Source organism: Periplaneta americana, chromosome 8 (genome assembly GCF_040183065.1).
Source record: "Periplaneta americana isolate PAMFEO1 chromosome 8, P.americana_PAMFEO1_priV1, whole genome shotgun sequence".
Lineage (NCBI taxonomy): Eukaryota > Metazoa > Arthropoda > Insecta > Blattodea > Blattidae > Periplaneta > Periplaneta americana.
This window is the reverse complement of record NC_091124.1, coordinates 154,114,235-154,618,654: the sequence shown is the minus strand read 5'-3', so window position 1 is coordinate 154,618,654 and position 504,420 is coordinate 154,114,235. Positions and strand designations below refer to the sequence as shown.

Sequence of the window (504,420 nt, the reverse complement as noted above, 5' to 3'; positions counted from 1 at the left end):
ATGTTTCCGTAGGCCTACTGTCATTAGACGGAAAAAAGTAGACATAATGTCATTAGACATATTTCCTGTAGACCAGCGGTCGTCAGCAGAGTGCACGCTCGGGCTAGCGTCTCTTACCTGCTAGCCCTATAGTGCATTTATGGGAGCGGACGGGTAAGCAATATTTCAGTGGGGGCTTTTCGTTCAGTGGAATTCAATAGTACTAATAGTGTAATGAAGCACCCAATGTTCACATATGTATTTAAGTAAGTATATTTTACATAGTTAATAAATACTCAGGATTTCCGTTTTTAATGCCAAATAACTTAAAAAGTCACCTCTGAAATTGTGGAGTCCAGTCAAAGAAGGAGACAAGCCACAAATCCTGATATTTCACTGGAATGTGAGGAAATAATTTATCCGAACTAAATTCTATGACAACATATTATTCTAATGATAGATTATATTTAAAATCTGAAAATTTGGAATTTATTAGCACAGACGGCAGAATACTTAAATTTATGTAAATATTTTAATTGGGGTTTTTCTCTTATCTGACTGGTCCCCTCAATTTTGTTAATTCCTTATGCAAAACAATAAATTAGACCAAGCCAGTTGGCTGAGTCATTAACGTTTGAGACTCGCATCAGGCAGGTCCGGGTTCATACCCCGTAACCGGCCAATTTGACTGGGGTTTTTCATGGTTTCCCTCACAAACGCCAATGCCGGATTGAAAATTGAATACCATGATTTATCATTGTCTCAATCACAAATATCATAAACATTACTCAAAATCTGAATTCAGTCACATGAACAGTAGTTATCTACAGTATTAACACACGACAATAGAAACAGAAACTCAACAACAGTAAAAACGACCAAATGATTACCCAAAGATCCTACATACGCGATGTGACCACAGATATTAAAGCGTGTGTAAATAAACTTAACAAAATATTGTAATAAATTAATAAAGAAACACAATCACCATGAAATAAAACTACAATTATTGTAAATGTAGGCCTATTCAAAATTGACACAAATATGGATATTGTGGAAATAATCTGTAGCCTACTTATGATTGTCTATACTTATAATATTAGCTTCTTCTTGAAGTTTTCTTTCTCTTTTAACCAATTTTTGTATATTTGACACTAATGTTTGAGCACAGCTGAGCCTAAGTGATGCTTTTAGGTTCTCATCCGCGAGTCAGTTGTCATAGTGACGCTGCAGGTTATATTTTCTTATCACATTGAGTAGCCTGTCTTACTGCAAATTAAACATCTTACTACATTTTCAAACTTTGTAAAAAAAATGCCTCCTCCCCTGAAGGGTTAATCAACGTACGGGTGGGAGACCTACGTAAATCACTATTTGAACTTTCTGCCATCGTGTACGTACACAAACCACTCACAAGTATCTAGCACTTACTACTCTAGTCTCCACTGATCGTCCGCATCAACTAAGGTCAGATTTCTCCCTCTCCCTCCCACGAAGGATGCACGGAGGTGCAGGCTTCCCTGCTCTCTTTACCCTATACCCATTTCAGAGGGTGCCGACGACCACTGCTGTAGACCTTCTGTCCGTGCATCATATTAACCTTTAAAATGAATAAAGAATGGTTACTCTAGAGTAAATCTTTACCCTTAAATTAATTTTTGAATTTAAAAATATTTTTTTTTTATAAATTCACTACATGTCTGTGATTAGGTATACTCTATTCATTTATCACATCACACATTGAATTGAAATTTTGGCCACCTACTGCTAATAGATACTAAAATATACCATATACCACATCTGTGGAGTAACGGTCAGCGCGTCTGGCCGCGAAACCAGGTGGCCCGGGTTCGAATCCCGGTCGGGACAAGTTACCTGGTTGAGGTTTTTCCGCGGTTTTCCCTCAACCCAATACGAGCAAATGCTGGGTAACTTTCGGTGCTGGACCCCGGACTCATTTCACCGGCATTATCACCTTCATTTCATTCAGACGCTAAATAACCTAGATGTTGATACAGCGTCGTAAAATAACCCAATAAAAAATATATGTGTGTGTGTGTAATATTATGGGATAGGGCTTATATCAATCTTCATCGTCAAATTTCTGTTTTAATTTATTGCCCATAATATTACAGATATATTAATAATTTTGGTAGGGTGTGTTACAGTATCCATTAGCACTAAGTGGCTAAAATTGCAATTCAATGTGTGTTATAATACCCAGTGAATAGAGTCTATTTGATCTCAGGCATGTAGGCCCAGTAAATTTATAAGGAAAATTATGTTTAAATTCAAAAGTTATTTTAAGGATAAAGATTTACTCTAAAGTAACCATTATTTTTTATTTAAAGCTTAATATGTATACATATCACTAAAAAATGAAAGAGCTGTGTTAAATAGTAGGCCTATTATATTTATGACTGCTTTAAGATAAGCTATTTTTACCACTACTTTGCAGGCGATAACTACATACTCCCCTTAATTGTTGCGAAAGGAGTAAACCGCGTATTGATGAGGAACAGTGTCTGTGATCTTCATGATTCTCATTATTTATTATTACCAGCAATGGGTTTGTCCTTCCCTTCTCTTCCTTACTTTCAGAAGTCTTTGGTGGCTGAATAATACGTGTGACGTAAAATGAAGTATCCTAGCATCTTTTTGTGATGTACTTATTTCTGTCGTTGCGTGCAACATCTTCAGGGGCCGAAATTAACATATCCACTACGTGGGAGACAAGCTGTGAACAGTGTCATACATTCACAATGGACAGTCGTACCGTTCGTTGACATCGAGGACACAGCAGTCATAAAACAGACAAATGGATGGCGTATTTCATCCAATTAAGAGCACTTGAACTGTGCGTTTCTTTCTACAAATCTACTACTGTTATGTTCCTACATCCTGTATGTTGAAAGAGGAGTCGAAGGAATTTGAATTCCTCTGTTTCGAAACACTTTTTCTATTTTACCTTATTTTATCTTACAACTCTTAACTCATAAATCTTTGATACATGATCGAACACCTACTTAGCAATAAATTAGACATTTCTTATGTGTTATAATAGGCATTTACGTTTTTCTTCCTTTTTGTTACAAAAAAATTGGCTGTCCACCGCTATGGAGTAATGGTAGCACGTCTGACCGCGAAACAAGCGGGCTCGGGTTCAAATCCTGATTAGAAAAAGTTACTTGGTTGAGGCTATTTCCTAGGTTTGCCTCAACCAATTCAAGCAGGATTTCTGGATAACTTTCGGCGTTGGACCTCGGACTCAATTTGCCATCATAATTAGGCTTCTTCTCTTTCATCATCATCACGTCCATTTCTTTGCATATTTCGTGCTTGCTCCAATGTTGAGTCGGCTACTGACCGCCACCGAACTTGAATCCTGTGATATGTGGTCTTGCTTGTGGTAGTGCTATGTACCGTGATCTCTTTACTGGAGCTGATGGTAACTTGTGGAACCGCGGTTGAAGGACCTCAGTGATGTCTACACGAAAAAGTAAGGGATTTTGTAGGCTGTAGAGGAGTTCGGAGACGACCCGCAGGAAAATCTGTAGCGTTAGGGTCCTTATGGCTTGCACACAATTCCATTCCGGGTAGTGCAATGGGCCCACCCAAGCGGTCTACGTGCGATGACAGTCCCAGCCAAAGACGTTATATAGTATACTGGACTCACACGGAGCGCTGATGTCCTGTACAAAATTGAAACCAGTCTGCGCATGTTTACACCTCCATGATACTGGTAGAAACAGCGGTAAACACGGTAGTGGCCTGCTTGTGCTGTGTCCTGTTTTGAGTGTTTTTTGTGAACACTGTGAAAGTGATGTAAATTGTTATGATAACAGTATGAAATTTTATGTCTTGTAAATATTATTACCTATAGTTGATATGAAGTGATGTGCTTAGTAAATAGTGTAAAATGGTAGTTTCCTGTGCGGCGTACAACTGCATAACACGTGGCTTACAGGGTCAGGAATTTCTTTTCACAAGTAAGTACACAAGCTTTAAAATAATAAAATTGAATTCTGGAGGCTATATTGGAACTGAAACATATGTATATCTTAGATACCGTAGTTGAAAAAGTTTATAATTAGACAACAATCTATCTTTACAGGTTTCCTTTGACGAAGCCCGAGCTACTTGCTATGTGGCTTGTTGCTATTAAAAGAGATAAATTTGTGCCTTCACCCTACGTAAAATTGTGTTCGGCTCATTTTAAAGATACAGATTTTTGGAAAAGTAATGGCAATAGAATTTTGAAAGATGATGCTGTACCATCCCTGTTTAATTTTCCAAGCCATTTGCAAAAGGTACGATATAATATTATCTCTGTTGTTACACTATCAATATCATTAAAAATCAATGAGTAGTTTACGACAATAAAGAATACTTAATTGTTAGTACAGGTATATCAGACTGTAGAGAAATCCCACTGAGTGAATTATTTAGACTTACACATCAGATATTAAACACAATTAGTGGAAAGATAAATTTTTGTTTTTATTATGTAAATTAATTTATCTGCAAAATAATAAACATCGATTCTAAATCTATATGTGGATAAATAAGTGAGTAAATAAATAAATAAATAAATAAATAAATAAATAAATAAATAAATAAATAAATGGCTATAATAGATAAGCCTACTTTGCGAACTTATGATTCAGGGTTCATGATCAATATGTATAGGCCTAATTAGACTAATAAATTAGCCAGTCGTGGGTTTGATCTTGTTGGAGAACATGCTATGTTTCAGATGTAAGGAAATGAATACATAAAACTTAACAACAGGTCTATAGTGATTATCACATATTTATTTCACTCAAGAATTTGATTATAATAAGAATTTGTGTAATCAAGATGCATATATTTATATCCTGTGATCTAAGAGTAATATAGGGGAGGCCCGGGCAAAACGAATAACCCGGGCAAAGAGAATAATGCATATTTCTTAGAAACGCCAACAGGTAGCGCTTTCTGCTATGTTGGGGAAGAATCCCAACCAGATTTTGCTGCTGGAATTGACTTGTCGTCATTTTATCTAGTGAGAGAAGAAGTCAGCGTGTGTTTGAAGAAAATTGACTGTTTTCTTAAAATATTTCAAGGTAAGAGAAACAAATGTACAACACACAATACTGCAGAAACTTTTTGTTATGTGATAGTAATATATAGGCGATACGATTACTTCTAAAGTGCCGTACTTACGAAGAAGATTATTGACGTTTATGTTTGTATAACCTTAAATGAAAAGCGAAATGGCGTCTGCGGGCAAAGTGAATAGGGTAAAGTGGATAACTTATCCGCATTGCCCTGCCACCTTTATTTGACTATATAAGTGTTAGCTGTATTTTTGTATGTATTTGTCTATTGTAATAAAGCGTGTTACATCATTTTACATAGTGGAGGCATTAAGTCACACTAATTAAATTATAAATCAGTAACACTGATCTTAATTTTTACTTAAAAAGGTCGTAATGTGTTTTCAGATGGTTTAATTTTTCAAGAGGAAGACGGAACAATCCAAATGGTCTGAAGAAGTCATGAAGAAAGTACTTGAAGAAATAAAATCTTCCAATCAGTGGTTCTGCTATCTGGCCATACAACCATAACGTGTTTGTTGATGAAGATTTTGCTCCAGATCAACTTACAGATCGCCCACTTGAGATAGAAATCAGCGAAATGACAGCTGGCTCAGATTTAATAAATTCTGCGGTGCCAGCTTCTTCAGGGGCTGAAGAAACAGTTAATGCTCACTCAGAATCAACCACCTCTGTGATGTCGTTATCTTGAGAGATTGAAGGAATATTCAATACATCAATTACACTCAGATTTTCAGTTCCGGTTATACCAAAACCCTCAACATCGTCAGCTAGAGAATCCAAGTCAGTTCTTTTGATTTAGACTAGTGCCAGAAGTGGATGCTCGAAAGATACGAGTTCAACGAAGAAAATGTCAGCGCTCTGAAGTTCTTACATCTATAACGATTAATGAGAAGTAACTTATGGGCAGGAGCAAAAGCAGAAGAAATCCAAGTCTTCAGTGCTAGTGAACATATTGTCGGCATCTGCTAACCTCAATGCGATATTTATTACATGAAATAGTTAAGTATTATGTAAACGAGGAAATGAAATTTAAATATAAATATGACTGTTGTAAAAGATAATTAGATGATTATAGCAGCAGGGACGATTTATATACACTTGTTTATTTTACAGTACAGTTAAAAAAAAAGAGAATTTCAAACTTAGCAAGTAAACAAGTTTGAATGTTTAAAATAAATGCGATAGGGTCAAAACTTGCACTAAAACAGAAGTAAGTGTAAGTTAAACCAACATAAGTTGAATAGTTATATGATAGAAAATTTGTTATTAAATTGTGTAAATATTGTGTATAATCACTATTTGTGCATGTATCAGTTTTAAGAATAAGTTTATGTACTTTTTAACTATTAATAAATAATACTATTAATCAGTGCTAGTGAAACGTTGACTTGTTCAAATTTGTATTTTGTACTAATCTAACGTGCTATAATGGGCTGTAAATAACATATCCAATCGTCTAATAGGATAACTTACTAACATCGTGTTTATGTTTTGATTTAATTTTATTATCAGTGAATAAAAATTAAATATAAATGTGAAAATGTTATAGGGATATTCACTTTGCCCGGGTTAATTATTCGCTTTGGCCGTGTACCCGGGCAAAGCGAATAATTAACAATATTTCCTTTCTGAAAACATATCACTGTCCGTAGGTACGAGAAACGAATTGCTGTTTTTTATATATGTGGACAACATGTGTCACAACCAATGTCATGAAGATTTTATTTCGGAGTACCAAAATATAGCCTGTGGCATTGCTTGTTCTTAGCTTATCCGCTGTGCTCGGGCTTCCCCTATGTTAATATAATTTTAGATTCTCTGAAACCTAACAATATGCTGATTAACGTAAAATTATACATGCTATAATGTGTATTGTGTAGGCCTATTTATGGATGTATGAGCATGTTTTCTATCAATTGCTACGTACGTATTTTCTTTCCTTTAATGCTCTGACGCATATCAATGAAACTTTGAATATATTTATTTCGTCCTAATTTTACGTTAAACGTCGAAAATGACCATAATCTGTCAATTTTAGATCATCACAGCGTTAAATTGTGTGGTTTACGTACTGCTATTATGCGTCTGCTCTCCATCATCATGGCGGCAAGAGCAACGTTCAATTTGCCCCGGTTTCCTCGTTCCGCGCAGCCGTGACTGTAGGGGCTTGGTCTCAGCCCGTGCCCCTCATCTCAAGGGGGACTAATAGAGGCCGAGGATTCGCCATAGATTTCCTGATATTCGCCTTACGGTTAGGGAAAATCTAGGAAAACCCGGATCAGAAGGCAAACGCCTCTGCCTACTGAGCTACGCCTGTGGCCTCTCTGCTTCGTTGTTTAATGCTTGGGAATATAATTATTGTTTCTTCCATATGTGTTCTATAGGTAACTTCCTTTCTTCGTCTATTTCCATTAAATATATCTGAGCATCATTAGAGTATCTTATCCCGAAATGAGACAATTGGCCACCAGAGTTCATGGAGCTCGCGTGGTTAATAATTCGGTTCCCATATTTCCTATCAAAGTGTGCGAACACTTTTACCTATTTCTTATTTTCTCTACCGGAATTTGTACTACTGAGTTCTAAGAGCGTTGTTGTTGTTGTTGTTGTTGATGATGATTATGATGATGATGAGATGATGATGATGATGATGATGATGATATGATGATGATGATGATGATGATGATGATGATGAAGAGGCGGTGAACGAGGAGGATTCGAGAGAGGAAAAAACAGTCAAAAGGTACGCGATAAGAAGTCCTTACACAAGAGGATTTTATATTGCAGGGAAGAAATTATGTGAGCTCCAAGCCGCTAGGCCACTGAAGGAACCTAGAAAAATTTTCAAGGGCGAAGCCGAAAGATGGATATACTGTAGCTTATAACCACAGTAGCAACTTCGGTTCAAAGCTTTATAACACCATAACAGCTAAATTTCCAAACATTCAATTCGTTAATGCTCCTTATTTTACAAAATCAAATAAAAATTATTGTTTAGGGAGAAAATATAAAAGTTTAAATTATTATAATATCTGTTGTTTTTCCTTTTCTCTTACTACTTTTTATTTTGCTGATTAATAAAATACTTATAAAAACCATTACAATTTTGTGAAATGCTCCCTGAGCATGAGTAGCCTATGTACCCTTTCTGGTAGTGCTAGAGATATTTTTATATAAAACAATATGTAGCTTTGTTTTAGCAATAAACCTTTATTATTATTATTATTGTTATTATTATTATTATTATTATTATTATTATTATTATTATTATTATTACTTACAGCAATGGTTCCCAAACTTTTTTGATCGCGGATCTCTTTCGACTCGAAAAAAGATTCACGGATTCTCAAATTAAATTACATTAAATTAAATTAAATAATCGCTAGATTATATAGATATACTGTAAATTTAATATGCCTCCATATTTATATTCTATACGTATTTAACGTCGACAATATGTCTACAACTACACTTTATTACCATGCATAGCCATGAGTTCATGAACATGCAGTAGTATTATAAACTACGTGTATTTTTGTTAGTAATTACATACATAATTATAAAGAAATTGCCTTCAATTTGCTAATGTGAAGAATGATGTTCTCTCGTCTCACAAATTTCTTTCAAGTTGGAGGAGATGGATGAAAGTTAAATTTTCATATCTGATGTGGCATCCAGGCGATGACGGAATTTATGATTTTGTTGCTGCATATCGTGAAAATTCCACTTCGCACAGATATGTTGTTGGGAATGGGAGGAGTTTCGCCACTGCACATTTAGAAATTCCGATTATTCCTGAAGTAGACTATACTACAATTCTGTGACAGAAAGTTTGCTAAATCTCTGTTTTAAAGTAATGTCCGTAGCTATTTTATGGTAATTGAAAATCACAGGAACTCCACTCCCTACCTTTTTGAAAATCACTCAAAATAAGCTATAAAATTAAAGTATTGATTAGTAGAAATTGATGTGATCACTGAGGGAGCTGTACTCCCAACCCGCCCTAAATATATATCTTACTTATATACAAAAATCGTCGTGCGTGAATGAAGATTCCGTTAATGTAACAGTGGGTTTCAGTGTCACCAACATAGTAATAATACTACACACCTAATCAATCCTAACCTCTCACATAAGTTTAATAAGAGGCAATAGAATAGGAATGAACCGAACAGGTCAGAATGAGTTAGAATATAATAGAGTAGAATAGTTTAATATAACTGTATTATAATAAAGGATATTAGATAGAATAGCCTATATTACAATAAAATATCTTAGAATAAAATGGAATAGAATGTATTTGAAGGAAATAAGATGAAATATAGTAGATGATTAGAAAAATGGAGTAGAATATAAGCGAACAGATTAGAATAATATAGAATGAAATGAGTTAGAATAGAAGAGAATAGGAGAGAATGGAACAGAATAAAATGGAATAGATCAGAATATATTAGTATGGAGTAGATAATTGAGAAAATCTTAAAATAAGAGAGAAATGAAACAAAAGATTTTAACAGAATAGGGTAGAATAGGAGTAGAATAGAGTAATATATAATAGAATAGAATTGAATAAAATAGAATAAAATAAATTGCAGAAAATGATAAAGTTATTGAAATAGAATAGAATGGATTAGATTAGAGGAGATTAGGTGAGATTGTATAGAACAGATATAAACTGCTATCGATCATATGTATGAAATAGAATAGATAGAATTGAATTTGATAAAATGGAACGGATGAAATATAATAGACAGAACAGATAGAATAGAATAGATAAAATTCAATAGATGATAATAGATTTTATAGACTAGAATAATATACATATAACATAATATGGAATAGAATAGAGTGGATAGAATAAATTGAGTTAAATTGAACAAAATCATATATAATATAATATATTATAATATAATATAATATAATATAATATAATATAATATAATATAATATAATATAATACAATATAATATAATATAATATATAATGTAATACAATACAATATAATATAATATAATATAATATAATATAATATAATATAATATAATATAATATAATATAATATAATATAATATAATACAATGTAATATAATATAATACAATACAATATAATATAATATAATATAATATAATATAATATAATATAATATAATATAATATAATATAATATAATACAATATAATATAATATAACATAATATAATATAATATAATATAATATAATATAATATAATACAATATAATATAATATAATATAATGTAATACAATATAATACAATATAATATAATATAATATAATATAATATAATATAATACAATATAATATAATATAATATAATGTAATACAATATAATATAATATAATATAATATAATATAATATAATATAATATAATATAATATAATATAATATAATGTAATACAATATAATATAATATAATATAATGTAATATAATATAATATAATATAATATAATATAATGTAATATAATACAATATAATATAATATAATAATATAATATAATACAATATAATATAATATAATATAATATAATATAATATAATATAATATAATATAATATAATACAATATAATATAATATAATATAATATAATGCAATATAATATAATATAATATAATATAATATAATATAATATAATATAATGTAATACAGTAGGCCTATAATGTAATATGAATTGTGTTATTAGCTACATCACAGGCTATAGTTAATTTTCTTAAATTATACTAGTGAATGCACAACAATGTCTAAATTTGTATTTTCTAGAAGTATTGTGTTATATGCTATGTTGTGAGAATATCTCTTACAATAAATTAGACAATAGAACACTTAATGCAGTTATGTCACAAGGTAGAGGAAATAGCGCTCCGAAGTTGTGTTTGAGATTAGTATCGCAAAAAAAAAAAAAACAAACAAACAAACAATTGCATGAAACAGGTTCTTCTGAGAAATACTGCTAATATAATTAAAAAAAATCGTATTTAGTTTATTTTGTAGTAACAATAAAAAATAATGTAATTTGGACTTGGACTATGATGATAATGGTGATATTTAAGAATGTTTGAAAGTGTTATAATCAGATATGTAAGGTAAGCTTTAGAATTGAATCTAACACACTAACAAGATATTTTGTAACATCATAGCATTTTTTAACAAAGGATTTTAACACAATGGTACTGAATTTTTGGCTTTCGTGTTACTGCCATCTAGCGTCAAAAGTTTCCTTTAATACGAAAAACTAACACCATTACCACCTGGCGAGTGAAATTCTAACTACTTACTAAAGTGGAAGCTTTCGATTAGACGCAAGTTAGAATGCACTCACACCAACGCCATCTGTTGGGAGGACGTATATTATGTCACTGTAGTTGACTCAAATCTCCGTAGATGTCGCCGTCATACGATAATGACATTTTTAAGTTATTGCATTACGGATATTGCTATGAATTCAGAGAAAATAAGAATATCTTACAAAGACAGGGTGTTACTTGTGAAGGTATTAAAAAATCTGTTTACATACACTGTGATCCAATAGTCATGGTGGGGATTCAGAGGATTATAATTTTTGAATGATGAGATATATATTTTAGTAGGTTATTTTACAAATACTGTATCAACCATCTCAAGTTATTTAGCGTCTGGTTGAGATGAAGGTGATATTGCTGGTGCAATGAGTCCGGGGCCCAACACCGATAGTACTCAGCATTTGCTTATATTGGGTTGAGAGAAAACCCCGGAAAAAAACCTCAACCAAATAACTTGCCCCGACAGGGATTCTAACCCGGGTCATCTGGTTTCGCGGCCAGACGCGCTAATCGTTACTCCACAGGTGTGGATGGTACAAATTAATATTGGTGCCGGATGAAAATAAAACTCTCAGAGTATTTCGTCTGAAAATTTGAGGCACTGGAGGAAAACAAAAGACGATAACAACCGACGAAATGCAACAATTTTTATTGTTAGAATTCATTATACAAGATGGATGTCCAAAGAAAAGTGCAATGTGTTTTGTGGCTGGCAAAATTTGAATCTGTGACTCGCGTAACCATCAATCCATCCGTCCATCCTGTCTGTCTGTCTGCCTGCCTATCTACCTATATATATATATATATATATATATATATATATATATATATATATATATATATACATACATACATATGCGAGGAACCCCCCTCTCTGTCTATACACACACACGCACGCTCGCACCTATATATAACCTACGTGGTGAAAGGAGATCGATGCAACAAAATTTAAGAGGTGTTTCTACATGTTAAATGTCACAAAACTTTTATTACACATTTCCTTTGATGAAGCACCGTTAAGCAGGAAAAGAAAAAAATACTTTGGTCGGCGGGAAAAGGCACATAGGTAAGTCAAAAAAATGAATTTTTCAGGAGAGGCTATTTTTTAATTTACTCTTAACTGAATATAAGTATAATAATGAAATTCATGTATGTTGGTTAAAGTAAGACCCTTTTCAATTTAAAATACAAGAAATTTTATTATTTCGAAAATTTGAAAAAAATATTTGACTTATGTGATTATGTACAACAGAAAAATAGACTTTTTTTGACTTATGTGCCTTTCCGCGCCAACCAAAGAATACTCTTTGCCCAATGTTAGCAGCGCTTTTTTGCGGTAACGGCCCGAGAGAAATGGCTGATTGCTATACAAGTAGATAGATAAAATAATCTGAAAAGTTAATGTTTTGAATCGTGTTTTGCATATCAAATCGTTGAGCCATGAATTTAAATTAAATAAGTGCGAAAATCTTTGAAATAAATCTTGCAATGCAGCGCGCTGTCGCGCGTCACCGACTGAGTACAGCAGAGTGGAAGGGGAAGGTAAGGAGTGCAGGCCGCCCTTGGTAGAGTTGTTGCAGTAGCCATGACGTTGCCAAATGCTTCCTCTAAAATGATTAATGTTAAAAAAAAAACTTATTTAGATTTTTCAAATCTCTCTTCATGATCTATTACCAGTTTCATTTTAGTGCAGAGTACCATTCAGTCTGCATATATCTCTCTCCCTCTCCCTCCCCTACCTCCCTTCCTCTTCCTCTCTCTCTGTCTGTCTGTGATCTGATGACTAAAATTACCTTTAGATTTTGTTCCGGATCACTATCATCAACTACAAAGGCGATTGGACACCCTAATAAAGGAATTTATATATTCAGTTCATGAATGTTTAACTACGAGATTTATGTGGTTTCATATTTTTTCATTGTATTACTTCTGTAATGTACGTCCGTAAATTTCGTCACTATGCCTGCTGGAAAACAGAACCTCGTTTGGGTTCTTTTTATTAAGATATCCTTGGTAGACAAACTCAGATTTTTCTGCAACTTAGGAGCGCCCTACTTCTTTATTTTAATTCTTAAAAATAATAATAAAATTGTCTTACTTACGTCTTACTGAACTCTGTATTTTACAAGTATGAATCAGTAGTGTGTATAATAGAAGCTGCACTACTACTACTACTACTGCTACTGCTGCTGCTACTACTACTACTACTGCTACTATTACTACTACTACTACTACTACTAATAATAATAATAATAATAATAATAATAATAATAATAATTCATTTCCCTGAGCACTTAAGCCGACATAGTCACAATACCCAGTCCTTTTTCTACATTCTATTTCTCAAACAGCTTTCCCTAATCGACGATAATTCTGGACTTTTTGCTGATCAGTTTGTTTGCTTTCGTGTATTGAACCGCGACTGGCGAAAATAGTAGGAAAAAGAAAGTTAGCCCACCATTTAAGGAACCCTGGATCCGCCACTGGCTAATAACTTAAGTGAAGTAGCAATAAAGTATAATTTATAAATTTTACCCACACGAACAGAGAAATATAGAATAGTCTCTTCCTGTTAAAGAGAAACACAAAGAGCAAAAATAAATCTAAAAATTAGATAGTAGAGTAAAATAATTCTAACATTTTAATTACCTAGAAATTATTTTTGATTGAGAACCATGCACATTTATAACTATATTCAGGATTAAGCGCGATGGACCTTAATTGTTGTATAAGTGAATGCCATATATGTCTATCCTACGCATGCTATAAGCCAAGAATCCATCTTAAGAGTGGCACCATACTTAAATCATCTTAAGATCAAACACATTACTCTCGGCGACATTATTCTTATTTCAACTATTAGCAATCAGAATTTCTTCCTAATACTCTCCATTTCATCCTAATCTTTCTTTCATTTCATATCATGTCGTGTCATAAAATAGGGTTTCAAGATAAGGTGTACAAGTTTCGGTGATGCCGACGATTAGCCTATTACTACTCCTTTGTGCAACCTGCAAGAATTTGCCCCTTGCCGGACTATGACCCTCAAAAGGGGTACCTGCTGGAACTCTGGGTAGTATACCTGGTGCTCAAAGAGGGAGCTGTCTGAATGGCGTCCAACATATTGACCGAGGAACAATCTGTCACTTGTGACAGGGATTTTATTACGTCATTTCTGGTGTAGCGTCACTCACTAATCTCAGCCCTTCTTTTGGAAGCTGTACTTCTTAGTCTACCCTACGAAACATAAAGAAGAATATTATGAAGGTAGATAAATCGAAGTGTATTGAATTCTTTCCAATACACTACGTAACTAAAGCACTTATCTATCAATGGAATAGTTTCGAATTTTCCTAGAGATAAAAGTATTCGTACATAAGAAGGGGGTTTTGAACGAACACAGATTCACGTAATGTGGTTTAATTAGCTATTCAGTTACTAGAGTCGTAACTTAGTAACTATGAAGTCGAAACAGGCAATAAGTCTACTCCGTGAAGAGGATGATGATGAAGAAGAAGAAGAAGAAGAAGAAGAAGAAGGAGAAGGAGAAGGAGAAGGAGAAGGAGAAGGAGAAAATGAATAACTTACTGAGTAAAATATTTATTTAGAAAACTTACCTTGTAAATAACAAAATTACTTACAGCTTGAGCCAGTGACTGATTTTGGTAACACGATATACTTTATTAGTGTTGTAGTGACATGTATTAAGAAGGAGACAATGACATAATGACTGTTGGTAACGTCAGTGGTGGTGAGAGATACCGGTAATTATAGCTGTAGTTGTATTATGGTCCGTCCCAGGATTTTGTAGAGTGACTTGGCGCATATAATAATAATAATGATTTATTTAACCTGGCAGAGTTAAGGTCATACGGCCTTCTCTAACACTCAACCAGAGTCTATCTGTGCCGGAGTGTATTGAGGGCAGCATCAGCCCGAGGCCGCTAAGGGGTAAGATGCTCGTGGTAGAGAGTTTAGATAGAAATAATCCCCTTCCTGCAAGCGAATGGTAGCTTCGTTCAGCCAATGTCTGCTCCCAGAGCGCTTATTAGCCCTAGCCCTCCACATATCACTTGCGCAGAGGTCTTGTTTTGTCTTTCTACTCTATAGACTCCTAGGACGGACCATAGAAGCACTAATAGTAATAGTACTAAGAGTATTATCAATAACAGTAATAGTAGTTTTAGTAGGAAAAGTAATATCAACAATGATATCAGTAAAGTCGGGTTCAGATTAAATTTAACAGGCTTGAGTCTCTTGAATTCAAGCTTTGGAAAGTAAGAGGAATTATTCAAGTTATCTTCAAATCAACAAGACAGACGTTTTCAAGTTTCAAGTTAAGTTGAAATAATTTGTACTTTTACTTGCCACAATTCTTGAAACGTCTTGAGCAGTGTGAAATGCACTTCAAATCAAGCTCAAAAAGTGTGAATTCGCAAACTAGTTGTTTTCAAGCGGAAAAATATTAACAATCGTGCCATCAAGTGATAAATCAGGATTTTTAAGTACTACTCCAGAAGTAATTCTCAATTGCAGGTCTGGCGGGGTCGAGGCCGGGCGGTGCCAGGGCACTTTTATGATTTTCATATTTTCGTCAAATTTTCCATTTATAAAAAGTCATATTTATTCATATTTAAACAATTTCATAGTGAGGTATATTCCTCAGACCTAACAATCTCTATATCTAGATTCGAACCCGTATAGTTTCGTCTGACATTCCATAAGTATTCCTGTGGAAACGGTTATGATGATGATGATGGTGATTATTATTATTATTATTATTATTATTATTATTATTATTATAAAGAAGACGACGGTGGCGACGACGAAGGCAACTATTACCGGTATATACTACCGAAATCCCAGAGTCAGGGTACTTTTTTGTTTATAAATACAAAATGAAATTATAAATACACTACTTAAAATGAGTAACAAGTGCAATGATGAAGCAATATCAATGTTTCTGCACATATAGTTGGTTATGACGTTCTGTGGAATATAAAATGTGGTTTATTTCGAGATATAAATGCTCCAGATATGGCAAAGACAAAACTATTTATCTTTTTTCTTCAACATTTTCTTTGGACACGGGCAATGATGATTGCTGCAACTGAAATTCTGGCATATATAATCTTTATAGACGCCATTTGTCTTTTACTAACTTGAAACAAGTATGACTTGACAATTTATGAACAACTTAAACTTAATTTACTCGAATCCAAGTTACCTGATTCAAGTTATTTGATAAATGTGAAGTAGGCTCGGCATTAAAACTGGTATTATCATTAATAGGAGTAACAGTAGTAGTATTAGCTGTAATAATGTAAGGAATACAACAGAAGTAGTAACAGTAGCAACAACATTAGTAAAAGCACTAGCACTTGCAGCAAGGAAGGTGATAATACGGTATTCATTTCGGGTCGAGGATAGGACAATCCCACACACTGAGGCAACTGACGTGGATCTATTGTGCTATATTCAAACTTCTACGTGGACGACAAATGACCCACAAACTTTGACTGGAGTTCTCTATCAAGGAAAAAAAAAAATTGTATGCCGAAAATCCACGACACGAGATCCCAGCTTTACACCTTCTGGAAAAAGCTACATCTTCATCAAATCCATCGCTCACTGTCAGCTTTGAATATTCCAACCACAGACACAATAGCAAGTATGATAACCCCTAGGCACCGACAACCACCCAGTAGTTGTAGTATTAGAAATAGTTGTTGTAGTAGTGATAATTTCAGTCATGATTTTGATAATGATGATGTGTTGGAATGGTTCAGGAAAGTGACACACATAGGATTTGTTTAGGTACAACAGACTACTCAACATTACGAAAAAGTGGTGATTTATTTACTTCACTGGTATGATATACAAATGATTGAAAAGCTTCATATGATGATGCATCACACAGTTTCATGTTAAAAATGTCTTTTGTCTTATGATCTGCTTCACCAAGACCGATAAGTCACTTACAGCAATGTCAGATAATTTCGACGTCAGTGAAACTTACCACAAGGGATTTTTAATAACCATCCCCGCTAAACCCACAACATTTCTTGTGAGTCCACCCTGTCCCTCACCTGCATAAATATAAATAAATAAAAAATTATGAGAGCAAGATGCAGGTCAGGTGAGGGAGGGAGACACGTCCGACGAACAAACGATATCTCCTGTGTTGGCACTGTGAACGCCTTTACAAACTTGAGTCTCCAAAATTGCCGGGTATTCGAATGATTGAGGAGCTTTATGTAAAAATTGCACTCGAATGTTCCCCGCCTTTGTGACCTGTTTACTTGAATTGGTTACATTAAACTATGGATTCTCGCATAATTAAATTTTCTTATTGAAGAATAATGAATTGTTTAACACTTTTCACCAGACATTCTCATAAAATACAAATTTCTATGCATTTGATCATTGCTTCGTCTACTATTAATTATTACATGCTGCCAAAATGATAACGAATTTTGTCATATATTCATCACTAGTCCTAATTCCTCTCCAAACTCATCTATCATACAGCTGCAGAGTTCAAGTTGCCTTTCACTACGTCAAAAATCTCTGTGTACAGAATATTACTATATCTGTTGCCTTTTTGTGATAGACCTATTGCTAAACTACATTTCTCAGCAAAATCATTTAGAGCAGATTGTGCATCAGAAATAAACGAGATAAATTTCAGAGTTTCATACCAATATTTCTTGTCAAAGTTCTTTTATAGACTTTAATTTTGATCTGTAGAATTTCTGACTTTGTAACCAAATTCTGTACGCATGGGTAGTGAACTGAAAGGGACTTTTTTTATGAAAAGAGAACTAAGGTGCACAAGTTGAAGAAAAACACAGAACAATAATTCAGTACAATTTTTAGAGAAACTCAGGTGATAATAATAATTTCTATCTTATTACCTTTTCCATGCTTTCCCTACTGAGCTCTATTAGATCCCTCAACACAGCATTTTAAATTTATTAAATTAATTCATCAGGTGTACTATCACAGTGTTTGAAAATGTGGCATAAATCCTTTGAGAGATGAGTATCGGCCTGTACGACTACGTAAAACCATGCTGAGTTTATCTTCGTTGTTAGAATATTGCCCTACTGTATCTTAAAGAGTTTTTCTTTCTGCCTGTACTCTCAACGACCGATATTGACTAAAATGGTTGTACTTTCATTACAAAGTGACACTGTAACGTGGATATGGAATTGGAATAGTGTATTGAATATATTCACTTTCTTATAATATTTGTTTTAATTAAATTTCAGTCCCTTTTCTCAGTATTTCAAATTCCTTTTTTTTTCTTCAGTGAAATGTCTGTTAGAATCCAATAATTTCATGCAGCATTCTTTCTTCAAAAATAGATTTTAAAATATGTGACGAAAAATGTCGATATTTTGTGATAAAGTATTCTTTATCTAACAATACTCTGATTAATACAGAGTCCATCGTAAGTAAGTCCATGTAAGTTTCATGTACTAAAATCGAATTACAAATAAAATTATGTATTCTGGGAACATCCAGTGCAATAATTCAAGCCCCCATTCCTTGTTTGGCTTTCAGATTATTTATATGGCATAAGAAAATCACGTGTAGTTGTCTACTTGCGCGAAATACATATTTACACGACGACTAAAAACGTTTATCCTTTCTAAACGTATGAGAGACATAGCCTCAGACCCAAAGTTTACGGATGTCGGTCTTTGGAATAATAAAGAAATGACATTAAGACCTGAACCTCCCAAAACTTGTACATTTATCAGCAACTGTTGCCGATGAAGCGCAGTACACACACGTGAAGTTCGTATTCCATGTATGGGGTTCAGTTGAACTCCAAAACCCACATTATTTGTAAACGCTCCTCTTACAAGCAATTTACGTATTCTTAGACAGGTGCAAGCCAGAAAGTACTTTTGTCTATTCAACACAACACGAGGAAGCGTAATTTTCTGTACCTTACACGTTTGCACTCCGGTTCACGGAAGCTTCTCCAAGTTCGCCTGGCGTCAGTGAAGAATGCGCGGGTTGAAGCGGCCCATGTGAAGGATGAGGCCCGTCGGGTTGTGGCGCAAGAAGTAGAGGAACGGACGATCGAATTTGAGGCGAAGCGCGTTTGGAAGTCGAGCCTGTCGTGGCCTGAGAGCCAGAGGCAGAGAGGAGAGACCCAGATCGTCGAGGTCGTCGAATGCGGTGGGACCCTTCTCGTCGAGCTCGTCGCGTCCGGAGCGCTGGGGCGACGTGGGGTACACCTCGACGTGGTGGCGCGAGTCCTCCGCGCACGTGCTGAAGGTGTTGACCTGCACGATGTCCGCCAGGTGGAGGTCGCTGGCCAGGCCGTTGATGCCGCGCAAGTCGGCGTGCTCAGCGCTGAACAGGTCGCGCAGCCCCATGCGCTGCAGCGGCGCAGTCACGTTCAGCAGCGAGCGGTGCGAGAAGCGCGGCAGCTGCAGCTCCAGGCCGGGGCGATGCACCAGCGAGCGCAGCAGGCGGGACCACGCGCCTCGGCGGTACGAGGAGTCGATGAGCCGCGTCTCCAGGCGCTGCAGGCCGTCGCCCGGCGCCGTCTGGCCCTGCTGTCCCGGCAGCACCAGTATCAAACTCACCAACGAATCCTGTGTGCCCACGGAGGCTGCCGTGGCGTCCAAGATCGGGTCGTAGCCTGCCAGGAAGCCGCTGAACCATACCACGGCCGGCACGGGTACCAGCCGTCGCTGGCGCATCGCTGGTGTTACCGTAAAGTACATCTCACCGTCTCGTCCGTGAGTCGACGCCTGGCTGCAGTCCGTCTAAAATGAAAAATACACAACAATGACTCACAGCTCCGGTTAATACTTAGCTGATAACTCTTACATAAAAAAATATTGTCTTCGGCAACCATTCTTTTATCTTCTGATTGAGATTCTGGCTGATACATCTATTATCAGCCAGTAGGGTGAAGTTGCCTAATCCCCTGATACTTTTTTTAAAACTGAATGTCAGTCAAAGCTTTGCTGTTCCATCATAGCGCCAGACATCTTTCTCGAAAGAGTGCATCTTTCAGCTACTTTTGAGACATCGGCGAACTTCATAGCAAGATACCCAATCCTGTGATAGTGAAAAAAAAAAAACGTCTCACGGAATTACGGATATCACGGCATTAGGCAACTTTACCCTCTATCTCATTGACTATATGAATCAGAGGAAGAACAATTATTGTTGCATGTACATCTCAAGTGTGATTAGTGTAATCTTTACTAGTCAGCGTTGTAGACAATGGAGTTTGAAAGGCACTGGCCACCCTACCCCATTATCACCTGGCTTAGTTGTCTATGAGTGGTGCCTTATTTGTGCCGCTGCTCTGGTTCCAACCAGTTTTCGAACTGCTGACTAAATATTATGCAACCATTCTTTGCGCTAACACTTCAGTCTAAAATGATCTGCAACTTCCATATCAAACAACCACAACACACACAAGAAAATTTTCATCTATGGTACAGTAGATTATAATGCTAGTGAAGTTTATTTTTGTTTACTTTCTCTTCCATCGCGTCGGAAGTAAGAATAGATGTTTATTGACTGTAATCTCTTGTTCACAATTAATTATTATTAACGATACCCATAACATTGACTTTAGTAACAAAACTGTCATTTTAGAAAGAAACGTTAGGCTTGTAATAAAATAACTGTTCGTACAAAACAATCGAAGACAATTTCTGAATAAGAAATATATTACTGTTTAAATCGGTAACTGTATGCTCTACTCTTCCATTGATTTGATATCTAACTTATAAGCTTGCATTATACTGCTTAAGGCCAAGATCGTCGTCTTTTTACGCCTGTCGTAGGTTACACAGAAGTGTGATCTAGAATTTATCAATGCAGATGCTACCTACATAACCTTCGGTGGAAAATACTTTGCTGTATGTATGATGTATGGAGTTTTGAGAAAATCGACCAAGAACGACTCTATTGATTTGGTATATGAAGTGTTGTACGTAGCATATATTAATATTCCTAACATGTAAATAAAAACTTAACCGGTTATAATTTTACATACAGTGATATAACATAATTTTTATATCTTGTCTTAACTCCTTAATCATGGACATTTCGATATATATATATATATATACATATATATTGAGTAATTAAATCTATGTATGTATAAGCCTGAGACTACGGCCTTCAAGTCCTAAACCTTAATCCTGGAACATTGCGAGTATTTGTGACGAACGAAAATGGAAAGAATAACGGGAATATTTTTCCATACCTGCTTTTTTACCATGAGGATTATCGGAAGTCCGATTCCTATATTTAATTCATTACAAATTAACTGACTAAATTGTATCACAGGTAATACCAATGCCGTGAGTGATGTTCATTTGGTGATAAATTTACAAGCAGCGCAGCGCAGCTGCGAGTAAATTTATCCAAAGTGAATAGGAGAAATAACATTTGTTTGTGTTATGTCAGGAGTATAATAACATGTAACAGCATTAATAAGCTATGCAGATAAATACGAAATATCGTGTAAAAGAATAACTTAAACAGGCCTACAATAACAAACCTACAATATTTCTTTACATCCATTTTAATAATGATGTATCGGTAGGTATCATATTTTTAATTCGCCTCTGTCACATCATACTAATTATGTGGAGAGAAGTTATCGCAGTATAAACACTGCCTAACTGAACATCGTAAGAGGTTCACCTATCAATCCCTGATTAAATGTATTGTTTTTTATTGCAGCAAGTGCAACCATGAAGGAAGTTAAAATAATATCTACAAAGTAAGATCATATACATTTTCTATGTGTGGTTAACTGTATAAATTCATTGTAAATATGTGTATTAAAATTCTGTAACACACTGAGTTGTGTATATTGTAAATAAACGTGGTGACGTATGCGAAATGTAAGGTGGTTTAATACTTTAAAAGTGCATTCACGGAACACTAGAAACATGTAGTTCCACGACTGTACCGATAAGTTTAGTTGTGGTTCTGCCTGTATGAGGAACACTACCTTACGTGCTGCTTATGGTCATACCTATAGTCGATGTTGCAGTTAACCTTGCGGTTTGAAAAACCCCAAACGCTCTGTCTAGTCATTACACACATTTTTGTTAGTTGATTATAAAATGAATATATTTCTGAATTAATAATTTAACCACGTACTGAACTGTTAATCTAATAATTAGAGCCTTTTTAAATCTGAGCGTATGTTGAAAGACCTATTAGAGATAAACACGTTTCCACACATTTGGGAACGATAGGCCCAATTTTTATTTTGCCTTTTTTGCCTATTTTAGCTCCCGTTGCCTATTATAAGGTTAAATGCCTTTTTATAGCCTTTTTTACGTCGTTATTATAAATTTTCTATACTTCTAATTCATTTAAAAGAAACCGTACATAAATTGTATCAAAAAACATAAAAGAACGGTTGTACAAAATAAAAATATATATTCACCTCACACAGATATTTGCTGAGAATCTTATTCTCCAGCAATACATATGTTTCCAGGAAGTCGTAAATTTTTCTCCCCTACCGATTCCGTCTTTTATATCGCTTAACAAAGATGTTTGAACATTATAACAGGTCACTTCGGAGTTTACCAGCGAAAGAAAGGGGATGAGGGAAGTATTAAAAGTAGGTCCCGTTACTGTTGTCGCTTGCACGCACAAGTCACGCGTTCTTTGAAGTCTCTAATCCCTTCTCACACCCCTCTTTTTGAGACAATACACAGTCGGTTTTTCCCGATCTGTGAAAGAAAGTACAGACAGTACTTCTGTAATAAGTTGTTTTAAGTTTGCTCCAATCACTTCAGTAGAAGTAGATCTTTTTCCACCATGAAAAATGTTCTCTCTGACAGGAGGCTCACTATGACAGTTGATAACTTAAAAAAGCATCTTGTTGTGACATGTAACTAAGGAAAGTGAGTACCGTATCGGATAGTTTATTACGTTTTTGTCTATTTTTTTATTCTGGTGTAGTTAAGGCCATCAGGCGTGGTTTCCATGAATAATAAATGCCTATCTCACTGCCTATTTTTACTATTTTAGTTTCTATATGCCTGCCTATTTTAACCAAAATAAATACCTAAACATCCGGGCTCTACTAATAATATATACAGATTGAATATGAATTATATACCAATAGCACATAATATTGTAATCAGTCCTTTAAGTCCCAACATTAGCCATCATTATATGTTTTTAATAATAACGTGACCATTGCTCCAAGGATGTTTCCCATTAAAATAAACATTTTCACTTTGTTGGGATGCAGACGGTTTCGCATTTAACTGATTAAGTTTTCAGTTTTGGATAACAGTCTTTCCGAGGGAACTGAAAATCCCAGTGAATACATATGCTTCCTGACCAAATAATAATAATAATAATAATAATAATAATAATAATAATAATAATAATAATAATAATAATTTATTTTAGCTGGCAGAGTTAAGGCCGTAAGGCCTTCTCTTCCACACAACCAGCAAAAAGTGTATATACATATGCATGAACTTACAAAGAATTCAACAATTTGATATAGATGAGAGTTACATGTATACAAGAGTTATTTACGAATTAAACAACAAAATACTATGAACTATTAATTAAATACTGAAATAAACTGTGTAGCAGAATTAAACTAAAATACATAGAATGTTAATATATTTCAAATTATATTAGATAATAGAAAGAGATTATTATGAGACAATTTTGAAAATGCAGCACAATCAGGATGATGTCTAAAGAAAAAAAGCAACAGTGTAGTCTGTAATATTTTAAATCAATATGATTGGAGTGAAATGCTAATAAGGTTATCTTTTAAGCTGTTCTTAAAGGTGTTTGTTGTCTTGCAGCCCCTCATACTTTGTGACAAGGAATTCCATTGACGCGAGGTGGATATTGTAAAAGATGAGGAATAACAAGATGTTCTATGAAGAGGTATATTTAGCGTGCCACAGATAAGTGATCTGGTATTTACGTCGTGGTTAGAGTATAGATAAGAGAAACGAGACGAAAGGTAATTTGGTGTTGAGGTGTGCAGAATTCGAAAGAGTAAAGACAAAGAGTGTAAAGTTCTGTGTTCTTTAAGTCGGAGCCACGAGAGACTTGCGAAGGACGGTGATATGTGATCATATCGTCGGATGTTGCACACGTATCTGATGCACATATTCTGAGCTCGCTGTAACTTGACTGACAGTTCAGAACTTAGGTCACTTAACAAAAGTCACAATAATCGAAGTGCGGCATTACTAGGGTTTGTACTAGGGTAAGTTTTAGTTGCTGGGGCAAGAAGTTTCTCAAGCGACACAAAGAGTGAAAGGAGGAACAGATTTTTTTTATCGTTTCTTTAACTTGAAAATTCCAACTTAGATTATTATCAAAAAAGAAGCCAAGATTTTTTACGACAGATGAATAAGGGATTAGCGTGTTGTTAAGGGTAACAACTGAAAGATTACTGTTATTAAGGGAGTTAACTAAACGCTTATGTCCAATAATTATGGCTTGAGTCTTACTTGGATTAAGTGCGAGTCCGAAATTGGCCGCCCAAGTGGAGACAGTGGCTAGGTCACAATTTAACTTAGTTATGGGTGAATAAACTATGATGAAAGGAACGGATGAGTGTAAACAAAATATTGGGTTTGTTTAGTTGTGCATGAAAAATAATGAATACGTGTCTGAAATTTGGGTAGTAGTTACAAACGATTCGTAATGTCTGAGTGAATCGTTGGAATCGACTCCTGAAAAAGAATCGTGCTGCACAGCACCAGTTTCAAACCCTAATACTATTATGAATTACTTCCTCTTTTTCGATACTATCAATAATTGCCTGAACTATCGATAGCGATTGTTTCGATAGTTGATGTCATAACTGTCGATAGTACTATCGACTACCATTCATCACTAGGATGAAATCACTTCATTTTGGGTTCTTGTAGTCTATTAGTAGCACGGCGTAACACAATGACCATGATGTTTAGTCGGTTCAAAGGACTGAACTGTGCTATATATAGGATCACGACTTTAACTTAACATTGATAATATGAATAAAAAGTTTGAGTTTTAAGCTAACCTTTTCATGTTGTCAGTGTAGACAAAGGCTGCAATATTTGCCCTTTAGAAGAGACGTCTATCGCAAATCCAGCAACTGCCGGATGATGATGAACCTAGAGGCAATTCTTACAAAGGAAGCCTATTTTTATCCACGAAAACCTTGTTACTTCCGGCCTTGTACAATGACACAGTCTACGGACACGACGAACGCTGTCCTATGTCAGTGAGATACTTTGAGATTCTGGCCGACGTACGGCACCTACTTCCTCCTCTGAAGCACGAGACAAGTGGAATGACCGCACATCTATTCGTGATACAATTTTCTCTATTTTGTTAGTTGGTTATTTAACGACTCTGTATCACCTACGATGTTATTTAGCGTCGATGGGATTGGTGATAGCGAAATGGTATTTGGGAAGATGAGGCCTAGAATTCGCCATAAATTACCTGACATTTGCCTTACAGTTGGAAAAACTTCGGGGAAAAAACCCAACCAGGTAATCAGTCCAAGCGGGAATCGAACCCGCACCCGAGCGCAACTTCGGATTGGAAGGCAAGCGCCTCAGCTGACTGAGCTATACCGATGGATAATTTTCTTTATTCGACACGTCAAAATTCAGAGCTTAACTTACATGCAAACACCGCCTGAATATCTCAAGCCTTAAAATATATGAATAAAATAGTGCAATGAGGGTAACACGTACTTTCCTCATTGTATATCTTGAGCGTTCCACGAGTATTCAGTTCCTTTACAACGCAGCAAATAACAGCACTCCCTATTTTCATTTTTAAATAAATGTTAAAGAAATATACAAAGAGAAACTTATCTATTAGGCATCCAAACAAGATGATGAATGTTCGTTTACTGGATTACACACTACATACGATCATTGTAATTCCCAAAAGTAAGATATTTTAATTCGTTTAGAAACTGTATGGCTAAATAGATTCAATTAATATTAGAGGAAAAAAATTCCCTCTGGCACCGAGATTGAACTTCGGCGTAGCTCAGTGGTTGGAGCATTTGGTATGTAGAACCAAGGACCCAGGTTCGATCCCCGGCGCCGGAGGGAATTTTTCTCCTCTAATATTTTATTGTTACCATAACAGACGTATTCTGTAGGACGAAAAAATTAATCTTTACGTAGATTATTCGAGCAACAGTGCATATTACTGTAGAATCCCGGCCACCAAGCCACTCAACTGAGTGCGCTCCTTGTATAATGACAGTTGACTTCATATAAAAATGTCAACCTACATGTCGAACTTGAGTCAGGACATAAAGGAAATAACACTGGAGGAGAGAGATTCGATCCGGTGCTGTGGACTAAACTTTGGCGTAGCTCAATGGTTAGACTGCTAGGTACGTAAAACCAAGGATCCGGGTTCGATACTCGACGCCGGAGCGAATTTTTGTGCTCTAATATTAATTGTTACCATAACAGACGTATTCTGTAGGATAAAAAAAAATTAATCTTTACGTACATAAATAGATTCATGTTAATTAATTTTGCACATAATCTATACTAATAATAAATCTGTAGCCGAAATTTTTCTGGTAATTTTCGATTTTCCAAAAATAATTGGTCCTAACATATATAATTAACTGCACTGAAACCGAAAATCGCATTTTTGAAATTTTTGTTTGTATGTCTGTTTGTATGTTTGTTACCTTTTCACGTGATAATGGCTGAACCGAATTATATGAAAATTGGAATTCAAAATACTTTATTTAAAAGGGGGGTTATAAGGGGACCTGAATTAAATAAATCGAAATATCTCGCTTATTATTTATTTTCATGAAAAATGTTACATAACAAACGTTTCTTTAAACATGATTTCCGATAAGTTTTATTCTTTACAAAATTTTGATAGGACTGACATTTAATGAGATAAATGAGTTTTAAAATTAAAATAACGCCATCTAAGACGGTGCAATGAATTAAGAACAAATGACTTCGTCTATAAGGAGCCTTGGACAACAACAATCGAAACAGGGGTCTTGGACATCAACAATCGAAAGCTATTAAACATAGCCTACAGAGAATATTTCTGTGTTTGTATGAAGTAATATCAGAAGCTAAATTAACCGATTTGTATAATTAATTACTATTTCACCATTGGAAAGTGTAGTTTCTCTAGATGGACATAATGCTATAATGTTATTACAGTAACGTCTGTGTAAATCGAGGACAGGTGAGATTAAAATAGCTTCTTATGCACAGAAAATTTGATAGGCTATTTTGTACATTCGTTTTCTGTAGTTCTTAAAATAATATTTATGTACACTCATTTTAATCTCAGAGAATTTACGAACAACGAGAGTGTATTGATTTAGTATGCAGTAATAGTACGTTAGCTTAGCAATCCATTATTTTATAATTCAAATTTTAACTATGCTCAATTGAATCGTGTTAAAATGCATAAAATATATATGCAATAAATGCAATGCAAAAAAAAAATGGGTAATGAGCGAAGCAGATTATCTTGCGCTGTTGTAAAAGTTGTTCCCTGGATCAAACGTCCTATTTTAATTATGTAATTACTTCATATTTATTTCTAGCAGGTGCAGCGGAGCGCACGGGTACGGCAGTTAACTTATATAGAATAGTTTTAGGCCTACGTACATTCACTTCTAATACTATTTATTTTTATTAAATAAGTTAAAATATATTAGAGCTTGCTTCAGTGACTTACGCATGACAAATGAGTTCATAATGAGTGTCCGGTAATCTTTTAGGGTGCTATTCATAGACATTTCTCTAGCCCGCGCTATGAGCGTGCTAAACTAGCCCCGACTATCGACTGTTTACTTGTATAGGATTCATATCATATCATATCGCTAACACTGGTTTATGCATACGAAAAGCGTTAGTTCGCTGATCATCCACCGGAAGCCCGCGCTAAGAATGTCTATGAATACGGCTCGTAGAAGTTACACGCTCTTTAGTAATCTAGGTCTACCTATTTCTGGCGCAGTGGGGAGATAACATTCATTTAAAATTAATCTAAGTATAAATATTTATGCATATAATAATTTCTCATAGAGAAACATAACTCCATTGATACTAACTTCATTGTTTTATTTGTCGCTTTATTCCACGTAACAACAAAAAATCGCTCTGATGAATTTTCAAGTAGATCGAAATGGAGTGCTTTGACATCAATTTACTGAAATCATCTTTCATGTGCACAGTTTCAGAATAAATTGATTAGTAGATAGGCCTACTTATTGTGGAAGAAATCCGTCGGGTAGTTCAGAAGAAATCGTTGTATACAGAGAGACAAACAGAGAGCAGAGACGCCATCATAAAAAACACTTTTTTATAGCAGAGATACTGAGCAAGCCATTTCGCGAAGATATCTAAATCCTCCTTTTGTACTATTCAAAACGTTATCATCATATTATGTAAATATAACGGGAAAGTAATGTGTAGGCTATGTAACTGTATACTAATTTAGGTATGTTATGATTTGTTGTAATGAAATTGTATGAAGAACGCTTCAAGTTATTATTATTATTATTATTATTATTATTATTATTATTATTATTATTATTATTACTTATTTATGGTTTTTAACAAACTCGGAGGTTCATTACCGCCCTCACATAAGCCCGCCATCTGTCCCTATCCTGTGCAAGCTTAATCCAGTTTCTACAATCATATCCCACCTACCTCAAATCCATTTTATATTACCATCCCATCTACGTCTTGGCCTCACCAAAGATCGTTTTCCTTCCGGCCTCCCACCTAACACTCTATAAGCATTTCTGGATTCGTCCATACGTGCTACATGCCCTGCCCATCTCAAACGTCTGGATTTAAGGTTCCTAATTATGTAAGGGGAAGAATATAATGCTGCAGTTCTGCGTTGTGTAACTTTCTCCATTCTCCTGTAACTTCATCACTCTTAGCCCCAAATATTTTCCTAAGCACCTTATTCTCAAACACCCTTAACCTCTGTTCCTCTCAAAGTGAGAATCCAAGTTTCACAACCGTACAGAACCGGTAACTTTTTATAAATTCTAACTTTCAGGTTTTTGACAGCAGACTGGATGACAAAAGCTTCTCAACCGAATAATAACAGACGTTTCTCATATTTATTCTGCGTTTAATTTCCTCCAAAGTGTCATTTATATTTGTTACTGTTGCTCGAAGACATTTTAATTTTTCCACCTCTTCAATGGATAAATTTCCAATTTTTATATTTCCATTTCGTACAATATTCTAGTCACGAGATATAATCATATACTTTGTCTTTTTGGGATTTACTTCGAAACCTATTTCTTTACTTGATTCAAGCAAAATTTCCGTGTTTCCCTTATTATTATTATTATTATTATTATTATTATTATCATCATCATCATCATCGTCGTCATTATTAATATTTATTTCATTACTCTTAAAAAGAAATATGTACCTATGTTGCCAAGTCACGTTACGCCACTAAATATGCCAATCGACACCCTCAACCCATAAACGTATAATATTATTACGGAGGCAATCAATTCCGCTCTCTAGGTGCCCCATCATAGAAATGAAATTATCGACGGAGTCCAGGAATAGCTTAGTTTAAACGAAATTCTAGCCTTAATCAAGGCTTGCTCCATATAGGTAGCTTTCAGGTGATAGATCAACCCTGTGGCGATGTACATTTGGGAAGGACCTAGTTCTCCGAATTTCAGCGATTTTGGTAACAATTTCCTCAAACACAGTGAAGCCATTGTCTGAGTTATTATTACCCCGAAGGGTAAGAGCGACATACAGCTGCGTTCATTTCAGTGAACTATTCTATTACTTTGTCTCCCAGCTAGACTCATCCTCACCCGTACTAGACAAATCTCCTAAGATTCACTGTGTATGTAGGTACAGCACATGTTCCTTTCTTCTCATTTCAACTGTTTACAGATATGCTACGAATATAATAATGGAATGTAGAGAGCCTGTAACGATATTGATGCCTATCACGGGAAATTGGCAAAATCCCGAGGTAAACTCCAATTGTAAACCCATCAGCCATATGTATTAAACATAGTTTCTTCCACTATGTGTTAAAATAATCATGAAACAGTAATGTTATTTTCATCCATGTTCGAAAAGGAAGGAAAATTTTGACAATAATTGTTATCAGCGTTATTAATGCAAATCTATCTTTCAGGTATAGCTCCCTGTGAAGCTGATTTGAATAATTTCAAGAGAAAAATTGTTCCGGGGCCGGGTATGGAACCCGGGACCTTTGGCTAAACGCACCAAAGCTCTTACGACGTGTATTATGCAAATCTAGCTTTCAGATGTTCCCAAGCTGAAATTGATAGCCTAGACGCATCCTATCAGTGTCTCGTTTTTGCTTTTTAAGGCAATAAGTTTCTTTATCAATAAGAAGAAACGTTATCCGAAGCGCGCTGTAACAGAGAATACACTTTAAAATATGCGTGGTGAGTTTGGAGTTGAGAAATAATACAATAATCGTAAAATTAATGACAGTAATGTAAGAATGTTACTTAGAGTCACACGTAATGACTTTAAATATTACCCTGGACCAATGAGAAACGTCTATTTCTGCAGACTGAGAAAAACAGTTCGTTACGTTTGTAGCTGAAGTAGGCACGATGCGTAATTTATTTCATTTAATTCGTAACACCACTTTTTTTCTTTCTTTTCGGGTACGTATTAAGAAGATCACAATTTCTAAAGATTTTCGATCCGAGATACCATTTCACATCTATTTTCTTCACAAACATTTCCATAGTATCTACCTGAAATTGAATGATCTTAAAACATGCATTATCATCATTTTGTCGTTGCATTAGGTAGGTTCTGATACGCACTATCGGAAAATTCATGCATTAAACAGGTTTTACAGCAGAGCCTTATTTTATACGCCTCTTTATATGAGAATATGTCAAAATTTTATACCCATAGTTACTAAATTTAATAGAGTATGTCCCAGAGTAGCTGGTTTGGTGTATAACTCAATTTCATAAAAAAACTACATTAAGCAGATTTTGAACCGGACCCCTTCATTTGTCCACAATATCTGGACTGCGCGTGCGCGTGAACATCGTGTGTGTGTGTGTGTGTGTGTTGGTGAATCAGCTGGCCTCAATGGGCCTCGGATAATTGCTTCTTCCTGCCAATCTCACACGAGTAAAAACTTGTGTCTTATTTTTAAAGCTGTAAAGAGGAACCCTATTAAACTAGTTTCTGTAGACGACATTCCTAAGAAGTTGATCGACCAGTTACCCGCCATCATGATGCTTCCGGCCAGAACCTGACTCCACATATAAGGAACCTATTGGTTTACACCGGCTGTGCAAGTCTTCGTACCTTTTTTCGTTATGGTTCATGAATGAGTTTGATATCAAAAGAAATCATATTTGTCACAAAATTAGTCCTTAAGACTTTATAGGGCGATATCACTACTTATCGTTCCACTTCCTTACTGCACCAAGTACAGATACATTATTTGAGATTTTCAAGAAAATATAGGCTACTTTACAGCATTTCTGATACCGAAATGTAGTTTTGATAAGTCGTTTACTGACCATATTTTATTCATATTTAATATCCATAAATCAATTTATCATACAGCTGTTTACATAAAATTGAAAATAATATCGGTACTAATAAATGTACATTTCTGACACTGACACTGAAATATGGTTTTGACACACCCTTTAATGAGCAGATTTTATTCGTGTTCAATATTTACAAATCAATTCATCATGAAAATGTGTAGATGCATGAAATGTATAATTACTTTTTCATATTTCTTGCACTAAAATGTTGTTTGGAAAACTCTCTATTGAGAACATTTTTCTTTGTGTTTATTTAATACAGAGAGAGGCAGCGAAAAGTTACCGCAGGGGACGTCGGGGAACAGATTGTCCGGAATCCATTGTTCGACTCACCAGTAAGCTGTAGCAGCGCGGGCGGGCAGGAGTTCAGTTTCATTACCGTAGGCCAGCCGTGGCGAGAACGTGACTCGCGAGACATTGTGGCTCGCAGTGACATAATAGCTGTGCATTTCACTTGCTTCTAACCTCCGCCAATCCCCACCCTCTCACTCACTGGAGTCAAACTCCGTTCCATTTGTATTTGTCTCTGACCTGCGAGTGGCATATGTTTCTCTCGAAACCATGTACGAAAGTTCCAAGTAGGATGGGAGGACGCATTTTTTTGCTGTCAATATGATGAGAATATTAAATGTATGATTTGTTCACAAGTATTACGAGGAAAACAGTTGTATAACATAAAAAGGCATTGTACTACATGTTACTGATGAAACATTAAAAGGTTAAATGTTATTGTTGTTGTTATCATCATCATCATCATCATCATCATCATCATCATCATAATCATCTCTGTACGTCGACCCTTTTTCAGCAGATGTACGAATAATGCGGTTAGCTCTTCAATTTGATCTCACTGATTTACTATGTGATGACAAATGAAAGCTAGATGTAAGGACTTGACAAATGTTGAACTTTCAAATCTTTGCCAAAAAAATAAATATCCGAAGCTTCGTTCTTTCGCTTGCTCTGTTGAAGCCATGTTCGCTACAACTTACGTTTGTGAAAAATTATATTCAACAATTAAAATAGTAAAAACCAAATTTAGATAACGACTGACAGACAAATACCTTCGTGATCAACTACTACTGGCAGTAAGTGACATAATTCCTGATTTTGAAACTTTGTCGCAGAGACATTCTGTAGACAGTTAATTTTTAGGTTGTGATATTGTTCATTTGTTGTTCATTTCTTTCTTCGTTACACGTACTAAACATTAGTTTGTAGCCCTGTACTGTATAAAATTATATTTAAGTGCTTGACGTAAGGAAAATGAAAATCCGTTAATAAGTCAGACAGTTGCTTCACTTCCCCTTCGGGTGTCTGCCTCCCTCCATAGCACCTATGCACGTTGCAGGTTACACGTGGCTCGGCGCACGATTACATTTTCGCCACCGCTGCCCTATGTGAACGGAACGGACTCTAAGGGTTCAATTGTTAATGATCATCATCAAACATGTTTTTGGCAAGTCCTTTACTGAGTAGATTTGGTTCATATTTAACATCTACAAGTCAATTCATCCCGAAGGCGTGTACATGAAACATGTAAAATAAATATTATCTTCATCCTTCACGATTCTAAACGAAGTGGTTCGTTTCGGTACATGAAACGAAATCGTCGGTTATACATTTCAACGGTCTTCCTATTTTTCTTTATTCTTCGGATAGATAATTCAAAATCTTAACATGTATGTGATCTTAACATATGTTGTAAGCCTATCCAGTTTTGCCTGTAATTTCTGATTTTTTAAAACAGATGCAATTTATCGTCACCATCTTTCCATAAATTGGGGCTAGTAGCATGTTACGGTCTTTTCCCAGCGTTTTAACAGTATGCCCAATGATCTCTTGCCCACAGGACGATTGCTCAAAATTGTAACGTCCCATGCTTTTTAAGGGAATCAGTTGGGAAAGATGTAATTTATAATTCTCATAAATTTCTTCATTTTGTAAAATACTGTAAATATTTGGATAAACACTGCTTAAAAATTTGCTGAAAACGATGCTGCAATAATTTCCTTCTTACATTTTTTCATTTAGGAGTTAATTCAAAATTAATGAAAATCATAGATTTCAAACGTGGTACTGTAGTTTTTTAGGTAATGGTTATAGCCTACGTACCTACCTACCAACCTACCAATGTCAATAATGCGTTTAAAGCAGTCATAGACCCTTTAAATGGCTTTTAAGTTAAAATTTTTTGGTTTCAAGTTATTGGTATTTTCAGATTAAGGAAGAGAAGAAACAGAAGTTTTTATATTTTCTCCGTTATTGATTTTCTTTTTCGCATTTTTCACTTTAAGAAATAATAGTAACCAATAAACAATAACTTATATAACTGTGTAACATATCAAATTGGAGTTAATGAAATTATTTACGTTCTGAAGCCAAAAAACATTGGAAAATTGCCCAACCAGGCATTCTGTGCAAGAAATACAAAAAAATGTTCATTAAAGTTTCAGTTTCCACAAGAGAAAATAATATTATCTTCAAAATTAATATATATGTTACAGAAATTTTGAGGTGCCACACATCCACCATAAACACAGGAATGTTTTGAAGTAAATAAAACCAATTTAAAACAATCTAGATAAAAGTTGTATTTTTTTAAAGACTGTGAATTTTTTATTAAATATTTTTATCCTGCCCCTTCCAAATTTAAAAGAACAATTTCCCCACAGAACACTTAGCTTTGGTCCACTAAAGATTCAGCAAAAGTTTGAAAAAGATTGTCCAATAATTAAAGACTTTGAAGCCAAAAGGCTATGAAGGCCTTAAGATTAAGAGGCAAGAGATGAGCCTCAGTAAGCGAGAATACAAAGCGCTTACCTGGAAAATGTTGGCACTGAAGACAGCGAGCGGTGGGCGCAGTAGGATGCTGTTACCGCGCAGGTATTCCGGCACCTTCCCGCGGGTCTGGCGCTTGATGAGCAGGTTGGTGCGCCTACGCACTAGGTCGCCGATGTTGCTGAAGTTGGCTTCCTCGACGTGGCCGTCGTAGAACTGCTCTGCGCGCTGCTTGTAGAAGTCCAGTAGGCGACCTCTTGACTGCGAAACGCATTACATTTACATAATTATTTATTATGTTAGTTTTGTCCAGCCTTCTCAATTGATGCCCATAGGCGCAAGCGTGCGCTTTAGAGCTCAGTGTGCCTGTAACTCTCGTCGACAGGTTAGAGAACATACCAAACGAATGGGCTAGTCTACTAATAGAGGTTAGTGGCAGCCGTAGACCAGGGGTGTGCAACGCGCACATGTTATATGCAAGAGAACATACAGTAAATTTAACCCAGAATGGAGATATTTTTGAGTAAAAAAAAAAGTAATGGGGACGCACAGTGCATAATATGAAAAACATCACGAATTAAATTTTAAAAACATTGAATGTGACCACAAATTAGAACTGAACATAGAATTGACTTCTGAAGTACAGCAGTATATGAAATTAATTACGAATTGTATTAATTTTCATTTCTAATTTTTAAATATCAATCATCACATAACAGTTTATCATGTACTTTCCTATTTTGCACACTGCATTATCTGATAAAAAGTGTATGGCATTATCAGTTAGCTATGATGTGTCTCTCGACATTGCAAAGACGTGTCATCCTTTCTCTGATGGACTTTTAATTAAGAATTATATTCTAGACGCTGTAGCCAAGATACATCCCAATGATATAAGAAAGTACGAATATATATATATACAGGGTGTTTAAAAAATACGGGGCATAATTTCAGGTATGTATTTCCCACATGTAGACAATCAAAATAGTTCATTACAACATGTGTCTGGAAATGCTTCATTTCCGAGTTATGGCCTTCACAACATTGAAATTCACCGGAACGTTTTTCTTTCCGCAGGTCGTTGTCATTACAGAAGATGTTCAAAATGTCCACCTCCTGCTTGAATACAGACCTCACATCGATGTCTCATTGACCTGCGAACACGATCCCAAACTCCAGGAGTATTGCGTATGTCCTCAGAACATGCTACAATTCGATTCCGAAGGGATTCCAAATCAGGCACCGGAGACGAATAAACCAATGATTTTAAATGGCCCCACAAGTAGAAATCGAGAGGGTTCAGATCAGGTGAGCGTGGAGGCCAAGCAATTGAGCCACCTCTACCTATCCATCGATCAGGAAACCTTCGATCCAAGTACCTACACAACACTGAATGTAACCTTCGTCTCGGAATGAACTGCCAGAGTGCCCTCTTAATGTCTCCTTTGACGGCAACGGCCTGCGGAAAGAAAAACGTTCCGGTGAATTTCAATGTTTTGAAGGCCATAACTCGGAAATAAAGCATTTCCGGACACATGTTGTAATGAACTATTTTGATTGTCTACATGTAGGAAGTACATACCTGAAATTGTGCCCCGTATTTTTGAAACACCCTGTATATATATATATATATATATATATAAAATATTTATCCAAAAACGCTGTAGCTAAGAGGATACGAGAATTAACAGTGGATACTGAACGAAAAAAAAAAAAAAAACTTATAATATGTAAAGAATCAATTTGTTTCTCATTATTTCTTGGTTAAAGCGCAAACATGTTTGACACATCGTAGCTTGTATGTTTTGTTCGTGGTATAAATTAAAATCTCATAATTATAGAATAATAATACCTATATATCGAAATCGGTGGAAAAATATGATTTAGATTTTAGGTAGTACAAATACTATATATATATATATATATATATATATATATATATATATATATATATATATATATCTGGATGTTGAACACTTTAAAGTGCTTGTTATGTTATAATGTGACATTATACTTTTTGAGAGAATTTTGTTTATTTACGTTACTAATTTCAATCGTGTCATGTAACTTATATTTTTACAAAAGCAATTTAGAAAATAACCATGTATATCTACGTATTTAAAATGCTGTTGTTCATATCACATTTCGCCTACACGCATGACGCCCGCTTTCTATTTGTACCACTGATTTTCTATCCCTCTGTAATCAGCAGGACCCTACATGATTCACCTTGTCAATCTCCTAGCGTTGGGTGCCCGCGAATGATTTCAAGGTCATAAAATGCGCTTGCTTTTAAATCTCTGGTTATGTTCTAATGAAATGTCTATACACGAGAAAAATCAAGACATATTTGAAAAGGAATTTATATACTGCAGAAAAATTATGTAAATATACTTATCTATATAATAATAAGAAAGCAAGTATTTTAAAAAGTAATATTAGCCATAATAAAGGCAACTACAATTAATAATCATTTTCTCAATAGGTATGTTTGCAGTCACTATTAGATTCTTGTTCTCAGGCGAAAAGCAACTACTTCTTTCCATTTCATTAGGGTTGTATTGCATTTATTTTACATTCCATTGTATTCGTATATCGCTTCACAGCTAGAATATGGAACATGTCAAAAAATCTTAAGATTAGCCTAGTACAAAGTCTTAATTATAGTCACAGTCTAGTTGAAATATATACAGAAGAGTTTTATAATATAACTAGTAAACACAAGGGGTTAGTATCGATACTTAATACAAGACAGAAATATTCATGTAGTGTTGTTGAATGTCACGAATTCACCTACAGATAAAAAGGCATGAGAAATTAGATACCGGTACTTCTTTAATTTGGCCCTAAATAATCTTATGTTTCGAGCTTGTTTTTTATATTCATAGGCAGACTACTAAAAATTTTACTGCCATATAACGCACTCCTTTTTGACGGCACGATAGACTTGCCTATGGAGTAAGAAAGTCATTTTTGATGAGTATTTATGCTATGAACTGTTGCATTAGGCCTAGTTACAAAGTTTCACGATTACATACGAGGAAATTTGTTAATGAAAAAATATACTGACAAGCCATGGGCGTTACTTGTAGCTTATTTAAAAATAGTCCAACACGAGTCCCTAGATTTGGCACTTACTATTATTCTAATTATTATTTTTCTCAATATCTGTTACTGTTTTGTAACTATCTGTAGAATTTCCCCAGAGTATTATTTCAAAATTCATTATCGGGTGGAAGTATACAAAGTATATATTTTTTAAGGTATTGATATTTACTATCTCTTGCATAGATATACTCGTAATAGCGAAGGAGGCTGAATTTAGTTTGAGGGTAATATATTTGATACGATTTTTCCAATTTAACACATTATTTTAAGCCAAGAAATTTGGTTAGTTGCCGAGAGATGAATGAAAAGTAACAGAGACATATTCTGTAACGTATGCACTTTACTTTTACACTCCTTGCAAGGAAACACTGATTTTCTAAACGCGTTTATATATACAATTTAGTAAATTCTAGGTACCTACTATAGTGACCATGACGTATTTCACACTTAATTCTTCTCACAGCAGATTCAGTTTGACAGTTTGCTCATGATTTTATGCTTTACTTTTCCGATTTATTCTGCTGCCGTTGAACAATTTCTCTAAAGTTATTGCCTCATTATAAGTTTTCTTTCCACCAATAAGTACAAGAAATATGCACATGAAAGGTTTATAGTAGGATTTAAGTGAGATTCATAACTTTTAATTTATTTAAATATTAAATTGTTACGATAAAAGGTAGTTTCGGCATTGTAGGATTTATAATAATTCTAACTGAATCTCCGATTTTGCTCTGCAGAAAATAACAGTTATGATAACTTTTGTTAATTGTTTACATTAAAGCTAATTTCGTTACTTATAAAATAATTTGTGATTGAATCTCAATGTCAATCTGCAAGAAGTTAGTAATAGTAAGCAATAATAATAGGGGAGAGCCGGGTAGTATCGGACATCGGGTAATATCGGACAGTGAGTTTCTTTCATCTACCACATGATGATAATACCTGAATGACATGGTTACGTTTCTGTGATGTCGCATAGAGAAACGTAACCATGTCATTCAGGTACTACCATATGGTGGTAGATGAAAGAAACGCACTGTCCGATATTACCCGATGTCCGATGCTACCCGACTCTCCCCTAATAATTATAATAATAATAATAATAATAATAATAATAATAATAATAATAATAATAATAATAATAATAATAATAATAATGATGATGATGATGATAATAGCAATTATAATATGAATAAAGTAAAATGATACAAGCAAATTTTGTTATCTGTATTCATAACAGTATATAAATTATTAAAACTCAGAATAGTTATACAATTATGATTACAGAATTAACAGTAATCAAGTAATGTAACATCTCACCCTGTCACTGTAGAGCTCTCGAACGAAGGCTGCGGTAGCTATTCCCTGATTCTTGGTAAGAGCTACGGACTCGGTGACGTTCTTGAAGACCTGATGTGGGTTAAAGGTAACCATATCATCCAGACGTAGAATGTCGTTCATTTGACCCGACGTGGGACCACGGGCTCCAAGGAACACCATGGCGAGCAGCGAGGTCACGGCGAAGGGCGACATGATCAGACTACGAGATGTGGTCATGCCCTTGGCGGTAACGGCGGCCCAAAGACGGAAAGCCAACTCATTGCACAGTTCAGCGAAACTCCGCACATCCTCGTCGAGACCAACCGTCGAGGCCTCCAGACCCAGATTCTCCTTTGGCGCCGGTTCGAGATCGATCGTAGAGAAGTCCTGTGGCTCCTGTGGTCGACCCTTAACTCTGTTGTCCTTCACCGAGTCCTCGTTGAGGCCGCTAACCTTCAGAATTTCTGCAGTAGGAGTAGTGGCCTCTGTCGTCGTCACCCTGACTATAGGTCTGCGTGTGCTTCCAGCTGCAACTCTATCGTCAGGTCGCGAGGAAGAGACCTTCGTCCAAGCGATAATACCAGGCGTCGAAGAAGAGCTTGCGGGGACTCGTACGGTAGTACTGCTCAGTTGATCGTCTCTTTGGCTTAAGATCTCTACTTCTATCTCTTCCTTCTTCTGCACAACGTTCGTGGCATTGCTTTCAGTGATGGTATCCACTTTGGTTCCACTCCCAATAAAAGTAGGTCTTCCTGCAATTCTTTCCGAACTTCCATCTTCTGTAGTAGAAACTAAAGTTGCACCTATCTTTTCTTCATCGCGAACATTTTCCTTCACTTCAGTTTCTGCAGGAAATCTTTCCGTCATAATTTCCGCTTTATATTCAGTAGTGACTTCTGTTGTGATTTCCGTAGTTGTTTCATCCGGCTTCTCTGTGCTAATTTTATTGCCCACGACTGTCTTCAAACCAAAATCATCTTCAAAGTTGTCTGCAGGAGTTAGATCCATTCCTGCCACACTTATTTTGATCTTAGTTTCATTGTCCTGTGAGCTTTCAACTTGTTTATCTGCTAGGATGGTTTCATTCTTTGTGCTCTGCAAGATTTCTGTGCTTGCAGAATGAGTTGTTGGTTCTTCCTTCTGGGTTGTTGTGTCTATTTTCGAAACTTGAGTTGTTTCAATATCAGATACAGTAGTTGTTTCTTGGATGACTGTAGTAGTAGTAGTTCTTCCAGAATCTTCATTTTCTGCAACATAAGAATTTTCTGTACCAATTTTGTTCGTTGTCACTTCAGATGGTTTCAAGGTAGTATTACTCTGCACTGATTCTTCAACTATGTCATTATCTTCTTTCTTATATTTGGTCAACATAATCGTAGAAGATTCTGGACTTTCTTTTGTAGTTTGTGTTGAAAACTCAGTTGTGTCCATGGCCACAAAGCTTGTTATTTCAGTAGCTGACGTCTCCACTTCACTTGCTTTGGTCGTTATGGACGTTTCTTCTATGTTGCTTGCGCTTGCCTCGGTGACGGTCTTGACATCGAATCTCTCTTCTTCTACAGTTGTCTCTGTAGTGCTAGTTATCTCTATTTCCGTTACACTGGTCTCGCTACTTACAGGTGTAGTGGTTGTGACTACATGTTCTGTTGTAGTTACGCTTTTCTCCAATAAATCAGACGTTGTGGATGTTTCCCTCTCTGGTTTCTTCTCAAAAGCTTGAGCATTGGTCTTCAAGAGTTCCTGATTGGTGCTGGCACCAGCGAGTAGTTCAGTGTTGATATTTTGTACGATCTTTTCTTTAATTATCTCGTCAGTTACTTTATTTTGTCCTAACTTGTTTACTTTTTCCATTTCTATATTAACTTTCTTGATGTCTTCCTCCTCATTTGTTTTACTGCCAGAATTATTGTTCTCAACTTTATCTCCAAGTTTGACTTCGTCAGTTTGTACAGTAGTTGCTACTGTACTTGTAAACGTATCTGTTGTGCTTTGTTCTTGTGTAGTGCTAACATGGACTGTCGATGGTTGTCCTGAGCTTTCCTTTTCTATTAAACTAGTCGATGGGCGAGATGTCGTTTCCGTCACGAACTCTGTGGTAATTGTGTTCTGCTGGTTCGCTTCAGCGCTAATGCTTGTAGAGTCGGTTGCTACAGGCTCTTGAGTAGTGACTTTAATTGGTAGTTTCTTTGTTATTTCTGTTGTCAGCATGTTGTTAGCAAGTGTTGTAATCTTGTTTCGATCTGTGCTGATTTCGTAAGTAGCATCAGTTATACTAGTTTTAACGCTAGAGTCATCAACGCTCTTTTGTGTGGTGGTGGTGGTTGTTGTTGTGGTGGTGGTAGTGGAGGAAGTTGCGTTCTTGGTAAAAAATAAATCTCCATCTCCATAGTCGATAGTGGTAGCTGCTCCTTCTACATCTGCAACCTGAGACAAAACTCCCAACACCGATTCAGCGAGTTCAAAGGGCATATCAAGATTTTCTGTTGGTAATGTCTCAACACCAACTGGAGACTCTATTTTCGTTGGAATAAATCCTGAAGCCTCGTTGATAAGTAAGTTTTCAATTTCGTTGTTCTTAGTGGTGGACAACGGTGGCATTTGAGTAGTTGTTTGTTTTATCTTTACTCCAGTAGTTTTTAACAGTTCGATGGTTGACATGGAAGGATTTTCTTCGTTGATAATTGGAGAAGAGCTGGGCTTAGAGCTAGTGGTTTGTGGTCTAGTTGTTACTGTGAATGTGCTAATGCGAGGTGGTTGTGTTGTTTTCGTAGGACTTGGTGTGGTCCGCAGAGGTTTAGTAGGTTTTCTAGTCTGAGTTGCACTAGAATCCGTAGTAGTCACTGGTTTTCTGTAAGGTTTCTGAGGTCTGGTTGTAATATTTTCTTTCTGGGTTGTTGGAACTGGAGTAGTCGTAGTGGATGTCGTTCTGCGTTGTTCCGTGGTTTTGACTGGTGTAGACTTAGTCACCGTGCTGGCAATTTCAACTCTCTCCGTAGACGGAGGATTCTTTGCCGCGCTGAAAGTTGACGTATTTGCGTCTATCTTATTAATCGGAGTGAATAATTGTACGAATGCTTGTGCGGCAGCATAATCTTCTTCTGACTGCGACTGAGTGCTGCTCGATTCTACTGTGGAGGCTGTAGACGCTGTAATATTTGTAGTAAACTTAGTTGTCGAAGTCCTGGGTGGCATTGTTGTAGAAATACCAATAACTTTCTGAGTAACTGGAACCACACTGCTGGCCTCAGGCTTTCGAGTTATGGCAGATGTAGACTCGACGTTGGCAGTAGTAGAACTAGACAGTGGTATCTTAAATGTTGTGTAAATTGGTTTGTGTGTCGTAGAAGCTGTGGGATTACTTTCAATTCCTTGAACACTTCCAGTTAAAATTGAAACATTTTCGATTGTAAGAGATGGTTTGGTCGGCTTTGCTGCAATGTTCACAGTAAAATTATTGGCTGGTTTAGGCTTTGTTGTTGTAGTAGATGGAGTTGTGGAAGTCTTATATGTAATCGTTGTAGGCAGAGAAGTTGTTGATGACGGACGTGGTGATGGCTCTTCTGAAGACGCTGATATCAGCGATACTTGTGATTGTAAGCCTGTTAATGTGGATATTTTCAATGGTGCTTGTGATGCCATAAACGTTGACTGCAAGGTTGACGAAGGTACTAACGATGCAGTTGACGATGGCGATTGAGACGATGTGGCCAATGGAGGGGAACTTGCTGAGGTTGGCGATTTAGTAGTCAATACAGTCGTGGTCGTCTTCACTGTAGTTGAAGGACTTACTGAAGTTGATACTACGCTTGATGTTGAACTTGGAGATTGCGTCGGTGTTGATAAAGTAGGAGAATGTGACAACTTATTGATATCCACCGAACTCGCCGCTTCTTCTACGTTATATAAGTCAGAAGCAACAGCAGGCCTGGCTGTCTCAGTGGTCGTCACTGTGGTTGTAGGTCTTCGAGTAGTAGTCAGAATAACTCGTTGCGTGGTAGTTGTGGTCCTCTCAGTTGGTACAGAAGAACTGATACTCAACTTCTCTGTCGTGGTCTGAGAAGGTCTGGTGGTCTGAGTATTGCTGCTCGAACTGCTCATCATTCCTGGCAGAATCTTGTCCCATGCTGAAGACGAGCTTAACGGTCCAACTGTAGACGGAGAGGGTGGCAATGATGTTGGCTTTGGTAAATGTGTTTTATTCTTGGAAGCTTCTAGTTCACTCTTCAAGACATTCTGCACGCTGGCCACTACGTCGTGAACACCAGGAACTGGCGGGGATAGCTCTCCCATGTCCGTAGCTTCAGCCGTCTCCTCTGCCACCTTGTCCGTCACTGTGGACGAAGCGGCAGCAGAAGGCTCCCCTGGGAGATTCTGGTGGTAGTAGTTAGGGCGTCCTGGTTCGCCGATGTCGCTTTCACCGTTGGCGATGATACTCTGGATTTCTTCCAACGTCATCAGCCGCTTCACGAGGTCTCCTGCCTCGTCAAAAGTGTAAAATTCATACCGGTCTGGATTCAGAAGTCCCGCGGGACTCCCCACCATGGCAGCGGCAGTGGGTTTCGGCACAGGTCGTCCCGCAGCGTCTGCGAAGTATTTCTTAGTGCCATTGCCCAGATCCATTATTACGGATACAGATGTAACCACGCTGAAACCAATCACATGTCTAGTTACGTAACTACATTAATACTACACTAAATTACATTTCATGGTCTTAGTAATAGAGTCATTCCTAACAGGTTTGGAGAAACTTCTTACTACTTATATTTACGAGAGTATCAAGAACTAATAAATGTAAAATAAATGTAAAAGTTTAAAAATAGAGGATGTAGGCAGACTTTAACAATGATCAATGACTCAGACTATGAGTTGAAAAAACAACTAACTAGTAGATGTCTACAATTTTCATTTTCAGATCTGATCGCAAGAAATTTCATCCGCACAACTAATGTATGACTTATCAATAATTAATTTGATAGACATAACACACTGACTTTCAAAACAAAACGCAATTTATCTTCGTATATTGTAAGAATATATATCTTTCAACCTTAATGTACATTGGAAAATCTTCTATTCCGCTATGCACAACACATGGGAGAAAACAACGCAATTAAACCATTGAACATAACCTCAAATTGTAGCACACGACTTTAAAGACACGGCGTAATCACTGCGATAGCTATAAACCCACTAAATACCTTCGTTTCTTAATTATGCGAAAGATAATATTTTATCTGATATTTTCACACGAAATTATCACGTAGTCCAGTGGTACCACCATTATGTTACACTACGCGAGAAAGCACAAATAGATTTACACTGAAACGAAGAAAGGAGTTTCTTCGTTTCAGAGTTAATCTATTTATGTGCCTATCCACCCTAAAAGCGTACATGCAAGGTATAACATCAAAATGGGAATCCCGAACACAAGCTGATTTTCGAGAAATAAAATATCAATGCCTACCTCTATTCCGCCAAAATTTTCACCGAAATAACTCCGCCATATGTGTAGTGAGAATAAATCTGATAAATACGGCGAATAGAGCTCCTAGAACTCTGTAGTGCAAAGGACAACTCTCTGTCCCCAGGCATATGGACGGTAGATGCCGGCAAATTTTCAAAAAATGGTAATTTTGACTTTCCAAAGCAGACTTTACTCTACACAAGGAGAACGAAGCGTCTCAGAGACCCGCCCTTTTCACTGTAGGAACCCCGCATGTTAACTATTAATCACCAATGAAATCGAGCAAATCCGTTGCACTTTTTTCTGAACTTGTTTCAGACTACCTAAAAGGTTTCAGTTTCTAATCTCGGAAACAATGGCGAAATAGAGGAACGGGATGCGGTGTTGTATTCTCCCTCGACATACTTCGGACACGATACCATCAAAGTAGGAATCCCGAACACAAGCTGACTTTCGAGAGAAAAAAAAATATTCCGCCAACATTCTCGCCCCCATAACTCCGCCGTATGTGTAGTGAGAACAAATCTGATAAGAGCGGCGAATAGATCTCCTCGAACTCTCTCTGTAGTGCAAAGGACAACCCTTTGCCTCCAGGCATATGGACGGTAGAGGCCGGAAAATTTTGAAAACATGATTTTAACTTTCCAAAACAGACTATTTACTACACGAGGAGAACGAAGCGTCTCAGAGACATGCCCTTTTCACTGTAGCAACTCTGCATGTTTACTAGTAATGACCAAAAAAAGAAAAAATCGAGCAAACCCGTTGCATTTTTTCTAAACTCGTTTCTGACTACCTAAAAGGTTTCAGTCTCTAATCTCCGTAAATAATGGCGAAATCGAGGAACAACATGCGGTATTGTATTTCCCCTCGACATAATTTACAGTTTAAATTACACTTGTGGGTTCAAAGAGTTATATCATTTGAAAATTCATATCAATAATTACTATTGCTAATCACAGTGCTATTATATTTTTATTTGCTGCCATCTTGAAAACTATGGAACTTTTACACTTAAGTTCAAGAGTATTCTGAGCATACTGTTGATTTTAAATTCCAGAATGATCGCCATACTTCGTTCCATAATGTCTGAAAGGAGAAGTAAACATTACCGGTAGAGGAAGAGAGAAGTTATAATTAATTGCTATTCAACCAATGGCAGAGATCTCCTTCCACTCTTGTCTTGAAGTTGGTCGGCATGAAGCGTTCTACCACACACCCAACTTCAAAACAAGCGTGGAATGAGATATCTGCCATTGGTTTAATAGAAATTATTAATATATTTCTCTCCTCCTGTGTCGGCAATGTTTACTTCTCCTGTCAGACATTATGAATTGAGATTATAATAGTTATTACAAGTTTAAACACAATGTTCCGATCTTCTTGGAAAGTCTATTTTACTAAAACTAAATTTAAATTATAGCCTACTTACTGTTGAAATGACATTATGCAATTCAGTACATAATTTATGTTTCATAGCATTGCATAGAGACGAATTGCGTTTAATCGCACAAATGTTAATGTCGTTTGACATACCTACTTCTAAGTGTAGACTTCCTGGATATAGGCCTATATCAGTAATTTTTGTCAAGTGTTCCTTCTGTAGTGTATTCCTTTGTTTGAACAATGACGGAAATTGTTACAAAAAATTTATTCTTGAGACTATAGTATAGGTGCAGTCCCATAGTAGTAGCCTTTTGTTAGTAGGTTGTTTTACGACGCTTTATCAACATCTTAGGTTATTTAGCGTCTGAATGAGATGAAGATGATAATGCTGATGAAATGAGTCCGTGGTCCAGTACCGAAAGTTATCCAGCATTTTCTCGTATTGGGTTGAGGGAAAACCCCGGAAAAACCTCAACCAGGTAACTTTCCCCGACCGGGAATCTAACCCGGGCCACCTGATTTCGCAGCCAGGCGCACTAACCGTTACTCCACAGGTGTGAACGTCCCATAGTATCATATATGATACGTGTTAGGCCCTTTTTACATGTGATGTGTTATTTTTACATTTTTTGTGCGTAACAATAATATCAAGGAATAATAAATGAATTTCATAAATTAAACTTGCATGTCATTTTATCTTGGATCTGACAACCATGTCTTCACGTGCCTTGTGGCACCAGAAATGAAAGTGACGAATTCAGTCCTATTAGGTGGTCCTTCAGGTTAGCGGTTAAAACGGAGTTCAGAAACAGACGTCACGGAGCTGTCAGAGGTCGCTTGTTTGGGTGTAAGTGTAAGGTTCCTGAGACAAATAACACCATGTATATCTTTAACGTCACCATATTAATTCTTGTTAACGACACTTGATTTCGGTAGTGCACTACTGTAGCCTGCATTCGCTTGCCATGTAGTGATGAAATGAATTACTAGCTGTCCGCTGACATTTACGAGTGACCATTTTGCTGTTGTGTGTTGATAGTGAAAGGCTGTTTTTATATCAAGGTAAGAGGCAATATTTTATTTTGTGTGCTGATCAAATAATAACTATATTAAACTACGGTATATATTTTTGTGATCCTTAAACATTCTTCTATGCAGAGAAAGTATTTGCTATCTATAAAATTTGAAAATGTTAGAGAAACAGGCGGGTAATGTAATCAAGTATTCAGTAGCGCTTTGACGCCACGTGGCGTTAAAGGTCTACAGTTAAAATTTTAAGTTATGTTAGTACGGTATTCATTTGTTTAACGATAGTCCTCAGGTTTTAATAGTATTTTCATTGCTTTTATATTCATATTGTATGACGTATTTACACGGTAAGTGTGGAAACATAAGGAAGAACACTAACCTTTCAACTTACAAATGTTCAGAATGTACACAGTGATGATATTGCTTAACAGACTCTAATTTTTTTTTTTTTTTTTGTTTTACTTGTGGAAAACATCCATATTTAACTAAGGTTAATGCTTTTGTGTTTATAACTTTGTACTGTGTCTCGTTGTCTCTGTTGTTGAAAGTAGGAGTTACCGGAAAACATATTTTCCTAATCCATCTGGTGTTTCAGCTTCAGATTAAGAATGTTTCATTAGTGATTCTGTATCTTTTACTAATAGAAACTCAAATGTAGTTCCTTAGTTCAATTTGTGTTCCTTAGGAAAAATAATTCATTAATAACTCTAAGTGTATAAGTTAATAGAAAACAGGTGGCGTTAATTGGACAAGCTGTTCCTAATAACGCCAGTATACAAAGTTTTCCTATTTGAGTTGTAATTCTTCTCCAGTACACACTATCACCACTTTCATTGTGTATTTTCTAACGATAAGATTGAAGGTTCCCTGTCATAATTTCTGTGTTTGTACATAACTTATATCCAAAGCAAGAGTGGCTGAAGTGTTAAGGTGGCGTTATTTGGTACGTGTATTTTTTTTACTAGGTTATTTTACGACGCTTTATCAACAGCTTAGGTTATTTAGCGTCTGAATGAGATTAAGGTGATAATGCCGGTGAAATGAGTCCGGGGTCCAGCACCGAAAGTTACCCAGCATTTGCTCATATTGGGCTGAGGGAAAACCCCGGAAAAAACCTCAACCAGGTAACTTGTCCCGACCGGGAATCGAACCCGGGCCACCTGGTTTTGCGGCCAGACGTGCTACCCGTTACTCCACAGGTGTGGACGTGGTACGTGTACCTTACTCATTATAACTCATTTCATTGCTCTGATGAATAATGAAACAACTAGTGTTAGTCGTGAAGGGCCTTCAAATGAGACTTCACAAAGTGAATTTGACACAGTCGGAGTCTGTATTACCTGGACCCAAGGACACGTCTCGATTCATCTGATTCAACCTCCTCTGCGTTCGGGAAAGGTAGGGCGAGTGCCACGGTGCAGCATAGCAGCAGGGGCAGCCAGCGCCTCGGCATGGCTGCAGCAATCTTGCGTTGTCACTCAAAGCAGACTCGTATCTGAAACAAGCGTTGAAGAGTCAAATAAATCAACAGAACAAAAAGAAATATCATTAAGTCAGCAGATGGTCAGGAAAACACTGTCCACACATAGCCTCTCAGGTCCATCATGTCTGCAAGTTTTATGGAAAATTCATCTTCAAATATTGCCGTAAGAAATATGATTTTTCTATATAATTTTTATGGATTAGCAAAATATTTGCTTCAAGGTTGGTTCTCGCCACTTTTTTTTTGTTGCAAAGAGTTGCAGAAGACTTGTCTGTTGTCTAACGAAAACCAACAACAGTTTACCCGAAAATTCCATAAAATATCATGCTACGTAATCTGAAAAAATTATTTTAAAAGTTTCCGGAAGCAGTTCTATTGAACAGTTTTAATTAAGGAATACAACTACTACCACTCCCGCTGCTACTACTACTATTACTACTACTCCCGCTGCTACTACTACTACTTCCGCTGCTACTTCTACTACTACTCCCGCTATTTCTACTACTACTTCCGCTGCTACTTCTACTACTACTTCCGCTGCTACTTCTACTACTACTCCCGCTGCTACTACTACTACTACTCACGCTACTTCTACTACTACTTCCGCTGCTACTTCTACTACTACTCCCGCTACTTCTACTACTACTTCCGCTGCTACTTCTACTACTACTCCCGCTACTTCTACTACTACTTCCGCTGCTACTTCTACTACTATTCCCGCTACTTCTACTACTACTTCCGCTGCTACTTCTACTACTACTCCCGCTACTTCTACTACTACTTCCGCTGCTACTTCTACTACTACTCCCGCTACTTCTACTACTACTTCCGCTGCTACTTCTACTACTACTCCCGCTACTTCTACTACTACTTCCGCTGCTACTTCTACTACTACTCCCGCTACTTCTACTACTACTTCCGCTGCTACTTCTACTACTACTCCCGCTACTTCTACTACTACTCCCGCTACTTCTACTACTACTTCCGCTGCTACTTCTACTACTACTCCCGCTGCTACTACTACTACTGCCTCCGCTGCTACTACTACTACTGCTACTACTACTACTGCTGCTACTACTACTACTACTGCTACTGCTCCTACTACTACTGCTACTACTGCTACTGCTCCTACTACTACTGCTACTACTGCTCCTACTACTACTGCTACTACTACTACTACTACTACTACTACTACCTCCGCTGCTACTACTACTACTGCCCTCTGCTCCTACTACTGCTGCTGCTACTACTACTACTACTACTTCCGCTGCTACTTCTACTACTGCTACTACTCCAGCTGGTACTACTACTACTCCTTCTACTACTACTACTACTGCTGCTGCTACTACTACTGCTGCTGCTACTATTACTACTACTCCCGCTGCTACTACTACTACTATTACTACTACTACCTCCGCTGCTACTACTACTACTTCCGCTGCTACTTCTACTACTGCTGCTGCTACTATTACTACTACTCCCGCTGCTACTACTACTACTATTACTACTACTACCTCCGCTGCTACTACTACTACTGCTACTACTACTACTTCCGCTGCTACTTCTACTACTGCTACTACTCCAGCTGGTACTACTACTACTCCTTCTACTACTGCAGCTGCTACTGATACTCCCGCTGCTACTACTACTGCTACTACTACTTCCGCTGCTACGTCTATGTACTACTGCTGCTGCTACTATTACTACTACTCCCGCTGCTACTACTACTGCTGCTACCGTTACTACTACTACTACTGCTGCTACCGCTACCGCTACTACTACTACTACCATACTATCGCTACTACTACCACCGCTACCACTACCACTACTACTACTACTACTACCACTATTAATAATAATAATAATAATAATAATAATAATAATAATAATAATAATAATAATAATGGTACTAACAGAATGGAATGGAATAAACTAGAACTGGGGATGGAGCGAGTAGAACTGTTGAGTAACTCGGTTCTAGCGGTTAATGTGCTTCCAGCAGAGCACAAAAACTACTCGGTTAACCGTAGCCGTTACCGGTCAGTTCAAACAGAGTTCACGTGTTTCAGGCAACGACTTAGGTACTATTGTATTTAAATGTTTTCTGCTGCAGGACAAATTATTTCCGACAGGAGATCATCCTGATCCCCAAGGCGGGCTGAAACTCTACTTTTTTTTTTAAAGAAATTCAGCCTACATACCACGTGTCAAGTGGGCCTAATGAACACTGGCAGACTGTACATATTATTATTATTATTATTATTATTATTATTATTATTATTATTATTATTATATTAGAGTGTTTGATTAATATTTAAATATATTTAAAAAAGGGAAGTGCATTATATTTTTCTATTTGTTTTTATTGGATTTATATTACCTCATCAGTCATCATTTTATTTGTATTTATTTCTACGATTTACGTTACTTAATTACTTTGATTTATCAATAAGTAATATTACTTTTCACCAAAGTGAAAATGGTTATAATTATAAAAGGCTAGCATTATGTTTATCTGTTCAAGGTTCCGCGTTTTATTGATTATTTTATCCACTTTCCGCAATAGTAAATAATTTTTTAAGTGCTTTAGGCAGCGCTTCATGGAGCCGTTTCTTTCTATCTTCCTTTTTACTTAGCTGCAGCGTTTAACGTTTACCTCACATGTTAATTCGTAGTTGCATTAGATTATTTATTAGCCGTTAATATTATACATTACTTTATCAATTTTATTTCGTCTGTCATTTATAACAACAATGAAGGTTCATATAAAATAACTCTGAAAATAGCTGTAATCGCGCAAATGAAATCTGCAACCGCCATTTTGCAATGAAGCGAAGCCTTTTTTTCTGGTCAATTGGCAAAGCCAAACCTTTACTACAACGCTTTTAAAACACGTTTGGTGTCACTTTCAAAGTACGTACTCAATCTATCCAAATATTAAATCTGCCGCCAAAAATTTGTACTCGGTACTGTACTCGGATCAACCGAGTAATGACGTCACAGTACCCGCTCCGAACCGAACCGCTCCGTCCCCAACTCTAGAATAAACTGACAGGATTCCTAAAGAAAATTGGCGTGGATTGGAAAGAGAGGAGACTGTTCAGTAAGTTTTAGGGTCTATATGAAACGAATCAAAGTCAGGATAGGAGAAGAAATGTCAGGAGGAAGTGAAATAAGGAGAGGAGTACGACAAGGATGCTCTTTATCACCTACCCTGTTCAACATCTACTTGGAGGATTTAGTGAAGGACTGTTTTCAGAACATGGGAGGAGTGATAGCAGGAGGAAAAAGAATAAAGTGTATAAGATTTGCTGATGATATGGCGTTGTTAGCAGGAGAGGAGATGATACTAAGGGATATGCTACTGGAGCTAAATGAGAGCTGTGAGCAGTGTGGAATGAAGATAAATGCCAACAAGACAAAGACCATGGTCATAGGGAAAAAAGTAAAGAAGGTAAACTTGCGTATTATATGAGGCAGTAGAGCAAGTGAACAGCTTCATATACTTGGGGTGTACTATAAGCAGTAACATGAGCTGTTGTCAAGAAGTGAAAAGGAGAATAAGAATGGCAAAGGAAGCTTTTAATAAAAAAGGAGCATCTTCTGCGGACTTCTGGGGAAAGAAGTAAGGAAGAGACTAGTGAAGTGCTTTTTTTGGAGTGTGTGAGTGTGTAGGGGACAGAAAAGTGGACATTACGACGAAATGAAGAGAAACGACTAGAAGAATTTGGAGTGTGGATATGGAAGAGGATGCAGCGTGTGAAGTGGACAGACAGAATAAGAAACGAAGCTGTGTTGAAAAGAGTGGATGAAGAAAGAAAGGAAAAGGAATTGGCGGGTCACTGGTTGAGAAGAAACTGCCTGCTGAAGGATGCTCTTGAAGGTATGGTAAACGGGAGAAGAGTTCGGGGCAGAAGAAGATATCAGATGATAGACGACATGTGGATCATATGAGGAGACAAAGAGGAAGGCAGAAAATAGGAAAGACTGGAAAATGCTGCGTTTACAGTGAAAGACTTGCCCTTGGACAGAACACTATGAATGAATGAATATTAACAAATTATCTTATAACTATCTTATGACATTTCGAACTTAGTGTCACCTTCAAAGGCATAATTTCTTCAGTAAGCGTAATTATTATATATACCGTACTTCGCTGGATCCAAGAATTTTTGTCCATTCAATATTGTTTGATCCTTGATTCCAAGGCGCATTTATTTGGTTCGAAAAAGTCACGACTTTCAGTCATTTATACGGATAAACTATCAAAAAATATTTTTTGTATAAAGAAAGTAAAATAGATTTATGCAGTTTAGTAACTGATTCAACTAATTTAATAATGTATTATTGCTAATACACTATCTAATTATAATATAGTAGAGGAGTATCTGTCTGACATCAGAGAACTTACAACCTCCTTGAAGCAAGAACTACCGGTAATATGTTTTTGGAACCTTCGCGGTTCTTTCATTATGCTTCAAACTTTGCCCGTATTTTCGAAAGAAGGAGCTCTTAAATTTAGTAAAGGAATGGCTATTCTCTTCAGCCTGCTATTAAAGCAAAATATTAAACATAACAGGCCTATAACTGATTTGAAACTTTTACAATTAGCTTACATTTTATTTCTACTTACCCCTGACTATTCAAATCTATTATTGTTATTGAAGTCTGATATAATCAAAAGTGATCTGATTATATTTTATAATTTTTATACAGATACTATGTCCCTCTAAGTTTAAACTTTTTGTCTAGGACTCTGTCGTTTATTTCTTCTATCTCTATTTTTTTTTGTAAATCTAAAGAAAGATCTAGCATCTTTTGCCAAGCGTAGTTTTTACAGAAGAATACAGAACAAACAATTCCACATTTCCCTGACACTGTGTGTACAACAATGAGAATAATCCTTACGACTTACACCCCATATCTGTTGAAGAACAAAACTCATGTCACAATTAACCGCACAATGCCTCACGTCATCCTCGCTGCCTACAGAGTTACAGACCCTGCCGCTAGACAGCTCTGGTGAGTCATTCGTCACTTTACCGTGAACTTCTAGTATTATTATTAGAGAGCATTTGTTAAAAGTAACGGAAAATCGAGTTTAACCCAGATAAGACTGACGTCCTACATATAGGACACAGGACGTTTCACACAAATATGATAATAACATTGACTATGACAGACTAAATATAAGAAAAAAAATTGGAGGCAATTTATAACACATAAGGATTATGGTATCATGATTGCCGACTATGAAAATCTTACACAGCAATGTTAAAAAAAAATAAAACGTCCGGGTCCTATATATAGGACGTCAGTCTTATCTGGGTTAAGGTCTTAAGTACATTTTCTTAGTTCTTCCGAAGGTATTAAAAAATTCATTTTTAACATATTTTGGCCTATAATTCTATTTTAATCACATCCATTTGTAAATTGGCAGAAAATACAGTGCATCATTAACATCAAATCCAAACCGTAAAAAAGAGAAATCTCCAAAACTTTCATTTTTAACTTCGTACTGTACTTTAAGAATGGATATCTAAACAGAAATGATGACAGTGAAAGATATTTTGTCACTATTGATCTTTAACAGACCACAATTTCAGATTTATCGCCCACTGGTGGAGAGATTGATAGCCTACTCAGAATGATGGTTCTTATAATTTATTGCCCATTGGCAATTCTCTTAAAATATGTCCTATTTATTCTGTGTGGAACATATAACCTTAAATGCAATATGGAGAGAAAGAGAGGATTTTTACCTTCTGGCAGAAATATTTCAGTTCTGACGCGTCATAAATTCACTTTTCATCTCCTTCGCCCGTTATACTCGAGTAAGAGTACATTACCCAGACATTACAAGGCAATATGTCTTATATGATGCGAGAGAAAACTACTAAAAGCAGAAGCAATTTTTATTTGTTGGACAAATTTCATAATCACCACGAGTCTAAGTGAAAATTGTGATATTACAGGCGACCTATTACCGAAGAATATTTTCCGAGGTATTATCGTTTGCCCTATCACCATTCCATTACGCCTCCATAATTTACAATAATTACGTATTATCACCGGTACAAGAAGCAGTGTCATCCTCCTCAGGGGATAACTGAATAGGATTTATAAGCTAATGTTTCAGGGAGAAAGTAACCACGAAATTCTTAGTTGTTGTAGTCGCACAAGTGTTATAATGTGGCATAAAGATGATTCATTCGATATTGCTACAACCACTATTTTAATCATCATCATCATCCAGAATTAGATATTTTGTACGGCATCCGATCCGACTGCTGTCCAAATCTTATGGCAGTTCTCTCTCTGTTCCATTAAACTTGATTTTTTATATAACATTTGAATGGGCATTTGTTAAAAAGGCAGATTTCAGATTTTTTGTGTTTTTTACTTCTAATTATCTGCAGACACCTTGTCAGATACAACTTTTTTTTGTCTCAGGGAAAGAGTGACACAGGTAAACATTTTATTTCAGAGTAATGCTACATCGTCTCCGTAGGCCTATTTGGAATAACATTATGGTTCGATCGTGATAACTTTTTAAGAACTGTAATAGTGGTTTTCCTCGTTATAATGAGAAAATATGGAAAAATGGAAAAAAAAAAAATAGATTTTTTGTTGTTGTATGCGTTTCTAATATCCAATGAAGTCTGTTCGTTTTTTGTTGCATTACTTACAAAATTATGTGCCTCTTCATATTGAAAAAGCTCTGTTGTACAGCGACAACTGTGCTGTAAACAATAAAAACCACCCTCTTTCCAGGCTGCCCCCAGCATTAACTGACATAAAAAGATACAGCACTTCTTTCCCATTAGGGGGCATAGTTTTCTCCCTTGCGATCGCGATTTCAACATAGTGAAGAGGAGGGTAAGAAAGATAGATCGAATTTATACTGCACACCAGTTAACTGAATTAATAATAGAAAGTAGCACCACACAAAAATTCACTGTGAATGAACTAGATAAATCCACTGAAATTTTAAACTTTAAAGACTAGTGGACCAAGTACTTTAAGAGAACAGCTTTCTCTCTCGAAAGTTCATCGAAACTGAGGGCCCATTTTGGCATAACGTCACTGCATCACTTCCAATATGATACTCCTGCCTGTATTATGGCATTTGCGTTCATCAGCGGTCTAGTCAAACATACCTTCAATGTCGTCCTACAATAAGCTGATCCAACTAAAAATGTACGCTATCCTACAGGTAAAATGCTCTTAAAAAAGAAAAAATAGAAGACCTACAAAAAATTATTCACCATAGATATGGAAGATATTTACTGGGAATTTTATATAGACATTCTGCAGAGTCCTATTATAAGTGAGGAAACAAGCTGCTGGAAATCTTCCTAAAGATTATGGACATTGAGGAAATATGTGTAATCTTTAATCATTAATAGGGAGATATTGTTGTAAAAGCTTCGGAAAACAAATAAGTTGAAGTTATTGTTGCAAAAACTTTAGGAAACAAATAAATAAGTCTTTGAAATTTATGTCCGTTGTAATTTTTTCAACATTTGTTAAAAGGGCAAAAGTCCGGGGGTTTAAAAGTGTAATTGAAATGGCAATTTGTTGAATTTAAGAGATTTAAAGTTCATGGTCATTAACAAGAAGGTAAATACTATATTCTGAGATGTACAATAACTAAGACACTTGAAAATATGGATAGAAATCAGTTTTTTGTTAATATTGAAAAATTTAGTCTGATGGACATCTGCCCTTTTAACAAATGCTTATTCTATTATATTGTGATTCATTCATTCATCCATCCATCCATCCATCCATCCATCCATCCATCATCATCATCATCATCATCATCGTCATCGTCATCATCAAGCTGTCAAAGTTCTGAACTAGTGACCTGTCCCGGTTTCATTGTCCATTCAATATTCTTCTACTAGGACGACCTTAGCGCCGTTTCCCTGTTGGATGGCATTTCAAAATTAAGTTGATTAATCTATTTAGACATTCTTCCGATATGTAGTTTCCATTTATTCTTATAATGGTCGATTTTTACCAAGAACTGGCTCAAACTTAAATTCCAATAACATTTCTGTACTTGTTTTGTGATCCCAACATTCCTTGTGTGAGTAAATTTAATTTTCCTCCGCATTCTTTCGATTTCCAAATGCAAATGATTATTCTTGTATTTCTTCCTTCTTTTACCACCGATTGATTTATACTCTACTACGACAGTTACAAATCTCTTTTTGAAGCCTGATTCTAAATTTCTCTTCTTACGTTAATGTTCAAAGACTCGAGTCATAAAACAAAGTAGTTACAGCAAACACTGTAACATTTTAATAGAGTTTGGATCTTACTTAAATTTGTAGTTTTACTTTATTATGTCATAAAGATATTAGAATGTAATTAATTTTATGTCTAATGTTCGATTTTTCATTCCACCTGTTTTAAATCACTACTTCAAATCATTCATTTGCTTCATTGCAATATTTGTTACATTCATTTTAACCGAATGGAACAAAACGACGAAGCGATGAATCATTCTACCAAAACGAAATCTTTAAGATCGGTAAAAGGAATAGATGCATAAGGTCATGTCAGAAATTAGTATATCAGAATGGAATGCATTTCCAACCAAGCGAACCGTGGTTCGATTCCCTGCGTGAACGAAGATTTATCTGCCCCTTGTCTTGTATTTCTCCTTTGACAGCCTCCTCGGTGATCCCACATTGTGATGACCGACCACAACGTCAGGGAGAGCCGCAATGAGAATTTTTAGTGTTGATACAAAAATATACCCAACACCGTGTTGAAATGTAAGTTGGTATAAAAAAGGAGAATGTTGTTAAACACGAGAAAAAAAAAAAGAAATAAAAAGACAATGGCATTAGAGGAAGAATCAAACTTCCAAAAAAATATAAATTTAATTGAAATATTGACAGGCGATATCTAACGTTTATAAGAAAATAAAAACCGAAGGCATCGGGAGAGATCTGGAAATAGGTACACTGTTGAATCGAAAAAAGGTAGACTCCGAAGTTCATGATGATGTTGATGATGATGATGATGATGATGATGATGATGACGACGTTTATAATTTTAACATTTCAGTAACCCTGAATTATTTCGGTCAACAGACGGACAGACACGAAAAACAGCGACCTCGTCCCCACTGCGAAGTGGATCAGCAGTACGATCCACAGGAGAATACAAATTTCGTTATATGTTACACAACTGCAGTTGACCGGAAGTAGGTGTGATTCTGTTTCCCTCTCCAATAATTACCATATAACGGAGAGCCACGCGCTTCGTGCGAACGAACACGTGTAACGGATCTCGTGCAGCTAATGAATGAACTGGCGGGCATGCGCAGTAGGAGTTCGCTGAGCGAATCGCGTACGGTAACTAGCGGAGAGCGTACGGAAAAGTGATTTTAGGATTTCTAAATTTGCAGTGAGCGTAGAGATTATCGATATTTTCCCGATATGTATCGATATATCGTTCTTCAACTATTGCTGGTAATCTATAGAAACAACATGAACTCAGCCCATAAGCTGAGGTTGGTGTGTACTATACCAAACAGATCGCAAAATCCATTAAATTGTCGATAAACACAGCATTTCTGTTCAGGAAACAATCACCCTCAGGTATTTTCGGAGCCTTGTCTGCCTGTGTACTATTAGCGTCATGAGCTCAATCCTGAAGCTGCGCACACACGGTCATTCCCGGCATTATTCCGGACTTGTCAGTCAGATTATTCATGGAGGCATTCGATCCAGGAATGACAGATCAGACCTTTTTTGATATTTTCCATAATTGAATCGTGAATTACAGAAATCCCACACGTCCATTTCAGTTAATATTTCAAGAGGCACAAAAAACTGATCATCTCTAAAAGCGTTTAGTATTTTAAAGTGACTGTTTTTTTTTATTAAAACATAATAATAAGTTCTAGTGTTTAACATACATGAACTTTAATTTTTTTCTATAGTATTTTCTGCCGGATGACGTGAATACGTTAGGAGAAAATACACAAACGATTAGGGAAAACACGGAAATTTTACTTGAAGCAAGTAGAGCGATCGGTTTGGAAGTAAATCCCGAAAAGACAAAGTATATGATTATGTCTCGTGACCAGAATATTGTACGAAATGGAAATATAAAAATTGGAGATTTATCCTTCGAAGAGGTGGAAAAATTCAAATATCTTGGAGCAACAGTAACAAATATAAATGACACTCGGGAGGAAATTAAACGCAGAATAAATATGGGAAATGCGTGTTATTATTCGGTTGAGAAGCTCTTATCATCCAGTCTGCTGTCCAAAAATCTGAAAGTTAGAATTTATAAAACAGTTATATAACCGGTTCTTCTGTATGGTTGTGAAACTTGGACTCTCACTCTGAGAGAGGAACATAGGTTCAGGGTGTTTGAGAATAAGGTGCTTAGGAAAATATTTGGGGCTAAGCGGGATGAAGTTACAGGAGAATGGAGAAAATTACACAACACAGAACTGCACGCATTGTATTCTTCACCTGACATAATTAGGAACATTAAATCCAGACGTTTGAGATGGGCAGGGCATGTAGCACGTATGGGCGAATCCAGAAATGCATATAGAGTGTTAGTTGGGAGACCGGAGGGAAAAAGACCTTTAGGGAGGCCGAGACGTAGATGGGAGGATAATATTAAAATGGATTTGAGGGAGGTGGGGTATGATGATAGAGACTGGATTAATCTTGCACAGGATAGGGACCGCTGGCGGGCTTATGTGAGGGCGGCAATGAACCTTCGGGTTCCTTAAAAGCCATTTGTAAGTTGTAAGTAAGTAAGTAAGTATATTCTGCAAAAAAAAATCTGAATTGTTTGGACATACGTGATCTCTGCAATTCACGACTAGTAACAATAATTTTATTTCTTTAAAACAATTTTTAGATGAAGAAGAAGGTAAAGGACATTTTTAATCTTATAAAGAACTTTAAAATGTTGGTCTATATTTAAGCCAAGAAAGTGAAAGAAGTATACAAACGTAAGTTACAAAACTGCAAAATTATGGCAATAGCATATTTTATTCTTCAAACTTCCTTCAATCCTATAAAAAAAAGTAATAAAAGAAAACTGATTTGTTTAGAGTCTAAAAAATTCCACATGTCCTGGATTTGAGGTGTTCCTGCAATTTCCTGCATTTACTATTTCACTGTAACTTATTGTCGCTGTGAAATGTACACTGAGCACTGGACATGTGGCATTTCTGCACCACTTGGAAGGTCTATGTCTTAACATTACAACCATATGAAGAACTCAATTTAAGCAAAATGTGACTCGTGGGGTTTCTACAATTCACGATTCAATTCCTGGCACGATGAGTAGCCAAAAATGACAGTGTGTGAACAGATTCATTTCCGGAATGACTGTTCATACCCAATAAGCCTGCTGAGACCATGTATTTAGCAGTCAATTCATTGTTGTTTTGTGTGGCCATATCTTTCAATGCGAAATTCTGTTGAATCCATTACATACTAACCAATTTGTACAATCATTACCGGTTTTCCGAAAGAAAAAAAGTAAAGAATACAATAAATTTAGGTCCGAAACGTTGGATGTGTCTGCATCTAGGACACAACGCAAATGCCCAAAATCCTTGCACCACGCTGGAAAAAGGTCTCAAATCATGCTTCGTTGCCTAATAATTAAACAAAATATAAAACAAACAAAAACAGTAACTTTTGTAATCGATTATTAGCAGAGAAGTTATTTGGCGTCAGTGAAATTGGTGACAATGAAATGAGACTAAGAATTCGCCATTCATCACATTCTTCTTCCATTTGCGGAAAACATTGGTTAAACTCAATCAGGCAATCAGCCTAAGTGGGATTCGAACCAACGTCCGAGTGCAGTCTTCAATCACGAGTCCAATTCGTCAATCCATAAACTACGACCGTGACGACAATCAGTAACAAAATAGAAGAAAAGAAATATACAACAGTAGGCCTATCGTTCCCATAGGCACAGAATTTTGGGGACAAGGCACTTTCTGGCCCCTGAACTTATAAAGCCAGGGTTACGGTTGGGCAAGCCATGTTGAAGGTAAGTAGTCTCGGTAATAACTGAAGTTGGGACATCTAGGATGTTTGTCGTTAAGTTACGTGCACTCAAACTATAGCATAGCAAGTAGAGAGAGCGGGGGAGGTCAGTGTACAGACTCTGTACGCTGTCCTACAGAGTAAACAACAGAGAATAAGGTGTATACTCATACGACAAATAAACTGGAGCTCAGGTCATGTCGTCATTACTGAATTGTAGAGTCTGTTGCAGTAAATACTACCTACGTTTTGATTACGTCTTCAACCCTTTTATACTGGTAGCAAAATAGACTGCAGCATCCAGCCATGTCCAATATCTCGTTAAACGATTTGCGGCGGTAGAGGGGCTCCAGGAGCCATTTCACTGAATTTAGTAACCCGACCTGGTGCCTTAAAAATATTTCTTTCACATTCGATATGAAACTGTTCACATCAGTATAGCAGGAGCGAACTTCTTTTGCTATTTGATCTAGCCCATGGGCTAGGATAACTTTGGCTAAAGTAACTGAAGTTTTTTATCTGCTTTTAACATGTAGCATTCGTGATGAAAATAACTATATTATCATTTTTCATTTCGTCTGACCATAAGAGGGTCATAGGCGTTTGAAAAGCTTTGATTATATTTAAATGATGCACTTTCTCAAGAATTTCAGAGATTAATAAAACAGTTTTATTGGGGTAACGACGTTTGTAACAAATCTTCCAGCGGCGTCTGTGCTTTCATCGATGCAAATACATATTTTACTATCTCCTATACTTAGTCGTATGCGAGATATAACATCATAATAGCATTTCGGTATATAGTATTTCCGTGAAGTTAATTGACTAGGGAGTTCCTTTTTCATGTACAGGGTGCGGCATTTAACGTTTCCTATATTTAAACCCCCATAACTTATTTAGTTTACAAGTAAATTACAAGAAATTAATCAGTTTACAACTATTATAATCTTGGAATTACAGTATATCTTAAGTTTTGAAAATAATGTCTTTAAGATGTCCTCCATTGGCGTCAATGCATTGTTGCAATCTTCCCTGTATACTGGCCATTACTCGCCGCAATGTTTCAGGTGTAACATCAGCAATTTCTTCACGAATCGCCGTTTTAAGGTCCTCGATGTCATGAAGGATAAGACCGTAGACCTTACTCTTAAGATAACTTACCCCCACAAAAAGAAGTCTGGTTCAGTGAGATCAGGGGAAACAGAGGGCCACTGAATGTCACCTAATCTGGAGATAAGTCGGCCAGAGAAAGCAGCATGAAGTGTGTTCATTGAAACACGTGCTGTATGGGATGTGGCTCCATCCTGTTGAAACCATAGGCGCTGAATGTTCCAGTTACGCCGCACGGAACGATACGGACTTCTCTGCAGAGCCGTTCTCACACGTTCGACATTATCAGGAGTCCGCGCCGTTTTCTGACGAACTCGAGCTTTGTTTTGAACCGATCCCGTTTCACGCCACTGACGCACCCACACACTGATTATTTTTCGTGATGGTGCAACTCCACGTTGATTATCACCAAAAATCCGCCTAAATTCGCGCTGGACAGCAACAATTGACTTGGTTGAAACAAACTGTTCAACACAGAAAATGCGCTGTTGCACCGGCCAACGTTCCATGGTTAACTAAAGGCTTTGCTACACCGAATCCCTATGTTGGGATGTGGCTAACTAAATCCAAGGCTTTGCTATACCGAATCCCTGTGTTTGCAAACATGTTTTACCAACAATGTGAACAGAATCGCCAACTTAAAATGGGAAACGTTAAATGCCGCACCCTGTATTTCCGCATAAAGTTTTTAAAGTGTGTATTTACAATATTATTTATTGGTATAGTGAGTAGTGACACATACCATCATTTTATATAAATCGTGAAAAAAAATCTTTTTGCGTGGTACACATTGGATTTTAATTTACATGCGATTCTTGTCCTTCCTCAGTTGAAACTGTCATCCGTGCTTTATGTTTTTCGTATTACAATGTTGTGTTACGAATTTACGTTTCGTACCTTTAATTTCTGTGCTACATGAATTTCATAGGATATTTACCCCACTTACTGCGAAATGTTGTGTGCCTAATTCCTCCATCAACCTGTTTACTATTCATATATTTGATGATTCTGCCATTATAAATATTATACGTTACGTAAGATAGATAATACAACCCTGCAAGTCTGTTCACTACACAACGTAAATGTGTTCTGTTGCCTTAGTCGCATGCCTATATGCAACCACTCCTCCACCCTTTCATACTATTTACCTTCGATAAACATCGAATACAATAAACTTGATATCGTCCTGCAGTCCTACATGTCTCAGCTTTAGTAATAACCCAACACTCCATGCAATTCTGGGCCTGCACTGACGAAGAGTTTTGCTTAATTTCTGTGATGTAGTTTATGCTGTGGGCAATTTTATGGTTTATGGTGGCTGTACTGTTTACTTTATTTTTCCTGAACGTACCCTGATCTTCTCCTCCGCTGATTGGAGGAACGACACGTATCGCCGGCCTCGGCTTGAAGACCGAGCGAATGTTCAGTTGGTGAGAGAATTCGACGCAGTTACGACTTCAAGAGAGAAACGGGCAGTCTCCCGTCTCTGCTGAGATAGTCAACTCATCGTATTACGTGGTTCCGGTGGTCAAGGTGACCCCGCTGATTTGAATAGCTGCGACTATCGTCTGTGTGGTATAATTCATCGGTGGAACATCGTTTGGATATCATCGCTTTACAGACTAATGGATGGTCTGTTTCATTCTCAGCATTCCTGATTTTTATATTCTATACTACGAGGGATCATCGACGTCCATAAGCCTACAGGGAAGTTCTCTGGGGCCGTTACGCCATTAACGTATATAACGGCTTACTTGGTTACCGTGTGCTTTCCATGGATTTGAACTTTGATTCAGCTAAAGGTTGGAGACTACAACTTTATATGTCTTATTTGAGCCGAGTCTATTCAGACTGTATTTTCAATGAGTGTTCAGTTTACTCTGTTATACATCGCCTTTCTTACATTCATTTTGATGGCAGACATTAATTTTCTCTCTTTCATTATCTCACTATTTTATATTGTTATTAGATCTATAATTCTTTGTTTTTGTATTTTTACTTTAATTTATCTCTCTCAGTTTGTTAATATTAAATTGTTATAATTATTATGGTACTTATATTATTTGTGAAAGACAACCAAAATACCTAAAGTTACGATCCTTTCCCCTTTCCTGGGTTTTACTCAGGCACGCTGATACAACATTTCAAAGACCACTTCCCTCTATGAAATTTCTAAAACTTACTGTTAACCCATAAGCACACGCGCTGGGGTAAAAAATACCCAGGCGTTATTTTATTTGTTGGCAACACTGTCCACCAATTTTAAATTCATCCCGCGTTTTCAGTATCTTTCTTTCAGATCTTTGTGCATTGTTGTACGTATGATTGAGTTAGTTTTCTTGTGACTGCACAAGTTTACACATGTTTATATAAAGAGCGGGTAAGAAATACCCCGCGCGTGTGCTTAAGAAGCAGTGGTAGCGAATAATTTTGATAGTGTTCCATTTGTATTTTACATTTCAAAATGGACTTAGAGTCTAGACAAAGTCGTCAAATAGTAGGCTGGCTGGATGAAGAAGACGAACAAGAAATTATTCAAGGTGAATCGGAAGATGAAGATGATCATATTTCGGAAAGTGACCATAATACCGATACAGAACAGGAACAGGAAGCAGAGAGTAGTGATGATGACTGTGACAACACTCCACTATCTCAGTTTACTATTTACAAAGGTAAAGACGGGACTTCTTGGAGGAAGAGTGTACCACCTCGAAATGTCAAGACCAGAGCGTGCAATATAGTTACTCACCTTCCGGGCTGTAAGGGACAAGCTCGCCAAGCAAAGTTACCACTAGAAACCTGGTCGTGTCTAATAGATGATAACATCATAGATGATATTGTCAAGTACACAAATATTTACATCAGATCTATCCAGAACAATTTCGTTCGCGAACGTGATGCTTCGATAATTGATCAGACTGAGATAAAAGCACTTTTTGGTCTGTTATATTTTGCTGGTGCACTGAGGTCAGCTAAACTCAACGCTAAAGATTTGTGGACAACTGATGGAACAGGAATTCCTTTGTTTCCAGCAACAATGGGAATAAACAGATTCTTCTTTCTTTTGCGGTGCCTTCGTTTCGACGACATTATTACAAGAGAAATTAGAAAAGCGACTGATAGACTTGCTCCAATTAGAAGTGTTTTTGACTCTATCATAAAGAACTTCCAGAAAAGTTATACAGTTGCTGAATATTGCACTATCGATGAAAAATTGGAGCCCTTCCGAGGACACTGCTTATTCAGACAGTATATCAAAAGCAAACCAGCCAAATATGGCATAAAAATATTTGGACTAGCTGATTCCCGCACTTTCTATGTGTTGAACTTGGAAATATACTGTGGTATGCAACCAGAAGGCCAATACCGTCAATCAAATTCTCCATCTGATGTGGTCAAACGGCTGATTACTCCTATTAGTGGAACTGGAAGAAATGTTACGTTTGATAACTGGTTTATGAGTGTGCCACTTGCCAAAGAACTTCTCAGTGATCACAACTTAACATGTGTTGGAACTGTAAGACTAAATAAACGTGAAATTCCTCCTGAATTTGTGCAGAAAAGGCGTGAACAATTTTCCAGTATTTTTGGATTCCAGGATAGACTGACTCTCACGTCCTATGTTCCAAAACCAGGAAAAGTTGTTCTAGTAGCTTCCACTATGCATTATGATGATGCACTTGATCCAGACACCAGAGAGGAAAAGAAACCGGAAATAATAACGTTTTACAATGCTACTAAAGGAGGCATTGATGTATTGGATGAACTATGCGGTACATACAGCGTGTCCAGGAAATCCCGACGTTGGCCACTTACCGTGTTTTTTGGTCTTCTCAACATCACAGCAATTAATTCTCTAGTTATTTATAAAACTAACAATGCTACTTCACAAGGACCAATCATCCGCCGATCATTTCTGAAGGAACTGGCTCTTGGATTAGTGAAAAATGATTTGGCTCATCGGTTGACATTGAAGAATTTGCCTTTGGGAATCAGATCCACTATTCGAAGAATGAATGGTGTGGAGGAACTAACCCAACCAACACAGAAACGAATTAAGATGTCTTCATGTCGATGTGAGGTATGACCTAGGAAGAAGGATCGTAAAACTACTACTTCATGCCATAGGTGCAACAAGATGATTTGTAAAGAACATTCGGTGCCTTTTTGTGAGGAGTGTGCTGATACCGGAAGTGGTGATAGTGTGTGAGTGGACGAGTAACGCCCATAAATACTTTTCCTTTCATTTTTACATTTGTGTATGCATTGAGATAAAAAATATAATATTGTGGTGTTTTTCTGTCGAAGACATTCACTCAAAATTAGTATTCATATGATTATGTTAAATTAAAAAAAAAGTGTTCAAATTACTTTAAAATATTCCTAACAATTATAAAATTATAGTATTTCATTATTGATTATATTTTGTTATTAGTAACACTTTATTTATTTTGGGGTAAAAAATACCCAACGCGTGTGCTACCGCTATAAAATATTGTGCGTGTGCTGGCGGGTTAAGACATCCTTATTAGGCTACAAGAAGTTAGGTAATACATTTTTTTTTGCACGATCGTGTTTTTTGCTGTATTTACAGCTATTGTTGTTAGGCGTTGAAAATTAGAATTCCCACACAGAAACTTGTTGCTAGGGAAACTATTCTTTATAACATAAAACTATCCTGAAATAGACCCATTACAGTGCAATTTATCCTCTGATTGAGGTTCTGACTGATATGTAAATCTACTGTATCATCAGGCAGTACAACTCACTTGACGATATGTGGCAGAGGAAGAACAATTTTATTGTTTGTATGTATCTGAAGTCTGACTAGTGTAATATGTAGCAGGTCAGTGAGACCTGTCTTCGGACAGTTGACTAAACAATAACAACAACAACGACGACAACAAGAACAGTGCAATTATTGTTACTTACAGTAGTTACCATTACAGTGCAACTTTGCGAAGGCTTTGAAATAATATTCCTCTAAATTTTCAATGCAAAATATATTTTATTTGTAATTTTAAAATTATAATCATGCAAAAATGTTGTACAATACTTGTTTGTGAAGTACATGACAAAATCTTGAAAATTGAAAAACACGCTCTATTCGTTTTTCAAACTTTTCCTCGATTTTGTAAAAAGCACTTCTCAACTTTGCATCACAATATACTATTCCAACATCTAGTTCTCTTTTGTTGCACTAATATTAAGTGAACAGACATTTTTAACTTTTTGTTATAATATAAAAAACATATTAAACGGATGCATGTTGATCCAGATTTGAGATCAAAAAGTAGGAAACATTGATAAAAGGAAATAAACGAGCATCACATTCAAATTAAGGAACTACCCTACTCGATATTCTATGTTTCGCTCACGTATAACAGAAGTTAGTCAAATTCAATTTATCCTTATTGTCTTATAAGTTGTTTACATAACTATTTCATGATCAATTTTTTTTTACTAACTAATGCCTACCTCGCATTTCTCCAACTAAAATGCAAATCTAGAGTAGGGGTCCATAACTTAGTTATTTTAAAAACGTGGGGTTCGTACTGCTCTGCTAACTGGAAACCACCGCTCTAAAGAGTCGACAGAGAGTGTCCAATACTTTCTTTAAAAGCTACCATTATGCTAGCTTGTACGAGTTAACTAAAGTATTATTTTGAATAAGAACACTACTTTCCTCTATCAACCAACCTGTGACACTCAGGTGTAATACATTGTTAGGATGAGTGCGTGGAATCCAGTTGAGGAGAAGCATCTATACACAGATGTCGTGATACAAACTATATTATTTTCGTAAGCGTCTTTTTTTTTTTTTTTTTTTTTTTTTTTTTTTTTTTTTTTTTTTTTTTTTTAGCTGAATGGATAATAATAGAAGTTCGAGATTAGAGCCTCAGCTCTCTTGACGTACAATTATTAGTCCCATATTATATCAAAATCTTTCTTCGCCCCTCGTTTCTACTGCTACATACATGATACAAGACTGACAAAAGCTTTATGTCGGAGGGAGACGTCTTGACAAATGCCAACCACCCGAGTTTCCGGCTTGTGTGACCCCGTTATCAGATCACAACTGTACAGGAGCTCCAAATTACCTGCCAGTTTACCCATACATGGAAACTATCAATTACAGGACAAAAAGAGCCAGAGAACTCCCCCGTTACAACCAAACGGCTTCACGGTCTCTGGCTGCAAGGACGTGAGAAATGCGTGCAACTGTATCTCCACTCTAAATACTCAGGCCCTGCAGTTCCCATCTACTGACAACAAATTGGGTTGTTCATTGGGAGAGTGAACTATTCCATATCTCAAATGAATAAACATACATTTTAATTAACCTCTCATAAGTAGGACTCATTACAGTTTCCATCTCGTAAAACACATTGTCAGCAGTTAAGTGAGACAGTTAACTATCCCATATTTTATCAACATCATTTTTCCTCGAATGTTGCATCAAGTAGTTCGGTTCGGGGGAAAAAAAAATGTTGTCTGCCAAACGGTCCTCTTTTCTTTTTCGGTATAACTAAAAAATGGATAGAAGTGACTTATATTAATTCATGTAACATATTGCTCCGAATAACACTTCCATTTTCTAAATTAACTGAAAATATATATATAATTTCTAATTTCTTTCCGTGTAATGTTATGTGAAAACTATTTCTTCTATCATCTCAATAATCAAGCTCCGGAATTCCTACCTTTTAGTCTACATTATGTAATGCATAATTAACATTACGGAATGCTATTCTCCATTATTATGTTTGGCAATAGTAATTGTTATATTTTTATTATATTCGCAATACTGACCTTTTCACCTTCTTTTCTTATCTTTTAAATTAGTTTTAAGATAAAAACCATGTAACTTGCTTGCAACCGTAATCAGTTTCACTTCTACGCTTCTCTCTCTTTATTTGTTTTACTGACAATTGACAATTTGACTTATTGGAAGCAAAAAAATGGCATACATTAATAAAAGCTTTTACAATACTATTGTAATATTCATATTTGAATATTCTTCACAATTCAAAATTGATTACCAATCTCATATTCAAATATATATTACAAATTGTTGTATAAAATTGTAACTGGGCCACACCCGAAAAATCAAGATGCTATAGGTCGGGTGTGACCTATAATGAAAACTGGGTAAAATAATAATAATAATAATAATAATAATAATAATAATAATATTATAATTATTATTATTAACTGTGATTAAACTGTAATTAGACATAAAATTTAAAAAGAATAAGAAACAAAAAAGCAAACAAACAGTCAAACTGTACACAGCCTATAAATAAACATACTAAATTAAGAATACGACATTATTAAAGCGACAAAAAAATAAAGGATAAGAATTTACATGATTATAATTTTAAAAACAGTTCAATCACTTGTTTTTTTAAATAATGTATTGTTTAATAATTTTAGTTTAGGATTCCTGTTTATAAAATCTATATACAATCTTGGACCGTAATTAGAACTGCCTTACATTTTGGTTCAATGAGGGGGGGGGGGCGAAATATTGTATCTTCTTGCGTTGTGGCCATGATCGGATGAGCGAGGACCGATTGGTTTTGATCTAATAAAAGCACCCATCCCGTCTCCCCTTTTAGTCACTGTCATGCACCCATATTTATTTTTATTTATTTTTTGTTTTATTTTATATAACAATTTTAAGACAGTTTCTTTTCCATATATCGTAGGTAGGCATTAATTCGCAGTGTATTTTTTTTTTAAATCGTGTAATTTACTATTAACTTCGTTGGTAAAATATTATGACAAACTATTTCCTTCGTAAAAAATAATATAATTATTTAGAAATTTTTTAGATCCAAGATAAGCTTTCTTATTAAATCCAAGAGCTTTGGGTTTATTCGCAAATAGTTTTTTTTATCGCTTCTTGTGTAAATTTGAGATAGTTGTTCTCAATTTACTTAGGCCGTTCGTCTGCGTATTTTAGGCGTGCCTTCGTGGGGATAAAAAATCTAATATATTTTGTTATTCGTGTAAGGTTGTATTAAACTTTTTGAATAGCCAAATAAAATCGTTAAAATCCTGTTGTTACAAGCCATGGCCATAATCCAATGCAGTACTACCAGCTTCACTGCGTTTCTAGTTTCAGAAGAGTACACTCACATATATTCTGACGATGTCACGGTCAGCAAGTTTTCATAGAATGCGCTTTACGGTATTGTGTGGGAAAAATGCATCTTGAGTCGATAACCACGTCTCGCCAGCTACTTTACATTTTGCGGCGGTGGTGTGGCACATAGTTTCGTATTCAGCGCTTCAAATTGCGTCGTTAGGCGCACTGCCAGGGACAACACAAGATTTTACAACGCGATTCTTATCTCAAGAGTCACACCTTCTCTCCTGTTTAAGCAAATACTTGGCACTGGAACTTATTTTAGCGATTCAGGAAATTCCAAGTCTCGTAGAACTCTTGAGGTTCATGGCATGCCTATCCTTGAACCCTGTGATTCGAATTCATCCCACATGTTTCCAGTTCGTGTGGTCATGCGTCTCACTTTATCCGTATAAAATATATTTAATTTCATAATTCTGTAATCATGTTCATAAGGGACTAATTGATAATTCTTCATTTATATGCTCCACTTGCAGGAAGGCTAGTTTGCATGTTAGAGAATCGATTCAAATTCCGGCAAGTCCGAGGGAAATTTATGGTGGAAAATTCACTGTTGGAGTAATTTTCTCGAGGTAATTCATAATTGCACTATTTCTTCATAATTGACGTCATTATCATCATGAATAAACTATGCATTAGTTCTCAAGACTTTTACTTCAAAACTCAAAGAGTTGGTCTCCTCGCCATTTCTCCTGTGCTTTGTATTTTGAAATGTTGTTATCAGACATTTCTTTAGTGATCCAATCTTTAACCTTAAGAGTGATTTTACATATCTCATCTGTGCTTCTTGCAGAAATTAAGAATGCAGCAGTCACTCTTCTAGGTGTGGGTACTGGTGTTGAATAGTACTAGTAAGTGTAGTATACCTTATTTATTTATTTACGGTCTTACTAATAAAAACTCTATATACAGACGTTTAACTGTCTTATACTTATACAATGAGTAGCTCGTTTATAAGTCGTGTGTAAATTCCTTACTAATAATCAGTACATACGTCGTGTATAACAGTATAACTGTTACACAGATACGTCATAGTTTCGTCATTACTTCGTTACGAAAGGTAATAGAATATCTGAGGTTCTCTATTGCATCCGGTAGAGCGCTGTAGTGTGGCGTTTTAAATATCGATAGTACAACTGGCTCTAATCGATTACCACACTACATTTTGGTCAAAGAGTACAAGCTACAGCAATATTATTCTAATAATTCTATGATCTTTGGTTTGTTCTTCTGTGGTTACAAGGTAACCATCATCATAAAATGACAGTCGATACGATCAGCTGTTAGAGGGGCGGCCATTTTTTCGCTATATACAACGCTTAAACAAGGGGTTTCGTGTATATAACTACTGCAAAGCAATTCCCATTGCATAGTTACAGCCTGTTTATACGTCCATAGCTTATTCACGGTTTATTAGTAACGTTTTCTGTCTCAACTCTGGATAAGTCTGGTATAAAAACTATACACGGTTTATTAGTAAGACTGTAATTATTTATTTATTTATTTGCTTGTTTGTCCATAAAAGAGTTAAAAATCATAGGTCTTGTCAAAGAAAGAAAGGAAAAACAATTAAAACACGAGTAGATAAAATTAAAATAAGTTAGCACCAATGTAAACCCACTCGTATTTCATCTAAATAAATTGTAGGGACTAATAATAGGAGTATAATAGTAGTATTAGTAGGAGTAGTAGCCTATAGTACTAGTATTCAAAATACATCTTCCAACGTGTTGTGTACAAGCAATTCCATCGCGGTGTCTGTCCTTTAGTGGATGAATAAAAAATTATATTACGCAGTTATTGAAGAGGATCCTACATTTCCGTATGGAAGAACTATGCTTTATAACCTCCTCACAGTGTCTGTGGATTTCCTTCCAGTAAATATTTTAGGGAGTGGTAATATGAAATATTCTGAGTAAAAATGTTCATGTAAACATGTGTCTAATTTTCATTGGATGTGCATATTCAGCTAATTTGAATGTTACGCATAACAAGCCTTACAAGTGCAAGAAGACATATTTTAGGCTTATGTTTTCCATTAATATTATGTTTAATGTTGTTATAAGGTAATTGTGTTTACATGAATACCTAATACATATTAAATAAATGTTCGTGATTCTTGTTATTAAGTTCATCGAGCAAACAAAATCAAATGCATTTTATATCCAGCAGTGGGCCTAAAGTACACCATGTTCCGCTTATAAGTATAATAAAAGAAATAGTTATAATTTCATAACAATGCATGCAAATGGGTTAAGATTGGTACCATTGTAAAGAGGAAATTGGGAAGTTTTAATCCATTGTTGTTACTTATTTTTAGAAGACTCACGCATGCGCAGATCATTAAATAAGAGAATTCGTATCGTATCTTTAGTCAGTCAGCATGTGGACGCCACAGCAGAAAGCCTTTTGTGTGCTGTCATTAGCAGAACATAGATCCATAATTCGTGTACAGCGCTTGTTTCGCCGTCAGTACAATCTTAGACCGAGGGAAGCTGTACCGACGTACGTCTCAATAATGAAATGGGATAGGCAGCTCAGAGAAACAGGAAGTTTGTTGTCTAATGCAGGTAAACATTCCAAGCGTAAAGTGTCTGACGAAAATGTCGAACGCATTCGCGAGGCATTTCAGAGAAGCCCGCGGAAATCCATTCGACAGGCTAGTGTGCAGTTGAACATCCCACCAACAACAGTGCATACAGTGCTCCATAAAAGATTGCGTTTGCGAGCGTACAAGCTGCAACTTCATCAGATGATTACGCCGAATGATAAACTGGAACGAAAACGCTTTGCAGAAACAATGTTGGATAAAGTGGACGATGACGACACATTTCTAACTCGAGTCTGTTTCTCAGATGAGGCAACCTTCCACGTCAGTGGAAAAGTAAACCGACACAATTGTCGCATCTGGGGGTCGGAAAATCCAAGTGTCGTAATTGAACACCAACGGGATTCCCCTAAATGGAATGTTTGGTGTGGGATCATGCGTGACAGAATCATTGGTCCTTATTTCTTTGCTGAAAAGACAGTCACTGCAAACACGTACCTGGATATGTTGCAACTGTATGCTGTGCCACAACTCCCAGATGGAGCAATTTTCCAGCAAGATGGGGCTCCACCACACTTTGCCAACATGGTTCGCACATTCTTAGACGAACAATTCCCTGCAAGATGGATCGGAAGAGGATCACCGTATATCACATGGCCTGCCAGATCACCAGATCTAACACCACCTGATTTTTTCCTGTGGGGGTTTGTTAAGGACCAGGTCTACAGGACGCCAGTACGTGATTTGGCAGACTTACAAGAAAGAATTTATGCTGCTGTCAACAATGTTACACCACAGATGCTTCATAACACTTGGGTCGAGGTTGAATACCGGTTGGATATTTCCCGTGCCACCAATGGAAGCCATGTTGAGGTTTATGGAACATAAGGTAACAAAAATTCCCAGTTTTCATTCTTTGTAGCAGTTGGTTTCAACTATATACTTGTATTAATTCAGAAGTTATAGCTATTTCTTTTGTTATACTTATAAGCGGAACACTCTGTATATTATGTAGGCTACTTCATTTATATTGGGTATTAAATTATAAGAAAGAAAGTTCCAGTATGTAACAATTTTTCCCGTGTCTGATGAAAAAAAAAAAAACAATGAATAATAGCCTACAAGTTTAAAGGCTTGGACAAACTTTACACTGAACAGTAGCTGGAATTGGAACGGAGGTTGGGGGTTTGTCCTGCTTGAGTGGAGGTACTGCTGTTCAAGTCTGCGCGAGGTGCATTGGCACTTACCATAGCGAATGAATTAGTCGTTCCTTATACCACGGTTGGCTGGTTTTGTTAAAAATTGCAATGTAGGCCTATATAATTAAAAAAAAACTTCATGCAGTAGCAAATGAGAACTACTGCAGTTTACTACTTCCGCGTGTGAATAATTTCATAAGATTACTATAAAGAACATTTAATGTAAGAAGGAACCTCACGAATAAAAGCAAATGGCGTCGACACCTGAGTATTCCATTATAGCTCCATACAAGATAACATTTCTTAATTTTATTTATTTATTTATTTATTTATTTCAAATATACAGAATAAAGAAATATAATTACAAAAGAAACAAAGAGAAATACAAATAAAATAATACAAGCAATATAAAAAGAAGATACAGTAGTATTAACAAAGTTTTAACCGAATGAGCAGCGCTCGTGCTCGGTCGCAGTTCAGATATAATATTAAAATAAAAATAATAATATAAATAAATAAGTAAAATAAAATAGGAACTAAAATATAATTACAGCGGCAATGGAATTATATAATATAATATTAACACTATAGAAGAATAATATCGCACGTGAAAAGTAGGACTAATATATATTTCAAAATTATAGAATACAAATATAATATAGGTTGATTAATTCATACACATAGGCTATAAATTTATTTAATCAAATTGAAGATATTAACACGTTTCTAATTTTCTTGTTATATGTTAGTGGGTTACATGTTAGAAGTTCTGGGTGTAATTTAGTTAAAGTATTGTACAACCGAGGGCCAAAATTTATGCTATGCTTTAGACCAGCAGATGTGAGACATTTAGGTTCTACTAATGTTGAATTAATATTTCGTCTTGTGTCATAATTATGTGTCTGTAATACAAACTTATTACGATTTTTATGATAAAATTTTAGCAGCGTATACTTATAAATTTGTTCAATATTAAATACATTAAATTCAGAATAAATTAATTTAGTTGGATAATCGAAACGTTTCTTCAAACAAATTTTAATTATTCGCTTTGTAGTAAATTTAACGGACTAAGATTAATTTTTGTACTTCCACCCCAAACAATTATGCCATATTGAATGATAGACTGAATAATGGCCAAATAACATTTCGTAGAACTCTAATAGGTAAGTAGCATCGAAGATTAACGAATTTATAAATTGTTTTACGAAGCCTCTTACAAAGATAAGTAATGTGATGAGGCCATTTTAAATTCTGATCAATAATGATACCCAGATATTTGACATACGTGGCTTTTTTCAAAGGTGGACATTTACAACTTTTGGGATCTAAACAATTTTCACTGTGTATTATTAGTCTATATTTATCGCTAAATTTTAAATTTTGAACACTGGCAGCTGTTAACGAAAAAGGAACTAAAAATTCCTTTTTAGTTATAAAGATTATTCAGAGATGATCGGAGATGATACGGTGATAACGAGATAGTGGAGACGCGACATTGACAAAGAAAATCTAAAATACTCCTACGAAAACTTGAACTGAATCCTGCTCTCTTTTGTGAGCAATTGTCAGTAGACTGAGCAGCAATTAGGCACATTTATTTGAGAATATTCTGGAAATATTAGTCTCTTCTCAGTGAGATCAATTTTCTAGTGTTATTAATACTTCCTATGCGATTTATATTCAAAACACTATTTTATCGGCTTCCAGTATGCAGGAATTGAGAACTAAGTTACTGACTCTTTTCATTTGATACCCAGTTTCAATTCATATGCCTAATCCTATTAGGCTATATTAAATATAACCCGTTTTCTCGGCTTGCCAAATATAGGCTATAATAATAATGAAATTTTTAACACATGTGCCTTATTAACTATTCTCAATTTTAACATTTTTCTCTAATATCAAATATTTGAAGGAAAAAAATATATATGCCGTCATTAATTTCAAGGGCTTATTTTGAGACATTTCAAACAAAAATGTTTAATGGAATTTTGGTCGTTTTTGCTTCCTTTTCGAAATAAAAATTGTTTTTATAGAGTGTTTTGAGAAAGCCATTGATTGAATTCAAAATATGCTCCGTCCATTTAAGAAAGCATTCTATTATGATAATACATGATTCAAAGAATTTTATAATAATAATAATAATAATAATAATAATAATAATAATAATAATAATAATGGTTTATTTTAACTGGCAGAGTTAAGGCCATTCGGCCTTCTCTTCCACTCAACCAGTGCGATACAAAAATACAAAATTACTATATTGCTAAGAAGCAAAACATAATTAATACAATGCAATACAATACAATACATAACAATTCTTTTACCTTCCCAACACTCCAATGAAATAATTATGTACTAATAATAGCATTAATAATAATAATAATCATGCCTAAATATAATTAAATCATTAAACTCGATTATGATTATAATTACGACAGATAATGGAGAAAAAATGGGAGTATAAGGATACAGTACATCAGTTATTCATAGATTTCAAAAAGGCTTATGACTCGGTTAAGAGGGAAGTATTATATGATATTCTTATTGAATTTGGTATTCCCAAGAAACTAGTTCGATTAATTAAAATGTGTCTCAGTGAAACATACAGCAGAGTCCGTATAGGTCAGTTTCTATCTGATGCTTTTCCAATTCACTGCGGGCTAAAGCAGGGAGATGCACTATCACCTTTACTTTTTAACTTCGCTCTAGAATATGCCATTAGGAAAGTTCAGGATAACAGGTAGGGTTTGGAATTGAACGGGTTACATCAGCTTCTTGTCTATGCGGATGACGTGAATATGTTAGGAGAAAATCCACAAACGATTAGGGAAAACACGGAAATTTTACTTGAAGCAAGTAGAGCGATCGGTTTGGAAGTAAATCCCGAAAAGACAAAGTATATGATTATGTCTCGTGACCAGAATATTGTACGAAATGGAAATATAAAAATTGGAGATTTATCCTTCGAAGAGGTGGAAAAATTCAAATATCTTGGAGCAACAGTAACAAATATAAATGACACTCGGGAGGAAATTAAACGCAGAATAAATATGGGAAATGCGTGTTATTATTCGGTTGAGAAGCTCTTATCATCCAGTCTGCTGTCTAAAAATCTGAAAGTTAGAATTTATAAAACAGTTATATTACCGGTTCTTCTGTATGGTTGTGAAACTTGGACTCTCACTCTGAGAGAGGAACATAGGTTCAGGGTGTTTGAGAATAAGGTGCTTAGGAAAATATTTGGGGCTAAGCGGGATGAAGTTACAGGAGAATGGAGAAAATTACACAACACAGAACTGCACGCATTGTATTCTTCACCTGACATAATTAGGAACATTAAATCCAGACGTTTGAGATGGGCAGGGCATGTAGCACGTATGGGCGAATCCAGAAATGCATATAGAGTGTTAGTTGGGAGACCGGAGGGAAAAAGACCTTTAGGAAGGCCGACACGTAGATGGGAGGATAATATTAAAATGGATTTGAGGGAGGTGGGGTATGATGATAGAGACTGGATTAATCTTGCACAGGATAGGAACCGCTGGCGGGCTTATGTGAGGGCGGCAATGAACCTTCGGGTTCCTTAAAAGCCATTTGTAAGTAAGTATGATTATAATTACAACTTCAATTTGTCTGCGTCAGTAAGAAATTGTTCAGCTTTGTCTTGAAAGTAGTTATTGTCTGGCAGCCCCTAATTTTAGTTTTGTCCTCAGAAATTTGATCGGAACACATGTAACATTTTAAAATTAATTTTCAGAACGAAAAGTTATATTTGTTGAGACCAAATTTCTGCACATTTGAAGGGCAAAACTAAAATTCTCTGAATAATTAATTATAATAATACAGTCTCTCTTAAACTGACTTAACATATTGGGAATTAAATAAATCGCTTTCCCAAAGCACGCCATGAAAATTTCATATAAAACAACTTTTATCTCGGAAAGGAAGCAAAAATGAATAAAACCGTATTAAACTTTTTTGTTTGAAATATCCCAAAGAATAATCCCTTCAAATAATGACATAAGCTACTTATGGTTCACCTTTATATAAACTGGATAATTATCTTCTCAATCTAAAATATTTAATTTAAATATTACATCTTTCATAGGCCTAATATAAATACAATTGCAAACTTTCATATTAGAATTTAGAAAATACTATTAGAATATCCGATAAAAATTTCAGATTCCTTCATATAACAGGTGCTAACAAAATGGACAATAGTACGACCGGAAGGATTGGATCAATAGAGAATATCCATGATCCTATCGGGAAACGAACCCGCAACCTTCCGACTATGCAGCGTTACGCCTTAACCACAACGCTACCGCGTGCCTTGACTTTATCTACACTTAGCACAAAATCTTCAACATATTACCATCCTTACCGATAAGTAAGATTCAGTGCAAGATTAAACCGAAAGCTCTGCATAAGCACTCATATAGTTCAGTGGTCGTTAGCACTCGCTGAAATGAGTTACGGCCTAGATCATATATGTAACAGATTGCTCATTCCTATGTTAAAATCGGCAGCACTTTGAAGAGAACTGCCAGAATCGCCACCCGTCCGCCGTAAACGAACACAAGATGGCAGTACAGTCGCTAATGCAATTCAAATGAGAGTTATGACGTAACTCCTTATGTAACAACTAGATGGCAGAATAGTAAACCTGACTAAAGTTGTTACCGTAAAAGCCTATAAAGCCGAGCAATCATATGGTCTATGGTTACGGGTAAGCAGTGCATGGCGACGTGCACTCTCGTGCAGGAGGAAGCATACCCGCTAGCAGCCACGAATGCACGCTGGTGCTGTAAGAGACCTCCGGGTAAGAGACGCTATCCCGAGAGTGTAGTGTTCTGATGTCCGCTGATATAGTCCATCTATGAAAATAGTTCAATTGGTTAGAGTCAGGGGAGTAACTAACGGGCCCGCGATGCGGGGGGGGCCCCATGGGCTCAGGGATCCCAGAAAACCGTTCTGTATTATACTTGAAGACATTATTTCGATTTTGAATAACATTCATATTCCATTCATGTATTCCAAAGGTATACTATTTATAGCAGTGGCGTACCCAGAATTTTGTCATTAAATGATTTAAGCACAGTCTCAGTTTTCACAGCATCCCATGAAGCTTTCACCCATTCATAAACTCAGTATTGTTGTATGAGACGCACCTTGTATTATACGCCAGAATATATGGTATTTATTATTTATTAACTTATTATTTATTTATTTAGTAGAACTTTCATTATACAACTGTGGATACACTGCAGAATATTGTTCTATTGTATCCTTCTTTGTATTACCACAGTCTAGTACATACAGCCATGAAGCTTGAGTTATGAGGGTATCTTTTTTTATTATTTTTTTTAATACTTTACTGGATACACAACAAAGCCTTGTCCGGGCTGAATCAACCCAGCACCTATGCTATCGATTGACGTGACAGCTATCACAAAACCATATTTTCCTGTACAAGTTCTTCAACTTCAGTGCAGAGCTTCTGTTTTACTGTCTCCAACAACTGAGAGCCAAAATAACGGGGATGGAAAAGAATCTCGTGTTCCAACGAAATATTGTAAAACATTTTAAGACTTGGATATTTATCTTACAAAATATTAATACATCATGCATTGTGGGTCTCTATCACCACAGAATGGCGCGTCCTCTGGTTGCGGATCGAGGAGACGGCCTCTAGATATGGAGGGTAGCTGTGAATATATTGAATAAGCAGTCGCGGACGGCCGATGAGGGGTGGTCCTCCAGCTTGGGGGTTGGGCGAAGGGCTAACAACCCATCACCGTAAAAAACAGCTTGTTACGAATCCTTCAAATAAGCCTCGGAATGGGACTGATTCTCTGGCACGACCAGGACCAATGGCGGCCTTATGTGAGGGCGGCAATGAACCTCCGGGTTCCTTAAAAGCCAGTAAGTAAGTAAGTAAGTAAGTAAGTAAGTAAGTAAGTAATTAAGTCATCTTACTTAACATACGTAAAAATTCTAGCCGTAATTTTTATTTCGTAGGGGAGAGGATAGTAATTTTTAAAACTTTTTTCTTATTTGGTGTAAAATATTAATTTTTTGTATGTACAGAGCTCATGGCTATAGCAACTCAACAAAATATAAATATTTTGAATAAATTATTTGGGAGGCAGATTTGAAAAAAAAAATGTACCCAATGCAGGATTTTACTAAACTCGATATATCTAAGCCATTTTTAAAGATAAATTCAAACACTATGTTACAATTTATTTGTAAAAGCACGCTTTACAAACTGTCTGTAACAGAAATTTGATATTAGTTCCTACATTTGTAAAATAAACAATTAAAATTTAATAACATTTTTTTTTATTTTCTTTCTTGCAAACAGAGAGACTTATTTTTAAAATGAAATCAATTAGGGAAATTCCGTTACAGAGAAAAGTTTCCTAGTAGTCTAGAGAATGTGTATTCTAAATTTCATTTATATATCTTTAATAGTTCAAAAATTATATCGATTTTTGTCTGGCTATGTAGCGAAAAAAGAAAAGTTCCAGAAACAGCAATCAAAGGGGGTGTGATTTAATAATCCAGAGCGCAGGAACTTGAAAAATGGCGTCTCAACATCCAATAAGGGCACAGATACCCACACAATGTTATACAATGTATTCCACACACATCACAGAGTATTTTAAAAAAAAAATTTGGTTTTGAAAAAGAAATGAAGTTCCGGAAACAACAAACAAAAGGGCGGTGTGATTTAAAAATCCAGAGCGCAGGAAGTTCAAAAATGGCGTCTCAACAACTGATAAGGGCACAAATACCCACAAAATATTATACAATGTATTCTACACATATCACAGAGTATTTTAAGGAAAAAAATTGTTTTTTGAAAATTTACTCATTTTTCACCAAAAAATACCATCCTCTTCCCTTAACCGTAGGCCCTATACTTCCTTTTATAAGTGCACACAGCTTTCCTCATTACTTCACTTCACTGTTATGTATTTATGCACACTCCATACGGAATTTATCCGGATATTGAGGGTACTAGGAACAAAAGACTGTGCCGGTACTGTTTCACTTTGTATGTGATGAGGCGATAGCAGCGATCCTAGTGTTAGCAGCCTTCTATGGATGTATATCCCCTACGTGCTGAGCTTCGTGGCTGTATATACTAGACTGTGGTATTACCTTTTCTATTTTATGCTTCGTCGTTCTCAACTCTGCATGTTCTCAAGACACGTGGTCCTGCAGAAACGCCTGCAGCCCCGTCAAGTTGGTTCACAGAAACATTTTTCCGCAAAAAAAAATGTTAGGGGTAAGAAACGTCTCGCCGTTAGAATTTTCTTGGACAGTACACCTGTTCTTTTGTATAGACTAATTGCACACCACGAGATTCACACGGCTTTAATGTTCTAAAAAGTCGTATTAAAGATTTTATCACTCCTTAACATTTCATTGCTCTCGGCTGTTTTTTAAATCATGAACTTCTGTTCCAATGATAAATGCGGAGCACTTCTCTTCTGAAAACAGTCATGATAATAATGTTTTCGTCCTTAGCCCATATATCCAAGATCAATTACTCTCGATCGAATTTAAGGGGGTATATACACCTTCGGAAGTCGAAAAAAAAGTGTTTTATTTCTTTTCGTTCAATGAACTTTCCTCAATAGTCTATTGAAGGGAATGTAAATGCCACTAATACTTTTCGAGTTATAAACTTAAAACGTGAAGACACGGCATTTAAGTATGGACAGAATTTCTTATCTTCGGTAAATTTGCCGCTTATTTCCCGTAACTTAAATTTTCCAAACTCGTTCCCCCTCATAATTCCCCATAGTTTTAGATAAATTTATGAAATTTTGCATGCAAGCATATTTAATAATGGAAAACAAAACCTACATTTAGCACTGTTTTATAATTTCAAGTTCCTCTTTCAATAATAATTCTTTATGTAAAAATAAATTTTACAATTTATGGAAAACAATTGTTATTTAGCTATATATTCAATTGATAAGATCAGGATTTATTAACACACGCAATATGAATAAAACAGAGAATAAAACATTTAAAAAATATGCAAAATTGTACAAGACATCAGCGAAATAATTTTCCTTGCACAAATTGCAAACTCCTCCATTCTCGGTGGTTGAGTGGTTATCATGCCTGCACTTAGGTCCATGGTTCGTGAGTTTAAGGGTGCATGCACACTTTTTGCTAATATAAATTTAGTAAAATTCAAAATTCTATTTCTACATATCATAAATTAATTTTATGCTGAAATTTAGAATAGGCCTAATGATAACGCAATACTTATAGATTAATGAACAATTTTTAGAATAAAAAAAATTACTGTAAGGGTAATTACACACACAGTATATATAGTCCACCACTGTGGAGTAATGGTTAGCTTGCTTGGCCGTGAAACGAGCGGGCCCGGGTTCATATATATATATATATATATATATATATATATATATATATATATATATATATATATATATCTGTGTGTGTTTGTAATTACCCTTAATAAGTTTTTTTGGTTTCTAAAAATTGTTCATTAATCTAGAAGTATTGTATAATAACAATAACCAAAGCTCGGAACTTGGGGACTTGTGTCTTTGCACGTGGCTAAGCGACCGGACTTCAATGTCAACAAACTCCCGCTTCCAGTACAGAGGTACTGTAAGGTCTGCTATAAAAGTGGTTCCTGGCCGGAACAACATAATGATAATATTATGGTAGGTTGAAACACGTAATTTTATAGCATATATATAAATAAACATGCAAAATATATCAAATTTACAGTTCTGCTCTGTACATTTTATTACAGTGTACGACTACATACATTCGAATATTTTTCGAACCCATACCTTCTTCGTCTGTTAGTTAAACATGATCTGAAACGAAAGAAACTTATTTCCACGTCACATGAAGTGACGGGAGCAAAATTAATTTTTTTTATTTTATTTATTTTAACTAGCTACGTAGTGAATACAAATTACATTTATAAAATAAAAATGTTTCTAGCCACTACCGTAAGAGCCAGGCTCGTGTACGGTGTGGTCTTAGTCAATAATATAACATAAAATTTACAAGGACAGTTTACTAAATACAGTAATTAACTTAATTCAAACCAATAAATACAACACAAGAGCAAGAATAGAGAAGAAAGAGAAAAAGAGAGAAAAATACACATTTAATATAAATTGACAATTCGACAGAAGCCAGTGATATTCAATAAAAACAAGAATATAGTAGACAGAAATAAAAGGTAAAAAATACATTTGTTAATATTATATTATATCGTGGATAATTTTACAAATTTATTTTTTAAAAGCTTCAATTTTAAAAAATTTTAAATTTGGAAAATGGTTTGTAATTGTATTATAAAGTCTTAGGCCGAAATAAAGTATCGAATGTTTCCACTGTCACTGTTTCCTGTTCGATTTTCAGTAGTTGCTAGCTGATCTCGTATCTGAGAAAGATAAGTATCCTAAATTTGTCTCGAAAATAGTTTTCAATTTCTATGTCACTACTAGGGAAGGTTCCACTATGACTTGATCCATGGCTATGGACAAATTTTCCACCTATTTAAGGGACTACGATGTATTTCAATGAATGCCCGTTTCCAATCTCTAGTTTGTGTTTGACACAAGTTACAAAATATAAAATATGGAAGAAAATAATGTATCTCCTCAGAATTCCTCCACGAAATTCTGTACCTAAATTTTAAGAAATATATTTTCAAACGTATACAATACCCATTCGAATAATACGTATTTTCTTATTTTTAAACAGACCGTTTACCTCTAATTAATTATCTGAATGTCATTGGTTTCGACACGATACAGTTTCCTCGTCCGTCTTCCTGTCATTCGATGTGACCACTTTCTTAGTACACACGACTGTCCCTGAGTACTTGCAGGGTGAGCTTTGCGTACGCTTTACCTGTAACCTTACTCATGCACACGACACACAAGTCCCCAAGTTCCGAGCTTTGGTAATAACTATGCTAAATTTCACCACAAAATTAATTCATCATATGTAGAAATAAAATTTTGGATTTAGCTAAATTTGTATTAGCGAAAGGTGTACATGCCCCTTAAACCCGTGAACCACGAACCTAAGCGCAGCCATGGTAATCACTCAGCCCTGAGAGTGACTACAACACAATTTTGTGAACCTGACTCCATGGGAGAAGTAAACATACTCTGTGGGATATTTTGAAGGAAGCCCGAGGTAAATTTCACCTTCAGCGGTGGACAAGCCAACAAACGGAACGGCCTGAGCACATATTTACTTTCCTCTTATTTAAGAAATCCACGAGCAAAAACTTGACTCTTGGAGTGGCTTTAAGAAGAGTCAATGACCCCCGATAAGACTATTCTCGATTATTGTGTTTCCTGGTGATGGTACAGTTAAGATCTGCTTGCCAAATACGGGAGTGGCCGGCACTAGGTCACTGGGACCGCAATCCGCTCGCTTCACAAGAATCATCACATGTCACATTAGCGAGAGTCTTGCAGCTAGTTCTGTTGGCAACACTGCAGTGGAACCACTGTGGCGTCGTTCGCACAAAGGCAACGAGTTTTTCTACGATTTCTTCAAATTAGATGCTCTGAAACTGAATATCATCATCATCATCATCATCATCATCATCATCATCATCATCATCACTTTCTATCATATGACCTCTGATTCTGTCCTCACTGAGATGTAAATAAACAATAAACGAACAATAGCAAATAACTGGTGTCATTGATTATGTCGTTAGCATGGCACAGAATCATAATTTAAGGGGAGAAAATAATTAAATGTGGTGAAAAAACAGTATGTATGTATGTATGTATGTATTTATTCACACTGCAATGGGTATATACCCGGTGGCAGTGGTAACTAATTACACTCAATAATGATAATAATAAACTTATTAATTAAAAATACAATTAATGATAATACTAATAATTAATACTAATAATAATAATAATAATAATAATAACAACAACAACAACAGGGAATATACTAAATTAAATGAAACGATCACTTGAAATAACATTTGAAATATTCTAATTTGTATCTTAAAACTAAGATCGAACTAAAACCCACGAGTATATGTTCATATCTGCACAAGTACCTTTCAACATTACACTCATTTCGCTGTCAACTCACTCACTGCACTGGAACTACGACGCATTTCACTGATTCTATCCTGATTTCACTAACACTTCAAAAACATTTCACTGTTCAAATACTTTGCACTGCCACTATAACCTATACAGCTTCACTGACAGGAACACGTTTCACTTACACAGCACACTTTACTGACACGACATACTTCTTCATTGATACAACACACTTCAATGACACAACATAATTCTTCACTGATACAACACTTCAATAACAACATATCATTTACACCCTTTAAGTACTGTGTATAATTACCGTCTATTAGTAAGGTCCTTAAGCCTATTTTTAAATACATTTTTGGTTGTTGGTAAAGCCTTTAGTAAGTCTGCAGGTAAAGCATTCCAGTCCCTGATAGTACGATTGAGAAAAGAAAACTTTCCATTGTCCGTCCTCTGCCTTCTTTCCCTCAATTTATATGAGTGGTCGTTCCTTGAAGAGTAATTTGGCGGCTGCAACCTATTTTTTATTTCTTTCCAGGCAGGCTCACCTCTGTATGTTTTGAACAGTGCGCATAATCGAATTCGTATGTTAAAAATATCCTTTGAAATAATCCCTGATATGTGAAAATACATTACATAAAATTTAATTCGCATTTATTACCTTCTCAGCCACTCTGACGTCACTTTTAAGGCTCTGGTGCACACAAGTAAACTGTTATTGCTATTTCCCTTAACTTATTTACTTTTTCAATTTTTATCCTTTAAATCCCTCTTTAATTGTGAAAAATAATTACATAAAACTTAAAACGCATTTATGGCCTTGTCACATCCTGTGACGCCATTTTTAAAGCTCTGCGGCAAAGGGTTTTAAAAGACGCTAAACTGTGATTGCAAGTTTCTATAATATTAATTTTTTGCTTTATTCCATATATCTTTGGAACTACAGTACTAATGCTACGACGTGCACGATATTAGCGTATTGGTACCTATATTTTTTAGGCTATTACGAAAGTTTTCTCTGGAATGGAAATTATTAAATCTGTTATTTTGATGCATTTGAAAAATAAGACTTCATATTTTCAAAAAAGTACCTCTCACATTCACTCTTAAAATGTAATTATGTATCTTAAAATTTTAAAAGGCAATTTCAAAATTATGTTCCAGACAATTCAATGAACGTGATTTCAGGAGTAAAATTACGTAGAAATATTAAATTTATCTACAGAATCTCGCTAGAGATTTCGATTTATCTAGAGAAAATCAAAATTCGAGTGGGATTTAATTGATTATTACACGATTAGAAGAAAAATATTAAGATTAGAAGAAATAAAGTGCTCTAATACAATAAAATATTAATTCACTTGGTAAAATACTATACTGTCTTGAAAATGTATTATTGTACCATCTCATCATTACAAATAAATCGTTTGGTAGCAGCAGTGTGTTATGATATGATCAGCTGTTCTCATGTTACCAGTTGCGCTAACTATACAATCTTCAATGAACTCTATGGACGATTACTAGTAAAGAAGGTTTTGTTGATTCATTTTCATTTTTATTAAAACAGTTGCATTCCACTTCAATTATCAATATATATTATACAATGTCTAATACGTGACTATCCATAATCTCATACAGCAGAAGCTATAGATCAGCTGTTCTCATGTTACCAGTTGCGCTAACTATACAATCTTCAATGAACTCTATGGACGATTACTAGCAAAGAAAGTTTTGTTAATTCATTTTCATTTTTATTAAAACAGTTGCATTCCACTTCAATTATCAATGTATATTAAACAATGTCTAATACGTGACTATCCATAATCTCATACAGCAGAAGCTATAACATAATCTAAATAATATAAACAAGATAAAAATTTTAATTAGGGACGATGAAATAAACATGAATCATTTTAAAAGGTACAATTATTATTGAAAGTACAATGTTGACAAACAAAGAAACAAAAGCTAGAGAGGTAATAAAAACAAACAAATACTAGAGAGGTGATAAAAACAAATGCTAGAGAGATGATAAAAATTGTATGATAAGGAGCCATGATTGGTTGAAAGACGTCATTCTGTACTGTTTTATTGGTGAAAAGTAATATGACATAGTTGAAGTGTAATAATCTTTGAAAATAGCTGAGATATATCCATTTTGGTGAATTATTATATCCTGCTGTTTTTTTTTTCAAAATTTTGGCTCCACCTTCTTCTTTTTTAAACTAATCACCTATGATTAAATATTTCCGCTTATTATGATTCTTTCTGTTTGTTTATTGACTTTGGCAAGTTCTTTGGAGGTTGTAAGTAAGAAAGCGAATTAATCCTAAAAAATTGATTAGATGAAAAAAATACAGAGGGTAATTTGTTTTCATATCATAAAGGCATGTATAAGATCCATATTAATTTTTCTTTGGAATTCAGGAAGGCACAATAAAAACACAACATATTCTCCCAGCATCTAAGATACAAATTAAAAAAAAAAAAAACAAATAACGATATAAAAAGGAACAATATATAAAATACTGCGAAATAAGTAAAAGTGGGAAGACGTGAATGAGAATCCCGTACAAAAATAGAAATTTGAGAAAAAACTGTTTGAAAATTGGGAGGACAGATAGCCTACATTGGGGGAAATGTCGAACTTTATCATCTTTGTCTCCAACGATCTAAACCAGGCCTGAACAAGGTTTGCGCTCTCCTAGCCGGCTCACAGCTCATGAGCGGAATGCAGATATTAGCTGCGCTCTGTATAAGGGTGGACTGGAAGAAGGGGTGATCTCGTACAAAATATACACAGAAGGAAGTACTATTACGAGTGCTTATGAAATGAATTCCCGTTCAGTGTTTACAAAACTACCTTGGACTATTATAAATTAATAAAGAAATATTTATTTTACAGAAGTAATAGAAATTCTATAGCTACTTAAATGTACAATATAATTTTGTTATATTTTTATTTATCAGTACATTAAAACGAGGTTTTATGCTTTTGGCAGCTGAAAGGAACAATAGCCTACTGATCGTAATGAAACATCAGTTACAGATGTTCGATGCCTGCCTTTATTAAAGTTGATTATAGAAAACAGTTGCTCACAAATATAAATGTTGAGCCAAACATAGCAATCATTTTCACAGCCAGCCTGTGTAGTCGTGGATATTATTGCTAATGTTTAGTCTTGTAAAACTCAACCAGGCTAGTAGCATTAATCAAACGATCTTTAGCTCTTAGGTCACATTGAAGATCAATAAATTAGAGCTGTAAATCGTTAAATGTTAAATTTTATGTTCCGTCTTTTAGATTCTTCCATACTGTACTGTAGCAGTAGGTAAGCAACATGAAACAGTTACTGAGAATAGGCCTACACACTGCACTCCACTAGATAACTGAGTGCCACTCAGTGAGTGGTCGTTTCCCTCTCCTCTACCTATAGCAAGTCTGTCATTCTGACGTATCTTCCTCTCCGTTTCGGCGAGCGGTAAACACCGCTCTCCCGCTCCGAAGGAGCACGCGTGCTCGTTGAGCGCTGTTTGTGCAGGCCTGATCTAAACTGAAATCCTAGACCACAATACTGTTTAATTCTTGCACACTTCCTTTTATCTAAAGTGTAATTACAAGAGTTTAACAACAGGAATGAAAAGAAAAATATAAATAAAAGCAGATTACATTAGCCCTGATCACTTCGACCCCATAGTCTATGACTTTAACACAAACGTGGATTTAATTATAATAATTAACTAAACATCACTAATGGTTAGTAAGTTCATTATAGTCATTGGCATAATCATAATTACTGTAATCGTCATAAATTAAGTTCCTGTTCCGACTTATTCATCTCACAGTTGGACGTCCAAAGCTGGTAACTCAAACCTACTTTCAGAAACTTTGCATTTGCCATTCTATGTATATGCAATTATGCATTATATAATTAATTTATATTTTCGTTATCGAATACATCATATTTAATTCATTTAAAATAATTTCTTTCTTTATATGCTCTGAAATGTTGATTCCAGCATCTTGAATTTTAAGGTTTACCTCTGCTATAAATACTAATGCTACTAATCCACGTCAAATCACAAGCAGTGCTGAAATCTTTCAAAATGTAAGTAGTATCTTTCTTCGTTTTCCTCTTCGCAACGGTCTTGATATTATACTATAACTTGATGGAAAGTTATAGGTGTGCCACAATACACTCAAATGTGTTTTAATAACTGTAGCTTTGTAGTAACATAATTAACTTCGAATTCGTCTCAGAAGATGTGTCGAAATATACTTAAAATGTGTCTTATTACCTACAAGTATGTAGCAACATAGTTAAGGGGTTAGGTACAGCTTACAGCAGTAACATTTTGGAAATATTCAACATTTTTTTCCTCTATTACTGTATCTTGTACAATAATGAAAATTAGTATGTGTAAAACACTGTCCTGCTATATGATTTTTTTTTTTTTACGATTTAAAAAATTATTTACTTTTTTTTTTTTTTTTCAAAATTCAATTCACTGTGCAGTGATGATGCGTTTTCCACATAATTAAAAAACTATCCAACATTCTGTGATGAAATGTTTGTGTGTATTTATGCATGTCATATCTATAATATGATGCAAGATCACTCCCCTACCTTTGATAGATTGTCTCATAAAAAATAAATTCATTCTAAAAATGATCAAATATCAATATTTTCTATTACACAAAATAAAAAAGAATATTGTTTATTAAGGAAAGTAGTTGAAAGAGCATGATATTATAAACATGAGTTTCAGCTATAAAATAAAATAGAGAGAACATGAGAAAGTTAACAAGTTTTTTAGTTATGAGGAAAACGCTTTATCACTGCACAGTGAACTGCCAACATTTTGAATTTTGAAAAAAAAAAAAATAAATATTAAAAAATATGTATATTTTTCATATAGCAGGACAGTGTTTTACACATACCAATTTTCTTTATTGTACAAGATACAGTAATGGAGGAAAAAAATGTTGAATAGTTCCAAAAATTTCACTGCTGTAAGCTGTACCCAATCCCTTACTTCGTATTTGTTCCAGAAAATATGTCAAATATGCTGCAGGTGTGGAGCACCAAATTTAATTTCGTATTGTTTCCAGCGTATGTGTCATATAGGCCTACTCGTAGTTAAATGTTCCGCAGATGTGTGGCAACATAACTGACTTCACATAAAACCAAGTGTGCCGCAATATGACGTTTTACCTGCAGACGTGAAGCAACAATATTTCGGATTGGTTCTAGGATATGAAGAACATCATAACTTCGCATTGATTCCAGAAGATGTGTCACAATATAGATAAAATGGAACATAATACCTGGAGATGTGCAGCAACATTATTAACTTCGCATTAGAACCAGATATGCCGCAATGCAGTTAGGTGCGGCTTAGAACCTGCAGTTGTGCAGCAACTTCACATTGATTCCAGAAGATGTGTCACAATATAGATAAAATGGAACATAATACCTGGAGATGTGCAGCAACATTATTAACTTCGCATTAGAATCAGATATGCCGCAATGCAGTTAGGTGCGGCTTAGAACCTGCAGTTGTGCAGCAACTTCACATTGATTCCAGAAGATGTGTCACAGTATAGATAAAATGGAACATAATACCTGGAGATGTGCAGCAACATTATTAACTTCGCATTAGAACCAGATATGCCGCAATACAGTTAGGTGCGTCTTAGTACCTGCAGTTGTGCAGCAACTTCACATTGATTCCAGAAGATGTGTCACAATATAGATAAAATGGAACATAATGCCTGGAGATGTGCAGCAACATTATTAACTTCGCATTAGAACCAGATATGCCGCAATGCAGTTAGGTGCGTCTTAGAACCTGCAGTTGTGCAGCAACTTCACATTGATTCCAGAAGATGTGTCGCGATGTTCTTCCAAGAACATACAGATATAGGCTACACATTGAAAGACTATAAGTCGGCGGTAAGTGCACTCCATTGCGAAACATGATGCCCATCACTATGCAAAACTTATACATTCGTAATTTATTAAAAAGAATTTCAAATTGACTCGTGCTGACAAAGAATTGAGGGCTGTTACTTGTAGAGTTATGAAATCGGGCAACGACCCCTGAACCCTGTGTACCATTTATTGAAATGTCGAGATCGCAAACTGTGTGAAGCGTCACACTGTGGTTTGGCAATAAAGAGCGATGTACGCGTTATACTCCGGCTGTAGATGCCAAAGGTGCAGTATAAAGTCAGCAACGATATTCTACTAGAAAGTCTTCCTGCTTTGTCCTTAAATTGACAACCTTCAGTAATATATTTTCTGTGATTTCTGTACTTATGAAATATTATTATAAATTTACTTTTATGTAAGAAAAATACCTAACTTTCAGCAAGTCTTGAAGAAATCGAAAATTTGTCATGTTTGTCCTTTTCTTATTCAACAGTTAAGCCAAAGGCAGTGTTATTCCGGAGCTGTCTCGAGTATGAGTTCGAATTCCGTCTAGGCTGATTACAATGTGGAACTCTTTTGACGTAGGACGAAATTTTTCTCCTCACTACATATGGAAGAGATAACTTTGGAATTGGCAGTCACATACAAATGCAACTGTACTCCATATATTTCCCTCGTTCTCCTTGTATTCGCCTTCTTCTTGTAATCCCATTATTCTCCTTGAAGTCCCCTTATTCTAGTTGTGTTTCCCTTTATCTCCTTTTATTGCTCTTCTTCTCCTTGTATTGTATTCCTTTTGTTATCTTTCTATTACTCTTGTTCTCCTTGTATTGTTTTTCTTCCATTCTCCTTTTGTTCGAATTCCCCTTCTTCTCCCTACAATCCCCTTGTGTTTTTGTATTCCTTTATTCTCGTCTTCCACTCGTTCTCCTACCATTGTCGTTTTTTCTTATATTCCCCTTGTTCATTTTGTACTCACCTTGTTCTATTTGTATTCTCCTTGCATTGTCATTGTACTCTTAAATTCCCTTATTCTCCTTGTAACCCCCTTATTTTTTTTGCATTCATTTATTCCCCTCGTTCTTATCTCCTTTATTTTCCTCCTCTTTCCCTTTTTCTCCTTGTCTTCCCCTTGTTCTCCTTGTATTTTCCTTCCTTTTCTTGTAATCCCCTTGTTCTTCTTGTATTCTTTTTGTTATCCTTGTATGCTTCTTGTAATTCTCTTTGTACTCCTTGAATTTCCCTTGTTCTCCCTGCATTTCGCCCTTGTTTCGCGCGATGTTCGTCAACCATTGCACGTTAAAATACGCAGCATAGTTAAGCTATACACTTGTCGACAGATGATTGCACCAACACGTAGTTCTACCATAACAGACGCAGCATAGTAAAACTATGTAACTTACGTGTTGACAGGTGATCGTCCCCACATTTAGTTCTATCCTAGATCATATATGTAACAGATATGTCGGGGTTATAGGCTTTGAGGTTAACAACTTTTGTCGGGTTTACTAAGCTCCCATCTAGTTGTTACATAAGGTGTCACGTCATAATACCCATTTGAATTGCATTAGCGACTGTGCTGCCATCTCGTGTTCGTTTACGGCGGACGGGTGGCGATCCTAGCGGTTGTTCTCTTCAAAGTGCTGTCGATTTTAACGTAGCGAAGAGTTATCTGTTACATATATGATCTAGGGTTGTATGTAAAGATATGCAGCAAAGTAAAGCTATGGACCTACCATGTCTTAAATCACATTTATTTATTTATTTATTTTTCGATATTTACCTTAACCGTAAGATCAAGTAATTCCATTACGTAACACAATACAAATCAGCGATCATTAATTCTACCAATGGCAGATAACTATACAGATATTGCAGAGTTATTAAATAGCAATGGAAAACAGTCCGTTTTTATCTAGCTCCCTTATTTTAAAAAACGTCGTAATTAAAGTTTTGCCTACTTAGTGTTCAGAGTAGAGTTGTGCACAACTAGTTACGAAAAATAAAAAGAGTAATTAGTAGGTGCCAAATCTAGGGAATCGTGTAGGACTATTTTCAAAAAACTACAAATAATCCCCGTGGTTTGTCAATATATTTTTCACTAATAATCTTCCTCGTATGTAATCGTGAAAACTTTGTAACTAATTCAACAGTTCATAGCATAAATACAAGTAAAAAAAATAGCTTTCATACTTCATCGGCAAATCTAGCGTGCTATCAAAAAAATAAGTGGGTAAATGTCAGTAAAAATTTTAATAGCCTCCCTTCGATGTAAAAATGAAACTCAAAACATAAGATTATTTAGGGCCAAATTAAAGAAGTACCTAATTTCTCACGCCTTCTATTCTGTAGGTGAATTCATGACATTCAACAACGCTTCATGAAATTGATACTAAAACTTTGTATTGTACTAGTAAACTACATTGTAAACCTCTTCTCTATATATTTCTACTACACTGTGACTATAAGTTAAGACTTTGTAGTAGTATTAAGTTTTCTTACTTTTTCCACATTCTAGCTGTGAAGCAATGTACGAATATCATTAAATGTTAATAAATACATTACAATAGAAATGATAGATGGCTACAGAACGCCTGGCGCTATAGACAGTACGCAAAGCTTTTCGTCTCGCGGAGTGATCCAGTGTTCGGTTTAACGAATTTCCGAGTCTTTCTCGGGTGGACGGCTGTGGGTCATGAAAGGCAGACGACATTGAGCCATCCAGGAGTTTCAGGAATCGTTGTAAGGACGCGATTATTATCATGTACCTTTCAATTGATATTCCCTTCTCTCTTCGCATTCATTCATTCATTCATTCATTCATTCATTCATTAATTCATTCATTCATTCAGCAATCCAGGTATTGCAGTTAGGTATCGTCAGAAGCAACAGCATGCATCATGAAGCTACAATCATTATAGCTTGAGTGTATTTTTATTTTAGATAACAACTTTTTATCTCCTTAAAATGATTCATTAATGAAATAATAATACATCTACTTAGAACTATTAAAAGGCATAGACTATATTAACAACTACTCTTTTAGAGGTAACCTATGCATTTTGAGTTTAAAGTATGAACGTTACAATAGTGTGAAGTGCGCCTGGTGTTCTGTCTACTCTGTAAAACATTACCGGTCGAATATAAACCGGTTCTAAAGCGCTGTTCTGCAGCTGTCTAGTTCAGAGTAGCCATTCTCAGCCCATCCTCATATCAACATAGTGTCACTATCGCGTTAACATAGCAATGTAAACAATCCCGTAGCAATAGGCAAAACCCTTCCGTTACATAATTTCGTTTCACAGCGTTCGAACATACCCTGCCTAAAGAAGTTTCATTTAAAGAAAGAAGGAACTAAACATTAATATGTAAACAATATTTGTGATTTCCTCTGTTGGTTTTGTCGTAAAACTTTATCGTGACACTTTTATATGTAGACTAGAGTTTCTTTATTAAATTTACAAAATCCATGGTTCTGAATGTAATTCCTTTGTTCCTCTCATTTCCTGTTTCTTGCTTTGTGTGAGACCGAATTTGATAAAGTAAATACGCTCGGATTTTGAAAGTATTGTGCAGTACATACTACTGCCCTCAAACTTTTCTCTGCCGCAGAAATCCATAGGTTTGTCACTTTTAAAAGCAAATTCTTCTATCTTCATCCTCATTGATGTTCTAAACAAATTTAGATTGACGCAGAACTTTGAATGAATCTTTTTCCTTGGGATCGAATACTGTTATAAGGTGTCCAGAAAAAAAGAAACAATTTTTATTGAGAACTCAGGAATCCTACATGGATAAAAAAAATAAATGCCAGTCAATTTTTAAAACTTATGGGCTACAAACTTGAACGTGCTAGAATTTCACATAATGAAATTTTAAGTGAGCTTAATTTCCTTTTCACCGCTAACTCCCTCCCCCCCATTTATGTTCTATTTCTTGTCATATTTTCAAAGTGTGCGATTTGTTATCCTCGAATCTCAGTTATAGGTCTAAAGAGTAAGTAGCCAGAACGGGTCTGGTCGACATAACCAAAATAATGTTTAAGATTAAAATGCATAAGAAGAAAAGGGTGGTGGTGGTGGTGGTGGTGACTGCGTTATAAAATCTGAAATGCTGTAAGTAATTACGGCTTTCCTTTTCCGAGGTGTAAAATGCTACTATCGCATGATGTATCATTACCACAGCTTGTAAATCACACGAGCAACTACCCTGAACAATGCGCGTCATGTTGCGTAACAGAACTTCCTGCGAGAGCACTGGTGCGACAAACGATAACCTAACCGAAGATCGCGGAGATATTTTTAAATTACGTTCTTGCACCATGGAAACTGCCGGGTACTTGGAAATATTGACTCATTGCCTGAACCAATTCGTGTGTTCGAGGAACTACTGTCTGGCCAGCGCATTCCTCACTGGGCTCGTGGTTGCCATGCCAATGCTTGGTCTTTCTCTTCCTCTTACGCATACTGTAGGTATATAGCACCAGCCAAGAAATGCAATTCCAGTCTGGCAAACGATTCAAATGTCGCCAACACACAACTTAAATTATTATTATTATCTTCTTCAGCCAGTCCAGTATTAGTCCTCGTTAATGGTTTGTCACGGTCTTAATCAATTTTAATTAAACCAATGTATTATTTGAACATCTTATTCGGTGTTCTCCTGTTATTCATTCGGAGAGCATGTTCTTTCTAGGTTTATCTACATATAATGAAGTACTACGTAATCTATTACATATTCTACTTGGAGTTCATTTAAGATGTCTTCGCAGTTTTTCTTGTCCAGGAGAGTGTGTGTGTGTGACCAGCTGTTTCGCGGATAAAACAAATTTCTACAGTTGGTAGTTTCCGTTCATCTGCTCTACGGATCATATTATTATTATTATTATTATTATTATTATTATTATTATTATTATTATTATTATTGCTTAAATGCGACAGGCTCATGTCAGAAGATTCATGTAAAAAAACTCCTGCGGGACAAAATTCCGGCACACCGGGGACACTGATATAACCTCGGCAGTTGCGAGCGTCGTTAAATAAACATAACATTTTACATTTATTATTATCATCATTATCATTAATATGATTATATTATTATTATCATCATAATTATTATTATTATTATTATTATTATTATTATTATTATTATTAGTATTGTTTAGTCAATTATGAGAAGACAGGTCTGGACCTCACAAGTGATACTATAGGTCTCGCAATCACGGATTACCGACGGAAAGAATGCGAACCAAACACTGCGATAAGGCAGAGCGGGCGAGAGGAAAGGTCACGAGATAACTTGAATGATATTCAAGAGTACAGTCGGAAGAGAAATGACATCGATAGAATCAGTCTTGCGTTGTGATAGTTACATTACGACTTTAGTTCGTTCCATTGCATGTGAATGCATGTCTTGTATCGCACGGTATTATTATTTTATTCGTAAACATATGTTGCGCGTTTAATTAGCTTCGAATTTTTCTCTCGCTACGTTCCTTATTTCCAAAGTGATGTCTTTATTTATTCATCTTCTTGGAAGAGACAGTACTTCCATCGGCTCGCACCTCTCCCCCCCTCGGCGTGCCTACATACACACGTCAAAACAGACAGCAACGCCACCATTGGTTTTCGGTAATCGTTTCTTGCGCGAGCTATAACATGGCAGGCCAGATATTATTATTATTATTATTATTATTATTATTATTAGGGGTTATGATTATAATTATTAATCATTATTATCTCTCATCCATGGGGCGAGTGGAAGCGATTTAGTTAGAAATGAAGCTAAAATCAAGTTTTAACGACTGTAAATGATACATAATATGAGATCAGATCACAAATGTTACAGTTAATCTGTCTAGAGCTTTCTGTTAACGAAAAGCAAAAGAGAGAAGAAAAAGACCACCGAAAAAGACATGAAGTCTTTGGAAGCTCAGGTGGACAGACAAAATGGAGTTGAGTCACTTGAAGAGGATGACAGTTATTATGAAACCAAATTTAGAGTTAGATAAAACTGAAAGATAGAATAAGGCGAAAAGAAGTTGCTCTCAGAATGTACGAGAATAGACTGATGAACGTATATTAAATGAAACACTTCCGGAAAAAATCACCTTCCCTCTTCTTCTTCTTCTTCTTCTTCTTCTTCTTCTTCTTCTTCTTCTTCTTCTTCTTCTCCAAGGTACCCAAATTTCTCTTTTTCACAGGCTATATTTACAGGTTAGAAACTTTCGGAAACCTGTCGTCAGAAAGTTTAGTAGCGATCGGCGCTCTTTACTGTGTGAGTTAAGGCGTAATCTCGGAGTGAAATAGGCACCGAAAGGAACTGAGTCAGTTTGGATTAAAAGTCTGTTAATGGGTTCACGTGTTAAAATTGTTATCATTGTGCGTAAGTTATATTATTTATAGTTGTGTCACAACATAAGTATAGTCTAGAACTCTAGAACAACAAATTTTATGTACAATAAGTATGTAAAAACGAACTAATGGAGAAAAGTAGTTAGGCAATTCGCAACAAACATCCTAGCAATCCTGGTCCAGGTAGATAAACTGTCGTCAACTTGTTAAAACGTTGCGATAAACAGGATGTATTCACGACAAAATCCCTGTTACTAGAGTTCTTACAGAAGAAAAATCTCTCCATCCATTTGTTCAGAAACAAGCATTTAAAAACCGTCAGTAAGAATTGCCACTACATTGTTTAAATTTAAACTATTTAATCTACAGGTTTTCACGAATTGCTACTGCGCGATAATACGAGTACAGCACCATTTTATAACTGTATGCTAGAATGTGTTGCTAATAGGAGAGACAAAGTTTATAAGAATATTTCTCACACAATAAAGTAACTAAAAGAAAATATCAGTCGAGAAATTGCTTTAATCACACATGAGAAAACTACGTTACGCGTGTTAACGAGAATTTTCTGAACAGTTGCTGAGAATTTGTCGCTGCTGGATATCATTTTCTACAATTGTTGGAACACAAGTTAGTGCTCACTATTATCAATTTAAATGTCAATTCATGTTTTCAGTAACAAAAGGGTTACACTGCAGCACGTTGCTTTTTTTTTTTCCCCCGGTTGCAACGTCAGGTACAACGCAGGCACGGGACGGAGTCTGACGGCCCCGAACGCTATTAACCGCTCTGTTTATACAAGTCAATCATATCTGTCTTTTAATCTAGTGTATTCTAAATTGTACACGCATATGTAGGCCTATATTCTCTCATCCAATGAATATCGTGTTTTTCATTCTGAATTGGTGCCGTTTCGTTGACCCTTCTCTGAATCAAAGCCACAGACTTTGTAAACAACCACTTTTGTTTAGTTACTATACGAGTTATGAAGTTTTATCTTCCTGGTTTTATGGCGGTAGACCTGAGGTCCAGCACCGCAGCCATAAAATCCCTCCTGTGACTATCGTTTCATAATCTCGTACGGTTAAATGTGGGAACGTCAAGCAGGAGTGATTTCCCAGCTGCTGAGTGCTTCTTTCCGCTTCGGTTGCTTTCGTGAGCAAGCGTCGCCACAGCTGGTTTCATTTGGGCTGCACCTTAACCTTCTGTTGTATGGCAACGCAACATCTTCGAAGAGCAATGATCCGAGATTGTTTACTCTGTCATGTTCACCAAGAAGAATGCATTAAGTTATAAAGTTAGAGTACGATTCGTTCTTTGATTGTTGTTGCTTAGTCAACTGTCCGAAGAAAAGTTGGAACCTCTTAAGTGATACCAGTAAGGCATCACTTATGAGGCATTGATTATCCGTACCTAAAGGACCCCATCTAAATTCACAGGCAAATCCCCTCTTGTGTGAGCGAAAAGTATCAAGACTTTCGACCTAAAGACAAGTCTTCAAAGTGCACCGGCTGCTTGAATTTTTCCGACTACAGCTCTGTCCAAATTAAGCGAGAGAAAAAAAGTAAAAATAGAAACAAACTATACCGCAAGCACGTGGTCGAGATTTTGTCACTGTTTCGTTTTAAGCAGTTATCTGTAGCGAAGTGTCGGCATGCTACGAAAATACAGATTTGAGAAACTATTTTCATGCATTTCTATTTTATATATATATATATATATATATATATATATATATATATATATATATCCCGGTCGGGACAAGTTATCTGGTTGAGGTTTTTTCCGGGGTTTTCCCTCAACCCACCATGAGCAAACTATCTGTGCTGGACCCCGGACTCATTTCACCGGCATTATCATCTTCATCTCAACCTCAGACATTGATAAAACGTCGTAAAGTAATCTACTATAGGCTATGCATGTCATTACATTACCATGCTCAATTATCGTACGATTTCTTGTTGAAGTATAAGTTTGGGTGTGTACGGACAGCATCCAATTCAGACATATCTCCCGGAGATACAGTAAGTCTATACAGATATCTTTGCGTCTATGAAGTTCTTTAGTGATTATGACGATAACGATTGGGATGAACGGATGATACTGATATGTAAACGATAATAATAATAATAATAATAATAATAATAATAATAATAATAATAATAATAATGGGAATGACAACAATGATAGCTGCGATACAATAATGAAAAAAATGAGGGTGGTGGTAGTGGTGGTGGTGGTGGTGGTGGTGGTGGTGGTGGTGATGGTGATGACGATGACGTAATAAAATGGTGATGAAGATAATGATGATGATGATGATGATGGTGATTATGTGTTCATTATTCCAAAGTAATTTTAAACTACGAAGGACGTTCAATATCTATGTTATACTTTGATGAGGTGACGATAAAATTAAATAACTTCTAGGGGAATTTTAGTATTCTTAGAAAATATGCTATGTAATAGTTTCATCACAGACAATTGTTTTCAAATTATGAATTTAAAAATCTTAGAATATAACGTATAACACATGTATTTACAAGTAATAAAATTGTAAATCCCTGAAAAATGAACATACTCGTACTATCCCCTGCTCTCCGCTATACCTACTCTAATAAGCTGCATAAGTTGTATTTGGGATTTGAAAATTACTGTTGTGTGTATTTATTCCAAATAAATATCTATTATTAGATCTATTTACCGTAATACGCAGTTAAATGCAACCTAAATTTCAAGTGTATGTAATTGAGAATTTTTTATTAAAAATTAATTGTTTTCCACATATAACATTTCTAGATAAATTTAGTTGTACATACTAGATATATATTGAAACAAATCGGACAATAGTTTAGCAGAAATCACTGTACAAATACGGACTGACGGACAAACAAGTACACATACCGAAAACCACTTCGGTTACAATATAGGTTACAAACATGAAAATATTTTGTGGGGATATGCGAAAATTATTTACACATTATATCCATACAAATCTTAGGGTTTATAAACGAAGGCAAATGTGGGATTACAGGAAATGCCTTTTTGTGTTTAATTCAGAAAGCGAATGAAATGATGTAATTTACTACAGGTATGCCTCTCATATAATAGGTAACAGAAAGTAGATCATGAACGGTAATCATTCTCAACATGACATAGAAACTGAATTGTTGCCAACGAATAACAAAGTCTGTGCTTATATTTTCAAAAGTAGGCTAAGTCATTTTGACTTTATTTATAAATAGTAGGTACGCAACAGACGTGCATTAAAATTCACCATAATGAAAAGAGAAATGAATTTAATGCAATTTGACCTAATTTGGTGGCCACAAGACATAATATATTGTAATAATATGTTATAATACAGGAAGCGCAAAGAATATTACAGGAAAATATACTAGATAATTTAGATGGACAATTTTTATTCTACTCATAATTGCAACAAGTAGGTCATTGTCGAGAGCTGCAAATAATTTTCAACTGGCTTGAAGATACAGGGTCCGACAGAGGAACGGGCGATTTAAAAAGAGCATATATCTCTCACAACTCAGTTGAGGGTTGATAAACTGCGCGCACATTCTGTTGCCATTATAATACCATTTAGCCATCATGGAAAAGTGGAGCGGTGCACAACGTGCATTTTCAATTTAAAATATTTACAAGAACAACCACAGTTTTGAGACCACTAGACTTGAATTTCGTCACTTTGATTTATGGCGTCATGATCCCGTCTCATCTGCTGATGCGACTTACATTTTTCATCCCTACAAAATTTAGGTGGTACATCTATTAAAACGTCGCGATATTCTAAATCCGAAGGGCGTTTTGTGAGGAGATTTTAAGTCGTATGAATGAAGATGAAAACTATACTGACACTTTGTGAATACCTGACGAAGAACTTTTCCGTCTCAATGGTAGTCACTTAGAGAATATCTCTTTCAAGAAACAAATTGCAGATTATGTACTTTATGGACTTATGTATGTCACGAATAATTTCAAGGGAAAAATTTATTCGGGGCCGGGTATCGATCTCGGGATCCTTCGCTTAGCGCACGAATGCTCTACCAACCTAGCTACCCAGGAACTACAGCCGACATCGTCCCAATTTTTCCCTTTATATCCTCACAACTCAAGTGGGCTGACAAGGCGCCAGAAACCCAACTTTGAGTGCATACAAACTCTCAGTCGGATCGATAACCGGCCCTGGGATAATTTTTCCCTTGAAATCATTCAAGTCTGCTTCACAGGGAGCTTTACCTGAAACCCAGATTTGCATTATGTATGTCATTTTGAAAAAAAAAAAAAACTTCTTTGGTCAATAACTGATTATTATAATCGCCCTTTCCTATGAGAGGCCAGGTATTTATCTTAACCTTCTGTGTCCTCAAATATTAATTTGTTGTGTAGTTTTTGAAGTTCAATATAATTCTACATTTAAAAAAAAAGCACTGACATGAGGAAAATGTTGAAAAAATTCTGCAGGTTACATTAGGACACAAATGCTGGTATATTATACTATACTTCGGGTTTCTGCGCTTATATCTTATATCATAATCATGTATGAAGTATGTACAATATTATACTATACTCTCAGGACTCAGGAGGTTAATTATTTTTATGTGACAACTTCTTCGGAAATGGTTTATTTACAGTTTACTTTTACTTTCGGATTACTTTTTAGTGGAATATTACAGTCATTTTCTTTGTGAAGTATTATTTACAGCCATGACCGAACCACGAGTTAGCCCTGCGACAACAACAAGATGTCACTCAAGCAATGAACCAGAGAGGAGCGCACTGTAGCAATAAATAAATTTAAAATGTGAGTGATAAATAAGTAAAAATGTGAGTAACTTAAAAAAAATTGGTTTCAATGTGTAAATAAAGACGTTACGTGACCGTGGCACATGAAAAGGAGTATATTTATTTTCATGCCAATCGTTCTGTTATTATTATTATTATTATTATTATTATTATTATTATTATTATTATTATTATTACTTATCTTTTCCTTGCATTTCCTGTACCTTGAACATTTGTGCAAGCTTCAGATTAATTCTATGGCAACATGATGTTAAATTGTATGTATCCAATTTCGTATCATTTTCTCATAATATTTATTTTTATGTTTCCTAACATAGTACAATTCATTATATTTCGTTGGCTGCTCTGTTATTATTGAGGAACTTCATAGAGATTTCGAGACATATAAGATTTACAGTGCGCCTCTAGCGACAAATAGACTACGAGTAAAAGAAACACACGAAACAAAACAAAATACTAATGTATATTCAAAGATTACCTAAAGAAGAAATGTCTTATATACTATTTATTTACCGTTCTAATAAGTTTACGGCCCAATTGTATAAAACTCCCTGACTAAAGATCAACTTTGATCGAAGATCGAAAAGTGAACCGAGTTCAGACACTTCTTCTATTGTATAAAACTTTTCTGCGATCTAATTACCTTGGTTCAAATGCAATCTAAGTTCACGTGAAAAGGATTTGGCAACATCGCATAAACAGGTGAAATACGTGATGCGCGGACCATGTTATACAGGTTTATTCAGTGTTGCCAATCTAGCGACTTTAACTCTTTTTCAACAACAATTTCTTTTAACTTTTATATTGCTTAAATAGGGATTTAGTGACCTTTTTAGCACCCCATAGTGACAAAATTTAATCTTTCTTTGTTGATAATGAGAAATCTAGCGAGTTTACAACTACTTTTTGGCGACTTTCCGTATTACATTCTGTTGGAGACACTGGTTTTTTTTTGTGCAGTGTAAATAATGGCGGACAATAAGAAGAAGGTTGACTGTTCTCCAAGTTGTTATCATGTTATTGTGTTTGATACTGCTAAACATAATAAAGCTTTATAAAACGACAATTTTCGTTTAGTAATACAGTTAATTGAACATTTATATCCATTAATAATTAATGGTTGTTATAAACATAATATAATTATAGGTTATGTTATTTGATACTGCTGAACACGATAGAGCCTTATAAAATATAAGAATGTTTGTGTATTAAGGCAAGAAATTGAAAGAAATATATATATATATATATATATATATATATATATATATATATATATATATAAATGTACCTAACATATCTATTAATATTAATAATAATGGATATTTTATTTGCACAATCTGTCACTCGTAGGGGAGAGTCGGGTAGTATCGGACATCGGGTAATATCAGACAGTGAGTTTCTTTCATCTACCACACGATGATAGTACCTGATTGACATGGTTACGTTTCTGTGATGTCGCATAGAGAAACGTAACCATGTCATTCAGGTACTACCATATGGTGGTAGATGAAAGAAACGCACTGTCCGATACTACCCGATGTCCGATACTACCCGACTCTCCCCTATATTTCAAACAGAAAAGAAATAACTGAACTTGGATCATCTAACTTACTCGGAGGAATTTCTTCAGTCAAAGTTGACTTTAGTTTGAGACAAATTAATCTCAGATTAAACTTTATACAACACAAAATTCCAAGTTCAGCTGAAACAAGGATCAATTTAACCTCTGATCTAAGATTAAATGGTTTATACAATCGGGCCTACCAGTATTAACACTTATTAAACTGGAGTCGGAAATTTTGTGTACCGGCCTGGCAGCCCTGTTGCAAGTGCTCGTTTTTTCCGAAGCGCTGTTATATGAATAGAAACTGTTCTAACCTTGTAACAAAGCAGTTTCTTGCATTTAAGATTTTTACTATGAGTGTACTCCAAATGTATCTTATTTTAGGACAATGACAAGACTTAAACTGTGTCATAAAAGGACAGTCACCTTTCATTCTGCACTTTACATAATAGATTATAGCCTGAATATTTGAAGACGATAATAACATTTGTTCAACTGATTTACAATATACACTACGTAAAAGAATTTTATTAACTTAATCAGTCTTTCCGAATAACGATTGAAGAATAACAATTCCAAGAAAGATCGGTTAGGTCTTTCTCGTACGATTCCCCACTGTTACCGCTGTTTTCAACCACCTGCAGTTTACGACCAGCAGTGGGCAATATAATTGCCGCCTCATATATTCCGATTCTCAGTGAACTGGAAAGTAGACGAGGTGGTAACTGTATGAGTTCTACAAAAAACGACAATTTCCTGCATTTAGTTGCAATGTGAGCACCTTTTTCTGTTGTTTGCACCTTGTCCTAGTTAAGTCTTAAGCTTGTAATATGTCAGTTCATTGCTGGCAGACAAAACGTGAGTGCGTTACTCGCTGATGTAGCTACTCTCATTCTCATGAGTTATACTGCAATGTTCAATTTAGACAACGAATGCAAACTAACATTACACATACACATGTTCATTATTATCATTATTAGTATTAATATTATTACATTTATTTATAATTCACTCTCCGCTATTGTTCATGCGGTAGAGTTTCTATTCTTGAGGACAAACCTTACAGACGTGGTCAAATTATTAGACTAAAAAGTTTTCTTGGAAACGTAATATAATTCGTCATATCAACTATCAGTATAATTCACACAGTCTCTATTGTTGTAAATATGATTATTTACATCTTCTGGTATATTTTTAAAGTGGTTAAGTATATTTTTTCTGGCTATGTTGGTACTACTGGTGTTTTAATTATATACTGCAGAAGATATTCTCCCATGGCCTGCAAGAAGAACGGACATGAACGAAATTGAAAATCTGTGGTCTATATTGAAGAAGAAAATGAACAAAATGAGGCTTACAACAAAACATGGACTCATTTAAACACTGTCTGATATCTGGCTAAATGATGTTGATATTCAAAAAAAGTGTCAAACTTTGGTTTCCAGCATCCCTGACGAAATCAACGTGTTAATAAAGAATAAGGGAATGTTTACAAAATATTAGTAACCTCCAGACTCAATTTTCTGTTCATTATTTCTGTGCAAAATACATTTTTGTGAATTATTTCTACCGATAAATACCGCTTCGTTGCACATATCATTAATTTAGTCTAATAATTTGTCCACGTCTGTAATGTCCTCGCCCCATCTCCCTGCCTGAAAGCAACTTTAACACGTGCTAAACGTCAGATTTTATAGCATTGCCACGTCTTTTCCTAAATGCAATATATTATGAACGACTGCCTGGGTACGCAGCGAGCCTTAGTGTAGTCAGCCGGTGTGAGTTGGAATTGCGCCTAGCTTGAGGGTCAACGCAATAAATCTAACAAGATCTCAGTAATTATTCATAGTGCCTCCGCCCTTGAACTCCAGTTCAATTCAAGATTGGTGCAATATTCTAACTTCACTGATCTGACAACCTGGCTGCGCGTTAGTCATTCCATTCTCTACTGATCGCACATCTACACTGTGTTTACTGAATACTTTTTAGTAGTTTATTTAAGGACGCTGTGTCATTTATTGGGTTATTTAGAGTCGATTGAATTGATGCCAGCGAGATGGTATTTGGCGAGATGAGGCCGAAAATTCGCTATGTGATTACCTGTTGCCTTACAGTTGGGGAAAATTTCGGAGAATATCTAACCAGATAATAAGCCCAAGCGGGAATCGAACCCACGCCCGAGCGCAGCTCCTGATCAGAAGAAAAGCGCCTCCGCCGACTAATATACCGGTGGTTCTACGGAATGTTGACTTGTGCCATTTTCTCTCAAAGTTAACTCTTGTGGACCCACTTTTTATACTCTTTTCACTTTTATTTTCCTCAATTTTCTACAGTAATCTTTACTATTTTCATTTTCGCGCGGCACACCGGGGATTATTCGTGACACACTAGTATGCTGCGGTACACCGGTTGAAAAAGGTTGCTATGGAAAGTAATTTCTCCCCTTGTAAAGGTGCGTAAACACATAGCGAACGAACAACTAACGAAGGATGAAGCAAAACTTCGTTGTTCGTTCGCTGTTCGGAGCAACATACAAATCATCAGCAAATGGCCAGAGAACATTCGCGTTCGCTGATTATCCGCAGTAATAGCAGATGAAGATATAATTATAGCAAGTGTAGCCATTGTTATTATAGGCAGTTTAACAAAAAGAATGTTAAAAAACAAAACGCGATGGTGGCAGACGCCACTCTACGAAAGTCGCAATCGATATAGAGGCAATGACATGCTTAATGATTTACATCGAATTGAATCGCGACAGTTTTACAACTTCTGTCGCATTTCAGAACAGACTTCGAAATATTACTTTCAAAATATGACCATAAAATTTTCTGCTTCCCATATACATCAATAAGTTTGATGACAGCTTCTTCAGTCCACTTGAGTTTCGACATCCTGTTGGTGAAATTAAACTAACCGCTACGTTCTGCTACGAACTGCAAACAAGTGGCAAATCCCGTCCACAACGAATACCAACTTCCTTTGATGTACCGACAAGCGACGGATCACTACCGAAGGCAAATCAAACGATCGGTTTGTCTTTGTTGCGTAATCCACAAGTTCCGATTTCAATCAGCGAATGCATTCGTTTGTCGTTCGTTCGTTGTTCGTTCGCTACGTGTGTACGCTCCTTAAATATAAGCTAAGAGAGAATAGAAAAAACTTTACTTGGAAACACGGCTGATCGTTAACAACAACGAAGTTAAATGGTAAGTTACCTTAGTTAATCATGACTAATTTCGGATTGATGTCGGCCATCTTCAGAGTTCTAGTGAGGTCCTTGATTGTTTCCGGTTTCTTCTCTTTATGCCTTGATTGTAAGTGCGGTTATGATTGGTGGAATTGTGGCAAATAGGGTGTGCGTTTTGTAATTGAATTAATATCCTCAATACACAATTAAATTTCAGCGCACACCCTATATGACACAACACTATAGATCATAAACCAAGTCACCAAAAGAAGAAGCCGGAAAGAAGCAAGGACCTCAGTAGAAATCTGAAGATGGCAACATCAAAACGAAACTAGTCATTAACTAAAATAAATTAACACAGGAAAGTTGTTTATACTGTATAACAAATTTACCAAAATTTTAGTGCTAAAAGTGTGTATTCAAGATGTACAGTATACTGTATAGATGAAATGTATTTTTTTAACAAGGAATTGTAAAATATTTATAGAAACATAAAAATTCTATTCGTAAATTATTACATCCCTCTATTGGAGGACAGAATAGTGACGAGGATGGAATTAGCGAGGAAGAAGAGTGCTAAAAAGTGAGTACAAGAAAGTTAGGGTGGCAAATGTCATAGAATAGGAATAGAGAAGAAAGTGTTAAGTGTAAGAAGATAGTGTAAAAGTGTAGTAAGATATACATACAAGCAATGAATAAAATAAAGTTAAAGTGAAAAAATATCTGAACAAATGCGAAGTGGAAGAGAGAGAAATTTTAAGTGTAATTAAGTGAATTAAAAATTTCATGCTTTCAATGTTGTGGGTTGGGAGTAGTATCAGGGGTACTATAACTGTAGGCGTATTATAGATATAAATATATGGAAAGAGATAATAAAATAAAAAATTTAGGAGTGAAGCGAAGAGATAGAGATAAATACGTAAGTAAACAGTAAAAAAGAGAGAATAGTACAAAAAAGTGATGTAAATGTTGTAAAATAGAGATAAGGGAAATTTAAACAATTAATTTAGGAGGAAATAGCTGGAAAAGAATGATTAAAAGTAGGTAGATTTGAGAGTAGAGAAGAAAATGAATAAATAATGTGAATTATTAAGGAAAGGAATATGCAATGTTTAATACGAAAGCGAGAAATGGGAGGGAGACAGTCTAGGTATGAGGAAGAATAGAAGAAGATAAGTAGGGAAGGATATATAGCAATTCAGTTAAAACAGAAGAATAGGAAGTAATCGAGAAATAATTGGCAAATGAATATAGCCTAGTAATAGAAAAGAATGGTATGTATTAAACAGATGGTGGATCGAAAAGCAGAAATGTGGTGGTCCATAATAATTGAATTGTAAAGTTGGCCGACAAATAAATATCGTATCGTATCGTATCATATCGTGCGTGCGTTTTCAGTTATAACTTAAGAGGATTTGGTTTCGATTTTTACAGACAACTAGAAACTTAGGCCTATCTTCTATGCATACTGAATATGATCTTGGTTTATGTCTCTATTCCACTTTCCTGCCGGTATCGAATCAGGTTCAGCTATATGCATTAAATGTTATTTACAGATTAACAATGAGAAATTACTTGGTGTGCATTTAGACATGTGTTGCTGATTAAAGATTTCTAACACATTCTAGTGTGCGAAGTGAATCTTCGATGTTTTCCATACCGTAGCGCACGTACCTTCCGTGTCTGGTGAACATTTTGAAGGGATAGTGAACTACTGATTCGACATACATTTCATCGGACGTAACGAAATAGTTTTACGATTTCGTATAAATTTAATCACTACATGAATCATAACACTTGTCAAACTCTCCAGAACTAATTAATGAATTTCGTCAACTCTCTATGAAGTTGTCGCTCACACTTCTCGAATAGTGAGGTATATCAATAAAGGCGTTCAAGTTAGATTCTTGCTCAACTACAAAAAATTGTTTGTGTGTAAAGCGACTATATGACAATATTTTCTGCGGTTACTTTGGCATTATATTATCACTGGCCAACAAAAAAAAAAAAAAATCGAATGTTTCCTGCACTTCATGAGTCAATTCTTGCTAATTTTGGGTTGAGAAAAACGAATATGACAATGAAAAGTTTTTCTTAGCTCTAGTTTCTGTGATACACAATAGGTGGAAGTATTTCAGTTTAACGGATTAAGAGAAAACGATACCTTTTAATTACATATGCCAACAACATTGAAAGTGCATTTAATTTTTTTTTTTTAATTGCAGTTACATTCTAAGAGTTCTAAATTTATGGACAGATTGTTGGGTCTGAAGAGAATCATGTGTGGCTCATGAGATCGTCATCTTTTAGCTTGCCTCTTGTGAGTTCCGGAGTACCCCTACGCAAAGATCAGCAGAAATCCGCAAGCATTGTTTCATTCCAGCGGCCCTGATATCTTTGTTCCATAACAGAAATATCCTGATGGAATCCTTCTCCGTGTTCATCACTGAAAGCTCCACAATTAGGAGGGAAAAAGTCTAGGTGGGAGTGGACAAAATGGATTTTAAGGGACATGTTGCATCCGAGTTTATGGTATTTTTGCAGGAGCACTGTCACCAACTGATTGTAGTTATCACCTCTTTTGTTGCCTAAAAATCCATGAATTACTCCCTTGAAAGCTTCCCAAGCTTCCTTTTCTTTCCCCGCCAAAACTTGGTCAAATGCAGGATCCTTTACAAGTTCTCGAATTTGTGGCCCGACAAAAATACCTTCCTTGACTTTGGCATCACTTAATTTAGGAAATTTCTCTCTTACGTACTTAAAGGCCTGTCCTTCTTGGTTCATACCTGTGGCAAAATTTTTTATCAAACCCAGCTTAATATGCAGAGGTGGAAGAAGAATATCTTTTGGGTCCACGAGAGGCTCGGCAACGACATTTTTCTCGCTAGGGTTAAGATTTTTTGCAGGCCAGTCTGCTTGAATATAATGTGATTTCCTATCCCTGCTGTCCCACATACATAAAAAGCAGCAATATTTTGTGTACCCCAGTTGCATTCCTAAGAGTACAGCAATGACTTTTAGATCACCACAGATTTTCCACTAGTGTTCATGATATTTGATTGAGTCGAAGAGGGCTGTCATATTTGCATAAGTCTCCTTCATGTGAACTCCATGACCAACAGGAATAGAAGGAAGACGGTTGCCATTGTGAAGTAATACAGCTTTCAAACTAAGCTTGGAGGAGTCTATGAATAGCCTCCATTCAGTTGGATCATGGTTCAAATTCAAACATTTTATCAAGCCATTAATGTCGCAGGAAACAAGATTGTTTTTCTTTTCAAAAACGGGAAGCAGATCCCTGTGACGTTTTCTGTACTGTGAGACCCTGACATCATATTCGAGAAAATTCCATTGCTGTAGTCTAGACCCTAGAATTTCTGCCTTCTCCTTTGACAGGTCAAGGTCTCTAATGAGATCACTCAATTCCGCTTGACTCAGTCTGTGCGGTTTAACAACTTTTTCCTCAAAATCAGGGTCATGGGATGTGGAAAGCTTGTTGGGTTCTTCTTCTTGTTCCACACTGTCATCATTTTCTACTTCAAACACACCATTTTCGTGGCATTTTTACAAATTTTACGCTTTAAAAACGCTTCCAAACCAGAAATTCTGCATTAATTACAGCAGAAACAATATGAAATTCACAGTCACAGCAACAATATCTATGTTTGTAACTTACAAACAGCTGAAGATTATTTGTGTTTTGTTATTTGACAGGTATACCAACTCCCAAAACAAATTTTCCCCCAAATTTCCCCCAAACTGAAAATGTTGTCTCTAAAAAATGAAATGTCACTTTTATCTCCAAAGCAAGAGCTAATGTCATTTTTATGGTGATTTTTGAATTCAGCGGGTGGAAATACATAAGAATTAGCTATTTTTGAGCCTGAAACATTTTCACTGTTGGGGAGTGTTATCGGCGTTTATTTTCATTTTGAACGAAGATAGCCATATCATCACTACAGTTTGAATTGTATTATCACAATGTGGACTATTTAAATTACGGTGGTGCCTTTACCGTATTTATTTTTAAACACAGATCTCTAACATAATATTTAAAATAGTGCTTGAAGAAGCATTGAATAAAACTAAAATTAAATGATAATTTTACATATAACGTTTATATTTGACCAATGCCTATGTTAATTGAAAAAACTAAGAGGATTTGGTGGAACATAAATTAAAGTGACGCCATTTGACTTTGGTCGCCTTGGAAATGCTTACGTCATATGCGATAAACTCAACAATGTGAACGAGTCCATTCTTAAACACAAGAGAAGTCAGCATATACTATACATAACCAGCTTGGGAGAGTTCATTATAATTCGTACGGCAGTGGAGTACGTATATTTTTAAACCATCGTTTTCCCTGACGGAGGTTTCAGTACCAACCAGAATTTAGTTACACTTACTGTATTTGCCGACAGGGGCAGAGGGACAAGTGATAAGTCTTAAACGTCGCCTACAGTAGTATGCAAATTAGAAATGAACATAACTAACTGCCGCTCTCGCTGGCTGTGTTCGTTGCATTTGTCTTTCGAGTCTCGTTTCGTCATTCTCGTGCGTTTCGAGTCTCGTTCATCATTCTCGAAATAGCATTTGGTCGGAGTGGAAAGATTTCATAACTTTGGATAACGTATATCATTGAAATAAATAACATTATAAAAGTTTAAATGAGACAAAAAGACAAAACAGAACAGTATCTTGGTTATCAAAATGTTCTGGTTCCATTATATGATATTACCTATGGTTATATAAATAGAAGAAAAAAATAATTCTGAAACAAATTTACATTTCTAAGAAACATAAAACATAACGTTAATATCTTTTTACTTGAGACTGCACAACACTTCATCTCAAACATATGAAAAGAAAATTTCTAGCCTTGTAATAAGAGCCTAGTAATTAAATAAAGATTGGGGAACGGATTATTATACATTGAAAGGTAGGTATAATGTTTCAAATAGGCTACTTGATTGTTTATATATATATATATATATATATATAAACAATCAAGTAGCCTATTTGAAACATTATACCTACCTTTCAATGTATAATAATCCGTTCCCCAATCTTTATTTAATTACTAGGCTCTTATTACAAGGCTAGAAATTTTCTATATATATATATATATATATATATAACAGTTGCCAAAGTAGATAAAAGTTCAGTCAGGCATAAACAACTGCTTGACGTTCGGGACTTCGGGAGTGATCAATCTCGGCGTCTCGAAAGACTCACAAGCAGTCTTTACGTCAACGACACGACGTATAGAACATTGTCGTGCGGGTTTTCGGCTTTGCGGGCGCTATTAGTTTTGCTTTCTGGATCGTTATTAATCTCTAATGCAAATACACGTAGGTATTGCTATAAAATGTATACCACGCAAGAGAGGAGAACTTTGATCCATGGTGGGAGAGGTTGAAATATATTTTTAAAATAGACCTGATGTTATTCCGTTGTGCTTTGACATGAATCCGAAACAGATGCATGCACAATACACGCGTAACTATAGAAAGTCAATAGTAAGTTCGCACTATTTACATACAGATAAACAAATAACAATAACAACATTTATGGGATATTTTCATGTACTAATATAATACAGTATACCAGTAAATTGTTAATTTTTTGCGGGTCGATACAGTTCTTTGCTTGTACTCTTAACAGTACATTCTGTTTTAATGCTATATTATTATTATTATTATTATTATTATTATTATTATTATTATTATTATTATTATTATTAATAATATTATTATTAGCCTATTTATTATTATTATTATTACTATTATTACTGGGGAATGTCTGTTATTGATAGCTTATTCCATTCCGTCCATTAGATACACTTAAATCTAACATAACATTTTAGCCTATTCATATATCCTAATTCCACAATCCTCTCTCATGTATAGACTTTGCATACAATCTTAGGTATTCCTCGAATTCCCTGTAATTTTTTTGTATTAGTAGGACATATTGCCTTCGAATTTGTAACATCATAAGACTAACTCACACTGCTGCATTAGGCAACCGTGCAGTTGATTCCGGTCGCCATAATCGAATTAAAAATTATAAGGGATAATAGAGGAAATATATTATGCGAAAAAAGAATGTAAACCTCTCACTGAATAAATATGAATCTTCGATTGTCTAATGCTAGGCCTATATTTATATTTATTTATCCTAAAATGATTAACATTTTAGTCAACTCTGTACTTTTATCTCTATTCCTTGCAGTTCAAGTGACTGTATAGGCATGTGTGAAAGGTATGATGCACAGACAATAATTAACTCTTCATTATAGGGTGTTACACTTATACCGAGAGACGTTTTATAGAATGGTAAATAAGAGCAACGGCAGGGTACTCTTCCAATATGTCTTTTACAGAGGCCTATTTATTATTTATTTACTTACGGTACCTACTATTTTACTTATTTATTTATGTATGTGTGTAGTTATTTATTATTTGTTCATTTATTTAATTATCTATTTATTTGTTTGTCTTTCTGTCTGTCTATGTATCTACTTATCTATTTATCAATATATTTATTTAATTATTCATTTAATTATTTGTTCATTTATTTCTTTACCTACTTATTTGTCCGTCTGTCTGCCTATGTATCTACGTATCTATTTATCGCTTTATTTATTATTTATTTATTAACTCAATTATTTGTTTATTTGTTTCTTTATCTGTCTGTATATTTATCCACTTATATATATATATATATATATATATATATATATATATATATATATATATATATATATATATACAGTATATATTTATTTATTTGATTTATTTATTTATTCATTCATTCAATTATTCATTAATTCACTTTTTAATTATTTGTTCATTTATTTGTTTAACTATTTGTTTGTCTTTCTATGTATCTACTTATCTATATATTTATCGATTTATTTATTTATTTATTTATTTACTATACATGATGGATACTTTCGACTATTTCCAATTCAACACTGGACTAACAAATGGGACTCCCTTAAGGGGAGAGGATGGTTTTAATATGGCGGTTGAGATTTTCTCCGGCGTTTTCCCTCTACCCCTTACGAGCAAATGCTGGGTAACTATCGGTGCTAGACCCCGGACTCATTTCTCCGGCATTATCATCTTCATCTCTTTCAGATGCTAAATAACCTAAGATATTGATAAAGCGTCGTAAAATAACCTACTAAAATAAAAATGTGTTGACTGTTAAATTCCTACAGATCACTCTTTCTTTAGAGTAGTGGTTACCCAACGTTTTCACTGTCACCGACCCCTTGAAGCTCATAGCCTATTTTATTTTGGCGGACCTCCAAAATATTCTGTATAGGGTGCTAAAAATGTTCTACTGACTATTACACTTTTACTACGTCATACTACTTTTGACCAATAAAACGGTACGAAAGGACGTCTTTTAACCAATTATAGCATTTGTTTATTTTTATCACTACCCTAGCATTTGTTTGCCAACATTTCAATCTGCACTGGTCTGGAAGTCCAAAAAAAAAATACAAACTACTCCAGTCGATGCACACAAGTTTCAAATATGACTCGCCTTGGCATTCAAAAACAAGAATTAATAAAGATCATTGGTCATAGCAATGCATCTTCCCTGACACCCTGTTTATAAATAAATGAAGAGCACCATTCGGAAATCCTGAATAAGTTGAGGAATACACCATGTACATCGAGTTCCACTTCTTTTATGCACACGTCCAATATAACATCAACTGAACCATCAACCATTAAAACATTCAAATTTAAAAATTGTATACTTTCAATAATTGTTCTTTTCAAAATTATTCGTGTTTATTTTTTATTTCATCATCCTTAATTAAAACTTTTCTGGTTTATTTCATCATCCCTAATTAAAACTTTTTTTAACACTTGTTTATATTATTTAGGTTATGTTACAGCTTCTGCTGTATGATATTATGGATAGTCACGTATCAGAGATTATTTAATACTAAGATTTATTGAAAATCATTTGTCAAGTGAGGTTTATTACTGGGATCCGAATAATTGAAGTGGAATGAAACTGTTTTAATAAAATTGAAACTGAATCAACAAGGCCTTCTTGACTAGTAACCGTACACAGAGTTCAATGAAGATTCTATAGTTGGCACAACTGATAACAAGGAAACAGCTAATCATAATACACTACTGCCATCCAGCGGAATGTTTGTAATGTTGAGATGGTACATACAATAATACATTTGAAGACAGTTCAGTATTTCCGTAAGTCAATTAATATTTTATTGTATTAGAGTACTTCGTTACTTCTAATCTTTATATACTTTCTTCTAATCGTGTAATAGTCAATTAAATTCCACTCGAAATTTGATTTTCTCTAGATAAATAAAATCTTCTAGTTAGATTACTGTTGATAAAACATTTGCACGACACAGTGAATTAAATATCCTTAATAAATTTAGAGCGATATTAAATTTCAGTTTTAGCTTTTCAGTAGGTCTATAATCTAAAAATACATATCTAAATAGAAAGTTAGGAGAAACGAGCGTTGAGTGACTTCCGCCGATTTTGGAATAGACATCGACGCACTTGAACTGCCAACAGACAAAACAAAAAATCACTACTAGTACTTTGCGTTGTTTAAGCGTCTGTAGTGAGCGGGAGCAGGGCGAGGCGCGTGTGAAATCTATACTCGTCGCTGTACTTAACTGAAATCTACTGTTTTGTTACGAACTTATTACCTATGGTCATGACTGCATTTTGTGAGCTTCTGTTAAGTAAAGATTACTAAGTATTTCCAGCCTGTTCTAGTTTTGTGCTTGTCATAAACTAAGAAAGCCATATATTGTCCACAAACGTGAAGGGTGAGTAATGATTCTGTATATTTAATTTTATTATAATATAAATATTATTTTAGTTTATGAGTAAAAAAAAAATATGTTTGGCACATTATACAAATAATGGAAATAAAAAAGCATAATAATAATAATAATAATTTGCACATGAAAGTGTATTTAATAACAACCATTTTTCAATGTTTCTCTTGTTTCGATGTCTTAGAACCAATGTTTAATTTTGTCTATTGTAGGCTTATTTAAAATAAAATAATAATTAACTGTGTTTATTTTATAATTATATCATATTAATTATGTGTTATTTTAGAAAATCTTACTTGTCTTTCTTTGTAAAGTATAATATATAGATAAGCTTAAGATTTTGAGAGAAATAAAAATAGGTGTGTGATTTTGCCCAGACTGTTAGCCCAAAATGACAACTGACACTATTCTCAATATTATATTATATTTAATTAATGGTCTGATTCTGAATGTTTTGGACCATGCATGGGTTGTAGATTATATGAGAAATAAACTCCTGAAGAAGTGTGAGTTAATTATATTTCAAAATAAGCTAAATATCACTGCTTAAAGTTACAGAGGTGTGAAAATTATTAGAATAATCTTAATTTTAAAGGTTTTTTAATAGTTCCTTCACAAATATTCATTGAATTGATGAATATTGGTATATAATATTACTATACTGATGTAGGATATATTTACTACTAACAATGCCGGAAAGTACTGTTGTACATTGGTATTTTTCTTATTTTACAATGTTATGGGAATTCAGAAATTATTATATATATTATGTTGGCGGAATTGGAAACATAAAAAATTAATTAAGAAATGCTTTAAACAAATTTTTCTTTGCGTTTACATTGTTGTGAAGGTTCAAATGAACGTATACATCTGTTTTGTGCATATAATTTTTTATGTTTCCAATTCCGCCAACATAATACAATAATTTCTGAATTCCCATAACAATTGTAAAATAAGAAAAATACCAATGTACAACAACGCTTTCCGGCATTGTTAGTAGTAAATATATCCTACATCAGTATAGTAATATATACCAATATTCATCAATTCAATTAATATATGTGAAGGAACTATTAAAAAACCTTTAAAATTAAAATTATTCTAATAATTTTCACACCTCTGTAGGTTATATCATTTTGAGCCCCTCTCCTATTCGACCTTCACTGGGCTCCAACTCACACAGCATTCTAACTTCGTCTTAACCGTCGTGTGCACCATGGCCGGCCAAAACCAAATTTACTCTACATTAATTCGGTATTCCAATAATTAATCGTGGGTAGAGTCCGCGACCTCCAAGCTCTGTTCTTTTACAGCGGTCTAGGAAAGCTACACGTCACAAGCACTTGAACCTATGGTACAGTATGTATGAAGAGTGTTGACTTGCCCACAGGACGGTCTCCGCGCGGCTGCTGGACCTGCTACACGGCGCTGCGTCTTGACCGCTGCCGTGGTGGACCGACACTGCGTCGCCGGCCTTGACCGCCAGGAGCTGCTGCTGCTGCTGCACAGTGCACAGCAGGTAGCGGACCGTTACCCTGCCCCGACCACCGGCCGGCAGCAACCGTGTCATTGTTACAATCCACCTGCCCGAATTCGGCGCAGTCGGACGAGCAGGTGGAAGGGGAGGGGTAGCTTGTTGCCAATGCCGCCCTCTCAAGATAAAATCTTAGCTAAATACAGAGTTTAGAGCCGCCGTGCCGTCCTTCTTACTTTCGTTAGTAGTGGAAGGTGCGTGTTGCCTTGTGTTTGTTCTGTATTGTGGTGACTAAAGTCCGGATTTTTATGTCATTACCAGAGACCGGAAGTTTAGGCATTATGAATCATTAAAATAGGCAGGCAAAAAGGCATCATAAAATAGCTAAAACAGGCAGGCAAAAAGGCATTATAAATAGCTAAAATACTCAATAAAAGGCAATTACAAAAACCTTGCACTAGACCCACAACCTTGTACTTTCCACAAAGGGATTTCGGCAACAAGAAAAGCTTTACATAAGTCGAATGCAAATTGAGATTTTCGACTCCACGTTGCAATTACTGTTGGGAGCAAAGAAATAATCTTCTTCCCAGTAGCTTTGAAAAGTGCATTTTTGTATTTAGTTGTACTGATATGTTGCGATGTGAAATATTTAGCTAGCTACAACAACGTCGCACTGAAAACTGAAAGAAAAATAACCGCTAAAAATAACGTTAGACCCGCACTCATTGTTGCCTTGTCAAATAAACACAAGCGATAATTAAAACGCTTGCTATTATAAGTAATAAAGTAATGTCAGTGCCAAAACTAATGTATGGGAGCGAAACTTGGATCATGACAGAGAAAAATAAAAGCAAACTTGAAGCAAATGAAATTATATTTCTAAGAGCAGTAGCTGGCTATAAGAAAATAGACCATAAAAGAAGTGAAGATATAAGAAAGGAATTAGATATATATAATCTGAACGATAAAACCAAAGAGTATAAAACCAAGTGGATATACCATGTACAAAGAATGAACGTAGACAGACTACCATTTCATTTTAAGAAGTATAAACCAATAGGGAAAAGAAATATAGGAAGACCCAAAAAACGGTGGCATGAACAAGATATGTAGATTGCTGCAGACAATAATGTCTAACGCGTGAAGGAAGAAGAAGAAGAAGAAGAAGAAGAAGAAGAAGACTATTATACATTTTTGCACGGCAGCACTCATTCTTGCAAAGAGAATATGAACTGACTGAAAGACAATAATATACATTCGGTGAAGTCACTTTCATTGTAGCGGTTATAGAAATAAATTAAAATATACCTATAGGCAATTTTTAAAAATAAATCAATAAATAATGGATAAATAATCAAATAAAGGCAAAAAACGCATTTATTTTCTAAATTAAGCATTTATATTTAAAAAGTCAGAAAAAGGCAACATAAAATTGTGACGTTTTAATCACAAATGTATAATTCGTACAGATTTACTTCCAAAATGAAGATAGATTTAACACATTTAAAAGAGCATTCTGCAAAAGTTCCGGTCTCTGGTAATTACATATTTTTCCTTAGTACGTATCTGTTTGAAAACTAAAAATGTTGGCGAATTAGGCTGCTAAGATCATTATATTTAACTTTAATAATACATGTTTTTACATATTTCGGCCAATACTACATATTTTTAAGATAATTACATATTTTACATAAAATTATAATCCATGTCAAATGTCGTTTAATTAAATACCTTGCAAAGAAAATTAATTAATATTTTAGCATAAACTAAAACGAAATTATAGAAATATTTACACAATTTTAAACTCAGCGATGTCACTATATACTCTCGGCTCCACAAGTAAAGAACCCTGGCCTCACACCACTTCTGCACAGATGACAGTGATTGACAGGCCAGTTAGGGGAAGCTGTTGCCACGTTTGCTCTTGGCTGGACTCTCTAAATGTATTTTCTTTTGCAACTGGTTGGATTCTTTCAAAAATGGAAAATTCACAACACAGCATTCTCGGTGGTCTCCTGGCGGTATCTTTGTCCACAGTTTCACTAATTGTGGGAGCGTGTCAGTCAGATTTATGGCTTCCTGAACCCAACCCTGCAACGAAGGTTCTTTACTTGTGAAACCAAGAGTACAGCAGGACACCGATTATCCGTTACCCATTAACTGATGGGCGGGTTATCAGACTATCTTTCTCTCGCTCTTTTCCTTATTTCTTTCTTTATTTGTTATGGAAAAAATGTAGTACTATACCTTATATTACTACTTATTTTTTTCTAGAGTGTGTTATTACAAGTCTTTACCCTTACAATGTACTACTGCCGGCAACCACAACAGTTAGTTGAAGGTGTTTTTCCCAAATTGTAAAATAGTTACTACCTGCTTTCAAAGAAATGGTCCCAAGAACTTCCGCATAATTTATAGCAAACCCGTGCAGCATTCAGACCTTATCCTGCTGTTCGAATGCCCGTACTTTATATTTTCAATGTTAAATATCTTCCACGGCTGGGAAAAGTGTTTTACTAAGTATCGAAATAAAAATGAAAATAATTGAGAGCATTGGGAAAAGAGAAACCTTGGCTCATTTCGCATCAGATTACGAGATTGACGTCAAAACTGCGCGCGATTTAATGAAAAACCAAGGATAAAGTGTATTAAGTATGTAAATCTACAACAGGAGACCTCTACTATTCATATTTATCCGCGAACAAACATCACAAGGAATTTCCTTGGTCTTTATAAATCCATCATTGGCAACCAGACTTAAATTAGTGAACTTCTGGTTCAAAATCTAGCATGGTAAACACAACTTTACGCAGGAAATTAAAAAAAATATAATATGCATTTAATTTATGAAAATATTTTGTGGTATGGATTATCCGATTTTTTCGATTAACTGTCCAGTCCACTCCCTTCATTACCACGCATAATAGAGGTTCTACATATTTCAGCATTCAGGACATGAGAACCACATAGGTAATCTTGAAAAAATTCGAAGCAGTCCTTAAAAGAAATCAGGGTTACACCAGTTTATTTACTGTTATCCAGATCATCATCAGAAGACACTGCTTCTAGCCACATTCACTTGTTTAAATATACATCAGTAGCCTCATGCGATGTCGAGAGATCATTTTCGGTTCATAAGAACATAGGTTATACTATCCAATCACCGACGGAACTTCATCTCCTGAAAATACGGAGGAATATCTTGTGGCACAATGTGCTTCATGTCTTGATTAACTTTAAAATCACATCAAAAACTGTATCGTAACATATAAATGTGCAAGTTGTATGAAATTAATCTTATTTAGTTAAAATGAAACTATTTTTTAAATAAATAACAACGATTTGTTTTTAACTATCTGTGCAATTTTGATATTAAATATTTAGTACATATTTTGAGGTTTTTAGTTGCTTATTTATATATCATATTTTTAGGGTAAATATTACATAAAAATCCAGACTGCAGTGGTGACCATTCTTCATGTTGACCAAATGACCAGAGAATATCACAGCTTCTGAATGTCTATTGTCGATCAAAATCCCAAAGAAAATCTGATTTCATAATAATAATAATAATAATAATAATAATAATAATAATAATAATAATAACAATAATAATTTATTTATTCTGTCAGAGTTAAGGCCATAGGGCCTTCTCGAACACTCTACCAGGTCACAAAGTATACAAGCAGTGAAAATTTAACAAAAAGTTAAAGAACAGAATACTAACATATTATAAAAAAATAATAATAGCATAATAAAATCGACACTAAACAACATGAAAATAATACCATAATAGAAAAAAGAAAGTGAAATACATTGAAATACATTTAGTACAAATAATTAGTAATATGGAAAACGTAAAGTAGAGTATAACAAAATGAAATGTAATAAAATAATAATAAAAAAGAAAAGAAATACGAAAATTAAATAAAATTCACTGTGTACTGTACAGGAGAAAATAATGTAAACTAATACGTAATTAATGTTTGTAGGACTTGTGTAAGATACGTATATAGGTCTATAGTGATTATTTTATGTTAGTGTGTGGTGGTATGGGTCCCACCTGCCTCGTATGATGGTGCGCTTCAAGGTTCTACTTTAGTGCGCCTAAAAGTTCCGTTTTAATCGAAAGCGCGCTTCGCGTATTTTTCGGAGGATTCACCTTACGGTTGGGGAACATCTTGCAAAAAGACTAAGCGGGAATCGAAACCACACCCGAACATAACTCCGGATCAGCGGGCAAACGTACTGCCAGCTACGCCAGTAGCTGTCTCAGACCTTAAAAGGTGATGAATCCGATTATTAATTCATTACTGATGATGGTTATGTATTGCCTGTTCCTACGATGGTTGCGTCAGATCTGGGATTATTCATTGAACAATCCATAGTGACCCTTTTGGCGGACAAGGTCGCAATTTGAGCAAATACTATCGGCTGATATAATGTTTGATCACTGCTATTTTTCTGTATAAAAATGTCAAAACATGTATAATTATTATTTCCATTTTAAATAGAGTAGAATACCTTTCTCAATACTGAGAAAAATTATTACCATAATAACATTAATTAATCAATAATTAAAATTGTGGAAATTTTCAGTAACAAACATATAACACAAAACTAAAATTACGTACCCCAGTAGTTTTTACAAGATAGATGTCTCACAGTTCAAATTATTCACAAACTATTCTTGAAGAGGTTACAAACAGAAATACATTGTCAGAAAAATGAGAGTGAAGAACACGCGCGATACACGCAGAACGGACAGTTTTTTACAATTTCAAATAGAGAAAGTGTTAATAAAAATGTTATGTTTTATTTAACGACGCTCGCAACTGCCGAGTTATATCAGCGTCGCCGGTGTGCTGGAATTTTGTCCCGCAGTTCTTTTACATGCCAAGTAAATCTACTGAAATGAGCCTGTCGCATTTAAGCACACTTAAATACCACCGACCTGGCCCGGGATCAAACCCGAAACCTCGGGCATAGAAGGCCAGTGCTGTACCAACTGCACCAACCAAGCCGACTGTTAATAAATTCTTAGGCCTATTTCAAAGACACGGTGAAAGTGTGGTAAGATAAAATGTATGCGCTGTATAAGTAATACTGCGAGTGAAATACGTAACAAGAGCTTTTCAGATCTGCATTAAGATTTTAGCTAGCCATTATAGTTTAAGAGTTTTGATACAATTTATTAATAAAGCGTTGCTATATTTCAGAAAACTGTTACGTAGTCCGCTGTGACGTCATCTACAGATAAGACTTCAAATCGGCAAGCAGTAAGCATATGCAAATAGAGTAAAGATTGGTAATATTGTGATAGTTATCTTTTAGAATTTATTACAATTTTACTGATCGAGAGGAAGATCGGTTTTTTGCCCCAAAGTATTAAGGGAATGTTTGTGGACAAGTTGCTGCACAAAATCGGTCCTTCTCTCGCTCAGTAAAATTATAATAAATTCTATAAAAGAACTATCACAATATTACTCTATCACAGTATTACCAAACTTTTACACTACATAACTTAACGTAATTCAACTGTAACTTGGAAACAGAAGTTCCTCCGTTTCTTTCTTTTTTATGATGAATAACATAGCTATTTCATTGGAGAAATATGTATAAAAATAAAGGGGAAAATGTATCATAAAACATTGGCATGATAGGAGGACATTATATTTCATTCATGTCTTCACAGTTACATTGAAAATGGCAAGCACAAGTTTCGGTTATTTATTCCCTCTCACTATTGTAAATAATGATCAAGTCATTTCAAATAACGAATTGATTTTCAAAGAGAACATAAATTAAAGAAAATAACTTCATGTTAGACATGGAATTAACTGCGAATCACGCACAGACAGTTAATGTGTCACAAAAGGTCACAAGAACTGTAGACTTGCAGGAAGTGTTTCCTACTGTGAACTCCCTTTGAAATCAAAGTAGGCTCTGCCACATTTCTTTGCAAAAAAGTATTCTTATCTACTTGTCAATGTTTCATATGATAGGCTATTGCACTGAATATCAGAGAAAGCCGTATGATCTCTAACTCTGCCAGGTTAAATGAAACATTGTCATTATTATTATTATTATTATTATTATTATTATTATTACTAGTACATTAAAATCCGGCCTCTAGTGATGGAGTAGTATAGATCGCATCAATTCAGATCGTCGGATGCCTGAGGTTTCAAGGCAGAATCTTGTTGCGTAGGAGTTCGATCCATTTACATATTTATTTGTTGCACTACTCTCATTTCCAGAGAAAAGAGACCTACAAATATCTTCGAAAGTTGTTTAAAAATCTCTCTTTTTATGTATACTGCACTTTGCATTGCCGTTCTTAGAAGATCAATCCACTCTCACTTTGCCGATTGCAGTTGCCGGTTCCGACGTTACCTTGTGTACAACTTGTGCAAAGTTGTCACAAAGTGTGGTCTGTGATTCTTTCCGAACTCTCGGAAGTTATTCATAGACAAAATAAATGACTAGCGGATGAGATTTCCACACCAACAGAAGCAGCTCCAGGGTCGCTTGGAACCAGAAAAGTATAGATTTATTTCCGCACCTCAGTGGCCCTTGCTTAAGGGGTTTGAATTGCACGTTTCCCATGGCTGTTTGCATAAAGAATGTAAGAAGTTTCAAAGTTTGCATCCATATTATCATTACATGAAGAGGGATCACCACAACCACCACCACCACCACCACTACTACTACTACTACTACAACTGTTTTAATACAGCCGACAAGAAGGTTTAATGAACTATAACATTGAAGCTAGAGAAACATTAAAGTTGAAATGGAAGAAACTCCTATTCATTAAAGTAACGATTTATTTTTTGGAAATTATTATTAGGGTTAGGATTTACCTTTAACAAAAATATATAAATATGTATGTTACATGTATTTAATTTTGTTTTCAAAATATGGAGTAAAATATGGGTTAACATTTTATAAAAAATGGTGCAAAATAATGTAAACAATATATTCTGTATTGTATTAGATTTTTATAATTATAAAAGACCTTTCACACTTACATAAGTTTGTGATTTTGCAGATGACGTGCGTTCTGGAAATATTTTAAATGTTTAACACTTCGAATGAAGGAATATATAAACCACACTGAAGACGCACTCAGAGATAATACACGACTGTTGATGACACGTGAACTACGGGCAGAACATGTTACAGCTAAACTCTTAATCCTGAACACCCCTCTAGCAATGCTAAATGAAGTTGAACAGACGACAATCGTAGATTGATTGTTACAGCCAGACTCTTAAATCTAAATACCCCTGGACTTGACCAGGCGACAATCATAGATTGATTGTTGCCAATTTGTAACTGTCACATTATTCGCAACGTGTAGGGAATACGCTTGACTAATCTAGTTATACACAGTAAGAATTTCACATTCAGTAAATATGAATTTCTCTTTAGTAAGAATTTCACATTCAGTAAATATGAATTTCTCTTTAAATAATTGCATATTATTTTCAGGAGCCCAGCTCTCGTTCAGAGGGTAGCAACTGCAAACCCCCAGAATACCACAATCCAGCTTTGAAATACTGATACTTGTAAAACAAAAATTGAAATGATTTTCTGACAAGAATAATTTTGAAACTACAAAATATCGAACGTATTTAAAAAATAAAATGTTATATTGTGTCTGTATTAAAGTGCCGAGCTCTCGTTGAGAGGGTCGCAACTTCAAACTCCCAGAATACCAGAATCCAGCTTTGAAATATATATATATATATATATATATATATATATATATATATATATATATATATATATATATATTATTGAGCTTCCTCAAATTAGAGGCTGCCATTAGACAAAGCATACAAAACAATACAAGAACAAATAGATGAAAGATAACAGAGTAAGAAAAAAAGTAAACAAGTACACACACAAACAAACAAATAATGGCAGTTTACAGAATAAAAAAAGTTACAAGTAAAGAAGCAATGAAAGATAATCTATACTAATAATAAATCTGTAGCCGAAATTTTTCTGGTAATTTTCGATTTTCCAAAAATAATTGGTCCTAACATATATAATTAACCGCCCTGAAACCGAAAATCGCTTTTTGAAATTTTTGTTTGTATGTCTGCCTGTCTGTCTGTCTGTCTGTATGTTACCTTTTCACGCGATAACGGCTGTACGGATTTCGATGAAAATTGGAATATAAATTAAGTTCGTTGTAACTTAGATTTTAGGCTATATGGCACTCAAAATACATTATTTAAAAGGTGGGTTATAAGGGGCCCTGAATTAAATAAATCGAAATATCTCGCTTATTATTGAGTTTTGTGAAAAATGTTACATAACAAACGTTTCTTTAAAAATCATTTGCGATAAGTTTTATTCTTTGAAAAATTTTGATAGGACTCATATTTAATGAGATAAATGAGTTTTAAAATTAAAATAACTGCCATCTAAGGCCGTGTAACGGAATAAAAAACAAATGACTTGGTCTATAAGGGGCCTTGGACATCAGCAATCGAAAGCTATGAAAGATAGCCTACAGAGAATGTTTCTGTGTTTGTATGAAGTAATATCGGAAGCTAAATTAACCGATTTGTATAATTAATTATTATTTCACCATTGGAAAGTGTAGTTTCTCTAGATGGACATAATGCTATAATGTTATTACAGTAACTTCTGAGTGAATCGAGGACAGGTAAGATTAAAATAGCTTCTTATGCACAGAAAACTTGATAGGCGTTCGTTTCCTGTATTTCTTAAAATAATTTTTATGGCCAAATGAGTGGTCTCTGGATCAAAATGATCGCATTTTAATTTTTTTAATGCAATTTAAATTAAACAACATATTAAACGATTTAGCCTTCTATCAAACACGAATGTTCCCTGGATCAAATGTCCTATTTTAATTATGTAATTACTATATATTTATTTCTAACTGGTGCAGCGGAGCGCACGGGTACGGCTAGTAAGAGAAATAAAAATGATAATGGTGTGTCAGTTTTTTCAGTACACTGAATTAGAGTCCATATAAGTGGTTCCGTAGAAGTTTGACTGACTCTCTAATTATGAGGAGGGCCAGTTCATTCAGAAAAGATTTGTGCAGTCCTTGGGTCTTACAGAATTGAGAAGAGAAGTTAGGTATCGTTCCTCTTGCTCCAAACATCAATCCCGTAACACTGATATCGTGAAATGACTTTCTGACAAGAATAACTTTTAGACCATAAAATATGGAACATATTTAAAATAACATGTTATATTATGTAAAGACACGTTTGTTTTCCTCAAGTATATAACAATATATTCTATACCCGGGAATATGGCAAATAAAATGGATTAAATCATTCCAAATAACTACATTATTCATAAACATATGATGGAATTTTAACTGTAGATAATAGAAAAAAAGCATTTACATAGAAATCCTAGCCTTGATTATTATTATTATTATTATTATTATTATTATTATTATTATTATTATTATTATTATTGCTACAATATAATATTAACAGTACTAAATTGACTTTGGTAATACGCGAAATGAATCTGAAATCAAGGATGCAAACGAAAACAATAATTGAATCGACGGGTTACATACAACTCTATTATTCGCGTGGTAGTAATTAATTACAGCTAGAAGAGTTGAACGACTGGCTTCCGGTAAATCACCTCTCGCGTTCCATAGCAGCGCTTGCCTCCTGTCAGAGACAAATTCAAGAGAAATCTGTCAAGATTTCAATGCTGTGAACCCTAATCATTAGGAACATTTGCGCCTGTTACTCGGCAGGTGGCAAATCTCTCCCAGTAGATAAAACATTAAGCCCATTAAACATACCGTGCTGTTGTCTCTTCAGTGTGTGAAATCGGTAACCGTGAAGGCCGAATCAGATGTCTGATTTCACTCCACACTCATCCGTCTATCGCCAGATGCAAGATCTGTATACTAATTATACATCAGGGACATGTTAAGGAAAGCAAAACACTCTGTGTGACAACCTGGCACGCGTATCTCGTATCAACAGTTATATGATTCTAATTATATTAGCCTAATTATACAAATCTCCGCTTAAGATGTCCCGTAAGTATGATAGTGTTTGTAGCTGCAATTCCAACAGATCTGGATTTCATTTCCGATAGAGAAGTAAAGATTTTATCGCCCAACATAGAAGTACCGGTATTGTGTATACAGAGTGTCAGAAAAGTTAGTTTACAGTACAATGTTTCAGGGATGATAGAGGAAGTAAAAAAAAAATTATGTGACAAAAATTTGGCACATGCACCATTTTACCAGTAGGTGTCCTGATAGGGTAGGTGCTTGGCTTCCGTCAGACCACTTATCAGTTAATTCGGTTTTGACTGTTTTGTCTGCAACACGTTGCAAGGCGAATCGCGTTACAAACGCAGTGAGTGGATTGCTAAGAAAAGTAAGTTATGCTAGCAGTATCACGGTCATCTAGATCTCCCGATCTAAACACTATGAATATCTTTGTGTGGGGGACATGAAATATCTGCTTTACGACACGCCGATAAATACGGCACAAGAGCTGGTTGCTCGCATTGTTGAAGCTGCAGCGATTATTCGACATACTCCTAACATTTTTAAGCGTAGCCTATAAGAAAGTCCGCATTACGTAGAAATCAATTATGCATTCGGTTAAACGGAAGGGAGTTTGAACCACATCTCTGAACAACATTTTTTCACATCACTGCATTCGGGTAAGAGAGTCTGAGCACAATCTCTTCACACCACTTATGAACTCGTAGCGATGAAATGAGAAGTCTGAGAGGTTTTTTTTTTTTTTGACATAAAACGATGTTCGTTTTCTCCTCCTCAATAATCCATGAAACGTTGTAAACGAACTTTTTGACACTCTGTAGATTGCATTACCTTATAAATAACCATCACTTAGTATTTATTGGCACTAAAATTGCTTTCCCGTAAATTCAGACCTATTTCGTCACTTATTTTGTCCCAAAAATTAATATAACAATATTCCATAATTATTGTTTGAGTTTCTGTGGCTCTGTAGATAATTTGATATGATAGGCTACTTATGACCTCAGACACTCAACTTATGTTATGGATAAAAGGTAACTTTTACTACTCCATTATTATCAGGATCAGTTTTTAGTGAAAAGTTTCAACATTTTTAGTGAAAAATGCATAAAATATAGTACTTGCAATTAACAATGTGATAGTAATTTCGTGACAATTTCATCATTATTTTTTCACCATGTAATCAATAATAATAATAATAATAATAATAATAATAATAATAATGAGTAGATGTTGCAACGCTGCTTCCTTGGTCGCGTGTCGAGTAACAACAACCACTGCTTCGGTAGCTTACTTATTGCACCTCTTTTCATGGTTTCTCTCTGAGCGAACGTACAATATAAGTAATTTCAATGAAAATCTATAACGTAATGTTACAATGTATGCTTTAAATAAATATTAAATACAATTTTATCGAGATTTATGAGTCTTCAATTTGTGATATTATGAAGAGTTATAATTTAGACCTCCATACATACAAGCTGTTCACTGTCACCACTGAAACAAACCCATAATTTGCCAAGACGAGGCCAGCCATGTCTACGCATTTGATGCGAAATAACAGTAATTATTTTGTGATTACTACTCGTACAAGGCTCTGAACTGGGTTTGTGTACCTTGGCGCCAGAAGCTTTGGAATAAATTAGTAACTAAATCCTACCTCATTGAGGACTGATGGACAAGTAAAAGGAAAGTGGGGTTCAGGTGTAGAGTTCGGACATTCGTGCTAGATTCCTACTTTCTACAGGAGCAACCCACGCAATATATCACATAATAGTTCGGGAAATAGTACAGTGAAATAATTGGCGAAGATCTCAAACAAGTTCCAAAAATGTGTATTATATTCTTTAAGCATGTATGTGTAACAGAGTAATGGAACGATGAAATAGTGAAGTGGGTGAGTGAATGGTTGAGACACTCGGTCAGTCAGTGAACGAATGTCTAAATGAGTAACAATGAAAATCAATTACAGAGAATATAAGCTACTAAACAAAGAGGGCTTGTGAGTGAGTACCTGAGTATGCGAGTGGTTAATTGGGAGAGTGTAAGTTAGTAAAGAAACTGAATGAATAGACACAAACTGAGTGACGTATAGTGACTCAGATTCAGGGATTGACTGACTGGGTAAGAATGAGTGAGTAAGTGATGGAGTTTAAGTCAGTGGTTAGTGAATGAGTGAGATTCAGGAAATGACTGACTGACTGGATGGATGAGAGTTAGCCAGGTAAGTGATAGAGGTTGAGTCAGTGGACAAAAACAGAATGACGTATGGTAGTGAGTGAGATTCAAGGAATGATTTAAGGACTGAGTGACTGACTAGATGAGGATGAGTCAGTAACAGACAGAGTTTGAGTCAGTGGACACAATGAATAATGACGTATAATGAATGAGTGAGTTTCAGTGACTGAATGATGATTAATTAAGAGAGTGAGATTCAGTAAATGACAGTAATCGACTCAGTGGACACAAGTTGAATGTCTTATAATGCATGAGTATTATGCGGAGAATGACTTAGTGAGTTACTGACTAGGTGAGTCTGAGTCAGTATGAGAGGTTGAGTCAGTGGACACAAAATGAGTAACACAGTGAATGAGTTTCAGGGATTGACTGATTAAGTAAGAGAGTGTGAGTCAGTAAGTGGCAAAGATTGAGCCAATGGACACAAACTGAATGACGTCTAGTAAATGAGTGAGATTCAGGGAATAACTGAATTAGTGACTGAGAGTGAATCAGTAAATGACAAAGGTTGAGTCTGTGGACAGAATATGAGTATTGCAAAGTCAATGAGTTTCAGTGGTTGACTAATTAACAGTGTGAATTAGTAAGTGACAGAGATTGATGCAATGGACAGAAAATGAGTTACTTATAGTGAGTCAGATTCAGAGAATGACTGCGTGAGTGACTAAGTAAGAGTGAGTCAGTAAGTGACAAGTTGAATCTGTAACAATTTGAGTAACGCACAATGAAGGATAAGTTTCGACTGACTGATTAATTTAGACAGTGTGAATCATAAGTAACAGAGATTGAGTAAATGCACATAAACTGAATGACATACAGTGAATGAGTGTGATTCAGGGAATGACTACGTGAGTGACTGACTGTGAGAGTGAGTCAGTAAGAAACTAAGTGAGCGAAAGTCAATAAATGACTGAGTAACGGTGGGTCAGAATGAGAGTCGGAGATGTACGTAACTGACTGACTGAGAGTGAATGGGCGAGTTGCATAGTGAATGACTAGTATTGTGAAAGATACAATGATTGATTGTGTGAGTGATTCAGTAAGTGACCGCTCGCGAATGATTCAGTAAGTGACTAAGCCTGAAATTGTGAATGACTAAAATGGCGTCAGCGAGAGACTGAGAATAATTTCAGTAAGCGAATGAATAAGGGGGATTCACTAATAAGTTAGTGAATGTGAGGCAGTGACTATGTAAGAGAGTTAGCGAATGAGTAATTAAGTAGGCCTAAGAGTAAGAATGTCTCAATGCGAGAGATTCAGTGAGAGTGAATCAGCTTGCGACTAAATACGTAAATTAACGAGTTGGTGAGCATTTAGTGGTTATTTAGGAATTATTTAACGTAAGAAACAATTATAAATATATGTATTATTATATGAGGACTGCCTATTTGCTTATCTAAGTGCAATATAGTACATTTATTAAAAAATGACTAACGTTTTCGGCATTATGATGCCATCTTCAGATCCGTAGTTACACACAAAATTTATCATCACAAATACAAGGTTCTTTCCAAAATCATTATCTGAAACCCGCATTATAATGCTACCAATCACGTCTTTTGTAATTTTAACATTGGCAATTTACATTAAATTTATTACATATTGTAAATTTTGCATTACTCATTGATTTTGGAAATAACCTTGTATTTGTGATGATCAACTTTGTGTGCAACTACGGATCTGAAGATGGCATCATAATGCCGAAAACGTTAATCATCTTTTAATAAATGTACTATAGTACTTAACACTATATTGTACTTAGATAAGCAAATAGTCGGTCCTCATATAATAATACATATATTTGTAATTCATTTCTGCTTATTGATCAACCAACAGTATCGTTATGAAAAGTAAGAAACAATGCTAAAAATAATATTGAAACCCTGCTCTATGGACGCGCTGGCCGTAGAACTATCACATAATTTGCCTAATACTGAACTCCGATGTTATTTTTATATATAGTCGTCAGACATATGACTAATCTACATTTGGTAGGGCAACTAAAACAACTTTATTATTATTATTATTATTATTATTATTATTATTATTATTATTATTATTATTATTATTATTATTATTATTATTATTATTATAAGTTTTGAAGGCGTTCGATACTTTGAAGGGACAATTTTCAGAGCAGACGTTAGACGAATACACGCCTGAATTCTCATGATATAGAATCAGAGCAATACCGTATTTCAACTTAATATAGACATCATGTAACTATGTAACATCAATACTGTATCCTAGTCGTTTCATATACTATGGTCGTTTATTAAAAAAAAGTTATTTAAGTAATGTATGTTATTAAATTATACTGAAGACAGCGTGTACTATTATTATCTAATACCCCAACATATAGGAAGTTGCTGAAGCAAGCCTGGGGCGGTCTTGCGCGAATTGATACGCAAGTAACTCGAGAGCTTTTCCCAAGTACATAATGGACGCTGAAGTGGAGGATAGGTCATCGTCAAGTGTGAAAACACTTGTCTGTAACGGATTCACGCGAGAGTCGTTCGTAAAAGCGCACTGATTGATTGATCGAACTGGCCCACAGAGAAGCTGGTTTCTGAGACGTCTTGCTGCAGAAACGCCCACCTGTGAAAGTGTCGTGTTAAAAAATAGGGCAGACGCTTGCAATTCACGAACTAGATTCTAGAGAGATCAATACTTACGTCATTATCATAACATGCTTCTCTGATATCGACACACAACCTTGCATGCACCTGTTGTATGCAGCCTTTCTACTAAACCAAAGAATGGATTCAATGAAATATGTATTTGTAGCTTTGTCTATATAACTTGAAGCACAGTTATCCGAACACCTAGAGTGCCTCTTACGTAGAAAATCCTGGTTATTAAAATCATGGGAAGTCGAAATGGGATTTGTGGTAGATAAGTACAGTTTTGTGGTATGCTTTCCTGTCCTCCAGCCGAAATTCTACCATTTCTTCATTAATCACCAGCAATTTGATGTAAACAAATAAAAACAGATAATATTCAGTCATATGACTTATTTTAATGTAAAATACTATGGTAATTACATTATATTATTAAGATTGTGAACGTTTTCGCCAAATCTTGGCATCTTCAGACATAAATAGTCGATATCTTATGAAAGCATTGGAATACATATTAAAATGTATTAAATAATGCAAGAAATGTTGCAGTTAAAAATTTAAAAGCGTGAAATAGATAAAAAGATAAAAACAATGATACATATGACGTCACTACATATTTTATATATTATGCAAATTTAACTAAAACCAGTGCAAATATTTGGCGATCTGTGTGCATAATTGCTGTAACTCGAGAAATTGTATTTCAGAGCAATATAGCAAAATAATTTTGTAGATGTAAGAAGTTGTTATAAGGAATTATCTTGTTAAATATGCATATTTTACAGATGTAATTGGCTAAAATTATATAATAAAAAGATTAAAAAAAACTTTGATATGATGTGTTGAAATAGCGCTGTAACGAAAGAATGGGGCAATTGAAATATATTAGGCCTATATTTTAGCAAATTGATAAAAAACATAAATAATGCAATATGATAAAATTAACCAAATAGGCCTAATACCTAAAGGGAAAATTGGCTCTGAGGATGGTGTGATGAAGCACCGAAACAGCTGTAAGCCGCACAGACTTACATAATTAACACAAGTAAGTCCGCTAGTTAATCAATTACTTATATTCAAGTGTTAAAAGTAGTGTACCCAAGATTCAAAATGGAAAAATTGAAGTTGATTTTCATATATTATCTTATGACTGGTATACAAAATATAAAAAGAAAAGAACAAACAGGAAGCTTCAAATAGATATCAAATAATAATGAAATGACCTGTTATTATGCACGATAAATCATTGTACAAGTTAGTGCAAACCAATGTAGAATATTGATTGAATTCAATATACTGTACTGTACAATGTACGTAAGTACTTTAAAATTATTATTGCAATGTATAAATGAAGAAAAGAAACTATAGAAAACATTGCAGCTGACCACACGAAAGTTGATTACTTAAATGTAAATATGATCACTGACTCTTTTTTTTATCTATTTCATGTTTTAACTTCTTTTTATCTATTTCATGTTTTAACTTCTTTTTATCTATTTTATGTTTTAACTTCTTTTTATCTATTTCATGTTTTAACTTCTTTTTATCTATTTCATGTTTCAACTTCTTTTTATCTCTTTCATGTTTTAACTTCTTTTTATCTATTTCATGTTTTAACGTCTTTTAATCTATTTCATGTTTTTAACTTCTATTAATCTATTTCATGTTTTTAACTTCTTTTTATCTATTTCATGTTTTTAACTTTTTAACTACAACATTCCTTGCATTATTTAACACATTTTAATATGCATTCCAATGTTTTCGTAAGATATCGACTATTTATGTCTGAAGATGCCAAGATTTGGCGAAAACGTTCACAATGTTAATAATATAATGTAAAGTAATTACCATAGTATTTTACATTAAAATAAATAATATGACTAAATATTATCTGTTTTTATTTGTTGATATTTGACTTATTGGAACTTACAGAATATGAATTCTAAAATCTGATGTAAAGTTGATTCACCATAGTCCATGGAAAACATATATGATCACAAAATAACACATAGTTTCGACACATTACACCTAGATGAACAATCAAAGTGTCTGCTATTAGGGAGAAGTCGAAGAGCTTTCGTTTCTTTTCTGAGAAGCTTAGGGATTTACTGAGTAGAATGCATAATGAGAGAATAACCACCATTACCCCACATCACCGTCGCTCTGCGAGGTCGCGAGCCAGGCCTCCACAATAAATAAGAAATGGCTAATAAGTTGTACATATTTGTTTTTATTAAAGACTACTGTATTGAGAGACTGAGAAACACCTTCGTCTAAATTCATATGAGAATTTTTACCAGAACTGATTACTCTTCTATTACGAAAATATTACATTGGGTTTCCTCCGATTTAGAGATAGCATGACGCCTAGCCTTCACCAAAGACATCATAATAACAAATGAAATGCAACAGTACGTTTGGTGGCATATAAATACCGTATATCTTTTCTGTTACGTACACCTCGGCCGGCCTATTTCATGCTATGCAGATAAAATGTTTAAAACTTAATCGAATATTGTAGGAGTTGAAGCTTTCTCGGCGTTGAATATGGAATAATTCTTCTTCAGGCTAAGAAGCAGAAAAGAATTATTTCATAATCTAATATTATAGATAATTGTATCCGCTGTGGATCAAGTGATAGTTCTCTCGGTTATAAATCCAACAGAATCATATTAGAATCCGAACAAAAAATTGAGATTTATTATTATTATTATTATTATTATTATTATTATTATTATTATTATTGTTTTTGTTGTTGTTGAATCTCCAGATATATAGAAACCATACTTCAACTTTGTTAGAGTTATAGTTTCGTACATACGTAAAAGAAAAGGCTATGTATACAATACCTAGCTTAATTAGTACCTACATTATGAAAAAAAAAATAATGTATACAGTATTAATTATAGAAGCATTTATTGTTCAAAAACTCAAAGACTGACCAATATAAAAACAAATATTTACAATCTTACAAAAATTAATAGTAAAATATTAACGTAGTCTGCGTAACAGCCAGAATGAAAGGAAACTAGCTACCCTACCCATTACCTGCTGGCTTAGTTGCCTCATGAATGCTGTCTTATTGGTGTCTACGTACTGTTGACTAAACATACATTGTAGCAACATGGTTTGCAAAATAATTGACACAGAGCACAGTCATAAACAATATTACATTCTGAGGGGTGTGATATCAATGCAAATCTTCTGCGTTCGAACACTTCACTGTCAAACAAAACGTGTTCAAGAGTTTTTAACGTTTCTTCGGATAGGCTACACACTTGTATCTTTCCTCTATTATAATTTGAAATCTCTGAAAATAGCTTCCGAACTTTCCATGCCCCGATAAAAATTGTTTTATTACGAAGTTCAATGATAATTTTATTCTTGTCGAGTCGATCAAACACAAACTTGGGAAATACAGTTTCTTGGTTAAGTATCCATTTTTGATACTGACTAATATTTAATTCTAACGTTATTTTATGTCACTTGTTTTGCCCCTTTCTAATATGCGCAGCGAGACGAGGCATTCTATGTAAGCTTACTCTGTATCTTCCTCCTAAAATGATCTATAATGAGTATTTTGTCTACAAATTTTCTGATTTAGTATTTAGAATCAAGTGACTGAAAGCTAGTAATCAATTTATCTCTTAATCAATTTATCGGTTACCAACTATTTCTGATGTGTATGTTTGCTCTGTGTTGTTTCAAGTCGTAGTGATGACAACACTAAAACAAGGAGTCCCGTTACTCATCAATGTCCACTTGTCCAGTGTTGGTATTAGATTCTCACGAAAGAGAAAGCATAACGAATAAGTAGAGTCTAATCCTCAAATGTAGATGATGAGGGGTAATATTTATGAGACAATTAAAATTAATATAATATTTCAGATATTGTTCAGGAACTATGAAAATATTTCGTAGTTCGAAGTGACCTATAGAAATGTAAGTGAATTAAAATCTTTCAGACGATTCGAGCCTACAAGAACCAAAATATTCACAAATATTATAATGATAAGACAAGTTAACAGATCTCATCTCACAATAGTAGTAACAACGGAGTTCAAGAGTTAAACAAATTTAATATATCGATGGCTGAGATCCAGACTGTTCTAAGTCAAACTTTTTATACGAAAGAAATTGTGTTTCATTGTATTCCAGTTCTTGTCTGCATATATGAATCGAACAAAATGTTTAATATTCCTCTCCATAAGGTTGCTATGAAGCTATTTCAAATTGTTTCAAGAAGTTTTGAATGTCAGGAGCTTAAAATAGCACTCCTGAAAAAAAAAAAAAGTAAGATGGACTTGGAACAGTATGGTTCTGGGCCATCGATATGTAAGAAATACACGCACACTGAAAAGAGAAAGAGAAAAAAATACTTCTCTATAGATTATAAAACCGGTTTTCAACAAAAAATAATGTAACGGAAGTAAGGCAGTTGAAATGAGATTTTACAAAAAGGTTGTCGAAGCATACTAGAAAATGCATTCCATCAGAAACAGTAAACTGATATCGAATACACTGGTTGAAATATCTTCACACAATAGACAAATAATGTATCATATTAAAATATCAAAATAAATTAAATGAGAACAGAAAAACGTTCGAAGAATGACTGGAGTAACCACTTTTAAAAATCGTGCATGCATACTCTCGGAAAATAGCTAAATTTGCAGAAGAAATATAACAATAAGATATTGTATTACGACTATAATCTACGAAATAGCTACCATAAAATTAATAGAGAGTTAAAATTTTCCTTTAATTTGATGAAGGATGAGTACAATAGAATTAACTAAATATTAATTACAGCAATTGCATGGCGCACCACTAAATCTCAATGGATTTGATTAGCGAAAAGTCATCAGTTAGATACTAAAAGACACGTCTTTCACATTAAAATATATATTGAAATAATACAAGCAGTTTAATTTTTGTTACACTGTTACTTATTTCTCGATCTTGAACCTACTACAATGTTCATGCAAAAGCTATAGATTTTACTGCTAGGTTAATTAACATCAGGAATGTATTTACCTTCAGAAATTAAAGCGAGTGATTCACTGGACACTTGCACCGTTTACTTTGTCATCGGCTGGATCGAAATTGTTTAACGTTATTAATGTATTATACGGAGCAGACGCCGTACACACGTGGTTTACTGTAAGCGCAACGTAGGACTCGGTTGACTGCGGAGGCACCGGACTCACCTGCGAACGCAAGCACTGATCAATTGGTTGTGCGAGCGGGTCTGGGCTCTAACCTATGCGCGTACAGTTTCTCAGAGTTTCGTAAAATCAGGTTTGCACAACAGCGCGTCACCATTGTGAGATCCATTCCAGAGAGAGGGAGCCTTTCTCCGCTCTTCTTGCCTTTCACTGCTAAACGATGACAACGCAGAGCGTCGCGGCGCATTCCTTGATGTGTCGGTCGGATATATTCATCATCACTCTGATGAGATCATGCCCTGTTTGATAAGCTTGGCTAAACCAATTTATGATTTATCTACACAAATAGCAAGAGGTGAAATTCTCTTCAATAGACTTACCGGAAGATTTCTTAACAGGTGGGAAGAGAGTTAAATTCAGTTGCATTTCAATTACATCTTCAAAAAGACCGAGAATTCCTTTTTCCCACATTCTGAAAGATATGTGGTAGACAAAGTGTTGGAGATAGATTTATCGGAATGTAGGCTATAAGTTTTTTTACCAATCCTATTGAAATGGTGCGTGTAAATGAAAATATATTCAAAATAAAGAATTAACTAGCTCAAGATTAGACATTGATTAGAATGAATAATTTGATTTGGATTAAAGTGAAAGAAGAGTAGAAAGAAGACAGATGGATATGGCGAAGGGCGGAAGAAAATGGAAAATGAGAAAATAATAAGAAAATATAAAGAAATACAAGAAGAATAAATAGCGGCAGAAGAATTGAAGTTTAAACTCAGGTCCTAGTCGTGAAAAACTGCTGGTATACATAACATCCATCTTAAAAATTAGATCAAAATCAACATAAAACATACCCCATTTTTTAAAAAAACTATTACGTATAGTTGTATAAAATTTTTACCACAAAATTCAGAGAGTACTGTGATGCTGTGGATGTACAGTTCCAGAAGAAAAAATAATTGGGCCGCCTAATTTTACAAAGTTCCAGATACAGGCATTGCGCATGTGCAGTAAAGAAGAGCGTCTGTATGTAGGGTGGAAGTGAAATAACCATGGAAATTGAAAGGAACGATAGGGTACACTTAAAGGAATAGAAAACCTATATTATTACGTTTCGTGATCAAATGCACGGTTAATTAGAAAATTAAGTTAGAAGATTCAGCAGTCTGACAACATCGCCGCTAACATAGTCGTCTTTCTGCTCGTAATAAAGATGTAGGCCTAAGAGGTCAACGAATTCACGTCTGTCTCTGTACGCGAGCATCCCTCTCTCGTTACGACATTGCAATCTGCTCGCATCATTCAGTGGCTTAAAATTAGTGGTTTTTAAATTACATTTACACGAAAACCGTCCACGCTATGGAAATACGCCAGAGGGATAAAAGATTCTTTCTTAGATTTTCTATCGATGTGAATAAAAATCACGGTCCTGCTCGCAATAGTTACCGATTAAGAGAGTGTTAAACATTTGTGGGGGTGGGGAGACATTTCTTTCTGAGAAAACTATTAACTTTCCACCAATATGGTCTTAAACTTTTTTGTTACATACAACATGAGCTATTTGCTCTGAAAATCTGCTTCACTTCCACTCTGTAGGCCTATGCTACTTGTGGACAGTTTTGCGAAACTTGTTGCCTACATACAATTGGGCTGCCACTCATTAACTTTAACTGGTACTTTACGTCAGTTAAATTTTTTGAAAATATATTTAATCTTTAAACAAATAACACTTCTGAAAATGTCTTTTAAAAAATAAAAGGTCAATTTAAAAACCATATATATTTTTCTAATCAATATTTAAAAATTGAGTGATTATCGATGTATACAAGAGAAATGAACAAACATCGTGTAAAAATCACATTTTTAAACCCAATAATTTCTGAGATAATGGGGCATTTACTGTCTATAGTTGTTTTAACATTGATAAGATAGGGCATTAAAACTCTCTTTAAGTAAGGCAAAATAATAAAAACAAATTATTCATTTCTGTTATAATTAGGAATATGTAATATAAAGACGCAATAATTGGATACTTAACAGTAGAAAGGTGCAAAGTGCCAAATTTATGAATAATATTTTATTAACAAATAACTTTCACTATTGAGCAATTTTAAAAATATATTTTTTATAATTGAATTCATAGTAATTACGACAACTGTTCACCAAACTTTATCAATAGTTTGATGATATGAATACTACTAAAATTAACACATTAAGAAACAAACAAACTACACATTTCATGAAAGATGTTAAGTTTCATAAACATATCATAGGTAGGCTACTATGACCCATTTATTATCCACAGATCTGTTAATTTATGCAAATACTTCCATTAAAGTGGTTTTGCAGACTGAAAGCAAATCACCTTCACCACTCTGAACTGAATATCGACGACTTTCATAATGATTTTCACAAGTTCTATGTTGACGTCGTTGTACTGGTATGATAGTAAAGAGAACCAACAGAAACGTTAATAGTGTTGAATAGTCTTGGTCATATAACTTAGAAAATAAAGCTATTTTCCCCATTTTCTGGACTAACACTAGTAAATGAAAAGTGTAAAACAAACCAGCTGTGTCATATAGAGATAATACATTATGTTTCTATATGATTCATAGCCCTACATTACCTACGTATTGTATTGTATATAAGATTTTCTTACGCTGATCTTCCTGTTTATAGAAAACACCACGGTGAATAGTCATTAATCAATAATGTCTTTTGTCATAACTTCACTATTAACACGACAAATAAACAACTGAGGGAAATCAAAACGAATGGCATATTGCGCCTCTTTTATGAGAAAGCCCTGATAACTATGCACCACTGTCATCTTTTTTAGTGGTCTTAATAGCACTCTAGAATCATCTATGGGCCTAGCCCTGTTGATATGTTGGCAAATTTCCACATTCTACAACAATATCACTTTTTTTTTTTTTAAATTTTGGTACTTAGCACCTTTCTACTCTTAAGTATCCAATTTTCCAATAAATAAGTTCTAGCTGCCCCATTCCTAGTCAATTATTGTCATTTAGCGCTATCCAGAAAGAATGTGGATGAAAGTTTCCTGACGTTAAAAATTTACTCCCAATTTACAATACTGGTTACACGAAGAAAACTACGAAAATTAGAAGCATAAGCAATGTTCAGATTAAAAAGAGAACACAGCGGTCTGGTCATCCATTTCTACACGTTAAAACTCACATTTCGAACGAATGGTCAATCAACGATGAGTACCGACAACCATCTATCTTCAGGAAATTTAACAGCTAAAGACAACAGGCACCAGGTCTCTTAATATTTTACAAAGATGCAACACTTCAAATGCATTACAATAATATTCTACTTCAAAGACGGCTACTAGAAGAAGAAATTGAAGAAAAACAGAATTTAATAGTGTGTGTATAATTTGTAGTTTCGAGTCTAATTAATAGACATGGAATTCAATGTCTAAAATTAGAAATAGTATGAATAAAATAATTGAAGGGTTCAAAGCCATAGTGGTCCAAGTGCCATTTATTAAAAACGGAGAAAGCAAGAGTTAAAATTAAGCGAATACCATAGTTTAATGAAGATTGACATATCATTTAGTTTTAATGCGTATACTTTATATTACTTGCTATATTTTTCCATTGAATTATGGTAATAACTTAATTTTAACCCTTGTTTTCTACGGTTTTAGTAAATGGCGCTTGGCCCATTATGGTTGTGAACCCTTCAATTGAGATCGAAAAGTTTTACGGATATTTATATATTTATTTATTTTACTTACGTAGACCTACTAATTTATTAATTTATTTGTTTACTTGTGTGTTTATTTGTTTATTCATTTATTCACTCATTTATTTATATATTTAATTATTTACTTATTTATTTATTTATTTATTTATTTAATTGCTTATTGACACAGTAAAAAAGATACCGAAAAGAATTTACGGAGTTTCTCTCTGTTGAATATTAGGTTAACAGTTTTAGAAACAACTGCAAATACATAAGTTACAATAACTGCATAATTTATTTCATCGTGGTACTTGGAGAACATGAGAGAAAATGTTTCCATTAATCTCTAAAATTATAAGTAAAACTTACCGTTTCTTTTATAGAAATGGGGTATTATGCTGCTATTTTAGATGTCGATTGCCGATAAATGCTTACTTCGGCATCCTACATAGGAACCACTAATTTGTTTTTAAGATAGGAGAGTAGAATGTATCAGTACTGAGACATTATTTCAATGAAACATTTATCAAAGACGTCGTCTTTAAAAACTTCTCAATATAAACCTTAGAATGAATATCGCTTCATTCATTACTATCTATATAATCCAATGAAGAAATGTTATGTTCGAGTAATAGAATGGCAGCGTATCTTCTAATATAAAAATAACTTGGACCTACAAATGGACCGTTCAATTGTTTCTTTTATATATATAACGTGTCTAAAATAGACACTAAGTTGCTCCATATCGGGGCTGCATTTTTTCGGGACTTAAATTTTCTTATATTCTTTGTTATATATTTAATGCTCTAAAAATTAATTATGAGTAGAAAAGTAAAAATAAAAAGGCAAGATAGACGATAGATATATAGAATTCATTGCATAAGGTCTACTTTACTTCTTTTCCATCGTGTACATAATATATTTTCGAATTCCAACGCATTTAATCACGTAAAGTTGACATCTTCCTAACTATTCGTTGTCTGAAAGCTATAATAATTATAAATTATTCTCGTAGATTTCTTTAGCACGTAGTTCACTAAGTTCCGGAATTTTGTTCCTATCCGCATTCTGTCTTGTAGTTCCCACGATTCCCTACGTCAGTGGTCCCATTCACTTGCCTGATGACCGGACAGCGGTTCTCACATCCCTTGTCAGCCGGATATTATTGTCTGCACACGACCTTCCGAACGTGACACACTTCACACACTTCCGTTATCATGCGGAAGAAACGACTGATCGTCATTTGTTTAGGGAAGAAGGCATGTCTGTAAAAATCAGTTGTTTTATTACAATTTCCTAGATGCTGATAGTGAGAATTCAAGCATTGTCAGTAAATAGTAACAAGAATTTCTTAGAGACTCATAGTGAGATTTCAAGCACTGTCAGTGATTAGTATCAAGAATTTAATAGAGACTGACAGTGAGATTTCAAGCACTGTCAGTGATTAGTAACAAGTATTTTCTAGAGACTAATAGTAAGATTTCAAACACTATCACTGATTTGTAACAAGAATTTAATAGAGACTGACAGTGAGATTTCAAGCACTGTCAGTGATTAGTAACAAGTATTTTCTAGAGACTAATAGTAAGATTTCAAACACTATCACTGATTTGTAACAAGAATTTAATAGAGACTGACAGTGAGATTTCAAGCACTGTCAGTGATTAGTAACAAGTATTTTCTAGAGACTAATAGTAATATTTCAAACACTGTCACTGATTTGTAACAAGAATTTCCTAGAGACTGATCGTGACATTTGAAGCACTGTCAGTGATTAGTAACAAGAAATTCCCTAGAGACTAAGAGTGAGATTTCAAGCACTGTCAGTGATTAATAACAAGAATTTTGAAAGAATATTGTTATATCCTCACTATAGAGAGGAAGAACACTCGACAATAACTTACTAATATTTTGTAATCAAAATGACAAAACACCATTGCTTAAAAGAACATAGTAGAAACGCAAGGCAAGGCCCACTCACACATACAGTCCCTAAAGCTGTTTATTCGCGATCAAATTTTCGTCAGATTCAACGGTTCACAAGTTTTGTCAAATCACTTGCAATAGATATTTTAAAAGTCTTTGGCTGTCTTGGTAGTAAATAAGAAAAAGTTCTAACTGATCACAAAATCGACAATAAATTCTTTGAAGGAATTGACCAACTGAATTAAAAAATTATTAGGGCGCCAAGAGCGACAAAAACATGGCATCCTGGCCGAGAAAAGATGTTTGAAAGATAATTCAATTATATGAATTAACACTAGGAAGACCGGACTTTGCGAACACCCTAATACGACCTCCGGGACAAAAATGTCCTGTCCGTAATCAGATGTGTCTTGGGCCGGAAACTGGTACTTTTCATGTACGAAATGGGTATTCTGCATGGAAGAGACTCTATGATCATCAAATAACATTTCAAATAACATTTTTAGAATTTTAAACATCAAGTACAATCATCTCAGAAAGTTGCTGTTGCGACATATTTTCATGTAAAATTAAATAAAATGAAACTTTTCACTTAAAATTCGTACATAATATCTTATGTAGGTAATAGGAGTATATTTTGGTATACGTTTTGGAGAAATATGGCTTCTGATTACTTCAATCAAGTACAGTCAAGTCAAAGATTTACATAACATGTTGAAACTTACTACAGATAAGTAAACATATACTGAAAAGTATGATACAAATGACACATGTTAGCCTAAATTATACTATTTTTACACATGTATATTGTGAGTATAGTCCTTGCAGGTACCTATATATCTTCTTTCGACCATTCCGAGCAAGCTGACCTCAAATCAAATCTAAAAAACCTCATGATTTCTTTGAACCGATTTCAGGCTGGGATACCCCATTTTTCTGACCAGAGAAGATTCACTTCTATTTCTTTGGATTCAGTGGCACTGCTTACATACAGCATATCCAGAAATGCGTGGAGGTTTTCTAAGCACTTGAGACAAGTACAGTGATAACACGTCTTTTTGCTTATGAAGAAGGACCAGTATTGTCTCGAAAAACATTCTACTGTATGAATCTTCAAGTTGTTACAGCATTAGTAGGGACTACTTCCCAGTTTTTTCCTTCAGGAGCCTGAACCTCTGTGCCGACAGTGAATTTGCTTCTTTGTTATAAGGCCGAGAAGTCTTCTGCTGAAGCTCATTGTAAATGCTTGGTTTTTACTCTAAACCAATGGTTACAAGACACCCGCCAAAACGACCCATAAACCCCTCCCCCACTGTCTCTCAACACAGCTCCACGACACGACACGCTTTGCTATGCTACGGTCATATTCTTTACATACGATTCACCAATAATGTTCTTATTATAAGTAATCGACAAAACTGATGACCGCTACTTAATGTATAACGACCAATAGCGCTTAATTTCTATGTGGAACAAAAATGTCCCGTCGGTCGTTATAGGTATTTCTAACATTTTTTCAGAAACTATGCGTTCGAGAGGGACAACTTTTTTTCAATATTAAGTCAGAAACCCCTAAATTCCCTCGAAAATAATTAGACGAAGGAGACTTGTTTAAATTTTGGAATGGGACAAAAATGTCCAGTCGGTCGTTCTAGTTTTAAACCCATGCTTGTACATCGTGGGTTCTGTGGAATACCACAATAAAATAAAGAAAAATATAGACAACATAATAAATAAGACTAAACACAAACAAAGAAACGCAACACACACACCAGAACACAATAAATACATCACACTAACATAGAAAATAAAAACACATACCAGAATGTATCATACATTTCATACAGAACACACCACAAAAACATCTCAACACACAGACAAGACATATAAACAAATACAACCTAACAGGTGTATACAAAGCATCAAGCAATAGTTGCAATGACTTCTACATTGGACAGAATGGAAGATCTTTCAAGCAAGTTTAAGAAATATATCACAGTCATAACCAAACCACGCAACAATTCAACCTACGCTGAACACATCATAAACTCCAACCATAACTATAGCAAAATAGATACTGACATGAAAATACTACACATTCAACCAAAAAACCAGAAACTCGATACTCTAAAACAATATGAAATTTATAGACAAAAAAAAAAAAAAATACAACACATCCTCGACACTCAATTGAATTTCAGAACGCACAACATTTTCGATACAATCATGAAGACATCTCACCATAACAGAAAACCAGAAGATAGCACTGGCAGTTACTTTAATTCAGAAGATGATGGAAATAACATCGAAACTAGCCAATCGGATAACAAAACAACACAACTTAAAATGTGAACACAGTGGAGTCGTTATTTATTTAATTTAAGTTTATAGTAGGCCTATAAGCATAACGATTCTATTCGTTCCGGTATAAGTATGATTAAATTTCAAGGCAAATAACTCTAGTTAAGAACCAATACATATACTTTTTAATTAAGAATATTTTAACATTTTAACTTGGTCGAATACAAACTGTAAATGTTTTATTTCAAACAATATAGCAATATTTTTCGGTTTAGGATATCGTACAGTTAAGTAATATAAATATTGTTTTGCGTAGCCTAGTTATTCTGCAAAGATTTTATATTATTTTATAATGTTTGGTAGGTAGGTAAGTACTGTAAGTTCAATGAACTTGAGGCACATGTTTTAAAATCTTGTCAAATCTTTGGGGCATATAAAACAGTCTTTGACAAATCTTTTTAATATTGAGCAATATTTGGCAAGTTTGCTTCTATTGTGAACAGATTGTAGACAGAGAGTGGACTGAGAGGACAGAGAGCCGACTGAGAGGACTGAGTTGGAAGAAAAATTTGATCGCATACAAGCAACTTCAGGAAAAAAAGATGAATTTTTTCTTCTTGGAAAGAAATCTAAATATCAGTTCAATGTTTTGTGGCTATCGTTTCAGTTATGATAGACGGCGGAAACTCCTATTTTATTCGTAATTACTTCACGTTCCTGAAAAATTAAATACGATAACAATTCAGAGACTTTCGGAATTGAGTACACAGATACATCTTTCAGGAAGATTCTTACAAAAGCAGTCTATCATTACTAAATTGATGCCGTCTGTGCTACGATTTGCACGTAATAAATTATGAATATTAAATCATCATGGTTAATAACGAATTAGATCTTTGTAGACCTGTTTCTCAGTCTTGTAAGTCGGAAATAATATAACATATTATAAACATTTAATAAGAGTTCTCGTAGACAATGGAGATGTGAAAAGCAGTAAACAAAGAAATATAGGCCTACTTCGGCGGTATGTGTATGATTGACATTTTCTCACGAAGAACAACATACGGAAGGGAACTCAAATGGCTTTTGTTTCACTTAGAGACTTCAGACGCCATCGCCTGCAGCTACAAGATGTTTAAAAATGTATAAAGAACTAATCTGTAAATCTTAATATACTTGCTTGTATCAAAGTAGATGTATTTTTATCAAAATCAAAACTTTTTTTTTAAGCTAATTGATATCCATTCTTGGTTCAATAAGCACAGTTATTTCGTAATATTTAAGATACGCTATCAAGTGTATATCAATCTAAGTGAAAGTTTAAAAACTTATAACAGAAATAGGCCTATATATAGGACATAGAAATCTCAAATACCTGAATTGGAAGTTTATTTCTCACAAAACTCCAACAGAATGACTTTCTTTATTCTTGATATCTGAAACAATAGAAATAAATATAAAATAAGTTTCAATTTATTATAATAAATTAATATCATAACATTTCCAAAATTATTGAAAAACACACACACAGTACAATATGTTTACGTGTCTGGCCATACCTAGAAAAAATCATTTGATACTGTTAAAAGATCTAAATTATGAACAATTTTAAAGAAATATGGCATCCCACAACATTTAGTAGAGTATATTTACAGCACGTATAACAACACTGCGATTAAATTTAATATTGGTCATGGAATAAGTAAATGGAATTAAATAAATAGTTAATGTATTTGCCGTCTTAGATAGCTTACCAAGATGCTAAGTGATTCACATAATTAGCATAACATGTAGAACAATATAAGTTGATAATCGTTTCGGCAATAATTTGCCATCTTCAGACCGTTAAGAAGTGATGTTAACAAAGTATGAACACTTTACAAAGTTGATATACACATAGTTTTGTGGTTAAAACAACTGTCACATAGATAATTAAATTTATAAATAATAGTTCTAATTATAAATGTAATTATCTATGTGACAATTGTTTTTAGGCTATCTAAGACGGCAAATTAATTCATAAATTTAGCTTATCGGAAACCATACAAAATGCCTATAAAAACAAGTAAACTGGTCAAAGAAATTATTCGTGGGTTACTGGAAGGGCTTGACAAGGATATCCTATGCCACCTAACTGTATTAATTTATATTTTGACGCGAATGTAAGAGAATACTGAAGAAAGCCCAGCTTAAAACACATTTTATAGGAAGAATACCTCTGAATACAATATGATCAAGTTATAGGCCTATGCAGACTATTAGCTAATTCAGAAGAAAATCTACGAGCAATTTTTACTATTAATAATATACTTAATAAATATAACATGAAAAAATCGACTATCAAAACAAAATAAAATAATGGAGTTAGACTTATCCGAGCTAATAGGCCGTGGTCTACTGGCGAAGTTACGACCAGACGTTTCGTCTGCAACTGGAGTAGACATCATCAGTGGCGTGCATGCTGAAGAGGTCACTACGCGCCCGAGTACCTCGCCACTGATGATGTCTGCTGTAGTTGTAGATGAAACGTTTGGTCGTAACTTCGCTAGTAGACCACGGCCTATTAGCTCGAATAACTCTCTTTTGACGCCGGCCTTGAAAGCCTACATTCGAAAAGAAAATAAGTTTGAAGGTACACAATCTTTTAGAGAAAAACTTGAAATAAATATGTTACAATTAGTTTTTTTAATTAGTTAGGATCTGTCATCTCATATGACGGATTGAGGCATCAAGAGCTGAAAATAATCAATATTGTACAGTGGGCATGTACAATAAACCCAACATTAGCCTAATGGAAAAAAGTAAGAAAAGACACGATTATTAGATTTAATAAAATAATTGCCATAGCTATGGTGCGAAAAATTGAACATTAACTACGAACCATAGTGAAAGTATTGAGGCTGCTGAAATACATTTGCTGTGAACATTTGGCGGGGATAAACATTAAGAGATTTAAAATAAATAGAATTAGGTTATAATTGAAAATACCGGAGATTTTAAAACATATTTTCAAAAACTGTTAAGCACAACTTTTAAGAATAAAAGAGATCAAGATTCCCTTAAAAATATACCAGGAATCAGACGTAACGTTGGACGTCAAAGTACTCGTAAAAGGTGAAATGAGCAGCTGTAGAACTTTTGGAGAGTTAACAGGCCTAATGATCTAATCCCAGAAGTTAATTATGATGAATACTTCGCTTCTATGACGTCATTCCATTTTAGACCAATGAAGTGTAATGAAATTTTGAATTCCAACCACAGTCATACATCACGATAATGTTTGGAACTCGATTTATCACAATCAATTTATCTCACGGCCGTTCTTTTGTTTAGTCAGTGTCGCCAACTGTTTCCCCGTAAATCGATGAGCATGAACCCATTAATATAACGATGATGTAACAACTGACAGATTAACCAAAAGCATTATATTGAAATACTAATAAAGAACGAAATCCTATTTCCACATCTACATCTTCATCTAAAAATTCCATTTTTATTGTATCTAAAGAAAATGATAATCCTTCATTCAGATTTGATAACTGAGTTTCCAATAACTGTTCATTTAATTATTGTATTAATGTATTCATTAAGTTATTTGTAATAAGGAAATATTCGTAAATATACAATTATTAACATTTTGTGAGCGAATTTTAGGGACATATTATTTAAATTTTTATTTTATTCACGAAAATAGTCTTAATAAATGTCACTCGAATTCTGAGCTTTACCAGATAAATCTCAGATCTCTTGTGACATTACTATGGATAAGTTAATATTAATTACATACCAATGCATTTCTTATTTAATGACGATCTAATTTTTATTTCTGTTAAGGAATAGTATATTACGATACAAGGTTGCGAAATACTTTTTACAAAATCGTGGAAAAGTTTGAAAAACAAGAAAAGCGAGTTTTTTAATTTCCGAGATTTTGTAATGCACTTCACAAACGTGTATTGTACAACATTTTTGCATGACCACATTTTAAAAATTTCAAATACAATATATTTACTGTACATTGAAAATTTAGAGAAATATTATTCCAAAATCTTCGCAAAACTTCACTGTAAGGTAACTAAGTAACAATAAGTGCACTGTAATGGGCCTATTTCAGTATAGTTTTATGTTATGAAGAATTGTTTCCCTAGCAACAAGTTTCTGTGTGGGAATTATAATTTTCAAGGCGTAACAACAATAGCTGTAAATACAGCAAAAAAACACGATCGTGCAAAAAACAAGTTTAGAGGCACTTTTTACCAGGACTATCTCCCAATTGAATAAAATTAGCTACGCAGTAATATTAAAGGATTAAATGTTCTTACTTTAAATGTCACTAACCACCAGTTCAGAAAATGTAGGGATATACAATTACCTCATGCTAATTACACAGATAGAAATATGTAATCACATAAAAGATTTTTATGTGAAGCATTGAGAAGATGGAAGGTTATAAAAGTTTACAACATGCTATAATGGTTCTACTCTATGTTTTTACCTGGCATATTAAAAAGATCCTCTTCGCCATTAATTAGTAACACAGAAATTACAGGTTATATAAAGATTATATTGCTCTAGTGAAGCAGTAGGCCTACTCCTGTCACATGACAAACGAGACTCTCGTGGTGTTTCACATTTCTCACAGGTTTGTAATTATTATTAATAATGTGAAGTGAAACTTGTTCTCTTCATGTTACTGGCTTTGCCTTCAAATTTAAAGGTGAGTACGACGTATATCTATACACACTAATACAGAACCGAGAATTGTAAGAGTTTTAGTCGCTGTGAAAGCCTCAGTTGCCTGTAGCAATTGGTTTCCGGTAAAGATGATGAATATTATGGTGGTAGATCTTTGGATTTTTTCACCATGGCCCAGATGAAAAAATAATAAATATTTCGGAGATTCATACCGGCTCCAACATCAGGGAAGCAAAGGACTGGGTAAGGTATCTGTCAGATCCGTCAGCAAGAACTGTTCTCCAAGATTGATAATGATACATTGATATCTGTGAAAGTTTCAAACCATATTCAAAAATATTTTCTATATGGGTGTATTTCATGGTAGTTCATAAACATTTTCATTAATCTTTCTTCCAATCAATATATTTGTACTAATAATCGTCTTCGATTGTCGAGTAGTGGTTACGATGATTACGTTTGTAAAAATGCTGATATTTATTTTGTTACACTTGTTAATAAAATTATTGCATTTAATAATAATTTTCTTTTGCAATATCAACTGCATTGCAATTATGTAAGAATTAACAAAAGACTCTGATTGATGCTGTACTAAATACATTATTATTATTATTTATTATTATTATTATTATTATTGTACAGTAGTTATTGATGCAATAATAATAGTAATGATTTACGTAAAATATTATGCAAGCAAGGAAAAACAAGAGTCAATATTGCAAAAGAAACTATAATATAATGCATCAATTATTAACAAGTATAATAAAATAAATGTGTCAGCATTTTTACATACGTAAGCAGTGGGATGCGTACCGCTGGGGATACACGTACCATAGATTGACTACCACTGGTCACCAAAAGATTATGCTTGTGAGCTCTCCAATAGCAGGGGACTTGCTCCGCGTGTTGTATCTAATAGATGAACATTGACCGTCTATTAAATCGACGGAGCAGTGTACTATCATTCAAGCACAAAATGATTTTCATCCAAATGACCTGAAACCAGAGCTCAGCAATGAATGTAATATTGTAGATAAGCTTTAAATATTTCATGCATTGAGAATTGACATAGGCTATGTACAGTATTTTCAGATCAACGACATAAAAGTATAACTACATCCTACATATACTATTATTATTATTATTATTATTATTATTATTAATTATTGCTAGTATTAATTATTAGTATTATTATTAATTGTATTTTTTTATTAATTGTGTTTATTATTGTCTTTATTCAGTGTAATTAGTTACCACTGCCACCAGGTATATACCCATTGCAGTGTGAATAAATACATACATACATGTATACATACATACATACATACATACATACATACATACATACATACATACATACTCAAGAGGAAGGTGAAGAAGAAGAAGAAGAAGAAGAAGAAGAAGAAGATGGTGACAATATTTTCTCGTGGAAAACAAGCCTGCTGCGCGATACAGGTACTGCAGAGGAACTGAAGCAATGGGCCTATGTCTTTGAGGACGATGTTCTCATTATGGACGTGTTGGCGTAGGTTGGGGCCAGGTGCCACCGGACGCTCTTGTTAGACACAGAAAAGACAGTAACAGTAATTAAAAGCATGTCGCAGGAAACGACGAAGCAGCAATATAACGCTTATCGGTAATGAAACTATTCGCAGCGTCCGCCCATCCGCAACGCGGCCACGCACCGTGCGGCCGCCCGCCCACATTGCAGTCACAGTTACGCGCCTGTCATGTACATTAAAATAACACTCACATGCGTCTGTTATTTCACGGTAACGGAATTCATTTTGCTATACACCAGTGGTTCCCAACATAAGGTCCGCAAGTGATTCGAAAGGAGTCCGCAAGACCAAGTTGTGTTTTCAACGGGAATTTAATTAAGCTTAACCTCAGCATGTTCTCTGATTCTTCTTAGCTTGTTGGAGTATTTTTTTGTTTATTTCAGATTTGAAACACAGAGTTCAACAGAAATAGAATTCTCTTAGCATGCATTTCTCGCCTGCTTAGCTGATTTTTTTACTTTTTAAATTTCTATAAACATGTTATTCATATGTTTCCTCACGAGTTATGACGTATTGGTATTAAGAACAGTCCTGCGTTTGGTTACCTAGATTTGCCAAGCAACGCTTTTGCATATAGGGTATGGGTCAGTGGCATTGATCCTAGACAAACAGTTTAGGGCTGCTGTTCAGTGAGTAAGGCAGTCAACATGCCGAAACAAAACAAGAAGTAATCAGTGCAAATAATTTCCCCCCCCCCCGTAATTTATTATATTATTGTAATTTCCACACTATTAATTCATAATGTAGTAGGCTATGTATTAATTTTTACTTGTTTATGAATTTATTTTTTTACTTATTTATTCATTAATTAATTAATTCATTCATTTATACCATTCAGAAGGCCTTAATAAGGATATGCTAATTTTAAATAAAACCTTTTATAAGTATAATTTTAAAGTCATCTTCTAAGATTTTATTTTATAATTGATGATCAATGGTGCTTAATTATTACATTTTATTTTTATAACAACATTTATATTTAATTAATTATATTTATTTGCTACTAATTTCCGGATCCTCGTGGCCATCCTTAATTAAGGCCGGACGATTTATTTCTCTCTCTTTACTTACTCAGTTTTCTTATTTATTTGTTTATTTCTTTAGTTATTTGTTTACTTGTTTATTTGTTCGTTCATTCATTCATTTATTCGTTTATTTATTTGCACATAGCTAAGTTGTGCCCAGTTAAAACGTTCACATGTACGCGTAAAGTAAGTACCTATTCACAATTAATTTCTGCAATCTGGCATTATATGTGGTAATACACGGAGATATAACAACCTATAAACCTTTCCAATAGGATGAAAGCTAAAATATCAAAACCGAAATATATTTTATATATTTTAATATTAACTTATTTTCAGTTGTAAATATTGAAATTTCAATCCTTTCAATAATTTGTCATATTATTTACTTCTAAACTCATTTTCGCTTTGAAGAAATATATCTATTTCTTTTAAAAATGCAATTTAGTATTCAAAACACTGTAAATACGAGAAAAATAATGAGCATTTTTTTACACTTCGAATGAAAAATATATTATGGAACAGAAAGTTTCTAGACTCTAGATGCGTTTTACTTACTGTGAGAATAATCTTCTTTCGCCCATAAGTTGGCTTTAAATAAATATTTAGTTCGTTTTTAAATCCACATGACAATAGGCTATACTCTAGAGTGTGTGTGCATTTTCTGAAGACCTCTAGAAAAAGAACTAAGGAAGAGACTAGTGAACTGCATTGTGTGAAGTGTAGCATTGTTGGGGCAGATACATGGATATTATGACGAAGTGAAGAGAAAAGATTAGAATCATTTAAAATATAGATATGGAGAAGAATGGAGCGAGTGAAATGGATAGAAATAATAAGAAATGAAGCTGTTTTGGAAATAGTGGATACTGATAATGGTGTTGAAACTGTTCAGGAAGAGGAAAATGAATTGGCTGGGTCACTGGCTGAGAAGAAACTACGTACTGAAGGATGCACTGGAAGGAAATGAAGGAATGGTGAAAGGGAGAAAAGTTCGGGACAGAAGAAGATATCAAATGATAAGAAACATTAAAATATATGGATTGTATGTAGAGTCTAAGAGGAAGGTAGAAAATAGGGAATATTGATGAATGATGGGTTTACAGTGAAAGATCTTCCCTTAGGCAGAAAACTATGAAGGAATAAAAAACATGTTGAGTAGGGTTTCTCAGAACATAGGGGAGAGTCGGGTAGTATCGGACATCGGGTAATATCGGACAGTGAGTTTCTTTCATCTACCACACGACGATAGTACCTGATTGACATGGTTACGTTTCTGTGATGTCGCATAGAGAAACGTAACCATGTCATTCAGGTACTGCCATATGGTGGTAGATGAAAGAAACGCATTGTCCGATACTACACGATGTCCGATACTACCCGACTCTCCCCTACCGTTTTTCTGCTATTACGTTACAAATTGAATTGTCATTAGATCAGAATTTCATGGATTCAAAAAGCGAAAATAATCCTTAATATGGCCTTCGTCGGAAGAAAAATCAAGCTGGAAAATCATGCCACAGTTTTGCGTCACCTATAAAAATCCTGTCCCTGAATGACAGTTCATCCTACTTAATTAAAGAAATCACTAATGACGTGGAATGAATCACAGCTGAAAACGTATTCAAAGGAGTAAGAAGGTGAAAATCACTCGGTGCAAGATTCGGATGACGATGAGGTCAATCTGTCAGGGTCAAGAAGGCGTAAGAATTAAGTAGGAACACGTGGAGGAATACTTTGATAAGACTGATATAAAAACGTGCCTCCCGGTACGACATATTACTCAATGTAAGAGACATGAGTGAGAGAAATTACTTAAAAATGAGTGAAATCCAGTAATAAATCATATTTAGAATAATGTCATTTCATTCGTTGCTAACTTACTTCCTGGACGAAACTCATATATGAAGAATGCCTAGTAGTGAATGCAGAGTTCACATTATTTAGCAATTAGTTCATATCTTGGCTACTCATAGTAATGTCCAATGCGGAAGAATCAGTACATTACATGACTTGGTTCATGGTTAGAAGGGACTCCGGCAAGAAAATTTGTTAGTTTAAACTGAACAGCATGCAGCATGGTGTCTCGTCCGTCCATCTTGAATGATTAAGTCTGTACTGTTGAAGTGTCCTTCAAATTCTTCTAGCATCACGAACTTTTTCTGTCATTGGCTACTTCACGGATTTACCGTTTCAAAGATAATACGCTGAAATGTTCTAACTCATGATGACATATGATTTTGTTGAAGAATCCTCATGAAATCTGCTTAGGAAGTGCAATCATTTTAAATAACTACATCTTTATTCCACTTAAAGTTTCAACGCCCAGGAACCCATTCCACAAAGGTATGGTGTTGTACATTACAAATTACTAATGAAAGATGTTGTAAAGTATGCAGTTGTATCATTCTGTTCCATGAAAGAATTAAAATGTGTTGTACATTACCAATGAATCGCTACTTGTGACATCATATCAATAAACATACTACGTCATAACATGAAGCAGCTGGTTATCTTCGTATTTCATTAATCGAATTAGGTTATGTTTGTTTCTTTAATCATAATGTATTTTACGGTAGGTTATACAGCAAAGATTCGTAGATTCTATGAATTTCGTAACCCTGCAATGTTATTTATTTTAGTTTACTTCTTTAATAACGATCAATTTACTTTCTTATTGTTATTATTATCATCATGTTCTTCCGCGATCCCCGTATAATGCTCCTTGATAATTTTCCATATTAGCCAACAGATGCCACTAATAACGATCTTCACCACAGAACAACAAAATAATAGAAGTGCACGGCACATGTTACGACAGGGTAGCAGAGAACAAATGGTACGCTCTTGGTGGTCTGGCTGTGAAGCTTAACATTTGAAAATTTGAGCGCGATATTGGTGGTTTGTTGACCAAATTATGAAGATTGTTAAATATAAATGTCATTATTTTTGTGTGTTTATGTTATTTAATAAAGATAAGTAATAATTTCAACAGAAAAAATATAAATAAAAGATTAATTGTTCTGATGAACTTTTCACTTATTTTCTTAATTAAATAACATAAACGTACAAACGACTCATAAAATAGACATTAGGATCTCGTCTCAAAAGAAATATGGCGGCTATTTTGTTGTTCTGTGTGGGTTTCTGTTGCCTACAACGGTGTTTCCCACTAGCATGCAATCAGAAAATTCCATTGAAATGTTTAGCGCTTCTGGTGATCGGGCAATAAAACAACGGCCTGCAGTCTTGCTACCGGAAACTCCTTTCTCAGTTTCACCCCCTGATCTTCACCCTCAAATTTAATTGTTACGAAATTACAAACACTGCAAAATTATTGAAATGGTGCCAAAGGACATGAATTATTTCTTTTGAAGGAAATAGAAGCAGGAACAGATATTCTATAGCACATATTTATCAAAATATATCTTATTATGAAATAAATATACTTAAATCGCATTAGTACAGTATGTATTAGTCTCCTTTCATTGGTAGAGAATTCATTAGTAAGTTACAAATACTGTACTTTTGTGGAACACAATCATGTAGACAATCAAAATAGTTCATTACAACATGTGTCCGGAAATGCTTCATTTCCGAGTTATGGCCTTCACAACATTGAAATTCACCGGAACGTTTTTCTTTCCGCAGGTCGTTGTCATTACAGAAGATGTTCAAAATGTCCACCTCCTGCTTGAATACAGACCTCACATCGATATCTCACTGACCTGCGAACACGATCCCAAACTCCAGGAGTATTGCGTATGTCCTCAGAACATGCCACAATTCGATTCCGAAGGGATTCCAAATCAGGAACCGGAGACGAATAAACCAATGATTTTAAATGGCCCCACAAGTAGAAATCGAGAGGGTTCAGATCAGGTGAGCGTGGAGGCAGGCCAAGCAATTGGGCCACCTCTACCTATCCATCGATCAGGAAACCTTCGATCCAAGTACCGGCGAGCCGTACGACTGAAGTGTGCAGGAGCGCCATCATGCAAGAAGTGAATGTGTTGACGATTGATCAGTGGAGTGGAGTGTCTTCTAAAACATGAGGTATGGTGTTTTCCAGGAAGTTTGTGTACGCCTGCCCCGTAAGTCTGTTTACAAGTACATGGGGTTCAACTAATCGATCACCAATGATACCGGCCCACATGTTGAGGGAGAACCGCACCTGGTGATGGATGAGATGGAACAGTTGCACGTGGGTTTTCATACGCCCATACATGCTGATTGTGGAAATTTGTTATGCCATCTCGTGTGAACTGTGCTTCATCTGTAAATAATACTAAGGCAGAAAAGTTCGGATTTACACCACACTGCTGCAAGAACCAATGACAGAACCTAACTCGTGCAGGGTAATCTGTTGGTGACAGGGCCTGTACACATTGCAAATGATACTCTTTCAACGGTCTCCAGACAGTCGTGTGAGGAACATTGACTTGCAACGCTACCCTTCGTGTGCTGATAGAAGGAGTCATGTTCACAGCCTCCAGAATCTTCTCCTATACTTCTGGAGTTGTAGATCTTGGTCGTCCCCTTCCCAAACCAGGAGAGTTAAATTTTCCATACTCGCACAGACGGTAATGGAGACGTACAAATGTCTTCCGATCTGGACATTGTCGCTGTGGGTACCTCTCCTGGTACAAACGACGAGCCAGCGCAGCATTGCCGTCCGCCTTACCGTACATGAAGTGTATCTCTGCCAGCTCTTGATTTGAATACATGTCGCACAGTCTAACGCCTACACAACACTGAATGTAACTTTCGCCTCGGAATGAACTGTCAGAGTGCCCTCTTAATGTCTCCTTTGACGGCAACGACCTGCGGAAAGAAAAACGTTCCGGTGAATTTCAATGTTGTGAAGGCCATAACTCGGAAATAAAGCATTTCCGGACACATGTTGTAATGAACTATTTTGATTGCCTACATGTGGGAAATACATACCTCAAATTATGCCCCGTATTTTTGAAACACCCTGTATATTTGTGGAATAGGCCCGAGAAGTCTCTCACGAATGGAGGTTCAATTTTCATCACATCGTTTCAGATGTTCGTCTAATCAAAAATCGGCGGTATAGATAGTTTTCGAGTTCAATATCCTGGAATATCGAGAATTTTAACAATCTGTTCTATTCACTATTGTCTGCGTTAATCTGTTTTCAGCTAAAAAGGCGGATGAGAAATGAAGTACTACTTTAAGCCGAAGAATGTGTTATATAGATCTATTTGTCAAGTACGGTTATATAAAGATTATGTAGCCACAGCGAAAAATTACTCCATTGGCGTGATAAACGCTGACATTCGTAACGTTTCAGTTTCTCCACAGTTTCGTAATTCCTAATCATGTGAAGAAAGTCTTTTATGCAACGTCATTCTCTATATTACTGACTATGCGTTAAAACGTCTATTTTTCTGTAAGAAAAATGTTTCCGTTTCATAGTATGTTCTTATTAAAACATGATCTTTCGATTACAACAAGCATTAAGGAATAACTAAAGAAGTGAATTTGTTTATAGAATTGATCGTGTAATGGTAGAGAAAACTGGCCCCAATATCGCTGCCCTTCAGCTGATTTCAAAGTCCGAAGGTTTAATTTCACCGATTTTATGTTTGTTTTCTGTTTGTTCACATCGTTATAATAGACGTAGGGTGTCGTTATAGATATAGAAGAAAAATAGTACAGTCAATCCATGCGTTACCCTCTTTCTTATCAAAGCTTCTACAACGATTATTTTGGTGAAATCTATTACCAACAGTTGAAACCAAAGTAATGGCAGGCGTGTGTCATAGGCTTTATTAATACCCGTTCTTGAAAAATTGTCTTATATTTTATCCCACAAAAGCCATGCTTAAGAGTATACTGAAGTAAAATAATATTTTTCAAAGAAAAAGGTATATTATATATTTATATAAATTAATATATATTGTTTTTACTCTTAGAAATATCTTGATGTTTATAGATGTTACTCGTAAAATTTTAGAGACTTGCGTCCCTTGTAACACGTGTTTTGGCAGTTACTTTAAAGGTTACACTTTACACTTTAAATCTCCTGCAGTCTCTACTATTTAATTGCATTTACTTCTGTATTTAGTTCATGCATTTTTTTTTCCCATGTCCTTCCACAAATTTTGAACTAGCTACATGAAATTTTTTCCACATCTCCCTCATCTTTACTGAATGAAAGCTCGCATGGATATCTCATCAGTTTTTCAAAAAATTAAAACAGATTTTTACAGACCCAGAAACAAAATTTGGGTTATTGAGCATGCAAAGTATGTTATAACTGGAACTTGGAAAATTCAGGTGGTTCAAATTTTGTTTCTGGGTCTGTACAGTCGTGGAAATTATTTTATTTTTTTTTTTTTGCCATTTCAGCTACAGTAATGTAATTTTTCTTAGAAAAAAACTAATGAGCATGTTTAAAATTCCCTTGCCAATTTTTGTCAACGACATTATGCCGATCAGTAAAATTTCAGTTTAAAAATAATTTTTATATGATGAGATGAGAAAAAATGGAATTCATTTTTTATGAAATACGTTAACAATGCACAAAATATTTACCAATTAAGCTGAAAATTTGTGTGTAGGCTATACATTTATTTTCCAAATAATGTGTGTGGGAAAAAATTAAAACTGTAGGTCCAATATTTCAAAATTTTCAAATTTTACTTCGGTGTACCCTGAATTTATTTTTCTGCTATGATCTCCATAAACCACAATCGGGATTAAAGCCGTGTATCTTGAGTCAATGGGTAATCAAAACAACTAAAGAGTGTAGAACGTCTAAGTAATATTATTTTAAGTAGGCTGTTTCCTTCACGAATCTTAAAGTTACTGAGTCGTTCTTTTAATAATTATTCAACCTGATATTAGCCAGACACAACATTTGACCTCCAACTCCAGAAACCCAGACATTGAAATGTATTTGCCATCCTAACTCTCATTAGGAATTCAAATTCTGAGATTCACTTAATTCCGCAGAAAATGAAAATTTCACCATGGTGATACACTTCCCAACATCTGGGCTGTTGATGCGGTGGAGGTGGTAGTTATCGGTATGTCTTATTATTTCGGACTAATTAAAGCTCTTAATAGACTTAGAAATTCTCTTTCTTCAATTCTAAAGTATTCTATAGTTATGTTAAATCTTAGATTCTTGACATAGAACTTCGTTTTTCTTCTCACTAAGTACTGGCGGTAACTTGGCTATTGACCGTTTCATAAAAAAAACAAACCCCTCGTCTTGTTCTCCTTGTCTTCCCCTTGCTCTTCTTGCATTCCCCTCGTTTTATTCATTTTCCCCTTGTTATCTTTGTCGTCGCTTTTTCCCCCTTGTTTCCCCAGGTTCTTCTTATATTCTACTTGTTCTCCTTGTATTCCCCTTGTTCATCTTGAATTCCGCGTGTTCTCTTTTAATTCTTCTTCTTCTTCTTATCTTCTCATTGTTCTCCTTGCATTCCTCTTGTTCTCCTTGTCTGTTTCTTTTTCTCCTTGTATCTCCCTTGTTCTCCTTGTATTCCCTTTGCTATTCTAGCGTTTCCCCTTTTCTTCCTAGTATTCCCTTGTGTGATAGCACGCACAAATAAAGATATACAGTATAATAAAACTGTATATTTTTTCCCTGCTTCTGTTTTCTCTTACTGGGATGGTATAAACGGAGTTAGGTAGTATTTAGACTAAGAGCTCACATAAAATATTAAGATAAGCTTTAAGAAGCCTTGCAAGGCCGCGAACTGTTTTTCTTCCGTTCTCCCTTAATTGATCCATTGTTAGACAACATGTTGGAGTCCATAAATATGTATCTTATGCGAAACTACATTAACATTATGTATCAAATGCTGTATACATCATCGCTGAATGTCACTACTCATGTCGCTTTTGAATTCTCAGCCTTGCAGTTGTTGAGTCGGAGTTCAATACCCTTTCGGTACACTACGTTCTCAGAAGCACTTGAGGGTTCCGCCATTCATTCTGCGGCTGCGAGAATATAGAAGGGTGTGGAATCTAAGATTCTCCGCATTCCAGAATCCCTAACTGTGGGGCGCGTGCCGAGGAAAAAGTAACAATTCATTATATGTAAAAATTCTTAAGGAGTGCTTTTTCACAAATTTGTTTCAGATCAGTTATATTTATAATAAAACTAGTCGCTTGTGCAACAAATGCTGCAAACTAAGTTCATTAGACGTTCAAATAAACATTTTTCAGATTTATTTTCAATGAAGAATACCAGACATTTTGAAAGTTATTTGCTTCCATAATAATGAAAGATACTCTCTCTCGAGCCAATACTGAAGAGAACCACGCATAAAATATCTACACCACACTGCCATTAAATATATGAAAAAGACCGAACCCCACTTGATTAATAACTATAAAAATATTTGATTTTTAATAATATTATTATCTTACGTAAGTTTTATAGCTTTCAGTAACATATAATATATATAATATATAGCCGCCACTCAGTAAAATATAGAAATCAAAATCTAATTTAAGTTATTCTCTACATCTACTTAAATAACCCCAAAACGTTTCACTTTCATATCATCAATATAGCATTAATATGTATAATTAATGAAAAATAGTCACATCATGGCATTAACTACAATAATATTTCATTTCTAATGGTAATAATGTCATCAAACCACCTCAAGTTTTGTAGTTTTTAATATCCAATACACAGCTGTACCCAGAAAATGACACACCACAGAATCGAACTTGTAAATTATTTTTTGTAAGTTCAGTTTTTAATAACCAATTTAATTTGAGCTCTAAATATGTCAGCATTCTTGCAGATCATGGCCTTCGTGTAATATTGTTTACTGTCGTGTGTGTTTTGTTTTATTCTGAAATGCAATTAGCTAGTTCTCAAAACTGACGACAGATGGATTTTGGAAAATAAGATAATTATGTTGAAAAATTGACATTTCACTGAAAACTACTATTTTTCTGAAAAACTTTGAGTTCCAAGCTTCAAAATGAGGGGTCTTATTAAAATCCGTCCAGCCGTTTTCCCGTAATTTCCATTACCAGTTCAAATTATATATATATATATATATATATATATATATATATATATATATATATATATATATATAGAAGATGATTAAGGTCAGGCAATTAATATATGAAATTTAATATGTAGCCTATATTGACAAAATGATCGTAGACATACAAGAATAACATGTTATAAAGTTTTGGGTTCACTGGTGCTGAACTACGATTCAAAATTTGGATTCTCACTAAGAAGTATTGACACAAAAGTACAGAATGATGTTCTGTAGATGCGCACATACGACATGGCTTCGACCATTGGCTGGTCGTACTATATAGTTATCATTAGATTTATCTTTGCATTAATTTTACACTTATTTACTCTACATTTATTGAATATCATTTATTGTTATATTTCTAAACTAGCCGTACCCTGCGCTCCGCTGCACCCGTTAGAAATAAATATGAAGTAATTACATAATTAAAATAGGACGTTTGATCCAGGGAACATTCGTGTTTGATAGAAGGATAAATCGTTTAATATGTTACTTAATTTAAATTCCATCCAAATAATTAAAATGCGATCATTTTGGTCCAGAGACACTCATTTGGTGCGATGACAATTCCTTTAACATGTTTCTTAATTTTTATTACATGCAAGCATAGCTTAATGAAGATTGACATCATTTAGATTTAATGTGTATATTTTATTTTACTTGTTATAGATTTCCACTGAATTATGGTAATAAATTAATTTTAACCCTTGTTTTCTACGTATTCAGTAAATGGTACTTGGCCCACTGTGGTTCTGAACCCTTCAAATAACTTAAATTATATTATATAATATTACATATTATATTATATTATATATTATATTATATTACATTATATTATATTATATTATATCATATTATATTATATTATATCAGAAGTTACTGTAATAACATTGTAGCATTATGTCCATCTAGAGAAACTACACTTTCCAATGGTGAAATAATAATTATACAAATCGGTTAATTTAGCTTCCGATATTACTTCATACAAACACAGAAACATTCTCTGTATGCTATCTTTCATAGCTTTCGATTGTTGCTGTCCAAGGCCCCTTATAGACGAAGTAATTTGTTTTTTAATTCATTACACGGCCATAGATGGCAGTTATTTTAATTTTAAAACTCATTTATCTCATTAAATAACAGTCCTATCAAAATTTTTCAAGGAACAAAACTTATCGGAAATTATTTTTAAAGAAACGTTTGTTATGTAACATTTTTCACAAAAATCAATAATAAGCGAGATATTTCGATTTATTTAATTCAGGCCCCCTTATAACCCCCATTTTAAATAATGTATTTTGAATGCCATATAGCCTAAAATCTAAGTTACAACGAACTTAATTTATATTCCAATTTTCATCGAAATCCGTTCAGCCATTATCGCGTGAAAAGGCAACAAACGTACAGACAGACAGACAGACAGACATACATACATACAAACAAAAATTTCAAAAAAGCGATTTTCGGTTTCAGGGTGGTTAATTATATATATTAGGATCAATTATTTTTGGAAAATCGAAAATTACCAGAAAATTTTCGGCTACAGATTTATTATTAGTATAGATTTATAATAACTTATAAATAATTAGTATATGTGTTGTTTTTATTAAGTAATATTGCTGTATAGACCTACGTCAATATTGTAATTAAGCTTACCCTGTGTATGATCTTGTCTTGAAATGAATGAATGAATGAATGAATGAATGAATGAATGAATGAATGAATGAATGAATGAATGAATGAATGAATGAATGAATGAATGAATGAAAATGTAATGCACAATGAGTCAACATTAGGCATAAGATATCAACATTTTCATCATATTATAATAAGGAATTAAGTCTGATTGCATAATGGTTAAAATATTGTATTTTTTGACCAGTGTTTTCTTGGGCGTCCTATGTTTCTCCTTTTACCTGGTTTTTAATTAAGCAGTTTATATGGCATCCTATATAGTTTAATTCGTGTCTTTCCACTTATTCTTTTACTCTCCTCTGAAATTAATTGTAGTCCATCCCGTATATCATAGTTATTTATACTGTATTCGTCCCTCCTCTGGCAAACTAGCGAAAGTGACAAATTAGCGACCCTGCACATAAGGTCTACATTATACTATTAAATAGTACAATATAGACCTTAAGTGCAGGGTCGCTTACTTGTCACTTTCGCTAGTTTGCCAGAGGAGGGATGATCACTTATATTATATCCCGCTATTAATCTAAATAGCTCATTTTTTGATGCTTCAATTTTTGTTTTCCTGTAGTTGTTAGACCCCATGTCCCAGAACCATGAATCAATGTCAGTAATGCTATTTTCTTATAGAATTTTGATATTGCATCTTTTTTTACTTTTCCACTTAAAGTTATTTTTATTGTCATAGTTTTTAATTGTTTATTTTACGACGCTTTACCAAATGATGCGATTATCTAGCGTCTGAATGAGATGGTGATAAAGCCAGCGAAATGAGTCCAGGGTCCAGCGTCGAAATTTACCAACATTTGCTCTTAATGGGTTTAAGGAAATCTACGGATAAAACTCAACTGGTAACTTGTCCCAACCAAAATTTGAACGCGGGCCTGCAGCAGTGGACTATTGCCCTATTTATTTTTTTAAATGTGGTCAGTTTATTGCCTACACGGCTGGATCTATAATAGGCCTATTATATTTAACAATGTATATAGGCGTATTTGTGCGAAGATATTCTTGACCTTAGTAAATCGTTATTGTTCCCTTATTGAGACGGTTAAACTATACTGTATTTTTGTGAGATTAGTCTAAAATATATAGAAAACTTAAAATATTATGTATACAAAATTTACACTTTCTCCGCTCATATTACTCCAAAAGCGGATAATTAAAATTTGCTTAAAGAAGCCAATTTATTATACAACAAATTTTATTTGTTCCGATTGTAATGTTTTACAAATTGAAGAAATATATAAGTATACATGAATCGGTATTTTGTTAAAACAACGTCAGTCACAGTTTTTGTGATGTTCAAGTTTATCGTTATTTCGCAATATTTATAGTTCAACATATCGCTTGGTATTAAAATTTCGTGATTTACGTGGTCATGATGAATCTACTGAGAATTAAAATACTTCAATTTTGTTTAAACAATAGTTTTTTTGTTTCCTACAAGTCTGAATTTCATGACTAACGTTGTTTTAATAAATACCGATTCACATTATTAAAATATTATCATAAAAATCGTCTGAAATATAAAGAAGAACAAGATGTTTATCCTACCAGAAGAAATATGACATGTCCTTCAGCTGAACCTGAATGTTACGCAACCACTGGAATAAATCATAGTTAGAGTTACTGGTCAAAGTTATACATCTCTATTTTGACAATAAATCTTGGCCTAGGTTATTTTGAGTTTAATAAATTTAAGAAAAATAGGTCTAAAACAAATTATTTAGTATTACTCGACCGAGGCGAGTGGAGCCGCGGGCGTAATGTGAACTATTGCGATGTGGTATTATACGAACGCAGGAGCAGTAGCGCCACGGCTCCGGGCTGCAGGACTCCACTGCCTCGGTCGAGTAATATTTATGTCCCTTTTTTCCTGTTTTTTTTCTTCAATTTATATATAATAATATTTCTTCATTTCAACTTATATACTGTTCTTGACTGCATTCTCTACTTTTATCTTTGTAAGTATCTCTGTTTTGTAATATTTGAATTAGTATTTATAGAAACCAGTGGCGGTTCCTCGGGGGAGGGAAGGGAGGAACGTCCTCCTCACATTTTTCTTCTTTTGAAAGTAAATACCAAATAAAATATGTGCCTTGAAATTCAAGGAATATTCGATAATTTTTAAGTTCACAGCTATAAGAAAACCTCGGTTGATCGAGTTTTAAACGACGCGCGCTCATGTGCTGTAGAAAACTGTGAGAAAGATGCGAGATTGTTTATGTGGAGGAAAGTCCAATCCATTCCTCCTTTACTGCAGTTAACACACATAGACAACAGCGCACTAGCGGCCAGGGAAAGAAGCAGAGTTTTTAAGGGAGTAAATGAACGGAGAGGGAGGAGATCCTCCTCTGTATCAGCGCATGGGCGGGAAATAGAAACCGACTGCACGTGCAGCAAGCTCGCTACCGTTGCCATCTAACGATGCTGTATTCAACCTGACTATAACACATCTAGGAGGAGGCACAATAAAAACAGTTTTAACGCAACGCTATGAAAGACACCATATAAATTTTTTTTTTAAATTAAAAATCAAAAATATTATTCATTGCACTTTATATAGGCTACTATTCATGGTTTGAAACTTTCAAGGATATTTGAAAGTTAAAATCGTGTTTATATCGTAGATCTTTTTGGCCCCTGAAATTCACTTCCATTCGTTATGTACTAGACAGGGCAACAGCCAAGTTGTCAGTTTTGTACAAATATATTTGAAATTGAAAGTAGGTACTCCAAACTACATTATTTGTAACATAAAAAATTGGCCACAGGCAACTTTGAACAATAATGGTAGTATGACTTTACAAGAACTGATATTCTTCAAAAGCATGTGATACTGAACTTGTAAAATGTACATGTGGCAACACAGACCACGTGGGTGGGTGCAGTGTTCTCGCTTTCCTCAGATTATTTCCCATTCCCATTTCAGCGGTTCCGATTACGTGTTAGTAGCTATAGACTCTTCCAACACGTGTGATGCTGTAGTGTGCTCGAAAAATGCTGCTAGGTGAATTTCCTTGTAATTGTTAATTTGTGCAACTATTCAACAATGAATGGAAGTGAAAACATTATATATTATGGAAAATTTAGGAAACTCAGTTTACAAGAACAGATTATTGATACACAGAAGGGAAGGCCAACCCCAACACTACCTGTTCTTACATGTGTGCTTGTTGGCTAATTTGTAGCATGTTTCATTCAAGAAGGTGCCATTTCGTCCTGTTACCTTCTTTTCTCCTCTTAAGAAATACGCAGGAGCCGCCACTGATAGAAACCCCCCCCCTCGAACATGAGCTTGCTCAAACGGGTGTGCGCTACGTCCATAATATGTATTCTGTTTGTATTGTATGTAGCAATAAATACTAAATATAATTACAAAATTCAGATTGAAATATCATGAGCTTTTACTAAGGAAATAGGACCTTATATATATATATATATATATATATATATATATATATATATATAATTGACGGTACGCAACTATTATTGAACAGTAACCAATTTCATTTTAGATGTATAGTTAAAAAAAGTCGAGACGAAAATGAAATGTTAGAAAATTAGTTTTAAAAAATACGTATGTTTGCAAAGGTGAAAACACCAGTGAACGTCATTCAGCAAGTCATATATACCTCGTCACCTTCATCTCGTAGCACTGAAGCTTATACGTCATCATGCATAACTTTTTAATTAAATTAAATTACATCAAATGACGGGAAATATAAGGTGAAATAGTTTTGGTAGAGTGAAATTCGCAAATTTTAGGGAGGGGAATGGAAGAACTCTGGAATAAGATTCATCGCTGATTATCCCCATATCGGAAATCGTAGTCGAATCCATGAATGATGAAGGCTTTCTGTAGTATTGATTACAGGAACGGCGTAACGTAGTATGTGTAAAATAATTGATTAACGGCAGATAATGAATGACAGAAAGAACCAAAAAGAACCTTACTTACAGCCATTTAATTCACGGTTGGATCTCCTCTGCATAAAATTCTATCTTCAACGTTAAGGAATCCTCACTTACTTTTTCCAGCTACGGCTGGATTAAGGGGTTAGATACAGCTTACAGCAGTAAAATGTTTGAAAATATTCAACATTTTTTTCCTCCATTACTGTATCTTGTACAATAATGAAAATTGGTATGTGTAAAACTCTGTCCTTGTGCTATATGAGAAAAATATTTTTACGATTAAAAAAAATTATTTACATTTTTTCTTTTCAAAATTCAAAACGGTGGCAGTTAAGTGTGCAGTGATGAAGCGTTTCCCTCATAACTTATAAACTTGTTAACTTTTTCATGTTCTCTCTCTTTTATTTTATTGCTAAAACTCATGTTTACAATATCATGCTCTTTCAATTACATTCCTTAATGAATAATACTTTTTTTATTTTGTGTTAGAAGAAAATACTGATATTTGACCATTTTTAAATGAATTTATTTTTATCAGACAATCTATCAAAGGTAGATAAGTGATTTTGCATCATATTGTAGATATGACATACATAAATACGTGTAAAAAATTTCATCAGAGAATGTTGGGCAGTTTTTGAGTTATGAGGGAAACGCTTCATCACTGCACAGTGAACTGTCACCATTTTGAATACTGAAAAAAAAATATATAAATAATTTTTTTAAATCGTAAAAATATAGCAGACGGACAGTGTTTTACCCATACTAATTTTCATTATTGTACAAGATACAGTAATGGAGGAAAAACATGTTGAATATTTCCAAACTTTCACTGCTGTAAGCTGTACTTAATTCCTTAAGTTGAAAATAATTTTGATACACATATTACCTATTACAGTACATGCTTAACAAAATATATTTCTTGGAGATTCTTTATTTCATTGTTGCATATTGTTGAATACTAATTGAATATGGAATTTTACAAATATTCAGCTTAATATTATTTGATATTTCTTTTCCGAGATAGGGGGCGTTCTGAAAGACGACAAAACCATTCCGGCAACCTCTTTTACTGTCTGATGTTGATAATAGCTATATAAGACATTATGTTGAGGGCTCAATTATTTGTATTTTGTAATGCAGCTTCCAAGAAGATAGTCATTATCGCGTCTTGTGGCATCACTTCCTGTTGTCACATTGTAGTCCACAGACACTAGCGCTACCGACCGAGTTACATTTAATATCAACCGTTAGCAGCCTATCCTCCCGGAGATCGAGTTCAGATCCTTGCAAGCTTAATATAAAATCTGAGTCGGGTTGAAGGAGTGTCGAAGGCGGGACACTTCCGCTTCCTCGACACTCATTGTTCACAATTATCGGTGTCATCTACCAATAAACTTAATGCAAAGAACTGCAATGAATATATTCTCACGATTTCAAGTAGTTACTAACCAATAACATAATACATAAAATTGAATTTAGACAAAGCAATGGAGAAAGAAGAAGACGGTGGTGTTGAAATAAAATTAAAATTGTGTTGAGTTAGAAACGGTATTGAAAGAAGTAAAAACAGAGGGTGTAGGGCCTAAACGTAGTAGTAGAGATCGCAGGAGAAACAGAATAATATAATGTTTGAAAGAATAATCATGAGATGACGAAGTATAAGGAACAGTAAAGCAGAATAAGCAATAGAAAGAAAAGAAGATGAAATTGATTAAGTTATAAAATAAACACTAGGTGATGAGGATGGTGAAGATAGAAGATGACAAATTAGAATAAGCAGTAGAAGAATGTAATGAAGTAGAACAATCAGCAGAGATGAAAGTGAAATAGGATAATCAGTAGAGATGAAGATGAAGCAGAAGAAGGACTAGAAGATGACGAGTGTGAAGAGAGTAAGCAATAGAAGATGAAGATAATAAATTAGAATAAGCAATAGGAGAATATGACGTAGAATAATCAGTACAAGATGAAGATGATGAAGTAGAATAAACAGTAGAAGATGAAAATGAAGTAGAGTAAGCAAAAGAAGATGAAGATGATAAAATAGAACAAGCATTTGAAGATGAAGATGATAAAGTAGAATAAGCAGTAAAATATGAAGACGGTGAAGTAGAATAAATAGTAGAAGATGAAACTGATGATGCAGAGTAAGCAATTGAAGATGATGAATGGAATAAGCAGTAGAAAATGAAGTTGACGAAGTAAAATAAACATTAGTTGATGATGATGATGATGATGATGATGAAGTGGAATAAGTAGTGAAAGGTGAATATGGTGAACTAGAAAGAGGAGTGGAATATGAAAATGAAGTAGAATAAGCAGTGAAAGATGAAGATTATGAAGTAGAATAAGCAGTATATGATGAAGATTAGAAAACAGACTAAGCAGTGAAATGTAAAGATGGTGTGGTAGAATAAGCAGTAGATGATTGAGATGATGAAGTAGAATAAGCAGTGAAAGATGAAGATAATTAAGTAGAGTAAGCAGTATATGATGAAGATTATAAAGTAGAATAAGCAAGGAAATGTAAAGATGATAGAATTGAATAAGCAGTAGAAGATGGAGATGATGAAGTAGAATAAGCAGTGAAAGATGAAGATGATGGAGAGTAAATAGTATGGTATATGATGAAGATTAGGAAGTAGAATAAGCAGTGAAAGATGAAGAAGGTGAAATTGAAAAAGCAGTAGAATATGAAGATGAAGTAGAATAAGCAGAGAAAGATGAAGATAATTAAGTAGAGTAAGCAGTATATGATGAAGATTATAAAGTAGAATAAGCAAGGAAATGTAAAGATGATAGAATTGAATAAGCAGTAGAAGATGGAGATGATGAAGTAGAATAAGCAGTGAAAGATGAAGATGATGGAGAGTAAATAGTATGGTATATGATGAAGATTAGGAAGTAAAATAAGCAGTGAAAGATGAAGAAGGTGAAATAGAAAAAGCAGTAGAATATGAAGATGAAGTAGAATAAGCAGTGAAAGATTAATATGGTGAAATGGAGTAAGCAGTAGATGATGAAGATTAGAAAGTAGAATAAGCAATGAAATGTAAAGATAGTTGAGTAGAATAAGCAGAAGATGAAGTAGAATCAGTGGTAGAAGAATTTTATGAAGTAGAATATCCAATAGAAGCATAAAAATGAAAATTAAGAATAAGTAGCAGAAGAATATGATGACTCAGAGTAACCAACAGAAGAAGTTGACGGAGATAGTTAAGTAGAATAATTAGCAAACATGATGAAAAATTAAGCAGTATAAGATGAAGATGAAATAAATTAAGCAGTAGAAAATTAAGTACTAGAATAAGAAGAATAATTAACAGACGAAGATGATAATTATGGTTATGATGTAATAGGAGTAGAGGAAAAGTTGATGATGGTACTGGATAATAAGAAATGGAAGTACAGTAAATAGAGAAATGGTATAGAACGCAAAGACAATGAAATAAAAGACGGAAAAGAATAAGTTGATACAGGAAAAAACCATTAGAACAAAGTAATGAAATATACGTGAAACAAGAAAAAGAAGATGACAGTCACCATCCTTCATATATTAACCACATCTTTATATACCAATATTCAACTGCGCAATACCTATATCATTTGCATATGGTAGTTTTTAAATATTTGAGGCAGTCCTAATGTGTCTATACACTGTACATAAATTAACCGACTATTTCTGTATGCTACTGCTTTATTGACTACCTCAAACACGAGTACAATAAATTTGTTTCTAATAACTAAATATTTGTTGCTATCCACTTACATTTCTGTTTAACTTCTATTATCTATCCCAGTCTACCTACCATGCATAGGCCTAATAGGGTATATCCGAGAAACTTAAGTAAATGTACTTCATTATTGTCTTCTTCTATTACATTATTTTAGCTGTAATGTTACCATATTTCGAAAATACCATCAGTACTTGCAGAATATTCTAACTGGAGATCACAACCTAAAGATAACCATGGTGGTAAAGCGATATAAGGAGAAATTGAATATTATTATGGTACTAAAGTAGAAGAAGCAATATAAGAAGACTTCGATGATGTCGAACAAAAAATAAAAAAGCTGATGGAGAAGAATAATTAATAGAAGATAATAATAATTGTAATAACAACAATACTGATATACCTAATTATAGGAAAGTAACAGAAGAACAAAATGATGGTGATGATGATGATGATAATGATGATGATGATGATGATGAAGTAAAAGCAGCATACAAGAAGACGCTGGTGAAGTAGAGTAAACAATAGAAGCGGAAAATGATTATTTTTGAAGCAAACGAGTTAAACATTTCCCAGTATAGATTTCTTCTCTATAGTTCGATAAGTCTAATGATGGAACTGTCATCTCAATGTTATTGAATATGAGCTCCATATGTATTAATCTCAAATGGAGGATTGCCTCTTCAAACAGATGCACCATTCTGAAGTATCCTTCTCCTCCAGAGCTGCAGCTGAGATCTTCACTGTACCTCCGGCAAGGAACCCTTAGAAAGAACTACAGGGACATCATTTTATTTTTACTAATATTTCTAATATTAACCTGGCTATTATACCTTTGGATTAACGAATGAGAACAGGAAATGTCATTTGCTAACCACTTTCCACGACTGGAGTTCGATGATACTGGAGTAAAATACAAATAAATCACTTTACTAGGTTTAGGAGGGAAGAAAAGTAGTTCATCCATTTACGTAAAGTAAGAAATATCGCGATTTTGAGTTTGATAATTTTCATTGAGTTTTTCTTTAATCAAGATACAATACTGTATTAACAATAAGTGTGTTTACTTACGAACTGAGCTATCCATTCAGACGTATTCATTATGCAGTGTATATTATACTGTCTACAGCACATTAGCATACAATATAGAGAATGAAGTTAAACTGAAAAATAATCATAATATGGATATTTAAACACAATTTTGAAAATGGTGGCCGTTCATTTCGATATAGGCTTCAGTTCTTTTTGCATAATATCGCACTATAGACTATTGTACCAAATTCCAATTACCAGTTTTGTCCTGCGTACTAGTAACTCATGTTGAAATAATTCTATACCTGCTCTATAAAAAATTACCTTACGTAGGCTACTTAAATTCAGTCTTCAGTTCTGCCCGATCCGAAAAGATAAAATTACTCAGACATGCTATCTACTGTCCGTCCAAAGTGGTTTTGTCGCAGGGTAGTAGAAAGGGGGAAAATCACGTGACAGTTAATTAACGGGCCCTTTCATTTAAGTTATTTTAAATAGTTGTATAATATTACATAGACGTCCAATTCCTAACAGAAATTAATGTTTTCAGAAAAGAGCTACGACAGCCCAGCCACTAGCCTTTACAGAGGGGAAGCAGAAGTGGGTGGGGGGAACCGGGATGCGACGTAGGCAAACGGACGATAGTACCTGTGCGAGAATATGTTTCAATATTGAAAGCCCTTTCGACAAGGAAAACGCGAACATATTTCTGGAACGTACTATATTCACTATTTCAGTACTGTTTGTGTTTACTATGACCATAAGGAGACTTTGACTGTATACGCTTGATTCTGCGTGGAGAACGGTTGGAAGTTTACTAGTAGTGGGAGTGAATTACATTCAAAAACTCAGGTACAATAAAATTGAAGTAAAAATAAAATGATGTCCCTGTATAAGCAGACAAGGAGCCCCTAAAAGGAACTATCAGCAGAAATCAGCTGAACCAAAGTTTTTTAAAGACAGATTTTACCTCTCTATCCCTCACTATTTTCCAACCTGGCTTCACGAAAGGAAGCAGCCGGTCCAAGAAGAGATGGAAGGACCAGTTTATAAAGGAACTACAACAGTTTGAAAAGATGTTATAGAGTAAGAAAATGAAGATGACGCTTATGAAGTGGAAGAAGTAATAGAAGATGATGACGGCGTAGAATAAACAAAATAATAAGCCGAAATACAAGAAATAATAGAAGATGTCGATAATGAATCTGAAGAAGCGATATTAAGATGAACTAGAAGTGAAAGAAGAAGAAGAAGAAGAAGAAGAAGAAGTAGGAGGAGGAGGAGGAGGAGGAGGAGGAGGAGGAGGAAATCCTACTTCATAAATATCATTATCGTGATCATTTACGAACCAAGGAACTTCATGGAGGAGCACTCGCTCAACAAACAATGGCGTTGCTGACCTTGACGGGATTGCGGTGAGAGACTCCCGTAGTCTGCTCACAAGCTGGCATGGGAATCGCGGGCATGGATTGAGAGTGTTTGCTCACAACTGTCAGTCGACATGTGAGAACTCTGAGAGGCGGAAGAAATTCCCTGGTTTGCCCTTGGAGGATCCCGCTACTTGCGCAGACCCGTGTAGAGCCATGACGACGCGACGGTGCAGTTACAATGCGGCCGACTACAGGCGTTCTTTACCGTCCTCCCTGGTCTACTCTAAGGTTGTATTGTACAATGATGAAACGAAAGACTACAAAAATTTTAAATCTCACATATATGTTTTTTTTTATTTTTGCGAACTCCATGAATTTTTTAACATGAATTAAACATAAACGTAAATTAAGTTAGCAAAGAACTGATATTTTTCTACCCCTAGCTGTCAATACATTTGAAAAATTACGTCAGATCAGGGAAAATATTAAATATGAAAAGCAAATAGCCGGAGGTAGTCGTGTCGAGTAATAGAAATCTAATAAAGAAGCGAAAGATGAAGTTGTGAGAAAAGTAAACGTATGCAAATCTCGTTGGGACGTAATCTACAAATTATTAGAACCTAATATTGATTTATGAAATTGAAAGGAAAGCAACAAAACAGAAATTGCGATCAACAAAATGAATATACAAAAAAAAAAAAAAAAAAAAAAATTGTGCTCATTCATTCATGCACAGTTTTCTGCCCAAGGGCAGGTCTTTCACTGCAAACCCAGCATTCTCCAATATTTTCTATTTTATGCTTTCTTCTTAGTCTCTGTATACGATCCATACATCTTTTTTTTACTGGGTTATTTAACGACGCTGTATCAACTACGAGGCTATTCAGCGTCGATGAGATTGGTGATAGCGAGATGGTATTTGGCGAGATGAGGCTGAGGATTCGCCATAGATTAGCTGGCATTTACCTTACGGTTGGGGAAAACCTCGGAAAAAACTCAACCAGGTAATCAGCCCAAGCGGGGTCTATACATCTTAATGTCGTCTGTAATCTGATATCTTCTTCTGTCTCGAACTTTTCTCTCGTTCACCATTCCTTTCATTGCATCCTTTTGTAGACAGTTTCTTCTCAGCAAGTGACCCAACCAATTCCTTTCTCTTCCTGATCAGTTTCAGCATTAAAAATAATATAGAACAAAAATTCAGCAAAGTTTGTTTAAGAAAAGAAAAAGATAATGGGCTTTTGCAGCGATTTTGTTGTGAAGAAGAAATTTGGTTCTCTAACGTGTGTTGAAACTTTATATCTCCGACATTATGGAACTACTTATTTTTTGGGGAATTCTTTATGAGTTCCTGGTCTAAACAATTGAACCAAATGTTTTCGAGTTGCTTGAACTAGCCTGAAATAACCGATCCAAGTGAGTAGGTGATCCTTCAATTTTTGATCCAGTCGCTTGCTCTAATCAGAAATAAACTTAATAGAGTAAGCGACCCTTCGCTTGTTGGTGCAATTTCTTGGGCTAGACAAAAATAAGAAATTCAACATCTGAAAGCGCCGTTCACTACTAGTAGGCCTACATTTACTACTAACTAATAACTAATTATAGGTACAGTATATTCTTAATTTAAAACAATTTCTTCAAAAATGAAGATTAAAAATCGTTACAAGTAAATGTCATTACTTCAAGTTCGCAGATAATAAGAGATAATCAATCTCCCAAATTGGGGAATTCCTTTCCGAGCCACTCCTTTGAATGCATCACTGAATTCACCTTACAATGTTCATTGAAATCTCCACCCACCAGAGACGAAAGTAATTTTACAGGGAGCTGTGCAGTTCTCCGAAACATAAAACGTAAAGTCTTATATATAGCACCAAGTAAAAACTATTTGCTGGAAAAGTCAATGACTCTTGAACCGAGAAATGTTCGGTTTTGTTTGAGCTTTTTTTTTTGCCCCTCTTCCTCTCTCTTTAGCTTTTCTTTACTGCATGTTTTTCAAGTTGTAGTTCTTTTTTTTCAACCAAATCCCTCTGTTGCTTGCTTCTGAATTCCTATTTGTAATTACTTTCAATTTCCGAGAAACAAATACTGGAACTACTCCGCAGTGCTATCTCTTATTTGGTTTGAGTCGAGGTTTAACAAAGCAAATAGCCGCGTTTACTCGTTGCTCAGAGGAACGTCTTCCATCATGTCCAAACAGAGCAGCGTCGCGTCTGATTGCTGAACCTTCCTCTGTTCCACGGAAAAATAAAGATAATTCCTATCTTCCTCCATCTTCCAAACTGTCTCCACCTCTCTATTTCTGTCTCTTTTTATTCTGTAAATGCTTTAAGCTCGAAATCTACAGCGCAAGAATATTAACTTATTATTAAAAGAATAATAAAAATAAGTATACGACTATATCTGTTTCCAAAACAAAAATAAAAAAATAGTAGAATCTAAAGAAACATTTCATTACTCATGCTTCTGAAGCCAAAATTAGAAATATCTGAGGAATAATGCAAACATCAAACACCTCGTATGCTTATAAAACAAACAAATATGTATGTATGTATGTATGTATGTATGTATGTATGTATGTATGTATGTATGTATGTATGTATGTATGTATGTATGTATGTATGTATGTATGTCTGTATGTATGCATGTATGTATGCATGTATGTATGTAAATGCATGTATGTATGTATGTATGTATGTATGTATGTATGTATGTATGTATGTATACGACTATATCTGTTTCCAAAACAAAAATAAAAAAATAGTAGAATCTAAAGAAACATTTCATTACTCTTGCTTCTGAAGCCAAAATGAGAAATATCTGAGGAATAATGCAAATACCAAACACCTCGTATGCTTACAAAACAAACAAATATGTATGTATGTATTTTTTTTTTATTATACTGTATGCTCCGTTACATAGTAACACTACATACAATTCTTTAACTACTTTAAACTCTTTGAATTACAATTTGGATTAGGATTTCGTATTAACTATTTGGATTACAATTATCATTACAATTCCTCTAGTTATAATAAGAACCAATATTGTCATTTTGCCTTAAAGTTTGTCAAAGTCGATTCTGGTAACAAATGTTATAAATTCTTTCAAGTAGACCTTGACGAGGTCACAGTTACTTACCGGCCACTGACCTCCACGTATGTATGTATGTATGTATGTATGTATGTATGTATGTATGTATGTATGTATGTATGTATGTATGTATATATGTATGTATGTCTTAAAGACCTCCTGCACGTCAGCCTAAAGGCTTATTGTGTATCCCCATTATGTATGTATGTATGTCATATTGTGTCGAGGTTCTACTATTAGCCTATATTTTCGTCTTCTTGTATAATAGATGGACAATTTCCGGGACTCTCGTGAAGTGAGGTCAGCACTATTGAGGCACTTTCATAAAACCGATTTTTTAGTTAATTGACCAGTTTTAATGGATTCGATCATCATCCTACATGTTTTTTTACTTTGTTATTTAACAACGCTGTATCAAATGCTAGGTTATTTAGCGTCGATGGGATTGGTGAGATGAGGTCGACGATTCGCCAAAGATTACCTGACATTTGCCTTACAGTTGGTTAAAACCTCGGGAAAATCCAACCAGGTAATCAGCCCAAGCAGGAATCGAATACACTCTCGAGCGCAACTATGGATCAGCCGACTGATCTATACCGGTGGCTTCTTTTGTTGTTAAGCTGTAGATACTATATAATTATATCGCCAAGTAACAAGTTACATACTCGTATTTCATGTATAAATTTGAATTACACAACACGAGTAGGATGTAACATAGCGTGCATTTGAAAGCTGTAACGTGATGTCGTTTTGCATTACTCATTTACCTTAAATTAACTTCAGGTTCTGTTCTTCAGTATCGTACACGGCATTTATATTACATTTAATTTACGTCATAGTGTATTTGCTATTATTTGTTATTGATTTCATTTTCTATTTATTTTTATGCAGAGTGAAAGTGGAAATGAGCTATTGAAGTTTCACTTTTATGGCACTATTGTTATTTTTTTTTTTTTCAGTATCGGGTAGGCCTACTTCAATTGTTCGTCCTTGACCTCAAGCATCCTCTTCTAGGATGAACGCCCAGAAACTGTAAATCACTTCTCCGTTTTCGTCAGTGTCTGTGGTGCCCTTTGGGAGCTGGCTCTACGTTTCACTAGCATAATCATTATTAATGCATAACTTTGGAATGCTGGCAGGAAAAACGGAAGCATTACGCAAAAACATGTTCTAAAGTTTACGTTTCTGTTCACCGAAATCTCACTTGAATTCATCGGAAATTACAGCCGAACCTCCGGCGTACAATATACACAATTTGCTAAGAGTAAGTTACGTCGTTGTTTACTATGCATGCTTATTCCCGAAAGTCTGTGCCTATGCCTAACGTAAGTCATCACATCTAATATCGACAATATACAAAGTACAATAATAATAAAATTGTCAGCTATACAATTGAGTGAGCACAAATAATAATAGGACTAATTCATTATTTAGAAATTCAAATTTCTTCATCGTTAGACGAGATTACTCATTATCACCTTTATTATTAGATGTTCACCTTCATAAACTATTCTTAGGATAGAATGTAATGCAGGCTGAAGGAAATTGAATAATTCATTCTAATACAGGGTTTAATACAGTACATTATTATAATAGGAATATCCTGAACTAGCATCAACAGGTAGAACGCGTGTACTTTGAGAGTTGCGCTTTGCGTGTGCATTTGTTTTCCAGTATTGAGGACTTACATAATGTATTAGGCTAGTATATTAAGTCCCGCGCCGTGGCGTCGTGGTCTAAGACATCCTGCCTAGGACTCGCGTTACGGAATGCGCGCTGATTCGAGTCCTCATGGGAGAAGAAATTTTCTCATGAAATTTCGGCCAGTGTATGGGGTCAGTGCCCACCCAGCATCGTGATGCACTTGGGGAGCTACGGTAGGTAGCGAAATCCGGTTGCGAAAGCCAGCTATAACTGCGGGGGTGGGGGACCATCGTGCTAACCACACGATACCTCCATTCTGGTTGGATGATCGTCCACCTCTGCTTCGGAATGTGGGCGTGTGAGACCTGCAGCCGGCTGGTCAGTCTGGTCCCTTTATGGGCTGCAGCGCCACGGATTATTATTATTATTATTATTATTATTATTATTATTATTATTATATTAAATACTCTTAAAAACAACTATAAATGAACGATTGTTATTGTATTCCTGTGTAAACGCCAGGAAAAGCTTTTTGCCTTCAATCAGGTCCCAAAAGATTCTGAATATATGCTTTCAACCTTTAAAAATGTAACTAATTAAATCGCGCCTCAATATTAAACGAAAGAAGTACTTCAAGTAATGAATTGCTGGCCACAGTTTAATTTTGGAAGAAGGCAAAGAAAAATTGTAATAAAAATATATGCAACCTCGACAGCAAGCTATGTTAGCTTAGATTATATTCAGTACTTGTAAAAGTTTCCGAAGTTTACACCTGCATTTTACAATGGGACGATACTAGGCCTACAGTATACTCTCGAATAACTGGGATGATTATTATCCAGGACGATCCGTAGTGAAAAAAATATATAGTCCTATACCTAGTCTATGTATAAAATAAGAAAGTAAGGGAAATCCATTTCGTGAATAATGCCTTTAATGTAGACTAACTATTAAAAATCACGTTTTAATTTAAAATTTTCAAAATTATCCTACATATTCAAAACTGTATGTCCTTAACCTACAAAACCCACGAATAATCGTGATACTACTTCGATCATATTTTATCATCCTATTAAAAATTGCATTTGATCTCTCTGCAACTAGAGAAAAAAAAAAAAGAGGAATTCAAGCCCGATACTCCCTTCCATATATATATATATATATATATATATATATATATATATAAACAAACACATTGGCTCATATGCTATTTTTAGCATACGGTACTTACAATACTAATGATTTAAAAGGCAATATTCACCTTCGACAAAGTCCTTGTTTTATTCGTGCACCTAGTTCTCAAAGTTCTCGTTTAGGTTCATAAACATTCAATTTACTCGTATCTACAGTATATTCTGCACACTGCAGATTTCCCCATCCATCGCTCAGTATTAAACAAATTTACGCTATTATTTATTGTAAATTAAATTAAATTATGAGGTAAGAAAATACTGAATGAAATTAAATTATAGGCTACTAGATTATACAAAATAATATAAATATAAATTACCCTAATATATTTAAACAATGTGAGTGTTTTATATACTGTATTTTAACACTAATTGAAAGCCAAAGATAGAGCTTTTCAGGAGGAATTGCTTGAATTGTTTATTTTTTTTGTTAGCATATTACTATATCTATTTTTTAAGTTAATTGAAAACAATGTTTCTATTGTACCAGTTTGTGCGTTTTCTACTCACTTTGCATATTACATGGAATGTAGAATTTATTTAGACGCGTCATTTAAGGTAATCAGGAAGTGTAAATCTAAGAATTGAGGACCTAACATCCTAAATGTGCTAAGTGCCAAGAACAACTTCCTGGGACATTGAAAAACACACTGCGAAATGCATGTTGACATACCTACCTACAACACCGACTTTTGGCGCATGAATGAGTCACTTGCAGTTGAGCTACGACAAAGACAATTTAGTATGATATTCTCATAAGGATTTTCATCCTTCAGGTATTTTGAAAAACTGGCACTTAGCACTATTATAATGTAACGTCTTCAATTTTTCTCTATACCTCATCAACTTTTAAAGCTTTTAAGAAAGATTAAGGAAACAATGATGAATATAACCTGCAGATTTTAATATTTTAGCGAACAAATAAAAATTTTAATGAAATATTTCTGAAAAAGTCTCGTGTAAAAAGTGGAAACTGAGACCTAAGTGTCAATTTTTCTCATAGACTAGTGGAAGGATTAGAACGAATTTTTTTACAGAGTCTACAGACAACACTTAATTTTAGTAATTAGTATTTTTTTATGTTATTCCGAGAATAAGATTTTTTAAATTTTTTATATTTTTTTTCTTAGAATTTTGAAAAATTACATTAATTACATTAATTCTTTAAATAAAAAAATCATATCTTATTCTCAGACTAAACTAGGAAAATGATTCTAGTATCAAAATTAAATGATGTCTGTAGGCTTTGTAAAAAAATCATTCAAATCCTTTCACTAGTTTATGCTAAAAATTAGCACTTAGCGCATATCTCAATATTTTAAACTATTTTTTTTACAATATAACAACAACATTTTACTAAAATTTTATATGTTCATTAGATTAAAATTTACAGGGGATATTCATTAGAGTTCTCCTCGTCTATCTTAAAAATTGTACCTGGATAGCTTTAAAAGTTGATGAGCTACAAGGCAAAATGTGGGCTGGTGTATCTTATAGTAGATTTACATTTCCTGGCTTTCTTAAGAACAAAGATTTATGGAAAATTATCAAATAATACAAATATGTTAAGGGGATTTAAGATCTATCTATACCCGATAATAGTAAAGTTAGTCTATTTCAAGCATTACATTTCAATGTGTTCAGGCCACTAGTCTATGAACAAAATATTTGTCTAATAGTTGCCTATATTTTGAAACTTCGTAAGAATGACACTAAAGGTACGTAAAAATATTAAAATGATGGAGTCCCACGAAATAATCAAGATTGAGTCCAAGAATGCGAATTTAAAGATAAGGAAATCAGAAAAAAAAAGATTGAAACAGAGAAAACAAAAATCAAGGAAAAAGATAAGCAAAGTTCGAGCGGGAACAACAAAGAGTGTAAGTGATAAGATAAAAAGAGCGAGAACATGAAAGAAAGAGAACGAAAATTAAAATGAAGAAACAAAGAAATTGACAATGAAGAAAGCAAAGAGGAACAATAAAAGAAAAAGAAAGAAAGAAAAACAAATAATCAAAGAAAAAATAGAGTAAGAAGGAAAGAAGCTGGGATGACAAACACTACAGCAGCGACCGGCTTCTCGTCAGGTGCAGCGAGCACGTCGGTCGCCCGTGAAGCGCGTTCACTTTCTGTCCTTGCTCCTCCTGTCACGTCGTGTCTAAGGGCCGCTCGTTAGCTTTACTGTTCTGTAATCGGGAAGAAGTGTTAAGCTGTATTTGATTGGTTAATGAGTTGCCCATTAGCAGACCCATCAAGCAGAATGCTAACCTGTCATCGCCCGCACAAGATTTTCTGTAATACAAAATCTTCAATTCATGTACACAACCATCACAATGCCCATAATAGAATGAAATTCATTATATCGACATCGTGACGACCTCAGGTCAGGAACCTTCAATGTGGCAGACAGGTAGGCAGGCAGATATATAAATTAATAAATGGGTGGATGGATGCAGACGGACAGATGGATGTACAGACACACTAACAGACAGACATGCAGGCAGACAAATCGATAATTTAACAATAGCTACTACTACGTGTCGGATGTTGGTGAAATGTCATTATTTTTCTTTTAACTTTAAAACGATGACTTTTAATACAGTGATTCATTTTATAATAGAACAAAATATACAATTCTTGTTGCATTTTTTTGCATTTGTCCCATTTTTGTCCGACAGGTAATTGTTTTCATTTTTGGAGCCATTAAATACCATTTTCTCTAATTCTGATTGTTTTCATAGCATTTTTTAAAATTCCCTTTTATTTTCCAGCAATTTTCCTTACAAATCTCATCATCATCATCATCCTTCACGAATTAGGCCTCTGTAGACCTGTTTCGGCCCCATCTAGCAGTCTTCTTAAAGGTCTTCCTGGTCGACGATGTCCTCTAGGTTTATACTGCATCATAATTTTTGGGATTCTTGAATTTTCCATTCTTCTTACATGATCTAGCCAATTGAATTTGTATCTGCTGATTTTTTCTTCTACTGACTCTACTTCTAATTGTTCTAAAATTTCTTCATTCCTTTTTCGGTCTAAAAGAGTATATCCTGCTGTCCTCCTCAAAAATTTCATTTCCGTTGCTTTGATTCTGTTCACGTCTTTTTTCTTTAATGACCAAATCTCGCTTCCGTATAAAAGGGTGGGTAATGCTAGTGTATTATATATTTTTATTCTTGTAGATTTTTGTACTAATTTAGCTTTTAATGCATTGTTTATTATTCCTAGAATTTGTGTAAATTTGGTAATTTTCTTGTTCACATCTTTTTCATTTTGATAAGATATTTCACAACCCAGATAATTGAAATTTTGCACTTGTTCGAGGCATTGGTTATTGTGTATTATCTTACTTCTGACTGGGTCTTGTCCTAAAATGCCATTACTTTTGATTTTTGTGCTGAAATTTCCATCCCAAAATCTTTTAATATTTATTTAATGTATACAATCCTCTTTGTAAATTATCCTTACAAATCTCAGTTGCTGATTTTCTACTATAAAATCTTATTTCTTTTTTAAGGAAATTGACCTTCAATTGGTGGTCATAGTGACCCAATAAGATCATGAAGAATGTGGTGAGGGTAGATTGTATCTGAAAATACAGAGTTTACTGCATCCTACTACTATTGGGCAGCTCTAGGTCCGCAGGCGCGTAAAAATACAGTCGTGAAAGTTATTTAAAATTTTCTTTTATGTCGAGGATGAGGAATAGGATGGAGGGGAAGAGGATAGTAGTGGCAAAAGAATAGGGTTTAAAAATTTTTACTTCTGATCGGCACAGATATGCAAAGAAAAAAGAAGTCCTGCTTTAGAACGATCTTAAACTGCAGAGTGTCATTGCTTGCACTGAGATAAAATATAGCTACGTTCTTTAGAAGTTTCAATAATTGAATTATTTCATTTTTAAATATAAACTGTATTGCATGTAACGTATTACTCCCACACACATTATGTAATACATTAATGTTTCCATTACTCACATTTTTATGATGAACCATTTTTTTTATTGATGAGCTAAATTAACAATTTATTTAAATTATTCATCCTTATTTTGTTTATGAATTTATATTAATTGAGAATTAATTTTTAATACAAGAAAATCAGAAGTAAGAGAGTAATTTTGAACTCCTTTAAAAACTCTGCGCCCTTTTTATTTATTATCTGTCTATATTATATAATAGGCTATCTTTAATTTATTAACTTTTAAGGTATTTTTTAACTTTACGGGCATTTTTATTTAATTTTATTCATCACTTATTAGTTTGTTTAGATCATTAACATCCGCTATCTATTTATTACTATATTCTTAAGAAAGGAATCTGGAACGAGGATTGTTTTATAAAAATATAGTACTACCAAAATGTTTTATAGTACCTCATGTGACAAAAATCCACAACTTTTACGTTTCCTTGAAACTTATTTTTATATTTGAAATAATCTATGATAGGTTCATAAATTCGTCTTTTATCCTCATTCACTTCCTCAGATTGTTCAGATCCAGTTTCACTATAAAGAAGAACCTACTTTTATTGTATACCTTAAAGAGTAAGTGTTAAGTATATATTCGTTTTATTGTGGATTAAAGACAATACTGGAATTTAAATTTTCAATGTGATGTGATATAACTGATCCATGTTGTTGGGATAAGCTGGGACATGCATCCATGAAAGATATCTTGATCCTACTGTAACTTAAGTGCGTTAGATTGCGATGTTTTGCTCGGAAGACCGTCCAACTGTTAATCGTGCAACTGGAGGTTGCTATTCAGCACCGAGACTTCTTCCCCGGTTGGGAAGTGGATATTACGTCACGAGGATACTGTATAAAAACCATAAACTACAGCTGCTTTGTTCTTCATACTCTATACTTTACAAGGCGTTTCAGAATTAAATCATGGTCTCTTTGATGACAGAAAAATGACCTACTGTATAGTTTGTTCGAATTCCACATTAACGTCTAAAATCAAAGGCAAGACCGCCTTGAAACCGAATGTTAATTACAGGCGGTAAGATGGAAAAGACAGCTCCTATTGCATTAAATCCAACAATGGGTGCGCGTAATGCTTTAGCTGTTCTAACAGAACACGTGGACTAGACGTTGCCAGAATTAATTTCAATAGTTCATCAATCAATCAATCAATCAATCAATCAATCAATCGATCGATCGATCAATCAATCGTTTATTAATGTCATGAGCAACAGGTTGTTGCAATAGACATAAAATAAACTAAGAAATTACAAGAGATATAAAATAATATTTGACATCAAGTATAAAAATAGATGAATACAAGAATACAAATGGAACAATACAACAATACTGGTATTAAGTAATAATAACAATAACCAATACTAATAATAATCGTAATATACAGAGCAATGCAGCATATAAATTTAGAATACATTAATTAATACAGTGGAGTCAAGAAATTAATTAATACTCTAGAATAGATGGTTGATTAACCAGTTATACAAAACAGATTTAAATTGTATATAACTTGCATCATGTGCCTTTTGTGGTAACTTATTAAACAATGTAATAGCAATACAATTGAACCATTTTTTTTGGAACTTACTTAATCTAAATCTAGGTTCTGAAAGACAATAATTGTACCTTGTATTATAATGATGAACTTCTGTTTTAGGGTGATAAGCATTAAGGTTTTTCTTAATTTTCATTAGACACTGGAATATAAATTTATGACAGTTAAAATTTTTTCTTGAATAAATAGTGGTCTACAGTGAGCGTCATATGCAGACCCTGTTAAAATGGGTATAGTTATTTCCCCCACCCCCAGATATGCTACTGCTATTTTCGCAAATATAAATACCATCATATGATAATGTACTATTGAAAAAGGCGTATTAAGAATTTATGAGGTAGAATTTTGGTATTAAAGCTTCTAAATATCTCAATAAGTAAATTACACTTGATAGCCTAATACTTAACAAATTAATATGTTCATCCCATGCTAGTTTAGAATCCAATACAAGTCCTAACAATTTTACCAGTGACTGAGCTCCGGCGTTCGATGTATTTTTCAATGAAAATATATTTTGAGTTTAAAAACTACAACCATTGGAATCTGTTCACATCACGTATGGAGCTGAGTCAACACTCTTCCTGGATAGTGCTTTTGTAATAATTACAACCTCTGTTTACTTTACTTTTCTTTTTATAGTTTATAACATGTATCTTATGTTACCAAGTCGGATCACATCAGTTTTGGTTTTCCAGGACCTCTCGCTTCTGTGAGGATATCATAAGTTACAGATATGGTAGTTTTGTGTTTAATGCAATGTATGATATGTGATCGCTTAAAAATTTTTTTCGTTGTACTTAAACATAATGGTCTTGTGTCTTACTTTCTATATTTCTCATATAATTTCTGAGTGGATAATATTTGATTTTTCCTCACTAGTAATACATTTGTGTTACAGATTTCAATAAAATTTCCATATGTTTTTGTTTGTTAAGAGAGGAAACAGGTGAAAATTTTATCATTTCTGACAAATATCGCATTCACGTTTTTTTGTGAAAAATGAATCAGCAATATCTTATTTATATATTGAGCAAATGTAAGAGCTCTGCAGGGCTTGGGAGCATACAAATTATATCATATTTAAATTGCTGCACCTTTGAATTTGAATGTCATACGAATTTTACAAATTGTTTTCTTAAACATTCTTTTTCAGCACATTTCGTCATGTTCAAAGACTCTTATAGATTTGATGCTAGAAATATGTTCTATATACTGTAGTTAACTAAACACATCATTTTCAATAAACTATATATTTCTGAAATTTTCAGTTGGAACAAAAAATTTAAATTTTGATATTGCATTTTGAATTTTCTCTCCATATAATATATATATATATATATATATATATATATATATATATATATTCATTATCATCATCGTCGTCATCATCATTTAGTGTTCTGTCCAAGGGCACGTCTTTCACTGCTAACTCAGCTTTCACAAATCTTCCCTATTTTCTGCCTTCCTCTTTATCTCCTCATATGACCCATATACTCGTACCTTGATGTCGCCTATCATCTGATATCTTCTTCTGCCCCGAACTCTTCTCCGTTCACCATTCCTTTCAGTGCATCCTTCAGTAGGCAGTTTATTCTCAGTCTGTGACACTGCCAATTCCTTTTCCTCTTCCTGATCAGTTTTAGCATCATTATTTCTTCACCCACTCTTTCTAGCACAGCTTCATTTCTTATTCTGTTTGACCACTTCACAAGTTCCATTCTTCTCCGAATCCACATTTCAAATGCTTCTATTCGCTTCTCTTCACTTCGTCGGAATGTCCACGTTACTGCCACATACAATGCCACAAGCCATACAAAGCACTTCACTAGTCTCTTCCTCAGTTACTTTTCTAGAGGTCCGCAGAAGATGCTCCTTTTTCTATTAAAAGCTTCCTTGGCCATTGCTATCCTCCTTTTGACTTTATGGCAACAGCTCAAGTTATTGCTTATAGTCAGCCCAAGTACCGTATTTGAAGCTGTTCACTTGCTCTACTGCCTCATTTAGAATTCGCAAGTTCACCTTCTTTATTTTTCTCCCTACGACCATGGTCTTCGTCTTATTTGCATATTTATCTTCACAGCTGTCATTGAGCTCTAGTAGCATATCCCTTAGTATCATCTCCTTTTCTGCTAACGAAGCCATATCATCAGCAAATCTTATACACTTTATTCTTCTTTCTCCTACTATCATCCTCCCATGTTCTGAAAACAGTTCATCATTAAATTCTCCAAGTAGATGTTGAGCATGGTAGATGATAAAGGGCATCCTTAACGTACTCCTCTCCCAATTTCAATTTCTTCTGACATTTCTTCTCCTATCCTGACTTATATATATATATATATATATATATATATATATATATATATATAATTGTGGATACTTAGTTCTTTTGTAACCATTATGAGATGTGAAAAATATGCAAATTCATCTTCTTTAAATTAAATAAAAAAAATTCATCGTTTCATAATGAAACTTATATGCAAGAATAATTGTAAAAAGGTAATTAGGTGTACAAAATATGAACTCTCTACCTTAAAACTTGTTGAAAATAGAAATTTCACCCATCGCCATCCTTAAGTGAAGAGAAGTCTTAAAATGGATTTGTATGTTCTACGTTTCGAATACATTCTTGCTTCTTACATCTCCGGCTCGCAGCGAGGGCTTGGTTTTGGCGGTGCTTCTTTCCTCCTCGGCTGGACGACTGGACGGAGTTGTGGGATGCGGCCGTAGTCGCTGTCTGTACTGTTGCGAGTGACTGTATGCGGCCACCTCAATTGCCCAGTCGTTTGACGATCTTGATAGTTCACAGTTTTCCTCGGTTTTTCTCCCTTCCAAATTTACTTGACACTCTTTAGTTGGAAGGTGTGAACAAAATGAGACAAGTGGCCTTTACCTAATAGCTCACATAAATGTTAAGATGATCCTAAGAGCCCTTGCAAGGACGCGCACTCGTGTACCTTCCCCCTTTCTCCCTCACTGATTGACTGATACGAAATGTAACAGAAGAGGAACAATATTGTTTGAATAAATGTGAAGATGTCAGATTAATGTAATACGCGTTGTATGCAATAGAGGAGAAATGAACTGGCCACCGTACCTCATTATCTTCTGGCTCAGTTGAATCATAAGTGATGCCTTATTGTGTTACTTATGAGGTTCAGACCTGTCTTCGGACAGTTAACTAAACAACATTATTGTCATTAAAAGTCAGATATTCTTCTCGCTATTTCATTATTCTAATGACTCAATCTAGTTTGTAATAATTTACAACTTTATATTCTCAATCATTTTAAAATTATGATCTGTTCTTTAATTTTGCTTCAAGTTGGTATTGTACATAGTAGAGACTTATTGTTTATTTATATAAACTTTCATACCATATTTGTAAAGAAAGTGTAACAGCCAATTTGTGATTATTTACAACTAACAGAACCGAAAATATGATGACAATGACAAATAAAGTGTCAAATACGATTAGAGAATTGTTATAAAGTAAATTCAGAAAATAATAGTAGATAAATTAATCAAATTCGTTACTCATACGTATATTCTAATCAGAAATTACCAACAAAAAAAAATGGAGAGAAAATGTTGAATGTATCATCAAGAGATTAGCTATAAAGTGAGGAATCAGGAATAGAATAAAGATAAAAGACACTGATTAGATTAGAAATTTGGATTGAAAATGGACTAAATACACTATGGGACTCCATCAGAAACAAAGTACCAGACAAATTGCGGGATGCGAGGAAGAAAATGGGAAGACATTAATTTGAAGGGCTGACGAAATGAAGAGACGGACTTTGGTAGCCAACGATCGAGAAAAACAAATATTTTTATACAAGAGAAAGATTACAAAGGAAAGGTGTCAAATATTCCCTGAGTAAGTATTAGAAAATGTACAAATATGTCCTTTCTCTAAGTGGGCTTTTAGTGTCTAGTAATAAAAAATATTGCTAATATATATCCTGGCTGATCCCTTCGTAATCTCTAGAATATGAAAACATGCCTCGACACCCCATTTTTGTCAGCAATGACAACGGCTCTGGATAGTTTGTGCAGAGCGTTGAACCCGACGGATCGCTTTAACAGCGCTTGGGCAGTGATCCTGAGTAACTGCACAGGCCACTCCAACGAGCAGTGAACCGGGGTCCATCGCCTGGGATGTGAGTACCGAGGTATATCCTCTCTTACCAAGGAGAGTAATTATATTTGTTATTCTCTACTTAACGTCCCTTTCAACATCATAGACTATTTAGATGATTAAATGGCGTTAATGGAACATTACATCGGCTTAGAGTGGAAACCTGCTAAGTACCAAAAACTAAATTTTATAATGGAACCAAAAAACTGAGTTTAAATTAACTTTTGAAACTTTAGGACCAAATCCAAAGTATAGGTATAAACACCATCTGCATTTTGAATTTAGTTCTAAAGTTTCAGAGTTAATTTAAAGTCAGTTTTCTGCTTCCCTTGTAAAATTTCCTTTTTGGTAGTTAGCAGGTTTACACTCTAAGCCGACGATTAGTGAAGTGGCAATGACAAGGAAACCGAAGTACTTTGAAGAAAGCTGAAGAACAACACTTGTCCACCACAAATCTCAAAAAACAATTCCGGGATCGACGCTATGACTTCCTTGGTTGAGGAACATTTAGCTCGGCTACTGGTGATTCGCCATGAAAGTTTTCTTAAGCGTGATTCTAATGGGACTAATGGGATTTAGGAAATGTGCATTTAAGTACCGAGTTTATTTCTGTACAGCTGTTAAAATTCTCTGTGCCTCGGATAGAACTTTTGCCAGTTTTCAGATGAAAAATTCTCTTCCCCTGTTTCCGATAGTGCTTAACCAACTGTATTTACTCCTTGATGATGATACTGGGGGTTAATCTAAGACTTTGGACTTTCAGGAGAAAAACGTCTTAAATAATCTTCTATCTGATGAAGGAGTAAAGCCAGTAATAGATGTAGTGCATATGAAGGATTGTTTTGTTCATGAATAGGGATGAACAGAGACAGAAGTTCACCTCCAAATACCTCAATGCCTTATCTTCGACTATTAGTAACTTTTTTTTTACTTGGTTATTTAACGACGCTGTATCAACTACGAGGTTATTTAGCGTCGATGGGATTGGTGATCGCAAGATGGTATTTGGCGAGATGAGGCCGAGGATTCGCCATAGATTACCTGACATTTGCCTTACGGTTGGGGAAAACCACGGAAAAAACCCAACCAGGTAATCAGCCCAAGCGGGAATCGAACCCGTGCCCGAACGCTACTCCGGATCGGTAGGCAAGCGCCTTAGCCGACAGAGCTACGCCGGTAACTATTGGTAACAGATATCACCCCAAAGTGAAGTGAAAATATGTAGATTAAGAATATCACTCGTATGTACCGGTTTATGTGCATGTATAAGGTGGAAAAAATTAGATAATAGTCTCAAGTAAGCGAATTCAGTCGAGAATGTCCAACGATTGCGATATCAAATACTCACATTGGAAACTAAGCAGTCAAGTGATGGTCGTGGGTTTCGATCCTTTTACGACATAGACATTTGCTAGCTTAAATGGAGGTCGGACGTTCTATCGGCTCCACGACAAGAGCGTCCTCATTCTAGAAAAAATTGAAACATGTAATTTGCCCAGTCCAAGCTACAGAACAGAGAAAGATTAAATAAGTTTTTCAATTCCCTAAATATTGAAGATAATAAAAATAATAATCATTACTATTATTATTATTATTATTATTATTAATATAGGAAGTGTATCAAATATGGAATACCATTAGCTACTTTGTTTTTTCGTTTTGGAACCTACATGTTTTGAATCTAAAAGTGAAGTATCGTCCTGCTGAATGTCCCTTAGAATGGTACACCGGACTTAGAAGTTCGTTAGATGTTATAAAATACTTGGGAAAAAATAATTTCTTCAAAATATAACACATTTTCTTCATAAACTGGAGGTACAAATATGGAATACTATTAACAAGTTACAAGATGAACACAATTGCAAAGTCAAAATGGCCTCTACTACGAAAAGCACAAAACAAGCATCCAGCATCTTCTTCAGAAGATGTTTTCCCAACCGTAATACTGAATCCAGATGAATCGTTTCACACGTCTTTTCTCGAACTTGTTTTATAGCTCCTTGCATTGCCTTTTCATTTCACTGTTTTCTAAGTTTGTTAGAAGTTGAGGTTTACCCTCCTCGTACAGGTGCACACATTAGTAATGAAACAGAAAACCAGAATAGAAAGATGGAATACTAATAATACTAGTATTTCATATTTGTGACACTGATTGTAAGTCATAACCTCAAAACATAACATAATTTAAAAACGAAATCAATTAAACATACATTGCTATAAACGTAGATTATTTCTCTTTAAGAAGAGACCTATATACGATGCGCGTCCATAAAGTAACTTTCCCACTCGTCCCACAGCTAGCAAACTATATGTTGCGTGAAGCGACTGCGTGTACGTGATAGAGTAATGTCCTGGCATGGCGCATGCGCTAGCGGAACTTCCCGAGTGCTCTCAGTAGCTTCGTTGCATTGATTGAAGATGGACGCTCCTATTGCAGCTCCCGCCGCGTGTGAGGTGCGATCAGTGATAAAGTTTTTGAATGGACAGGCCATAGCGTCGATTGAAATTTATCGTCAGCTGTGCAAGGTTTATGGACAAGCAGATGCTGCTGTAGACAATATTCACAGAACGTCAAAATGTGCATGACGAGGAGCGCAGTAGGAGACCAACCATCATCACAGACGACCTTGTGGGGAAACGCACCATCTGCTTGCTCATGACGTTAGGCCCATAGACCTGGCACAGCTGACAATAAATTTCAATCGGTGCTATGCCCTGTGCATTCAAAAACTTTATCACTGATCGCACTTCATACGCGGCGGGAGCTGGAATAGGTGCGTCTATCTTCAACCAATGCAACGAAGCTACTGAGAGCACTCGGGAAGTTCCGCTAGCGCATGCGCCATGCCAAGGAACATTACTCTATCACGTACACTCAGTCGCTTCGCGCAACATATGGTTTGCTAGCTGTGGGACGAGTGGGAAAGTTACTTTATGGACGCGCCTCGTATCATTAATATTTCTAACATTGACGAATAACAATGGATATTGAAGAAAAGAGCTTACCGCCAAAATTTCCACTTTCCTCGAAAAGGCAATAATAATAAACGTTTCAACAGTTCAGCTTCTAACTGCAAACTAACACATTCCCGCAAAAAAGAGTGTGATTGCGTAGTAATTTGGAAGGCTTTCGCTAGAATACAACACTCTCAGGTCGTAAATCACACTTTTTTCAGATTTGTACCCCTATTTTATACACTTCCTCTATTATTATTATTATTATTATTATTATTATTATTATTATTATTATTATTAGTATTATTATTATTATTATTATTATTATTATTATTATTATTATTATTATTATTACTCTACTATCATCTTGATTGTTACTCGTAGAGGCAATCCACTATCCAACTTCTGATATATCATAGTATACTGTTCTCGCACTCACAATTTCTATTTTGTTTTCTACAGTGTTAGCCGAAACGTTCGCCTACATGAGACAGTTGTCCACAATGCAAGGCATGTGATGAGAGAAAACATTGGGCAGTAATTTTGGTTGTGATTATCCAATTGACGAAGAGAGTGCTTTGGTGTACCGCAAATATATGACATATTACTTCTTGTTTCAATTTCTTTATGAGGGGGTCATGATAGGAATTTTAACGCTTCTTAAAAGTCTCTCCTCTTTGGCCAGTGCAAGGGCTCGGAATCCTTCTCTTGCGAGGACTGCGGCAGCCCAACTCGATGTGCAAGCTTTTAACATCTTTCGTCGTTCCTGCCCTGTTGCTGTTCTATCATGTAGCTATTAGGTTACGTCCATTTTCGACTTCCTTCTTCAAAATTCTCTGAAGTCCCTTCAGTGTAACGGCAAAACTCGGAGCGAGACAAGTGATTAACAAGCTTGGAGCTCACATATTCAGTTTTTCTGTCCCAATCCGTAAACTTTATTTTCATGACAAATGTTTTAATCACTAAATAATCAACAACAATAAGATACCAACATAGTCTTTTTTTGTAATGCGCGAAACACTGGAAAGTAAGAAAAACAAGAGTCTAGAACTTCTTACGGCTCTTGATGAGATTTTGAATATTAACATTATAACGTCTGGAAAATACTGTAGTTCGAGTCTTCGTATCGACTGATAAACTCGAGAGTCTTCTCGGAAGTGACTGTTGAGAGAAAAGTTCCTTTCTCTTCACTAGGATCGAAACGATGGCATTTAAAGTCTGCAGTAAATTACATTTTATGTGTGCTTTAGTTGAGTGGAGTTGCGACGAGGTGAAGTCTGGGTCACTATGTCCTTACACGTTCACGAAAATTGCCGATTCTGATTATAGCTAAGTTATCATGCCTGTCTGTATCATATCATATTTTCACTGCTCGTCAGTCTTTCCCTCTTCTCTTCTTCTTGCTTCCTTGCTTACATTGAAACAAGTAGTTGAGAATGGGACACATAAAAACTTCTGCGTCGGATTTCAATGTCATGATGTACTACATTCAAATGCAACTAATTAACTTTAAACGTGGTTTTAAAGGAATAATGATGAATACTGGTTTTCAGGTGAAATTCACTTAAAGAAGTACACGAATTGTTCAGAGTCGACTATTCAACACAATTTCTTTTCTTCTCACCGCTGCTGATAGTCGATATTATTTTGGTTGAGTTTCTATTGCGCCAGAATCCCAAACTCTCGCGTTTCGTTAGTTATTGTATTGCAAAGGAAATCAGGCAGACAGCAGCTTTCTGTGTTCGTTATATAAAACTGTTACTAAATTAATGACAGCTCTGTGAGTGAGTGTGAGATTTGTTCACGGTTCCCAGTCACAACGACAGACCGGTCGACGCGCCGTTGTAAACCAGATCGGTCTGAAATTCAAGCACGAGGAAAATTTAAATATGTCGACAATACAAAGTAAATAACAGCAATAAAAATATTACGTGATATAATCGAACACACAAGTATAGCCGGAAAAGTAAATGACATTAGTCGAATTAAACTTCAGCTTGCGAATCAAGAACAAAACATTCAAGAATGAACAATGAAAAAATTATCATGCATAGTAAGGAAACAAGAAAGGACATAAAGATAGTATTTAGGAAATCGCAACAGGCATAAACTCTTAAGAAACTTCGTGAATAATAAGAAAAGAATACGTCACAAAGAAAATAACCAAACCTTACTTAAACATACATAATAGGGGTAGGCTATGTAGCATATGAATGATTAATTACAAATTGGGATGCGCGGTAGTTCAATAGCTCCTATGCTGCGTGGTATAATTTTAACACAAATATAAAAACATTGGGCTATTAATCTATACTCAGTTTGTCTGTGGCTCTGTGTGTGTGAGTGTGTGTAATGATAATAATGAGGATCCGAGGGAGGAAAAATCACTTTAACAGTATACGAACGCGCGTCTTTGTAAGATAATTTGTTGTGGATAAGAAACTACGTGAGTTCCTAGCAAGTAGGCCACTTGTCTCGCCCCTTATGAAGTCTTTCCACTACATGAACGTACGAAACTTCTGAAGAAAAACCAAAAATATAGATGTAATTTATTAGACACTTCTTTGAGGGGAGTGGGTATTCATTCATTCATTCATTCATTCATTCATTCATTCATTCATTTATTTTATTCCATAGATCTTACATGAGCAATGAAGCTTTAAGATGTGGAACATGTCAACATTTTACAATATTACAATTACAATTTTTACAAATTTTTATAGTTTTACAATTTTGTAATTTTCTACAATTTTTACCATTTTTTTTTTTTTTTGGCGAGATGTAGTGAGATGAGATGAGGTCCGAGGATTCGCCAAAATATTACTTTTCGGTGGGGGAAACCTCGGAAAAACCCAACCAGGTAATCAAATCAAGGGGGGTAATCAAATCAAAGGGGTTGATGCCAAGGACTCGCCATAGACCATCCGGCTTCAGTCCCACGGCTGGGGAAAACCTCCGAAGAAACCAAAGTCCAAAGGGGGATCCAACCCAACAAAAGGGGGATCGCATAGCACCGTCAAAAGCAGACGATCAGGTCAGCCTAAAGCTGCGATGGAGAGAAAGGCGACCATAGCAATCCTCACCATCAAGGAAGCGAGCAATTTTACTGGGTGAATGAAGATTAAAATTACTGCTCCCAAAGTCCCAAACGCACTAAAAACCAAGGCACTAATGTCTGAGTGAAAATATTAAAAAAATATCAAAATAATTAAAATAGGCTATGGCTTAATAAACCAATTGATTACTCATCCGAGCTTTTGTTCACGGATTTTAATGTTCTGAAAATTAAACAAATTTATTATATTGTCTTATTAAACTTCAGACATAAAAATCGAAATAAATTCAAATTGTATCATAAATATGGAACTAAAAGATCCGATTTTATACTACTAGAGGAACTAAAGTGTTTCACAAGCACAGCTCTTAGCCATGGTACCTACTTTGGTCCAAGGTTATATAATAAAATAATTGAAAAATACCCAAATTTGGAAAATTTTAGTATCAAAAGTTTAAAAAATAGCGTTAGGAATTTAATTTTTAAAGAATATATATTGGCTTAATATGTATACGTACATGTATGTGTTAAATTGTTAAAATTGAAATTGTATTTTTTAATTTAATTTATTCTTATAATTTTTTTTTTCCTTGACGCACTTTGTGTCAAATAATTATCTTTATTTGTGTTAAGTATGTGTTTAGATAACTACCTGAGCACGAGTTTTTATTCCTTCAGGGGAGAATTAAGACTGAATTTTTGTACATGTTATTTTACTAACAATAAACATTATGAAGGGCGTATGTATGTACTTGTAGGCCTATGTATGTATTTCTTAAACTTTCTTTTCAAGCATGTTCCATTACAAAAGTGTAGTGTAATGTGATAGATTTCACATTACATATAAAAGATTGCTCAGCCTTATAGGCTTTCACGGTAACAACTTTTGTCAGGTTTACTGTGCTGCCATCTAGTTGTTACATAAGGAGTCACGTCATAACTCCCATTTGAATTGCATTAGCAAGTGTACTGCCATCTCGTGTTCGTTTACTGCGGACGAGTGGCGATCCTGGCGGTTGTTCTCTTCAAAGTGCTATCGATTTTAACATAAGGATGATCAATCTGTTAAATATGTGATCAGGGATACGGTATACCCATAGACATATTTGACAGGCTATTCTATTTTGCTACTTACAAAGTGTCAAAATTCATAGCTTTTCTGAATTTTTTGAATGGTTTTGTGTATTTATTTACTACATTGTTAATCGACCAATAATCGCCGACATTAATTAGACAATTTCTAAAATTAGTCTACTTTTACTTATTTCACATTCCCAGTTTAGTTTGTGGACTTAATTTACAAGGAGATATTATATCGTCTATGATCTTAAATGTATAAAAGTATGATCTTAGTTTTCTATTACCTGTTGTGACAGTAGCTAAGTTTGTACAGATTTGTAGTTTTCAATATAATGTCATTTCCTTCACATCTAGGGAAGAAAGATCGTGTTAGTTTATCTTTCATTGAGGCATATGTATAGAATGTGTGTAGACATACAGTATATGTGTCTGTTGAATGATAGCGAAATATTCAAGAAAACTGTATTCTGTAATTACTTCTATGTTGACCACAAGTCGTACAGCTTCCGCTCTGATTTTCAGACCCAGTACTTCCATTGAGTCGCACGTTTTAACCAAATATAAGTTGAGAGAAGTGCAGTAAAACGGATGCAAAATTGAACTGTGACACAGGATCAATGCTCCAGGAAACCATTATACCTAACGACTGTTGCAATCAATTTCACTGGGCCAAGCGGAAAAGCGGTCGAATTTAAATATCTGGAAGGATTCCGGGAAATGCAGCCAACATCAGCGCTTTCTAATTGCCGTAGAGTCTGTTTCAGCAGAGGCTGGCGCCAAGTTGAGATGCAAATCACGGAGGAGAAGGTATATATCGAGGAAGACAGGATAAATTCTGGCCTTCATTACACTTGGAATTTAGAATAAACCAGCTGTCCTTACTATGTTAAGCGAAATATTACATTTGAAAGCGATGTCGAAACATGTAGCAATATAATTTTTGTGGGAATAAGTGAAATTTTCTGTTATTTTTTACTGACTGAAACATTATTGTCCAAAATAGTGAACGCAAGACAAATAAGCTTTCATTATTCAACTTTAAATTTCTGCACTTCATTTATTACCGAAAACGAAGTTCACGCCAACTGTTCGTAAGTAGCATTTATTCTATATTTTGCTGTATTTGTGGCTTTTATAAAGGCGACCCCTACGCTTATTTTTATCATTACAATCACTTAAAAGATAATTTAATTTTTCTTTAAAATGTACGCATCAAAGCTTTCAATATAATTAAAAGAAATATGCTGTCATTGTTGCCAACCTGTTTAGACTAAAAATTCCTAAAATGCCTCCTATTACTTCCTTAGATTCCGATAAAAATTTATAATTTCAAAATACAATTCAGCTTAAGATTGAATAGTAATCATTATTAACATAACTTATAATAAATATAACACAATCAAACGGCCAATGTAAGAATTTAACGGAATATTGTTGCACTCATTAGCCCTCGTAAGGTACTATCAACCAAGGGGAAATTGCGACATTTTATTTTATGAGTATCCAAAATCTCTCTACCCCCACTATAATTTTATGGAATGATTAAACATTAATATTTTCTTATACGAACAAACTTTTCATATGAAGATTTGTTTCGTTTAGTTTTAAAGGAAAGATTAATTTAATTGTCAGCAGATTCACAGTAGATCTACTCATTTACACAAATATATCTCTTTCTTATTCAGTCTTAAATATATTATTTGCTTAAGTCACAAACTATAAAATCACTTGACCGTAATCCTAGTCCGCTTACCCTGAATGTCTAAATAGTAATAAACTCAACCACTACAGTTTCTTCATAAGAAAGTTCAGTAGAGAATAGGGGAAGTCCCCACTTAACAAAATAAGACACTCATACAACTGCCTTATACAGTCACCAATCACTTTTCTACAAGAAAGAGCTGCGAGTAAAGAAACTGTGGATGGGCAGTCATATAATCTCTGGTGACACTTTTTCTTCTCTTACAGTAATGAGGAATGTAATGAAAATGGAAAGCCAAATTTTCTATTATTGTTAAGAAATATAATACCAAGAAAATATTTAACTCATTTTAATAACATAAACATTAAAATAGAAGATTAAATGAAAGAAAAAATTTAGTTTTAAAGAAAAAAAAATAGTAAATATCTCAACAAACAACGAATTTAGGATAAATTATCCCTATATCTCCAGATGGCACTCAAATTTCCTAGAATTAGAGGTAAATCCCTAAGGTTGCTTACACTGCTTTCAATATAGTTGAAAGGAACATGTTATGGAGAACTATTTTTGAAGTGTCTGGCCCAACATCTGATAGAAGGTATTAAGAGATTAATACTATTGATAAAAATATTTTCATTGGTAATACTGTCAAGTGTTAAGTCCTTGCGGGTAATTAATTTCAATTAATATCAAACGGCATGGTATGAACAGGTTGAAGAGATAAGAGACACCAGTATTCCGGTAAGATTCTATAACTACATTCACATTTAACCTATTATTTAATGACAGCAGTTTGTCATGGTAGGAATATGGTGAAGAGATGGGAGACACCAGTATTCCGGTACGATACTGTAACTACATTCACATTTAACCTACTATTTGGTGACAACAGGTTGCCATAGTAGGAATATGTTGAAGCGATGGGAGACCCCAGTATTCCGGTAAGATACTATAACTACATTCACATTTAACCTACTATTTGGTGACAACAGGTTGTCATAGTAGGAATATGTTGAAGAGATGGGAGGCACCAATATTCCGGTCAGATACTGTAACTACATTCACATTTAACCTACTATTTGGTGACAATAGGTTGCCATAGTAGGAATATGCTGAAGAGATGGGAGACACCAATATTCCGGTAAGATACTGTAACTACATTCACATTTAACCTACTATTTGGTGACAACAGGTTGCCATATTAGGAATATGTTGAAGAGATGGGAGGCACCAATATTCCGGTAAGATACTGTAACTACATTCACATTTAACCTACTATTTGGTGACAACAGGTTGCCATAGTAGGACTATGTTGAAGAGATGGGAGGCACCAATATTCCGGTAAGATACTGTAACTACATTCACATTTAACCTACTATTTGGTGACAATAGGTTGCCATAGTAGGAATATGCTGAAGAGATGGGAGGCACCAATATTCCGGTAAGATACTGCAACTACATTCACATTTAACCTACTATTTGATGACAACAGGTTGCCATAGTAGGAATATGTTGAAGAGATGGGAGGCACCAATATTCCGGTAAGATACTGTAACTACATTCATATTTAACCTACTATTTGGTGACAACAGGTTGCCATAGTAGGAATATGTTGAAGAGATGGGAGGCACCAATATTCCGGTAAGATACTGTAACTACATTCACATTTAACCTACTATTTGGTGGCAACAGGTTGCCATAGTAGGAATATGCTGAAGAGATGGGAGGCACCAATATTCCGGTAAGATACAGTAACTACATTCACATTTAACCTACTATTTGGTGGCAACAGGTTGCCATAGTAGGAATATGCTGAAGAGATGGGAGGCAGCAATATTCCGGTTGTCATAGTAGGAATATGTTGAAGAGATGGGAGGCACCAATATTCCGGTAAGATACTGTGACTACATTCACATTTAACCTACTATTTGGTGACAATAGGTTGCCATAGTAGGAATATGCTGAAGAGATGGGAGGCAGCAATATTCCGGTTGTCATAGTAGGAATATGTTGAAGAGATGGGAGGCACCAGTATTCTGGTAAGATACTGTACATAACTACATTCACATTTAACCTACTATTTGATGACAACAGTTTGTTAGGAATATGTTGAAGAGATGGGAGACACCAGTATTCCGGTAAGATACTGTAACTACATTCACATTTAACCTACAGTTTATCATAGTAGGAATACAGTATGTTGAAGAGATGGGAGGCACCAATATTCCGGTAAGATACTGTAACTACATTCACATTTTACCTACTATGTGGTGACAACAATTTGTCATGCTTTAACTACTAGGGCATTGGTTAAGTAATGGTAACAATGCTGTAAATCAGTGCTCCTAGCGGTGACCATTGAAATCTTGTACTACGTAATAGAGTAGTAATTGTTTAATAAATCTGCAATATTAAAGTTTCGAAGTAGCCGTATTTTGTAAATACAGTGGCTGTTTCTGATTTGTAAGATACATGATGCAAATATGGCCAATGCAGATAATATGGCCAAATTAATGTTTTATAACTAATTAATATGATAACCAAAATTAGTGTCAGTATGTCGAACCACATGTTAGGAAGTGTACATAATCAGCGACATTAGTGGATAATACGAGTAGCTTCTACAGGTCTTCTTTATTGGATTTGTGGCACCGGATTAAGACGGTGTTATAATATTGCTGTTGGTAAGTTTGTCTTGTATTCCCTTTCAAGCAATCGGTAATTATAGTTTCCATATAACATTTTATAACTTCGTCAATGCAAGGCCTATTCAGAATGCATTCATATTGAACTGAAAAATAGCTGATTTTTTCGAGAGGTGCTGCATGCAGGTAATATGGCTACATGGATATGCTATCGTGTGCAGTTTTTTTCATTTTGTGTTCGTTAACTTTGTCTTTTTTTTTTTTTTTTTCAAATTGCAGTCTTTTATAGACCTAGTCACAAATTATATGTGGGAATATTTTTTGAAGCAGAGAATCAATATTTTCAATCCAAACTTCATTAATCACCAATAAATGTTTTTTTTTCTTTCCAAAATAATTAATTTGCTTTCTTCTGGCCATATTACCATCATATGGGCATATTACCTGCACAATGTAAGGTTTCCAAATTGTAAAACACAAAGCCTCTGGTTTAAAGAAAAGACTTGAATTACTTTTCTATGTATGCAGAAAGAATTAAAGTTCATGCAAACACATGAACTATTTATTTAGGGAATAACACAGCCATGAAAAAATTATTTCAAATTGAGGTGGCCATATTACCTTCAGGTACCTTAGTAAACAATACAGTCCTAAAGGTACGAACAAAGATGCTTCATAAAAATCCAAGTTGTAAGAGAAAAACTTGCAACTCAGTGCTTTAGGGCATTACAAGAGCCTGTGGGGGAGAAGTTCTACCATACCGAACTTTTGCAAGTTGTGTGGAAGCGAGGCATTCGCTTTCAGTCAAGAGTTGAGATCCAAAGAGCTTTAGATTGATCAGTGAGAGAGATATCCTGAAATGTTGCTACAGATGGAGTCCGCCGTCTTCCAAGAATTTGGCAACCTATTGTTGATATGGCAGGAGACTATATTTTAAGTGTGTAACGTAAAATAAATTTAGTGTGAAATAGTAACTTTAGGGGCTTAAACCCTAATAAATAAAATTATCACAAGTTCCTGTTGATACAAAGAGATGCACTGGTGATGTGGTACTTGATGTAATTGATAGTTAATGATTATGAACAAATGATGCAATATGGCCGTTGTAGCACATGATAGCAAAAATTGTTTAACAAAATGGCCTTGCGCCCACTGAAACAATACATGTGGAGACATCTGTACTATAACATTGAAAACACAAAACAAAACAGTGGAAATATGTAATGCGTAAACAGTAACTATGTTGCCTTTACTTTTTTATTACCCTAGTACATTCACATTGTACCATTTGATTAATCAAATACAATTTGTTTTCAGTCTGAACTTATCTATTTGCTGAACTTAGTAACTACTACTCGCCCAAGTTAAATCTGCGTCCGGAAAGAATGTAAATCATTATTCCCTCTCCCTCTGTCCTTTCTGACCCAGGAATAAATACTGGGCTGATAAAGAGATGTTTACTATTCGTACCAGCGAGTTGTATGAGATAGTGGTGAATACACGTGTATAGAAGATGCTGAAAGTGTTGCACCCGTATAAATACTGTGAAAATTTTAATATTATGCACCGTATTTCTTACATAAATTATACGAGGGAGAGTCACAAAGTAACCTTAATAAATGTTTTATTAATTGAATATGTACAATAAGACTACAAACACTTCATCACTTTTGAACATACAGTAGTCCTCAGTACGTTCAATGCAAGTATTCCTATTATACTATGTTGAAAAGTGATTAAGTATTTGTAGTCTTATTGTACATATTCAATTAATAAAATAATTATTAAGGTTACTTTTTGACTCTCCCTCGTATATATTACCTCGCTCATTGCATTATCTCTTATAACATGACCTCTCTTACAGACAAAACAGTAGGTTGCACACTAACAACGAGCTACTAGCGCTCGTCTCTTGCGTTCACTGGACGCAAATTTAACTTGGTAGCGTAGTACATCAATAAAATGGAAACATTTATTGCTATAAGTGTTTATCAATTAAGGCGAAAATGTTAATTAATAAACACTTATAGCAATAAATGTTTGCATTTTATTTATGTACAGTAGTTCAACAAATAGATAAGTTTCAGACTGAAAACAAATTGTATATGCTTAATCAATATAACTTATCGGAACATTAAACATGAATGTAAGATTACTATTTGATAGGGTTACCATCCGTCCGGCAAAAGGAGGACATGTCCTCTTTTTTAATCATTTTATCCTGTCCGGCAGGCATTTAAAAAAAATTCAATGTCCGGCATTTCGCATTTCAACTAGAATTAATATGAATATTGAATAATGTGCGATGTTATGCATAGAATATCTAAACAAATGGTGAAAACCTATAAAAGAATTTAACTGCTTTCAATGGTTGAAGCTGGAGTACATAAAAACATAAAATGTGATGACCTATTGACATGCATTGAATTCTTACACTCTAAAAACGTCACTATTCATGATTCTAAGCTATTTTATCTTAGTTTATTCTGCAAGTTAATTTGGACAAAGTTAAACAATGGTGCAAATTGTTCAATTCCAATAGTTCTGAGAGCACTGAAACTTTCTCAGAACTTTTAAAATATGTCAATTCTATTTATTTATCCCAAGTCACAAAGGAAATGCTGAGAGAGTATTTTCCCTAATATCTGCTCAATGGACAAAAGAACGAAATCGCATGCTAACGGAGACAGTCAGAGGTATCATTATAGTGAAATATAATTTCAAGGACATATCCTGTGAATAGTTCCATAGTTATTTGTTACAAGATAGAAGTTTGTCTGTTCAGACTCTTGTGCACAAAGTGGCTTCCACCGATAAGTAGGGTACAAATGTAATATTGATCCAGCAACTAGTGAGAAAACTAATTAAGGTTAGTCATTGTTTTTATCTTTACTTAATTTTGTTCATACCAATTTTTAAAAAGTCCTCCTTTTTTCAGCACTGTCCTCTTATTTTAGATTCCATGTCCTCCTATAGAATTTCTTCTCATGGTAACCCTACTATTTGATGGCAACAGTTTGTTTTAGACATAATTCTAATGTCTTGCGACGAGAAAAGTGATGGTCATGCTCATGGTTACTGTGATAATAATTAATAACAATCATTACTTATTTTAAGGACTGGATTCTTTGTCCCAATCTGTCGTCACTCTTTTCTTAAAAATTTGTTATATAATGACGCTGTATCAACTGTGAGAATATCTAGCGTGGGTGAGATTCGTGACAGTGGAGGATTCGTCATGGAATTGCTTGATATTATCTTAGGCGCTGCGAAAATGCCGGAAAAAGACAAATCAGGTATTCAACTCAAGCAAACTTTGAACACATGATCGAGGGCAGCCTCGAAGTACGAATTCAGCTCATTAATCTCTGAGCTACGACGATGGTCTCTCACTCTTGTGACATTACCATGTATTCACATGTAGCGAGACTTCCTGACTGCGATCAAAATTGAGAGACCACCCGTTAAAATTAAGTACGGCTTCAGAATTTGACAGTCTTGAATGTCTTTTTTGACATTTTCTTCCGGTTCAAAAATTTCGCATCATTTTTTAAAACATCATAAGACAAGAAACATGTACTCAGGCTTTATAAAAGAGACATACATATAGAATAATAAAAAAAAAAACATCACCCACTTGTGCTGCCTCAACTTTGCCACAACCACTATCATCATATTTAGCAGCAACATGCTCGTAGCCACATACGTTCTAATGCACTTCATACGTAAGCTTATAGTATGGAAGCAATTATTATTTAAAATACTACTCTGGACATCAGTTATATCTGAAACGAGTTTGCCTTGAATCTCGCTTGCAGCTTTTTCGCCCCAGAGCGGTCGACTGTTACATTTGATGAAGATCTACACAGCGGGAGCTTTCAGACAATGCCTGCGATTGCGCACGTGATGGACACTACAGGTGTTTACTAGCCTTCTCTTCCTTGCAAGTGAACGTTGAGACTTCCTGGTCGAGCGCAGCAGTCTGGCCACAATCACCATCACTTAACTATCCAACACGAAGCTCTGGTGGCAATCACGGAGAGACCATAAATATGTCACAGTACGGATACAAATTTATTACAAAATGCTCTGCACAGACTTGAATGGACAAAGTTTCAATTACTTTTAGGAAAGTGAAATTTATGCCTAGTATTTTATGAACCACCAAATGTTTCAAAGCAAGTAATGGTCCTTTAAATGGACTTAGAGGATCTGTAACTTCTGATCAGAAGTGTTAGATAAATAATAGTATTATCTCTTCAAGATTAGTTGTACGATATATTTTAAATATTATGATTTATATATAGATTGAATAGGCACATATGAAGCCGAGATTGTAACAAATGTTACTTAGGCGAGAGGGGCTATTTGATTCTTGACCAGAACTTATTGAAGAATGGATATTTGTACTAGGTCGTCTCAAAAGTAACGTAAAATTACTTATTCATCTTCCTCTGAATTGCTGGGCAACGGACGATTTGCTTATACAGGGTGAGTCAGGAAGGTCACAGGTTGTGAGGAATGATAATATTGGTGATTCTGAACAAAAAAGTTTATATGAACATATGCTCTGTTCTTAACAGTATCTGACATACAACTGTTTGAAAATCACGGGCGTCAATCTCATGTCCTTCATAAGCATTCACACCCGGACGCAAGCAAAACGACATTAGGTTGCAGTAAGATCAATGAAACATATCCTGAACGTTGTTCGGTCGCAGTGAAGTTTTTTCTTGGCCACCGAGGTCACCCGACCTTACTCTATTGGATTACTGTAAGTGGGGATGCCTTAAGAGCGAAGTCTACAAGCGAAGAGTGGAAACAAGGGAGAAACTTCTCGCTCGCATTTCACATGCTTGTGCTCAAGTAAAGGAATGTCGGAATCAGCTAAGATCAGCAACACAGCAACTGTCTACAAAAGCTGCAAAGTGCATTGAAGTTGACGGCGGATTTTTTGAGCATGTTTTGCAAAGAAAAGTACAGAATTAAACAGGACATAAGAAACAATGTTTTAATTTAATATCACCTGCACTTTTCCCGTTCCTCATTGTTTCAATTAATTTTCTCCGAAACCGTTAAGAACAGGACATATGTTCATATAAACTTTTTGTTCAGAATCACCAATATTATCAATCCTCAAACCATGTTCCTTCCCTCCTGACTCACTCTGTATCTTTTGTTGGCATCGTTTCGAAACACATTTCAAAAAGCATTCAAATGCATACGTATCTATTTGCAGGCTTTCAATAGCTGATTAAAGAAAGACAATAGTTCTTAGAAGATAAAGTAATATGTAAATATGAAATAACATTAACTCCGAAACATTGAATAATTAAATTTAATAAAGTATTAAATACAATTTTCAAAAAGAGTTCTTTAATAAAGCACGTTAACAGGTAAGAAACATGTAGGCCAAAGTAGCCTACCTATTTACTGTCGGTGACTCAGGAGAAGACGAGAGCGGACTGAGGAGGAAGGGATGTGAACAGATAACGTACGACAACACGTGCAATATTTGTACTGCAGTAAGCGGAAGCATTAGGTCTCCTTCTGTTCAACTTAGCTTTAATTTCCATATGCATTGTTACTCATGTTTCCTGCACGAGTAATAACCTGGCTACTGGGATGCTTATCTGAGCGATATTTATAATAATCAGCAGCGATAGTCAAGAAGGTCACATTCTTTCCGCTCATCTTCTCCTGAGTAACGGACTGTAGAGGTATAGACATGAAAGTGCAGCGGAAGAATTCGAGGATGTCAAATTTGGACATCATCCGAAATAAGAGCATCATAAAATTAAGGGATACACTGACTCTCCAAAAAGAGATCTTGATGCGTCATGGGCATATCGAGAGAGCGTTTGGTGAAACATGACCAAGAAGAGTTATGTATTGGTCAATTTTAGAGCACGAATGATTATGCGGGAAGAAGTGATGAAATCAATACAGGACCGTGACATGGAGGTTGGACAAAGACCAAAAAGTAATAGTAGTAGTAGTAGTAATAGCAGTAGTAGTAGTACTAGTAGGGCTGAATAAATTATTGGTTATAGGGTACGCTGCATCGTACGTAAAGCTGTTTACAAAATGCTTCTGTGCACGCGCGACTAATTACGGTATTGGCTGCTTGTACAGTCCGCTTCGTATGAATGAACTCATAATAGAATTTACATCTACAGGATTACTTGATTACTTAATTAATTAACTCCGAACAAATATTAAATTTACAAAACGTATAATTATCAATTAAGTCAAACACAATTTCCCCATGTTGTGAATTCAGTCCTCTTATTATCTGTACTTTGTTGGATTTTTGTTTCGGCATTCTGATATAACTTCACGTCACTTAACCAGGTCTACTACTGAGGAGAGTCGGATGTTCACTCTCTCTTCTCCTTACAGACAGTAGAGACACCCGGCAACGCGAAGCATTTTGTAAACAATTTTTATAGAAATTATTCACTACGCTGATATCAACACTTTTCTTCAGCCCCTAAGTAGTAGTAGCTGGCTACGGACTGTAAGGTCCGGGGTTCGATCCCAGGTGGTGACAGGACTTTTTTCTCGTTGCCAAACTTTCAGAGGTACACTCAGCCTCCTATAAAATTGAGTACCGGGTCTTTCCCGGGGGTAAAGGCGGTCAGAGCGTGGTGCCGACCACACCACCTCATTCTAGTGCCGAGGTCATGGAAAGCATGGGGCTCTACCTCCATGCCCCCCAAGCGCCTTCATGGCAAGTTACGGGGATACCTTTACCTTTTTACTTTACCTAAGTAGTAGTAGTAGTAGTAGTAGTGGTAGTAATAGTAGTGGTAGTAATAGTAGTAGTAGTAGTAGTAGTATACGGGACTCACCTCACCTGACCTGTGAAGAATTCAAAAGGAATGCATTAACTGTTACCCACTCCAAAGCTACTTGAAACCACGCCTCTATTCGCCAGTTTCCGAACTAATGTCTACAGTATAAGCTCCATAAAAACATTCACAAATGACTATAGCTCAGAGGCGTATACTGGTTAAAGGGTTTGGGCTACCGCTGACCCTATTATTACACAAAATATATCTAACAATTACTTTAATTTTAATTACTATGGTAAAACTAATAATACAAAATTATTACATTATGTTATGTTATAAACTTTTTCTTTTGTAATTTCCTTGGGCTACCGCCGGTAGCCCGCAAAATACGCCACTGCTATAGCTATACGTGTATTAACCCCTGCGGTAACTGAATGATCAGACCTTTAACCTGTCACCGCCTCTTATCAGTTCCACTACATCCCCACTCCCAGCTTCTCCTGTGTTCTTCCTCTGTGGCCAGGGCCGGTGAGGTGAGTCTCATACTGTAATAGTAGTAGCATTTTATTTAACGTTGCTTCCATTATAGAGGATATTTTACGTCGAAAATAAACGTGAACTACAATTTGCTGACGAACCACCATGGTGGCTCAGTGACAGCGAGCAATTGGAACGAATTTAAATCCCTTTTCAGCCTGAATTTAGACTTCTGTTGGGGAATCACATGGTCCAGGCAACACAGGGATTTTCTTTGGGTACTCCGATTCCCTTGTGATATCCCAACAATTGTACATCATCATGGAGAGATAAAGAGAAAGGTGGAAAAGAGGGAAGATTGGAGAATGCTGGGTTTGCAGTGACGACCTACCCTTGGGCAGAAAACTATGAATTAATGAATAATAATTCATTACGACCCACCGCTTGCATTTTGGATAGTCTCTGACGAACCAAGTGGTCTACGATTCTAGACACTAGTGACATCTATGAGCCCGTTCGTAGAGTCGGGACGAATAAAGACAAGTTAAGGACTCTGCCATTGGGGGAAAAAATAAAAATAAAAGAATTGTCTGACGAATGTTGCGTGGAATCTGTCAGAGACATTGGTCTTTTGCGTGTCCTAATATACGGAGTGATTCACGAGGATTTACCGTCACTTACGGAGCTTATTTCTGAAGACATTCTGAGCAGAAAATGTCATATAAACATGTGTTCTAATCTTATTCAGAGTTACACTAATTTGAAGTTGTTAGTAAAATACCTTCTTTCTTTAGTTTTAAGGATAAAAGAATATTGCAAATAGAGAATGAACTATTCAGAAATATCCTTTCTTTAATTGGCTAGTGTTCTGAAGCTAAAATTGTGTTGTTAATTGCTTTGTACAGATTTTGTTTTTCAATTTTCAACTAAAATTACATCATTATTGCTCACTTATAATAATTGTTACAAATCATACGACTGAAGGAACTTTATTCTTTACAGTTTAATAATTATGCAGTCTTTAAGAATTTACAAGAGTGGCGTGATTTGTAACAATATTGTTGTGATAAATGCGTAAGAAAAATCCATTTTTGTAGTTAAAAATTGAAAAAAAAAATCTGTAAGAAGCGACTATGAAATTCATAACACATTTTTAGCTTCGGAATACTAGCTAATTCAATAAATTATATTCCTGAATAGTTAATTCTTTATCCGTAATAATCTTTCATCCTTAAAACTAAAGAATAATGGTATTTTACAAAGAACTTAAAATTAGTGTAACTCTGAAAATATTGAGATTCGGACACATGTTTATGACGTTTTTGCTCAGAATGTCTTCGGAAATAAGCTCCGTAAGTGGTGATAAATCCTCGTGAACCATCCTGTATATGACACGTGCCTACCAACTTCACTTCCTTTTTGGAGAAAGGCATGCTTAGATTTTATCGTCCTTGACCGGGTTTGAACCGACGAACCTCGGACCAGCGGCAAACATACCAAATTGATAGAAATCAGAACAGAAGGGTCACTGGCTGGCTTTACGAGGACTGGACCGGTTTGGCCCTTTGTACATCCTATATGCGACGATTATCCAAGTCCGACAGGTGACCTGGGTGGCATTTGTGAATCTGACGCTGACAGATGGACCATCCTGCATCATCCCCTGATAGAGTCTGGTCCCGTTTCGCGGACAAGTAGCCTGACAAGCCATAGAGTCACAAACCCTTCCTGATCAGCTGCCATTGACAGAGCCATGTCCCGTCCGCGTACGAGTAGCCAGAAGGGTCACATACTCTGTTGCCCTCGTTAAGTCTGACTGAGGTCAGCTCTTTGAAGTAGCGAGATTTAACAGAGTAGGCGACCCTATTTGCCTTCATGATGGAACTTTTATGCAGTTCCTAAATGTCGGTAATGTTAAGTTCCAGGATATGGTTGAATATCAAAAAGTCTATTTGAGATTAATATATTTGTTGACTATTTTATTGAGTGATTCATGTATCTATTGAATGATTGGTTGACTGAATGACTTAATGGACAATGACGCATCGAATAAAAGGATATAACGACAGAAGTAGAGGTTCCATTTAGTTAGCTGTGTCGGAAGACTTTTCGTTATTGAATACGTATGTTGCACTCTACCAACAAGGGATACGACACAATCCATACTTTTCCATAGCTTTCAGCCTCGATGACATCATGATAAAGAATTTTCGAGAAATTATAAAATAAACAGGAAAACAAGCGAAGTTATTTCAATCACAGTCCATGGAGACCCACAAGGTAATAGGAAGTTGAGGCTCACATCTTTACAGGAAATTGATATTAATTGCAATAGAGATGTCAGTCCTACGTGCTTGGATCTTTTACTCTCAAGAAAAACAGGGAATTTAACAGAAATACACTTCCTCAAGGCTAACATTTTGAGCACAAACATTTCTTCTTGTTGTAGTCTAGTCAATTGTCCGAAGACAGGTCTGGACCTCACAAGTGACACCAACAAGGCATCACTCATGAGGCAACTAGACCAGAAGATAATGGGGTAAGGTGACAAGTTTCTTTACCCCTCCATTATACACATCGCTGACTAGTTACATATTACACTAATCAGACTTCAGATGCATACACCTACAAACAATATTGTTCTTCCTCTGTCAGATAATATCGCCAAGTGAGATGTACTGCCTCATAATATGTAGGCCTACATATCAGGCAAAACCTCAATCAGAGATAAAACATTTCTTATTGCGAAGAATTCGAAGACAAGTTTCTGTCATTTTTGTTTTTCTATATACCAAGTAAATATAATTTTATTTTTTTAACTCTGTTATTTAACGACGCTATATCAACTTCGAAACTTTTCTAGTTTACATGGAATGAGTGATAGCTAGTGGAATGTAAAAGGATGATGACCGTGAATTCGCCATGGGAGTAGACCTGACATTCCCTTTACAGCTGGGGAAATCGTGGAGAAATCCCAACTAGGTAATTAGTCCTACCAGAATTCGAACTCACGTCCAAGCGCAGCCTTGAAGGTGTCTGGGTGGTGTTAAATATATGATTATTATTTATTCACGCTAAATCGGCTTAAACTCTTTGTAAACATGAAAACATAACCTTTTAATAATTTGTAATGCATAAATTAATGTTAAACATAATCTATTATTTAGTTTTCAATAAAGTTAATTACACACATACACTACAGTACCTATTAAATGTTTTTATTACACAAATAGTTAGAATTACGTACAGATGCACTAACAGGTCAAAGACATAAGAATTTGAAGCGTAAATGTTACTTTTAGAGAAATATATTTATAGCCTAATTGGCTCGGTGGTATTTTCAAGACATTCTTTTATAATAACACACATTTAGCATGGAAACGATGTGTACAAAATTGATTTCATCACGCCATTTTTCAATTAAAATTGTAAACATTGGACGTTACATATGCGTGAAAAATAAAGTTTAACCATAATGTATAATTTTCCTGCTATGCTTAGTCAGAATATTACGACAATAACCTTTATAACAGGTCACGAACAATCTCAGACATGCCCTTTTCTTCAGAATTCTGAAAAATGTTGCTAAAATATACTATTTTAATTATTTGTACGTCACTACTACGTGAATGAGGCCATAACAAGATAACTGGTACATTTTAAACAATGACTAAGTGATATTTGTATATACACAGAAGACTACTTGCAAAACACCATGTATAAATGGATATATAACTTAAGAACAGAGTAGGTCTAATAGATGTAGATGTAGTAGGATAGTAGTAGTAGAATATTTTATTTGACGGTGCTTTCAAATGCACAGGTTATTAAGATTCGAAATTCGCCGTGAGCGAGAAATATACGATACGAAACTCATAGCTACACTCCCCTCCCAAGGGAAACCATGCTGAGGATTTTATCGTCCTTTAAAATGCATAACCTCCGTCCCATCTTGTACTACAAGTATATTCCTTTCATGATTACTTACTTACTTATAAATTACTTTTAAAGAACCCGAAGATTCATTGCCGCCTTCACATAAGCCCGCCATCGGTCCCTATCCTGTCCCTACAATCATATCCCACCTCCTTCAAATACATTTTAATATTATCCTTCCATCTACGTCTCGGTATCCCCAAAGATCTTTCTCCCTCAGGTTGCCAAGTAACACTCTATATACATTTCTGGATTCACTCATACGTGCTACATGCCCTGCTCTACTCAAAAGTCTGGATTTAATGTTCCTAATTACGTTATGTGAAGAATGCAATGCTCTCAGTTCTGCGTTGTGTAACTTTCTCCATTCTCCTGTAACGTCATCCATCTTAGTACCAAATATTTTCCTAAGCACCTAATTCTCGAACACCCTTAACCTCTTTTACTCTCTCAAAGTGAGAGTCCAAGTTTCACAACCGTACAGAACTGGTAATATAAGTATTTTGTAAATTTGAAACTTCCAGTTTTTTTTTTAAGTAGACTTGATGGCAAAAGCTTCTCAACCGAAAAATAGCAGGCATTTTTCACATTTATTCTGCGTTTAATTTCCTCTCGTGTAGCATTAATATCTGTTACTTTTGTTCCGAGGTATTTGAATTTTTGCACCTTTTCAAATGACAAATTTCAAATTTTTATATTTCCATTTCTTACTATGTTCTAGTCACGAGACATAATCATGTACTTCGTTTTTTCAGGATTTTCTTCCAAACCTATCTCATTATTTGTCTGAAGTAAAATTCCAGTGTTTTCCTTAATAGTATGTGGATTTTCGTCCAACATATTCACACATGGGAATTAAGGTGGGTGCTCCTGTTATGGCCATGTTCCTGATATGGCCACCCCGCTATTGTGAGTTAGTTAACAAAAAAATCCGTTAAATTGCAGCAGAATCCAGTGAAAGAGCTTCCTGGTATGTCACTTGATCGTTTTCCATCCAGTCAGGTCGAGCAATATGGCGTCAGTTGCCTGTTTTGCGGTTTTCATGTGACCTCTTCCTATTTTTCTCTGGTAAGTCTCCTTTGTTTTATAGATGTTTTTCAAAGACTTGTTCGTGAAACCATAGTACTCCATTCAGTTTTTAATGTTCTGTTGATTGGTGTTGTCGTTGATGGTGTATCTTTTACGAGTTGTTCATAATCAAACGATTTTCGTGAAAGCTTACCTGTTCCTAATATGGCCATATTAAATGCACCATGGCCATATCAAGTTCATTTCACTTTTATTTTGTCACCTGACAGATTTACATGCCTTATAGCTGGGATTACGCAATAAATTTGTATTTTAAGAAAAACAACTTAATTTTTTATGGAAAAACCTGTTTTGACTACACTTTTGAATTATAAAAATTATTATTAGCCTAAGTGTCATGTTTATTCATTTTACACCAAAATTATTTAATTTTAGCACAATTGCGCTATCAAACTGGAAACAATCACGATGTGTAGAACATGAAACAAGGGTGGCCATATCATGTGCACGTGTTCCTGATATGGCCACTAGGTAGACATTTAGAAATTGGGACTTTTTGGACAATTAAAGCTATTTTTATGGGGAAACGAAATTGTTTTAAGAATGTCCATTAGACTGAGAACGAGTAAGAGAAAAGTGGTTTACATTTTTTTCAAAATGGCGGCTAGAAAAATTCTCAAACCTTAGCATGGCCATATCAGGGACACCTACCTTACAAAAATTAATAGCTTATAGGCTACGTACTCTTATAGTACTTCAAGATATACAGCAAGAACGGAAAGAAGTTAGCGAGGTATAACGCAACCATTTAATAACATGTTAAAAGAGAAGATGTCACTATAGTACCAGTAGAACCTCACTAATTCGGACTAAATGGGGGAAAATCCAGTGTGAATTAGTGAAAGTTCGCATTATGGGGAAATTACTGGAACAGAAATTCTTTGACAATTGAACAAAAATGATATCGTACAGTTATTTAATTACTAACTTAGTGTTTAATAATTTTATTTTACAAACATATGGAACACAAAACATTAATAAATAAAAGAACGAGATTGAAGTTCTTTAGTCCAAGTCAATTACTACGCAGTAAGTGCATAATGTAACTAGCTTTAACAAACATATGGAACATAAAACATTATTAAAAAAAAGGAATGAGTTTGAAGTTTATTAGTCCAAGTCAATTACTGCACAGGAAGTGCGTACTGTAACTGGCTTTAATATATGTATGGAAAATAAAAGATTAAGCTAAAGTTCACAAAATGAGACGTTTCACAGATATTTTAAATTATGTATTTATTTAATTTATTTTTTCTGTAGCTTACATTATTTTTAATGTATAGATCAGTATTACATAACTGGACACGATTGTTTAAAAGAGAATTTTATTTTATTCTACAATTTATATAATAATGTCCACAAAAATGTCAGTTCTGGAACATTTAAGAACTAACAGAAACCAATTTTCAATTTGTTATTATTTAAATCTCATGTTAATTATTGCGTTTAAGATTATGTTGAATATGCACACCCTCATATCTAACTGTTAACATAAATTTACATGGCACATTTTATATATTTTACAGAATTTAACTATCTCAGAACTGACTGCTAATAAAGGTACTCACCGGAAAACAGTTACATAATATCGTGGGGTTTCTGCGAAAACACTGTAACTTCAATTTTGCTGAAAATGAAGTTATTGTTATCTGAATATTTAAAATGTTATGTTCTATCGTCTGGGAAAACCCACGTACTCCTGTGAGATATAGTTTTGAAGTTGTAGTCTAGGTCAGTTTTCAGTAAGTCCTAAAATTATATTTTATTTCCAGAGAAAAGCCTTTAAAATCACTTAGTGGATTTTCACAGAACTTTTATGAACTTTTACATAGTTACCTAAAGCCTCTTATACAGGGAGAATCCTGCAAGTCCATCAACACTACTGATAATTAACATTGTTAAGTTTTGTTTTTTAACAGAAATTGGAACGTGCCTTATGCATTTCTTGACTAATATTACTCCAGATAAAGTCACACAGGTTTCCATGGTCTGGGATAATTGTGGAGGACAAAACCGAATTCAGCATATTGTAGCATTTTTAATGTCCAGTCTTAGAAAATAGTTTTGTTGCACAGATACTTCGTAAGTCTCAGAAAGAAGGCAGTGCGCATGATCAGAAGACGAGCGACCTGGTTCACAAGAGAAGGACTAGTTGAGGTAATAAAATTAGTTTTGTTTCATTGTATATCTGATCATGTGCACTGCCTCCTTTCTAAGACTACACCTAGTTCAAGCTACCCACTTAGAAGTGAAAGAACAGAAGATTTTGGAAAGTGGACATAATTTCATGGAGGTTGACCCCATGCATAGTTCAATTGAAACAGCTAAGAAACCCATTTCAGTTTATACAGTACGATGCAGGACTGACTAAACATTTTTCGAGTTGCTAGAGCAATTTCACAGAAAGAACATAAAAAATCTCCCTATGTTGTAAAAGAATTAAAATTTCAAGATTTTGTTGACCTGAAAGAACTAAGTAAACAAGCACTGAAAAACAAAATAGTCGACACTGTAGGGAATGAAGTGAGTTCGCTGAGGGTCAAATGTTTCATGTAGGCCTACTGTAAAGCACACCCTGACACTTTGTTCTACAGTATGTCCATTCAAGTGCTTATCAATCTATTAATACAAGTGGAAGAGGTCATCAGAAGAGATTGAATGAAAGGATTGAGTTGAAAAATACATTTGCCAATATGTTCAGACAAAAAAAATAAAATGAGATTTGCTGAAACTTTGCAGAAATGGAGCTATACCAGAAGAAATTCACAGCTGGTATGAACAACTACACACTTCAGCATCAATTAAGGACCTGGTATCTGAACCTGGAGCTCAAAACAGTGGTAGTGGTGATTCAGACTAGGAGTATTAAGTGTTTTTTTCTCCGTAAGAACTCCTACAACTATTTGTTCGGGAAAATCCACTAAGTCCATATTGTTTACATATTCTTCTCATTAATTGCTAATTAACGTATTCGAGTGTTCAGAAATGTTATATGAATGCCATATTTCAATTAGACAATGTTGTTAGAAACATTTGTTTCAACTAAATAATTGCCATTTACATATTTCTATTTTTTTACGTTGCTAAAGTTCAACATGGAGTTATAGGGTTTTCGCAGAAACCCCACGATATGTTTATTTTTCTCTAATAGAAGCATTACAAATCACCCTTTCACCGTATATTCCTACACTATGATTCATACCAAACAACTGAAGAGCTGTTCTGGACTCTTGCTGTCATCCAGTGGATACTTATATCGCTTGTAGTATAATTAGGCTATGTCACAGAACTAACATTAACTATTAGGGACTGATTTAAATAATATTTAGAGCATTAAAGAAAGAATTCGATGGCTATCTCTTGTAATGAACTAATAAATGACAGCTGTATGCTAACATTTAATCCTGTAACATGTTGTGTTTCACTCTTTTAATTGCTAAATGACAATAAAAATCCTTTTGAAGTTGTAGTCAGGGACACGTCACAGAATTGACATTTTCACACTCAGAGTTGCTGTTCATGTACAATGCGGTTTAATTACAATTCACCAAATAATACTGTAATTAAATTACAACATGATGGTTGTCATTGTTTTCGTATAATAATTTCTAGTCAGTTGCACAATAAATTTCAAGGACATGTTTTGGCCAATTTTATGATTTCTAGCCATTATTAAAGAAAAGGCTGAGTTTGAAGTTCTTTAGTCCCAGTGAATTACTGCGCAGGAAGTAGATAATGTAACTAGCTTTAACAAACATTTGGAACATAAAACATAAAAAAAGAATGAGTTTGAAGTTCTTTAGTCCAAGTCATTTACTGCATAGGAAGTAAGCCTACTAGATTTGGAATTTTTAGTCTGTCATTTAAAGAAAGATACAAATGTCTACGACAGTTTATCTGTACTGCTGTTCTTCATTGAGCCGGCGAAAATATTTCGATATCTGTAGCGCTTTTCACAAGAAGCTGCTGTTTTAATTTCCCCTCAACATAGATATGTACTGTAATATTTAAACAGAAGAACGAAGACAATATCTCGTCACAGTATGAAGCAAAGCTTTTGGCTCGGAGCATGCGCAGTGTGGCATTATTTTCCTTAGAAAATACTCGAGTCTCTCAACTATTATGTCCCACGTTGCACATCATGACGCATTTCTTTTAAAACAAGATATAATTTCTGGTTTTTCGGATTACAGTCCACAAATTCAATTAATACACCAAAGATAATCTTATGTTGAATAATTTGAATTTATCACCACATTTTATCTTCGATGTGTGAAATAAGGCTGATTAATCTCCGACTGTCTTGTGAAAAAGAAAACTAGCTGCCGAATTATCAGGATTTCTTCCTGAATTAGTGAAGTCCGAATTAGTGGGGTTTCACTGTATTTCGAAATGCAGAAGAATTAGATACTGCACTGTCAACGGAATGGCTGGAGATTCGACTTTACAGGTCGGAGTTCTTAGTTCATGTCCTAGATATGTGGAATTTGTGTTGGAAAATGTTGTTATGTCAGGTTTTCTAGAGGTACCATCGTTTTGTCTGGCACTATTACATGATTTGTCCATAACCATCCTTCTGACGAATCCAGTAGTAACGGAACTCTTACTGCACCGTAACACGTCCAAGTAACCTACACGGCAAGGTTATACATGCAAATAACCACTGCAACCCCTTAGAATTGACGCCAAGCTGAGCGGTCTGATTTGATAGATTACAAGTATCCAGCAAAAATTACACACAAGCATTTACCTTGTAAGTTAAATCATTGTTTCAATAAACCACTCAGTTGTACGTACAAATTTATAATGAAACGATTTAATAAAATAAACTTTCATCAACACTCTTTTGGCAGTACAACACATCACGTCTTTTGTGGCATATAGAGAAACGGAGGTAGAAATTTATGTTTTCACAACTTTCAGACATTACTTTTCCTTATGCAAATCTAGTCTTTCAGGTAAAGCTCCCTGTGAAGCAGATTTGAATACATATTTTTCCCTTGAAATTATTCATTACTTTTCCTTGTTAAATTTGGCACCAGGATGGGTTTACTAAGGAAAAGCAGAACGAAACAGAAACGAAGGTTGCCAGATCATGACCTGAGCATATGTCACAACTACGTGCTTGATAAGCGGCAGAAATCAACTTTATCTGGCCCCAGTTTAGTTACATACCATTCTACTCTTTATCCTGAATTATTACCTAACGTTCGGTAGATACCAGAACTCTTCAAACACTATCTCACGCAAATATGAATACATTATAAGAGTAGACATAATGGCAAAGTGGTTTTTAAGACACAAGCAGAAACTCTTATACATACATAAACCAGCATCTGAATCTTTCAATGAGGTCTTCTAGCATGGACTCCGAGAGGACGTTAAAGAAAAGCGCCTCATGCATACTTTTTCTTTAATTTGTGAAATAGCCTCTTCCAGGAAAAGCCTACGGAAATCTAAGAATTAATTCTTATCAGGGCCAGAATCAGTGAGTCAGTGAGTGTATCCACTGTCAGCTGTTAGAAAGCTCAAGCCCACATCCGTGTTTCCTCACATGTGTCGGTTCGAATCTTGGCCACGGTTCTGTTTATTCTAAATTTCTTCATCTCCATCAGCTGGGACGCCTGACGCTATTCCTTGCAATTGTTTATCCCTACAATCTAAAATTCTCAGAAGAAAAAATAAATTGGTCAGTTTTCCACCCCTTTTCATAGATAAACCATTACATTTTGAAATCCTTTTCTTTATTACCATATACAACATGAATTTTGTCAAGTCATATTTCTTATAACTATTGGGTTGGCAGCAAATATCTGTAAGTCACTTCCACATTAGACGTATTTCTCTTCAGAATTCCATGGATTTGTTTAATAATAGTATGGCATAAGGTCGTACACAAGGGTCCCCATCCGGTAACGCTTGAGTATGTGCACAGTATGTAGGCCTATGTGTGTGCATTATTTAATGTCCTAAATTACCTCGTGCTGACCACATAGCCAGAGTGTCTGGCTCTGTAGTATGTGTGTCCAATGTAGAGATTAATAATTGAAATGAATTTGAAAATGATAAGTTTTTCAATTACTCATCAATATTAATTTGTTTTGTCGTTCATTCTATTTAATCATTCATATATTCAATAATAATTAATTAAATATTTTATTCATGCACACATTCATTTATCCATTAATTTATAGATATAGATCGAAATTAGCGGACAGAATAGGAAATGAAGCTGTGATAGACGGAGTAGCTGAAGAAATAATAATGCTGAAACTGATCAAGAAGAGAAAAAAACTGCCTACCAGAATGCACTGGAAGGAATTATGGACGGGAGGAAAGTTCGGGGCAGAAGAAGATATCAGATAAAAGACAACATTAAGATACAATATGTATCGTATGCGGAGACTAAGAGGGAGGCAGAAAATAGGAAAAATTGGAGAATGTTGGTTTTGCAGTGAAAGACCTGACCTTGTACAGAACACTTTGAATGGTTGAATGAATAATACAGATCGAACATTGAGATATCGACTCACAACAGCGTTGAAGCATGTATGGAAATAAATGGAATAAGCTTAACATCTAATGCTCTATCTGGATATTCCGGCAACCGTCGTAAGCAAAGAGTAAGAATCTGGTTTCCTGATCCCAGGCTGTGCTCGAGTACGACTATTAGGCTGACTACCTAGTTGGGATCTTTTCCATATATTTCCCAACTATAGAGATAGTGATAGATGTGCTTATCGGGCGGGACGTGAAGCATTCCTAAATAATTCAGCCCAAGTAGGCTTTTTGTGCACTCGTGATGAAATGAGTTGCGTGTCGATTGTGTTACCAGACTAAGCCGGCTCCGTCATCCATCACTAACCATCAAATCCATATACCATACATACGTGGTGGTCGCTATAACATCGACATGTCCCCGTTAAGGATGAGATGTAGGGAGCTCCAGTGCCTTATACGCAGATCTGAATCTTCTAGAATTCATGACGATCACGCGTATCCAATGCTGAATAGGTTTTAAAGACTTGGATTTTCGGACCTTTGAGGCTTATCAGATACCGGAGATGGGACCTAGCTCTGTCAGGGATGCGGCAGATGGCCCGCATGTCAGCATCGGATTCACAAATGCCACCCCAGGGCACCTGTCGGGCTTGGAAAATCATCGCATACGAGTATATAAGACGCACAATGGTTTAATGTGTGCCTAGGTGCATGGTTCCGTTTCTGGTCCGAACCTCGAAAGGCAAGCCCATGGTAATCCAGTAGTAGGTAGGTTATTTTACGACGCTTTATCAACATCTTAGGTTATTTAACGTCTGAATGAGATGGTGATAATGCCGGTGAAATGAGTCCGGGGTCCAGCACCGAAACTTACCCAGCATTTGCTCATATTGGGTTGAGGGAAAACCCCGGAAAAAATCTCAACCAGGTAACTTGCTGCGACCGGAATAATCCAGTATGATAAAGAAAGTCCAAGACAGATTGTTTATATTACTGGTTTACAAGTCAAGCTGTTGAGAATGCAAGACCACGAATGGTCGTATTAAACACTATGTTACAACAACATGACAAAAAAGAAGCTGGTGAAATGCAGATGTTGCGACATAATTGAAATCTGTGTTCGTGCTTTCAGGTTCGTATTCGCAGCTAAAATTGTGGATTCAACATTCCTTTATAGCAATTATTCGTATGGTTAAGGCATTACGCTGCAAGCGAAAAGGTAGAGGGTCTTATTCCCGATGGAGTCATAAATTTTCTCTATTTATCTAATTCTTCAAGTCTCACTATGTCCTTGGTGTTCACTCAGTTTGTAGTAAAAATAAGTATAAAGGATATATTCTATATATTCTTGAGGTTAAAGGCGGTAAGACTGTCTGCAGAAGCGGGAGCCTTAACTTATTTGGGTCTTTATCGCCTGTAATAGAAATAACGTAATTTTCCTTTACCTATCCGTACGCTACTTTTCAATGAAGATTTGGATTAAAATCGACGGCAGCTGCGAAGGCGGTCGTCTGCTATATTCGCCATAGCTTTTCTGGCATGTGACGCCACAAACTTGTATTGTAGAACCAATCGGAATCAATCAGTAACAAGTGCTTCCCGAGTTCCTTTGTTCACGTGTAAGTGTTTCAATACAGTGAATAAGTAAAACTAAGATTTACTGTGTGTGAGATAAACAAATGTAAGGAGAAACTAAAAAGACAAGTACTGCACAGGCAGGGGCGGGTGTTTAAGATGTAGGTATAATTATTTTACAAACGTTGACGAGCAGAACGCTGCCGGCCATCATGGTGCTGACTACAACGTTGCCAACGCGCAAGAAACGACTGCAGAAGCTTGTGGTGTGAGTTTGCGAACCGTGCAAAGAATTATTAGCGAAGGAAACAGGGTTTGTCTGATGTCATGTTTACAGTAATCAACGGCTAAGATCATCATTGTCTTTTCAGAATTTAAATTCTCTCCTGCGCTATATCTACAGTACGCTAGAGTGAAGTACGATGTGGCAATATTGTACGCTGCCTCGCTTTCTCTATCTGTCTCTCTCGGCGCAAACGCTAGCAGACGACCACCATCCCATCTGCCGTCGACTCTAGTTATCTTGGAATGTTCCTTTGTTATGATGCTGAATACTAACAGAAAATAACAATATAACAAGATTTCACAAATGTGACTTATAAGAACTGTCATAAGGTGTAAGGAACTGACAGAAAATAAAAATAATTAAAAGAGAAAGTGCAAATAACATCTGTATTAACAAAAGTAATTATATTCCAAAAGTACGAAGAAGTAGAAAGAAGCTTTCCACGGGTCAGGGGTGGTTGGATAAGGTGCCGAAACATATCTAAGCCTAATCAGTGAAGTTGATGATGATGATGATGATGACGACAATAAATTGACGGTGAACTAACACCTACTTTAACTAAAGCCGCATTTATTGATTATAGTTAGATGTACTCGTCAACAAACGCAATTCATCCACTTCTCAGTCTGGTGCATCACTCTTCTGATCGGTGGTCCACTGTCTTCTCAAAGATACTCTAATTGAACAGCTTTAATTCTAGTTCTGTATAAACTATACGAACTGAGCTACGCGGGCTCTGTGAAGCATGGAAACGCTGCCTTCACGCCTGAACTCTCTCGCTCCACAAGTGACAGTTCTATGCATGCTTGTACTTTCATGCGACAGCCGTGAACTTTTGCGAGCAGATGAAAGTGCTGTTTACAGCTTTCAATTTTTCTCGTGTCTAAGGACAAGAGCAACTCGACAGTTAATGAGAGGGCTCTAAACAAACGCACTTTCAGCTGGGGGCAAGATTTCAACACAGTTTCCATATAGTAGATATTGGATGATGAAAGATATACATTATGTGCAACAATAACGCTACTAGAAGATCAAGACTTGATCAGGAACAATAGACCTACAAGATAATAGTGTATGATCAGAGGATAAGGAAGAAGAGGCAGAATAGACTGAGACATCGCTGATCACACTTCTTGAAGAAGTCGGTGGAAAGTTAGCATCCACGAATAGGAAAATATAAAATATGAAATAAATTGGAGAAATAGCTATTCTACCAAATTATGCTGGTATCGTAATATGATTTCAACAAAACGTTTGTTCTGTAATTTATGTAATAACTTCCACATTACAGTTCGTGCAATCAAATCCATGTCAAATCTTTATGGTACTTGCACACTGTCAAATGCGGTCAGGTAGTCCCCTCCCACTTGAATTGTCTCACCTAGTGAACCATTCCTTCAGAACCATTAACAGGTCCTTGTCTTTTATGAGTTTTCAATAAAAATGTCGATAAAGTCTCCCTCGAGCCATTATGCAAGACTCATTTTCCCCCCTCTGGACAGCAATTTCAAGCCAGGGATTTCGTAATTAATCTGCCGGCATGAAATGTCATCCTCGAGTAACCGGGACAAATGTGGATATACGAATGACCTTTACAGATTCATTTTTTTCTGTTACACTGCGGAAACGTTACAAAACCGTTGAGTGTCCTGCTTCTACAAACAGGAATTTCTAATCCTCTTCAAATTAGATAATTGCACTTAATTTGTGAAGGAGAAGAAACTCTTGTTCTCAACTGTTCTTCTTCCTATGTAACAATGCTGCTAATGTAACGGAATCCAGAAGTCCTGGGTTCTGACAAGAGATTATTAGTTCTGTGTTCTGGAGGCCAAAAAGTTCACACCATTCTTCTTTAAAATTACATTTCCACTGAATGTTAAGGAAATTGGCCAGCTAACAGTTTCAGTTCAATCTTCGGTTAGTTTCGTTGGAATTTATTTATCATTCGTTTTTTTTTCATTACTCCTTTATGGTACATCTTCAATACATCATTGAGTATATACTTGGGTTCAAATAAAATATATTTCAGATTAATTAGTGCAGGAGTTTCCACAGGAAATTAATTTTATTCCTGACTGAATTCTATTTTAAATTCCGAGTGTGATGCGCATTCGTCTTACAATTTATTTCCTCTCTTCATTCTCACCTCCTTTTCTCCATTGTCCTTTTTATCTTCTTCTTCTTGTCTCTATTCAATCTTCAAAAGTTTTCCTTCTTTCATCATAATATTTTCCCTTTTACTCTTTCGTCTTCTTTTCTAGTCTTCTCTATTGTCCTTTTTCTTCATCCTCCTCTTCTTCTGTCTTTTCTGTCCTCCTTTACTTTCTTCCGAATTTTCTTACTTCTTCTTGCTCGTCTTTGTCTTCTTTCCACCTTTCTTTTCTCCCCTTTCATTTCTTCTTTCTTGTTCTATTATTTCGTTTTATGTTCTTTTCCCTCTACTTCTTTCTTAATATTGTTATTTCCTCTTTTTCCAATATTTATATTATTCTCTTTTCTTTTAAATTTTCTCTTCACCTTTTTATTCTTGTTTCAATTTTCTTTGTTTCAGTTTCGTCTCTTTTTTGTTCATATATCTTTTTCTCTCGTTTCACCTTCCATTATTTATTACTTACATTCTCTCTCCTCTTTTCTCCTTCTTTCTTCATTCTTCTTTCATATTTTATTCTCTTCACTGCTTCTTTTCCCTCTAATCTCTGCTCTTCGGTTCGTTATTTCCTTGCTCTCTTTTTCGTTTTCCCCTTCTTCTCCTTTTCTTTCTTTCCTTTCTATGTTTCGTCAACCTTTCTTTGGATCTCGTTCTTTTCATCGTCTTTATTTTTATCGTCTGTTCTTTCCTTATATCTTTTCTGTCTTCTAGGTTTTCTTTTTCTGCCTCTATCTCTTCTTTTCTCTCTTCATTCTTTTTCTCTTCTATCATCTTCTATTCTATCCTGCCCTTCTTATTCATTCTTTTCTCAATCTATTTTATTTCCCCTTCTCCTACTCTCTTCTATTTTATTTTCCATTAAATCCTTTTCTTTTCCGTTTTTTACTTCCTTTTTATAATTCACATTTTCCCGTCCTGTCTTTCTTTTCTACTTATGTTCGTTAACTTCTGCCTTCTGTTGCCATTAAGTTACTTCTATTTATTCTTCCTTTTTAAACTGTCCCAGGAAAGTGCTCCCAATCCGCCGTTCTCACTGGACAGTAATCACTTCTGTCTCGAGCGCCGCACTGGCACACTTGTTTACTTATTTCCTTGTGCACTTAAAAGTGAACGTGATTTATATGGCGTGATGCAACTACAACGGGTATAATTTGCTCAATTATAGTGCGGAATATTGCTTTACAGAAATTATTATGGCGTTCAAGTAGTAGAACTAATCAATGTAAACGATAAATTAGACAAAAATGTCATATATAAACAACACGGAGCCGTGGATAACGCGCTAAGCTGACGGGCTTAAGTAGAACATGTGCGTATAAAAATAACATAGTTGATTAGTCGGTTTGTAAATGGGTGATAAATGAATAAAAGAATACCTTTAGCATTAGGTAAATTTGAATATATATATATATATATATATATGCGAATAAATAAATAAACTGTGACAAATAAGTAGATGAATAATCATCCTGATACTATGTAGTTTTTTTTTTTGTTAAATGAAACAGACGCATATTTAACATGATTTCAATTAAATAAATACATATAAAATTAGGCAAATAATATACAACTTTCGAATTATTCACTACCATTTTAGTATCGGCATTGTAACAAACGAGACAGAAAACATGCAATATTAATTATAACAAATTTTACAGTCACTTTGCAAGGTATGATTAGTGATTCAACAAACGCATGCAAAGATGAATAGATTACAAGGTTATGAGAAAAATAGTAGACAGATAGACATGGACTGATAAAAGGATGGATGAACAGGTAGTGATCAGATGGATAGCTGGAAAGATGGTTAGGTGGATGAAATAATGGCTCGAAGGGTACAAAGGTGGGTGGATGAATGGCTGAAAAGATGGTTACATGGATGAAAGAATGAAATAGGTAAGTAGGTAGGCGAAATAGCTGGAAAAATGGTTAGATGAATGAAATAATGGGTCGTTGGGTAGTACACTTGGATTAAAACAACTTTATGATCGCCAGCTAATGTATTCTGAGAGCAATGTTGCCGTACATTTCACTCTTCCAGTACTTGGTGCGTGCGCGCGGTCTGTCGGTGTCTTTAGAAACTAAAAAGAAAAACGTAATGCAGCGAGAATAAAATTATAATATAAACAAAATAGTAAAACAATAACAACAACAAAACAAATACATTTAACAATGAATTAAACTACAACAGCACGGACAATAACTTATTATGAAACAGAACAAACTTGTTCACGTTATCTGAGAACTACAGTATGCAAAAGCCACTCAGCAGAAGAAATACTAATAGAACAAGCGTGGCTTTATTCATAAAATGAAAAACGGCAATAGTTCTACTAAATCACAACTCAGAATGGACGTGATTTGTTGTTGCCATACCAACCGTGATAACTTTCTATGAACACATATCCGGTCCAATCATAAAGTAATTTTAATAAAAGTGTAGGCAAGGTGGTGAATGACTAAAAAAGATAGTTAAATGGATGAGTGGATAGATGAATTGACGAATGGTTAGATGGATGGAAAAGTGGAAGATGAGACGATGAGTACATGAACGAGTAGATGGAAAGGTGAATTGAATGAATGAATTAATTAACTAACGATTAGTTGGATGAGTGGACAGATGAATGAACTTTTAGATGGGACGATAGATGGTCAGATGAACGTATGAATCAATCATAGGTCTGTCTCCTTGAAGTGCAGGCGTATTCATTATCATCTCTTATCATCCTTTAATCATTTGTTTTTTTTTTTTAATAGTTAGTCAACTGTGGCTGCGGTACTTCTGTACTCCTTATTCAGTTATTTCACAGAATATAGTTTTATATTAGAGAAGTTAGCTGGCTACATGGGATCAGTAAATTGAACCCGAGGCCAAGGAATAGAACGAAGAAGAAAAAGAAGAAGAAGAACGTATGAATGATTAGAGATATAGATGGATGGAAGAGTGACTGGAGAGAAAAATATACTTATATAAAAGAACTGATGTATGGATCGACAGATAGACGGATATAAAAATGAACGAATAAAAATAAATCGAAAGGATGGACTAGATGATTAAGAGAGTGGAAGGATAACCAAATAAGATGGTAGATGGATGAACGAATAAGTGCGTTCTGGTGTGAGCTATTGGTCGGAAGATGTAATGAATCCATAATGGGTTAATGGATGAGTGGACTAAATGGGTGAATGGAAATATAGAAGGATAGATGCGTCAAAAGACGAATGCATAAACGGATAAATCAATTTATAGCTTAATACTTACGACTGGCTTTTAAGGAACCCGGAGGTTCATTGCCGCCGTCACATAAGCTCACCATCGGCCTCTATCCTGAGCAAGATTAATCCAGTCTCTACCATCATACTCTATCTCCCTCAGATTCATTTTAATATTATTCTTCCTTCTAAGTCTCAGCCCCTCTAAAAATCTTTTTCCCTCAGGTCTACCAACTGACACTCTACTAGCATTTCTGGATTCACTCATACGTGCTACGTGCCCTGCCTATCTCAAACGTCTGAATTTAATGTTCCTAATTGCGTTAGGTGAACAATAGAATGTGTGCAGTTCTTACAAATAAATTAATTAGTTACTTATTAAATGAATGGTTTGGTATGGATGGAAGAAATTATGGATATTGGAAAAGTATATGAGTGGCTGGACAGATACTGTATGTGCATTCTTCTGTTGATTACAGTCCCAGAGAACTGATGGGCGTATACAGCAGGTGGCTGAATAGATGTACGAATACACGATGTGTGTGAATGGTGGAGTGAGTGAAGAAATGAATTGGCTATCGAAGATTGAGAGGTGTGTTGCATAAGAAGGCGTCCAGGCGGGGACGAAGCGCGCCGGTTGCTGAGGAGGACGCACACCACATGCGAACTCCGCGGTGTGAAAGCAATGCTGCTTAGAGTTGTGAGGCTGCAACTGCTAATTTAATTGCAGTTCTCCGCTATGCAGCGCTTCGCGTGACGCTGGGAACCTCATCAGCGCGTATGTCTCTCAAAGCAAACTGCTACAACTTTGGCCTATAGGCTATTTTGTTTACCTCGCCATTACCATTTACTTTCCAGTTGTTACATTTATAATCTTCGCCGATCAAAATGGAACATATGTATGAATTTTAAAGTGATCTAATGTACAATTTCATTACTTTTAAAATCTACAGGACGCTTATAGTATTTGTACAGATGGTTTAAAAACTTGTAACTGTTTCTTTTATGGAAATGTTGTGGGTAACACTTTCGTAAATAAAATAACGGTAATAAATGAAACAAGGCATATAAATATGAAGTGTAGGCCCACATAACATTTCACAAGTAATAAGAACTGGATAACCATAAATAAATAAATAAACATTAAGTTAAACAACTTATAGATATCTTACGAACCAATTACCTCTGGTTGAAGTTCTGGTTGATATGTAGCCTACATATATTATCAGGTAGTAAGCCTATGACTCTCTTTAATTGTTTGCGTACATCTTAAGTCTGATTAGTGAAATAATTATGTTATATCTAGTAGTCAACGATGTATGTAAAGGACGGGGAAAGGAACTGACCATCCTAACGCATTATCTCCTGGCTTAGTTGTCTCATGAGTGGTCTTATTGGTGTCACCCTAGATCATATATACCCAGATTGCTCGTCCTTATAGGCTTTGACGGTAACAACTCTTGTCAGGTCTACTATGCTGCCATCTAGTTGTTAGTTGTTACATAAGGAGTCACGTCATAACTTCCATTTGAATTGCATTAGCGACTGTACTGCCATCTCGTGTTCGTTTACGGCGGACGGGTGACGATCATATATATATATATATATATATATATATATATATATATATATATATATATGATCTGGGGTGTCACTTATGAGATTCAAACCTGTCTTTGGACATGAATAATTTCAAGGAAAAAATTGTTCCAAGGCGGGTATCGAACAATTTTTCCCGTTAGCTCAAGTAGGCTTACAAGGAGCCTGAAAAAAGCCAGATTTGTGTCTGTCTTTGGACAGTTCACTACAATGAATCCAAAAAGAGATAAGTGTAAAAGACATGATGAATTTTTTTCTTATTCTAATATGTTGAAGTTCGGCACTGTATGGGGTTGAAACATGGACATTACGACGAAGTGAAGAGAAACGACTAGAAGCATTTGAAATGTGGATATGGAGAAAAATGGAATGTGTGAAATGGACAGACAGAATAAGAAATGAAGCTGTGTTGGAAAGAGTGGGTGAAAAAGGAATGATGCTGAAATTGACAAGGAAGAGAAATAAATTTGCTGGGCCAGTGGCTGAGAAGAAACTGTCTACTGAAGATGCACTAGGAGGAATGGTGAACGGAAGAAAAGTTCGGGGCAGAAGAAGATATCAGATGATAGACAACATTCAAATTTGTGGATCATACTCAGAGACTAAGAGGAAGGTGGAAAATAGGAAAGATTTGAGAAAGCTGAAAGACCTGCACATCCATTAAAAGCATTATTCTTGGCTGCCATCGCTTAAATTTCGCTTTCTTAACTAAAATTTTAATCTGCTTTAATTTATGTTATATAATAAAGTTATATAAACGCGTGTATTACTCCCCAACAAAATGATGTACGTATTCATTGCCTCATATAGGCCTACTTACGTGATGTTCTGCAAATAGGAAACCTTTTTATGAAAAAAAATAGGTTTTTAAAACTAATTTCAGATTCATGTTAAGAGACCGACGTTGCACTTTGAAGTGGAAGGGATAAGTGTAATGTGGCTGTCACTTCTCTGCTTACAAGGGCGGAGAAGTGCAGACTCATCATCAGAGGCAGGGGGCCGTGACAGAGCGCTTCGGCACGTTCGGCATTCCAAGTCACTGCCCGGGTTCCCACACAACTGCTAATGAACGCACCTGAATTGTCACGTCAGAATTTCCCATCTTGCTTGTCACGGCTACTTCCTTACATCATTTTTGTACTTGTACATAAACGGCGGTCTAGAGAGATAAACCTGGAGCTGAATCGGATTTGAGAGGTTCAATAACCGATTGTGACCATACTATAGTTACTTCCTTCATCCCTTCAGCAAAATCGTGTGATTGCACCTTGAAACAAGTGGCGTTCATTGTTTAGAAGCCTTAACTATTGATGAACGGAAATGTTTCCAACGTTTTGGAAATCCTCTATTTTCAGAGACACACGACATTAATACTGTAATAATAGGCCTACAGCCTAGCAATCGTCACTATTTTGTGAAAATAGTTTTTTCACTCCTCTCGCTATGCCAAAATATACGTTCTACAGGATTCCTATGGAGAACCATCTCATATGATACAAAATCAAATGAAATCCATGCAGTTGGTGGCAACAAAATAAATATGTATATATTTCATCTTTTGTCAATATTACGAAAAATAAGTTACTACACGCAAAACTAAATGAGGCAATACGCTCCTATATTCGTAAAATTTACTAATGTAAGTATTAAAGGAAATAAACACTATAATCTTAAGTCATAACAATATTTCGCGAGTGGAATAATAAATAATATAAAAACAATAAACATACTATTTACTTACAACATATTATTTTATTTTACTTGAGTTCGTAAAGAAAGAAGGAAAATATTCATTTAAATCACTGCCTGCTGGATCATATCCTATAGCTTCGTAAACTGTCTGCTCAATCAAAGTTATTTTGCCGCTAGGTGGCAGGCAGTGCCCACAGCTATTAACATTTATTTTTATTTATTTATTTCGTGGTGTCAATAAAGATACATGTCATTACAAGTTCCAGGTCACGTGGACCTTTGCCTTAACAAGAATATTGCTTATATAACATGAATACGTAAATGAAGTGTGACCATCTTCTCCATCAGAAACGGAGAGTGATAAGCTGGTATTAATATTATGAGTATATGCAAAGTCACTACCTGCCACATAGCGGTTTCTCGCGCATAAGCGTTGATTGGGCAGGCAGTGTAAGCAACCATAGAATGTGATCCAGCAGGCAGAGATTTAAATATAAAATAATTAGAGCCATCTAGTGTTTACCTATGAATGACAGAAACAACGAAACAATGGAAATATTAATTTTTATTATAAAAAGGTGGAAATTAAATTTAATGTGCAATAATTATTTAGGAAAGCGACTTTCTATAACAGTAAATTTATTGCATATACTTGATGCTGAAAAAATTGATGTAAATTTCCTAGTTACGGATTTATTTATACTTAGATTACTGTTTTCTTCATTTATCTGTGGAAATAACTGCGAATCGTCAGCGACATGACAACTGTGACAAAACGAAATCGAAAACTTTGCAATAAATGATGGTTTCTGAATTGTGCAAATGCAACGGATCCTTTTACCCTATTGATGGGTTGATACATGAACGTAATAGTCATTATAATATTAAAATTTCTTATACATATAAGTGACTAAATATGTGAAGCATTTTCCCTTATTTCATGCAAATTTAAAATAAATTGGATTAAGAAAATATTGGTGCCCATGCAAAAAATAGTTTAGGCTATTATCAATACGATAAGTTTAGAATGCCTGGCGAGGCTGCAACCGGCACATTACATATACATAAGTGGAATATATTGCCGCCTTAAGAATGACTATTGCTTCTTCTTTTTTTTTTTCTAAACATTAGGAATAATTACGCAATATACCACTTCCATCGCCACATCTTTTGTGCGCGTGTCCGACAATTTTATAATTTGAAATTACCAATAAATAAAGCAAAGATGATGGTACATTATGGAAAACTAGTCCTTCACTGAAAAAAAAAAAAAAAAAAAAAAATATCATTTCCATCTTCACATCTTTTGCGCGCGATCCGACAAACCATGATAACACGTCTCACATTTCAACTACTGCACGTACAATTTTTCTCTCAGATAGAGATATACAAAAAATTAATAAACGTAAACAAACATGGCGGTATGTTGAATATATCGAGCCTGAAAAAACAAGACAAGTAAATATACAAAAATTAGGTTTTGCATGATGATGGTTCCGTGCTCATTTAGTAAGAGGATCTTGGATAACCAGAGAGAGAGAGAGAGAGAGAGAGAGAGAGAGAGAGAGAGATAAACGTTATACAAATTTTGCTGCAGAAATGAAGTTTCTGACAAGAGTTATAAAAAACATAAAAAGACGCCATATTAAAAATAAATAGCGCATAAGGCAAAAAATACTGTATTTTTTATACAAGCATAGCGTTCTTCGAAGAGAAAATCAGCGAAACGAATTTATCAGTGAAATGGCTGTCGCAGTAAGACGTAATGTAGTTTGAAAACTTAATTTTTGATCTTCCCTCGGAGTGAGATAGCTATATAGAAATATAAAAATTGAAAATTTATTCTTTGAAAAGGTAAAAAAAAACTCAAATAAATTGGAGCAACATTAACAAATATAGGCCTAAATGACACTCGGGAGGAAATTAAACGCAGAATAAATATGGGAAATGCCTGTTATTAATTTGAGAAGCTTTTGTCGTCCAGTCTGCTCTCAAAAAAGCTGAAAGTTACAATTTATAAAACAGTTATATGACCGGTTGTTTTGTATAATTGTGAAACTTGGACTCTCACTTTGAGAGAGGAGTAGAAGCTAAAGGTGCTTGAGAATAAGGTGCTTAGGAAAGTATTTGGGACTAAGAGGGATGAAGTTGCAGGAGAATGAAGAAAGTTACACAATGCGGAACTGATCGCATTCTATTCTTCAGCTGGCATAATTAAGAACATTAAATCCAGATGTTTGACATGGGCAGGGCATGTAGCATGTATGGACGAATCCAGAAATGCATATAGAAGGTTAGTTGGGAGGCCGGAGGGAATAAGATCTTTGGGGAGGCCGGCACATAGATGGAAGGATAATATTAAAATGGATTTGAGGGAGGTGGTTTATGACTGTCGAGACTGGATTAATCTTGCTCAGGATAGAGACCGATGGTAGGCTTATGTGAGGGTGGCAATGAACATGCGGGTTCCTTAAAAGCCGTAAGTAAGTATATAAGTAAGTAAGTAAGTGGGATATATATCTTTTACATAGATAATTTTAAAATTTATGGTACCTCTAAAAGTTTACAATAACTTTCCCATAATTGAAAACTTATCATGATACAAATTCAGGACCTAGTGATCCCATAAACCCCTTTTTTAATGAAGATGGAAAGTAAGCCAGTACAAATATTACGCCAATTCGAAAACCTGATCTTGGTTTGAGCGTAGGTTGTTGTGTAGTTCCTGCTTCTGGCTCGTATTGTGTGTGCGTTCCTGCTGACCTTGCAAGCCTCGTTTCTTATAGTCTGTCTTCCCTCTGCCAAGGAATGAGGTGTACACTTTGACCCACAACTTGGTAAGGCTATAACCATAGGCTAGTGACAGTCATAATCTGTACTTCCTGTATTGATGCCATTAACCTACTTCCCTCATAAACAAGGAAAGTGATACTCATCGACGAGAGCTATTCTAGTTGTCTACGTTAATCAGACATACGTTACAACGATTTTTGGCATGACATTGACAGTGAAAACTGAACACATTTCAAAGTGCTGGTCTTCAGGAAGAGCTCACTGATGTCTAAAGTGATAAAGTTTGCCTCAAATTGAATAACTTTGTTCATCTTGAATAAAACTGGAGAAATAAAATTCTATTTTAATATAAGTAGTTTTCGACTAGCTACCTATGTCAAGCTGATTTTTGCACTTTCTGTTACGAAAAAAAAAAAGATTAGAAACCTAGGGTGTGACGAAGTGTAAGTACTAGTGCAAGTCCGAGGATCGACTGAACTAATGTGAATAATTACACTGTACAATATGAAATTTTTTTCTTTTTATAAAAATATGTATATTCGATGTATTTTGTGGTCGCAAAAACGAATTAGGTTTTGTACAGCACGTCTCCAAAATAAAAAGATAGGCCTATTTAAAGTTAGTGAAATGTTGCACTACTTTCATCTTATGGGATACAACATGTCACTGAAAGTACACTTTCTTGACAGCCACCTGGACTTCTTTCCAAAAAACTTGGTGCTGTAAGCGATGAACACAGGGAGAGGTTTCAGCAAGAAATATCTACCTTCGAAAAGCGCTTTAGTGGAAGGTGGAATGCAAGTATGCTGGCTGAATATTGCTGGTCACTCATCAGAGAGATTGCAGAAGCTGTCTACAAACGTAAAAGCTAAAAAAAAAGATATTTTAATTTGTGAATTTTTGGCGAAACAAAGGTTGTTTTATGTGCTAGTATAACAAATTTATGTAAATAAGTGAAGTGCGTGTACCATAAAAATGGTAATATGTTAGAAAATTTTGGTTTTCAGAAATAAACTCAGTACCTCTCATTTAGTTAAAATTACATAATTTCATCTAAAGGACAGAAACAAAGTTTAAATTTGTTGTCCAGTGTTAGTTTTGACAGTTCGTTTTACAAAATGTTTGAATTTTCATTTGTTATTATATTATTAATTGTCCCACAATATGTTATTAACAATGCCTTTCCGCTATTGGGATTATACATAATAAACATTTTACGACTATAATGACTAAATTAGAACTCTGTATAATAATAATTATTTTCTACATTTATTTATATGGTATTACATTAGCACTATTTAACTTCAAAACAAATCCAGGGATCCTATAAAATGATCGCCTAGTCGAATTTGGGACTTGCCAAAAAAGTTTATTTATGGATTATGGATTTATAGACTTCTTCCAAATCTTGCAATAATCCACCGATGAACTTTTGACACTTACATTACTTCTAAATGTCAATTTTCTTCAATACAAAAAAAATATTCGAAATGATTGCAATGTATACATGGCTAGGTACTTTATGTAAATTCGTATGAAGTTGCTCTGGAATAAAATAAAACGAAAAAGAGCGCCTTCATTCTCTTATTCTCCGCTTGAAGTATCAATTAACTCGTTTCTACTTTCGCTTACATTTTAACAAAACTGGGCACGGTATAAAATTGAAAACATTTTTCCTTAATAACAGAATCTATACTTTGATAGTCGACTTTGTAGACACATACACACACAAACATACACATATGTGGGACAATAGTGAGAATATTGAACAGAAAATTTGTAACTTTTTGTAACATACTTTTTTTCTTTCATTTGCTGTTTTACATCTCCTGTTATACCGCCTTATAAGGCACTGCTGCTTTGAAGAGGACATTTCATTTTATAAACTTAGATACTTCAGTTCAGAAGCTCGGAGAGTGCAGTCGGGTTTTTTGTATGCTCCGTGGTGCGAGTTACTACAGTCTTAACAATGGGTAGAAACAAGGGTGCAAACTGTGAAGGAGGGAGTGGGAAGGATCAGGACAGTCAGATTATTTCCACACTCAAACTTATGTTTGAGGATCTTAAATCTTCAGTGCAGATGGAGGTGAATGAACTAAGAAAATCAGTTGAATTCATGTCTTCCAAGTTTGATAGTCTTAGAGAGGAATTGGCGCACACAAGACATGAACTCAACTCCACGCAGGAGGAGATGAAGAGGCTAGTGAAAGAAAATGACCATCTTAAGCAGGAAGTGAGTGATCTGCAGCAGTACACACGCAGAGACAATATAATGTTATTTGGAGTTCCGGAGGTCGATGAACAATCAACTTATGAAGTCATTGACCAAATATCGGAAGTCATAGGCGGTAGTGAATTGGTGCAACATGATGTAAGCATAGCACATCGTATACCATCCAGGCCAGGAAAGACGCGTCCTATTGTCATCCGCTTCACAAAGAGGAGAAGTCGTGATGAATGGCTCCAGCTGTTCAGGAACGAGGCCAAGAAAGACGACAGCGGCCCTGGGATTGCGACAAAGAAAGTCAACAGGGAACTTCCGGAAGGAAGAATCACAGCAGGTGACCAACTGACAGCAGTGACCAGAGACCTTTTGAACAAGACAAGGGATGCAGCACGACTGAAGAATTATAAATTTGTATGGACAAGAGACGGTAAGATATTTGCAAGAAAAGATGAAGCCAGTCCCGTGAGTAAAATCACTAATGTTGACGATGTAAATAATTTGTAAATACTATTGTGTCGGTAACCACGTTTAATTATACAATATAATTGACTTAAAAATGGCTAGTAATACTATATTAAATGAAATCCATCAGTGCAAATTTAATAACAATAATAACACAATGGTTTTTAACGATTTACTTCACTGCAATGAGTATATTACCAATATTCTATCAGATCTTAAAATATTTCACTTAAACATTCGTAGCATCAACAAAAATTTTTCCGAACTCTGTGTTTTACTTAATAATTTTTCCTTTTACTTTGATATTATAGTTCTAACTGAAACCTGGCTTGATCATGACTCTGGCTATGATATTAATGGTTATAAAAAATTTGTTAAAAGTAATAAGTATAATAAATGTGATGGTATAGTTGTATATTTCAAGGAAAACATCGTAGTGTCTTTAAGTGATATTGACATTTCCCATTGCAACGCTATACATTTTCAATTAACACTTATTAATGATACTCTTGTTAACCTAACTGCAATTTACAGATCTCCAAAACTATGCAAAAATGAATTTCTGAAAAATTTTGAAAGCTTCTTGTCAATATACAAAGATTTAATCAACCATGTTATTCTTGGTGACATAAACATTCAAATTTTAGAAAATAGATTAGATAATTTTGGCAACACGTATTTAAATATCATGCATGAATATGGATACGTGAAATACTTAAATTCCATTACTCGTCCATCATCCAATTCATGTCTTGACCATATTTTCCTAAAAACGGGAAATAACTTAAATTTTATACCTGGAGTATATGCAAGCGCAATAACAGATCATTATATGACTTTTGCATTGTTGTCAATCAGTAATAAAAGTATTAGCAGAGAAGCCACTGAACCTTCGGACAATTATAAGCTAATTATAAACCATAAAAGCCTATTATCAAATATTAATAATATTAATTGGGAATCTATATTCTACAATGAAGACGCAGATACATGTTTCGATAATTTTTATAAAATACTCTGTAACCTAATTTGTAAATATTCTAATCATGTCCCTCTCAAATTCTCAAGTAAGTACAAAAAAATTAAACCTTGGATTACCACAGGTATTGTTAAATCAATACGATCTAGGGATAAGTTAGCTAAGCAAGTTAAACGAGACCAACAAAACAATGTTTTATTAAATTACTACAGAAAATATAGAAATATTCTCACTAATGTAATAAGAAATCAGAGAATCAAATATTATTCTGAAAAATTTAACAAAAATAAGAATAATCCAAAGCAATTTTGGAAGACCATAAACGAAGCTACTGACACCCAATGTAATAAAAATAGTATATTAAAGACAATTATAAGTCGAAATGGAATAACAATTGAAAATAAGGAAACTATCGCAAATGAATTTAACAATCATTTTACTAATGTAAGTCATGACATCGTATCTAATATAAAAAAGAAAGTATTTGGTACTCATCACTATAAGCTTTATAATAAAAGTATATCATCTATGTTTATGTTTCCTGTAAACGAATGTGAAATCATTAATATTGTAAACAGTTTAAAAAATAATGTGGCTCCTGGTATTGATGGTATTACAACAAATACCCTGAAACTTATTATCGAAGCTATTTCTAAACCACTTGCCTTTATATTTAATTTGTGCATATCTCAAGGTGTATTTCCCTCAGCCCTAAAACATGCTGTGGTGATACCAATTCACAAGTCTGGTGACAAAAGTAATCTTAATAATTACAGACCCATTTCACTATTACCCAGTCTCTCTAAGGTATTTGAAAAATGTATAAAAACACGGTTAATAACATTTTTAGAAAAAAATAAACTACTAAATGATAATCAATTTGGTTTCAGAAAAAATTTGTGCACTGATGATGCTATTATGGCAGTTACCTCAAAAATAATTCAAGAATTAGATGTAGGAAATAAATGTCTAGGAATTTTTCTAGACTTACAAAAAGCTTTCGATACGGTCAATCACAGTATACTTTTGAATAAAATGGATAGATTAGGAATTAATGGAATTGCTTTAAAATTATTTAAATCTTACTTAAGTAACAGAACTCAAGCAACTAAAATAAATGATCACCTTAGTAAATCACGCAACATTGATATAGGTGTACCTCAGGGGACGATTTTAGGTCCTGTTTTGTTTTTAATATATATCAACGATTTACTTAAAATTGACATTGAGAAATATTCTGGTACTCTGTATTCTTATGCTGATGATACTGTGGTTATATTTAGCGGTTCGAGTTGGAATGAAACTTATCAAAATTCTAACAGTGGTATTAATATTATTAAAGAATGGCTGGATGCTCACTTACTTTCTTTGAACGTTTCTAAAACAAAATTAATACCATTTTCATTAACATCACATGGCCTTGAGCAACTAGAAATAAATAATAATATAAGTATAACTATACATGATTGTAACCTACCTACTTGCTCATGTAACGCTTTGAGTATATCCTCACAAGTTAAATATTTAGGCATTATTATTGACCAACATTTAAAATGGGACAAGCATATCTCCTTTCTGTGTAACAGATTGCGTAAAACAATCCACAAATTTTCCATTCTACGCTCTTATTTACCTGTTTATGTTCTGCGTACTGTGTACTTAGCTCTGTTTCAATCAATAATTCAGTATGGTATTTTAGGTTGGGGAGGAATGGCAAAATCGACTCTCCGTCCTTTAAATCTGCTCCAAAAAAGAATTATCAAAATTTGTCTATATAAACCTTTTGATTACCCAACAAAATTAATTTTTCAGGAATTTGGCGTATCAAATCTAGAACAAATTTATAAACAAAAATTGCTGATTTACTTCCATAAAAACCACAATAAATTTAAATATGATCCTCATGAATACCAGACGAGACAAAACTACAGTTTCTTTCTAAATACTCCCAAATGCCACACAACTGCTGGATTAAAACACAGCAGAAATTTTGGACCCAAAATATATAATACATTAATTAGAGCTTACCCTGAGCTAAGTACACTTAACACACATAGATTTAAGAAACAAATCAGATTAATTATTTAATTGTTTAAGCTAATTGAGTTAAAATTGTTACTCTAATATTCATGTACTTCTGTATTTTCTATTTGTATATAGACACTGTTATTACATGCTGTATGTATTTTACCATTTATTAATGTGATTGTGCTCAATGAACTCTCTTAATTTTGTGATATATTTTGTATAACTGATCTGAACTGCGCCCGAGCACGAGCTTCTGCTCTTTCGGGCTGCAATGCCTAATGTAGCTCAAGTGTATAGTATTAATAAATATTATTATTATTATTATTATTATTAAATATAGTCACATAGAGAGCCTTCTTGACAGTGGGATCGTTATGACGCAGAATCGACGCGAAGACATCAGAGGACAAGCACCCACTTCTCCACCAACGCCGAAAATCTAACCACGGACCGCTGGATTGTGAAGCGTGTATGCTATTCACAGGGCAATAATGGGAGAATATAACATTTTATAATATACAGTATATCCAAATTTTGTTCATATAATAGCAATCAAATGATTTAACACGTTGTGAAAAACATATTATTTAATTACAACAAACGTTTTCGCCTCTTTCCGGCTTTATCAGATAATAATTAAATTTATTATTATTATTATTATTATTATTATTATTATTATTATTATTATTAAGTCTTATAAGCTATGAAAACTCTTGGCTGCTGAACTTACAATGTAATACCACTGCACCCTGCCCTGACAAACAATTTTCCAGTTATCATGAATTTCTAAAGTTTCAGCCTTCTTTCACATTGTCCAAATATCTAAGTCTAGGTCTTCCCAGTGGTCTTTTCCTTAAAGAAATTTTAGCGAGCACCATTTTTGCTCTTCTTTCTTCTGGAGCTCTTACCAATATCCAATCAATCGTAGTCTTCTTGCTTTAATTTTGGCCACAATATCAGGTTCATTGTAAAAATTATAAATTTCTTTTTCGTGTAGTTTCCTTCATTCCAAAGTATCTGCATTTGGAACTAGTCCAAATATTTTTACTCAAAAATGTTCATTCAGCATTTTTCAATTTATTCTCATTTGTCTTTGTGAGAGTCCATGTCTCACAAGCATAGGTTATAAAGAATTAATATTCGTCAATAGTTAAACTCGTTTACTTTTCCAAATGTGGCTTTATTAATTGTGATGTTATTTGCATTGAAATTACGAGTAAACAGAAAATATTTTATTTTCTTAATAAGACCTCTAAGATCTGTTCCTTGTAAAGTTTTTAATAACAGAGTGGGCATTTTAATTTCACACTCACACACTTAGAGACACACATAGGCTATATCAGATAAATGTTTTTATAATTTAAAAACTTCAAAATATTTATCTGAATAACCATTCAAAGTGAATTTTAAAATAACATTTTATGAGGTGACTGATTCAAGCGAGATTTATATCTTAGTTCAAACAGATTAAAACTTATCGAGTCATTAGTGATAAAGAGCTTTACGTTCGTTGATGGGATACATATGTCACTTTTGGATAAAATGGGTTAAATTTTATACGGGAACTTTATATTCAAGACTATAACACACACACTGACATATCTTTAGGGCATATAGTCATAAACATGCAGTGAAATGATGCGGAATCTACAACGAACATTATCACTCTAACTACCATAATATTGAAGACAGAATTTTACAAATTTTACTGTGTGAAGTCAAAATCTACTGATTCAAATTAAACGCACTTCATTAGATTTATATTTATAGTTTGGTGTGAGATATATTTTTTAAATCGAGTAATTATCCAAGGACTTGCTGAAATATGTCATTACATAGTACACACTACTGTAAAACTACTGGTACCGGTGCTTCCAACTTTTTACCACTCAAGTTCAGATCTATATAAAACTTTAGAATTATTTTTTGGTGAATATTTAGTAATTTAATAATTGTTTAAATTCTTATTACTAAAAAATTAATATTAACCCAACATAAAATGTTGATAAACTAACACAATTTTGAAGCTACATTAAAAATGCTAGAGTTTCAGCATCACAGTATAGAGTGTGCGAAAGTTTCAGATCTCTAGGTTTAATAGTTCACATGCCATGTATGCCTAAAGATGAAAAAAATGGTTTGCGGAAAACTGCAGCAAAGTCGTTAGAACGGTGGTGTGGCAAATACGAGGCTTCATATATTTTAAAATTTTTTAGTGAATTCGCATATACTTATAGGCCTATATATAAATTATACATATTCTTATTCGGGAAGGCACTCTTTTCAAAAATGAGAGAGATAAGAAACTAAAATTTTTATCCTTTTCACGACCATATGCTCTTAAAGAATGCTAACAGAGAGATTCTTCAAAGTAGTACTAAATTATAAACTCAAAGAATACCCCCCGAGATGTCTGGACGCCATCTAATTAGATTGGAAGACGCATTTTGAACGCAGCATGAACGATATTTTTTTGTTATTTATATATGAAGTATATACACGTCTGTAATAAAATTGTTAAAGGTCTGTGGGAGTAACAATTAACGTTAATTCACCTATTCGCATATCAAATGATTAATCCAGTATACTTTAACCCATGAAGTAGACGATGATTATGACAACGACGAGGACGATGTTTTAATAGTCCCTTAAATATATCAAATAGTCTTCTTCCTTATCGAAGCTTGGAAGTAGGAAGGAGCTATCAGTTGTTAAGACAATGCGATCAGAGTTTCACCATTATTCTGAGCTGGCATTATGATTCACAAGTTCTTTAATTTCCTGTCTCAAACGTCTTCAAACACAAAGAGAAATCGATCCAATAAAATTAATTCTGTAATACTTGTCTTCTTACAAATTATGGCGGGTGGATCCGAGATTCGATTCGAGATATCGATACCAAACGATCTGAAGTATACGGAAGTGAGGTCATGATAGATAATGAAGTCGTATAACAGGCGATTTCTTTTTGTTATATAATGACTGAAGGAAGCGAACCTTTAACCCTTTATGGTTTGGAGTTATGGTAATTTTGAATTTTCCTTTGACATGTTTATCTTCCAGCTCAAAGATTAACTAATTGGGTTCATGAAATGCAATTACGTCTGTGCAGGAAAAGTTAGCCAGCTGAGTAAGGGCAAACGTTAAGTAGTTGAGGTACAAATCTTCACATATATCATTAAGCACACGAATTGAATATGTATTTTCTTCAGAATTCTTAGTGAGAAACTAGGTTTGCTTCTGCAGCAGTTTCAAACGTTTCCAGCCATCATGAGCATGCGCAAATCGACTTTACTTGTTCGTGCAGCAATAACTTCTAACTCTGACTACTTGCTGATTAAAGTCAGGCGTTCTTGCAGGAAATCAAACCGTCCCCAAACCACTTCCTGACGGCCAGAAAAATTTGCGGATCAAGTGCAAACCAATCTCAAATCACATTGACGCATGCATATTAAGATAGTTGTCCTCTACTTTTATCCACTGTATTGACACAGACGTAGGCTATTTTTTGCATTAATATTTTATGTTTCCATGCTTATCTATATTTGGTTATTAAAATATAACGTGAAATTTAATTAGATCTTCAATATGCGAGATTAGTAAATTATCTTACAGTACATGAGCGTTTGTGGAGAGATGGCTTGAAATTAATTTTAAACCGATTATCGCTGATCATGCGCAATAGTTGAGTTTGGAACAGATTTTAAACAGTTTTCAAACCATCTCAAACTAGCTGCAGAAACAAACCTAATAGCATAATGCATAAACATATGACTTGCGCACATACACTGATGTCCCAACTGACAGGACGTTGTGTTCATTAAGAAGCTAGCGTCAATACTGGGCACGACTGTATCCATAGTTCTCATTTTTGCCTTTCATTTTCCTAAGCTAGGTCATCAACTAAAGGACTAATAAAAGGACACCTTAATTAAAGTGTTGCAATTACGTATTAGGGCAATGACTTGTTCCCTCTGTCTTATTTAGTAAGGTGTAGTGGTCAAGGTTGAACTTTCCAGCGATTATTGAGGCAAACTTTAGCTCTTTCTTCGATTTCTTTTTAGGTTGTTTATACAGACGGCTGTTGTACATAGTTGCGTCAGTCATTTATTCAAGCGATTATTTTGTTAATAATATTTTCTACGTCCAGTTTCTGTCGAATGTCCTTCAGTCTTTTCTGTGGTCCAATAATTTATATATTGATAAAGGTAGGCCTATAGTATGGTGTGATTTATTGTCTTAATAAAAATGTTAGTCCACCGCTGTGGAGTAACGGTCAGCCAGTCTGACCGTGAACGAGAGGGCCCAGGTTAAAATCCTGGTTGGGATAAGTTACCTGATTGAGAAAATGCTGGGTAACATTCGTCGCTGGACCCTGGACTCATTTCAACGGCATTATAACTTTAATTTCATTCAGACGCTAAATAACCTAAGATGTTAATACAGCGTCGTAAAATAACTCACTAAAATATAAAAAAAGTTTAGAGGCGAATAAAGATATGGTTATTCTGAAAAGGTTTTATGTGTAGAGTTATTCAAAAGTCACGAAAGATTTAAAAGTCCTCTAACTTTGCTAAGAAGTAAGTTTATGGAAAAATAATAACGCAATAGAATGAAAACAACTAGCAGTTTCATTTCCAACAAAATCTTTCCCGAACTGAACCCCTAATCTCGACGATGACGATGAGTACGACGACGACGATGATTATGATTATAAAGACAATGTCAGCAGGGTGATGGAGGTGGTGGTGATGGTAGTAGTGTTATAATTCGTGTTGTCATGAACGTGATAGGATATTTGGTGTTATGTCCTAGGTGTTATAACAAGTTGCTTTTCCCAAGGAATTCACCATAACGCTCACGCGCAGTCACGCATCATTTCGAGATACCAATTTTAATACCAGACACAGAAATATGACACAACATTTACGTGAGAAAACTGTACAGAAATGTCGCGTTTTAATACAATTCCGTATACTGATTATGTAACCAAAGCTTTCTTTACAGGATAATGTTGCTGTTTATATCGTAATATTTAACGAATTCAAACAAGATAACATAGTATATAGTCTATTACGTTGATAATATTTCAGAATTTAGACGTGTTTCAGAGTAAACTTACGTCATGCAGAGAACAGTTGTGTAGCCGGGGGGCGGGGAAATTTTGGAAACATCACTTGGCAAATTTCCCTATTATTAATTTTTATATGCAACTTAGTTAAAATGTAATACCAATTACTGTTCAATACAATACAATTTAAAATCAATTCAAATTCCTCAAAAGTTGTTGTAAAGCAAAATCCATTCTCCATCATTGCAAGTGAATGAACAGACACCGACCCTAAATAAACCTAATTATTGTGTTGAGAACAGTAGCTTCATAATTTCTTCGAAAATTTTCGGTAAATTTAAAACAACTTCTCAGCAGAAACATAAAATATTTGTTATTCTAAACATTGGTCATTGCCGGTAAAACAGTCAAACAATATACTTTTTTTCAGTGTCGCACTCGCAACGTCAATGTTGGATAGTTTTTTTTTTTCCTTGGTTTAAATCTAATTAACTTTAAAATATTTATTGAAATGTGGGAGAGGGCTTCAGCCCGGCGCCACTGGCAAAGACGCGTAGCAGGATGTGTTAGATAAAAAAATTTTGCAACAAATTAATAGGTCTATACATTATATTAAATTATTAAGAAAAATGAAAATAGCAAGAACACAAATTTACTTACACGGCCGCTAGCGTGTTGGACATAGTGAAACGACGCACACTCCAGTAGCTTTCAAACTGACCGTTTTAAGCCGTTAGTAGATATGAATCTTTTCGTAAACATATCGAGAAATGTCAACAATGGAATAGAATTGGCGCGTTATTCAAGAGATTGCCTATGAGAGGATTTATAATCAGAGACAAAAATGCGAGTGACGAAAGGTTAAGAACTGTACTAAGTTGTTACAATTTCCTCTCTAAACGACATTTCATACAAGTTGAGAGGAAGCGAAGGCATTTCTTTCCCCTTCTACTTGCCCAGAGTCCGTCAGTAACAGAACGGTAGCTGTCACCTCTTATACCTGCACCCCCCAAGTTCTACACACAGGAAAATAAAATATTAAATAGCCTAAAGTACATAAGTGGATATAAAATACAGTGACACAAATGTTTAACAATTATATGTTTGAGTATATTATAATGCCGTTCTTACAACATTTTCAGCTAATAATTAAATTAAGGAATGTTAGTTTGTATTATGAAGTCAGGGAGGAGTGACAGTGTAGACTGTCCCATTGTGTAAGCTATAGAGTACAACTAGCGGTGGAAAAAACATTTATCTTATGCTCTCAGTAGCTTTTTAATGTGCCAGTTGATATAAACAACAATAAAATGCAATATAAACGCTTAGTATAGACTCTCGAAATATAGATTACCGGTAAACGTTTTCAATAGAAAGAATTTTCACTATGTTCAAAGTCAATTAGTCGAACGTTAGTGAGATGGACAATAGCATCTTCCCCTTCACGGATGGTAAGAGTGTGAGTAGAGGGGAAGGCCTATCAACCAAACTGAAATGGGGATTAGTACATGTAAAACTAATTTTCTCTGCAATGTTTATTATCAGACTTTTGCGTTTAATTTTTTATTACAATTTATTTGAGATATTACTAAAATTAGAGATTTAGAGACTGTATTGCGTAAGAGTGGACAGGACGCTAAGAGAAACAGGTAAAATTAGTCACCAAAAAGATGCAGTAAATATGGAAAGGACAAAAGTAATTGGGATGACAGTAATGGAGAAACCATGTGCTCTAGAAACATCTAGAAAATAGACACATTCAAAATAGGGGGAAGATAAGTAATGTGATGAAGAGATAATAAGCGGAGAAAAGTAGCGTGAGATCAGAAAGAATAAAGAAGACAGGAGTAGCAGTAAAAGGAGAAAGACAATGAGTAAGTAGTGATAGGAGAAATAGAGGAATGAAGGCAAGGAGAAAAAGAAGGGAATAAAAAGAATAAGAGAGAGATAAGTAAATCAGAAAAAAAATTTACGACAAAAAGAACAAAAGAGAACTAAATTTTACAATAAGTAAGAAAAAAGGAAATATAAGAAAAAAAGATTAAACATAAGTACGATAATAAATATAAAGAAAAGAAGGAACAGGTGGAAAGGAAGGAATGTAAAGGTAAAGAAAAGAAAATAGTTCAAGTAATGAGTATAAGAAATGAAGTATGAAATGGAAGTGGAAATGAGAAAGAAAATAAACTTTTATAACATAAAATGGAAATTGAAAAGCTCAAGGAAGAAGAAGAAATATAGGAATGGAAAAGAGGGGAGAGGGGAAGAATTGAGAGGTGAACATCACGAGTTAGAAGTGTAGCAAATAATGGTTTAAATAAGAGGACGTTCAGGAATGGGAAAAGAAAAGGGAAGAAAAGATAGTCGTGGAGCAGGGGGAAGAAAAAGTAGAAGAATAAGAGCAATTAAACAACAAAGTCAAAGAAAAAATGAAAATTAAGAGGACGTAAAATGTAATAGGAGGGAGAAAAAAAAAGGAACGATAAGGGCGAAAAGGAGGCCCTTTTATTCTGTTACGGAAGAGGGACCAGAAGGCTAGCACTACAGCCTCAAGTAAGTGACAAGACTTACAGCTAGTATTGTAGGAATTATGTTGGTCCGAACTATCACATTCTTGTAAATATCGTGTCTCAACTGTGTGGTGCCATCTATCGATATAGCTTCCACGTCTTAAGGTTTTGATGGAGTCCCACTACAATGCCCTCCAGCCCCAGGTACTTCAACCTCAGACTAATGCCATCTTTACGCCGCGCCGGTCCAATACTACATCATGCAGTCACCGCTTTGGACAATGCTATTTAATGGTGATAATCATGAATATTGAAATGGAAAGTGACGGTGAAATTTTATGGAGAGAAACGGAAGGACCAAGGAAAATCCTCCTGAACTTTGGCTAAATAAGACTTTATCATCGCCGGAATTGGAAGCAGGATATTCAGTCATTGTGAGGCAGTGCTATGCCCAATGAGCTACTAAGGCGGAAAAAAAAGACCTAATGATCTCTGACAATGCGAACAAGCTACAGCCCAACTCAGAGTCTCTTAATAAACAGGTGAAATATTCTAAGAAATCACATATATAATATTATGTTCCTGAGGGAGGTCTTTCGTCTGCAAGATTCTTGGACCGATAGATGCACTAACAACTTGGACCACTGCAATAGGAAGACACGCTGAGCCCTCAATAATTATCTCTTTCAGCTCACAGAATGCCTGAAAAGGGATAGTAATTCCACAGTTACAAATTATAATGCGAAGCGAATTAATTAATTAAAAAGTTAATTTGTAAATCACGCGATGTCCATAGCAAGCAGTCGGAACTCTTCGTGGGAGTTCGGCGTCACGAAACAATCGAGAGTTACGTCACCAAGGCGACAGACACTTCGTGATTCATAATTCAGTACAAGGAAGAAAAGAGCTGAGTTGATCTGGGTGTCTCCACAGCTCTTTCGCTCCTCCGTCCCATTTTGATTAGATGGATAAGGGCACAAAGATGAGGGGGCGCATTACATCAGTATTAAGGAGTGTCTGGGCGAAGTGCATACTCCTGCTTGGTGCCCATTAACATGCAAGTCACTAGGCATTGTCGTTGCACTATGGGTTTACATAATGACTTGAGTGTCTTAAGTGAGTTTAGAGAGTTATTGTATTCTTTAACTTGGTCAGCATTGTACGACTGCGAAATTCGCGGGTCTAGGATCAAATCCTTGTTGGGAAAAGTCACCTGGTTGAGATTTTTTTATGTGAAAACATATTATGTGACAATCATAGAGTAAATCTTTAAGATACTTACTTACTTACTTACAAATGGCTTTTAAGAAACCCGAAGGTTCATTGCCGCCCTCACATAAGCCCGCCAGCGGTCCCTATCCTATGCAAGATTAATCCAGTCTCTATCATCATACCCCACCTCCCTCAAATCCATTTTAATATTATCCTCCCATCTACGTCTCGGCCTCCCTAAAGGTCTTTTTCCCTCCGGTCTCCCAACTAACACTCTATATAAATCTTTAAGATATGCAACTAAAAATGCAACGGAAATTTGTTGCGGAAGACAGGCGTTGCGGATGGCGCAGTCAGCATCCATTTTGGAAACCAAAAATGCGAGTTCAACAACTACAATTTGGAAGTTGTGAATATATTTACAAATTAGTTGAAGGGAAAGAAAACGTTACGGAAGTTTAAGCTGTAAAATAGCCACTTTTAAAATATTGTTTGCAATCATTATAACTAATTGAAATGGAATAATAAAAAAGAACTAGTTTGCAAATTCAGAACGAAGGAAACAGAATACAGTATATCCATACATAAATGAATATGGAGATTATGTAAGTTCCGTATGTTAACTAATTTATAAAATTAATATGCTAGTTATCACATAATTTTGAATTACGACAATATAAATAAGCCTGATGGAACAGTGCACGTAACGAATGGAAGTACCGCCATCGAAGCTGTCTTTCAAAAACGACTAGATACGTTAGAATCACAATTATATAATGTATCGTACTTTATCATAAGCCTATTGTGTCTGGTTTACCAAAACTGAAAAGTTTATGGAAACTTAATGCAATACTTTTTTAACATTTTAATATTCCATCTTACCCGACAATCCGATTCTCGCGACGTTATTTTCGACAAGGCATTTATGTCTTGAAATGTATCTACTCAAGCAGTCGTAGGACTTGTGTTTGCTCCTGTTCACTATATATACATATATGATTGTCCATTTCCATGTTATGAAATGGCAACATATAAAATAGAACAACCACTAGGATCTCCACTGTCGAAATTGAATTTTTTGGTAGCGACCGCTAGATGGAAGTACTGCTGCAAGCTGTTACTCCATGAAATTCCATCAGGGTTATAACGTGACTTCTTGTGCAGTCACTAGATGGCAGCATAGTGCAAAAATTGTCGTCTTGAAAGTCCTTTATGCTGATCAATCTCTTATATGTGATAAGGATGTTTACGTAAGTATCAGCAACGTTCATTAGAGGCTACAGAACCACTGAAACATTGTATTAAAGTAAGTGACGAGAAACGGATTCTGTTCTCGATAACAAGAAACGTTGTCCGAATTGTAAACACAACTCGTACGACAACGAGAAAAATGCATGGTACTGTGTGTCTAAATATGGTTGAAAATACGTTTTTCTCAATATATTTCAGACAACTCAGTAACGTATGTAATGCATCAGCAGAATTAATTCTATCGCTGTTCTCCGGTTCAGTGCAAACAATTAACAAGGAAAATTCACGCATTGTGTCCTACGTCGGGCTTAGGTGAAACAACTAACCGGGAAAACCCCCAACGTACTGCCCGTCAAAAAGCAGCCTCGTGGCTCGGTAATTGCCGGTAACTTAGCTTTGACTCACTCTGTACGAGTACATTCTTGTTTTTTATCCTTGGATACGCGTGGGTCTATCGGAATTCATAGAATCTAGGTATTAAATATTTTTCTCATTAGATTTTGGCCAGGATATGGGAACAGTGGCCACCCAGCAGTAATGAATTTGAGGAGCTACAGTGAATAGCGAAAATCGGTTTCGTAAGCCAGCTACACTGGCTGATGGGATCATCGTGCTGATTACACGTTACCCCTATTAGTTGGGTGATCGTTCACCTCTGCAATTGATGGGGCGACCTTGGTTCCTCCACGAGTTATCAAGCCACGGTTTATTTATTGTTATTATTATAAATAATCTAATTTAATATAAGTACTCTAATCTAACCTAATCTAACTCATTCTGTGCATGACTAATATTTATGAGTGGTTCTATACGAGAAAGATGAAGCAACGTAAAGGGAAAAAAAAGTCTATACTTCATCAACGAATTTCATAGTTGAATAATTGTGAGAAAACAATATTTAGGAACAAAACAAGCGTTACTAATAGCCACAAGCAACTCCTTTTCTTTATCACTGCTTTTCTAATGAGTTTTAAGTCTGTAGGAATCTGTGAGACATTTAGTTTTCGAGAATCTCTTCTTCATAATCCTAAGTTCGATGCCATACAAAAGTTTTATTTTGTAAGTTATTTGGAGTAATATTATCTTGCTTTAATTAATTACCATGACTATTTCAAAAGAAGTCGTACTGATTCCCTTAGCTTTAATTGATGACTCGTACGAGTAGAGAAAGTTATAATGCGCCTGTGCAAGATATTGTAATACAGTGTTGATTGCGGAATGATAGTCTCTCAACATAAGACCATTTTGTAACGCGGCTCTAGTTTGAATCCCTGCAATAAAGCGAGAGGTTGCGTATCATCAGAGCAGAACTTGATCACATGGCGATAAAACTTAATGGCGCGCACCATATGGCCACGCCCCAAGATTCGTGGCTTGCAAAACGCTCAATCTACATTGCGAGGGCGATCTTCGGCAATCATAAGAGATCGATGCAATTAATAATAACTTGCGGAGACCTCCGTTACAACACCAACACCTGCGAGATATGTACACAGCGCTTCGAAATCGGTTTTGCTTTGCAGTCATCCTGAAGCCAAGTTACCAGAACCTCAATGATATCGTTACTCAAGATCCTTGAGCTAGGAAAGTAGTGCATCTGTATCAACAGACTCTACACGGTTCTCACAGACTGATATTATAGTGTCGTGTGTAATATTAAATTCATAGTTATTACAGTATTGATGATTGTGATGATGATAACAATAGTAATAGTAATTCAGACAGTCAACAACCGTCAAAATTTAGATACATGCTCTTTGCTGATGGCAAAATTTTTATTAAAAATTAAGATGAACTGTAGAGTGCTAGCTACAACTGTCAAGATTGTGAACAAAACCGGTCATTTCCACAAAAACAAAAAATGAGTTTGTTTTGCGATTTTGTTATGTTTAGAGAGGAATCTTTCTGAATATGTTACTGTTTTATTCATTTCCATGAGAAACAATATGGTAAAATCAGTATTTTCAATCAAACCGGATAATTCCATATATCATACTAATGCCAAAATTTTCATTATCTTTTTTGTATCAAAAACGGACATTTCCAACACACTGTATGTGTTGCAATTACCAATCCATTCAAAGTCGGTCATTTCCACTTCTATATGCAGGAGTGATAATATCTTATTGCTAATTGAAATTATTGTAAAAATATTAGAATATATTTATTTTTCCAGAATGAAAGTGAAGGTTATCTAGGGAGATAACCTATTTTATTCATATTTGTATTTTCATGCAATGTGCATTCACATAGTTGATCTAAATGTATTTTTTAAAATTCTTGCAAAAATGTTATGGTACGGTTGATCATATAGTAAGCAACGGTCAGGCCGTCATCTTCCCACAATAGAGGTGCTGGGCACATATTTTCCTATTAGAGTGTAAAGGGACTCAGAATAGGCTAGACATAAGAACATTTTCAATAGATACATCTTGATTACACAACTTTTAACACTATATAATTTCAGAAAACGATACGAAATATACGGACACACAAAATCACATCCAAATGAAATTCTCAACACACAACTCAATTTCAGAACACACACACACTCTTTGACTCCACATTACACTACACAAACACATCCCCACAGGAAACAAAACAAAAGTCGCCAAGACCAGCAACAACCAGTTCTGAAGATGGCCAATAGCAGGCTGAAACATATTAACAAGGTAATATAAAATTTAACACAAGAAAGACAAATAATACGTTTTTCGAAACATTTTCAACGTTTAATTAATATTTATGTATATATTTGGTAATGTCAGCCTATGTGCTCTGGATCCCTATTGCTGGAAGATTACCTGGCCGATTCTTACTACATAATTACAATGTAATGTTATATTCGTCACTCCATGATACAGTTGATGTAAGTGCCGTGTATGTTTTAGTGTTATAAATGTTAAATAGCCTTTTTTTCGAATAAAAGTGAACATTTCCTTCACATTTTCAAACAGATCCGGACATTTCTAAAAGATTTTTGTCTATAAAATATAGCCTACAGAAAATACCTAAAATTATGGTCATTGACATCATTACGACAACGGACGTAACATGCACGACACACAAAATTATCGTTCACTTTGGGGTAAACTGAAGGCTTTATACAGTTTTCTATAGGCTACTTCCTGAAAAAAAAAAATACTGTTTTAGAAACGACCGGTTTTGTTCCACAACTTTGAACAAGTAAAAATGTCGTTTGATCTCGATACCTCTATAAGTAAAACTAAAGTTTCGACTTCGTTTACAAAACACCATGTCAGAAAACAGACTTGTGTAAATAATTCAGTTTTTGGTGACACGTCGTATACCGTTTCTCTATGAAAATAGACAACCTTATAGAAATGACGGGAATCATCAGATCAATTTTTTAACTTTTCAAGTACACAAGCATATTCAGCTCAAAGCTCATGAAACTTTAGCAACACCATTACTAGTTCATGGTAATGATGCTTGGACTATGAAGAAATCGTAACAGATGCTCACAACAGCAGCAATGCAATAATATATAAGAAAACAAACTTGGTAGGCCTATCCATTTTCATCATCATCATATTCCAGGCACGAAATTAGGCCATTGTTGGTCTCTTTCGGTTCCAGGTGTACAGGATCCAATAGACGTTTCTGTGGACGTCCAGGTCGTCGTCGTCGTCCTTGAGGGTGGTATTTTAGTATTTCTTGGGGTGTCTGGTATTCATTTTTAATTTATAAAATACACTTGGGCATCTTAGAAGAATTGCATATGCAGTCCATTTTTTTAGTTATTCAGACTGCAGACTGAACTGGAAATAGCACGAAGAGAATAAGGAAATTGGCAGATAACTTCTACACTGCCAATATAAAAGAAAGAGTAGTTGGGACGACTGAATGACTGACTGAGATCATAACATACCACGAAGTCTAAAATGAGAAAGAATAATGATGAAATAATCCCCATAAAAATAGTATGGAATCGATAATCAACAATAAAACATTCATATTGGCTCTTGTAAACGATGCGAAAGTAATTCGTAGAAGAATTCAGCTCACTACAGCAAGATGCAAAATGGTGATTAATACCACCAGACATAATAACATTTTCAAGAATAACTAAAATGCTCAGCGCTCTATCGTAACTACACTGATTTAAAAACAATACTTAGCAACTATGTGGATTGAGACGATACATGTGGTACTGACATAACAGATATAATAAATTATTTATACAAAACAAATAAGGAGACTAAGTACACAAACGTAATTTATATATCCTTACCGGACATTCATAACCTGCAGGAACAGACTCAGAAAAGGTATAATCATGAACGATCATATGGTTTAAATAAAATAAATGTAGCCTACGAGAAAAGTTCACCATTTTGCCCACAGGCATATCTACAATATTGGACTAACTACTGAAGCTTTCCTGGCGACGTGATAACTCAAAATTGTCTCGGGCTTCCAGCCAGGTCATAAGTTGGTGATCCACCGACGTTTCGAGGATGTTCATCTTCCTCATCTTCAGGGTTAAATGATAACTAAGGGTACCCAGCTCCTTAAGGAGAAGATGAGGAAGATGAACATCCTCGAAACGTCGGTGGACCACCAACTTACGACCTGGCTGGAAGCCCGAGAAAATTTTGAGTTAATATAGGACTGTAAACATTTATTTATATGTTAATGAAATATAGTGGATTATTTAGTAATATTTTAATAAGAAAGGAGTAAAATGAAAATGTGTACTTCCGGGCAAGCTACTCGATCATGACGCACCTAATGCAAGAATTCGGTTCTATAGTCTAGCGAAGATAGCGACGCCACTCGCTTTATTCAGGTTTTAAATATTTTATGCTATCCTACTCTGCTGCTGTTCAGAGTGAGACAGTGGCCAACAGGCTTTGAGCTCACACAGATTCTTTCTTACAGTTCCAGCTTAAATAAATAAAATAAATAATTACCTTACAAGAACACGCGAGGCCACCGACATAGCTCAGTCGGCAGAGGCGCTTGCCTAATGATCCGCATCTGCACTCAGACATGGGTGCGATTACCTGGTTGGTTTCCCCCCCCCCCGAGGTTTTCTCCAACCGTAAGGCGAATGTCAGGTAATCTATGACGAATCCTCGACCTCAACTCGCCAAATACCATCTCGTCATCACAAATTCCATCGATGCTAAATAAACTAGTAGTTGATACAGTGTCGTTAAATAACCACTTAAAAAGGATATGTGATCGTGTACCTCTTAATTGTTTCTTCTCCCATTTACCCTTTCTATCATCATTATTATGAGAAAATATTGATATTTTTCTAGGAGTAGCGGGAGTCTCGCGAGAAAAACAGCTCCAATACCATTTTATCATGAATTCTAGGTGTATTTTGAGGGCTAGTAGTATGACAAATATATGCTCAGCTAATTAGATAACAAATTCACATCAATTTTCTGAAGTTGAAGTGGATAACGCTAGCAATTTCATCTTTTGGTAGGCTATTTTACGACGCTTTATCAACATCTTAGGTTATTTAGCGTCTGAATGATATGAAGGTGATAATGCCGGTGAAATGAGTCCGGGGCCCAGCACCGAAAGTTACCCAGCATTTGCTCATATTGGGTTGACAGAAAACCCCGGAAAAAAACCTCAACTAGGTAACTTGCCCCGACCGGAAATCGAACTCAGGCCATCTGGTTTCGGGGCCAAACGCGCTAACCGTTACTCCACAATTTCATTTTTATTTAATACTCCATGTATTATTTACAATACTGTTATCCATTACAAATTAATTACAAAGTCTTAGGATAGACGTGAAATATCCAAAAACAAGAAAGAAAAAGAAAAGTAGTGTTGTATCCTATTATTTAAGACTTAAGAAAGGCATCAGAAACAAATTTCTGTTTGATTGGTACGAAAAATGAATTTTATTTTTCTCTTAAAATAATTAATATTAGCATTACCAAGGTAAAGAAACTTTTGTATGACTTTATTGTTAATATACAGACGTGGACAAATTATTAACAAAATTGACGATTTTTAAGATAATTATGTTTACAAAATTTGATTTTTCAATTTAGATTACAGTTGACAATTTTGCATATTTCTGTCATTACAATAGACAGAAATATGCAAAAATGTCAATTGTAGTTTAAATTGGAGAGTTAAATTTTGTAAAAATAGGCTATATAATAAAAATCTTCAATTTTCTTAATAAATTGTAAACTAGCAAAAATATCAACTGCAGTCTAAATTGAAGAGTCAAATTCTGTAAAACTATAAAATAAAAATCTTTAGTTTTGCTAATAATTTGGAAATATCCAAAATGTCAACTGTATTCCAAATTGAAGAATCGAATTTTGTAAAAATATATAATAATAACCTTCAGTTTTGCTAATAATTTGTAAATATGCAAAAATAACAAATGTAGTCCAAACTGAAGAGTTAAATTGTCTAAAAATATACAATACAAATCTTAAATTTTGCTAATAATTTGGAAATACGCAAAAATGTCAACTGTAGTCTAAATTGAAGAATCACATTTTGTAAAAATATGTAATAAAAATCTTCAATTTTGCTAATAATTTGTCCACGTCTGTATTTGGGTTAAATTTACACTATCTTTAATTCTTCTAGTAGTTTTACAGCTTGGTTCTTTTAACATTATTGTGTCATTCCGTCTAAGTCTAGTGCAATAATTATTGTATTTGTTACAAGATTTTTCCTATTTTAATGAAAACAGTTTAATAATATCAAGTTATATAATTCATTTATTTCAAAGACCTTAAATTATGTAAAGATCAAATTGGTTGGATAAAGTAAAGACTTATATAAACAAATTTTTATAATTAGCTTCCGAAGAAAAATTAATTGGTTTGAGAATGGGTGAACCATAGAAAAGACAAATTCAGAGGTAAGACCCCAGCATTAACAGCATGCGATACTGATTGTCACTTTAATCGCTCCTGTTCGCATTTCATATCGGCAGTGCAGTACAGACTGCTGTTGTGCTGTTTTCATTACACGTGCTTGGGCATTATTCACCAAGTCAGACGCTCATTCCACTTTTCAGCGCGTTTTCCCGCTTATTGAAACGTAACCCCGTGCGTGCCTGTACGCGGTAACAGAGTGAGTCACGCTTATTATGAACTAATACATATGAAATGTATTAAAAGCGCTGCACTCAATCTGCATGAAATTGGCACTCGAGTCCTGCTTGTAAATGATTCAATCTATCTGCGTTTAAATCACTTATAACTAGCAATTGGAAATGGACATTATACATTCAAATTAGCCATAATTGAAACGTTGTACCTGAGTATAATAGAGATTGTAGACTACATTAACAAAGGCATTCTTGATGCTGTTGACATTCAAGTCTTTTTCAATAGTTCATGCGTTGTTCTTAGCCCTGAGTTTTTAGGATTAGAAATTAACTCCATCGAAAGTGTGATTTTATAATAAATAGTATAAAAAGTTTATTTTTTTTTTTAGATTTTATAAATTGTTTAAAGAATTGAAAGCATGTGACATATCGTTATACGTAAAGCACTATGTTAGTGTATTATTTATTACTCACCAAGCTCGGAATAGGATGGACTGGCGGCGCTACTGTAGCGAGCGAGAGAGCGGACGGCCGGAATGCAAGTGTACGAGGGTCGTAGCTCCCAAACTCACCGATCCTATTCCGAGTTTGGTAGCATAATGCATTTCCAAACGTCATTTAAGACTTTTTCTGAGGAAACGAAAACATTAATGTCAAGTACAACACTCAAACCCGTCACATTACACATTTACAAACTTTTCATACTTCACACGTTTTACTCAAATTTTTTACGACAATGGTTAAAGTGATATTTTACATACCGATATAATTGAAAAAAGTTAATCATTTTAAACACTACTGGAATATACAAGGTGCTTCACGAAGTTCTCTCCCAGTTTATGGAGGTGGCTCCTGAGATTATTTGGAACAAAAAATGTAAATAAATTAATGGGATCGCATTAATAATTACGGAGTTACGGTAATTTGAAAACGGCAGAAAAATTTTTATTGAAGGACTTCACTAACAAAAATGCAAAAAAGAAAATTAAAATACTGAGCTATTATTATCATCATACGTCCCAGAAAAGAGCGGCCGGCCACGTCCTGCGTGGTTTCCGCCGCTCTCTAACCGTTTCTCCCGCACAATCGAGCTCCAGTAGCCATATGGCATTCAGTGTGCTTAACAGTCGTGTAATGACACTCTCATTCTTCAAGCGTACAACGTTAGTGTATAAAGTTTAGTGATTATTGTGTATTTAGGTAATGTCTAGCACAAATTCTCATTGTGTGAACGTGTGTATATGTACAGTACGTACATAAAAGGTAGAAGGTAGTGTGCGAAAACAAGACGAAAATTTCGAATAAAGTTTCCAAACAGACCTGTGACTTCTGCCAAAACAATTAGACCATTCGCTAAAAGATTTAAAGAAACATGCTCAGTGAAGAAACAAAAATCAAGCAGAAAACGTAATATTCTTATGCGGAACGATTGTCAGTTTATTTCAAATAAAATTCCGCCACTGCTCATGCAGCTGCCATGTCAGTGAGAGAATTGAGACGTTTTTTCGGTACGAGACAAATCAGTAATAATTTTTGGACTCCACGAAGTCCAGATATAACACCCTGTGACTCTTATTTATGGGGAACACTAAAAGGTAGGGTTTACAGGAAAAATCCTCATTCTATAGATGAACTAAAAGATTATATAGAGAAGAAATCCAAGCTATCAATGATATGGAACTTCAGAGTGTTGTTCATTCGTTTATCAGAAGATGTCAGTTGTGTGTGTGGCGGCAAACGGGGGCATTGTCAGCAACGACTGTGAGCATGATAATTCCAAATTATTGAACATTTATTGTTAGTGCTGTTATATATTGGAGAAGCGCCGGAGAAATGGTTATGCGCTCGGCGGAAACCACGCAGGGCATGGCGGGCCGGCCGCTCTTTTCTGGTACGTATGATAATAATAACTCTGTACAAACAATTGTTTATATATCAGTCTCCTTCATTTAGAATGGATTTAAATCACATTTTCGAAAATGTCTCCCTGGCATCTCAAAGCAACTATTCGCAGGGGTATGAACGCACGTGTAGCATTTCGCAGCTTCACACGTTTGTTACTTATTGTCAGCGCGGCATCCAGAATGCACTGAAGCAACTCTTCCCGTGTTTGTATCCTAACCTAATACAAAATGTTTTTCATCCACCCCCACATGCACGATGTCTTTCATCCACCTCCAGATGCACGTGCACATAATTATGGTAACAAACATGCCTAGTGGTCCATTCACTATGACGCCTTTCGAAAGTGTGTTATAATTCCGTAAGTATGAATGTGATTCCATTAATTTATTTATACTTTTGTTCCAAATAACCTCAGAAATCACCCCCATAAACCAGAGAGAACTTCGCGAATCACTCTGTATACAATATTATACTTTAACTATTTTGAGTCATAAACTCTATATGAAACACAATAATTCATCACAAAGACGTAAATAATTTTAATATTATAGAATCAAAGTAATTATGTAATTAATACAATTTAATATATTTATTAGTAATGACTGGAACCAATAAATATAGTGAGGAATAAAAATATTCTGGTGTTAAAACTTCAAGTCCTGGAAAACAGGATAACAAAATTAAACAGAGATTAAAATTGGTAATAGAGCTATAGCTACTTTAAATTGTATTCTCTGGGACAAATGTATTACTGGAGAAACTAAATTTGCCATATTTGGCGCAATAGTTAGAACTATAATAAAATCATTACTGTATTACATATGAATCAGAAATTTGGAACTTGAAGGCAGAAAGTCATTCAAAATTATTGGCAACAGAGACGGATTTCTGGCGAAAGTCAGAAATAATATGAAGTACAGAAAATTGAAAATTAAGTTATTTGGAAAGTAATGGAAATACCAAATTCGATAAAAAGTGTGTTAATGAATATGCAGTCGATTATGCGTACATGTCTAACGCATTGTAGAGTTTAAAAAAATAGATAACTGTGCCATGTTATGTATTCGTGTCTGGTTTAATCTTGCAATGTTTACAGTATGCACTGCATGAGATAAAGCAATCCACGTTGTCGCATGTCACTGCCTGCATCGAAGTTAATACCCGCCATTTCAAACATCTGCTGTGAATTTCAGAGTGGACAGGTAAACACAAGGAAGAAGGATGTTTTAACATCTAGGGCACGGGGAAAAATAGAACAAATTCCATATACCATTAAGATACATGTTTATTAATTTCAAAAGTAGCGAAAGAATTTTTTTATGCTGTATGCCTTTTAGTTATCTAATTATTGAGTTAATAAAATATGCATTTCATCTCGATTTTCATCGTTTCTTTGGCATCACAACTTTTGAGATTAATATCACTTGTTAACATACCGGAAAATTGTCTACTTGCCTGCCTCGATATCTTCAACACTAGACTTTTCCAAACATGGGTTTCCATTGAGTAATTTACTATAATTCAACCTCCTAAAGTTTGTTTTTCTGATACAGCGTGTGTGTGCATACGTAAATACTTAACTGTATTCCTATATCTCACGTAGATAAAGCATCATAAACGTTGAACCTCTATGTACCTACCTCGAAAACCCATAACTATTAACTTGGAAATTGATTTCGTATTGCTGTTGTAGCACTGCTCAGATCACTTCGCGCGTACGCAAGGATACTTTAGGTGTAACAGTGGTGTCAAACCAGCTGCCACTCGCCACAAGCGGCAAATCTGCCTCCTATACGTGGAGAATTGATTCTCACAGACTAACACCTCCTAACTGTATTTCCCATTAGCATAAGGTCAATATTCTGTAACAAATGTGCAAGTTGGAACAGTCCGTAAAGAAGCGACTTATGTTCAGTGTCTGTCAAACGAAATGTTTGGCCGAGTTTCTGTAGACAGTCCAGCGGACTACGAATTAGAAAGATCGTGAGTTCTGTCCTGGGAATAAAGAAAATGACTGGTATATTATATATATTTTTTTTTTCAGCAGAATGTTATATCTTGATCAAAATACTTAGAAGATTCTTCTGCTCAAGTCGACATACGTTAAGAATCAGTAACGTAGCCTTCACCTAAGAAAAATTAATATAACACACAATGGAGGAATATCCATTTCCTACTCAGAAGTGTAGGAATGCCAGTTAATTTTTTCCTATTTTTATTGTCCTGTTTCGAAATTATCAATGCTTCCAGTGGAATTTTATAGTCAAAATACTGTAACTTTTAGAACTGATACTGAACACACATTGGTTTCCCACGATTATTTTTTCCTTTTATAGTCATTCTCATTCTGTATGTCTACCTAAAACAATGCAGAACAACACAGCCCAACAAACGTACAGTACATAAAGTTGTAATTGGAATAAAGCGCATTCCTTTCCTGAAGGAGACAAGAGAATAATTTTTGCTTGTTATTCTTTTCTTTTTGAGGGAATTTCAAATTCTCAGCGTAATACCACAATAAGACTATATTTTGGAAAACTTTCATATTGGCACTAAAAGTAGCCTATAATAAATTTCCTATAACTTACCATGATCTGGAATTTCTATTTAAGACAACAAAAGAAAACACAATGCTCTACACGTAGCATTAAATCTATACCTAAACTACTGCGTAAATCAAATTCGACAAAGAAATTTTTAGCCATAAATTTCATAAAAATTGTTACTCAGTCTGTAATGAAATAAAATATGCCTATGTATATATGTAATTCCCCTGTTATTTGTATGAAATGAATGCAACGTAGTTCTGACCACCCTTCACTACTTTAAAATATACAGAATCTTTTCTTTTCTGCCGCCCTTATAACACTTTGTGGGTGTGCAATAAAATTCAGATTTAGATCCAAATCGCACTTGAGGTGAAATGAGAACATATTGGAAAAGGTAACAGTTTTATCCTGTGTTGTGTTTCGATTCTATAGCTTACATTGAGTAACTGATTTCACGAGAGCTAGATCCGGGATGGGCTAGTGGTGGATTGTGATTTGTCGCTGTGATGGGCTTGTCACTGGTTCCGACTGTGACTAAAGTTCCAAAATCACAACTCTGAGAAATGGCTAACTCTGCCCGTTATGTGAATCACAGCTGAACAGGCATTTGAAGAAGAAGAAGAATAATAATAAGAAGATGATGATGATGATGATGATGATGATGATGATGAAGTTTATGATGAAAGTGATGAAGCGAAGAACTTACATTTTAGTATTTATATAAACATTTCTCTTGAACGACAGAAAACAGAGTAAACATTCACAATTAATTATTTTTAAATGGTTCATTATAATAACAAATTATATTATATTCGGATATTTATGGAAAATCATTACAATAATTCTAAATTTTGTGTACATATTTTGAATTAAGCACTAAACTTCTAATTCGAACATATGTTTTGAAAATTGGGTCGTAAAAAACCTTAATGTCCGGAGTGCAGAAACGTGAAAGTTGCTAAATTATAGGAAAAGTGTCTTGTTTTCAACTTACAAGAAACGTTGTTTATTTACCGTTCAGCAAGTCTGGTCATTTTTATCACCCCTTATGCATGAGTAAGGGAACCAAACATGTCTGCACTTTGCGTAGGTCGGTAAGAGAACCCAGAGCCTTGAAGTAGGTCAAAACACCTCTCTCTCAGTCCATAACACACCACCGTTACAGACGACGAACATATTATGACTGTTCACACTTCATACTGCTCCACTGCAGGGATCTTAAACTGTCTTACTGACACATTTTCAAGACTGTAACTTGCAATATGTATTTGTGATTATTTTTAACATTGTTTTCCAAGTATCGTCATAATTTCCAAATGTACGCTCCAGGCTTGGGTGTATGACATGTTCAGAAATTGACTTGATACTGGTCTGATCGTCATTTAACCGGTCTTCTACTAGGTCTAAATTTGTCTTTAAGGCAATAGATACAAAGAATTTTTATAAAATTTCATGTGCTCTGCATCTTTGACCCGTAAAATCCACTATTCATAATCTCTGTTTACAATGCTATCATCGGTGTAATTAATTCTATATTACAGGTGGCCTCATTTTAAGAAACAAATTCTTTACAGTGCCAGACTTCATTGAGGTTCTGGCTGATATCCACATCTATTATCAGGCAGTACATCTCACTTGACGATATGTGTCAGAGAAAAAACAATAAAATTGTTTGTACAGTACGTTATATCTTAAGTCTGATTAGCGTAACATGCAGCTAATCGGCGATGTATGCAATGGAGGGGAAAAGGAACTGGCCACCCTACCCCATTATCTCCTGGTCTAGTTGCCATGTTGGTATCACTTGCGAGATTCAGACCTGTCTCAACTAAACAACTTAAAGTGAGGCCAGCCAGATTTAGTCTCTGGTACTAACGGCGCACACTTTTTAATAGATGTGTAGATTATAAACAGCCAACATCCATTCCTGTGTTTATTTTTCTGTATATGATAACCATATCCTGCTACCAAATTGAATATTCGAGCACTTACACTTAATTTTTTTTCCTTTTTAATCTTGGAATTTGGTTATATTCCCTTTAATTTTGAGGTAATTTCACGACTGGTTATTTGGAGCTGCACATTATTTGTTGTTGCATTGGACTGCTGCCATTTATCGGCCAGTCCTCTTACCCCTATGCCATCTTGCGGCCACTTGACCATTTACAATCAATGGCGATTGAGATCTTGCGAAATATTATCTACCGATGTATTTTTTGTAGTGGAAATGAGAAATAGAACACATATCTTTTAATAGGCACTAGATTCCTAGTTATTTTATGTTCGAAAAAAAACACTAAAAGTCTTGGTCAGATTGGCAGGTCCCGGGATTTGAACCCGAATACGTGTCGAGTGTTTTACCACTGAGCCCCACGCTGAGTATTTTAGCTTTTGTTCCTTTTAATATGAGTTTCCTTGGAAATATATCATACCAACTACCTAAGATATGAAAAAGTTATTAGTTTTTTAGTCTGAGTATATAATTTTTTTGAGTACCAATATATTATTTACGCATTTGACACATTAGCTTCCAAAGTAATTATTGTATTCAGGAGAGAAACTTTTTGATTCGAAAGGAGCTTCAAAATTTAAAGTGATAGGAGTATTATAATACTTGAGACAGGAAAATGTAAACGAAAACATCCCTGTATTGGGCAAACAAAGAGTTGTATTTGTTGAACAAGACAACGATGGACATATCCAAATGATTTTGGTGAAAACAGTAATGTTATTGTTTCTTTCCTACCTCAAATATTGTAAGGTTAATAACGCTTTAAGTTTGAAATACTTCTTAAAGGCCGTATATAATTTGCTCCGAAGCGGTGGAAATGTGAAGTCCCAATAGAAGATGTAAAAGTATATGTTATCCTTCTTTTATTTGTGCATTGTTGTAATATAACATCTTATTTAGTTTAATTTTTAGGAAATACACAAGTTAAACTTGCATTCCTCCTATAGTTTATTCTTAAAATTATAACAATTTTAAAGATTTTCCATATTATAGAATTGTCAGTATGCAGAAAGTTTATTGTTTTGTTATTTTGTACATTTACTATATAAGAAATAAAACGGCTTAAATTCCAACCAATCTTTAAAAATTATGTTAAAGAAGAAAATTTAAAGTCCCTTGACAAGCACATCGCCTCGTGTTCTATCTGCAATATAGGGCCACATCGACCCTTTATTTTGAGCACTAAATACACTATCTACCAAAAAGTAATTGGGCATTGTTTTTGCCCCATTAGAACCTGGTGGTACCACCTCTAGTTGCTATAACAGCAGCCACCCTCTCAGGCATGCTCTCCACTAGTTTGTGTAGGATATCCACTGGAATGCGTCGCCATTCCTCTTGCAACATGGTACTCAGTTAGACAATGGAAGTTGGCCCCATGTTTCGGCGGCTACTATGCAGTGGTATGCAGACAATAATGTTCACCGGTTGGACTGGCCTGCATAGAGTCCTGATCTCAATCCCATTGAGCACCTTTGGGACGAATTGGACCGGCGATTGAGATCTCGGAAGATAGGGTCAACTTCCATTGTCCAACTGAGTGCTATACTACACAAACTAGTGGAGAGCATGCCTGACAGGATGGCTGATATTATAGCAACAAGAAGTGGTACCACGAGGTTCTAAAGGAGCAAAAACAATGTACAATTACATTTTGGTAGATAGTGTATATTTTCATCATTCTAACAGCTTTTAGTAAGTTTGATCGACCATTCATAAAGCTATTAACAACCAATCAAAACTTTCCGTCGTTAGCTCTTTTCATTCGCACTATTATGAGAATTTATTACTAATATTAGACTTTCATACACAGTAGAACCCATCCCTAATCACATTATCAGCATGGTACAATGTAATCTCTTAAGACAACTTAAAACAAGCACAGTACAAGTTGCACATATGCAATCCACATGGACTGAAGTCATATCTCCACTACACCGTCTGGAATTGAACCTGGGTCTGCTCAATATGTAGCTAAAAACGCTAACACATAAGCATAGAGAAGAACATTAATGGACAAAATATTTTAAACTTAGTGTCCTCGCTGCCTACGTCATTATGGTATTGGAATTATAAACACTGGAAACAAGTTTACAGCAATCGCTATCGTCAGGTACCGAAGACTCCGGTGTCACGTACACACTCACTCACTAGCCACTTGCACTGCATTTCACAAGCATGCAACGCAACCTCCAACCTTTAATTACCAACGAGAAACCTAGTTCAGCTTTCACTACACCTCTGCAGATGTGTCCAGTTCTAAAGGTTCAGAAGTGAATCCGTAGACTAGTATTTGTTTGACAAAAGTTTCGCTAAAATGTCCTTCACTTTACTACGAAAGTGACATGAATGAAAACTCTAAGAAAAATATTTTATCATTTCAGTGACAGCAAAGGGATTTCATTGCTAATTCAATCGAAACGTCCGGAATATGATTCTTTAGACTGTCTATCCCGATGAATTTCGTTGTTTTTCTTAGAACAACCATTCAAATTCAGATAATAATCTTCCAAAAGACACCGTGCGTTGTTTTATAAAACTACGTTTATTGTCAGATATATATAATATAATATATACTAAATGTTCGTTTTGAAGTTCTGTCAAGTGCATATGGTCAATTAAATGCTCATCATTTTCTACACTAGTAGCATGGATGGTTACGACGACGACGACGACGACTAGGATGATGATGATGATGATGATGATGATAATGGTGATGGTGGAGGAGGAGGAAGAGAAGCACGAGGAGGAGGAGAACAACTAACAGTTAATACTCGTAAGATACTTCTTCCAGTCAGAAATACCATCTGATGTCAAAACTGATTCTCTGAGTGAACTAATAGTGCCTACTCTACTTCTGTAACAATATATGTTAAGATACAGTAGTAGCCCAACTTTGGAGAAGCATCCGTAAACCCTGATAGAATAATTTTAATTCTTTAGTTATTACAGGACAAATTAAACAACTATCCCTGGTGAGTAAGGTATACACTGTTTTCCGGATTTAATCTGCTATATTTCTTGCTAATAATAAAGACAAGAAAAGGTGAGGATCGGTGACTTTTGAGGCTGAACACTGGATAAATTTTTGCACTTAGCCTCTATATGCGATGATTATTCAGTTCGAAATTTGTCCTGGGTGGCATTCGTGAATCCGATGCTGATAGATAAGCTATCTCTCAGCTTTGAAAGAGTCGGGTTCCTGCCGGGTCCCATTTCCAAACGAGTATCTGATAAGGTCGAGGGCCCTAAGCCCAAAAATCTTACATCAGTATGGATGATTCGTATTCCCTCTCTAGAAAGTGTTTCTCGGAGTATTCCAGTTTTTCCTCTTTCATTCCACTAAGACTCATTTCATCTACCATTCGCAATAATTAAAAATAGCCTGGGCGAAATCTCGGAAATAATACGGGTTTCCGATTCTGATATACCCTGTAAGGACCTAATGCTCCTCCGTACCATGGAGTTTATCAAGTACTCGTCTCGATTTTGGATCTGGCACTCTCAGGGCCGAGGTGGACTGAAACAATCATCGCATATAGGAGGCACAGTGAGTCAAAAATAGCTAAGGGCATGGATCCAGCGTAAGTGCATGCCTGGTCTGATCTCCGAAGAGCCAGCCAGAAACTTTGTTAACCAAACTAATTTTCATGAAGACTGCAACATAAACAATAACATTTCTGACATGTTTACACTGTTCCAAGGTTCTGTTTTCATTATAGTGATAGCCTTCATGATTCTCGCACTTCTATAGAACAGAACCACATGTTTCATCCAATGGCTGAGAGTATACAGAATAAACTTTTGTGTACTTTTGTCTTTGTCAGAATCAAAAAGCTTTCTTTAGGTCAATTTTATGTATATTATCTACATGTGTCAGATCAATACTGTCAAAGTATGATAGATAATAATGAACTTTATGCTGGCATTTTGAGAAAGAGCACTCTTGGTCGTCGGTGCCTACCCAAAACTCAACAAGAGCTTGAAAATTCGGAGTAAAGTGTACCGCAGTAAGAGTAAGTTTTTTCTTGATTAACAACTTTTACGAACTAGCACGTCATTTTACAGACATTGCCGACACAGTGTATTTGCTTTCTTTGAATGGATTTTGTTTTAGTTTATAGCAACCATCAAAAGTGGCGACTACAGACTTTGAAGCACGTATTACAACAACATAAGTCATTCTGCAGTATCTATCGAAGGTTCTTGACATCTATTGTACGTTGCTATACTGAGGTACCGTACTCTGTGTAATATAGTGTAATTCGTATTCATTGTACGAATTTTTATTACAGTCGCACTTGAAACTGAATGGTGCTTCTTGAAGAGAGCGCGGGGCTTTCTTTGAACCATTCGCTTAGCTGCCACACGCTAGTTGATATCCCTGCGTGTAATCATACCAAGATGTCCACATATCATACACTGAGTTCTCGAAATCGTCAGACAAAAGATGTGAACACTATCTGAATTATAATATTCGAAGTCGTAAAAGTTCTCATACTCTTATATTAAAATAAACTAAAATTAGTTGTAAATATATCAGTTATCTGTCAAATTCTCACTTTAAGAGATTTATTTCATGTTTAGAAGATCTGTGACATTTTCAGTTGAGAAAATTACTGTGAAGCAAGTTAACTCCGAATACTTCAGTTCTGATGCAGTTTTCATCTAATCACTGCTACACTATTTCCTCATGGTCTCTGGAGAACTACTACAAGGGAAAGAGTTGTTAAATAATTACCAACAACCGACTGGCTGCATTTTACAAAACTTGTAAGTGAAGTTGTCCTTGCACTTGTTTGAGATTCCAGAGCAAGGCAAGCCCAGTAGTAATACTGTCACCTTGATGTCTCTGGAAGGACGTATGGTTGTCAGGGTTTACTGCATTAGTCAATGTAACCCAGTTTTGGGCTTTGGCACCTCATATCGACCCTTTCCTATATACCATAATATGAAAGACACTGCTTTGATGGACCCCAAACCGTTTATTTCGTACAGCTATTAGTGTAGTGCTTTGATGCGACAAAATCTATCAATATATGAGAGTCACAGTTCGAATCACGGCTTGTGAAGAACGAACTTTATTTAGGGTAAGTCTCACACTAGAGACTCGATGACTGTCAGAATGCACTATACCTGCACTGAAACTAAGGGAATTGTTCTTCGTAAATGCTGCTAAGCGATAGGCCTTTAGCCCTTATATGTTAAAGCGAGTTACTTATTTTTAGATTTTACGCCCTCAAAATGATTTAAATTCCTTCAGTAAGACAGTGAACCCCATTACTAGATATTACATCTGTGCTGATGGTAACAAGGTAGTGTAAATTTACTATAAAAATGCAGCAGCTTATATTTTGCTCTGTACCTCATCAACTTTAAAAGCTATCTATTTGAAATATTTAAGAGCTATTGGGGAAACCCTAATGAATATCTCCATATAAATTTCAGTATTCTAGTGAACATGTAAATATTTTAAAAATATTTAAAAGAGTGTGAAAAAAGAACGGAAAACACTCAGATAATAGTGCCAATTTTTCTCATAAACTAGTGGAAGGACCTGAATGAAAATATTTTACACAGCTTACAGACAACATTTAACTTTAGTAACTAGAATTATTTTCCTATGTTAGTCTGGGAATGAGATGTAACTGTTTTTGGAAATTTGACAAATTAATTATATTAAAGTAATTTTTCAAATTTACAAGAAAAATAGTAACTCTTTTCCATACTGACATAGAGAAATGACTTTAGAATTATTTTACTATGTTAGTCTGGGAATGAGATGTAGGCTAATTATTTTTGGAAATTTGAAAAATAAATATAATTGAAGTAATTTTTCAAATTTACAAGAAAAATGGTATCGTTTTCTTTCCCACACTAATATAGAATAATTTGTCTAGAATTATTTTCCTGTGTTAATCTGTGAATAAGATATAATTATTTTTGGAAATTTGATAAATTAATATAAAGTAATTTTTCAAATTTACAAGAAAAATAGTAGACCTATCTCTTTCCCATACTTACATAGAAAAATGATTCTAGTCATCAAAGTTACATGATGTTTGTTGGGTGTGTAAAAAATGTATTCAAATTCTTCCATTAGAGAAAAATGGGCATTTATGTTTCAGTGACTTCTGTGTTTTTACAAGATGATTTTATATTTTATTAAACTTATTACATATTCGCTAGAATATTACAATCAGCAGGTTTTATTCAACAGAGCCTCCTTGATCTGACATAAAAATTTAAAATGGATAGCTTTAAAAGTAGATGAGTTAGAGTGCAAAATCTGGACTGCTGTATTTTATTTTACTCAGATTTATACTTCCTTGTCACATTAAGGACGCGGAATCGTGCATGGAATTTGAATTTTTTCTCAACTTCTTACCTTACTGATATCATTGTCAAGCCAAGGGTGGAATTATTTAGAAAAATAGTGTTATTAAGCAATTAGCATTGAATAGAAATCAGGAGTCAAGAATACAAAAAGAAGATTACTGGACTTATGAAATAAGATCGACAAGAATCAGCTAGTCATCCAGTTTTCATGCAGCTAAACGACGACTAGGATGATGACTATGATGATTATGTTCATAACGATGACATTATCACATTTCAGTTCTTTTTAAATTCATGATTGAAATCAACTTATTATCATTAATTCCCCAAATTTTAACCTGTATCTCTTCAAAATTAGATAATACAACGTGTGAAGCGACAGCTATATGTGACGCGATGAACACAAATGAAAATCCACAAACGTGTGAAATTCATTACAATTCTGTGAGCTTGCGCCCCGCCTGGAATCCGTCACGCCCCTCACATCAAAACCACTGCCAGCCCTGCTCTGCAGTCCGCATTCTTTCTCATATACGCATCTGTCCCGTTACTTTGTTTCTGACTCGCTTCCAATTCAATAATTAGTCTGTATATAGTCATTATAATTGCCAATTACGTTATAAACCACGGAGCAATATGTTTTATCATGTTAATTAATCACGAAACAATACTGGATGTTTCTCATTGTTATATTACATTTACTCTTGCCAGATATTATTCTTCGTCCTTGTGTTAAGACTGTTAAATCTTCACAGCACCCATTGAGTCATATCTAAAAATTCAGAAACTCTCGTAATGTGGGATCTACGAAGATATCTTATGTCTCAATAATAACGCACAGAAAGTCATGCTATACTTGGGATTTCAACCAAAAAACTTAAAACAGTATTAGTTTTTCATATGAAAATCTAAAATCATTTGCCAATAAAATTCTTAAAAGAAATGTTTAACAACTTTGCCTATGGTTCAATGCTAAAAATGCGAAGTCAATCCATTTTGGAGTAATTAATTTTTTTCCTACAAACTATTTAATTTTTCAATAAGTTTCATAATAGGAAAATTGTTATATAATCCACAGTTTGGAGATAGACAGATTGGGTTTGCAGTAAAAACTTCACTTTTCACAGGTATTTGGTCCCTGTATAAACATCCGGGGGTTTCACATAAGTATAAGGACACGAGTGAAACATCACTTACGGAGGAGTGTCCTTAAACTTTTGGTAGGGGCTGTATGTAGCCAACCATTAGTGAATGAAATAGTATTTAAATGTGGTATGATAATTTTGGGCATTTGCACTGCGTCCTAGATGTAGGAACACCCAACGTTTCGGGACTACATGTCCTCTCCATCGTCAGGGAAATATAAGGCATAGGAAAGGAGAACCTAACTTTTGGATCCGTTACCAAGAGCTGTTCTTCAGGAACTTCTGCTTTTCCATTTTTATGCCTTTCTTGACTATGAAACTTACATGTAGCCCTGGAACGTTGAATATCTCTACACCCATGAGACGGTGGATATACCCAGAATTTTCGCAACAGGTTAACCATCGTGAAAATATCAAGTTACACATCTCTTAACCACTTTAATGAGAATACATAAAGGTGATGAGTAGTATGTTATGCATTCGGATTTATCCCCGAGAAAAGAGCCCCCATTTCTAAACTAACAGGAGTTGAAAGAGCAACAGAGCTGTTCTTGAAGTTAGGGCAAGGAGTACCTCGATCTCTCCCGAGAACGTAGTAGCACAGTTACAGAGTTATTATTGCAAATAAATCAATTGATATTGCATACTGAACGGCACCTGTTGCATGCGCATCGCTTTCACGAAGAGCTTGCGAAGTTTCGACTGTTTACAAACCGGCATCGCTAGCGCACATTGTCCTCTAGTTAACGCTGTTGAAGAGCTCTTATCCGGTCAAGGCCACTCCACAGCCTCAAGAGCAACCGAGAGGGCGTTCACTGCGCAAACTCATCAAGGCCGCGACCCCCGACCTGTGATAATAATCACTGGAGAAACGGTTACACGCTGCTTTTCGAATACTATCAGAGAAAGATTCTCCCCATTTTACAATTCAAACTATTATTATTATTGTCTCTCGATTCGCACATTTTTAACACTTGTTATTAGTTAGTTATCACCATTAGTTTCTCTGTTCCCCTATCCTCGACTTTTTCCTTTTTCTTTGTTATCTACTTTTATCATTTTCTTCTTGATCTTTGTCTTCTTACAAATGTTATTCCTATATAACGTGCAGTATAAAAATCTTATTATTCTTCCTCCTTACTCTCTTTCACTTCAGTTTCCTAACTTTTGTCTTTGTCATATCTCTTTTATCCTTTTCACTTTTTACTTCTTATTTTAGCCTGCATTTTTCACCAGCTTCCCATGTTTTTTTCTCCAGCTTAACGCTTCACTTCTACAAAAATATTTCTGTCTCTTCAATATTTTATATCATCCCTGCCTCATCTTCATATAGCACGTCAAATATAAAAATGGCTTTCATATAAATGTTTGCAAAACTGGAGTGCTGTATTACCTATAGGTATATGACGGTAATTTATAAGTTGAGTTTGTGTAAATTATTGAACAGTTGACTGTATACGAAACAGCAGTGTTGAAGTCTATCTTACACCAATAACTTGAAGTCAAGTTCATATTAATTGTTTTAAAAATTATACGAAACTGCAATATGTGCTCCATTTTACGCTAAGTTACAAGTTAATTTTGTATAAATTACTTCTATATAAAATGTTATACCTATTACTGCAAGTTACAAGTTAAGTTCTTGTAAGCATCTTCCACATAAAATTTCAACTCTATGATAATCTAAGTTACAAGTTCAGTGTCTTCCATACATGTGCATGACAAACTGTAGTGTTGGGTTTCGTATGACAAAATTTTCCTACGGAAGTTTCTATAAATACCTTCTATATGTTTGTGTAAATGTGTTCCGTAAAACATCTCAACTCTGTATGACACTAAGTTGCAAGTTAAGTTGGGGGGGGAGGGGATTCGTAACAAGCTGTTTTTTACGGTGATGGGTTGTTAGCCCTTCGCCCAACCCCCAAGCTGGAGGACCACCCCTTATCGGCTATCCACGACTGCTTATTCAATATATTCGCAGCTACCCTCCATATCTGGAGGCCGTCCTGAGGACGCGCCATGCCGTGCTGCAAGTATATGATTATGTCTCGTGACCAGAATATTGTACGAAATGGAAATATAAAAATTGGAGATTTATCCTTCGAAGAGGTGGAAAAATTCAAATATCTTAGAGCAACAGTAACAAATATAAATGACATTCGGGAGGAAATTAAACGCAGAATAAATATGGGAAATGCGTGTTATTATTCGGTTGAGAAGCTCTTATCATCCAGTCTGCTGTCCAAAAATCTGAAAGTTAGAATTTATAAAACAGTTATATTACCGTTCTTCTGTATGGTTGTGAAACTTGGACTCTCACTCTGAGAAAGGAACATAGGTTAAGAGTGTTTGAGAATAAGGTGCTTAGGAAAATATTTAGGGCTAAGCGGGATGAAGTTACAGGAGAATGGAGAAAGTTACACAACACAGAACTGCACGCATTGTATTCTTCACTGACATAATTAGGAACATTAAATCCAGACGTTTGAGATGGGCAGGGCATGTAGCACGTATGGGCGAATCCAGAAATGCATATAGAGTGTTAGTTGGGAGACCGGAGGGAAAAAGACCTTTAGGGAGGCCGAGACGTAGATGGGAGGATAATATTAAAATGGATTTGAGGGAGGTGGGGTATGATGATAGAGACTGGATTAATCTTGCACAGGATAGGGACCGATGGCGGGCTTATGTGAGGGCGGCAATGAACCTTCGGGTTCCTTAAAAGCCATTTGTAAGTAAGTAAGTAATGCAAGTTAAGTTTGTATAAAGTGCTTCAATACAAAATATTAATTCTGTTAAGCCAAGTTACAATTTAAGTTTGTGTAAATGCCTTTCATATAAAATTTCAGTTATATGATACATTAAGTTACTAATTAAGTGTCCCCCATACAAATGTTCGGCAAGCTGCACTGTTGGAATTTATAGGATATAAATTTACAGAAGGTTATATGAATAGCATGCAAAAAGGAATAATACCTCTGTAACGCCGAGTTATTAGTTAAGTTTCTGTAATTTCATTGTCTTCCTTCATAAACCTTAATTCTTTAGATCGCTGAATTACATGTTAAGCATCTTCTATAACAAACTTCAGTCTTGCACTGTATACATTCTTGTGTAAATAAATTCTATATAAAATATTACTTCTGTTGCGTTAAGTTTAAAGTTAAGTTCGCGTAAATGTTTTGCATATAATGATACGGAAAGTTACAAGTTAAGTATCTTCTACACAAACGTGTGAGAAGTTGCAATGTTGGACATTATATGACACAGATTTACGAAAGTTAAGTCCTTGTAGACGAATCTTCCTCGATGTACAGACAGACCCGCCTCTTGGGTCTCTCTTGACGCAATGCAGGCCACATTGAAGCAGGACCTGCATGCCGACGGATCTTGCTTCACATGTCGAGTCTAATAGCGTAGAAATCATCCTGTACAGAATTTTCTGTGTCTTGTTCCTGTGACCGTGAGCACGGTGTAATGTTCGTGATCGGACGTGACTGTGAAGCCTCGATTTTCAGTACAAGAGGATGTCTGACATTGTCAAGGAGATGTTTACACCACTCAAGAAAGTGAAGAAGTACAATGGTACATATTCCGTGTATAAAATATTGTCCGAGAAAATAATTTAAAATAAATATTAAACATTGAATTACTATAGCTATTACGAGAATAACCTATTTTATTACACAGATTTACAATTGACGGAATGGATTTTCAAATCATTATTTTTGTACCGTAGCTCATATTCAAGTGATAATAACACATTCAGACGCTCAAATGCAATACACAGTACATAAATTGAAAGGTACAATATTGAACTTAAATATAACATGCTAAACACTGAACGAAATAAATAAAACATATGATGAACTTCTTAGATACATCAGCATCAACTGGAGTCAAAGCATCAATACACAACAAACTAATCAAAGTACAGTCTTATAAGTATATTTATTATATAAATGCAATTTAGCCGGCTGTTAGTTACAGAAAAAGAATTAAATAGGTTTAGCGAAGTTCACACAAAATAGCAAGGAGTAAAATATTAAAGATAATAATTTAAATATTGGTGGTTACACATTTATTTTCTAATGTTACCAATCATACAAATGAATAGGAACACTTAGAGTTTATTTATAGACATTAAGAATGCCTTTAACGGCGTACATTGGACGCAATTGTTCATATGTAGGCTATAAAGAACTTTGGAATTGATTGGAAAGAAGTGAATTAGTTATAAATTTGTGAAAAAAAATAGATTATTCAGTAATTAATATAAATAAAAGTGAAAAGAAACTATAAAAAAACGGACATAAGAAAGATATGGTTCTTCTCCCGTTATTTATTTCATATGTGCACAGAAGACGCTATAGTATTGGTATTAGTATTTATTTATTTAACCTGGTAGAGATAAGGCCGTCAGGCCTTCTCTGCCCTTCTACCAGGGGATTACAACTATAACATAAACAATAACAAACGTATGAGAAGTTGCAGTGTTGGACATTATATGACATAAATTTACGAAAGTTAAGTCCTTGTAGATGAATCTTCCTCGATGTACAGACAGACCCGCCTCTTGGGTCTCTCTTGACGCAATTCAAGGATGGAAGTTCAAGGATGGAAACAAGGTGTGTGCAAATCAATGGCAGAAGACTACATTGTATTGGATTAGATCTACAGATTATTTGCAATTTTATCAGATTATGTGAAGTATATTAAGGATCTTAGAGATACTATTGACAATTTATTTTAAAGAAATAGAAACTTAAAAATAAATTAAAAAGACCAAATTATTAGAGGTGAGTAAAACACCGATCTTCCTGCCAACATCAAAACTGGAAATGTTAAAATAGTAGAACTTAATCAGTTCTGTCCCTTGACAGTTTCATTATAAGTACCGGTAATAATAAAGTTGCAGTCGAAATTAAAAGAAGAATTGCTTTAGAAAACAAGCATTCATTAATAAAAAAGAACAGTTAATCACTTGTCGTCACATAAACCTCCAAATAAGGGAGATATTTTTCAAAAATTTTGTCTGGAGTGCATTATTACATGTAACTGAAACTTACAAAATTAGAAATCAACAATAGACTCGTTTAAAAGCCACGGAATTATAATCTCTCGTAGGAAGTAAAAAAAAAATTGTTAAGATAAAATATTGAAAACTTATTTTTTAAAGAGGCCAAATGAAAATAGAACATTACTGAAAAATTAAATTAATTAGTCATGCAATTAGGCATAATTTGTTTCTTGTTAATAAATTGAAAGGTAAAATATTTAATGGAGGAAGATCGTGAAGAATATACATTATACATAAAAAATATGTTCAGTAAATTAAATATAAATAATTAAAAGAAAAAGAGAGAGCAGAAGAGAGAGAATATGGTTGCAGCGACAAGACGAAATCCTGGAAGTGATTGACTGCCCACTTAAATATATTAACAAAGGTTCAATTAATACAACTAGCATTTATTGAAATGAAAATCTATTATAGATATAAATGACCGACGAGTTGAATGAAATGTCTATGGATGAAATTGAACAGCTCCTACATAACGGCGGGAACAGATTTGAGATATCATTAACAAACAGTGACATACAAGCAATGTTGTGCGGGTGGTGATGATAATACTATTATTGTGGATTATATTAAAAAATTGAGTTGGAAACAGGAAAATACGTGGTCAGTTTTCGATGTCAAGTAATATTAACAGTAATAAATATAAGTTAGGCCTATATTTATTACTAGAAACTTAAGGATGTGTGCTGTTACCAAGAGTTGTTCTTTTTTTCTGGAAAAGTCTGTCTGATTTTTTTTTAACTAAATACCATTAAATTCATAATATGATCAACCGTTATTGTGGATTTTTTTTTTGGTTGGGTGTATATTACATATTTTTGTCTTTTATTATCAGTTTCTATTATTATTATTATTATTATTATTATTATTATTATTATTATTATTATTATTATTATTATTATTATTACTATTATTGGTAGTAGTAGTAGTAGTAGTAGTAGTAGTAGTAGTAGTAGTAGTAGTAGTAGTAGGGTAGAGTAGCATAAATCGCACCGCTTCCTAAATGGCACCACTGCTAGTTTAAAACAAGTTACTGTAATAGTGTAGCATCTACTGGAGTGTTCAGTTCAAAGTGTGTCATGGCTCGCTGTATGCCGTCATGTGGCTAGTCGATAAGCCTAGAGAATTCAATTTTCCTACACTTCCGCAGAGGTGTATTACTTATGTGCCAGAGAAGTTGCCTAGCAAGTACGGCGTTCATTCAGAAGAGTACTTACCGATACGTACGGTAACGTCGGTAGTGGCAGGAATGTGAACTGTTTCGAAACATGTACTGAGGTGAGTTTTTTCTTACTGTCGGGATATGGAGAGAGGGTTAAGGCGATTATTTACGTATTTGTTGACATTAATTTCGACGGTCAACATGGACACGGAGCATTTGATTTGTGTTGTGGAATGTTGCCGTACACAACCGATGATAACAAATACCCTGCGTACGACTTGCCCGCGCAAAACACAGTTCGAAAGAGGTTATGGTAGCACACACACCGTACAGACCGCCATCTGTTGCTACGACGTTCAAGTTATACCGTACACGTTCTCAAGTTCAGATTGAACGCTTTGATTAATAGGCAACTTCTCTGACACAAAAGCTGAAACTCGCTTCAAATCGCTGACTCATCAACAGTGACGTCATGACACACTTTGAAATGAACACCCGTAGTGGTATTGTTACAATCTACCATATGAACTACCACCATGTCACTTGATTTCTGCCACTTCTTTGTGCTAGCAACGTGGTGATAGAGTATTTAATATAATCGCTCAGGTGGATGTATATTTAGCTAACATTTTGCAAATAATAACGGATTTGTATGCAAAGGAATACATAATCTTAAGATGTTATTGGTTAAAAGAAATATTAAAGAACATTTAACTTAGTACGATTTTCGAACATGTGGTGATTATAGGCTAGAATGAAGGAAATAATAACTTATGACGTAGTTTCTCAACTCGCACCACTTTGTAGGTGCCTAATTCGCACCGGTGCGATATGAGCAACTGTAGCAATTCTAGCCGTACAAAAGAAGGCCCCAAAAATTTTAAATGAACGAGGAATGCATCAGGTGGGTGCAATATCAAGTGGTGAAAAGTGCGTTAATACTCGTACAACAATTGTGTGTTGTACAAGCGCACCAGATATTTTGTGCCACATATGAAAATTTTTAAAAGTCACACAGTGCATCTTACATTATCAGCTGGTGTTCTTCCAGGATCGTTATTTGTTTGCTCTGAGTCAGGTTACATCAACAGTGAACTATTTGTCGAATAGCTCAAACATTTTATTTGCCACTCAAACCTGCCATAGAAAAAAGTGCTGCTTCAGGTCCAGCCTTTAGGTGTTTCTATCTTCAAACCATTTCAGAGAGCTAAATCATGAAGCAGTTCTTAGGTGGCTTCGATATAATCGTGGAGAAAAGGTGACGCAGTTTACAGTTTGAACTGCCTGGTGAAGCACAAGGAAAATGTGTAACAATAAAAAACGCATTCAGGAAGTTTAAATGTTAGGTAATTTATGCTCTATTTTTTCAATTTCATTTGAAGATGCGTTACTCTCTTTCATTAATTTCAATAAACTTGTAATTTTCATTTATTACATTATTCATATTAAATACTGTTCAATATGTTCAATATTAAAAGCTTTCCTTTATCCTGTTCCCTACAGATAAAGAGGTGGGATTTAAGAAACCGCGGTGCTATTTAGGAAACTAGTTGCCTAAATGGCACCATTGACAAATGTTTCGAAAATGTCATTCTACTTCAAAAATATTAAATCAAATTCAAGGATTCTTTTTTACATGAAAGGTAACTGTTCTGGGAATGTATTTCTGTAAAGGAATGCAGAATATAAAAATTGTATTGTCCAATAAAAATTATAAATGCTAAAGTGGTGCGATATACGCAACTTTACCCTAGTAGTAGTAGTAGTAGTAGTAGTAGTAGTAGTAGTAGTAGTAGTAGTAGTAGTAGTAGTAGTAGTAGTAGTAGTAGTAGTAGTAGTAGTAGTAGTAGTAGTATTTCAGGCTACCTCCCAAATTTTACATGCATATTTGGCTTATGAATCAATAATTCCGTTTGTAATTTCATCACTGAACTGAAATATCTGCACAGTAAGAGGATATTGGGAACGTAAATTAACTCACAAATTGTGAAGTGTCATCGCTACCTTCACAATCTTTTCATTATAACAATAGGTCTCAGAAATCGAGAACAATGCACAAAGGTAAAGCTAGTGGTTTAGTACAGAAATAACCTTAAAGGAGAGCTATAAATAAAATAGTGGAACATTTTATTATTTGTATTACAAAATAATGCGAGTCATAAACGTCTGTGGTTTGAACTGCTACTTCATCACATCGGCGCGGAGTGAGTAACACGGCGTGTAAACAATGGGTAATTATCTGTTACTTCAACGAGAAGGTAATTGATTCTAAATGGGACTATATTAATAGAATCGTGAAAGCAGTGTTGTAACCGTGCCCACTTTAATGAGGGTACCACATGCACGACTCAAAAGCTGTGCTTCACAATTCTGGAGACTTGTTTCAAAATTGTCCTCTGCTCAGATACCAGCTATTGCGGCTATAAATCCCACGAATTTTAGTTCGATTCTTGGCTGGCGTTTTAAGAGTTGTGTACCTACTACTGGGTGTTCAGTTCAAAGTGTGTCATGGCTCGCTGTATGCCTTCACGTGGCTAGTCGATGAGCCTAGAGAATTCAATCTTCCTACATTTCCGCAGAGGTGTATTACTTATCTGCTAGAGAAGTTGCCTAGCAAGTACGGCGTTCATTCTGAAGAGTGCTTACCGATACGTACGGTAACGCCGGTAGTGGCAGAAATGTGAACTGTTTCGAAACATGTACTGAGATGAGTTTTTTTCTTACTGTCGGGATATGGGGAGAGGGTTAAGACGATTACTTACGTATTTGTTGACATTTAACTTCGACGGTCAACATGGACACGGAGCATTTGATTTGTGTTGTGGAATGTTGCCGTACGCAACCGATGATAACAAATATCCTGCGTACGACTTGGCCGCGCAAAACACAGTTCGAAAGAGGTTATGGTGGCACACATTTGTACAGACCGCCATCTGTTGCTACGACGTTCAAGTTATACCGTACACGTTTTCAAGTTCAGATTGAACGCCTTGATTAATAGGCAACTTCTCTGACACAAAAGCTGAAACTCGCTTCAAATCGCTGACTCATAAACAGTGACGTCATGACACACTTTGAAATGAACACCCAGTATAGGGAGTATTGTGATATTTCATATTTGTCCGAAACGGAGAACTTGCAACGTGCTATGCAAATAGCCGTAGAGTCACGCCATTTTCCAACGGGATAAAATCTTTTACAGCAATTTTTATATTTACATTTCATAAATTATTTACCTTACATTCGAAAAGTTAAATGAAATATTTTACAATCTGTTCTCAGATTTAATTGTTCGCCACTTATTTCGTTGATTTAAAATCATATATATAATTATTATATATGATATATTTAAAATCATATATATATAAGATTATATAAAATCATATATAGGAAACACAGCCACCGGCGTAGCTCTGTCGTAGCCGATCCGGAGTTGCGCTGGGGCGCGTTTTTCTTTCGATCTCCGCTTGGGCTGATTACCTGATTGGATTTTTTTCCGAGGTTTTCCCCTACCGTAAGGCGAATGTCAGGTAATCTATGGCAAGTTTTTGGAACTTAATTTAAAATACGGCTTCCTTAAAAATGAAAATAATATTGTCGATTGTTGATAACATGTCATGCTATGTTCTTGGCAGATAAAGGAATCATGCAACATTCAAGCAATTAATGTTAATCTATTTTTCATTTCGAAGTCGTCAATTAATTGACGTGTAGCTGCTGTTCGTATTTCAAAAGCACGATGGCCTTCGAAACAATTTTTCCTAAGGAACGTAATACGTAAGCGAAAATGTTTCCTACCCTTTCCTTAACAAAAATTACTTCTCGCGTTGCATTTCTTGCTTCTCATTTAAATAAATTTATTTATGTAGCGTTATAATTCAAGACAGTCATTTTTAGTATTTCTGTCTCTCTCTGTCTTGTGAAATATTAAAACACCGGTCTCGTACCACGAACTTCGCTCTGTGACATCTCTTTACCGTTATGGAGTGATGATTTATACGAAGATAATTCTACATAAATCATGGGACAAAAGTTTAGAGGTAGCGAGAGTTTTTTTCTATATAGTCAAATAAGCAGTTAACTTACAAGTACCATCTTCGTACAAGCTGCTGTCAAAGAATTATTATTGCTCTTCCATGGTACAACCTCTAGTTTCACCACCGTCCTTAACTTCTATACCTACTCAAGAATTCAGTTCACACTCCCACAGTTCGTTTCTCCCACGAATGTTCTCATAAAATTATCTAATTCTAGTCGACAAAGCAATATTCGTTCGTTCGTTCATTCATTCACCAACTCGTTCATTAGTTCATTCATTCATTCATTTCGAGTGCAAGCTAAACGGTAGTTCCGGGCCCACCATCTCCTACTTTTGTGTTTATAGGTCTACATAATGTAATATAATGAAAATAATGCTTTATTTACGTTATTATAAGCACAGGATCTCTTAATAGTTGATAGGAAGATGATATGACGAAAATAGGGCAAAACTTAAATGTTAATAATAAAGAGAAATTAATTTTGAGCGAATCTGTCCTACAGTCTCTTTCTTCCTCCTAAATGTTACAGAATTTTTAGCGATTCGATTCCCAAACTCTTTAGTGAAAATGAGTTAAATAATCAAGCAAAGCTGGATCGGAAAATTAAAAAGAGAACGATAAATCTTTTGCGAATATGCTGTTTAATTCAGACAATATATACAGCGTGACTGAAGCCAATAACCTACTCTTATTTCCTAAATTATATTTTTGAGCTGTAATGTAACACAAAAGTTCTGAGATTTTTTAAGTCATTGATCTAGGTAGCCTACAGTTTTATTGTTACATTGAAAATTATAGTCTCCTAACTTCACTGTTAAGTAGTATTGTTATGAATTTCAGAACATATTTTTAAGAGTACTATATTAAAATAAATTAATATCGTTAAAAGTTACATATAATTTGCAAAAAAAAATTATGATAAAAATGTGGGCCCTATTAACTCTCCCACAAAATGTACAATATGAGCCCAAAATTCATTTGAAGACCCAATTTACTATACACATCTCTAAATATGTAAAGGATGATGATAACGAGAAACGTGGTGTACATAAGTCGGTCTGTTATTGTATAACCTGAATCATTTCAACATCGTCTCTTTTTACACTCAGTTATTATTATTACTAACTTTATTACTATCATCTTTATGTGACCTTTTATCTTAAGTATTTTGTCTATCAAGTATGTATATTTATGTATGTTTCTATCTACTCTTCTTAAGAATGTGATCTTAGTGCAAGAATTTTAAATTTTATTTTTGAAACAGTAGAGATTTCTATTTTTGTGAATTACCGGTATGTATAAACTGTATAATCAGAATCTTAAATTTTAATTAAGAAATAATAGGTATGTTTGGTGAACAATGTAAAATTGTATGTCATTTTCAAGTCTCCATATCAAAACGGAACTGTCCCCGAACACGAGCTGTGCTCTTTCGGGGTACTTTCATGTAGCGTTTTTTAATGTATATGTTATTATTAAATAAATAAAATAAAAATCTGAAGAGGTGAGGGGCAACAATATGTAAAGGAAAATTAGTGATATAAAAGTGATATCGAATACCACAGCAGTTGAAAAATAATGTTATAACAATTGAATAACAAAAATAAAAAAGTAAATATACTTTTGAAATCGCTGAAATTTTGTGAAAATAAGCATTTTTTCATGCGTAACAATTAAAAAAACACACATCACTTAATTCAAAAGGAAACAGATTAGTGTAAAAAGTCATAATTCTACAAATTTACCGCCATTTTGTCTTTTAGTCATTAAAAGCTTCCGAAATGAAGACAGAATAACCTACAGGTCCAATACCTGAAATCATTGAGACGTCTAATTTTTACAGGGTGTCGGCATATCCTATATTACATCCATTAATAGCACTAATAAGACAATTGTGCATCAGCCGACACAAGAATAATATTTAAAGAAAGGAATTTAAAAACGGCAGTAGTCCACACAAAGTCAGCTTGAGTAGTCTTGATTTATTACATTTCTACCGAAGTGATACAGATACTGATTATTTTACTAATCAAGCAGTACGAGTATATTAATTCTATACAAACCCAATTTCAACAAAGTTTCAACGATTTAAAAAGTGTCCTCACTTTCGAATACCTGTGTGTATTATAAATAACTTATGTTATTAATTTCATCCCGCTTCAATCGTTCAATTAAGTTACGTTTCGCGCACTACATTTGTCACAGCCTCTACGCTCGGCAGCGAGCAGGATTAAGTCTTTACTGACTGCTTATACTTAGTCACCAGTACAGCTATCCTAGCAACAGTTCTTTGAAGTAAACTGAAAGGAGTTTAAAAAATTATATATTTTCCAGGTAGAAATGAAAAATAATAAAATTGTTTATTTCTAACAACAGTTCAAAAACACAGCATCACTAATATGATGAAAAATAACGGAAAAAGACAAGTTGACATTAATTTTATTCACACAAATAGAATAAACAGACTATATCATCATAGTGATAATCAACATTATCATCTTTTAATACACGATTTAGGCATTCAGACCCGCTTCAGTTTCAAAAATATAAACAAAATTTAAAATATGTGTTGAAATGTGTTACCTCAGCGCTTTACTGGGTGGTCAACATTTACTTTTCTTATAATAGGTCTTGAATTCGTACTGTAATCAGTTTGGATCAATTTTCAAACTCGTTATTTCCAATTCTTTCCAGAAATCAAAAGTGACATGCGAGATGCTCCTAATTTCTCCTGGATATTGAATTAATGGACAGTTTTACAGATATGTCTCGGCTGAAGTGACAGAGACTTTGAACATTAACAAAATGCCTGGCAAAAATTACAAAGTTGATGAAATATGCCCCATCTGCTCCGTAGTTGGTTTCAAATGAAACGCCTAAAATATTCTTAGTAATTATAAAATAAACTCAACAATGATTTTCTGTCACAACAGATATATTGAACTCAACGTGAGTTCTCGCGCTGCAGAGAGGGTGCCGCAGAAACGCCCCGCGAGACGTCCGACGTGAACTACTTTGACTCTGGATCGTGTTTAGAGTTAGAATGGGAACTTACCGGATGAGATATGAGATCGGGCCGGTATCACCACGGATTTTTCACACGAATCACCACAGACTGAGCGCCCGCCCGCGGCTGGTCTCGTCTTATATAGCGCAAGCAGCATCTTGTGACGTCACGCCGCACGGGTCGCCAGGTAACGGGAATGCATCTGCAGCAGGTTGCCGCGAGGACCGCGAACTTTACTGTGCGACCACTTCGATTATCCGCCGACACTCGATTCCTGCATTTTCCGTTCAATAAAGACGGATGGATACTGACCAGCTAGTATTACAGAGGCTCCTAAGTTTATCTATGCAATATCTTTTGACGTTTTCTAAGAGCTTCTTAGTCTAAACTTGCCTGTGGAATACCTCTTGGCGTTTTCTACAGAGGTTCTTAAGTATCTATGGAATATCTCTTGGCGTTTTCTAAGAAGTTTTTAAGCTTTCCTGTAGAATATCTCTTGGCGTTTTCTACAGAGGTTCGTAAATTTACCTATGGAATATCTCTTGACATTTTCTACAGACATTTTTAAGTTTCCCTATGGAGCATTTCTTGGCGTTTCCTACAGAGGTTCTTAGTTTGCCAATGGTAAATCTTTTGGCGTTTTCTACAGAGATTCTTAAGCTTAGCAATGGAATATCTCTTGGCATTTTCTACATTGGTTTTTAAGCTTAGGTATAGGTTTTCTACAGAGATCCTTAAGCTTAGCTATGAAATGTCTCTTGGCGTTTTATGCAGAGGTTCTTAAGCTTATCTATGGAATATCACTTTGTGTTTTCTACAAAGATTCTTGTTTGCCAATAGAATATCTCTTGGCATTTTCTACGTAGGTTCTTAAGCTTAGCTTTCGAATATCTCTTGGCGTTTTATACAGAGGTTCTTAAGCTTTCTCATGGAATATATCTTGGAGTTTTCTATAGAGATTCTTAAGCTTACATATGGAATATCTCTTGGCGTTATCTGCAGATGTCCTTAAGTTTGACAATGGAATATCTCTTGGCGTTTTCTACAGAAGTTCTAAAGTTTGATAGTGAAATATCTCTTGACGTTTTCTACAGAGGTTCTTAAGCTACTTTATGTAATATCTCTTGGCGTTTTCTGCAGATATTCTTAAGCTTGCCTATGGAATATCCCTTGGCGTTTTCTACAGAGATTCTTAAGCTTACCTATGTAATATCTCTTGGTGTTTCCTACAGAGGTTCTTAAGTTCGTCAATGGGATATATCTTGGCGTGTTCTACAGAGGTCTGTTCTTCTCACTTTCATTTAATTTCACTGTTTGTGTCTTTATGAGCTGGTGGAGTGTAAGAGAAGGTCGTACAATACCGCCTTAATACCGCCAATGTAAACAAATAATAAAATATTTTCATTTCCTTTCCTCTTCGCATTTCTTCCACATTTTCTGTTCTTTTACTTTGCCTTTGACTCTTTTTCTTTCACCACCTGTTCTTATTCTACTCTGCTATCCCCTAGATCATATTCTCAATTTTATCTTTCTCCCCTCCTTTTTTTCCAGTTTCTCTTTTCTGCTTCCCTCCCACTTTAATCTTCTCTTCTTCTTTTCTCCCTCTTACAATCTTGTACTTTATGTCAAGAATCGGGTGTATTTCTCTACTGAGTTAAATAAATATCGGTACATTATAAATACAAAGTAGAATGGAACATCTATCACCAATTCCATGAATGGCAATCGACCTAGTAATTGAAACAGAGCCGTTAAATAACCTACAAAATACATATAAACAGGTAGATTTTGTCCATTCAATCCCCTTTTTCAAGTTTCCATGTTTTGGGCAATGTCTTCATCCAGGTTTCTACCATGTATGCCCCTCAAAACTTTCAATACAGTACAGCCAGGTGAATTCCAATGAAAAATTAATTTTTTAGCAATTATTTTCCGGCAGTCTCATCACTTGTCATAACCAAGGTAAGTTTTTCACTTCAATCCATCTTTATTGCTTGCTCTGCTGTCACTTACTTTCTAATTTTTTTACTGGTTATTCGCTGAAATCCAGACATTCTACTCGTAGTATTTTGTCTAGGTAGTCCATTTTCATCGCTTGTACGTTACGGTTCATTTCAACGTTCCTTATCTTTCTCAAATCCAGACTTTATCTTCACTTAACCGATACATTTTCTGTTGTTTTGGAAATAGATTTTACACATCAAAGTGAATTTAAAACAACCGACCACTTTTCTATCTCCTTGGATCCTATGTTTTTCTTCTCCTTTATTAATTACGTTTCTTAATAACATGAAACCAAATCATTTGAATTGAATCACTTTTTATATGAATGTGTCATCATTTATCCAAACACTATACTACGAGCCAATATTTATTACTAAGTATTCCGTCTTTTTTTTTTCAGTACTTGTAAACCATATTTCCAATATTCCTTATTCTCCTGAGTCCTGAGACATTTATTGTTTTATTTTTAAAGATGAATATAATTCTACACTTGAAAAAAGTCACTGACTTGAGCAAAATGCTGAAAAATTTCTGCAGGTTACAGTTAGGGCATTAATGCAGGTATACTATACTTCGGGTCTCTCAACGTAGGCCTACATTTTATATCATAATCATATAATTATGAAGTATGGTATGGTATACTACACTCTTAGGACACAGGAGGTTATACGTTATTAATAATTTCACTTAGTAAACATGTTGTTTTTATTCAACGTCGCTTTATCAACTACTCGGTTATTTAGCGATATTGGTAATAATGGAATGGAATTTGGCGAAATGAGAGCGAGGATTCATCATAGATTACTTGACATTCTCTTACGCTTGGGGAAAAACTCGGAAAAAACCCAATCAGGTAATCAGCCCCAGCAGGAATGGAATCCACGCCCGAACGCAACTTCGAATCGGCAGGTAAGCGCATCAGCCGACTGAGCTACGCCGGTGACTACTAAATGTGTTAACCAGCACCATTATAAGTTTATAATAATAATAATGAGTGCAATCGGAATTGCATGTAGGTATCTGTGTGCCTTGGTCCTATGTTCCCCTAAGCGGATTTTGTGCCATATTGACCATAGGTTCAGAGAATCGTGCTACTTGTGAAAGTTCGTTCCGGTGTGGAGTATAAAGCTCAGTCTTCATTATTATTATTGTTATTATTATTATTATTATTATTATTATTATTATTATTATTATTATTATTCCCGACAAGACAAGTACAGACGTGGACAAATTAATAGACTAAAACGTTTTTCTTTGAAACATAATATAATTCATCATATGAACTATCAGTATAATTCACAGAGTCTCTATTGTTGTAAATATGATTATTTACATATTCTGGTATATTTTTCCAATGGTTAAGTATATTTTGTTTGGCTGTGTTGGTACACTGGTATTTGAATTATATGCTGCAGAAGATATTCAACAGTCTGTTCTCCCATGGCCTGCTAGAAGACCGGACATGAACGAAATTGAAAATCTATTATCTATACTGAAGAAGAAAGTGTATAAAAAGAGGCTTACAACAAAACATAAACTCATTTAAGCACTGTCTGATATCTTGCTAAATGATGCTGATATTCAAAGAAATTGTCAAACTTTGGTTTCCAGCATCCCTGACAAAATCAACGTGTTAATAAAGAATAAGGGAATGTTCACAAAATATTAGTAATCTTCAGACTCAATTTTCTGTTCATTATATCTGTCCAAAATACATTTTTGTTCATTATTTCTGCCGATAAATACAGCTTCGTTGCACATATAATTAATTTAGTCTAATAATTTGTCCACATCTGTATATGATTACGTCTCGTGACCAGAACATAGTACCAAATAAAAATATAAAAATATAAAATTATCCTTTGAAGAGGTTGAAAAGTTCAAATATCTTGGAGCAGCAATAACAAATATAAACGACACTCGAGAGGAAGTTAAACGCAGAATAAATATGGAAAATACCTGTTACTATTCGGTTGATAAGCTTTTGTCATCTAGTCTGGTTTAAAAAAAAAACTGAAAGTTAGACTTCATAAAACAGTTGTATTACCGGTTGTTCTGTATGGTTGTGAAACTTGAACTGTCACTTTGAGAAAGGAAACAGAGGTTAAGGGTATTCGAGAATAAGATGCTTAGGAAAATATTTGAAGTAAGAGGGATGAAGTTACAAGACCAATGGAGAAAGTTACATAACGCAAAACTGCACACATTTTATTCGTCACCTAACATAATTAGGAGCAATAAATCCAAACGTTTGAGATGGGCAGGGTATGTGGCATGTATGGGTGAATCCAGAAATGCGTATGGTGTTAGTTGGGGAGGCAGAGACCTAGATGGGTGGATAATATTGAAATGGATTTAAGGGAGGTGGGATATGATGGTAGGGACTGGATTAATCTTGCTGAGGATAGGGAACGATGGCCAGCTTATGTAAGAGCGGCAATGAACCTCCGGGTTCTCTAAAAGCCATTTGTAAGTAAGTAATTGTAATTATTATTATTATTATTATTATTATTATTATTATTATTATTATTATTATTATTAACAAGGATACCCACTATGTCCCATATTGTTTAATAATTTATACATACATTTGGGCGAAGTGATGGCAGAATCAACTGAGAACAGATAAATGCTCGTATCTGAAAGAACTAACTCTTTATGAATCCTTATTTGTCGATGACTAGGCTATTTTGTCAAATGCAGAAGATAATTTGCAGTCTAAAAATTATACAAAATTGTAAAAAAGAAAATATAATTTAAAAATTCCTATAATCAAGACGAAAGTGTTTGGATTTTTGGGTAGTAGAACACTTTAAGCATAAAAGTGTGAATTAAAAATGAAGTCCCAAACAATGCAATACATTTAATTTCTTGGAGTGCAACATCACAAACGAGAATTCAAATGATATTGAAATTGAAATAAATAAATTCCAATAGCCTATCGATCATATTAAAGAAAGATAGAACACAAATTGTTCTAAAACTATAAATATTGATCGCACCAACATTTCTCTACGAAGTCAAAAACTGGATATTAACTCAACAAAGACGATGAATTGAGGCAGCAGAAATTAATATCTTACATCAGAATGGTGTATTCAGTTACAGAGAATAGATCAAAGTTGTAGTACCTTTAGTTCTTTTTCAATATTAACTTAAAGGAAGTGGGAACAGCAAAGAAACGCTAAGAGGAACAACTTTAAACCTTTCAAGACGGAACGAAATGTAGAGTTCAATCCTTTATGTTCATGATGATGGTTATTATTATTATTATTATTATTATTATTATTATTATTATTATTATTGTTATTCTCATTCTTATAATAATAATAATAATAATAATAATAATAATAATCATTATCTTCATATAATTTTCAATTCTTTTATGAAGGAAAGCGGAAATGAAAGTCATGATCTTGGATTTGAACTGTCTACACTTATGTTAAGAAAATTAGTAGCAATTTAAGGGGCACAAAGAATGTTACGATGATGGGTTTTGTTACTAACGATGATAATGATGACAGGCTGTGTGTGAGAACATACAGCCCGGTACACATTAATTCTGCCCTCGCCTACGGTTAATTTGATGTGTAAATTAAAGCTCTTGTACGAGATGTTCCTACAAACTCATCATCAGGTTGATGGATAAAATTTTTCAGACACTTACAAGCAGTACTCTCTTTTTCATCTAGTGGTAAAGTGTTATGAAATGCTGACGCCGTTTTTAATTTTAACGCCCAAGGCAACTGTCCAGTATAAGTAATACAACACACATTTTCAGATAAATTTTCATGTAGTAAATTAATCGTGTTGAAGTTCTTCCTTATAGCTCAACCGATATTACTTACATCTACAAATGTAGCCCACCCGGGTTCGATCCCACGGACGGAAGAAAATGAATGAAAGAAAGAGAGAAAGAGGAAGACTGACTTTGTGTGTACCTATGTTTCTGAATTTATGAACTCAACGGAGAAAACTTTTGCATTTAGTTCACAGCTGACTCTTTATGCACAACACATTCTTGAGGAAGAGAGGAAGAGGTTATATTGGTGATACGTAAGTATGTATTTATTTACACTGCAAGTGGGCAAGCACCCGGTGGCAGTGGTATATACAATATAAATAATACACAATAAAATTACAATAGCCTACACAATACAAATACAATACACAATACAATTTAACACAATAATTACAATTAATAATAATAATACATAAAATAACCTAATTAATAAGTGAACCTAATTTTACAATACAACCGACATATGTATAGGCCCTACATAAATTTCACATTGGTACTGATAATAATCTTTCACTTTACTCTCATCTCACTCACTGTAGTGGCACTATGACGCATTTCACTGACACTTTAGGACACATTTCACTGACACTCTATAACACATTCCATTGACACTATAAATTATCACTGATCGGAACTATTCACTGCACTGTAAAACCATAACTTCACTGACTCACCATGCTTCACCGATACAACAGCTCAAATTAGACAAATAATTACACTCTAATGCATAATTATAAACAGAACTACATTTAAACTAAACATTTCTAGTCTAAGACCCTCTTACACGCTATTTTTAAGTAATTTACAATTCAAACCAAGGGAGTAACTCGTCAGGCTAAATAAATACATGTCACCTTAAAAAATTTAAATGTTAAATGTCACCTTAATTTTAATTTACACTTTATAAACAACTTTTAAAGTTATTCTTGAATCTCCTTAAGGAAGGACAGCCTTCAAAGATCGCTGCAGGTAGGTCATTCCAATCATTTATAGTTCTATTTAAAAAGGAGAATTTACCTACATCCGTTTTCGGTTTCTTACATTTGATTTTAAAATCATGATCGTTCCTACCATAGTACGTTGGCTTTTCTAACAGAGCCGTTATGTCTACCCATGCTTTCTGACCTAGATGTGCTCTATACAATGATGTTATTCTAGTCAATGATGTTATTCTAGACAATGATGTTTTCGGTTTCCTACATTTGATTTTAAAATCATGATCGTTCCTACCATAGTACGTTGGCTTTTCTAACCGAGCCGTTATGTCTACCCATGCTTTCTGACCTAGATGTGCCCTATACAATGATGTTATTCTAGTCAATGATGTTATTCTAGACAATGATGTTAAGCCCAGTTCAGACGGTGCGTGTTTCTGTGATGGATTACAAGGTGGCTGCGCGGATGGGTAGCCTGCGTGGTCACTTGCCGGAAGTAATGCGCTCTGGTGGCTCCTTGGATGGCTAGCTTGCTGGATTTCGAGGGTAGGTTCCTTGCTATTTTTCGTGATGGTTTGCAGGCTGGAAACCAAAGATGATCATATATCGCCACTGAAACCATGTCGCCATGTTCGTTGTTTTCCAACTAAACCTGTTTTTTTTCTATATTCTTTAGTTTCTAAGAAACAACAATTAAATATCGGACTTTAGCTGTTTTGCACTTATGGCTTAATTACTTTATTACGACATTTACTACTGTTAATGTAGGACTTTAGTTGTTTTCCACTCACGGTTTAGTTTCTTTTTCACCATGAGTGTTGGCAACAGATGAAGCAGCAGATGATTTTCCAATTTGAACTGTGAAAAGAGCCAGCTCCGTGTGAACAACTACCATCACCGTAGGCAACAAGGGAGCCAGCCAGTGAGCACGCAGGCTATCCATCCGCGCAGCCACCTTGGAATCCATCACAGAAACACGAACCGTCTGAACCAGGCTTTATTCTATGTACGTGTATAGATGCACTTTAATTCCAGATATGCCACAGGAATGACTAAGGCAGTTCGCTAACGATCACCATAATATAAAGCAGACCAACTCCTATTTGCCTGTGGGTCTCCCTAAATGGGCTTTCTTCAATAGATATTGTCGTCATTGTCCGTATGCTAGCTGGTGATATGAGGAAAATTATTTCCGCGGAAAATTTTCCGTATGAATTGGAAGTAAGTCGTAAATCATTTAATCTTTACTGGCTGTGTCAATACTGACTTCAAAAAAGCACCATTTGCACGTTTGCTTTACCATAGCATTGATACTGATTAAGAAACAGGCACTGACGAATGTCATTTTCTGATAACTTTCCTGATTTAATTTAAATTGCCACAACATCATTTTCTCCAAGTGGAGCTGATGTATGTCTATTATTTTAAAATAATTTATTGAACTAGAAAATACTAATACTAAACTAATGTGTGGTTCGTGATTCCTCTTCTTGTCCACTGTGGAGTAATGGTTAGTATGTCTGACCGTGAAACGAGCGGGCCCAGATTCAAATCCAGGTTGGGACAATTTATCTGGTTGAGGTATTTCTCAACGTTTTCCTTCAATAAATTGCAGCAGAATTATTGGGTAACTTTCGGCGTTGGATCTCGGACTCATTTCGCCGTCATAATTACACTTCCTCTCTTTCATCATCATCATCATCATCATCATCATCATCATCATCATCATCGTTTCTTTCTTAGATTTCGGCCTTGCTCCGATGCAGAGTCGGCTGGCGGCCACCACTGAACTTTGAGCCTATGAATATGTGGTCATTCGTTGCTAGTGGTAGTGCTATGCATCGTGGACTCTCTACTGGACTCGTGGTAGCTCGTGTGACGGGGGATGAGGGACTGCGGTGAGGCTTACGAGAAAAGGTAAAGGAATCATGTAGGCTGTAGGGGAGTTGCGAGGCGGCGCGCAGCGGGACCTGTAGTGTGGGGGACTTAAGGCACGCACACTATTCCATCCCGCATAGTACAATGGGTCCACTCGAGCGGGCGGCGTGCGAGGACAGTTCCCTGAAGGGGGAGAAATATACTTCGCACGAAAACATGACGACCTTCCCTCATCCCCTTCACCAGTTAACTGCAGGCACGCGCAAGGGATAAACCCTTAGCCGAGTTGCCAATTCTTGAAGTCATTGTGATTTGCGAACGTTTTTCAAACTGTGTTCCGTGAAACCGCGATTTTCAGAAAGACTATATTATCTTTGTAAATATACCTTAATTTATAATTACTAAAACAAAATTGGTATAAAAATGAACAAACTTATTTTAAAAACACTTTATATTTATATTTTCACTAACTTGTTTTGCCTAAATAAACAAAAAAAAAATGCAGACTTCTATATAATAAGTGTTAAATTCTCATGTTATTGAAGTTCCAGAATTTTATACTTAATTAAGAATGTTGCGCTGGTAAAATTTTCTGAAACTGTGATCATTGAATAGTTATAGAATTTATAGTACAAAAGAGTAAAGTTAGATTTTATCAGCTTCGCCTTGGGTGATAATTTGCACGAACGCATAAAATCTATTTACTCTAGTGTGCTATACAATATTTTATTCATTACTGGTATGTAAATTTAATTATAAATTGTAGGGCTTTTCTTTGTGCTGTGTTGTTGGCGAAGAAGTTCATATATATTCATTTTACTATAGCTAATATGTTGGTTGTCATGTAGAGTGATTTAAAAACATTTAATTCACTGCTGTAAGTTAGAAAACTTTTAAGCACTGCTGTGAATAATGTCATTATTTAGGTTGCTAAGGACGGTGTTGCTGTTGGCGATATCTCTTTCGCGTACTCTTCACATACTGTACGGCGAAGTAAATCACGTATAAAATCGTCTATCTTACCGAATTCTGTTTTAATTTGTTTATTTTCTCTTTAGTCGGTGAACCGTAATTCATAATTTCTATGCCCATATATCCAACTCCGCCGGTTGCGTCCGATGTTAAGTGATTAAGATTTATACTTATTAAACTGCCTGAACTTTCGATTACTTTATGGATAGAATTTCTAACGTTAGACACAATTTTAACACTTTGTTTTCTTAGCTACGCTCCTCTGCAAATAAGATATTTGTTTTCTTCGACGGTGTTATTTGTTGTTCTTGTCGTGATGGTCCTGGATCTTCAGGTGTATCAGGAGGCCTGCGGATCATCTGCTCCTACACTCATTAATCATGGCCGGAATTAATTAGACATATTGAAGCGCACAACGGTATAAAACAACACGTCGACAAAGACACTGAGAATGGGTGAAAACCAACAGATAGAGGCAATGACTACTAGATTTGGCAATGCTGGGATCTATTGTATTCCTGCCACGCGGCTAGGGGTTGAGTAGAGGATGGGGGTTTATGAGGGATTACCAATTCCAAGAAGAGAGGCCGTCATGTTTCCGAGCCAAGTATATAATAGATTTGTCGTTTTCCATCACATATGTGGACTACCCCTTTTATTTTTATCACACAGTCACGGTTTAGTCTATATCTCAAACTCTGTCTCTTTTTTGGGGAGAAACAGAAACATCAATTTCGTTACTTGCGTATTCTAGAAATCAAAAGGAATCTGCCAGTTTCTGTAACTCCAGAAAACTTTGGCAGTGACAGTGATTATGAGTGTTAAAAAGAAATATATTAATAATGTTTTAATTAAACTCACATGAATAAGTAAGAATTTAAGAAGTGAATCGTGTGTACATTATTCCAGTGATTATATAATACACACAACACACATTGTGGTGGCTCTTTGAGCGACGATTAATTCATCTATATAGGAGCCAGGATTGGATGTTAGTAACATAGACATATATCAATATAGTTACAAAACTTAGTGTTCACATCTGTGGAGTAACGGTTAGCGCGTCTGGCCGCAAAACCAAGTGGCCCAGGTTCGATTCCCGGTCGGGGCAAGTTACCTGGTTGAGGTTTTTTCCGGGGTTTTCCCTCAACCCAATATGAGCAAATGCTGGGTAACTATCGATGCTGGACCTCGGACTCATTTCACCGGCATTATCACCTTCATCTCATTCTGATGCTAAATAACCTAAGATGTTGATAGAGCGTCGTAAAATAACCCACTAAAAACTTTAGCAAAATGTGTAAGCTACATATTTACATTTAAAATTTGTAGGAAAATATTCATCTCTAATACTAGATGGTCTTGTCAATAAGCGTCCGTTTGATTACCACCAGGAAATTCACATTTCAGCGAGTATCGCAAGCTGATCGTCCTCTTATTGGCAGCGACGTACCTTCTGACTGTTCCGTATAGAGTAGTAAATACCCTACATACAAGTAAATATTTTATCGCTTTCATAGAGGAGCACGTGCACCCTTGTTTTTGTTTTATGTTGTCTTAAGTGGTGGCATTACGATGTGCTGGCCATTATCCCAGGAGTACCGCTAGTTTTTACTGTTTAATGCTGATTTATAATTCTCGCACGGTGAAGATGGACCCAGTCTTTGAAAGTAATGGTGATTACGATGATGACGACGACGAAGAAGATGTGCTGTGTGCCATTGACCTAATAATAATGAAATATATTTCCAAGTGGGAAATACCATCATTAAACGATAACGAAGAAGTCCATGGCATCTCTCAAGAGGGATCCTGTCGGTTAATTGACATGCTTGCCATTCCACCAGGCTCTATATCCACTTACATTATCGACCCGACAGTCAGGTTCGAGGCACAGGAACAACATCCCGCTGAAGTCCACGCAGAAAAATGCAGAATTTATGAGCCCACAGTTCCATTCTATTTGGAGAAATATCACCTCACCTCCATTGAAGTAGCTGGGCTAATGGTTGGCGCTAGGAGCACAATACCTCGCCTCTCTCTTAGTTTCTGCAAGAAGTTCCAGCTGAACAACGACTTCATTCGTGATGTTTCCCTTATTGCTATCAGAGGATCACTTGCGATTTTAAAATACCATCTGTACTTTGTTTCCTAAAAAGGAAGAACTTTTGTTTGAACGTCTAATCTGTTTGTTTACTATGTTTAGGCCTGTTATATGTATGCTATTATTTTTTCTGTACTTAATTACCCTTTTTTGTTCGTTCCCCACATTTCTCTTTTGTGGTCTGTTTTTTTTCACTCTGTGTGTTTGTTATGCTTTGTCCAATGAGGCAGTCCCGTTATTGGGAAAGCTGAAAGAGTGTCTTTCTTATTATTAAGCTAGAGATTCAGAAATGTATTTATCCAAAATGCATCAAAATGTAGGTAAAAGTTCATTATCCTGACCATCATTATTGTAAGCTCTACCATCAACATCTTCATCATCGTCGTCATCATCTGCTGTAACCACCATGATCACCACCACATCCATTATCATTACCATTATTCTCAATTACTATCATCAGCACTCCAAGTCACTTTTTTTTTTTTCATTTTATTCTAACCAAGTAAAGCTGTGCTTCAACTCTGAAGTAGTCAGATCTGAACCAATGGTCAGTCTGATGCATGGCCAGAATTGAATAACATATTTCCATTTCCTGTTTAGAGACATGTAAAAGTCTAAACTGAAAATCAGAAAAGTCCTAATTTCTAATTCAAAATATCTTACTGCATAAGTTTATGTATGTATGTGTATGTATTTATTCACACTGCAAATGGGTATATAAACGATGGCAGTGGTAACTAATTACACTCAATAATGACAATTAACAATAAACACAACTAATAAAAAAACAATAATTAATAATAATAATAATGATAAAATAATAATAATAACAAGGAGCATCCTAAATTAAATGAAGCATGGTCACTTAAAATAACATTTAAAGTAAATCTAATTTGTATCTTAACCCTAAGTTCGAACTAAGACCCACGAGTGTGACAGATTCATACCTGCACAAGTACCTTTCGGCACTACACTTATTTCGCTGTCAACTCACTCACTGCACTGATTCTACCTGATTTCACTAACACTTCTAAGCATTTCACTGTTCAAATACTTTACACAGCCATTTCACTGACACCAACACACTTCACTTACACAATAGACTTCACTGACACTACACACTTCACTGACACAACACACTTCCTCACTGATAGAACACTTCAAATAATAAGATATCAATTACACCCTTTAAATAGTTACTACCGTCTATTAGTAAAGTCCTTAAGCCTATTTTTAAATACATTTTTGGTTATTGGTAAAGCCTTTAGTAAGTCTGCAGGTAAAGCATCCCAGTCCCTGATAGTACGATTGAGAAAAGAAAACTTTCCAGTGTCCGTCCTCTGTCTTCTTTCCCTCAGTTTATATGAGTGGTCGTTCCTTGAAGAGTAATTTGGCAGCTGCAACCTATTCTTTATTTCTCTCTGTATGTTTTGAACATTGCGCATAGTCGAATTCGCGTCCTCCGGTCCGTGAGTGTGTCCCATTTTAATGGTGAATTATTACGACAACACTTGAGAGCCCGTGCTTCTTCATAGTCAACATTCTTATAATTAAAATCATCACCAGAACCACTACTATCATTATCTTAATATCATCACCGCAATCATTCTATGATCCATTCTTTGCCTAACAAAATTAAATTGTGTATCGGCTCTGGAAAGTCGAAAATAGAAGAATTCTTAACCATACCATGAGGTCATTACTTCGAGATATTGTAGGACGGACATAATAGTTCATAATACAAAAAGGAGCAATCTTTGGAGAATGCTGGGGCTTGCAGTAACATACCTGTCCTTAAGTATAAAACTATGAATGAATGAATGAATGAAAAGATCATCATCATCATCATCGTCGTCGTCGTCATCATCATCATCATTATCATCATCATCATTATCAATAACTTCAAGGTTTAGGCCGATAGCCACTTTCGCTTCCAGAATTTTTATTATGTCGCGTGGATGCGTAAGTAAGGTCGAATTGCAAGCAGGTATGCATGGGGTCATTAAATAATAATGTAATGTATTTTATATAAGCTCCTGTAACGTCATATGACATAGGAAGAACATTCTCTTAGTTTAAACAGATTTTATGTGATGTTCGTAAAATACTTGCATTTCATAACCTCAGAATATATGTTTTCGTTCACTGCAACGGGATTGGTTTTGATAAACGAATTATTTGTATATATTGCGTAAAATATAAGTATTGATAATTTGTATATTTATTTTTGTTATTATTATTTTGTACCTGTAACGTCATGTGACTAAGGAAGAACATTTTCTTGCTTAAAGCAATTTTTACTGGCAGTTATAGTCAAATATATGAATTTTATAATCTCAGAATATATATATGTTTTTGTTCACCGTAACGGAGTTGATTTCGTTAAATGAATTAATTGAATATAGGCCTATTATGTATAGAGTATTTACAGTTAATGTGCATCATGTTCTATAAGATATATTGTATACTATCATATACAATATACTATACTATTATATACAAATGTGCTGCCTGATTATCAACTTCATCTCATTCAGACGCTAAATAACCTAAGATGTTGATAAAGCGTCGTAAAATAACCTACTAAAAATAAATAACACCTGCTGAACTTGACTACATTTTTTAAATATTCACAAAACACGAAACAATTCGTAATCGTAATGATACGAACAAAACAGCTGATAAACACACCGGAAAAAGAGATGAACTATGGGTAACACTGGTCAACAGCAAAATTGCGACATGAGTGGTATGCACAATTTTTTATTAATTGGGCACCCCTTATGACGAAACTGTTACTGAAAGTTGCCAGTTGCTTCGTATTTTTATAGTATGGCATATTATACTTATGACAGGAAGTTGTAACTAGATAAGAATGTAGAGGAATATAGGGGATGAATAAACTCACTTAGGAGGACGAGCTGGGTTTATCTTAGGTTTGTTATTGTGAGGAAGGGACTAAGATAAACATACAAAACAAGAATTCATTTACAGTAGATCTCCTCAGTGCCTGAGAAGTGTTTCGGAGTGCAGATGTGATTTACTAACAGATAAAACTCAAGTAAAAACTTCGTCTTAAAACGCTACAAAGAAATTTGTGACATAGTGTAAAATTAATTTATAATAGTAAATAGTAAATAAATAATAAATAATAGTGATAAAATTTTACGTGTTGTTAACAATGCCACGTAAGTGCATAAAGGATCCTAACAGTTTTTGTTACATTTGCGGCGAAGTGGTGTTTGTTGTGCAGCGGAGAAATATCACTCCTGTTATAAAAACAGCTTACAATCTTTATTCTGGTGAATTCTGCTAATTAGGAGACCAAAATAAGAGTTGGGCTCCACATATCTGTTGTAAGACTTGCTACACGAATCTTCTGGATTGGTTGAATCACAGGAGACCTTCGATGCCTTTTTCCATTCCAGTTATTTGGTTGGAGCCAAGAAATCACACTGACGACTGTCTATTTTGTATGGTACCACCACTCCGAGGAATGACGAATTATAAAAAGAAGACCATTGTATATCCCAACATACATTCTGATACTCGTCCTGTACCCCATAGTGATGAGCTGCCTGTTCCTACATCCCCTGAATCATATTCCATAGATTCGGAAGAAGAGCCTTGTGATCCAGAACCATCCACATCTACAGATCCTGACTTTGCACCTGATGTTAAATCTGAACATCACAAAATTAGCCAAAATGAACTAAACCATTTAGTGAGAGACCTGGAACTTTCTAAAGCCAAGGCAGAGCTGTTAGCCTCCAGATTCCAACAATGGAACTATCTTGCCGAAAATGTGAAAGTGACATTTTTTCGTGACCGTCAGAAACATCTTGAGAAATATTTTTCTGTGGAAGGCGATTTAGTGTTTTGTAGTGATGTTAGTGGCTTATTGAGTGCTCTGAACATTAATCACATTTCTGATCAGTGGCGGTTGTTTATAGATGCCTCAAAATTAAGTCTCAAAGCTGGCAATACTCCATAATGGCAATCAGTTGCCGTCAATTCCTATTGGTTATTCAGTGCATATGAAGGAATCATATGACAGCATGAAACTCCTTCTTGAATCAATTCATTATAACACTTATCAATGGAAAATATGTGCAGACTTCAAAGTAATTGCAATATTAACTGGACTCCAACTAGGCTACACTAAACACTGTTGTTTCATATGCGAATGGAACAGTAGAGATAGAGCTTCTCATTTCATTAAAAAGGAATGGCCTTTACTTCAAGCTATGGAAACTGGAAAAATGAATATTAAACATGAACCTCTGGTGGAATCTGAGAACATTTTAATTCCTCCACTACGTATAAAACTTGGTCTCATCAAAAACTTTGCTAAAAAGTTGGACCGAAATGGACCGGCATTCAAATACCTAGTTTCAAAATTTCCTAAAATGAGTGAGGCCAAGTTAAAGGAAGGAGTTTTTGTTGGCCCACAGATTCGTCAACTTTACCAAGATGAGATATTTGAATACCTTTTAAATGATGTTGAGAAAGAGGCATGGATTTCTTTCAGAGAAGTCGTAAATAATTTTTTTGGGAAACAAACGAGCTGAAAACTATGAGGACCTTGTTACGAATTTGCTGTCTTCTTATCACAAAATGGGATGCAACATGTTCCTTAAATTACACTTTTTACACTCCCATCTGAATTGTTTTCCTGAAAGTTGTGGGGAAGTAAGCGATGAACATGGGGAACGTTTCCACCAACAAATATCATTAATGGAAAAACGTTACCAGGGAAAGTGGAGTGCAAGAATGCTTGCTGACTACTGCTGGACAGTCATCAGGGATGCTCCTCAACTCGACTACAAGAGGGAAGCAAAGAGAAAGCACATTTAGAAAAGGTAAGCGATGTTTTACAAGACATCAGACAGATTTTCATAGAAAAAATGACTATCGAATATTTCTTAATATTACTCTGAAACCAGAACCAACCTAGCATTTTTGTTGTCATATTCGTGTTCAGCATAGTGTGATCCTTTAGAAAAGTGAGGTTTCATTCATGTCGCAAACAAAAAGTCAAAATTTGTTGTCCAGTGTAATTTGACTGCCATAAGTACATATTTTTTATTCCACTGTTTCAAACGTATGCTCCCTCCTGTCTTTCTATCCTCGAAGCTCCGTCCCCACGAGACAATCAGCTCTGAATAGCAGTATGGATGTCGTAGCTACGTACGTACGCTTTTGCCTCTAAACAAATATCTCTGGTACTTATTCCTCGTAATACCGCCGAAAGTATCATATCAATGGAGAAAATCAATGACTCAACCAGGAATCGAACACGCGACTTTCCGGGTTTGAGCGCAACACTTTAGGCGCGACGCTAATTATAGTGCGTCCCGTTGCATTGTCGCCTTAACTTTTCTAAAGAGAGGAAGTAATTCGTAACTGATAGAAGAAGACCTGTGGTCTGCGGTAAATAGGCCTAGAGCCCTAGAATGTTACATTAAATCATACTCTGGTTCCACCTTGAGAGAGTGAATTTTCCAAATGCGCTACATTTCACGACCCATGATCTTTCTCCAGTGACCGACTCAGCTTTGAGTCACGCTGCTGAATCCTCGAGGGCTTGAAGACTGGTTTCCGTATAAAACAAATGCTAATCATTTTCGATCTATTCCAAAGCAAACATGACCTCGAAATTAACCACAACTACTAAACATTCACAATATTTTTCACGTAGGTACGCAAAAAGCTAACGAAATAAAATAAATTTTAACCTACTAATAGCACTAACCAATAACACATAAAACAGTTTCTTCTGTTGATAGATAAAAAATGGTTGATTATTATATAATTTTCACGTTGATTTCAAATTCGTTTACAAAATGTTCCCTTTAATCAAAGCCTTTTAAGTAATCGTGAATTTAAAAAAATATAATTTGAATATTTCTATTACTTTAAAAATGTATTCTCGCTAAATTTTTATCTTAAAAATAAATTATTGAAGACTGAACATAAAAATGGCAGTAAGTGCCAATATATTTGAACCTTAATTTTTTTCAAATATGAGTCCATACACTGGCTCAAGCCATCGAGAAAAGAGGATAAGACCCACTGTAATTTTATTTAGAACCTAGCTTATCCCATAGATATGCAAAATGTCTGATATTGCGTTACTAATTGCACAAGAAAGCTCTGTTTTCTAGAGTTTTTCTATATGACATCTATGGCGTTTTTATGTCCAGTCTTCAATATGGTTTAATCTCACAGATGTTTTCATGCTGATTCGAAATCCCATTATTATCAAAGTTTCTTATCGTCTTGTATTTTTCAGTTAACCGTGAGTTTTTTTAATTTAATTGAACTATTCCTTGTAAAGGACCGCTCCCACTTAGCGGAATCGAATCGAACAGAATTTCTCTTCACAATGGATTTAAATGGAAGATAGCAGAAAGCTGCGCGTCGAATCGAAGCGAAGCGAATCTAACAGAACAGAATTCAGGAGCTAGAATATTTATTCCACTGCCGGAACAGAATTTCTTGTTTCGGGTATGATTGTAAGTGAAGCCTTTGTGAAAAAAAAAAAAAACAAATGAACATATGCTCTCTTGGTAGTTTAATTAATTTAATATTGAAAGTTATTGCTGAAATAGTAGCCTACGCCCACACAAAAAAAAATCACAATTTAATATGATAGAAGAAAAATTAATAAATATTATGTAAAATTATCCTCTTTTGTATGATAAAATACAAAACGCAAAAATACTGTTCGTTTCGATTCCACTAGATGTGAGCGGCAGCAGACTTTTCATTTCGATTCGATTCGGTTCGATTCCGCTAAGTGGGAGTGGACCTTACGTCCTATATGGGCCTAAATGAAATATACGCCGATTAAATTTTTGTTTTTAGAAAGATGGAAGAACGACTCTCTTTTATAGACTTTTCCTGCTGATTTCAAATCTCTTAACCAAAATTTTCCATCACTCTAAATTTTTTAGTTATGACATTGGATACTTCGAGCCTCAGCACTTCAATTTTCTTGAGTCAAAGTTAACCTAGCCGATGGACAAGTTATAAGTTCTGGTTTGTGAGGCACTGATCTAATTGCGGAACAACAGAGATGAATATATAACAGCATGTTAAGACTTCGAAGTTATTCCAGATATTGCACCCTTAGTGCAATAGCGTGTCAATTCAAAATTGCTAGTTTAGAGAAAATGGCTTACAAGTTTCAAATTACGAAATTAAATACATGAGACCCACAGTCCTCCCAGCCGTTCTAGAGTCATGTGGCAGCACCGTCTTTTTAAGTACCACCTCCTGCTACTCGAATTCCTTCCTTCTCTACCGCTCTCTACAACCTGTTAAAAACACTAAGAAGCTGACCGTTCCTTACGTGAGGGAAAGATTAAAGACTGGGAGGGAACTTGTGGTTCTACCACTCACCAAGTCTATTTGTTAGGCGGACAGTAAGTTACTGACAGCGTCATAACGACAATGAAATGTATGTATAGGGAGCGAAAGTAAATTTCACAGATTACGAGATTGCATGGTGATTTCATTCATTCATTCAGTGTTCTGACCAAGGACAGGTCTTTCACTGCAAATTCAGCTTTCTCCAATCTTTCCTATTTTCTGTCTTCCTCTTTGTCTCCTCATATGATCGATATATTTTAATGTCGTCTACCATCTGATATCTTCCGCTGACCCGAACTCTTCTCACATTCACCATTCCTTCCAGTGTATCCTTCTGTAGGCAGTTCCTTCTCAGCCAGTGACACAAGCAATTCCTTTTCCTCTTCCTGATCAGTTTCAGTATAATTCTTTTTTTATCCACTCTTTCCAATACACTTTCATTTCTTATTCTGTCTGCCCACTTCACACATTCCATGCTTTTCCATATCCACATTTCAAATACTTCTATTCGCTTCTCTTCACTTCGTCGGAATATCCATGTTTCTGCCCCATACAATGCCATATTCCATACAAAGCACTTCACTAGTCTATTCCTTAGTTATTTTTCCAGAGGTCCGCAGAAGATGCTCCTTTTTCTATTAAAAGCTTTCGCGGCCATTGCTATCCTCCTTTTGACTTCCTGGCAGCAGCTCATGTTACTGCTTATAGTATATCCCAAGTATTTGAAGCTGTCCACTTGCTCTACTCCCTCATTTAGAATTCGCAAGTTTACCTTCTTTGTTTTTCTTCCTATGATCATGTTATTCGTCTTATTTACGATTTTATCTTCATCCCATACTGCTCACAGCTGTCATTTACCGCCAGTAACATATCCCTTAGTATCATCTCCTCGTCTGCTAATAACGCCACATCATCATCAAAGTCGACCTGGTTGGCAAGTTGGTATAGCGCTGGCCTTCTATGCCAAAGGTTGCGGGTTCGATCCCGGGCCAGGTCGATGGCATTTAAGTGTGCTTAAATGCGACAGGCTCATGTCAGTAGATTTACTGGCATGTAAAAGAATTCCTGCGGGACAAAATTCCGGCACATCCGGCGACGCTGATATAACCTCTGCAGTTGCGAGCGTCGTTAAATAAACCATAACATTTTTTTTTTCATCATAAAATCTTATGCACTTTATTCTTCTTCCTCCTACTGTCATTCCTTCCAAGTTCTGAACACAGTTCTTTACTAAATCCTCCAAGTAGATATTGAACAAGGTAGGTGATAAAAGACATCCTTGACGTACTCCTCTCCCAATTTGACTTCCTTCTGACATTCTCCTATCTTGACTTTGACTCGTTGTTTCATGGTGATTTAAAATTCGGTAATTATTCATTATGTTATCGCCTCTTTTCAGCAATAGCTATTATTTTGTTTAAAATAGATAGATGTGGATTTATTCAGAAATTATACACACAGATGCATTACATTGCTCTTAAATTCAGTATACTACTTTGCAAGAAATAACTTACTTCATAGGTTGCGTTCCCCCTCACCTATGATTATTACAATCCAACCACTCTCCATAAAACACACAGATTAATATGCAAGTGGTACATATAAAACATATAATATACCCTAACCTAACTTTTTAAAATTCAATTATTAGCATTATCCCTTCGTAAGTTCGTATAATAAACTGTAATAGCTGACGTCCTAAGCTGTCTCGCCTTGACGAGGAACAATCCAGTATTTTGTTCGTATTCTCTTTTCCCCATAATGTCGACATGCAAGCGAATTTCTATGCCGACCTAGCATCAAGAGTGGTAGATATTTTCTTCGAAGATGTCCTGTTTCCTTACAATGCGCTAGAATGTGCTCCTTTTCGACACATAATGGACATTTGCGGTCTCCTTCTTCGGTGACAATTTTATGACTCTTCCAGACTTTTCCATGTATCCAATATTATCCACGTCAAATCCGTTCTACTATCTTTGCTAAAAGAATTTATATACTCACCCCTCTCCCAATTAAACATGAGATATGATTGTAAATGCAATAATAATAATAATAATAATAATAATAATAATAATAATAATAATAATAATAGGCATATACATAATAACAATCCTGGCTAATATCTTAGGCGACTCTACCCGATTGATGTTAAGCCATGTTTATAGTGCTCTGCGACATCTCTTCCCCTTCAATACGATAAGTCCATTTTCAGCTTTTTTCGATCAGAATTTCTCTAGATTCCTTGATTGGAACGGCGGAAAACGAAGTGAGACAAGTGGAGTTCACATAGTTTATTTTTCACAGCTCCAACTCCTTTTACAAGGACGCGCGCTTTTAGACGGTTCTCCCTCCCTTTATCGTCATTTGATCAAATTTCATTTCATGTGAAACCAATTTATTGAACTTGGAAATGTTGTCGAGTTTTAAGTGCTGGTAATGTGCCTTGAGCTTTTACTTCTTTTCTGCACGACTTAGTAATTTTCAAGATAAATGGAATTTTGCGGTTGTGGAAAGAAAGAGTCATCTTTCTAACGGCAGGAGATTCCCGAATAGAAAACTGTAAAATAAACTGCTGCAATGGCAATGAAAATCTGTCATTGGTAATATGAGTTAAGTCATAGATGTAGTTCAGGCAATAGCACGTTTGCCTGCTGATCGGGAGTTGCGCGCGGGTGTGGGTACGATTCCCGCTTAAGCTAATTACTTGGTTGGGTTCACTCCGAGGATTTCCCTCATTGTAAGGAGAATATTAGCTACTTCATGGCGAAGTCTTGACCTTACACACAGTGTACGATATAAATTACCAAAAATTATATGGACAGTACATATCGGTCTACTGAACAAAATGTCTAGAAAAATTTAATTATTTCTTATAATTTTCCTTTTTTATTTGTAAAATATAATGTTTTTAAGAATGATAGTAGTCTAATTATTTATTCACATTTCGACTGAAGGTTAATGTCATTGCCAATGAATTGTGCCCAACACATACCAATACACAACACAGTAACAAACGACTGCTTCAGCTTACGTATCGGGCAAAGTAAAGGATGACTGTCTATTCTCATTTTCAATAACGTTAAACTGAGAAAACAATTTTTTTCTAGGAAAACCTTGACTGTTACAGAAAGAAAACTGTATCTGATCTTTTTCTTCAATTATTTATGTTCTACCACCAGTATTTTTTGGCAGTTTAGGCTATATTGCATAGCCAAATAGCAACTTGCTATTACCAATTTCATTGACACTAAATGACCTAGTGGTTGATACAGCGTCACTAAACAACTGATTTAAAACATTTTCACTTTTACGTCATGGTTTAGGTTTTGGTGCCTCTTCCGTCTTTATACTTATTCAGCTTCATCCCTTCCTAGGACGCCTGATATGTCTCTTGCCTTTAGGTCAGTACTTTGAACCAGTGCTAGTATTCATTCATTGTTGAACCAGTGCTAGTATTCATTCATTGTTATTCTAGATAGGTGTTCTTTCCAGTTTTGTCTATGGTCATCTGTTTTCTTATTTGTGCTAACATTTGTAATATTAACCTGGCTATACCTTTGGATTAACGGTTGAGAACCGGAAACACTATTCGTTATCCACGTCCACGACCGAAGTTTGATGGTATTAGTGTAAAATATAGACAAATCACTTTACTATAATATATAGGATGGAAGAAAAGTAGTCATCCATTTACGTTAACTAGGAACTATTACGATTTTGAGTTTGATAATTTCCGTTAGGTTTTTATTGAATCAAAATACAGTACAGTATTAAGAATAAGTATTTTAATCACTAATTGAACTATCCAGGTGAGCGTATTCATTATGCGTATACTGTCCACAGCACAATATCATACAATGTGGAGAGTGCATTTAAATTGAAAGTTAATACAAAATCTGGATATTTAAACAAATTGTTAAAAATTATGCCCGTTCATTTCGATACAGGCTACAGTTATGTTGTGAATTTTATCGAAAACGTTTTTAAGCATATCTTTTGAATTGAATTTATTGTTTTTTAATGTAAGTCTTTAATTCTTCTATTGCTTTAAGATGTTTAGCAAACAACTGTTTTGCAGTAACCCCAAAAGAAATAATGCAAAGAACTCAAATCAGTCGACATGGGGACCATAATCCTGTGCCTGTTGAAATAATTCTGTGCCTACTCTATAACAGAGTGCCTTAGGAACAATAAATTCAATCTTCAGTTCAGCTCGATCCGCATAGGCCTACATGCTATCTACTGTCCGTCCAAATAGTTATGTCGTAGGGTCGTGAAAGGGGGGAAATCGAGTGACATTTACTTACTTAACGAGGCTATTTTAAACTATTTTAAACGTTTGTATAATATTACATAGACGTCCAACTCCTAACAGCAAATGTCTTCAGAAAAGAACTAAGACAGTCCAGCCACTAGCCTTTACAGAGGGGCCAGCAGAAACGGGTGGGGAAACCGGGATGCGACGTAATCAAACGGACACAGTACCTATGCGAAAATATGATTCAATAAAGACTGCTCTTTATTTACTGGAAAGTACGATCATATTTCTGAAACATACTATACTCACTCACTCAGTACTGTATACTATGACCGTAAGACGACTTTGACTGCTTATGCGGCCTTGGTTCTGTGTGGAGGATGAGTGGAAGTTTACTAGTAGAAGGGGTGGGATTGAAGTACGCTTACAAACCTCAGGTACAATAAAAATTGAAGTAAAAATAAAATGTTGTCCCTGTGTATTAGGGGTTCGGAAGTAAAACATGGTAAGTGACGTTTTAGTTTTTTGAAGTTATTAGGTAGGTAACATTTATACATGGAACAGTTTATATAGTTGCCAGGAAAATAAAATTTGTATACTTCTGTCATCTGTTGAGATGTTGGAAAACTAACTGTTATATTAGACGCAGAATGTAAGATATATTATACGCTACGTACCTCATTTTTGGCTAAACTGTCAGTTACCATGTTTTACTCCCAAATCTCTTATATTTGTGCCTTCTCTGATTTGAATTGTTTCTTTTATTTTCAATATTTATACCTGTGTTATAAGTAGACAACGGAAGTTGATGTAATTGCATATTTTTATTGAATGGGCATATGGTTTTTTTTACTAACTAACGGAGGTACTTCACAATGGAAACCATCGAAATGATATTAATTGTATACTGACACTATAACTACTCCAAAAGAATAGGAACATCTACTAAAAAACAATAATACACTTAACTTTAATACAATGAAATTAAGTTATAAATGTTATAATAATGTTTATGCTCAACCATGCCGAAATGTAGTAATTATACACCTGGTAGCAGTCCTTTAATGCATGTCATTAAAGTACACCTATTCATTAAAGTTCAGGTTTTCGATTATTCTCGGATATGCAATCAAAAGACAACGAGGGAAACGTCACGGAGGCTGGAAATCCAATACTGTCGCAGAAGGTTATGTTCTGTTACTATAATAATTAGCGTTAATTGTAAATAATATTCAAATAAATTCAATTTGTCATCTCGTTTTTCAATTCTAAATCAATTTCCAGGTTATATCAAAATTATTTCATGTTATTCTCTAGATTATATCAAGGTCAATGACATTATTGTTCCTCGGAAAAAATCAAAACTTTCGCGTCTGCGCACATCTCACAATTTACGAGCTATGCACAAGGTCACTTCCGCTCTTCAGTCAGATGCGAATAAAATGAATACTTCTGAATAATTTCCAGTTAGAAATATTGTCAAGCATAAAAGGTCCTATGAAACTTGCCTATAATGGTAATTAAGACGCTCGTATGAAAATTATGAAACTCGCTTGCGCTCGTTTCATAAACAAACATACTCGCGTCTTAATTACTATCATTGCATAATGTACTATATTACTTTTACTACACATTTTTAGATTTTCAGTGTATATTTCAACAAATTTGAGTGCATAAGTACATGCATATTTTCCAACTTTTTAGTGTAGGCAGTCTATTCAAAAGTTATGTTCCAACTAAAATATTCAAAATTAAATACTTATTTAATGAGGTTGTTGATGACTATTATTTTAAAAATATTCGTAAGTAAATAAAGGCTATTTAAGTACACAGGTTTGCAAAAAAAATAAACTAAAATAAAATATTGAAGCAGTGGGACACACATCACTTAATTATGCTAATAAAATGTTAAAGTATTTAAATTTAATAATATTGCAATATCTCTGCGTGTGAATTCAGGCATCAAATTCACTTCTTATTGATACGAACGGAACTGAAACACAATCTTCTGGTTTGTTATATTACTTCCTATTAGCGACAATTTATAACGTTCGAAGGAGACAAAGCTTTCCTACTTATTAATTAATGAGAAATGGAACTTAATGGGATAATTGCGGTGGGAATGGAGGTGAGGGCGGCACACGTTGGAACTTTCTCTCTGCGCGGCGCAAATTACCGTGATAAGCGGCCGCATTGCAACAAAGCGCTAATATGTTACATTTCCATAAACCACAATTTAATATTTTCATTGAGCAAACGAAATAAAGACACATGAGCATAATGATTACGCAGCACAGAATTAAACGCCTGGCGCCGGGCTGTGTTTATCCCTTCCCCGCGCAACCCATTAACCCGAGAAAGTGGTTTCAGGCAAGACGCTTGTCCGATCTGCACCGCACGAGAGCTCCGTTCCTACACTTCAATGCAACAGAACTCGGAATACGCTTAAGATGCATAAAATTCATATATATGTCTGACAATGAACTGCTTTCGTATTGACATGACATGAATCTAATGATTCAATGTTATGCAGGCTTTAATATATCCAGAACTTACTATTACATAGTTACAGAGTGTTAAGTTACATAACTTTCATATGGATTCGTTAATGAAAGGGTCTACAGTTGCATGTATTACAGTGTAAAAATAAATAAATGAATGAGGGTGGGAGAAAGGAAGAGAGGGACGAACAGATTAACGACTGTTCGGTAGCAAGACGTATGTTATAATGTTATGTTTTATTTAACGACGCTCGCAACTGCAGAGGTTATATCAGCGTCGCGGGATGTGCCGGAATTTTGTGCCGCAGGACTGTTCGGCAGCCAGACGTATGAATAAATGGTTGGATGAAAGAATAAATGAATACTTATGAATGAATACTTACTTACTTACAAATGGCTTTTAAGGAACCGGAAGGTTCATTGCCACCCTCACATAAGTCCGCCATTGGTTCCTATCCTGTGCAAGATTAATCCACTATCTATCATCATATCCCACCTCCCTCAAATCTATTTAAATATTATTCTCCCGTCTACGCTCGGCCTTCCCAAAGGTCTTTTTCCCTCCGGCCTCCCAACTAGCTCTCTATATACATTTTTGGATTCGCCCATATGTGCTACATGCCCTGCACATCTCAAACGTCTGCATTTAATGTTTCTAATTATGTCAGGTGAAGAATACAATGCGTGAAGTTCTGCGTTGTATAACTTTCTCCACTCTCTGTAACTTCATCCCTCTTAGCCCCAAATATTTTCCTAAAAACCTTATTCTCAAACACCCTTAATCTCTGTTCCTCTCTCAAAGTAAGACTCCAAGTTTTATAACCATACAGAACAACAGGTAATATAACTGTTTTATAAATTCTAACTTTTAGATTTTTTTGACAGCAGACTAGATGACAAAAGCTTCTCAACCGAATAATAACAGGCATTTCCCATATTTATTCTGCGTTTAATTTCCTCCCGAGTGTCATTTATATTTGTTACTGTTGCTCCAAGATGTTTGAATTTTTCCACCTCTTCGAAGGATAAATTTCCAATTTTTATATTTCCATTTCGTACAATATTCTGGTCACGAGACATAACCATATACTTTGTTTTTTCGGGATTTACTTCCAAACCTGTCTGTTTACTTGCTTCAAGTCAAATTTCTGTGTTTTTCCTAATCGTTTGTGGATTTTCTTCTAACATATTCACGTCATCCGCATAGACAAGAAGCTGATGTAACGCGTTCAATTCCAACCCCTGTCTGTTATGCTGAACTTTTCTAATGTCATATTCTAGAGCAAAGTTAAAAAGTAAAGGTGATAGTGCATCTCCTTGCTTTAGCCCGCAGTGAATTGGAAATTTATCAGACAGAAACTGGCCTATACGGACTCTATGAATAACTGATGTACTGTAGACTACCTTTATACTCCCATTTTTCCTCCAATATCTGTCGAATACAAAAATCTGATCAATAGTCGATCTATTACGCCTAAAACCGCACTGATGATCCCCAAATTTAATGAATGAATAGGTGGAAGTAACGAAGAGATCAGGCGGTCGGCGGATTTATGAATAAATGGCTAAATTGATGAATTGCAAGGAATTGTAATTGTTTCAGAACACTGAAGAGGTTGTTCATTCGTGCGTAATGTAGAGCAAGTTAATTTCTTAAGAACACTGAAGGGGTTACCCATTCTTGCAAACTATTGTAAGATGAAAGAGTAATGGAACGGAGAAAAATTCTCTCCGGCGCCGGGATTTGAACCCGGGTTTTCAGCTCTACGTGCTGATGCTTTATCCACTAAGCCACACCGGATACAATCCGACGCCGGTTAGAATCGTCTCAGATTAAGCTCCAACTCGGATCCCGGCCAACTAGTCACTCATATCGAGTGCACCTCAGCACAGGTATGGACTTCGGTCCTGCGTTCATAGACATCTATGACGTAGTGCAGAGGGCGGCCACTAGAGGGAACCCAAGAGTTGGAGCTTAATCTGAGACGATTCTAACCGGCGTCGGATTGTATCCGGTGTGGCTTAGTGGATAAAGCATCAGCACGTAGAGCTGAAAACCCGGGTTCAAATCCCGGCGCCGGAGAGAATTTTTCTCCGTTCCATTACTCTTTCATCCTATGATGACGCAGAATATCTGCATGGAAATATCATATGTACTTCGGTACATTAGAATAATATATAAACTATTGTAAGTTTTTATAATTGTTTAAGAACACTGAAGGGGTTACTCATTCGTTCGTAATGTTGTTGTTGTTGAGTCACTGTCCGAAGACACGTCTGAACCTCACAAGTGATACTAAGAAAACACTACTTATGAGGAAACTAGGCCAGGAGATGATGGGTAGGTTGGCCAGTTCCTTTCCTCCTCCATTGCATACATCGCCGGCTAGCTACATATTACACTAGTCAGACTTCAGATGCATACAAACAATTGTTTTTCCTCTGACATATATCGTCAAGTGAGATGTACTGCCTGATAATATAGATATACATATCAGATAGAACCTCAATCAGAGGATGTGCGTAATGTAGTGCACGCTATTTTGATTTCTATAATTGTTTGAGAACAGTGTACAGGGTATTGCAGCGAGATTTTATAGTTTTAAGTTATGCAAAATGTGGAAGAAAATATCCGACAAATCATTTCGAACATTTCGCAATAAGCTAAGAAAGGATTAATCGAGAATTTCAGAACAATCTTCGGGAATGTAAATAATTTATTAAAGAGAAAGGAAGACATTTTGAACATCTCTTGTGACATAAGTATGATGCGTTTGTATTTATTTTTAAGTTGTTTCTAAACATCCACTTCCGAAACAGATTTTAGAAACTAAAGTTATTACCGTCGAAACGGGCGAGTTCGCACTAGGTGTGCGAGGTATAACAGAAAAATTGATAAAACTCCATTCCATCCATATTTCACACTCACAGATATTGTAAGGTTCATAGTCCTAATCATATTGTTAACAATCTCAACACTAAAAGAACTTTACATTGTAGGAGACCCAGATAACTTCATCCCAGCAAATCCCTGCATGAAAGTTTATCGTTACTGGTCATTTTTTCTTCAAATTTGATTATGGTGCCTGTGGATGAATACTAAAAGTTTAGTATGAAAACGTACATAATCAAAATTGTGTAAAAATAACTAGAGAAGAACTCATAAATAAAAAAAATACAGGTCTTAATAGGATTACTTTAATTTGGTTTTCTTTACTATTTCTAATTATTGTTCCTAAGTGTTTGGAAAACTAGATAACAATAAAAATTTTTTTTTAATTTGTAAGAAAATGAAGAAATATTTGGCACTGAAATATTATCTTTTCATATCTTACATTTATTTTATTTTTATTATTTTTGTGATATTTGGTTTGAAGTTAGATTAGTTGTAATTGTGATAATTAATAACGGTAGTAATAATAATAACTGTTGTTTTACTATTTTATTATTAGTGGTATTATTTGTGTTTTCTTTGAAGATTCAAACTGTGCATAGTTACAGCACGAATGGCCGTACGGGCTCGTGCGAAGGATCTTGTGTACATGAGTTTGTATAATTTATCACGCATCAATAAATGCATCTATCTAATCTAATCTAATCTAATCTAATCTAATCTAATCTATCTATCTGTCTGTCTGTCTGTCTGTCTGTCTGTCTGTCTGTCTGTCTGTCTGTCGGTCCGTCCGTCCGTCCGTCCGTCCGTCCGTCCGTCCGTCCGTCCGTCCGTCCGTCCATCCATCCATCCATCCATCCATCCATCCATCCATCCATCCATCCATCCATCCATCCATCCATCCATCCATCCATCCATCCATCCATCCATCCATCTATCTATCTATCTATCTATCTATCTATCTATCTATCTATCTATCTATCTCATTCGGTTGAGAGTTAATAATTTAATAATTTTCTTTAACTCATGATGTAATAGGACTTAGTTTAAATGTGTTATACTCGTATGAAACAGTCTTGTAGCTTAACAGGACATGTCTTTCAGGTCCGAAAAAAAATGAAACACTGAGGAAAAGAGAAAAGATGTTTGACATTTTTGTAAAAGGAAAGTAAGGATCTGATTTCAGAAAAAATAAAATTGTGTGATTCTAATGCAAAGCTATATTTTTAACGTCAGAAAGAACAAGAAGTCTGAAAACGTCAGAGTATACAATTTTGATCAAAATCATAATTTCAAGAGGCTATTATTACTTTATACTCGACCATGCCGAAATGTAGTAATTATACACCTAGTAGCAGCTCTTTAATGCACATCATTAAAGTACATCTATTCATTAAAGTTCAGTTGTTCAGCCAATCAGAAATCACCATTGTAGTATTATAAAAGCGCAAGTATCGATTATTCTCGGATATGTAATCGAAAGACAACTAGCGAAACGTCACGGAGGCTGGAAATCCAATACTGTCGCAGAAGGTTATGTTCTGTTACTATAATAATTAGCGTTAATTGTAAATAATATTCAAATAACTTCAATTTGTCATCTCGTTTTTCAATGTCTAAATCAATTTCCAGGTTATATCAAGATTAATGTTCATGTTACTCTGTAGATTATATCAAGGTCAATGACATTCGTTCCTCGGAAAAAATCAATACTTTCGCGTCTGCTCACATCTCACAATTTAGAAGGTCAGTTCCGCTCCTCACTTAGATAACCATAACATGAATACTTATGAATAATTTCAAGTTAGAAGTATGGTCGAGCATAAAAAGTCGTATGAAACTTGCCTATAATGGTAATTAAGACGCTCGTATGAAAATTATGAAACTCGCTTGCGCTCGTTTCATAAATAAACGTACCCGCGTCTTAATTATTACCATTATAGGCTCGTTGCATAATGTACTATTATATGTGTCAGGACTACAACGGATGAGGATGCAGAAGAAAGTATAGGCCTAAGTTCAAAATTCAATCCGAAATAAATTCTTAAGTTGGGTTTAAAGCTAAAATAGATACGATCTAGTAAAGGATAAAAATTTGCTTTTCTAATTCGAGTGAATAATAACATTTTCTCCTTTTCGCATTTGTCTCTGTCAGCCTTCTTCATTGGCATTCCTGAAATATGGAGCGTTGAACTTGTGGAGATGTTTGCGGCAAAGCGAGGGGCGTGGTACGCGGTGTTGCCTAACCAAGAGCGCTGCGGCTTCTAACGTATTTCATTACTTCGAGATGAGATGCCAACATCAAAAACTTTCCTCTGTGGATTCGCATCATTGGTGGCCCGCTTCCGTCAATTGCCGCTGATCTATGAACTTCATTTCATCTCTCAGCTTCGTAACAACCTGCAGCAGGCCTGAATCTAAATGAGTGGCTTCATAACACCAACCTGGAATTCTTCTGCTTGGAACTGATTGATTATTTATGAAGGAGATGGCTGAGAGACTGAGAGAAAATAAGAAAAAAAAAAGAGTAATTTTACATTCGCCCATAAGGTAGCCGAAGAAATTTAAAGTTTATATGGGTATTTATAAAGAATAATTATAACTTCTTATAAACAAACAATATTTATTTATCAACTCAACCAGGCGTAAGTTAATCGGTCAATTCATTCATTCTTTTTATATTTTTTCTTTCATTACTTAATTTATTATTGTATTCCATTATTCATTAATTCACACGCATTCATTAATTCCTTTACTTATATTGAGACTCACTCACTCACTCACTCACTCACTCACTCACTCACTCACTCACTCACTCACTCACTCACTCACTCACTCACTCACTCACTCACTCATTCCTCTAATAATTCGTTAGCCATCTAGTCATTAATTCAATCATACCTATAGCAATTTATTCATTCACCACCCTTATAATTATTAATTAATTAGTTCATTCATTCATCCATCCATTCATTCCACTTCATCCACTTATACTTTCCCCGAACGTACAGGCATTCCTTTTTTCGTTTCTCCTCTACGAATGAATAATCCCTTCAGTGTTCTCAAACAATAAGAAAAACACTATATTACGCACGAATGAGTAACCCCTTCACTGTTCTCAAACAATCAGAAAAAATTACAATAGTTTGCACTATATTATGCACGAATTAGTAATCCCTTCAGTGTTCTCAAACAATTAGAAAAACACAATAGCTTGCACTACATTACGCACGAATGAGTAACCCTTTCAGTATTGTCAAATAATTAAAAAATTACAATAGATTGCACTATATTCTGCACGAATAAATGGTCCCTTCAGTGTTCTCAAACAATTACAAAAAAATTGTAATAGCTTGCACTATATTATGCACGAATGAATAGTCCCTTCAGTGTTATCAAACAATTACAAAAAATTACAATAGCTTGGACTATACTATGCACGAATGAATAGTCCCTTCAGTGTTCTCAAACAATTAAAAAAAATTACAATAGCTTGCACTATACTATGCACGAATGAATAGTCCCCTCAGTATTCTCAAACAATTACAAAACATTACAATAGCTTGCACTGTATTATGCACGAATGAATAGTCCCTTTAGTGTTCTCAAACAATTACAAAGAATTACAATAGCTTGCACTATATTATGCACGAATGAATAATCCCTTCAGTGTTCTCAAACAATTAGAAAAAATTACAATAGCTTGCACTATACTATGCACGAATGAATAGTCCCCTCAGTATTCTTAAACAATTACAAAAAATTACAATAGCTTGCACTATATTATGCACGAATGAATAGTCCCTTCAGTGTTCTCAAACAATTACAAAGAATTACAATAGCTTGCATTATAATATGCACGAATGAATAGTCCCTGCAGTGTTCTCAAACAATTATAAAAAATTACAATAGCTTGGACTATACTATGCACGAATGAATAGTCCTCTCAGTATTTTCAAAAAATTACAAAAAAATTACAATAACTTGCATTATACTATGCACGAATGAATAGTCCTCTCAGTATTCTCAAACTATTACAAAAAATTACAATAGCTTGCAATATACTATGCACGAGTGAATAATCCTCTCAGTATTCTCAAACAATTACAAAAAATTACAATAGCTTGCACTATACTATGCACGAATGAATAGTCCGCCCAGTATTATCAAACAATTACAGAAAATTACAATAGCTTGCATTATACCATGCACGAATGAATAGTCCCTTCAGTGTTCTCAAACAATTACAAAAAATTACAATAGCTTGCACTATAATATGCATGAATTAGTAATCCCTTCAGTGTTCTCAATTAGAAAAACATAATAGCACGAATGAGTAACCTCTTCAATAATTCATAAAATACTGGAGTCAACTGCACGCATGCAACGCTCGACAAACCCCTTTGAACTTCGGCACGTATGACTGGTACACTATGGGAGGCAGCGTTTCTATACCCCTGTGGCGTCATATAGGCCTACGGAAGACTTTATAGTCTACGTTAAGAAGAGTGACTAAGACAGAATTTCATACTTTAAGGTAAATTTAAAAATAAAAAGCCTTAATTGAGCCCACAAGAAATTGTCATGCCTAGAGGTTAGGAGTAGACGAAGATGATATTATTATTATTATTATTATTATTATTATTATTATTATTATTATTATTATTATTATTTATTGGCTCTACCTCCGTGCCCCCCAAGTGCCTTCATGGCATGTTACGGGGATACCTTTACCTTTTATTAGCCTACTCCATACAAAAAGGAGCTGTTGAGTGTGTTGGCCATGGCGTATTCATGATTAAACAGGGCTATAATGCAGCATAAAGGCCACATTAATGGGTTTGGATTTCACGTAGAACACGTAGCCTAATAGTATGAATCAATAACTTATTAATATTAATTTCCTATAGAAAACTCTAGTTAGAAGTAGTAAACCAGAGTATGCGTCTATAATATAGTCACCTCAGTTCCAGTCCCATCAGATGCAAATAGAAAGGATACGGAAGAGATTTTTACATTACCTACAGTATTTAAAAAAAAGTAACGTGTCGACTCATGAGAAGAAAATTTCATACAATCAGTTACTTTTTTAATTTAATTATAAGACTTTAAAATCTAGACGATTAATACATAGCCAAATTTCACTTCATAAGACTGTTAATAGTGTATTGAATAACTGTGATTTTCTTAAATTATTTGAGTTCAATATAAAAAGAACGGAATTACGTATAGGCAACCTTTTGTTATTCCATTTCCTAGAACTGTTTTCTTCAAGAATTCTCCAATGTTTATTATGTGTAATAATTAGCTACAACTCTCTGTCTTTAAACTATGATTCTCAATTAGATTTCAATTTATCAATTAAACAATTTCATACTTACCTAGGCCTTACTTACTTACTTTTAAGGAACCCGGAGGTTCATTGCCGCCCTCACACAAGCCCGCCATTGGTCCCCATCCTGAGCAAGATCAATCCAGTCTCTATCATCATATTCCACCTCCCTCAAATCCATTTTAATATTATCTTCCCATCTACGTCTCGGTCTCCCCAAAGGTCTTTTTCCCTCCGGTCTCCCAACTAACACTCTATATGCATTTCTGGATTCGCTCATACGTGCTACATGCCCTGCCCATCTCAAACGTCTGGATTTAATGTTCCTAATTATGTCAGGTGAGGAATACAATGCGTGCAGTTCTATGTTGTGTAACTTTCTCCATTCTCCTGTAACTTCATCCCTCTTAGCCCCAAATACTTAAACAATTTCATACAATTTTAAAAAGAACTATGTTTCCTTAGGTATTTAAACTATGAATAAGTTTATTATAATGTTTTCCCTCTAATTTTGAAATAATTCTGCATTATTGTATTGACATTTGGCACTAATATTAACTGCAATATTTTATTCTAGCGTCTATCATGTATCCTTCTTTCTTTCGTTTGTGTTGATTATTTTGTTTTTTCACTATTGTGTATTTTGTATATAAATTGTATCAATGTAAGCAACTATAAGCTTACTTCTGTTGGTGGTGAAGTTTAAATAAATAAATTTGTAAATGGATTCACGTGATCATGATCATTTATCAAGGAGATTATACCGCGTGGTCATCTAGCAACAGGCGAGTAATAATAATAATTCGGGTATGGACTCAAGAAATATGGCTTTTTCACTTCTATGACTCTGACGAGATAACTTCTGAAGCCTCACAATTGGGGCCAAGCAAGACAAACCCATTTAAAAGAGCAGTCTTGGATCCAGCTACATAGGCTGTACTCAAAATAAATCCGATGTTTAAATGTGAGGAAATAACATTTTGTAAGTTTTCAGATTTTGACAGTAATGGGACTTACGCATGTTAAAATACAACGTTTCATATGTTATAGAATTACTTACAGATTTCGTGAAAAGGATCGTATCCCTGAAGACCTTAAATGTAGTCTATTCTATTATAACTATTCTGCAGTTATTTTGAACAGCCAATCAGAACGAATCAACAATGCAGGTACTGAGAAGCACTATCCTGATATTTGAATCTATAAATAATTCTCAAAGACCTAACAAGGTACATTCGCGAAATTCCCTTGCTCAACCGTTGTAAGTATACTTTTTTCGTCAATGGAAGAAGTTCGCCAAATGTTTTTGTGAGAGTTTTACTTGATAAATTGATGTTGACCTCCAGAGATGTAACGCTACCATCAACCTGCATGCATTTATCCATAATCAGTTCAGTGTCCCCATATTCACTAGCATGATTAAGCATGCTTGGAAGAAAGCTAGATTTCCACTTGAATGTGATATATTTAAAGCTCCTGCCAATGTTATCTGGAACACTGAAGATTCGAGTTGCTCAACTCCCAACTGCAGAAATGCTTCATTCATCCAATGTGCTTATTGTCGTTTACATTTGTACTTAACGGATTTCTACATTAACATCCACAAACATGTTTAAGTATATGTAATGACAGCTAAAATTAGTAGAATAACGACTATTTATAGTTGAGTTTCCTTCAGTATTCATTATTATACAAATATCTATCTAGACTATAAACATTGCATAATTGGGCAGCTATTTATTGGTATCATAAACATTGATTACAGCTGAACTTTCCATCGTATTTGATTTTATACCATTATCAGTCTGGCACTTCGCAAATTTACCTTGTAAGTTGCTACATCTTGCACACGGTTCTTCTCCGCAAGCAGAGGATGTTGTTTCAAAAGAAAACCGATATAGTGGCGATAAAAACTCTTTTCGCCTCTTATTTTAAGGTTCAGTTTTTTGGACTTTCTCAAACGACTGGTTCAGTTATCTTGACTTAGTATTTTCTGTTAAATCAAGAAATCGGGGGTTGTCATTGTAACAAGGCAACATTTTTCAGTTCTTAGCATTTTCAGAGTTAAGACTTTGTTAAAAGAAGAGTTGGGCCACATGGTTGCAAGGCGAGGTGTGAATGGGGCTGACACCCAGACCGCATGGTAAATGTCCGCGATTGTTTATATGAGGAAACAGAGGACGCCGGGCTTGTGGTGAGGTGTAACTGTACGCGGCCAGGCCTCGCCCGCTTCTGGGTCTGCAGTTCAACAGGATGGCCGCGCGACCAATTAGACATGCACACAACCACACATACCGACGTGAGCATTGCTCAAGGCGCCATTCCAGAGGAAGAAGTAGGTGTAATAGACACCAGATTTTTTTGTCATTTGATTTTCACCTAGGTAACAACAAATGTTATCATCGTCAAATAATAATTAATGTTTATGTAGTTGATGGAGTTTTAATTGGAGACTCAGGAAACTGTTTATAAATGTTACTATACAAGTTGTAACTAATGTGTGAAATAGTTAAGATTAGTACTAATACAACCAGAAAAGTTTTAGAAAACTATAAATGGTGTTAAATGAACAAATAGAAACAAAAATAAAAGTGACACAAAATAACAGTAATGGTCAAATTGATATAAATAGAGGTTTAAGACAAGGATGTGGGCTGCCACCCATCTTACTTAACTTGTATATGAATGAAGCATTACAAGTGTGGACAGCAAGCAAACCTAAAGGAATTCTGGTAAAAAATGCGATCATACATCCTTTTTGCAGACAATCAGGTACTTTTGGCAAAAGCCGAGCATCTTTATAGCGTACTTACTTACTTATAAATGGCTTTTAAGGAACCCGGAGGTTCATTGCCGCCATTACATAAGCCCGCCATCGATCCCTATCCTGTGCAAGATTAATGCAGTCTCTTTCATCATATTACACCTCCCTCAAAACCATTTTAATTTTATCCTCCCATCTACGTATCGGCCTCCCTGAAGGTATTTTTCCCTCCTGTCTCCCAACTAACACTCTATATGCACATCTGGATTTGCCCATACGTCTTACATGCCCTGCCCATCTCAAACGTCTGGATATAATGTTCCTAATTATGTCAGGTGAAGAATACAATGCGTGCAGTTCTGCGTTGTATGACTTTCTCCATTCTCCTACAACTTCATCCCTCTTAGCCCCAAATATTTTCCTAAGAACCTTATTCTCAAACAACCTTAACCTCTGTTTCTCGCTCACAGTGAGAGTCCAAGTTTCACAATCACACAGAACAACGGTAATATGTTGTTGTTTTCTAATGCCAGGCGTTTGACAATAAAGTCATTTGACCTCTTGCACTCCAATATTTTTCAAAGATATTATCATGGCCAGCCACTGAAGCGCACATTTTGAGGTATTCCGAATCCATTTCTTGGTCTGAGTTGCACAATGGGCAGTTAGGGGACTGATATATTCCAATTCTATGCAGGTGTTTGGCCAAACAATCATGGCCTGTTGCCAATCTAAATGCAGCTACAGACGATTTTTGTGGTAAATCGGGAATTAACTGTGGATTATGATGCAGAGAGTTCCATTTTTTCCCTTGAGATTGTGTTATCAAATTTTGTTTGTTAAAGTCTAAGTATGTAGACTTAATAAATCTTTTTACAGAGTAATACGTAGATTTAGCAACAGGTCTGTAAGTAGCAGTGCTGCCCTTCTTTGCTAAATCATCCGCATTGAATATAACTGTTTTACAAATTCTAACTTTCAGATTTTTTGACACCAGACTAGAAGACGAAATCTTCTCAACCGAATAATAACAGGCATTTCCCATATTTATTCTACGTTTAATTTCCTCCGGAGTGTCATTTATATTTGTCACTGTTGCTCCAAGATATTTGAATTTTTCCACTTCTTCGAAAGATAAATCTCCAATTTTTATATTTTCATTTCGTACAATATTCTGGTCACGAGAAATAATCATGCACTTTGTCTTTTCGGGATTTACTTCCAAACCTATCTCTTTACTTGCTTCAAGTAAAATTTCTGTGTTTGTCCTAATCGTTTATGGATTTTCTCCTAACATATTCACATCATCAGCATAGACAAGAAGCTGATGTAACCCGCTCAATTCCAAACCCTGTCTGTTATCCTGAACTTTCATAATGGCATATTCTAGAGCGATATTAAAAAGCAAAGGTGATAGTGCATCTCCTTGCTTTAGCCCACAGTGAATTGGAAAAGCATCAGATAGAAACTGGCCTATACGGACTCTGCTGTAAGCTTCACTGAGACACATTTTGATTAATCGAATTAGTTTCTTGGGAATACCAAATTCAGTAAGAATATTCTTCTCTCTTAACCGAGTCAATGACTTTTTGAAATCTATGAATAACTTATGTATCTACTTATACTCCCATTTTTTTCTCCAATATCTGTCGATTACAAAAAATCTGATCAGAGTAGGCCTACACTCAATTTAAATTGTACTAGGTTTTTTTTTGTTATGTCTTAATTTCTTTTGTTTGAAATCTTTTTATATTATTTTTCATTTTAAATTTTATTGTCAGCTATTCTGTGTCGCAAGGCAAACTAAAAATTTTGGTTCAGACTAATAAATAAACAATGATAAACAGACGTCACAATATAAAATAATGTAATAAAAGAATATAATACGGAAATCTCAACAAATAAAACACAAGCAATGAGAAAGACAGGGAAGGAATAAAGAATAAAACTAGCTATAGATGAAGAAATAACAAACCAGGTCTCCACACTCAAATATTTAGGTTCCACAATTTCAACTGGCAATGATAATGGAGATATTGAAGAGAATACAGAAAAATTCAATAATTTAAATGGCTGTTTCAAGCGACAACTCGGTAAAAGTATATAAAAGAAATAAAACAACTTATATATAATATATTATCAAAACCTGTACTAAAATACTTCAGCGGAACATGGATACTCAGGACTTGAGATAAATCAAGATTTTTTACGATCCTCGCCCATTGTGATAAGGGGAGACAGACTTAAAAATGTTAATATGGAAATCAATTGGGAGAAGGGAAAATATAGTGTTGATGATATTCAAAGATATCAAACACAGTAGAGAGATCATGTGTTGAGAATGATTCCTTCCGGATAGACTCAGCAAGCATTGCTCTACAAGTCATCTACATATAGAGACGAAAGATCAATTTTAGCCTCCAAACAGATCTTAAAAGCCTAATTTTTTATTTAGGAGTTAATGGTGATGGTGATGACGACGATGACGACAACGGGAACAGAAATGTTTTCATATTAAAGTGGAACTCAAAAATGAAACCACAGAATAGATTATGTTCTTTAAGTAGGCCTACTTAGGCGTCATGAATGCAAGTAATAGATTTTTAAAGATGAGATAAAAAAAGAAACATAACGAACAGAGAAGAAAATCAAAATTTCTAAATAATATCACGTGGAAACATTAATACTTTGGACGTAAAGCTAAAATTCCTGTAAGGAATCTTGTCCTTGATAGAAGGTTCAGGCAAAATTCGTCGACAATTTCTCATTACACTTGTTTAGTCAACTGTCCGATGACAGGTTTGAATCTCATAAGTGACACCAATAAGGCACCACTCATGAGGCAACTAGTCAGGGAGATAATGGGTAGGGTGGCCAGTTCCTTTCCCCCTCCATTGCATACAATCGTCGATTAGCTACATATTCCACTAATCAGACTTCAGATGCATACAAACAATTCATTACACTTGAAGGCGTCATTAAATAAAATGTTGCTACTGCTATTAGTAGCTTCAAAATACGTCGAAAATAAATCCGTAAACTTGATACGTAACAAAAGTAATGAATTTTCTTACAGTGTAAAGAGTTATGGGTAATAATTTGTTTCAGAAAGATGCAAGATTAGAGTAACATAATATATTCTCTCCAAAAGGAATACAATTTGCGTTGTTTACATCAACTCAGGGTAAATGTGTCTTATTCCCTATTTGTCACCTGATTATATCGAGCAATGTTTTGATTCAAGCTTAGCAGTGGTTTGCAAATGTCCCTAATTTGGAAATAATTACGTAGTACTGATAATCATATCAATGCGGTTCCTATCTCGAATTATGAATAAGCATTTTCCGTCAAATTTTCATATAAGGAATTATTCTTATTTTTGATCCAGGAGCACGCTCACGTGTTTTCCAAACATTCTTATGATTCACTCTATATATAAACTTATAATAAATTACTTCATGAACCACACTGTATATTTGACAACATGCAACACCACAAGCAGAAGTACAGTCATACTAGTATGTCCTCAAGGCTCAGTATGCAATTCTGGTTTCTGGATTATGCAAGGGATTTCTCAGACAGCCTCTTCCAGAAGACTGCACTGCATTGTATCCACTCAAGAAGAAATCAAGTTACCTATGATCCATAATTATGCGTGAATTCGTATGTCACAAACTGACTCGTGGCTGTACAGTCTCAGGTACGACAGCAGTACGAACAGGTTAACATTGCTTTGTAGTCGTTCCGTGTTTATACTCTAATCTACGACTACGTGAACTTCAATAATGTTACAAACATCACTTGCTGCAACATTAAATATGTTATTGGAGAAATTTAATACACAAAATCCTATTGTAAATTTGGGATTGTAATAGTTAAAGCAATACCATAATACTGAAACTAGCCATGAGAAATGCACAATCGTTCCTTTCCATAAAACTATATGAAAATGTGTTATTCAATAAAAAAAATTAGCAGATGTGGCAAAACTATTAAGAGTTTAAAAACGACAAAAGATTCAGGTGTCTGACGTTCTGCGACTTTTTTTTTCCTCGCTGTTATTTATACTCACTTTAACATCTTTGGTCATATCGCGAGTTAATCTTTGATTGAAATCCGAAGGCCTGTGTACTATTGTTGAGACTGGTTCTATTGTTGTGAACTAGATGGCGACTGTATATGTATGACTGATTTGTTATGAATATGATTTCGGTGATGAATGAGGCCTGTGATTTTCAGGGATGTTGTGGCCCGAATTTCCTGGCATTTGCCTTACGGTTGAGGAAAAACCCTGAAAAACCTCAACCAGGAAATTCAACCCGACCGGGAATCGAACCCGGGCCCTCTGCGTAAGAGACCAGCATGCTGACCCCTACACCACAGAGGTAGTCTCTGCGACTTGTAGAAGAACTTTATGAGAAAAGCTGATAGAGTAGCTCTTGGACCTATCACAGAAAAACCGTTCTTGAGACAAATCCTGATTATGCTACAATAGTTACAACAATTTTTTTACGGAGCTTCACAAAACACCATCTACATTTGAACATAATCTACAATATTTTCTGTTTGTTTCATATAAGAAATTCTTTATGGAGCTTCAGAAAACACTATCTACATTTGAACATGAGCTACAATATTTTCTGTTCGTTTCATATAAGAAATTCTTTACGGAGCTTCACAAAACACTATCTACTTTTGAACATGATCTACAATATTTTCTGTTTGTTTCATATAAGAAGTTCTTTATGGAGCTTCACAAAACACTATCTACTTTTGAACATGATCTACAATATTTTCTGTTTGTTTCATATAAGAAATTCATTACGGAGCTTCACAAAACACTATCTACTTTTGAACATGATCTACAATATTTTCTGTTCGTTTCATATAAGAAATTCTTTATGGAGCTTCACAAAACACTATCTACTTTTGAACATGATCTACAATATTTTCTGTTTGTTTCATATAAGAAATTCTTTATGGAGCTTCACAAAACACTATCTACTTTTGAACATGATCTACAATATTTTCTGTTCGTTTCATCACATCATGTGATGTGGAGAGAAGTTTTTTACGTTATAAACATTGTTTAGACAACAGAGGAGAAGCTTCATTTTTAAATCTTATATGTTATATGTTTATATATATATATATATATATATATATATATATATATATATATATGCCTATTCGACAAAGGCGAGTAAAGACGCGACGGAACTTGGAACTACGTAAGGCTGCTACGTACGACCGCTCATCCAGACCTGTGTACAGTCGTATTCCCTTTCAGTTGTGGATATGTAGATATGAATCGGAAGCCTAATAAAATTCAGGTACAAACTCGTCGTTTTATTTATAATGTTACCAAGTTTGCACATATAGACGAAAGAAAAAAAATTCCCGTTGAGAAGGCAATGGAACGAGCTGTGGCGTTGACTGATTACGGTAGATCAACAATTTTTAGAATATGAAAGAAGAAAGTAGTGGAAGCAAGATAACATCTATTAGGAAAGTAGATTCATTTCCTGCTAACAAGATTGAGATAGGTAACATGGACGGAAGTATCTTAAGAAGTGAATTCCAGGAATAATACGAAATTCGTACAGAAATTCTAACTTCGCGTAAACTGCACTCTTTTTGCGTTACAACGCTTGGGTTTTGTAGAAGCAGAGAAGCACTCTGAAAAATTGTAAAATTTACGGAGTTAACGTTTAATAAACGCAAGAATAACAGAAGTTTCCTAATGAGCGTTCCGACATAGTATCCCACAGGGCGTTGTATCTTAGATCTCTGACGGAAAATGAAAACGGAGAAAAGAGACTTGTTGTGTAGGCCTACGTGGATGTGTAAGAACAGAAACATGGCCATTAATTTCGTTTAGTCTAATAGTCTAAAATGTTATTTCATTGACTGTTGTTATACTTATTCTAAATCTCACTTCATTAAAAAATACTTCAGAGCGTTCGCCTAGGCTCGTGATCTAGGAACGCAAAAACGTCTGATGCACCTGTTACTCGTCCTGATCAGAGCCGAATATCATTATCTATTATTATTATTATTATTATTATTATTATTATTATTACTATTTTTATTACCACCATCATCACTGTCATCAGCATATTAAATTATCGCAGTTTCCCCATTTCGAGATATCTGCAAGCATTGTTTAGTAGTGCCATGTGCTTCAGTTGTCTTTATAGCCTGACTGTACTATTTGAAGTTCAGTTTCCAATGTAAACAGTACGGGTAGTGACCTCACAGTCAGGATTCTACTCGTCTTTGTCGGGTAATACATATATAGATTATTATTCATTGTCATGTATTTGGCGAACAAAGTTGACAATACAAATTAATTTCTAGTATATTTTGCATTGCACAAACTATTTTTATTTGCTAGGTTTATTCATATGTTGTAATTTGTTATGTTTTGAGATGTACAGAACTAATGATTATTACAATGCAAACTACATTTATTTACTGTAGTCTATATTATAAATTTGTTTCACATCACTAGTTTATACTTGTACTCTAATGTATTTAGTTACTTACGCACTCCTGGGCCTATTGCTTACAGTTCCAGTTAATTTGAATTGCGTTCTCTACTACTTCTCTCAAACAAGCTATACTCGCAACGAGCACACATTGCAAGGAACGAGATATTTGTCCGGGCTCTAGTAATAACTTATACATACTAGGTTCAAAAAGTTCCCGGAATTTGCTAGCATCATAGAAACAACGTACCTTAAACACTATTCTACAGTATTTCCTTCAAAATAGTTGCCTTCCGCAACAACACACTTTTGCCAACGCGTGTAGAGTTCCTGGAAGCAGGCCTGGAAGCCATTTTGTGAAACCCGTCTTAGTGCTCTCGTCGCGTTTGCGATAACCTCTTCAGCATTGAATCTCCGTCCTTTCAGATGACTTTTCAGACGGGGGAACAGAAAGTAATCAGGTGGTGAGAGATCAGGAGAGTATGGTGGATGATCCAAAGCAGTTATGTTGTGCCTGGCAAGAAAATTCTTTACAATAATTGCGCGATGAGCAGGTGCATTGTCATGCATAAGGAACCAGTTGTTTTCTACCCACTTTTCTGGACGTTTCCTTCTCACTGCGTCCCAGAGGCGACGGAGGGTTTCTACGTACAATTCTTTCGTTACAGTACGACCTTCTGGAATGAACTCATGGTGCATGAGACCCTGAGAGTCGAAGAAAACTTCCAACATAACTTTGCTTTAAGTGAGCTTAAATGCGACAGGCTCATGTTAGTAGATTTACTGGCATGAAAAAGAACTCCTGCGGGACAAAATTCCGGCACATCCGGCGATGCTGATATAACCTCTGCAGTTGCGAGCGTCGTTAAATAAAACATAACATTTAAAATAACTTTGCCTTTGGAAGTGTGCCTAGGAAATTTTTGCTTCCGAGGAGATGTTTTCGATTTCCACTCAGATGACTGTCGTTTAGGGACTGGGTCGTACAAGTAGCACCAGTTTCATTTTGTTTAAGAAATCACCATCTTCATCAGCCATACTGATCATGTCCCCAGCAAAACACAGAACTTGATGTTTGTACTTTGCTCTGTGGACATAATTACAAAATGCGACGAACAAACGAAACACTATGATAAACAATTGCCTACAACTCAAAACCAATAATTGCCATTATCAGCAAACTTTAAGGAAATGACATCATGAATGTTACCAACAAAACAAATGTATAATATCCCTTGTTATATATTAATACGAAAAATGGTAGTAAAATTCCGGGAACTTTTTGAACCTAGTAGTATATATGATTCTTTGTCACTAACTGAATCAGATTGTACTTGAAACCCAGTCACTGTAGCAAATAAGTTTAAAGACACTTTTTAAGAAGGCTCAAACAAACTAAACTATATTTTAATGGTAAACAATGGTAGTTACAAGACATAGACTGTTTGAAGCGTTCAATTTAAACATGAATAACGAAAATTTGAAGTAATGGGAAGCTTCAAATCTGAGCGTCATCTTGTACAGCCAAACAGTGAGGGGTATTTTATATCCTGTTTGAATACCAATTTTTCTGGCGACTGAAATAGAAACTGTGTTCGAATCTAGATCTGCGGAGTTGCACATTCAGCTCTTCGCAGAAAATATTTCATAATAAAAACAACATTTATGTACGTTTTGACATTTGTTAATTCAATGTATTGTACGAGTATACAGAACTTCACAGGTTTCGTATGACAGTTATAATAAATTATCTTCACAGCAAATTTTAAGTAATGTGCTAAATTAGTTTGCTCGCACAGATTTAATTTGGTCTTTGTATATATGTAATAGTAACAATTCCTCTAATCTACAACTAGAACCCTAATATTCCTATCGAAAAAATTGATTTCTTGTACTAGATAAAAAATTACACATTATGAACAAAAGTAATGGGTGAATGAAAGTTCAATAAAATAATTAGAGTCACCATTAGGTAAACATCTCGAGCATCGGTTTTCCATGCTGATGGGGATTCAAGTGGAATTTGTGGTGAACAAAACAGCGCTTTGTCGTGGTGTACTTCCGTTTCCTTCCGTCACTGCAATGCATTGCTCCACTAAACATCTTCATCCAGTGGTGAACTGAGGACAACGCTACGACGGCAGAAAGATGTAGTTACCGTAGGACGTGTCACTCCTAGAAGAGGCTGTTTCCAAGCTTGAATGAAGCAAAGTCAAATTGGATAAACATTTAATGAACAAATGAGTCAACGGAACAATGAATAGATGAGTTAAGTTGCGGAATACAATCTGGACTAGATGGTATGTGTCGTTTATGAGAAATTTCAAACGATCATGAAGAAGTAATATGTGCTCCATGCTTGTGTTTTTTCCAAAATTTACGGTCGTAATGAAGAAACTTAGAACATATAATTAGTAATAGTAACAAGAGTACTTTTTTAGCGATGATTACAACTGCTGTGGTTGTTCAGAGTCAAAATTCAGCGTAGGTAAGGAAGTGGCCAACATATTTTGCCTGGAGCGATCTATCAGGAACAGGTGTCTTTTATGTGCCGCAAATTTACAACACGGGACCTACTACTTTATGATTATTTCTTCTGGAGAAAGTCAGTCTAAGGTTTATATCGTCCTTCATAAACCATCACTCTCATTCGGATTTGAATCAGCGCACCTTGAATGCAACAGCTATTAGAAATTCTCCTTTTATTATAAAGAATGCTTGACAAATCGAAATAGGCTGAGGTTAAGCTAACATAATTTTAGGGAATTAAGTAATTGGAGAAAAGGATGTGTTAACATTCACGGATACCTACTGGAGATAATTCACTCTCAGAAACAAAAGCAATGAGATGTAAAATGTTTACTAGATGAAAATATCCTTGATGCCTATAGTGATATGGATTTTAGAATCACAGATTATAGTGATGAATTAACCTCGAAATGGATTTTAAAACCGCGTATAGTTCTTTGGAAAATAAATTTAGAATAAGTAAGAAGAGTAGACTCATAATTTTTCCTGAGACTCCTGTGCAAATAAATCCCATTAGCTGATCGTGACAGTCAAAAGTTAGGTTCAGTTAAAAAAAAGCGAACTACAGCAACTAAGTCTAATTCGAGTTTGTCGAACTTCACCCAAGGGTCTCAAGACAAGTCAAAGACTGATGATATATGTATTTTATTCAACTGTTCGAATTATAATTAAATATTATTAATTGCAGTTTATGGAATTCTACTCAAACCATTAATTCATTTGTCCATTAATTTCAGTTTGAAAAGTAGCTGGATTAATTACTAATTTTGTAAGTCATTAATATATTATTGGTAGAGGCCTCGAAAAATTGAATCGGTTGTTGGAGAAACCACACATGTCCTTAGCTATAAATTTCCAGAAAACTGCAAAAAAAACTATCTGCAGCTTATAAATATTGAATGAACGTTGTTATTTTTTTAGGGTGAAATGTTCATATGAATTACAATATTTCTAGATATTTTAAAGAAACGTTTCATTATATTTGAGAGCGGCAGGGTGTCCAAAATTACGTGGACTTATGTTGTTTCTCAAATACACGAAATATTGTTAGTAAACATTATAATAGTTTGTATTTATTTTCTGTGTAAGCTAAAGAGAACATATGCTATTTAAGGAGAGACTGTACTTCCATATCTTACAATGTTAAATTCCTCAATTTTGGATGCACTTTTCTCAGAAGTTATAAAAGATACACATGTAGAAACAATAGGGCATAGGCCTATGTAATATACCTTTATGTACATAACTGGTTAAATAAAATTAAAGTTTCACTGAGTGTTTGGCAAAAAATAAATTTCATTGATAGTATTTTTTGTATTAAGAATTACTACAATTTTCTTTATTTTCGTTGAAGATAGAAATAATGTTAATTTTTTAACCTACTGTGTAAAATGTAATTACATTGATATTGTATATTAATTTCAGCCTTCTGGGTACAATACTTTCTGAGAAAAGTGTACCAATGTCACAAAACTAAGAAAGTGCAGAAAAATGATGTCAAAGTTTCCATATCCTGCAATGTTAAATTCCTCAATTTTGGGAGTACTTTTCTCAGAAGTGATGAAATATACAAATGTAGGAAAAATAGGGTAATTTGTAACATACTTTTATATATAGAATAGCTAAATAAATGTAAAATTCCGCTGAGCTGTTGGCAAAAAAATTTCATTGATAAGATTTTTTGCATCAAGAATTACTATAATATTATTTTGCTGAAGATAGGACTACAAGCTGACAATTAGAAGAAATAAAATCTTATTATCATTTTACAAATATTAAAGTACCGAAAAACGATGAAAACCAAAATTTAATTTTTTTGTCAAAATTTGATGTAGGCCTATAGACTCCCCTTAAGTATAAATTTAATATAAAACGTATTTTCCCTGTATATTACAAAACGGAAAGAAACATTCTGTAAGGTTTTAAAGTGAAAAGACAGATATCTTATTGAAATCCCACATTAGAGCTTCTAGCCCAGAAAAATATATTTTCATAAAATCTTTTGAGTTCATCCTTTTTCAGGGAAATACGTTCATGATATCTTTACAAAAAATAAGGCGAACATGTCTGTTTTCTCGTACAGACGTGCAAATACGAGTACATGTATTAATGTCTGAAACGCAATTAACAAATTTTGGCTAAAAATGGACTTGTGTGGTTTCTCAAATAACCTATTCAATTCCCAGTGAGACATGAACCTGAGCTATCATTAAAATAAAGGTAAATAATGCTTTTGTTAGATACTTGCAATCACTTACAATTGACTGAATGCATTACCAAAGCATATTCCTTCGAAGTTCCATTTCAAAAATTTTCGTTATCATCGCTAACATCAAGGTGTACACCTAGTAGCGCCTTTTGCCTTCAAGGAACTGATCCGACCATCTAATTCTCAGTGTATTGATGTTTATTCTTTCAGTATAGGCTTACCTGTAGTTTAATATTAGTTTAGTTACGCGGTTATCGTCCATTCTGCGTATAGTACGATCCTTCCATTCTTGTCTGTAGCTTCATATCGTTTTAAGTATACTTTCAATTCCTTTCTCTTGTTTGATAGTTTTATTTCTTTTGTATTCATATGTTTATCTCTCCACATGTTATAAAAATCTCATTTCGTATCGGTACCCTATTACTTTATTCAGTTTTAGCACCATTGCTTTGTCACAATTTTTAAAAGTTCTGCATGTTGTTCCGAATTTATTTAATATATTTATATATCTCTATTATCTCATTCTAGTGCCAAGGTCATGGAAAGCACGGGGCTCTACCTCCATGCCCCCCCCCCAAGTGCCTTCATGGCATGTTACGGGGATACTTTTACCTTTTTTTATCTCAATTATCAATATATGACATAATGCGTTCAGAACTGTTGAAATAACTTTGCTTTCAGTTGGATTTATGGTTTATAAAAATCCTGGTCTTAAAGTAGACTTGTACGTGAAAGTGTGGAAAAAAAATAATAGAAATTTGCTAAGATTTAAAACTGCACTACCATAATTTATTTCGCGTAATTTTTACAGTTTTATAACGGATGTTTAGAAATATTTTAAGGCGTGACACATAAGTTTCATGTGCATAGAATATTATTTACTAATATTAAATACTTAGCAAAATAAATGTTCTTAAAATTTGCATATTATTTCCCTCCTTTCTAATTTGTAACAACCAGGATTTGAACCCGACCCCCTCCTTTCTCGGTTAGACATGCTAACCCTTAATCCACAGCGGTGGACTAAATTTGCATACTGTGCACATAAAATATTACGTCATAAAGATGAAATGTTGTGTACACTTTCAGAACTCAAGTACATCAATTAAAAGTAGAATTCTTATGATATTAATGCAAGAATTTAAAGTATTTTTTTTACAAAACTAGTTATTTATATAACAAAATAATTACTTGCACATTAATCAATCACAGAAACGCTATTATAATAATTTACTTTAAAGATTATCTTATTAAGAACTAGCACTCATCCGGATTAGCCTGGCGTAACGAGTCCAACAGAGTAGACGATCTCTCTGATCTTACCCTGATGATGGAACCTGTATGTAGTTCCGAAACGTTGGAAATGTCAATTTCCAGGATACGGAGTAATACCTAAAAACTTAATTTTTTACCAAAATAATATTGGTTCTAATGATACTGATGACTGTAGATCGAAGATTTATGTGCATTAAAAACCGTCAAAATATGCACGCAACTATGCACTAAAGAAAACCTAAGAAATATGTACTTAGATATGCACTAAAAATTTAACAACAGGCTGACTATGGAATGCTTTAGTGAACTTTTGATGCGAGATTAGATAATTTCTAAATATACTCGTGCTTTTACCTTAGAAACATTCTGATAAATATCAAATACTTTCACTTGTGTTAATGCAACTACTTTTAAGGTAGTTTAAATGGCAACAAACTGCAGGGGACTCTTTTTTTTTTTCAAGTTTACTTTTGTGAAGGAACGCCTTTTTTAGCTCACACAAGCCTGTATGCACAAATATGTCTCAAAATCACAGGATGTAACTGGTGAAAACTTAAAAAGAGAGACCCTCCTAAGATCCCAGAGACTTAGACAAGAATTCATCTGTCCTAACAACACAGATGCTTCTTTCTGCAAATGACTTACACCACTATTTTTCTGGCACGTTGTAATGATTTTTTTAGATAATTTCTCTATGCTTCTTTCAATATATTCTTTGCATCTTCAAGCACCGCCAAGGAATTAAGGAGAGGTAGACCCCTGGTCTCCAGTTCTTCAATGGCCTTAGGCAGGAACGAGTAGTGTGCTACTTGGAATTCCAGGCTCTCATGTAGAACAGCGGGTAAATCAGCGTCCTGACCTCTATATGTATTCGCTGGAACTTAAGAGTTGGCTATCCACAGCCGTCCGTTTCTGAACTGGGAAAAAGTTATTCTTTTCTTCTTCTTGGGGGCTGGCTTAAACCAAGAGCATGAACAACCAAATATATTAGAACATTGGGCCAACCTAATGAGTCACGAATTCCTTGAACGTGGTTATAAAAATCATTCCTCTCATTTCAGGTAACGTTTTAAAGTTTCATCGTAAAAATGTGTGGGTAACGTGAAAAATAGCAAAATAGTAATTACGTTCAATATTGAACTAAACTATTCATTTTTCTCCAAAACTGTTGAAATATGCACAACATGTAAAATAAAATTGTCATTATTCGAATTATTCTTTGTTCAAAACGCGAACATACATGAGTACTTCTTAAATATGACGTATCAATAAAACTTGCATTTTGTTGCAAGTTCTCGGTCTAATTGATGAGGAAGTGTATAGTGATCACAATGATTATTTGATAAAACAAGAGTAATGAGTGGTATAGAATGGATTGCAGGAAGAGGGAAGTACAAGCTCAAGCGCGTTTGGCTACTGGTTTAAGTCCATTGTATTACTTCAAAATGTTGACGTGGATGAAAAACTTTACTTGGAGCTGTCTCCTGAAGGAACAAGGTTCTTTCAGAGGACCCCAGATTTACTTCTCTTCAGAAGGAAATTTTGCCCAGGATATAGATCGCCCTTAAAATGCATCACCATTGGCAAGGTATGAACTTGCGAATCTAGAATCCAATGGCAAGCACTGTGACAACTAGACCACAGAGAACAACCAAAGATTAGTTATCGCAGATAAAGAACCAATTCTGAGATAATTGTATCGAAATTTGAGCGACGATAGTAGAAAACACGATCTCTTGTCAAAGCATGTTTCCAAATGCCTCAAGGAAGCAACCCACTGAGACCGTGCCGGTCTCGTTGAATTTCTGTGCGACATGGCATTGCCTTCCCGGATTTTTTATGCTTGATGGATGGTAAATGTGAAATTGATGTTACATCACTGAGAAGTCTCTAATCGCCTCTCCTTATCGTTGCACCGGACAACGCCGCGTTGACCCATGAAGAGGTCCCGCCTCGCGTAAACGCTCTTGCGTCACATGAATAATAAAACCGTCTTGTAATTCATTTATATATTCGCACCGACCGATATCATCATTCAATCACGAGCTGCAGATAGCGATCGTGCAGCTCTGCGCCGCACCATGTCATTAAGCATGATTCACGAGAACTGATCCAGAAACACATGTTACATCACGCGAGCCCTCCGCGGCTTCCGTGTCAAACCAGAAGTCGCACCCGGGTTTCCCGACCCGAATGTAATTAACTAGTTAACAAAATGTTGGTTTATATTAGGTGGGAATTCTCTTCAGAAATCTCTTACAAATTACATTGCTGAAAGAGGGTGGAACATTTTCTAGAACATTTTCTATTCATTAACTACGTTTAAACTATGGATTGCTGATCATACCCAGTTCTAAATTATACATTAGCTCTAGCATAACCTATAAATTCTGTAATGTTATATCTTCACCAAAATTAATTATAGGGCACAGAAAATTGTATATTTAATGGATAAGACAAGAGCATATCTCAAGTAAATAAAAGTAAAAATATTTAAGGAGATCAGGACGTTAAGGTAGTGAACATATAGGTCTACATATTTTAAAATTATATATAGTTTTATTAAGTGTTTCATTTCTACCCATTGATATATAGATTTTTGAGCTCTTTAGTGAATGTTTGTGCGAAAGATACCTAGGTATAATTCGTATTGTTTATTAAAAGGTTTTGTTGTTTCCATAAACTAAATTTATTTCGAAGTTATATTATAAAAATTATGTACACTGATAAAGCAGTCCATTTGAATTAAGTTTTAGCAAAAAAATTATGTAATGTGATTTCAAAACCAAAACAAAAGTTAATTTGGATATTTAAAAATATATTCTTATAAATATGTTCTGTAGGCTAACGGAAAGGCAGGCAGGCAGACACACAGACAGACAGATAGACAGACAGGCATGCAGGCAGGTATATAGGCAGGCAGTCAGGCAGGCAGGCACACAGACAAACAGACAGACGAACAGACGGACGGACTGACAGAAGGACGGACGGACGGACAGACAGACAGGCAGGCAGGCACAGACAGACAGACAGACAGGCAGGTAGGCAGGCACAGATAGATAGATAGACAGACAGACAGACAGACAGACAGACAGACAGACAGACAGATAGATAGATAGATAGATAGATAGATAGATAGATAGATAGATAGATAGATAGATAGATAGATAGATAGATAGATAGATAGATAGATAGATAGATAGATAGATAGATAGATAGATAGATAGATAGATAGATAGATAGATAGATAGATAGATAGATAGATAGATAGATAGATAGATAGATAGATAGATAGATAGAAAAAAAAGAAAGAAAGAACTGTTGTTCAAAATATTAACAAAGAGAATGTCCAATTCAAATACATTATCTACTTTGCAGTCAAATAAAATAAAATTTTATTTTTGCATTGTACAGAGAATAATATTTTATAATCGAAAAAGTAACTTACGTTAACTTAAAAACAATTCCGTCTAGAAAAACGCAATTAATTTTGTAGAAATGGAAATAATACAATTATACGATTATTATGAACATATCTAATAATATTCTACATACTAAAATTGGGATTTTGAGGTGATGTTAGGTTGCTAGATTGTATTATTGGTTTATAAAAATATTCTAAGCATGTTCTTTTCTTTACATTTGAACCTTGCTTCTGTAGAAACCCATCTATGAGAAATATGGAAGTTTGCAACTGAACTAGCGACCGTTAAACATTTGAGCAACGAGGAAGTTTACAACTATCGACCGACAATCATGTGACTATGCGTATCTTCACTATGTGTGCAGTTATTGGGAGTGAGATGTAAAAATCTATCTATCTATCTATCTATCTATCTATCTATCTATCTATCTATCTATCTATCTATCTATCTATCTATCTATCTATCTATCTATCTATCTATCTATCTATCTATCTATCTATCTATCTATCCATCCATCCATCCATCCATCCATCCATCCATCCATCCATCCATCCATCCATCCATCCATCCATCCATCCATCCATCCATCCATCCATCCATCCATCCATCCATCCATCCATCCATCCATCCATCCATCCATCCATCCATCCATCCATCCATCCATCCATCCATCCATCCATCCATCCATCCATCCATCCATCCATCCATCCATCCATCCATCCATCCATCCATCCATCCATCCATCCATCCATCCATCCATCCATCCATCCATCCATCCATCCATCCATCCATCCATCCATCCATCCATCCATCCATCTATCTATCTATCTATCTATCCATCCATCCATCCATCCATCCATCCATCCATCCATCCATCCATCCATCCATCCATCCATCCATCCATCCATCCATCCATCCATCCATCCATCCATCCATCCATCCATCCATCCATCCATCCATCCATCCATCCATCCATCTATCTATTTATCTATCTATCTATCCATCCATCCATCCATCCATCCATCCATCCATCCATCCATCCATCCATCCATCCATCCATCCATCCATCCATCTATCTATCTATCTATCTATCTATCTATCTATCTATCTATCTATCTATCTATCTATCTATCTATCTATCTATCTATCTATCTATCTATCTATCTATCTATCTATCTATCTATCTATCTATCTATCTATCTATCTGCAATTGATGAATTGATCACATCTTTAGACAATGTAATAGTCGCAGTCCCGGTCCAGATAATATCTCCTATGATCGGCTGAAACATCTACCTGAAAGAGTTCTAAATTACCTGCTTCATATATATGCAATCATATATGGATCAGTAAAACTTTCCCTGACCAATGGCGAAGAGCAATCACTGTACCTATTCTCAAACCTAATAGAGACAGTACCGATCCACTGAATTATCGACCAATCTCCTTGACGTGCACGTTATGTAAATTAATTGAAAAAATTATCAATAACAGATTGATGTGGACTCTTGAAAATAACGGCTTCTTTGCAGAAACGCAATGTGGTTTTCGCCATTTCTACTCTACAGTTGACAATCTCATCTTATTAGAATCCGAAATATGGGAAGCTTTTACTAATTCCCAGCAGTTAACAGCCGTAAGTTTAGATATAGAAAAAGCATATGACATGGTATGGAAAGAAAACGTGATTAAGATTTTATTGAACAACAATATAAAAGGAAACATGATAAGTTTCATTTATAATTTTCTTCAAGAAAGAGTAACACAAGTCAGAGCCAATGGTATTCTCTCCAAGATAGTTCCAATTCGAAATGGGTTACCACAAGGCAGTGTTTTAAGCGTGACTCTCTTTTTAATTGCAATTAATGGTGTTGTAGAAAATATCCCCTCTCCTACAAAAGTTAATTTATTTGCGGATGACTTGATGCTGTATTGCAGAGTTGTAGACCAAACAATTGTCAATCATTTGCTACAAACAACTCTTGACTTAATTGTAACGATGCTTCATGAAATAGGATTTAAAGTTTCCAAGTCAAAATCTAAATGTATTTCCTTCAGTAAACTTAAGCATAATAATAGTCAGCCATATCTACATGTCGAAGGGAAAAAACTACAAATTGTGGAAGAATTGAAACTACTTGGTCTTACCTTTGACAAGAAGTTAACATGGATTCCACACCTAAAAGAGTTAAAAAATGACTGCATGAAAAGAATGAATATATATTGAAATATCTTTCTTCTAATAACTGGGGAGCTGATCTTTCAGTTCTAATGCGTACTTATAAGGCTATATTACGATCTAAACTAGATTATGGAGCAATAGTATATAATTCAGCTTCACCATCTGCTCTTAAAATGTTAGATACTATTCAAAGTTCAGCACTAAGGATAGCTCTTGGAGCATTTCATACAAGGTCCAGTCTCCAGCCTTCAAGTTGAATCCGATGAAATGCCATTACAATCAAGACGAAAGCTGTTAACTCTTCGATACGCACTGAAAGTAGCTGCCACTGGTTGTTCACCTGCTTATACAAGTATTTTTTCTAATAGAAACCATGACAAATATCAGAAAAACAGAATTAATCAAGTACCACCACATTTGAGAGTCTCCAAATATTATGGAGAATTTAACATTGTTTTTCCTACTAGAAAAACTATTGGATTCCACAGTATTCCACCATGGACATTATCGAAACCCCATATAAATTTAGATTTAACCCAACATACTAAAAGTGAAACCAGCCAAATTGAATACAGATGTTTGTATAATGAGATTATAAATTCATACATTAATCACATCGCAATTTATACTGATGGTTCTAAATCAAGTGATGGAAGTGGATGTGCAGTGATATCTGAAAATGAAATAATATCTGTCAAGTTACCAGAATCCTTTTCAATTTTTTCATGTGAATTATATGCAATTAGAGAATCACTACAGTATATTCTAAATGAAGACCATAACAATTCCATCATATTTTCAGATTCTTTAAGCTCATTAAAGGCGCTGAGTAATGTATGGACAACTGATAAATTAACATAAGACATTAAGATCTTACACCATAAACTTATAGCAAAAGGAAAAGAAGTTATTTTCATCTGGATACCCTCTCATTGTGGCATTGCAGGCAACGAAGCAGCTGACAGAGAAGCCAAACAAAGCACCAAAGATTCCCCCGACTATACCTTCTTACCACATCGAGATTTCATTTCCCTCATAGACAATAAATGTAAAGAATCATGGATTACACTTTGGACTCTCAATCCCTCCAGAAAACTTTTCGAAGTCAAATCAAAATGCTCCATTAATATACCGATCCACAAGCTAATAGAAAAGACCAGGTTTTATTATCAAGATTAAGAATTGGACATACAAAATTAACCCATTCCTACCTCATCTCAAGAAATGAATCACCAATCCGTGAAACCTGTCACTGCTTCCTCACCGTTAAACACGTCACCATAGAATGCCGAAAATACCACACCTCAAGGAAAAAGTACAACATACCAAATGATATATCTACAGCACTCAACAATACAGATGTTCTTCTACAAGTAACTCAATTCTTTAAAGAAATTTCCTTGTATAATATGATTTAATTGTAAAATTTATACTGTTCATATACTCTGTTTATTAATTTTTTGTTTGTTTATTTATTTTTTTACCTCTAGATACATTGTGATATATTGTGTACATTGTTTGTAATCATCACTGCTTGTCTTGTATTGTTCTGTACATGAATACTATGGTCGCAAAAAGACCCAGCAGTTATGCGACCTAAAATAAATCTTAAAAAAAAAAAACCCTATTCGATTTCATGGTGCTCGCTCGCTCACTTAGTATCGTGTGGGCGGTGCTCTAACACAACTTCACTGTTAGTTGTTTATACGCTGACCCAAAGACGTTATATAGTACGCTAGACTCACACAGCGCTGATATTCTTCCAAAATTGAAACCAGTCTGCGGATGTTTACGCCGCTATGTTACTGGTAGAAACAGAGCGGTAAACACGATAGTGTTATACTTGTTCCTTGTTTTGACTCGGGTGTTTTTAGTGAACACTGTGAAAGTAATGTAAATTGATGTGACTATAGTATGAATTTTTGTTCTGTAAATATTATTATACTTGATAAGAAGTGATGTACTTTGTAAATAGTGTAAAATGGTGATTTCCTGTGAGGAGTATAAGTGCCATAACACGTGGCTTAGAGGTCAGGATTTTCTTTTCACAAGTACAGACGCTTTAAAGTAATAAAATTGAATTCTAGAGGCTACATCGAAACTGTAAAAAAATGTATATTTTAGATACCATAGTTGAAAAAGTTTAAAATTAGACAACAATCTGCCTTTACAGGTTCCCTTTGAAGAAGCCCGAGCTACTTTCTAAGGGGGCTTGTTGCTATAATAAGAGAAAAATTTGTGCCTTTACATTGTGTAAAATTGTGTTGGTCTCATTTTAAAGGTACAGATTTTTGGGAACGTAATGATAATAGAATTTTTAAAGATGATGTACCGTCCCTGTTTAATTTTTCAAGTCATTTGCAAAAGGTATGATATAATATTATCTCTGTTACAATATCAATATCATTAAAAATCAATCAGGAGTTTGCGACAATAAAGAATACTTAATTGTTAGTACAGGTATATCAGACTGTAGAGAAATCCCACTGAGTGAATTATTTAGACTTACACATCAGATGTTAAACACAATTAGTGGAAAGATAACTTTTGTTTTTATTATGTAAATTAATCTATCTGCAAGATAATAAACTTTCATTCAAAATCCATATATGGATAAATAAATATACAGATAATAAATAAATAAATAAATAAATAAATAAATAAATAAATAAATAAATAAATAAATAAATAAATAAATGGCTATAAGAGCTAAGCCTCTTTGTGAACTTATGATTCAGGGTTCACCTATAAATAACCCTTTTATATTTTGCCGGATATCGTAAGGAGGGGTAAGAATGCCAGGTCGGGTAAGAGTGTCATGACCAGGCTTCGAAACTTCGGACCCGATAGAGCAGTTCAGTGGGAAATCCGCATAACGGTGTACTGAGTATAGTGGTAAAGTGTACAGTGGGTGGGGTACTGTAGAATGGATGCCAACAAATACGCAAAGGAAAACGCTCTGGATTTGAAGGTTCTGACGAATAATTTGGTTTTCATACAAACTGTATCTGAAACTATTACACGGTTAGAAAAGTCAGAGCAAGAGATGCCGGAAGTTCTCAAATTAATTTAGAAAATAACGCAGAGAATTAATGAGACATCAAGTACACCGGTTGCTGAACGTGTAAAACAGAAGTGGAAATCAATTTTATGTAAAAATAACGGATATGGAGTATTCTGTAACATAAACAGCAAATTAGTGGACATAGAGTCACCCGAGAATAAAAGACTGTCTCTTAGGGTGCTATGCATAGACATTTCGCTAGCCCGCACTACGAGCGTGTTAAACTAGCCCCGGCTATCGACTGATTAATTGTAAAGGATTCATATCATATCATATCGCTAACACTGGTTTATGAATACAAAAAACGTTAGTTCGCTCATCATCCACCGGAAGCCCGCGCTAAGAATGACTATGAATATGGCCCTTAGAGACTGCACTGATGTTAGGTTTTTTCGTTTTGCTCCCTTCACGTCATGCGACGTAGAGCGCAGCTTTCTACAGTACAAACTTTGGCAGATAACCGAAAAAGATGTACATTTGAGACACTGATAATGTATCTTGTAGTAGGTACATTACAATTCGGTACTGTAACTGCACTTCCTAAAGACGACCAATAGGATAAATGAAAAAATTAAAATTACTACATGCTTATTTCCACCATTAACACTGTGTATAATTAAACACAAATGCTTACAATAGACAGAAGAATAAATGCTTTTCACATTCTTTTGACATTATCATTTTCTAATGTATATTTACTTTCAGAATGTACAAATGTGTCTTTCCCCATAGTACCGTACTCTACTCTAAATAGCAACGTTGTTACCTCAACACATCTCTATCTACCTGCAGCGAGTCAACAACCCATAGTGCATGCACAGTAAACTTATTGTATCGGGTCTAAAGTCTCGAAGCCTGGTCATGACTAATAATAAAGAAAATATGTTTCAGTGACTTTTTCCTAGTTTGATAGCAATGAAAATGGCGGCTATGTAGTAACATTAGTTTTTCTTGCTTCTTGTGAGGTAAGTTGTGTTTAAATGCATAAGATATGTTTCGATGTATTTTTAAATAGTTTTTTAAAATGTTTGTCACCGAAAATAAATTAGATAAATAAATTGCAGCTATATTTAATAAAGACATTTTAAAAGTACGTATTTACGGATGCAAATTCATGTGTTATTGAAACTGTTCCGTTTATTGATGCTAGGTGGCAGAACTGAAAAGGGATAAATCGCAATATAGCGAACGCCAGTAGGGGAAGTTATCCCCACCCACATGAAATGTGCATTCGACACAACACTAGCCTATCACGTAGCGTGTCTGGTGAGCTGGTAGGGGAAAAGTGGAAAGGGTCGTGGGCGGAGCTTTTACGTTCGCTGTATTGCGATTTGCCCCTAAAAAAAACTTGCATATTACGTTTGGGGCAAGAGTGTCATATAACTTTGGGGTCACCATGACACTCTTATCCCTCTGAGTGAGGTATCATATTTCTTATTATTTAGATTAATTTTATTGAAATTATATAATAATATTAAGAATACCTAATATTTCTAATAATCTAATGATAGTAATGTTGTACTTCAGGTACTTTAAAACTAACAATGGTACGTAATTATGTTCGGAAGAGTACAAGGTCATCTTATTCACAAATGACATTAATATCTGCTATGCAGGATATCTGAAATGGAAATAGTGAAGCTTCTGCTGCCAGAGAATATGATATTTCAAGAACTACACTCCGGAAGAGATTAAAATTTGGATGGCCATGCGAATCACAAATCCCCACAGGTTATTCTAAATGCAATAGAATATGGAATTCAGATGCTCACTTTTCCACCACACACTTCACATATGTTGCAGCCTCTAGACAAGTCATTTTTAGGTCCTCTAAAAGCCTATTATAAACAGGAAAGCTCAACATTTATGACAAATAACCCTGGCAAGAGAATTACTGAATGCGACATTGCTGATTTATTTATCAAAGCCTACGGTAAAGCTGCTACTTTCAACAATGCAATACTATATTTGAACTCTGGTGACACTTTTGCCCCAATACTTCTGACACTCTTACCCCTGTAGGGGGGTAACAGTGTCATATGACATTCATTTATGTTTATTAGTATTTTTCTTAAAATATAACAGATATTGGATTTTGTGTTTTGTTATTATAGAGTGAAAGTGTAAAACATTTTGAAATTAATTTTGTAAATAATAATTATCATTGGAAAGAGTAACAATCTATGTCAAACCTTAGCATGGTACTCTTGCCCCACCTTCCCATATATCTTATTAAAAAAGCAATGAATGCCATCTTATTGATATTATATTTGTGTATAAAAATTATGTACCATCACGCCGCAAGCAATGATAATATATTTATTTAAAATAACAATACAATATGTAAATAAATCCAGTCATAAAAAGTATGTCGTTTTTTATTTTGCATAAAGTGATGTTTATTTTTTAGGTCTTCACGTTACCTATTGTTTTCAATCTATTTTATAATTGATAGCATTCCCATTATTAATTGAAGAATGAATTCAATATAATTTAGCTACATTTGCGCATTTTTATTTTGCCAGATTACTTATGTCCTGTGTTCTAGAAGTACCGATAATATAATTTTCGATTCTCTAAAAACTTAACAACAGGTCTATACTGATTATCACATATTTATTTCACTCAAGAATTTGATTATAATAAGAACTTGTGTAATCAAGGTGCGTGTATTTATGTTTTGTGATCTAACGGTAATGTATGTTAATATAATTTTCGATTCTCTAAAACTTAACAACAGGTCTATACTGATTATCACATATTTATTTCACTTAAGAATTTGATTATAATAAGTAGGGCTAGGATTTTGATGAAATTGCTTCTTTTTTATAGTAAGCCAGCTGCTTTAGTATTTATATGTTATATGATAAAGTGAGTGTTTTAAGACATATTTGTTAGAGCATTTTTCCGCATTTTTTGCCTGTTTGAACTCATAAGAGCACCTTTTGATTCATTCGGTCATTTTTTTAGGCATTTTCATTTAATTTTGGCCATATATCCCCATTATTAATGTAAAATAATGTTTATTTCCTTTGATATTTTCTTTACATATTTTGTCCATTAATACCCATTATTTTGCATAATATTTTAATCATTTTCCTACACAAATATTGTCATTTTAACGTAGTACACTCCATGTAATGGATCAGTCCTACCACCTCTTCAATATAGACTCCTCTATACCAGCTATTTCCGGATAAGAGTGACCTTGTGGTAGACTACATGGAAACTAAAAGTAAAGTAAATCCATGGCGCTACAGCCCATGAAGGGCCAAGACCGACCAGCTGACTACTGACCTAACATCCACATGCTGAATCAGAGCTGTACGATCATACATAGAAACTACATCAGGTAAAGTAATTAATTAAAATGTACTACTTAGAAAAAATTATGTAAAATTTAATTTAATCACTAGTCTAAATATTAAGTAGATCAAAACATCTTTTCCTACTAAGCCAATTATGTAAGGTCGATTTTACGGCATTTTTCAAACATTTTAGGTCATAAATGCTTTGTTTTTAGGACATTTTTTCATGATTTATAGGTCATCAAAATCCTAGCCCTAGTGATAAGTATGACAATCCCCACTACTTCTAAGAGATCGAACAAATCGTTTCTTAACACAAATATTTTTAAAAAGGAGGTCGGACAACATAAAAATTGAGAGTCGCTCTACAACTAAATACGGTGTTTTCTGCTCCGTCCGTCCCAAAAACTTATTAAACGATGCATCCTATTGTTGTCCATTTCCACCTTCCTACGCGCTACGACATATTTAAATACATCCACAGATTCTGAATTCGGCCACGCATCGACGCGTACCGAGCAGATACCAATATCTCTGAGCGATCAGCCATCACTTGACACACACACTTCCTTACTAAAGGAGTCACCATTGAAATTAATGGCACAGACCTGTAATGGAAGCAAAATTCCGTAGCTCTGATAGGTTTAGGCTCAGATAAAGGGTACGTAGGTTAGTTAGTGGATAGATGGGGGTGGAATCCCTCTCCATGGACTGCAACCTTGACGTGGTGAGAGGGCTTGCGTGCCTCTTTTAACAGAGAGGCCAGACTAATGGCAGTCCGGTAAAAATTGAACTTCAAAACTTAAGAAGTAACAACAAAATTTAAACATCCCTCTACAGTAATTTAAATAATGCAATAAGATGGAAATGAATTCAAAGTTTCTTCGTGACAAAATGAGAATAGGCTACTGCTGAGGGAGATAATTATATCAAATTATCCATGATATTAAATAACGAAGCTCGGCTCTGGAAACGTAGGCTAAGCAAAGTTTACTTAGACGTTTTCACAATCATATCACGTGAAAGTGAAAAATTCCGAAGGTTTCATTCAGTCTTGAAACGTCAAAATATCATTCCAATTCGTAAGAAATACGTGGAATTGAGTTTAATTGATATTAATTATATTTACGATTTTAAAAATAATATTTCCGATACGTTTGCGAAACTTTTAACATCATTTCCATAGAAATGGATGTATATTGTTCAGGCTGCATTATTGCGTTCGCTGATTGCTTCATTGACTCAAATTTTCTGCTGTTCCGAATGAAATGTTCGAAGAATATTACTCTTAATGTGGTTTTGTCTAACTACAGACGATCAAAAATAGGAAATAGAAATAGGATATGACTAGTAACTCATTTACTAATATGATTCTAGTATCTAGTTTAACCGGAGTTGCAACTCCAGAAAATACAGATGTCAATATAATGATAAGTTTGAATATTCAGTGAAATGTGTATATTAAAGACGGAGTTCTCATCTGTACTGGGATACATTATCACGAAATTGTCCGTAGAAATTGAGGTAAACTACGAAAATTTTAATCTAATGTAGCAAATATGGAGAATCTAATGCGGAACAGATGTATTAATTCTGCACAATTTGTTCGTGTTTAAATTTAATATTACTCGGTGGCCTAACTTCACTCGAGAGATTCGAACCTTGACGAACACAACCTATACATTTTAATTTGGTGGATGATACTGTATTTCCCACACGAAAAATTTGAAAAGTTTTCAAGTGGGGCGGGGAGAAACAGCTGTAACTCATGCGCACTGCGTTGTGTTCAACGGAATCGCTGGAGGACATAGGAGACAGTAGAATTCTCGATGGTAATTTGTCATGTTACACCTCATTAGGAATTATTCAAGGGCATTCCATATAAAGGTTGGTTCACAATTAACCGGGAACGGAAACGACAACGAGAACGAGAACGGAAATAATGTTAAAATAAATGTTTTTAATTGTGAGCATTCACAAGCTTACATTTAAATACATTAATTTTTACATTATTTCCGTTCACGTTCTCGTTGTCGTTTTCGTTCCCGGTTTATTGTGAACCAGCCTTTAGAGTGAATTAAAGAGACGGATCAAATAATGTTTTTAGTACATAATTTGGGACTCTTTAATTAGAAACATTAGATCCAGGTGTTTAAGATAGGCAGGGCATGTAGCACGTATAAACGAATTCAGAAATGCATATAGTGTGTTAGTTGGAAGGCCAAGGGGAAAAAGACCTTTGGAGGGAACCGATACGTAGATGGGAGTATAATATAAAAATGGATTTGAGGGAGGTGGGATATGATTGTAAAGACTGGATTAATCTTGCTCAGTATAGGGACCGGTGGTGGGCTTATGTGAGTGCGGAAATGAACCTCCGGGTTCCTTAAAAGCCATCAGAAGCAGCAGCAGTAGTAGTGGTAGTCTGACGTTTAAAAATATATGTAAGGAATTAGTTATAAGTAATTATTAATGTTTAGATCTTATTTTATTGCAATTTATGTATGCACGTAACTTCATTAAGAATCGAATCCTCCCCTGAGCACGAGATTACTTTCTTTCAAAGAAGTGTTAGAATTTTGTAAATTTACAATTTCGTTGTTTTGTAATTTTCTGGCACTGCACAATATTATTATTATTATTATTATTATTATTATTATTATTATTATTATTATTATTATTATTGCTATTATTATTATTATTATTATTATTATTATTATTATTATTATTATTATGCCACTCTTACTGTGCTCTGGCTGTCTGTAGCTCAAGCACTAGCACTGCTTTTCTATCCAGGCGGCTCTGGTTCAAACCCGGCCAGGCCGTGATGGAATTTGTGGCGGAAGTTGCAGAGGTTTTTCTCGTAGTACTCCCGTTTTACTCTATTATTCCACCAAGTCTGTACCTCCCACATTTCATCTATCACCGACAGTAGTTAAAAATTGGCTGGGTGAAGTCTTTGGGTTAGTGTGTGTTTCCGATGCTGATACAAGAAGGGCTCGAGCCTCTCGGCCCAGGGACTTATCAGGTACTCGTCTCAGGAGTAAGGCATGATTACCCACCTGTCAGTATCGGATTCACGAATGCCACGTATCAGGCTTGGATAATCATAACATACGGTACATATGGTGTATAATGGACCAATGTAAGTCTAAGTAAAAGGATTCGTCCTGGGTCAGGCCCTCGTAGAGCCAAGCCAAACTTCATTACGCCATAGCCCATAGGTAAATTGTCGCCTAATCGGCAACCATTAACGTTGGTTGTATTTTATTAAGCTTGTTAAATATAATTCTTTCTGCTTACTTACGAACAGATGTAGAGAGAGCTTCAAAACTTATTTTTCCAAAGGAAATAAAAATTCAAGTATGGTATAAAAACTGACAAGATTACGTGTAACGTCTATGCAGAAAACAGGACAATGGAATTAAGATAAATAAACTCATTATCTGAGTGTCTGTGATCGGACTGAAATAAGCTATGAATATCAGTCAACCCTGTAATAATAATAATAATAATAATAATAATAATAATAATAATAATAATAACAATAATAATAATGCATTAAAACGAAATATGTTTCTTCGGAATAACTAAAGAAGAGTTTTTGTGCCTCAGGAAATAAAATAAACACTGAATTGTTATATATATATATATATATATATATATATATATATTATATACATAAAGGAATATCACGTAAATAATTTTTCTATTAGCGGGTACTTGACTGTTCTGTTCGTTATTAGTCCACATGCAGCCAGTTGTGTAGTACTGTAGACTAAATTACGCATCTAGTATCTAGATACTTCGTTTCATAGGCTAATATATTTTTCATCCAGAGTGTTAAAACCAGTCTTGATTATTTTTCTCCTACTTCCAGAGTTTTGAATATTTAAATTGCACTTTTTAAAAATAAATACACATATTTTATCGAACAGTTTGGATTCCGTTCAGGTCATTCGTGCACACAGCAATTGCTGCGCACAACGGAATTCACTACCACCGCATTCAATTTAAATCGAACAGTAGCGGCCATATTCCTAGATTATACACAAGCCTTTGACAGGGTATGGCATACGGGCATGATATACAAAGTAATTAACAATAATTTAAATTGCCGCCTAATAAAACTGTTAGACAATTATATTCGGGGCAGAACGTTCCAGGTTAAACTGAACGACGTGCACTCCACGTCGCGAGGTATTAACGCTGGTGTGCCTCAGGGCAGCATTCTGGCACCGATACTTTTCCAAATTTATATTAATGACCTGCCTTTTAATCAAAATTTCACTAATAGTATTTTAGCACTATACGCTGACGATTCGGCATTTCTCACGGCATCGTGGAAGCCAACTGTCGCCATTACCAAGCTACAAGGTCACCTACGTGACATTGAACCATGGCTCCTCAGATGGAGAATCAAATTAAATATATCTAAAACACAAGCAATCTTATTTAGCAGAAGAAATAAATTCAATAGACCGGGTATAAATCACATGAAGTTAGCTGTAAATGGATCACAAATCGAGTGGAAAACTTCAGTTAAATATCTCGGAGTAGCACTAGACAGACGGCTCACTTTTTCAGAACATGTACTACAAAAACTCAGACTTGCCAATGCTAGAATGGGGGAGCTTTATCCAATATTAAATAAAAGCAGACATCTAAACATACACACAGCTCAAACTTTGTATAAAACATTAATTAGGTCAGTAATACTATATGCTTGTCCTGCTTGGGGACATGCACCGATTACAGTCCGTAAAAATTACAAGTTTTCCAAAACAAAATTTTAAGATTCATCACAGGACTTCCTAGAGTAACTCCTGTTAGATTGATTCATGAAGAACTAGAAATTTCGACAATTCAAGAATATATTTCAAATCAAGCCTTCTGCACGTGCACCAAGTCGTACAGCAGCACAAACCCACTAATTTCTTCACTAGGAAATTACAACCCTGCATTAGATAAACATAAAAGACCTAAGTGTACTCCACCCTCTAGCTTGGAACGACAAGGTACAAGACGAATACCAACTTGAACTTTAAACAACCATTTGACTCCTCAGACATACATGTCAATTAATGCACTAATAATGTTATTTCTCTATTCCAGGGTCATCACGTTATTGGCTGCATAGACGCTTTGAATTCTTTGTAAATAATTAATATGTATTTTAATGTTTGGGTACTTCAAAGGATGATTAAATGACAACCTCCCACCACAACATATTCATGACCCCATTGTAGCCAATTGGCTTGTCGTCAGCACGATACCTCATCCTGCTCAAGGTTTTTCCGTGGTTTCCCTTGAGTAATAAGACAAATGTCGGGATGAGCCCTAAAAGAAACGGGCACGGACCACTTGCCTTCCCCCATTCTTTCTCTTCTACTATCACAAAGAACTTGCTAATTTCTTAGATAATCAACCTGTATTATTATAATAGGGGAAAATAATTATACTGTAAGTTCACAGGGCTAACGGCTTCGAAGCTGGGTACCTGGTTCTAATGAAGTGCACTGGAAGCAATTTAAAACATGGGGGCATGAGATAGTTGCTCTGCCTGCCATAAAAATTCAATTCAATTAATCCCCAAGGTAAAAAAAAAGTGAAAATGAGTTCAGAAGTACTAAATAATATGACAAGTTATTGAAAGGATTGAAATTTGAATATTCACAATTGAAAATGAGTTAGTATTTAAATATAAAAAATTTCAACTTTCGTTCATTTAGAAATGTTTGTAGGTTTTTTTGTCTCATATATTACATACCGTTTCTAGTGCCAGATTGTAGAAATTAATATTGGATACTTGTTTTGTAACGCGACAAACCCTATGTAACTACACATCTACGAATAAATAAATGGTGGAAATCACAATAATAGAATAAATTACAGTAAAAACAAAATTATTTACACCGACTACTTGTTTTTTTTTTTTGTTTCAACATGTTGACTGCCTTACTCACTAAAGGCAGACCTCAACTGTGTCTGTGATACTGATTTATACCCCATATGCAACTATACTGTTCCGAGTTGCTTGGTAACTCTAGGTAATCAAACACAGGACTCTAGCGGTAAGTATAGATAGGAAGTTCGTACTAAAGCAGTAGATTCCACTTGAGGACAGAGAGGAGTATAGATGTCACCCGCGCCTCGTCCTGTTCTCGCTCGATACAGATGATACACAGTATGTTCACATAAACAACGCATAGTGGCATTCTGTGTAGCTGTGTCGAGTCGTGAATAGTTTGAAGAATATTGTTAATTTATATTAATATTTTAGATTCTGAATAAAGTGAGCTATTCTGTTGTTATTGTATTATTTACGTAAAGTTAATATTATGCATGATTCCAAAAAAGTAAACTCATCTGTTGTTATTAAATAATATGCAAACAGAAGTGTATAACACATTTATTTTTTTCCTCAATTATTCTTCGTTATATATCGATGACTCGTGCTACTATGCATTTAGTTGCGTTACAGTCCAAATTCAACATTGGAATTATGATACGAAACTTCCTAGCTGCCATTATAATAGAAACAAATCTTTTTTTAAGAAACACTTACGGGTTTAATATTATATGCCGCATACAAGACACACTATTAGATCCACAGAATAGTTGTTCATCTGATGATAGTACAACATACTGTATTATATTACAGATTCGCTTCAGTAACGTCTTGTGACGTAGAACGAATATTTTCAGAATAAAATATTATTTTATTTCTTTTTGAACTAAATGGAGTATTTCTTTTGATAAAATGAAAATGTTCATTGTTATTTGTTATAGTGAGGCTAGAATCATAATTGTACACTTTATATGTTATTTTTATATGCATGGGTAAATTAATTTAGATTGGAATTTACGGCTCCCGTGACACTATTCGACAGGAGTAGGCTACGTGCCGGCACCGGGTTTCTCCTTCTCCCTTCCTCACATTCATTATCATCCTCACCCATTCTATACAATACACCTACACGAAACTTACACATACACTCACCTAAAACACGACATAACTCTTCAAAAATACACATCATGCATGACGTGGCTCGCCGAAGTCGTGTGCAGCTTGAAAGTGGGTCACAGTCCTGCTATCATTCCCCAGCATGTGAAACGCGAATCACACACACAAACAGAATTAAAAATTATTGCTTTTTATATTATTTTCTTGTTCTAATTGTAAGTCTGTAGACGATTGGAGCACATGTTTGGTTACCACCCGGCTGTACGTTAGTAGTTCTGGTTCACTGACAATGAGAGACGCTCTATTACTTTTCACTCGGTAGAGATATAGTCGATGCTAACACAACTTAACAGTTTTGGTACCAACTTCCTAGCTCTAGTGATAAGTATAACAATCCCCACTACTTCTAAGAGATCGAACAAAATAGTTTCATAATGCAAATATTAAAAAAAAAAGAGATCGGACAACATAAAAATTGAGAGTCGCTCTACAATTAAATACGGTGTTTTCTGCTCCGTCCGTCCCAATATCTTATTAAACGATACAGCGTATTGTTGTCCATTTCCACCTTCCTACGCGCTACGACATATTTAAATATATCCACAGATTCTCAATTCGGCCACGCATCGACGCGTACCGAGCAGATACCAATATCTCTGAGCGATCAGCCATCACTTGACACACACACTTCCTTACTAAAGCGTCACCATTGAAATTAATGGCACAGGCCTGTAATGGAAGCAAAATTCCGTAGCTCTAATAGGATTAGGTTCAGATAAAGGGTACGTAGGTTAGTTAGTGGATAGATGGGGGTGGAATCCCTCTCCATGGACTGCAACCTTGACGTGGTGAGAGGGCTTGCGTGCCTCTTTTAACAGAGAGGCCAGACTAATGGCAGTCCGATAAAAATTGAACTTCAAAACTTAAGAAGTAACAGCAACATTTAAACACCCCTATACAGTAATTTAAATAATACAATAAAATGGAAATGAATTCAAAGTTTCTTGAGACAAAATGAGAATAGGCTACTGCTGAGGAAGATAATTATATCAAATTATTCATGATATTAAATGACGAAGCTCGGCTCTGGAAACGTAGGCTATGCAAAGTTTACTTAGACGTTTTCACAATCATATCTCGTGAAAGTGAAAAATTCCGAAGGTTTTATTCAGTCTTGAAACATCAAAATATCATTCCAATTCGTAAGAAATACGTGGAATTGAGTTTAATTAATATTAATTATATTTACTATTTTAAAAATAATATTTCTGATACGTTTACGAAACTTTTAACATCGTTTCCATAGAAATGGATGTATATTGTTCAGGCTGCATTATTGCGTTCGCTGATTGCTTCATTGACTCAAATTTTCTGCTGTTCCGAATGAAATGTTCGAAGAATATTACTCTTGATGTGGTTTTGTCTAACTACAGACGATCAAAAATAGGAAATATAAATAGGATATGACTAGTAACTCATTTACTAATATGATTCTAGTATCTAGTTTAACCGGAGTTGCAACTCCAGAAAATACAGATGTCAATATAATGAAGTATAATGATAAGTTTGAATATTCAGTGAAATGTGTATATTAAAGACGGAGTTCTCATCTATACTGGGATACATTATCACGAAATTGTCCGTAGAAATTGAGGTAAACTACGAAAATTTTAATCTAATGCAGCAAATATGGAGAATCTAATGCGGAACAGATGTATTAATTCTGCACAATTTGTTCGTGTTTAAATTTCATATTACTCGGTGGCCTAACTTCACTCGTGAGATTCGAACCTTGACGAACACAACCTATACATTTTAATTTGGTGGATGATACTGTATTTCCCACACGAAAAATTTGAAAAGTTTTCAAGTGGGGCGGGGAGAAACAGCTGTAACTCATGCGCACTGCGTTGTGTTCAACGGAATCGCTGGAGGACATAGGGGACAGTAGAATTCTCGATGGTAATTTGTCATGTTACACCTCATTAGGAATTATTCAAGGGCATTCCATATAAAGGTTGGTTCACAATTAACCGGGAACGGAAACGACAACGAGAACGAGAACGGAAATAATGTTAAAATAAATGTTTTTAATTGTGAGCATTCACAAGCTTACATTTAAATACATTAATTTTTACATTATTTCCGTTCACGTTCTCGTTGTCGTTTTCGTTCCCGGTTTATTGTGACCCAGCCTTTAGAGTGAATTAAAGAGACGGATCAAATAATGTTTTTAGTACATAATTTGGGACTCTTTAATTAGAAACATTAGATCCAGGTGTTTAAGATAGGCAGGGCATGTAGCACGTATAAACGAATTCAGAAATGCATATAGTGTGTTAGTTGGAAGGCCAAGGGGAAAAAGACCTTTGGAGGGAACCGATACGTAGATGGGAGTATAATATAAAAATGGATTTGAGGGAGGTGGGATATGATTGTAAAGACTGGATTAATCTTCCTCAGGATAGGGACCGGTGGTGAGCTTATGTAAGTGCGGAAATGAACCTCCGGGTTCCTTAAAAGCCATCAGAAGCAGCAGCAGTAGTAGTGGTAGTCTGACGTTTAAAAATATATGTAAGGAATTAGTTATATGTAATTATTAATGTTTAGATCTTATTTTATTGCAATTTATGTATGTACGTAACTTCATTAAGTATCGAATCCTCCCCTGAGCACGAGATCACTCTCTTTCAAAGAAGTGTTAGAATTTTGTAAATTTACAATTTCTTTCTGTTGTAATTTTCTGGCACTACAAAATATTATTATTATTATTATTATTATTATTATTATTATTATTGTTATCGTTATTATTATGCCACTCTTACTGTGCTCTGGCTGTCTGTAGCTCAAGCACTAGCACTGCTTTTCTATCCAGGCGGCTCTGGTTCAAACCCGGCCTGGTCGTGATGGAATTTGTGGCGGAAGTTGCAGAGGTTTTTCTCGTAGTACTCCCGTTTTATTCTATTATTCCACCAACCTCCCACATTTCATCTATCACCGGCAGTAGTTAAAAATTGGCTGGGTGAAGTCTTTGGGTTAGTGTGTGTTTCCGATGCTGATACAAGAAGGGCTCGAGCCTCTCGGCCCAGGGACTTATCAGGTACTCGTCTCAGGAGTAAGGCATGATTACCCACCTGTCAGTATCGGATTCACGAATGCCACGTATCAGGCTTGGATAATCATAACATACGGTACATATGGTGTACAATGGACCAATGTAAGTCTAAGTAAAAGGATTCGTCCTGGGTCAGGCCCTCGTAGAGCCAAGCCAAACTTCATTACGCCATAGCCCATAGGTAAATTGTCGCCTAATCGGCAACCATTAACGTTGGTTGTATTTTATTAAGCTTGTTAAATATAATTCTTTCTGCTTACTTACGAACAGATGTAGAGAGAGCTTCAAAACTTATTTTTTCAAAGGAAATAAAAATTCAAGTATGGTATAAAAACTGACAAGATTACGTGTAACGTCTATGCAGAAAACAGGGTAATGGAATTAAGATAAATAAACTCATTATTTGAGTGTCTGTGAACGGACTGAAATAAGCTATGAATAACAGTCAATCCTGTAATAACAATAATAACAATAATAACAATAATAATAATAATAATAATAATAATAATAATAATAACAACAACAATAATAATAATGCATTAAAACGAAATATAATGTTTCTTGGGAATAACTAAAGAAGAGTTTTTGTGTCTCAGGAAATAAAATAAACAATGAATTGTTATATATATTATATATACATAAAGGAATATCACGTAAATATTTTTTATAATGGCGGGTACTTGACTGTTCTGTTCGTTATTAGTCCATATGCAGCCAGTTGTGTAGTACTGTAGACCAAATTGCGCATCTAGTATCTAGATACTTCGTTTCATAGGCTAATGTATTTTTCATCCAGAGTGTTAAAACCAGTCTTGATTATTTTTCTCCTATTTCCAGAGTTTTGAATATTTAAATTGCACTTTTTAAAATAAATACACATATTTTATCAAAGTGAAAATGAGTTCAGAAGTACTAAATAATATGACAAGTTATTGAAAGGATTGAAATTTGAATATTCACAATTGAAAATGAGTTAGTATTTAAATATAAAAAATTTCAACTTTCGTTCATTTAGAAATGTTTGTAGGTTTTTTGTCTCATATATCACATGCCGTTTCTAGTGCCAGATTGTAGAAATTAATACTGGATACTTGTTTTATAACTGGACAAACCCTATGTAACTACACATCTACAAATAAATAAATGGTGGAAATCACAATAATACAATAAATTACAGTAAAAACAAAATTATTTACACCAACTACTTGCTTTTTTTGTTTCAACATGTTGACTGCCTTACTCACTAAAGGCAGACCTCAACTGTGTCTGTGATACTGATTTATACCCCATATGCAACTACACTGTTCCGAGTTGCTTGGTAACTCTAGGTAACCAAACACAGGACTCTAGCGGTAAGTATAGATAGGAAGTTCGTACTAAAGCAGTAGATTCCACTTGAGTACAGCGAGGAGTATAGATGTCACCCGCGCCTCGCCCTGTTCTCGCTCGATACAGATGATACACAGTATGTTGACATAAACAACGCATAGTGGCATTCTGTGAAGCTGTGTCGAGTCGTGAATAGTTTGAAGAATATTGTTAATTTATATTAATATTTTAGATTCTGAATAAAGTGAGATATTCTGTTGTTATTGCATTATTTACGTAAAGTTAATATTATGCATGATTCCAAAAAAGTAAACTCATCTGTTATTAAATAATATGCAAACAGAAGTGTATAACATATTTATTTTTTTCCTCAATTATTCTTCGTTATATATCGATGACTCGTGCTACTATGCATTTAGTTGCGTTACAGTCCAAATTCAACATTGGAATTATGATACGAAACTTCCTAGCTGCCATTATAATAGAAACAAATCTTTTTTTAAGAAACACTTACGGGTTTAATATTATGTGCCGCATACAAGACACACTATTAGATTCACAGAATAGTTGTTCATCTGATGATAGTACAAGATACTGTATTATATTACAGATTCGCTTCAGTAACGTCTTGTGACGTAGAACGAATATTTTCAGAATAAAATATTATTTTATTTCTTTTTGAAACTAAATTGAGTGTTTCTTTTGATAAAATGAAAATGTTCATTGTTATTTGTTATAGTGAGGCTAGAATCATAATTGTACACTTTATATGTTATTTTTACATGCAAGGGTAAATTAATTTAGATTGGAATTTACGGCTCCCGTGACGCTATTCGATAGGAGTAGGCTACGTGCCGGCACCGGGTTTCTCCTTCTCCCTTCCTCACATTCATTATCATCCTCACCCATTCCATACAATACACCTACACGAAACTTACACATACACTCACCTAAAACACGACATATCTCTTCACAAATACACATCATGCATGACGTGGCTCGCCGAAGTCGTGTGCAGCTTGAAAGTGGGTCACAGTCCTGCTATCATTCCCCATTGTGTGAAACGCTAATCACACGCACACACAGAAACAGAATTAAAAATTATTGCTTTTTATATTATTTTCTTGTTCTAATTGTAAGTCTGTAGACGATTGGAGCATATGTTTGGTTACCACCCGGCTGTGCGTTAGTCGTTCTGGTTCACTGACATTGAGAGACGCTCTATTACTTTTCACTCGGTAGAGATACAGTCGATGTTAACACAACTTAACAGTTTTGGTACCAACTTCCTAGCTCTAGTGATAAGTATAACAATCCCCACTACTTCTAAGAGATCGAACAAAATAGTTTCTTAACGCAAATATTAAAAAAAAAAAGAGATCGGACAACATAAAAATTGAGAGTCGCGCTTCAACTAAATATGGTGTTTTCTGCTCCGTCCGTCACAATATCTTATTAAATGATACTGCGTATTGTTGTCCATTTCCACCTTCCTACGCGCTACGACATATTTAAATACATCCACAGATTCTGAATTCGGCCACGCATCGACGCGTACCGAGCAGATACCAATATCTCTGAGCGATCAGCCATCACTTGACACACACACTTCCTTACTAAAGCGTCTCCATTGAAATTAATGGCACAGGCCTGTAATGGAAGCAAAATTCCGTAGCTCTGATAGGATTAGGTTCAGATAAAGGGTACGTAGGTTAGTTAGTGGATAGATGGGGGTGGAATCCCTCTCCATGGACTGCAACCTTGACGTGGTGAGAGGGCTTGCGTGCCTCTTTTAACAGAGAGGCCAGACTAATGGCAGTCCGATAAAAATTGAACTTCAAAACTTAAGAAGTAACAGCAAAATTTAAACACCCCTATACAGTAATTTAAATAATACAATAAAATTGAAATGAATTCAAAGTTTCTTCGTGACAAAAGGAGAATACTGCTGAGGAAGATAATTATATCAGTTATTCCTGAAATTAAATAACGAAAGTCGGCTCTTTAAACGTAGGCTAAGGAAAGTTTACTTAGACGTTTTCACAATCATATCTCGTGAAAGTGAAAAATTCCGAAGGTTTTATTCAGTCTTGAAACATCAAAATATCATTCCAATTCGTAAGAAATAGGTGGAATTGAGTTTAATTGATATTAATTATATTTACGATTTTAAAAATAATATTTCTGATACGTTTACGAAACTTTTAACATCGTTTCCATAGAAATGGATGTATATTGTTCAGGCTGCATTATTGCGTTCGCTGATTACTTCATTGACTCAAATTTTCTGCTGTTCCGAATGAAATGTTCGAAAAATATTACTCTTAATGTGGTTTTGTCTAACTACAGACGATCAAAAATAGGAAATAGAAGAAGGATATGACAAGTAACCCATTTACTAATATGATTCTAGTATTTAGTTAACCGGACTTGCAGTCCAGAAAATACAGAGGTATAATGATGAGTTTGAACATTCAGTGAAATGCGTATATTAAAGACGCAGTTTTCATCTAATGTACCCAGTATGGAGAATCTAATGCGGAACAGACGTATTATTCTTGCACAATTTATTCGTGTTTAAATTTAATATTACTCGGCGGCCTAACTTCACTCGAATGATTCCAATCTTGAGAATACAACCTATAGATTTTAATTTGGTGGATGGTACTGTATTTCCCACACGAAAAATTTGAAACGTTATCAGGTGAGGAGGGGGGGAGAAACAGCTGTAACTCTTCGTTGTGGTCAACGGAATCGCTCGAGTGACACAGGAGACAGTAGAATTCTCGATGGTAATTTGTCATGTACACCAAATTAAGAATTATTCATATAAGAGTGAATTAAAGAGAAGGATAAAATAATGTTTTTAGTAGATAGTTTGGGACTCTTTAATTAGAAACATTAATTCCAGGTGTTTAAGATAGGCAGGGCATGTAGCACGTATAAACGAATTAAGAAATGCATATAGTATGTCAGTTGGAAGGCCAGAGGGAAAAAGACCTTTGGAGGATGCCGATATGTAGATGGGAGTATAATATAAAAATGGATTTGAGGGAGGTGGGATATGATTGTAAAGACTGGATTAATCTTGCTCAGAATAGGCACCGGTGGTGGGCTTATGTGAGCGCGGAAATGAATCTCCGGGTTCCTTAAAAGCCGTAAGCAGCAGCAGTGGTAGTGATAGTCCGGTGTTTAAAAATATATGTAAGCAATTTGTTATAAGTACTTAATTATTAATGTTTAGATCTTATTTTATTGCAATTTATGTATGTACGTAACTTCATTAAGAATCGAATCCTCCCCTGAGCACGAGATCACTCTCTTTCAAAGAAGTGTTAGAATTTTGTAAATTTACAATTTCTTTGTGTTGTAATTTTCTGGCACTACACAATATTATTATTATTATTATTATTATTATTATTATTATTATTATTATTATTATTATTATTATTATTATGCCACTCTTACTCTGCTCTGGGTGTCTGTAGCTCAAGCACTAGCACTGCTTTTCTATCCAGGCGGCCCTGGTTCAAACCCGGCCAGGTCATGATGGAATTTGTGGCGGAAGTTGCAGAGGTTTTTCTCGTAGTACTCCCGTTTTCCTCTATCATTCCACCAACAGTCTCTACCTCCTACTTTTCATCTATCATCGGCAGTAGTTAAAAATTGGCTGGGGTGAAGTCTTTGGGTTAGTGTGTAGAGAAAGCATACCCGCCAGCAGCCAAGGATGCACACTAGTATACCTCTCTTATCCGCGGGTAAGAATCGGTAGTCCGAGGATGCACTGTGCTGATGACCGCTGTTATAGAAGATAGACGAAGTAAGGGGAAGATGGAGAATGTTAGTGGAATGATAGAGTGAAGTGGGTGTACTCCGAGAAAAATCCTCTGCAACGTCTTTTTTTTTCATCACAAAATCCAGCATGACGTAACCAGGATCAGGGGATCCGGTTAGTTAGCTAACCCTTCACCATCACTTCCCATATTTCATTATAGCAGTGGTTCTCAACCTTACAAAGACCATGGCGGTGAGTTCTTTTTCCATATGACGAGGGCCCGATCGCAACAAATTTACCGGTAAATACTTTTCTAATTTATTTTTAATTTATACATTTAACTAACACAAGTAGGCCTATTAAAATTAAATATGGTGTACCTAATCGTAAGACTTGAAGACTACAAGCAGTTAAACTTGGGAAATAATTATCTTTCCCCTGTTAAGTGCATCTCTTCTACACATGAACCATTCATTGGGTTTGTTGACTAAATCGGATTTTTTTTTGTGTTGAAATCTCGAAAACGTTCCAATGGCTTCATAGCTTTCCCAAAACAGTAACACAAATGACACACTGAAATAGTGGCAATTGATCAGTATCAGGGCATTTTATGAAACCAAATTTTTTAGTACTTGTCCATGTACTGTTCTCCAACCAAGAGATTAACCGTGAAAGGAATGTGCTTACTATTGCGTCATCTATTGGAGCGATGTAGATAGATAATATTACAGTTATAACGTCAGTTTAAAAACCATTCGCTCTCCTGCATATGTTATTTCCTGTATGGAGGGTTTAAAAGACCAGGAGAATAACTGTGATCTAATTTTGTAAGTAGTAGTAGTATAAGGGTAGTAAGGATAGTATAATTATGTGTGTATCAGTGTTATCGTTTGTGCTTTGAGAGTTAACCAATGGAGATGCGTGTACCCACGTGTGTGACCTTATGACATCAACATTCATTCACAGCATTACCCCGCTGCATCTCATTCCCCTGAGACTTTCTCCTGGTTGGAGTACAGTACTTATGAGTGAATGTAGACTTTTTCTTTTGTGTAATGGTACTTTTTCTCCTCTTTTTGACTATCCTGGAGATCGCTCTATAGACTTGAGGTGGATTCATCACTATGAGTACTTGTTGCGTCACAAACACCTTCACTACGAAATTTCGTAATTCCAAAATTAAGCAAAGTTCCTTGTCTGTTATTCATATTAATATTTAATTCTGCATGTCTATTACTTTTAAAAATCACGACACTCGAGTTTTGATCAAGCATTTACAGCTTGATTCAGGGATTTTGGCCCGTGCAAAAAGTAAGTGGATAGACTAAGAGCGAGTTACTCATCACTACTGGCGGGCTGGGTCGCACAGGTCAGGCCGCACAGTCGTAACACCGAACACTTCCTTATTGTCATGTCCCAGTACACTCCGTCTTAAAGACAATTTTCTTCTACATGTCCCGTTACTAACCTAAAGTCTGTTGACTAAACAATGTCATGACGACTTATATTTTCTTGACATGAGTGTTCCTCAGCTACGAGCATACATATTATTTTCATTCTATCTCTTCCCTCTTCCCCTCCTATACACATTTATGATTAAATTTCTTTCTTATGACGCAACACACAGCTCGCTCACTAGCCAAACAACCAAGGACAGGGGCCAACAATGTGAATCGAGCTGTACATACTGCAATGCGAACTTGCGAAGAGACAGTATTCACTATGACTATTCAGTATTCAGAACCGAATACACACTGTCTTAATCTTCAATTTAAGTGACAAAATTTTGTTTATGCTACTCATTAGGCCATTTCTTTACTTTCCAGTATTTCTAAAATTCTAGAAAAATGCATAAAAGTACGTTTAATTAACTTCTTATAAAAACATAATATATTGCATAAGTTATGAATCAATTTGGCTTTCGTGATAATCTTAGTACTGATGATGCTATCTTTAACGTAACCAGAACTATTTCAATAATTTGGACTATAAAAATAAATGTTAGGTGTTTTTATTGCAGTCAGAAAAGTCTTTGATACTGTGAATCACCTTTTATTATTAGAAAAATTAAATAAAATAGGAATTAAAGGAATAGTTTTGAAATTGTTTGCTTCTTACCTTAGTAATAGAACACATGTAACCAAATTGATAATAACTTTAGCAGCACTCGAAATATTAATATCGGTGTCCCACAGGGGACTGTCCTCGGTCGAATTTTGTTTTTAATATATATTAATGATATATTGGCAATTAATTTAAAGAAATTCAATGCTGAGATATTTTGGTATGTGGATGACACGGTTGTTATTTTTGCAGGTAAAATTTGGGACGATACCTACTTTAATGCAAACAATGGCATCACACATAGGCGGATTTATGGGGGCACTGCTCCCCCCAAACATGTCTGAGCTCCTTCTTTTTAATTAATGTTAGAAAATATTGAATTCAAAATATCTTATTTGCTTTTGTTTATGATTAAATTTCTGTGCTGAAATTGACGAAATAATGTCTTCAGATCATGTATCTGGACTACAATATTTATTTTTAATTTCTGAATGTGCAAGAATTTCTATTCCTCATTTGAGAAAAGCACTGTAATGTTTCTTTTTTAACAGCCTGTGTCAGAAGTCTGTTGGTGTTCAGGCCGCAACTTGAAGATGTATGAATAACATACTGCACAACAATACAGAAAAAAAAAGGAAAAGTGATCCCGGTATAATGTGCAAACTTAAAGACGAGATTAAATACAATAATAAATTAGAGTTTACATTTCATATATCTTCAGGAAAGTAAGCTTCATATAAGAAAGTTTCTGTTAGCACTGTTACGTAGTTTTAGTGATGCATGCATGTGTTTCTGTATGAGAGACAAAACGCGGGAGATTGTTTTAAGTTATGCCCTATTAGGCCTATAATTTGTAATAGACCTACAGTTCAAACCCTATACAACTCGATCCGAAACATTGCAGATATGGATGTAACACTGTAAGAAACATGCCCCCCGAAAATACTTTTATTAAATGATCATATTCCGATATCCGACCAGAAAGAGAAAAAGGAATTGGTTTGGTCACTGGTTGAGAAGAAACTGCCTACTCAACGATGCACTGGAAGGAATGGTGAACGAGAGAAGAGTACGGGGCAGACGAAGATATCAGATGATAGACGACTTTAAGATAGGTGGATCATATGCGGAGACTAAGAGGAAGGCAGAAAATAGGAAAGATTGAGAATGCTGGGTTTGCAGTGAAAGACCTGCCCACGGGCAGAACACTTATGTATGTATGTATGTATGTATGTATGTATGTATTCCGGTATACTGTACCATGGTAAAGCTATAAACGGGGGAGAAGGTAAATGATGTCCCCCATAACCTCGATATATGGGGATTCTATGGTTTCGCTTTGCCCCCCCCCCCAAGGAAACTGTTCTCTCTCCGCCTATGGCAGTCATGTCAATTGATGCCCATAGGAGCAAGCGCGCGCTTTAGAGCTCAGGAGAGCCTGAGCGCTTTACAGCGGAAAGGTAAGAGACAGACGAAAGAGGTAGTATATGCCGCTTGGTCGAGCTATATACAGGGATGGCCAGCACTAATTCAATGGATAAAGGGAAGAGAACTTATTAAAACTGTATCCATGTTAATTTTTAGATTTCTCTGAGAAGTATAAGTGCATTATAAGAATGTAAGTTTTAATTTTAATGCTCATTTTTCATAAGTTTGATTTTTTATTCAAAATAAATATTTTCTCATTTTTTTTTTCATAGAAAAGTGAAATTTTCAGATATAGGCCTATTTATTTAGTAGCCTTACAGAATGTTTTCGTAAATCTAATATACCGTAAATACGTATTACTGAAGATAGTGTATTGAAAATTTTGAAAATATTCGCATGGAAATTGTTTGTAAAGAAATGAATTAACAAAGGAACTGCTATTACATCATAAACAAAAGATACGTGCCCATGTGTTGTAAAAATGTCAGCTATAGCTTCAGCACATTTCGAGAAAATAATTTAATATTCTGATGATAGGAAGTTGCTCAACAATATCACCTTAAAAGCATAATGCGATAAAGTTTTGTTATGGAATATTAGTTACACTTAAAACATATACAGAACCTACGTAACTTTGCTTTGTACTGTAATATTGTTTTGATTGGTTTATTGATTACTTTTATAAAGCTAAATATATAATCAATATCAATTCCAACTTAACATGTCACACTCAATCTCTTTTTTTGGATTATCACTTTCTTTGTGAATGATGTATTTCATCTATTTAGTACAGTATAGTTGTACTACTATGGAATTTATGTGAATATTCCTTCTTAACTCTTTATTATGTTATTAACATTTAAAACACAACTGCAATCTTAAAAAATTGGTATTAGTACTTTTGTTTTACAGACAATTAGATAATATCAAACAGAAAAAAGCCATATAAAATAACGACATAAAATTTCATGTTCCGTCTGAAGTTTGTGCACCACTGTTTTCTTAATCGAACAGACGTCTTATTCATATACACAACCCTTCCTCTTTCCATACTTAGCGCTTGATGCCCGCGCACGATGTCAAGGACAGAAAAATGCGCTTGCTTTGACATCACTGGCCTATGACATCACATTGATAAAAAACTGGTTTGATTCCAACATACTTGTCTTAAATCATTCTAAAACTATGGTTGTACCATTTTCGTTGGTATGAAATCCCCTGATTCGCTCTTGTGTTTAAAAATTCATACATCCAATTGTTCTTCTAATAGTTGTAACTGTCCTATTCTAAAAGATTCTCCTCAAGTTAAATATCTCGGAATAATAATCGACCGACATTTACGTTGGGATAAAAATTTTCTTTTTCTGTGCAATAGATTAAGAAAAATTATTCACTATTTTGTCATCCTACGAAATTACTTGTCTGCCCATACTTTACGACTGATTTACCTAGCATTACTAGAAGCTATATTACAATACGGCATTATAGGATGGGGTAGTGCTTATAGTACCTCCCTCAAGCCAATAACTCTGCTACAGGAAAAAATAATAAAAATATGCCTTAATAAACCTCTTGATTATCCTTCAGAGCTGCTGTATTCAGAATTTAAAGTAGTTGACTTCCATCAAATTTACAACAATGTATTACTGAATTTCGTACATAAAAACCGAAATATATTTAATTTATATTCACATAAATATAAAACCAAATGATCAGACAACATATGCTTGACAGTGCTTAAATGTACTACAACTGTAGCATATAATCCCAGTAGCAACTTCGGTCCAAGGATTTATAACGTGATAATAGATAAATTCCCAAACATTACAATTTGCTAATGCTTCTCATTTCAAAAAAATCTATTAAAAATTGCTGTTAACAGAGAAAATTTAAAGATAAATTATTGTGATATCTGTGTTTTTCTTCTTTTTTCTTCTATTACATTTTCCTCTGTTATTCAATAAAATGTCTTAACATTGACTTATGTGGAATGCCCCCTGAGCACGTATATGCAACTTAGTCTTTCTGGGAGTGCTAGAGAGTTCTTATATTAAAAAAAAAGGCAACATGTGTCTTTGTTCTGGCAATAAAGTATTATTACTATTATTATTATTATTATTATTATTATTATTATTATTAATATTATTATTATAAAAACTAATTTGTCACCGACAGCTGCAACACAGATGTTATTCTGTTCAGTTTTGAGAACAGAGGATTCGCCACTCATTGTTGTAATCAGGTTGTTAGGCAATTTTTATGCCCGGTCATAAAGAGCAGTATTCCCTTTCCCAAATGTTCAAAGATTTCTAGGTCTGAAAATTTCCCAAATGTAAGTGGCTTGGTCACTAGTATTTGCTGCACAGAACTTATTTAGTTAGAGTTTAGAATTCAGAGTTTAGATAGGATCTGGTTCAGGACTTTTCGACACACTCACGAAAATTATTCTCCCAAGAATATTTCCACTATAAAATATTTATTCCTGAAATATGCTTAGAAGAGTAAAATGACAAATTCCAGGCCCGGTATAATTGATGCCAGCACTCCCTGAAATGGGTAGAGTGCAAGGAGTGCAACAAAATTTGCTCCGTCGTGCAGAAAGGATAGAGAGACAGTACTGTTCTCCAACCAGGAGATCAACCATGAAAGGAATGTGCTTACTATTGCGACATGTATTGGAGCGAAGTAGATATATAATATTATCGTTATAATGTCTGTTTAAAAACCATGCGCTCTCCTGCATTTGTTATTTCCTGTATGGAGATATGAAAAGACCAGGAGATTAACAGTGATCTAATTTTGTAACTAGGGTAGTATAAACATGTGTGTATCAATGTTATTGTTTGTGCTGTGACAGCGAGTCAATAGAGATATGAGTACCCACGTGTGTGACCTTATGACATCTTATGACATCAACATTCATTCACAGCATTACTCCCTTTCGTCTCATCCGGCAGAGACTTTCTCGTGGTTGGAGCACAGTATACCCTCCTGCAGCCACGGGTGCACGTCGGTGCTGTAAAAGACTTGCGGGTAAAGACGCTTTTACAAGAAGCCAGTCAGTGAGACAACAGTTGAAAGACAGTGGACTGGGATAAAATTAATGGCTTTGTGTGAACACTTCGGCCCAACTGCCTAGCGAGTTGGTTACTTAATTGCCGAGCTAGTCTATTGTCCCAGACGGTAGATTGAAGACAGTCTATTGCCCCCACCACTACCGGGGAGCACGCCATTCGCCGGCAACTGGCGTCATGTGAACGCGACATGCTCGTATTTTTGGGGCTAGTCTGCTTGAGTCAAATGAGAAGTGACTTTTATGACGTATTTTCAGCTGTTTTTCGTTGTAATAATGGCCCCAAAGTGGAGTGACGCTATTAATATCAAATTCGTTGAGTTGTATAAAGAGAAGCGGTGTTTGTGGACCAGCACCTAGACTTCTACAAAAACAAAAATGCTCGCGAAAAGGCATTATCTGACATTGTTGGTGAGAGGAACATTGAAGGATTCGGTGCTGTGGAGGTCAAAGCTATAATTATGTCTCTCCGTGTCACTTTCAACATTGAGTTCGCTAAACAGCAACCCGGGACACCACAGACGATGCATACTCGGTCATTTTTCATCACCTACTGCCACGGCAATACTTTCCTCGTGGGAATAACTCAACGTTCAACTTAACTGGGCGACGAATGTGTCGCAACATTTTGGGGACAATTGTCTACAATTATTGTCTCGACAATAGGCCTCGTGTAAATGCGGCTTTAGAGACGTTAGCCCGAGAGTGCAGCATCCTGATGACCGCTGCACTAGATTATAGCATCTACCGCGATAGGCCTGCTATCTACCCAGTAAATATCGTATCGAGAAAAACAACATTCTCAAGAAATCAACAAAAAAAGAACTGCATATGTTGCATAAGTCTATAGGTGACACTTCCGACTTCACTACGATCCATTTCAGACCTTGTTGAAGAAGTATGCTTATTGTTAGTTATTTGCTGTAGTTAGGAAAGTAAACAAGGATACAGTGGTGCGCTGAAACCTTACGGTACGCTTCTCTACAGCGTCAAATAACATCTACGGATTGAGGGGAAGGAAATGACTCATTTCTCTGATGTTTTATTACGACCCACATTAAAAAAATTAATTAAATTCGTGGTGCAACAGCCCATGAAGGGCTAAGGCCGACCAGCCAGCTGCTAGACTCATGTCCATATACCTTAGCAGAGGCCAACGATCATCCAATCAGAATTAAGTTAGCGTGTGGTTAACATGATGATCTCCCAGCTGAATATAGGTACAGTAGCCGCCCAAATTCATCGCGAAGTTGAGTGGGTATCAGTCCCATACACTATCCGCAATTTTATGAGAAAATTCCTTCCCCATGAGGACTCGAATCAGCGCTCATTTCGTAACGCGAATTCAGGCATGACGATTTAATATTCCTTAAAATGGCAAGTAACCTGCAGAACCCACATTATTCATACAGAACAGCTGCTACAACATTAGATCTCAAGTATCAGTTAAACTAGTTATAATTTTATAGATAATTCAATCAATTTTTATTTATTTATTTATTCTATCATCCTCTTCATCATTTTAACACACAGTCAATGACAGCCGTCAGAACGTTCAGGAAATGGAGGAATATTCTAATTTCTTCAGAAATAATCTGTGCTGTCTCGAAAATGAAAATGAAATTCTAATATTTCAGTTATATCGGGAGAAGCAGATCATAAGCTGCCTGCAACAACTTTCCTGATCTTGCACTCTGAAACCTGTTCCTGATCTTTTCTTTAATTGCGTACACTCCGTTGTAATTACCTGTCTTGTGGTTAGGATGTCTTTTATCACCGACGCTGTTCAACATCTAGGGGAAACCCGGGCAAAGCGGATAAACTAAGAATAAACAATGCCACTGGCTATATTTTGGTGCTCCCGATATAAAAACTTCATGACTTTGATTGTGACACATGTTGTCCATATATCTACAAAATAGCAATTCGTTTCTCGTACCTACGGACAGTGATATGATTTGAGAAAGAAAATATAGTTAACTATTCGCTTTGCCCGGGTACACGGGCAAAGCGAATAATTAACCCGGGCAAAGTGAATATCCCTATAACATTTTCACCTTTCTATTTAATTTCTATTCACTTATAATAAAATTAAATCAACACATAAACACGATGTTAATGAGTCACATGAGACGATAAGAAATGTTATTACAGCCCTTTACAGCACGTTAGATTAGTACAAAATACAAATTTGAACAAGTCGACGTTTCACTGGCACTGAAGATTTGGATTTCTTCTGCTTTTCCTCCTGCCCATAAGTTACTTCTCTGTCAACGTTTTCAATCGGTATAGATGTAAGAGTTTCAGAGCGCTGACTTTTTCTTTGTTTAACTCGTATCTTTCGAGCATCCACTTTTGGCACCGGTCTGAATCAAAAGAACTGACTTGGGTTTTCCTGCTGACGATGTTGAGGGTTTTGGTGTAACCAGAACTGAAATCTGAGTGTAATTTTGATGCATTGAATATTTCGTCAATCTCTGAAGATGCCGACATCACAGAGATGGTTGATTCTGAGTGAGCATTAACTGTTTCTTCAGCCGCTGAAGAAGCTGGCACCGCAGAATTTGTTAAATCTGAGCCAGTTGTCGTTTCGCTGATTTCTGTCTCAAGTGGACGATCTGTAAGTTCATCTGGAGCAAAATCTTCATCAACAAACACATTATGGTTGTATGGCCAGATAGCAGAACCACTGATTGGAAGATTTTATTTCTTCAAGTGCTTTCTTCATGTTTTCTTCAGACCATTTCGCTTGCTCAGTATTCCTCTTGAAAAATTAAACCATTTGAAAACACATTACGACCTTTTTAATTAAAAATTAAGATCAGTGTTGCTGATTTATAATTTAATTAGTGTGACTTAATGCCTCCACTATATAAAATGATCTAACACGGTTTATTACAATAGACAAATACATACGAGTACAAAAATACAGCTGACACATATAGTCAAATAAAGGTGGCAGGGCAAAGCGGATAAGTTATCCACTTTGCCCTATCCACTTTGCCCGCAGACGCCACTTCGCTTTTCATTTAAGGTTATACAAACATAAACGTCAATAATCTTCTTCGTAAGTTCGGCATTTGAAAGTAATCGTATCGCCTATATATTACTATCACAGTACAAAGAATTTCTGCAGTACTGTATGTTGTACATATCTTTCTTTCTCTTACCTTGAAATATTTTAAGAAAACAGTCAATTTTCTTCAAACACACGCTGACGCCTTCTCTTACTAGCTAGAATGACGACAAGGCAGCTCCAGCAGCAAAATCTGGTTGGGATTCTTCCCCAACATAGCAGAAAGCGCTACCTGTTGGCGTTTCTAAGAAATAGGCATTATTCTCTTTGCCCGGGTTATTCGTTTTGCCCGAGTCTCCCCTACTTGGAGGATTTAGTGAAAAACTGTTTTCAGAACACGGCAGGGTTGATGGTAGGAGGAAGAAGAATAAAGTGCATAAGATATGCTGATGATACGGTGTTTTTAGCAGAGGAAATGATACGAAGGGATATGCTAATAGACCTGAATGACAGCTGTGAGCAGTATGGGATAAATGCAGTGACGTCGCCAGGATCAGGGCAAGGGGGATGTGAGATTTAAAAATGGGGTGCGAGCTGTAAAAATGTGGTACATAAAAAATCCAAAATGTTCTCTCATGCACTTGCGCGCATACTATACATCTGTTTATTAATATTACTATGTATTATTATTATTATTATTATTATTATTATTATTATTACTATTATATTATTGTTCATCATATCCATAATGATACATTAAGGGACATAGTTTTTTCACATCCAAGAAATAGTTTTTGTTCTTCAAAATAACTTATGCCTAGTATTTTTTTAATAGATTGCCCTTTGGGGTGCGGAAAGGGGTGCTCCGATTTTTATGGGGTGCTTACGCACCCTTTCGCACCCCCCTAGCGACGTCCCTGGATAAATGTAAACAAGATCACGACCATGGTTATTAGGTAGTAGAACAAGTGCACAGATTCATATACCTGAGATGTATTATAAGTAGACAGCGGAAGCTAAGGCACTAATGAATGATATTTTAGGCGCCTAAAAAGGCTCTAAAAACAACAAAAATAGGGCAGTAAAAGGCATTGAAATTATACTGAATCACCCATAACTCATAAAGTAAACATCCATAAGACCATAAGTAACTTAAAAAAGTACACTGGAAAAGTAGTTTCTCTTGTACTTATTCATCCACAACTTCACGTCCATAATTTGAATTACAACAAACAACAAGCAACTTTTCAAGATTAACGCACAAACTTCTGTCACGTTTATTGGACAAAATCAGTGTGACGATGATTAATGTAACAATAATGAGACGTCGGTAGTGCCGCGAAGTCCTACCAGCAAGCACCGTCTTTGTCCACCATAAATTATAGCTGGACTCGCCGGGATTCGAAACCGGGTTATCAGCTTCATGTATTCGAATAATAACTGATGTTTGTTGTTGTTAGTCAACTGTACGAAGACAGGTTTGAACCTCACAAGTGACACCAATAAGACATCACTCATGAGGCAATTAATGTGGTAGGTCAGTGCTGGAGTCAGATAGCAGTGCTGGGTAAGAACAAGGTCGATTCCGGAGTAAGCGAAACAACACTGCATTGCAACAGAGTGTCCCATATCTATGGCTACTACAAGAAATGAAATTTCTTTAGTTTCGGACGCAGAAATAAATGCAGTATTGTTGAGTGAGTAGTCATATAAAGAAAAAGGGAAAAAAGGTACATGTATAAGCAAGAAAAGGGCAAAAAAAGTACATATTAAAGTAAAAAAGGCATAAACGGCAAAAAAAAAAAAGAAAGAACAAACTTCATCAGAATGCTTCATTTCTCACGATTCGTGCACATTTACTAAAAGCCTTTCAATATGAACATTGAAATAAAATAGGCATTTTCCTAAACATCCGATATCTGTTTATAAGTAGTAACATGATCTGCTGCCAGGAAGTCAGGAGGGGAGCTTTTAACAGAAAAGAGAGCATCTTCTGCGGACCTATGGAAGAATAACTAAAGCAGAGAGTAGTGAAATACTTTGTGTGAAGTGTAACATTGTATGGGACAGAAATGGGCATTATGACTAAGTGAAGATAAGCGACTAATTTGAAATGTGTATATGGAAAAGAATGGAGCTATGAAAGGGACATACGGAATAAGAAGTGAAGTTGTGCTAGAAAAAGTGGGTGAAGAAAGAATAATGCTAAAACTGATGAAGAAGAGAAAAAAACAAATTCCCTGGTTCACTGGCTAAGAAGAAGGATGCACTGAAAGAAATGGTGAACGGGAGAAAAGTAAAGGTCAGAAGAAGATATCAGTTTATAGGCGACATTAAGATACATGGATCGTATGCGAAGACTAAGAAGAAGGCAGAAAACTGAACAGATTGGGAAATGCTGAATTTGGAGTGAAAGAACTGCTCTTGTTAATACAGAACATTGACAAATGACAAATGATGTGTCCGAGGAGATATTCAAATACATTAATCTTAGGCTCAAAAGGCGAAAGCACAATCAAGATCCCGAGCAACACATGGGGACTGCTTCTCGCCTCACTGAATTAGAAGCCGCTTCTTCCTCACGAAGACGTTGACGCTATGGGGCTTGAGATCTCGGTACAGTTACTTCTATCTGCCCGCATCTGATTTCGAGAGGATCACCTGACCCACTCCCGATTAGACATGTCCGCCCTTCCGGTTCACTTCGTTGTTGCGTCATCTTCCTGCAGGGGTACAGCGACCAGCTGAGTGCGAGGAGAAACTCCGGTACGTTGTGGGCGTGATGCCAAATTATAGGTATGCAGCTCTTTACTTAGCGATAAACTATGGCAATTGGAACAAACATAATTTTATAGAATGCTTTCTATTTGAAGACGATCACGTTATTATGTCAAGCAATGAATACTCTAGTAAAAGCACTTAACGAATTAAACATTGTAATTCCAATATATCATTTCAAAACGTCTAGAAGAAAGTAATGGTATTCCGTATAACCATCATCATCATCATCATCATCATCATCATCATCATGCAATCACGGTTTTAGGCCCGATGGCCTATTCTGGTCTCAGCAGGTGTCAGATATTTGAGTCATCTACCTTGGTGTCGTATTCATATTGTTCTATATTTTACAATGAAATTTGGTAGTCTCTCTCCTCTTTCTTTATATACACTCATTTTTTCCTCTATTAGTCCCCCTTGAGGGAAGGAGCACTATCTGTGGGCTGCCCTCACACGTAGGCTGCTTGGATGGGCACATTGTATTACTCAGAATGAAATGGTGTGCATGCTCTCTGGCTCCCGCAGACCGCCCCCGAACTCCACTACAGCCTGTAGAATCACTTTAGCTTTCCACGTAGGCATCACTTTGGTCCCTCAATCCCGGTCCCACGAGCTATCATGAACCCAAAGGAGCCCACGGTACATAGCAGTACCACTATCAACTATTGATCTTATATCCACAGTTTGGTGGTGGCCCACAGCCGATTCTACTTCGGAGCAAGCCCGAAATATGGAAAAGTAGCAGAGATGATGATAATAAATTTATTCAAATGCTCAATCATATGATTTATCAATTTACAAATTTATTATTTGCTAATACATCTTGAAAAAGATATTCATGAACGTTTTCGCCTGTACGACATCATCAGATGTTCAAAGAAGATGAAGGCCTGTATGTTAAGGGCGTAATTAAATATGTGTTTCGAAGAACCTGTATGATGGCTGTACCATAATAGGATGAAAAATTTTAACTTGGTTATGTGTGTGTGTGCACTGGAGTGAATGTGTTCTTGTTGCTGGTTCAATGCGTACTACATGATCAAAATGCAAAACGATCAGCAAACTTGGTACATATAATATGAATAAATGCTGTACTCACTTCACATGCACACAACACAATTCAAGAACTTGATGAACAGTCATTATAGAAGATTCCAACAAATGTACTGCATATAACACACACCATTTAACTACATTAGTAATAATTTGTATAACACCATGTGATTTGTCTTAAATAGACATAAAGTACATACGGTATTTTATATATTTTACATTTTATATCTCATCAATTTTAATAATTTTATTTATACAAAAAGTGACATCTAACAAAAAATGTAACATGAGTTATATGTATTAATATTCACATTTCATAATCATAAATTTCATTTCATTTTTCGGCAATTCAACATATTAGACAAATTATTCAAAATTGAACCCTTTTCCATTATAAATTTTTCATTACATAAAACTCATGATTAATCATTCAACCACTGCTATGCATATTACTGTGTACAATTTAATAGACTTATGTTCAGATTTCGTCAAATTTTTTAATATCTGATGATGCCGTACAGGCGAAACGTTCATTAATATCTTTTTCAAGGTGATTGTGTTAGCAAATAATAAATTTGTAAATTGCAAATTAAGCTTTCAGGAATAACTCCCTGTAAAGTTAATTTGAATAATTTCGAGGGAAAAATTGTTCCGGGGCCGGGTATCGAACCCGGGACCTTTGGTTAAACGTACCAACGCTCTCCCACTGAGCTACCCGGGAACTCTACCCGACACCGATCCAACTTTGAGGTCTGTGGATATAGAGGGAAAAATTGGATCGGTGTCGGGTAGAGTTCCCGGGTAGCTCAGTGGGAGAGCGTTGGTACGTTTAACCAAAGGTCCCGGGTTCGATACCCGGCCCCGGAACAATTTTTCCCTCGAAATTATTCAAATTAACTTTACAGGGAGTTATTCTTGAAAGCTTAATTTGCATAATACACGTCACTGTACGTAACAGAAAACCACAATTTAAAGTCACACAGAGTTAGTGTGCACTCAAATGTTGGTTGCTTGACTGTTGTCAGCCCACTTTGAGGTCTGTTGATATAGAGGGAAAAATTGGATCGGTGTCGGGTAAAGTTCCCGGGTAGCTCAGTGGGAGAGCGTTGGTACGTTTAACCAAAGGTCCCGCGTTCGATACCCGGCCCCGGAACAATTTTTCCCTCGAAATTATTCAAATTTGTAAATTGATAAATCATATGGTTGAGCATTTGAATAAATTTATTATCTTGAATAGACTTATCTGAAAATAAAAAATTAATTGTAAAAGAGATGATGGTGATGATGATGAAAGAGAGGAAGTGTAGGCCTAAATTATGATGGCGAAATGAGTCCGAGGTCCAACGCCGAAAGTTACTCAGCCATTCTGCTTCAATTGGTTGAGGGAAATCCTCGGAAGAAACCTCAATAAAATAATTTGAAGGGTTCAAAGCCATAGTGAACCAAGCGCCATTTATTAAAAACGGAGAAAACAAGAGTTAAAATTAAGTGATTGCCATAATTTAACGAAACACATAGCAAGTAAGATAAGGTATGCACATTGAAACTAAATGATTCGTCAACCTTCATTAAATTATGGTAGGCTATTTACTTAACTTTAACACTTGCTTTCTGCGTTTTTAATAAATGGCGCTTGGCACGCTATAGCTCTAAATCCTTCATTTTTTCTAACCAGGATATTGAACCTGAGTGGATCATTCTTTTCCTGTAGGTTAGAATTTTGTCTAAATTGGGTTACGATTCAGCTTCGATAGAATTTCCTTATGAGTTATGTGATGTACGCTTTGCTGCTTTTCCATTTTCACCTCTGCTGCCGTTATTCCTGATTTATCTTGTTCTTTGTTATTCCAGATCTCACATTCATATATAAGAGGGTAGATATCAGCTAACCATATTTAACATATTCTATTTTTGAAGTCAAGAGGGTTTTAATGTTCTATCTACTGGGACATCATTTTGTATTTACTAACATTTCTGATATTAACCTGGCTATACCTTTGGATTAACAGTCGAGAACCGGAAACATTGTTTGTTACCCCCTTCCACTGCCGAAGTTTGATGACTGTAAAACACAAACAAATCACTTTACTAGGTATAGGAGGGAAGAAAAGTAGTGCATCCATGTCTTAATATCAATCCTGGAAAGACACAAGCAATTATATTAGGACACAAACGGCAAACCGACGCTGTAAAACACCTCGACATTTCCCCCGTTAAAGTAAGTATAGTGCATATCCCTTTCAGTTCTTCAGTAAAAAAATCTTGGCATTCACATGGATAATAATATCAACTGGGACATGCAAATCACAGAAACCTGCAGAAAAGTATATTATATTATCCATGTGCTAAAAAGGATAAATGTTCATCTCCCCTCTTGCTTAAAAAAGTTCCTTGTGCGGACACTTGTATTTCCCTATTTCGACTATGCGGACATTTTACTGACTGACCTCTCCAGCGACAACAAAACGAAACTTCAACGTGCTCATAATTTGTGTGTACGTTTTGTAAGCAATGTTCGTAAATATGATCATATTACCCCATCCCTGGAAGCAATAGGTTGGCTTAAACTAGATAAGAAAAGAATTTTACATTCACTTCTCTTTCTCTTCGAAATCTTGAACTCTTCTATTCCTTCGTACCTGTCGTCTCGCTTCACTTACCTTTCTTCCCACCATAATCTGAACACACGCTCTCGTCATGAAACAACACTAACAATACCATCCCATCGCACCTCCTCATACTCATCTTCTTTCACAATAGCCCTGCCAAGACTCTGGAATTCGCTATCTCCTAACATCAGGGACTGTCGAAATAAAATTGGATTCAAACGAAAACTTACTAGGCACTTGGCCAGTAACTATTTAGTTTCTTTAATCTATCACAAAATATTTCAATATTCAATAATTTCATCACTATACAATTTTGTTATTCTAGATTTAATTTGTAATTCAGTAAATATAAAATATTCTTTGTTTCTCTATGATAAATTATCTAGTTTTAATTATTCAGGTAATCTTTTCGTACTTTGATTTTATTGTAATTGTAATTTTAAATTTAATACTAATTGTAATGTTATTTGTAATTGTAATTATAAATTTAATACTAATTGTAATTTTATTGTTCATATTGTAGTTGAAATCTCCTGGTAGAGGGGCAGAGAAGGCCTGACGGCTTTATCTCTACCAAGTTAAATAAATAAATACTACTACTACTACTAAACTGGGAACTATTACGATTTTGAGTTTGATAATTTTCGTTACGATTTTATTTTATCAAAATACAGTACAGTATTAACATTAACAATCTTACTAATAAACCGTGTATAGTTTTTATACTAGACTTATGCATAGTTGAGACAGAAAACTTTACTAATAAACCATGCAGAAGCGATGGACATATAAACAGGCTGTAACTATACAATGGGAATTGCTTTGCAGTAGTTATATACACGAAACCCCTTGTTTAAGCGTTGTATATAGAGAAAAAAATGGCCGCACCTCTAACAGCTGTTCATATCGACTGTCATTTTATGATGATGGTTGCCTAGTAACCAAAGAAGAACAAACCAAAGAGCACAGAATAATTAGAATAATATTACTGTAGCTTGTACTCTTTCACCAAAATATAGTATGGTAATCGATTAGAGCCAGTTGTACTATCGATACTTAACACGCCACACTAGAGCGCTCTACCGGATGCAATAGAGAACCTCAGGTATTCTATTATCTTTCGTAACGAAGTAATGACGAAACTATGACGTAGCTGTGTAACAGTTTTACTGTTATACGCGACGTATGTAGTGATTATTAGTAAGGAATTTACACACGACATATAAATTAGCTACTCATTGTATAAGTATAAGACAGTTAAACGTCTGTATATAGAGTTTTTATTAGTAAGACCGTAAGTGTTTTCACTCATTAACCGAACTATCCAGGCGGACGTATTCATTATGCAATGTGTAGTACACTGTCCACAGCACATTAGCATACAATATGGAGAGTGCATTTAAATTGAAAAATAATCAGGATCTGGTTATTTTAAACAAATTGTTAAAAATGATGGACGTTCATTTCGATACAGGTTTCAGTTATTTTGTGCGTATTATCGAAAACGTTTTTAAATATAACTTCTGGAATGCAATGCATTTTTTTCTTGAATGTAATTCCTTTAATTTATAGTTATATTGTTCTAGGATGTTTAGCAAACACAACTGTTTTACAGCAACTCCAAAACGAATAATGCAAAGCACTCAAATCAGTCGACATGGTGGGCCATAATCCTGCGCCTGTTGAAGTAATTCTGTACCTACTCTGTAACAGAGTACCTTATGTACTGTAAATTCAATCTTCACTTCTGCCCGATCCGCACAGATAAATTTACTCAGACATGATATCTACTGTCCTTCCAAGTGGTTATGTCGCAGGGTCGTACAAAAGAGGGGGGAATTACAGTAAGTGGAAGTTGCTTACTTAACGAGGAAATTTATTTAAATTATTTTAAACACTTTATATTATTACGTAGACGTCCAATTTTTAAAGCAAATGTTTTCAGAAAAGAGCTAAGACAGCCAAGTCACTAGCCTTTACAGAGGGGCCAGGAGAAATGGTGGGGGAAACTGGGAAGCGACGTAACCAAACGGACACAGTACCTTTGCGAAAATATGATTAAATAATGAATGCACTTTATTCACTGGAAAATACGACTGCATTTCTGGAACGTACTATACTCACTTTCTCAGTACTGTATACTGTGGTTGTAAGACGACTTTGACTGTATACACGGTCTTGGTTCTGTGTGGAGGACGGTTACAAGTTTACTAAGAGAAGGGGTGGGAGGAAAGTACATTCAAAAACTCAGGTACAATAAAAATTGAAGTAAAAATAAAATTATGTCCCTGCATAAGCTCTGTTATCTGAAGAAATTTTAAGATTCTTTTTTTTTTTTTTTTTTTTCATTTTGATAAGTGACTCAGTAACCAAGGTAATACAAAGGATTTGTCTTTTCTATTATAGCATTATTTACTACAACTTAGTCTGTTACGCAGTCGATCTGCAAGGATAAAATGTGTATACTTAATAAATTGAGGAACCTAACATTGATATCTGCGTCGGCCTAGGTAGCGTACTCGGTATAGCACTGGCCTTCTGTGCTCAAGGTTGCGGGTTGGATCCTGGCTTAGGTCGATGGCATTTTAGTGTGTTTAAATGCGACAGGCTCATGTCAGTTGATTTACTGGTATGTAAAAGAACTTGTGCGGGACAAAAGTTCGGCACACCGGCGACGCTGATATAACCTCTGCAGTTGCGGACGTCGTTAAATAAACCATAATTTAATTTTTGATACCTGCCTCCATCCAATTCAGCACACTGCAGCATGATATGTGAGAAAATTCAGCAAATCAGTTACATTGAAAAAAACATGCTGCTAAATATGGTTTTCAAATACAAACTATAATAATAAATAGACTTCGTGGAATTGCCACGAGAATCGTAAGGTTTACTATGCACGCAGTATAGACTGTATGAGAAGGGGGCGTGAAAAGGATAGAGTATGCCTCTAATGTAAACACTGAACAGTATATTCCGGTTACAATAAAACCTGTATCCTGTATTCAAGAAATATAATGAATGATCATTGAAGTAGGAAATGTCTAAACATATAAACACAAAATTATTTTGTAGTGAGATATATTAACTCTTAAAATTTAATGTAATATACTCACATCATCCATGAATATGTGCATTGCAGATAAGAGTTACGCACATTTTGAGCGACTGCAAAGTAACCTCCTGCGATGGTCACTCAAACAGTTTTTATATTGGGAAAATGTACGTTCAACATCACACGATGTAATAGGTGCATATTTGAAGAACGGGAAGTCACTACTTTTTAGAACACCAACTTCAGATGTCTTGTCGTGACCTGATGGTACATAATTTAAAATACGAAGTTGTGAATAGGTAGAATTTTTAGCAATAATGTTTCTCAACTTACATTTCACTTTTTCTGAAATTAGTGAATTGTTATTTTGGAGAACGGTTTGTGATACTTTATCCACTATATTAAGGGCTTCTGAGAGTTGTAGTTTAGACGATTCTAACAGGGTGACGCTTTTGGACACGATTTTAAAATTAGAATCAATGAACAGAATATCTTCCAATAGCTGTTAAGAAGGCAATGATTTTACAGCTGCAACAGCGGAACTGTCTGTGCTATCCAATGCATCAATTACCTCCATTATTTTACAGTAATGTTCTGCATAATAATTAACAGCATCCAACCACGTTTCCCAGCGGGTCAGACTGGCTGCGGGGGTAAGGGTATTCCAGGTGCAATTATTTGGAACAGCAACACTCTCATTGTAGTATGTTTGATTGAATTCTTGTCTGCACTGAACAAATGTTAAGCTTTGACTGTTCCAACCACAGTAATGCAAAAACAAGTGCTTACTTATGTATATATATATATTAGCTGTAGCTGCTCTATTTGGACCGGTCACAACTCTTAACATGAACTGCTTATACTACGAGACTGGGCGGTCGCCCATCTCCTTTATACTACCGTACATCGGCAACCTGATTGCATGGTGCGTGTGGCAGTTCAACGAAGTCTAATAATAAATATTGAAATAATCCGTTGTGCCACAATCCATGAAGGACTAAGGCCTACCAGTCGACATTTGCCTAATATCCACATGACCAAGGAGAGATGAACGACCTTACACCAGTTACTAGCAAAGGCTAAATTATGGTTAGTATGATGATCCCCTTGCCGTTAAAGCTGGCTTGCGAAACCGGATTTTATTTTTTGCTGCAGCGCCCCAAATTAATCACGATGCAGGGTGGACACCGGTCCCACATGAGAAAATTTCTTCACCCATGAAGACTCTTAACGTTAGTCAAAGGCGTGACGGGCTAGCCTAGTCCAAGCAGCTACAACACAGGATACAAAATCTCAACTACAGTCTGTCCAAAACAAAAGACTGACCCATGACTGAAGTGCGCATTTAATCCTTGCAGATCGACTGCGCAACAGACTAAATTATCACGCGTAAGTCAAGAACAAAACAAATAAGGGAAGAGAAAGTGGACACCCTGCAGACAAAGACAATATTTTAAATTGTATTTAATTGAATTATTTTCTAACATAGACTGAACATCGTAGTGATAATGACGAATAAAATAATAGAAAAACTGATGATGCTGATGGTCAGGTGACGATAATGATTATTGGTGATGATTATTATTGATGGTTGGTGTTAATGACTGTAATAATGGTGGAGGTGGTGATTGTGGTGGTAAAAATGACTCTATGTAATTGGTGGTATTAAAGACTGTAATAATGGTGGAGGTGGCGATTGTGGTGGTAATAATGACGTCTATGTAGATTGGTGGTGTTAAAGACTGTAATAATGGTGGAGGTGGCGATTTTGGTGGTAATAATGACGTCTATGTAGATTGGTGGTGTTAAAGACTGTAATAATGGTGGAGGTGGCGATTGTGGTGGTAATAATGACGTCTATGTAGATTGGTGGTGTTAAAGACTGTAATAATGGTGGAGGTGGCGATTTTGGTGGTAATAATGACGTCTATGTAGATTGGTGGTGTTAAAGACTGTAATAATGGTGAAGGTGGCGATTTTGGTGGTAATAATGACGTCTATATAGATTGGTGGTGTTAAAGACTGTAATAATGGTGGAGGTGGTGATTGTGGTGGTAATAATGACGTCGATGTAGACTGGTGGTGTTAAAGACTGTAATAATGGTGGAGGTGGCGATTGTGGTGGTAATAATGACGTCTATGTAGACTGGTGGTGTTAAAGACTGTAATAATGGTGGAGGTGGCGATTTTGGTGGTAATAATGACGTCTATGTAGATTGGTGGTGTTAAAGACTGTAATAATAGTGGAGGTGGCGATTGTGTTTGTAATAATGACATCGATGTAGATTGGTGGTGTTAAAGACTGTAATAATGGTGGAGGTGTCGATTGTGTTTGTAATAATGACATCGATGTAGATTGGTGGTGTTAAAGACTGCAATAATGGTGGAGGTGTCGATTGTGTTGGTAATAATGACATCGATGTAGATTGGTGGTGTTAATGACTGTAATAATGGTGGAGGTGGCGATTGTGGTGGTAATAATGACATCGATGTAGATTGGTGGTGTTAATGACTGTAATAATGGTGGAGGTGGTGATTGTGTTGGTAATAATGACATCGATGTAGATTGGTGGTGTTAAAGACTGTAATAATAGTGGAGGTGGCGATTGTGGTGGTAATAATGACATCGATGTAGATTGGTGGTGTTAAAGACTGTAATAATGGTGGAGGTGTCGATTGTGTTGGTAATAATGACATCGATGTAGATTGGTGGTGTTAAAGACTGTAATAATAGTGGAGGTGGCGATTGTGGTGGTAATAATGACATCGATGTAGATTGGTGGTGTTAAAGACTGTAATAATAGTGGAGGTGGCGATTGTGGTGGTAATAATGACATCGATGTAGATTGGTGGTGTTAATGACTGTAATAATGGTGGAGGTGGTGATTGTGTTGGTAATAATGACATCGATGTAGATTGGTGGTGTTAAAGACTGTAATAATGGTGGAGGTGGTGATTGTGGTGGTAATAATGACATCGATGTAGATTGGTGGTGTTAAAGACTGTAATAATGGTGGAGGTGTCGATTGTGTTGGTAATAATGACATCGATGTAGATTGGTGGTGTTAAAGACTGTAATAATAGTGGAGGTGGCGATTGTGGTGGTAATAATGACATCGATGTAGATTGGTGGTGTTAAAGACTGTAATAATAGTGGAGGTGGCGATTGTGGTGGTAATAATGACATCGATGTAGATTGGTGGTGTTAAAGACTGTAATAATGGTGGAGGTGTCGATTGTGTTTGTAATAATGACATCGATGTAGATTGGTGGTGTTAATGACTGTAATAGTGGTGGAGGTGGCGATTGTGGTGGTAATAATGACATCGATGTAGATTGGTGGTGTTAATGACTGTAATAATGGTGGAGGTGTCGATTGTGTTGGTAATAATGACATCGATGTAGATTGGTGGTGTTAAAGACTGCAATAATGGTGGAGGTGTCGATTGTGTTGGTAATAATGACATCGATGTAGATTGGTGGTGTTAAAGACTGCAATAATGGTGGAGGTGTCGATTGTGTTGGTAATAATGACATCGATGTAGATTGGTGGTGTTAAAGACTGCAATAATGGTGGAGGTGTCGATTATGTAGGTAATAATGACATCGATGTAGATTGGTGGTGTTAAAGACTGTAATAATGGTGGAGGTGTCGATTGTGGTGGTAATAATGACATCGATGTAGATTGGTGGTGTTAATGACTGTAATAATGGTGGAGGTGTCGATTGTGTTGGTAATAATGACATCGATGTAGATTGGTGGTGTTAAAGACTGCAATAATGGTGGAGGTGTCGATTGTGTTGGTAATAATGACATCGATGTAGATTGGTGGTGTTAAAGACTGTAATAATGGTGGAGGTGTCGATTGTGTTGGTAATAATGACATCGATGTAGATTGGTGGTGTTAATGACTGTAATAATGGTGGAGGTGTCGATTGTGTTGGTAATAATGACATCGATGTAGATTGGTGGTATTAAAGACTGCAATAATGGTGGAGGTGTCGATTGTGTTGGTAATAATGACATCGATGTAGATTGGTGGTGTTAAAGACTGTAATAATGGTGGAGGTGTCGATTGTGTTGGTAATAATGACATCGATGTAGATTGGTGGTGTTAAAGACTGTAATAATAGTGGAGGTGGCGATTGTGGTGGTAATAATGACATCGATGTAGATTGGTGGTGTTAAAGACTGTAATAATGGTGGAGGTGTCGATTGTGTTTGTAATAATGACATCGATGTAGATTGGTGGTGTTAATGACTGTAATAGTGGTGGAGGTGGCGATTGTGGTGGTAATAATGACATCGATGTAGATTGGTGGTGTTAATGACTGTAATAATGCTGGAGGTGTCGATTGTGTTGGTAATAATGACATCGATGTAGATTGGTGGTGTTAAAGACTGCAATAATGGTGGAGGTGTCGATTGTGTTGGTAATAATGACATCGATGTAGATTGGTGGTGTTAAAGACTGCAATAATGGTGGAGGTGTCGATTGTGTTGGTAATAATGACATCGATGTAGATTGGTGGTGTTAAAGACTGCAATAATGGTGGAGGTGTCGATTGTGTTGGTAATAATGACATCGATGTAGATTGGTGGTGTTAAAGACTGTAATAATGGTGGAGGTGTCGATTGTGTTTGTAATAATGACATCGATGTAGATTGGTGGTGTTAATGACTGTAATAGTGGTGGAGGTGGCGATTGTGGTGGTAATAATGACATCGATGTAGATTGGTGGTGTTAATGACTGTTATATTGGTGGAGGTGGCGATTGTGGTGGTAATAATGACATCGATGTAGATTGGTGGTGTTAAAGACTGTAATAATGGTGGAGGTGGCGATTGTGTTGGTAATAATGACATCGATGTAGATTGGTGGTGTTAAAGACTGTAATAATGGTGGAGGTGTCGATTGTGTTTGTAATAATGACATCGATGTAGATTGGTGGTGTTAATGACTGTAATAGTGGTGGAGGTGGCGATTGTGGTGGTAATAATGACATCGATGTAGATTGGTGGTGTTAAAGACTGTAATAATGGTGGAGGTGTCGATTGTGTTGGTAATAATGACATCGATGTAGATTGGTGGTGTTAAAGACTGTAATAATAGTGGAGGTGGCGATTGTGGTGGTAATAATGACATCGATGTAGATTGGTGGTGTTAAAGACTGTAATAATGGTGGAGGTGTCGATTGTGTTTGTAATAATGACATCGATGTAGATTGGTGGTGTTAATGACTGTAATAGTGGTGGAGGTGGCGATTGTGGTGGTAATAATGACATCGATGTAGATTGGTGGTGTTAATGACTGTAATAATGGTGGAGGTGTCGATTGTGTTGGTAATAATGACATCGATGTAGATTGGTGGTGTTAAAAACTGTAATAATGGTGGAGGTGGCGATTGTGTTGGTAATAATGACATCGATGTAGATTGGTGGTGTTAAAGACTGTAATAATGGTGGAGGTGGCGATTGTGTTGGTAATAATGACATCGATGTAGATTGGTGGTGTTAATGACTGTAATAGTGGTGCAGGTGGCGATTGTGTTTGTAATAATGACATCGATGTAGATTGGTGGTGTTAATGACTGTAATAGTGGTGGAGGTGGCGATTGTGTTTGTAATAATGACATCGATGTAGATTGGTGGTGTTAATGACTGTAATAGTGGTGGAGGTGTCGATTGTGGTGGTAATAATGACATCGATGTAGATTGGTGGTGTTAATGACTGTAATAGTGGTGGAGGTGGCGATTGTGTTTGTAATAAGACATCGATGTAGATTGGTGGTGTTAATGACTGTAATAGTGGTGGAGGTGGCGATTGTGGTGGTAATAATGACGTCGATGTAGATTGGTGGCGATAATAAAGATAATTAAGATCAGTAATAGTAGTAGTAGTAGTAGTAGTAGTAGTAGTAGTAGTAGTAGTAGTGATTGTATATTGTGGTGATGATTGGTGGTTGTGATTGCTAATGGTGATGCTGTATAGTTATAATGATTGGTGATTATGAACGGTATTGATGATTGCTAGTGGTGATGATAATAGTGGTGATGGTGAACAGTAGTAATAATTAAGAAGGGTTGTGATGATGGCTGCCATTGGTTATGACGGTTAGTGCTGGTGATGGTGAATGCTAGTGATGATGGTTGTGGTAGTGGTGATTATAGCTAGTGGTAATGACGATGGTTATGGTAGTGATAATAATGATGATGATGATTACTAATGGTGGTGATGATAATGGTTGTTGGTGATGGTGAACGGTAGTGATGATTATGAATAGTTGTGGTGATGATTGCTTGTGGTAATGATGGTGTATGCTATTGACGATGGTTGCCAGTGGAGATTATGAATGGTATTAATGATGATTGTATGTGATGCCGGTAATAATGATGTCGATGAATATTGGTGGTGATGGTGGTGATTAAGATAATAACAATTAGTAGTAGTCTACTATTATTATCTGTGCATTTCGAACTGGCAGCTCAAGGTCAAGCAATGAGCTGCATTTGGCACGTGTGCTTATCCCAATCCTGTACCATTCTCTCAGATAAATTCAGCTGGGACAGCCGAAATTACCAAGGCTTCAGTTCAGTGACTCCTGCGTACTTTTGTACGTTCATACGTGACCTTGATCCACCAGTTCAAAACGCACAGATAATAGTGATTGCATGTATAATTGTGATGATGGTTGGTGGTAGCGGTAATGATGAATGGTTGTAGTGATGATTGCTAATGGTGTCGATGGCTGGTGGTAATGGTGAAAAGTTGTGATGATGATTAATAATGATGATAGTACGATGGCTGGTGATGGTAATAATGGTCCGTGGTGGTGATAATAAATGGTAGTGATGATTATGAATGGTTGTGATGATGATTAATAATGATGATGAGACGATGGTTAGTGATGATAATAATGGTTCGTGGTACGATAATGAATTGAATGGTGATGAAGGTGGTGATGATAATGACGTTAATTCTGTTGATGATGAATTTTGATGGTGATTGCTAATGGTGAGCATGGTTAGTGGTAGTGGTGGTGGTGGTGGTGGTGGTGGTTTGAATGACTATAACTGAGGCGATTATGGTATTGAAGGAATTATTCTCCGCCAGAAGTTCTAGCTGACAGAATGCTTGCAAAGCTCCTGGGAAAGTTCAAAGCAGTGCCTTACGTGTCATGAGGGTGTCAGGATAATGCACGATGACAAGATACGAGACGAGTTGACCGCGAACACACGACCTAGCGGCGAGTGATACGAGACAGAACTAGACACCTGTTCGGATCAGTCACTCGGGCTGCCCGGCGATGATAGGATGATCGCGAGGCCAGCGTTACTCATCATTTGTTTGTTGACAGAGCGGTACGGTAAAGTCTGACACACTTTTCGAACTTCCTGGCGTGCCCGACTATCCCGCGGGGTTTTCATGGCTGTCTGAATGCCCCTGAGCCTGCTGCGTGGTGTAATCACGGATAGCTAACAATGACGTAACAGTTACAGCAATTTTCCTTCAATGACTGATTTTTTAAAGTCAGGTTATTCTATAAGTAGCGCAGAAAATAAACAGTGCAATGGACATTTTACATGTTCTGTCTTGCATATTTATGACATCTAAGAGAAAACGTTTTCATATAGACAGATTTTTTAAAGTCAGGTTATTCTATAAGTAGCGCAGAAAACAAACAGTGCAATGGACATTTTACATGTTGTGTCTTGCATATTTATGACATCTAAGAGAAAACGTTTTCATTTAGACAAGAAGTATCATGCCGGCTGTTATTTTTTCAATTCGACTTTACCTAAGTAAAGATATAAAGTACCGTTCAGAAGTTAGAGACAGCACTATTGTATGACAGCAAAATTTATAGATATATATATTTTTTTTTTCAGAAGAAAAAAAGACAATAGAAAGCTTGATACACTTTGTTAGATCCTGAGAGGATAAAAAAAAAAGAGGGAGTAATCCAGGCACTATGCTTGAAATCGGTGCAACGGATATGACATCAAACTACAACTTTTACGCCCCATAATTTACCGCGAAATATCGCCAATTGGCAAATATTAAATTCCTACTATCGGTTTCGGTCATACGTAAACGGATTAGAATGGATGTGGAGGTAACAGGAATACTAGCACATTATTATATCAATGTATAATGATAAAAGACACATAGTTGGTCAATAATACAGTGTTCATGAAGTCGATGAAATAGCCTACATTAAAAAAGATATATTACAGTTATATAAATACTTTAATGTATTTCATATCAATGTATATTTCACTGTATATTTATTAAAAGTGTTATAGTTGTGACTTCGGACTGAACACTTCATTTCCACATTCTTTCTTTTATCAAGAAGGATGTTGGCATTCCTTCAAATGTTAGAGCATAGGGGAACATATCAACGGACATATTCTACAGTTGAGCCGAACAGATTATTAGCTTATTTATAAAAATGTAACACCTGCTGAACTTGACTACACTTTTGAAATATTCACAACACGAAACAATTTATAATCGTAATGATATGAACAAAATAGCTGATGAACACACCGAAAAAAGATATGAATTATGGGTAATTTGACGGCCATACTAGTACACCTTTTTGGTTCCACCGTTTCAAGCTTATGGCCCGGGGTTGGTTAGACCACAAAGCAAATAGCGAAATTATACAGAAACAAAAAATCGCAACCATTCTCGACAAGTTAATAAATGGAAGGATCATTAGATATAATATCTTAATAGAAAATAGTAAATATGAATTTTAGACTATGTACAAAATGAAGAAGATTAGAAAGATTTTCGAAGCCTATGGAAAATGATACCACTATTGTAAGTAGCTTCAAAATTATTTTCGCACAAATGATCTACTTATTTGTCTTTGGGATGCTATACAACGGGACAATTTGTTTATGCCTGTTGTTGAAATTGTTCTGAAACACAAACAGGGGCTTTTGGGACTACCTTAATATTTATGTTAGTTCCTAACCTAAATGCCACTCGTCTCACTTCGCTCGCACAATCCCTACTTACGGAGCTTACGTAAATTTTGGAGGAGGAAAAACCGAAATAGAGTAAACAAACAAGAACGTAAAATGGCTGAGAATATAAATCAGTCTCTCACAGTCACTTGCAACATAATTTACAGTGACTAGCGCCGCATCCCACAACAGCCCCCGTCCAGTCGTCGAACAGAGGCAGGAACGAAGCACCGCCAAAGTCCAAAGTCATCCATGTCCACGACTCTAGCCGAAGATGCACTGTCAAATGCTAAGCTTCCATTGCCAGCTAGTTAATGCCAGAAATTGAAATTTCGAAATGTGTACTGGTGAGTGATCGAGGCTGACAGCGTGGAAAACCACAACGCACGAAGTTCGTCTTACATCTGTTTTAAAGGTACCACATGTGACGACAGAATAAAAATGTTAGGTTAAAACGTTATAATTTTCCTCTTTCTTGTAGATCGAATACAGGTAAACGTTTCACGTCAAATATAGAATTTTAGGATATTAGCACAGTCTAGTGTATACAGTCGCGATGGTTGAGTTTTGAGGGTACTAAGAACAATAGACTGTGCAGGTACTATTTCGCATTGTATGTAATGAGGCGATAGTAGCGATCCTAGTGGTTAGCAACTATCTATGGATGCATATTTACTACGTATTGAGCTTCGTGACTATATACTAGACTGTGATATTAGATCATCTATGCTTATTAATTTGATAGGCCTATTATTGCAGGGACCTATATTTTGAATGCAAGAATAAGTCTCGTCTTCAAACTAAGTACGCTGATCAGATTTATTACTGAATAAATGCTACACAAAACTTAAAATATGTATTATTTCCTACATTGAACGCTTCCTATAACTTATCTGAGCTCTTCTTATTTAGTTTTTAATAGCGTTTTATGTTACGACAGAATTTCATTCTTCCTAAATAATGTCTTACGTTATCTATCTTCTTAAAATCTATATTTCCAAATTGTATATTAAAACCTGTAGGCCTAATATCTTAAGACATTTATCTTACCCTATATTGACCATTTAGCATATGATAGTATTGATAGGAGCTCACTAATAGAAACTCTCATAGATTATTATGTACCACGTAAACTGATAAGATTAATCCAGATGACTTTAAAGCACAACAAAGGAAGAGTAGTCATTCAAAATGAAATAGCTGAAGAATTCAAAATAGAAAAAGGTGTTAAACAAGGTGATCCACTATCCACAATATTGTTTAATATTGTGTTGGAAAGAGTGGTTAGAAACTTGGATATACGGGTAAACCCTGGTGGTACAATACAGTATATAATAGACTGGTACAAATTCTAGCCTATGCTGACGATGTGGTAATAATAAGTAGATCGACAGTAGACCTACAGAGAACTCTACTCCAGTTAGTGGAAGAAGGGGAGAAATTAGGACTAAGCGTTAATCAAAGGAAAACTAAATATATGATAGCAACTAAAAATAAAAATAAATGGGGAAACTCTAAAGACATAACAATTGGAGAATATAATTTTGAAATAGTTTCGAATTTTAAATATCTCGGATCAATAATTACTGAAGATAATAACACCTCTGAGGAGATAAAAGAAAGATTGAAAGAAGGGAATAGATGTTATTGGGCACTTCTCCAATTAATGAGATCTAGTCACCTCTCGAAGGCAGGAAAAATAAAGATATACAGAACTGTGTTGAGACCAATTGTCACCTATGCATCGGAAACCTGGTCTATGCTTAAGGAAGACGAAAATAGAATCGCTATTTGGGAGAGAAAAATTCTAAGGAGAATATATGGACCAAAATTAGTAAACGGAGAATGGAGATTGCAATACAATAGCGAGTTGTACGAGTTGTATGGTAAACCTTCAATAATGGGGGAAATAAAAAGCTTAAGATTAAAATGGCTGGGCCACGTGGAAAGAAGAGAAGAGAGCTCATTACTACACAGGATATATAGAGGAAACCCAGGAGGAAGAAGATGCACAGGGAGACCTAGAAAGACATGGATGAAAGATGTGGAGGAGGATATGAAGGAACTGGGGATCCGAACGTGGAGGAGGCGGGCCCGGGACAGGAATGATTGGGCTTCACTTGTTAGGCAGGCTCTAGTCCTACAAGGGCTGTAATGCCACAGATGATGATGATGATATTGACCATTTTCATATTTTAATGTCTTATTTTATAGAGTCATTCATAAGTTCGTGTTATTACATTATTACTCGTATACTTGTAACCGATCAGATTCTGGATAAGTAATTTTTACGGGATACAAGAGCATTTGATCTAGAGCTGACAAGCTTCATATCTTGTCTCATTTAATTTGGAAGCAGCTGGTTAAAAGCAAGTAACGGTGAGGAGAAATGTTGAATCTTGGTGCCGTCGAGAAAACTTGTGAATTCAATTCGGATTAGTAATTACATCACTGCGTATTTATGAGCATAGTCGAAGAATGGGAAATTCATTCCTATAACGAAATTCAGGTAAAAGATGAAAAAATTACAAGGGGATGAAATCCAAATAATGGAATAGTAACCAGTTTGGTAGTAGGACCGTAAAAAATCCTGAAAGTATGCAACATCTATGGCAACCTGCGTTTCACTTCATGCAAGTGACGTAACTCTGCACATTGAAGGGGGCAATATAATATATTAAAATAAATAAAAACCTATTGTACGTTTTATAAATATGTGCAGGTTTAATTAGAAGATTATCCTGAAAGTGTGCGTAGTTTGGCAACAGCGCTTCGCCGACTCACCTACTCTTACGCACACCAACTCAAGTCTGAATAGCAGCATTCCGTCCCTTAGTCATTCCAGTAGAGTTGGCAAGCTTTCTAATGGCAGGAAATAACGATACGTGTTAATCTTTTTATTTAATTCGCAAGAAAAGTGTCCATTTTAATTAAAAAACTACAAAGGGATAACTAATTCCTTACCAGTTCCTCTCATGTTGCTGTTTCGGCATGGCATAGTTGCGCCCCGAAGAAATCAGGTAGCAGAATGAACATGACGTAGTTGCGCCCTGAAGAAATCAGGTAGCAGAATGGACATGGCATAGTTGCGCCCCGATTGGCATAGTACACACGAAAGTGATTGTCACAAAGTAAATAAATTACTTAAGAATATTATAGTGGTAGCTGTATTTTTTAAGAACATTTATCTATTTCATCGCGTCTGAATTCCTCGATCACGTGGTTTAAAAACGGAGCCTATCGATATCCCTACGCTATCGATAATCACTGCATAAACAGTAATAAAGTACTGCCAACTTCATGGTGTTCATTTTAATGGTACGCTATCGATAATCACTACATAAACAGTAAAAAAAAAAACAGTCAATAAAGTACTGCCAACTTCATGGTGTTCATTTTAACGGTATCGATTATGAATATTAAATCGAATAAGAAATCAATAAAGTTGGTTGATTATGAGGCTCGAGTTCCCGTAATATCTTTTTCTCTACCTAATTCATCGGGGCGCAACTATGCCATGCCCATTTTTTCTACCTGATGGGAACGGGGCGCAACTATGCCCACAAAACAGGGATCCTTTTTTATCTGCTTCATTTTACCTGACAGTGGGCGCAACCATGCCCTGCCCTGCTGTTTAGTCAACTGTCCTAAGACAGGTTTGAACCTCATAAGTGACACCAATAAGGAATCACTCATGAGGCAACTAAGCCAGGATGTACTAGGTTAGCGTGGTCAGTTTCTTTCCTCCTCCATTGCATACATTGCTGATATTACATAATCGGACTTCAGATGTATACAAATTGTTCTTCCTTTGACACATATCGTCAAATGAGATGTACTACGTGGTAATTATTATAATGTATGTAGGCCTACAAATTGGCCAGAACCTCAATCAGAGATAAATTTCTCCAGTGATTAGAGTAGAAATCAGAATCGTACTGATAGTACTTAACGAGTTATACAGTGCTAACATTTAAGAGAAAATAATTTTTTCTGAGAAAAGTATTCATTTGGGACTTTATTTCGGAGTTTTTTATTGCACTCTAGCCAGGGAATAAGCTGTTAAAATCTGCACAGTTATATTACTTCCACTCCTTATACATATTTGTAGTCTAATATAATAAAGTGAAATGTGCACAACTGTAATTTACTGAAGATGCAATTAATTTTTTTAGAAAATGTAGTAGTACAAAGACGTGCTTGGAGAACTGTAGGGTAGGAACAACGTTTACATCTACTCCGAGTAAAATAATACGAGATGTAGAAGAGAGCATAAGATATCATTTGGCGCGATGAGATCGAGGATTCGCTAGGTATCGCCTGACAATTCATGTTACAGTGGGAAAGACCTCGGGGGAAAAAAAACCGACCAAGCAGGAATCGTCCACCCCGATCGCTTCCACCTGAGTTGCACCAATGACCAAGCGTCCAATTAAGTAATTGGCGCCTATATGTTAACCGTCTCGCGCCGCAGCGTCTTGATCTAAGTCAGTGATGTCAAAGCAATCGCATTTTTCTGACCTTGACGTCGTGCGCGGGCATCAAGCGCTAGGTATGAAAGGAGGGAGAATTATGTATATGAATAAGCAGCCTGTTGGATTAAGAAAACAGTGGTGCACAAACTACAAACGGAACGTGAAATTTTATGTTGTTATTTTTATGTGGCTTCTTTCTGTTTGATATTTTATTTATTGTCTGTAAAACAAAAGTACTAACACCAATTTCTTAATATTGCAGTTGTGTTTTAAATGTTAATAACATAATAAAGAGTTAAGAATGAATATACACATAAATTCCATAGTAGTACAATATTGTTCTATACTAAGTGAATGAAACACATCATTCATAAAAAAAGTGATATTCCAAAGAAAGAGATTGAGTATGACATGGTAAGTTGGAATTGATATTGATGGTATCTTTAGCCTCATAAAAGTAATCAATAAACTAATCAAAACAATATTATACTACAAAGCAAAGTTACCTAGGTATATGTTTCAACTGTAACTAATATTACATAACAAAACTCTTATCGCATTAGGCTTTTAAGGTGATATTGGTGCGCAATTTCTTATCATTAGAATATTAAATTATTTTCTCGAAATCTACTGAAGCTAGAGCTGACGTTTTTACAACACATGGGCACATATCTTTTGTTTATGGTGTAACAGTAGTTGCTTTGTTAATTCATTTGCTTACAAACATTTTCCATGCGAATATTTTCAAAATTTGAATACACTATCTTCAATATTACGTATTTACAATATATTAGATTTACGAAAACATTGTCTCAGTACCTGTAAGGCTATTAAATAAACATGTCTGAAAATTTCACTTTTCTGTAAAAAAAAGTTGAGAAAATATTCATTTTGAATAAAAGCAAACTTGTGAAAAATGAGCCTTAAAATTAAAACTTACATTCTTATAATGCACTTATACTTCTCATACAATTATAAAAATTAACATGAATACAGTTTTAATAAGTTCTCTTCCCATTATCCATTGAATCAGTGCTGGCCATCCCTGTATATAGCTCGACCAAGCAGCTTATACTAACTCTTTCGTTTGTCTCTTTCCTTTCCGTTGTAAAGCGCTCAGGCTCTTCTGAACTCTAGCGCGCGTTTGCGCCTATGGGCATCAGTTGACATGACTGAATCTAAGGCATCGTGGCTAGCACTCGCGTTCCGCAATGCGCGATGGTTCGAATCCTCATGGGGTTCTTGTAAAATTTCGGCCAGTATGGGACCGATCCCCACCCAGCAACGTGATAAATTTGAGGGGCTACGATAGGCAGCGAAATCCGATTACAGAAACCAGCTACGATGGCTGGGGGATCATCGTACTAACTACATGATACCTCCTTTCTGGTTGGATGACCGTTCTCCTCTGCAGATATATGTGAATGTGAGGAGGAAAAACAGAAAGCTGGAGGGAATAGGGGAAGGCCAAAGAAGTACGTACTATTTATTTTGTCGTAATAAATAGTGAACACTTGGCAAGAAAGACTAAATTCAACTGTCGGAAAGTTAATTTGTTTCTGTAAAGATAAATGTATAAAGTAATTACTTAACCTATGGTTGGATCTCTGTGGACGCTTGATATCCGAATATGAGATGTAAGAGTGAATATGAACGGGCCAGCGATATTGACACAGAAATACTTGCGCCCGAGTTCGGTGACCCTACAGCGATAGGTTTTTGTTGTGAAGATTGAAAATAGCAGCAACCGCGGATCCCACGCTCCGGATCGAAGCAACAAGTAGCACAACGACGAACAATCGATCAGCGCACGACACGACTCGGCTGCACGACGCAACCTGCGGTCCACGGACTCCTTCCGGTCCAACTCTCATTAACATAATTTTAATTACTGTGATCAACTTACGTCAGGCGGAACGTCAGTATATCACTATTATTATTATTATTATTATTATTATTATTATTATTATTATTATTATTATTATTATTCATAGTGTTCTGCCCAAGGGAAGGTCTTTCACTGCAAACCCAGTATTCTCCAATCTTTCCTATATTCTGCCTTCCTCTTAGTTTCCGCATATGATTCATATATCTTAATGTCGTCTATCATCTGATATCTTCTTCTGCCCCGAACTCTTCTCTCGTTCACCATTCCTACCAATGCATCCTTCAGAAGGCAGTTTCTGCTCAAACAGTGACCCATCCAATTCCTTTTCTTCTTCCTGACAGTTTAAGCATCATTATTTCTTTATCTACTTTTTCCAACACTGCTTCGTTTCTTATTCTGTCTGTCTATTTTACACGCTCCATCCTTCTCCATACCCACATTTCAAATGCTTCTAGTCGCTTCTATTCATTTCGCCGTAATGTCCATGTTTCTGCCTCATATAGTGCTACATTCCACTAGTTTCGTCCTTAGATCTTTCTCCACAGGTCCGGGGAAGATGCTGCTTTTCCCTTTCCCATAGCTATTCTCCTTTTGACTGCTTGGAAGCAGCTTATGTTACTGCTTGTAGTATACACCCCAAGTATCTGAAGCTGACTATTATTATTATTATTATTATTATTATTATTATTATTATTATAGCTTAGTTGGTAGTGCAACAGGCTACGGAAAGGAAGGGCCCAGGTTGATGACGGGATATTTCTCGTCACCAAATCTTTCAGAACGGTCGGTCCCAAGGTCCACTCAACCTCCTGTCAAATTGGTGAGACCTACCGCATCTTTCACGGAGATAAACTTCGGTGCGGACCAAACAACCTTAATCTACTGCTTTATCTCCATGCCCGTATGCGTCTTTATCCATGACATAGCTAGTGCTATTGTTTTTTTATGTTTTCTTCTCTATTCCAGTTTTCATAGGCGACTTTCCAATACCAAACTACCTATTTAGGTTTTCAAGCAAGATTGTGACATTTTCTTATGCTTACTTACTTATAAATGGCTTTTAAGGAACCCGGAGGTTCATTGCTGCCCTCATATAAGCCCGCCATCGGTCCCTATCCTATGCAAGATTAATCCAGTCTCTAACATCATATCTCACCTCCCTCAAATCCATTTTAATATTATCCCCTCATCTACGTTTCGGCGTCCCCGAAGGTCTTTTTCCCTCCGGTCTCCCAACTAACACTCTATATGCATTTCTGGACTCGCCCATAAGTGCTACATGCCCTGCCCATCTCAAACGTCTGGATTTAATGTTTCTAATTATATCAGGTGAAGAATACAATGCGTGCAGTTCTGCGTTGTGTAACCTTCTCCATTCTCCTGTAACTTCATCCCCCTTAGCCCCATATATTTTCCTAAGAACCTTATTCTCAAACACCCTTAATCTCTGTTCCTCTCTTAAAGTGAGAGTCCAAGTTTCACAGCCATACAGAACAACCGATAATATACCTCTTTTATAAATTTTAACTTTCAGATTTTTTGACAGCAGACTAGATGACAAAAGCTTCTCAACCGAATAATAATAGGCACTTCTCATATTTATTCCCCATTTAATTTCCTCCCGAGTATAATTTATATTTGTTACTGTTGCTCCAAGATATTTGAAATTTTCAATCTCTTGAAAGGATAAATCTTCAATTTTTATATTTGCATTTCGTACAATAGTCTGGTCACGAGACATAATCATATACTTTATCTTTTCGTGATTTACTTCCAAACCTATTTTCTTATAATGTGAAATATTTGTAAGATTGTAAGTAGTAGGTTACCGTTTTTATACACAATATTTTTTTCAGTTAAATTTTGAGTGAATGCTTAATTACCAGTATTCCTACAGCATGTAAAATCAATTATTGGCCTTGTTGACAGAGTGCCTTGAAATTGGAAGGTGCGGGGTTCTATTCCCTGAGATTTGAATTATTGTGACAAAGAAGTGTGTTATGGCAGTGAAATTATAGTATTATAGTGGTAATGAAAAGTTTTTGAATTACCAGTGAAAGGTGTCATATTGACAGTGTAGTGAGTGAAATGACAGTAAAATGAGCGTGGCAAATCACTGTCTGTTTTAAATTATACTTGTGCAAGTATGTCTAATTTTGTGACGCTAATTTTTGCATATATGTATTAAGATCTACGGAACGTGATAGCCTTGGAGATAGAATGCCTTGAAAGCAGGTCTGGGGTTCGACCTCCCAAGACAGGCAATCCTGGCTGAAGTTTTTCGTAGTCTCTCTCAGTAACACCAGAAAAACGTCGGGAATGTTCCTTACAATATGGACTATGACAGCAAAGTTTTCTATTAGACTTGTTATGAATTTAGATTTGTATACATAAGTAGGTTATTTAGATATGTATTGATAATTATTTAGATTTATAGTGTATTTTTATTCTTACATTTATTTATCTAGACTTATCTGTAACTACCACCGGTTGAAACCCCAATCGTATTTAACAAATATTCATTCATTCTATAGACCTTTGGTTATACGAGGAACTACTTACTACCTGTTCTTCAAAATTCTTCATATCATTCACACATTTACATATATCAATTTAATTTTCAATCTGTAGAATAAATACGATAGTAAGATATATTCCGCAAACGTTTGCAAATTTCGATATTTATGACAATTCTCTTATTCGACAGTCGACTCTTTGTAGGTATCATTTGGAATGGTTTCTGTTTCGCGTAATATCGCCTCGTCTCTCTTTTCTAAATTTCTGAAAAAAGAAGAAGAGATTTTATGTTTTCCCATGATTAAAACCATAATCACAACACACTAATAATCTTTATAACAAAGACGACTATAATATCACTGCAATAGCTGATTAATTACAACAGTTCATGGCCCAACCGCTATCAATTCAAACAAGCTTCAATCTATTTTTCCTTTCTTGTTACTGGAGAGCTCATCAGAAATGCAAAACGGAGTAAATGAAATGTCGATTGCTGCTGAGATCTATTTACTGGCATTGTCGCCTGCGCTGACGTTGAAGACTCTGCACAAATCTTTAAAAACTCTGAAAATGTCTCTAACCACCTACGGCAGGTTTTGCCCACACAACACTACCTACAAACCATCGGTTTCGTGGAAAACCATCAAAGTTGTCAACACTGCATATGAGTTATGAAATAACGGAAATGTACATTTAAATACCGAGTGTGTAAAACGTCACGTCCTATTTTAAATGCAAGACGTTTTATTTATTTATCTATTTCTACACTATGGTTATCTGAAACGAAACATAAACATAACCATGACACCGTCTTATATTTTTAACACTAGAAGACCATACATCTGGTTATTTAAATCCTGAATGAGCTTTCCCTAAGTAAAAATCTAGGCTTTTTTAAATCACTTTTTCGCTTCCGAAAAGGTAGATTCGCCCCATTTTATAAAAATTCTTAGGTTTGATTTCAAGCTTAAGTCAATAATATAGATCATACAAATGGGAAGGTAATTTGCAGAACTCTCCTTTTTCACGAATTAAAAAAAATAGTTTTCATCTGATTATGTTATGCTATATATGCATCTGAAAACCTCTGATAATTTGTATCAAAATCTTATCTTTCCTATATTATCTTTGCTGTGAAATGTGACTGCTGCTGCCAAACTCTACCTTTCAAACTCCTTGTGCACAGGAGAACTTTCTTTCTCCATGTAAATAAAAGACTCATTTTTCTGTACTTTTACTGTGTTTTTCATGTAACACTGTACAAATCTGGCCGTTTCTTCCCCAACTATCACTGATTGAATTGTCATAATTTATCAAAGAGTAGGCCTACAGATGTCTACTATTTTTCGAAATCACTACAAGAATGCCGCAATGCCGACACAAAAAAGACATTCAAGTGTGGAACTCTACAGATGCAGGATATTAGGCGCTTCTATCACAATTTTTATGCAAATTCGAACAAAGTAAATCAAGATTGTAGTATTTTGAAGTATACACTTCTAGAACGTTCCATAGAGAACATCTCGAGAAAAAGTATCAAACAGTTCACATAAAACAACAGCAAACAATTACTACCTGTCAAAACTAAACAATGACCAATACAGTAGTAGGGTGCTAAAACCTTCTTGTCTATTTTGGGGACATCCAACAAACTTGTCCAAAACTTATGAAGAAAGCATTTAAGCACTGGACTTTTTTCTACAGAAAACAAGGATGATGATATATCCTCTAAAATATATGAGACAAAGAGAAATGCAGTTAAAGAGTCCATTAAGAAATTACACCAACCTAAAGAACATCATACTATAAATATAATTTGAAACTGATTTTTCTGTTTCAAAACTATCCTAATTCGACTAGTTTATTATCAAAACTATCATTTTCTTCCGGTTTGCTGCAAAATTATCCTTTTCCAATTTGAAATAACTCTGTAATTGTTTAGAGAATATTTATGAAACATCTGGAAACAATTTATTTCACTGTAATTTTATATCAGAAGAAGGTTCCTTTTATTAAACACTTAAATTTCTCGTGTTATAAGATTTTCATGTTCAGTTGAAAATCACCTGTGATGGATAAGGACAGTTTTGCAAATCACCTGCTCAAATATACAAGCACGTTTCGTTTAATAGTACAGGATAAAGTGATGGTAGTACCGATATATTTGTACGGTAGTGGAACATGGCATTGGACAATGACAAGAAATATTATACGTCAAGACTATAAGTGATAGAAATAAAATTCCTGAGATATGCCGCAGACTTTCCTCCACCAGAAAGGAAAGGGAATGTTGAAATTATAAATGAATTAAACATTGATAACCTACAAGACACAAAGAAGCAAATACAGAGACTGCTGGATGTGCTATGGGACAAATGAATGAGAAAAGAATCCGTAATAAAATAGTATATTACAGGCCTCAAGGAGGAAGGAATATACATACACATAAGGATCATCTGAAGAAACGACAGTGCGATCAACCATCTGAGGCATAACAGGCCTTGCAGCAAAGAAGAATAACAAGAAAACCCTGTCACTGAATGGAAGGGCTACAGGCAAAATATATCGACCATATATCAAAATTTTGTGGCAGTGCTATAACCCCAATTACGCATGGGTTTTCCCACTCTTCACTAATCCTCCTGCACTTAAAAGTCCATGCCTTGTTTTGCTTTGTTACTTTCACGTAACTGAGTGAACGTAAAGGTTAAAAAGAGGATTCTTATTAACTTCTCGGTTTACTTCAACGTTCATTAAATTGCAAACTTGATAAGCCTATACCGTTGTTAAGCAGTATATCTTCAATGATAATTCAAAGTAAGAGAGATTTCCAAAAGCTCCTGAAAGACTGTTACCCGCACATTGCGATCTTCGCAGGATATTTACCCGAGGTTGAAGGACGGGCTTCATGGCCTTGATAGCCCCGCACTTCCGCAAGGCTCCCCACACACACGTCGCCGCCAGGAAGTTGAATCACAGCCAGGTTTCACCTTGTAGGCCATTATTTACAACCGAAGCATGGACGCGGCACGGGGCAGACCGCATTCCTCGCGTGTTACGAGCGCCCCTCGAAAGCTAAGACTCCCAGGGCCTTGCGTTTCCCCGCAACAGATGTTACATCATATGAATGCCTGTGCACTAATTAGGCTTCAAAACAATTGGAATTATTTTCCTTCCGAACTTTTCTCTTTTTATAATACCAAATTAATTCTCTACTATGCATGGCTCAATCGATAGCCATTCTAGTTACAAGTCTAAAAAAAATATCGGCTTCATTCCCGCAGAAAGAGGTAATTTGTTTGTCACCAGCAAGTATAGAGTAACTTATGTTTATCTTATAATTATACTTGTTCTCTCAAGTGATAGAATTGTGCCATGTTCATCACAAGATCAAGTTGTCCACCTACTTTTCCTGGTCAAATTGCTCATAAAAGTGAGGGAAAGTGGTTGATAGATAAGAAAATGATTATGATTATGATGGGATAATCTATAATACTAGTGGCTGCAGACTAAGTTCATTAGAAGTTAAAATTTTTAGATTTATTTTCAATGAAGAATTTTCAAAGTTAATGCAGTAGGTATTTCAGGTCCTTGCGGATTGTGAGAGTTAAGAAAATGTCAGGTTTATCATGCTTTCGAACAAAAGACAGGAGAGAACATATTGTAGCATTTCCGGGGTGACTGTAGCACAAGCTTCAATGTTATGGTTCTTTAAATGTTCCACATTCTCAATTTTCTCTTCATGTAACCCCAAAAGAAAAAATCAAGGGGCGTTAAATCTGGAGATCTGGCTAGCCATTCTACTGGTCCACGCCGACCAATCCAATGTCCAGGGAACTGTTCGTCCAGTCTGCTGCAGCATTTCTGTGGCTAAACCCACCAGAATGAAGAATGATATCAATTCTTTTCTCTTTCGATACTGCCATTACGAAAATCAAGAAATTTGTTATAGGAAAGCTGAAAATAATCACAATGCATTGAAACTGTCACAGATTAACCAAACAGTAAAGCAAAAAAAAAAAAAAAAAAGTTAATTTCCTGAATTGCATAAAAATACCTTTTTCAAAGCCTTTTTAGTACTGTACCATGTTACAAAATAGGCTTATCTGTAAATGCAGTAACTAATGTTTATTTCATTGTGACAGTTATCTTTAAAAAACTTGAAAACGATTAGAGATGTCTCAGAAAGGATTGCGCCATTGATTTGTTCAGAAAATTTCACATGATTTTGAGTACCTACATGACCCCCTTTCCATTTAAAATTTCAAAGTTGCATCCAAAATGGCGGTTTTTGAGATAGTTGAGTGCTAGAATCGAATGTGTCACTGGTAGAGTATTTTGTCTTACAAGTACTGGTAACACTTATAGTAATTGAAAATCAAGCACATGGAAGATATTTATATGGTTCCACACTTTTGATTCATCCTGTATAATTTATCTTTATAATGCTATGTAGCTTATATTTACTTTTAGGATTTATTAGATAAAGTATATAACGAGGTAGTTAGATCTACAATTACATATGGGGCAGAAATTTGAGCTGGGGACGAACGGAAAAACAACCAGGTACAAAGCGACTTTTTAAAACGAATAGCGAGGGTGGGGAGAGGAACGGCTAACAGCGGAATCCTAAGAGAATTCGGGCGCCAATAGAATGTAAAGTAAAAATTTTAAAGTACTACCTGAGGATTGTGCATGGAGATAAGTCTCTCATTACAGCGGTCTGTTATAGGGAGCAACTCGAGACGAGAGATTAAGTAACCTGGGCAGGTAAATTACGCAGAGGGTTGGAGGAAATAGGGATGGGATTTATAATTGGGAAAGGTTCAGGAACAAGCGAAATGTCTGGTGGAAAGTCAAGAAGCGCCTGAAGTATATAGACAGGCAATGTAGGGATAAGGTTGCTCTGGAGATACAACCGAGTTATACCTCTATGGAGGAAGCAGAGAGGACAGGCTGGGCTTAACCTGGTTTCGTCTAGGAGCTTGGAGGGCACTTAAAATCATCAACGATGAGGGGACGAGAATAGGTCCTCTTTGCGGTAGAAGCGAGACATCCCATCATATTTTATCGGAGTGTAAAGCCACAGAAGCTCTGAGGAAACGATTCCTGCCAGAGTTCTTCATTACAACTAACATGGGGCACCTAACAACATATGATATATTAAATAACGCTAAATTCTTTGAGTGTGGGATAATTTATGGCAAAAGTTCGACAATTGAGGATGGAACTAGCCGAGGGGGAGGGGCCGAGTAAATAAGAGGAAAAGTTATTTATTATTAAAATGAGTGGTATTGACACTGAACGCAAATAAGATAATTAGGGGATAATATTCTTTTGTTTTTATTGCGCGTGTGTGCGTTTTTTATGTCTTACATTTATATTTATTATTTAGATTGTTTATTGCAATTTTGATAAGGAATTGAATTGAATCCTTCTTTTTTTTTCTTCCAAATTGTCACATAATTGTTTTTAATCATTGTTCATTGTGAATTGATTAGTAGGCCGATCTATCGAACCCTTATTTAGGGCGGCTTTTTTTAAATATATTATTGTGTACGTTTCACTATGTTTTTTTTTCATGTCCTACATTTATTTTATTTTTATTATTTTTGTGAAACTTGGTATGAAATTGGATAACTTGTAATTGTGATAATGTTAATTATGGTAACGATAATTTATGATAACAGTAATAATTATTATTATTTTTTATTATTTTATTACTAGTAGTATTCTTTTAATTTTCTTTGAAGATTCAAACTGTGCATTGTTACAGCACGAATGGCCGTACAGGCTCATGCTGAGGATCTTGTGTACATGTGTTTGTATCTTTTATGTATAAATAAATGTACTGCATTCATTTCAATTACTTTTAAAGCTGTTTATATTTGTTTATGTTCGCCTAGTTATTCCCGTAATCGATCCCAAAACCAAGTCAATGTTCCCGTACTAGCTCACATCTCCGGCCTATGTACCATGCTGCAGTCAACATTTGTAATCGATCCCCAACATTACAAGTCTAGTAGTCACTAGGGATGGAACTTCGGACACTGAACCTACTTTTGAAGTTAACTACGTCATGTGTTATACAAGTGGTGTTGTTTAATCAACTCAGGGTAGTACAGGAACTTCTACAGAGCACTGATATGCTTGCATCAAAACATTGCTCCGTATAGTTAGATGACTAAAACAATAGATTATAACACACATTTACGAAAGTGACTTACCTCATTCTCTTCGATGTACGGTATAGAGTGGTAATAGATTTGAAATAAAAGTGAATTGTGTACTTTATGTGTCACTAATTTTGTTAAACATACAACTGTGTACAGTCGTAAATTATGAAATGTAAACCTGTTAGATTGTCACTGAAACAACGTATACACTAAGAACATATTCTTTCGACATCACATGATGTTAGTGGAGCGAGTTCGAAATAGTTTATTACTTTATTGTCTTTATTGTAATGTTGTTGTGTTTTATCTTGTGCCTGTTCACTACTAATTCATATTGCACTTCACAGTGTTTCGAATATCAGGATTATTTTCAAGAACACTAGTCAGTATTAGTTGCACCCTTTTACTGTTACCAACAGCTGGTCGTATAAAATTTAAAATTCTTCTATAACACGAGGTTAAGTATTGTGTAGGTCTACGCATAATTGTTGGAGTCGGCAATTTTCTAGACGTAGGCCCTATACTTTTCAATCGAGTGTTTACAATGTGGATTCTCAAGTTTATGGAAGAGTATATTCGCACATATCAACATCAGGCACAATTCATAATAAAAATTGGACTGATCCGAAATCGATTCACTAACAATAATTTCAGAAGTTCGATATGTCTTTTATAGTCACAATGTTTTCGTAAATCACGACGGTTTTTAATTTTTATGTCTAACTTACACACTTTACACCATAACATATTTTCGTCCTTAGTTGAAAAATAATCATATCTGGACTCTTTCACAAGCACAGGCAAATTTACAGATTTTATTGGCGGCATTTTAGTATATCTCCACAGTACCTACCTTCACTAGATCACAACTGAACTCCTGACGAAGGGTTTACTTTTTAAACAGAACATAGGCATGCTATGTCGAAACACCTATTAGAATCCAGTAAACAATACAAACCTCACACCCATTAAACTTCGAATGAACAGAGATCTTTTACGTGAAGTCTTACATTTCGCATACGAACCTGAAGGTACATCAGTAAAGTAAATAGCTAACATCATTCTATAGCCAGTGTTCCTTAAACCTGTAGCAGCCTCTTGGCAATTTTTTGTCGCCTCAACTTCGTTCTCTAGTAATCACAGTTTAATTATAAGTAAAACGTATAAACAGACTGTTAAAACAGACGTTGTAGAAGGTTTTTTCTCGAGATACTTCCGTTTCCCTCTTTCATTCCATCAACACTTTCCATTTCCTCCCTCATTTCATCTATCATCTATAACAGTACAAATAAGCTGGGATCATGACTGGGGATAATATAGATTTCCGATGCTGATCTACGTTCAAAGGCCATGGGCCTCTGGGTTCGGGCTCGTCAGTAACCGTTAGGACCTTACCTGCAGGGCCTAGGAAGAATGGCCAGTCTGTCAGCGTCGGATTCACGAATGTCACCCGTCGGACTTGATCAAAACGCAACAGCAGTTTACGAAAAATTACAGAGGGTCTATGGAAAGCATGTTCTATCGAGATCACAGGTTTTTAGATGATATAAAGGATTTCTGGTTGGTCGTGAGGGTTTGGAAGGTGAACCTTGTTCTGAAAGACCTTGCACGTCGAAGAAAGAACGAAAATGTGATCATAGTGAGGGATCTCGTGGGATCTGATCATCGTTTCACAGTCAGAGTGATCTCAAGTGAGCCTCATTTGAATCATCAGAGTGTTAATGACATTTTTACTCAGCCAAAAAATCACTGACTGTTGGATGTTGTACCATGACAACGCATCCGCTCATACAATCTTCTCCAACTGAAATTTTTACCGAAAAGGACATTCAAGTTATCCCACAGCTCCCGTACTCTCCAGCTCTAAAGTCCGTATGACTTCCTTTTCCCGAAAATCAACTCGAATCTGAAAGGTTGTCATTTCAGAACTGTGTATAACATTCAAAAATGTTGTGGGCGACCAGGTAAACAGAGTTCAGTGAAGACTTCCAGCACTGCTACCGGGAATGGGAACAACGCCTCGGGCAGTGTGTGGCTTCCCAAAGGAACTACTCTCAAGGGGATGATGTTGATTTACAAGAAGGTTGCTAATAATAGACTTTACAATATCAGCCTCATTACTTTTACAAATATCTTGTGTATCTTACTTACGTGTAATTATAAGTTCTATCCTGAAGGATTAGGAGATTTTGTGGGACGAAAGACTATCTTGTGGAAGTCTCGACGGCTAAAGAGATTTAAGGTGCAGAAAACCGTCACTAGGGAATGATACTGCGGCTATAAAAAAACTGGATATGAATGCGTAATGGGGCAGAATAGGGGAATTAGCTGACAAGTGGCATTTCAATAAGCCTACTTGGACTGCAGTACGGAAAAAATGGTTCCGTCCGACTATGTGATGTCATAGGTAACCATAGGTAGGAAGTTCGTACTAAAACAGTAGACTTCAGTTGAGTACAGCGAGGAGTAGCTATAGATGTCACCCGCGCCTCGTTCTGCTCCCGCTCGCTACAGACGATAAACAGTATGTTCACAAAAACAACGCATAGTGGCATTCTGTGGAGCTGTGTAGAGTCGTGAATAGTTTGAAGAAGAGTGTTAATTTATATTAATATTTTAGGTTCTGAACAAAGTGAGCTATTCTCTTATTATTATAATAGTTTGACCTACGTAATGTTAGACTAATATTATGCATGATTCCAGAAAAGTAAACGCAATTGTTATTAAATTATTATGCAAAAAGGAGTGTTTAACACGTTTATTTTTTTCCGGATTACTCTTCATTAAATGTTGACGTTTCGTGCTGCTATGCATTCGGTTGCGTTACAGTTCAAGTTCAACATCGGAATTACGATACGAACTTCCTAGCTGTCATTACAATAGAAATGAAAAGTTGTCTTGAAAACAATTTCGGGTTTAATATTATGTTCCACATACGAGATACACTACTAAATTCACAAAGTAGTTGTTCACCTGGTCATAGTAAGATTACTGTATCATATTTCAGATTTGCTTCAGTTACAGTGTGTGACTCTTGTGACGTAGAAACGAATATTTTCAGAGTAGGGGAGACTGTTGTACCTTTAGCATAGTGTACCTTTGAACATTTTTTGTTTTTTTAATTTTTGCTGCTACCTAGAGAACTCAAATTGAAGTAGAGTGTAGAGAAAGCCGCTAAGTAGCTCTGGTCGTAGTTTCAGTTTGATTTATTGCAAAGTGTGAGTTCCGTGGAGAAAATAAGTTTTTTTAGTACCAAAAGTAAACATTTCGTTCATTGATGTATGTTTTCTAACACAAAACCAGATTGCATTTGTTAATATCTTTCAAGTACGGTGTGTTCCCTATCATCTGGTGAGTAATAACATATTTTAATTTCCATGATTTATTTGACTCTCTAGTTTTCGGAGCCATATTTGTTTAAACGTGCACCCTCTTGTACTTTTGAACACAAAACATCTTGTACCATGGAACATGTTCCAAATTACACGATACTATCGGTTTTTGTTTTTCTTTTATTTTAAGGTCATGTCACGAAGTAAGTCTGGAATTAAAGAGATCCCCAATTGATTCGGATGTCTTGAAGAAAGCTGTTGAAGCAGTTACTGCTTCTCCAGGAAATAATATCTAAATCAGAGAAGCCTGCTCTGGTTTATGAATGAAAATACATTTTAAATATGATTGTCAGTTTTTACAGCTATATTCCCACCTAAATTCCATGTGTTCCAACTTACAAGAGAGTATGTTCCAAGGTACATGATCCTGTTGTACCTTTGAACACAATACATATCTATTCATTTTATTTTTTCCATCCTTAATAGATCTGTAAAGCAGGAAAATACATATAGGAAGTTGTAAAGGAATCTTCAATAATTATTTCAAGCATTTTTTCATTTAAAAAATTTCATTTCCCAAAATTAAAAAAAATAAAATGTGAAAAGTGTTTAAAGGTACAACAGTCTCCCCTACAAATATTTTTTTTCTGAATATAAAAAGAGTAACCTATTTCTTTTGATACAATGAAAATGTTCATTGTTATTTGTTATAATGAGGCTAGAATAATAATTATCTACTTTGTATGTTATTTGCATATGTATGGATAAATTATTTTAGTTTGGGAGTTACGAAGTTTGTAATTATTCAAATTATTGCTTTTTATAATATTCGTTTATTATTTTCTTGTTATAAGGCTGTGGACGATTGGAACACATGTTTGGTTACCATCCGGTTGTACATATTTGTCGTTCTGGTTCACTGACATTTGAATGATGCGCTACTACTCTTCATTCGGTAGAGATAACTTAACAGTTTCGGTTCCAATTTTCTAGCTCTGGTCATAAGCCATAAAATATACACAAACGACGCCAATATAACATTTTTATTCCTGAAGTTATCAGCACGAACATCATCATCAGAGAGAGCATTTGGTGTACGTAAACCGCTGAGTTAACTGCTACATGCACTATATTGTAATGTATTTATTTATTTTATTGGGTTATTTTACGACGCTGTATCAACATCTCAGGTTATTTAGCGTCTGAATGAAATGAAGGTGATAATGTCGGTGCAATGAGTTCGGGGTCCAGCACCCAAAGTTACCTAGCATTTGCTCGTATTGGGTTGAGGGAAAAAACTCAACCAAGTAACTTGCCCCGACCGGGAATCGAACCCGGGCCACCTGGTTTCGCGGCCAGACGCGCTGACCGTTACTCCACAGGTGTGGACTCGTAATGTATTAGGGAGCAAGGAAGGGAAGGGGTGAATGTCATCGTGTCGCTACAATAACAGCGACTAAAGTACAGTTCCTGCAGAAAATTATCTTTACTAGTCAGTAATTTCACTTTATAATATTAAATAACCTATTGTTTGTATTTAACATTTAATTACAACATACATAGTACTGTGTTACATAATATTAATGTAGCTACATAAGAACAATATATTGCATATAAATACAACAACATAGGAAACATAGTATTTTACTTTGTACTACTTTGCTCTTCTTCATGCCTGCATTTGTTATAGTGCACGACAATATACTTCATTAAGCTTTTCTGCTTTCAAGTCGTCAGACTACAATAATCGCATCGATTTTTCAAAAAGAGCTGCAATGGTAACATGATTTACTTTCTCTAGCTCTTCGGATGTCAATAGAAACATTTTGCCCACACTTTCAGTTTGAAGTGCCCCAACAATAACATTAGCAACGGATCTGTTTGCAATATTTGTTGTTTCGCCTATAGATACTCACAATTTTTTATCTTTTAAGGTTTCTCTAATTTCACGTAAGACATCTTCATAATACTTTGCTAAATAACCCGTACGCAGAGTAGATTGTCGGGATAGTGTTGTACTTGTATATTTTTGCAAAAATGATCTGATACATGGGTGTTTCAGTTTTTTTAAATGGAATATTTTCCCTAACGAACATGTGGCCCAAGTCTTGGTAAAAATCACATTCCATATTTGAACTCGTGGGAATAGCTTCGACTTTCTTCAAATTCAACAACTTAAAACATTCCTTGTGTCTTTTAGAGTTGTAGTGTTTTTGTACATGGTGTCTCTTGTTCCACAGTAGATCGACTTTACATACCATGCATGTAAGTTTTTCACCATCCGTGGAAAAGTGCTGCGATCCGAACTCCTCAACAAATCGCTGCAATTGTACATGCCGAGGCTTCTTTTTTTCCGTATATCGTAAACTATGTTATAATGTAAAGGCAAATAAATGCTTTGCACTTACGGTAAACACAAGTAGAACTAATTAGAAGGACTGCGATAGGAAAAAAGTAAATACAGGAAATAGTGTAGAAGGAAGAATAAAGAAGAATATGAAGAAGACAGGAAATTCAAATATGCCAGGAAATGCACAGGTATTGAAAACTATCTAAGACAGCACATATAACATCCGAGAGCTTTGTGCGTACAATGACTGTACCTTGTAGGTAAGACCCCCTTCCCCCACCTCGTGACGTAGTCAAAGCTCTCGTTATAGTAAACTTGTGTCCACTGATAACGTACCCCATCTGCTCTCTTTGATCATCATCATCATCATCATCACCATCACCATCACCATCACCATCACCATCACCATCACCATCACCATCACCATCATCATCATCATCATCATCATCATCATCATCATCATCATCAAGGATTGGATCTTTAGCCCATTCTGTTCCCACTTCGTCAGCATTCTGAGTCTACGTACATTAAACATTCACAAATAGGGAACTCCGAATCACTTAGCTAGCTTGGAATAAAGCGAAGTTTGTAATAAGAAAGAACAAATACAAAAAGGGACACACCCAGTCTCTGAAGAATCATAAATCTTCACTTCCTACTGTGAACTGAACCAGGATCTGTTGGAAGTGTACTGTAGCTAGTTATGTAGGCCTATTACTTCGCTTCACTATTTAAGTTGTGAAAGAGACCTACTTTCTTGAAGAGATCAATTTTTCAAGTGGAATGTTTCTAATCATCGTAGGCGAAACATATCCATATACAACTTGTGGTTTGAATTAAAATGACAAGTTTTGTTACAGGGGCAACAGATGAAAAGCATGTAGACCTCCACTTGTAAATTGAGGTGTGGCGAGCAAAACATTTTTGTGAGAAGTAAGATAGTTTGTGAAGCTGTGCAGATGAGTTTCATCTCCTGGGATGTCAGAGCGCAAAGTTTTACTTCAGCTATCAACGTGGAGCTGCACATTTTCTGTCCCGTTTTCATGCTACCCTAAAATTAAACAGATGGAGGTGAGAAATAAGTTGTTACAATTTCACTATTCTACCTGCTGGAACGGCACTGCGGAATATTGGAAAGGACGCGTTCATAGGCGTCTGGAGAATCAGAAACATCTCTGTGAATGTTCCTCCCACACAGAAATCCAGGATTCGGATTGTATTCTCTAATGATATTACTTCCCTAAACTTTCTTATTAAATTGATACACATTTAAGCGGTCACTGTCCTGTTCTTAAAGAAGGTATAACTTTAATTGAAGTCAAAGACAAATGCTAAACTATCCCATGTGATCGAAAATAACAGTCATATTTCCTTGTCTTCTCGACTTCAGAGATTCATTATTCGATTCGACTTGCACATTACACTTTCATATTAAAGCAAACACTTTATATATATTGATGTTAACCTTTACGCATTTTGGAATTGTTCACTTGTTGGCACTGGCACATTTATTCATGTTAACTTTTCACTTATAATTTTTTTTATTTTTCCTCATCGTCGTCTTCTATCTTATTCTTCCTCTCTTTCATCCTTTTACTTCCCTTCCTTCACTTCATTATTGTTATTATTATTATTATTATTATTATTATTATTATTATTATTATTATTATTATTATTATTATTGCCTGGCATAAGGACGCCATCGGTCCCTATCCTGAGCAAGATTAATCCAGTCTGTATCATCATATCCCACACCCCCTCAAATCCATTTCTATATTATCCTCCCATCTACATCTCGGCCTTCCCAAAGTTCTTTTTCCCTCCGGCCTCCCAAATAACATTCTATATGCATTTCTGGCATCACCCATGCCCAAACATCTGGATTTAATGTTCCTAATTATGTCAGGTGAAGAATACATTGTTTGCAGTTCTGCGTCGTGTGATTTTCTCAATTATCCTGTAACTTCATTCCTTTTAGCCTCAAATAGTTTCCTAAGGACCTTATTCTCGAAGATTCTTAAGCTCTGTTCCTTTCTCAAAGTGAGAGTCCAAGTTTCACAATCAACCAGAACAACCCATAAGATAACTGTTTTATAAATTCTAACTCTCAGCTTTTTTGACAGCAGACTGGATAGAAAAAGCTTCTCAAACGAATAATAATAAGCATTTCTCATATTTACTCCGCGTTTAATTTCCTCCCGAGTGTAATTTATATTTGTTACTGTTTATCGAAGATATTTCAGCACTATACTCATTGTATTCTTCACCTAACATAATTAGGAACATTAAATCCAGACGTTTGAGATGGGCAGGGCATGTAGCACGTATGGGAGAATCCAGAAATGCATATAGAATGGTAGTTGGGAGGTCGGAGGGAAAAAGACCTTCGGGTAGGCCGAGACGAAGATGGGAGGCTAATATTAAAATGGATTTGAGGGAGGTGAGATATGATGTTAGGGATTAATCTTGCTCGGGATAGGGACCTTTGACGGGGTTGTGTGAGGACGACAGTGAACCTCCGGGTTCTGAAAGCCATTTGTAAATAATAATAATAATAATAATAATAATAATAATAATAATAATAATAATAATAATAATAATGATAACAGAAATGTAATGAAATAGGAGATGGATTCAGCATTGTTTATACACGGCCTGATCCGAAATTTCGCGTGCAGTTAAAAATGTGGTTTGTGCAAACAAATGAAAGTGGATACAGCGACCTCTTGGCTCGCTCACGCTCGTGCAATCTGCTCACTCCCACCGCTGGTGTCACAACGCGCACTCCGTGTTGAAACAGAGGCCCGTATCCGGCTCAAGGCTCCGTTGTAATGAGATGTTTTATTAGATGATGCGATGATCGGCGTGGAGTAATGCGTCTAATTTCCATGCACAAACTTGTGAAGAATTGCGGCACGTGACAAGCCACAAATAGTATGAACCAAATTAAAACACAATTCACTACTTCCATTACGTGACATCACATTACAGAGTGACGATTCCGTAACAGCAATCTGTTTCAAAACAGCTTCAAACAGCTTCAAACACGCTTTGTGTGCTGCCCTGTTACGTTATTTGATCGTATGTTGGATACTTTGATTTACAATGGCGAAACTAGTGATCTGAGATCCCTCAACATCCATTTAACTATTTCTTTCAAATCATGTTGATCTGTATCGACTTTCAGACAACTATAACAAGGATTAGTATTGTCGGGCCGCGTTTAGTAGCGAGCTGGACTCCATAGTCCTGATTATGACGTAATCGCGATAAGCGAGATGTATTCACAACATCCTACAGGAGTTGGTACTAGCGTACAAAAAACATTTGCTCTATATCTGCAGTCACAAGTAGGCTATATTAGAATTCCGATAAGGAGAACAAGACTGCGCTCTATGGATGTAGTGGCAAGTATTTATTTATAATGATAAGCTCATTGCGAAGTGTTGCGTACTGTAAACTTCCTTACGACGTTATTGAACTCTAAGCAAAGTAAAATAAAGTGTAGACATAGACTATCCAAGTTGAATATTGTGTGAATTAGCAGTTAAATGCCATTTTTTACATTCTGGAAAATTATATATATAGTTTTCTGCCCAAGGCCAGGTCTTTCAATGCAAACTCAGCAATCTCAAATCTTCATTACTGTATGCCTTCATCTTAGCCTCCGCATATGATCCATGTATTTTAATGTTGTCTATCATCTGATATCTTATTCTGCCTCGAACTTTTCTTCCGTTCACTATACCTTCCAGTGCATCCTTTAGTAGGAAGTTTCTTCTTAGTCAGTGACCCAGCCAATTCCTTTTTCTCTTCCTGATCAGTTTCAGCATTATTCTTTCTTCTCCAGTCTTTCCAGCACAGCTTCATTTCTTATAGGGTTGTTTCCGATCTCTGATAACGAATTTGAATGACACCATGTGCGTCAGGAGTCACATGACAGCTGAACATTGGCGCGAGGTGACAGACCAGTAGTGAGTGATCTCATAGTCAGAGTGCATGGTGACTCTGACCAGAAATTCCCAAGAAAATCGAGCCATTTTGGGAGGGGTACATAACAACCCTTTCCGATGCCAAATACAGTTAAATGAAAATAAAAGAAGCCCGCAATAAACGAGATTTCGTTATTTCCAAGAAAGGCATCTTTTGTGTAATTAATAAGATTGGTCTACGTCTTTCATCTTCGCGTATCCAGGATTCCGTTCAAGGACTTTAGAGAGCTTTAAGGAGAGCATATCGCCCACTATCTTGGTATTTTCTTATTTGAAATTGCTTCAGTGTTTCACCCTCCAGGTGTTCAATGGCAGCAGGCATGTCAGCAAATTGGGCTGTGATGAATGAAAGAGAAACGATGTTTTTTTTTTTTTCTATTCTGAAGAGCATCCTTTGTCTTCGAGGTGTAAGCAGTGTTGCTGTTGTCGAATTTGTGTATGACCCTTTTAATTTCCTCATGATGATCGGCGTAGTAGAGTGCGGTTGACAACGAAGTTGTCCAGCGAATTGTTATTGGTTCTAGCGGTAGACTTACTTCTGATAGCATCTCTTTGAATGTCTGAATATGACTAACAAGGGAAGGGTTTCGGCTCGAACAGGAATTTTTGGTTAAAAATTTGCACAGAGGCTTACCTCACAATGGTGATGAAGTCCGTAAAAGCATTAATTTGAGTAACTCTCCGTTTGGTTGGTATTGGTCAATACACTTCTTTAAAAGTGTACATGAGGGTTCTCTATAAAATGCATGAAACAGCATGGAGCAGAGCAATAGGCACAACACACAGAAGCAACACCTGAACAATCTTTTGAACCACACTCCAGTGCTAAAAAATCAAATGCTATCTGAATTACATTTTTGAAGTCCGAGACTTGTTCAAGATTCACGTAACCAGCTGACTGCCAGGAATTCTTCAGCATAGGGCATTATACTGAAGCAGACAACTGGTTATGAATAACAGAGTGCATTTTCATTATAAACACTCGATTTCCCAACTTAAGTTCTGGATTCTCAGCAACAGTCCTTATGCAATCTGTTATCCTCCGAGCATATATTTTGTATTGCCTAAAGAAATAGATATTCAGAGGCTGGATATATTTAGTTTTTTTTAGGTGGAATGAGCCTTGGAATGATTCATTTATTGAAGTTGTGTCCTTGTGCGCATTCAATGACTCAGACAACAGTGTACAGTTTTGATTAGCTGCAATATTTTCAGACAGAACGTTGGAGAAAAATGTTCTTAAATGGGCTTTAGACATTTTGCCACTCGCACAGCTTCTAGGCTAGGCTTACGGGTAAGGTGTCCCATCCCCTTAATTTGTGCAGTGCTCTCCTCACCCCTCAACTTGTACAGTGCTCTAACAGACAAACCACACATTACACAAACGAATGCTTTTGGGAGCTTTACAGAGATGTAAAGATGGGCCTGTATACAAATTTTGGATACGAAATTCCTGTTCGAGCCGAAACCCTTCCCTTGTAAGTGATTTAAGAAAAGAACATACCAAAAGAGAAGATTATCAAACGAAACTAATACATATAATAAGAGAAAGATTTGGAAGAGAAGGGAAAGATGAAGTAGAAGATAAATGGAACTCTCTAAAAGAAGCCATCTTGATGGCATGTAAGGAAGTATGTGGAATGAAAAAGGTAAAAGAAGGAGTAAAGACAACAAAATGGTGGAATGAGGATGTGAAAAAAGCGGTGAAAGAAAAGAAAAAAGCTTGGAAGCAGTTTTTAAATACTAGAGAGCCAATACACAAAATAGAATATGATAACAAAAACAAGATATGTAAAATGGAAGTCAAAAAAGCAAAAAGACAATCATGGAAGGAATTTGGAGAACAGATAGGAGAAAACTATCAGCATGATAGTAAGGAATTTTGAAAGACAATGAAATACTTAAGAAGAAAAACAGGAAGGAAAGTATATAGTATTAGGGATAAAGAAAATAAATTAAAAACTAAAACAAAGGAAGTCTTAGAAGTATGGAAGAGCTACTATGTAGAGAAATATAAAAGCGAAAGAAATGAGGAAGAGATAGAGATTCAAAGAAATAATGAAAATCAGGAAGAATTAGAAATGGGTATGGGTATGGATATTGATTACACTGGGTAACAACGAAAATGTTTCTCTCGATATTTTAATTATTTCTGGTTCATTTTTTTTGCGCTGATTTCAAATCTGTAATTATTTTTTCTGAAATGATAACGGTTCCAGAAATATAACGATATTCTTAATTATGCTTGTTCTACGTTGAAGCATGACTTCTAGAGGTGATTGCAGAAATCCACCGGGCTCTTTCTGTTACGTTTGTGGATATTACATCAGTACAAAGCAGAAGAAGCATAACATAAGATCCGGCACCAAATATTACAAATTTCGCAATGCTTACTTTGAAGTACCAATACGAGACCAAGACAATTCATGGGCTGTGGTTCCTGTAATACAACTTGGGAAGGATGGCTACGAGAATTTCAGAAATATATGCCTTTCACTGTTCCCAGAGTTTGGAGGGAACCAACCAACCACCATGACAATTGCTACTTTTGCATGGTCGATTTGTCATCTTTGAAAAATTTAAAACAACCTGCACTCCCATTTGGACTTCTTTATGCAGAATCTAGGTGATGTGTCTGAAGAACATGGAAAACGATTCCACCAAGACATGCAAACTATGGAATTGCGATATAAAGGAAAACGGAGTACAGCCATGATTTTTTTGCTGTCTTTTTTTTTCTTTTTTCCCTCTTTTTCGTTTCTCTTTTTCTATTTCTCCGCTTTCTTAAACTAGTACGTATACAACACCCATGCCAAAGGCCTAACGATAGAGACATGCCATGCCCCTACCGCTTGAGCCATTCAGGTCGGCTTGCACGAATTGTAGATGGGAGACTATGTGTGGGGTTTGGTCAGGGATAGTAATCAGCAACACAAAAGGAAAGCACGATCACATCTGCATTTCTAACATACTTAATTCAAGACTGTTATTGTATAAATATGTATTGTCCATAGTAAATATTATATTATATAGTCATTATTCTTTCTGGTAGCCCTAATAAATATGCATATTACTTAAACATATACAGTTAATTTCCCAAAGAACTATTGATGCTACATTGAAAATACTGATATATCTGAACTCAGTGTGTGTGATTTATCGATATGAAACCAAAAAACCAGGAGAAACAAAAAGTTCCTCAAAAATTTGTTACCCAGTGTTATTGGGATGTACAGATAGCAGTAGATCAAATGAAAAATAGAAAGGCAGCAGGAGAAGATGGGATTAGACCAGAGATGATAAAAGCAGGAGGTACATTCTTAACTGAACAACTGAAGGAATTGTTCAACACAGTATAGAGGGAAGAAAGGATACCGGTGGATTGGAATCGAAATATAATAGTACCAATATACAACAAGGAAGACTCAACAAAATGTGAAAACTATAGGGCTAAATGCCTGGTAAACACGATAATGAAGATATACACAAGAATCCTGGAAAGTAGACTGAGGAAATATATGGAAAAGGATCTAGAAGATGAACAAGCCGGATTCAGACCGGGAAGACAAACGCAAGACCAGATTTTTGCCTTAAAAATATTACGGATAAATGGATAAGTAAAGGAAAATCAGCGTTCTTAGCATTCCCGTATCTACAGGCAGCTTTTGATTCGGTACCAAGGGAATGGAAAGTTTTGTACAAAAAGAAAGTACCAGATAAACTAATAAGAGTAATAAAGGCCACTTTTAAGAAAACTGAAGGCATTACGAGATTAAAGAGTATAACTTCTAGACCTTTTCCGATGGAAAAAGGAGTAAAGGAAGGAGACTGCTTACGCCCTCTGCTATTTATAACAGTTATGGATGAGGTGACGAATACCTGCAAAGCAAGAACAGCAAAATCAGTAGTAGGAATATGGAATTTAAGACCAATATACTGTCAGGCCTTAGCATATGCAGATGATTTTGTACTAATAGCCGATACTGAACACAAACTTCAACAAGCTGTTATAGAATGGGCAGAAACATTGAAGGAAAGAGGAATGAGACTAAATTATAATAAGACTAAAGTTATGATGATAGCAAGGACAGAAGATAAGATAAAGGAGATTAAGATTGAAAGCGAGGGAAAACAGGTACACCAGGTGGAAAGTTATGAATATTTGGGAACAGTGATAAATCAATCTGGAAAAATACAAGAAGGAATACGCAAGAGAATTCAGAAAACTACAAAAGCTTATTATTCATTAAGTAGATGTGTATTAGGAAAAGAAGTAGAAAAGAAAACTAAAACAAGAATGTATAGAACAGTAATAGAACTAATCCTTACGTATGGCAGTGAAAGTTGGACGATGGCTAACAGTGATATAAGTATAATAAATGCAATGTAAATGAAAAGTTTGAGAAGAAATGTAAAGAAAACACGAAGAGATGAAAGGATAAGAGAAGATTTAAGAATACAATCAATCCAAAAGACAATAGAAGATAAACAACTGTCATGGTTTGGACACGTTAAAAGGATGGATGTAGATAGGAAAGTACGCCAGTTCATGGAAGCTAGACCCTTAGGAAGAAATCCAGTAGGAAGACCAAGGAAAACATGGGAAGAAGAAATAAAACGAATAGCATCTAAGAGAGGAAAGACATGGAGCCAGTTAAATAGACTGACAGAGGATAGAGTACAATATAGTAGATGGATCCGAGGAAATTCCCTAACACCACGATAGTGGTATACTAGGGAAGTTGAAGAAGAAGAGAAGAAGAAGAAGAAGTTTCCATTTTGTACCATTACTGAACTGACCTCCGGTTCAAATCCTTTCTTACGGTTTTCGCTCTATAGCATTGTTTAGCTATAACTTATATTAGAATGAATGAATTTATTTTGTTAATGCCAACTTTGATTTTTTTCTCTGGAAGGTACAATTTAGTCTCTTTTAGGTTCTTAATTCCTTTTAGCCGTTTTAGGACCTATAGGATTCACACATTCGGATCCCGTGGATATGAAACGGAAAAGTAGGTTGCAATTTTCTGATTACAAAGTAAGGAAAAAAATTGGTTAGAACCTACAAACCCGGCCCTAATAATCATATATCCCGTTATAATGAATGTTTAATTTCTATGTGTATTTATAAGCATATTTCAGTTTTTATTGAGTATGTGTATCCAGATTCTAACATTGTTTGTCACTGGGCAAAACTTTACGTATTATCATTGGTATTTGGAAAGAGCTGTGCACTATATTCATGTAAACTTCAAATTTGATAATGAAGACCATAACTAAGAAATATTATCGTACATTTTTACGAATCGAAAATAAAAATGAGTGAAATTATGTGTCCAGATATTAAGTTTCACTTTCTAAATATGTATTTAATGGTAAAAGACACACAACCTCAAAACCACTATTGTCATGCTAAGAAAGCAGCTGCCTTGTTAAGATTTCTGCCACACCTAGAATTGAGTGCGGAGGTCTATAATCATGTCTCTACGCCCCCGTGGTCTGGTGACTCATGACCTTGGTGTCAAAATTTCACGACGTTTCCATACACAGTTCAGTACAAGCAATAAATGACCTAAGATGTTGATAAAGCGTCGTAAAATAACCTACTAAAAATATTACTGTTATTCTTCTAATCGTAAATGTTTGTATTTTAATTGACAGATTTTAGAAATTATTTTTATTTCAGTTTCCTTCATCACACTTCAGATAATTCAACAATCTGTCGCGTTATGTCATTGTATAAAGTATGTACAGCTTAGTATTTTTTCTGGGAAAATTGAATAAAAATTCAGGTTATTTAACTAATACTTCCAGTCCAGCTAAAAATGTAATAAACGTATGATTAATTTAAGAGTAAATAAGGAGCTATCTATGTAATTTATTTTATTCCATAAAATTTTGCTTATTGTTACAATACCATATTATTGGGAACGTGCAACAATTTTCTCTCGCTCCCCATCTTCAATTGCTTGCCATGCCAAAAATATAACAATTGAAACAGTATACAGGGTGAATACTAATGCCATTCTCGAAGACCGGAGTGTGATACAGGATATTGTCGCAATTAAATTCGTGATAGGAATCATCACGGTATGATGATTAGTTATGGAGATAATAGAGACAATACGCAGAAGTTAAATAGGGGTACCAGTTACTTTTGATCAATATCACATAGTAATTAGAATCTAAATGTCAAGAAAACAACAACGATGTGATATGTGCGACTTGAATCTGTCCCTAAAATAGTCGAATTTCTTGGCTTCAGCACAAAGACTGCGAAGAAAATAACTGTAGCTGGTTTGTTTTCAAGTACTGTACTGTGAGTTCTCTGTGCAGTATTCCAGTTCAAACTGGTGCTACAATACGTATCTGTTTCGCATAGAGAAGTAAGGTAAGCACATGATGTTTACATTGCGTAGTCAAGCAGGCACCGGTTTTCAAAGCGTGCTACGCGACCCATTGTCCGGCATTGAAACTAAACATAGCAAACCTGTGTGCGCGATGCTTGAAGTGACAAAATTGAAATCTGGGATGTTTGACGAGAACATGTGAGAGTTACAGTCGGAGCTTAAGCCCGTGCATACAGAAGCGTTTACCACGGAAATAATACTTGGCCCATTAGACATTTGGAAAAAATTGGAAGATAGGGCGTTGGTTCCTATCTTATTTATACATGTTATGATGTTCTCTATTACGCCCTAGTCTTCGAAGACGGCATTTAGTATTCACCCTATATATTGCCAGTGAAATAGTATTAGTAGTATTAGTATTAGTATTTATTTATTTAACCTGGTAGAGATAAGGCCGTCAGGCCTTCTCTGCCCCTCTACCAGGAGATTCCAACTACAATATCAACAATAAAATTACAATTAGTATTAGATTTACAATTACAATTACAAATAACATTACAATTAGTATTAAATTTACAATTAGAATAAAATCAAAGTACGAAAAGATTACCTGAATAATTAAAGCTAGATAATTTATCATAGAGAAACAACGAATATTTTATATTTACTGAATTACAAATTAAATCTAGAATAACAAAATTTTATAGTGATGAAATTACTGAATATTGAAATATTTTGTGATAGATTAAAGAAACTATTTACAAGTAATCAATTACTGACCAAGTGCCTAGTAAGTTTTCGTTTGAATTCAATTTTATTTCGACAGTCCCTGATGCTAGCAGGTAGCGAATTCCAGAGTCTTGGCAGGGCTATTGTGAAAGAAGATGAGTATGAGGAGGTGCGATGGGATGGTATTGTTAGTATTGTTTCATGACGAGAGCGTGTGTTCAGATTATGGTGGGAAGAAAGGTAAGTGAAGCGAGACGACAGGTACGAAGGAATAGAAGAGTTCAAGATTTCGAAGAGAAAGAGAAGTGAATGTAAATTTCTTTTCTTATCTAGTTTAAGCCAACCTATTGCTTCCAGGGATGGGGTAATATGATCATATTTACGAACATTGCTTACAAAACGTACACACAAATTATGAGCACGTTGAAGTTTCATTTTGTTGTCACTGGAGAGGTCAGTCAGTAAAATGTCCGCATAGTCGAAATAGGGAAATGCAAGTGTCTGCACAAGGGACTTTTTTAAGCAAGAGGGGAGATGAACATTTATCCTTTTTAGCACATTGATAATAGAATATACTTTTCTGCAGGTTTCTGTGATTAGATGAACACTAGCATTTCAAATTTGTATTTATATTTCAGCTAGCTTTAACAGTTTAAGAGTTCTGATACAATTTTTTAATAAAATTTTGTTATATTGAACAAGACTGTTAAGTAGTTCGCTGTGATGTCATCTACAGATAAGATCATGTCTGCGCGAAACAAGCGTGTCGACTACATCCACGAATATGCTGTAATATTTTAATAAAATAAAAGACAAACTTATACAAATTAATTATTCAACAGTAACTTGGGAACCGAGATTCTTCTGATCTATTATTACTTCATTCTTCGCCTTTGATAAATTAATCCACCTCAACATCTGATAAAAGTCATTAAAAGCTTGTGGGGGCGCACTGTTCTTTTTCAATATTCATAGACAATGACAAAGCTACAGAGCCGATAAATATCAATTAAGGTGAAAGATAAGTTTACTGCTTGTCCATTTTGTTCAAGATATATTTAGATGGAAGTAAAAAGCATCAATATAACTCCAGTGATACAAAGTCCTCAACTCTTCACTTTTTCTGACAATCAGACCATTATATCTTTCTCTGAAAAATGACTTACAAAGAGCCAGTTGCCTGATTAATACTTAACAAAAGGTTATAGCTGTGGAATATAAAAAACAAATACAAAGTGATAGCTTTTTATAGCCAAGATACTACAGTACAATAAAAAAATGCATAGGCTACATGACGTTGCATTGGTATAAATAACACTTTTCATATACGTCCTAAGCCAGCCTTTGATGTGACGTCACATTCGTTTATAACAAAGACATCGAAAATCAATTAATCAACTTCACAAGAATGTGTGGCACAATTAGGAGAACTATAAGATGACATTGTAGAAAAGATACAGAAATTAAATTCTAGAGAACGATGGCTACTATATATCTATTCTCATTTATGGTAGCGAAATATTCATCCAGGTGTCTCTTATGAAACTTCTCAAAAAAGTTAAAGGATGCGCAATATTACACTTAACAATAAATGAGACAATCTGAAAATAACTTAAGATTTTCGTCGCGGATACGGGGGAAGGGGATCACTGTAATTTTCCATTTGATACAGACTGTAATGTTTCATTTGTCAGTTAGTTCTATTTAATAAAAGAACTGACAGGGGAGTTATCGAATCCCTGTAATTGTGTGAAATGATTATGCTGTTCGTAATAGCTATTGTGAGCACAGTTGGTACTTTAAGAATGTTTGGGATTCGAAATAAAATACAAATTTCATTACAGAGAATTGATTTCATTTGGAAACTGATACCATGGTTAAGTAGCAACTTCAGAATTATACGATGTTAAATTCTGTCTTTATATGCATTTATTAATCACCTCCATTTCTGTATGAATAATAATTTTTCATTAAATTTAAACCAAATTGAACATTTCACTAAGCTTCTACACGTTAAAAATGAATTCATTATCAAGTCACATTTATTATGCTTCTCCGTTATGTTTTATCATGGCTGGCTGGATTCCAAACTACTTTGTTTTAAGCATATCATAATTTCATAAATATAAACCATACTGTATTTTAATGATGTCACCCTATTAACAGAAAGTATGGTCATATTTTTCTAATGTCAAGCGTATAAACGTACCACGTTAAAAGTACAGTTCCTTTCTTTAATTTCATTTGTAATAAGTCGTCTTTAAGTTGCTGATTTTTAATACGACTGATATATGATAACATCAAATAGAAATCTCTGTACGCAGACAGATAGCATAACCAAAATAATTTTTTCCTCAACATACAGCGGATATGCGAAATCACGAATAATAGAGAACCCTATAAATAAGTGTTTTTTTTTCGATTACATGCATAAGCTTACCTATGATACAGTTTAATTCACAAATTACAAACAATAAAACATTACAAGAAAAAGCTAATAATAATAATAATAATAATAATAATAATAATAATAATAATAATAATAATAATAATAATAATAATAATAATAATAATTACGTTGTACATTATCATCATCATCACCATCATCATCATCATCATCATACGGTGTTACGTAGTTCGCCTCCTATGATGCAACCCTGATGACATACATATCAGATTGGCCATTCCCATTATAATGAAATAGCAACATAATAGGAGAACAACACCAGAGCCTTTACTGTCGAAAAGATATTTTTTTATAACGACCGCTAGATGGAAGTACAGTTGTAAGTTATTAATCCATGTAATTCCATAAGGGATATAACATGACTTCTGTTGTATTCGCTAGATACAGCATAGTGTAATTGATAAACGTTGTTGTCTTTAAAGTTCATTAGGCTCATCAATCTATTATATGTGAACATGGGTGCACCAAGGAGAATTCCTTCATGGCAGCTGAAAGAACTAGACTACATGCTTCGGCACATCGCTCAGTAGATGGGGACGCTTGAGTTGATAACAAAAGTCAAGTGCCCGCCATTAGTAGAAAAGAAATTACATTGTGAACACGCGCGCTCGCCATCTAGATTTTTAACAAAACTCTTAAGTTTAATGATGAAGGATGGATGGAGCGGAGAAAAATTCCCTCCGGCACCTGGATTTGAACCCGGGTCTTCAGCTCTACGTGCTGATGCTCTATCTACTGAGACACACCGGATTCCCATTTCGATGCCGGGTGGAATCCTCTCAGTTTAAGCTCGACCACCTCTTAGGTTCCCTCTAGTGGCCAACCCTCAAGCACTGCGTCACAGATGTGACAGTGACACAACGTCTAACACATTAATGTACAGAGGTGCACTCATTACGAGTGCTTAAGTGGCCGGGATCCGACGGAATAAGCGCAGTCTTAACTGAGAGGATTCAATCCGGTATCGGAATGGGAATCCGGTGTGGCTCAGTGGATAGAGCGTCAGCACGTAGAGCTGAAGACCCGGGTTCAAATCCCGGTGTTGGAGAGAATTTTTCTCCGCTCCGCCCATCCTTCATCATAAGATGACGCAGAATTTCTGCATGGAAATATCATATTCTTTGGTACATCGTAATAATATATGATATGCGAAAATAATCACCTAGTGATTTAAGACGGCGCTTATTCCGTCGGATTCCGGCCACTCAGTCACTCGTAATGAGTGCATCTCTGCACATTAATGTGTTGGAATTGTGCCACTGTCACATCTGTGACGCAGTGCATGAAAGTTGGCCACTAGAGGGAACCTAAGAGGTGGTGGAGCTTAAACTGAGAGGATTCAATCCGGCATGGGAATGGAAATCCGGTGTGGCTCAGTGGATAGAGCGTCAGCACGTAGAGCTAAAGACCCGAGTTCAAATCCGGTGCTGGAGAGAATTTTTCTCCACTTTCACCCATCCTTCATCATAAGATGACGCAGAAATTCTGCATGGAAATATCATATGTACTTCGGTACATCGTAATAATATCTAACGTTTAAGTTCTTACTAATAAAACTCTTACACACACGTTTAACTGCCTTATACAGTGAGTAGCTCGTTTATAAGTCGTGTGTAAATTCCTGACTAATAATCACTACATATACGTCGTGTAGGTCTATAACAATCAAATGTTATAGAAATACCTCATAGTTTCGTCATAATTTTATTACGAATGGTAACAGAATAACTGAGATTCTTTACATACTAACATACGTACTCACGTACGCATACACGTATACACATACATACATGCATACATACCTACATACATGCATGCATACATACATACATACATACATACATACATACATACATACATACATACATACATACATACATACATACATACATACATACATACATACATACATACATACATACATACATACATACATACATACATACATACATACATACGTGCATAGAAAGGTAGTTGAGAAAAGTCAATACGAATTTTGACAATAGTTGAAGACTTGAAATTAGTCTTTGAAAATACTTCTGAAGAAATTGATTGGAATCAGTTAGGTACTTATTGTACGGGTAAGATTGATTAAGTGTCCTAGATCGGCTTCAGAGACGTATCAACGCAAAAGAAAAACAATGAAGGCAATGGGTAGTAACTTTTGGTCCACTTTGTAGAAGCTAATAGATTTGCAACTGTAAGTAATAACTTGTTTATCAGCAAAGGTAGATATCACTGCAAAACCTTTTGTCGGCAATATTGTTCACATAATGAATAATGCCATCTGTCACACTCTCTTTCTCTCTCTTAATCCTTACTCAATACAAGCAGTTGGTCAGATATGACATCCCTCCCCTGTATTGTGGTGGAGAGTGATATGATAGCACTGAAATTAAATGATTGCAGAGAATTGAAAGTATATATAGTAAGATGCTCATCACCAGTATTCATATTTCTGGAATTGAACAAGAAACTGTAAATAAAAGTTGAATCTGTGCCTTATGAACAAAAATTTGTTCCTTTGAAAATTTCCTGTTGGTCTTTTTTCTTTACTGGATATCACAACTCGTTATGGACTGTACTTTCGTTCCCAAACTCCTCACAGAAACGTCCCATCTCTTTCCAATGTGATTGCAAATGTTCTTTGCTAAGAGAGAGGGAGAGGAAAGGAGGGAAAGGGAGAATGGTTACAGTAAAAGACTGATTGGATGATTTCAGAAGGAGTTTTACTGTCTGTAGAGATTATATTTGAGAATTTAAAGCACAAGGGATATAAGTGCACTTTTCAAAATATTTGAGTTAAGCATAGGAGAGTGAAGCTAAAATTCCCCTTTATTCATGTATGTATGTTACTCAAGTAGGTAAAGAAAAACTACTTCACCAGTCAGTTCTTTGGTTTGGAGTACAAGGGATATATTGCAGTTATATTCATTGTGCTCCATGCTCCGTTCTTTCCATTAAGCTGTTACATAATTGCAGTCTGTTTCCGATATTTGCATGAATGATGCCCTAGATCGTCGTAATGTTGCCTACTAAATGGATGTACAGGCATCAATAAGACATTGCTGCATGTTCTCTAGTGTTATTGGAACATTTCGATACACAGCTTCCTTGACCGCTATCCCAAATAACAAGCAGGACAACTAACCGATTTATTACGTCTTTTTAATACGTTATTTTCGGTTCAGATCACGACGGGCTCTTATGGCGTTATGTACTGGCCATCCGTGAAGCTTGAACCACATAACCATTCTGTTCCTCAAGGGTACCGGTATGGTCTTCAAAAGATCAGGAAAATGGTTCTTAAGAATATTTCACATAATCTGCCATTTAGGGTACCATTTATGAAACAAGCCCCATTAATGGTATTTCAGTGCTACAAAGTGTAATTTTATTTCAGACTTTCAGTATGCACGTACACTATGGGTTACATATTTTTTGTATCCCTCAGTGTTTTGTTTATTAGAATGGTATATTATGATACATTTTGAACAGACCTTGAAGGAGTTAAATGATTAATAGAATAATAAGTCATTGGTGCTTTTAAAAAACGAAGTCATTACTCGTATCTCCTTATGAACAAGGTTACAAGAAAGCTGTAGGACTACCCTTAGCATTAATTCCCCATTGTACTTCTGGCATCTGAGAAGAAAAATTACTTTCGGTGAAGAAAATAAATTGTACATACTGTACTGTATGTTTCAAAGACAAACTTTTTCCGTACTCGTAAGATTGTTTGAATGTAAATTGCATTTTTTAATTTACATATTACAACTTTAACGGTTAGTTTGAACCGTTATGTAATCTGCAAAACAGTCTGGAACACAAGCGTGTAACGTCCTATTATAAAGTGGTTATTTTTAATATCTTTGTTTTAAAATTTCTTCAAAATCTGCAGTGAACTATTTCACAAGACCAAAACTCAAATTGTAAGCACAAAACAGATACCGGTATCGTAGATTTTGCGTACAATTTTCCATTGTCAATTAATTTTAAACTCATTTTTCTCAACAGTAGGTTTATGTCACTTATATCCATTGTGTTCGAAACCTCTCATTTCTGTTTAGGAAAGTTACTGAAAGAACTATAGTCTTGTTAAAGACAGCCTTGATACCTACCAGTGGCCCATACACAGAAAGTTTATGGTTAGATGTGGCCAGTGGCTGCATAAAATACAGGTCGCATCTGCAGGAGTATTTAGATATGGGTCTGTATGAACTGCTAACTTCCGCGACTTAATAAGGAACCTTACAAAAACGAAGTGAACCGAAATGAAGACGTGACCTAGTTGCGGGTCAGAACTTTGACTGGCTGCTTCTCGAGAAAATACACCGGGTTTCGATTCCTAGAATACATTTGGAGGTTTCTTTTAATATTATGTATTTATAGTCTCCTGACTGTATAATCCCATCAGTGGCGTAGCATGAAATTTTGAGTAGGGGAAGCTAACTCAAGTTGTCTTTTATGCAATATGAGGAAACGTATTACAAAAATACAGTCTTAAAATAAATAGTAGTTAATTTCAAGTCAGCAGTCGAAGATTGGTTGGAACATCGTAAGTAACACCAATAAGGCATGACCTCAAATGATACGTAGTAAAATATGATTTCACGGTTTACACATATCTCTTAACAAATAGACACGTATACGTATAACATTAGCTCACTCCTTGTCATACTTAGAGAAATCACAATATTGGTATCATTACGTAAGTATGCGTCTGTCTTTTGGTTGTGTCCTTCATTCACAGCAAGGGAGTCAGTCATTTGTTTTTTAAATCACACTTTTGTTCGTAAGTTAGTTTTGATAATACAATTGTCCTAAAAAATTCAAGTAAATTAGTGTCAGGAACTGTTATTTCGCTCATTATTTATTATATCAGCCACAATGCACACTAACACTTCAACTGAACACAACTGACGAAAAGGGATAACGCGGAAACTACTTATTTTAAATGGTAAAGCTAGCTTCTTTGCGAGCCTTGCGACTAGGGTAGCTTAGAAAGGGATGGAAATCTGCGGGGTGGATTACACAGAAGAAACCGGTCTGCTTGGAAGCTGGTGTGTGCAGGCTTCTTGTTTACTGCTGCATCACAAATCATCTTGAGCTGCCGCATCACAATATTTAACGCGTAAATATAAATTCTATTAAAATTAATAAATAATTTTCTTCATAAACTGCAGGTTTATTATGAAATTATTATTAACTGGGGAAGCTGAGCTTTTTAGCTTACATTGACGCTACGCCACTGAATCCCATACGTAACTACTAGTTACTTCCTGCTTATATATATATATATATATATAATATACTTCCTAGAATACATTTGGAGGTTTCTTTTAATATTATGTATTTATAGTCTCCTGACTGTATAATCCCATACGTAACTACTAGTTACTTCCTGCTTATATATATATATATATATATATATATATATATATATATATATATATATATATATATATACGTTAAAATGTTATGGTAATCAGTCGCATCCTTGTCTTTCGTCTTTTGTAGTTTTGATATAGTCAGAGAATATTAATACTCTTGTACTGTCGTATGCAGCTTTCATTCCGGAAGTTTTTAGAGGTGCGATGAAACAGAAAATATTAGAAACAGGATCCATGTCGAAAAATTGTAATCGAAATGATCTGTTAATTGCGGCTCAATCTTAATCAATCATCTTGTACATAAGTTGAAAGGTTAGTCAAATAATTGACCTCTGAAGATAAAGATACAGCCGAGAAACGAAGACCGGGCTGCGGCAGGAAGCAGCTGTGGCGATGAAGTGAAACCGCTCGGCTGTTAACACGTGTTAATTCCGTCCTCAGACACGGAAATCAAAAACAGTTTCATTGTGCAACAATCTGTTAATGCACGCGCCGTCAAAGCTTCCCCAGGTCAGCGGAGATAAGAGTCGCGAGACCTTAATAACCCAAACATTGTCGCTTGAGGCACTTAACCCAGTCCAAGTGACGTGGGAGGAATGCGCCACTTCTACGGGATGGGGTTACGTAACCCACACCCGGACACCACAGTCATTAATCGGAAGAAAAACAATCTTGGGGTTAAGAAGGTTGAGGCTGTGCCAGATGCAGCTGAGGACAGAGTTTACAGCTTCGTTTAATTCGGTAGTTTGCTGTATTGGATATTCTTGACATACAGCTTTATCCTGAGGGTCACTTTAAACAGAGAAAGTTCATTCATCATTTTAAATTCGTCTCCGTTGTTTGAGCTTAGAACATAGGAGCAGATTTTTTAGAGGTGCGGTGTATAATTTGATTTTGCCAAACAAAAATAACTTTAAAAACTACGCCAACAGAAACACACCACACCTGACTTCTTAACTGTAACAATCAAGACTGAACCTTTTTTTATTTGGTTATTTGACGACGCTGCATCAACTACTAGGTTATTTAGCTTTGATGAAATTAGTGATAGCGAGATGGCATTTGGCGAGATGAGACAGAGGATTCACCATACATTACCTGACATTCACCTTACGGTTGGGGAAAACCTCGGCAAACCGAACTATGCAGACTGTTAAGAAAAGTATTCAATATTTTAGAAGGTGCTGGTATGCATCAAAACAAGAAAAAAAGTTCTATAAATATGGGTCTTACAACACATGTTTTCTGAGATCTGAACACTTGTTCATAGGAGATGCTCAATGTGATGTCCATTCATGGCAATGTATTCTTCTGCCCTTTGGCGTAAGGAATCACGCACTCTTTGAAATTGACCTATTGTTCTCGATAACCAAAAGTCTAGGGGATTTAGGTTTGGGGAACGAGCAGGCCAAGGGTGGGGTCTCCCAATCTATCCAGCGGTCCTGAAATGTCAGCGTCAGGTGTTCACGCTTATTGCGGAGAAAATGTGCTGGTGTGCCATCGTGCATGAACCCATCTGTAGTCTTTGCTGACATGGTACATTCTCCAGCAAGGTAGGCAATTCGTTAATAAGAAAGTCCTGATAACGAGCCCCAGTTAATCTCTGTGGTAGCATGTATGACCCTTAATCTATCGCCAAGAACTTCTACCCATACGTTGAATGAGAATCGGTGTTGATGCCTTATTTCTTCAATTGCATGGGAATTTTCATCAGCCCACACATACTGATTACGAAAATTCACAACACCATCTCTGCTGAACCCTTCTCATATCCGCAACCAAACTTTTGTTTTCAGTATTCCTTGCGACGTATCATATTCCATGCCAGGGGTGTCAACTACGGTATGATTATCTGGTAGCTGTAGGGTAGAAAAGTATATTGCCATAAATGGACGTCACATTGAGCACCTCCTATGAACAAGTGTTCAGATCTCAGAAAGTATGTCTTGTACTACCCATGTTTTTTTAGACATTTTTTTCTTGTTTTGATACATACTATCACCTCCAAAAATATTGGACACTTTTTAACACCCTGTATAGGTAATCAGCCCAAGCAGGAATCGAATTCACGCCCGAACGCAGCTCAGGATGAGAAGGCATGCGTCTCTGCCTACTGAGCTACCCGTTAGCCTACATCTATTAAGTTAGAGCTGTATAGTTGAGAATTAAGAGTATAGGCCTACAGTTTAGTTCTGAAAGTAGATTTTCAAATGTAAGTAATGGATTCTCGATTCCTTATAAAGACTTATTAATTTTATTAGTGATTTTCAATTAAATATTTTCATCTAAACTAGATTTCAGTACCTAAGAAATATGTGCCATTCTCGTAATTTCAATACTTCCTTTTCAGTTGAAGACATTTGACAGCCTCGGAGTCGTTCTGAAAGCTATCGACACGAGAAATAAATTGCTAGAAACCGGAATCGAACACACATCTGTCAGACAAGGAACAAGTCACATCAAGTTGACAGAGATAAAAGAACAGACAGATCCACGTTTGTCCTGGTGAAACACGAACCTTTGACTTTAAGATATTAAGAGATGTGAGTCAAAACTTGGCACAGTTTCCAGTGGAAGTCGCTGCTTAAGGTCGCCCCGCTTCATAACTAAATAAAAATGCGTCATAATTACTTATGTAAATGCGTTTGTAACCAGTTTGTGTTTACGCGGAACAATTCAGCACTTTCTTTGTACTATTTCTTACTGAATTTTACGACACCGTACATAAGTACAACATACTTCCTGTGAGTAAGAAGGATATACGTAGGCTGTGGAAGGCAAGGTTTTTGTACGACCCGTGGCGTCACATAAGTAGAACTCTATGTTAAGCATTACATCACGAATCTATTAATGATTACAAACTGAACTCAAAATTTTCGAAACGAAAAAAGAAAATATATTTATTTATCTAATAATTAATTTCTTCCAAACATTGTAGCCTGAAAATGTACTGGACAGCACATTTCATTTTATCTCTTCATCTTATACAGTACATGAAACAAAATTTAAAAGGTATTTCGATTGGCTAAGTACATTTCAGAGTTGGTGTCTTTATTTCAGGTAAAGGCCAATTTATTTTCTGTATTAAAAATCTATATTTCATATGCATCATTCACGGATAAATTTACTCTTAGAGATACTGAATATGAACTAATTCCTTCCAATAGTGCAGAAGAAAACGTTTTATGAAGACGGACAGATAGAATATACAAAATCACATTTTCTATATAAGTATATTACCGTAAAAGGTATGAAATAGATAATTATAAGGATAATAATAATAATAATAATAATAATAATAATAATAATAATAATAATAATAATAATAATAATAATAATAATAATTCTGTCTCTTACATCTCGCAGTCAGAAAGTTAAAAATTTAATTTACGCACTTGCCTACATTTGTGTGAACTCAAAGTTGGGTTCTGACGTCTTGTCAGACCATTTGAGTTGTGTGGATATAAAGAGAAAATTGTGACGATGTCGTGTATAGTTCCTGGGGTAGCTCAGTTGGCAGAGCATTCGTGCGCTAAGCGAAGGATCCCGGGATCGATACTCGGCCCCGGAAAAATTTTTCCTTGAAATTATTCTTACCTACTTGAAGTTTTAAAAATCTAATTTTCAGAAACAGCGAACATTACAGTCTCTTGCGCAGGTGTACATTTAAACCCGAAATGAAACTTAAAAAATTGGCGGAATATACAAAACTAGATGTTACATAGATTCGTGATGTAATGCTTAACATAGAGTTCTACGTATGTGACGCCACGGGTCGTACAAAAACCTTGCCTTCTACAGTGTGTCTGTCGTACGCGAAAAAGCTCAAGAGCGTTTGTCGGCGTTACATGAGTGCAGTACATCTCACAAGCAACATTCTGATGGGGGCGGATAAAAAAGTTATTTTTTTCTTCCACCATGTTAACAATATCAAAACAAGTGCTTGTACAAATTTTGGCCACTCGAACGCAATTACGAGGGCTATAAAAATAAGTTTCCCTGGGACCGTTTACAGAAAGAAAACAAAATTTCATGGAAAGATTTAGTGGAACAGAAACAGGAATAAAAATTGTTGAGCTATTTTTCAACATATTCCCCACCGGAACTGAGACATCTGTCATACCATGATATCAACTTTTGTATCCCTGTGTCGTAGAAATCTGCCGTCTGGGATCAGAACCAGTGTGTGATAGCCGTCTGCACCTCTCTGTTGATCCCATAGTATGATAAATGTCTCAATTCCGGTGTAGAATATGTTGAAAAATAGCTCAACAATTGTTGTATCTCTTCCAATATATATATATATTTTTTTCAATGAAACTGTTTTCTTTCAGGGAAACTTAATTTTTACAGCCGTCGTAATTGCGTTAGAGCGACCAAAATTTGTATAAATACTTCTTTTGACTTTGTTAACATGGTGGAAGAAAAAAATTTAACTTTTTATCTACCCCCATCAGAATGTTTGCTTGTCAGTTGTGCGCTATTGAAGGGATTGCTCATTCTTGCATGATGTAGTGCAGGGCTGGGCAAAATACGTGAATCTGAGAAATGAGCGCTGTGTGCTTTAAAGAGTGGTTCTTCCGAGCGCCGTGACGTATGCATACTGTACGTCATTCAGTGTCGGTGCAGTGATGATTCTGCAGTATGATGGCGAACTTTGAAGACGGAGCTTCCGCTTATACACCAAAGCGGCCCGCTACTCTCAATGCTTTTAATGTATCATTGGAGGAGGAGTTCTTTTTCGTAGAGAGCAGTGGATTAGCAAAGTGTTAAATTTGTCATAAAAAATTCCAACTAATTAAGAAGTTCATATCCAACGGCATTATTCTTTACAACATGCTACTGAATATGACAAATATGTTGGTAATGAACGCCATAAATTAATACAACAACTTAAAGAAAATGTTTCTCAGGTACATTATATTAGAGTATCTGTTTGATATTTATATTGCATTATAAGTTATTACACATTTCGTAATATATAATTTTAAATTATACAAGTATTATGTTATATCATAGTATAGTATATTACAGTTTATATATCATATCATATCATATCATATCATATCATATCATATCATATCATATCATATCATATCATACATTATATTATATTATATTATATTATATTATATTATATTATATTATATTATATTATATTATATTATATTATATTTATTATACTAGCTGTACCCGTGCGCTCCGCTGCACTTATTAGAAATAAATATCAAGTAATTACATAATTAAAATAGAACATTGGGTCCAGGGAACATTCGTGTTTGATAGAAGAATAAATCGTTTAATATGCTACTTAATTTAAATTGTATTTAAATAATTAAAATGCTATCATTCTGGTCCAGAGACAATTCATTTGGTGCAAAGATAATTCGTTTAATATTTTTCTAAATTAATCTTGAATGCATCCTTTAATAAATCACTCCAAATTAATAGAATTGATTGTGTAGGAAGATCATATTTATGTTAACCTTACTGTGCATCTTTTTTTTTTTTTTTTTTTTTTTTTTTTTTTTTTTTTTTTTTTTGTTAAGTTTATTTTATTCACGCCTTAACATCTGTGGTCATGTCGCGTGTTTAGAATGTGTGGATACATCAGCAGGCCGCGTTTACTCTTGAGTTCCTGTTTCTATTGTGTGTTGTAGATGGCTTGTGTTCATGTAACTGATTATAGACTTTGATTAATGTTTTTGGTATTGGTAATTGAGGCGGTGATGAATAATGGTATGTATCTTTCCAATTTGGCATTTGCCTTTATGACTAAGGGAAATAATGAAAAACCCCAGTCAGATTGGTCGGCCACGGGGTTTGAACCCGGGACTCCCGAATGCTTATCTCAAATGCTACCGCCTGAGCAAACTCGCTCGGTTGTATATCAGTGTTTATGCAAATAAAAAAATGAGGTACACTTCATAAATATTATTTTAAGAAACACAGGAAATGAATATGGGTAAATTATGAGCGCAGGAACGCCATTTCGTGACACCTTTTAAAATAATTCAGTTCCAGTGATCTCTATGGTAAAATGAGCGTATGAAATTAGAGTATTTTGTGTGGACCAAATAAAGTTGCAATAATTAAGTTATACAATATTTCGGGCTTATGTGAGGGCGGCAATGAACCTCCGGGTTCCTTAAAAGCCAGTAAGTAAGTAATATTTCGACAGAATATCAAGTTTTCTGTGCGTAGAGATTTCTTTTCATCTTACCTCAGTCCTCATTTGTAGCATTACATCCATCTAGAGAAACTACAAATTTCAAATAGTGAAGGTTAATTAGCTTCTGAGATTACATCATACAAATACACAAAATATTCTCTGTATATTAATAGGCCTATTGATAAACGTCAAGGCCGCCTTAAATAGACGGAGTCATTTGTTTTGATTTCATTGTAGCCATCGTCGTCGTTCCTGCAATAACTCCTATGTCACATACCGATGTTCAGATTTTTGCTCTATTAAATAACTTAAATAGTGATGCAGCATATAATACATCTACGATATATAACTTAATTATATTGCTTTCTTTCGAAAATGTAAGAATTCACGATCTCCTATGCACTACCGCCATAGAATAAATAAATTTGTTTTTCTTCCTACTAAATAATTTAATATTTTGCACATAGAAGTTATGAACAACGACACTATAATCTAATGCGGCAGTGGAAATGTATTGTATTGTTATTTTAAAACTCTTGTATATCCTTAAAGATCATTCCTATCAAAATTTGCCTGGAATAAAACTTAACGGAAATCATTTTTAAAGAAACTTTTGTTATGTAACATTTTTCACAAAATCAATAATAAGCGAGATATTTCGGTTTATTTAATTCAGGCCCCCTTATAACCCCCCTTTTAAGTAAAGTATTTTGAATGCCATATAGCCTTAAATCTAAGTTACAACTAACTTAATTTATATTCCAATTTTCATTGAAATCCATTCAGCCATTATCGCGTATAAAGGTAACAAACATCCAGACAGACAGACAAACAGACAGACTTAAATATCAGTCCTATCAAAATTTTGCCTGGGATAAAACTTATCGGAAATCATTCTTAAAGAAACTTTTGTTATGTAACATTTTTCACAAAAATCAATAATAAGCGAGATATTTCGTTTTATTTAATTCAGGCCCCCTTAAAACCCCCCTTTTAAATAAATTATTTTGAATGTCATATAGCCTAAAATCTAAGTTACAACGAACTTAATTTATGTTCCAATTTTCATCGAAATCCGTTCAGCCATTGTCTCGCGTGAAAAGGTAACAAACATCCAGACAGACAGACAGACAGACATACAAACAAAAATTAAAAAAAAAGCGATTTTCGGTTTCAGGATGATTAATTATACATGTTAACACCAATTATTTTTGAAAAATCGAAAATTACCAGAAAAATTTCGCTTACAGATTTATTATTAATATAGATTATATTATATTATATTATATTATATTATATTATATTATATTATATTATATTATATTATATTATATTATTTGTATGAATTCTATACGAACATTCCCCAGAAGGAGTTTCCAAGGCTTCACAGGCATGCAGCTACAATTCTATGCATGTTTGGATCCACTTACACATGCGAGCAGTTTTTTTCTGTCGTGAAAATGTGTAAAACCAGCCTGAGAAGCTGTATGTCAGACGGAAACCGTAATTATATTTTGAGACTGAACACGGCTCATTAATTTGTTTCGAACATTGAACGGCTTGTGCAAATGAAACGACCTCATAAGTCTCGGAAAAACAACCACGTAGATATTTTGGTTATTGAGCTTCAAATGGTTTTGTTCAATAGAATTTATTTATTTATTTATTTATGTATTTATTTATTTATTTATTTATTTACTTATTTATTTACTTATTTATTTAAGATTGACAGAAGTACGATTTTGTTACAATAGTTTATTCATTTAAAAGAAAAGTGTAAAAGAGAGTTTATTATTAATTTCTTTCTTTTGTTTCTGATTCAATCCTTTGTTACATATGTTTATATTATTAATACATTACCGGTATGTCTGATTGTAATCCTTTATTACATAATTATGTTTATATTATTAATAGCCTACCATTATGTAATTGATGAAGCACTGTGCGTATGCGTTATGTAAATAAGTCTAATAATTTATTTCTGTGCATAGAGCGAAGTTTATTTCATTAAATTAATAAGGGTGTTATAAATTCTGTAATGTACAATGGATTGATGTAATATCCTTATGCACTATTATGTACTGACAGACTGAATGACTAGAACAACCGTGGCTCTTGTTACATTAATGCAGGGAAGGTAGCTGTAATGCGAGTCCGCCACTGCGTGAGCGTTCTGCTCTGGCTTGGAATTGAAGTACCTTGCGGAGCGAGAGCAGCTCTGGCCGGCTACACGGAGCAGCTCTCATGCCCGGCCCTGCTGTAGGATGTCATTCATCTATAGGCCTATAAATATACTACTTCAAGCTACAAACTCGATTTTAAAATTATCAAAAGTGGTTTCCTAGTATGGGGGACAGATTTCTAATATGGGATAGGATTTGTACTGTAAATATCTATATAACTACAACAATTTCAATTATTAGGCTATACTATACAACATATTTAATGAATGCTATCGGTTGGTGGCATTTAAGTGTGCTTAAATGCGACAGGCTCATGTCAGTAGATTTACTGACATGTAAAAGAACTCCTGCGGGACAAAATTCCGGCACATCCGGCGACGCTGATATAACCTCTGCAGTTGCGAGCGTCGTTAAATAAAACATAACATTTTTAACAGCTATCGGTTGGTGCCCAGAGTAAAAGTCACAGGTTCAAATCCCGACCAATTACAATGATTCTCAACATTTTAGTAGGTCACATTTTGTCTCTCTCTCTCTCTCTTTTTACTCGTATATCATCTTCGGATGAGGGTGAAGATTAAAACTGAAAACATGCAGATAAGGAAGCTCCATTTGTAGGGGAGACCCGGGCAAAACGAATAACCGGGTAAAGAGAATAATGTCTATTTCTTAGAAACGCCAATAGGTAGCGCTTTCTGCTATGTTGGGGAAGAATCTCAACCATATTATTCTGCTGGAACTGACTTGTCGTCATTCTAGCTAGTGAGAAAAGAAGTCGGCGTGTGTTTGAAGAAAATTGACTGTTTTCTTAAAATATTTCAAGGTAAGAGAAATATATGTACAACATACAGTACTGGAGAAACTCTTTGTTATGTGATAGTAATATATAGGCGATACTATTACTTCTACAGTGCCGTACTTATGAAGAGGATTATTCATGTTTATATTTGTATAACCTTAAATGAAAAGCGAAGTGGCGTCTGCGGGCAAAGTGAATAGGGCAAAGTGGATAACTTATCCGCTTTGCCCTGCCACCTTTTTGGACTATATAATTTGTCAGCTGTATTTTTGTATGTATTTGTATATTGTAATAAAGCGTGTTAGATCATTTTACATAGTGGAGCCCTTAAGTTACATGATTAAATTATAAATCAGCAACACTGATGTTAATTTCTACTTAAAAAGGTCGTAATGTGTTTTCAGAGGGTTTAATTTTTCAAGAGGAAGACGGAGCAAGCCAAATGGTCTGAAGAAGCCATGAAGAAAGCACTTGAAGAAATAAAATCTTCCAAACAGTGGTTCTGCTATCTGGCCATACAACCATAATGTGTTTGGAGATGAAGATTTTGCTCCAGATGAACTTACAGATCGCCCATTTGAGACAGAAATCAGCGAAACGACAGCTGGCTCAGATTTAACAAATTCTGCGGTGCCAGCTTCTTCAGCGGCTGAAGAAACAGTTAATGCTCACTCAGAATGAACCACCTCTTTGATGTCGGCATCTTCAGAGATTGAAGAAATATTCAATACATCAATTACACTCAGATTTTCAGTTCCGGTTACACCAAAACCCTCAACATCGTCAGCAGGAGAACCCAAGTCACTTCTTTTCATTTAGACCAGTGCCAAAAGTGGATGCTCGAAAGCTGCTAGTTAAATGAAGAAAATGTCAGCGCTCTGAAGCTCTTACATCTATACCGATTAAAAACGTTGAAAGAGAAGTAACTTATGGGCAGGAGGAAAAGCAGAAGAAATCCAAGTCTTCAGTGCCAGTGAAACGTCGACTTGTTCAAATTTGTATTTTTTACTAATCTAACGTGCTGTAAAGGGCTGTAATAACATTTATTATCGTCTCATATGACTCATTAAAATCGTGTTTATGTGTTGATTTAATTTTATTATCAGTGAATAGAAATTAAATAGAAAGGTGAAAATGTTATAGGGATATTCACTTTGCCCGGGTTAATTATTCGCTTTGCCCGTGTACCCGGGCAAAGCGAATAGTTAACTATATTTTCTATCTCAAATCATATCACTGTCCGTAGGTACGAGAAACGAATTGCTGTTTTGTAGATATATGGACAACATGTGTCACAACTAAAGTCATGAAGGTTTTGTTTCGGGATCACGAAAATATAGCCTGTGGCATTGTTTATTCTTAGCTTATCCGCTTTGCCCGGGTTTCCCCTACTTAATAGTCCTATATCGAAAGTAGTAGGTCTAATGTATATTCTCTAATATGGGATATCCTATATTAGGTTCTCCTTCCTATTCCATAAGTAATGTTGGAATTACTAAGGCTTCCAGACAGCGTGATTTTCATAATACCCTTGAGAATAAATATGTTACAAGCAATAAAATATATCTTATATTTTTATACACAGACGCCACTACCAAAAAATTTTGGAGGTGCCAACTTCTTTCTTCGGCTCACAGAAGCAGCTTTTTAGACAGGAATATGGTGACCTACACACAAAAAATGTTGTTGTCTGTGCCCTTGTGGTTTGTTAAGCACTACCCCTTATTAAACTACTTTCATCTACATATCTAGTCCGTATCTCTGTTGGTGTTCACTGTATCGTATGTATAATTTTCATATTTCCAGTAGCACTGGAGAAAAAGTAGAAGGCGTTTCTTTCAGAGCGATTCTCATATAATGTTATCATCTGTGAACACTTCGTGTGGTTGAAAAAGATGTCGAATAAGGCATTATCAATTACCTACTTCCCTACCAGTAACTTCCAAAGAAGTATCATCAAAGCGGCGGTGCGGTCGCGGCGGAGAAGTTGATGACAGATCAGATCCTGCACGGAAGTCCCGCGGCCACGCGGATGCGATACCAACAAATTCAATCAATAACAATAATTGACCGCTGCAAAGTGTGCCGGCAGTGTGCGAACAACCTGCTGTTTTGTGGAGCAGTGGGCGGACATGGGCCGCACCGAGCAAGAATGACTCCAAATTTGTTCATGCTTCACTGCTTATCTGTTATTTATTCATACGTGTGGTGGAGGCATCTGCCCACGGTCGTGGGTTTGAATCTCGCCTACGGGAATTAACGTTTATTCATTTTGACTTCCTTGGTTGATCCAGATGGAAGCCTAGGATTGTCCTGATTCGACTTAATTTTTCACAATACCATATTTTCTCGAATATTACGCGCCCTCGAATAAGCCGCGCACCCCACTCTTGTCAGGCCAAAGAAAAAAAGAAACGCAAATTAAATCAATTAAACATAATACAGTTTATGTTAACAATAAATATTTATCCTGGAACAGGGATAGGGGCTTTAGTTGGTACATTTCTGTCGAAACTGCGTAGTCAGGCCGTTGTTTCTCCGTTATATATTCGATAAGTTTGGCCTCCACACTGGGAAATTTAACTTCCTGGCCACGAAAAGTGTTCTCCCGTTTCAATTGTTGTCTAAAGATAGTTCCTTCTTTTTTTCCGGTCTCTGATGTAACTTTCACTTACATCAAATTTATTGGCTGCAACACTTTAAAGTTTTTCGCTGCAAGTAAAGAATCATAGTCTAATAGCTGAGGTACTCATTTTCAAAACTAAAAATATAAGACGCACAAACTATACACCAATGATACTTGAACTTGATTCTGACACATGTACTGCTATTCTAAACACTATTTAACAATGTTAATTAAAATATCCGTGCGGGAGTATAATGGCTACCACTTCAGTACAAAGGCTACCACTTCAGGAGTTGCGCGGGAAGAAAATCGGGCAATGATGCCAACTTCATTTCGAATAAGCCCCGCACCCATATTTTTACTTGTATATTTCGGAAAACAAAGTGCGCGGGGTATTCGAGAAAATACGGTATTCTGATTATTTACTTGAACAGTCTTCCAAAAGACAATCCGTAACGATAACACAATATATGGGCCTACTTAAGTGTTCGTATTGGTTGGCTGCAAAGTTCTTCAACAGCGATTTCCTAACAAATCACAATATAATCTCTGAGTCTACCAACGTGTTTTTCTTTCTTGCCTATACAATTCTTCAATAACGAATTCTTAACAATAGCACAACATACCTGGGTCTACCCATGCGTTTTTTTTTTTTTTTTAATTTTCGCTGTATAGTCAGTCGTTCAATAGCGAATTCTAACAATAACACAATATACAGTATCTCGACCTATCCTTGCGTTTTACATTCTTGGCTGTATAGTCCTACAAGAGTCAATTCCTAACATTAACACAATATTTGGGCCTACATAAAAGCTTTTATTTCTTGACTGCACGCTCCTTCAAGAGCCAATTCCAAATAATAACAAACATTATTAGGATCTATCCACTCGTTCTTCTTTCTTGACTACTGTACACGGTTTTTTAAGTCCTACACAAACTTTCTTTCTTTCTTGTTCAGATGTTCTTTCAATGAGGATTGCTCTAGTTTTAATTTGACAACTAGGAGTTCTTTCACTGACTTCCTAGTCTAAGAAATGTACAGAAGATGAATTATGAATAGCATTTGTACTGCTTTGTGAATATGGCCTTCGGCTGATGCCTACTTTGAAGAATTGTATCAATGTGGAAGAGAGACCGACGTGCAGATCCTCTGGGCCGCTGACTCAGCGTGGCGTTGGCCCACTTCAGGATCGTCCCACCCGGAATACTGACTATTGTTCTGGAGAGGGTCCGGGACAGAGATGTATGGGCATCTACACAGATCACCTTGAGATAGTATGTTTTGAGTGGACTTTTAACATTGGAAACTGAAGGATGAGCAAAAAACAACTCAACGAGTAAGAGAAAATAGAACTGTTGTCCGGAAAACGTACGAAATATTCGGTAATGTCACCAAAAAAGCATGGATAGATAAACGGTTATATCTATTAGACTTCTGTAGAAGAGAACGAATTTGTGGCTTCTCCGAATATTTAGATTTGCCTTGCCAATCACATTTCAATAGTGATAGATCTCGATTAGGAAACAAATGTTAAATGTTTTATTTAACGACGCTCGCAACTGCAGAGGTTATATCAGCGTCGCCGGATGTGCCGGAATTTTGTCCCGCGGGAGTTCTTTTACATGCCAGTAAATCTACTGACATGAGCCTGTCGCATTTAAGCACACTTAAATGCCATCTACCTGGCCCGGGATCGAACCCGCAACCTTGGGCATAGAAGGCCAGGGCTATACCAACTCGCCAACCAGATCGACTCAGGAAACAATGAATGAAAGAAAAATAAATGGATATAGGAAGCAAAAGAAAAAGTAAATAGATAAAAACCAGATAAAGGAAAAAGAAGGAAAAGATAACAAAAGCGAGAGAGAAAAATCAGATAATGAATGACAAGAAAGAAGTAAAGAAGGGAAAATGTTGTGAGAAAGACGAAGAAAGGAAAGAAAGCACGAATGAATTTTTAAAAAGAAAAGAAATGAAGGAAAGAGGAATGAGGGAGAAAGGAAAGGAAAGTCAAGAACGACAGAAAAGAAATACAGGAATGAAAGAAAAGAAGAAATAGACAATAATGAAAAAAAAGAAAAATACAATAATAAACGAAAATAAGAAACACTGATAAAGCAGAGACAAAGAAATACACAGAGAATGGAAAAAGTATAAAGAGAGAATAAAAGAAAGCAGAACAAAATACACAAAAGAAGAAATAAGTAAACAAAAGGAAACGCACTGTACAGTTGTTTTATAACGTCGTGACAGTCGGCCTGCGCGAAAGAGAAAAGTGATGTCTGTTGGAGGGGACACGAACAACTAACAAGCAAACATTCTGATGGGGGCAGATAAAACATTTTTCTTTCTTTCACCATGTTAATAATGTCAAAAGGAGTGCTTATATAAATTTTGGCCACTAGACCGCAATTACGAGGGCCGTAAAAAAACAAGTTCGCCACAGGCCATTAACAGAATTCCATTGTAAAAATTTATAGGAACAGATACAGCAATTGAATCGTCGATTTCAGAAAACAGTCAAGCGCCAAGTTAGCGAATTGTGGGGGGGGGGGAACTGTCTAGCATCAGACTAAATGGTTTGGTAGTGATTTTAATATTTTTTGCTGAAAGTAGTAAGCTTATATATTTCAATACTTTTTATCTAAGAAAAATTAATTTGTGCATTTTAACATACATGTAATAAATACGAAAAAGTTTTTGACTTAACTGGTTTCTGCAACAAACTAATGGTGCAAACGTATTTTTATGGCATAATTCTCGAATTGTTTAGAATTTTGTTATAAAACCCATATTGTTTAAAGGAAATGTGTAATGTTTTCAGGGGTAGTATTTTCATGCAATAAGTGACCAATTCTCCCTAATCTGTCAAGTGAAATATCATGGATTTTCATAAACACATTCTTGCAAACACGTTTCAGTACACCACCAGTCCTTAAATTATAATTGTAAGTTTGAGATCTTTTTAAAGTGCCTTCATTAACATTTTCATTGCCTAACTCTTGCTCTGGACCTTGTTTTTTACGCATAGGCCTACGCTTAACTTCAGTAACCTCAACCAAAGTATGAATATAGGTATCTTGAGAGTTTTAGTTTTCAAGAGAATGAAAATAAAATAAAAATACATTCATATTTCATTTATCACTTTCTCATTAATCTTTAAATGATATTTCGCATTGCACTTACAAGTGAGAATGTCTGCCTTGGTTTCCTGAGGTACTTCCCTGTCAGAATAAAAACATAGCCTTCTCCTTTTACCCTTGCATTGCGAATAGTATTACTTTTGTAAAAGTTTTCGTTTACCACTTCTCATTTCCTTTTGATACAGGTTCGTCTTCTGAACTTTGAGACATTTCACTACGATATAGGTGTATTGTTATTATAAAAGAACACTACGCTAATCACAAAACACATTTTCAATCAGTTGGTCACAAAACTATGATCACAAAATGTACCCGCAGTTTACTGCAGAAACCAGCCAAGCTCTGTAGGTTGACTGGTTTCTGACCTAAACACGAAATTCAACGTAATGCCTGGCCATTACAGGAGGACAGAATTTGACTGTTTTCAACACTAAAATGTACGTATATCCTCATAGAACATTATGCCGCCATTAACTTATTTTTTCTTGTTTTGGCGTTTGACTGGTTTCTGAACTAACGATTCAATTTTGTTGAGCTATTTTTCAACATATTTCCCATCGGAATTGAGATATTTGTCATATCATGGGATCGACAGAGAGGTGCAGACGGCTGTCAAACGCTGGTTCCGATCCCAGGCGGCTGACTTCTACGACACAAAGATACAAAAATTGATCCCATGGTATGACAAATGTCAATTCCAGTGGGGGATATGTTGACAAATAGCTCAACAATTTCTGTATCTGTTTCAATAAATGTTTACATGTAATTGTACTTTTTTCTGTAAACGGCTCAGGGAAAATCACTGTTTAGACAGCCTCGTAATTGCGGTCGAGTGGCCAAAATTTGTATTAGCACTTCTTTTGATATTATTAACATGGCCGAAGAAAAGAATTTAACTTTTTTATCTGCCTCCATCAGAATGTTTGCTTGTAAGTCATGCGCTGTGTCAGCATCGGTGAGGGAGGGCAATACATTCACATTACAATAGAAATCTGACTTTTAGGCCGTGCTGTGGTGGCTTCTGCATAACGCTGTATAGAGTCCATTATTAACTGGTACCAAAACTAATCTAAAGTGAAAACTCCGGCAATATCTATGTATATTTCACCTGCATGTTTTTGTTGTTGTTGTTGTTCTTCTTCTTCTTCTTCTTCTTCTCCCTCCACCCCCTCCTTTTTCATCTCATCAATAAAGTATATAGCCTACTCACTTTCACTACTGCCACTACTCCCATGGATCACAATATTTTCCTGGCCATCGTCTCTTTTTCCATTATACTTAATTCTGCAAATTTCCTTCTAGTCTTCAGCTGTTATGCAAATGTTTGATCTGTTAACCGAATGACGTCTTCAGTTTTAAATGTGACATTGTTTGCTGCGACCAAATTTTTACAGCCGCACAAATCATCTCAACAGAATTAATCTCGGGATGAAGGGTTAGAAAGGAAGTCACAGAACAGAATGATGACAGTGTTCAAGAAGGTGATCGATTTTATAAGTAAGATTCTTTGTTTGGAGTGGGATAATTAATTTATATGAAACTTACTAAACAAACTAAACTAAATAAATAATTTTAATTTAAATAATCTTCCTCAACTTGGTGAGGTTGCCAAAGACAAAGAATGTTCAACAGTAACTTTTAAGGTGTGACATTAAAAATGTCTTGCAAGAACTTTGTTTACAATAAACTGAAATTTACAGTAGAAAATGTTTCACAATAATGAAAATTTGCTGTAAAGTAAAAAACAGATAAAAAATTAAATAAAATGAGAAAATTCAACTGTAATTTGAATTGAAGTAGAAGTGTCGCCGTAAAATCTGCAGAGAACCCTTCAAAGCTATCATAGAAATTTCCTTAATTGTTGTTTTGGGACTCAAAATGTATGACAGAATGAGACGAATTGTTTTGTTATGGTCCCTCTAGCGCCCACCATTAATCCGATGAGTTCTATATTTCTGAGTTTATATGATGTTTTGTAATAAGGGATAGTTAGTTCATAGATTCCCCTTTTCTCTAATTAACCTCCTCGGGTTGATTCTAATGCGTCTCGAATCTGATGGTCGAATCCAGAATATAAACTTTTGTCTCTCCAGGTTTAAAAGTTATAATATCAACACGCCGAAGATTTCCGGTATCCGCTATTCCATGGACTTCTTCATAGGTAGTGTAGCCATTGGACTTAAGGCATGTTGCGATTACAGACCTGATCTTATGATGCCTGCTGTTACGAAGAGTTTTGCCAAATGGACATGAACCCAAGACATGAGCCAAAATTTCAACCTCACTGTGGCATTGCCTACAGTGGTTATTGTCTTGAGTTCTGTCTGGAACAGCTCTTACAGGAGCAACATTACCGATCATCTTCAGCGCATCTCTTCACTAGGAGCTAGAAAGGTCTGTATGATGTCTGATCCAGCTGTTTACGGAAGTGAAGTCTTTATATAAGCTGACTCCTTTAGCTTTTTGTGGCAGTTGACACCATTTATTAAATTCTTCAGAGCGCAAAATATTCCTGAGTTTCCTTGAGTCAATTATACCTCTTTTGTTTTAATGGTATCTGGGGAGATCAAATTGTTATCCAAAGGTAACTTTCCGAGATTAGTTTTCAGTTCACTCTCTAAAACTCTCTTGTGTTGGCAATATATTGATTATCTGATCTCATCAAAAGTTGACAATTGTTAATTTGTTGCAGTACTGCCTCCCATGTAGTTCGAAATAGACCAAGGCCTTTATATCTATTGTCAGAGTAAATCATTGAATCTGGAGTATCTGAAGGTAAACATAGTATTTCTTTCAATGTTGTTTTAATCATTTTATCTGCGTCTTGTAGGAAACCAATTTGAATTTTTTCGAGAGGAATTGAGAAAAAGTGGTACGTTAATATCGGACAGATTGAAGAGTTGAGGATTTTAAATTTCTGATCTGGATGTAATCAAGGTGAAGAAGAAAGTAGATCCAATTTATTTTTTTTAATTTTGAAATCACTTTTCGAGAGTCAATTATCATTATATTGGCAAAGTTGAGACCAAAGTACTTGATACATTCTTGCTCTCAAATGCATTTAATTTGGCGGTCTTTTAGAATTTCGAGGTTAAATCCGGACAGTTTACCATGTTCAATAGTGATGGCTACGGATTTTCCTAAGTTAATATTCAATCCGATTTCAACACTCAATAATAGTCCAAAACGAACTACTATTTGCTCACATACGAAAAAGGAATCAGCACGGATTTTTTTTTATAGTAGGGTCATTTGCAGAATTTGTATAACAAATGACGTCCATCAATTCATACCCTTCTCATTATTGCATTTATAACGATAGAGTTATAAATTCCTAACAGAGAGTAGTTTCAATACTAATGTAGTAAACTTCAAAAGAATTAATTCCTTCATGTGAAATATTTCAAGAGAATAAAATAAAATTCTCATAGTAACAGCTAAAATGCCATGTCTATACTAGTTAAGTATTTAAAATGGAGTATGGTTATGTCCGGATAAAGGTTTGTTTAATAATGTAATTGAGAGAAAAAGTAAAGAAACATTTGATATTATCAAAACTTCTTCATTTATGTCTGAGTTTATATTTCCTTAAATATGATTGCATAATTACTCTAGTCTAGTAAATCAGTCAGGACTGTTATACCATTCTGTTCCTATAGATACACAGTTGATAAAGAAATCCAGTAGATGTCAGAACAAGCCAGGATGATACAGAAAGAGCCATCTTGATTGCTATGTTCACCCATTTTGATTTGGCGAGTTTGTGTGTCATACTCTTGCTTTGTGTTTTAGTCTAAGCGTGCATTTTTACTTTGTCGGATCTGTTTGTGATGTGTTTTCCACAAATAACAACATATAAAGCCAAGAACAAGAGAACATAATAGTACACGTGTGCAGTAGTTAAGTTGCTATTTTGAAGATTTTTGAGCAAAAGAAGTTTTGGTTAGCATATGCTTATGTTTACTTTGTCATATCTGTTACCTGTCAGATCTGTTACTCCATGTCATGTCTGTTACATCATTCAAAACAGTGCCTTAATTTTTTCTAATTATCTATCATTAAAGAAACTAAGGCTCAAATATCTTCGTCTTAAGGGCAATCTACTAAGATAACTGTTACTGAAAGAATGGTTTTCTGTTAGTTACTGAAGAAGTTATTACCTTTATATTATGTAACAGATCTGATATTAAGATATTTAAAATATTTGTTCATTTTTGATCTGAAGTTAGTTATGTTACTATTCCAAGACCTATGCACTGTTTGAAGAATATCTAATATAAAAAATAAAGGAATTCTGTTTCTATAAAAAATCCATTGTCTTGTCCTGTAACACACCTGACATTTAGCCGTTCCATCAATGATACTTGTAGGGAATGCTGTAAAGCAAGGTGAGTGTATAGTGGCTGATTACTATGGCTAATACATGCAGAATATACACTAAATTGTACTTTAATTTTGACGTTCTCAATCGTCCATTTGTTATACAAATTTTACAAATGACCCTTTAACACGGCTGTATTATTAATTTATTACATGCACTACACATGAGGTCTCCACTCGGCCACAATGCGATTACAACTAACCCGATACCCGTCCATCCTACTGTGCATCATCAGGTGCACTGTTAGGAAGTAAAACATCCGTACAGTTCGTGTGGAAAAGGAAGTGCCTGATAACTCCTCGGTCCACCCTACTCCATTATCTCCTGATATGGGTGCCTCATGAGTGATGCCTTACTGTTGTCACTTATGAGGTATTCGGACAGTTGATTAAACAACAACTCCTTATACCCCCATTCTCCCACGCTACACACTACTTCAAGGTCAACAGCAGCCTATGAAAAGTCCAGGAGGTTAGAGCAGTATCCGTACTGTATTCTTTCAGGAGTTCATGCAGGCGGGCATAGTTTCCTATTACGGAAATGAATGTAAGGGAAAACTTCGCTACATGTGGTTGATTTAGAAGAAGTGGTAACGTTGTTCTTAGCGAACATGTGAACCTCAGGCAATTATTTATCTTACCTCATTGATTGTGGACAGTTAGTTTGAATAAAGTTCGTAAGAAAATAAAAACGAAGATAGGAGAATAAAAAGGAAGAACAGAATAATGAAAGAGTGATGAATGTGTGAAACAGTGAAGCTGGAAAAAACTAGGAAGTGTCAGTAGACAATAGTGTAGCAGAAAGGAAGAAAAATTAAAACAAACACATATTTTAAAACTGCGCATCACAACTAATTTTATACGCAAATTCGGCGTCCTCATGCTATAGAGAGGTAAGATATTGACTTAGGCGTGTTGATACAAATTGCATTGGTTTATGGTATAAATACTGATAACATCAGCATTCGGTGTGCCTCATAGTGTGTGGGTATGATCAGACATACAACGAAACAAAACTAATTTATTACCTCAAGCAGTCGTTTTCTTGTGAACCAGGTCGCTCGTCCTCTGATCATGCGCACTGCCCCCCTTTCTGGGACTTACAAAATACTTGTGCGACAAAACTTTTTTCTAAGACTGACATATAACTTATTACATACATACATACATCACATTATACATGTTACATACATACGCACATAAGCTACACATACATACATACATACATACATACATACATACATACATACATACATACATACATACATACATAGGGTAAAAAATAAATTATGGTTTATTTAACGACGGTTGCAACTGCAGAGGTTATATCAGCGTCGCCGGTGTGCCGGAATTTTGTTCCGTAGGAGTTCTTTTACATGCCAGTAAATCTACTGATAAGAGCTTGTCGCATTTAAACACACTTAAATGCCATCGAACCCGCAACCTCGAGCACAGAAGCCCAGCGCTATACCAACTACGCTACCGAGGCCGTCTACATAGGGTAAAGGTTGCTAATATTATGTTACATATTGTGATAGTTTTTTTTGAGAATTTATTACAATTTTACTGAGCGAGAGAAGGACCGGTTTTGTACAGAAACTTCTCCACGAGCATTCCCTTAATACGTTGACCCAAAACACCGATCTTCCTCTCGCTCAGTAAAATTGTAATAAATTCTCAAAAAGAACTAACACAATATTACTCATATCACAATATTACAACCTTTACCCTACATACACGCATACATGCATGCATACATACATACTGTACATACATACATACATACATACATACATACATACATACATACATACATACATACATACACACATGCATACATACATACCTTCCTTCCTATCTAACAGGTTTTACTTGAAAAATTGAGGTTTTGATATTTTCTTTTCTTATATGTTCGTAGAATCTTTCACAAATTCTAATCTTATTGGACGGCAAGAGCTTCTTCGACTGTGACACAGTATCTTTCGAGTGTTATCTGTTTTGGTTACCAATCTAAATGGAGCCACAGTTATCAGCAACAAATCAGAGTTCATCTTCGAAAAATGCTTACATTTCATGCCACAGCACTTTTCCAAAGTTCTATGTATTGATGTCACGTTAATTTCAGATTTAATAAGGCGAAGGCTTCCTCTGGAGGATAAGGAGTTGCTGAACTGTCTTTAGACGATACTCCAGACCTCATCCTTTTCAATGTTTGTATGGTGGAAGTAGTTGCTTGCGATACTACCTCTAAAACATTTAGTTTACCTACAAATCTATAGTCTGTTTCTACTGCATGTCAGTTCACTTAGATTATGAGGTTGTATAAATGTTTGCACTTCCCTTATTTTAATCTTTGAACTCTTATGGGAAATAATTTTAGGACGTCCAGGAATTTGTTTTGGAGTTTCTGTACTTACTACCATCTCTTCCACTGGTAAAGGTTTAGTAAACCAGTCATTATGCTGCTTGAGAAATACGGTTGCAGTACGATTGCAACATTTCAATTTTTTTCACTAGGCTTATATCATAACTAAACAGTCTAACTTGTGTTTCTACTGTTTTAACACTAATTGGAGTGCATTCTTCTACACCCATTTGTTCAATTATCAGGGTAAATAATTTCTCTTTTGTTTCAAGAGATATTGCACGGTTACATAATATTTAAAAGTTGTTGCATGCAACGATAAAAAAGGAGAAAAAAAAGTTTAGAAAAAAATAAGACAGTTTTTTTAAATCTAATTAAAATCCTTACAATTATAAATTTTATACTTTTAGCACCACTGTATTAATTTTAATGGAAAGTCGGTTTTGTTAATTCAAGTAGTGTTTTTGCTTTACAGTTTAAAACTACATGCCATTCTGTTAATTTTTCAAGGTCAATTCACTCACAATCTAAAAAGCTGATCACTGAATTTCAAATTAATAGAACGCTCAGCAGAAAGACACTGTAGTGCATCGGGGAGAAGATCAGTCTTACCTTATCGTAGAAAGCTTAAAGTACCGTAATGATATTTCTGTCTATGGCTGATCTATTTCAAAATATTTATTTTATTTTATTTTATTATTATTTTTCTTGGCAAACGTTTTCGCTCTACTTCGAGCATCTTCAGGTCTTATAAATAGAAGGAAAGGTAAGTTAACAATTTCAATATATAAAAGGCATGAAAATAATTGCATACGTGTTAGGCATAATTTACATGGCATATAGCTTAATTAAAGATTTAAAAAGTGGTCATAACTACAATACGTAAACTCTCCTTCAAGATATTTTAATCTTGTTTTCTTTTCTCAATCGAACTATCAGGGACTGGAATGCTTTACCTGCAGACTTACTAAAGGCTTTACCAATAAACAAAAATGTATTTAAAAATAGGCTTAAGGACTTTACTAATAGACGGTAGTATAATATACACACTACTTAAAGGGTGTAATTGATATCTTGTTATTTGAAGTGTTCTATCAGTGAGGAAGTGTTGTGTCAGTGAAGTGTGTAGTGTCAGTGAAGTCTATTGTGTAAGTGAAGTGTGTTGGTGTCAGTGAAGTGGCTGTGCAAAGTATTTGAACAGTGAAATGGTTAGAAGTGTTAGTGAAATCATGCAGAATCAGTGCAGTGAGTGAGTTGACAGCGAAATAAGTGTAGTGCCGAAAGATATTTGTGCAAGTATGAACCTGTCACACTCATGGATCTTAGTTCGAAATTAGGGTTAAGATGCAAATTAAATTTACTTTTAAATGTTATTTTAAGTGATCATGCTTAATTTAATTTAGGATGCTCCTTGTTATTATTATTATTATTATTATTATTATTAATTATTGTTTTTTATTAGTTGTGTTTATTATTAATTGTCATTATTGAGTGTAATTAGTTACCACTGCCACCGGGTATATACCCATTTGCAGTGTGAATAAATAAATACATAGGCTACATACATACATACATACATACATACATACATACATACATACATACATACATACATACATACATACATACATACATACATACATACATACATACATACATACCAGTGGCGGCTGATTGACTGAGGCAAGTGAGGCCGGGCCTCAGTCACTTGGCTTAACTGAAATCAAATTTTGTGTTTTCATATAATGTATTAGTTATTTGAAAGAAAGCATATATCGCTGTAGAAGCATTTGAAAACTTTGATGTATATAGACCTGTTTTGCAGTAAAATTTGTTCCTGAGGCGAGGATTACTCGTGCCGGGTCTGGCTTGTGATGTATATAGTATATAGACCTGTTTTGCAGTAAAATTTGTTCCTGAGGCCAGAATCGTTCGTGCCGGGTCTCGCTTAATGCATTTCATGTCCTTTCGCGGGCTTTGAGTTTGCGCTTAAAACGTTGTAGCTGAGGCACAATTCGGCTGGCTTGGTCAGATTTCACTCGTCCCATCCATGGGCCGGCCTCAAGGGTAGAGTGGGGTTGGAATAGCAGTGGTGACTTGTCTTCCTAACTAGGCCATAAATAACAAAATTCCAACTCTTTGGCAGGCAGAGACCCACTCGATTCTCTCCCCTTATGTCTATACAGTTTATGACATATAAGCGAGGGTGTAGTACAGTAGTGAATGTGGGCCAATGTTGTTATGTATTTCGGGAAAATATAAACAGAAACAAATGAGAGAAGTAATGCTGGTGCAGTTAATTCATTGTTAGAGTGTCCTTTTTTGAGAAGAAATAATACTGAAAGAAAGGAAGTTTTAAATAAAGAGAGAGACTACCGAGATACCTACGACATCGCTGATAATTTTTCTCACACATAATCTTAAAACGCGAGTTTCTATTGCATCCTGGTATGGGCAACATAAATGGTTATGTGGTAATGTGATGCAAAATAAACTTCTCTTGGCCTTGTTTGTTGCTGTCAAAGAAAAAAAATAAAAAGAAAGAAAGGGGGATTTCAACACATATGGGTTGCTTCATCACATTAAAACAATCACTGAAACTCAGTGCATAACAGCTTATTTGGTGAGTGAAATTATTATTTTTCATTGGTAATAATAACAATAGACTAATAATAATACAGTAATAATGATATTAATAATATAATAACAATAATAATTAATATCATAAACAAACATTTCCTATCGGAGGCAATTAAACTAGTTGCATCTGGCCTCACCGAGGATTTGGATCACCGGCCGCTACTGATACATACATTACATACATTACATACATACATACATACATACATACATACATACATACATACATACATACATACATACATACATACATACATACATACATACATACATACATACATACAACTTGCACATTTTTATATTTCGGAATAGGCCTATATTTTTATATTGGTATGCCTTAACTTTAAGTATATTTATTGTAACTTTGACCACTTCTTCAAACTTTAATTATATGTCATGTAAATTATGCTTAATACATGCAATTATTTTCGTGTCTTTTATGTACTTAAATTGTTAACTTATCGTACCTTATGTTCTAACTTGAAGATGCTCGAAGTAGAGCGAAAATGTTTATCAAAACAAAAAACAAATTAAAATAAGTATATGTGAAATAGATACGCCATAGACGGAAATATCATTACTTTAAGCTTATTATCTGGCTTATCGGAACCATAATCTCTATAAAATTATCTTAGCAAAGCTTTCAGTTTATATATCATGCACTTGTCAAAACATTTACTGCTTGGAAACTAAGTGCTGGTGAATGTAGATAATATATTTTCAGTTTCATCTTCATCTGCAACATTATCATTTTTAATTCTTCTCCAGCTAAATTCCAGAAATCGATCACTGTGGACCGATTTGAAACTCTAGGAGGGACGATTCCGTATGTGTAAAAACATACTATAGTATAGCTATAGGCCTACTAAGGAAGAGACTAGTGAAGTGTTTTATGTAGAGTGTGGCATTGTATGGGGCAGAAACATGAACATTACGATGAAGTGAAGAGAAGCGACTAGAAGGATTTGAAATGTGGATATGGAGAAGAATGGTATGTGTGAAGTGGACAGACAGAATAAGAAATGAAGCTGTGTTGGAAAGAGTGGATGAAGAAAGAATGATGTTGAAACTGATCAGGAAGAGAAAAAGAAATTGGTTGGATCACTGGTTGAGAAGAAACTGTCTACTGAAGGATGCACTGGAAGGAATGGTAAACGGGAGAAGAGTTCAGAGCAGAAGACGATATCAGATGATAGAAGACATTAAGATATATGGATAATATGCGGAGACAAAGAGGAAGGCGGAAGATAGGAAAGATTAGAGAAAGCTGGGTTTGCAGTGCAAGATCTGCCCTTGGATAGAACACTATGAATGAATGAGTATAGCTACTGCTTCTGGAATGTACAGTACATATCTACAATATGGTTAAGGATTAGTTACATAGGGCCGTATTCATAGGCATTCTTCGCGCAGGCTTTCGGTGGATGATCAGCGAACTAACGTTTTTCGTATTCAAAATCAGTGTCAGCGATATGATATGATATGAATCCTGTTTAGCACGCTCGTAGCCCGGGCTAGCGAAATGTCTATGAATAGTACCCATAGACTTTACTGCGAGACAGATGTGTAAAATCTTAACCGCTTCTCTGTGCCTACTAGATTATTGATTCCCAAACTTTCTGAAGGCGCGATCCACTTACGGGCGAGACTTTCTTTTGGGACACCCCTCTCTACCGTACCGGTACTAAATCTCATTCAAACAATATGAACTTTTGTAAAATCGAAAATAATGATAATTTTACTCAAAAAAATGGTGGATACCATCCAAAGTATGACCAAATTGAATTATATATGGTGCTACAATTACATGAAATATTAGGTAAACATCATTTCTAGTACTTCATACCATTACCACCGTGGCGCTGCGGTAATAGTTCAATACAAAGTGGTAAATTCCATCAATGGAAGGCGTTGCAAACTCGTATTTTCTGCAAAATTTGTGAAGTATGGGTGCGTTATAAGAAAATACTCTTTATTACGCGAAAAATGGCTTTCTTGGGGTAACTTTTGAAAAGAGTTTTACAGTTAAGAACAACTTTTAATATACCTGACTTTTAATATACAAGACGAGAAATCTGAATATATATGCAAATCTATTTTCCAATTCAAGTATGTGATCCCAAAACTGACTCAGTCAATTTGGTAATTTTTATTATTTCTATTTATGATTTTTTTTTAGATTTCTATCATTATATTTTAAGCTATATTCTTCCAAAACAACGACAATACTTGTCTAAAAGTTTGTCTTATCGTGTACTATATCACTTGAAAACAAGCTCAGTCCGTAGACCGATGGATAAAAAACTATTAGCCCAGTCCTTTCATAAAAATGGACTGAACACGTTTTGAATAATAGTTTGCTAGGCCAAGATGTTAACATTATAACAGCCAGAGATAAAATTAACGGGTTTACAAAGATACTTGATTTCTGGTGAATATCATTTCACAAAAATATATTTGATTCATTCCAGTGTATTAAAGAGTTCATGGAAAATTTCGCTACGTACGATAAGCAAATACTGTGTTTTTGCGGACGTGCAAGTAAGTTTCCACAATTTTAATCAACAACTTTTTAAGTAGGGCAAGGTTGCCTATATCGCTCCACTTCAGCATTTATCATTTTTATTGAACAATACAGTTTTTATTTTCTGCATTCCTTTACAGAGAAACATTCCCAGAACATTTACCTTTCATGTAAAAAAGTATCCTTGAATTTGGTTTAATATTTTTTAATTAGAATGACATTTTCGAAACATTTGTCAGCGGTGCCATTTAGGAAACTAGTTTCCTAAATAGCACCTGCGGTTTCTTAAATCGCACCTCCTTATCTGCAGGAAATAGGATGAAGGAAAGCTTTTAATATTGAACATATTGAACAATAGTTAATATAAATAATGTAATAAATGCTAATTACAGGTTTATTGAAATTAATGGAAGAGAGTAACGCATCTTCAAATGAAATTGAAAAAAATAGAGCATAAATTACCTAACATTTAAACTTCCTGAATGCGTTATTTATTGTTACACATTTGCCTTGTGCTTCACCAGGCAGTCCAGACTGTAAACTGCGTCACCTTTTCTCCGCGATTATCTCGAAGCCACCTAAGAACTGCTGCATGATATAGCTGCCTGAAATGTATGTATGTATGTATGTATGTATGTATGTATGTATGTATGTATGTATGTATGTATGTATGTATGTATGTATGTATGTATGTATGTATGTATGTATGTATGTATTTATTTATTTATTTATTTATTCACACTGCAATGGGTATATACCCGGTGGCAGTGGTAACTAATTACAATCAATAATGACAATAATAAACTTATTAATTAAAATACAATTAATAATAATACTAATAATAATTAATACTAACAATAATGAATAATAATAATAATAACAACAACAACAACAACAACAACAACAGGGAATATACTAAATTAAATGAAACGATCACTTAAAATAACATTTGAAATAAATCTAATTTGTATCTTAAAACTAAGATCAAACTAAAACCCACGAGTATGATATGTTCATATCTGCACAAATACCTTTCAACATTACACTCATTTCGCTGTCAACTCACTCACTGCACTGGAACTACGACACATTTCACTGATTCTATCCTGATTTCACTAACACTTCAAAAACATTTCACTGTTCAAATACTTTGCACTGCCACTATAAACTATAAAGCTTCACTGACAGGAACACGTTTCACTTACACAGCACACTTCACTGACACGACATACTTCTTCACTGATACAACACACTTCACTGACACAACATAATTCTTCACTGATACAACACTTCAATAACAACATATCATTTACACCCTTTAAATACTGTGTATAATTACTGTCTATTAGTAAGGTCCTTAAGCCTATTTTGAAATACATTTTTGGTTATTGGTAAAGCCTTTAGTAAGTCTGCAGGTAAAGCATTCCAGTCCCTGATAGTACGATTGAGAAAAGAAAACTTTCCAGTGCCCGTCCTCTGCCTTCTTTCCCTCAATTTATGTGAGTGGTCGTTCCTTGAAGAGGAATTTGGCGGCTGCAACCTATTTTTTATTTCTTTCCAGGCAGGCTCACCTCTATATGTTTTGAACAGCGCGCATAATCGAATTCGCGTTCTCCTGTCCGTGAGTGTGTCCCATTTTAATGGTGAATTTTTCCGACAACACTTAAGAGCCCGTTTTTGAATCTTTCCCAGTGTCTTAATATGTTCTAATCTGTAAGTATCCCAACATGCAGCACCATATTCCATTACTGGACGTACTAGTGATTTATATGCAATCTCTTTGGATTTATCAGAATCTTTTCTTAGTACCCTCATCACAAAGTGTAAAGCTCTCCATGCTTTTCCCGCTGTGTCTGTAACGTGTTCCCCCCGGCCGAGATCGCTGCTAAATGTTATTCCGAGGTATTTACATTTGTTAACTTCCGGAATGGTTTCATCCCCTAACGTATACGATGCGACTATTTTATTTCTTTTCCTTGTAAAGCTGATGGCTTTGCTCTTTAGAGAATTTATTTTCATTTTGTTGGCTATTGCCCAATCGTTTATTCTATTGAGGTCATTCTGGAGAAGAGTAGTATCTTCATGACTTTTTATTTCCCTGTATACCATACAATCATCCGCGAATAAGCGGACCCTAGACAAGATATTAACTGGCAGATCATTTACAAAAGCCAAGAAGATGGTTTGAAGATAGGAACATCTAAAGGCAGGGCCTATGAGTATTATGGCGAGGAAGCTGAAGCAGGAGCACACCATTTTACCGAGTTAATCTAGCTTCAAATTTTTTGGAATGGGTCGTATAGGTGGACATACAGAAGCAGAACTTTTTTTCTATGTCAGGTTTGAGTGGCAAATAAAATGTTTGACTATTCGACAAATAGTTCACTGTTGATGTAACCTGACTCAGAGCAATCAACTAACGATCCTGGAGGAGCAACAGCTGATAATGTAGGATGCACTGTTTGACGATTAAAAATTATCGTAGGTGGCACAAACTACCTGACGCGCTTGTACAACACACAATTGTTGTATTAACGCCCTTTTCAGCACTTGATATTGCACCCACCTGATGCATTTCTCGTTCAGTTAAAATTTTTGGGGCCTTCTTTTGTACGGCTAGAATTGCTGCAGTTGCTCATATCGCATCGGTGCGAATTAGGAACGTACAAAGTCGTGCGAATTAAGAAACTACGTCATAAATTATTATTTCCTTCATTCTAGTCTATAATCTCCACATGTTCGAAAATCCTACTAAGTTAAATTTTCTTTGATATTTTTTTAAACCAATAACATCTTAAGATTATGGATTCCTTTGCATGCAAATCCGTTATTTACTTATAAAATGTTAGCTAAATATACATCCACCTGAGCGATTATATTAAATGCACTGTCACCACGCTGCAGACACAAAGAAGCGGTAGAAAAGAAGTGACATGGTGGAAATTCATATGGTAGATTGTAACAATACCACTAGATTCCACACTACTGCAGTAACGTCTTTTAAACTAGCAGTGGTGCCATTTAGAAAGTGGTGCGATTTATGCTACTCAACCCTACATTCCGGAAGAAACTCAAAACAATTACGACTATCACAAAGATGGTGAACCCGTTTTCAGGCAGTTGTGTTCAACTGGTTGAAATTCCAGAAACTGTGAAGAAAAATCTCGCTCAGATATGTACCTAGAAATGGAATGTTTTGGATCAAAAGAATGCAAGAATACCTCGAGCTTGCAAAAATACGCAAATCTTAAATTTTTAAATATTTGCAACCTTCTATTTATGCGAAATGATTTTCTCGTCTATGTTCACAATCAAAAGAAAAGTGAGAAATTTCCTTGAACTCTAAAATAATCACTGTGTGTGTATGGAATGCTGAGTCCAGATTTGAGAAGCTGCTTTCTGAAAAACAGGCACATTAATCGCATTATTTTTTAGTTTATAACTACTGAAAATTTTTTATTCTTATGTTCAATATTGTTTATGTTTATGTTTCTAAATACAAAATAAATGTTAATAAGTAACGTTTTTACTTATTTTGTAAATCATCTCGCGACCCCTCTCAACCCCTTACACGACCCCCTGGGGGTCGCGACCCACACTTTGGGAACCGCTGTACTAGATAAATAGGCCTGCACTTTTGAAAGCAATGTTGAATATTCATTATCGATGGTTCAATAGCTTAATTCGCGCACTCGAATTTCTTTTAGATATTCGCTGAATAGCAGGTCTACTAATTATTTATCCTTCTTTCTTAATAATTCCTAGTTTCAATTATTTTAAATTTAATTAAATTGATGATTTTCCCATATGAATACACATTTCACTACTTTAGCTATTACACCAAGATATGTTTACTATTGTAATTTCGATATAACAATGGGTTGGTCTTAGACCTCTATTTTGTTCACTTTACAATGTGAAGATTGCAAACTAGAATCAACTCCTATAAAATTAAAAATCGAGTATGTATTATCTTCCTGAATAATCAGTTTGTTAACAAGCTTTGAACGTTATTATTATTACTGTTATTATTATTATTATTATTATTATTATTATTATTATTATTATTAGTAGTAGTAGTAGTAGTAGTAATAGTAGTAGTAGTAGTAGTAATAGTAGTAGTAGTAGTAGTAGTAGTAGTAGTAGTAGTAGTAGTAGTAGTAGTAGTAGTGTTGCTATGGTTAGGCCTATTGAATCTTCGAGTTCCCGGTCGCCTACATTAGTGAAAACATAATGATCCATACAATCTTAATTCTAGAAACACTTACTAGGACTGTGTCAAAAATTAGATTGTAACCAATAAAAATATCTACTATCTTACAAAAATGAATTCTAAAAAAATTGACGAATTTTGCAGCAGCATGGTTTTCAAAATAATTGCTAGACAACAATAATAAACAATATTTCATTCTAAGAAGTGTGGTATTAACGTAAATCTTCTTCGTTCAAACACTTAGCAGTGAAACAAATGTGTTCCAATGGTCGTAACGTTTATTCAAATACTTACTGATATTCTTTGTCTGAAAACAGCTTGCAAAATTCCCATGCCCCAATACACATTGCGCTATAATGAAGTCCAGTGATAATTAATTTATTATTGTCGATTCGCTCAAATACGGTTAGAAAATACAGTTTATTAGTTAAAACATACATTTTTGCTACTGTTCATTTCAACGTTCTTTTATGCCCATCTTCAGCGCCTTTCTAACATGTACAGCTGGATTCTCATTGTAAGCATACTTTCAATTAGAAAGAGCTGCTGTTTTGGCCAGTTCGTCGGCTCTTTCCTTTCCCAGAATATCGGCATCCAGGTTCGACGGGTATGCTTGGAATTTATCATAATAATTAGGGACTTGATTTCTACAAATAAGGGACTTAGATTGTTTTTTCCTAATTAAATTAAATGTAACTTGAGAATCGCTGTAGATAGTAATTGTAATAACTGTAAATTATTATTATTATTATTATTATTATTATTATTATTATTATTATTATTATTGAATGGTTCTGTCATGTCGCTCCTCAGATATTTGAAAACATAAACAAGAACAATCTTTACCGCTTTACGTCAGTCTGTTTAAATAGCATGCATCAAGAAACACCTCGAAGTCAGTGGATCCCACTAGAACACAAGCACTTTTTTTTATTGCATCATTAATAACGAAGTAGTATCAAAACCACTTGGTTTTTTTGCCTACGCATAAATTCTTAACAAAATGAGAAGAAAACTAAGTGGGACAAAACCGCTAAATCAAAATTCAGTGGTGACAACATCAGATACAGAATAAAGAAAAATCAAACTAAAAGCCTAATGAATGATGGAACACACGGACTCTGCTAGAACCAGAGTCCTAGCTACAACAGTACTACTGCACCATCTCGCGGCCTACGCGTGAACTCTCAGAAAGAAACTTCCTCGTACTGACACACAACTGTTGCGCGACTATCAGAATTATTTAATTTAGTAATCCAACTCCTAGTACAAGCAGGCGTCTGACAATGGGAATGACATTGTTTTATACATACGTTTGTGCGTGTTTTTGAGGGTACAGTACATCAGTTATTCATAGATTTCAAAAAGGCATATGACTCGGTTAAGAGAGAAGTATTATATGATATTCTTATTGAATTTGGTATTCCCAAGAAACTAGTTCGATTAATTAAAATGTGTCTCAGTGAAACATGCAGCAGAGTCCGTATAGGTCAGTTTCTATCTGATGCTTTTCCAATTCACTGTGGTCTAAAGCAGGGAGATGCACTATCACCTTTACTTTTTAACTTCGCTTTAGAATATGCCATTAGGAAAGTTCAGGATAACAGGCAGGGTTTGGAATTGAACGGGTTACATCAGCTTCTTGTCTATGCGGATGACGTGAATATGTTAGGAGAAAATACACAAACGATTAGGGAAAAAACGGAAATTTTACTTGAAGCAAGTAAAGCGGTCGGTTTGGAAGTAAATCCCGAAAAGACAAAGTATATGATTATGTCTCGTGACCAGAATATTGTACGAAATGGAAATATAAAAATTGGAGATTTATCCTTCGAAGAGGTGGAAAAATTCAAACATCTTGGAGCAACAGTAACAAATATAAATGACACTCGGGAGGAAATTAAACGCAGAATAAATATGGGAAATACGTGTTATTATTCGATTGAGAAGCTCTTATCATCCAGTCTGCTGTCCAAAAATCTGAAAGTTAGAATTTATAAAACAGTTATTTTACCGGTTCTTCTATATGGTTGTGAAACTTGGACTCTCACTCTGAGAGAGGAACATAGGTTAAGGGTGTTTGAGAATAAGGTGCTTAGGAAAATATTTGGGGCTAAGCGGGATGAAGTTACAGGAGAATGGAGAAAGTTACACAACACAGAACTGCACGCATTGTATTCTTCACCTGACATAATTAGGAACTTAAAATCCATACGTTTGAGATGGGCAGGGCATGTAGCACGTATGGGCGAATCCAGAAATGCATATAGAGTGTTAGTTGGGATACCGGAAGGAAAAAGACCTTTAGGGAGGCCGAGACGTAGATGGGAGGATAATATTAAAATGGATTTGAGGGAGGTGGGGTATGATGATAGAGACTGGATTAATCTTGCACAGGATAGGGACCGCTGGCGGGCCTATGTGAGGGCGGCAATGAACCTTCGGGTTCCTTAAAAGCCATTTGTAAGTAAGTAAGTAAGAAATGACGACTAAAAGATAGATACAAGCATAAATAAATTTGTAACACTCATTCATAATTCTCTTAATATGGTACATTAATTTACATAAATACATACATACATACATACATACATACCGTCGCATGGCGAACAAAACCTCGTAACTCCAAAAATCAAAATTTTACAGGAGAAGCAAAAAACTATCTAGATAATCACGTTTTTAGGCTTCCTTAACGAAACACTGCTATGTTGCAATAAAAACAGTCCTCTTGATGATGAGGTATCTGGTTTTATATTGTTGTTGCCTGTTGAGCAGTAAATGGAGTTACATGTTTTTGTTTCTTCACTTCTCAACCAAAAATGGACTGACGAGGTTTTGAAAGGAAAATTGGTGGGACAATTATTATACTACTAATACTTCTAAACACAATTCTTATGTTTATTACACACTATATTTATTGAAAATCATATAATAATATAAGAAATGAAAAAAAATTCTAACATCCATGTAGGTCGGCCGCGTACCTAGTTGGTATAGCGCTGGTCTTCTATGCTAGAGGTCGCGGTATCGATTCCGGCCCAGGTCGATGGCATTTAAGTGTTTAAATGCGACAGGCTTATGTGAGTAGATTTACTGGGATATAAAAGAACTCCTGCGGGACAAAATTTCGGTACACCTGCGATGCTGGTATAACCTCTGCAGTTGCAAGCGTCGTTAAATAAACCGTAATTTGAAATTTTAACATGCATTTAGACAAAAAATATGTAAAGAATGAAACGAAAAAAAAAAACTGAAAATTAAAAAATTTCATAATTAATTTGAATTGTTAAACTTTTCTACTTCAATCAATTATAGTATAGACCAAAACCAAGATAACTTCTTCCATTTCATTCTTTAAGATGCCCACATGATTTATCTGAACAAACATGTGGCAAATTATTGTAAAATGGATGAAAATCACGTGGTATTACACACTTAATTTGTTGTAAATGTACAAATTTCTCTGTGTTAACTTTGATTGGTTCATCGTTTAGTTTTGGCACTGAGGTATCTGATTTTTTCTGGTTGTTAATCCTCTTTGGAAGCGGTTACCAATCATCCTCATACAAATGTCTGTAGTGAATTACTCCACTAAGATTTATAGCGACGATATTTGAGGTGAGTCACAGTATATCACCAACTTTATTCCCAGGGCGAATAGGGCGATGACAAGCCCTGGAGAATGTGTAATCCAGATACACTGTCTCATAGGGTTTGGAGTTCTTCCGAACAGTGGCACACACCTCAACATAACCAGCAGAGGTGAAAATCTGCCTATTCATAAGTTTTATTTCTATTGTTGAGTGCATGGCGTCACTCTCCATCTGAGTGTGACCATTTTCAAGAAACGTTTGGACCACTGTAATGTTTTTTTTTTTTTTGCCCATGGCAAGTGTCACAAGAGCTTTCGTTAAAATGAAGTTTCTATTTTGATAAATACAGCCGTCACTATACAAAATAATCTCTTTCTCAGGTGGATCTATTTTCGTGTCTATGAAATGTACTAAAATGCTTGCAAATTCATCTGCGTTAAGACCTTCGTCTGACTCATTCCACAGAAAAAAAGTAGGCTTATCCATCCTTTGAGTGTAGGTCAAACATAGCAAAGTTGTAACTTTCAACGTCGTCTTGTAATACAAGGCTGATGAATTCAGGAAAGGAGACAGCAAAACGGCTTGAAGTCCCATAGGAAAAACTTTTGCAGATCCATTCTTGTCAGTCTTTTTCTTCTTACGTGCTTGATCTTTTCGAAGCATATGTTATGAATATTCTTCCTGTGTAATTTTTCCAGCCTTGTATGCACAACAGAGATCGCATCGATCTTTTCTTGGTGAGAAAATGCTAAGATTTTCTTCCTCAAATTTCATTTAAAAATTTCATTGATGCTTCTTGTAACTCATTTAGGGCATAGTATTTCTTAAACTCTTCGCAGAGAGCAATTTTTGATTGTCAATTTGTCTCAAGGTATAGTTTCTGTGATGTTGATCTACATTAATATGACTCCAGTTACTTTAAGTTTTGTAGAAACTGTTTTGCACTGATGCGCCCTGCCTGGTTATGAGAGCCACGAGGAGAAATTTCAGATAATGGGTGTTTCTGGTAGCCTTTTTTTCACCCAGTTCCTTACACTACAATCTCCAATGCAAAGTGTATTAATAAACATGGTTTCACAAATCTCAATCCTTTTACCATTAATTAATAAATCAAAATGCAATGTGTAAGATATACGGGGTGTACCTGTTGTATCTCTGCGACGTTTAACATTCACATACTCAACATTCTTGTTCGTTGTAACCATCTACTAAAATGTGATCGTACCGGGAAAAACCTCGCGTCAGAAATTAATGCTAATTGTTGAACAAAAATAGAATACTGCTGAACACCTTCTGGAGTTACGAGCTTTTGAAAGTTTAATTTTCATGCGCTGGTAATACGAGTTTTTGAAATTACATAGTAGATGCTTGTAGGAGTGACTTAGACGTTAGAGTCTTCGCCAAGAGATGTAGTGGTATTGCAGAAGCCTGATTATGAAGAACACGCATTTCTGAGCCAGGTTGGAGTTACGAGGTTTTGTTCCCCATGCGACGATACATACATACATACATGTTTTGCCCATGGGGAGGTCTTTCACTGCAAATCCAACATTCTCCAATCTTTCCTATTTTCTGCTTTCCACTTAGTCTCAGCATATGATCCACATATCTTAATGTCGTCTATCATCTGATATCTTCTTCTGCCTCGAACTCTTCTCTCGTTCACCATTCCTTCCAGTGCATCCTTCAGTAGTCAGTTTCTTCTTAGCCAGTGACTCAACCAATTCCTTGTTCTGTACATTAATTTATGTGAGAATATTTTTTCTGTACTTATAACATGTGCATAATTCAGTACAGAGAGATCTGTGTACTCGAAAATGGACAAGAAAATTGGTTTATAAATTTGAAATTCATCTATTCAATTTTCACTTTCTCTTTAGGGGAAGTATTGTCATTCTGTACAAATTTATTGATATAGGAAAAGTGTTTCTTAGCATTGTCTGTCTCATCGTTCGTATATAACGCTTATTTGGGGCAAGGAGCACTCTTGTACAAGTACAGCACGTGAACTTAACCCGGGCTAAGGTATGATTGATGATGATGATGATGATGATGATGATGATTATGATGATGATGATATGTGAATTAATGATATCGAAATGTGTCCGATGTCTAACGTCGAATGTTACCCAGCAATTCTGTTTTAATTGGTTGAGGGTAAACTCCGGAAAAAACTCGACCAGGTAATTTGCCCCAATGAGAGATTTTTATTTTAGAAGGATTTTTGTTTTTCGAATGTGGTAAAATACCAATACGGTAGTGGTGGGTTGCAAGCAAATGTCTCGCCCAAAAGTGAGTCGCGCCTTCAAAAAGTTTGGCAACCACTGTTTTAGAATATATTTACACTATCTGCGAAGAAATATCGCGTTTAATAACAATGTGCATACGTAACAAAATAAATGTGGATGTATTGAAATTTCGTCCATGTTGATGTACGGCGGCAATAATGTGGCTTCATTGAATTATGAGTAGTTAGGAGAAAAACACCTATTCGAAGTCCGGGCGAAAAAAAATTGCTAAAAAATATCAGGTACTGTACATTTGGGAAAACTATTAAGTTATTCAACCAGAATAATATCCAAGTACTCTCCAGGCCAGGCAACTCGCCCAATTGAGAACTTGTGGTCAATTTGCAAAAGGAGAATGGCAAAACTAGATTTTTTTTTACTTGGTTATTTAACGGCGCTATATAAACTACTAGGTTATTTAGTGTCGATAGGAATGGTGATAGCGAGATGATATTTGGCAATACGAGGCCGAGAATTCGCCATAGATTACCTTACATTCTCCTTAAGGTGGGGAAAACCTCGGAAAATCCTAACCAGATAATCAGCCCAAGAGCGAATCGTACCCGCGCCCGAACGCAAGTCCGGGTCGGCAGGTAAGCGCATTAGACACTGAGCTACGCCGGTGGCTTCTATTTGTGTTACTGGAATTCAACATGAAGTGTGAAACAAATTGTAATTCGTAGATTTTTCATGAATTATGTTCCAAGTGCTTGTTAGCGAAAGTTCGATAAGTAAAAATTTATATAGAAAAATTTAGAGAACTTAAATTTTTCCGTCCGAAATCCAATGAATTGAAGTCAGGTGACATTAGGGGGTCGCACAAATGGTTTATCTTTCTGTATGTATGTATGTATTTATTTACACTGCAAGTGGGCAAGCACCCGGTGGCAGTGGTATATACAATATTAACAATACACAGTTAAAATGATAAGCAATACACAATAAAATTTACAATACATAATAAAATTTACAACACATATACAATTTTATACACAATACAATAAGAATACACAATACAATTTAACACAATAATAATAAAACATAAAATAAAACACCTAATTTTACAACACAACCTACATGATTATGTATAGGTCCTACATAATTTTCAATAGTCTTTCACTTTACTCTCATCTCATTCCCTGTAGTGGCACTATGAGCATTTCACTGACACTTTAGCACACATTTCACTGACACTCTGTAACACATTTCACTGACACTATAGAACACATTTCATTGACGCTATAAATTATCACTGATCGGAACTGTTCACTGCACTGTAAAACCATAACTTCACTGACTCACCTCGCTTCACTGATACAACAGTTCAAATAAGTCAAATAATTGCATTCTTATGCATACTGTACTTATAAACAGAACTACATTTAAACTAAACATTTCTAGTCTAAGGCCCTCTTACACGCTATTTTTAAATAATTTACAATTCAAACCAAGGAAGTAAACTCGTCAGGCTAGATAAATACATGCCACCTTAAAAAAATTAAATGTTGAATGTCACCTTAATTTTAATTTTCACTTTATACACAACTCTTTAAATTATTCTTGAATCTCCTTAAGGAAGGACAGCCCTCAAAGACCGCTGCAGGTAGGTCATTCCAATCATTTATAGTTCTATTTAAAAATGAGAATTTACCTACATCCGTTTTCTGTTTCCTACATTTGATTTTAAAATCATGATCGTTCCTACCATAGTACGTTGGCTTTTCTAACCGAGCCGTTATGTCTACCCATGCTTTCTGACCTAGATGTGCTCTATACAATGATGTTATTCTAGTTTTCCTACGTCTGTTTTCCAAAGTTTCCCATTTAAGTTCTTTTATCGTATCGTTCCCATCTTCTCTTTTACCTTTAACAAATTTAGCTGCCTTGTACTGGATTCTTTCTAAGGAATTTATCTGATATATTCTATAGGGATCCCAACATGTAGTTCCGTATTCCATTAACGGTCGCACTAATGTTAGATATGCTATTTCCCTCGATTTGGGGCTAGCCTTTCTCAAGATTCTCATAATAAAGTGAAGTGCCCTCCATGCTTTGCCTGTAACATTATCAACATGCTCTCCCCAAGAAAGTTTGGAGTTTAAATACACTCCTAGGTATTTACAACATTGTTCTTGCGGAATTACAACACCACTGAATTCGTAATTAAGAGTAGTTTCCTCTCGGGTTTTACAAAATGTTATAGATTTACTTTTAGAACCATTTATTTTCATCCTATGCTTTAACGCCCAGTTGTAAATTTTATTCAAGTCTGTTTGAATAGCATCTACATCTGAATTATTTCTAATCTTTCTATAGATAATGCAGTCGTCTGCAAATAGCCTCACATTTGATGTAATATCCTGGCATAGGTCATTTACGTATATTATAAAGAGTAATGGACCCAGAACGCTGCCCTGTGGCACCCCTGAACTTATATTTCCAATTTCCGATATTTCATGACCTACTCTAACTCTCTGGGTTCTACCTTTTAAGAATTCTTGGATCCATAGCACCACTCTTTTATCTATTCCTAGCCTACTTAACTTATCTATTAATATGTCATGTGGCACCAAATCAAATGCTTTCGAAAAGTCAATCACAACTGCATCGATTCTTCCGCCTCTATCTACCTCTTCAGCTAGATCCTGAACCAGCGACGTAATTTGACTATCACATGAGAAGCCTTCCCTAAAACCATGCTGGCGGTTGTAAAACCAGTCTTTCGCATTTAGAACATGACGAATATAATCCGATATCAAATGCTCCATGACTTTACATACGACAGATGTAAGGCTAATCGGTCTGTAGTTTCCGACATCTAATTTATTTCCACCTTTATGTATGGGTACCACTATAGCTGATTTCCAGTCACATGGAATAGCTGCATTGTTTATGGAAACATGAAATATACGCATTAAGTATGGAATTATGGCCTCGGAACCTAATTTAAGAATCTCCGTAGCAATACTATCTGGTCCTCGAGACTTCCGATTTTTTAATTTCGTTATTCTCTCTCTAACCCCTTTGGAAGTTATTTTGAAAGTCGAATTTGGTTCACATTCACGGTCTGTGACACAACCACTCCTATCAGCGGGATTATTATTATTATTATTATTATTATTATTATTATTATTATTATTATTATTGAAAACCGAAATGAAATAGGAATTTAATAAGTCGGCCTTTTCTTTGTCATCAGTTATACTTTCTCCGTTCTGATTTCGTAAAAGCACTACTCCTTCATTTTTCCCTTTTCTCCTGCGTACATAATTATAAAACTGTCTCCAATTGTTACTTTCATCTTCTTTTAAAATAGTTTGTAGAAAATTTTCCTGAGCTAACCTTTTTTCACACTCAAGTTTCTTAATTAATTCAACATATTTTTCCCAATGCTCATGGCTCCGTTTACGTTTGCTAAATGCGCGCCTTGTCTTTTTCTTTAAGTAGCGAATATAATTAGTGTAATATTCTGGGTCCGGATTTTTCTTAATTATTTTAGAAGGTACACATTTTACTAATGCCTCGAAAATTATACACTTAAATTTATGCCATACATTTTCCATATTTCCTTCAGTCCTTAGAAAGTCATCATGCTTTTGTCGTAGAAACGTTTGTAATTCATGGACATCGGTTTTGTTAAAATTCCAGACAGACACTGGACTTGACCTCGGATTTACTGTGTTTTCCCATAAGATTTCTAATAAGACGCTATTGTGATCACTTATTTTATGAAGACTTTCAGAGTTGACAAAGAGAGAGACAGGTCTTAGTAGGTAAACATCTAAGAGGGCATTGTCACGCGTCGGACCATTTACTACCTGCGTGAAATCTTTACGCCAGATCAATTCATTAACAAGGGTCTGTGCATCTGAATTTGTACCTGAAATCCCGTTCCAGTTAATTTTCGGGAGGTTTAGATCCCCAGCAATTACTACGTTTCGGTCTTCTGATACTGTATTAAGATATTCATTTAGTTTGTGCAAAGTTAAATTGTTTAATTCACTGGGTGGTCTGTAACATGCTATTACATCTAAGGTTTCCAGCCCATTTCTTATCTGAACATTCAATATTTCAACTTCCTCATGTATCCACAGAAGATTGCTACTTATTTCTATCTTAGTACAAACGAAAACTCCCCCTCCCTTTTCACTTCTATCCTTTCTGAAGACTCTATAATCCGATCTAAAAATTTCCGAGTCATTTATGTCTTCCCTAAGCCATGATTCCGTCCCAATTATTACATCTGGATTATAAACATCGACCAAGTTCCAAAACGGAATAAGTTTATTTCTAATACTTCGGCAATTAACCTGCAGTAGTCTTAGTAGGCCTGTCCTTACTTGAACATTCTGAATCCCCGTGGCACCTCGCCGTCACTGCAGGTCTACGCCGCCCGCGGATAGGTCTTCGACCGCACCCCCGCTGACCGCCGGTAGTCCCACGCCCCCGCCGTCGGCTGATGGTCCTTCGGTGCCGCTGCCAGCTGATGGATCCTCGATCCCGCCGCGCCATGTTGTAGTAACTACCCGCGCGAAGAGGGATCCCATGTCTGCAGCCCCCCTCCGATTTAGGTGGATTCCGTCTCTTCCGAAGCATCTGTCGTCTATCCAGGAATTTGGATCGACGAATTTTAACGTACCAACGCTCTACCACTGAGCTACCCGGGAACTCTAACCGACACCGATCCAATTTTTCCCTCTATATTCACAGACCTCATTGTGGGCTGACAACCGTCAAGCAACCAACTTCGAGTGCACAGTAACTCCGTGTGACTTAAATTGTGGTTTTCTGTTAACGAACAGTGACGTGTATTATGCAAATCAAGATTTCAGGTATAACTCCCTGTAAAGTTGATTTGAATAATTTCGAGGGAAAAATTGTTCCGGAGCCGGGTATCGAACCCGGGACCTTCGGTTTAACGTACCAAACGTAACTGTGTATCAGTTCATAAGGTAAGTCAGTAAAAATACTATAAAACTGGGCAGTACAGAAATTAGTGCAAGCTTTTCATGTCAGATAAACAATCATGAAATCGTTTTAGTGATTAATGAATTCATTATGTCTAGATAGTGCAAGAATGTTAATGTTTCGCTGATCATAACGTGTAAGAATTAAGATGGACCTGGATGATGAATTTATTAATATTTTTATGCTCGACCATGCCGAAATGTAGTAATTATACACCTGGTAGCAGTCCTTTAATGCATGTCATTAAAGTACACCTATTCATTAAAGTTCAGGTTTCCGATTATTCTCGGATATGCAATCGAAAGACAACGAGGGAAACGTCACGGAAGCTGGAAATTCAATACTGTCGCAGAAGGTTATGTTCTGTTACTATAATAATTAGCGTTAATTGTAAATAATATTCAAATAAATTCAATTTGTCATCTCGTTTTTCAATTCTAAATCAATTTCCAGGTTATATCAAAATTAGTTCATGTTATTCTCTAGATTACATCAAGGTCAATGACATTATTGTTCCTCGGAAAAAAATCAATACTTTCGCGTCTGCACACATATCACAATTTACGAGCTATGCACAAGGTCACTTCCGCTCTTCAGTCAGATGCGAATAAAATGAATACTTCTGAATAATTTCAAGTTAGAAATATGGTCGAGCATAAAAAGTCGTATGAAACTTGCCTTTAATGGTAATTAAGACGCTCGTATGAAAATTATGAAACTCTCGCTTGCGCTCGTTTCATAAACAAACATACTCGCGTCTTAATTACTATCATTATAGGCTCGTTGCATAATGTACTATTTTGTAAATAAAGCTTGCATCATTATAACATCTATAAATCCAGGGTCATGGTGTTACTATAATGATTATGGGCTAGTTTAAAGTACGACTAGATCACAGAACAGAGTAATAATAATAATAATAATAATAATAATAATAATAATAATAATAATAATAATAATAATTACCTCTGATTGAGGTTCTGGTAGATATGTAGACCTACATATATTATCAGGCTGTACATCTCACTTGACGATGTGTAAGAGGAAGAACAATTGTTTGTCTGCATCTGAAGTGTGATTAGTGTAATATGTAGCTAATCGGTATGTATGCATTGAAGAGGGAAAGGAACTGGCCAACTTACCCCATTATTTCCTGGTCTAGTTGCCTCATGAGTGATGTCTTATTGGAGTTACTTATGAATAGAGCCCGGATTTTACATAATATGAAAATGAGAAATATGTATATAAATATGTAGCTAAAAATGGCATAATATGTAGATAAATATGTAATAAATTAAAAATATGTAACTTAAAATCTGGACTTTATTAGATGTATTTTTGCATAGTGATAAGAAAACCGAAAGAAATTAGGTATACAAATGATTCAAACTTATTTAATTATTGTTTGGAGGCGTAATTAATAATTTATTACTTTTCCACATTTTCTTCGATTATCGATTGCCTTCTGTGTGTTACAATGTTCTTATAAGTAGAAAACGATCTCTCAACTTCACACGAAGAAACTGGAGCGTATTTCAGATGAGGAATGATACTCGGAACAATGTTCTCGGCGTGTTGCACACACTTACCTTTAAGTATTCTGGATACAGTGAAAAAAATTGTATATCCTGGGTTCTTTTTCAGTATATATTAAATTTTACTGAAACACACTCACCGATTACTCGCTCGCTGGTTAACAACACTGCTACAAATTCTGATGCGTTTTGAGAACAAGAAAGGAAAACGTATGAAACGAGTCATTGTTGGCGGCAATTTAGCTTTGAATGTAACGAGAGTGTACAAGTAGCTCAATAGCGTTCAAAGTATTTTTTCTTTCTTGCTACGGTATTGATAATTCAATATAATCGCAAAATAAACCGAGAGATTATTATTATTATTATTATTATTATTATTATTATTATATTATAAATTATTATTTATTATATACTCTGCAATAATGTTAAAGTTTGTAAAATTATTTAGTAGGTTGTGAAATATGTAATATTATACCAAATATGTGAAAAAATGTAAAATAAAATTTATGGACAACATTTGTGTATTTCGTCAACATTTGCCTTTTATTCGTGCATAGATATGTAGAATTAAAATATGTAATTACATAAAATTTGGGCTCTACTTATGAGGTTCAAACCTGTCTTCAGACAGTTGACTAAATAATAATAATAATAATAATAATAATAATAATAATAATAATAATATGTACTGGGTCAATAACCCTTACGAATTTTTTCATATACTAAACGAATTATTTTCGTGATTCCCAGAATAAATTATTTATCGCTATGTGATTATAGATCTGTTATTACAGAGCCTTCTTCAGTTACAAGCCGTACGTCGGCAACACTGTAATTAACTGTCACCCGGGGGCCTACTATCCAGAACACATGTTTGTGCTAATGTCGATTTTCAGTGTAAATTAATGTTACAATATAAGTGTGTGTCGATGGAATTACGTTCGCGGTCGTACCAAACGTTAATTGTTGATGTATTATAAACTAAGTGCGTGTTGGCCATAAAAACAAGACAATAAACGAAAATATGGCTGCAGTCTTTGGCAATTTTTACGGTTATTATTAATGACAAAATGATTGACAATTCTTCTAAATATTAAATATTGTATAAAGTACATTTTATAGTCTTACTTGTGGTTTGTGGTGTATCAGAATTCTGGCCAAATTGTTGGGTCTCGCCTGCTATATCAATAAAGTTACACTGTTGATTTTCAAGTTCACTGTAAACAGCTGTTTTGTGATCCCATAAATGTTGCAGTTTTGTTGAAGATTCGGAATGCCTGCTATACGTCAGAATTGTCTATATTTGTAGATGCATACACTCACTTTGTTGGTTTTCAAGGTTTGTTTATTAATATTATTTCTTTTGTAATAAATTAGTTATAAACATGTTTCTTTTTACTTCGTATTTACAGGATTTAAAGTTCACTGAGTTTAAGCTAACTGGCACATACTTAATATATAATGATGTGTTTTGTTACGTATTATGTTGAAGGTATGTTTCTTAATTTTTTCATAGATCTTTATACTTGTCCTTGGCCTATTTAAAATTATATTTTAGAACATTTGTAACAAATAATTTAGGATAACAGTATTGTTATGGTGATTGGCGAGGTTCAAACTAAAAGTGGCTTCCTGGGCATCTGAAATACTTATAGAAAAGAACGACAGATAATCACATGAAATTAAAATGTATATGATATCCTAGATCTTTCACGTCAGAGGTGAAACAACATAAAGCGGGAAAACAGTGTCAATTTACTAGCCACATAATGGTTAATTGATTGGAATAGGGTATTGCGAAAGTACGTTGTTATTTGATTTATTTTTGGTAAAAGTAACATTTTTAAGTATTTATTTATTTTCCCTTGTACCATCAATAAAAACACGTATGCTTTTAATGTTTTTAAAGTTATAAGTGGCTAAATGCAAGTACTTACGCGGTATTCTGAAACTCAAATAAAATACCATTTTGGATTCCGTAATAAATTACGTACATCAATACACTGAATCTTGATCATATGCATTAAGTTTTGTATCAATTAATGTCGAAAATGTACATGTGACAACGAAATCAAAGTACTGAAACGTCAGACGTCATGCCTTTATTTCGCCTCCGCCCGCCTCCACTCAGCGTTGCCAAACCTACCCATGCTCCGGCTTGTAACTGAAGATGGCTCTGGTTATTAACATCATTTTTCTGTTGGTCGTAGGTATCGGTGTGCAGTGAAAATATACATGCTCGATTGTTGTTAGATGTTGAAAAACATTGTTTTTCAACTAACGACTATGACAGATTTAAGTTGAAATCAGTTTGTCAAGCTTTAAATCAAGAAATGGACTGAATAATAATTCGAAAAACGAAGTCCCGAAAAATAATGAAGGCAATAGGAGATATATGTGAAGAATGAGGCAGGCTATGTCCTGTAACACAACAATGATATTATGAGGTCTATCTAGTTGCAGTGACCAAGCTTCCAACTGCACGAATGTAGGTAATTATTAATATTTTTATATCATTAACGCATTTTAGAGCGTTATTAAATTTAATTTTTATTTTTGCGAAATATTTCTAATAAATATCACTTAAATTTTATGATTAATTAGATAAATTTACGAAAAACTTTAGTTACAAATATATCGAAATCCTCAAAACCCCTTTCGTAGTATCAATTATGATATATCATTATTTTGTTTCTTTCAGTAGAATTTCTAGGGGATCTTGTACGTGAACTCAAGGAAAAATCATTATAAATCTTGTAATATTTACACCTCAGACGCATAAAATGATACAACCATAATTTGATGCAATTTTTACAGTACTTGTTATTGGCCTGTATAGGCCTAATATGGATGTTTTAGGATATTTTAACACAGACTATTCTTAAAGTACTTTAAAATTTACATATGTTTGCATGTGTGCACACATCTGAAAAACAAATTATGTAAGGAACTTCATTTTTATGATGGTTCTGAATAAGATAATATTTAAAACAGACAATTATAGGAGAGATTCTGTGATTAGTTATATTCAAAAAAATTTCATATGATTGTCAAAAATCACTCTAAATAAAACAGATAATAATACTGTAATAATACTTTAAAATCTGGCAATGGTAAAGGGTTCTGGTCCCTCGTTCTTATCATGTATTTCATTCTCCTTACTTGTGAGCCACTATCTACTGGATCGCATCGTTTTCACAGCGTTTTCTGCTACAGATGTTGTTGTGATGTTTATTGACTTTACTGGCTTTGAGCCAGAGGCCGTTTTACGCGCAGGATGCCCTCTCCAGCCATTGTACATAAATAACAATAAATATATATTTACATACTTATATGACACTATTTATGGCATAAGTGCCAGTAGGTGTGTGAGTGCGGTGATTGGCTTTTTATTTATTTTATTTTATTTTATTTTTTACTTTATTTTTTTTTTTTGTTTTAATTATTTTGGTGTAGGCCTAATTTGTTAATTTGGAATGCTTAAGGAATGGTGAACGGGACAAGAGTTCGGGTAAAAGATATCAGTTGATAGACAGCATTAAAGTATTATATGGGGAGATTAAGAGGGAAGCAAGAAAGGGAAATGCTGGGTTTGCAGTTAAAGACCTGCTCTTGGGCAGAACACTGTGCATACATACATACATTTTTGAGTTTCCCCTTCCGGTGGCAGAAGCGTCTGAATCGTTATGGAGACTTTCATGGTGTGGTGTTATTTTATTCATCTGCCTCTCTGTTGCTGTCGTGTGTCCTCTCAGACAGTATTCAAATTTCCAACACGTGTTTGTGGTTTTGTTTGTGTGTTTTAGTTTGGTGTTGGGGGCTGGTGGTAGTTGTAGAGGAGTTTCTCCAGTGTTGTTCTGTTGTTTGTGTTCGGGGGATTTGCGAAGATGTGTTGTGTATATACGCGATTTACTGCCGAATGTGTGTATTTCCTGTTTATGTTGTTTAGGTGTGTGAAGAGTGGCTTTGTTTTTGTGGTAGTGTAAACTGTGTTATTTCTGGTGCGTCTGTGCAGGTGGAAGATTTGGCGGAGAATTCTTCTTTCGCGTGCTTCAAATTTCAATTGGGTCGTTGGAGGGGCTTGTGCGAGGAAAATGGAGGGATATATGCATAGGGATCTAACCAATGCTTTGTATAGGTGGAGGAGCGTTTCGGTTATACAACCGGGTCGATTGATGCCACTTAGGTAGCTTATTGCTCTGGTGGCTGCATTATATTTCCTCCAGGTTTCTTTAGCTACTTCGGTCCAGGAGAGTTTGGAGGTGAGGGGTATTCCTAGATATGTGAGATTCCGCTGGAGTGGAAGTTGAGTGTTGGCTATTGTGATTGGGTTGTTCTGGAGGACCCGAGTCCGGAGTTTTGGGCGGAAGACGCATATCTGTGTTTTGTCTGTGTTGACTGTGATCCGCCACGTGTTGGTCCAATTTAGATACTGCCTGAGTGTTGCGTTTAGTAACTTCCTAGCGGAGGGGAGTCGGGGGTGACAGGCAGGACTGGGACTTTACGCGTAAAAAAGGTTATTCACATTTCAGTAAAATACGCGTAAATAATGCGTAATTGACATAATAAATGTATAATACGTAAAAAACCTCCAAGAACGTTTATTTTTACTCTCTCTTTGTTCAGGTTGTGATGAAAATTTACCGTTTGAATTGCCAACAAACCTATCTTATAACTCGAGGATACCAATTAATGTTAAACAATGGAGACCTTAAGAAGATTTTGTAGTACATACCGAAAGTGAAAAATTTATACACAGAACTATATACATGGCCAACGACCAACAAAATAGTAGTGACAGTGGAAGCGAAGATTGAAAAATTAAGTTTATTAATGTTCTGACATACAAAAAGTCTAATCAGCCATGTTTCCCAAATCTTTGATGATTAGTCATTTACCACATAAAATTTGCAAAATGATTACATTTAATGAATTATTATGTTCAAATCATAATAATTACCTTAAACTGTTATACTACAAAAAAGGCCTTTATCACTAAAATCGTTTATTTTTAAAACCCCACAAGTGACAAAAATAAAACTTTCGGGAAATCAATAAAAACTGTTTGGTTTAATTAATTTCATTTTAATTGTCAAAATGTATTTAACAAGTGATATTAGTTGCTAAATGTTACGTTTATTCACTATTAGTTGCGTTTTATGATGTATAAAGTCTCTCAAAAAATAAATTAGTTAGGATGTTATGGGGTTTTCCAACAAATAAACTTAAAGTAAGCAAAGCATTGCTATTTTTCTAAGTATTAGAATGAATGAAGGTAAGTATGAACAATGCTATAATCTGTGAAAAGTACAGCATAAAATAAAATAAAAAAATTCTGCTGTACACAGACATTTTTCTTATAAGGACTTAAAAGGAGTGAAGTAGGCTAATTGATGTTTATATTGTCAAAATCAATAAATGTTAGTTTATTACTCCATGTATAAACAGTTTTCTACATTACGTATTTTACATGTAAATTACACGTAAAATACGTACAGGTAATTTATTCGCCCAAGCCTGCAGACAGGTGATATTTTAATTACTGAAATGCTCCTTGGACCAAATGATCATATTTTAATTATTTGGATAAAATAAAAATTAACAAACTTTTCGAAGGAATTATGATTGCGCCGAAATTATCATTTGGTCCAGGGAGAATTTAAATAATTAAAAAATGACCTATCTGTAGAAGAAAAACGCCGTGAAGACGATGCGATCCAGTAGGCAGTGGCACACAAACAAGGATAAATGAAATATATGGTGAGAACGAGGAACCAGAACCCTTTACCACTGGCATTACTCTCTGTGGATCAATCCAGCATATCAACGAATACGAAACACAGTCCTTTCCTATCATAAGTTCTTCATAACTCAACGTATTACAACTTGAAGCAATGTGACAAAACTAAAGGGAACTGCTAAATGTCTCGTTGTATTAATCGATATTTTCGAGTTCGGTAGTAGCAGCTTAGAAGCAAGCATTCTCATGGGAATAGATAAAAAAGTTATTTTTTTTCTTCCAGCATGTTAATAATGTCAAAACAAGTGCTTGTACAAATTTTGGCTACACGAGCGCAACTACTAGGGCCGTAAAAAATACGTTTCCCTAGGGTCGTTTACAGAAATAAAACACTATTTCATAGAAAGATTTATTGGAACATATACAGCAATTGTTGAGATATTTTTTCAACATATTCCCCACCGGAATTGTGATATTAGTTATACGGGGATCAACATTTGTATTCCTGTATCGTAGACGTCTGCTGCCTGGGATCGGAACTAGTATGTGACAGCCGTCTGCACATCTCTGTTATGACAAAGTCTCAATTCCAGTGGGGAATATGTTGAAAATAGCTCAACATTTGTTGTAGCTGTTCCAATCAATTTTTCCAATGAAATTGTACTTTCTGTCTGCAAACGACCCTACAGAAACTTATTTTTTACGGCCCTCGCAATTGCGCTCAAGTGGCCAAAATTTGTACAAACACTTGTTATGATATTCTTAACATGATGGCAGAAAAAAAAAATTTATCTGCCCCCATGAGAATGTTTGCTTATTATCAGCACGAAACCCTCATTCCCACCTATGTAGAGCTTCATATATTTCTAACCATATCTATTATATGAAGGGTTCAGAGCCATAGTGGGGCAAGCACCATATATTACAAACTGAGAAAACAAGGGTCAAAATTAAGTGCTCACCATATGTCAATGAAACATAGAGCAAGCAATATTAAGTATGCTTATTAAAACTAAACGATATGCCAATCTTCATTAAACTATGGTATTCACTTAATTTTAATCCTTGCTTTCTCCGTTTTTAATAAATGGCACTTGGCCCACTATGGCTCTGAACCCTTCATATAATCTCGCCGGTCCACCAGCATTAAAGGAGTCTTGTTTGGTTGATTTGATTGAGTGACTGCTATTTATTCAAATCTCGTCTAAGTAAAACATCGGTCTCATGTCGCCAGGGACTCGAATTGTATACAGTGTGTAATCTTGCTGCATTTGTTCTAAAAGTCTCAGGTGTAAATCCAGATGCTAATGTAATTACACCTGTTGCAGGATGGAACGCAAGCGCGTCCTCAGCTTGTCCGTGGATTGGGAGCGCATGTTTAAGGACCCGGGGAGTCAGGAAAAATTGCTCATGCCTCCGCTCGCACCTAACAACCTACCTCTGGAGGAACGTCCGCCTACGACGTTTACCACGGGAAGCGTCTACATCGGTAGCTGGAACAAGCTGGGTATGTGCGGCAAGGGGATCTACCGGATGCCTAATAGTAAGTAGTTATAAACGACATTGATTTCATCAAGAGTCTGCTTCAATTATGGAGATATTTTAACCTGACGCTGGTCGCTATATAAGCATTTTGCTAAGTATCGAATTTAAATGACAATCACATCAAAATGGAAAGGGTTAGAAGTTTGTTCGTCTCTCTAGCTCAGGTATGCTCAAAATTGTAAAAGCCCCGATTACACGGATGATGCTGCACTGCATAACACACACAGTGTACGGACTGGGCTCCGCAACTACATTGCAGCACCGCCCGTGCCATAGCTCTTACACTCTTAAAAATACGGATAATAAACTGAATTTGAAAAAGGAAAGCGTATACATTGTAATATTCAGTTATTACATTATTTATTATATTTAATATAGTTACGATATTATTATATCATAGATAATGTCACTTTCATATTCCACCATACATCGAGGTCTATTCAACATCTGCTTTCTTTTCTGCAAGTAATCGGGAATCTATTTCCAACGAATTTACTGCAATGCGCTAAAGATGCTCATCGGGACCTATGTTTGGATTTAGTAACCTTCATTCTCGAAAATAGTTGTTAGTACCCACATGTCGAGGCGAAGGTAGCTAACATAGTGGCAGCGAATAAGCTCATCTTGGGATATTTCATTTTGTTCATTTTTAAAAATAATTCTATGCTTGTCAAGTCATTCTCTGCATTTAGTTCTGAATTTTACGTCACTTTGTAAATCAATTAACTCGTCCTGGAACTGCACTCTCATGGATTGTACTAAATTTACTATGAAAAGATTAACAAAAAGACTAATATCACTCTCCATACGTCTAAAATCACTAAATCTATGTTCTGTGAATTCACAATTGAGCTGTTCCAGTACAGAGATGTAATTAACTATATTTCATTCAGGCACCATACATCTCTTTACAAGTTCACCATGCGTGAAAGGTTTTTAGTGTCTTAGCTAATTTCCAACATACTACATAGGCTAACTTGCTCCAAAACAATGTTTCGCCTTTCATGAAGTGCTTTCAATTCTTGAAGCTGTAGTGCACGTTGCACCCCTGAAAAATTATTTATCAAAATATCTATTGCTGCTGGAATAAAGTCACCATATTAATAATAATAATAATAATAATAATAATAATAATAATAATAATAATAATAATAATAACAACAATGTTGGTGTATGAATGCATATTACAGAAAACAGCTTCCTTGTCACTTCGGCATGTTGTGAGTAGTAGAGCCTATAATGTAGTTTTATGTTGCTCAGTAGTATTCCTGACAGTACCTTACAACATAGTAGACACTTTAAGTTTTCACCGAACGCACAACAAAAATAGTCTTCATCCCACACTGTACGGAATGATTGTTTCCTTACAGAATGTTTTGACTGTGTCATTGTCCCGCACTGTTCGTGCGTTTAATAAGTACTTGAACTGCCTTCCGCAGTCATCCGTCGAGCTTCGAACGAGGAACAGCACGCTCTACATTCGAAGGTTGTGATTACAGAACGTAATCGGGAGTCAGAGAATGAGCATACGTGCTCTAGCTCAATTAATAAATGTTGACTATTACCTGCTACAAGAATTTTCTTCGAACAATTTACGGCAATCTGCAGACAAATTATTTGTCGAATAATTGTGTTCTGCAGGGGCCAAATTTTGCAATCATTCAATTGAATTTCTTGTTTTGTGTTGGAAATAAAATTTGTCGATTAGTTCCTATTCTTTCTCATATAATGAAGATAAATATTGTGACAGCGACGTGAGATTCGAACTCACGACCAGCGTCCCGCAAGAGAGAAGATCGCGCGGAGCACTTTGGGATGGCGCGCGGGCTTCACGGGGAAAGGGGAAAGGGGCCTACACGCGAGGGGAGGCTGCGCGCGCAGCTGCTACTTAACGCAGTGAATGTGGAACGACCTTCCCGACTATTCCAGAAATCCGTCGAAGTGGAAGACTCGCGAATTTTCGAGGCTACGTCGCTGTGGTTATAAATTACGGATGCGAAGGAACGACAGCAGTTTTCAGTTGATTAGTCAGCCAGTCAGTGAGAAAGCCAGACTTGTGTGCCGGAGTTCGACTCGAGTGTGCGTCCGCATCTGCGTCAGCATCCGAAGGCCTGAGTTCGAGTGCAGTGGACCGCAGTTGGAGGGATCCGAGTTCGAGCACAGTGAACTGTCTCTGAAGGTCTGTGGTTCGAGATACTGTGAACTCGAGTGACTGAGATAGAAGAACTGTGAACTGAGAACTGGTAGTTCTGATTTGTAAATAGTGCTTTGTAAATATTAGTTAAGATTAACAGTTCGTTGTTGTGCGTAATAGTCCAAGTAAATTGTCATTGTCGTCGGTGGAGTGCTATAACAAATACTGTGTTGAGTGAAGATCCAATTGTTGACGAGAGCGTTTAAGGTGAATTGTAGAAAGGAATTATTGTTGTGACGAATAAATTACATTGTTGTTACAATAAAATTCACAATATTAATACACCTACAAATGAAATTATGAATCCAATAGATGACGCTACATTTCAGGCTTAGAGGCCTGCGCAGACTAAGGCGAATGCGACTGCGAATGTGATCCTGAACTATTTGCGATCTTTTAGGCACACACCAACGCGAAAACTCCGCGACCAAACAGTTTTCTGAGGGCAGGATCGCGACGAACTTGGATCCTTCTCAATTTGAAGAAGAATGTGTTTTTGTAGCAGCAGCAGCAGCAGCCTTAGATTATGAAAATAATTGCAGTGATAGATGTATTGTAAACACTGAGATATCTTGTCAACTTAATGTACAGCGTGATAGCACAGAACATTATAAATCGAATATTTTTCTCACTATCCAGACCGTATTTTTTTCCTAATAGAAAGAAACGCTGCAGAATAGGAGTGCACGAAATTAACATGTCAAGAAAGATGACAAGACAGTTTAAGAATGTGTATCATCCATCAGTTGAGGGAAAATAAGGCAAACTGGGTGATAAACCCTACATGTGACCACCCAACTGACAGCGCAGGCCGCTTGCCCGCGCGAATTGCTCGCGTGCTGGTCTCTATCACTCCATTGCCATCCGAGTGTTGAACAGTTGGCGCTCGCTTTCGCATTCGCCTTGGTCTTCACAAGACTTAGCTCAGTTAAGATGGAATAATTGCTGTCAGATCTTTGTAAAATCAATGGATTATAATCCTATTCGGGTTTATTATTTCCTTCCAAAATTCCTGAATGCAGAAAATTCGCCAAGTAATTTACCCCTTCTTAAAAAATAACTCATAGACAGACAGACAGACAGACAGACAGACAGACAGACAGACAGACAGACAGACAGACAGACAGACAGACAGACAGACAGACAGACAGACAGACAGACAGACAGACAGACAGACAGACAGATAGATAGATAGATAGATAGATAGATAGATAGATAGATAGATAGATAGATAGATAGATAGATAGATAGATAGATAGATAGATAGATAGATAGATAGATAGAACTTTATTATCGATGGCATAATGTATGCATAGACATGGTCAAATATATACAATTACAATTTAATGTAAAATAAGTCAAATATAAAAAAAAAACATTATTCATTTCAACGGCCCATGCGTGCATCCTCAAGACTGTAGGGACACAATTTTATTAATTTCGTTTTTATATAATTCTTAAATTTCAGAGAATTTTTTGTATATTTGATGTCATCAGGCAAACTGTTGTATATTTTAATACCAAAGACCATATATGTTCTACTAATGTTTGTAAGGTGGTGAACTGGAATAGTTAAACTATTTTTGTTAAGAGTGTCGTAGGTATGGAAATCACAATTTTGATTAAAATCAGACAGATTTTTATAAATTAGTAGTAAAACATTAAAAATGTATAAACCATAAACAGTAAGAATATTATATTGTAAAAAATGTTCCCTACAAGAGGTCCTACTGTCAACACCCACTATGCATCTGACAATACGCTTTTGAGCAATAAACGTATATACGTTATAGTACAAAAACTAGTTTGAAAATAATAGCGCCTGGCAGTACTAAAGCAGGTATGGACATTCTTTCCAAAGAAACTATGTTGTGATCATCAAGAAAGTCCCAAGTCTTAAGAAAACACGTGCTCTCAATTCAGCTTGATATTTCACCCCTCTCAAAAAGTTATAACAGGAGAAATGCAATGCTGAGCTATCCTTAGCACAATTCCGATACTGTAAATAGCGACCTCTCCCGGGTTAAGACTGCTGATTATGTGTATGTACTTATTTTTTTTATTTTTAGTAGGTTATTTTACGACGCTTTATCAACATCTTTGGTTTTTTAGCGTCTGAATGAGATGAAGGTGATAATGCCGGTGAAATGAGTCCGGGGTCCAGCACCGAAAGTTACCCAGCATTTGCTCATATTGGGTTGAGGGAAAACCCCGGAAAAACTTGTCCCGACCGGGAATCGAACCCGGGCCACCTGGTTTCGCGGCCAGACGCGCTAGCCGTTACTCCACAGGTGTGGACTGTATGTATGTATGTATGTATGTATGTATGTATGTATGTATGTATGTATGTATGTATGTATATGTATATGTATATAGACAGACAATGAATGTATGCTTTGTGCCTCTTTACTTCGGAGTTCTATGGAGAATTACGGCATGTTGAACAGCTGCATTCAATGCAATCTATTAAGAGGGTAGGTTTAGCTTTGAGAGCTGACAAATTGACCATATGATATACTTTTCTTAGTATACATAGCTTTTACAGAGCTGAAAATTAATACACAAAAACCTTACCGTTCTTCAATAAATTAAAATAATCTTCAATCTTATAACATGAATTTAAATACATGCCAGTATTTTTAATTTACTCAGAATTACTGAAAGTGTGAAGATGAAGTTGATAGCAAAGAAGACTAATGTGGTAATTAACGTTGCGACGAAGAAAAAGAATTAGAGATAAGGACGAAGAAAGGAGAAGCAGAGGTAAAGATGACAAAAGAAAATAAGGTGAAGGCAATTTTATAGAAAACATTAAAACGAAGTAATCTATACTAATAATAAATCTGTGGCCGAAATGTTTCTGGTAATTTTCGATTATCCAAAAATAATTGGTCCTAACATATATCATTAACCACCCTGAAACCGAAAATCGCATTTTTGACATTTTTGTTTGTATGTCTGTCTGTATGTTTGTTACCTTTTCACGCGATAATGGCTGAACCGATTTATATGAAAATTGGAATATAAATTAAGTTCGTTGTAACTTAGATTTTAGGCTATATGGCATTCAAAATACTTTATTTAAAAGGGGGGTTATAAGGGGGCCTGAATTAAATAAATCGAAATATCTCACTTATTATTGAATTTTGTGAAAAATGTTACATAACAAAAGTTTCTTTAAAAATGATTTCCGATAAGTTTTATTCTTTACAAAATTTTGATAGGGCTGATATTTAATGAGATAAATGAGTTTTAAAATTAAAATAACGCCATCTAAGACGGTGCAATGAATTAAGAACAAATGACTTCGTCTGTAAGGGGCCTTGGACAACAACAATCGTAACAGGGGCCTTGGACATCAACAATCGAAAGCTATTAAACATAGCCTACAGAGAATGTTTCTGTGTTTGTATGAAGTAATATCAGAAGCTAAATTAACCGATTTGTATAATTAATTATTATTTCACCATTGGAAAGTGTAGTTTCTCTAGATGGACATAATGCTATAATGTTATTACAGTAACGTCTGAGTAAATCGAGGACAGGTAAGATTAAAATAGCTTCTTATGCACAGAAAATTTGATAGGCTATTTTGTACATTCGTTTTCTGTATTTCTTAAAATAATATTTATGTACACTCATTTTAATCTCAGAGAATTAACGAACAACGAGAGTGTATTGATTTAGTATGCAGGAATAGTACGTTAGCTTAGCAATCCATTATTTTATAATTCAAATTTTAACTATGCTCAATTGAATCGTGTTAAAATACATAAAATATATATGCAATAAATGCAATGCAAAAATAATTGGGTAATGAGCGAAGCAGATTATTGCGCTGTTGTAAAAGTTGTTCCCTGGATCAAACGTCCTATTTTAATTATGTAATTACTGTACCGGTATATTTATTTCTAACAGGTGCAGCGGAGCGCACGGTTACGGCTAGTATTTAATAAATGTCATTCACTCATTCATAGTGTTCTGCCCAAGGGCAGGCCTTTCCCTGCAAACCCAGCATTTTCCACTCTTTCCTATTTTTTGCCTTCCTATTTGTCTCCTCATATGATCCATATATCTTAATGTCGTCTATCAACTGATTTCTTCTTCTGCCCCGAACTATTCACCCGTTTACCATTCCTTCCAGTGCATTCTTCAGTAGGCATTTTCTTCTCAACCAGTGACTCAGCCAATTCCTTTTCCTCTTTTTTTAGTCAGTTTAAGCATCATTCTTTCTTTATCCACTCTTTCCAACACAGCGTCGTTCTTATACTATCTGTCCACTTCACACGCTCCATCCTTCTCCATATTCACATTTCAAATGCTTCTAGTCGCTTTTCTTTACTTCGTTGAAATGTCCAAGGGATAATAATTGGAGTAGATATAGAGATGACTATGTAAAATAAAATAAAGATGAAGAGGTAAGGGATGATAATTTGAGTAGATGTAGAGCGTCGAGATAGAAATTGAAGTGAAGATGAAGAAGTAGATGATAAAAGTGAAAGCTTATCTTGAAATTTAGATGAAAATTAAATAAAGCTGTTGCTTCGATGTCTTCCATTGCTACTGAAATAAAAAATCAACGTTTCTTGATTTCATCTCCACTTGAGGTGAATAAAGTGTAGGAAATCTGGCTAAAGAGAGCTCAAGCTACAGCTCTTTTGAATAGAGAGGATTTTTCCGATCTCTGGGGACGATATTTGAATGGCGTCATGTGCGTCAGGATTCACACGACAGCTGAACTGTGGCGAGAGGTGACAAACCAGTATTGAGTGATTTCATAGTCAGAGTTCACGGTGTCTCACAAGAGCAATGCCCAAGAATGTCTTCTTGGGAAGGGTACATTAGGGCCAAGTGAAAATAATAGAAGCCTGCAAAAAACGTGGTTTCATTATTTCCAAGAAAGGCATCTTCTGTGGACTTAATAAGAATGACAAAGCTCGGATGGGATTAATTTGTATCATCTCGGGGAGCGCGGCTTGTGGCGAGGGTGGATTTCTTGCTTTTTCTTCTCTGGAATTAATTCCATCCGAGCTTCACCAGTCTTATTAAGTACTTAGATGATGCCTTTCTTGCAAATAACGAAACCAAGTTTTGTGCAGGCTCCTATGATTTGACGTAACGTACTTGACATTGGAAAGGGTCGTAATGTACTCCTCAAAAAAAGGTTCAATTTTCTTGGGCATTACTGTGAGGCACCGTGCACTCTGACTATGAGATCACGCACTACTATTCTCTCCCTAGTTCAGCTGTCGTGTGACTCCTGACGCACATGACGTCATTCAGAGTCGTTTCCAGACTTCAGAAACAAACCTCCGTAAATCACAATTGTTTATCATTATATATAACGAAGGAAACTACAGAGTGTCGCAATAAAATAAATTTTCGATGACTTCTCTTTCTCTTGTGTGGCTGATGGATGTTCGTGGTCTTCCGGAATTGTTCTTATGGACATTCTGAACTGTTCCTCCATCTTAAAACTTAACTCGTAAATGAGTAATTGTGAGTCGCATTGGTGCATCTCATCGAAACTCATTCTACCGTTTTTGCACTTCACTTACGTTCTCCGTCCTTCAGTAGCACTCTCCTCGATGTTTAGTCTGACTTCAGCCATTATTTTAAGCGGTACCACATGAAAAAATATTAAAAAGTGAGTTAGTTATGAGCTATTAAAGAGTGTATACATTTTTGGGACACTCTGTATTATGAAGTAGAATATGTAGAATATTTATTGGGGATCATCAGTGCGGTTTTCGGCGTAATAGATCGACTATTGATCAGATTTTTTGTATTCGACAGATAATGGAGAAAAAATGGGAGTATAAGGGTACAGTACATCAGTTATTCATAGATTTCAAAAAGGCTTATGACTCGGTTAAGAGGGAAGTATTATATGATATTCTTATTGAATTTGGTATTCCCAAGAAACTAATTCGATTAATTAAAATGTGTCTCAGTGAAACATACAGCAGAGTCCGTATAGGTCAGTTTCTATCTGATGCTTTTCCAATTCACTGCGGGCTAAAGCAGGGAGATGCACTATCACCTTTACTTTTTAACTTCGCTCTAGAATATGCCATTAGGAAAGTTCAGGATAACAGGCAGGGTTTGGAATTGAACGGGTTACATCAGCTTCTTGTCTATGCGGATGACGTGAATATGTTAGGAGAAAATACACAAACGATTAGGGAAAACACGGAAATTTTACTCGAAGCAAGTAGAGCGATCGGTTTGGAAGTAAATCCCGAAAAGACAAAGTATATGATTATGTCTCGTGACCAGAATATTGTACGAAATGGAAATATAAAAATTGGAGATTTATCCTTCGAAGAGGTGGAAAAATTCAAATATCTTGAAGCAACAGTAACAAATATAAATGATACTCGGGAGGAACTTAAACGCAGAATAAATATGGGAAATGCGTGTTATTATTCGGTTGAGAAACTCTTATCATCCAGTCTGCTGTCCAAAAATCTGAAAGTTAGAATTTATAAAACAGTTATATTACCGGTTCTTCTGTATGGTTGTGAAACTTGGACTCTCACTCTGAGAGAGGAACATAGGTTCAGGGTGTTTGAGAATAAGGTGCTAAGGAAAATATTTGGGGCTAAGCGGGATGAAGTTACAGGAGAATGGAGAAAGTTACACAACACAGAACTGCACGCATTGTATTCTTCACCTGACATAATTAGGAACATTAAATCCAGACGTTTGAGATGGGCAGGGCATGTAGCACGTATGGGCGAATCCAGAAATGCATATAGAGTGTTAGTTGGGAGACCGGAGGGAAAAAGACCTTTAGGGAGGCCGAGACGTAGATGGGAGGATAATATTAAAATGGATTTGAGGGAGGTGGGGTATGATGATAGAGACTGGATTAATCTTGCACAGGATAGGGACCGCTGGCGGGCTTATGTGAGGGCGGCAATGAACCTTCGGGTTCCTTAAAATCCATTTGTAAGTATATGTAGAATATAAACGGAATAGAGGCAGATGGAAATGGACAGGGAGATAGAGGTGAAAGAAAGTTGGAGATGTGGATTTTTTTATTTTATTGGGTTATTTTACGACGCTGTATCAACATCTCAGGTTATTAAGCGTCTGAGTGAAATTAAGGTGGTAATGCCGGTGAAATGAATTCGGGGTCCAGCACCGAAAGTTACCCAGCATTTTCTCTTATTGGGTTGAGGGAAAACTCAACCAGGTAACTTGCCCTGACCGGGATTCGAACCTGGGCCACCTGGTTTCGCGGCCAGACGCGCTGACCGTTACTCCACAGGTGTGGACAGGAGATGTGGATTAACTTCAATGTAATGCTTCTTTAGATGACGACTACGACAGTTACATTCATGTGATTATGACGACGATGAATACGAGGATAGGCGAAGATCAAGAAGAAGCTATTAGTTTTTGTGACATGAAACATCAGTGGATACGAGTCAGACAAACTGATGATACCGTCATGTAGTTGAAATACTTTAAACCATTGGATAGAATGTCAACTACTCTGCATATATTAGCAACTCGGAAGTAGACGCAATATCATTAAGTAGTAAACGAAGAAGCAAGGAGGAGGTGTGAAGACTCCGTGAAACCAGAGAATTCGGAGTCAGACAAGCGTGAAGACAGCTGGTGGGTGAGTGACCGCACCGGCCGTGACCCCTGCAAAACGCATATATCGCGTTTAAACGGAAAGATTATGCATTTCCAGATGAAGTTATTTTCCTCAAGCACCCTTAAGGGGACCCAGACGTGAGTTTTCTACATTTTGAACACATATATTTTTTATTTTTTCTCTCTGCAAATATCAAAGATATCTACATAAAATTTTTCATGTAAATTTACCACAGCATAATGAATAAATATTCAAAAATACATTGAAATTTGGTACATATTTTGATCACACTACAAATCTTAAAATATGAAGAAAAATTAAAACAACGTTACATTAAAGTACCAATATCTCTCAAACTGATGCACCTAAAGCTATAAAATTTTGCATGATATTTGAAATTTATGATCTTATTTTTTTGCTGATTTTACATAAGGTAGGTGGAAAAACTTGCATTCCAGGAATAATTTTTATTCAGTAAGTTGATTAATTTATAATTATAAAATTTCATTAATTGATTTTTCATGTGAAATGATTTCAATAGTAGAAATTGTAAGGCATACAATAAGTTCCTCCTCATTCTTGATACAAGTAAATGATACAAGTACTTTAATGGAGCATTGTTTTATTTTTTATCCACAATTAAGATTTTTATTGCGAACAAATTAGTTAACCAATTTCAGTGTACATTTTTTAAAATTTATTAATTATGCTATTGCAAATTTACATGCAATATTTCATGTATTTGATGTATCCAGGGAGAAAAAATAAAAAGCATATATGTTGAAAATGTACAAAACTCACGTCTGGGTCCCCTTAAGGCTCATTCTAGCATGCCATACTTTTGTGTTTTATATATTTTTTCCTGGTTTCTTATATTATATTTTTCTTTTTATTGAATTAGAATTTTGCGAAGAAAGCTTTCCAGTCTCAACTTAACACTAGAAGGACGAAGGGGTCATTTTGACCCCTTTTCCATATTTATGAGCACATTACTTCTATGCTACATATCATACCAAATTGTGGCTCTATGACATTTCTTAATTTTACCAACATATTGGTCACCTGAAATCTGAACGTAGAAACTTTTATAGAAGTGGAGATATTAAAAGGAATACCTAGAAAGACTGAGGGGTCAAATTGATACCCGTCGATATTATCAGTATGTATGTAAAGTCAGCAGCCCGAAGACTGGTCTGAACCTCACAAGTGACACCAATAAGACGTCACTCATGAGGCAACTAAGCCAGGACATAATGAGGTAGTGTGGCCAGTTCCTTTCCCCTTCCATTATATCGCTGACTAGATAATAATGCACTAATCAGACTTGAGATTTAATTATCAGTAATGAAATGTAATACTATTCAATTAGTGACTAGTTTTGGACTCAATTCTATGCTTTCATACGTAAATTACCTAACATGAGAAAATTGTTGTGTTTAAGAATTGTGGAGTAGCGGCACATTAGTAAATACGCGCCGATATCACCCAAGAGTAGCCGATTTGAAGGCTTTGAGAATGTTCCAAAGCAAAATAAAATACCTAAATATTATTATATTTTTAGTGACTGTACTTTAGTGATTGAGAATAGTTCTTACAATTGTAGGAAAAAAATATTAATACGGAAACGAAAATGTTGCTTACTAAAAAAATACAATAACTTTAATCCATAACACTATAATATTTAGGATCTTTAGGTAGTCTTAGTGCTACCTATTGCATTTTTATACTGACTGTACTTATATTGTGAAGAGCCGTCATTATGATACTTAAAATATATTGCTAACGCATTACGTCATAATTAGGGACCGAATTTTTATGTAGTATCAAGGTGTGAAATATGTACATATTTATGTAAGAAAAATAAGCTGAATATGTACCAAAATATGTAAAATCATGAAAATATTTAATATCAATATCTGGAAGATATAGGATAGGTAAGATCTCCAGTTGTGATTTCATAGAGTACCCGATTTTTTTTACCGCACACTTGACACATTACTATTTTTCCATCTGTAGTGAAAGAAGCTTTCCATCGCAATCCATGATTTTATATTTGTCATTAGGGTTGAAGATACAGGGGCCATTTTAGTTAGTTAAAAGCAATAGATAAACTCACTTGCACTTTATACTGTAAGTACTAAAACTAGAGAACTGAGTGAAATGAATGACACAGCAGTACTGCAGAAGAAAATAAGAGGAGATGCGGGACACATGCATTTTAGCTGCTCCCTGTAAGAAAAAAAGTACCTACTAAAACCTCAAACTATAGGTATTTACAAACTGTTGTTTGAAAAGTGACATTCCTGTCTCATTCAGAAGGGTAGGATTATTCCAGCCGAGAACCATACTTTCTAATTGCTCGGAAAGTACCATTTCCGTATAAGTGTACTAAATTTAAAGTAAAGAAATCAAGCAATAACCTGAAAAGCTATTTATTTTAAACTTTCAACATCTTTCCAGTTTGTTGCTTTACTTCAGCTTCTTTTCAAAAGTCGTCTACTTTATTGAGGCTCATGCCAGACTTGACACGGGTTTTCCCTGGAAGGATTAGGAAGAGGGTGGGTTAGGTTGCAAATTGCATGGGAACGGCTTGTTAAGACGTGTGCAGAACAATTATAGTTCGAGACAAATCATGTCGTCCTCGTCCCACTCCACCGCATGAAGGCAACGCTACTTTTTGAGTGAGAAAGGCTGCCTTTTGTTCACTTATATTTACAGTAGGTATGGGGTGAGTGCCTGTATTACTTCCTGGAACTAAGAATGATATGTTTCGTCCCGAAATATATCCTTTCTTGGGTAGGTAAGAAGACTTTTTAAATCTGTGTAATTCAAATTGTAAACTTCCACAACAGAAGTTTTTTTTTTTTTTTTCCTTTTAGAGAAGTAAAAATGAATAAAACCCCTAAATATGTAGATTTATGTAATACCAAGCCATAATATGTAATGTGGTGTAAATATGTAAAAATATGTAGTATCAAATTTTAATATATTAATGGTAATTACAAGATTAGCAAAGATTTGTTAGTTATTTACAGTTAGGTTGAAAGGAATATAATATGTAATTACATAAAAATCCGGTTTCTAATTATAATTTATTGCACAACCAAATCAATTTTCCGTGGATTTTAAGGCAATACAAAACAAAGGGTCAAAATGATCCCCTCAGTCTTTCTAGATATGTCATCATATCCAGTCTTCCCAGTGTTGAAAGGCACCAATAAAGTGGAAGACCTAAAGAACTATGGTTAAATTAAGAGCATCTTGATGCAAAGGAACAGGCTCAAATGGAACCTAAACTGCTTATGATGATGATGATGATGATGATGATGACGATAATGATGATCTTTCTTAAACGATAAAGTAAATGTGATTTTAAGAAACTGGTGCAATAACAGTAGAATACGACAAATCACTCGTTATGCAACAATACAACTTCATACCATTACTATCTAATATGAAGGGTTCAGAGCCATAGTGGGCCAAGCGCCATCCATTAAAAACGGAGAAAGCAAGGGTTAAAGTTAAGTGAATACCATAGTTTAATGGAGATTGACATACCATTTAGTTTTAATGTGCATACTTTATATTAAATGGTATATATTTCCATTGAATTATTGTATTAACTTCATTTTAACCCTTGTTTTCTACGGTTTTAGTAAATGGCGCTTGGCCCACTATGGTTCTGAACCCTTCATATTTTCTTTCAGCTGAAACTTTTCAAGACAAAACTCAAATTTTATGTAACAAAATTCTAACTTAAGACTGATGTGAAAGCGATTGTTTATAAATACATTATATTTCTTTTTAATATGGAATAGAAACAAAAGAAAATTATTCATTCCAGACACAAATATTTTGGCTAAATCGAAAATGAACGAAAAACAAAATGATAAACAAGTGTTTTACTCCATCATTCACGTTTTAAAAATTATGTATAGGAATGCATTGATACCTTAAATGACAGTGCCGAAAATAAATTGTGTTAAGATGATGAGATATGTCACAATTTTTAAAATGTTTAATTACGGAAGAAGAAACATGCTATCAAAGAATTAATTAATATCCATTGTAAATACTTTATCTTATTTTCCTGTGCCAGAGTGATACAAATTAAGAGAAGTTCCATTCCTTGGCAAGAGTAACACAAAAAAATATCTTCTACCATATTTTTTGTTCTACTTTGTGTCATGATGCAAACCACATAGGAGTTAGGTACTGGTATATAAAATATTACAAATATTGATATTCTCGAATTCCTTTCTGAAATAAATTAAATAAAATTGAAAGTCTATATGTTCAGATTATTTTTGCGTTTATCCCACTTAATATAAGAGGAAATGGAGTGAACACTATATTTTCTTAGCAACTTAACCGAAAATAGCACAAATACTGAATTTAACGTTAGTATTTTAAGACTGATGAATATCAGAAAATTTAAAATTAATTAAACATGGTTGTATTTTATATATAGACTGTAATTTTCCTTATTATTATTTTTTAACAGAAACATGGAAAAATAAAGCATTTCATTACATTCATCCTATTTAAAGTGCAGGAAAATTACAAAACTTCAGTAGAACAATGTAGCGTATGTAAGAAATGTACTTTCATATCTTGAAGTATGTTGAAGGAGCCATCTAGTGCATCAAGACAGTCTAAAAAATGTATATGAATTCACTTACAAGACAAGGCGTTATAAAAACTTTGACAAATTAGCTATGGGAATCATCTTAGTTTGAGTATAAAACATTACATTGATAGAAAAATAAAATATATTTCCCCAATTAACTTGACATGTTTCAAGTTTCGGCATTTCACTTACCAATATCTTCCAGTTGTAAAATAATTCGATGAAAACAGCAGTGGAATCATTATATCTGTCGTGCTCTGTCCCTCCTTAGTCGCCTGTAAGACAAAATTATGCTTATAAATTTATCACTTCTATACGTGATATCGTAGCAATATGTCAAAATAAAATACCAAAAGATTAGAATATAAAATAGTGTGGAAATATTCTGAACCTGATTATATTCAGTCGTGGACGGCAAACATGCCTCACCGCCAACCAATCTCCAAGTCAGAGACACACTTTCCCTTTACCTCTTGATACAAATATCCACCGTTACCCAGATTATGCCCTCAGCGTCTATCGGGCCGTATTTTATTAGAATTACCTCACAGCCTGTCTGGATTCCCACATTGAGACAAGTAATCCTGTGTTTCCTGTGGTTTTCCTGAAGCTCGAAGACAAATACCGGGATTAATTCATAGTGTTCTCCCCAAAGTACAGGTCTTTCATTGCAAACCCAGCATTCTCCAGTCTTTTCTATTTTCTGCCTTCCTCTTAGTCTTCGCATATAATCCATATACTGTATCTTAATGTCTATTATTTGATTTCTTCTCCCACGAACTCTTCTCCTATTTACCTTTCCTCCGTTGCATCCTTCAGTAGGCAACTTTATTTCAGCCAGTGACCCAACAAATTCCTTTTTCTCTTTCTGATCAGTTTCAGCATTATTCTTCCTTCACCAACTCTTTCGTTTCTTATTCTGCCTGTCCATTTTACACGCTCCATCCTTCTCCACATCCACACTTCAAATATTTCTAGTCGCTTTTCTTCACTTCAACGTAATGTCCATGTTCCTGCCCCATACAATGCCACACTCCACACAAAGCACTTCACTAGTCTCTTCCTTAGTTCATTTTTCAGAGATCCGCAGAAGATGCTCCTTTTTCTATTACAAGCTTCCTTTGCCATTGCTATTCTTCTTTTGACTTCCTGGCAGTATCACATGTTACTGCGTATAGATAGTACACCTCAAGTGTATGAAGCTGTCCACTTGCTCTACTGCCTCAGAATTTGCAAGTATAACTTCTTTATTTTTCTTCTTATGACCATTGCCTTCGTGTTGTTTGGATTTATTTTCATTCCATACTGCTCACAGCTGTTATTTAGCTACAGTAGCATATCTCTTACTATCATCTCCTCTTCTGCTAACAACACCATATCATCAGCAAATCTTATGCACTATATTCTTCCTCGTACTAGTTCTGAAAATAGTTCTTCATTAAATCGTCCAAGTAGATGTTGAACAAAGTAGGTGATAAAGTGCAACCTTGACGTATTCCTCTCCCTATTTCGCTTCCTTCTGACATTTCTTTTGCTATCCTGACTTTGACTCGTTGTTTCATACAAAAATTACTGAACAGTCTTCTCTCTTTCCAATACATGCCAATTTTCTTCAGGATCCCCATCAGTTCATTCCAATCCTCTGTCAAACGCATTTTCTAAGTTCACAAATACTATATACAGTTGTTTATTCTTCTCTAGGTACTCGTATCTTTCGCCGATTGTTCGTAATAGTCCAATTGCATCTCTCGTACCTTTTCCCTTCCTGAAGCTAAACTGCTCTTCTTCCAAATGTTCTTCCATCTTAGAATATCAAAGTTGATTCAGCATTTCCACGGACCTAAATGTTCCCTGACATAAATTTCGACATTTTCCAAATTGAAACCTTCAGAACCTTGATTTTCTCGTGTCGTCTTCGGTACTTCAGTGCCAGCTTTCTCGAGTGCGCAAGGACTGAGATTTCTTTGTGTAGCGAGAAGTGCGGCACCCTCTCTCCTTCTCCGCTTTGCTTAGGCTTTTAACGTTTCCGGAGATTCTGCCCCGCTGCTGTTCAGTCGTACTTGCGATATTCGTCCCCCTTATGTGATTATCTATTAGGTTACATCCAATTTCTGAACCTGAATTAAATACCAAATCTTCATGAAAACATCAGAACAATCAAGAAATATGAATGCAGTACCTACAATGTTGATTTTCATCACTTTCTTAAAATCTCGAACTGCGGCTTAAGTCAGTTCAGTAATTGAAAATGAAAAGTTGGTCAGTGTTCCAGCTCCAAACCCAGGGTTTAAGATTGACTTACAGGCATGAGAGGATTTTCATTTCCATTCTATGGGGCAGGGTATTTATTAGAGTTGAACAATGATCGAGAAAGCAAGACTAACAGCGCCCGCAAAGCCGAAAACCCGCACGACAATGTTGTATACGTCGCGTCGTTGACGAAAAGACTGCTTGTGAGTGTTTCAAGACTTCGGGACTTCGGGAGTGGTCAACTCTCGAACGTCAAGCAGCCTTGAATCGCCGCAGTTGTTAATACCAGACTGAACTTTTATCTACTTTGGCAACTGTTATACGAGTATATGTATAAACAATTGATTAGTCTATTTGAAACATAATTTCTACCTTTCAGTGTATAATAATCCGTTCCCCAATTTTTATTTAATTACTAGGAATCTTATTAAAAGGCTAGGAAATTTCTTTTCGTATCTTTAAGATAAAGTGTACAATCTCAAGTAAAAATAATATTAACGCTTTATTTAACGTTATGTTTTATGTTTCTTAGAAATGCAAATTTATTTGAGAATTGTTTTTTCTGTTTATATAGCCATAGGTAATACGTATGTAATAGAACGAGAACATTTTGATAACTAAGATACTGTTCTGTTTTGTCTTTTTGTCTCAATTAAACATTAATACTGTTATTTATTTCAATGTCGTATGTTATTCAAAGTTACGAAATCTTTCCACGCCGACAAAATGCTGTTTCGAGAATGATGAGTGAGACTCGAAGCGCACGAGAGTTACGAGACGAGACTCGAAAGACAAATGCAGCGAACACAGCGAACGAGAGCGGCAGTTTTGTTCATCTCTGATATTTATCCCTTGACTTGTGTTTTTTCTGTGTTTTTCTGTTGCGGTCCTTCGTCGTGACGATCCCACGACTAGGGAGACCCGCAATTAGAATATAATATAGTATTGATCAAATGAAATTCCCCCTCCTGCGCTGCAGTGGATTGTATGACTGCATAACAAGGAAGGCAAATCAAGGAAAGAAATAAAAACATTGAAATACTGAATAATGTTCCCTACAGTTTTGTGTGAAATATCTGTTAAGGTTTATCCCTCAATAGTAGCGTATAACACTTTTAAAATGTCTTATATATTGAAGGTCTATTTTTTAAAAAGTTAATATATTTCTTACCGTTTACGTTTTAATAATAAAAATACTGAAAGCTTTAAGAGAAAGTTTGTAAGAAGTGACTTAGAAACTTCATAATAACAACTCAATAGTAGGCTATTCTTAATTCCGAATAATTTTATTATTAAAAGCCTTTAAGTGAAACTTTTTAGTAACATTGGTTTGCAGATTCAGGCATTCTATAATAATTTTATAAACTCGTATTTCGGAGAAAAGGAAGAAAATACTCATTTGTTAACATACGATGACATAATTTGAGAAGTACGTACTCAAATTATCCTTGCTAAATGGGTCAAAACTTATATCATTAGGTTTAAATACTACAAAATCAATACAAACTTTCACATGAGATGAATAGAGACAACAAGTGAAGGTAAATTACGGCCTGCAGCAGTTGTTTTATGGTTTCAATTAGACAATAATGCCAGACGACTGTTACGAAACCTGCGTATTCAGTTTTATCATTAAGCGTTAATAGAAATTGTAAACGAAATGACTCTCCACAAACAATAGCTCATACTCTTGCAGTAGGCAACGTCCAATTTGCATAGTAATAAACAAAGGTATAATTAAGTCGATAAACTACTTTCATTCGTTTGGTAGTTATTCATGAATTATAAAACCGTCCAGTTTTGTATTACATAAATTTCTCGTCTCTTAATTCGGAGTCAGAGCTTCATTTTCTGTAACACATAACTGTAATAAAGACTATTAAAGCCACCCAAGGTGATTGAATGTATGAAAGTAGTTCTATTAAATCTCAATCAACTAACGGCTTCTCAATAAAATGTCCAAGTTTTCTGTGAATTTGTGATATACAAAAGTGCTAAGTAGCTATGTAGCAGGTTGGTTTCCATTACTTCCATTTTTATACCAATGTTATTTCACCATAGCTCCATTATCGCTACATATTCGTACTGTCTGTAAATAATCTATTCTTCTTTTTGTTCTCCTCTTATCAAGGATTAGGCATAATTGCCTATATCGTTCTAAAGAGTCTTAAAAGACAAACTCACATGCTTCTTAGGTAACCTACACGGGAGCATTTTGCTACCTCAAAATTTTGAAACGGTGACAAATGGCAGGAAATATTATCTAGAGTCCTATAATTCATGAAAAGGGTTCTTTTATATTTTGTAAATTTACAACACGGAACCCCCAGCTTTATTCACTTAAAAACCCGCCGCCCTCCACCGGATTTATTCTGATAGCCGGACTGTTTTGGTTATATTAAGTGCTTACAGATTAGAGCCGAAGCTGGTCAAAGAATGCAGACTTACCCTGAAAATTCGATCCAGAAATAATAAAGTAACATATAGCTCATATGCGTTCTAGGATACAGTGGAGTGTGCGGTAAAGAATAAGCTATTTATTGGCCAAGTATGGAACTATCAAGTATTTCTGTGGTCCTGAACATTTTGTCGGGATTTCTAAGTGTATAATCAAACAGGCTCTAATGACACCTGATACGGGGTTTACTGAGAGCCTGGAGATCTACACCAGCTATAAGACAGATCACACTCTTCACCGGGGAACGAAGACCTGACTTAAGGTGAAGGACCTACATGAATAACCAAATATGTGTCAAAATTAACATTTGTTTATTTCTAGCCTAAAAATAATTCACAGTATTAACTTCATTTGATCGAAACTTCAAGCTTGTTAGGAAGAAAATAATTGCTTTTACGCCATTTTTAAATATGTGTGCTCAAACTTCTTCATTGAATATCCGGAGTTAGTTTATTTTACATTTTTCAACATTTAATATGTAATATCTCAGACACTAATAGAGATAATTGAATGAAATTTTCGGTGCATATTCTCACATTATACTTGAATAATTCTGTAAGAGAAAATTTTCAAATTGCAAATTAAAGAATTAGTTAAAAATAGACGTGCTATTTTTTTTCTGTTCATAAAATGCAAAATAAAAATAAAAATACACAAATTAAATTTTCTAAAAATCATAAAAGAAATTTGATTAGATGTCTTTTAGCTTTAATTTAAGACGCGATTTGTAATTCTGTGATACTCTTGAGAACAGATATATCATTTTCTTTATAATACTGCATTTTTTTGCATTTTTTTGTCTGTGACTGTAGCATAAAGGGCAAAAGTGAAAATTTTATATTTAAAAGGCTTCATACATTGATATGAAACTATGTTAGGAAAATAAAGGCTCTATTTAAAATAATATGAGAAAAGAGATTTCCTGTAGGTCCTTCCCCTTAACAACTTTTAGCTCTAAAAAGGAGAAACTTAAGATGGTCAACCTGACAACCTGACTTCAACAGACATTGCCATCCGAATAAACACCTACATGTAGTGGGCCTCACACAGCACCCATCCTGTAGGAAATGTGGGATGGTTGTTGAGTCATCACTTGACACTCTTCTGGAGTCTCCAGGTTTAAGTTATATCAGACATCAACGCTTTGGCATAAACACATGTAATATTGTCTCATGTGGAGAACGAGGAAATCAAGCTCAGTAGCAGTGTGAAGTTGGTCACTCATTGTGGTCTTCTGGGATGACTTCTAGTTTATAGGGCGCACAGCACAAAAGGCCCATTGGGTCAAGTGCTTCTGCAGCTGTCTAAGCGCTCAGTTAGGAAGAAGAAACTATTATATCCATCTGCACTGGGTAAGAATCTATTTCTGTTTCTTTAATTAATATGTAATTACATATTTGAAATTTTTTTCCATCTCGAATAATAAATAATATTTTTAAAACTTAAAATACTTTTTGGTATAACCCCAATGAAAGTATTATTGTTGTTTAATCTAATGTCCGAAGACAGGTCTGAACCTTAAAAGTGATATCAATAATATTATTCTTCCTCTGACACATACTTAGTCTATCGTCAAGTGAGATTACTGATAATAGATGTAATTTGCATATCGGCCAGAATATCAATCAGAGATAATGATAGTGTTATACAGTATAAAAATAAAAACAAGCGCATGATGTATATTAACTCGCTCATACAATGGGGTAACACCGATCACAAACATTATCAAACATTATTGTTTTATCTAGTTGAACTTCAGATGGGGAAAAATGTATTTCTTTATAAGTAATATGATAGAAGTGATGTACTACATAAATTAATTTTTTACAATTAAATGCTATGATTCCCAGAAAATTTATTTCGATAAAGTAAAGAATATTGATCCGTATTACCCCATTTTACGGTATTTTCTTATTTTTATGTAGACCATTCTTAAACAATAAAATTATAATAATAAGGTATTAATATTCTGCTATTCTTTGGCTGCTTCTGCTCAACATATTCGAACACACTGTAGCTTTAACATTTATTGTACGAAGTCTAAATAATTCCAGCACCAATACCCCAGTATCCTTGTGTCCGAACAAAATGCCACAAATCTTTGACTTTATACAATTAGTTCGGTTGCACTCTTATACTGTCGAATAATGATAGCTAATTGTTCCGCCTGTTGAATAATTTATTTTGGGCTGTTGCCTCCTCTTTCCTGCGTATTCAGTATTCTATATTACCGGTATACAGTATCATTTTATGCAGTTACTTCTTCATCGTAACTTGTCATATAGAAAGCTCTAGAGTTGTTTTTAAATAATACCTTTTTTTAAGTTTTAGCATTTCTTCAACGGTACTATCATAAATAAATAAATTTACACATCTACAAATTTAAATGTCTTTCCAGTAAATACTGTGGCGTCTCTTAATACATTATATTTCAATATATTTAAACATCCGAAGAGCCGTGTTTGCGCAAAGTGATCTGTCCGCTGACAGGTGCTGCTGTAATATTACACACAACGCTAATTAAGCTTCTGTCGGTGTCCCTTTCCTTAATGTTGGTTAGTTGGTAGCCAATGCTCTGGTATCATGGCAATGAAGCCATCAGCCGTTGTGCAGTCCAGTATTTTTCTGTGATATTGAGATGAACAGTCAAAGCTTCGCAAATTTTCAGGTGGTGCTAATCCATGATTACGTCCTTTCCACATAAAACACAATTGGGTTACAGGGGGATGACGATTCTGTATAAATGAGCTGCCAAATAATCATGCCCGGTCAGAAGGTGGAAGGCTGCCACTGCTGAATTTCTTGGTTCTTCAGGAATGATGTTTAAATTTTGGAGAAAGGTTTCCCATGATGAATCTTTAGCTGATTCCTTTATTCTGTTCAAGAATTTTTGTTTGTATTTGAATTTTTCCTTAATGTATAGTACCGCAGTTGTTTTATGCAGTTGTTGAGAGATATTATCACCTCCTTCATATAATATACTGGAACAATAAGTCAAGACATTGGAAATTAGATTACTTGTTGTAGATAAATATTTTCTGTAACATTCTGGATTCTGCTCAACTAATTATTATAAAACAGAAAATAATGAATTGAAAAAGTGTATTCATAAAATACAACAGAAATATACCAGAAATAAAACTTCAAAATCTCAATAACTGTAAACAGAAAGAATGTTTTTTAGGATAAAACACCACCAGAACAAAAATTATGACAAAATAAAAAAATTCTGGAACAAGTAATAAGTTTTTTTTTTTACTTAGGATGTGATATCACGTCATGTAAGAAAAAGCAAGATATCGAACAGAAATTAAATAATCTGAAACGATTAAACAAATATTAAAGAAAAAGATACAGAGACAAACACAGTTTAAGCTTAAGTTTCATAAAGTCATGACCTTACAATAATTATTATGAATAGAAGAGAAACGTGGACTATTCGTAAAAATTGAAAGGTTCAGAGCCATAGTGGGCCAAGCGCCATATTTAAAAAACTGAGAAAACAAGGGTCAAAATTAAGTGCTCACCATAATTCAATGAAAAATATAGGACCATACTCATAGACATTCTAAGCACGGGCTTCCGGTGGATGATCAGCGAACTAACGTTTTTCGTATTCATAAACCAGTGTCAGCGATATGATATGATATGAATCCTATACAAGTAATCACTCGATAGTCGGGGCTAGTTTAGCACGCTCGTAGCGCGGGCTAGCGAAATGTCTATGCATAGCACCCATAGCAAGTAATATAAAGTATGCGCATTAAAATTAAATGATATGTCAGTCTTCATTAAACTATGGTATTCACTTAATTTTAACCCTTGCTTTCTGCGTTTTTAATAAATGGCGCTTGGCCCACTATGGCTCTGAACCCTTCAATTATTTTAAAATGCAGGACTCAGAAATGAAATTCTTAAGATCTGTAAAGGAATGAAGCTTGAGAGACATTATTATAAATAATGGCATAAGGAAAGAACTTGATATAATTTCCTTTATACACAGTATAAAAGAAAGTCTGATGTGGTAAGAACGGCAGATGCACGCATTCCGAAACAAGTGTTGAACTGCGAACCTACTGGCAAGAGAGATCGTGATGAAAATAGAAGTCAGGAAATTTGTGAAGTCCGTTTTAATAGTGAAGTTAGGACGGGCTTAAATTCAAACCATAAAATGAATAAAAATCTATATTCTTGCAGGATATTCTCTTTCAAACTTCACTACATAAGGTATATATTCTAGTATTCTTAAAGACAGATTCTTACTGCAATTCTTAGTCAGATTTTGTGGCCAATTCATTGTAATTTGAAGATTGTCTTGTATCTTGTGAATAATAACTAGGTCATCCCTGAGTAGTGTATTTTGCTGAATAATTAGAACGCAAAATAAATAATTACTAAAATAATATACAGGGAATTATGAAACGGTTCCACCCTTGGAAAGTGGGCTCAATTTGTACTTGCCTTGTAGACCGTATTTCATCGAGCATGACCCTGCCTCTGAGTCACGTGACTCTTTTTTCAGGCATGAAATGCGATTGTCACGGGCTGTCTCGGAGACTGGCCAACTTCTTGGTTCGAATCTCGATTAGTCCTCCTTGATGTAAAAGATAATCGTATGATTTCTACATGGTTCGTCTCCAAGCCGCTGTTTCCGATAACTTAATTGAATTTTTGTTTTGCGATGTGTAGAGACAATAGATCTATCATGATTTTACAGAAAATAATACTTTATTTCTTCTATCTTTATATACTTTCTTCTAATCGTGTAATAATCAATAAAATCTCACTCGAGTTTTAATTTTCTCTAAGATAAATCAAAACCTCTAGTGAGATTACTGTTTATTTATTTATTTATTTATTTATTTATTTATTTATTTATTTATTTATTTATTTATTTATTTAACTAGCTACAAAACATTTTTCTAGTCACTACCGTACGGTGTAGTCTTAGCCAATAATATAACATAGAATTTACAAAGACAGTTTACTAAATACATTAAGTAACTTAATTCAAATCAATAAATAACACACAAGAGCAAAAGAAGAAGAAGAAGAAGAAGAAGAAGAAGAAAGAGGAAAAGAGAGAAAAAATACATTCAATATAAATTGACAATCAGACTGGTCAGTGATATTCAATAAAAACATGAATATAGTCGACAGAAATAAAGGGTAAAAAATACACACATTTGTTAATATTGTATATCATGAATAATTTTATAAATTTCTTTTTTAAAAGCTTCAATTTTAAAATATTTCAAAATTTGGAAAATGGTTTCTAATTTTATTATAAAGTCTTGGGCCGAAACTAGCACCATGTTTAAGAGCTGCACTTGTATGACATTTAGGCTCAATTAATGGGAAAGTAGTCTTTTGTCTTCGAGTAATAATGGCATAAATTTTCGAGGGCAGGAGAAGAACATCAACACTTGCGCGCGAAGATAGGAATTCTACATCCATTTCTAATTGTTGAACATTATGTGAAATATAAAATAAAAAGAGGTTAAACGTTATTAGTGGTATTTTACGTTTATTACGATAATTATACGTTTTAACATGTACTTCAAACGTAGTGTAGAAAACTTCCTTTTACGCGTCAGGTTCCAACCCTGATATTTATTAGATTATATTTTTCTGTGTTCCAACTTCTCCTCGTATTAGCTACTGTCACTCTTATATGTCATTATTAGGAACCGCACTAAGAATTTAATAATAAATATTTGTGAAATACAGTGATTCTATAATGAATTTTCTGTCGTTTTCTATAGCGTTATTTAAAAGTTTTAAGCCAATTTCGTGTAAACTAAGAAACAGTTGTTCCTTCATCGATGCTGAGGTATCCACGCGTGGCAACAGGTGGCAGAGCAGAGTTTCGGTCACTGGGTAGAGTATTTCCGGCGCAGAGTGACCCAGTCATTGACCACTGACCTCCTACTTGCTCATGCCCTGCATCCGTAGCTATTGTCTGACAATTCTTCCTGAGTCTTTTGTTCATATCCTCACACGGCCCGAAGCTCCGAGTCTCCTGGCGCGGGTGGAAGCGACGGAGGTGGAAAGGGGTGGCCATTATCCAGAGAGATAAGATTGCCGAGAAACGATCGCAGGAAATAAATTTTAAAATGATCTGTAGAAGGAACTTTGAAAGGGATGATGATGATGATGATGATAATTATGATGATAAAATGAGATTCGTGGAAAGTAACCATCATCAATATAATTATCACAATTCCCTTAAATTAATTAAATCAGGTGATCCATTCCTGCAATTTAATTTATTTCGTTTATTAACGTTTCAAAGGTATTCCTAATTCTTCTGTTTATCTTAGCCGGTAGTCAAAATCTGTAACATATACTCAACTACATCAGTATTTTGTAGAGAATGTTTTCAATTTCTAGTTTTCTTTGTGATGTAACAAATTGTATCCAGTTATTCTTCCGAGAAGTCTCGTTTCATTTGTATTCGATTTTGGTTTTATTGTTTGCGTAAGCTCCAAATTTCGCTTGTGTAATTGTGAAAGTAATGCAAATTTCAATATTATGGTTCATTAACTTCGATTTTAATATTAACATTCACGTTATTTTTGTATTATTTGTATGAGTCTCAAAATCTTCATCTTTCAGTGCTAATTATTAGTATTTATTTATTTATTTATTTAACCTGGTAGAGATAAGGCCATCAGGCCTTCTCTGCCCCTCTACCAGGGGATTACCAACTATAATATGAAGAATAAAATTGCAATTAATATTAAATTTACAATTACAATTACAATAAAAATTAAAGTACGACAAGATTATCTGGTTAATGAAAGCTAGACAATTTATCATAGAAGTTAAGAACAAAGAATATTTGTGTATTTACTGAATTACAAATTAAACTTAGAATAACAAAATTCTATAGTGATGAAATTACCATACATTGAGATATTTTGTGATAGATTAAGAGAGAGTCATGGGAGTTAATGGAACACATACTTATTATAACATTTCACAATAATACGGGGGTCACACTGAAAGTCATGAGCAACCCATTGTTATAAATCTTAATTTTTATTTTTAGACAAACCACGCACATCATCTTAATCTACAGACTTTTCTGTCACTTTTTAACATAGTCTCCATTTCTTTGTACACATTTTTCCCGCCGTTCTGTAAGTTTGAAAATTCCCTTGCTGTAGAAGTCCGTTTCATCTTTCCGAAGACACTGACGCACTGCTTTCCGGATGTCCTCCAGCGTCTCTTAGCGTTGGCCTCGCAGCTGCTCCTTTACAGAACCGAAAAGATGGTAGTCGGAGGGTACCAAGTCGGTACTATAGGGAGATTGGAACTGTAGGGAGCTTGCAGAAGAGTTTCTCATTCAAATGTTCTGATTTTCTCCACGGTGACACGATCAGTGTGAGGCCACGCGTTATCATGTTGCAGGTTGTTCTTCTTTCCAGGGCGTTTCTCGCGCAATGCATGACGGAGCTTCAAAACTGTCTGAATATAGCGGACAGCAATCTCATCGACGCTAAATAACCTAGTACGTGATAGAGCATCGTTAAAGAACCAACTTTAAAAAACAACGTTAGCTCAAGTTTTCAGCCCAGACACTTTAAAAAGATTTCCTTCTGTGTAGCAACAATAATTTGACGAATACAATAATAGTTAGCATCAGTATCTTCACCTCTTTTGTTTGTGAAAATAAGGTCCTTATCCTTTCAGTTTTCTTTTTCTTCTTTGTCCTTAATCAATATAAGTTCTGAGAATAAGAGTAACGAAAGAAATTCATTCATTCATTTATTCATTCATTCTTAGTGTTCTGCCCAAGGGCAGGTCTTTCACTGCAAACTCAGCATTCTCCAATCTTTCCTATTTTCTGTCTTCCCCTTTGTCTCCTCGTATGATCCATATATCTTAATGTCGTTTATCATCTGATATCTTCTTCTGCCCCGAATTCTTCTCCCGTTCACCATTCCTTCCAGTGTATTCTTCAGAAGGCAGTTTCTTCTTAACACTATGTTTGCAGTTTTTCTTGGGAACGGTAAATGCGGTAGCTTCCCGTTGCTTTCCGCAC

General features: G+C 35.3%; 1 protein-coding gene across 2 annotated transcripts; it reads right to left on the bottom strand.

Moving 5' to 3' along the window:
- Positions 1-17,235: 17,235 nt before the first annotated feature.
- On the bottom strand, positions 17,236-282,405 carry LOC138705162 (uncharacterized). 2 transcript variants are annotated; one of them, XM_069833828.1, is made up of 6 exons: positions 282,340-282,405; positions 146,379-146,439; positions 48,456-48,610; positions 39,237-43,881; positions 34,851-35,069; positions 17,236-20,190 (listed from the first exon to the last, which is right to left on the bottom strand). In XM_069833828.1, exons 3-6 carry the CDS (start codon positions 48,566-48,568, stop codon positions 19,411-19,413), a joined length of 5,757 nt encoding a protein of 1,918 aa, XP_069689929.1. In that variant the 5' UTR covers positions 48,569-48,610; positions 146,379-146,439; positions 282,340-282,405; the 3' UTR covers positions 17,236-19,410. The 2 variants fall into 2 exon arrangements, with proteins under 2 accessions (XP_069689929.1, XP_069689930.1); XM_069833829.1 differs by lacking the exons at positions 146,379-146,439; positions 282,340-282,405 and adding an exon at positions 136,923-137,119.
- Between the last annotated feature and the right edge of the window lie 222,015 nt (positions 282,406-504,420).

Excerpts from the sequence above, each read along its gene's own strand:
- LOC138705162 (XM_069833828.1), bottom strand. The coding sequence starts at position 48,568 with ATGCCGAGGCGCTGGCTGCCCCTGCTGCTATGCTGCACCGTGGCACTC. Across the intron at positions 43,882-48,455 it reads AGACGTGTCCTTGGGTCCAG|CGTGGTTACATCTGTATCCG; the intron begins GTAATACAGACT and ends GATTGGTTTCAG. Across the intron at positions 20,191-34,850 it reads TCAGTGCCAACATTTTCCAG|ACGGACTGCAGCCAGGCGTC; the intron begins GTAAGCGCTTTG and ends TTTTCATTTTAG.